This window comes from Corythoichthys intestinalis, chromosome 2 (genome assembly GCF_030265065.1).
Source record: "Corythoichthys intestinalis isolate RoL2023-P3 chromosome 2, ASM3026506v1, whole genome shotgun sequence".
NCBI classification, from domain to species: Eukaryota; Metazoa; Chordata; class Actinopteri; order Syngnathiformes; family Syngnathidae; genus Corythoichthys; species Corythoichthys intestinalis.
Window position 1 is genome coordinate 62,281,061 of NC_080396.1, and position 492,029 is coordinate 62,773,089.

The 492,029-nt window shown below is 39.9% G+C and overlaps 4 protein-coding genes and 2 long non-coding RNA genes across 10 annotated transcripts; 5 read left to right on the forward strand and 1 right to left on the reverse strand.

Annotated features, from left to right (window-relative positions):
- Positions 1–96,659: 96,659 nt before the first annotated feature.
- sema3b (sema domain, immunoglobulin domain (Ig), short basic domain, secreted, (semaphorin) 3B) lies at positions 96,660–252,023 on the forward strand. Of its 2 annotated transcripts, none has more exons than XM_057819369.1 (18): positions 96,660–96,886; positions 202,169–202,554; positions 208,934–209,091; positions 211,553–211,615; positions 226,783–226,902; positions 230,334–230,427; positions 230,583–230,702; positions 230,793–230,935; positions 231,169–231,283; positions 237,509–237,578; positions 237,667–237,811; positions 239,969–240,188; positions 243,819–243,910; positions 244,002–244,043; positions 244,120–244,277; positions 244,373–244,428; positions 244,595–244,734; positions 249,216–252,023. In XM_057819369.1, the coding sequence occupies exons 2-18, from the start codon at positions 202,395–202,397 to the stop codon at positions 249,726–249,728; spliced, it is 2,409 nt and encodes an 802-aa protein (XP_057675352.1). In that variant the 5' UTR covers positions 96,660–96,886; positions 202,169–202,394; the 3' UTR covers positions 249,729–252,023. The 2 variants fall into 2 exon arrangements, with proteins under 2 accessions (XP_057675352.1, XP_057675344.1); XM_057819361.1 differs by lacking the exon at positions 96,660–96,886 and adding an exon at positions 192,274–192,798.
- Positions 252,024–256,885: 4,862 nt separating this feature from the next.
- Positions 256,886–354,288, reverse strand: sema3bl (sema domain, immunoglobulin domain (Ig), short basic domain, secreted, (semaphorin) 3bl). Its single transcript, XM_057826017.1, has 16 exons — positions 353,893–354,288; positions 329,761–329,921; positions 319,060–319,122; positions 306,610–306,729; positions 288,072–288,162; positions 280,010–280,126; positions 278,886–279,028; positions 275,525–275,639; positions 275,377–275,446; positions 275,128–275,272; positions 272,061–272,292; positions 271,872–271,963; positions 271,712–271,753; positions 270,968–271,193; positions 269,738–269,868; positions 256,886–261,760 (listed from the first exon to the last, which is right to left on the reverse strand). Exons 1-16 carry the CDS (start codon positions 353,993–353,995, stop codon positions 261,257–261,259), a joined length of 2,355 nt encoding a protein of 784 aa, XP_057682000.1. The 5' UTR covers positions 353,996–354,288; the 3' UTR covers positions 256,886–261,256.
- On the forward strand, positions 290,669–291,259 carry LOC130909482 (uncharacterized). Its single transcript, XR_009061758.1, has 3 exons — positions 290,669–290,899; positions 290,974–291,037; positions 291,128–291,259. It is a non-coding gene; the product is annotated as an uncharacterized LOC130909482 (long non-coding RNA).
- Positions 297,329–297,804, forward strand: LOC130909485 (uncharacterized). Its single transcript, XR_009061759.1, has 3 exons — positions 297,329–297,444; positions 297,519–297,582; positions 297,673–297,804. It is a non-coding gene; the product is annotated as an uncharacterized LOC130909485 (long non-coding RNA).
- Positions 354,289–446,544: 92,256 nt separating the features above from the next.
- Positions 446,545–451,817, forward strand: LOC130929610 (N-lysine methyltransferase KMT5A-A-like). Its single transcript, XM_057856922.1, has 5 exons — positions 446,545–447,146; positions 447,682–447,801; positions 450,840–450,999; positions 451,250–451,442; positions 451,644–451,817. Exons 2-5 carry the CDS (start codon positions 447,690–447,692, stop codon positions 451,815–451,817), a joined length of 639 nt encoding a protein of 212 aa, XP_057712905.1. The 5' UTR covers positions 446,545–447,146; positions 447,682–447,689.
- Positions 451,818–452,382: 565 nt separating this feature from the next.
- On the forward strand, positions 452,383–465,066 carry LOC130905902 (uncharacterized). Of its 4 annotated transcripts, XM_057819682.1 has the most exons (6): positions 457,973–457,993; positions 458,512–458,610; positions 462,335–462,427; positions 462,535–462,714; positions 463,732–464,017; positions 464,263–465,066. In XM_057819682.1, the coding sequence occupies exons 1-6, from the start codon at positions 457,988–457,990 to the stop codon at positions 464,472–464,474; spliced, it is 876 nt and encodes a 291-aa protein (XP_057675665.1). In that variant the 5' UTR covers positions 457,973–457,987; the 3' UTR covers positions 464,475–465,066. The 4 variants fall into 4 exon arrangements, with proteins under 4 accessions (XP_057675690.1, XP_057675681.1, XP_057675672.1 ...); XM_057819707.1 differs by lacking the exons at positions 457,973–457,993; positions 458,512–458,610 and adding an exon at positions 452,383–452,403; XM_057819698.1 differs by lacking the exons at positions 457,973–457,993; positions 458,512–458,610 and adding an exon at positions 452,999–453,025.
- Positions 465,067–492,029: the final 26,963 nt, after the last annotated feature.

Below are 492,029 nucleotides of genomic sequence, written 5' to 3' on the forward strand. Positions count from 1 at the left end.
TGGCCACCGAGTCCAGAGACACCCCGAGGAAGGTCGCCTGCTGGGAAGGAACCAGACACGACTTCCCCAAATTCACCCTGATGCCCAAGCGAGCCACGTGGGCAAGAAGGACTGCCGTATCGCCGTACGCCTGAGCGCGCGACGGCGCACACAACAGCCAGTCGTCGAGGTAGGGCAGAATCTTCATGCCCACCGACTGGAGGGCAGCCAGACCAGCCCGCACAACACGGGTGAACACCCTCGGGGAAAGGGAGAGCCCGAAGGGGAGCACCCTGAACTGCCAGTGGCGACCCCTGTAGGCGAAGCGGAGAAACCGCCTGTGGCGAGGAGCGACCGGCACATGAAAGTAGGCGTCCTTCAGGTCCACGGAGGTGAACCACTCCCCCCGGGCGACCACCCGCAATACATCCGCGACGGTCAACATGCGGAACGGAAGTACCTTCAGGTACCGATTGAGGCCCCGCAAATCCAGAACCGGCCGAAAACCGCCGGTCTTCTTCGGAACCAGAAAATAAGTCGAGTAAAAACCCCGGGGGCAAGCCCGGGGATCCACAGGCTCGATGGCCCCCATGGCCAGGAGAGAAGACAGCTCCCGGCTCAGGGCCAGAGCCCTCGCCGGGTCCGAGACAGTGGTTACCCGGACCCGGCGGGACACGGGGGGCCGGCGTCGGAACTGGAGCACGTACCCATGGGTCAAGGTGGATATCACCCAGGGGTCCGAAACTCGAGCAGCCCAGTACCTGAGCTGCTGGTGGGAAAAAAAAAAAAAAAATCCGACGGCCGGCCCAACGGCCTCAGTCCCTGCCCCTCCGGCCCCGACGGGCCCTGGGGGGCTGGCGGGCGGGAGGCCCCGCCTGCGCCCGACGTGGAGGCAAGCGGGCGGGGTCACGAAAGGAATCGGCTGAATGCCGGGAGGCTGGCTGGGCACCATAGCCCCCATCAGGGGAAAGGTGCGCCGTACGGCGAGGACGAAAACCAGCAGAGGGAGCCCCCAGCCCACCTGCAGGAGCGGAGCCCCGACGCAGGCCCGACAGCTGTTGCCTGGTCGCACGGGCCGAAATAGTCCTCTCCAAGGCAGACACCGCCGCCGAGCCAAAAAGATGGCCGGGTTCAACCGACACGTCACGGAGCGTCCTCCGGGCAGGCTCAGTCAGGGGGGACTGAGCAAGCCACACCTGACGACGAGCCTGCACAAGATAGGACATCGTCCGCCCGAGCTCCCGCGTCACCAGGGCGAACGCGTGCAACGCCGCGTCGCAGAAGCCCACGGCAGAGGTGTCAGCACCGCTCTCGGGCAAGGACGCCGAGAGGGCCAACAAGAGGTGAGCCATGGAAATACCGATGCGCCCAGCACGCGCACCGGCACCATAGGCCCGGAGAATGAGTTCATCCGTCAGCCGACCCTGTGGCTGAGGGCACCGCACAACCGGGCGGAGAGACTCCTCAGGGGACACGATGAGGGATGCAATGGCGGGCTCAACACCCGGCATGCGGTCCAGGCCCACAGCGGCCGGATCATGCATGGCCGCCAGAGCCCGACCATCGGCCGAAAGACGAGAGAGAGCCGCCGGATCCCTCCAGCCCGCATGGAGCTCCCTAACAAAGTCGGCCGAAGCAGGGACCGCAAAATTCGGGGCGGACCGCTGGTGCCGAAAAAATGCGCTCGCCGGCGCCGAAGCGGGCCGTTGAGGCAAGTCCAGCTGTAGACGCACCAACGCGCCGCGCAGCACCGCCAGTATGGAAGCGTCAGGGGAGCCGGCTGACGAGCCCAGCGCAGAGGACGAGGAGCCGAGCTCCGAAGGCACAAACGCCGACTCACCCACGTCATCATGGAACATGGAAGCCGAAGCCGCCAGCGAGACGGCATCGGCCTCCAGGTCAAGGTCGGGCATGCCAGGCGAACGCGGGTCAAAAGCAGCCGCTGAGTCACCCGGGGGACGGTCACCCAAGAGAGACTGCAACTCAGCCACCTCCCTGCGCAGCCGCTCGACATCAGAGGCGAGCAGCTCGTCAACTTTCGATCTCTTCGGACGGGGGCCGGACGGAGGAGCCGAAGGACCGCGACGCTTCGAGCGCCTAAGCCCAGAAGGGGGCCGCGCCTCAGATGCGGACGGGCCCCCGAGCACGACGGGGGAGGGGGACGAACAAACATCCGCAAACCCCCCGCGTGGGTCGTCAGATAGGCCACGGCAAGCCGCACACCGGTTCAGGGTGTCGGACGGCCCAAGGAGGGAACCGCAGGCCACACAGCAGTGAGAGCCCTCCATAGCGACGCGACCGTGAAAACAGCGAGCCGAGGGAAGGTGGCGTGAACGGCACCTACGCGGCAAGCGCAGGCAAGCTAGCAAAAAGGCTAACCACAGGTAAGCTAGCGAAAAAGGCTAACCACGGGTAAGCTAGCGAAAAAGGCTAACCACAGGTAAGCCAGCGAAAAAGGCTAACCACAGGTAAGCTAGTGAAAAAGGCAAACCACAGGTAGGCCAGAGACCGATCGCCCACAAGCGGCGGAAAGGCGACGCCACACGGCGAATGCCCGCGCGCGGCCAAACAGGGCGGCACGGAAGCCGACGCGGCGGTCGAGCAACGCGCCGGCGGGGACAATCAAACGGGCGAACGGAGCCGGCGGCCGCGCAAACAGCGAGCCAGCCGTGATCACTCACCCAACACAGACGCTGCCGGCCGGGAGAGGGGTCGCGCACGAAGCCGTCACCGGCGCGGGTCGGCAGTAGTCCCAAGTCCGGAAAACGAAACAAGAAGAAAGCCCAAGACTTCCCGATTGCCAATAGAGTGACGCAGCCTTAGGAGGGCGAACCCGCAGCTCCGACTCAAAGTCTAACAAGGCTATATGCGACACAAGTAGCAACTGCCACGCGAGAAGAAAAAAGGGGCTGGTACGAGGTTGACGCCGGAACTTATACCCCGGCAGGAGGTCAACCTGGGGTCACAGGTGACTTTTTTGGTATTAATACTCGCACTGCGCATGCGCAAAGGGATCATTCAGTGCTTTCAGCACCGCCTCTGGCGGTTAGCAGGGATGAAATAGAACTTGCTCAGTATTACCTTTTAATGCTCACGAAGGCAAGTGTCACATGCTCAAAAACGGATTTGCCGATCGGCCAAAAGTAAAAAATCTTTGCTACTCGGGATTGACTACTCTTCTGGATGTCTCTCACCAGGGGTGCTGGAAGTCACCCACAGCAGGGTATGTTGAGGATCCTTTTTAGTTTTTCCTCCATCCAAAAACAGCCGTTTCTGTCCAAATTTGTCATGCTCAAGCGTTTTCTCCATATGAGGCGTGCACAATGGCAGTACACACACATGCTGGATAGTTTAAGTACTACTACTAGGCTACTACAAAGTCAGCTTTCTATTTCACCTGCAATGTGTGTTGGAGTTTTTGTATTGGAAATAAAGTAAATATTGGAAAACTGGAAATAAAAATGTGTTTTATATTGCAAATCCTTGCAGCTGGACTGCTCAATGACACACGAACACATTTGAAAACTAAAAGGGCCAATAAGCCTCAGTTTAAAACCCCCTTTTCCCAACACTAATATAAATTGCACACAAATATCCAACAGTGCTCTGCACGGTGGCAGCTCAACAGCAACAACAAACAATAATATGGCTAAAATTTGAAGACACCAAAGGTAGAACTATCATCATAATCTTCATTTTTGACCTCAAATTGAATTTTAGAAAATGTCACTGTTTTTATAAAGAAAAATATCGCTAATTCGTTTTTGCGCCTTGTTAACGCCTGCTTTGTCAACAGTTAACTTTTCCAATAGCGCCTTATTTAATGTGACCCATTGTTTTGCAATTCCTTCCTACGCAGCGAGACGTCCCATACGATGCCCAGTGCGGTTACTATTTTGGTTTTATTGAGTCTTTTATTGCCTTTTCATTGCCTCAAAATACTTTTTGCATGTATTTCCCGTTAATATTTTTAAGCATTGTGTTTTCTTGTGGTAGCTTAAAGCAGAGTGTTGATCTGTTGACTGCATTAGTCACATAGCGTATTTAAACCACCCTTATTTGATCTTACTACTTTTATATATTTTCTTAAGGTATTTTTTAGTATGCTCTGCTTGATTGCATCTAAACAAAACATGTTGAAAGCGCACGCTGGTACTTTTGGTGTCAAATTAGCCTCTCGTAGACGTTTTGCCAGTGTAGACGTTTTGCCAGTGTAGCACATTTTGGCAGAACACCTGTAGCAAGCAAGGTGTCAGGTAGTGACCATGTTATTAACATTACTTTTTTTTTTTTTTTTTTTTAAAATTGTTAACAACAAAATAAAACAAGATTCTCCCAAAACACATTTTTTCCCGTGTTATCACCAGGGGGTGCTACAGCACCCTCAGCACCCTACTTCCCGCGCCACCGTCTGTCACTGCAAACTAGTGACCATGTTATTAACATTACTTTTTTTTATTGTTAACAACAACAAAATAAAACAAGATTCTCCCAAAACACTTTTTTCCCCTTCTTATCACCAGGGGGTGCTACAACACCCTCAGCTACTTCCTGCGCCACTGTCTGTCACTGCAAACTAAAATTGAATATAGCGATCTGAATTTGAATTGTCATTAAAAAAAAAAAAAAAAAAAAAAAGAAAAAAAAAAAAAAGAATTTGAATTGTCAGACAATATACAGTAAAAATTTAAAATTGTATAATAGTTGTAAAAAATCTATTTGTTAATACAATTAATCAACTTTAGCAATTCAGATTCAGCTTTCAGTGGCCCAAATTTCAGCCCAAACCATACACTATGCACATGAAGTGAATGCTATGGCGCCAAGACTGTGGAAAGGCGTGCCTGAACCTGCCTCCTGGCATGCAGTGCATAGTGACCACACGTGGGGGGAAAGAAAGGAGTAGTTGAAAACAGCAGAGTGATGGACAGAAAGAAAAGAACTTGGGAATGAGATGCCTGGAGCTGTATTGGGATGGAATGATGGAGAGGCCACAAGGAGAGTGATTAACCTACGAGTTAAGATTTTCATTTGCCCCTCAGCGTACTGTTGAAAAGCCTTTTCAGATTTACGAGGCAGCAGCTCCATTCACACTTCCCCATATCCTTCTCACTTGAAATACTGTGTAAGTCCAAGTGAGGTTGTTACCACACATGCTTTGCACTGACTTCTTCCTTCACTAACCACAATACAATTGGATGGGTTTTCAATTACAATTGCTAAAACACTAAATGTCATCAAAGCTACATGTCTGGATGGTAAAGTACAGTGTCAACACAGAGAGTTGATAGCACACCTATTAGATCAGGGATGTCCAAACTACGGCCCGCAGATTAACTGCGTCCCGATGTCCAGTTTTTATTGGCCTGCAGCAAATTACGAAAATATAATTAAATGTGGTCCACACAAGAAGCTTGACTTCAACCTTCATTATGTTGCATTTCATAGCTTCAAAACTAAATGGAGGTAGTCTCTTAAACAGTGCCTTTTTATTAGCTCATGGAGCAAAACTTTAAAATCAACAGGGAGCTATAGAATTCCAGCATTATGTTTTACACCAATAAATTGATTAAAGTGATCCCTCGTTTATCCCGGTTAATGGGGACCGCCTTTAACCCCGCGAAAATAAAATATTCGCGAAGTAGAGGTGGCGCTTATTTACATTTTTTTTTTTGGGGTGTTCAGTGTATTTATTCAGATTTAACAGCATTAGAAAGAGATGTAAGGCATGTTTTACCCTTTCCCCCCAAAGTATTATTGAAAAAAAAAAAACAAAAACAAAACAAAACCCTTATATGTATATTTTTAAAAATGATTATGAAGCATTGCAATGTAATAATTCTGATATAAATGAGCTATATATAAATGACAGCAATGATTTTTACATGTAAAGATGCATAAAGTATATCTTTAACATTAAAAATAAAATACTGTATTTTTTAATTGAAAAAAATCTGTGATGGACTGAGGGCGGGAAGTTTGAAGCACAAAGGAGCGAGGGATCACCGTATATGAAAAATATTCCAGTGTGATTAAACTATCTTTTGTGATGGTTGTGATTTTATTGACTTTTTAGTGTCGCTGGACCTTTTCCCTTTGTTCTGCAGTATCAGTAGTGTAAATACATAGTATGAAATGTAATGTACTAGCAGTGATGTGCGATCAGGGGAGGCAGGTGAGGCTCTGCCTCACCTGTCATCATGACAAAAAAATAATTATAGCATCAAATTTATATTAATATTTGTCCATTGCTCTTTATGTATGACTCATTTCAAACATTTTCCATAGTCAAAATCGCTGAATTTGCCCATTTCCTGTTCAAATAAAGAAATGAAACGAGAGGTGCGGCAGCAACGAGTAAAGCCTCACCTCTGATTGCGCAATCCTTAACAAACTGGGTTGATACATGGAATTGGAGCGTGCTGGTTGCCGTACAGCTGCATGTCGCCATTATAATGTTTCCAGATACGTTTATTTGACCTGATTTTCCTCAGTCTGGCTAATGTCTTTAACACTTAAAGTTTAATGTTTGTTAGCGACATATTTAGTTTTGCTGATGGGAAATAAAACCGCAGTGAAAAGGCGCAGGTTGCGGCAGATAGTACTCTGCCGCACTGCAAGGGGGCGTACGTGAAACTGGACTTTCCGTTAAAAGTGGACGCGGTTAACACAACGCCGGAGCTAAAAGGTTTGCTTCAAACTACGGGACAGAGGATAACTCGCGCTTTTCAAACGGACTGGTACACCCGAAAAGACTGGCTATGTGGCTGTCCTTCGAAAAATCGCCTTTGCTGCTTTCCCTGCCTTATCTTCTCAACTTGTGCCAATGTCTGGACTAACACGAGATATTGTGACATTAAAAAACTACCACGAAGCCTCAGCAAACATGAGAGCTCGACCACTCACATTCAAAGCCTGTTTGCTTTAAAAACTTTTGGAAGCTCAAGGATCGATTTGGCTTTGACGAACAGCGGAAGCTCAACGGTAGCATCCAGAATGCTAAGGTAAAGAGTTTGAAATACCTCATTAATGCAACCTGCATCCTAGCTAAACTGGAGTTAACATTTCGTGGTAACGATGAGCGTGTAGCTCTTCTAAACGTGGCATATATGTAGAACGATTACATGGTTTTGCTGAGAAAGATGAAAGGTTAGCTAGACATTTGGACACATCCACTGTGTTTTCTGGCTTGTCAAATAGAACACAGAACGATCTAATTGAAGCAATCCTCTCCATTGAGGTGGAGAGATTTTTTTTTTTTAGTAAAGGAAAATAAGGAGGACTTTTACTAAAAGGGCGTAGGTTTGCATAGGGACGGTAGGGACAGAACACTACTAACTTTTCAGCATGCTAAAATTGTCCCTACACACTTTTAAGCAACCTTACCTTTTTTGCATGATACAATGTTCAGTTATAAAGAGAATTTAGATCTTTCAATAGTTCCATATGTTGTAAGGATAGAATTGACCCTACCATTATTAAGTGAATTATTTTCACTATGTTTATGTTTGCCAGACATTAAACCAGACATTTATTCAGGAAGTTTTCAAAATGTTTCTTTAGTATTTTTTGAAAACAAAGGTTTGAATCGAACAGTGTATCATCTGAACCAATGCACGTAAAAGTTATTATCAGTAGATAAGGATTTATTTTGCATTGATCATTTTGCCTATTAATTAATTAGGTTCATATACATGAGAAATGTGGCCCTTTGCCCCCTTCATCTAATCTGTTTGTTCTAATTAATGTCCCGTCCCCAGCAAAAAGTGTACCTACATGCAGGTTATGCTGTTATATCGTCCCTACGAATGTTGAGACCAAACCTATGCCCTTCCAAAGTAACGCCGGTTTTTGTGGTGAAGGACAGGCGCAAGACCACAAACAGTTTTCATTTCAATCTTATTTAAAAAAAAAAAAAGAGCTTAGACCAAGAAAAATACAATAGAATATTTAAAAACTAATTCTAATTCTTTGTTTTTCTTTTCACACTTTTTGTTTAGCAATATGTAATAAATTGATTAAAGTTTCAGAATTAAAAGTTTTAAAAACAACTGAATATTTCACTAAAGGTCAGAATTGAATTCTGTGGTTTTGTACAGCAGGGTGTAGAGCAAATGCATGTTATTTTCTTACTTTTACGTATCGATAATATGTACCGTGTGTGCGTGTTTTGTGAAGAATGCTGATGAGATATGAAATAACCAGTAGCCAATTGAATGAGCTACCCTTTTTGTTTTATATACTGTATTTGGAAATTTGACACTAAAGGAGTCAGTGCCTCACCAACCATGAACCTCACCGCACGTCACTGTGTACTAGTCCTTCTAAAAAAAATAGCATATTGTGATAAAGTTCATTATTTTCAATAATGTACTGATAAACATTAGACTTTCATATATTTTAGATTCATTACACGCAACTGAAGTAGTTCAAGCCTTTTATTGTTTTAATATTGATGATTTTGGCAAAAAAGTCAAGAAAAACCAAAAATCCCTATCTAAAAAAATAAGCATATTTCATCCGACCAATACAAAAAAGTGTTTTTTAATACACAAAAAGTCAACCCTCAATTAATTATATCATCTATGCACTCAATACTTGGTCGGGAATCCTTTTGCAGAAATGACTGCTTCAATGCGGTGTGGCATGGAGGCAATCAGCCTGTGGCACTGCTGAGGTGTTATGGAGGCCCGGGATGCTTTGATAGCGGCCATAAGCTCATCCACAGTGTAGGGTCTCTCAACTTCCTCTTCACAATATCCCACAGATTCTCAATGTGGTTCAGGTCAGGAGAGTTGGCAGGCCAATTGAGCACATAATGCCATGGTCAGTAAAACATTTACCAGGCCAATTGAGCACATAATGCCATGGTCAGTAAAACATTTACCAGTGGTTTTGGCACTGTGAGCAGGTGCCAGGTCGTGCTAAAAAATGAAATGGTCATCTCCATAAAGCTTTTCAGCAAATGGAAGCATGAAGTGCTCCACAATCTCCTGATAGCTAGCAGCATTGACCCTGCCCTTGATAAACACAGTAGACCAACACCAGCAGCTGACATGGCACCCCAGACCATCACTGACTGTGGGTACTTGACACTGGATTTCAGGCATTTTGGCATTTCCTTCTCCCCAGTCTTCCTCCAAACACTGGCACTTTGATTTCCGAAAGACATGCAAAATTTGCTTTCATCTGAAAAAAGTACTTTGGACTACTGAGCAACAGTCCAGTGCAGTTTCTCTGTAGCCCAGGTCAGGCGCTTCTGCCGCTGTTTCAGGTTCAAAAGTGGCTTGACCTGGGGAATGCGGCACCTGTAGCCCATTTCCAGCACACCCCTGTGCACGGTGGCTCTGGATGTTTCTACTCCAGACTCAGTCTATTGTTTCTGCAGGTCCCCCTGTTATGTTCAATAAAACGCTCGGAAACTGTCTGTGTGCTCACTGCTGTTTATTGTAAGTCGCCGTCTTCCTAACGCAGCACTCTTCCCCCAAAAACACACTTTACGGCCGTGACGTCACGCCGTCGTAACATTACCCTGTGGCTGTGGTTACATGCCACATTCACCCCCCCCTTTTTTCAAAGTGCAAAAACATTCAAACATATTAACAGAACACGACATTAAGGCCGGAACGTGGCCAACCTATCTGGGTAAACAGGGTAGACTACCTGTTTACCCGCATAGCCAAGTGGTTTATTCTGCCACATAACAGGCTATGCGCTAACTTAAACGTGAGTGAAGGACATAGTCTCTGAGATACGGGGGCTTACGCCGAGCCCGAATAGGGCGGGGCCTCGGTCCGAGGGCGTCACCCGGCGCCTCGGGTTCGGGTGGAATTCCCGGCGCTACTGGAGGGAAATCCCAGTCCCCCGCAGTGTGGCGAGGATCAGCCGCGGCGGCCAGTTCTTGTGCTGATGGCGGGTTGACGCGCCTAAGGCGGCTGGCATGCCAACGGGAGCCGTCAGCCAGGCGGAACGTAGCTGGGCCCAACTGTGCTAATATCTGTTGGGGTGAGGACCAGAAAGACAGTAGCTTGTGGGACCGATGGGGCCGGCGGATACGGACCCAGTCCGACACCTTCAGTGTGTGTCCTCTCACCCGACGTGCCATGTCGTAGCGGTGCTTCATACGGCGTTGATTCTCTGCCACCTTGTCGCCGACAGAGGTTCCTGCTGCTGGAGGGCCTGGAGAATCTCTCTTGGGAGGACGCAGTCGATCCATGGGAAGTTGGAGTTCCCGTCCTAGCATCAGGAAGGCTGGGGAGCTACCTGTGGTGGCATGTGGCGTAGCTCTGTAGTGCAGTACTGTGTTCTGCAGTGCCGTGCTGAATGGGAGACCTTCGGCCAGATGCGCTCGCAGGCCGTTCTTGAGGGTCTGGTTAAACCTCTCTACCCCACCATTGGCCTGCGGGTGGTACAGGGCCGTCCTGATGTGTTTAATTCCTTTCTCCCCCGTGAAGGCAGCGAAGTCAGCTGAGATGAACTGGGGCCCGTTGTCGGTGGTAACGGCGTCAGGAACACCCCAGCGTGCAAACAGGGAGGAAAGAAAGTCAGTGATTTGCTGTGTGGTTACAGAACTCACCGGGAGGACCTCCGGCCACTTGGAGTGGAGGTCGTAGGCCACCAACAGGAACCGCTGGTGATGAGGAGTGCCATGGAACTCCCCACAGATGTCCACCTGGATGTGGGACCACGGCATCGCAGGCCATTGGAGGGGCTGCAAAGGCGGCGTAGGGGGCGGGCCCGTCTTACCGCTGATAAGGCAGGCGGTGCAGTCCTTCACCATCGTTTCAATATCTCTATCTATGCCTGGCCACCAAACCAGGCTCCTGCAGCGCTGCTTCACCCTCACGATGCCCAGGTGACCGTCGTGTGCCATGTTCAGGATGCGTTGTCGTAGGGAGCTGGGGATCACCGTGCACAGCCCCCGGGCGACGCAGTCATCGTTCCAGCAGGAAAGGTCGTCTCTGACCCGGTGGAAGGGCGCCAGCTCCTCTGGCACCTTTGCAGGCCAGCCCTCTCGGATAAATGTGCGGAGCTGTACGAGCACAGGGTCCTGTGCGGAGGCCGCCTGGAGCTCCTGCAGGGAGACAGTTGTTTGGAGGGGCTCGTGCAGCATGAGGATTAGCTCTGACTCCGAGCCGTCCGGGGCGATGTCAGGCAGTGAGCTGGGCGTGGCCCTGGAGAGCAGATCAGCCACAACATTATCTCTACCGGGCGTGAACACCGTCGTGAAGTTGTAGGCTTGTAGTCTCTCCGACCACCGGTACAGGCGCAGCGGTTTGTGTCCCGACCCTGTCGTGGCCAGGAGGGCTGTGAGTGCTTGATGGTCGGTCCGGAGTGTGAAGTGCCGCCCGTAAAGGTACATGTGCCACCGCTCGCACGCCCAGACGCAGGCTAGCGCTTCCCTCTCCCCTACAGAATACCTCTGCTCCGTGGGAGTCAGGGATCGTGAGGCAAACGCCACGGGACGTTCGGTCCCCCCGTGCAGCTGGGACAGGACTGCCCCTATCGCCGTGTTGGACGCGTCACAGGTCACCAGCGTAGGGCTTCGGAGGTCGAAGTGCGCGAGTACTGGAGGGGAGGTGAGCTGCGTCTTCAGCAGGCGGACTGCTGCGGAGCACGTGGGTGTCCAGGACCAGGGAGCATCCTGCTTGAGGAGGGCGCGTAGCGGTGCCGTGGTCTCAGAGTAGTGTGGAAGGAAACGCAGGTAGAACGCAGTCATGCCCAGGAATGAGGACAACTGTGCAGGGCAGGAGGGCTCAGGCAGACTCAGGATGGCTTCCACGTTTGAGTGGAGTGGGCTGAGGCCGTCGGCGTTCAGGCGAAACCCCACAAACTCGATGACAGGCGCGGAGAAGATGCATTTCTCCCCGTTCAACGTGAGGTTGTGGCGGGTGAGCACCTCAAGCACCCTGGAGAGGCGGTCGTCGTGTGAAGCTGCTGTCGCACCGTGCACCACTATGTCATCCAGGTACACGACAACGCCAGGTATGCCGGCAAAGATGGTGGTCATGATTTTTTGGAAGCAGCTGGGGGCGGAGCTAAGACCAAAAGGCATGCGGGTGTACCTGAAAACGCCCATGTGCGACACAAAAGCGGTGAGGTTGCGGCTTTCTGGATGCAGCGGAACCTGCAGGTAACCCTGGCGGAGGTCAAGCTTGGAGAAGACTGAGGAGCCGTGAAACTTGGCGGAGAGCTCTTCTGAAGTGGGCAGAGGATATTTATCAGGGATTACGGCTTTGTTCACCTGCCTGAGGTCGATGCAGGGGCGCAAGCCACCCGTCTTCTTCCGTGCCACCACCAGGTTGGAGATCCATGGTGAAGCGTCCACCCGTTCAATGACGCCAGCGTCCAGAAGTTTCTGCAGCTCGGCTGAAACATCATCACGTAGAGCGAGGGGCAGACGGCGGAGAGGCTGGATGACTGGGGTCACCTCTGGGTTCAGGAGTGGCTGGTGGTTGAAGGCAGTGAGGCAGCCCAGCCCAGTGAACAGCGATGGCCAGCGGTGCAACCAGGGTGTGGCGACAGTTAGAATGGTGGCACCCAGGTTGTCTGTAATGGAGAAGCCTAGAGCACAGAACAGGTCGAAACCGAGGAGGTTGGCGCCCTTGCGGGACACCTGGAAGGTGAAAGCCGGGAGGGTCCTAGCGCCATAGCGCACCGAAAAAGTTGCAGTGCCAACCATGTCGATCTTGGTGTGTCCATAACCAAATAGGTCCTCTGTACCTGGTTTAACAGTCATTCGAGGGAAGAGTCGCCGGACTGTGGACTCATTTAGGAGCGACTTGGAGGCTGCGGTGTCCAGCAGCAGCGACAGGCACACGCCGTCCAGCTCGACTGTGCACCACTTGAACGGCCTGGTGATGGCGCCCACCGAGTGGATTGTGGTGGAGCCAGATGCGTTGGGTGGACGGGGCCCGGGGTTCGCAGGTGCAGGAGCAGAGCGGCAGACTCTAGAAAAGTGGTTCATCTTACCACAACGTTGGCATCTTTGACCAAGTGCCGGGCACGTGGGCGCACGTGTGCGGTGTGACGAGGAGCCGCAGTTTCCACAATGTTGTCCTGTCGTGGCGCCCCGACGTCCCGCGACATTAACCTCCAGCTCGTCGAGAGGGGCGGCGGTGTCGGGGAGTGGGGCCGCGAGAGCAACCGTATGAGAAGGAGAAAGATGTGGGGCGAGGTGGGGAAGGGCTGGAGCCGGGCCCGAGGCGGCTAGCTGGGACGCTAGCAGGGCCGCTGACTCAAGTTGGAAGGCCATTTCCACGGCTCTAGACAGCGACGTGTCGTCAGGCGATAAAAACAGCTTCTCCCGCAGTTTAAGGTCCGTCGTGTGTTCGGCTAGCTGGTCTCTAATCATCTCGTCCTCCAAATCTCCGAACCTGCAGACGCTGGCCAGGCCCCGGAGGTCGGCGACGTAATGGTGGACCGACTCACCGGGCCGCTGGCGACGCTGTCGGAAAATAATCCGCCGCACCATGACGCTCTGTGGAGCAGCGAAGTGGCCGGAGAGCAGCGCAATACAGTCCGTAAATGTCGTGGCCGGTCCGAGGGTCCGAAAGATGCGTTGGCCCTCGCCGCCCAGGCTATGGATAAGCATTGCCCGCCTCCGCGCATCGCTAGCGCCGGCTAGCCCGATGGCTTCAATAAAAATCTCGAAGGACTCCAACCAGCGGGGCCACGGGATTGGCGGCTCGCCAGGCAGGGCGAGGAACGGAGGAAGAGGAGAGAGTGGAAGCTCCATCTTCGTCGCCAATGTTATGTTCAATAAAACGCTCGGAAACTGTCTGTGTGCTCACTGCTGTTTATTGTAAGTCGCCGTCTTCCTAACGCAGCACTCTTCCCCCAAAAACACACTTTACGGCCGTGACGTCACGCCGTCGTAACATTACCCTGTGGCTGTGGTTACATGCCACACCCCCAAGGTCTGGAATCGGCCCTTCTCCACAATCTTTCTCAGGGTGTGGTCACCTCTTCTGGTCATGCAGCATTTCCTGCCACACTTTTTCCTTCCCACAGACTTCCCACTGAGGTGCCTTGATACAGCACTCTGGGAACAGCCTATTCGCTCAGAAATTTCTTTCTGTGTCTTAGCCTCTTGCTTGAGGGTGTCAATGATGGCCTTCTGGACAGCAGTCAGGTCGGCGGTCTTGCCCATGATTGCGGTCTCGAGTAATGAACCTGGCCGGGAGTTTTTAAAAGCCTCAGGAATCTTTCGGTCTGCCATTGGGGGTGATAGACGACATACATACATACATTTTAAAACACATTTTAAAAACCCGATATTTTACAATTCTGATCCTCATACATTAACATAAATATTAGCGCTCTGCGGTCTGAAGATACACTGTATATCGTCATGTTTAACAAATGATAGTGGAAGGATTTCAAGTTGGCCCTTGCATCCTTCATTTTTTTTAATGAAATTGGCCTTGGACACCTCTGTATTAAAAACAGCTTTCTGTTTCGTCAGTGGAATACAATTACAATTTGATATGAAGAGAGTCATTGATTTATTTTGCAGTATATTATCGTTTAATTTTAATATATCACCCTGGGGAGTATACTGTAATGCCGATGGGGTGAACATGAGTTTGACACCCCTACTTTAGCTTTTAATTCCACAAGCAGAAACCCACCCAAAATGGGAGAAAAACATATTGGGCAACATTGAGGGAAATCGAGTCTAGGGAAAAGAAAAAGTGTCCTGCGGAATGTGGACAGATAAGGCAAACAGCTGTTGAAGTGTGTCATTACCTGTCCTTGTTGTGCTCTTGCTCGCCTCAATACTTTGAGGTTTCAAACACCTGTCAGCCACTCATTCACTCGTTGTTGCTACGCAAAAAGTGTGTGTATGCGTGTCCGTTCCTCTCAAAGTGGCAGGAGATTGATGTTGCATGTAAAGTCATTACAGTGCAAGCACGGCTTTAGCTGACAAATTGTAATCAGCCCAACTTTGTCCTTGGACTCCAGAGACATTGAGATTAAGCACCAAGTTACTTCCTGAACATTTTTAACTCATTCCCTCACATTTGTTTGATCTCGTCATGTGGTCTGGTAAAAATAATTAGTGTTCTTAAATCTTACTTTAAAAAAGTAATTACTGTATTTTTCGGACTATAAGTCGCAGTTTTTTTCATAGTTTGGCAGAGGGTGCGTCTTATACTCTGGAGCGATTTATGTGTGATTATTTATGGTCGGGTCGGGCCGACTTCTCTCTCACTAACTTTTTAAAGTTAAATATACATTCATATATTTAAACTAAAACAATGTATGGATGTTAAATAAAGTAAGCATTTGGATGAAACAGAGAAGGCGCTGTGCATGTCTGCGCACGTGAACGCAGTGGCTCTCTTTTCAATCTTCCCCTCCTGCACCCTGCGGCGCCCTCTGCGAGCATCCTGGTATTTCCTTTTCGATATGGAGCAGCTATAGGTGTGAAAAACAAACTAAAGACAGGGGAATTGAAGAGCAAACAACTGCGGTAGGAGTGGGATATGGAAAGGATTCAAATTGATTGTTGAAGGTGCTGTACGGAAACCTGTGTCGGCTTCGCTGAATGTAAACGAATGTGGCGCTTTGGTCTCATACGAAATAGTTTACAATAAATAAATAAATAAATACTCAAATACTTTTTTTTTTTTTTTTACTTGTACTTGAGTACATTTTTGGATGACTACTTTTACTTGAGTGATATTTTTTTAAGTAATGCTACTGTTAACTGAGTAAAATTTTTTGGCTACTCTACTCACCTTTAGAGGGATGACAGTGAATGATTATTGCCAGCCCTCTCAGTCACCACTGGTTTTGACTGTCCATGACGTCACCGCCTTCGTTTCCACAGAAACCTGTCAGGTGTGTCAATAATGTGGCCCAGTCTGAACAGGCCCAAATCTGATTTGGACACTTGCTAAAAATACTGTTAACAGTCAGCAGTGAAAATCAGATTTGAGAAGGAATCCGATATACCTGCAGTCTGGATGCATTGTAAATGAACCTGATCATTTGTGATAATTACTTTAAAACAGCAGGCTTTGCTGCATACTGTATGTAATCACGCACTTTCTCAAATAGTGGTCAACTAAACACTAGGGGGTGAATACATGGACAGGGTTTCACTGACCTGCGAAGGTAGCCTGCTGGCATGCCCTGCATCCAAAAGTCACTCAGAGGACTCATCAACAACAAGATCATCAACTGAAGAAATTTGATAATTTCATCCGTGGTGTGGCCTACTCTTTTGTTAATGCAGCTCTGTTATTCGGAGCTGGACTAATTAACACAAGCCCAAACTAACATTGTGAAGCTTTGTATTGCATGCCAACCACACGGAATGGTTTTCATTTTCTCATTTTTTCCCCTTACAATAGTTGGTCTTGTATTAATAGTATTGATATTGTCTTGTTGCTTCGCCAGTAATAACTCAGTCTCACACTAAAACAATACATTCAGTTTTCCCACCAAATGTGTGATATGATTTTACTGCACCAAGTCAAAATGATAAGTACACAGTTTTCCTCTTTTATGGGTTGTGGTGTGGAGTAAAAGAATAATCTCCTTCATGCAGCTCAGAGATAATGGCATCCCCGAAACAAAGAACTTATAATAACTAGACAATTTCCCTGCTAATTCTCTCTAAGCATTTAAGAATCTGATTAGGCTCGTCTTAAGAATTTGCAGTTCAAGTATTTTTTTGTTGTTGTTTTAATTGGGAGCAAGTTCCACTTCTCCATAGCCTCTGATTGGATCAGCCCACTTTCTGGTCAGAGTGTGACCATGTTTGCTATTGGTCCATTTTAGCATGCAAGGTATGTCACCACCATGGGGGCTACATTAGGGCTTGGATCTACTGTAAGTACTTCTCCCTAAATAAGGGGAGCCATTCCAGACATTCCCCGGTCTTTAAAAGGGTTTAGTGGACGTTTAAATAATTAGGATTAGTGGAGACGTGAGGGATTATTAACCAATAAATAATCCTTCTATGTGGCACGATGGCTAATTACTAATTTGACTGTGAGGCAAAGGAGAACAAGCCAAAAAATATGAGGGACACTTAGGACAGAGAGAAAAAAAAAAGAATAAAGTTAAGAATATAATTTTTATTATAATTATTAATAATGAGGACTTTATTGTTTATTTTTTCAACATTATGATTGTCTTATGATTCTAATTTCCCCCTAGATATACAGGCTTATTATTATTATTATTATTTTTGAACTGTTTATTACTTATTACTATTACTGTATTGGCCCGAATATAACACAATGTTTTTTGATTTGAAATAAGATTGAAAAAGAGGGGGTCGTCTAATATTCGCGGTCTAGACATTATACCGATGCACGACGCTAGATGGCGCCAGATATAATTGAAGCGATGTTCTGTCATGACAGATCTCAGCTACTCTCCCCATTCACGACGCTAGATGGCGCCAGATATCATTGAAGCGATGTTCTGTCATGACAGATCTCAGCTACTATAAATTGCTTTATTTATATTTCAAAAACCATAAGCTATTCATTTACGAATGTGATTGCACTTTAGTTTACATATTTAAATGTTCTGATATGAAGATTTGAATGAGGCAAAATAACATGCTTTTTCTCTCAAATATATTGTTATAATCATTTGTTTCGGATGTACTGTAATTATTTTCTGTATAAAAATTAATTTGGTGTTCAAAAAGTCTTTTTTCAAACTTAAGTCTTGTAAAACAGGGGGTCGTCTTATAATCAGGGCCGTCTTATAGTCGGGCCAATACGGTACTTAATTCTGCCCTCAAATTCAAAAAGCATTTAATTATTTTGCCTGTCATTATATGGTGCTGGTTTAAAGGGATGAACAAGGATATATTCAATACATTATAAAATTAGGACAAATTAAGTGAAATTGAATAAATTCCTGGGCCCTCCTTGATCATCCTCCACAAGGCAAACCAACGCATCACAGCATCCTAGTTGGGAACCACTGGTCTTGACTGATTTTGTAGAAAAAAGTGAATATCATAAGAAGCGGTCCCCATATCATAAGAAGTCTAAAGCCTGAGTTATGCTTCTGTGAAGCTACTACGGCGAACATGTTGCTCTGTAATTCACCGCTAAGCCTTTAGAGGGGTGTGGCGTTGTGTTTGTACAGTTTGGGGGGACTCTTCCATACCTGTCGAGTTGTACGATTTCGGCGTAATTTGTGCGTAATTTGTTTTGTGAGAAGTGCTTTTTAAATGTGTATGCCGTACGTTCAAAATCTGTACGTTTTTCGTGCATTACGTTTTTTTTCCTCCATTCGGATTTTGTCACCGTATCGGCAATGAGACAATGTGCGTTACTATGCGTTACTACGTTGGTTGAATGACGCGAGAAAAGTCAGACACAGCTAGAGAAGAGCGGGAATGGGAAGGAGGGAAGAGTTGTGACGCTGTTGCAAATGCGATGCTAGGCTAGGTGGCTCCAACATTTCCTGACTGTAGCCGACAGCCTACAATCTACGCCCACTTGATGCAACACTAGATATCATATGCATATAGAACTAGATGCGAAATGATAGACTCGACGGCGTTAGTAAACTCTCGCCATCTTAAAGCAGTAGACTTCTCAGAAAGGCTCTGTTGTAGTGAACCTTCATAGCAAACCTAAGTAACTTTTTATCTAAAATACTCCTAAATCGGCAAAATCTTGACTTCAATCTATCTTTAAATGATGAAACAGTTTTAAAACTTTCATGTATCGAAAGTAGACAGAAGGGAACAAATGCAAAAACGGGAGCAATTTGAACAACTTTAACGGTTGATTCACAGCATTAAATGACTTCCAAACATAGCAAAGGTTACTATGTTTTTTCTTTCTTTCTTTTTTTTTTTTTTAAATGAAAAAAAAAAAACAAAAGAACATGAAAGGTAACACCAGTTACTTTGTCAAGTAACTAATTACTCTTACATTCAGGTAACTGAGTTACTAACTCAATTACTTTTTGGGAGAAGTAATTTGTAACTGTAATTAATTACTTTTTTAAAGTAAGATTAACAACACTGGTCATATAGATGCCGTCTGCAGAATGAAAAGTGATGAAAGCGGAGATTTTATTCTGCCGATTTGTTGCCGAACACAATTTGCCTGCAACTATTGCTGATCACTTCTCAGAATTAGCAAAAGAAATGTTCCTTGACTCAAAGATTGCATTGGTAAGTTAATTTTATTAATTGACCTTTTTAATTTATAATTGGACACACTAACGAATTACCGTCATGTCAAACTGAATTGCGAGCAGCAGTGCAGCCATCAAAAGACATGATAGAAATTGCCAAAAGTGCTACATACAATTATAACAAAAGTCACTGTTAAATTTTAGTAATCATAATGTAGCTGAAGATATTGATTGTTCTTTGATTGCACCAGGTTATATGTGACAATATTACCAATAAATTAATATTATTTTAAAAATGGAGTTTTATTTTTGTTTCATATTTCACGCTATATAAAACGTTTTAAGATTAGTCATCAATTTGTAAGGGCATACGTCACTATTTGTAAGATTGCCAACGGCCTCGGGTTGACAGGTACAGTATGACTCTCGTCGACTTCCTCTAGTTTTCTTCCGGTTACACAATAATGCCAATAGAGATGGAACGCTTCAATGTGGATCTTCGGCTCACCAACATTGAACAACAAATGTTGATCATGCTGTAATGTCCGTAACTAAGTGCTGGTCCTTTAAGAGGCGATCAGACTGGGGAGCGGTGACGTAGCGAGAAGCGAGTGGAAAGAACGGGGGAAAGCGAAAGTTAGCGGTCGCATGTTGCGGCAGCGCGCTATTATTTTATTTGTTTATTTTATTGCTGCCACAATAAAGTGGGGAAAGCCATCATCGACCCCTCTGCTTCTTCCCCCCATTCGTTACAAAAGCACCAAGGCACTCTCAATCAGTGATGATGTATCAAGTGTGTGAACTATCTGTAGTTGAAAATGAAAACAAAACCACTCTTTTGACACCAAACCTGTGCTATATTCTTCATGTACTTGAAGTGTGAAATTTAAATAAGTCACAGACTCACAGCAAACATACGTACACAATAAATGATAAGTGCACCAACCAAAAATAAGACATGAAGTGATAAAAAAGCTTGCAGTTTTTGGCCGACTGTGTCACCGCTTCGTCTGGCCATTCGCTTCTGAACACACATATATTTGTCTCGGTGTTCTTCCATTTTTTAATGCAATCGCTGACCTTGCCATTTGGCAATCTTTATAATGTCTTGACAAGACATTGTACAAGTTGTCGTACTTGCTCTTCGATGATACTCTTCTCGGCTTGGTCCATTTTTGCGTGTGGCAAAACAATGTTTGAAAATGGTGGTGATTTCCGTCTGAATTGGAAACACAGTCTCACGCCACAGTGAACTTAAAGACGAGCCGCACATTTGCCATATTTACGTGACATAAATACTACCGGCACGTTTTTTTTTTTTGCTTTTAACCAAGAATAGAGACTGTTTTACGTCCATATCAATAAAGAATTCAGGGATTTAAGCATTTATTCACAAGCGTTTCAATGTAAAAAACTCTCTGCTGTGTAGTAAGGCGGCGCCACAGTGAATTTAAAGACGAGTATAATGACAAAAAAGGGCTATTCAATAAAAAGCTGTGATTGTATATAGAATTTATTAGTAATTTATCTATATATTATAATTTATTCTGCATGTTTTCCTCAAGTATTAAGTTTCTGATGTGAATATTGAGTGATTTATTAGCTGTTGAAAACACGCCGTAAATAAAAGAAAAATAAGTTAATAAGCAAAAATTTATACATGTTAAATGTTGCTATTGATCCTGAAAATATGGGTGATTAACTCTGCATTTGATGATTTTTGTGTATCTAGTGTAAAATCTGAGAATTCTATAGCCGTTTTAAGATTTGTTATACTTACATAAAAAATAATCGGGATTTTATTGGGAACGACTTTGAATTTTTTGATGCCGCCGCTCATGGAGACTCATGTACGGCAAAGGTATGTGCGTGTTTTGGTTTTAGGTTGGTAGCAGCTTTGGTTTTGAAAATATTTGGATTTGAAGCTTTTGAAAATAGGCCCCCTACGGATCGGCCCCATTTCAAATGTCATGTCAATAGGTTATGAAGTCTATGAAAAAAAGTTTGTGGTGCGCACCTTATGGGCTGGTGTGCATGCAAACCAGCGAACTCTGGTGCAGACCAAACAGCGGGTCCGAGACCTTGCTGGAGAGGTGGTCTCAGTTCGCTTCCAACCGCACCTTGGTGCGGTTTGCTATAGGTGTGAAAGCGACCGCATCGTGGTCCGGACTATGGCTGAAATCACATACCTTTTCGCATGTAACAGTCTTCTGTAGCCAGTAAATGTTGTTTGGTCAGCATCACAGGATATTATTTAAGACGTTGTTTAAGATAGTCATATTACTCTATTCACTCCATATACACAATCTGCACATAGCTCCTTCGTATCGTAATTTATGCATGTAACTTTGGCTTTGATAGGCATGTGAGTTGAGTTGATGTGAGCTGAGTGAAGCACTTTGAGTTCGGCAAATATGCTGTGTTCACGTGTGTCGGGAGATCTGAGTTCCCAAGTTGGAAAACCATTCTAATGTGTTGTAAAGTCGTAATGTGTGATAAAAACATGGTTGCTAACTAGCTATAAAGACGAGTAGCTTATTTTAATGCTCCAATTAGAGATCACAAGATGAGTGACTGTTTAGTGCTTTCTGTCGGCACCATGTATTAGAATTTTTAAAAAAAAAATTACTTCAACAACACATGAAGGCAGCATCAATAATACTGTGCGTGTGCCAATCATGAATACAATCAATCTGTATGAATTAATTGCCTATATTTGGGATATAACTAACAATTTTGTATGTGTGCTCATCATATTTCATCATTATTATTATTATTATTATTATCATAATTTGCAGCTGTTTTACAAGCATTTTGTTACAGCAGTCCCTATAATCTCAACAAGATTTTTTATTTCTATTTGACTCAAACAGCATTACTCTTGCAAATGTATACAGTGCTACCTCTACATACGATCGCTTCGACACACGAACTTTTCGACATCCGACGTAAAATTTGACTCGCCATTTGTTTCTACATCTGACGACATGCTCGAAATAGGACGACAATGGCAGCACCGCAGACGAATGCATGGCGGATTTTCTTGTGTGACAAATCAACACAGGTTTCAGAAAAGGTTGGTACAGGTGGTGAAACAAGGAAAAAGTTGACGCTTACCTTCTAAATGAAGATGCAAATGACAGAAAAATATGAGCGTAGGGTGGGCATCTGTGAAATGGCTCAACAATACATCTCCACGGTCCTCCTCCGACCATCGTTCGCCAGTCTTTGTAAGTTAAGCTGACAATTCTTATTGTGGTAACACTCCAGAGAAATCGCCAGCTTCGCCACGTTTTCATCATTTCTTTCACAACTTATTCAACACAAAACGCCTGCTGTCTGCCGCAATTGACGATGTTCTCAAGGAAGCATTGAAAGCGAAAGTAAACGTTCACCCGCTCCCCTCCCTCTTTGTCACGTCAGCGCCGCGGTGCCTTCAGGGACAGAAAAAAACGTCCGCCTTATTAGAACCCGTTTCATTACACTATTACAGGAATTATTATTATTATTATATTATTAATCCGATTTTTATTTATTATTTATTTGTTTTGCTATATGTAATTGCCATTTGTAATAGTACCAGCAGTATTTTTTAAGGATTTAGTGCAGGTTTTTGGGCTGTGGAACGAATTAATGGAATTATAATGTATTCCTATGGGAAAATCCTGCTCGACATACGACCATTTCGACTTACAAACAGGCTCCTGGAACGGATTAACTTCGTATGTAGAGGTACCACTGTATTACAAAGTTATATGTTCACAGCAAGGATAAATCAGCAAGGAGGAATGAGAGAGGTACTCTCGGCAGTCCACCTAGGCAACATAAACCACTTTTAGGTCACAACCTACCAGCTGAAAAACACTAATTGCATAACAGTTACAGTGTTACATTATATCCCCATTTCTGTCCAGACAAAGTAGAGCAGAAGAGTGTAGTAACAGGTGAAGGAAAGATGGAAGTTGATGAGCATAAGCCGAGCTGAACCGACAAGCTGTATCAACAAGGGATGTCCCAAATTCCCAATTTTGATTTGGAATATTGATGGCTGAAAAACCACAAAACATCACTTCTTTTTTTTTTTTTTTTTTTTTTTTACAGCAACATACAATTCTCCGGGAGAAATTTTGGTTTGATTTTATATAGTTTAAAGTGCTATTTCTGACTTTTTATGATATGTAAGTGCAAATAATTGTTTTTTTTTTCTGCTTGCACGCCAGTTCCTCGCTGTGCCCCTGTATTGTATTAGGTCTAGTGTTACCCCTGGTTAGGGATGGGAATTGATAGGATTTTTACGATTCCAATTCCATTATCGATTTTGCTTAACGATTCGATTCTTTATCGATTCTCTTATCGATTCTAATTTGGGGAAAAAGAAGAACAAATGTTTTGATTGGCATCGAGTTTGTTTAATCAGAAGTCACAACCTTACAAACTCACAACAAGGTCAAAAAAGGCCCAAAGCCTCAATATTAACTGTGGCAATAAGTGGCAAATGCACAAGAATGTGTAACATTTTACTGAAACATTTTTCTAATAGAAATAAAAAATATTGGTATATATTGGCATATAGGTCATTGGTCTGCCGTTAGCAATATGTGTTAAACTTGCAGGGGTCCCCAAACTTTTTCCAGTGAGGGCTGCATAACTTTTCCCTTCTCTGATGAGGGGCCGGGGTCAGTTTGTAACAGAAAAAGTGTGACGATTGCAGGAGTGCCTAAATGTAAAAAATTATTGTTTTTCAGAACACCACAATCAAATAACCCTTTCTGGATATTTCACGGAACAAAAATGAATAAAATAAAAATAATACTATAATATAATAATAATTAATAATAATAACACTATTAATCAAATAATATAATAACCAAATAACCCTCTCTGAGTTCTTCACAGAAAAAGGCCAGAAAATAAATAACACTATTAGGAAAAAAAAAAAAATGCTCTCTGGTATTGGTCAGCAGGCCGGACCAAATGTCGGGGCGGGCCGTATTCGGCCCGCGGGCCGTATTATGGGGACCCCTGTTAAAGTGTATTATTTACCAGTATATTGAAATGCATGCCTTTTAGTATATAAGTATAACACCATTTACCATTTTTATGGTGCTTTCACGCTCAATTAGGGGCGCCCTTGCGCTTCCTCACGCAAAGAAGAACGCGCTCACGTGAAGAAGAAGAAATGCCGCATCCAAGCGAGTGAGCGAGTTAGTGAGAGAGGGAAGCACTGCGACGACCCTACGTTCTTTGTTTTATGCTTGTAAAATATCTACAGAGGCAACACCTGTATGTATCATCTTTTGTGTTGTTGTTGTTGTGTGTTTACACTCGCGATCGGACACTTAAATCCAGTTGTGTAGTGGTTTGAAGATGTGCTAATGCTAGCGAACGCATGCTAACTGTTTTGTTATTATTGAATTAGAAGCTAATCATCGCTGATTTACGTTGATGCAAACCTGTTTGTTATTGGGGACGAAATTGATTTTTTTCATTTCTATTTTCAGTTTCACTCTTCAAGTGATGGTTGAATAAAGTCAGCAAATTATACCAACGTCTTCTGTATCGTCATTTCGGAGTTTAGCTAGCTGTACAGCTGTCTCGGTGAGGACAGTGCAGTCTATTCCCTCCCAATGCAGTTATCTCCACCTTCCCTCCCGATGCAGTTATCTCCACCTTGCAATGATTGCAAGCCGTTTTGTTATAATTTTTCCTTGTGAAGTAAAGACACACTTTCGAGCGTTTAAACCTACATGCTGTCATTGTTATGTTTACGGCTGCAATGCTCGTGCTTCGTGCTAAACCATCGTAACCTTTCATTTTCACCCTCTTTCCTGGTGAAGTGTAGCCAAACTTTGGAGCGGGTGGTTCTTGGCGCCATGCTAGTTTGATGCGTTTGGACAACAAGACAGTCACGACGCAATATGCGTCTTCAGGACTCGTTAAAGGGATCGTTAAGGCTTTTTCATTGTGATGTCGAGGCCTCGAAATACTAGGAACCGGTTCCGAATTGGAATCGGATTTCAATTCCCATCCCTACCCCTGGTGCAGTGGGCCACAATTGGTCCCTGGGCCGCAGGTTTGAGACACCTGTCCTATTGTTTAGAAACTTTCACAAACGTTCTTTCTGGCATTTTTATTTAGACTTCTCAATCTAAAATTGAAAATGTAAATCATTTCACACAAAGTATCGTAGTTAAAACATGAACTGGTTGATTCTAGCGCCTCTGCTATTAGGCAAAGGGAGATACAGTGGTACCTCTGCATACGAAGTTAATTCCTTCCAGGACCTTGTTTGTAAGTCGTAATGGTTGTATGTCGAGCAGGATTTTCCCACAAGAATACATGACTAATTCCATAAATTCGTTCCACAGCCCGAAAACCTACACTATATCCTTAATAAATACTGCTGGTACTGTTGAAAATAGCAAATACACAGAGCAATACAAATAGATTATGAATAAAAATCGGAATAATAATATAATATAATAGCAATAATAATAATAATACCTGTAATAATGTGACGAATCGGGTTCTAATGTGGCAGATGTGTTTTTGCGTGGTGTATCTGAATGCACTGCGTGGTTGACCTGTCAGAGCGAGGGGGACTTTTTACTTTCACTTCACTTGTTCAGTTACGACGTACAATAGACATGTTGTGTTGTACAAGCTTTGAAAAAAATGATCAAAATCCTAAGGAAGCTGGCGATTTCTTTGGCTATGTTACAATAATAATATTTTCACCTTAACTTACAAAGACTGGCGAACGGAGGAGGACTGCCGAGATCATAGCTCGTCTACGGCCGTAATGTTGAGCTAGTTCACGGATGTGCACCCCACACTCATATTTTTATATCTTCTATCTTCATTTCAATGGTAAGCCTCACCCTTTACCTTTATTCACCACCTGCACTAACATTGTTGGAACCCATGTTGATTTCTCTCACAAGAAAATCTGCTGTCGCGAGAAAACAAACTGCGTTAAATCGTCGTATTTCAAGGATGTCGTCGGATGTAGAAACAAATGGTGAATCCAATTTTACGTCGGATGTCGAAAAGATTGTGTTTCGAAGTGATCGTATTTCGATGTACCACTGTATTGGGTTTCAGTCTTTTTAAAAAATTTATATCCTATTCTATGTCTTGTCTGACTGGTCAGGTTTGCCAAGTACTCAGCTTCCCATCGGTCTCTTGTCTGAGATTCGTGGGTAGGGGAGAGGCTCTCTCACTCTTGTAAAAAAAAAAAAAAAAAAAAAAAAAAATTGTGAAAGTGAAAATTCTTTACTTATTGCATATTTACAAATGTTATTTATTTAGAAAATTACAATTTTGATCATTCTTAATATACAATTAACTTAATACTTTGTGTTTTTATTTATTATTTGCTCAAATTTAATGTAATTTAATGTAATCATTTTAGCTGGGGTTACATCAGGAACATGCAGAAAAAAAGCTTTACGAACAAGTTGTTGTTGTTGTTGAAGCTCCAAATTGAAGTTGACCACCATGCAAAATATAATTCATGCTTAGTCAGCTGTGTATTGTGCCTTTATGCAACTTTGTTTTTAGGACATTTTGATCATGAGTATCCTGGAGGCTTAAAAATCAAAGATACGGCCAGTTTGTTGCTACCTTTCCGTGACTAGGACTGTTTCCGATTTGGAGAAAATCCTCATCTGGAAAGGTCACATGAATCGCAGACGGTAGGACAGACGGCAGCTTTCTTAAGCTTTTTTTTTTTTTTTTTTTGGTGGATACACTTTAATAAATTGATTGTGATTTTATGTTTGTTTTCCACCATGTGATTTGTACTTAATTTAATTTCAATGTAATTTGCTATCCTAGTTTATTATGTTCCCTCTGGAGGATATTCAACAAATAAATAAATTCCCAATCAACGCTCAAGGATATTGTGCACAAGAAATGGCCATGCCTCAAGTTATCAGAAGTCTTATTTTTGTTGGTGATCAGTGTTTAATGACCCTTTTAAAAATAGAGCTTAACCAATGACCCTTTTCACCCTCCATCTACGTATCTCAGTCTACCTGCACTATTTTCCTTGTTTGCTTCTACCCAAAATCTTCTGTATTATCTGTCCGTTCTTTTAAGTAGGTGGTGGTGGGTGTTTATACTAGGGATTTTCCCTTTAATTATATGCTGAGCCATAGTCCAAATATCTGAACTTGGCAGCACTCAAGTTTTCTGGAGGACTAATTTTGCACAAAGTACACTTTACACCGACTTGAAATGAGAACAGTAAAACTGACTTACTCTTTTCTAGCTGACAAACTGCTTGTGGTTAACGTTACAAGCAGAAACGTGTCAATTTTTACAGTGGATTTTTACTGTGCGTGTTTAACAGTGTTTTACATGCACTCCAGACTTACTTTTACATACTTTTAGGACTACTTTTGATTTTGGATACTGACCGAAAGATTTGTTCCATACTAAAAGCTGACAGAAACGACTTTAAAATAGGACAAGCTCTTACCAACTTTTTCATGTCATATTAGAAGTTAACATCAATGTAATTTGACTACATTGTACCGTATTTTTCGGGCTATAAGTCGCATTTTTTTCATAGTTTGGCCGGGGGTGCGACTTATATTCTGGAGCGACTTACTGTATGTGTGAAATTCACATTTTAATATAATAATTTCACATGCTATTTTCTCACTAAATCGCAAGAGAATGCTCAAGGCCTGTGTTTCAACATTGGCGGTGACTTATAAAAAAAAAAAAAAAAAGTGAAGGGCTGAACAAAATGGTGCCGAAAAGAAAATCCTCTATGCAGATTACAAGCATCGAGCAGCAGAAAGAAAGTTTGGAGTTAGCGAGAAACTTGTAAGAGACTGGCGAAATACGGAGGTTACTCTTAAAGAAATGAAGAAAACAAAACAAACAAACAAAAAAAAAAGCTAATTGTGGGCTAAATGCTAAGTGGCGACAGCTATAACTCTTAATTGCTATTCTACGTTAACATTAGAGGTGGGAATCTATGGGGACCTAACGATTCGATTATGATTCAGACGCTACAATTCGATTATAAATCGATTATTGATGCCCACCCCAGCTATTAGTTGCTTTCAATGTTTCGTACATTAGTTACAAAAATTGTACAAAACTCCTCTCAGGCTTTAATAAACAAACATTTCAGTATCAAGTTAACAGTTCAAAACAGTAAATAAAATACTCAAGTCCCAATTCTGTATCAGCAGCTTTAAACTACATTCAATTAATTTAATGTTGAGAATCAACCGTTAAAGTTTGTTATAATTGCTCACATTATACCATAATTTCCCTTCTGTCTACTTTTGACATGTGAAAGTTTTAAAAGTGTTTCATCATTTAAAGATAGATTCAAGTCAAAATTTTGCCGATTTAGGTGTATTTTAGATAAAAAGTTAATTAGGTTCGCTTGGAAGGTTAGCTACAACAGCCTTCCAGGGAACTTTTCTGCTTTAAGATGGCAGCTGTTTGCCTACGTCAGGAAGTCTGCCATTTCGCATCTAGGTTTCTATACATGTGCTGCTAACGCTGCCGAGTCTGTCATTTCGGATCTAGTTCTTTATACATGGGATATCTACCATAGCATTATGTGGGCGAAGTCATTACCCGGGTACTAATGACAGGTATGATGTTTACTCTTGGTCCGTTCCTCATTGCGTCCCGAAGACCGCGCTGCCTGTGTTTTAGTTCCGCTTTACTTGGTATATTTCAATAATTGGAATTTGGATGTTTATGAATCATTCTCCAATCTTCCACGGCCGAATCGCGAATAATCTAAGAATCTGAAATTTCGTACACCTCTAGTTAACATACCGGGCACGTTTTCAGTTCGTTATTTATGCGTCATGTAACATTAGCGTACCGTACACTTATTTAGCCTGTTGTTCTCTAATTCTAGTTTTATTTTAAATTGCCTTTCAAGATGACATGTCTGTTCTTTGTGTTGAATTGTATCAAATAAATTTCCCCCCAAAAATGTGACTTATGTTTTTTCCCCCCTCTTTATTACGCATTTTTCGGCTGGTGCGACTTATACTCAGGTGGACTAATAGTCCCCCAAAAAAACAGGACTGTGATTCTCAATCTTATTACCTTTACAAACTGATTTTCTAACATTACTTCTGAAATAGTATTACTAGCACAATCATTAAAAACAATGGCATTTATTTTTAAGGAATATATGTATTTTATACAGTGGATTTCTTTCATTGCTGTCCTATTGCTGTGCTTCAATTTATGCAATAGAAGTGACTGACCCCTTTTTGTCTATGCCTCTAAGACAGGGGTTTTCAACCCAGTCCTCAAGGCACACTGTGGGTCCTGGTTTTTGTTCCAGCCGATCCAGCAGAGACAGTTGAACCAATGAGGCTTCTGCTAAAACAAGCCACACCTGACTGCAATCAACTGATTGCACTTGTAAAACACCAGATTGGGGAAAAAGTGTTGTCATCTTGTTTGGTAAGAATGAAATCCTGCACCCACAGTGTGCCTTAGTGGAATAGGTTGGGAACCCCTGCTCTAAGATATGATAAAGGGATAAAAATTTATTGTTTATTATTATTTTTTCACCGTGTACAGATGGGCGGGGAATTTCCACTAGCTAGTCTAACAGAGTGCCCTTGCAGAGTTAATATGTGGGCTGTCACAAGCCTGCCTATTTGGATATGCGTCATAACACTGTATGATTGAGGGAAGTGGGGAACGAATCTTTTCAAAGGCATCATTGTCCACTCGAGAACTTTGGTCCTTTGGTATTTACCTTAAGTGTTAATTACTTTTTTTTTTTTGCTCCTGAATTGTGTATTGTCATCTTCTGTTCATTTAAGAGAATTAAAAAAAATAACAGTGAAAAGAGAAAGTTGACTCCGGCTATCTTTGTCCAGACTTTTTTCCATCTTTAATATCAAGTCATTTTACAATTGCGTACTTAAATGAAATGGCCTCCTTTGTTTTTTTCCCCAAAAATAATGTCTCTCACTTTCTGACACAGTCTAAAGCTTGTTCTGTTCCAAAGTAGACAACACTGGATCAGAACAGTTGAGAGCAGAATGGCTAATCAAATCCCAGCATCATGTTGAGCCCTGGAGGTAGATTGAGGCCTATCTGGTTATTTCTTCCTCTCCGTCTATGGCCTCTGACCCCTAAACGTTGACATTTGGCCTTTCTGCCATACATAAATATACGTATATAAACTGACAGCCAAACAACGGATTAACCTAGGGGGGCTGCAGGTGGGTCGAAAACACAACAACATAGTTTTGTCGTTTCTATCTGTGAAAATAACCCCCTTTGCATTTAATTGTGTGCTCGCTGAGAGGTCAGCATTTACATCGGTATATTCTGATTAGAAATACACATTTCATCACTATAATGTCTTCAATTTTGAGTCCTTAAACAATTTAAATAGGTTTGCCTTTACTCTTTTCCATGTATTTCGGACACCCTAATGCAGCAGTCCACACAGTTTTTCCCCTTCACCCACATGAAATGAGTTTTGACCACACCACCCAAGGCAAGCTTGCTCTATTTTTCTTCCTTCAGCATGTTTCTACCATTAATTCTTATTTCCACACGGGCTAGATAGACACATGGAAAAAGCTCTTAATAAACGTGTAATGTATGGTATGATTTACATTGTATGCCAACAGAAAAAAAAAAAAAAAAAAATTGGCGGAAAACAGACAAGGCTGAAAAAACAGTTTCTGCTCTTGCACCCAAGAAACTGCTGTATTTTAAGATAAAAAAACTTGTGGTTGATAGATCAATATGTCTATATGCTGCCGTAACAGATTCATGGCGAATTAAGTCCCCAAACTATTTTTAATGTGTCCGTTTTACCCTGGAAACTCATTTACAACCACTTTTTTTTTCAATCTAGCTGTAAAAAGAAGGTAACTAATTGTATTTATTATTCGAAATGTCTGTCGTTTTCAGCTTAGAAACATTAATTGATGTCTAATATTTAGTTTAAAAAAAAACAAAAAACATTCACTCGCATATTTTAAACTTTTAAACGATTTAGGTCACAATGAAAAATTTAGTGTCTGTAAATAAGTCATGAATATCTACCCCATAACTATAGCTTAATTGTATTTTTTTCGTTGCTTTCGCATTTTCCCCAATTTTTTAGATGATAAATAATTGATCCAAACAAAGAAAAATTGGAAGAAAAAAAAAGTTTCCAAGGGTAAATATAAAAATGAAAATCTTGACCACTCCTTGATGTCTACAATTTCTGCACCGCGACCCTTGTTATATTACCATGTTTCACCCATAAAATCCCACAAAAATCCGGCTGTGGCCATTCACAGCTGTGTCTTGACACTTGGTGATACATGCTACAAGGAGTTTTTGGATCAAAAAGAGGTAAGTACGCGATAATATCTCGTTAAAATCGTGGCGTCTGTAATTATGCTCTCGCGTGCTCTCACCTCCAGTTAGGGTTTTGCTGTTTAAAAAAAAAAAAAAAGTTTTAAATGCCCTCCTGTTCAAAATTTTTCTTCCCTCTGAAAATTGAGATTTTAAGCTCTCTCTCTCTCTCTCTCTCTCTCTCTCTCTCTATATATATATATATATATATATATTTATATATGTATATAACTCTGATCATTTTACTTGCAATGGCGTACCGCAAGCAACACGTCACTTCCGTTTATATATATATATACATATATATATACACCACCCCCATTGGCAGTGTATCAAATACTTGTTCTCCCCACTGTATATATATATATATATCTATATGTATAGCTACTGTTGCTAAGTAGGGACAAGCCACCGGTTGTCCCTAATAGGAAATGAATGGAAATCGTGTATGAAGGAGATGTTTACAGAGCTAAACCTACCAATTCTCTCCGAAAATCATGTGCCTGGTGCCAAATTCACTGGCAAAGATGTGGAAGAACATGAAAATGTTCAGTTAAAGAGATGGCTTGAGTGTCGAAGGCTGAAAAAGACGAAAAAAAAAACAAGCCGACCTAAGCATAGCCTTAGCTTTTTTATCGACGTGACTGACAATGACATTCTCCTGTTTCAACAAGCTATCCTTTACCATCAGCCCTGTCTTTCTTATATATCCTCTGGTTGTCCTACGTCTCTTACCGTTCTTGGGGGTAATTTAGTTAGCTTTGTGTAGCGGCGCAAATGCTACTCAGTGACAGCCAACGAACACTTTTAATATTTTCATTTATAACAAATCTTAATTCTATAATTTATTTACACATCCCGCTTACTAAAGTTTTTTTTTTTTTTTTTTTTTTTAATATATATAACAGAAACGGTAACAGTGGCAGTCAGATACCATTGTAATTCTTTTCAGGTCATTCATTGTCAGACAGAAGCAGTACGGCACAACGTTACACTAAAAAAATAAGTTAAAAATATAAAAATGGCTTACCTCTTTGTCCTCTGAAAGATCATGACAACCCAACAAAATGTTTACTGCATATGAAATGTGAATGGATTCGCTGAGCTGGTGTTAAAGTCCGCGCAAGTTGATTCAGTCTTCACATTTTTTCCTCCCGAGTTTTTGGTTTCCGGAAACGTATGAAGAAAACATCCTTCATGTGTCGTAATGTCTAGAGTATTTTCTACAACTTCCAAAAAAGCAATGCGTGATCGGCATGTTCGTTTTTGAAAGATTACCGGAGAAAAGTGGCACAAATTACGTTGTTTCTATGCGAGGGCGGGTCTATAATGTCCCACTTCGGCTTTCCTTCCCGATCTAAAAATAGCATGCGTGCGGTACGCCATTGGAAATAATGAAAAAAACAATTCAAACGTTTGCCTAATATACTCAAACAAAAATGACAAACCAAAACACAAACTATTAAACTGTCAGACTAAGTCCACACATATCAATTCTTAACATTTTCTCAAATTAGCTTTTTGGGACAGGCAAAAGAAAAAAAATTAGGATAAAATTCTCAGAAAGTTCCATCTTGTGGGGCATTCACTGGGTGGGTCCACTGCTACAACCGTAAATGTGACCCATGCCTGACTTCTAGTGAGCTGTTGCCAACACACACACTGTTTAGAGGTGGTGTGTTGACTTTACTCCCATGTGCAAAATGAATTTCAATGATGCGTAATGATGATTTTGCAAACATGAAACAAGTCATAACAAGGTAATTGCATCCTCAGGGATGCTGCTTTGCTCACACATTCTCTACATGTACTCATACACCATTAAGTTATTAGGTTTCAAAAGCAGGAACCTGCTCGCTTACGTATGTTTTGGAAATCTGAAGGATACCACTGAAAATTTTCACATTTCTGAGATCTTCATATGCCCGGACAATGGACAGAAATTCTGTTTTACAGCATGGTGGGGAGTGGTTAGCATGTTTGCCTCACAGTTCATAGATCAAGGATTCAATCCGAGGCTCTGTGTTAAGTTTGTACGTTCTCCCTATGCCTGCGTGGTTTTTTTCCAAATGCTCTAGTTTCCTCCACACATCCCCAAAGCATGCATGGTAGGGTGGATCTGATCTGCATGTTCCCCCCTGTACCCTGTCTCCTCATCATAGTTTGCTAGGATACGACGTGACGCTCGTGAGAATAAGCGCTACACAAGATGAATAGATGAATGATCTGTTTCTCTTTATCATTTGGCTTCTCAATGGGACATGTTTCTGGAATGAGCATTTTCACACGTGGCCTGATTTGAATTTAAAAAAAAAAAAAAAATTGTCAACATAAGCTCCTTCTTACTCACAGCTAGTTATGTTAATGGTGTATGATACATCTCTTTTGCATCTTAATTTTCTCTTTGAAAAGGGTGTTGTTGTGCTGACTCAGCTGCAGCACATGACCTGTACATTTAAACTCATAAGGACATACACTGTATTGCTCAGCTACAGCAACTCACAGTTTCTTGGGATAATCTAATTACAATAATCAAGTACATATTAAAGTATGATATTAAAATGGCCGGTCTCCAAACTCGAATGAGATCCTCCCGGTAAACTGCCCCCTGCTTTGTTTTATATGACTTGATCTAACCAGGACTTGCTTTAACAAAGAAAACAGTGTTATGCAAGCAGTTCATTGTACTATACAATTTTTTTCTCCATTGCCCTCCATGTTCTGCTGCTACTGGTCACACGGATACCTCGTCTCATTCTTGAATATTGGTCACACAACCGTATTTACGAGTTAAATGCTCAAAGTATGTAAAACGTTGAAAGAACAAAGGAAGATTGATGCATAAAACACCCTATTATTGTTAGAAAATGGTGCCTGGTACAAACAAAATTATATTAAAAACAACGACGATGGGGAAGAAAAATCAAGAATCATAGTTAATCCTTATCATCCTCCAAGCAACTTTCTTGGAAATAAATTTTTGATCACCTCTGACACTTATGCTTCTCCATTAATCACTTTAACCGAAATGAGATGCGCATATCACAACACTATCGAGCTCAGTCAGAGAACGGAATAATCAAATTATTCTTTGCAGGGCATTTGTAAGAAAAAAAATCTGTTATTTTGCAAACACAAGTTGCATTGATTGTTTTACAACTGTTTTTTTTTAATTTTTTTTAACCCTTTTGTTAAGTGTTTCAAGTGAATACAGCAGGTGTCTTCAGTTCTTTTTCTAATTTGACAAATTGTGAGTCATATCAGGTTCACTGCTCTCTGTCTATGTCTATCAAAAGGACAGACTGAAAACAAGTTTCCTTTCCTGAAGTCAACAAAAGAAGGAGGAAAAAGTGCTGCTGTTTGTTTGAAAAGGACATGAAGCAGAGCAGAAAGCTCGGTCAAATAGCGAAAAAGAAGGAAGAGTGTAGCGGTGAAAGCTTCACAGTAGGGAGACAATGAGTGATAAAAAGAGTAGGCAGGAGGTGTACTGCGTGATGTTAAGGTGAGATCTGGGGTCAAATCATTCCTGAATGGAAGCAGGAGGACCACACGGACTAAAAAGAGCACCTATTGTGTGACTGACGATTTAAAAAAAAATGTTTTGCTTAGTGAGGCCCATGAGTCCACCCAGGATAGATGATAGGATGGAGGAACACAGGCGTATGTTCTACAAGGGTGTAAAAAGTCTGCCATTACGCAGGTCTAAAATAAACAAAGAGAACAGTTAAGCCAGGTTTTGATGAATTAGATAATAAAGTTGAAAACATTGATTATATACTGTAATGCATTCCAAATTATGTGGATTCATACCAAACAACATCAATGAAAACTCTAGTTTCATAACTCAGAACTAAATCATGTTAATCTCCAGGGAGTATTGACTTAATGTGAAGATAATTTAGATTTTGAACATTTTCACTTGTCACACTTTATGAAAAGAAACTAACCGCTACTAAAACTAAAAACAATAAAATGTCCTAACCTTGATAACAAGTGATGATATACTGGACTGTCTCAGGAAATTAGAATATTGTGTATTCTAATTTTATGAGACAGTCCTGTATGTCCTTGAATATAGTCCAGTACTTTCAAAGGATTAATGCCCAATCAGCACAACTATTTCTTTACTGCAGTGTTGTTTTAGTCAATGATACCAATAAGAAATTTTTTTATTGACGAATATTTTTTTTTCATGACGATGTCGAGCTAAAAACGTGTCTCAGATGACTGTAACATAACGAGATGAGTGCCAGTTTTCGTCTGACGAGACGAGACAAAAATACCACATACATATACTTCTTGGGTTACAAACGAGTTCCATTCCTACACTGGCCGAATTTCAGCGTGAATCGGAATTAACCCTTTAAGTTACCCTAAATACCCCCTAAGTCTCAAAATAACTATCCAGAAACATGTATTATAAGTCATTGTCCTGTCCTCGCCAAGACAGTGGAGGTAAATCCTAGCTAGACAGCTGTAATTTTTCCTCTCTCACTCTCTCTCACTCTCCGCGACTTCTTTGTGAGAGCAAATGGCTGGCTCTTCCTTGTGTGTGTACGTATGCTCTTCTTCGTGTGCGCAAATACGTTCTTCTTGTTGTGTTAATGCACTTCTTACTCATTTGCAGAAGTACATGATACAACATAATCAAAAACACATTTTGCCATAGGGCAGAGCGGTTATATTAAAAAAAAAAAAAAAAAATTACAAAAATAAGATACTATGAAGTACAATAAGGTATTGTTTACTCAGAAAAAAAACAACAACAAAAAAACACAGGAGACCAAATGGCAGACAAGACTCCGGCATCGTGAAGTCGAAATCACATCAGTTGAGTACATCTTGAACTGGGGACTACCTGTAGTTCGTCATATGTTCAATGTGTGATATTTTCTGATAGTACATCTAGTGTCACTCATGTGTCATGTCCTGTTATTTTCGTTTTGTTGGGGTCGGCTACAGCTTACAGTAGTCGTGTTCTGTGCTTCCGGTTGAAATAAAATATTGGAAAAACCCCACGAAGTTGGCGTTGTCCTTGCAGACGCTACAATATGTACTCAATGTCAATGTTCATTCAAAATTGTTGGAAACCTTTATTTTCTTAGACTAAAACCTATAAATTTTTGCAGACAAAAACATTTTGAGTATTTGTCGAGGAAAACAAGACAAAGACTAACACATTTCGAAATGCCTAAAATATTACAAGTAAATATTTATTCAAAAGGGTTGCCAAAACAACAGTGTTTTGCTCTATTAGCTTTATTTTAAAACTTTTTTTACTCCACTGTATCATGTTGCAACCCAAGTGTGTTTTCACAGTCACTATTGTTCTACAATTTTCGTCCTCCTTTCTCCATTTCATTTGCCCCGAGAACTCAATCCATCCGTTTTCAACACCGCTTATCCTTGTCAGGGTTGCAGAGTGTTGCAGCCTATACCAGCTGACTCCGGGTAAAAGGTGGACTACACCCAAAACTGGCACATGACTTTTAACTCTTTGCCTGGACAGATGTTGTCATTAAACAGCAGTGGCAATTTCCCGCCCTCAATCCTCTGACACTTCTAGGGAATTTCCATAATTTTGTCTCACATTTTCCTTGAACCTCTGACCACAGATTCAATGTGGACGTTTTGTTAGGACCGCTGTCTTTCAACATGGGTGGGGTTGGTGAAAGATAAGTAAGTTACACAATGTGTTCCAAGAAGTCCAACAGCCACACATAAAGATGATGTTTTACAGTAACAATGACGATGTCCTCCCCTCTGGTCTGATTTTAAAAGTTGTTCTGCGGGCTCTGCAGGTCGATCTATGACACTATTGGAGCCCCTCCAGCCTTTTAGTATTATTATAGAGATAATAATCACCACCATTTCCTAAATACAGTACTCTAGTTCGTCCTTCACACATATAGACCACGTAGGTCTCATTTCTATTCAACCATTTAATCCTATTGGTTATTCATGCTGCTTCAACACTATTCGTTGCTCACTTGATTCTACATTCAAGGCCACGACTCTATTTGCAGAGCTATTATAAATTCATGCTTACATGTCATTAAATCAGAGTACATGCACATTCAGCCACTTATGCTAAGACATTATATTTACATAGCTCTGGGTTTAGTGTGGTTAAAAAAATGAACAGTACATGATCTTGTCTTGAAAGTCATACGTTTAGTTTATGAATGAACATTTATTTGATGCTACTCTCCTAAAATGGACTGGACGTCCACAAGTCATAAACAAATTGATGCAAGGATGCATCTTGGCCAGAGGAAGCACCCTCCCACTCAAACCCGTGCGGTCCATAGGGCGAGCTAGGCAAATGCAAGGGCATCATAGCGTCCAAAAGGGCGTCAATAAAAATGTCCAAATAATATTTGATGAATAGTATTCAGCAGTATTAAAAAATATATATACAAGACAATAAAACAAAAGAACAGCCATACATATAGTAATAAGACTTTAAATAATAATTAAATCATTTTGCTAATGTGCCTTCTGCCCGTTTCACTGTTTCCTGTGATGCGGTAATTTCACCACAGTCTCTAATTTCACTCACGCCCCCTGCAGACCAGCGAGCTACCTGAAGGTGTTTTTTTTACCCTCCGTAATTGAGCGACGTTACGGTGGCGCCATCATGAAAAGACAAAAACCCTACGTGTCACATTTTAGAAGAAGAAAGGAGCATCAACGTGAAAGAGACAGAGGTTTGTTGTGATGAAAAAAACATTTTTTTAATTGCATAAACACATATACTTAGCGCAATTGCAAGCTAGCGGTTATTTACAAAGAGTTAAGATGACATACTGCTGAAGCAAAATTATACTGTATCATTAGCCAGGCCTGTTGTTTTAGAAATACTTCCAGTATTCAGCCAGCTGGGGATTAGTGTCAGTTAAATTTACTCCCTCTCCCATTTTAGAGAAAGTTAGACAAAGTGTATGGGGGACTAAAATTGCTGATTTTCATGTGATGTGAAGCACTTTTGCATTGTGTTAAATTGTACTATTCAAATATTTGCCTTGCCTAAAAGTGCCAAGGTTAAATAAATAAATACGCCATTAAATATGCAATTAATAATTTCATAGTTCTGTGGTATGGGGGACTGAAAGTGTCATGGATTTTAATGCAGACATTTGTTATTACATGTGTTATTAAATCATTACCGTACATGTAAAAAAAAAAAGTATATATATATTTAATTAATATCATATATTATTTAAATCATTATTATTAGATGGTCCTGTGTAGTTGCAGTGCTTCAATTCATACTTGAATTTATATTATTTTTCAACTTCGCCCGTCAAAGTTAGTGGCTGGATCTGAACACATGATTGAGCCAGGTACAGTAGGCAGCTAAAGTTAGGCGCTATTATGGTTATGTCATGCTGGTTTTACAATCAATAGCTATTTGACTAATATAATGTAACCCACTTTCTTCTCTTTGTAAATGCTCTTCTGAAATATTTTCCTTCCACCTTAGTACGTCCCAAGCCATCTTTTACAGCCACCTTATCTAAGCCTGGCAAGTCCAGCACCTTCCCACACACAACTTGCTAGTGGAAAAAGAAGTTCAGTGTGAGTGTGAGTGTTTAAATACTTCTGGTGGAAAAAAGCTATTGTTGTTGGGGGGGCACCAGCAAATATGTTGCCTTTGGTTCCAAATTGGTCAGGAACGGCCCTGCTCCCACTTCAAATGGATTAGACATCTACAACTGATAAAACTTGAAATTTCCAGCAGAAGGATGACAATTGGACGTCTATCATCTTTTTGTGAAGGGCAACAAGTGTTCCTTTTTTTACAATATGTGTGTTGCTGGCGACCATCTTGGGTAGGGTAACCAGCGTTTGAAAATTAGCTACAGTAGAATCTTGAAAAGTACAGTCCCTGACAAAAGTCTTGTCGCTTATCCATTTTGTAGAAACAATTGGTAATGACCTGACTTTTAATTATTCAATTGGTTTCAGAAATGGCTCTTATGAAAGCTAAGACGCTCCCAAATGATGTTGAATGTACAAAAGTAGATTTGTTTCACTGAAAAAAGATTTATCATTAAATGAAGACATAAAGGTCAAATTTTGGCAAGACAAAAGTTTTGTCGCCTACAGGAAGTAGTGTGAAAATTGAACAAAAAATGTACTTCTAATACAAAAATACGTTACATGACATAAGCAAATTAAATAGTGGTGCTGTGAGATCCAAATTTAATATTTTGTATGACTTCCATGGGCTTGAAGGACTGCATCCATGCAGTTCGGCAAAGATTCATACAATTTATTGATGAAATCATCAGGAACATCAAAGAGAGCAGTCTTGCATGCCTCCCAGAGTTCATCAACATTCTTGGGTTTTGTCTTCCATGCTTCCTCTTTCATCCTACCCCAGACATGCTCAATGATGTTCATGTCTGGTGACTGGGCTGGCCAGTCCTGGAGGATCTTGATTGAAGTATGCGATGGAGCACCATCCTGCTGCAGAATTTGTCCCTTTTTATGGTTAGGAATGTAAGAGGCAGCTAAGATTTGTTGATATTTCAGACTATTTATGTTGCCTTCCACCCTACAGATCTATCGCACACCCCCATACTGGATGCAACCCTAGACCATGATTTTGCCACCACCAAACTTCACTGTTTTGTGGCAAAAGGTGGACTTTTCAGATGAATCCATTGAATTACACCACAGTCGCAAATATTGCAGGAGACCTACTGGAGCCTGCATGGATCCGAGATTCACTCAGAAAACAAAGATGTTTGGTGGTGGCATAATCATTGATACACATAATGTCATTTTAATGCCATATAGAATTGGTGCAACACTAGTGCTAATAAAAGAAAAACGTGAGCAGATACGTACTGGACTGTCTCAGGAAATTAGAATATTGTGTATTCTAATTTTATGAGACAGTCCTGTATCTTTCTGTACTTGCCCTTCTCATCAAGATGGCTCTCATTACATTTGTTTAATGGGAAAAACAACGATACACAGATATTTCTATTCACTCATTTGCTGCAATTGGCGGTGATATAGTCCAGTTAGGCTTCTATCACTGTCAGTGGCACTGATACATGATCATTCACTGCCAGCCTTCCCAGTTCCAATGAAGTCTACGGCTGTGAATGGCAGAAAATGACTTCACTATCTCAGCGACCATCAGCAGAATTTCGATCATTCTTTTTGCTGGATCACAGTTCATAGGGCTTAGTCACAACGGGCTTATAACCCTTCCAGATGTGCATATGTCAGTCACGCCCACTAGGCTATTTGAATGATAACTAGTGGTGGTTTGAGTTGTGCCCCTGAGGGGTGCAACAGGAATTTTGATGGCCACATGAAAGAACTGACGACACGAGGACTAGAATTTATACTCCACCACATATTTATGCATATTATTTCATTCAACTCTGCTCTGGAAGCCTTCACTAAATTCTACAAGAGTACAGTGTATCACAAAAGTGAGTACACCCCTCCCATTTCTGCATATGTTTAAGTATATCTTTTCATGTGACAAAACTGAGAAAATGACACTTTGACACAATGAAAAGTAGTCTGTGTGCAGCTTATATAATAGAGTTAATTTATTTTCCCCTCAAAATAACTCAAAATATATCCATTAATATCTAAACCCCTGGCAACAAAAGTGAGTACACCCTTTACAAACTACGTACATCCCTAAATGTCCAAATTGAGTACTGCTTGTCATTTTCCCTCCAAAATGTAATGTGACTCGTTACAGGAGTGCTGTCAGCATTGCTGCAGAGATTGAAGAAGTAGGGGGATCAGCCAGTTAGTGCTCAGACCGTACGCCGCACTTTTCATCAAATTGGTGTGCATGGCTGTCACCCCAGGAGGAAGCCTCTTCTGAAGACGGTACACAAGAAAGCCCGCCCGTCTCATCAGATCATTGGACATGGTTCCAGTAATCCATGTACTTTGTTGACATGTCTTCAGCAAACTGTTTGCGGGCTTAGTTACTTTGAGCTAATTTTATTTGGATTTTTTCTTGTTGCATTTCTGAAAAAGTTTGTTAATTTGTCAGTGAGAAATGGCCGAGGAGGTAAAGACAAGGTGCCTTGGCAGAGGTAAGTACCATACTGAGTGGTCGTTCAGGTTCTAACTAGAGCAGTACTCCTTCCAAGCAAGCAACCAAGCAACCAAGCAGTAGCCTAGAAGAAGCATACAGTGGGGCAAATAAGTATTTAGTCAACCACGAATTGTGCAATTTCTCCTACTTGAAAATATTAGAGAGGCCTGTAATTGTCAGCATGGGTAAACCTTAACCATGAGAGACAGAATGTGGAACCCCCCCCCAAGAAAATCACATTGTTTGATTTTTAAAGACTTTATTTCCAAATTGGAGTGGAAAATAAGTATTTGGTCACCAAAAAACAAGCAAGATTTCTGGCTGTCAAAGAGGTCTAACTTCTTCTAACGAGGTCTAACGAGGCTCCACTCGTTACCTGTGTTAATGGCACCTGTTTTAACTCATTATCGGTATAAAAGACACCTGTCCACAACCCTCAGTCAGTCACACTCCAAACCTCACTATGGCCAAGACCAAAGAGCTGTCGAAAGACACCAGAGACAAAATTGTAGACCTGCACCAGGCTGGGAAGACTGAATCTGCAATAGGTCAAACGCTTGGTGTAAAGAAATCAAACGTGGGAGCAATTATTAGAAAATGGAAGACATACAAGACCACTGATAATCTTCCTCAATCTCGGGCTCCATGCAAGATCTCACCCAGTGGCGTCAAAATGATAACAAGAACGGTGAGCAAAAATCCCAGAACCACACGGGGGGACCTAGTGAATGGCTTACAGAGAGCTTGGACCACAGTAACAAAGGCTACTATCAGTAACACAATGCCCTGCCAGGGACTCAAATCCTGCACTGCCAGATGTGTCCCCCTGCTGAAGCCAGTACACGTCCAGGCCCGTCTGTGGTTTGCTAGAGAGCATTTGGATGATCCAGAAGAGGACTGGGAGAATGTGTAATGGTCAGATGAAACCAAAATAGAACATTTTGGTAGAAACACAGGTTCTAGTGTTTGGAGGAGAAAGAATACTGAATTGCATCCGAAGAACACCATACCCACTGTGAAGCATGGGGGCGGAAACATCATGCTTTGGGGCTGTTTTTCTGCAAAGGGACCAGGACGACTGATCTGTGTAAAGAGAAAGAATGAATGGGGCCATGTATCGAGATATTTTGAGTGAAAATCTCCTTCCATCATCAAGGGCATTGAAGATGAGACGTGGCTGGGTCTTTCAACATGACAATGATCCCAAACACACAGACAGGGCAACAAAGGAGTGGCTTCGTAAGAAGCATTTCAAGGTCCTGGAGTGGCCTAGCCAGTCTCCAGATCTCAACCCCATAGACAATCTGTGGAGGGAGTTGAAAGTCTGTGTTGCCCAACAACAGCCCCAAAACATCAATGCTCTAGAGGAGATCTGCATGGAGGAATGGGCCAAAATATCAGTAACATTGTGTGAAAAGCTTGAGAAGAGTTACAGCAAACGTTTGGCCTCCGTTATTGCCAACAAAGGGTACATATCAAAGTATTGAGATGAACCTTTGGTATTGACCAAATACTCATTTTCCACCATGATTTGCAAATAATTATTTAAAAATGGAACAATGTGATTTTCTGTTTTTTTTTTTTTTTTTTTTCCCACATTCTGTCTCTCATGGTTGAGGTTTACCCATGTTGACAATTACAGGCCTCTCTAATATTTTCAAGTGGGAGAACTTGCACAATTAGTGGTTGACTAAATACTTATTTGCCCAACTGTATGTGTGAGGTCATGTCTGTGTTTTGCTTGTCACTGTTTTAACAAGTCGCCTATAAAAACTGATCAGAGGAGTCAGATTCAGAAAAACAAACAACAGAATGGAAATATGACTAAGAGGGCAGAACATAATAAAAGGAAGCAATGAAGAGAAGGAAGGGACACCGCAGGCTTGAATTCCGATGTTTAAAAACAAATGACAAAGAATTTCACATCTCCTGTGGACGCCTTGAACTCAGGTTTATAACACATTCAAAATATTTTCAGTACTGAATTACATTCCAGCGGTTGGACTTTGCCATCATAAATGTTTTAGTATAAGTCGTTTTTTAAGTGACATTTAGCATATCTGACTGTAAAATGTAATGTAAAATGTTATATTCTGTAAGTAATAGCAATTACTGGCTTTTTCGCACAATAAGGCGCACCTGACTATAAGCCGCCACCCACCAAAATTGACACGAAAACAACATTTGTTCGTAGATAAGCCGCACTGGACTATAAAAAGTAGCTGTCCTCACTGTATTATGGGATATTTATACCAAAAGATATTAACCGATAGAGCTGGGAATCTTTGGGCACCTAACGATTCGATTACAATTACGATTCAGAGGCTCCGATTAGATTATAAAACGATTATTGATGCACCCCACTCCTTTTTTAAATTTTTTTTTATTTGTTTTGTACATTAGTTCCAAAATTGTTCAAAAATCCTCTCAGGCTAAACCAAACTACTATTTCAGTATCAAGTTAACATATAGCAGTAAACAAATATACAAAAATAACTAAATAAAAAACTCCAGTCCCCATTCTATATCAGCAGCTTTAAACTACTTTCAATTAATTTAATGTTGTGAATCAACCGTTAAAGTTGTTAAAATTGCTCCTGTTATTCCATAATTTCTCTTTTGTCTACTTTCAACATGTAAAAGTTTTAAAACTATTTTAAAGATAGATTCAAGTCAATATTTTACCGATTTAGGAGTATTTTAGATAAAAAGTTAATTAGGTTCGCTTGGAAGGTTCGCAACAACAGCCTTGCAGGGAAGTATACTGCTTTAAGATGGCGGCCGTTACTAACGCCCGCATCTAGTTTTTTGTAGATGTGCTGGTAACGGTACCGAAGCTATAATGCATCTAGTCCTATATAAATGATATCTACCGTAACATAATGTGGCTTGTAGCAGCTTTTCGGCAGCAGTCAGGTATGTTGTTGTTTTTTTTTTTTATCTCGTGGCATGAGTTGAGCTGGAGCCGTGAGTTGAGCATTGGCGTTACCCGAGGGGCCGGGTAATGAGAAGCATGATGTTTAGCTACTCTCGCTCCGTCCCTAATTGCATACCGAAGACCGCGCGGCGCGCTGAGTGTGTCGTACTTCTGCTTTACTTGGCATATTTCAATAATCGGAATTTGGATGTTTGTGAATCGTTCTCGAATCTTCCACGGCCGAATCGCGAATAATCTAAGAATCGGAAATTTTGCACACCTCTATTAACCGATAACACTTTATTTGACAGCGGCATCATACGACAGTCATAAGACCAAATGAACCACCAATTGCCAGCAAAGCTTCATTGCTTCAAGAAGCTTCATTTGGCCATCACTGTTCCCTTGGGGGAGACAGTCAACCTCTGCTGCCAGCTTTTGTCAACACTGTTGTTGTCCAACATGCCTCTTAGCTACAGATGCAGATAACGATCAAAATTCATGTTCTGTGCAAATTATTTCTTCAGTTACTGTTCCAGTTGTTTCATTAATTGCTAGTTATGGTATTTGGAAATCCTTTATTTGACAGTGGCACCATAAGACTGTCATTAGACAATCCTTATTATGACATGACTCCGTCATGAGCATTCATGAATGTTTATAACAGATGTCATTTAGTGTTATTCGTCAAATTATCTCACTTTTGAATGGATGTAAAAGATCCGAGCTGGACATAAATGGAGTTAGTGACATAATTTGCCGCATTACACTTCATGATATGGGTGAGAAGCATTCAGTAATGCCCAGAATAGTGTCATGTCATTATTATGACGGTCTTATGTGGCCGCTGTCAAATAAAGTGTTATCTATTAACCCAAATTAAAAAAAAAAAAAAAACCTGCACTGGACTATAAGTTGCAAGATTCAAAATGAAGGAAAAAAGTAGCGGCTTGTAGTCCTAAAATTGCAGTAATAATTCTACCATACAAAAGCAAGCAGAGATAACGAATCATTGTTAATAAATCAATTTATTCAGTGTACAGGTAATCGCTTGCCATGATTTTTTGTAGTTGCATTATATTATCCAAAAAGTAGTTTTAATAAACTGATGACACAGAATGTGGTCTTGAATCTTTGTTCTCTATCAGTGACTGGTAAGTGGCTCGTGAACAGTTTATGGTTTACGCCACCCATCGCTGTAAATCAGCTGGGATTGGCTCCAGCTCACCCACGACCCTAATGAGAACAAGCAGTGTAGAAATGCAGTTTGTATTTTTGTTTTTTAAAGGCTTGTCAAAGCAGGAAAACTGGTGAAGTTAATATAAATCATTGTGATGTATTTACAGTACTCTAGCACCAAGCCCTCAAGGTACTTTTCATTTGCATCAGTTTATGGAGTTGTGACCCTCATGATTAATGATAATAGCCCCATTCCATTGAGCCGAGTGCAAAACAACGGACAGTCACTGTGCTAACTCACATACGGACAAGTCGCAGTGACTGCTTGGACATGAATTATTGCTTTTATCCCCCTTTCTTTTTTAGACTGTATGAGACAAGTAAATGGGCTGTGCAATGTACATGTCTTAAAGAAGTAAACCCATCTCAGTGACATTAAATAGTGGGTGTAAAATGTAAGAATTATGAGAATTTGAATTTGTGGGTTGACCACCAACATTTGTCCCAGTATAAAAATCATAACAATCTGCTCGAAGTAGAGTAAGTTAAAGTTTTTCAATGATGACTACTTAGCCACTTAGTTTAATGCTGTAAACCAGTGCTTCTCAATAATTTTCTCTCCCTCCAGGAAGACGTAAATGTTTCACTCCCCCCAACTCTCTGCTGCCACTGTAAATAGTATCCTTTGTCTATAAATTATTATTATTACACGTCCACCTCTGCATAACATTGTGTCCTTTTTGGTATTAAAGAAAAAAAGTAATATTGATCAACTTACAATAAAGTATAACTTTATTAAAATTGTTTTGTTTGTAACAGAAAAGACAAAGCGCATCAATATGCCTGAATTAAAAAAAATATAAAGGTCACATCCAAACTGAAAATACACCTCAAAGTACTTTTTTTTTTACTATTTGATACTGAAAAATAGAATTTAATAATATTGATAAATAATAATAAATTAAAATTCATTATCAACATTAACTCATGAGGACAAAATGCCAAACCGTTTGACAAAATAAATAAATAAATTAATTAATAGAACAAGAACGACAGTGTCATAGTACAGAGGGACAGTTTTTATTTTTTGCTGCAGGCAGTATCAGCTCCTTTGCTATGGTGTGCCAGCGCAGCTCACATAGCAGCCCAGCAAAGGGGCCATCATCTCGCCGTACGTTTTTGCAAAAAATAAAAAAATTAAAAAATCAAGCGGTTTATCAATGTGATTGGGGTCTGATGTCTTTCAGTGACGTCATAAGTGATTTGGCTTCCTACTGTCTGCTGCAAACATTTTTAGACATAGTAAAGTAATTCTTTCCTCATCTCCCACTATATTACAAGTCTAAGCCAAACCCTACATTGATGTCATATTTCCTCGTATTAGCGCTTCATATCCCCAGTGCGCTTTTGCTGTGTGTTCTTGTTTGGTTAAAAAATCCTGCACACATTGTGCCACCCACCGTGGATGTGCAATTACACTTTATTCTCGTACGGCCAAAAAGTATGTTCCCCGAGGTCACATACGCCACCCCGACATCATTCTGAGTCCCACTATTTGAGAAGTACTGATGTAATCAACCACTATGTTAAGATTTTCTGTCTTTTTTTGTATGCCTCTGTCATTATTGCAATGCCAAGGTCATGGTGTAGTGGCAGAGAAAGATATTTCCTAGTAAGGTGTGCTCAGTTGTGATTTTTACTGAAAAGTTCAGTGAGAATGAAAAATGGTTGAGATTTTGTCAGAGGAAAAAAATCTGCAAATCCAACAGAACGTGCCAAAGCGTGTTACAGTACAACAATGTGTCGGATTTGCTGGAGAGTTAAGGTCATCTCACACTGCCACGGTCTCTGCAAGAGCATCCCATTCAATCTACTCCTTTCTGCTGCCCATTTGTCTCTGTCACCACACACTTAAACCGCTAACATCGACTCGTACACCTTCACCGATACCAGCCTTGGACATACAATATGAAGGGCTTGTAGGGTGCTTTTTGCTCGCATAGGCTGAATTGCGACTGAAATTGATCTGGCAGTCTGTACTGTAGCTCCTCATAAGAACCGTTGGATGGAAAAACACATTTATTGCATTGCAAGATGTGAATATGTGAAGGTTTTTAAGAAGTGACATTTGAAAAATGTGATGAATGTAAGAAGGAAGTAGGCAAACGTGTCAAAGAAAAGATTAGGGTTAAAGAAACAAGAGGTTTGTGCTCCTAGTCAGTTGATGAATTCAACACATTGAGATTGTAAAAGCTTGCATTAGTATGACATTATTGTGAACTGGTGGCCTTTTGGTTGGGGCTCATTAAGTAGCACCCCCCCCCCCCCCCCCCTCCCAAGCCTACGTAGCTGTGACTGGTTCTTGTTAAGCAGTTAAAAATTCTTCAACCACAGCAATCGTATATTAGAAATAAATTGTTCTTGTGGCACCATGGCGTTGGTTTAATAAGAGACACATGTAGAAGGAATTGCACACTCTGGATTGGAAGCAGAACAGGAAATTTGAGTTCTGAATGATGAAATATGTCGAGTCTTAAATTAATAGCAGACTGAGCAGTAAAATACAGTAATTCCTATTCATAACTTTTTTCAGTGACACCTTAGACAGGTATCATTTTTGCATGACTGAAATTTGTAACAGTGACATGGAGAGTGATTGGAAAATCAAAAGGTATGGTTGGAGTGCCACTATCATCCAGATCTACCATACATGTACTCAGGCCCGGTCAGCGGGTGTGAAAGCGCGACCCGGCTCGATCAATGAACTTGATTTGCAGGCCCAAACCTGACACCCCCGCCCGAAATTTTATGTTTTATTTCTTAGGTCTCAAAAGGAGGAGGAAATGCGGGGATGCGATGCGTGGTTGCGTTTTGTGTGATCACATTTGTGACAATACCTGTGCATAAAGAAAACAAATTTAAGCCTGTCTTTTATAACGAATTCTCCCAGTTAAACAATAAACATTTATATCTTTTATATTTGTGTGCCTATTCTATCAGGCTGATGGTGGATTTGACATTTATTTTTTGTTTGTTTGTTTGTTTTTGTTTTCTCAATGTTTAAATAGTCTGCATATTTTTTGATCATTATAAATGCATTTACACAACGAAATAATAAGAAAAGTTTGTTAAATATTTTTCTCGTATGAGAGCAAAGCGTCACATTCGTTTACATTCAGCGAAGCCGACTACGTTTTCTGTATAGCATCTTCAACAATCAAGTTGAAGCCTTTCCATGCACCACTGTCCTTTTTCATATTCCTTAGTTTAACATCCATACATTGTTTTAGTATACATATATAGATATATATTTATCTAAAAAAAAAAAAAAACAGCGAGAGAGAAGCCCGGCCCGAGCCGAACGAAAATAATTGACATTTTGGGCCCGAGAAATTCGGGTCGGATCGGGTTGAGTTCGGGCTTAAGATCCATCCTCTACAAAAAAAAAAAAAAAATTAAAGATGCAATGCAACGGAAAATTTACCAGATATTCAAGAGAAAGGAAAGAGTTGATTAGGTTTATTTTATTTCATTTTATTTGGGTGGTCCAGAACACCTTCCATGTTAATGTGCACTTATTTTTGTTCATTTATGTAAGGCTACTTATTTATTTCCTTATGATTAAAATAAAAGTCAATGTTTGCTTGATCTTCAAAATATATTTCATTTCACTGTGCATAATATAAGTCATTTGCACTTTTTAATTAAAAAAAAAAAGTATTTTACTTACATCTTTATTATTAAAAAAAAAAGTCAGTTTTTACAGTATATAATCTTCAATTTTAAAGTATATCCTATGTTCTTGAATAGTTAAAAGTGAGGTTTTGCTTTTAAATTTGAGGAAATATAAAAATTAGATGGCTTATTAGATGGAATTTTGTTAATCAGTGAAAAAATACTATTTTGAATGGAAATCAGTTTCTCGTGTATCCCTTGTTCCAGTGTAATGCAGCAGCATTGAAACCTATTAATTGATTAATTCATTTTCTGAGCCGCTTAAGCTCACAAAGGTCACGAGAGTGCCTGAGCCAAGGGAGTTCCGGCAAGAAATTCTAGCCACTTTCACCCCATTGGAAAATGTCTGCTCCGAACTTCAGGTTTAGGAAGAACAACATGAATTGCGGTTGAAGTAAGCAGTGTGTTGATGAAGTTAAAACTGCAAAATCAAGCCAGAGGAAACCACAGAATCTCCAAAAATGGATTCAGCACAACGTTGATGAGATTGTAAGATTGTTCTTATTGCTTCATTGTTATTGACTTCGTTGAGCATTCGTGGACAAAATTATAATGACCTGTCAGCCTGTGTTAGGGTTGCCACCTTTTAGAAATAGAAATAAGGGACGCCCTCCCTCGCGCCCAAAGCCTTACGGGCGAAAAAAAGGGGCATCCCCAAAACTCCTAAAATGCATAGAAATGTATGTATTTTTAGATGAGAAAACTGTATTGTGCGCTTTGTGGACATGGCAGTTTCCTTGCAGCAGATTGTTTTTTTTTTTTTTTCTGCAGGTTAGTGAAAACGAAGTTGTGAATATCATAATTAATATTTGTGTTGTCGGCACTGAATCCGGTCACGTGATGCATTGACAAGCCAAATTACTTAAGGGAATGTTCCAGGATAGCTACAATTCCAGCAGCTGACTCGTCTGCATTCTCTATGAAGTCCAGCATTTTGTTTGTGAGCCCAGACTCTGGACTGAAGTACTGGACAGCAAGGGGAACATCTTCCTGCTCAATTTATTCGAGGCATCGGTCTGTATGGAGAATGGGTTGGGTGACGTTAAGATCTTAAGCACATCACCCACTGTCTTTGGACCCAGGACTTGTTTCAACAGTGCCTCTTGCTTGTTCACCCAAAGTCATTTTCTTCACCATTTTGGAATCACATAAACATTTTCTGATTGAGCCTGTGTCCACAGTCAGCACTATTGTAGCTCTAGCTGGCTACGTTTTACTGTGTGGTATACCTGTGTCACCTCAGCTGCAGTAATTTAGAGGGTAGGTGTGGGATGATGTCAAATTCACTATTAATCAATCAATAGATAGCATATATTTGCAGTAGGACTGACTATTCAGTGTTTATTTGCTGTTAATCTATTAGGAATAATTCCAAATGAGTAGCATTAGTTAGCGTAACAAAATAACATGTTCTTTATGGGTACATAAATTCATTCCATATTGATTGATAATAAATGCATGTTTCAAAAAAAACAAAAATCAACATTCCTAAAAATAATCAACCATACTAGCAACTGAAATAGCCTAGCTATGCTCCTATCAATGCAAGACGTATGAAGGTAAATATAAATATATGTTATACATAAACAAGAACATATTAACATACCAAGTCAAGCTCAGGGGATGTTTCACGTACAAAGAATTGTGACGAAGGCTCTTCTGGGATCTTATATTCCGTTTGTGGAGGTCCCCTTCAGCATGCTGTTTTAAACTTCCGTGAGACACTGCAAAAACGTTCCTGCCTGTCTTGCAGTTCGCGTTATAATCATCAGCAGTGACTCTATCGAGCCACTCCAGTCTATTTTTTGGAGACGTTTCCCCTTTTGAGGATTACGTGGGGTGTCCTGAACTTCTAATGTTGAAGAGACATGTTAGTTTTGAAAACGCGCGGGGCGGTGCACTGAGCAGAGAGAGCGAGGTAACTAGGCAACGAACCCGGAAGTGGAGCGCAGTGCAGGGCAGACAGCAGCGGGCAGGCAGATAACTATCTTGCTGTCTTTAATATCTCCTGCCCTTTTTGTTCATTATTGTTGACTCAGTGGTCACTCATGAGCGCAGGTGTGTGTTTGTGTGTGACAGACGTGCATGGGCTGGGCGCACCGCCGCCCGCCACGGAGGAGCCGCGGGTCGCGCGGGGTCGACCCATGGAACAATTGTGAAATACGGAATAAACTGCGTTCCGTATTGGTTCAATACAGAACGCAACTTTTAATTCCCAATTACGGAACGATTCCGTATTACAAGGGACAGGTGGCAACCCTAGTCGCCCCATGGGACAACTGTGAAATATGGAATAAACTGTGTTCCATATTGATTCAATACAGAACACAACTTTTAATTCCCAATTACGGAACAATTCCGTATTTCAAGGGACAGGTGGCAAGCCTAGCCTGTGTTGACCTGAGGTATAGATTGATACGCCGGCCACTTGAGTGACCAAAATGAGGTGAAATTACAAATTATATTACATTTGCCGAATGCAGAAGGGCTGACACGGATTTTGTTGTTACAAAGAAATACTAAAAGGTATTTACATACAGCATAAACAAAAATACTATGTCATTCTTTTTTATTGCTGATATGGATGGCAATAAAACATTTGAACAACATGATTCCATTTAAAACGACTGGTGCATGTGCAAAACAGGTAAAAAAAAAATCACAATTTATAAAATTATTAGAAAAAATAGCAACATGAATGTGATATCAGACAGCAGAGCTCTGTAGCGGCTTGAGAGCCTCACCAAACTTTGACCCGACATTACGCAGACCCTCGGCAGCCTACAGACGGGCTTTCTCACGCTGTCCTCGGTAATTCCAGCTCCCATACCGTATCTTAAAGTTAATGCTCCAGCCCCAGCCTCTCGGCCGCCCCCGGGTGCAATGGCGTAATCTCGATATATGGCCATCAACGTACAGTCAGTCTTGTTGTGAGGCACATCAACCTATCTTCCCTTGCCTGACAGCGTTTTCTACCTGTAAACGAACGAACAAAAAACTTTTATGCGTCCATCCAACACATACTGATTAAAAAATAATTAAAACTGAAGTTGTAGACAGACATAAGGAAGTAAAGCGGAAGTACCTCGGACTGTCTATAAATATTGCTGCATGGACTCCGTCTAATAAAGAAACAAAAAGATTTTGCCACTAGGTGGCTGTAGATACATTTACAACAACTGATGCCACTATTTGTAAAAAAAAAAAAAAAAAAAAAAAAAACTTGCTTTGATGCATTTACGTAATTGTGCCATTCTACACGTATTGATTAGCAACAGGCTAGAAGCAGATAGCATGTGTTGCAGCTACAGTAGTTGTAGTAAATAATAAAGATCATCATAATTACAATCGTCTTCTTAATAACAATATCAAACTCGTTCCATGCACAAGATTTTAACTTGAGTTTTTTTTTTTTAGCACCGGACGCATGAAAATGCAGGGATAGGAAGAACATATCTTCCATAACACATTACTACAAAAACACAGGGTCTTTGTGGTGGCACGAGCTTGGTTCCACAACTGCCTTCGTGAACAGTGGTCCTCCCCTGTTGTGATGATGGCAGATGGATGCGTTATTTCCAAATTGTCTTTTTTAGGGGATTTTGATGAGTAATGTTTCTCCAGCTCAACTGTTGTTTTGGATGGAGAAATTCTAAAACGTTAGTAGCTTGCAGACAGAAGGAAGTAAAACGGAGGTACCTCAAAAACTTGTCTATATGTCATTAAAATATGCTCTTACTATAACCACACAATAAACATTTGACGAGCTATGTTGCCCATTTTCCACCCATATGCATTATGCCAGCGTATCCCATCTTTTTTCTCTGAGGACCCCTTTCCGAAAAATCAAATGATGGAAGAGTGAACTTGAAATCCATCCACATTCATTTGTTGAACAGACGTTCGGAATCGGGTTTAAAAAAAAAAAAAAAAAAGCATACCCCCCCAAAAAAAACAGTTTTTAAAATGTAATTATTTTTCAGTATTAACTCATTGTCTGCCATTGCTGTTGATAGACACCCAACACATTTTGACTAAGGGGGTTGGCAGCGATTCTTCGATCGCTCACTCACTCAATACCAGCTTTCCCAGTTTAAATGGATTTGATGTCTACAAGTGTCAATGGCATTGAATGAGTTAAAGGCTACAATAGACAAGATAATCCAGAAGTATAAGGGTATTGCAAAATATATCTATTTCTCCAATACTGAAAAAAAAATTTGCAGAACAAAGAGTAAATGTCCAGCAATGGCCAAGAAGTCAAATCCCAATCAGTATAGCTCAATCCATTACATCTAAGATTAGACATCCTTTGCTACACGGATCAACTCATTCACTACCAGCCCTTTCAAGTTAGGATGGAATTGACGTTTCTAGCCTTAAATGGCAACAAATAAATTAACATTACACTGAATTTATGTCCAAAACAACGTGTTGAGTGTTAAATTGAGGTCATTCTTGGTATTGTACTGCATAATTACAAATGATCCTATATGGTATGTTTGTGGATGATGTACTTCCAGCTCAATTAAGGCCTTCTGAATTTGGCCTGCTGCTCATTCAAGGGTCACTTAGTCTTGGTGTCATTTGTGTACCACAAGATGATATCAGCAGTGCAAAGGAAGTTCAGAGGAAAGATGAGCTCACTGACATGACAACACAAGTCCTGTTCGCCATTGTTGACATTTGTCTACTTCCCTTTACCCTGGGATTTTTTCCCTTCTTCTTCTTTTTTTGAGACTGTCTGTGCAGTGACTCTATGTGCGTGAGACAGAGGATGATAGTGAAGCAAAGATAGTAAAAGTGTGAATAAAAATAGCTAGCAGTGATCTCACTGCTTCCCATACCATCATGCAAAACTCTCATTTTGTCATGAGAGGACTTCACTTGGGAGTATAAAAAAAATGACATCATCGGGTGTATATTTTGTTAGTATTTATACTACTGCTAGCGAACATTCAAAACTAGGTACAATAAATAATATTTAGCTCAGGACATCAAAGAACTCTGGCAAGGCTCAATGTTAACATTTAATTTAAGAATTGTAACATGCCAGCACTGGTGAAACGTGTAGTGTTAAAAATGTTTTTTTTTTGTTTTGTTTTTTTTCACCGGATGTTTTTCTAGTGCACAATATGGAATTTGACTATTTTTTTTGTCAACTTTTAAAATTTTGCTTCCTACATTAACTTGAAGAAAAAAATGTTTCTTTTTGAAATTGTCAACTACCAGAATGATTTGTGGCTAATATACTGCCTTGTGTCAGCCTGAAAAAAACCCCAAAACAAACAAAAAACACCAGCGACTTTCAATCTAATATTAACAAATGCACAAAAAGTGCAGAACCAATTTTCCAATTCTGATTAACCTGTCAGTATATGGCTTGGGGCAAAGCTGTGTCAACCCACTATGTAAGTGTGAAACTATTTGCAGGTACAGTATTTTCCCCTCTTATACAATTATCTAAATGGTTATTTAATGTAATGGCAGGTTAAAAAAAACAAAACCCCCCCCCCTTTTTTTTTTTTTTACCTAATTACATTTCAGTGGTGTATTTTTTTTTAACTTTTACATGAGAGAAAGAGTTAAATCATTACTTCTACTTAGACAAAAGTTTGTTTTACAATATTACATGTACTACCGGCCTGGGGGAATCCGAGTGCACATGGGATAAACAGGCAGTGTGCACTGTGGAATTGTGAACGTTGAGGAATGAACACGTTAATTTGTCTTGTCTTGCTCTGTGGGCAGTGTTTTATTTTGACTACTGAAAAAAAAACAACAACAAAAAACTAACTTTTCTGCTACAGATAAACATTTTACTGGTCTAAATAATCATTTTCTGTTAACAAAACTATATACATTTCCTGAGTCTAATCTCAGTGCATTCTCATCATTCGCAATTGAATACATTGAATGACTATAATCTGGACACGTTCATACATACAGTGACTGAGAGGTGTCAGGCGAAATGCAAAGTCCAAACACTTTGCAAATAGAAAAGAAGCAAGAACCCCAATTGCAAATGCTTTGCAAAAGAAAAAAAGCACGATGCAAACTGCCCCAATTCCTAAAGCACGATTGCAAATTGGCAAAAGCACGAACCCCAATTGCCACAACGACACAGCAAATGGCTCGCAGCACGACAGCAAATGGCTCGCGGCACGAATCCAACAGCAAATCACGCAGCATGACGTCAAGAGGATGACCCGGAAGTAAAAAAAAAAAAAAAAAAACAAAAACTGAGGGGCTTAGAGTGACGTCATCACTCGAAATTAATATCTAAAGCCCCCCAATTTACTGCCAAATGGACCCGAATTTTTGTGTTATGATCTTGCCAGTTGTTGAGACACCCCTCTATTATTGATCGATTCAGTACACTCCATTAGCCGCGGGAGCTAAGCTAAGGAAAAGCTACAAGTGACATCACCACTTGAAATTAATCTCTCAATAAAAGCATAATACTGTATCTACAAAACCTAGCTGACCTCAGATTTACCTATAAAAGAATTGTAAATATCTCTTAAACGAAAGCAGCACAAACAAAACGTTTACAGCAAAAACGATTGACATTAGTTTTATATATATTTGCGTCTGATGGGGCGGCTGTCAACTTCACGGAGGTCCGTAAAGATGGTCACAAAGCACATGTAGGAATATAAACTTCTGGGTCATCCTCTTGCCGTCTTGCTGCGGGATTTTGCTGTTGCGCTGTGGGTTTTTGCTGTTGTGCTGTGAGCCTTTTGCATTCGTGCTGCGAGCCATTTGCTGTCGTATTGTGGCAATTGGAGTTCGTGCTTTTGCCATCGTACGTGCAGTTTACCTCTGAACTGGAAACTCATTACTCGCCTGCGGCAAATTTCGAAATTACTACACCTTCTAGACTGTCATTATTTTGTGATCACTGTTTTTTTCGTGATTGCAATTGAATGCATCACGCAGGAGCGAGAGTGATGGGAGAGCATGCTCGGCTTTTACGAGGAGGCGCTGAGTTGTGATTGAAACAAATCTTTATAAAACAACGAAAGCCTGACATCATTACTTGGGATTTTACAATCGATGCTCAGTTTGGCTCGAACCACTTGGAAAATAACAAATAGAAACATATGGTGTGGCGCTGCGTGTATTTCCTGGAGGCCACAACCAGGACTGCTTGTGCAATAAAAAGTGGCGATTCTGGAAGAGTGACAGTTTTGACAGGCAGAAATGTCTTGGGAAAAAAAAACTGATAGCGCGCCTCTTTGACTGGGGGTACCACGCAGGTGACTTTTAAGTTTAATTTTCATCTACGCATTTTTATATCGTTTTTTATATCGAAATCCCGCCCGTCTCATTAGATCATGGGACATGGTTCCAGTAATCCATGTGCTTTGTTGACATGTCTTCAGCAAACTGTTTGTGGGCTTTCTTGTGTACAGTCTTCAGAAGAGGCTTCCTCCTGGGGTGACAGCCATGCACACCATTTTGATTTAGAGTGTGGCACATGGTCTGAGCACTAACAGGCTGACCCCCCCACTTCTTCAATCTCTGCAGCAATGATGACAGCACTCCTGTAACGAGTCCCATGACATTTTGGAGGGAAAATGACAACAGTACTCAATTTGGACATTTAGGGATGTACGTAGTTTCTAAGGCGTGTACTCACTTTTATTGCCAGGGGTTTAGATATTAATGGCTATATTTTGAGTTGAGGGGAAAATAAATTAACTGTATTATATAAGATGCACACAGACTACTTTTCATTGTGTCAAAGTGTCATTTTGTCAGTGTTGTCCCATGAAAACGACTTAAATATCTGCTGAAATGCGAGGGGTGTACTCACTTTTGTGATGCACTGTACACAATGTGTTTTCATGATTTATGTTTATTTTCCCTGCAGTGCATCTAACGCACCACATGACTACTCTGTTGTATGATGCTGCCTCAAGTTGAACCCTTTAACACCTAAGCCTATTTTGGCTGAATTTGCATGCATTTAATGTTGGCTTTATATTTCAAAGAAAAAATTGTTTAAAATGGCCAAGTTGGGTCCCTTTTTTCAGGAAATCTTGAACTTCATGTCCAAACTGTTGTTTTCATTACTGACCAATTATAATCCACATTTTGGACCCAAAACGACAAAAAAATCCCAAAATCTTTTTTCAAAATTTGTAATGTTGATGTCCCATTGACAACCAAACATGCTCGACCAACCGTTTTGAAGCTTGATGATATTTATTCAACTTGTTAGGATAAACATACGATAGAAAAAAATAACATTGAATAGTTTTATGTTTGACAATTCAACACAAACAGCAGGTATGGTCATAGGCGTTTTTGGCCTTTACACATACTATGGTCAAAACAGGTCATATACTGTGCAAAATAGTGAGAAAAAAATTATATATATCATCTAACACAAAAATGGTTTGGAGGATATCTCTTTGTGAAGTTAGGTGTTGTACCCATCACCTTATCAAAAGTATATACGTACATGCAATCAAGCTTCTCGAACACACATCTACATAAAAATTGAAAAGATTATAGTGAAGAAAAATATATATAATATAGAAAAAAATTATTTTAAAAAATATTGACAAGAAGTTCCGTTCAATTCAAAAGTTTCAGGCATGCGACCCAATAAAGCTTTTTTTTTTTTTTTTGCACACTCAATAAAGCTTCTTCTTGAACAGGTCACGGAGCTGCGTCACACACAACGTCACACATCCTACTCTTTCGTCGCTTGCGCGCTGCTGTCACTTCTACTCGCCGAGAAGCCGACTCATCCCAAGAAAACAACGACAAATACGGCTCATCTTTTTCCTTGAGTTAATGAAATAATGCATTAACTTGCGCTAAATGTAGATTTAGATTCATTCTGCACGTTTCAAAGTCGCTCGCTCAAACCAACCGGCCGTTGTTTGCTTCAAATGCCTCCCTTTCAATAGTTGGCGCCTCGCTCGGAAATTTATTAAAAATGATCACATTCGGTTCGTCCTTCTTCACATCACAACGGCTCTTGGGATATGTAGTCTTTTGTCCTGCTTTCAGTTTTGAAAAAGGACAAGAAATGATGGAAATATGGAGATGTTTACATGGTCCATGCAGCGTTTTAATGCATATTTATGAGTGCAATAAAACTCAAATGACATTATCTCCCGTTTTTCTTGGCCGATTGACTTCAAATAAAAACTGGTGTGGACATCAACTTCCGCACTTTCAAATGAGACCAACCAGCGGCACGTAGGTGACGTAATTACAGCGTGACGAAGCTTCAAAGACGATATGTGTAAACGCGTCGCTGCCGACACGTTCGGTGTTAAAGGGTTAACTTCATTACAATATTGGTGAATTGCTTCATTGCTTTTATGAAACTAAAGAAATGCAATAAAGGAATCCGAATTTTGATGTCATTTTATTTTGAGGTTTCGAAAAACAACCAAATGGAACGTGCATAACATGCCCCTTATCTGGGCATGTCTTTGATTTTCTGTATTATGTCGGTTTTGTTTTTGAAGTCTGCAACTAGGTGTTCTGATATGTTGATGAATGTCTCCTTCATGTACTCACCATCTGTGAATGGTTTTCCACACTTTATTATCTCCCAGGTTGCAACAAAACTTGCAGCAGTAGTGGAGTTTGGCGATGCAATCCACTTCTTAAATCTATTTTTCCGCTCCTCTAAGTTTTTCAGAAGTAATGGAATTGCACTTTTTCTCTCACTCCCAACTGGGTACTTGGCTGCCGGTTTGTTTACAATAGCTACCTGCCTGGCATCCCGCCCTGCTGATAGAAATGCGTGTCACAGGCTATGACGCAAATCTTCATTGACAGAAATGTTGAAATTTAATATCTATTCTACACATTTTTACAGCATTGGAAAAAGTTAAGAATGTTTGTGTCAATTTTGTCCTCCCACATCAAAACAAAAAAATATATTTCCATCCCCCATCCTTTTTTCATTTTCAAACATTTTTGAAAATGCTCCAGGGAGCCACTAGTGCAGCTCTTAAAATACATGTTGCCGACCCCCAGTTTAACCAATATTTTAGCTTTCGAACTAATTGAATTGGAATAAGACTACGTTAAAATAATGGAATGCTAAATTATGTGATTGTTTAAATACTGCAAATTATGATTTAGATCCGACATCAGCGTAAACACACTGACAAAGGTGTTGAAAGACATTTTAAGAATCCACACTCAGTTGTGATAATGTCTTGAGGCATGAAGACACTTCGGCGATAATTTGAGGGATTTTCCAGGTCCTGCTGTTCTAACATGCACCTGCACCTCCTGCCATTAGCTTCTGTTTTCCCTCTATCATCCCGTTTGCTCTTTCTCCAATACCCCTGCAGGTGTGCTGGGTTTACGACAGAAGTAAATGTTTTAACTGCGGTTTCACTACTGCTCCTTCCTCCGGTGAGCCTGTGTGAAAATGAGTTAGCGGGCTTGGTCAAGATCTAACAAAGCCACTCATAAAAAGTCTGCGCAGGAAATGAACACTTAAAGGACAATCAACATTTATAACAGCTCCATTCATATACAGTAAGAACAATTACAGACAGATGGGATTTAGGACTCTGATTGTTGAAGCTCTGTCCGTAGAATTCTTTCCCATTTGTGCTTGATATTACTGAAAGAGATCTCGCTTGGATGTGCCTTTCAGTATTCATGGTGCCTTCACAGTGCAAATTAGCCCTATGATGGGAACTAACCCACTGCATTCAGACATGATTTTTTTTCCTGCATAAAAAATGAATGTATGGTGACTTAAATATATTTTCTTGTGATACTATTTTCTCAATTTACTTTACATTTTTTTCCATGCATGTATGAATGGGACACCGGAAAAAGAGTTTCAGATTTATGTGTTTTTTGTATGGGACTCACATAAGCTAGGGGAATCCTTACCTTCTTCTCCATCATACAGACCCTCATTCCCTTCCCCCATGCCGCCCACTTGTCTGTTTGGCGCCCAGATTTCAGAAAGGGGGTTCTATGGTCCCTATGGGGGCTTTTGGCAAAGTTTTGGGGCGTATCTGGCACAAGCTCTCAGTATTTAACAATGGCAATAGGCGCTCACAATAGCTGAGCCTTTCACTCCGCCTCTTCTCCATCTCTCCAATCTCTCATCTTATCCTCTTGGCACCCGTTGTTGCCCCTTTAGTTCGCTTTCTTATCCCCTTAGCACACATTCGCACCCCCCATGCTCTAGTAAGCATTCATCCTACCTTTGCCGCCATGCTTTGCTTTCCTCCCACCCATAATTTCCCCCCTCTTCTCACTTTTTTTTGTGAGAATCTCACCATCCTTTCTCCCCTGGGGGAGCTCCCTAAGTTGCTTTCTGTCTTTTTTTATGTGCCTGTCACCTCCGGCATGCCCGCATTCATAAAATGCACAAAAACAACTACAAAAGAAACTAAATTCGTCAGCGACAACATGGAAATAATTAATTGAAAAACATGCGAATAATGAAAGGGTTACATTCTGTTTAGTCAGCCAAGATTCACTTCTGCCCCAATTGGTCTACCTATGGATTAATGCAACATTACTTCACCAATTTAAAGCTCTGAGCACATCTAATATACCCCACTTAGACTTTAAGTTATTGCTTTCACTTTAGATTTAACTTGATTTTTTTCCTTTCTAGTTTTTGGGTTTACTTCTTGTAAGTATATTAGTTTTTTTCTATTTGTAGTTTTTACTTCCTGTGAGTGTAATGTAGTTCATTTATCTCTATAGTTGCCAGACTTCAGACTTCATTTTGTTGTCAATCTCTCCCCAGAATTTTTATTGGAAGGTCATCAAGTCATATTATTGTATTTTTCGGACTCTAAGTCATACCAAACAAAAAAAAAAAAAAGAACAATGAAGAGGAAAAAATATATATAAGTTGCACTTGTGTAGATTTCACATGTTTTGGGGGCATTTTTATTTGAACAGAAACCAAGAACAAACATATAATACACTCACTAGATTTTGTGAACACCTATTTTTCACGGGACAATATACATCCCACACCATCCCATCAAATTTTAGAAACCACACGTGAAGAACTGTTCTTCGTGGCAGCACATGGCTGTCGATGAAGATGCCACAGAATGACGAAATAGGACAAAAGAAGCATAAATGAGCACGATACTAAGGGTGAGACGCTCCTTTTCATATTTTTTTGATATGTCGATATTTTACGTAAAGAATATATTTAGCTTTCGCTGTAGAACACAATATACTGTATCTTCTGTACAAAGTTTATTTGTGGTACATGTGAATGTTGGCTCAGTGCACCAGGCATGTGCCGGTATGAGATTCTATCCAAAATAAAAATAAAAATAAATGCAGTCTTTTAGGTGAGCCTAAACCCACAGCCCACAATCTGCAATAGGTAAAACGCTTGGTGTAAAGAAATCAACTGTGGGAGCGATTATTAGAAAATGGAAGACATGCAAGACCACTGATAATCTCCCTCGATCTAGGGCCCCATGCAAAATCTCACCCCGTGGCGTCAAAATGATAACAAGAACGGTGAGCAAAAATCCCAGAACCACATGGGTGGACCTAGTGAATGACCTATAGAGAGCTGGGACCACGGTAACAAAGGCTACTATCAGTAACACAATACGCTGTCAGGGACTCAAATCCTACACTGCCAGACGTGTCCCCTGCTGAAAAAAGTATACGTCCAGGCCCGTCAGCATTTCGCTAGAGAGCATTTGGATGATCCAGAAGAGGACTGGGAGAATGTGTTATGGTCAGATGAAACCAAAATAGAACTTTTTGGTAGAAACACAGGTTCTAGTGTTTGGAGGAGAAAGAATACTGAATTGCATCCGAAGAACACCAACCCACTGTGAAGCATGGGGGTGGAAACATCATTCTTTTGGGCTGTTTTCCTGCAAAGGGACCAGGACGACTGATCCGTGCAAAGGAAAGAATGAATGGGATCCATGTATCGAGAGATTTTGAGTGAAAATCTCCTTTCATCAGCAAGGGCATTGAAGATGAGACGTGACTGGGTCCTTCAGCATGACAATGATCCCAAACACACAGCCAGGGTAACAAAGGAGTGGCTTTGTAAGAAGCATTTCAAGGTCCTGGAGTGGCCTAGCCAGTCTCCAGATCTCAACCCCATAGAAAATCTGTGGAGGGAGTTGAAAGTCTGTGTTGTCCAATGACAGCCCTAAAACATCACTGCTCTAGAGGAGATCTGCATGGGGGAATGGGCCAAAATACCAGCAACAGTGTATGAAAAGCATGTGAAGAGTTACAGAAAACGTTTGGCCTCCGTTATTCTCAAAAAGGGGTACATAACAAAGTATTGAGATGAACTTTTGGTATTGACCAAATACTTATTTTCCACCATGATTTGCAAATAAATTCTTTAAAAATCAAACAATGTGATTTTCAGTTTTTTTTTTCCACATTCTGTCTCTCATGGTTGAGGTTTACCCATGTTGACATATACAGGCCTCTCTAATATTTTCAAGTGGGAGAACTTGCACAATTAGTGGTTGACTAAATACTAATTTGCCCCACTGTACGTCCATATCTATAAAGAATTCAGGGATTTAAGCATTTATTCACAAGAATTTTCAACAGAAAAAGCTCATTGTTTTGCAACGGCGGCCACGTTGGATTTTGTATCTCGAGATTTTATTTTAGACATTTCTACGTCCATATTAAAAAACAAGCAGCTTTTACATGTTTTATTTTATGTATTATTTCATTCGAATAACTTTCAGTGAAACACCATCAAAGAAACCAAAGAATCAAAACACCTATCTTTCTAAAACAAACATGTTTTTTAGGAGCCTGAGAGGATGAGGACGGCCCGATACCCGAGCTGGAAGGTGCTGGCCAGGTGGAAGAAGTACAAGTCTGTCAAGGCCGGCTACAAGTTGACCCAGAAGGTAATGGTGCACTCTTCGATTGAGAAGCAGAGCGACGGGTTTATCATGGCGGTCGTCAACCCAAACGCGGTCGCACGGGCAAGGAGGAACACAGGGACACACAGGGCCAACATCCTGGAGATGTTCCAGAGGACAAGGGAGACCTGGAGACGGGGCGAGCGGTCCTCAAGCGGCCATCTTTCCCTATGGCCCACATGCCGTCCTTTGGAATGTAGCTATGGGACTCCCTGATGTGCAGGACACACAAAAGCACCTGCTGGAGTTCCTGGTGGTCCCTCTTCAACTGTTTTAGTGCGAACTTCTCCAAGGATGTGACTTCAGAAGCGAGGAAGAATGGCCTTGGAGTGGCAGGCCGGCGGGAAAAGGAGCAGAGTCGAGGAGGTCAGAAAGGAGATGGCGGGGAACAGGGACTTGTTCAAGTCGAGGTGACCAGAAAATGCAAGGTATAGAAAAAGACTGTGATTGTTGAAAGACGAGGCTCACATCCTGGTAACACCACATCAATTATATGCACTGCTTGAATTCTAGGACTATCTCATACGCATTTTATATTTATTTAGATTTCATACTTGCACATCACTTAACTTATTACTTACTGTAAAGGGATGTTCCACAATTTCATTGCATAACTGTATAATGATAATAAAGGGCTATTCTATTCTATAACAAATTGTGATTGTATATAGAATTGATTAGTAATCTATTTACATATTTTTTTTTATAATTGATTCAACATGTTTTCCTCATGTGTTAAGTTTCTGATGTTAAATTGAGTGATTTGTTAGCTGTTGAAAACAGTGAATAAAAAAAATTAAGTTGCTATTTAGGTCAAAAACCTATATCATTTGTTAAATATTGCTATTGATCCTGAAAATATAGGTGATTATCCCTGCATTTGGTGATTTTTGTGCATTTAGTGTAAAATCTGAGAATTTTATAGCCATTTTAAGTTTTGTTATACTTATATAAAAAATAATTAATCAGGATTTTATAAGGGAACGACAGAATTTTTGATGCCGCTGCTCATGGAGACTCATATATGGCTAAGGTAGATGCCCGTTTTGGTTTTATTTCGGTAGCAGCTTTGGTTTTGAAAATATTGGAATTTGCAGTTTTTGAAGATAGGCCTCCTGTGGATCGGCCCCGTTTCCCGTGTCATGCAGGGCCGTCCCAGCCTATACGCAGACTATGCAGCTGACCACTAGGGGGCCCCCCAATCTGGCATTTGTTTAATTTATATTCTATTTTGTTTACTACAGTTTGCTTTGTTTGACTTTTGTGAGTTTTGATACTTGATTACAAGCTTTAAAAAAAAAAAGTTCTTCCTTCACGTCTTTATTTCCTCTTTTAGAATCTACTGCAAGTACTGACAATCATTTGGGGTGAGAAGTTTGAAGTATGCAGTGCAACAAAATCTTATTAATATACAAAATATGGACATATGGGTTGGATTGCATGTATGGGTTTCACAGTACACTGTGACGAAATGGTGGGCCAAAAATATGGGCCCCTTTGCATTATTTTGCTTAGGGCCCCCATATGGCCTGGGCCGGCCCTGGTGTCATGTCAAGTATTATGAAGTCTATTGTTGAGCCTTACTGCTGCAAGTGAGGGATTTCTCCATGCATTTTTGGGACATAAAAAATAGCTAATACCTTAGGGATGGTATGACGGAAAATTTTTGCGGTTTTGAAACCTTGACGTTTTCATACCGCGGTATACCTTGAAACCGGTAATCGGCGCATGTCGAAGTGCAGCCCTTGCATATACACAGGAAATGTATTTTTATTGTAACTCCAAATGGGAGGGAATAGGAATGTTCTGACATCATTGGCTTCTGTGTATAGTGAGCGATTATTTCCTTGACAATGACATCGGATGGTGGAAATGTGACGAAACGTGTTGTATTAGTTTCATATTACTATCGATTAGGAAGCCATTTCTCAACCATTTGCTTTTAACAGACAGCTTGCGACTCATAGAGTGACAATAAAATGTAGAACAGGCTAAATACATGTCTGCTAGCATAACATACAGTATCAAAAGTTATTCATAAACTATGCGTATATCCTAAATAACACAACATAACCACTAGTTTACCAAACCTTTCTTCTCTTCATCTTTGGTATCACTTCTGAACATCGCCAACAGCTATGGAATGAGAGGGAACACCTAGAGTGCCCTTCTTGTGACTGTCAGTGTGGGAAAAAAAAATGTATTAGTTGCACCTGATTGGAAGTCGCGGACACAGCCAAACTATGAAAAAAGATATGCATTAAACAGTACTTCAGAAAATACAGTATATTTTAAACACACTCGGACCTCATTCCATTCTGGTGGTATGCACTTCCATATGTTTTATTTTACTCGTCACGCTGACAGTAAGGAACAAAAAGTGGTCATTTGAAGACAGTCAATGTTCAATACATCTTTGTTAATTTCCAAGTACAGTATATTACTCCTTATCCAGTCTGTCATTTCCATTGTCTCTTTTTTTTTCTCCTCTAAAGCCTTAGGCATGCTCTATTCTTCTTCTGTACTTTCATTAAAGCTGCAAACATATACAGTTACACCCCTTGTGGACCTTCAAATAACCACAAAGCACATTCAGTGTCCATCATTCCTGTAGTATGTGAAGCAGCCAAGATAGGCTGAATTAAAAAGAAAACTGATGATAATGGAAGCAGACACAACTGAGAGACAAGAGTCAAGGGCAGGACGCTGAGAGACAAAAGAGAGCGGATGGATGGATGAGAGAGTGTTGGGGAAAGAAGTACTTAGAAAAACAAGAGGATCGTCAAGGACAGGACAAAGAAAAAGATGAAGGCATGGGATAAAATAAAGGGAAAGAATAACATAGATATCAGATAGGTATAGTTACCGTATAAGCATTTATACACTATTCTTTTGTGTTTTTATGTTAGTGCGGAGGCTTGAGACATCTTCTCTGTTTTGGAGGATCTGGGCTGTTGTGTCTTGGTACTTATCAACATTTAAGTGTCCTTGGCTACCATTGGAAAAACACATAACGTCTGATGAAAATCACACATGAGACAAGAAACACTGGTTACCAGAGTAGTAAAAAAAAATTTTTTTGGGAAGGATTTTGCGACAAATGTGGAAATCATTTACCTATTCCCTGGCTGAAATGAATAGTTAATAAAACTGCAATGACCATACATACAGTAACTGGCATGTCAATCAAAAGAGTGATAAGACTATTGGTGTACTTCTGTTTCATTTTCTGGTAGATTTCTTTCTGGTTTGTAAAGGATGCTTGTGTGGTTTCATCATATACAAACACAAACATTCCGTCAGTTGGGGTACCTGTGTCTTTAAATTTACAAAAAAAATATTTAAAAAATGTAGTTACTAAAAGCATTGAAACCACTATGCACCAACCATGGACTTCATAATCATATTGACAATCACATCCGTCAGACACTGTGAGACGCCTTTAAGTAGGGGGCCTGCCCACATCAAGAGGAGTTATTCTCAAACACACACACACGCTGCGATCTAACGCCGGATTTAGGTTGAAAAAGTACTAAAACTGTACCGCATACAAACAGGAAAGATTGTCTCAGGAGTGATTTGTTCGAGGATTCAAGGTAATTAATATAGTTTGCGTACATGCATGCAACCCCCCCCCCCCCCAAAAAAAAAAAAATCAATGGGAGAAACTAGCCGATACGGCATTGGTGTCATAGTTCGCAATATTTACATGAAATAAATGCTAACTGCACGGTTTAATTTTTTTTTTTTTTTTTAACCAAGAATCGAGAATGTTTTACGTCCATATCTATAATGAATTCAGGAATTTAAGCATTTATCCACAAGAATTTTCAACGGAAAAAGCTCTTGTGGCTTAGGCGGCGCTACACTGGCTTAAAGACTAGCAGCACATTCGACATATTTACGTTAAAAAAATGCTAACTGCCCGTTTTTTTGCTCCTTTAACAAAGAATCGAGACTGTTTTACATCCATATCTATAAAGAATTCAGGGATTTAAGCATTTATTCACATGAATTGTCAACGTAAAAGGCTCTTTGTCTGTGTTTCCACTCGGTTATTTTGTCTAAAGGTTGTGCTACCAAGTATCAGGCTGAGTGTGACAATACTTTTGTTCGGCCCATTTTTGGAGTTTTGTGTAAAATGCTAATGATTTAGATATTCTTTTCATTCTATTTTATGTTTTTTCATTGCAAGCAAAATAAATGAAGATTTTACTACCAAAGCATTTGTAATTGCAATCATTTTCTGGACGAAATGGAGCATTGTTTGATAGAATTGCAGGAGTGCCAATACTTTTGGCCAGCAGTTTACCTTATGAGGCAATCACAAAATAAGTCATGCATAGACACTCAGGAAATTAATTTTAATCAGATTACTGGTTTGGAAAAATGAATGCGTTAGATTGCTCGTTACTGAACGAAAGTAATCAGATTACAGTAATGCGTTACTTACTAACGCTTTAGTGACAACGCTGTTCGTATCAGGAGCAGTACCCATGTGCAAACACGACTGCCTGGTGGACAATAGTTTCTATAGCTACTGGAGAGACCAATAGTTATAGGAATTACTTACTCAGGTTCCTACTGTCCGAAAACAGCTTTATTAAACCTTTGTGCCTCACCAGTTACTTCTGCACTTTAAATCATGTCATTTTTAGCAAATCAGGTTTTCTGTATCTAATCTGCCCATTTCCAATTGCCCCTATCTATAAAATCATCCACACATTCCATCTTGAGGCACAGAGTTACATAAAAGGCAGAGATTTACGAGATTCCCCTGGCAGTCAAGAGCGTAAGATATTATAAAATTTAATAATATTTCATTAACAAATAAGATGAAGCTATTTTCCACACTTTAAATTGGTTCATAATGCTTAAAAATAGTAAATGGGAAAATACTGTATCAATGTACTGATTTATAAGAAAAAAAAAGCAAAAAGTTCATGAAAATCTGTGCCACGCGTTTGAAAGAGGAAACCAAATTTAACAAACTGTGCTGCTATGTGGAAAACACGATTAATCATATGTGATTTAGATAAAATTAGCCCTTTGCTCACTGAAAGAAACAAAGCAAAACTTTGTGGCATTCACTTTTTTTTTTTTTTAAAAAACAAAAGTAATCAAAGGCTTTTTTATTGGTTATCGTCAATGAGGATGCTGTGAATATGCAGGACCCACTTGCAATGGGTTTCTCAACACATACTGTAACATTGATGTTTGTGTAGTGTTTTTCTATGTTATTCGCACAGTTGCACAAACTATGTGCTCGTTTCCCACGGAGCGGTGCGAATGAATTTGGACTGTGAGTGCAGGGCTTATCTGCCTGTCATGTCATAACAGTCTCCAGCATGTGGAAATGCAAGTGGTATGTGTGGATGACCCCGATGCAGCACTTACAATGGACATGCATTACATGTAGAAAATTCCAAACATGTTCCCTATGACAACATATAGGGGTTAAGGTCATTTGCAATCCTTTCGTCTGGTTCCTGACGAGATTATACACAAAATCATCGATTGAAACTTGAGCCACAAAGCATGAGGTTGAAAGGGATCATTTTACTTGCTATTTGTTATTTTTTTATTATTATTATTTTAAATCATAGTTATTCATTATATCACACTAATTCCAGTCATTTGAAGGGAGGCTAGATGTTCTGAGGAAGAACCTGAAAATTTTTGAGATTTGGAGCCCTGTCCTGCCATGCCTCTCTGGTTTTTCTGTGCACTCTGGTTTCCTGTACTGGCAAACAAGATTGATTGATTGTTCCATGTATCTGCTGGGAAAACCCATTGGCAGTGTATCAAATACTTGTTCTCCCCACTGTATATTACTCATATCAATCTGGAAAAGATCCAGTGGATACCCGTTTCATGGGAGGAACCTTTCAAATAACTATACAGCTGCTGAATGGACAATGGCTCTTCTCGCTGGCTGCTGATTGGATGATGGCTCTTCTCGTCACACTCGGGAAAATGTTGTTTCCAGTCGAAAAGTCCTTTGCTCTTCTTTTAATGGTGAAATGAAGTGTATTTCCGACCAAACTTTAGAAATTGACCGATAAACAAGAAACGCTTTGGAATCAAACATTATAGTCAAGCAGAGGTTTGCTTCCTGGTCATGTCTGTAGCTCCTGCCTCTTTCCCTCTATTGGCTTGAACATTAGATGATTGAGAAAGTTGTAGGACAGTTGAGGTTGGCAAGACGGTACTGTATGATAAATCAAAGAATCGGGAAGCACTGTCTTGCTTGCAAGGCCGGCTTCCTATCACATGATGATTGTTGAAATGTTAAAAAGCCAGGATTTGGAAACTTTTTAAAGCCACATTCTCAATCAGAATTTGTATAATATCACAATATTTATGATTTTGCTGGCAGTATGGCCCGGTGTTGCTCGGATTTGTGCGACACACACACTATACAACTGAATGGCAGATAAAACATACTGTCCTTAGGTCTGCAGCTGTAATGTAGTAATAGTAAAAGGACACCATAAAGGGGTTAATGCGCGATAGCTTTTCCATCACTGTGTACAGTATTGTGGCAAGCGACGTGGAGAAGAATGAGAGAGACAGTTTTTATGTTTTACACTTGCTCTTGTTCTCAATAGACCATACAACCCCAAGGGAGCAGCTTTCTTGAACAGAAAACACTAGAACATAACAACGGCAGCCACCATTCTCAGCCATGGTGGCCACAACTACACATGAACCATTGTAGGTGTAACACACAATAAATAACAGTCGCTACAGAAAATGAATCCCTTAGTGATATTCCAGAAACCTGTACATTTTTTAAAACCCAGTGTATTGTTGTGGAGTACTGAATGAAACAGTAAAGTTTGAAAATAAACTCCGACATTGCAATCGCAAGAGATGCGTCTTTTGCCCAAAAGATGGCGCTGTCACCTCCACAATCGAGGATTTTCTATGCTAGTTTTTGAAGTTTCTAATTAATTTCCCGCACTAAAGTGAAGCCTACAGAGATCAGACCCATCTAAGAAAACTCCCAGAAACATAAAGTACTGTACACTGTGTGCAATTTCGTCCAAATCCCCCCGGCCTTTTGGAGTTCATAGGAAACGAACACACAAAGACACACACAAAGTTCCATTCATATATAAGTATTGAAATATATAAATATTGGCACCATTTCTTCCTGTGATTCCCAACACTGGAGTGAGCGAGTCAAGAAACAACATCACATAGATAAGCAATGTGTTTGTCTCCGTTACATAATCATGCGGCGAGAACAAGGCCACATTCCCCCCAAATAAATCAATGTAGATTTGTTATCTGAAGGGTTGCCATGTCAGACTCCGTGTCTCTGCACATAAAAAAATAAAAAATAAAAAATAAAAGACTGCACGCATATAAACACACTTAGCAATACCTAATTTCATGGGTTCTGACTAGGCTTAAAACAGTTTTGGATTTTTCCATTCTAACTCTCATGAAGCATACGTACATATGTAGATATTTATGTATGTTGTATGCACGTACATATGTACATACGCTGCTGGCCAAAAGTATTGGCAACCCTGTCAAATAATGCTCCATTTCTCCCAGAAAATGACTGCTATTACAAATGCTTTGGTAGTAATATCTTCCTTTATTTTGCTTGCAATGAAAAACCACAAAAGAAAATGAAAAAAAAACAACCATTATCATTTTACACAAAACTCCAAAAATGGCCCGGACAAAGGTATTGGCACCCTCAGCCGAATACTTGGTAGCACAACCTTTAGACAAAATAACTGCAAACAACCGCTTCTGGTATCAATCAATGAGTTTCTTCCAATGCTCGGATGGAATTTTAGACCATTCTTCTTTGGCCAACTGCTCCAGGTCACATTTGAAGGGTGCCTTCTCCAAACTGCCATTTTCAGATCTCTCCACAGGTGCTCTATGGGATTCAGGTCTGAAATCATTGCTGGCCACTTTAGAAGTCTCTAGTGCTTTCTCTCAAACCATTTTCTAGTGCTTTTTCAAGTGTGTTTTGAATCATTGTCCTGCTGGAAGACCCATGACCACTGAGGGAGACCCAGCTTTCTCACACTGGGCCCTACATTATGCTGCTACATTTATTGGTAGTCTTCAGACTTCATAATGCCATGCACACGGTCAAACAATCCAGTGCCAGAGGTATTAAAGCAACCCCAAAACATCAGGGAACCTCCGCCATGTTTGACTGTGGGGACTGTGTTCTTTTCTTTGAAGACCCTGTTTTTTTCCCCTGCAAACTATGTTGATGCCTTTTCTCAAAAAGCTCTACTTTTGTCTCATCTGACCAGAGAACACTCTTCCAAAAACATTTTTGGCTTTATCAGGTAAGTTTTGGCAAACTCCAGCCTGACTTTTTTATGTCTCTGGGTCAGAAGTGGGGTCTTCCTGGGTATCCTACCAGAGAGTCCCTTTTCATTCAGACGCTGACGGATAGTACGGGTTGACACTGTTGTACCCTCGGACTGCAGGGCAGCTTGAACTTGTTTGGATGTTAGTCGAGGTTCTTTATCCACCATCCGCACAATCTTTCGTTGAAATCTCTTGTCAATTTTTCTTTTCCGTCCACATCTAGGGAGGTTAGGCACAGTGCCATGGGCTTTACACTTATTGATGACACTGCGCACAGTAGACACAGGAACATTCAGGTCTATGGAGATGGATGGATTTGTTACTTTGAGATTGCCCATGCTTCCTCACAATTTTGCTGCTCAAGTCCTCAGACAGTTTTTTGGTTTTCTTGCTCAATGTGGTACACACAAGGACACGGGACAGAGGTTGAGTCAGCCTTATTCCATTTTAACTGGCTGCAAGTGTGATTTAGTTATTGCCACCACCTGTTATGTGCAACAGGTAAATAGCAGGTGCCGTTAATTACACAAATTAGAGAAGCATCACATGATTTTTTAAAGGGTGCCAATAATTTTGTCCGGCCCATTTTTGGAGTTTTGTGTAAAATGATAATGATTGAATTTTTTTCTCTTTTGTGTTTTGTCATTGCAAGAAAAATCAATGAATATATTATACCAAAGCATTTGTAATTGCGATTACATTTTCTGGGAGAAATTTAGCATTATCTGACAGAATTGTAGGGGTGCCAATACTTTTTGCCAGCAGTGTACATACGAAGATATTTATGAATGTTGTATGTACGTACATACGTACACACATACATACATACACACATACATACATACATACATACATACATACACACATACATACATACAGTACATGCAGACAGACAGACAGACAGACAGATATGCAATAGATCAGGGGTCCCCAACAACCGGGCCGCGGACCGGTACCGGTCCGTGGCGCATTTGGTACCGGGCTGCGCAGAAATAGTAAATAATTTATTAACGACTGCATTCTAGCCAATTGACTTTGGCCTGTGCCGCTTATCACACCAATATCCCTGTCTACTCTAGATATACAACTACAGGATAGGAGGTCATCATAGAAATGCATTGATTGGGCTGTTAGCACTAAATCTCGTTTTGTATATCTATGCGCGCTTGGACTCGATAATAACATATGACGTAGGTCGTCGCCAATCACATTTGTTCCCGGAAATAATTAGTCCCCACACTAGAATGACTGAATAACAGACGTCTTTGGACAGACTTTTTACGGGGAAAAGGGAACCTGGCGAGCCAGAAGATGTGCCTACAACCTCGAAGAAGAAAACAAAATTTATGCTACTTCCCAATCACTAAAGACCCACGAACTGCGAAGGAGTGAATTCGTGACCCATATGTGAATAAACAGAGTGATTCGAGCATGTCTGTGCCACAGAAATATCAGCTTGTAGAGATCGCAAATCACGGCGACCTTAAACGTACATTTGAGACAACAACTCTACCGAAGTTCTGGATTAAAGTCATTTCGGAATATCCTGACATCGCTAGGAGCGCGCTGAAAACTGTGCTACAATTTCCAACATCATGTATTTGTGATGCTAGCTTCTCTCACTCTCCCATCTCAGGACCATCTCGTCTCAACGAAACAAACTCAGGCCTCGCAGTGATTCTCAGTGGGTGAGTTGTATTTTTTCCCTGCACTTAACACGACGGGGCTAAAAACAAATGCTATTTTATATTTGCGGTATTTTTCTGCCGCACATTGCCGGTGTTCTGACAAAGTTGGTATGCGCGTAACGTTAAAAAGGACCGCGAATGCAGCGATTCCAAAGTACACACTACAAACTTTCTTTGAAGAAAGAAATATCAACTTACGTTTGCCATGATAGGTGCACACAACAACTGCACGTAGCCCTCTCACTTAACGACTTCGCCGTGTCGTTAAGCATAAATTTACCCCATTTTCGTTTTGCACATGTATGTTCATGATGTAAATAGTTTTTTAGTTTATAACATTGAGAGTCCAACTGAATATAAAAGAGGGCTTTTTTCACCGCCACAGAAGCTTTGGGAGCAAATTTTATAAGGGTGCAAAATTTGACAGGACACCGGTCTGTGAAAAAAAAGACCCAAATCACACCGGTCCGTGGTGCAAAAAAGGTTGGGGACCCCTGCAATAGATAACTGGTAAGCACATACATACATACATAAATACACACATACAATAGATAACTGTTAGATTCATAAGCACATCCACACAAAGTTCTGCACCATCTGATTGGATGCACCAGTAAATCTTTTGCTCTCTAATTTGCCCTCTCCTTCGGCTTATGGGTCCTCTTCCCGCACTATGAACCATGACAGAAAAGGTTATTACACTGTGAATTATGCTTAATTGACTGATGGTAAGGGATGCCGTCAAGCTACAAAAGTAGTGTTATCTGGCCGTTTTAGTCTGTGGGGCTCTAAAGGAATGCTGCAAGCCAAGCGGAACGCAGCATCTGAAAAAAATCAGGTGGAGAAGTTTGGTGAGGCGACTGAGAAAGCCTTCCAGATGGCTTTGAAGAAATTCAGGCGTACCAGTTGATGTCTCAAGATGGAGAATGCCGATGCCAACGCCAGTGCACTTTCTCTTGTGTTGTTTTGGCGGGTGACTTTAAAATTCATGTTGATAATCTTGAAGAAGGATGTGCTAAAGGGCTTTTAAATATTTTGGATACACTTGGTTTATCTCAGCACATCACAATTCCAACACATAACGCAGGACACATACTGGATTTAATAATCTCCAAAGGTCTTAACATCCTTGAGGTTACAGTGAATGATGTTGCTCTTTCTGATCCTTGCTGCATTCTGTTTAAAATGACCACCCCTGTCTATCTTCCAAAAAGGGAAGCAGAGGTGATTAGGAAGCGTTACATAAATGACAACACTTGTCCTTTATTTACTCCATCACCATTAACCCTTACAACAGCTCCAGTGGGCGAACATGTAAATAGTTTCAGTTCCAGCGTGATTGGATTGTTGACGAACTGACAAATCGACAATCATCAGTACCTCATGAATTGGCATCTGAGGTGTCATGATTGGTTTAAGGATTTTGCAGTATTCTTTACAAAGTATTACAGATTAGACAGACTGTGTGCAACTCCAGATCAACAACTGCTGCACCAAATGCATCCCAAACCACCCAAGTCAGTGTTAGACAGTTTAACCTCTTGCACAATGCCACTTTAACAGAAATTGTTTCAAAATTAAAGCCCACAACTTCCTGCCTTGACATCTTTCCTTCAAACTTTTTCAAAACTCTTTTTCATTGCATAGCCCCAGACGTACAGTACTTCAGATTATAAATACGTCTCTCCAAACAGGAGAGTTCCCACAGACTTTTAAAAACTGCAGTAATAAAACCTCAAAACTGCAGTAATAAAATCTCTTCTAAAATAACCTAGTCTGGATGCCACAATCATTACTAATTATAGGCTGTTATCAAATCTGCCATCCCTGGGGAAAATTATCGAGATGGTTGTTTTTGAACAGAAGCCAGGCTTTTATGATGCAGAACAATCAGTTTAACTCATTTTAGTCTGGATTTCAGCCACACCACAGCACTGAAACCTTGCTTGTCATGGTCCTAAATGATATTCATCAGATGCTCCTCACCTCTGGAGCAAGTTACCTGAAGGTCTGAAGTGTGCTCAAACTGTTAGCCCCTTTAAATTAGGGCTAAAAACGCTTTTGTTTACCACAGCATATTCATGACATATTTCAATTTCACGCTATTTGCTTTTATTCATTTTTTGTTTTATTTCTATTACCAATTCCAATTATTATTATTTTTTAATTCTATTGATAATTCAATGTGATTTTTATGTATAATTTTATTTCCTGTTTCAATTTTCTTTGGTTTTTAACTCTCTTTTGATTTAATTATAATTTTTACATCATTTGTCTCTGCTCGTGGATCTTCATGTGATTATAGCACTTTATATTGCCTTGTATTGAATTGTGCTATACAAATAAAAAATTGCCTTGGCTTCCCTTTAGAGCAGTGTTTTTAAATTATTTTTTTGTTGACAGAACATGTACTGTATGTTGTTTGCTACTAAATCAGGCCAAAAGACATTCTGAAAGAATCAGTGAAAAGAGACTGCACCATGTGTGAAAATCAAGCTAACATGGTCAAACATTTATATCTTTTTATGGACATTTCATTTGTTTGTTCATTCATATTTTTCTGTTCAATAAAATTGCAGTTGTTTGTCTGTCATTGATGCTTGAAAAGAAAGAAAAAGTAGTCCAAAAGAAAAATGTTTTCCCAATAGTATTTTTGTTTACAATACATGTAAAAATGTAAATATATACAGTATATACTTCTACACTTAATGGGAAGTTTTGTGAGAAAATTTGTTTAACAGGAAAACACCATAATAATTAAAATTTGAAAAAGTAACACTGTCAGAAATCTTTGCATCGGTAAACCACACACTACATCATCCCGACTTCAGTTAAATAGACATTATACAAGTATCATGAAAACATTACATCAAGAGACACTAAGGTTAGATTCATACCGCAGGTCTTAATGCACAAATCCGATTTTTTTGTGTTTTTCCAAATTGAGTGAGCCATTAACTTGACAGTCTGAACGGGAAAAGTCGCATAAAAGTGGACCATTTCAAATCTGATCTAGGTCACTTCATTATGTAGTTAAAATCCGATCTGGGCCACATTTTTCCAGTATGTGGCTGCGTTCTGAACTGTCAAGTCCCCCAAATCGGAATTCATGCAGCAATTACGTTACCAATGAGCGAGAGAGACAGGGCGCTACGGTGGCGGTGCAGCTGTGCATTAGCATTAGTGCCTCGCTTGAACTTGCTTGGAGAAAGGGCGGGCTTGACAACAGTCATAAAAAATAATATAGTTTGTGGATAAGCCCGAGAATGATCGGTTTTCTCTCTGCTTCAAATGAGCAATATTTCAAGATTACTTACACGACGGGGAGTCGGGCCAAAGTGGCAAACTGTCCGTACGTGTGGGTGTGCGTCATGTGTTGTCATTTGTTTTGATGCTCCTTCGCATGCTGGTCAGTTTGCTCAGCGCATCTCTGACTGGGAATTAGTGCGCATGCGTGATACTTGAACAGGCTCAATGGACAAACGCAGTCTGAACGGGCACGCCAAAGAAACAGATATGGCAAAAAAAAATCGGAATTGTGCATTAAGGTATGAACCTAGCCTAAGATTTGCAGGATGATTTATAAATGTATTCAAATGAATTTACGGAAGTTCTATAAGGAAATAATGTCTGTGCTTGGCTCCTGATTGTATGTCCTAAATTCCCAAAGGATTTAAGCGAGGAATAAACAGGTATTCTGCTTTCTCTTTCCCCTGGATTTTGCACCATCATTCATCCCTGTGCCGTGGACCGCTGGCTTGGTTCTGGTATCCAATTGACCTCCAGGCCTGGGAGAGTGGCCCAGAACTGTCTGGCATTCATAGCTGAGCACAGGGAACACTTTGTCCTTCTCGCTTCATTCTTTCCTGCTTTTGTTTCCATTTTCTCTCACTTAGTTAGTTGGCTTTTCATGGATCGCTGGCTCCTAGCGCATGGAGAGTAACTGAGACCTTTTACATCTAACAAGCAGTGTACAGGCACGTTCTTTAAAGTAAAAGTGGCATGAAAAAGTAAAATGTCAAGCTGCAGCCCTCCACTTTGGATACCTTCACTAACTCTTGGAATACAGTTTCATTTGACTTCTATACAAATGTGCGATTGTAATGCAGACTGATCAGGAACAGATTTCCTATGTGATATCATTAGGCAGTAGATTAGAAATGATTAGAAATCCATCAGTGCCAGTGTTGTTTAGGTCAACGAACAATTTTTTCATGATGATGATGAGACGATAACGAGCTAAAAACATGACTTGGGAGACTAAAACATAACGACACGAATGCCAGTTTTCATCTGACGAGGGGAGAATGAGATGAAAATGCGCCATAGTTTTCGTCACATGCTTACAATGTGTGACATTTTAAGAGCAGTGCATTGTAGCAATGTCTGGTTGTGTCATTCATGTGATGTGACGTGCCCCACTCCACCCCCCAACTCACCAGTGTCCTCTCCAGGCTTTCTTGTTGTGAAACACGCGGTCAGTTTACCTCTACTGCTGCGGTGCTCTTATTTACAGTGGTGAACAAAAACGATCCAAAAACGAATGAACACAAAATACCTCACCGAAAAAGCTGGATTGTAACAAAATAGCGATCAAATGCACAGGTGAATGAATGGCGAGCAAACAGCTGGCATGTATGCTGTCAAATACGAAGTTGCGAACTCAGTGTTGACTGTAAAATGACGAGTGGTCAGATGACTTTTGTTAACGCTGCCTTTATTTGGTTAACAAGACTCAGGCACAATACAACACACACGCGGGTATGCAAGCTCGACAACGGCCTAATAGTACAACCGTGTATCGGATTAGCGGCCGTAAAGCAAGTGTTGTTATTGCCTGTTTCAGTTACTGTTCTAAGGCTCTGTTGTGTGTTTGTTTTTGCAGAGAAAAAAATGTCTTCAACAGAAAGAATGTTAATGTTAATGCCATCTTGTGGATTTATTGTAATAATCAACAAATACAGTACTTATGTACAGTATGTTGAATGTATATAGCCGTCGTGTGTCTTATCTTTCCATTCCAAAAATAATTTACAGAAAAATATGGCATATTTTAGAGATGGTTTGAATTGCGATTAATTACAGTTAGTTAATTTTTAAGCTGTGATTAACTTTTAATCGTTTGACAGATCTAAATAACCCTTACTTTTCGAGGATGTGATCATAAAGTTAATATGAGAAACGAAACTGTTCAGTGTTGCAACTGTTCCATTTTGCACATCAGATTTTTTTTTGAAAGAAAAAGTCTTAGTCAAAGTTATTTATTTTTATTTTGTTTTTCAAAATATCTACATTTCAGAATATTGTATTTTCTATTTTTGAGCAGAATTCTCGCTTTGTATAGGCTAATGTTCCTATTGTTGAAAGCTCAAAAGTGTGTAATAAACAACTAGCACATTTATATTTTGCATTTTGTTTTCTTACTGTACCGAAAATGAACCGAACCGTGACCTCAAAACCGAGGTACGTACCGAACCGAGATTTTTGCGTACCGTTATACCCCTATTGATCAGCATTTTCATATAGTGACAAAAGTACCTATTCTGAGGCTTTGTGAGTCTCACTGCGTTCACTTTTGATATTTTGGGGTGTAAAGAAAAAATGCAACAAATGAATAAATGTATTTTGTAATGGCTTGGTAACCAATTTAACTACTTGTAACAGTTGTAGTGTGCTAAGAAGGCCTTCAAAGCTTAAGTTAAAGCGTGAAAATACAGTCCTTGATGATTTTGATAACTTGCACCAATATTTAATAGGTTCTTTGTTTGTCCTTCCGAGTAAATGATCCAGAGCAAAGAGAACACAAGACCTCCTCTTCAGTCACCCATAAAGAAATTAATTAAATAAAACCCAGGGATACACTAGTTTCATTGTCATCCATCTGCCAAGTGGAGGACCCCGTGCTGTACAATGCGATCTAGGAAAGTCAAAAGGTTCCACAGCCAGGCAAACACACAGACCTACACACACACACTCCAATTCGTTGCATTATTCAGGCTTCTGGCTGCAACACATGCACACGTGCGCACACACATGCTGTGTAAGGTCAGGTGTTTTTGTAATCGATTCAAATATTTGCTCCGCTGGGCTGCAAAATTATTTGAGACGTTCATGAATGTAGCACACCTTATGCATTCCTATCTGCTCATAAACAATGGGGCAATCCAAATGCACCTGTTTGTTTTGTGTTGTGTGTGCATTTGTGTTTATGTAAGTATCCCCCAAAAAGACAAATGTGGGATCGTCTTCAGCTCCTTTTCGTTCTTGTTTCCATTTGTAGCAAAAAACTGGAGGTGTTCCATCAACCACCAATAAACAAGGTTATAAATACAGCCTCTTTTTAAAAACTATTTACACAGTATAATAGATAGCGGCACACTGTAGTGTCAGTGTTTTGGTCAAGCAGGAAGCAGGAGCAGAATCCCCATGACATAAATCATTAATGTGTGTGTGCGTGCGCGAGAGTGTGTAAGTGAACTCTTTGAAGTGTATCATAACAGACCTTTTTTTTTAAAGGCATGAAATATTCATGTGAATTGGAATGAAAGGAAATAATCAATGCATCATCTTGTGATTATGAGTGATCACAAAATACTCCTACAGTGTCATCAGTTAGGTATTGCTTTTGGTTCCTGAAACACTTGCAGGTCAGATACAGTCTTTACGTTTTATCTATCATTGGCAGACAAAAATATCTGTGCTTTTATGGAGGTCATACAGTATAATAATTTTAATACGTTTTCATGCATGTCATATAGAGGAATTTCTTGGCTGACATGTAAACCATGTGTCATTTATATTACTCTGTAGTCTGCATTAACTGATGGAACGGAAGGACAAAGGCAAAACTTGACCGTCATCCCATATGTGAATGTTTAAAATTGGTCAGCTGCAAGGCAGAACAAAGGAAACAAAAGGCTATGTGTAATTTAAGTGCGTGTTTATGTGTCATGTGCATGATATCGACACTATATGTGCGCACGGGTGTGTAAATGAGAGGGAGGCCGGCAATAGCCTGTTGAGACCTGGGAGGAGGTCAGCCTCCTTAAAAGAGGCCTTGATCAAACACAGAGTAGCAGCTAAAATAGGGAGGGACAGATCTGTACACGGATTGTATTTGGTTTGATGTTAAATATACAGTAGTTGGACAGGTTCCAAGCAACAATGGTATGTTTAGATGACGGCTATCAATGTGTTTGGTTGTATGTGAAGATGAAAATAGTCATACCTGTTCAAACGCGATACTTAAGGAAAACAGTAAGGAATTGATTGGTTAGTTTAAGCAAAATTATCTGCTAATAGAATGAAAAAATTTGACTTTGAAAAAAATAAAAACAAAAAAACCATCTAGCAGGGCTGGATCTAGGCTTACCCACCAGAGGGGGCACCCCCAATGCAGGCTTTTTTTTTACCCTCTGCATTTCTCCGGGCTTGGGACCGGCACAAGTAGGACACTGGCTTGTGTCCCGTTGAGGCTGCATTAATTTTTGGGGGGTTTATTTTATTTTTTTTTGTTTTTTTGTTTTTGTTTTTTTCTTTCATCTATCAACTTATTCTCACAGTCGATGTGATGTCACGATGACGTCATCTCGCATAGCAACTTGTCGCCATTTTGAGATGGGGGCACGCACAGGTAAACATCCATAGACAAAAGTCTGAAATCCACATATTTCAGCTGTTTTGCGTCTTTTTTTCATAAAAACGTCTTAAACATCACTTATTATTATCACAAGTCACTGCCGACAGACGCGAGGAGGAGATACAACTTAAAATTAGCGTGTATTGGCCTGCAAATCTGCTCATACAAAGTCGCATCTGATAGCTGGATAAACAATCCAAAGGAATTGCCTGCAATGGAGTTCGGAAACATCTACAACTACCTCATAAAGTCACCCGGTAAGTTGACCTTTATCAATTACGTGGAATATGTACTTTGTAGAACTAAGAAAACTGGTAGTATATACGGAGTGATTATTTCTGCCATAACCGGTAATTCGCATCCAAGCGTTATTTAGCCTTGAACACGTCACGGCAAAATAATCAATTCCCACCAGGCCGATAATATACTGATTGAAAATAACGCTTTGCGAGTTGACCACTGCCTAGTCTATTGAATCCTAGCAACTAACTTGGGCAAAAAAAAAAAAAAATCGATTAAATTTTACTCACCAGTAATGAAATGTCGGCTGCAAACGTAAATGTGCCTGGATTTAGGTTCCCACTGGCGAGAATGGTCCACAGAACCGTCTTCTTTCACTGTTCCACGATTGATTGCTTTCAGCCATTTGCTTGTCCTTTTCTTCTCACGAGGAAGAATGAAGAACTTCAAATGCGGCTCCGAACTCTTCCTTGTGTTACAACCCACAACACGGCAACTTTTAGTCATTCCGACGGAAAAATAGACTGCAAATAAGACAAAAGTTCAATGCGTTTGTACTACAATGCACACAAGAGAAACTGCTTGTGACTCGTGTTTTGCCCCCATTTCAATATGACAACGCTTTGTTGTGTCTGGTGACATCTTTAATGCCCGGATGTATGACTGCGAGAATGTGTCTGGAGGAGAGAAAGGAAGCGCGCGGATAACAAACGAGGTTGGAAAAACAGCTTGTTTTGGTGATTGCTTGTTCGGCGTGGTTGCGGCCAACCGTAACTGTTAATCATGCAATAAAAAAGTAGGTGAGACCAACTCTCCGTGCGTTCTCTATATCCAGTGCGACGCTACAATAGATATTCCCTACATTATGATTGGGTGGGCACGACTCACGTCTGGTTGGGCCCACCCCGGCCCCCCCATACATCCGGCCCCGATATCTATCCTCAATCACACCACCAAAAGCAGTGCTACCTGCCTTATACCTAATACCTGGAATGTTTAGTATTTCCTATGTGTACAGTCACAAAGCTAATAACATCTGTAAAATATTTAGAAAAAGATTGTCAGTGGAAAAATACAAAGCAAAACAACACATAAACTTCCTGGCAGAAGAAACTAGTTGCAACCAGTACTGTATGGTTGACATGTTAATGTGACACAAGTTGGTATCAAGCTAATTTTTTTGTGCTGTGGTCCAGTGTTGTTGTTTTGCACATGCTTACCAGGGGTGGATGCTGGTCCGTGAGTGAAGGGAAGCTCAAAGTGTGTCCGCTGGTGAGTGCTTTGTGACGGTGGAGGGGCTCAGGGCACATGCTGCTTGCTACAGAAAGAAACTAGAGTGCTAGAAGTCAAGTTTCCAAACACAAGCAGCTACAATAGTAAAACCTCCCACCAGATATAAGCTTGATTTTTCGCTAGTTATTTTAACAAAGCAAGTGTCGCTAGGATGATTATGATAGTCTCCGGTTCAACTCAGAACAACGGAAGGAAAATTGAACATGCCTCCTGCGGATTTTAATATGACAAGACCACTATTTCATTCATTTCTCTGTTAATCATCAAGGGATTTATCCTCAGACAGACCATCCAATCATCATACAGAGAATCAGAGCGTCCGGGCCGGCCGATCCCCACCCACTGCCCATAGACCCAAAGAGATGCCCAGTATCCGATGGGTGGGATAAACCCAGTCTTTAGCCGATGACTCGTCTCGTTTAGCTGTAGAGGAACAATGCACTCTCAACTCTGCAGACACAGCGCATCCACACTGTTTAAAGGACTGTGAAGCAGCGCGACTGAATGAATAGCAAGCTGCAGCGTAACCAGTGATAAGAAGCTAATTCTGAACAAAAAATGCGCGTGTTGGTTGTAGTGCATACATTGCAGGCCAAAAGTATTGACACCCCTGCAATTCTGTCAGATAATGCTCAATTTCTCCCAGAAAATGATTGCAATTACAAATGCTTTGGTAGTAATATCTTCATTTATTTGCTTGCAATGAAAAACCACAAACAAGAATGAAAAAAAAAAAATTAAATCATTATCATTTTACACAAAACTCCAAAAATGGGCCGGACAAAAGTATTGGCACCCTCAGCCTAATACTTGGTAGCACAACCTTTAGAGAAAATAACTGCAAACAACCGCTTCCGGTATCCATCAATGAGTTTCTTCCAATGCTCTGCTGGAATTTTAGACCATTCTTCTTAGGCCAACTGCTCCAGGTCTCTGAGGTTTGAAGGGTGTCTTCTCCAAACTGCCATTATCAGATCTCTTCACAGTTGTTCTATGGGATTCAGGTCTGGATTCATTTCTGGCCACTTTACAAGTCTTCAGTGCTTTCTCTCAAACCCTTTTCTAGTGCTTTTTGAAGTGTGCTTTTAGGTCATTGTCCTGCTGGAAGACATAAGACCTCTGAGGGAGACCCAGCTTTCTCACACTGGGACCTACATTATGCTGAAAATTTTGTTGGTAGTCTTAAGACTTCATAATGCCACGCACACGGCCAAGCAGTCCAGTGCCAGAGGCAGCAAAGCAACCCCAAAACATCAGGGAACCTCCGCCAGGATTGACTGTTGGGATCGTGTTCTTTGCTTTGAATTTAATTTTTCCCCCTGTAAACTCTGTTGATGCCTTTTCCCAAAAAGCCCTACTTTTGTCTCGTCTGACCAGAGAACATTCTTCCAAAACATTTTTGGCTTTCTCAGGTAAGTTTTGGCAAAGTCCAGCCTTGCTTTTTTATGTCTCTGGGTCAGATATGGGATCATCCTGAGTTTCGTACCATAGAGTCCCTTTTCATTCAGATGCCGACGGATAGTATGGGTTGACACTGTTGTACCCTCGGACTGCAGGACAGCTTGAACATGTTTGGATGTTAGTCGAGGTTCTTTATCCACCATGCTTCCTCACAATTTTGCTTCTCAAGTCCTCAGACAGTTCTTTGGTCTTCTTTCTTTTCTCCATACTCAATGTAGTAAACACAAGGATATAGGGTTGAGTCATCTTTAATCCATTTTAACTGCCTAAAAGTGTGATTTAGTTATTGCCACCACCTGCTATGTGCCACAGGTAAGTAACAGGTGCTGTTAATTACACAAATTATAGAAGCATCACATGATTTTTCATGTGGCCCAGAGGAACGCCAATGGGTGCCCCGCTCCTGGATCCTCGATCTGTCGCTGCTGCTGGATTTCCACTCCCTTCATCCCACGAAACCAGGTGGTCCGCCAGGGGGCGTCCGTTGAGGGGGGGGTTCTGTCATATTTGTGTGTGTTCTCAGTTCTTTTTTCTGAATGCAGCACCTGATTGAGCCAGATTGGCGGGGTAATGCGACACACCTGTGCTTGATTAGGAAAGCTCAGTATTTAAGGAAGCCTGTCACCATCTGCAGGTGTCGGACTATTGCTTGCTACTTGCCTTGCTTACCGCCTGTGTGTTCATCGTCAGCCTTCGAGTTTCCCGACGTTCTACGGTCGTATTTTGGTTTGGTCATCTTTACGTTAGTGCTCTTTTGGGCTTTGTAGTTAGATTCTTGTACTCTGTTATATTCATGCATTCTAGCGTGCTCTCTTAGTTGTGCTTGTTAAACTCGCATTTGTTAGCGTGCTCTCTTAGTTGTACTTGTTAAACTCGCGTTTGTTAGCGTGCTCCCTTTGTTGTACTTATTAAATACAAACATTTACTCTACTGATCTCCTGGTCTGTGTTTTGGATCCACATTAACGGCTTGCCGTTCATAACAGAATAGTCCGACCACATGGATCCCATGGACTCGGAGGGTCTTTGCCGTGCTCTCGCTGGTCACGACCACATGATCAGTCAACACGAGCAATCGATACGCAAATTAGTGGATGTGATCAGCTCGCTCACCACAAAAGTTGCGAATACGGCTTCGCCTGTAAAGCCCGGTGGTATAATTGACACTGCCGCGGCGCACGACCTGCCCGCCCCTCCTCCGATGAGCCCGCCGGCATCTTTTCGGGAGCCTATGTTGCCACACCCTCATCGTTATGAGGGAGAGCCAGGTGCTTGCCGACAGTTTATGCATCAGTGCTCCCTTATTTTTGACCAGCAGCCTTTTACGTTTGCTAGTGATAGATCCCGTGTAGCTTATGTAATGAGTCTCCTCACCGGTAAAGCGGCTACATGGGCCATGGCGGTAAGCAACACAAGGCCCACGGTCCGTAATTGTTTTGAAAGTTTCGAGACGGAGTTTGTGAGAGTTTTTGATCATCCGGTTGGGGGCAAGGAGGCAGCCAGCCGCCTGTTGGATTTTTTTCAGGGCGATCTGACGGTAGCAGACTACTCTATTCAGTTTCGCATTTTGGCCGCGGAGTGCGGTTTTGGAGAAGCGGCGCTGTGTGGGATTTTTCGGCGTGGGCTGTCTTCTGCAGTGAAGGACGAGTTAGCGGCCCGGGACGATTCGTCGAATCTGGAGGACCTGATTTCCTTGTCCGTGCTGAAGGAACGTGAGAGGGAACGAGCCATGGAGCCTCGGGGACGTCGTTGGTCGTCGTCGCGGAGCGGCCCGGCTGCGGTCCATAAAGACGGCTTCGTCGAGTCCAGTCCCGATGGGAGGGGAGCCTACACAACTCGGTGGCGGCCGCCTTTCTGCTGCGGAGCGACGGAGGCGGTTGGAGGCAGGCTTGTGTCTCTATTGTGGCTCGCCGGGACACCCTATCGCCACCTGTGATGCTGTTCCTTCGCGTCGACGTGGATCTTCGGTTCCTGGGGTTCCCCTCGCCCGAGGTGGGCCGAGATTCGTACATGACAGCAATCCGTCAAGTGAGTTGCCCCGCGACGACATAAAGGAACCCAGACACCCCCAAGGCGTTATGAGACTGCAATTGCCGTGTGAATTGTCACATGGTGAGGTTAATTTTAAGTTTACTGCTCTAATCGATTCGGGGGCAGATGATTGTTTTGTAGACCAGAGTGTTGTGGACGCTCTTGGCTGTACGTTAATAAGACTTGCTAGGCCAAAACTGGTTTTAGATCTCGATGGGCGACCCCTGGCGGATATTAGGTTTATTACGCCTCCACTCAAAACAAAACTGTCGGGCAATCATTTTGAGGTCCGAAGCTTTTTGGTTATGCCGTGTAAATCTGCTCCAGTAGTGCTGGGGCTCTCCTGGTTGAAAGTACATAACCCCAATATTGACTGGGCTAAGACGCAAGTTGTAACCTGGAGTACTTTCTGTTATGCACACTGTTTACGGTCGGCGTGTCTACTTCCCGCTCAAGCACATGTGACTACCGAGCCAGTTAATTTGGTCAATGTTCCTACTGATTATCACGATCTCAAATACGTTTTTAGTAAAGAGCATGCTATGACCCTGCCGCCGCACCGTCCCTACGATTGTGCCATTAACTTGCTGCCCAATGCCCCACTGCCCAATTCAAGGTTATATCAGGTCTCTAAACCGGAGCAGGAGGCAATGAGGGAATACATCTCCTCTTCCTTAGCTGCTGGCCTTATTCGCCCTTCGTCTTCTCCTTTGGGGGCAGGGTTTTTCTTTGTCGGCAAAAAAGATGGGGGTCTTAGGCCGTGCATTGACTACCAGGGTCTCAATGAGATTACTATAAAAAACAGATACCCCTTACCATTGTTGGATTCGGCTTTCGCCCCATTAAAATCAGCCACCATTTTCACGAGATTAGACTTGCGCAGTGCTTACCACCTGGTCAGGATTCGTGAAGGGGATGAGTGGAAAACCGCTTTCAAAACACCGCTCGGGCATTTTGAAAACCTGGTCATGCCTTTCGGTCTGACTAACGCACCTGCGGTATTCCAGAGCCTCATAAACGATGTGTTACGCGACATGTTGAATGTATTCTGTTTTGTATATCTGGACGATATTTTAATCTTCTCAAGAAGCCTGCAGGAACATCAGCAACATGTCCGCCTGGTTCTGCAAAGACTTCTGGAAAACAAACTGTTTGTCAAAGCAGAGAAGTGCGAGTTTCACCGGGATTCAATACAGTTTCTGGGGTTTATTGTGGAAAAGGGACAGCTCCGGCCTGATCCCGCTAAAATTCAGGCAGTAGCCGGGTGGCCGACTCCAACATCGCGTAAGCAACTACAAAAGTTTCTCGGGTTCGCCAACTTTTACAGACGTTTCATTCGTAATTATAGTATGAGGGCCGAGCCCCTTACTAGACTAACCTCCAACAAAAGGCCGTTTACGTGGTCTTCGGTGGCAGAGGCCGCATTTGTAGGCCTTAAACGGGCTTTTACGAGTTCACCTGTCCTGGTCCATGCTGATTCTGATCTTCCGTTTGTGGTCGAGGTTGACGCATCGAGTTCCGGAGTGGGGGCCGTCCTGTCCCAGAGGTCTACCGTCGACCAGAGACTGCACCCCTGCGCATTCTACTCCCGCCGCCTCACCCCAGCGGAAGCAAACTATGATGTCGGCAACCGGGAGCTACTCGCCATTGTGCAGAATTTGCAGGAATGGAGGCACTGGTTGGAGGGAACGGAAGAGCCGTTCCAGATACTCACAGACCACAAAAACTTGGAGTACCTTCGGGCTGCCAGACGCCTCAACTCTCGCCAAGCCCGTTGGTCGTTGTTCCTGACCCGCTTTAACTTTGCAATTACTTACCGTCCAGGGTCAAGTAATGGAAAGGCTGACGCACTGTCAAGGATCCATGAACCGGTGGAGGAGGGGCCTTCAGAGGAGCCGGTCGTACCTGACAACCTGATTGTTGGGGCGCTACGGTGGGAGGTCGAGCGTCTGGTGGAGGAGGCCTTGCGGGGTGTAACGGTGCCTGGAGGCTGCCCCGCTGGCAAGTTATTCGTTCCAGATGCTCAACGTGCAGGAGTGCTGAAATGGGGTCACACTTCCAAGTTCGCCTGCCACCCAGGTGTGTCTCGCACATTCTTCCTAATTTCCCAGAGGTTTTGGTGGCCGGGTATGCGCAAGAACGTCATGGACTACGTCGCTGCTTGTACCATCTGCGCTCGAGGCAAGGCGGTTCATCGTCCCCCAGCTGGATTGCTGCATCCACTTCCTGTTCCATCTCACCCTTGGTCCCATGTGGCACTGGACTTCATCACTGGACTCCCGCGCTCCAAAGGTCATTCTGTCATCTTGACTGTGGTGGACCGGTTCTCAAAGATGGCACACTTTGTCGCACTCCCCAAGTTGCCCTCAGCTCTGGAGACTGCTGATCTGTTGGTGGCGCACATATTCCGGGCTCACGGCATTCCTACTGACCTGGTCTCTGATAGGGGGCCACAATTCATCTCAAAAGTTTGGGGAGCGTTCTGCAAGGCATTGGGGGCCACGTCAAGCCGGTCTTCTGGTTACCACCCACAATCGAATGGTCAGACAGAACGGGTCAACCAGGAGCTAGAGGCCGCCCTCCGCTGTGTTAGTCAACTTCATCCAGCCTCCTGGTCATCACACCTCCCGTGGGTGGAGTATGCCCACAACACCCTCGTTTGCTCGGCCACCGGGAGGTCACCATTCATGACCGCGTATGGGTTCCAACCCCCGTTGTTTCCGTCGCAAGAAGCGGAGGTAGTTGTACCGTCTGTCCAGGTCCACCTGCGGAGGGCCCATAGTCTGGAGGAACGCAAGGGCTGCACTAGTCCGCACGGCAGCCCGCAACCGCCAGATTGCTGACCGCCACAGAAGGCCTGCTCCGGTCTATCGTCCGGGCCAGATGGTCTGGCTGTCGTCACGAGATTTGCACCTCGCTGGGACTTCTAAGAAGCTGAGCCCGAGAAATGTCGGTCCGTTTGCTGTGGATGCTGTGGTGAATCCGGTGTCTGTCAGGCTGAAGCTTCCGAACTCCATGAAGGTCCACCCTGTTTTCCATGTCTCCCTGCTCAAACCGGTCTCCACCAGTCCCTTGAACCCCCCGCCAGTGCCTCCTCCTGCTCCTCGTGTGGTCGACGGTGGGCCAGTGTATATGGTGCGTTCCATTCTCGATTCTAGGAGGCGGGGTAGGGGGGTGCAGTACCTGGTCGACTGGGAAGGTTATGGCCCAGAGGAACGCCAATGGGTGCCCCGCTCCTGGATCCTCGATCTGTCGCTGCTGCGGGATTTCCACTCCCTTCATCCCACGAAACCAGGTGGTCCGCCAGGGGGCGTCCGTTGAGGGGGGGGTTCTGTCATATTTGTGTGTGTTCTCAGTTCTTTTTTCTGAATGCAGCACCTGATTGAGCCAGATTGGCGGGGTAATGCGACACACCTGTGCTTGATTAGGAAAGCTCAGTATTTAAGGAAGCCTGTCACCATCTGCAGGTGTCGGACTATTGCTTGCTACTTGCCTTGCTTACCGCCTGTGTGTTCATCGTCAGCCTTCGATTCCCGACGTTCTACAGTCGTATTTTGGTTTGGTCATCTTTACGTTAGTGCTCTTTTGGGCTTTGTAGTTAGATTCTTGTACTCTGTTATATTCATGCATTCTTTTTTTTTTTTTTTTTTTTTTTTTTTTTTTTTTAAACCTGTCCTGTTCAGCTGTTTGACACAGAGAATGGAAGTCTAAGTGCCCAGATTCTGAACAGTTTTAATGTTTCACATTGAGAGTCTGACATACTCCCATTGTGATCATTCAAAATACCTTTTTATTATGACAAAGCAGCGAACAGGAAGGGATTATGGGGGGACAGAAGAAAAGAAATGCAAGAGAAGAAGGAAAAGAAACACATACACAAACAACAACTAGAAATACATTGAACATCTAAACTAGTTACTAATATGCTGGTGCTATCGTCAGCGAGATGTATTTCCGGTTTACACCATGTGGGGGCCTATTGGCCAGTGAAAGAGGAGAATGGGGGTGGGGGTGTCTATAAGCCTATATTCATGCATTCTAGCGTGCTCTCTTAGTTGTACTTGTTAAACTCGCGTTTGTTAGCGTGCTCTCTTAGTTGTACTTGTTAAACTCGCGTTTGTTAGCGTGCTCCCTTTGTTGTACTTGTTAAACTCGCGTTTGTTAGCGTGCTCCCTTTGTTGTACTTATTAAATACAAACATTTACTCTACTGATCTCCTGGTCTGTGTTTTGGATCCACATTAACGGCTTGCCGTTCATAACATTGGGGGAGGCTGAACTTTTCTTTTAGTCTGAGAGCAATTAACACTAATGCTTACGTGGACTGCCACTTGTCTAAACAGACAACCATTTTTATTGTTTACATAGACATAGCATTTTCAAAAACATCTGAGAACTGATCAGTTTTAAGTTAAAATAAAGTTGAATTTTTTCAGTGTTGCGTCAATACTATTTTTTTCTTACTAAATTACTAATATTACTAAATTATTAGCTAAACAAATGTGGAATGAGGTAATAAATAAAGCATAAATACCACACAAAAGGTTTTGCAGCCTAGGGAGGGGTGAAAGCTTAAGAAGAAAAAAAAAGGGCAGCATGCTAATTGCTACTCAACTACTAGAGGCAATTGGAAGATGAATAATAGTGACACACCTCTGAAAAAGACTGATGGGGGGATTTAAAGGGGCTGAGTAATTTCAGATAACGTAGAGGAAGCAAAATGAAGAAAAGAAAACCACAGGCTTCTTTGGGAAAAGGTTAGCAATGTCGGAGGACAGAAGGGCAGGGTCAAGCATATGTGTGGCTGTGTGTGTGTGCATGCCTGCCCCCAAGAGCGTGATAGAAAAGCTCAGAGACAAAAACATTCCCTATTTTGTTTATGAATTAAAATGGCGGGAAACATTGCTTCCTGACTGTGTTTGAGTGTGTGTCAGCATAGTGTAGGCGTAGCAAATCAATACCTGATGAATTAATTATGGGCAAACACAATTCTAAACAGGGTGCTATAGTGGGTGAAGGATGAACTTGTGAGGAGAGACTCAGATCCACTTGTCTATTGTTTTGTTGAAGGGGCTCCTTTGTTTACGACAGTCCTGATATTTTGTAAGAATTTGTATTCAAGGGCCACACATTTTGCTGTGATTAGACCACAGGTCTTAAGGCATAAATCCAATTGATTAGTCTAATCTTATCTTTTTGTTTGTCTGTTAGAATTTTGTTTCTTTAGAAGCCTGAAAAAAGTGTCACACATGTATAGAACAGCAGTCATAGCACGTCACGTCAATGCACTGAATAATGTGACCCGCATGTGCAGATTTAGACAAATATGTCACAAGGAAGCAGCGGAAACATGCTAGCATAGCAAAAATGCATGCAGATATACAGGTTTTGCTGTCAAAGGATTTATCTTCAAACTCGTTAGCGATTGAAGTAGCCAAATGATTGGACAGACATAAAGGAGTCCATCCTCCATGTTTGTTGTGATTTAATTAATCCCTTCCCTACAATTTTTTCTGTTGCCAAGCAAAACAAAATGACATCGCCTGAATTCCAATTTTGGGCAATGAACAGTTGTGACTTCAGCCACATTCCGAAAAATGTCAGATTTAAAACCACATATGAAAGTATGCTAGTTCGAATTTGAAAATCTGCTTGCTTGCATCTCGACCCATTCAGACCGCCTAGAAAGCACCTCACTCTGGTTAGATAAAAGCAAAAAAATCTGAAATTTAGTCACTTCAGCCTGCAGTTTGAATTCATGCTGCATTCGAGGAAGGCGGGAAGTTTGAGTTTTCCAACCTCCAACCAGGAAAAATTTCACTTGAATGCCACTGAAACTGGGAGGTCCTCCTTGCAAAGTTGGAAAAAACAACAACCCCGATTTCACGAATTGCTTCAATCGGACTACACTTGACAAAACGACGCTCAAAACAATGTATTGATTCCACAATAATGAAGTTAAATTACGTTTCTTTGAGATGCCATGTATTTTATCTCATACACTGAATTATCTTAAAGGGGAAGTTCAGGTTTTTTTGACATCAGTTCGAGTTAGCGAAGGCTTATTTAGTCGGTGGAGTTGATCCCAACAAATACCGCATCGTTTGTTAGTTATTTGTTAGTTTCAGGGCTACGGAGTGGCTGAGCTAGCGTGAGTCAATTGGACCATCTTAGCATACCAATAAAAACCAACGTATACACACATAAAAATCATCATTGACCCATGCAATCAATCGTGTTGGCTATGCTTTCAGGATAAAGTTATTATAACTTACCATTGCATGTCAAAATATCATTTGAACGCCTCCAGTGTTTGTTCGCTTACAAGAAGGCAGGTGTGCTGGAGGTCAAAATGTCTTTTGATGGCCAAAATAAAAAACAACTTGTCGCGTCAGCAATCTTTTCTGTTTACATTCCCTAGGAACGCTTTGAGTTGACAGTAACACTTTATAATAATGATCTGTTATAACTAGTTCATAGATAATTAGTAAACTGTTAATGAATCATTTGTTATTGATTTGTTAAGTGTTTGTTAACAATTTGTTCATAATTTATAATGCTGCCTCATAGATAGTTAATATATCATGAATAAACTGATGGTTAATGAGTAATAAATGTCTTGTAAGCTGTATATATGATTTATACCTTCACATCATAAATTAGTAATTTACCATAAACACGCTATTAGTAACTTACTAAGTTATTGATAATTAGTAAACTGTTAATGAATCATTTGTTATTGATTTGTTAAGTGTTTGTTAACAATTTGTTCATAATTTATAATGCTGCCTCATAGATAGTTAATATATCATGAATAAACTGATGGTTAATGAGTAATAAATGTCTTGTAAGCTGTATATATGATTTATACCTTCACATCATAAATTAGTAATTTACCATAAACACGCTATTAGTAACTTACTAATGATTTCTTAAGTATCAGTCCATAGTTTGTTATTGGGACATTATTCTTAACTTGCAACTACTCCTCATTTTTTTATTATTAGTAAATGAGGAAGAAGTGCTGCTTTAGAAGAACGGCCCAATAACACATATAACCTTATAACTAATGTCAAATGTCAAATTTTGGTACCTTAACATTTTTCCACCCATAGGCCTTTCTGTGTGCTGTACTTTACCAAAGCAACACCACAGGTGAAATGTTGAACATTTTCTTTAATGCATAGAAACACACATACCGTGCCATCCGATGACAAAACAACAACAACAAAAAAAAAAAAACCGTACAAAAAAAATCGTACAAACCCATGAGTTTGGGAAAGTTTTTGTGCTAAAAACAGGATAAACTGAACTTATTTAACATCCATACATCACATCAAACTGTTAACAAACATTTAACATGTCGACAAAACATTATTTATTAACAGTTTGGTAATGATATTATAACGGATAGTTATTATAAAGTGTTACTGAGATCACAACCAGTTCCATCCAAGTAGGATAAGTCCAACTTCCCACCTTCCTCAAATGCAGCATCAGTTACCACCACGAGTATGGTTTCTGATGTTATTTTTTTGTGAACCAGATGTCAAATAAGTATACTGCCCCTCACCCACCCCCCATAAAGACCATAAAAATAATCATTCAAACTCACAATAATGGCGTATCGCAAGCAACAGTCACCTTTGCTCATTAATATTCATGACTGCAATAGTTAGCAATAGTTGCTAGGCAGGTCAACCTCCCATTTTCCCTAATAGTAAATGCATGGAAATAGTGTACGAACAAAATGGTTACTGAGCTAACCCTACCAATTCTGTCCGAAAATGATGTCCATAGTGCCAAATTCACTGGTAAAGATGTGGAAGAACATAACAATGTTCAGTTAAAGAGATGGCTTGAGTGTCGAGGGCTGAAAAAGATGGGAAAAAGAGCCGACCTGATCCAGCGGTAGCTTTTTTATTGACACCTTTTTCTTGTGTGCATTGCCTTACGACACTGACAATTACATTTTCCTGTTTCAACAATCTATGCTTTACCACCATATGCCCTGTGTTTCTTATATATTATATCCTCTGGTTGTTTTATGTCTCTGACCATTCTTTGGGGCAATTTACATTGCTATTTTTGTGTAGCTATCGCTACACTACTCAGTGACAGCTAATGAACACTATTATTATTTTTTTTTTATTAACAACAAATCTTAATTCTATAATTTATTTACACTTCCCCCTTACTATAGTTTTTTTTTTTTTTTTTTAACAACAGAAAGGGTAACAACTAGAGGTGTGCAAAATTTCCGATTCTTAGATTATTCGCGATTCGGCCGTGGAAGATTCGAGAATGATTCACAAACATCCAAATTCCGATTATTGAAATATGCCAAGTAAAGCTGAAGTACAACACACAACACACGGTCTTCGGGATAATGAGGAACGGAGCGAGAGTAGCTAAACATCATGCTTCTCATTACCCGGCCCCTCGGGTAATGCCAGTGCTCAACTCACGGCTCTAGCTCAACTCATGCCACGAGATAAAAAAAACACAACAACATACCTGACTGCTGCCGAAAAGCTGCTACAAAGTACATCCACATAATGTTAGGGTAGATATCATTTATATAGGACTAGATGCAAAATAGATTTGATAGCGTTAGCAGCACATCTACAAAAAGCTAGATGCGGGGGTTAGTAAACGGCCGCCATCTTAAAGCAGTACACTTCCCTGCAAGGCTGTTGTAGCGAACCTTCCAAGCAAACCTAATTAACTTTGTATCTAAAATACTCCTAAATCGGTGAAATATTGACTTGAATCTATCTTTAAAATAGTTTTAAAACTTTCACATGTCGAAAGTAGACAAAAGGGAAATAATGTAATAACGGGAGCAATTTTAACAACTTTAACGGTTGATTCATTCATTCATTCATTCATTTTCCATGCCGCTTTTTCCTCACGAGGGTCGCGGAGGTGCTGGATCCTATCCCAGCTAACTCCGGGCAGTAGGCAGGGGACACCCTGAACTGGTTCACTACATTAAATTAATTGAATGTAGTTTAAAGCTGCTGATACAGAATGGAGACTGGAGTTTCTTATTTACTGTTATTTTTGTATATTTTTTTACTGCTATATGTTAACTTGATACTGAAATAGTAGTTTGGTTTAGCCTGAGAGTATTTTTGAACCCTTTTTTTTTTTTTTTTTTTTTTTAAATGAGGGGGGTGCCTCAATAATCGTTTTACAATCGAATCGGAGCCTCTGAATCGTAATCGTAATCGAATCGTTAGGTGCCCAAAGATTCCCAGCTCTAGTAACAACAGTGGCAGTCAGATACCATTTTAAATTTTTTCAGGTCATTCATTGTCAGACAGAAGCAGCACGGCAAAACGCCACGCTAAAAAATAAGTAAAAATATCAAAATGGCTTACCTCTCTGTCCTCTGTAGGACAATGGCCCCCAACTAAATGTTTACTGCATATGAAATGTCAGTGGCTTTAGCTTGCTGGCATTAAACTGGTCTTTTGGACGTCCGCGCAAATTGATCCATTCTTCACATTTTTTCCTCCGAATTTATGGTTTCGTGAAACGTATGAAGAAAACGTCCTTCATGTGTCGTAATGTCTAGAGTCGTTTCTACAAGTTCCATAGCAGCGGTGATTACTCGGCATGTTCATTTTTGAAATATTACCGGAGAAAAAAAGCAGAAGTAACATGGATTGTATGCGAGGGCGTGTCTATAATGACCCACTTCTGCGTTTTGATGGCGACGTCATTGTCTTAAAATAGCATTCGTGCGGTACGTTATTGGCCATTTAATGTCTTCAGCATGTTTTGGAAAGTGGGATGAAGCTATAGTACCTCGAGCAAATTTCTGATATGTTGCAGTTTTTTTTCTAATGGTGAAATGTAATTCAAACTCCAAGCAAATAAATTGTTGAAGATCGAGGATCCAATTCGGAAAATTAAAAAAACCCAAAAAAAGTCAACTCAGCAGTGGACCAAATGGGTTTGAAATCAAGCTATATTGTGGCAAATGGTGCACTCCACACAAAGACAGCGAAAGAGCCACTTCACCTCTGGACTGCGATGGCAGTGGAGTGGCGCTCCAAGAGGTGTGTTTTTGTGTGTCACACATAGCTATGTTTTCAGTCCTTATTGGGCAGTTAAAGGATCTTAGTCTTAAGGTCTGTTTACACAAGGCCATTTTTATAGAAACTCGCTTAGAGTTGTTTATTTGCATGATGAAAGTATCCTGGTACCAGAAAATGTTAACCTTTTAACAGTGTTGACAGGATGTTATCAAATAAAGTTGAGCTTGTCGAAAACATCGGTGTAGTAAAAGGACAGGGGGAAAAACTTTTTTGATCGGACCTACTGTGGGGAAAAAGTACACTTAATGGTAGGCAACCTTTAGACCAGATCCAAAATGACCAAGGTTTAGACATTTCATTGATTTGATATTCCCTTTTAGAGCTACATAATATTGTCCTATTTCAGTGAAAATCATCTCTAAATTGTTGTTGTTTACATTTATATCCTGAAGGTGTGATTCATGTGGGAATAGGATTTAGGATGAGTGAGAGACCAAGAAAAAGGTGGAGGATAGAGAGTGCAGGAGAGCGGGGAGCTGCTCCTGTGTGACGTTCTTACCCCCTCCTTTCTTCAACAGGAAGGACAGAGAGGAGGAAAACCACACTTGCTCTTCCAGCACAGGACTTCGGGAATTCCGGGAGCCTTAGAGTTGTAACGACTCATATGAACACACACTCTATCCATATCCAACTCTAAAAATCCCAAGACTCTGAGAAAAGAGAATATTGGAGAGTTTAAGAGCTTCCCTTTACCTCGTGGAGTATTTGGTCATGACGACACCTGCCAGAGAGAGTCAGAACGCCTGATGGCAGAGCTAGACCAAGGTAAGACACACCTTTACTGCTGGGTCTTTGCCCTCTGATATCGACTGGCTTTATGTCTTGTCATGCAGAGGTTTGTTGGCAATGAGTAACTGATGGAGGAAGTTTTGTGTGTGTGTGTTTGTGAAGGAGAGCGAGATAGTGAAGGTGGGCATGCAAGTGTGTTCAATACCTTCATTCTATTGCTGTGATGCAATGGGTAAACATGTTCAAAGTCTAGTTAAGTTGCATTACACGTCCTTTAAAAAAAAGAAAAAAAAAAAAACGATCTAGGTGTGATCGATATGCATGAATTTCAGATGTTGTTTAACTCATTGGCTGCCATTGACGACAATAGACATCCAATCTATTTGAAGTGGAATTGCTGCCAGGTGATAAACTATTTTTAATGCACAGCAGATTGATAAAAATAGCCACATGACCCCACTTCTTTCAATGTCATAACATCGTCAATGGCATTGAAAGAGTTGATAGCTGAAATTGACTTTAAACCATGGTTAGGCTTACCGTTTGGTAAGAATGATCTTTCCCCTCAAACAAATAAATTAAATAATCTGTCTTTAGCGACTAGTTCAGGGTACAGTCCGCTTTTCGCTGAAGACAGCTTGGATAGACTCGTGACCCTGACTGGGACAAGTGGTGTTTAAAGTGGATGGATAAAATATTTCATTTGTCTGTATGAATTCAATGGGACCAGAACATATCCATACCATATTTTGACGTGATAGGGGTTGAGCTGGATGTTAGAAAAAAAACATATATATACACACCAGGGGTCGCGTTAACCGGAAACTTTCCGTCGTTGACCGTTTTTTTAAAACGGTGACGGAAAAAACTGAAGTCCGTCCGTCATTTTGACAGGTTGCAATTCACACCCCAGACCACAGGGTGGCGAGTTAGCATATTAATTAGCTATTGTCTCTCTTAATGCATGACGTCGTTGGATATTCTGTCAGAATATTGTAACGTCACCGGGGTCTGGCGGCGGCACCGTGATTGACACATCAACGCGAGGTTCTTATTGGTGCACCCGATGTGCCAGCGCGTCATCCAATTGATGGACAAGATTGCCGCCTGTGTATAGACCCCAATCACATGACGTCACAACTACGCCCCCCTGACCGGAGCCGCCATATTGTGTGTCAGCTCGTCATGTTTACACATTACCGCTACGTACATGCCTCCTATTACGGCGTGTTTTTCTGCTCGTTAATATTAATAATCAAAATGGTGAAGGCGTGTGTGGCGGTTGGTTGCTGTAACAGAGAAGATAGACGGAGAGACTTGAAGTTCTACCGTATTCTGAGAGACCCGAAGATGAGAGCGAGATGGACTGCTGTAATTCGACAAGAAATCTGGGCACCAAACGATCACCACAGACTATGTAGTAGTCTTTTTATATCTGGTAAGATGCATTTAATATATATTTAGAAGATTTTGGGCTGACAACCACAATTAAGATCATTGTGTGACGTTGGTGATTGGGTTCTATATCGTTGCCTCCTTTTCTTTGGGGGCGGAGTTGTTGGCGGTAAGCAGAGTAAAAAGGGAGAAAAATACCACGACTTCCGTGTCTAATTTTTTGCCGCCAAGCAAGCGTTACAATATTAATTAAAAATGAATGAAAACTAAATACTATTGAATATGTCATCATTATCATTTTAAAAATTTAAGTGACGGGTAAAAATAGACTATGACCGGATTTTTATGACCCTGTCAGTCAAAATGACAGACAACGAAAATGTCTAGCGCAACCTCTGATACACACACATATACATATATGTAGATGTATATATGGCGGAAAACACTCAGGTGACTTGAAGTTCCGCTCTGAAACCCCAGTTTGCCAAATTTCAAAATTGTCCAATATGCACGTGTGATACATCATTGGAAAGCTTAAAATCTCAATTTTCTGGGGCAAGAACAATTTTGAACAGGACTTTTTTTTTTTTTTTTTTTAAACCACAAAACCCTATCAGGAGGTGAGAGCACGCGAGAGCAGAAATACAGACGCCATGACTTTAATGAGATATCATCGCGTACTTACCTTGTTTCGATCCAAAAACACCATGTAGCATGTATCACAGAGTGTCAAGACACAGTTGTGAATGGCCACAGCTGAATTTGTTTGGGATTTTATGGGTGAAACATGTTGATGTAACAAGGGTCGCGATGCAGAAATCGCAGACATCAAGGAGTGGTCTAGATTTTCTTTCTTTCTTTTTTTCCCAATTTTTCTTTGTTTGAATCGATTATTTATCATCTAAAAATATGGGGAAAATGCGACAGTAACGTAAAAAAATACAATTAAGCGATAGTTATGAGGTAGATATCGGTGACTTTTTCTTACAGACGCCAATTTTTTCATTGTGACGTCAATTGTTTAAAAGTTTAAAATATGCAAGTGAATAATTTTTTAAAGTTGGTTATTTTTTAAAAACTAAATATTAGACATCAATTAATGATTGCAAGCTAAAAATGACAGACATTTCGAATAATAAATACGATAACTTACCTTCTTTTTATAGCTAGGGTGAAACAAAAGCGGTTGTGCAACGTCTGTAAACAGGGATTTTCAGGGTTAAACGGACAAATCAAAAATAGTTCGGGGGCTTATTGCACCATGAATCTGCAATGGAAGCATACTGACATATTGTTCTATCAAACACAACAGTTCTTTTGGCTTAAGGCTTAAAATATAGCAGTTTATTTTAAAGAGAGGTGCAAGAGCAGAAACTGCTTTTTCACCTTTGTCCGTGTTTTCCGCCATATATATGTATTAGAGGCGTGCGAAATTTCATGGATGATTCGAGAACGATTCTCAAACATCCAAATTCCGATTATTGAAATATGCCAAATAAAGTGGAACTAAAACACAGTCAGCGAGGTCTTCGGGACGCAATGAGGAACAGACCCATAACTTATGCCGCTAGATAAAAAAACAATAATACATGACTGCGGCCGACAGCGCTTCAAACAACGCCCACATTGCTACAAACTATGTCCACATGATGCTAAGGTAGATATCACTTGTATATAGAACTAGATGCGAAATGACTGACTGCGGCGTTAGCAGCATATGTATAGAGAACTAGATGCGAAATGACCGACTTGCCGGCGTTAGAAAACAGCCACCTTCTTAAAGCAGTAGACTTCTCTGAAAGGCCGTTGTAGCGAACCTTCTGATCGAACATAATTAACTTTTTATCTAAAATACTTCTAAATCGGCAAAATCTCGACTTGAATCTATCTTTAAATAATGAAACAGTTTTAAAACTTTCACATATCGAAAGTGGACAGAAAGGAAATTATGGAATAACGGGAGCAATTTTAACAGCTTTAACAGTTGATTCACAACATTAAATTAATTGAATATAGTTTAAAGCTGCTGATACAGAATGGGGACTTGAGTATTTTCTTTAATGTTTTGAACTGTTAACTTGATAGTGAAACATTATTCAAGAATGAGAGGATTTTTGTACAATTTTTAAAAACTAATGTACGAAACATTAGAAGCAGCTAATAGCCTTGGGGTGCATCAATAATCAATGTATAATCGAATCGTAGCCTCTGAATCGTAATCTTAATCGAATTGTTAGGTGCCCCAAAGTTCCAACCTCTAATACAGTGCATATATGATATACTGTATAGTTTATCTTAATGTTTGTTTTAATTTGAATTTAAGCGGAAGTTCAGGATTTTTGACATTAGGCTTAATCGTCGAGTTACCAGGGTTTAATTAGTTTGTGGAGTTGATTTCTACAAATTCCGTTTTGTTTGCAAGTTATTTGTTAGTTTTAGGGCTCTGGAGTGACTAAGCTAGTGCGAGACATTGGCACCATTGTAGCATGCCAATAAAAAACAACATATGCACACATGAAAATAATCGATGACCCATGCAATCAATAGTGTTGGCTAGGTTTTCAGGATAAAGTTATTAAAACTTAACATTGCATGTCAGTAATTGCAGTATGAACAGCAATATTTGTAATCAAGACGCTCTGCAGAGGAGCAGGGCGAAGTGATATCACATCGTTTTTTTTTCCCACCACTGATTTTGTGCAGTGACCAGTTTATTTGACGAGTTTTCCTCGTTCTTCATAGGGAATTTGTGGAAACTTTTCTTTGTCCGTTTCTTCTGTATGGGTCCACAGCCTCTAAATGCAACTAGTACCCTCTGAGCGGGATAAGTCCGACTTCCCACCTTCCTCGAATGCAGCGTGAGAACGAATGACTGAAGCATTCCTCTTTATTGTGGTCGCATTACGCATCTAAAAAAATAGTCCTGTAGAATGAAATGAATTACGGCAGTTTGGTACGACATTGTTTTGGCCGCATGGGTGTTTCGCCACTCCAGAGCCCTGAAACTAACAAATAACTTGCAAACGAAATCGAATTTGTTGGAATCAACTCCACCAACTAACTAAACCCCTGGTAACTCGAAGATTAAGCCTGATGTCAAAAATCCTGAACGTCCGCTTTAAACCATATAAATTAAATTGTTTTTCATGCATTTCAAACGTAGTAAAACATTGCATTTTTTAATCCCGATAACAAAAAAAAAAAAATGGGTTATTGGTTTTCAAGCATCTCCAAATAATGATCCAAAAGGGACTTATTGTTTGCTTTAATGACGCTTCACATGTTTTTGTTTGTCTTGTTTTGATTTTCATCTGAAACACAAAGAAAAGTGCTGAAGAAAAAAAAATCTCTGAAAACTTAGAGATACTTTTTTTTGTTTTGTTTTGTTTTTTGGACAGTGACCAAAAAAATTGCAATACGAATAATGTAATGTGGTGGACTCATAAAGCAGCAGATTGTCGGAATAGCTCTTGAAGAAAAAGCCTTCAAGGTATGAAATACTTTCATAATTCCAAGAGTTTTACAGTCAAGCAAAACATAAAACAAAGATAATTACACGTGATCTGCTGGTTATCTATTCCTAATTCCTACGTTTTAAAATGACAGAGACCACAGCCCCAGGCTTTATCCCTTCACTAACATGTATCTGCATTCATAACACTTCGTGTGTTCTTTATCGACTCTGCCTCTTCTACATGAAGCAGAGCATCAGCACCTTTTTACATCCTTAGTTCATGCCTTTTCCCCTGTGGGAGGGCTTGCAGGTGTGCGTTTTGTCTGTCATCTCACCTATTCAGTCCTGTAATCCCAGGTTTTGCTGGTCTTTTTAACATTCCCCACCCAAAGCTACTTTGACCTGCTTTGTTACCCTTCCATTATCATACCACATAAGCCAACATTATCCCTAGTGGTCTGCATTTCCAAGAAACATTTGTACATATTAGTTGACACGCTTAGGTAAGCAAAGTAAAGGAAAATAAACTTTTGGATAGAAAGTCATACATTCTGTTCACAAAGAATGCAATGTTTCATGCATGGTTTATTGTGTCGCATTGGATTGTACAAGTGTACACATTACCTTGTCTGGTGCATTTAGACTTCAGTAATTCCTCAAGATGTGAGCAGCTTTGAAATTGTTCCGAATTTTTAGAGGCCATCTTGAGTAGAATGTAAATATTCTTTGCTGTTTTTTCTTTTTCAAATGTTATAGTTACAGTATATGACCTTATGTTATATAAACATTTGAATGCAGTGTTGAAGGCTTTACCTGGTCTGACCCAAAAGCAAGACAATCTAACGCAAACAAAAACCATGGCTGATGACCGCGATAAGCAGGATTTGTTTAGTTAACAATTCCAACAGTCCTGACTGCAAACCGAATCAGTTAAGGACAATTATGTTAGATTACAATCATCCCCTAATTCAGGGCAGGAACTTGAATTACAAATGTTGTGTTCCAATAGTCAATACAGTATATTAGAAACTTTTACTTCAGGTAAAATTCCAATGTACTTACTTTCGAAAGTTTATATTTTCACTGAAAAGGTTTCCTGGAGTTATGGATTAAAGGGTCAAAGGTTATCCCAAAAGATTGGAATTATATTATCCCTGACAACATATTATAAAAACAAGGTCAAAGTCCAGCCGTTTTCGTATGTAAGCGGAAGTGTGTCAGACCGGCGGACAGAATAAAAGACGAGCATGATCTCTGGAGGACAGGCATTATTGTGCACCTGCTCACATGATGTATTGGTCCTTGTGTTCCCATTGTCACTGCAAAGTAGACATTTATTTAACCCTGCTGTGTGAGTTCAAGGTGCCCCTGCTGATTGCTCGGCGAGACCGCCAAGGTAACTTTATGTTTGAGTTCATGACTGTCAGTGATCCACCGCCACACCCTCAAAGCCATTAACCCCCATCTCAACCCCTTCCTTGCCGTGAAAACCCATTAACCTTCTTCCCTAACTCTCCTCTGTCAACCACACAAAGGTTGTGGTTCTTTCAGCTATGGTACATTTATTCATACTTGGATACAGGCACAGGTTACATACAGTATGCCATACGGTGGCAATGGGGGAGAGCGCAGATGAGAGAGGGAGGGAACCAATGCCAGGTTCCCTTTGTTTGAAATATTAAATAAGCGTGGCTGCTGTCTTGAAATATTGACTTTTTACTTATTCAGCCAGAGGAGACAGATGAGAGTCGAGGTTGTTCTCTCAGTCCAACAAAAAGCAAAAGGCTGTTCGTGCATAAAACTTTCATCGAGCTATTTTATTCATTCTTCCATCCATACATTCCTACACATTAAACATGATTGTATGAAATTTGATTTGAAGTTTTACAAATCATGAAAAAATGTCAGCTACAGTGGGGCAAATAAGTATTTAGTCAACCACCAATTGTGCAAGTTCTCCAACTTGAAAAGATTAGAGAGGCCTGTAATTGTCAACATGATTAAACCTCAACCATGACAGACAGAATGTGGGAAAAAAAGCAGAAAATCACATTGTTTGATTTTTAAAGAATTTATTTCCAGATCAGAGTGGAAAATAAGTATTTGGTCACCTACAAACAAGCAAGATTTCTGGCTGTCAAAGAGGTCTAACTTCTTCTAACGAGGTCAAACGAGGTCTAACGAGGCTCCACTCATTACCTGTATTAATGGCACCTGTTTTAACTCATTATCAGTATAAAAGACACCTGTCCACAACCCTCAGTCAGTCACACTCCAAACTCCACTATGGCCAAGACCAAAGAGCTGTCGAAGGACACTAGAGACAAAATTGTAGACCTGCACCAGGCTGGGAAGACTGAAACTGCAATAGGTAAAACGCTTGGTGTAAAGAAATCAACTGTGGGAGCAATTATTAGATTATGGAAGACATACAAGACCACTGATAATCTTCCTCGATCTGGTGCTCCATGCAAGATCTCACCCCGTGGCGTCAAAATGATAACAACAACAGTGAGCAAAAATCCCAGGACCACATGGGGGGAACTAGTGAATGACCTACAGAGAGCTGGGACCACAGTAACAAAGGCTACTATCAGTAACACAATGCACCGCCAGGGACTCAAATCCTGCACTGCCAGACGTGTCCCTGAAGAAAGTACACGTCCAGGCCCGTCTGCGGTTCACTAGAGAGCATTTGTATGATCCAGAAGAGGACTGGGAGAAAGTGTTATGGTCAGATAAAACCAAAATAGAACTTTTTGGTAGAAACACAGGTTCTCGTGTTTGGAGGAGAAAGAATACTGAATTGCATCCGAAGAACCCACTGTGAGCATGAGGGTGGAAACATCATGCTTTGGGGCTGTTTTTTCTGCAAAAGGACCAGGACGACTGATCTGTGTAAAGGAAAGAATGAATGGGGCCATGTATCGAGAGATTTTGAGTGAAAATCTCCTTCCATCAGCAAGGGCATTGAAGATGAGACGTGGCTGGGTCTTTCAGCATGACAATGATCCCAAACTCACAGCCAGGGCAACAAAGGAGTGGCTTCGTAAGAAGCATTTCAAGGTCCTGGAGTGGCCTAGCCAGTCTCCAGATCTCAACCCCATAGAAAATCTGTGGAGGGAGTTGAAAGTCTGTGTTGCCCAACGACAGCCCCAAAACATCACTGCTCTAGAGGAGATCTACATGGAGGAATGGGCCAAAATACCAGAAACAGTGTGTGAAAAGCTTGTGAAGAGTTACAGAAAACGTTTGGCCACCGTTATTGCCAACAAAGAGTACATAACAAAGTACTGAAATGAACTTTTGGTATTGACCAAATACTTATTTCCCACCATGATTTGCAAATAAATTCTATAAAAATCAAACAAGGTGATTTTCTGTTTTTATTTCCAAATTCTGTCTGTTATGGTTGAGGTTTACCCATGTTGACAATTCCAGGCCTCTCTAATATTTTCAAGTGGAGAACTTGCACAATTAGTGGTTGACTAAATACTTATTTGTTCCACTGTATGTGTCTAGATGTTGTACATGAGTTCCACAATAATAACTCATTTAATGAGGGTAACTGCTTACGTTGTGTTTTGCCATATCTGCCCAACACAATGACAATACTCCAGCATGCATGGATCACTGCATACTTTCCCATAGAAATGTCTCCATGCATGGAGATGCTAGAGTCCACTGTGTTTGGTTGTATAGTTATCATATCAAAGTGCACAAAACGTCCTCTTTCAATACACTTGGCTGCGCGTGTCAACTAAATTATCAAAACTAGCATAAAACGTCCTCTAGCGTGACACAACAATGCGTCAGTCTACAGTTGCTGGGCACGAAAATAGAATCCAAAGTTTTTACAAAGCAAGATAAAGCCTTATTAATGTCATGCCAAACATGCTAGGGATTGTTAGGCTTATATTGCAACATACTCATAACTCTATAACCACCAAGGTCGCAAAATTGTGACGGGCAAACAGTGCTGACTTGATTAAGTCAGAGCTGCCAATATGGTGCCTCATGTAGTTAGTACTTTGCAAAAAAAAAAAAAAAAAATCTAAATAAATTGCATCATTTATGGGCGTGTTTTCATTCAAGGTTTGTAGTTTATAGCATTTGAAAACCGGCTCCGGTTGAGGAGAAGAAGGAGCAGTGGTTGGAGTACAATTTTATCGAGGAAGTTTAGTAAGCTGAGAGGATTTTTTTAACCGTTGACGAACTATTTCGTCAAGTAATGGCTGACTCAGATTCTGAATTGAAATGTTCACCCGAAGATGAAGAAGATGCTGGTATTTCAGTAAGGGTAAGCTCAAAGTGTGTCTGCCTGTGAGTGCTTTCTGACAGTAGACAGGCTCAGTGGCACCCGCTGCTCTGTAGGGAAAGAAACTAGAGTGCCAGAAGTCAAGTCAAACATAAGCAGCTACAATACACAAAAACACACCAAAAGTAAAAGCTCAATTTTACACTAGTTTCTAAAAAAAAAAAAAAAAAAAAACCGACAAATGGCACTAGGATGATTATGAACGTGTCTGGTTCAACTCAGAACAACGGAATGAAAATTGAAAAATGCTCCAGTGGATGTTAATAGACAAGATCACCGATTCGCTCATATCGCTGGTAATCAAAAAGGGATTCAGATACAAAAAGATCATCCAATCATCACGCCGATAAACAGGGCGTTTGGGCCAACCGAGCCCCGGCCACTGCCCATAGACCCTCAGAGACGCACAGCATCCAACGGGCGGGATAAACCCAGTCTTTAGCCAATGACTCGTCTTGTTTTGCTGTAGTGGAACAATGCACTCTCAACACTGGAGATGCACAGTGTCCACACTGTTTAAAGGAATGTGACGCTGCATAAATTAATGAAAAGCAAACCGCATCGTAACCAGTAATAACAAGGTAATTCTGAAGAAAAGTTGAGTACGTTGTAGCGCATACAGTGTCATTGACATTGTTGACAATGATGCTGAGTTTCCCTTGGAGTCTTCGAAAAATCGCCACTGGTCTGTCCGTAGTGGCAGCAAGTCCGTACAGCATGACAGTCAACAAGCAACACAATCTAGAGTCAATGCTTTGCTTCACCTTGTTTGGAGTGGAATGAGTTACAGTGGTACCGACATACGATCCTTTGGACACACGATCTTTTCGACATCCGACATGAAATTTGACACGCCATTTGTTTCTACATCCGACAACATGCTTGAAACACGCCAATTTTTGACAGCCCTACAGTTTCTTTGTTTCCCCGCAAGTCGGACGCACGGGTTCTTTTGAGAGAAATCAACATGGGCTCCAAGAATGTTAGTGCAGGTGGTGAAAAAAGGAAAAAGGTGATGCTTACCATGGAGATGAAGCTGGAAATGATAGAAAAATATGAGGGTGGTGTGTTTTAATCGTTTATTTCAGAACTTGTGAAACACAACATGCCTACTGTCTGCCGCATCTGAAGAAAGTGAAAATAAAAAGTCCCCCTCTCTCTCTGTCAAGTCAGCCACGTGGTGCATTCCGCTACACCATGCAAAAAACATCCACCACATTAGAACCCCATTCGTTACAATATGAGTATTATTATTATTATTACTATTATTTTAATATTATTCCGATTTTTATTCAAAATTTATTTGTTTTGCTCTGTGTAATTGCTATTTGCAATATCACCAACAGCATTTATTAAGGATTTAGTGTAGGTTTTCGGGCTGTGGAACAAATTAATGGAATTATAATGTATTCTTATAGGAAAATCCTATAATTTCTACTTACAAACAACGTCCTGGAATGAATTAAACTTCATATGTACTGGTACCACTAAACATCCATCTGAAAAGTAAAATGAGAACTGCTTTGTCCCCCGAATGGCTCCACAAGGGTTCAGCCCAGTTTGATTGAGATAGCAAGGTTAGCTTTTCACGTAATTTTCTGTATCGGTCAGTTGGCTTAGCTTAAGGATCTAATGGCATTCTCATTTCAGAACAATAGTGGGTTTGAAACAGCAACGACTGTTTGATTGACATACTGTATTTTTTGGACTATAAGGCGCACCTGACTATAAGCCGCCACCCACCAAATGTGACACGAAAACGACATTTGTTCATTGATAAGCCGCACTGAACTATAAGCCGCAGATGTCTTCACTGTACTATGGGATATTTACACCAAAAGATATTAACCGGTATTTATTTGACAGCGGCATCATAAAACTGTCATAAGACCAAATGAACCACCATCAAGCTTTGCGAACCAATTGGCTGCAAAGTTTCATTGCTTCAAGAAGCTTCATTCAGCCATCACTGCTCCCATGGGGGAGACAGTCAACCTCTACTGCCACCTGCTTTCAACAATGTTGTCATCCAACATGCCTCCTAGCATGCATTGCAGCGCTACAGATGTAAATAACAATCCAAATTCATGTCATGTGCTAAACATGTCTTCAGTTCCTGTTTCAGTTGTTTCATTATTTGCTAGTTATGGTATTTGCTAACACTTTATTTGATAGTGGCGCCATAAGACCGTCATAAGACAATCATAATTATGACATGACACTGTCATGAGCATTAATGAATGCGTATAACAGATGTCGCAAATTATCCTCGCTTTTGAATGGATGAAAAACATCTGAGCTGGACATAAATGGAGTTAGAGACAAAAGTTGACACTCAATGACATCTGTCATAAGCATTCAGTCATGCCCATAATAATGTCATGTCAAAATTATGATGGTCATAAGACAGTGTTAAGACGCCACTGTCAAATAACGCATTACTCATAAACCCAAATAACTCAATATATAAGCCGCACTGGACTATAAGCTACCGGATTCAAGATGAGAGGGAAAAGTAGCGGCTTATAGTCCTAAAATTACGGTAATTAGCACTCGAATTCTTTCCTGGCCAAAGACCAAATATTTCTTGATCACTTTTGTTTGATGTGGCCTGAACAATTTTATGGTTGCTATTTTATTAGGGATAGTAGTAGAGTGGAGTTGTATGGTTTTGAAGATCCGCCTTGAGACTTACAATTCACACCTCAAAACCAAGTCTTTACATTAATAAATGAGAGTTATATTGTAATGTAAAATGTATTTTTGTATATGCCTCTATCAATTTTCTGGACAGCTGATCCTGTTGAGGGTCATGGGCCCCTCCATGCATGGGTTGCAAGCTATCACATAAGTTTGTTGTCTTCAGTAATTTCCCATTAAATGAATAAATAATCATAACAATTAAGTGTGAGGGGAACACCGGATATACACACAGTACTGTGTATAACTTAAGTCACTATTAGATTGTTGTTTTAGCAACACCATACTTTGCTAGAAGGCCACTAAATGGAGCACAGATGTCCATCAATAGTGACTATTAATAAAATTGTAAACAATTCATTTTTATCTGTTCTGTTCTCTAGGATTGTTTGCCTTTGTATTTATTAGTTAGGAGGCTACTTTGTGGTTTATGGAAGATTGCGAATCAATTCGGATTCTGGAGTTTTCACAGATCACATTGAAGGGGCAGGGGCCAAACTGGGGTGAGAGGACCCCCATACCTCCAATATAGTGTTTGTACCTCAGTCAAGCCTAAAATCAAGGCACAAATTCATTCATTCTTCCTTTCAAATTTGATAGCGTTGACAGTATACAGTCATAAAGAGTTGGGCATTTATCAAAATATCATCCATCATCATATTGATAAGATAAAGCCTCACACATGAAGTATGCAAGCCTCTCAAGTCGGTCATAGCTCATGTTTGGGATAATGAGTGTCATATTTTAACGACCTCATATGATATGTGTAAATAAGCTACACACCTGGGATATTATGATAACCAATGGGTTGAACCTACGGTCATGAAAAGGGACACATATGAATCATGTTTTTAGTGACGTGTAGATTACGCTCAAATTAATGAGCTGGGGAGGTTCCAAAGAAAAACACAACAATCGAAGGTTTAAAAATTGTATTCTGTACAAAAACATTAAGGTATTTGGTAATCACTTTTTTTTTTTAAAGAAGTGATCATAAATCCTTAAAAGACCTAATGAACTACTCCCATCTCATCCAGAGTTTCTACAGATCCCGATACATACATACACTGTATAATCTGATGACGCGGCATGCCTTCAAGAACTGAATAGTACCTGAATTGTCTATCCGATTCATGTATTTGCATAGCTTGGAATGGAGAAATTAAATTTGTTTGTCTTCACAGATGTGGCGGAGGGTCAGCTTAGTTAATAACAGTGTGACCCCGTATCAGTGGGGAAGAGGGAAATAATTTAAAATTGCTGATTGGCCTGAGGTTAAGGTTGGGCTGAGGACACGCAGGCCAATCTTCCCTTACAATCAGCGGAGTGTTCACAGAGCTGTGATGAATGTGTTTGATTCCAAGCAAAAGGGATTACCATTATGAAAACTCAAAAAGTTTCTGTCGGTGGAGCAGTGATTTCCGTTCCTTTAAATCAGAGAGAATTCTTACTGTGATCTACAGGTATGTATGGTACACTTTGTCAACGTTTTGGCAAACTTCATTCACCAATAAGAAAAAACAACAAGTCACGTGCTGAAGGGGCCGTTTACATGACAATGACAACTGGGGTGACAATGAAAAAACTTTTCCAGAGAGCCATATCGTTTACATAGTGAAGGCGTTTTTAGGGGCTGAAAATGCAAAAATATGAACATGTCTTCCAGAATGGAAATCTTGGCAACGCTCCCCGTTACCGTTACTGACGTGAAGGGGACACATTACTACAATTTGGTTGAATGAGGCACGAGTTGTCTGATTTTGTCACAGCTGAGATCAGAGTGGGAGGGAGGAGGAAGGAAGGGGGTGGGAAGTCTGGAGACGCTGCTGCAAACGGGATGATGATTGGCTAGGTGGCTCGGAGCATTAGCATAGCATTCGCGTTCTTGTTAGCATTAGCATTTAGCGTGGCGCGCATCAACCTGTTTTTTTTTTTTTTAACATACAGTTCGTGGCGTCCAGTTGGGTACAATTAATTGAAAGTAATGTACTGTTTTCCTGCAGAGTATGCATTATCATCACCAAGTTGGCTTTGTCCTTGTAGATGCTACAATATAATATATATATATAAGTTATATTACTAAAAATAGTCACTTGCCCTAAACTTAGAGATAGGAGAGGCAAGAGATTAAGAGCCTCACTTGCATATTGATTATTGATATATTCCTATATATTGTAGGTGTAAGATAATAATAAAGTCACGGTTCAGTACGTACCTCAATACAGGGGTCACGGTTCAGTGCGGGTTCAGTTCTAAAGGAAAAACATAAAGGCTTTTTTTCCTCACAGCATTTGAAAGTTTAAATTTGTATACCGTTACACTGTTATTTAGGTGGCAAAAAAAAAAAAAAACTAAAAAATGTGACCTACTTTTTGGGGGGGAATAAAAAAATCTATTGAATCAGTCAATATAAACATCTTTTATGTAAAATATGTTATACAATTTATAATGTAATGTGTAAAACATGAAAAGTAACATCAGTTACTTAGCTGAGTAACTAATCACTCTTACAATGAAGTAACTGAGTTACTAACTCTTACTTTGGGAAAAGGTAATTTGTAACTGTAACTAATTACTTTTTAACACTAGAAGTACCAGGGGTTTTGGTGCTCCCTAATATTACCAAGGGTGTCCCGTTTTGGGACACCCTGGGATCCTTCCCCAAGCCGAGCCTAGCCTTTGTTTTGTAAATAGGGCCATTACTTATGCACCGCCAGCCGCATCCCATTTCTATTTTTCTTCCCACACCCCTTGGCCCTTCAAATGAAGCAATAAGGGGTAGGGCTTGAAACGTCAGCCCTACGAATTGGGACACCTCTTTAAACTCACGTACGTCATAAGTCCGTTCGGCCAGTTGTTATGTAACCAAAAGTGACGATAAAAAGTGCACTTGTGCGCTTAGCAAGACTAAAAAACAAAACAAACATTACAAATGAAGAAACGCAATGAACGATGAACTAACATTACAATTAGTGGTGTCGATTTTTTATTTATTACACCCCTAATTGGTGCACTTTTTATCGTGATTAATCTTTTTTAACTATTACTTTTCTGACTGAAGAAAACACATTGAGAGTAGATAAAACTGGTCATCAGCTGTTAGAATATTATTTGGATGTATCAAGCTTGTTTCATTTAATTTAAGCAAAGCAAACAAAACAAACACTTGTAACTAACGGAAGGGTCCACAACACATGCATATAGATGTGGAGCACTAGTTAAGTTTAATTTAATTTGGTTTCAAATTCAATGTAATATTTACACCATTGTATGATGAAACCTGAATGATAGTTTGTCTCTGAACCAAGAGTGGTATTTACTAATCTTGCATATTTTTTTCCAGCAATTTCATGTGTCATGCTCTTCGTTTCACCACTGTTGCTTGGTGTGCTTAGTTGTAGTATTTCTAAATATATATGTATATCAAAGTATATCCACAGCAAATTGTTAATTGATCTTTTAAAAAATGTTTTTAACATGTAGAGGGTATTCAAACAAATACATCCGAATGAATTAGAATTATTAAAATACTGTTATTAAAATATTCTCAGAAGTTGAGCAGTTTAGTGTCAAGTAAGAAATAACAGTGTCTGAAAGTAGCCTGACTAAGCCTGTTTCGCACAACCCCCTCCTTAGCTAATACTTTGTCTGAAAGTAGCCTGACTGAGCCTGTTTTGCACAAAGTCTGTTCGGCCACTTGTTACGCAATCAAAAGCGACGATAAAAGGTGCACTAAGTGCACTTGTGCTTTTAGCAAAACTGAAAAACAAATCAAACATTACAAATGAAGAAACACAATGAACGAGTGAATGAATTAGTTAGTTACTAATTGTAACTAACATTACAATTAGTGGTACTTTCAGACAAAGTAGCCTGACTGAGCCTGTTTCGCACAACCCTCTCCTTAGCTGGCTGAGGAGGGGGTTGTGCGAAACATGCTCAACTAAGTAGAGGGCTCAGGCTCAGCTAAGGAGGGGGTTGTGCGAAACAGGCTCAGTCAGGCTACTTTCAGACAAAGTAGCCTGACTGACCCTGTTTCGCACAAGTCCATTCGGCCAGTTGTTACGTAACCAAAAGGGACGATAAAAAGTGCACTAAGTGCACTTGTGCGTTTAGCAAAATTGAAGAACAAAACAAACAATACAAATGAAGAAACACAATGAACTAACATTACAATTAGTGGTACTTTCAGAGAAAGTAGCCTGACTGAGCCTGTTTCGCACAACCCCGTCCTTAGCTAATGGCTGAGGAGGGGGTTTTGCGAAACAGGCTCAGCTAAGGAGGGGGCTCAGGCTCAGCTAAGGAGGGGGTTGTGCGAAACAGGCTCAGTCAGGCTACTTTCAGACAAGGAGGGGGTTGTGCGAAACAGGCTCAGTCAGGCTACTTTCAGACACTGTTATTTCTTACTTGACACTAAACTGCTAAACGTCTGAGAATATTTTAATAACAGTATTTTAATAATTCTAATTCATTCGGATGTATTTGTTTGAATACCCTCTACATATTAAAAAAACATTTTTAAAAAGATTAATTAACAATTTGCTGTGGATATACATTGATATACATAGATATTTAGAAATACTACAACTAAGCACACCAAGCAACAGTGGTGAAACGAAGAGCTCGACACATGAAATTGCTGGAAAAAAACATGCAAGATTAGTAAATACCACTTTTGGTTCAGAAACAAACTATCATTCAGGTTTCATCATACAATGGTGTAAATATTACATTGAATTTGAAACCAAATTAAATTAAACTGAACTACTGCTCCACATCTATGTGCATGTGTTGTGGACCCTTCCGTTAGTTACAAGTGTTTGTTTTGTTTGCTTTGCTTAAATTAAATGAAACAAGCTTGATACATCCAAATAATATTCTAACAGCTGATGACCAGTATTATCTACTCTCAAAGTGTTTTATTCAGTCAGAAAAGTAATAGTTAAAAAAGATTAATCACGATAAAAAGTGCACTAATTAGGGGTTAAAAAATAAAAAATCGACACCACTAATTGTAATGTTAGTTCATTGTTCATTGTGTTTCTTCATTTGTAATGTTTGTTTTGTTTTTCAGTTTTGCTAAACGCACAAGTGCACTTACTGCACTTTTTATCGTCGCTTTTGGTTACGTAACAACTGGCCGAACGGACTTATGACGTACGTGAGTGTAAAGAGGTGTCCCAATTCGTAGGGCTGATGTTTCAAGCCCTAACCCTTATTGCTCCCAAAATGGGACACCCTTGGGGATGATCCCAGGGTGTCCCATTTGGTACTTCTAGTGTTAAAAGTAAGATTAACAGCACTGATTAAAAACATGTCTTCATGTAGCAACCTTGTACAAGGTGTAGTTGCGTTCCACATTATTTAAGGGTCTAGTCAGCTAATTACTACTCTAATTACAGAAATTGTCATTTCTCTTCCTGATGTGCTTTGCCATAGTGTTATTTGACCATGGCGAAAGGGGCAACAGCAAAAGGGAAGGGTTACACACAGGAACCAGTGCTTCCGTGTTTTCCAGCACATATTGGTGGAATTAAGATAACAGCAAAATGCCATTTTTGCGTAAGATCGTTGCCTGGATCTTTAATAAGACTTGGTTGTAACTTAAATGAATTAAATGTAATTAAAATGAATAAAGTGGTCTAGGAATAACCTCGTAATGTTAAGAAATCAAAATTGTCATAAAATGTAGACATTTAGTGTACGGCAATCCTCCGTGAACAGAGACGAAGCAATGGACTGAAGTTCCCTCTAAGATAGTATGGAGTTCCACAGTGATGAAATGCAAGCTATTTTTTTTTTTTTTTTTATATTTGACTTTCAAATTTTCAAGTCTTTTAAATCAAGTTTCAAATTTTATGTGTTCGTTAGGAGATTTAGTAACAAACTAAAAGGTCAGTAGATGCTTTTTACAAGGCCACTTGAATATGGACAAGGTAAGATTTCTGATTGTATCACAGGTCTTTGCAGTTACAGTTGCCCTGAACTACATGAGAATAGGCAATTTGTAATGTTGCGAAATAGTGGGTATCACTTTGCATTTTCTGTTTGGCTTGTACCCTGTACAGTTCAAACCCTAATCTGCAGACTATGCAGAAAAAAGGCAAATGTTTGATGTTTGATCTTTTGATGCATACTCCTCCTCTACCATGCATGTTGACAGCTTTTCTCATAGTAGTAGTAGAGTAGTAGTCAATTCGATCGGACTTCACGTTCACAAAGCATCACTAATGAATCCTCAGGCATCATTGTCAGGGCTTTTTACATGAAAGTTAGACAAGCCAAATAGCAGGATTGCTGACAATAGACTTTTGATGCTCGTCCAAAGCAAAACCAGCCACTTGTTTGCAGAGAGTTATTTCCTCTTTTGCAGATAAATGGTGAGAATGATCCAGCCATTTGCCCTTTTGTCATTCAATGTAGAAAAGACAAATGTCACGAAACGCGTCACAACCTAGAAACTATATCAATGAATCACAGTCAATGGGGCTCTTTATCTTTTGTTTATAAATTCGGTTCCTCACAGGAGATTTCAAGTTGTCTTTAGTTGTCCTTACCTACAGCTGACTGCTTTGCAATTTTTTCAATGAGAACAGTAAACCTTTTAAATGAGAAGAACAGACATGTTTCTCTTCTTCATGCTTGCACGATCCATATACTTCTATTTACTCTCCTGTTCTTGGTTCACTTTTATCCACACCTCGAGAAGTAAAATATGGGTAATGGAAACAGATTTCTACAACTGTCATTTACATATGTCATGCATACTCTAGGCTTTAAATGGTATGCAAGGCACTACCTTGACCAAGACTTTGGCACAGAACTGGAGTTGGTCATCTTAATATGCACCGCTAAAAAAAAATAAATAAAGGAAACACTAATGTAACACGTTGTAGATCTGAATGAATGAAATATTTTTATTAAATACTTTGCTCTTTTCATAGTTGAATGTGCTGACCACAAAGTCACACAAAATTATCCATGAAAATCAAATGTATCAAACCATGGAGGTCCGGATCTGTAGTTATATTCAAAATTAAAGTGGAAAAACACACTACAGGCTGATCCAACTTTGATGTCATGCCCTTAAAACAAGTAAAAATGAGGCTCAGTAATGTGTGTGGCCTCCGTGGGCCTGTATGACCTCGCTACAACACCTGGGCATGCTCCTGATAAGGTTGTGGATGTTCTCCAGAGGGATCGCCTCGCAACACTGAGCTCCTGGACAGTCTGAGGAGCAACCTGAGGAGATTCCAGGAGACAGATATTTACTCAAGGAGAGCTGGACAGGGCAGTAAAAGATCCTTAAACCATCAGCAGGATCAGTATCCGAGCCTATCTTCAAGGAGGAAGGAGCCCTACAAAATGATCTCCAGCAGGCCACTGGTGTGAATAGTTGTGACCAAACAATCAGAAACAGGCTCCATGAGGTTCCTGTAGTGAGTTCCGTGCTCACTGCGAATCACCGTATTGCTCGATTGGCATTTGTGATAGATCCCCAGAATTTGCAACTACGCCACTGGCTCTGTGCTCTTTACTGATAAAAGCAGGTTCAACCTGAGCACATGAGACCGACATGAAAGGGTCTGGAGATGTCGTGGAGAACATTATGTTGCCTGCAACATCATTCAGCATGACCGGTGTGGTGGTGGGTCAGTGATGGTCAGTGAAGGCATATCCCTGGAAGGACACCCAGACCTCTACAGGTTAGATAATGGCACCCCGACTGCTATTAGGTATCGGGATTAAATCCTTGGATCCATTTTCATAAGCTACGCTTGTGCAGTGGGACCTGGGTTCCTCCTTGCCCACGACAATGCCCAACCTCATGTTGCTGGAGCGTGCATGCAGTTCCTGGAGGAAGAAGGAATTGATAACATTGACTGGTCCCCACGTTCGCCTGACCTAAATCCAATGGAACACCTCTGGGAAATTATGTTGAGGTCCACATGGCAGAGCCAGGTTGCTCCTAAGACTGTCCAGGAGTTCAGTGAAGCCCTGGTCCAGATCTGGGAAGAGATCTCCCAGGACACCCTCCGTCATCTCATTGGGAGCATGCCCAGGCATTGTAGGGAGTTCATACAGGTACGTTACGTGGAGGCCACACACACTCTACCGAGCCTCATTTTGACTTGTTTAAAGGACAAGTTTTTCCACTTTCATTTTGACTATAACTTCAAATCCAGACATCCATGGGTGAAACAGAATAGGAAGTAAAAAAAAAAAAGAACTTCCAAAAACCCAACAGTCAATGGATCAAATCGCACAAAGTAGTATCCCTCAACAAAAATATAAAATTAAAGTGTAAGTGGCCTCAAACACTGCACACCAGTGAGTGTATGAAAAGAAGAATTAATGTCTCTGCTGTGAGAAACCTATCATGAAAATTACAAGTCACCTGAAGCAACATCGTTCTAACAAAGCTGAAGTGTCTCAGACAATTGCACACAAACAAGGATTTGACATGTGAAATCCTCTTTTGAACAAAATGAGAAACATGGTAAGTTATCATCATAATTGTTCAGTACTGTCCTCTGGGAAAGGACAAATTATCCCCAAAAGGCAAGCAACACATCCCTCAACAGCAGCTCACTATCTGCTTTGTAAGTTTTGCTTTGCTCTGTATGTCAAAACAGATCTGTGGAGGAATCACAAGCACTGCAAGGATAGGACGAGTTTGACTTTTGGGGCAGGGGCACAACATGTTGATGACCCCGAAACGCAGTGTCAGCTATAAAATTATCTTAAAGAATATTTATAACAAGTTGAAAATGAACGTTTTTTTTTCCCATCATTCTTGAGGGGAATTCTAAATCAGGCTGCTTAGGACAGCGATACTTTTCGCCAAGATCATCATCCATTGAATAAGCCTGCATGTGTCTTGCCAATGTAGTAACCCCAGTCAAAAATTGTATCCACTGTGAGGAGCCACTGCGCTGCAATGATTAGTTTGATTTCCATGTTTTGGTGATGTAGTTATCTATGAGGTTTTAAACCATGGCCCATCCATCAAAAAAAAAAAAAAAAAAAAACTTTTTTTTTTTTTGTCGTTTAACTTAACATATCTACTGAACGTAAAAAAAGGCAATGTTTTACTGTTTTACTCGTAAGATGACCTAGAACTGTTATGACTGTAATTCTAGCCCTACATGGAGTTTCTCTAGTTTAATAAAACGTTCATGTCCAAAATATAAAACTGTGGTTCTTTTCTGGCTTCAATTAATTGTTTAAGTCGACATAACTCATAAATAATGCGTATGTGTGCGCTCCCGCGGCCGGCGGATACAATTTTTGACGGGGGTAACTACATTGGCAAGACCCCGGTGGTGGCCCTGTTGCACATTTAGCATCTTTAGTGGGGCAAATTGAAACGTCGCTCACAATTTTGGCGGTGCTCTATGGCGTTTAATGGTCCACATTTTCAATCCTTGGTTCTTGCTCAGTAGTTGTTGTCGCTTTTGAAAGTTTGGGTTTGAAAAAATTATGTATATCCTTCTTGGTTTTGGTTAAGCAAAGCAAATGACCATCTAAAGTACTAGTCACATGATCTGTTCGAAAAATAATTTTGACCCGTTATAAATATATTTTTTTGTTCATTTCATTCATTTTTGTTGTTTGTGTTATTGCTTTACAACTTTTATAGACAATATTTTACTGGAGAAATCTTAATTTTCAAATCATATATAGGAAAGGCAATTACATGCAATGACACTTGACGACCGGGGAGGGCCTTAAAGTAAAAGAGGTTGGCCCACTGAACAACGAATATTCAGGCAAGTTTTTCTCTGCTGTTGCCTATGGAAACTAAAATTTCCAGTGGACTAAAAAAAAGATAATTAAGGAGATGGCATATGATGCTGTGACTCAGATCGTGCAATCTGACACACTCATCATTTCCTTGGGAAAGAGGATGTTTCTTAAAAATTGAGAAGTTACATGGCATAGAGAAGACATCAGGAACAAGATGAGAGAACTTGCCAGACTCCTCCTCGAGGCAAGAACAATTGATAAACATGTTTTATCTCTGAAGGACTTGATGTGAACAGGATAGTTAGATACGGTTCTAAAGGCTGTAAAAAAAAAAAGACTGGATTTGACAATGCTTCAAATCGATTCTCTGTTCCTTCAACTGCACTGAAACTGCGCCATTCACTTGTGGAAGTGTCTTACAAATTGCAAGGAGAAGCTTTGTTTAAAGGCAATGAGGACTTACTGAAAAGAGCAGAGCAATTTGGAAAAAGAATGGACTATACACGTGTCTTCAAATCAGTGTTGGTAATCTTAGTTTAAAAAACATAATTAGTTACAGTTAAAACTACTTCTCCCAAAAAGTAATTGCGTTAGTAACTCAGTTACCTAATTGTAAGAGCAATTAGTTACTCAGCAAAATAACTGACGTTACTTTTCTACTTGTTATTACATTATAAATTCTACAAGATCTTTCACATCAAAGATTTTTATATTAAGTGATTGAAGAATAAAAACACTGTAGGCTACACACTATTTTAAAACATTTGGTATTCATTATAAAATAATGAAATAAAAAATAAAATTTATTATAGTCTGTTAAGAAAGCACAAATGTAAAATGACCTTTAACCAGAGCAAATCTCTGAAATTGTATGTTAGGCCCACTGCACAATAAGCAGAACACTATCCTTAAATATTCCGTCAAGTAACAATATTAAACATGTCAAGTTTGAGAACGCTACCTTTGAAATGTCTTGTTGTGTTTGCCAGAGCGTGCAGTGAAGCAGGGCATGATCCGCCCACCTAGCCAATCATCATCAGTCAGCTGATATGTGGCAAAATCAGACAACTCGCGCATCATTCAACCAAATTGTTGTAACGTGCTCCTTCACATCCTGAGTAACAGTAACAGTGTTGCAAAGAGGGGAAAAGTAATTAATTAGATTACTCACGAACAATGTTCCCTTTAAGCTGTGCGCACGCGCAAACGTGCACTGCTTGCACAAACTCTGCGCACAAGTAAATTGATGCAACGCACAAAATAAAATTCCAACAGAAATCTATTGTATTGTCACTGTCGGAGCCGCAGCATGGCACTCCTATTGATGTGTTCGATACGGCAACGGGATGCTCCCTTTGGTGCATTCCATACGCCAATGTGATGCTCTTATTAGTGCGTTCAATATGGCAACGCGACACTCCCATTGTTGGGTTACTACACCATGATTTTATACAGTTGTGAGGTGCATGACCTGGGTGGGTGCGAAGAAAAATAAAGAGTGAAAAGTGAGCTAGACTCCTGTGCTGATTTAGGGAAGCAACATTCCGCTGCCAATTTTTGCAAGTGCTACAGTATTAATTAATATCTAATTTTAGAACTGATAAAATCTAGTTAATAAGACCAACAAAATTGTTTTCTGTACCATTTTGCAACGTAACTCTATGAGCAACAAGTGTCCAGCGAATAATGTGAAACAGTTTACTTCACTTACGCTATGCGGCCCATACGTGCCTAGCAGGTTAGCTAGCCAACAACAGTGCAGCGGAGTAGACGCAAATGCTAACCCCTTATCATGGTGAAAGGAACGGGAATCAATACTACATTCATCAAGCCAAAGTAAAAAAGAAATGCGGTTCATTTAAGATGGAATGGCTGTCAGAGTACAGTCTTTGCAAACAGAAGAACAAGCGATGAAATTGAGTGAGGATTTTTCTGTTTTAAATTTTTTTTTTTTTAACCTGTCCTGTATAGCTGCTTAGACAAGGAGATTAGGAATCTTTAGTGTCCTTATTGTCTGAACAGTTTTAATGTGGGGGTTTGATATACTCCCATTGTGGTTGTTCATTATGTTTTATTTATTAACTCACCTATGCCACAATTGGACCTTTTCCAGGCCAAAGCAGGACTCTTCCCAGTGTTATAGCAGGATTCTCACATATAACATAGTACACATCTCATGAACAATGAGACTTTTGTCTTTTTCATTTTAAGTGGGCCAAGTCAATTATATTAAAAGTAAACTAATGCAAATTGCTGCTGTATTTTCATTCTTTAACACACGCCTTGTAACTTCCAAGGTTTTTAACAGGCGTGATACTGTTGTGTGGCCACAGCCTACACATCTGATGTTGCTCACAGTGGTCCTCAGTTTTCTCAGGGAGCTTGTGTGCTCAGACAAATGAAAACTTAGAGGGAACATTGCTCACTACTGACAAAAATAACACCTTTAGAAATGCTGTTGTACTGTAACGCCGTTATTAACAACACTGCTTCCAATGCACCAAAAACACTGCACCAAAAGAAATGGAACAGCCCGTGTGGGGAAAGGATGCCAGTGGGTCACGAAGAGCTAAGAGACCCAACTTTAAAGATCTACCCCCTGCTACCACTTGCTTAATATCAGTAGCTTCCCTTTTCTACCCTTATTTTACGTGTTATGAACTGATCAAGAATTGTTTTAAGAAGACTATTGGGCAATCTGTTGTATTTTAACTTTGGATTTTAAACAATTTTATCCTATTTGTTTTTATCCTTGCATTTGGAAATGCTTTGATTTTCGCCTTAAAATAATTTTTTAACCTTACCAAATGACTTGGTTAAAAAGAACCCTCACACACTATGCGTGACACACACACATATTTATTCTGTATAATAATAGTTGACACAGTAAATATAAATGAAACTTAATAAGATCCACAAATAGTTGAACATCATTTCAAATTAATTTGAAGAAAAATGCCTTTTAGCTGACTTGATATATAGCGTGCTTTCAGAAGGATTATCTGTCTGCGATCGATGATTGCCCACCATTCAGAGTGTTGTCCGCCTTTTTTCAGAAGTCAGCTAGGATAGGTTGCAGCTCGCCACAACCCTGAACAGGATACAGAAAGAAAATGATGAATACATCATGTGATTTTACAAATGCACTTCAAGAATGATAACTAGCTTGTAAATTCCTCTTTCTCTTAGCGTCTCTTCAACACACTAAACTTCTCTCAGTTGTGATGTCACCTTAACATACTCTTGGCAAGATTCCACAATATAGCATAAAATCCTTGTCTTTAGGGAAAGTAGCACTTAAAAACCGCAAATATGGGATAATCACCGGATAATCGATAATAGCTTCCAAAAGAAAAATCTGCAATTATCCAAAATGGCAGTACAACCATGCATAGAAAATCACATTTTTATGTATTACTGAGAAACCACAGTAAGTGGCACACACATGCCACGAGTCTTATGCTTTTCATTTTCTTCTGACACACGTTCAGGTATCTCTATACGAGTTATTGGTGTGTGTGTGTGTGTGTTTAAGACAGAAGTGGGGGTGGTGCTGTCCTGTCATATCACCTTGAGAAGTGATGTACTGTTGAAGGTGAGGAGGAATTACGAAGCTTTACTCTGGGGTGGGGAAAGTAACGAGATTCTTACTCTCCTTGACACAAAAACACACACACATGCGCTTTATGTTACACATAAGCGAACACCCATATAGTTTCAGTAACTCTACTAGAGCACACACACACAAACACGCATGATGCCCCATAGGGGAGCTCCAGGGGCTTATGCAAGGGATTTTGCTGTTCTGCAGTGTGCCTGTCAGATAAGATGGGACGCGCCTCTGCCTCCATATCCTCCTCACCCCCAACTAGCCTGTCACTCAGGTTACCTGCTATCCTTTGCAACACACACACACTCACAGACTGTGCTGAGTGAATATTTTCCCCCTATAAAAACACTAGCGAGATGATACCAGCAATGATTGAGGGGGTGCGCAACACGAGGCTACAGTTTACCCTTTTCAGAGTTTCTTATTTTTGGCCCTTATCCTTTCTCTACAGCAAAAAGCCGACTCCATGTATTTTGAGATATTTTAGAGGTGAATTTTCGATTAAAATCAACAAAAAAAAATGTCTTCAGTCCTAATTGTCCTAACTGTGTCCTTACTCTGCTGTACTCCGTCCCCATTTTCATGCTTCTGTGCAGAAGACAAGCCTAGTGTCATTATTCTGCTTGTGTTACGTCCCAAGGATGGCTCGCGAAGGGCGTAACATAAAACGAGCCACGCAAATTCACAAGTGGACACAAATTTATTTACACAACAATCAAACTCGTAATGAATATGTACAAAATGTGGATGAAGCGCGGCTTTAGGGTAAGCCCAGGCCAAAACAACAAACAAAAGGAATCTACACTTAAACCCCACCCACTAAAAAAACCCTGATCATGAAAAACAACAAAGAAAAAACAGCCACTAACCTAGCTTCTTACACTAAACAAAACAGGAGAAAACGGGTTGAACAGAAATGGCGACTTACCCCTACTGCTTCAGTGCTCTTATTTACAGTCATGAACAAAAAAGATCCCAAAACGTATAAACACAAAAGACCTCACCGAAAAAGCGGGAGTGTATCAGACTAGCGATCACATGCAAACGAGCGTGAATGGTGAGCAAACAGCTGGCGAGGAGGACCGCAGCAGAATGCTGTCAAATGCGACCTCCCAGAGCGTTGACAGCGGTAGGTTTTTGAAGCTTGGTGCCTTTTTTTTTGTGGCCAATCAGCGGCGGCGACGTTGTCGGTCCGTCCAGCCTCGATCAGCTGTCGTCACAGTGGGAGGTGAAGCAGCCAGCTGGTGGAGGCGACGATCAGCTGACTGGAAGAGTCTCAATTAACTTTTAAACGGCCAGGGGCCGTCACAGCTTGACTAAATCTTACACAGTCAAACTTGGATAATAAATGAAAATATTTGAGCAGATGATTGGCAACAAAAGTAATTTTCAATCAATGATTGGATATTGTTTTTTTTGTGAAAGATTCTTTACTTATGATCACAGCATTGTAAGAAAGAGAACAGTGCCAATGGCTCATTACTATCTGAGGCCCCAGTAATAAGATAAAAGCAAAAATGACCTCCTTTTCAGACTAATAGATTTTTGTTGTTAAATCTCTGTGGCTGGCAACCAGTCCATGTTTCCTGCCTTTAGTCAGCTTGGATAGGCTCCAGCACCCCTGCGATCCTCGTAAGTGGTATGGATGCTAAATACATGAGTGGTGCTAAATCTGTCTTCTCAATTCATTCAGTGCGATTGATGGACATAGACATCCAAAAGGGAGGACAGGAAAAAATAGGATATGTCAGGGTAAAAATGATTGTGACATTTTAAACTCATTGGCTGCCATTGAATACGACAGACTTTCAATCCATTTCAAGACTAGAGATTCATTCGCAGCCATACTTCTTAACAAAAATGAATTGGACATGCATTGCCGTCAATGACAGTCAAAGCTGCTTAATAATATTTTGTGCTCATTGAAAAAGACACTGAGCATCCAGAAACTTGTATTGCTCTTGGAATAATGACGGAAGGTTTGTATTACTTTATTTTGATGGCTCTCATAGGTTTGTTGTGCATTAGTGAAGACTGTCCAACATCCTGTCACTATCTGACCAAACTGACATTCATTATGTTTTCATTTCACTGAAATTTAAAGTCTGCTTGCACAGTGGAACAAAACAACACGAGAGAACATTTGCGTAGCAGTTAGATCCAGGGGTGAAAGTGGGCCAGAACAGTCAGGAATGCAGTTCCGGTATAAGATTCAGGGCCAGAACGCACTTCCGGTACAAGATTCAGGACCGGAATGCTGTTCCGATATAAGATTCAGGGCCGGAATGCTGTTCCGGTACACGGTGCGAAAATATGACAGCAACTGTCAAAACGCTATGTAAAAAAAAAAAAAAAAAAAAAAAAAAGCTAAGATGCATGCATTTCAGCTCCAAAAAGAAAACAATCTACAAATATCAAATTTACATACACAAGTGTTAACAACAAGCATAAAAAAGTGCTAGTGTAGCGTAATCCGTTTCCACCCATATTTATTATTGATTTTTTTCCACGGACGGCATTGAGGTTTCCCCAGCTGCTGCAGTTATCTTAGTCTGATGATGATGAGTCACGTCAATGTGCAAATGCAAAACGCCTGGAGTCATTTATCCATTTAATTGACTGACATACTGACATGTGATCAGCAGAGATGGTTAGCTCTGATTGGTTCAAATGAAAAAACAAAGCTTGTTGAATTGATGTGACAAAAAAGGGCAATGCAACATAAAATGGATCAGATCTTTAAGAGCAACGAAAGAGTTGAGGAAGCTTATTTATCATATTTAGTTTTATTTGCTCTGATGGAGTGGTTCAGAACATCATAGCTATCAATATGCACTTTGGACTTATATTTGTTCATTTATGTTAGGCTACTTATTCATTTCCTTATGATTTTAAAAAGTCAATGTTTGCGCGATCTTCAAAATATATTCCATTTCACTCTGTATAATATAAGTCATTTGTACTTATTTTTCTGAATGTCTGTTACTTATATCTTTATTATTAAAAAAAAAAAAAAAAAAAAGTAAATGTTTACATTAACTTTATTTTTAATATATATCCTAAGAACTTAAAATTGAGATTTGGCATTTAGTATGTGAGGGAAAATAAAAATTAGGAGATGGGAGGTTGGGGTTATTGCTGTTTTTGTTAACTTTTATTTTGCAAATCATTGAAAAAATACAATTTTGAATAAAAATCAGTTTTTGTATGTGTTATAGAAATAACTGTGCTAAAACAGTTTTCTTTGCATTTCAGTAGTTTAAGATGTTTGACCCCCCCCCCCCCCCCAAAAAATGAAAGAAAATAAATAAATAAATAAAATTTCTGGCTCCGTGGCGACCTTCACGTCGGGGAGTTCCGGCAATTAATTCTAGCCACTTTTTCCCCTGGTTAGATCACTATGTGTATGCAGGGCTGTCAACAGAGTTGCAGGGGCCCGGGGACAAGAGACGATTATAGGCCCCCCCCCACCCCACTCCACCCCTGCCACCAGCTTGTCACGACAACATACACAGTACTCTTGGAAGCAATGACAGTGTAAATTTTCAAATAATTTCATTTGAGATGAACAGTTAAATTTAACAGACTGTAAAGTGATGTGACACAATTTAAACAAACAATTTCCATCTATTGTCTCATGTCGCCCACATGGGACAATAGACAATAGATATCTCTCCATAGCCTGCTTTCCTTCTGGCTCCATACATAGCCTGACATCATTTTGATCATTCTCTGTAAAAGGTCTTCATTACTACTAATACAACAACAGCAACAACAAAACAGAATTCATAATGAATGCAGACTGACTGACTAACGCTCCCTACCCATCTGCGGCTTCTGCACTGAGTGGGACCTGGGACGCGCCCCCTCCTCAACTCTGACTGTGCGCTGCCTGACAGCTCCTTGTCCCTCTCCGACAGGCTCCTCTGCTGTTTCATTGCTGCTCGTTTGTGCTGTTTTGGTGATGGATTTGTATTATCGTTTGCTATAATACACAGTGGGTTGTAAACCCAAGATAAATCCAGCCGCCGGACCCGAGTCTGTACTGCCTCGCGCACCTGCTCACCACAGGCTAATATATGTTCCTGATCTCCCGTCACCTTCTCTCTCCTTGGCTCAACGTTGCAAAAAAAGAAAAAATACATATTTGAAATATTTGATATGTCAAAGTTTCTAAGTATATATCGAGTAGAACATAATATTTAATCAGACAATTATTTAAATAAAAAATAAATATGTGAATGTAAAGTAAAATAAATTAAGGGTCATTCAGGGGCTCCTACGGTCCGGAGGCCTGGGACAACATACCCAGTTGCCCACCCCCTGTCGACGGGCTTGTGCATATGTACTTTTCATTGAGTCTTTTTTGCCAGACGGGGCATCGAGACTAAAACCAGTGTCTGCTCCATTTGAGCTTTTAAATCAGAAATTCAGATAGTCAATTTTTATAGTCAAATGTTTGTGGGGTGCTTATTTGCTGCATGTTTTCACACAATAGCAGCCTGGTAATTGAAGTCAGACGAGTCATGACTTTCCACACAAAATTTGTGATGTAGTAACATTAACACTTACAGGGACTGTATTTACTGCAGTGGACAACCATTCAAAAGTTGCCACTTGAGACCTTTATAAATAAATAAAACAAGTGACTATTTTTGGTAGCTTAAAAAAGTTTTAATTTAATTTGATTTTATTTTTTTAAATAAATATTAACAATTAGCTTGTGATATTTTTAAAATGATTAATAATTTATGTTTTATTAGTGTATTTTTTATCATCATGAATACATTAATAAATACATACATTAATGAAAAACAAAATTCATGAAATGAAAATGAATAATAAAACAGAAATCATATTGGTTACAGCCCCAGGTAACACTTTAAAGTTTTTTTTTCATAGTATTTAACTCATTGCATGCCATTGATGGAGGTGTATTCATTCAAACCGGGAAGACTTTCTGTGAGTGCTCATGTTTCAGTATGAATGAATGTTTATTAACCCCTCCCAGTCAAAATGGATTGGCCATCTAGCATCGTCAAAGGCAACCAATGAGCTAAACGAGTGCCCTGTAAGGGTTTAAAACAAATAAATAAAAAGCCTAATTTGTGCATGAAAGGGTTAAAGTATGCCCAGAAACTAAATTACAATTGTTGTAATCATAAAAGTAAAAAAAAAAAAAAAAGAAAAAAAAAATGCTTGACATTCCTCTCGCTGATGCGGTTGGTCTTCCTGTCACTGAGACCACTATCGTTATCACCAGCATCCCACCCCCTCCACCTTCTCTTTACTGCTACTCAGCCTCCTGGCAGCTCCAGCAGGCAAGCTAATTGACTCAGGGGTCCCAGGAGGGGCTGGGATCATGCCCCATTTCCAATTTGGCTTCCTCTCCTCTGAATAAGAGCTATACCATCCATCTTTACTCCTCCCTCATTAAAATCAATGTCTCTTGCCATTTAAATCACCCTGATTTAAATATTTAAAAAAGTGTATTCTGTAGTATTATTGTATTATGTGTCTGAAAAATGTGTATTTAAACACATAGCCTTCTCGGCATTGTGCTTTTCATTGTTTTCTACATGCAGTCAGTTGGCAATTTGTACAGTCATATATAGACATGAAAGAGACACACACTTACACAAAGTCCTTTGGGGTTCACCTTCAGAGAGCCACCTCCTCCTCCACAAACTGCACCTTGGGATGGGGATGGGGTGGGCGTGCCCCACTCTGCGGTGATGTGTGTGTGCGTTACTGATGTGCACGCATGAGCGAGAGTTTATCCTACCAACTAGCATCCAGACAAAGAACCTGACAGTTTTTTTAAAATTAATACTGCTTGTAAATAGTGAATATAGGTTTAGTGGTAAAGTATTTACTGTATTGTGTCACAGCCCCGCAACACATAGTGCAAGGCAGCTTCAGGGCGTCACTTTCGGAAGGAAGCATGTGAGCTACAGTGTGTAATGGCAGCAGCTTTAGCGAGCATTTAGCAAGATGACATTTTCAGATGCACACATAAAGAATTTGGGTCGTCAGCTCGGTTCAGTCTTGTGGAAAACACATTAGACACGTGGTAGACTTGCTACCCACGATACAGGGAGTTTGGGAGCACTTTGGGATTGTTCTTTTGGAAATATATACCTTTTCAATTAGAATCACAAGGTGTAAAATAAACCAATATTATCAGCAATTCGCAGTTTAGGAGCTCAATTTAAATCTAACTACTTCTAACTTTTAAAGGGGAACTAAAGTAAATTTTTGTTTGCATGGTTCTGCAGACAGTAGGTTTTAAAACTGGTCACGGTGTGACGTCACACCATGCCTAATTATGCAAGTTTTTGTTCCTACGCCACGCTCATGACTATCAGGAGAAGCTTGCCACTTCCTGGTTGGAAAATGTGTCGGGTTAGGCTTAGGATACATAAATAAAGAATTATTTAAATTTATACATGTTCATTGCTTTGGTTTGGGACAATTATTTGGTCACATGAACAGTTCCTTTCTTTGTCACTTTTTCCGAGCAACGCTGTTCGTCTTTAGTTTTCTTGGCTTGTACGCCGGCAAAAGTCAGCTTCTTACCTTGGCCACGACTGATTTCCCTCACTACTCTGTGATGTGTCGGTCACCACATGCATTGCCAACTCCCATGAGCTTCCAACTGACACACCCACTCCACCGATGGCCAATCATAGCAAAGAGAATGCAAATTTGCTCCAGTTAGCTGCATGTTAATGAGAAACTAAATTTTGCAGAAGGGCTAAGAAAAAGACCAACTAAAATGGCTTAGAAATGACATACTGGGCACTTTCAACGCAAATTGTCCTGCAAACCTGGTCAAAAGGCATCCAAGTTATGAAAATGTCAAAATCTTAAAGATGAGGACACATTTAAAACTGCAAAAATTTACACTAGATTTTATGTAACTTCTCTTGGTTGGCTCATGTCTCAGCAAAGTAAAGAACTAGCATTACACTGCCAAAACGTATTTTCTGAAAGTGGTTAGCACGTCTGCCTCACAGTTCTGAGATTAAGGATTCACTCCCGGGCTCCTTCCTGTGTGGAGTTTGCATGTTCTCCCCGTGCCTGCGTGGGTTTTCTCCGGGAACTCCGGTTTCCTCCCACATCCCAAAAACATGCATGGTAGGCTGATTGAACGCTAAATTGACCATAGGTATGAGTGTGTGCGTGAATGGTTGTATGTCTCCTTGTGCCCTGCAATTGGCCGGCAACCAGTTCAGGGTGTACCCTGCCTACTGCCTGTAGTTAGCTGGGATAGGCTCCAGCACCTCTGCGACCCTCGTGAGGAGAAGCGGCATGGAAAATGAATGAATGTTTGATTATATTTCCAGTAATAATAATTGGAATAGAAAAAGGGTAATTATACTGTATGTTCGATTGGAAATTAGGCAACTCAAGACTTTCCAAACAACAATTGCCTTTAAGTTGACATTATTAAAGTTAAGTAACTTTATCATTACATCTTTAAAATAACATTTTTTTCCATTTTTTTTGTGCAGGAAATATTTTGAGTTGGTTTAGTTCATGGAACACAGCATAAGAGATTTTTATTGGACACCACTCCATTAAAATCTAATTTACTCATGCAGCATGGCTTAATATCTAAATGGAGAAAGAAATGTAGAACATAACCTGACCATTTGGAAAAGGTTGCAGTAATCTGAAGAAGTTCAAGGCTTGCACGTAATTCACAAGAACTGGGTAAATTAGCTTGCATTATTGCACACAAGAATATGTAAGGCAAGACATATCAGTTTCCATACTTCTGTCGACTAGGGGTCTGTCTGTATTTATTTATTTAATTTTGTTAACAGCTGATACCAGTCTCTGTTGTTCCGCTTTAAAAGCAAAATCTTAGGAGCCTTTTAAATTACTGTCACGCTGTCATGCTACGAGAGAAACAGTGTCCAAAAAGTAATATGTTTACCACAACATTATGAGCTGACAATTTATTTGAGATTAATAACACCATTACGCAATCTTCCTTTCCTCCCTCAGCCATACTTTAGGATGCCTTGATGGACTTCAGATTGAAGTCAGTGGATTTTACAAAGGAGTTTTGACATAAGAGATACACAAAGACAGGGAAATATGTTTTTGATTGCCCAAAGAAGAGGCAACAGCCTTTCATGTGACCACTGACTATGAAGTGGAAAAGAGAATTGGCTCTTGTCCCATGTGGGTGAGGGGACCTTCAAACAGCCTTCATATAGCCATATGTTTATGTGCCATTCATCATTGCCTCTAACATCCGGCTTTTCTCCAAGGGGAAGTTTGTGAAGGAGAACAAAGTGAAATAACGTAATGCTCTACGTATCACCCTTATGTTGGCACTTTAATCCATGGACTTACAATTACATGCAAGACCATTTACGAAGTAGGCCTATCTTTCATTAGTAATATGAATCAATTCAGGGATTATACTTAAATGAATTTTATTCTTTTAAAAAAAAAATTGTATAGATAGGAAGCAAATCCTGGAAAATTTATTTCCTCACAAAATAGGCTGACACTACCACCGTATTGGCTCGTATATAAGAAAGTGTTTTTTGCATTGAAATAAGACTGAAAAAGTGGGGGTCGTCTTATATTTGCGGTCTGGACATTATACCCATTCATGACGCTAGATGGCGCCAGATATCACTGAAGTGATGTTCTGTCATGACGAATCTCAGCTACTCTCAAGTTTAACCAGTTTGCATTATTTTATTGCAATGTTTTTCCTTATTCAGATTTGTATCAAGACTGAAGTTACAGTTAGACTTCACTTTGATGGTTAATGCATTTATAGCAATTTTGTTGTTTTATCACAATACATTGGTTTATTTACATTTAAAAAACCAGAAGCCATTCATTTACCAATGTGATTGCGCTTTTGTTGACATATTTAAATGTTCAGATATTAAGATTTGAATGAGGCAAAATAACCTGCTTTTTCTCTCAAATATATTGTTATAATCATTTGTTTCAGATGTACTGTAATTATTTTCTGTATAAAAGTTTAATTTGATGTTCAAAAAGTCTTTTTTCAAACTTGAGTCTTGAAAAAGAGGGGGTTGTCTTATAATAAGGGCTGTCTTATATTCGAGCCAATACGGGATGTGACGATTTTGACATTCTTTGCTGGCAAACAAGTGTAATTAGGTCAATCAAGACCTCCACAAAATCCTGACTACGCGTCACGTCAACACATGGTGATGTGACGCAAATGGAATGTGATTGGTCTGCTCTGACTTTTGTTTCCGGTTCAGCGTGAAATCACCGCCATTTACAAACATTCTTGCGCTACAGTCAAATATGGACCAAGCCGACGAGAGGATCATCGAGAGGTCCGCGAGTATGACCACCTGTACACTTTTTCGTCAAGGCATTAAAAAGATTGCCAAATGGCAAGAAATTCGTGAAAGGAGATTGCTGAAAACACGGGGCTGGATGTCAGCAAATGCATTAAAAAAATGAAGACCCTCCAAGACAAGTATGTGTGTGCTCGGAAGCGAATGGCCACACAAAGTGGTGACCAAGCTGTCAACTTTATGTCATATTTTGGTTGGCGCACTTTATCATTTATTTTTTTACACGTCTGCTGTGAGTCTGTGACTGATTTACATTTACACTTCAAGTATATGAAGAATAAAGCACATATTTGGTGTCAAAAGAGATGTTTTGATGTTTAATTTTCAAATTCAGACAGTTTACACACTTGATACATCATCACTGATTGAGAGTGCCTCGGTGCTTTTATGACAACGTGTTTTCCATCAAGGCTTCTAACACAGTTTAGAAAGTTCCATAGCCGCCAGAAATCTGCTGTGGCTTCCCACTGGCTGGTTGTAGGATACGGCAAAAAATGGGGCTGGAGGGCTGTCCACAATGCTTTGCAGACCTCAGACAAAATGCTGGACACATTGCTCGACGCCAACTTGAAGCTAGCCGCTTGCTGGCTTCCACCCGAGCCTAGACTCGGTAATGTCTCTGTGCGGCATCAACAGTCCGACAAACCACCTCCGCAACAGTCTTCGACAAGAGTCCCCCAAACCCGCACAAACACAACACAAAACCCCTCTTGTGGCTTGGTGGTGAATTACAGAGCAACGCGTTCCCTTGACGTAGAACTTCGAATGCTCATTGACGACGTAGGGTCTACTACTACTACTACTACTACTACTACTAAATTAGGCTTAAAAGGCTGTACATGTTTTTATGTGAGTCACCATATGTGAGGGTGAGAAGCTTGGTCATCCGGGAGGGACTCGGTGTCGAGCCGCTACTCCTTCGCGCTAAGAGGAGCCAGTTGAGGTGGCTCAGGCATCTGGTTCGGATGCCTCCTGGACGCTTCCCTGGAGAGGTTTCTCCGGGCATGTCCCACCGGCGGGAGGCCCCGGGGACGACCCAGGACACGTTGGAGAGACTATGTCTCTCGGCTGGCCTGCGAACGCCTTGCGATCCCGCCGGAGGAGCTGGTTGAAGTGGCTGGGGAGATGGAAGTCTGGGCTTTCCTGCTGAAGCTGCTGCCTCTGCGACCCATCCCCGGAATAAGCGGTGAGTGGATGGATGGATGGATGGATGGACGGACCAAGTGTGAAGCTAGTTTACGAATACTTTAAACAGTAAAGTTAAATAAAAAGTTAGCCATTTTTGTATAATTTACAGTCCGGGCATAATTCCTAAGTATTAAATAAATTAATCTAAAAGAGGAATTATAGCCACATTTGGGATATATTTATCGCAGAACACCAAATTTGGTTAACAGGTGTAACTTAATTCTGTGATGAACAGCAAGACGTTTAGGTGGATCTCAATCACAGACTCAGAGATAAAAAATAGCGAAAAGTTTGTATTTAATAAAAAGTACAACAAAGGAAGCATGCCAAACAGTATGCGACTTTAACAAAGTCCAATAGAAAACAGAGCACAAAAAAACCCCAAACTGATCAAAGTAGGATTCAACCGGAGAAGCATGAAGATGAGGGAACACACAGCTGTATGCAAGGCAATCGTCCGACAGAGCTGAGATACCCTGGCGTCCTTAAATACAGAGCACTCCTAATGCGTCACAAAGACGGTGTACTCCTTAATACGTAATAAAGAACTGAGAATATATAAATGTCATACAGAACAACTGAGAGCAAAAAAATGACAGCATTCCTTCTTTCAGTTTTCTTTACGTTTAATCACCATAAAGTATTTTTTACTGTATTTTTCTCCAAACGCACCTTCTTCTCTAAACACCCTTGTTGAGGGCTTTGTGAAAATGTCACAAAAAATCTAAACAATTAAAAAAAAAAAAAAAAAAAAAAAATGCTTGTCAATCTTGCTCGTTTTCCCAATCAGAAACATATGCAGTGGTAACATGGGCATAATTCTGCACAGATGGTGGAATACTGCACACATGTCAGTGACATCTTTCATTAGCATATCATACACCAGAGCACTTTAACCACACTGCGGGATTTTAGGATTCCCTGTTAATGTTCATGCCCATCCTGTCACACATGGTGCTTTGCCGAGGTTTAACAGCGGGCTGTAACTGTGCTCATGTCGTCTTGAAGAGTAGGGAGAGCAAGTAGAGTGTATGTTGAGTGCTTGCGTAAGCAAGATTCCTCTTAAAACCAGTGACGCAGAGCATAAACCGAACACACTTCCCAATTTTGATCTAATTTGCACTTTGTACGATGCCGCAACCCGTCTCTCACGTTACAACCCTGAGAGATCAGTTAATGGCTATATGACGGTCATCAGAGTACCAAAGTGCACTAGGATACATCTATTCCATAACAATGAGAATGATCACTGCCAGCTCTGCAGGTCAACGTGATTTGGGCATCTTTTGCACTCAATGGCAGCCAAAGCGTTAAGGAGATATACATTTTTTCGGGGGGCACCAACCATTTTCTGAGCAAACTTGGGATAAAAAAAAATATATCTATCTCTTAGGACACACCACACCACAGAATAATCACTCAAACTAATCCTTTAGGGTCACACAGCAGATGAACCTTTACTGAATTTGAGCATTACCCATCCCATTTTCAGAACGTTTTGAATGTTGTTGTTAGTGTGCTGCTTTAACCAAATGTGATTTTTCTGATTAAAAAATGCCTCAAGAACAAATTGCATTAACCAAGCACACTGAGAGGACACAAGTGAAGAGGGAATTTTACCATGTATTTAGTCACTGAACTCTCTTCCTCCACTCTACTTTTCCTCTCCTCCTGACATGAAATAGTCATTAGGTGTAGTGGTAATTCCGCCCAGATGTCTTTCCACATTAACTAATGCACAATCTGAGATGTCAGGACTGGGTGCATGTGGCCAGCGTGTTCATATAGTACACAGCGCCACAAATATGCGTCACTATGCCTGGGCGTGCAGCTTTGTCCGGATTCCAGCTTGTATTTGTTTTCAACGTCACACTGTTCGCACGACAAGCTTTCCTATTCTAAACTCGACAGATGCTAAATAATAAAAGCATGGAACAAGCAAGAGGAGAGAGAGAAAGAGACAAGTTCATGAGGACACGACTAGGAAGGCAAGAAGTTGAGAAATAAAATGAACCAAGTTAATCAACCAATGAAAGGAAATGTTCGCCCTTAAACCAACAACAGAAATGGAAATTCATAAAAAGTTTAATAGTCACACAACATTCTTAATTGCTGGCAACAGAAAAAGAGGATGAGTTGATGTTATGATGTTTGAGACAAAATCTTGTGGTTGAATTAAATTATCTGTTTTGAAATACGCAGTCATACCACGAAGCGTGACAGACGGACTGGAGGGTACGGCATTAAGAAGCAGAAACAAGGCAAACAACACTGTTAGAGATATCACAAGGCAATATTTGATGATAGGAATGTATGACTGACTCCTGTTTGCGTTTATATTTATCCCTGCCTTTATGCTAGTTGGCAGCAACCCAGCTTGTCGCTGTATGAAAATGCTGTGACAACATCTTGAGGTCTTATGCTGTATGAGATAAGCAGCATGAACTATACTTGTTCTTTTTAAACAACCTCATTGTAAGCCCATCTATGTCAAATTCTTAGATAATACACAGGATGCCTTGCTGATAAATACAAGAGAATATGAACGGAATATTGACTGAGTTTGCGTTTGTCCTTGTACTAACTCAAGCTGTGGCTCTTTCCAATTAAGCAATAATAAGTGAGCCTGCTAATATGAGCCTCATAAAATCCTGAACTGTTACTAATAAGGCACATGATTTAAATGATGGGTTTACAACTAACAGACTTCTTTTTTTGTGACTGAGATTTGGCAACACCATTTGGAATTCAAGTGCTTAGATCTTCGTCCCTCACGCTGAACATTTTTGGGAATCATATCTGACAGGTGGCGGTGATGACTGAACCACTTCTCTTGAAATTACTCAAAGTGGGCTCTTTAGAGCTATGTCATTGCCAGTGTTGTTAATTTTACTTTAAAAAAGTAATTAATTAGTCACAAATTACTTCTCCCAAAAAGTAATTGCGTTAGTAACTCAGTTACCTGAATGTAAGAGTAATTAGTTACTTGGCAAAGTAACTAGTGATAATTTTCATGTTTTTTTTTTCTAAAAAAAAAAACCAACAAAAAAAAAAAAAACGGTCACACAATGTGAAGTTTAAAGGGTTTTTGGGACAATTAGCCCTAGCCCAATTCTTTACCCTCCACTTAACTAGACACAAGGGTATTGTGATAACTACTGTAAATAGTAACCTGTGTGGAAGTCATTTAAAGTTGTGAATCAACCGTTAAAGTTGTTAAAATTGCTCCCATTATTGCATTAGTTCGCTTCTACTTTCAACATGTGTAAGTTTTAAAACTGTTTCATCATTTAAAGATAGATTTAAGTCAAGATTTTGCCGATTTAGGAGCGTTTTAGATAAAAAGTTACTTAGGTTCGCTAGGAAGGATCTCTACAACAGAGCCTTCCTGAGAGGTCTACTGCTTTAAGATGGCGGCTGTTTACTAACGCATGTAGTCCTTAAAACATGTTGCCAATGCAGCCGTGTCTGTCATTTGCATCTAGTTCTATAATATGTGATATCCACCGTATCATGCGGGCGTAGTTCGTAGGCTATCGGCTACAGTCAGGTATTATTGGAGCCACCTAGCATCGCGTTTGCAACGGCATCTTCCCCACTCCTGCTCTGCTCTCTCATCTCCGTGTGTCCGTCTCTCTCAGACTAACGCACGCCTTTCCCGCCTCAGTAACGGTAACGGCGTTGCCAAGCTGAGAAAAGTAATTAATTAGATTACTCACTACTGAAAAAAATAACGCCGTTAGTAACGCTGCTATATTCTCACGCCGTTATTAACAACACTGGTCATTGCTTCTTCATCTACTTAGATTTTTTTTTTTTTTTTAATTGAAATGACGTGTTCAATTTTCATACTGACATTGAGCATGCCTCTATTGTGCTGCCAGGCTGACCAAATCTTATAATTTAACAAAATTGTGACTTTTACACAGCTGGCTATAGACTGGACTTCTTATTCTAGGACTTAATATTTACTGCACCTACTGAACAGTGGCCATAAATGTGTCTTTTTCCATCTCCTAACACATGGGGGTACCCTGTCATCTTTTGTCCAACTGACCCTTAGAAACCAGAAAGTGATCTTTCAGCAATTCCTCTATTTTAACACTCATATAAAACGTCTGTCCAATACATGTATATTCCACTTACGCAGGCTCAATAAATTCTTTTAGTAGTCAATGCTCAGGAAATGGCGATGCTCATTCATACCTCTGTCTCCTCACGCTTGGCCTACTGCAACATTATTTTCACCAAAACTACTCTGAAATACTTGCAAGCCATGCACAACGCAACCTTATGGCTACTTCAAAAGGATTTGGCGAACACCTCATAGTTGTACATTGAAGTAATTGTTTTATTTCCTCAAACCCGGCTGAAACAAATGTACTAGCACATTAGCGATTGGATTTGCAATAGATGGTTTACATTTGTCTCATTTACCTGGTCCTCTCAATATTTATGTCAGTAGGTTCATTGTGCAGACCCTTATTAGATAAGAGCATTGCTGTTCAACATTACCAAAGAGTGTATAATGGGAGTATGTCTACACAAAGGATTAGTTATCAGTCAGTGTGGTGTTTTATCGATTTAATTCAGATCAGAGACAGCTGTACTCAGAGGCCTGTCTGTAACTCTATATACACATACACACACACCTGGGCAGAGTGAATCCTACCCCAAGGGCGTCTCTGAGCGGCAGCAGCTGGGAAATAGAAAAAGACAAAATTGAGAGCTGAATGTCATAAAGAAACTTTGCAGTTTCCTCATTGTTGCACTTATGCGAAGTGACTGGATGATCAGAACCATCTGAGTAAGATCCGTGACCACAACAAAGACATCCATTAAGATAATCAATGTGACGCTAAGCAATGATCATCTTTTCTGCAGGTGTCCACCTTTTAGTTTAAAATGTGATTACCTCATTTGCAGAGAGCACAGTTGTAGTAGGACATTGGCATTTGTTAAGTTGTGGTTGATATGAATGCATTATTTGCTAACAAAAAAACCCTGATGTTATATTTTGTTTCAATGATGAACACTGCGCATAAATGCATGAGAGCTAAAGGAATTTCAGAAGTGCTGCTTGTGCCAATACTGCAAGAGAAGTGTCCTGCCTGGTCTATCCACATTATACACCACTAAAACTGGTGATCCAGTGTCACCATGGCAACTACAAATTCTATTCCGTTTCTTATAAGCCAGTGTCCCATTCAAATGTCCTGATGGAACAAGAGATTTACCTCATTCACTTCACTATAAATAAGTTTGACCCACTGAAAATAGAGCCACTTTGCATTCATTGGCTGTATCTCTTCACTGGTAAATGCCGTTTTTTGTGAAACTAAAGCCGAAAACGTACACTTTCATTAACATCTTGTTTATTTGATTGAAATTTCATTCTGAAACCTGGCACTGTCCAGCTACTTTTGGCAATCCATTGGCCTTGACTATAAAAGCTCTATTAATCAATTTGACAAGCTTTGGAGAGTTATTAAATCATTTCTTTTATTGGCATTATGCTCTCACAGCTCGCAGTGAGTGTATGAGAGATTGGCAGGGGAGCATTGTGGAGACAGAATGGTATTTGCGTGCATATTTGTGTGTGTGTCTTTGGTAATGGGGGTCCTTGGATGACTGAGGAGGCTGAGTGTTGGGGCGGAGTTACAAGAATTCCTCTCTGCATTCTTCCTGCCATGAATCTCTCTCTCTCGCTCTCTCTCTCTCTCTCTCTCTCTCTGCCTGTTTTCAATACTATGCTCTCCTCATCCCATAAAATTAGTGTAACTTTGGCTTGAAATATTTACGTAAAATAAATAATAACTGGCAGTTTTTTGCTTTTAACCAAGAATGTAGACTGTTTTACGTTCATATCTATAGAAATTCCACAATTTAAGCATTTATGTACAAGGTTTTTCAACTTAAAAAGCTCTTTCTTTCGTGATAGCCGCCATGTTGGATTACACAATGCCGTTACTTTGGCTTGAAATATTTACGCAATATGAATGAAACCTGCCCGTTTTTTGCTTTTAACCAAGATTCTAGACTGTTTTATGTTCATATTTATAGAAATTCCCCAATTTAAGCATTTATTTACAAGAATTTTCAACTTAAAAAGCTTGTTGTTTTCTGACGGCCGCCATAATGGAATTTGTATCTCTACACAATAGCGGAATTCAACCTAAATAAGATGTGATTGTCTATAGAAAAATGAAAATTTTGCTTTTGTTGAGTAAAATCAAAATGATTCTGCAGGCTCTCCTCAAGTATTAAGTTTCTGATGTGAAAAGTGAGTGATTTTTTTAGCTGTTGAAAACTTGCAGAAAACTGAAAAAAAAATTAAGTTGCTATTTTGGGCAAAAGTTTATGTGATATGTTAAATATTGCTATTGATCCTGAAAATATAGGTGATTATATCTATGTTTGGTGATTTTTGTGCATCTAGCGCAACTTTGGAAAATTTTAAATTTTATAGTCCTTTTAAGTGTTGTTATACTTGTATAAAAAAATAAGAAACCAGGATTTAAGATTTAGAATTTTTGATGTCGCTGCTAACGGAGAAACGTACAGTGGGGCAAATAAGTATTTAGTCAACCACTAATTGTGCAAGTTCTCCTGCTTGAAAATTTTAGAGAGGCCTGTAATTGTCAACATGGGTAAACCTCAATCATGAGAGACAGAATGTGGAAAACCCAGAAAATCACATTGTTTGATTTTTAAAGAATTGATTTGCAAATCATGGTGGAAAATAAGTATTTGGTCAATACCAAAAGTTCATCTCAATACTTTGTTATGTACCCTTTGCTGGCAATAACGGAGGCCAAACGTTTTCTGAAACTCTTCACAAGCTTTTCACACACTGTTGCTGGTATTTTGGCCCATTCCTCCATGCAGAGCTCCTCTAGAGCAGTGATGTTTTGGGGCTGTCGTTGGGCAACACCGACTTTCAACTCCCTCCACAGATTTTCTATGGGGTTGAGATCTGGAGACTGGCTAGGCCACTCCAGGACCTTGAAATGCTTCTTATGAAGCCACTCCTTTGTTGCCCTGGCTGTGTCTTTAGGATCATTGTCATGCTGAAAGACCCAGTCACGTCTCATCTTCAATGCCCTTGCTGATGGGAGGAGATTTTCACTCAAAATCTCTTGATACATGGCCCCATTCATTCTTTCTCTTTACACAGATCAGTCGTCCTGGTCCCTTTGCCAAAAAACAGCCCCAAAGCATGATATTTCCACCCCCATGCTTCACAGTGGATATGGTGTTCTTCGGATGCAATTCAGTATTATTTCTCCTTTAAACACCAGAACCTGTGTTTCTACTGAAAAGTTCTATTTTGGTTTCATCTGACCATAACACATTCTCCCAGTCCTCTTCTGGATCATCCAAATGCTCTCTAGCGAACTGCAGACGGGCCTGGACGTGTACTTTCTTCAGCAGGGGACACGTCTGGCAGTGCAGGATTTGAGTCCCTGGCGGCGCATTGTGTTACTGATAGTAGCCTTTGTTACTGTGGTCCCAGCTCTCTGTAGGCCATTCATTAGGTCCCCCCGTGTGGTTCCGGGATTTTTGCTTGTTGTCATTATGACGCCACGGGGTGAGATCTTGCATGCAGCCCCAGATCGAGGGAGATTATCAGTGGTCTTGTATGTCTTCTATTTTCTAATAATTGCTCCCACATTTGGATTCTTTACACCAAGCATTTTACCTATTGCAGATTCAGTCTTCCCAGCCTGGTGCAGGTCTACAATTTTGTCTCTGGTGTCCTTCGACAGCTCTTTGGTCTTGGCTATAGTGGACTTTGGAGTGTGACTGACTGAGGGTGTGGATAGGTGTCTTTTATACCGATAATGAGTTAAAACAGGTGCCATTAATACAGGTGACGAGTGGAGCCTCGTTAGACCTTGTTAGAGGAAGTTAGACTTCTTTGACAGCCAGAAATCTTGCTTGTTTGTAGGTGACCAAATACTTATTTTCACTTCAATTCAATTTTATTTGTATAGCCCTGGATCACAACAAGGTTGTCTCAAAGGGCTTTGCAGAGGTAATATAATACACAATCAGAAAGAGCAAATGAAGCAACAAAGATGAATAAATAAAGTTCAAGTCCTGGGTATCCCCCATCCTTAGACCCTCCATGTCGGCAAGGAAAAACTCCAAAAACTCCAGAGTCTTGGGGAGAAAATGAGAAACCTTGGGGAGTACCACAGTCAGGAGAGATCCACTCCCAGGAGGGATAGACAGGGAGCCCCAGGACTGCTAATGGGAATTAGCAGGCGAAGTTACAGTCCGTAAAGATGCAGTGGAGTAAAGGAACAAGAGGAGGTCCATCTAGCCAGATGAGACAGGGGTAGCAACAAGGACGTCCATCCAGCCAGGGGTCCGGACAGTCAGGAGGCTGCAGCTGAAAAATAGCCCCTCCCCAGAGGGGAAGGGGGAAAGGGGACACCGGGTGACTAGTGATGAAGGGACTAGACAACTAGATATTAACATTGGAAAATAGAAATAAAGTGAGACAAGTGGTAGGTAGAGTGACAAAAAGGAGATAGAACTCAGTGGCTGTACTTCCCCCAGCATTGTAGCTTCTAGTGCAGCTTAGACTAAACTGTGAGTTTACTCCGACTTCAACTAGCCTGACCATAAGCTTTGTCGAATAGGAACGTTTTTAATCTAATCTTAAATGTGCAGACTGTCTCGGCTTCTTTAATATTAGCTGTAAGCTGATTCCATAAAACAGGGGCTTGGTGGCTAAAGGCTCTAGCTCCGACAATACTTTTAGAAACCCTGGGAACTACCAGTAGACCTGCATTCTGAGAGCGGAGTGTTCTGTTGGGGCGGTATGGAACCAGAGCATCGGTGAGATAAGATGGCCCCAACCCATTAATGGTCTTAAATGTAAGAAGGAGGATTTTAAATTTAATTCTAAACTCGACTGGAAGCCAGTGAAGGGCCTAGAGCACAGGGGTGATGTGCTCTCTTCTATTCGTTCCTGTTAAAAGTCTTGCTGCTGCGTTTTGGACTAGCTGAAGACCTTTTAGAGAACTTTTACGACAAACTGCAAGTAGGGAGTTGCAGTAATCCAATCTCGATGTAACGAACGCGTGAATTAATTTTTCTGCATCGCTTTTAGATAAATTATTTCTAATTTTGGCTATGTTGCGCAGGTGAAAGAAGGCCGTTCTGCAGGTTTGTTTAATGTGAGCTTTAAATGATAAGTCAGGGTCGAATAAAACTCCTAGGTTTTTAACTGTGGTGCTGGAGGCTACACTTACATTGTCCAGAGTGACTATCTGGGCAGCTAAAGAGTCTCTCACACTTTACAGGCCTATTATAAGGACTTCTGTCTTCTCAGGGTTAAGTAAAAGAGTTAGTGCTCATCCAGGTATTTATATCTCGGACGCAGGTGCTTAGTTTGTCCACTTGCCCGATCTGCTCAGGTTTAATTGATAAATACAGTTGTGTGTCATCAGCGTAACAATGAAAGTTAATGCTATGTTTTCTGATGATATTACCTAGAGGAAGCATATACAGCGTAAACAAGATGGGCCCGAGGACCGATCCTTGCGGCACACCATAACTAACTCTAGAGTACGGTGATGATTGCTGGTTTACATTGACAAATTGGTACCTATTCGATAAATATGATTTAAACCAGCAGAGGGCTGCTCCTCTAATGCCTATGTCACATTCTAGTGTCTGCAATAGGATATTATGGTCGATTGTGTCAAAGGCGGCACTCAGGTCCAACAGAACCAGGATCGAGACTAATCCAACGTCAGCGGCTAGTAACAAGTCATTAGTTACTTTGACTAATGCAGTTTCAGTGCTATGATGAGCTCGAAAGCCAGACTAAAAATGTTCGAATAAACTATTGTCCTTTAGGTGCTGACAGAGCTGTTTAATAACCACTCTTTCAAGGACTTTGGAGAGAAATGGTAAATTAGAAATAGATCTATATTTGGCCAAGATATCAGGATCAAGAGTAGTTTTTTTTCAAAAGCGGTTTAATAACTGCATATTTAAAGGACTGCGCCACGTGGCCAGTAACTAATGAGGTATTTATTATATTTAAGATAATATCAATAGTTAGAGGCAGGGTCTCTTTAAAAAGTTTGGTTGGGATCGGGTCTAGGAGGCACATTGATGGTTTGGAGGACATTATAATTGAAATTACATCAATTTGGTCTACAGTGGTAAAGTTATTTAATATTTTAGAGGGGTTTATAGGAGATTCTGAATTTTTTGTCAGCACTTTGTCAGACCTAATAGTTGGAAGTAATTCATTTATTTTATTTCTAATAGTTGCGATTTTATAGTTAAAAAAATTTAGGAAGTCATCACAGCTAAGGGTGGTTGGGATATAAGGTTCTATTGAGCTGTGACTGTTTGTCAGGTTTGCTACAGTGCTGAACAGAAACCTAGGATTATTTTTGTTTTCATCTATTAAGGATGAGTAATATCTGGTTTTAGTCGTACGCAAGGCCTGTTTATAGGTCACTAAACTGTGTTTCCAGGCAGAGAGAGTGTGCTCTGTGTTGGAACGGCGCCAAAGTCTTTCTAATTTACGTTTCGATTGTTTAAGAGAACGTGTTTCAGCATTATACCAGGGAGAGGCTCGTCTCGGCTTGACAAACTTTAATTTTGTGGGAGTGACAACATCAAGAGTAGTACGAAGAGTAAACATAACACTATCAACAAACTCGTCATTAACTGCAAGGCCGGACATTATTCCTTCATAATCAGATGACATGGAGGCAAATATTGACTGAATTATCTGTTTATACTCTAAAACAGAGCGATCACATAAATTCCTTTTCTTCTGAGTTCTAGTCGCTCGTGACGGATTATCTTGAAGCACAAACTGAAAGGTAATTAGAAAATGATCAGACAGTACGGGGTTGTGGGGATGGACACTAAGATCACTAATCTCCGTACCGTAGGTTAAAATCAGGTCCAGGGTGTGCTTGTGACTATGAGTTGGTTTATTTACATTTTGAATGAAGCCAGTCCCATCTAGTAGGTCATTAAAAGCCTTACCATGAGAGTCACCGTCATCATCAACATGTATATTAAAATATTATAAATTCTATACATTATATATTTTCCACTCTAATTTGGAAATAAATTCTTTAAAAATCAAAAAATGTGATTTTCTGTTTTTTTCCCACATTCTGTCTCTCATGGTTGAGGTTTACCCATGTTGACAATTACAGGCCTCTCTAATCTTTTCAAGTAGGAGAACTTGCACAATTGGTGGTTGACTAAATACTTATTTGCCCCACTGTATATGCCTAAGGGGGGTGCCTGTTTTGGTTTTAGGTCGCTAGCGGCTTTGGTTTTGAAAATATTTGAATTTTGAGTCTGTGAAAATAGGCCCCCTACGGATCAGCCTCGAGCCCCCTGTCCCTGATAGTGAAGTCTCTTCGTCTCATTTTAGTCGACAGAATCTCATACAAATTTCATCTTGTATTAGTTGAAAGTTACTCAAACATTTTTTTGTATTTAAAACTCAAACGTTTTCGTCCAAAAATAGCTAAAGGTTTTCAACAATTTGGGGATGAACATAGACTGATAAGCACAAATTTTAGCGTCTACAAAAAGAGTGGGCAACAAGGGCCACAGTGGGTCCTGGTCTTTGTTCCAACCGATCCAGCAGATAGTTTAACCAATGAGGTTTCAGCAGAAACAAAAGGCACCTGGCTGCAATTAACTGGTTGCACTTGTAAAACACCAGATTGGAAAAGGTGTCCTGTTGATGGATTTGAACATAAACCCGCACCCACTGCAGCCCTGTTGAATAGTTTGTCCACCCCTGGTCTACAAGGACAATGCCAACTTGGTGATGATAATGCAAACTCAGCAGGAAAAGCAGTACATTATTTTCAATTAAACCCACCTAGAAGCCACAAACTGTATGTAATAAACAAGTTGTCCCAGCGTTTAAGAGGATGCTCACCACGCTAAAACTGATGCTAATGCTAATGCTATGCTAACACGACGAGTTACATTTAGTGGGTGAGGATAAGTCAGCACAGACCTTTAAAGACTAAAGCAACGTTGCATATGCTCTCTTACTAAGATAGGAAAACATATTTTATCATGTGTTTCAGACAAGCAAGATGTAGCACAGCCTAGCTTGAAACACATCCTAAACTTCGGTTAGGAGGGTGAAGGCCATTATACCGGACGCGTGTGCAGTACGGATTCGCTGAGATATAGTGGGCGAGCCAATCCGTTTCCATTCTATCATTTTGTTCAAATTATGCCTGCCGCATGTGCGCTACGGATTGACTGCGGACCATCTCCGACGTGCCTGAACCCATCCGATGGTTTGGGCAATTTTCTATTTTTGCCGTAGACGCAGCCGTCAAAATGGGCAGAGCCAGGCCTGGAGTCAACAGGCAAGATGCTTATTCACGGTTTAAACACTAGCGAACATGGACGATGAACGCGTCATTATGGAGGTGGAACGTCACAAATTGGTTTATGATACAGCAGATACAACTTTAAAAAGGAAGCTGCATGGAATGACATAGCAGAAGCTATGAGGATGGACGGTGAGTGTTTATGCAAGTTATGTAATTTAAAACAGTAATAAATAGTACAGAACGGGTTGTTGACGTGGTCGGGGTGTCATGAATCCATGGTAACAGCAAAAAAACAAAACAAAAAAAAAATCAGGAAAAAAATGTTCAGTCAAATCAATTCCACCACTCTCTCTGCTTCTCTGTTAACACTGCTATGATGCAAGTTGACGTACTTCACGTACAATATGAAAATGTCAAGCATTGTTAACATATTACAGAAACTATTTCGCTTTTTCGTCTCGTCAGTTGAAAACTGGCATTTGTTTTGTTATGTTCTAGTCTCCCAAGCCATGTTTTTAGCTCGTCATCATTACGTCATTGTCATCAAAAACATTGTTTGCCGATGAAATATTTTCATTTTTGTCATTGTACATGAAAACAACATTGAAAGTGATTTGTGTTAGCTACCTTCTATGTACTTTTCTCAGTGTACATACTAGAGGTGGAAATCCACAATTTCATGAGAATACGATATAATATCGATTCTTTAGATAACAATAGTATATTTTCTGATATTACAGTCTGCCACAATTCAAATTCCATTCGATTTGATGCAAGGTCCTTTGATCGCTTTAATACAATACGGACACACTTTACGCAATCAGTTTGATTGCACCCAAAGCAATATCATTTTTTTTTTTTGGTACAATTTGGTTGCTGTTAAAAAAAAAAAAAAAAAAAAAAAAAGAAGAGCTATGTAGTAGTGTTATGTCCCTACAGTCCATATGCAAACCTACGCTCTTGCCCTTGGTCATAAGGTTTGAGACTTTTCACCATTCAGTTGACAGAGAAAAGTCTCAAAACATTTGACCAAGGCTTTAGAAACATTCTCAGTAAAATGATTGAGATAAGAAACTCCTTACAATTTCATTCGTAGCTCTGCCACGCATAATGTACAATAAATCTTGGAAATGCTGGCAATGCTTATCAAAAAGAAATTTGATTTCCAAATCTAATTCTAGACTTGCTGGAATAGAGTAGGTCATATCCCATCCAAAATCAATTCAGAAATCATCTTTTTCCCATTTTCATTTTCTCTTGAAAAATATTTAAGCCTCGGCTAAAGTCTGGGCTCTTTAAGTGCTCTTATTTTCTCACAAGTCTCCAGGCGTGTTGACACTTTTGGAAATGAAATGAGCTGACTATAAGAGGATTTGTTGCAAATCCCATCTGTCATCTTCCTAAGTGGTCTCATATCCCATCTTGCATGGCCGGATAATAGTTCTATACTCTGAAGATGATTAAATATTTCACTGCCTTTGGGAGGAACCATTTACAGGTATTCTTTTCACTGCTTACATGACTAACTACAGTGTTTTGAGAAAAACAAGGAATTGGGTCACAATTCCTACAATTGGGAAATAGCTTGATAAACATGACACTTTAGCTCAATCATCTTGAGCAGTTCAGAAGAAATAAATGTCAAAAGTGAGGTTAATGTGAAGTGATGATGATCATAAGACTTGAAATGGAACTTATTGTGACTCCTCAGAACAACGGCATAAGTAGTAAAACTCTTTAATAAAGTAGGAAAATGGAACACACATTTTTCACTGACGGTGTAAGTGTACATTGGCAGGACAGCATGTTTTAGATGTCTATGTCCACAGTCACTAAGTATGAGTAAAATAGTAGTGAAGTGATAAAATTGTTCTTGCCATTAGCTACACAAACATAACAACATAAAGGCTGTCATATAAAACCTTCACCCTTTCATGCATGAACTATGATTTGTTTTTCTTCCTAAATGTTTGTATTGCCTTAATATAGGACAATGGTCTCAAACATGCGACCCACGGGACAATATTTTGCAGCTCCATTTCACATCCAATAGTAGTATTTGTGTTGCTTCCACGTATTTTGTGATGGAAAATACAAAAAATACAGTGGAGCAAATAGGTATTTAGTCAACCACCAATTGTGCAAGTTCTCCTATTTGAAAAGATTAGAGAAGCATGTAATCGTCAACATGGGTAAACCTCAACCATGAGAGACAAAATGTGAAAAAATAAAACAGAAAATCACATTTTTTGATTTTTAAAGAATTTATTTTCAAATTAGAGTGGAAAATAGTTTTTGGTCACCTACAAACAAGCAAGAATTCTGGCTGTCAAAGAGGTCTAACTTCTTCTAACGAGGTCTAACGAAGCTCCACTCGTTACCTGTATTAATGGCACCTGTTTTAACTCATTATCGGTATAAAAGACACCTGTCCACACCCTCAGTCAGTCACACTCCAAACTCCATGATGGCCAAGACCAAAGAGCTGTCGAAGGACACCAGAGACAAAATTGTAGACCTGCACCAGGCTGGGAAGACTGAATCTGCAATAGGTAAAACGCTTGGTGTAAAGAAATCAACTGTGGGAGCAATTATTAAAAAATGGAAGACATACAAGACCACTGATAATCTCCCTCGATCTGGGGCTCCATGCAAGATATCACCCCGTGGTGTCAAAATAATAACAAGAACGGTGAGCAAAAATCCCAGAACCACACGGGATGACCTAGTGAATGACCTACAGAGAGCTGGGACCACAGTAACAAAGGTTACTACCAGTAACACAATGCGCTCAAATCCTGCACTGCCAGAAGAGTCCCCCTGTTGAAGAAAGTACACGTCCAGGCCCGTCTGCGGTTCGCTAGAGAGCATTTGGATGATTCAGAAGAGGACTGGGAGAATGTGTTATGGTCAGATGAAACCAAAATAGAACTTTTTGGTAGAAACACAGGTTCTCGTGTTTGGAGGAGAAAGAATACTGAATTGCATCCGAATAACACCATAGCCACTGTGAAGCATGGGGGTGGGAATATCATGCTTTGGGGCTTTTTTTTCTGCAAAGGGACCAGGATGACTGATCTGTGTAAAGGAAAGAATGAATGGGGCCATGTATCGAGAGATTTTGAGTGAAAATCTCCTTCCATCAGCAAGGGCATTGAAGATGAGACGTGACTGGGTCTTTCAGCATTGAAATGATCCCAAACACACAGCCAGGGCAACAAAGGAGTGGCTTCGTAAGAAGCATTTCAAGGTCCTGGAGTGGCCTAGCCAGTCTCTAGATCTTAACCCCATAGAGAATCTGTGGAAGGAGTTGAAAGTCCATGTTGCCCAACGACAGCCCCAAAATATCACTGCTCTAGAGGAAATCTGCATGGAGGAATGGGCCAAAATACCAGCAACAGTGTGTGAAAAGCATGTGAAGAGTTACAGAAAACGTTTGGGCTCCGTTATTGCCAAAAAGGGGTACATAACAAAGTATTGAGATGAACCAGATTGAGTCTGTTGTTTGTGAAGCGTCCACATAGGCAACATCTCTATACAGTTGTATGAAAAATTATCTGAACCTTTTTGGAATTTCTCACATTTCTGCGTAAATCATCATCATCAAATGTGATCTGATCTTTGTCAAAATCACAAAGAAGTAAAAAATGTCTTTTTTGAATAAATATACCCAAACATTTATAGATGTTTTCAATATTTTAATCTTGATAGCATGCAAACAATGACATAAGGGGGGAAAATGATTAAGTGAACCCAAAGGAGACTTAAAGAGCAATTGAAACCAATTTTTACCAAATAATTGAAGTCAGGTGTGTGCCCAATAACTGATGAGTGGTTTAAAGCTGCCCTGCCCACTATAAAACACACACCTGCTAAGAATTGTCTTGATGAGAAGCATTGTCTGATGTGCATCATGGCTCAGTCAAAAGAGCTGTCTGGAGACCTGCCATGAAGGATTGTTGATTTGTATAAAGCTGGGAAAGGATACAAAACCATATCTAAAAGTCTGGATGTTCATCAATCGACAGTCAGAGAAGTTGTCTACTAATGGAGAGAGTTTGGCACTGTTGCTTCTCTCCCAAGGAGTGCCGTCCACCAAAGATTACGCCAAGACTTCACCGCAGAATACTCAGAGTGGTAAAAAAGAACCCTAAACTGTCTGCTAAGGACTTACAGAAATCACTGGCTAAGTCCAGCATCTCTGTGCACACATCAACTATACTGTATATGTAAAACTATGGCCAAGAATGGTGTTCCTGGGAGGACTACACTGAGGAAGCCACTGCTGTCTAAAAAACACATTTTTGCTCATTTAATGTTCGCAAAAAGGCACTTGAACACTCCACAGAAGTTTTGACAAAATATTTTTTTGGACTGATGAATTGTTCGGGACTAACACACAACATCATGTGTGGAGGAAAAATGGAACAGCTGACCAACACCAACACCTCATTCCCACCGTGAATCATGGTGGAGGGAGCATCATGATTTGGGGCATTTTATTGCCTCAGGGCCTGAACAACTTGCGATCATTAGTGGAAGAATGAATTCAAAAGTATATAAGGATGTTTTTCAGGAAAACCTGAGGCCATCTGTCAGACAGCTGGAGCTAAAAAGAGGATGAATGCTGCAAAAAGACAATCATCCAAAACACAGAAAGAAGTAAATCAACTTCAGAATGGTTTCAGAAGAACATAGTACACGTTCTGGAGTGGCCAAGTCAAAGTCCAGACTTGAACCCCATTAAGTTGCTGTGGCATGACCTAAAGACAGCCATTCATGCCAGACATCCCTGGAATCTGACTGAACTACAGCAGTTTTGTAGAGAAGAATGGGCCAAAATTAGTCCTGATCGATGTGCCAGACTGATCTGCAGCTACAGGAAGCGTCTGGTTGAAGTTATTGTTGCCAAAGGGGGGGCACAAAATATTAAATGTGATGGGTCACTTACTTATTTTTCTCCCATCTTTTTTGCATACTCCTCATTAAAATATGAAAACGTATAAATGATTGGGTGGTTTTAGTTAAAGCAGACACTGTTTTTTCATCAATGTGATTTTGACAAAGATCTAATCACATTTGATGGTGATTTTATGCAGAAATGTGACGAATTCCAAAAGGTTCAGATACTTTGTCATACCGCTGTATAACACATTTTATTGAGCGTTTAAAATTGTGGTAAAGTACTTGGGGCGAGTGTATGTGATGGTTTTTGGTGATGTGCAGACGCTAACTGATACATGCTAATCATTTATGTCAATCAGCAGATCATCATAAATGCAAATATGAATTTCTGTTATTGAAGATGAAACTGATTTTAATTCATTTTTAATTTTAGTTTCATTCTGCAAGTGTTGATGTCATGAGCAGCTGAATGAAGTCAGCAAACCACACGAACACCTGACATCGTCCTTTTGGAGCTTGGCTCGCTGTCTAGCTAGGACTTAGCTCCAACTTCTTGGTGAAGACAGTGCAATGACATATAATACATGTTTTTGGATTGTAATTTTAAGATTTAGGGGGTTAATTGGGGGTACTTAAAGGGTTAATCCCGATTTACGTGGAAATTTATGTATGTAGCCAGCGTAAGAACCGAAGTTGTTCGTAACCCGGGGACTACCTGTAAAGCAATACATTCAAATAAGTGTGGCCCGTGTATATTTTGCTGTGGGAATCATATTTGTTTATTTATTTAGTTTTATTTTGTAAGTCTCTTGTGATATCACATAGCTTAACTCTTTGGTTGCCATTGACGGCACTACATGTTCAATCCATTTTAACTGGGTGGGGCTGAAAGCGATCGAAGGAGCAGCACATCCATGCATATCAACTGTACCCCTGAGAGTATAGCCATGTTGTGAGGAGCTCCGTGGATGCCTACCACCTGGAAATATGACTGCGGTAGCATGCTAAGAGAGAGACTTGATCTGTTTTGTAACAAATTCAGCTAAAACTCATCGGTAATGCTATAATATCTATTCCCCCGGCCTCACGTCGAGGTAGCAGCCACCTTATGGATGTCTATTGCCGCCAATGGGTAGTTTCAATATCAATTTCCCTATTTTACTAACTACCACAACACAGAATCTGACTTCAAAAACATTCCCTGAGAAATGCTCCATAAACTTGTGCAGTCTTCCCAGAAAAGTTAAAGCGGTTATAGATTTAATAATAATTTTCTTCCTTTTAACTCTCATGCATGAAATTTGGAATGTTGTTCTGAGCAGTTGCAAATGGATTTGCAGTCATTGATGGCAAAATATCCAACCCATTCTTAAAGTGGGTGTGTCCATAGCGGGTCAGATCAGTCAGGCTTAACAAAGCCTATTTCACAATGTGACACTTGTGCTCACACTAACAACCGATGACCTTCTGTTCCCCCTGCAAAGACTTGCATTTATTTTTAGCATTCCACAACGTTGCTGCGGGGACAGTTGGGCAACTGTGACCTGTGCCATTTGTCTTCAATGAGAAATTATGATCATGTTTACAGTGAACGTGAGAACAAATGGAAATATTTACAGCAGAATTTGTGTGTCATGTCAGGGATTCACTATGCAACTAACACGTCAACTCCATATTTTACTTTATTAGTCAAACATTAACATTAGCATTGATGTCACTGCTCTACAAGCAAAATGCTTCCTGGATAAAAGTACTGAAACCCTAATAAATTTGGGTCAGTAAAAAATGAAAAATGAGGCCAAAAATGTCAATTGGCTATAGATTTTCAGTTACAGTATCTGGCTGAAATGTTAAAATCAAATTTAGTTGAAAATAGGTATTTCTTAAAATTTTTATTTCTGGGTTATTTCTACCTAAAAAAAATGTTTACCATTTCAAAATATGATCGTGTAGGCAAAAGCTTTAATATAATATCGGTTTTCTATGTATTGCATAAATCCTGGTGATTTTGGAAGTGGGCAAAAGGCATTAATGTGGACACATTTCATAAGAGGTAAGAATAAGTTATAATTTGTTCCACAGCACACAAACCGACGCCAAATCCTTGATAAATAATACTGCAGGTACAATTACAAATAGCAATTACACATAGGAAAACAAAAAAATTACAAATACAAATCGTAATATATTGGGCGGCTCCATCTTGAAAAAATTTCCGCTCCGAACTTCCGGTCTAGACAAAACATAATGAAATCAAATCAAAGGAATCCAATGATTCTCCAAAAATGGATTTAGCACAACGTAACCCAGCGACTTTCTGTGCTGTGCGTGGCTGTGCAAACTTTTGGAAGCACCTAAATATATGGTTTGAAGGGGAATGTTTTTATCACCGACCAGCTACAATGTGCCACTGTGGATGTACCCCGCCATACGCCTTACATCCGAAACCAGCATACAATATTTCAAGAATGTGGATCGCTTCCCTAAACTTAAAGGCTCCACCCAAAAGATTATACGTTTGTTTTTATCTTTTCGTTAATAAGAAACCTACCGAAGAACATCCTTTCCTGGAACTTTGGTTGTGTTGTTGTAGAAGCAGCTACAGCAGTAGATGTAGTAAAGAATTATTAAACTTCATAATTGCAATCATCATCGTAACATCAATAGCAAAGGCAACAAGTCGTTTCATGCGCCAGATTTTAAGGTTTCATATTTTTGAAGAACATACCTCCCATAACACAGCGGCAGCATGACTACACGAATGCCCAAGGCGATACGTGTACAGCATGCAGTTTGAACGTCTCCCTCCTTTGTAACCAGCACCCATGCTTTGTTGTACGGAGCATTAAGGCACTGGCTTGATTCCACATCCGCCTTCATGATGGCAAAATTCCTGTGTTCGTGTATGAGGACACATCCAATGACAAATTTTATGTTAGCATTTTCATTTACCATTCTCCATTCGAATGATGTCGCAATTCCGCGTGAAAATGATGTTGTATTCATGCCAGGCCCTAGGGGGCAGTGCAATATTGCAAGGCGGCAGCCAATGATGCACTTCCTTGACAACAACCTCCTCAGCCCGGAAGACAACATACCTGCCCACTCGAAGCAATGGCATCCACACAGTTTTTTATTTATTTATTTTTTTTTATTCCAAAGGCTCAAAAACGCGAAAATAGAATATATAAAAATGAAAAATATTATAAAAACAGTAAATTAAAACCATCTTTCCACCATGTTTGCTCTTTTGAATGTTTACTAGCAGTGACTACGCATGCCCAAAGTGAGGTGTGCATGTGCTAACGTCATTGGAGCGAGAGAGTTCATTGGTTGCGTAGCAATCCCCGCAATAAAATCCTTCCGCTTTGGAGGCCGCAATCAAAAGTTTGCGTCTTCGCCTTCCGTTTTCGCCGTCACCGGGTAGAGGCAAGGCCATCCCGGAACACAATTGTTGCGTCTTGATATCACAGTGTCTCCATGTAAACGGCCCCTAAAAATCTTAAATAGTTTGACCAACCAGCACTAGAATCTTTTATTTTACAATCCATGTCACCACAGCAAGTAAAATTTAGCCATTTTCATCTCTGAAGCAGATATTCGTGTAGCAGAGGTTGTTGTACTCGACTAACAGCCTTTGTTCACCTAAAACCACAAAGAACGGTTTTGATGCAGTAATTTGGGTTTATAGAGTTAATTGGCAAATTAACTGTGCCACGATCGAAGAACCAATTAACTTGAAACACTCCTAGTGTAACATGTCCAATTAGTAGTTGTGTGCAGGCTGGATTCATTAAGTGTGGTAATTAATTAGACAGGATGAGTGGTCTTTGCTCTCATCTCTCAATGTGCATGTTATAATTCATTATGTGAACAAGATCTTGTCTCCAGGAATGCTCTTTTAGTCCACGGTCTTTAAAAACCGTGAAGCTACTTATTATCATGGCCAGCTTGACTGGTTTCTGTTGTCTGTATAAAAGAAAGGTGGAAGGTGCAACTGTGTAAACAGTTCATTAGAATTTCTACTTCCTTCTTAAAATTTTATTTTAAGATAAGATTAGCACAATTATTTAAGTTAGAGTACTGAGTATCCCGCACTGCAAACTGGAAAGAAAGCATTTTAAACAGTGCTAATCATGGATTTATTACTTGTAGCACTGAAAACTAGTGAATTATAAGCTGCCACACAGTTTTACAACTATCTGACAGTTTCACCCATTGTATTCCCAAAAAATGTTCTGATGTGGCAGGTAATAACAACAAAACATTTAAAAACAAAAACTTGCTTTCTTACCCTTTGTTTTTCCCCTACACTCATCGCTTCACAATTGTGTTTATGCAATGCAAAATTCAAGCTCACATGTCTCTTTTACCTCTCCAGCCCGATGCAATGCTTGGATTCATGTATCTCAGATCATCGTCATTATCATCCTTATATTTCAGCCCTTACAAAACAGACATGAACACCCGAATGAGAAATTAACGGATGTCTGATATTTGCACTTCAAAACTGGATGAACGGTGACAGCACCAATTTAGGATTATTTTCTGTAAACCCATAAGCAACATGAGAGCATTCATTTACGTTGCAAAATATTTTGTTATTTCACCAAAATTTAATGACTGGTAACGCAAAAGAAAAAGTATAGAATATTAAGAGAGCCGTGGCAGATACTGGTCTTTCAATGAGGTAAAGCTCAAAGTGTGTCCGTCTGTGAATGGTTTGTGATGGTGGAGGGATCCAGAAGCACCTGCTGCTTGGTAGGGAAAGAAACTAGAGTGCCAGAAGTCAAGTCCCAAAAAACAAGCAGCCAAAATAGAAAAAAACACCTGAAATGAGCTCGTATTTTCACTAATCATTTTTCAAAAAGCAAGTATCGCTAAGATGATTATGTCTCTGGTTCAACTCAACACAATTGAAGAAAAATTGAAAAATGCGTCCAGCAGATGTTAATATGACAAGATCACTGATTCACTCATTTCGCAATCAATCAAAAAGAGATTCAGCCTCAGAAAGATCATCCAATCATCATGCAGAGAACCCAAGTGTCCAGGCCAGCCGAGCCCCGCTCACTGCCAAAAACCCGGATTTGTCTCATTTCACTGTAGTGGAAAATGTACTCTCAACTCTGGAGACGCAGTTTCCACACTGTTTATAGGACTGTGAAACAGCGCGATTGTAGTTTGAATGAATTTGCGCTGAGAGAAGCCTTGCTCTATTTCCAGAGCACCAGCGTGCTGACGTCCAAAGCACATCCAATAGCAGAGGGGCAGGCACACTTATAACTGTGCTATCAGGCTGTTTCGGTGGACAAATCATGGCCGACGAAACCTTGATAAATGTACTTTTTAAAAGTTTTGCGAGCCCTGGAACACTCGAAAAATGACTCTCATACCTCTACTTGCTAAGCTAAATGGTACCTCGATGTGCGTTTGTGTGGAAATGTAGTTTACGAACAAAAACAAAAACTATTCACCTCCTCACTGAAACTAGTAACTCATTACACGGCTATTACAACTCCTACCAAAAAGTATGGAATCACCTGTCTCGGACGAGCATTTACTCAGACATTTTATTATGTATAACAAACTCAGATAAAAAGCTTGAAAAAATAATAAATTAGTTCATAAGTGCAACTCCTTGGCATTCAGAAACACTAAAAGAAATGAATAAAAAACATTGTGGTGGTCAGTAAATGTTACTTTTATAGAGCAAGTTCAGGGAAATAAATATAGAATCACTCCATTCTGAAGAAAAAATATGGAATCACTCCATTTTGAGTAGAAAATACAAACACAACCAGTCAATTTCCTTTCCTTAATTGGGCCCTGCCTCAGATTAGATCTGCTCGTTAGTCTGCAGTTAAAAACAGTGCAGTTATCACAACTTGGAGGGCTGCTGGACCAAGTGGATTCACAAGAATCATGGCTCCAACAAGAGAGATGTCTCTTGAGACCAAGGAGAGGATTATCAAACTTCTTGAAGAAGGTAACGCTACATGTATGGTTGCCAAAGATGTGGGCTGTTCACAGTCAGCTGCCTCAAAAATCTGGACCAAGTACAAACAGCATGGCAAGGTTGTTAAAGTTAAGAGTACTGGTAGACCGAGGAAGACATCCAAATGTCATGACAAACAACTAAAGGCCACATGTCTTGACAACAGAAGATGTACAACAAGACAAATGAAGAAGAAATGGGAGGAAGCTGGTGTCAATGTATGTGACAGAACTGTGCAAAATCGCCTAAAGGAAATGGTATTTTCATAAAGGAAAGCCAAAAAAAAAAAAAAAACCTAATTGACACTTAAACAGAAAAGAACAAGACTGCAATGGGCTATGGAGAGGCAATCATGGAGTGTGAATGACTGGATGAATGTTATTTTCAGTGATGAGTCAAGAATCTGCTTTGGACAAGGTGATGATGCTGGAACTTTTGTTTGGTGCATCAAACATCAAAATTCCCTCTGTCCTTGAGGATATGGGGCTTCATGTCATGCAAAGGCACTGGGGAGATGGCTGTGGTTAAATCTTCAATAAATGCACAAGTTTATATTGAACTTTTAGACAGCTTTCTTATCCCCTCAATTGAAAATATATTTTGGGATAATGAAATAATTTTCCAAGATGACAATGCATCATTCCACAGAGCTAAAACTGTTAATGCGTTCCTTGGAGAAAGACTCATTCAGTCAATGTCATGGCCTGCAAATAGCCCAGATCTCAACCCTATTGAAAACCTATGGTGGAAATTGAAAAAAAAAAAAGGTCCACAGCAAGACTCCAACCTGCAAGGATGATTGGCAACTGCAATAAAAGAGAGTTTGCACCAAATTGATGAACAATACTGTTTGTCACTCATCAAGTCCATGCCTCAGAGACTGCAAGCTGTCATAAAAGCCAGAGAGGTGCAACTAAATACAGTGGTACCTCTGGTGGTGGTGGTGGTACGAAGTTAATTCATTCCAGGACCTTGTTTGTAAGTCGAAATGGTCGTATGTCGAGCAGGATTTTCCCATTGGAATACATTGTAATTCCAATAATTCCTTCCACAGCCCCAAAACCTACACTAAATCCTTAATAAACACTGCTGTTATTATTACAAATGGCAATTACACATAGCAAAACAAATAGATTATTATTAAAAACAGGATGTAATGTAATGAATCGGGTTCTAATGTGGCGGACGTTTTTTTCTGTACCTGAACACACCGCATGACTGACGTGACAAGAGAGAGGAGCGGTGCGGTTGCGTTTACTTTCGCTTTCAATGCTTTCCTGAGTACACAGTAAATTGTGGCGGACAGCTGGCATTTTGTGTTGGATAAGTTCTGAAATAAATTATGAAAACTTGACAAAGCTGGCGATTTCTTTGACAATTTAACCACAATAATAATTGTCAACTTAACTTATAAAGACTGGCGAACGGTGGTCGGAGGAGGACCGTGGAGATGTATTGTTGAGCCAGTTCACGGATGCGCACCCCACACTCACATTTCTCTATAATTTGCATCTTCATTTAGAAGGAAAGTGTCACCTTTTTCCTTTTTTCACCACATGTACCAACCTTTTTGAAACCTGTGTTGATTGTCACAAGAAAGTCAGCCATGCGTCCGTCTGCAGTGCTGTCATGTCGTCGTATTTCGAGCATGTCGTCGGATGTAGAAACAAATGGCAGGTCAAATTTTACGTCGGATGTCGAAAAGATCGTGTGTCGAAGCGATTGTATGTCGAGGTACCACAGTACTAGAGATGTGTTTTGATTGTTATTTCTTTGTTTCTCATAATTCCATATATTTTTCCTCAGAATGGAGTGATTCTATATTTATTTCCCTGCACTTGCTCTATAAAAGTAGCATTTACTGACCACCACAATGTTTTTTATTCATTTCATTTAGTATTTCTGAATGCTAAAGAGTTGCACTTCTGAACTAATTTATTATTTTTTTCAAGGTTTTTATCTGAGTTTGTTCTACATAATAAAATGTCTGAGTGAGTGCTCATCCGAGACTTGTGATTCCATACTATTTGCCAGGGGTTGTATAATGCCCCCTACACCTTGAAATAGGAAAAGTTGCTATTTTCTTATGCAACAATGAAAAATAAACACATTGGTTCTTGGGCCTATTGTAAATATGCTTGCTGCGTTTCACTTCCTGACAGCGTCTACGTGAAGCTACATGGCTCCACCTGTTTTGTGCTTGCCGTGGACCGCTCTTCACACTGGGCTGACGCTAGTGTGAAAAGGCCTTAATAGTTTACACAACGAGTGCGCGCTGTGAGGGAGTTTACCTTGAGGCTGATGTAGTGTGACTAAATGTGTGTTATTAATGCATTTTTTACATTGGTTTGGAACTGGCCACAGTCAGAGTCAATCTGCTATTATTTAACTGTAACGTGATATTAAACAGCAAATACCTTTAATTCTCAACCCTCTGCAGAGTTGTATGTCAACTCTGCAGTTAGAGGTGTGAGTCAGAGTCAGAGGTGTGAGTGTTTATCAACGCAACAATTATTATGGGTGTTCTTTCAAAACGCACAAATAGTGTGACAAATAGTGCGCTATCACTACATTATGTATGCCATCTGGCTACCATGCCTATATTACACTTTTCAGCCTAATAGACCTGAATTCAATCCAGGATGAGGGCACTATTTCCAGTTCTGTGACAAATTGCGTCAGATGGTTTGTCTTGAGACCATCCATGGCATGCCAATCTGAAAAGGACCAATAGAAGAAAAAGGTGACCTCTGTATATAATAAACCACAGGGATGATTGACAAATAAGATTGGAATCGAACATCTGTGTGAGAACACAATTCGTGGATTCTTACCACTTCTTGATTGCCTTTTTTCATACTGGTGTTCACTGTTTGTAAAAGGTTACAGTTGACCAGTTACATGAAAGGCCCACCCCTAAATATACGATGTGTTATTATTTGACATTACTTATATTTGGAACTGAAGGAACAGAAAACAAATGCCCTAAAATATTGGTAATTAACTGCCAGTTTTAACCCCAGCAATTAATTTGAAGATTTACGCGTGTTTTCATCAATTCTTAATTCACCAAAATTCTGTTCACTGTTCATAATAGTTTTTGTTTCATACAGTAATCTTGGTATTTTGTATGTGTCAAAATTTCAGATTTAATTTTCAATTCACTAGTTGGGGCTTATACAACAGTGCACTCAACAGATCACATTTTTTTGTTGTAGATTTATGAAGAGTAAGAAATATTTGGTTTTATTGCTCCTCCAAATGGCATCATGCCCCTGTGTTCTGTGGATTGATGCCGAATTCTGCACGTGTGTAGCCTAGTTGGCTAGTACAAAACTAATTCACAGCTTTCCCCATTTGCTTTTCTTCCCAAAACAGTGTCGTGCGACAACATATTTACAATGGCATCAGGAACTACCAATTTCATGAACATTTTTCACACACATGGCAAGGCAAGCAATTTGTGGTCACATGGTTCTGCTGACTGATCTGATTCATCTTATGTTGGGTTTGCTCCAGCTTTACTCTGAAATGGTACACTGTGCTATGCGTACTTTCTGTACTGTTCGAAATATATTCCGCAAGTAAAATTTTCTATCACATGCTGTGGCCAACCACCATTCCTTGAATATTATTTCTAAAAAAAAAAAAAAAAAAAAAAAGCCATGCAAAGCTTTTTATATATAGTTTGCATCCATATATAAAATGCATCACACTTGTGCACGTGAGCTCCTGCTCTCATTTTGCACATACACATATACGCGTGCACACCTCTTTGCACAGAACACACACACACTTGAGTTGCATGATAATAAAGAACTGCTGAAACAACTGGGTTGTGTTTGAAGATGCTAAAAAGGGAAAAGTGTCCAAGAAGCAAGGGAAGCAAGAACAACTAATATCTGCACAGTGCAAAGCTGATGTCGCAAAGAGAATCCCACTAATGATCAACAGATGTGTGAAATGAGACACATTGGAACCCCGTTGCCTCAATTCACACCAAGTTAGGTTTCAGTAATCAGCATTGGCTTATTAAAAAAAATAAATCCAAAACTGTATCATCAAAATAAAAATAAAAGTTTTCACATTTATTCCTGACATTCTTTAAATTTGTGTAGTATGGTAAATTAGCAACCAAAGGTGGGTAGCAACCAGTGTTGTTAATCGTGCTTTAAAAAAGTAGTTATTACAGTTACAAATTTCTTCTCCCAAAAAGTAATTGCGTTAGTAACTCAGTTACCTGATGTAAGAGTAATTAGTAACTGGTGATAATTTTCATGTTTTTTTTTTTTTTCTCATTTAAAAAAAAAACAGGTCACACAATGTGAAGTTTAAAGGGTTTTTGGGACAATTGGCCCTAGCCCAGTTCTTTACCCAAAACTTGACAGAGGGGTATCGTGGATATTGCGATAACTAGATAGTAATCTTTGCTATTTGTAAAAGTCATTTCATGTTGTGAATCAACTGTTAAAGTTGTTAAAATTGCTCCCGTTATTGAATTAGTTCCCTTCTGTCTACTTTCAACATGTGTAAGTTTTAAAACTGTTTCATCTTTTAAAGATAGATTTAAGTCAAGATTTGGCCGATTTAAGAGCATTTTAGATAAAAACACTTAGGTTCGCTTGGAAGTTACTCTACAACAGAGCCTTTCTGAGAGGTCTACTGCTTTAAGACGGCGGCAGTTTAGGAACGCATCTAGTTCTTTATATATGTTGCTAATGCCACCGTGTCTGTCATTTTCATCTAGTTCTATATTATGTGATATCTACCATAGCATCATGTGGGCGTAGTTTGTAGGCTATCGGCTACAGTCAGGTATTATTGGAGCCACCTAGCATCGCGTTTGCAACGCCGTCACAACTCCGTTGCATCCTCCCTACTCCTGCTCTGCTCTCTCGTCTCCGTGAGTCTGTCTCTCTTAGACTTTTCTCGCGTCATTCAACCAAAATAGTAACGAATAGTAACGCATGCCTTTCCCACCTCAGTAACGGTAACGGCGTTGGCAAGATGAGAAAAGTAATGAATTAGATGACTCACTGCTGAAAAAAATAACACCGTTAAAGTAACGCCGTTATTAACAACACTGGTAGTAACGCTTTACATTTACTCCATTACTGCACTACTTCAGTACCATTTTGAGGAAGAGTAGATTTACCACGCCATACGTTTTACTTTTACTTGAGTAGATTTGTGAGGAAGAAATGGTACTCTTACTCCGCTACTTTGGGCTACACTAGAGTCATTACATTTTTCCTCCTTTCTACCGCACATATTAGATTTTCCTTTATTTTTGTCAGAGATGGCTATAGTGAATCTACCAATTTTACCAATGTGACGTGGCAACAATGATCAGCACTCAATCATTTATCAATCAGACATAACAATCACATGACCACACACAAGCTTGCAGTTGAAGGTCTTTTGATCACGCAGTCCTATTGAATTACGTGACGTCTTTTAAATCCTCATATAAAAATAAACTATTTGACATAGAGTCAACATTACTCTAAAGCACGGATTTCAACCTCACTCCCAGTTTTTATTTGGCACCGACAGCACAGAAAACTGGAGAAATAATTTTCGTTTTAATTTCATGGTAGGAAATATGTTTTCTCCACTAGAGGGCACCCATGCTCTTTGGACGAATGATGTTTCATCTCTGCATATTTTTCTAGTCGAATTTGATTTTCTGGCCTAATATAGTCATGTAATAGCAGGGGTGAAAGGCAAGAGACTTTGCACCAGAACAGGGTAGATCGGTGCTTTGATCACGAAAATATGAAGGTAACTGTCAAAACCCCATGCTAAAAACATCCTGCCTGGCTGCCACACAGGCACCTCCAAGAGGAAAACATTCTTCTTACGTCAGATCTACAAACACGAGTATTAACAACAAGCATAAAAAAGTGCTTGTGTAGCGTCATCAGTTTCCGCCGATATTTATTATTTATTTATTCCACGGACGGCATGGAGCTCTCCGTATCTGCAACAGATATCGAGTCTGACGAGAGATCAGGTATGAGGAGTTGCGTCGATGTGCGCGAGGACTCAGTTATCCATTCAGTTGGCTGACATACTGACGTGTGATCAGCATAGATAGTTAGCTCTGATAGGTGAAAACGCACATGATTTGTGGAACAGCAAAAAAAGAAAAATTGAACAAGCTTGTTGAATTAATGCTATAAAAAAGGGCAATCCAACAGAAAATTCATCAGAGCATTAAGAGAAAAGAAAGTTGAAGAGGCTTATTCATTTAATTCAAATTTGTTTGATGGGGAGGTTCAGAACATCTTCCATGTCAATGTGCACTTTGGACTTATTTTTGTTCATTTATGTTAGGCTACTTATTTATTTTTTCTTTATAGTTTACAGTCAATGTTTGTGTGATCTTTCAAATATACTCCTATTCTATATATTTCACTGTGCATAATGTAAGTCGTTTGTATTCATTTTTTGTGAATGTATGTTATTATATCATTATTATTTAAAAAAAAAAAAAAAAAAAAGTACCGGTAAATGTTTACATTATCTTCAATTTTAATGTACATCCTATGTTCTTAAGTAGTTAAAAGGTTATTAGCAGTGATCCCCAACTACAGAGCTGGGGAATGGTACCAGCCCGTGGCATATTTGCTACCGGGCCGCTGAGAAATAATAAATCATTTGTTAACGACCACAATCTGACCTGTGCTTCTTGAGACATCAATATGCCTGTCTACTCTATTGTTTAATCCAAGTAGAAATTTGGGTACCTCGCCATCTAGTGGTTGGCCGCCATTACTGGGGTGTTTGCACACCTATAACAGCCCTGCGTCAGTCAATGTAAACAGCTAAATTAGCTGCTGTTGACTGTGCTGCAGGCCGTGGCGTCTTTGGACAGCTTTTTTTGCAGGGAAAAGGCCACCTGTTGTGCCACAAGAGGAGCTTACAAAATTATATGTGGCTAAAAGCTAGCAAACGAGGCAACAAAAACAAAAGCACTGTGAGCATCATACCTCATAGCAAACTGTATTGAAAAAACATTTCACGATTGGAGAAGAATTAGGCATGCGACCAAGGATATTTGCCGTCAAATTTAGGAGAGGACGCTGTTAAAAAAAGTTGATTCAGCATATGGTGAGTTACGTTTTCTCTGCACCTAATGTTCCTTTTTAGCACCGTCGTGTTATTTTATATTTAATGTCATTTTCTGCCATTTTTCACCAAATACTTTTTTACTTGTACTTGGGTAAATTTTCTGGATGACTACCTTTACTTGAGTAATTTTCTTTTGAAGTAATGCTACTCTTACTTGAGTAAAATTTTGCGCTACTCTACTCATCTCTATTAGCAACAGATATTGAAATGAGATCAGACCCCAAGCACTTCATGTCTGCATAGCCACTAGTTTCACTTCAGAATTTCAGATCACAGTAATTTGTATATAATTTAGTGTCATGGTCGTGTGACCCAGTATTTTTGTCTTTACATTGTAATTTGAACAATAAACTGTTGCAGCTGAAGAGTGAGATTTGAGGCAAATTAAAAAGGAAGTTTGTTTGAACTCTGCGTTTCTTCCTACTTTCTTTTTTCTTTCTCTAATTTTACAAATATAATTCAGCCAGTATGGCCATCCATGTGGGTGAGTGTTTTTCTGTGCTGAGAGGGACCATGATTAGAGAGCTGTCTGGGTATCTTTGTGTTAACAGCCTGGTGGTTTCATTTAGACAATGGCACAGACAACAAACGTTCATCGATTGGATGCACATCGATTCAACCCGGCCATGGTGATGTCATGCTGTGTGGTTTAAACCAGGTGTCTGCAAACGTAATGCCTGATGAATTACTCACAATCTGGAAAAATACAACAAGACAATAATACTATAATTTCAGAGAAACCCTAGCTGCACACTTCTGCTGGTTGATCATTTTCACTTTTTGGATGCCAGAATAATAATGTGTTCAAGTTCAAACTTGAATGTGACTTATATTGCTGTCTATTAAGTAGATAATGCCAAGAAAAAAATAAAAAAGAAAGACAAAAAAAATGAAAGACAGAAGTGTTTCACAAGTGCCGAAAATCGTTAAACATTGCAGGCAACAACAATAACGATAACGATAGTTTAAATAATACTTGGGCATTTAAAATTAATGTCATTGAAAATAACCCACGGGTTGTGCCTTACACATCTCACAAATTCTTGTTAAAACTTCTGAACTGTTAGACCAGCGTGAGATGAATGAATAGTAAATCACAAATTAAAGTACAGTGGCAGTTTTCAACATGCATTCAGGATATTTTTTCAACATTAATGCACTAAAACGTGACAGTTACCAACAAGTCATATTATAGATGGTACAATAATGCTCCTGGAAACAGTTATGCATCACATGTTGGCTAAGGGAAAGCTTCTGTTTGCATTTTCAAAGACATTATAGACACTACTGATAATAAATAACAGCGGCTCTCAAGTTATGTGGGTTTGAAGACTACGTCGTAATATTTGCGCAATGAATCTCTCTTACAAGCATATGAAAACACTTTGGCAATGCTCATCTAATTTTTCCTGTCAAGTTTGTACTCTTTGTGTAATGAAACGTCTGTGTGCCCCAGTGTCAAAATGGCATCCTCCTCATCTTCAATGTCTTGACTTCATTATTAGCCATCTGGATTCCAAAATACTGTTCTCTTGAGGTCCATGTTCTGTTTGTTATTGGGAAAGGAATACTGGTAACATTGTATTGTTGGGAAACATTTAGATGTTGATACCATAGGTTACTTGGAAGGATTTAATAGAACCTTTAGATAATGCTTGAAAACAATAGGCTTCAGCTCATGATTGATTCCCACAATTAGAAACAATGAGTAATAGATCAAAAAGGATATTTCCGACAAAACACATTTGTGCAGAAATCCATTGAGCCATGCTGATTGCAGAAGTGTTGATTCCGATTATCCATGAGTGCGACCAAAGTTGCTCCCAGTGGGCCAAGCTGTGTTTTGCATGTGTAGCATCCTTGCTGTTAGGCAGAGGTGATTTAGCTACTGGACCAGTTCTAAGTAATATATTTTTAACTGTGGTTACACGTGGCAGCAGCCACACGTTGGTGTTTGAAAAGGTGAATCTGAGATCCACTACAGCACTTTGGGAGCAATGATGGTGTTTTAAAGTGCTGTATAAGACCATTCTGTTTACTATTTTAACAAACCTTGTATTGGCCATTTGAAAAGGTAAACATAAATTAAGTGGGACCTCGACATACGATCGCTTCGACATACGATCCTTTCGACATCCGACGTAAATTGTTTCGACATATGACGATATGCTCGAAATACGACAGTTTATGGCAGCGTCGCAATTTCATTGTTTTCCCTCAAGACGGACGCACCGCGGATTTTTATGTGAGAGGAATCAACATGAGACCCCATAAGGTTAGTGCAGTGGGTGAAAAAAGAAAACAGGTGATGTTTACATTTGAAATCAAGATGGAAGTGATAGAAAAATATGAGTGTGGTGTGGGCGTCAGTGAACTGACTCAACAATACGGCCGAAATATGCCAACGATCTTGACAGTCCTCCTCGGATTTCCGTTCGCCAGTCTTTATCACTGGAAGTCCCATTTTTTTTTTTTTTTTTTGCTATAAAGAAAGCCCAGAAAGGTGTCAAATGACCCCGATACCAAACTGACAACTTGGCTTTGTCAAACAATAGACCATTCAAACAAGCTGCAATTAGCATCTTCAATATTTGCAGATCCAGGGCTCCCTTGGCTTTGTCAAAAGTGGAGTAACATGGAGATGGCCAGTTGTCGTGTTCCTACAATATGAATGACATAGCAGCACTAAATGCATATTTGTTGTATCAGGCATGCACCGGAAGGCAAGGGAGACGGGTGGACTTTTTGGTGGTCCTTGCAAAGGAAGTGGCTCACTCTCATGTGGGCGCAAAGAAGGCACAGAAGGAAAAATTGCTGCAGCAACAACCTCCAACACCTAGCCCCGGGAAAATGGCAAAGCGTCGTAAGTCACCACATAAAAAATGTTTTGTTTTGTTTTTTTATTACACCGTCCCTTGTAGTATATTTTCTTTTGTTGTGTTTTTCACGTATGTTTTTTTTATTGAATAAAAAGCTTTTTTGTGCAAAAAATGACTTGTGTTGTGCATCATCAGCCATCCATCATCCGCAATATGCCAATTAAAGCTCCATACATACAAGAAACAGTGCAACTAAATATTCAGAGAGATTGAGACAGCTGTTCTTTCTCAATGCTGTAATGTCAGACAGTCCTCCACAAACAACCAGCCCTGCCCTGCAAACACTCAAGATACTAATTGGAGAAATCCAACCCTGTGGTTTTACGAGTGTGAATGGGAATGACTAATAAGGACCTCAATGCTCACAAAATATATGCTTATTAGAGTCAGATGACCCTTGATAGTTCTAGAGGTGAAAATTATTATTATTGTAACATCGGCAAGGAAATCGTCAGCTTCGTCAGGTTTTTAATCATTTATTTCAGAACTTGTGCAACACAACACGGCTACTGTGCGCCATAGCACAACAACGTGAAAAGAAAATATAAAAACTCTTCTGCACCTCTCTCACTCTGTCGTCAGTCAAACGGTGAGTTTAGGAACATCATGCAAAACATGACCACCACATTAGAACTGGATTCATTATTATTATTATTACGATTTGTATTTATTATTTATTTGTTTTGCTATGTGTAATTGCTATTTGTAATTGTACCAGTAGTATTTGTTAAGGATTTACCTTAGGTTTTTGGGCTGTGAAACAAATTAATCGAATTATTATGTATTCTAATGAGAAAATCCCGCTCGACCATTTCCACTTACAAACAAGGTCCTGGAACGAATTAAATCCATATTTAGAGGTACCACTGGAATATGCACAATTTGGTGCTAATTACGAAACATCTGTTGGAGTAGTCAGATTCAAGGCATCATTGGTTGAGCATTACTGGAAGTATGAGGTCAATAATGTATACATTTGGGGGCGAGAGCAGTTTATTTTTACCAAATCACTTTTCCTTTATGTGCAGGTATTCTATCCATAGCTTTACTGCTCTTTAATGCTCAAATCATTTGTTAGCAGTCAAACGTCTTTCCCTTTCAGTAAATCTATTCACCAGTCTTTGTCTCTCCTCATGCTGCTTAGTTTTTTTCCCCCCTCCTTGACACGTGGAGTCTGGGAGGGGGGAGGAGGTTTGAGGAGAAGAGCCAAAACAGAGGGAAATGACAGTTTGTTTGGCCAGGAAACTCTAATACTGAGAGCGTTCTAATCTTGTTCCACTTGGCTGTCTACCTGCAACCTCAAGGCGGATGGATGGAGGAAGCCAGGGAACAGAGGCTGTGGTGGACAAAATTATTTCATTATGTACAGTATATGGGTTAAACTGCTGCTTTGACCCAGTTTACCACCATAAATCAAACAAACTACCAGGTTATTCTTGAAATCAACTCATCAAAAAATTTCCATGAATTGTCATCCCACAATTGAAGACACAGTGACAAATGCTCTAATTGCGTGAGTGCGAACATTATCGTTCAGAGCATTTGTACACAATGCTTATTTCAAGACTAAAATAAGTCCTGGTTGAGGTCACTATGTCCATCTATTGGAGGTGATTCAACATTTTTTCACGTTTTTGTTCATTGAGGAGCTAAATGTGATGTGTGATAATGGCAAGATATCTTTACTGCTGTATATGAGCTAATGTCTGAGAGTGCGGATATTGTATTTTTTTTTTTTTTTTTTAGGAGCCATAGGAATCCCGTGACATCTGCTCATACTGTACTTTGTGTTGTGTTTTTGTTGTGGTTTAAGCTTTGATTTGTGTGTGAGCTGTGCACTGTGTTTGAAAGCTACTGTATGGTAATCACAGATGTTGCCTCTGTGATAACAAGGCGTGTTGCCACGTTTCCTTGGTAACCTCAAATCATCCGCTTTCTTTGTGTGTGTGATAGATTGTTTGTATGCATCCTTTTGACCTGCATTGTGCTTCCCCCCCAAAAATACGTGAGCTGGATTATTGTTTCTTGTGAACAGAGATGGGTAGTAACGCGCTACATGTACTTTGTTATATTTACTTGTAAGAGTAGTTTTACTAAGCCATACTTTTTACTTTTACCTGAGTAGATTTGTGAAGAAAAAACGCTACTCTTACTCCACTACTTTGGTGCTACACAGGAGTCATTACATTTTTCCTCTTTATTCTACATATTAGATTTTTTTTTTTTTTTCCAGCGATGGCAAGAAGAGCTCTACCAATTTCCCCAATGAGACGTCATAACAATAATCACATGCCTACAATATACCATTCTGACGCAAGCTTGCTGTTCTATGATCACGCCAGCCTGTTCAATCACGTGGCATCTTTAAAGCACTGTGATAAATGAAGTATTTGACATAGAGAGCTGCCCTCAACATGACTCAAAAGTGCTGATTTTAACCTCTCTCCCAGTCTTTATTTGGCACCGATTGACCACGGAAAACCAGAGATACGGAAAAGCGCTGATTTTAACCTCTCTCCCAGCCTCTATTTGGCACCGATTGACCACGGAAAACCGGAGATACGATCTTTTTAATTTTAATAACAGTAACCATGAAGGAACTACGGTATTCACTATTCAAACCAGGAACTATTTTCTCCACTAGAGGGCACTCATGCTGTATGACGCTTCATTTCTGTCATTTTTTTTCTTGCCGGAATTTAATTTTGTGTGTGTGTGTATATCTGTGGCTTAATGTGGTAATGTAATCGGATATTGTACAGTATCATTGTAACGACAGTTCATATACATAACTTTGTGTTGAGAAAAAAAAATACAATTGTTAAAAAAAAAAAAATCACACAAATTTGTAAGCAGTTACCCACAATGTTACTCGTTACTTGAGTATTCTTTTCACCAAATACTTTTTTACTTGTACTTGAGTACATTTTTTGGATGACTACTTTTACTTGAGTAATATTATTTTGAATTAACGCTACTCTTACTTGAGTAAAATTTTCGGCTACTCTACCCACGTTAACGTTACGCTGTATTTTAGAAGCATATTCGTAAATACTTGCACATTGTATGTAAAACCTTATAATCTTTTGCATGAAAGACAGATTAGCATTGCAACTCAATAATATTGCTGTTGTTCCGGTTAGAGAGTGGTCTGAATGGTTCATAGAAACAAAAAGAGTATTAAAAAAAGATTGAAGTCTGCAAAGGCCACATTCTCAGATTTCTTTCAAAGAAAATTGCCATTGTTTCTGGAAAAATAGTGTGGGTTAACCCCGGTCATACACCAGGCACGTCTATGGCGCGTCAGCGTTGTCGCCACGTCAACGCAGTGAAACACGGCCGTTAAAAGGCAAGCAGTGAGTGCACACCAGTTGTGAAGCGGCTGCATCTCAGACGCGTCCTAGAAGCGGTTGAACGTATCGCACTCGAAACGAATGGCAGATTGTTGCGAGACGCAAGTCTTCTGCATCAATAATACTAGGTAGGATGGGGCAGAAAGGTCACTCGTGTAAAAATACGGTGGATCCGTTATTTTCAAAATAATACGCAATTAATTTTATTAATTTCTGCATGGCGCTTTAACCTGAGAAAATTAATCAATAAAGCTTTTTAAAACCGTTCATAAGAAAAAAATCATTCATTTAGGCATTTCATTTGTAAAATACATGTTAAAGTCCATGTCATTGCAATTGTTTTTCTATTTAGCACATGACTTCTTTTTTTTTTTCTTTCAGAAAGAAAGCTGACCAACACGCGGGGTCCGAAAGGCAAATGGTAGATTGTTATCTTGAAATACCCGGTACTCTCGCGCGATCAGGGAACCCTCACATGAACCGATCGAGCCGTGCCACAGACCCTTTGCTCGTAAAACGCGTCCTGTGGTGTGAGCGTCAGCGGTGCATTGACATGCCGGCAACGCTGACGGGCCGTAGACATGCTTGGTGTATTACCAGGGTTATTTTTCCTCCCTGATCTGCTAAAAAACAAGTTCTATCATTGTTAAAGTAAAAAAAAGATCATCCATCCTTTCACCTTCTGTACTGGTTAGGGTTGCAGGGGTGCTGGAGCATATCCCAGCTAACTATGGACAGTGCAGTACAGCCTCAACTAGTTGCCAGCCAATTGCTGTGCTTGGCATCCATCTTACCTTGATGATCCTGAAAGACTAGGATGTGTTTGATGATTTAAGGCTATATGAACGATAAATTTACTCGTCATCAATTGTGTATTATTTATTCAGCACACCTTAAAAGAGACATAAATATTATTTGTACTATTAGAAACAATTCGCTAAACAGTGAAATTTTAGAATGACAAACTTATGCTTATACCTGTTTTCTGTGTAAACATACAGAAGATGGTCTGATTCCAGTTGTTTTTTATATTGACCAATATATGCACACTCAACTAGCCACCCTAGCAACAAATGGTATGAGGCCAGACAATGACATGTCCTGCTTTGTCACTGATTTAGACCATTGTCACCCATTTCTCGTGACTCCTTCAAGTCCCTGCCGAAGGCTGCCTGCTTTGTATGCCGTTTTATGACATCACTGCTTGCAAATGTAGTTTACTTGGCAAATGGTAGTCTGATTATTCCAGATGCCTAATTTAGGGAGTTCCTGGGAGAAATGGTTTGTGAGCTTTTATGGATCCCCGCTCGTTTCCTGTGGCAATATACAATAAAGGAAATCTGAAAAGGCATTGTTCAAGAAAGTATCAAACAAAACATTTTGCTGTAGACTCCCCTTCTGTATTGCAAACTATGTATAGTATTATATGCAGTTTTGGTAATAATGGCGTATAACGGCATTTCTAAGGGCGTTATTTCTTTCAGTAGTGAGTAATGTAATTTATTAATTTTCTTATCTTTGCAACATCAACACTGTTACTGAGGATGTGAAAGGGGGCGGCGTTACTACAATTTGGTTAAATGAAGCGCAAGTTGTCTGATTTTGTCACACATGCCTGGGAGAGAGCAGAGTGGGAGGGGAGAGGAGGGAAGGGGGTGATGAAGCCGTTGCAAGTGTGATGATGATTGGCTAGGTGGGTGGATCATGCCCTGCTCGCCCACACTCTCTCACTACATGCTCTGGCAAACACAACAAGACAGTGATAATGGTGACAGGCCAGGGAGTTTAAAAGCTTACGTTCTCAAACTTGAATTATTTTCAATATTTAATATTGTTACTTGTTGTTACTTAATATTTAAGGATAGTGTTCCGCTTATTGTGCAGTAGGCCTAACATACATTTTCAGAGATTTCCACTGGTTAATAGTCAGTTTACATTTGTGTTTTCTCAACAAGCTAATACATTTGATCCGAATAAATACCAAATGTTTTATATTATGTACTGTGTTTATTCTTCAATCAGTTAATATAAACATCTTTTATTAAAAAAATGGGAACAGGGGCACTTCAGGGTAGAGGTGCACAGTAAATATTGGTCTGATAATTATCGGTCCGATAATTGGAATTATGATGTCATCCCAATAAATCCGATAACGTTATTAATAGGCCCGATAATATTTTGGGCACGGTGTTGGTGGATTGGGATGTGTGCGTTTGTTTCTACTCCTTTTTTGCCAAAATGCAAAGTTATTGGTACTGTTCTAAAAGCCGTATTTTTCCATCACTGAGTGATAAACCTTACTATGGCAATTAGCAAATGTTTGCATTTTACAGTGTTACGTTTACGTCAGTTCTTGAGAGGCCTTTTGGTTATTGATAGGCTTGCTGTCCTATAATTGCCAGGTTAAGAAAAGTGTTTCATGGCCCAAGACCACAAAAGTCTCCTCTCCTGTTGCACCAAATGTTCTATCTGCTGACAAAGCACAATACCTGTTGGGTTTATGTTTGTTTTAGTTCAGTGCTCATTGTTCAGGTGAACACATCGTCAATGATATTGACTGATTGATTTTGATTGACTCAAATTACATTTGTTTGAAAAAATAAATATGGGCACTTTATTTAAAAAAATAAACATGGGCACTTTATTTGAAAAAATAAATATGGGCACTTTATTTGAAGTCAAAACTGTTCTTGTCTTCGTTTTGTTCATTAATAATGTTCATGTCATCATGAAAATTCTGGTTAGGTCAAAGGCAAATCTATGCTAAATCCACCACTAGTATTTTTGACCTCCAGGTGTTCAAAGACTCAGGTGAATATACATTTAAAAATGATATATTTATTATTGGTTATCGTATTGGTATTGGCATTGAGGAGAAGGAAGTTATCGATATCGGTTTCATAAAAATGGTTATCGTGCACCCCTAGTTCAGGGGCAATTCAAATTAGAGGTGGAGCCAGTCCCCCTGTGGCCGCAGCCCTAAAACCGCCACTGAGACCAGTATGTAGTGTCATCATAAAACACATAAAGTACATGCAAGAATAATGTTATACCCTATACAGTATTATCAAACTGCTTTAAGTGTTTATGTGACGTTTATTAATTTTGTTTTATTTAGATATTTCTGCCTGAAACCATAGATAAATGTTTAGAATTTAAAACTTAGCAAGAGAATACATAGCTGATCCTTACAGTTTTTTATGGACACTGCTTTAGATTCAAAAGAATGTCAAAAGTGATGGGAACAAAACTAGCATGATAACATTAGAACCGATTGAAAAGTAAACAAAAAACTAGATAGATAGACTAGATAGTTTTCTTTAGAAGATAAACCTGATCATAAGTTTTGATTAGGTGACGTTGGGCCTGTACTTGGACACAATTTACTCTGTGTTTATCCAAAATTAAGTGCAATTTATGTGTAGCCCTTTAAGATGGTAAATGTCAGTGTTGAGGAAGCCTTTTTTCTTTCAGTGAGGGATTTCCCTTTTTTTTCTTAAAGGTATAAAGACTATGATCTTTTATTTTTTTCTTGCATCACCCAGAACGGTTTACCAATAGCTCAGTTTTGATTAAAGCATAGAACAGAATTACAGGGCTACTGTGCTGGTATACCCTACTTCAAGACCAATTTGTGCCTCTATACTCTGCTTCAAGATCAAATGAAACTGTATGGGATACAAGTGGAAAAGCCAACTTTGTTTGGGAATAGCAAAGTGGAGCTGCAGTTTATTTTAATGTCACTTTTGAATTGCATACAGAGACACCTTTATAAGCCAGTGTTCAGCCAACTAGATTTAATAGTGGTGGGAACTAGTGCAGAAATGTGCATTCCACTGCGAAATAGTGCTTTGTATGTGTGTGCATGCGTGTGTATGAAAGAGGCAAAGCCATGGCCATGCAAGGTGTTCTAATCCACTCTGTGACCTTCAGAAACTGCTTTGCAGTACTTGCAGGAGTTTTTGGGGTTGTTTTCTTGTTGATTGAAATCATCTTTTATTTGATTCCTTGTTCCTTGCTGTAGACCTACTCTGAAAAAGACCAGTAGCTGTTGTTCAAAAGCAGCGTAACACCAAACGTTTTAGAAAATAGAGACCAATTTCTTTATATTTTTTTTCCTGTAGATTAGAAACATTCAACATTCCCAATGTGAACATGAGAAGAGAGCTGCATTTTAGCTTTTGTTTTCAGGAATTCACATCTGGATCTAATGCACACCTTATAAGACATTAAATTTTGTTTGTACAAAATTTTTGTACAGTATGTGAGTGAAAAGTATTGGAACAGTATAACCGACAGGTATGCCCTTGTAGGGTTTATCCAAATGATAAGCAATGCCGAACGTTTAGACTCAGTTTCAGATTTTGGGTTTTGCCAGTAAGAAGCATGTGCTGGTTAAAGATGAAAACCAGCAAGCTGCCTATTGATTAAAATTGTGACACCAGGAAACGATCAATGAGAGCTATCAGACTAACATTGGCTATAGCCACGACAACCTTTAGGAATTATTTGAAGGAAAAGGAACCTTGGGTGTTTGAATAGAGAGAGCAGCATTTGGCTTAATATTGCTACGACAGCTATTACTATTACTTTTTATTATCTGGGTCTTTAGAAAAGACCCAGATAGTGTTATTCAGTTTTAAATTTTTTTTAAAAATGGGATTTCTTCGGCGCGCCGCACAGCCCGAACCGTTTGACCAATCGGCACCGTTCGATATTGAAACGACCAGAATTTTCTCGCGACGCAGGGAATTTTTCCAATGACGCCGAAAAATTTTCCGTTCGCCCGTAAACGCCGATTTTTCACCGATTTTTGGGGAAAAAAAACAAATTTTCAAAATGTATCTAGTCCTACAATTTTTGACCAAATCACATAATTTGGACATCAAACATTCTGGGACAGTGAGGGGCATAAAAGAATACCGAACTTGGAAAAAAATTACGGTTCACTGGAAATTTGCCCAAAACTTTCCCATTCATTTTTAATGGGATGCACCGTTGGTTCAAATTTCCCATTCGCTTCCAATGGAATTTACAGTGCATTGATGCCATTGATGGCCATGTATATCAATTCTATTGATGCCAATGTACTTGGATTCCATTGACGCACATGGATGTTGATGCCATTGACGGCCATAGACGTCCAAATTTCCCATTCATTTTCAATGGCAAAAATCAAATGTCCCCAAATCAACAGGAAATGACCAGATATCAATAGGATGTGTCCCCCAAATGTCCCCAAATGACCTGATATGACGAGGACACGCCCCTAAAATGTTCCCAAATGACCTGATATGACCTGGACATGTCCCTGAAATGTTCCCAAATCAACAGGAAGCAACAGGACCTGTTATGACCACGACGTGTCCCCCAAATGTCCCCAAACAAACCTGATCTGTATCTCCACATAGCAAAGGCCCAGAGTAATTTCTTCAGAAATTGCAGTTTCTAGTTACTTGCATGGACTTTGTGTTATGTGAATTGGCGCAAAGCTTGCTGTGCGTGTTTGCCAATTTGGCAGACTCATCTCTGCCAAGTGGCGGAAAGTCAATCTAATTATGACTGCTCTGACCATGTCAGGGTCTTAATTAAAGTCATTAAGTAATGAGGAAGGCATGGCTCAGGTGGAGGAATTGTAGGTTTGATCAAGTGACCCCGCCTAAGTGTAAGCAAGATTTAATTTTATTTGAAAGGTTAACTGTAAATTGACTTGTTGGCGTTCCAATAATTTAGTTGTATCTATTCATCAATCTTACTTTATATCTAAATACAGTGTTGTGCATGAACGCGTTCAGTGAACGATCGTTCATTAAACACGTTCATGCGTGAATTAAACGCATCCCATCTCTGTCTCATGAAGGTTACTGTGAAGGCGCTCATTCTAGCAGTTGTGAGTGGTGTTCATAACCTCGTTCCTGAGTTCAGAATTAGAGCCTTTCTGACAAAACAGCAGATGACACCATAGGCTAAAATCACTATAAAACACAAACCTTAATAGTGGAAAACTATCCAACCTGACAACCCAAGCTGCCTGTCACGGCTGAGTTGATTTAGCCAATAAGGCAGCATGGACACAGGAGACAACAGCTCATATAACCTAGTGTTCTTTTAGGTTTTGCTCCCAAAGCTTTTATCAAGAAGCATTCTTTTACATGTAGTTGGTCTCTCAATATTATCAAAAGGTGCTAAAAAACAAGTTACATCATAAAAATACATGTGCAACATGAATACGGCGTAAATAAATGCTTAACAGCACTGGGAAGATCTTAACGGTGAGAGAATGGTGTGCAGTTGAGTTGAACACAGCTACATTTTAGGATGTACAGTGGGGCAAATAAGTATTTAGTCAACCACTAATTCTGCAAGTTCTCCCACTTAAAAATATTACAGAGTCCTGGAATTGTCAACATGGGTAAACCTCAACCATGAGAGACAGAATGTGGAGGAAAAAAAACAAAGTCACATTGTTTGATTTTTAAAGAATTTATTTGCAAATCATGGTGGAAAATAAGTATTTGATCAATACCAAAACTTCATCTCAATACTTTGTTATGTACCCTTTGCTGGCAATAACAGAAGCCAAACGTTTTCTGTAACTCTTCACAAGCTTTTCACATGCTGTTGCTGGTATTTTGGGCCATTCCTCCATGCAGATCTCCTCTAGAGCAGTGATGTTTTGGGGCTGTCGTTGGGCAACACGGACTTTCAACTCCCTCCACAGATTTTCTATGGGGTTGAGATCTGGAGACTGGCTAGGCCACTCCAGGACCTTGAAATGCTTCTTACGAAGCCACTCCTTTGTTGCCCTGGCTGTGTGTTTGGGATCTGAAAGACCCAGCCACATCTCATCTTCAATGCCCTTGCTGATGGAAGGAGATATTCACTCAAAATCTCTCAATACATGGCCCCATTCATTCTTTCCTTTACACAGATCAGTCGTCCTGGTCCCTTTGCAGCCCCAAAGCATGATGTTTCCACCCCCATGCTTCACAGTGGGTATGGTGTTCTTTGGATGCAATTCAGTATTCTTTCTCCTACAAACACGTGAACCTGTGTTTCTACCAAAAAGTTCTATTTTGGTTTCATCTGACCATAACACATCCTCCCAGTCCTCTTCTGGATCATCCAAATGCTCTCTAGCAAACCGCAGACGGGCCTGGACGTGTACTTTCTTCAGCAGGGTGACACGTCTGGCAGTGCAGGATATGAGTCCCTGGCGGCGCATTGTGTTACTGATAGTAGCCTTGTTACTGTGTTCCCAGCTCTCTGTAGGACATTTACTAGGTCCCCCCATGTGGTTCTGGGATTTTTGCTCACCGTTCTTGTTATCATTTTGACGCCACTGGATGATATCTTGCATGGAGCCCCAGATCGAGGGAGATTATCTGTGGTCTTTTATGTCTTCCACTTTCTAATAATTGCTCCCACAGTTGATTTCTTTACACCAAGTGTTTTACCTATTGCAGATTCAGTCGTCCCAGCCTGGTACAGGTCTACAATTTTGTCTCTGGTGTCCTTCGACAGCTCTTTGGTCTTGGCCATAGTGGAGTATGGAGTGTGACTGACTGAGGTTGTGGACAGGTGTCTTTTATACAGATAATGAGTTAAAACAGGTGCCATTAATACAGATAACGAGTGGAGCCTCGTTATACCTCGTTAGAAAGCTAGAAATCTTGCTTGTTTGTAGGTGACCAAATACTTATTTTCCACTCTAATTTGGAAATAAATTCTTTAAAAATCAAACAATGTGATTTTCTGTTTTTTTTTTTTTACACATTCTGTCTCTCATGGTTGAGGTTTACCCATGTTAACAATTACAGCCCTCACTAATCTTTTCAAGTAGGAGAACTGGCACAATTGGTGGTTGACTAAATACTCATTTGCCCCACTGTAAGTGAGAAGAACTTTTTTTCGTGTGCAAGTATGACCAAACGTAAGAACATATTAGTTGTATAGAGTTCATTTTGCCTACACGTATATATTCGTCAAACCCTTTCTTTTATCCCAGGCAATAGTAGGTGGTTTTATTTACCTGACATGTTTCGGCGGGCACTTCCGCCTTCGTCAGAGGGTCACTGATGTTGGTGTGACGCGTCTTTATCAGCTGATGGATGAAGGCGTGACTCATGAACGTATGACAATAATAACGGACCCGGAAGACAGAACACAGGAAGAAAAACATATACAACAGGCATTAAAAAGGTGTCAGTATCCACTAGTGGTGTCAACAATAATCGATGCGGCGATGCATCCCGATGCGGGGCATGGACGATTCGATTCGATGCGGGCAACAAGCTGAATCGATTCAGCGCATTTTAAAATATATAAGTACGTTCAAAAATCTTCCCTGCGCAATTCCGGTGATGCAATGGATTTGGTTTCCCCATTTGTATTATTATTGTCATGTTTCATTTTTTACACACTGCATAACTCTGGTCAAGTTTCCAACCAACCTCATAGAAGCCAAAATGTCTCCAGATGTCAGCTTTCAATGTCTTAGGTGCATCAAGAATCTTTCTTGCTCCCTCATTCTCCGCTTCAGCCATTGTTATGTTATGTCCTATCTCTTAGAGGTTAGATCTTGTGCCCGAGTTTGGGTTCGGGCCCAAAATGTTAAGCATTCACGTTCGGGTGGGGTCGGGCCGCCCAAAGGACCAAAATCCATCCAGAAAACAAATGCAACTCAATATATGAAATTCCATGCAAATCATGCAATAAATCATACATTGGGGAGACAGGGAGGAGCTTCATTGCAAGAAAAACAGAACACAAGAAGGAATGTGAAAAGGAGACAACAATGAGACAAACAAGGGCAATAAAAGAACAATCACAACAAGAACATCACAAATCAGCCATCACCGATCACTGCAAAAGGGAAAACCACATCATGGACTGGGAAAAGTTCAGAGTCATCCGCACCGAAGAAAACAAACATCAGCGCTGGATCAGGGAGGCTACTGAGATCCGCAAGCGGGGCCCGAGGACCATCAACAGGGACGAGGGGGCATACATGCTCTCGACGACAGCATCCAACAGCATCTTGGAAGAGTGAATGGGCAGCAGAGGGCATGACTCGCCTGTCATTCTGACAGGTGAGTCACGCCTTCATCCATCAGCTGATAAAGACGCGTCACACCAAATCAATGACCCACTGACGAAGGCGGAAGTGCCCGCCGAAACATGTCAGGTAAATAAAACCACCTACTATTGCCTGGGATAAAAGAAAGGGTTTGACGAGTAAGTACATATTCCTTTCTGTATAGGAAGTTTTTGGTGTTTCCTTTGGAATCGCTGCATTCGCTGACGTTTGTAACCTTACACGCATGCGCAGAACCGTAAAATTTCTAATGGGGTGCAAAATCTGAAAGAACACCAGCCCAGTACCAACATTTAAGCGAGTTTTACGAACAAGTCAGTACCGACGTGGATTTGAAATTGAATGTGAAAATCAATTTGACAAAGTTTCAGTGTTAAAGTAGATGAAATAATCGTTGTCTGTAGTTCTATATCGACTCTGTCAATAATAGATTGCAGCAATTGTTGGGGGGAAGAAAGAACAGAACTACAAAAGTTCATATTTTGAAGCATGACCTTTAGTTCAAAGTTTTGAATTATGAACTGAGCAGTTCATTTTAAAATCTGTGAACTGCAATTTGAACTAGTTCATGTAGAAAATGAACTTTCACTGTTTAAATAAACTTACATAAATAGAATGTTTTGACCAAACCTCAAGTTGTACAGTTTGTTAACTTGAATTGGTTTGAGAAATCAACTTAAAAGGTTAAAGGTTTCCTGACCTTTTTAATTTTTTTTAAATTTTTTTTTTTTATAAGTAAACTGAACTACCGTAATTTCCCGAATATAAGGCGCACCCATGTATAATGCGCACCCCAAATTGACTTGTAAAATCTAGGGAAAAATATTGTACCCCTTTATAACGCGCACCCTAATTTTAGCACCAATAAATAGAAGAATACAAGAAAACAGAGCTCGTGTACAGATACAGAAATGTCATTTTACTGACTGGTGAAACACAGCACAAGCATAGCACATTGGTAGTTCAAAACATTACCATAAACTGACAATATTTGCGATAATAATATGATTTGACAACTTCTCCACCTTACCAGAATCAAGGACAAAACAAAACAGATGTGACTTTTCTTTTAAAGGCTGCTGTATAACTTACTCGTTTCATCATGATGAATAAATGTTTCTTCCGTGGATTGATACGGTAAAATAAAAGTGGAGACTGAAGTTGGAAAACGGAAAAAGCGCATTGCTGTCGAGTGTAACAAGAGGAACTATTGTTATTTGGGCTTGAGTTTCCTGAGGGACAGATATAGTTGACGGACACAGAAACTCTGTGTTGTGTTACCTTTGTTATGGACCGAGTTGCCGAGTTGCAATAAACGTTGACTCAAATGAGTTCAAGAAACAAAATTTTGTGCTTTATGAAGAGTGAAAAACGCAGAATTTAACACAGACGAAATCATTCAACCAATCAGTGTGGTATTACCGAAAAAAGTATTATCGAAACAAAATGGTGACGTCATGTACTGTAATGGTCGGCAACGGATCGCCGCATACGTTTTCTTCAACACAACATGGCCGTGTCAATAAAAAAAAATCTGTCTTTGTATATATATACATATATATTGTCTCCATCAATGTGCCCGTGTATAATGCGCACCCATGATTTTACAAGTTGATTTTGGGGAAAAAAAGTGCCCATTATATTCAGGAAATTACGGTAGTTAGAATTTATAGTGTAGCCTACGCACTATAGAAAAATATGACTGGATGGATATAAAGTATGTTCATATGGACAGACAGGTATTTGAATCATATTAACCTTGTTATGGGTTGGTATGTTCGGTGGTGGTCTAATCCTCGCGTGACCTTCACAACTAATCAGGGTGTGATGCATGCCTGTGGAGGTGTTAGTCCCATCACTGATCGTTCTGGCACCATCGTCAACCCCTTCTCACCAACCCTGCACTCGATACTGCCCCCACCTGTCAACTCATTTCTTTCAGTTGGGTGTGATCACATCAAAGACAAATAAGGAGGATTACAGCTTCTGATGCTCTCAAGGTTTCCCAAGAAAGACCCCCTTTTCTCGCTTTCTAACTGTAACACTCTTGCTCCTTTTTGCCTTTTCTACCCTTCTCTCTTGGGGCCCCAATAATCCCTGTGGTGTCAGGGGGTCAGGGGACCATGTCATGGACTACCTGCCAGGACGCATCACAGACATCTTGCATGCTTGTTTTCAAGACAAAGACAGTACCCTGACACAACAGGGCATTTACTCCTCGAGCCTGTTCGGATGAGAATCTGGTCAGATTTTGTCCTACAAAAAGTTCTGTATTGGTACCAAACTGATCAATTTTCTTTTGTGTCTTTATAACATTTCAAATGAAACTGTTGACATAGTATGTTTGGCCTGCTACGAGCATAATTGTGAATTTGAAGTTCCAAATTAGGTTGTGAATTGTTCGTGCGTGATTACACCGCTGGCCAAAAGTATTGGCACCCATGCAATTCTGTCAGATAATGCTCAATTTCTCCCAGAAAATGATTGCAAGTACAAATGCTGTGGCAGCAATATCTTCATTTATTTTGCTAGCGATGAAAAAACATAAAAGACAACGGGGGAAAAAAATTATTTTCATTTTACACAAAACTTCAAAAATGGGCCTGACACAAGTATTGGCACCCTTTAAAAAACATGTGATGCTTCTCTAATTTGTACAATGAACAGCAACAATTACTTACCTGTGGCACGTAACGGGTTGTGGCAATAACTAAATCACACTTGCAACCAGTTAAAATGGATTAAAGTTGACTCAACATCTGTCCTGTGTCCTTGTGTGTACCACATTGATGTAGATGTAGACGGAAAAAAAAAATTGACGAGAGATTTCAACGAAAGATTGTGCGGATGGTGGGTAAAGAACCTCGACTAACATCCAAACAAGTTCAAGCTTTCCTGTAGTCCGAGCATAGAACTGTGTCAACCCATACTATCCGTCGGCGTCTGAATGAAAAGGGACTCTATGGTAGGATACGCAGGAAGACCCCACTTCTGACCAAGAGACATAAAAAACCCAGGCTGGAGTTTGAGGTTGAGAGCTTGAGAAAGCCAAAAATGTTTTGAAAGAATGTACTCTGTTCAGATGAGACAAAAGTAGAGCTTTTTACTAAAAGGTATCAACATAGAGTTTACGAGTTTACAGAAAAAAACAAACGAGGCCTTCAAAGAAAAAGACGCGGTCCCCACAGTCAAACTTGGCGGAGGGTCCCTGATGTTTTGGGGTTGCTTTGCTACCTCTGGTACTGGACTGATTGACCGTGTGCATGGCATTATAAAGTCTGAAGACTACCAACAAATTTTGCAGCATAATGTAGGGCCCAGTGTGAGACAGCTGGGTCTCCCTCAGAGGCTATGGGTCTTCCAGCAGGACAATGACCCAAAACACACTTCAAAAAGCACTCGAAAATGGTTCGAGAGAAAGCACTGGAGACTTCTAAAGTGGCCAGTAATGAGTCTAGACCTGAATAGAACACTAGTGGAGAGATCTGAAAACTGCAGTTTGGAGAAGACACACTTCAAATCTCAGAGACCTGGAGCAGTTGACCAAAGAAGAATGCTCTAAAATTCCAGCAGAGCATTGTAAGAAGTCCATTAATGGATACCGGAAGCGGTTGTTTGCAGTTGTCTTGTCTAAATGTTGTGCTACCAAGTATTAGGCTGAGGGTGCCAATACTTTTGTCCGGCCCATTTTTGGAGTTTTGTGTAAAATGATATTTATTTATTCTTATTCTCTTTTGTGCTTTTTTTCATTGCAAGCAAAATAAATGAAGATATTACTACCAAAGCATTTGTAATTGCAATCATTTTCTGGGAGAAATTGAGCATTATCTGACAGAATTGCAGCAGAGCCAATACTTTTGGCCAGCAGTGTATGTGTGTGTGAGTAAATATCTTAGGAGCCCATTTCAAATAAAAGGATGATTTAGATGAGGATTGTATTTATCATCTAACAGCGCAATTTAAATCTACCTGAAAATGTAATTGAAACGTAAACCTTTATACCTGATAAGTGATTCAGTATGGAAAACCAAGCAACAACAATTAAAATCTAGCATATTTTTCAACTTGCAATAAGACTTTCACATATCTGTGGAGATCATTTTTCCCACTCTCCCTCGCAGCATTATTTTATTAAAGTAACCCTCGAGGGTCTTCATGCAATAAAAGCGTTTTTACGGACATGCCATTTCAATTTGTTTGAAGTCTTGATTTTGATCACTCCAAAACCTTCATTTTTTGAAAAAAAAAAAAAAAAAAATCCATTGAAAAGTTGACTGTGTTTTTGGATTTTTATCTTGCAGCAGAACTCAACTGTGCTTCAGTTTGAGGTCACAAACGTTCTGATTTGGGACTTCAGGTGAAGAGCAGAATTAATGGAGGTGCTGAAGTAGAAAATCAGCCTCAGACTACAATACACTATATTCATGTTTGACTGTTGGCAAAACGTTTTTTCTTCAATGCTCTTATTATACCTACAGTACATTAGTTACCACGATACACATACAGTACCTTTTGAGGTGTGTTTGGGGGGGGGGGGTGATGTCGGGGGGGCAAAATGAAGTCCTATATGTACTTTTAGTCAGCAGTAGATATTCATTATGACAGTACCATGAGTGCCACTTCTGCTCAGTCTGTTCCCTATTGTTGAGTCATGAAGTCATGGGGGCCATACTTGCTCTGGCTTCTATTGTGACCTCTGATTGAATCATTTTTGTCCTCTTGGGGACATTTTTATTGGCTGGCCACTCCTGGAAGAGCAGACGATCACATTTTGCTACTTGATAAAGGATGGATAATACAGTATTCATTTTTTGTTAACAAACACACAGACACAGACACAGTGATCTTTAGAAAAATTGTAGGTGGAGAGAGCGGGCACTAATGTCCTTCAGTTGTGCATGTTTAGTGAAGTCTCTCTCAAACTCCACCTGGAACAACTACTTTGTGGATTAATGGATGTGGTCTAAAAACAAATTTTTCAGAGTGCAAAATTTCTAAATTTTAGTATTTACTCTTATTATGTGTGTGGTGAATACCGAGTTTGGCCCACTCATCCACTTCACGATTGTGATGGGTCGTACAGGTCATTGAAAACAAGATTTTCCAACCGCAATACTGGATCCCCTTACCTTTCTTCTTCTTAACACTTCCAGACAGTCTCCATGCACTACTGTGTCTCTCTCAGGTCTGTCTTGGTACAACGACACACATTTAGTTTGGAGGAAGGGACTAGTTGTCCTTTAGATGGGTGGTTGACCTATGAGTGACTGTTGATGTCAATTATTGGAGCATAGTTTCCTCATAGTCGTCATAACCGATTCTGAATACCTTTTCTGAGGTCAATGTACGAGATCAATCTCCACTGCTGCTGTATACCTTTACACAGTTTATTTTTAGTCTGCATTGCAAGACACGGTAAGGTAAACTCGAGCAAATGTTTATATAGCTCTACTTGGGCCAGCGTTACCATAGCTGTTGAGACGATTATTATAATAATATCCTCACAAAAACGTTTATGTAGTCTTTGCCTCCTATACAATTATGTACTGTACAGTATGTGTGGAAAAAGCAATTGTATAGCTGAAGAACTGATGTAATCCACAGTTTGTGGTGAGAGGTCTAGGATGGTACATGCCTTAAATAGTCACATAATGCCGTCAGTACATGCTTAAGATAATTGTCTTATGTAGCCAATAGTATTTGAATCTATTGTATGTTTTTCATAGGTTGTTTTGTGGCTTCCTAAACTTTTCTGCAGTATTATGTGGGAACGGAATGTGGGTATGACTCCATACTTGAACCAATGTTGGGGGTTTGAATCTCTGTTCCTGTATGGAGTTGCATGTTTTTCCAGAATTTTTGTGGGTTTTAACAGGTACACCAACTTCCTCCCACCTTCCCAAATAATGCATGTGAGGTTCACCAAAGAAAATTGGCTCTGGACGTTAGTAAAACAGTGATTGTGTGTCTGTATGTGCCCTGCAATTGAAAGGTGACCAGCCAAGAGTGCAGTATCCTGAAGTCAACTGAGTTACATGTGACCCAAATGACAACAATGTATTATTTATATATATTTGTTAACACTTCAGCCTTAGTGGAGGCCACTGCCATTTGTTCCTGTCATCAGATTCAAGGCCAAGAAATAAGTTGAGAACACCGTAATAGAAACGGTCAAATATCAATTGTCAGGTTATTGTTGGCCTTGGAAACCTGGTCAATGACTAAAGATTTAATGATAACCTGGCATTGTTGAAAATGTATGGACCGGTTAATTTAATTACACCTAGTTTAAATGCATTTTTATAGATTTAATACAGTATACTGACCTAATGGTACGAATCCCCATTGCTCTCCAATAGATTCCAGGCATATGGTGTAAATGGTGACACATCATCAAGGAAAATGGTAAGAAAATGAGGCAAATGAACTTGAAAGTGAAGTTAGACTTGACTACAAGTCAACTCATTCAATTTCTAATCAGTAGAGTATTTACAGCACTCTCAACACAAACAGGAAGTAGTTGCAACCAGGCTGATGGAAAGATTTTCTGATTGTAGGCAGTGACAAATGCTGGTGTTGATAGCTTACCTGATAGGAAGCCTTTCCTTGTAATGTGTTCGCTGGGTCTAATTGGCATTTGTGTTTTATGGGGGATGATGTCACCTCTGCACAAGACCAAATACGGGTCAGGTGAAAAAGGGTGATTGCGGTTTCATCTCCTTGTCAAGACCAATTAAACAAGTGTTCCTTTAGATGAATAATTGCCCTGAAGTCGAAGACATTCATGTGGGCATCAGTTTGTGAATGCGTTCTTGCAGTTTTATCAACTACTATTACACAGTTAAAGCAGTAATGTGAAGTAAGGTTGGCCGACCATGTTTTTGAATAATATCAATGGCTAAACAGTTATAAGCATATTTTCGCTATTTTTTTTTTTTTTAATGCAACCCTTCCAGATTCTTTGTTTAACCCATAGCAACGCCCTTGACAACGAAAATGCTTTTCTTCGGCAATCTTCGGAAATCTTCGGAAATTACGTCACACCTAGAAGTGCGAGGGAAGTCCGCCATAGAACAGAATTGTTTGTTGCATTGGTTCTCGGTAAGATGCCGCGGCGGTGTATGGCGATGTTTTGTTCTCACTCAAACGAAAAGTTGTAAGAGTGGCCAAAGGATAGCAGGGCATGTAAATGGACATCTTTCGTTCGCACGAAGCGAATGAATTTCACACCATCATCGAGTAGTGTTCTCTGCTGCAAACACTTCGAAGATGCCTGCTTCCTTAACCGGTCTGCTTATGATCAAGGATTTTCCAAAAAGTAAGTGTGATTTTTGGGTAGATGACTGATTACTTTGTCAAAGCAGAGCTGCCAACTGTTGTGGAATGAACAATATAAGATAGTGACGTTAGCCGAAAGTTAACTCGTGGCAATCCCCGATCATAGTTGTTGTTGCGTTCGCTAGGTTAAGCGTGTTTAAATTGTGCGTCATCTACGATCTTGTCCGAAAGGGTTAATCCACTGTCAATCGGAAAGGGGTGTGGATGTGCAAATAAGCGGGTCGGCGTCTTTCACGGTGATGGCTTGATAGCCTTCTAGTTTGTGTTTCGCGAGAGCCGCTGACAGGTGACAACTTAGCGTGTTGGCACTGAGTCAATCTCGCAGCGAATCAGCGAGAGGCTCAAGTAACGCAGTGAATCATGGCAAATGTAGTCTCGGGACAACACTGAAGTGGTGCTATGTAATCTGTTCGCTTGTGTGAAAAAACTACATTTCCTCACGCCATTAGACACCACTTCCTGCCGAGAGCTGTGCCGAGCTGTGTTCTTACTGTTAGCTCCATGTGTTAATAAAGAAACAAAGTTGTCAGCACATCGTGTGTTCGATACATTTGTAAACAAAAAGCTCATAACAAGACACTATGTACGATCCGTTTAAGAGACGCTGGAGTAGTAGGAGGCGATGAGGAGATCAGCGAGAAGCAAAACTTCACGGTTGAATGTGGCGGCAGTCCGCTATTATTTAGTTTTCTTATTGTTGCCACAATAAAGTGGAGAAAGCCATCAACGACTCATCTCCTTCTTTCCCCCCAACGTTTTTATATTATTATTTCATATGCACGAGAGCTGCCGGATCTGCCAAAATGAACATGAAGTCTGATTATTATTTTTTTTTAACAATGTCATCAGATAGACAAAAACATAAAATTATGTGCAAATGCCTGCATCTTCAAATCATGAAAATAATAACAGCCTATACTGTATTTTACCAATCTTGTAATCTCGATGGGTCTTGTATCCATTCCATGTCAGGTAGTCTAGGCACATTGTTTGCATCCTGATTAGCGTCTGGCTAATACATGTTAGGTCCAACATAAAATTCCAACCTCTTCTTCTTCCTCCAACTCTTCAAAAACTTGGATCTCCTCCCTTGCGCTCGATCTATCCCTTATATCGCTGTTTGAATCAATGTTTGAAGGGCTTTGTATGGCGGCCGTATGTATCGAGCTGCCATCGCTGTTCCCGGTGTGACGTATCACTTCCGGGTTCGTCCCCTTTCAGGCTCGAACTTCGGAAATGCGATTATTTTGTCAAATATACAACAAATGAATTATTTTTTTCATGCTTTATTTGTTGGACAATGTTTAATCACTTTAATTGTGACCCTATTTGGCATGTTATGAAATTACTTCACATTACTGCAAAACTACATCAGTGGTTAGAGTCAAAATGATGGTATCGCTACCCATGCCTAAATATTCACACATACAAACTGTAGCGTAGCTCATAATAGGGGTACAGTAAGTAGGGAGGCTACAGAAAGCAGAATAGGGAACTCTTTCAGGGGTTATTTTTATAATCCAAGTCATTTTAGACCATCGATTTTGACAAACAAAATGATCGAATGATCGTTGTCAGGAAAGCCCTTCTGCCCCTCAAGTTCAAATGGATTGTAGGTCTATCTATCACTGTCAGTGACAGTCAGTGAATTAATCATGTGTTCCCAAGTAAAACTTGGGAACAGATCATAAAACCATAATTGTACACACACTGTCAAAATACAGATTTAATTTTTGTAAACAATAATGTGAATTGATTTGTGTTTCAGTTATGTACATCTCACACATGTTAAAAAAAAACAAAACAAAACAAAAAACAAAAAACACAACCGTAAAATGAAAAGGCGTCACGGTGGTAGAGTAGTTAGCACATCCACCTAACAGATCTGAGATCGGTGATTCGGCCTGTGTGGGGTTTTTCCGGGTACTCCAGTCTCTTCCCACATCCCAAAAACATGCATAAGCAGCTGATTGAACGGTCTAAATTGTCTGTAGGTGTGAGTGTGTATATGAATGGTTGTTTGTCTGTATGTGCACTGCGACTGGCTGGCAACCAATTTACCCTGTTTCCTGCCTGTTGTTAGTTGGGATAGGTTCCAGCACCCCCACGAAACTCATGAGGATAAACCATAGACCTCATAATGATATTGACGGGTCCCTCCCTCATACACTGCACCTCGCCTTCATCTAGGGGGCCTCCCCACATCAAGAGGAGTTATTCTCAACCACACGCACGCAGCGATCTAATGCCGGATTTAGGTTGAAAAAGTACGAGAGCTCTACCGCATACAAACAGGAAGGGATTGTTTCAGGACGGATTTGTTCGAGGATTCAAGGTAAGTATTATATTTTTCATATCATGCATGCATTTTGAAATGTGAAAAAAAAAATCAATGGGAGAAATTAGCCGCTACGGCATTGGCGTCGTAGTTCGCAATATTTACGTAAAATAAATGCTAACTGCACCCTTTTATGCTTTAACCAAGAATTGGGACTGTTTTACGTCCATATCTATATAGAATTTAGAGATTTAAGCATTTATTCACAAGAGTTTTCAACAAGCTCTTTGTTTTCATAAGGCGGCTGCAGCACATTCGACATATTTAGTACGTAAAATAAATGCTATCTGCCTGGTTCTTTGCTCTTTTAACAAAGAATTGAGACTGTTTTACATCCATATCTATAAAGAATTCAGGGATTTAAGCATTTATTCACAAGAATTTCAACGTAAAAAGCTCTTTGTCTTTGTTTCCAATCGGTCAGCTTTGACGGATATAGCCCCCTATTAATCGGCCCAACGCCCCATGTCCCGTCAATATCATTATGAAGCCTATGGATAAGCAGTTCAGAAGATGAATGAATGAATGTTAGAAGTAAATGTAGTTTTGAATATGAGTCCCTATAGTTCAGTCCAAGGAACGTCTTTTATAAAAATCTTTTTATTCTTCTTGCTAAATACCCACAGTTAACATGAATTCAGAGAACTGAAGGATATTAAAAATGAGTATTAAATGCAGTTCAGAACTTGATGACAAATTTGCAATTTCACCTACACATTATTTTTCTTCGTGCTTAGCCAAGGGTTTCATTGGCCAAAAAAAAAAAAAGCATAAAAATACTCTAAACATTTCAAAACAGTGATGTTATGGTTGAGCAGTACCCACTTCCAAAAGCAGTTTGTTACATCACAACGTTAGTTTTCATTCCATTGGGAGGTGGTGATTTTCGCCCAGCAACCCTCAAACAAACCTACAAAACGAACTCCCACCAGGCAGGGTATGACGCCCAGAGAGAGGTCATCAGTCCCACATTAGGGGGCGGGGGCTCGTTTCAGTGTGTGTATTGTCTATACAGTCTGTGTGTTGCCGTATGTGCGCATTTTATTTTTATTTCCTTTGCACCTCCTGCTGACCTGTCCGTCATAAAGCTGTCTTAATGTCTTTACAGGCTGTGATCCTCACAAAGTCTTTTGTCTCAGGCATCTCTGCTTTTGTAATAGAAAAGAAATCAGCTTTTGTCAGTAAAAAATGAAATATTTTGCGGAATCTCACTGAAGTGCTATGACGTAGTGCAAACTCCTCCCTGCAGTCATTGCTTTTTCCGAGCTTTTGAAAGCGTCACTCTATTCAAGCAGTGGTTGTTGGAAGTCACAAGCCGTACAAAAGATGTGACGCGGCTATATGACTGAAGAAAAAAGCTCTCGATACACACCAAAATTTACGAGATATTATCGCGTACTTTATCGATCCAAAAACTCCATGTAGCATGTATCACCGAGTGTCGAGACACAACTGTGAATGGGCACAGCCGGATTTTTGGGGGGATTTTATGGGTGAAACATGGCAATATAACAAGGGTCGCGATGCAGAAACTGTAGACATCAAGGAGTGGTTGAGATTTTTATTTTCATACATTTACCCTTATAAAGTTTTTTTTTCAATTTTTCTTTGTTTGGATTGATTATTTCTCATCTAAAATATTGGGGAAAATGCGACAATAACGAAAAAAACACAATTAAGCGATAGTTATGAGGAAGATATCCGGGACTTTTTTACAGACGCTAATTTTTTCATTGTGACGTAAGTTGTTTAAAGTTTAAAATATGTCAGTGAATATTTGTATAAAGTTTTTTTTTTTTTTTTTTAACTAAACTTTATTAGACATCAATTAATGATTCAAAGCTAAAAATGAGACATTTCGAATAATAAATACGCTTACTTACCTTCTTTTTATGGATAGGTTGAAACAAAAGCGGTTGTGTGACGTCTGTAAACAGGCATTTCCAGGGTAAAATGGACAAATTAAAAATAGTTCGGGGGCTTAATGCGCCATGAATCTGCTATGGCAGCAAAAAAACATATTGTTCTATCAAACACAACAGTTCTTTTGGCTTAAAATACAGCAGTTTATTTGGAAGAGGAGTGCAAGAGCAGAAACTGCTTTTTCAGTCTTGTCTGTGTTTTCCGCCATATATAGAGCACACCTAAAATACAGTAACAGCAATTACCAAAAGACTGTTCAATTGTTTCTTTCGTTTCAGCATTCACATAGCACAGCAGTCACAATCATTATCTAATGACATTAGAAAAGAATAAAATCTTAAAGTAAAATACATGGTTCTCACCATGGACGCTAACTATTTCTCGCTTAAATTTTTCATCTTTAGCTCCTGTAACTGACAGTGTTGTTTAGATACGAGTTTAAGAGTATAACAGCGTTACTAACAGCTATATTTTTTTCAGTAGTAAGTAATCTAATTAATTACTTTTCTCATCTTGGCAACGCCGTTACCGTTACTGAGGATGTAAGGCATTCGTTAATATGCGTTACTACGTTGGTTGAATGACACAAGAAAAGTCTGAGAGACATGGACTCACTGAGACAAGAGAGCAGAGTGGGAGTGGGGAGGAGGAAAGGGAGTAGTGACGCCATTACAAACGCGATGCTAGGTGGTTCCAATAATACCCTACTGTAGCTGATAGCCTACAAACTACGCCCACATGATGCTACGGTAGATATACCATGTATACAGAACTAGATGTGAAATGATGGACTCGCTGGCATTAGTAAACAGCCGCCATCTTAAAGCAGTAGACTTCTCAGGAAAGCTCTGTTGTAGAGAACCTTCCTAGCGAACCTAAGTAACTTTTTATCTAAATTACTCCTAAATCTACACATTCTTGACTTGAATCTATCTTTAAATGATGATACAGTTTTACAACTTTCACATGTCGAAAGTAGATTGAAGGGAACTAATGCAATAACGGGAGCAATTTTAACAACTTTAATGGTTGATTCACAACATTAAATGATTTCCAAACAAAGGTTACTATTTATATATTTTTTGGGGGGGGGCGGGGGCATTCAATTCAATTTCATTGAAGTTGTAAGATATGCTCAGTGCTTGTGATATTGTTTAAGTCTGTTAGAGAAGGCTCTGAAGGCCCCTAGGGCAGGGGACCCCAACCTTTTTTGCTCCACGGACCGGTATTATTTGGGTCTTTTTTTCACGGACCGGTGTTCTGACAAGTTTCGCAACCCATCAAAAATTGCAACAACGCGGTTCTGCGCATGCGTGTAACGTTAAACATGGCCGCAAATCTAGCGATTCCAAAGTAAACACTACAAACTTTCTTTAAAGAAAGGAATATTAAGTTACGTTTGATTATGGAAGGACATGTAGAAAAGTTTCTTCTCAGATACATACTGCCATGTTAGCTGCACACAACTACTGCACACCGCTCTCTCACCATTAACGACTTCGCCATGTTGTTAAGCATTAATTAAGAAGCCCGCTTCACATGTTGGAAATTGTAGCAAGGTTTTCAATGATCTCGTAGCGATGTCAGGATATTCCGGAATTACTTTAATCCAAAACCTCTGGAGAGTTGTTTTCTCAAATGTATGTTTAAGGTCGCCGTCATTTGCGATCTCTATAAGCTGATCCTCTGGTTGCACAGACATGCTCAAATCACTTGGTTTATTCATAAACAGGTCACGATTCCACTCCTTCGCAGTTCGTGGGTCTTCTAGGTTTTAGGCTCATCTTCTGGCTCGTCAGGTGCCCTTTCGCCGTAAAAAATATCTCCAAAGGGCTAATTATTTCCGGGAACAAATGTGCTGTGCCCGCGGTCGAGTAATACGTTATTATCGAGGACAAGCGCACATAGATATATTGTATACACAAAACAAAATGTACTGCTAGCAGTCCAATCAATGGATTGGAATGGAGACACGCTTCTCTTTAGTACGACACAATTTAGCGACCGTGATTTCAAAGATGTTAAAGTCCACTAATTGTGGTTTTGTTCACTGATATTGTAGTGTACTAGTAGTGTAAAAATTCATTTGCACTTTGCCAAGTTGGCACATAGAATGAAAATGTGACAGCCAGTTACGATGCAAACATACAGTAGCGAGTAGATGCACACTCTTACACACACACATGTCCCTACCCCTTTCCACTCCCCTTCCTCTTTCATCCCACCTTTCCCTCCTCCCTCTATAGCTCCATCCCGCCCTGTCTCTCCCCACTTGAATTAAGTCCATTATTCCTGCCTGCACTCCCTCTGAGCACTTCAGCGCTGCTCAGCACTGCGCGTGTCTGTCTGCTTGCATGTGCGCGTGACCCTCTCACATGTGTATGTTAAGAAGACTTTTGTGTGTTTTTCTAAGTGGAGTTGGAGTGCTGCCGCTCATCAGTGAAAGTGACTGCAGGATTGGGACTACTCATGCATTTTTTGGAAGTTTATTTGAGACAATAAGATAACTTTTCCTTTCAGACCTTTATATATTTTTTATAAACCTTCAGGGACTCATTCTGACGTAGGATTTTGTTTTTAATCAAATCACTGGATCCAATTTTTAAAGGAACTGTGTTTAACCAACCACTTCATGGTATATGCACTGGAGTTTCTTGACTACATTAGAACTTTCCTCTTCATAGACAAGGTTCATAATGGTGTGGAGAACAGGAGAGGAATTTTTTGTAAGGTGATTTTAACTATGGATTTGCGAGGCTTCGCTGGACACTGATTCCAACCTTGGAAATACAGAACCCTTCTGGATGTTGTTTCCAGGAAACAGATGGACAGGTGAGTTTATTCATAATCTAATGTGGGAGAACAGAGGGACCTCCGCAGAGTATAGGGAACTAATGGGGCAATTAAGGAACATCATCTTGAAATTTTGTTTGGATTGGTTTCTCTCTGAAGCAATGCTGAATCCAATACAGTTTCTATTTGTTTAACATGATAGATATACTGATGGCCCTGCACTAATTTTTATCATTTTGTTTTTCTCTAATATTCCATCAGCATGGCACTTATGTATGTCAATTATGAAGCAGTCTTCCTATTTTTAGCAACCCCTTTTTCGTCCAAGATGATGTTGGTCTTATGTTGTCCATTCATATCGGGAGAACTTACTGATGTTGAACCTTGGAGATTTGTCTCAGTCACAAAGCTCATCCACACCAAACTCATTCAAGCACATCGTTATGGAAAACTGCAAAACTCCAAACTTTTCACACAGAGAAAGCTTAAATAAATAAAGGGACAACTAAGCAGTCAACCGTAACTCACGAATAAATGTATGGATGTGTATGATAGTATTGTATCATAGACTTCATAATTGTACATTATGAAGTCTATGACTCTATCTCAAGACTTTAGTATAAAATCATTTTGAAACACAATAAAGGCATGTTTTCAGTAGTAATAGAGAGTAAACACACACCAGTGCACTTTATGTTGATATAGTTTCCATGCGAATACAGTGTATTTAATGTCATACATATTTAGAGGCAGAGCAAAAATTGATGAAATACTTCATCCCAGCTATAAACCAAATCAAATGTTGCTTAGTCATAGGGCAGACACATCTGTTGGGGAAAATGATGATCTTTTATGTAATCCAATTTGGCATTAATGCATTTTGTCAGGAGACCTACGAACAACAAGCATAGCTAAGCAACCGTGCACAAAGTACTACAAGTCAAGACGATAGGTCTTTATGGGATTTAGGCCGAGAGAGGAAAAAGAGAAAGTGAGACATTTAGAGGCAGCAAGCCCGGTGCTTCTGAAAGAGCCACAAAGGAGAACATTAGCGTGTCCTGCTACTTGCTGGTAAAGAGCCATCTGGACCAAAACACTTTATGGAAACTTTCCCAGACTACAAACCAACCGCTTGCATTTGTTAGATCAAGTCCAAGTTTGCCTTGCATCACAACCATTGATGACACTGATAACATAGCAGGTGCACATGTAGAACAGCATTTGACATATGATAAATTTTCACTAATGTACATGAATCATTATAATTTGAACAAGCAAAATTGCAAATAAGATAATGAGATAAAAGCCCGCCCAGATTGACAGTCAAAGCTCTGATAACCATACTTGTCCGAAAGCATTTTTTAATGTAATGTAGTTTTCTCATGTTCCGCTTTCCTTAGCATTTTCCCCATGAATTATTTCCTTGATTTGGCATTAAATCAGATATCACAAAATTGGTAGCACTTTTTCCTCCTAAAAGAAAAATGAAGTAGTGAGCCTTTACAGTACAGTAAACTGGACTGGACGTGCTCTTGGACGTCCTCTAGTGGCCACCTATAGCCCAAAGCAGGTGGGCTCTACATCCCAAGAACGCTTATACTTTATTAGGCTTTCCATTGTTCTTTTGGGTCTATAAACAAGCAACCATTCACGCTCACATTCACTCACTTAGACAACTTAGTCTTCAGTGAACCTACCATAAACATTTTATGGAATGTGGGAAGTCAGAGTTGGAAAAACTCACACAGGTACAAGGAGATCAGGCCAATGCTTGGAGTTGAACTCTAAACCTTGCATATTTGAGGCAAATGTGCTAATAATCCCCGTTTCATGCTAATAATAATAACTTTGCTCACTCCTTAATAAGTTTAGCATATTTCCATATCATTGGAGTTAACAGCCATCTGCTTTAATTTTCTCTTTTCATCCACTCAACTCAGGTATAAGACTTGTTGCGTAGCAGGCTGGGAAACTCGTTTTCTCCCAAAAAGCCAAACAATTGGCTCTTTTCTCTCAGTCACCATTTGTGTCACTCCTTCTCCTCTCCTCCTCTCCCATGACACATGGTGGCATCCTGCAGGGATGAGAGAGGCGGGATGTCAAAACCCTTAAGCTGTCCGAACACTTAAAAGACCATCTTGTTTTACTTTGACCTCTTTCTTTTTTCGTTTCACGACAAAGTATCCTTTCAATTCTTCAAACACCCTTGTCAAGAGCTCCTCTTTTATTACTGTTATACAGATGTTTTGCTACATTTGTATTTTTCCAACAAACAGCCTTGACAAACCCCCTAGTCCTGTTAAATCAAGTTTGAAGATAAAAGTCCAACAAACTGTACAGTAATGTAATGGAAGCAAGCAAGATTTTCAGAGTGTCTATTAAATTCCATACTTCTGCTATAAACCACGTTATCCACTCGCTAGCGGCACCAGTCTGACAAAAGCCAATTGCCATTTTGTTGCTGCCAAATCTTAATAACGTACAGTTGATTTAAAAAAAAAAAAAAGAAAAAAAAAAAACATAACTGCTGATGCCATTGTACGTAAGTACCAAATATACCCATCACAACTTTAGCATGGATACAAGTACCATTTTCCAATTGGTACATTAGTAGTCTAATGGAATGTAATAAAAAATGGCTATACCTAAACTAAAATCATCTTCTTTACACAAGGCTGTGCCTCTTTATATTCTTCGATGCTGCTATTTTACTTAGCAACGAGTTCAAATGAAGTCAGCCATTGGTTATTTGTACAGTGGTACCTCGACATCCGGATTTAATTTCCTTATAAAGATACAGGTAGTCCCCGGGTTACGACATACTCGACTTCGATTTCGACTCTACGACGCCAGAGTCTGTTTTTTTCTTTTTTTCTTCTTTAATTCACATAAACAGTACCTTTTTGTACCTCACTTTATCTGATTTTTTACTTTACTTTATTACTATGACATATTCTGTCCTCACTAAACGTGAAGTTGTTCTGCTTTACAGACAGCAAACAAGGCTGTAACACGCATATGTACACTTATGTTCATAACTGCATGCATTTTAACTATAAAACACTTGACACAAAACAATTGGTGTTCAAACGTCCATCTAGTCTGATCAATATGTAAATTTAGTAGATTAAATTAGCCAATTAACAAAAGTCCGTTAGTTTAAATGCTACAAATGCTAACGTATTTACAATTCTCATAGCAAATAATACCTAATTACAAATGCATATACAAACATATATTAGGTGAAACAACTTACCGCCTGATGTGGGCCAAACCAGAGCGCAGCAATCCTTCATCCATGTCAGACATCTGAGTTCCTTTTCAGTCATACAAGGCGGCAGTCCAGCCAGACCCAACGCTGCCACCAGAGGGCAGTGTATCCTCCATCATTAAACAAAATTCAATACTTTTGGACTTTTTGGATAGTTATTTTGGGGTACTGAAAGAGTTAATTCCGATTTCCGGGTTACGTTTCTGGCGTAGGAACAGAATTCATTCGTAAACCGGGGACTAACTGTACATTATAATTTGATTCATTCATTCCACAGCCCAAAAACCTATGATAAATCTTTAATAGATACTGCAGGTATAATTACAAATAGTGATTACACATAGCAAAACAAAGAAATCAGAAATGATTTGGAAATAAAAAAGGATATTTTTTGTCACATTAACTTATACAGTAGAGACTGGCAAGCGGAGGTCGGAGGAGACGAGAGGTGAGTAGGTAGAGGAGGATGCGGTTAGCTGTGTTCTGTCAAATTCCAGTTCATGCTCACCATGCCCATATTTTTCTATGACTTGTTTATTCATTTAAAAGTTAGCGTTACATTGTTCCTTTTTTCACCACTTCTACCACCTGCACTAACTTTCTTAGGACCATGACGATTTCTCTCACAAGAAAATGTGACGTGCTGCCGTAAAACTGTGAAATGTGGACACTGTGTTAAATCGACCTATTTCGAGCATATGTCGAGACAGATGACGAGTCGAATTTTACGTCATATGTTAAAAGATTCGTATGTCGAGGTACCAAACTATATCCGTGCTTGAAAAAAAAAGTTTATTCTTTATTGCTGTAACCGTCGTTAAGAACCAAAGGTTGAGTTTCAGATGTCAAAAAGATTATCCCCACAAATTATTTAGTTGTTGAGGGATGTGTTTAGAGAGATTTTTGCAGATAATATCATGATTCCTCTTATTGGTCAATCATGTTACTATAACACTGAGAGTGTGCTATGTTCCTCATCTCAAATACACCATCCTCGATAAGAGCAGCAAGATCACATATAGCAATTTGTTTATGTTCATGTGTGGGGACTCACATTTGTTTAAACTGAGTGTACCCTCAGTAACATACTCCTCTCTAACACCAACATGTTCTTCCTTAATGCTCATTTCCTTCTTTAATGTTGCCTAATTTTAAAACTAAGTAGTTAAAGGGCTGCCGGTGAAACGTTAATAGCCATTCATCCATTATGTTGTACAGCACATGAGCTTCCACTCTAACTTCACTTTCTAAAGCTTATCACACCCGCAAGGCTGACCTTGCTTTGTCTACCCGGTGTTATTTAGGATTTTTTTTTTTTTTTTTTGGTGGGACGCCTTGTCCCCCTACCTTCTCTCCGGAATCTGGCCTTCTCACTTTCTTTTTTTATTCTCAATCCACTCCCTCTTGGCGTGGCGCTGCTGTGTCTATTGGAGCTGAACTGAATAAAAGTGTCAGCAGCCCCAGTGGGTTTTTCTTTTTTATTAAGATGCATTATGGAGCTTGTGGAGAGTTGGTGCAATTGTCAGGGAGAGAGTGTGCGCAGCTAAGTGCTGAGTGAGAAGCTGTGCGTGTGTGTGTGAGTCCAGAGTAGACTCACACATGTACACACAAACACACAATGAGACTTGTCGCTCTTTTAATAACAGCAGATAGTAGAGTCAGACTCCCAGGGACCATGAATGTGCAAATACACCGCTATACTAGTATGTTGTGTCCTTGTAACTCCACACAAATCTCCAAGTGGACACTTATAGCCAGCAAAGTTACAATAGAAGTCCCACCTTATGAATGTACAGTTTTTGCTCACCATAACCCTTCCTTTGTGTTAGCAAGGAACTATTTAATGCGCTCTTCTTTATTTTTATTTATTTATTTATTTTTAAATATCTTGACATGCATGCTTGACATGCAAACTAAGGGCCAAATTTTCAAGGTTCAAAAAAGAAAACAAATTACACAACACCTTTTTTGTTCACTTTGACAGCAGTGCACACTGCACAGGAAGTCAAGATGTGTGCTGTTTCAACAGTCTGCATGTGCACCTTTGTCCATTCACGTGTGTGGGTGTGTGCATGTATGCGTGCATATGTCTGCATGTGTTTCTGTGTGTGTTTATACATACTGCTAAGTATGGGAGTTTTATGTTCCTGTCCTGTTGTGTTTGGGAGACCAGGGAGATATGTGAGCTTATAAAAGGTTATTTGTCTCTGTGTGCCTCAATAGTTTCATTATTCATAAAAACGTATGCTAGCAATCTCCATATGTATGTGCGCATGCACAGTATATGCATATATCACTGTTTGCATGGAGGTATTTCAGTACAGTACTGTTGGAAAGTCTTAGGCCCGCTGCTAGCTTTGTTGTTGAAATGACAATCAATCATAGCAATAAAACCCATTTTTTTGTCATTTTACCTGAACAAGATGGTAGTCTTGTAGTAGTTTGGGCTTGACACTATACAACAGAGGTGCTCACAATTGTTTCGTCCAAGATCTACTTTTCAAGGAGCCAACCTAAGGGGCTAGAAAGCTCAGGCTTACACACCTGGCCAAAAGTATAGGCACCCCTGCAATTCTGTCAGATAATGCTCAATTTCTCCCAGAAAATGATTGCAATTACAAATGCTTCGGTAGAAATATCTTCATTTATTTTGCATGCAATGAAAAAACACAAAAGAGAATGAAAAAAAAAACATGATAATTTTACACAAAACTAAAAAAAAATGGGCGGGACAAATGTATTGGCACCCTTAGTCTGATACTTGGTAGCACAACTTTCAGACAAAAAAACTGCGAACAACCGCATCCGGTATCTATCAATGAGTTTCTAACAATGCTCTGCTGGAATTTTAGACCATTTCTTTGGCCAACTGCTCCAGGTCTCTGAGATTTGAAGGGCGCCTTCTCCAAACTGCAGTTTTCGGCCCTCTCCACAGGTGTTCTATGGGATTCAGGTCTGGACTCATTGCTGACCACGTTAGAAGTCTCCAGTGCTTTCTCTCAAACCATTTTCTTGTGCTTTTTGAAGTGTGTTTTGGGTCATTGTCTTGCTGGAAGACCCATGACCTCTGAGGGAGACCCAGCTTTCTCACACTGGGCCCTATATTATGCTGCAAAATTTGTTGGTAATCTTCAGACTTCATTATGCCATGCACACGGTCAAGCAGTCCAGTGCCAGAGGGAGCAAAGCAACCCCAAAACATCAGGGAACCTCGGCCTTGTTTGACTTTGAGGACCATGTTCTTTTCTTTGAAGGCCTCATCCCCCCCCCCCCCCCCCCCCCCCGTAAACTCTGTGTTGATGCCTTTTCCTAAAAAGCTCTACTTTTGTCTCATTTGACCAGAGAACAGTCTTCCAAACCGCTTTTGGCTTTCTCAGGTAAGTTTTGGCAAACTCCAGCCTGGCTTTTTATATCTCTGGGTCAGAAGTGGGGTCTTCCTGGGTATCCTACCATACAGTCCCTTTTCATTCAGACGCCGACAGATATTAAGGGTTGACACTGTTGTACGCTCGGACTGCAGGAAAGCTTGAACTTGTTTGGATGTCAGTCGAGGTTCTTTATCCACCATCCGCACAATCTTTCGTTGAAATCTCTCATCAATTTTTCTTTTCCGTCCTCATCTAGGGAGGTTAGCCACAGCGCCATGGGCTTTACACTTATTGATGACACTGCGCACGGTAGACACAGGAACATTCAGGTCTTTGGAGATGGACTTGTAGCCCTGAGATTGCCCATGCTTCCTCACAATTCTGCTTCTCAAGTCCTCAGACAGTTCTTTGTCTTCTTTCTTTTTTCCATGCTCAATCTGGTACACTCAAGGACACAGGACAGAGATTGAGTCAACTTTAATCCATTTTAACTGGCTGTGATTTACTTTTTACCACCACCCGTTACGTGCCACAGGTAAGTAATTGTTGCTGTTAATTACACACATTAGAGAAGCATCACATGATTTTTCAAAGGGTGGCAATATTTTTGTCAGGCCCATTTCTGGAATTTTGTGTAAAATGATAATGTTTTCATTTTTCCCCCTCATTCTCTTTTGTGGTCTTTCATTGCAAGCAAAAATAAATGAAGATATTTCTACCAAAGCATTTGTAATTGCAATCATTTTCTAAGAGAAATTGAGCATTATCTGACATAATTTGCAGGGGATGCCAATACTTTTGGGCAGCAGTGTATGTCTATTTTTTTGTAATTCAATACAATTCAACCTTATTTGTATAGCGTCGTATAGTGCCAACAAAGCTCAGCAGAAAAACTGCACAACAAAACATGGTTAACAGTTAAGGTCCCAACCCTTATGTGGTCTCTTATTTATTTAATATTTATTTGAGGCCTCCTACAAAGACCAGAAGCAATATTGCTCAACAAAACATTATTAATCCTTTTTTTGGCCTCAATTTCTCTTTATTTATGCCACAAGCTACCCACACTAGCATTGAGGTCGACTGGTAGATCATGATCGACGTAATGAGCATCCCTGCTATACCGTATAAGACATAGTGAGGGTGGAATTGTAAAACAACATTGGCATTGTATGTAGAACTATTGCTTCACGTCCATGATACATTTTGAGTTAAAGTGCATTTGAATGATGTGTGCCTTTTGCCTGGAAATTGCTCAAAAATGTGGCAAAATTTATTTAAAATGGCGGCACGGTGGCTGAGTGGTTAGCACGTCTGCCTCACAGTTCTGAAATCAAGGGTTAAATCCCGGGCTTCGGCCTTCCTGTGTGGAGTTTGCATTTTCTCCCCATGCCTGCGTGGGTTTCCTCCGGGAACTCCGGTTTCCTCCCACATCCCAAAAACATGCATGGTAGGCTGATTGAACACTCTAAATTGTCCGTAGGTATGAGTGTGTGCGTGGATGGTTGTATGTCTCCTTGTGCCCTGCGATTGGCTGGCAACCAGTTCAGGGTGTCCCCTGCCTACTGCCCGTAGTAAGCTGGGATAGGCTCCAGCACCTCCACGACCCTCGTGAGGAAAAAGCGGCATGGAAAATGAATGAATGAATGTATGTGGCAAAATAGAAGTCTGCTACAGATATTAATTTGTTTATTCTTTTCTATTCTTTGTTTTTTCTATTTACCACTTTCATGGTTTTTGGCAACTTCAAAATGATTGGAACCCTGAATGTTCATATAATTAAAGACTTCAGCAGCACTGAAGAATAGTGGTGGTCAAGTTTAGACATTTGCTTACACTGTGCAAGCACAATAAGAGTAAAGCTGTAAGAAATGATGTTGGTTGTTTTTTTGTTTGTTTGCTTCTGGTGCTTATCCATTCATTGCTTCATTTTACAGATTAAGGCCAATTTGAGCTGACGGTTGTGCCAGTTGACAAGAAATTAGACCTAATGTTTGTTTTACCGTGTCATTTTTTCTCAAAAGAATCAAAGTGGAGTTATCGCAATTTGGAAATATCTCCATACTAATGTAAACACCTGTGCATTAAAATGAAACAGGTGCATTCAAGGGGAAAGGCACATTAATGAGGCTGTAAGTTATTAAAGCAAATAGAAGATAACCGATAACAGGAGTAAACAGTATAAAGCAGAGCTGTCACTGTTAGTAAGTGACAAGCCTGAGGTGTAATGTGATGAATACAACTCTATCTTGAAAGGCTTGATTGTGTATAAGAATGTGTGTGCCAAAGGCCCTGTTCAGCCTCTACAACAGAACCGTTATTTCACTTGACAATTCCCTGACTTGACAACAACGCATCTATTGAATGCAGCAACAACATTAGCTCCTAAAGATGCTAAAGAACAAACAAGAAAAACAAGATAAGAATCAGATAAGAACTCAATCAAGTATTACGAAACTTTCTCATGACAGCAAAGTGAAGGATTTGAGGTGTTTCAAATCATAATTAAATGAATGTGTGTTGTATTCCTCTGGCTCTCAACAAACGCAGATGCTTTTCCTCTCGCTCCTCTCGCTGACCTGATTGCTGAATTTGTCTTGTGCGGTTGAACTATCTATCATTTTGGTGCATTTTTCCAGATGTCCAAATATTTTATCTATCTTAAACGTGTATGACGATGTGTGCGTGTCTGTCTGTGTGTGTGCGTAGCAAAAATAGACAATCTGTCGCTGTCCATCTTTGAATCTTGCCTCTCTTCTTTTATTTTTAGATCTGGATGTGGCCCATGCATGACATTTTTATCCCGTCTTGGAGGTGAGAGGTGAAGTCGTTTGTGGATTTGCCAGGAGAACTCTTCTATGCAAAGACGCCAAGTCCAAAAGAACACAGCAACACTAGCCCGATAAGGCTATAATCAGACCCGACCGATGGACTCCATCTGAGCTGACTAAAAGAAGTGTATTAACCATTGTGGACTTTAAAAGAAAACTGCCAAAATGATGACCATGATGATGATGATGGCGGCCATGATGGTCACCTGCAGCTCTTTGTTTCTTTTGGGATTGGCAGCCGCTCATGCTTCCTCTTCCAGCACTGTAACTCGTTCGTCTTCCTCGTCCTCTTCTTCCTCGCCACGTATGAAGCTCTCTTATAAAGGTAAGGCAATAAATATTAAGATGCAACATCAACTGAAGTGTGTAAGTCTTGAAAAATAGTCTCGATAGCACAATTTGTTTTTTAAAATACAAAGTAGTAGTGCAGTTCTAAGGGTCTCATGTTTCATCTTACGGTGCAAGTGACACCAAGTGACACCATGGCATCTTTTCTTTCACTGTCAAGGATTCGCTCATCACCCATACCATCTAAGAATATGATGCTCATCTACCCTAATATAAACTCATGCATGAGCCAAAGACATCACAAGGAGATAAACAACATTTGGTGGGCTGAAGCCCTGAAGCCAAGACCCGTTTTTAAAAACTGAAAACAGATAAAGTAAAATAAAAAGTGTTATTTTGGTCATTTGTTTACATGACAGCATCATTTTGAAGCCATAAAATGCAATGTGTTCCAAGTGGTGGAATTAATTCTAATGTTAGGCCAATTTTTGAGCTTTGGTCCTTTTTAGTAGTATTCATTCCATCTTACTTTGTAATATACACTGGTTGTCTGATAGTACACTCGGCTCACATGTTCGATTTATGGACAGTTCATTGCAACCCGAACCCTAATTCTGATATCGAAACATCGTACAGTAGTTTAGCAGCGATGTAATAAGAGTACCCTCTTTAAATTTTTTGAAACACACTTTTAGTTCCTGCATGCCCAATAAGTTAAGAATCACTGCACTATTTGTCAACAGATTTTAAATTTGACTTGACTTTAGATCGGCATTATCTAATCTTTTGTTTACTAAAATCACTGGCTACCCCATCCATACTTCCCACAAGTTGTTGTTGGATGGAAAGTCACGAAACAACATGTCAGGCTCCCAATAAAATCATGAGTGTTTAAGGATGATCACTATTCTAGCCTCGGGTCGCAGCTAAAATAAATTGCAAATCCAATGGTAATCTTCTCTCTATCTTCCCACATGACTTAAAACCTCCTCCCAGTGTTCTTCCAAACACCGCCATATCTACCGGACTGTCTGGACTTGCTTTGCAGTTAGCGTTATCTGAGATCACTTGTTTAAAGCTTGGGGCAGTTAGCTATATCTGAGATCACTTGTTTAAAGCTTGGATTGGTGCATTGAAAAAATATGTACAGAAATGTTTAAGTATAAACTACGGCTGTCAAATTTATTGCATTAATGGACGGTAATTAATTTTTTAAAATGAATCACGTTCAAACATTTGATGCAATTAAAGCATGGACGGAATAACCCGTTCATGCGTTGCCTCAAACAGTTTACAATGACGCCGTTATAGCACATTGAGAGCGAAAAGGCAGAGTAGTGCGAGTGGACACAGGCATTCATTGGGCCGCGCCTTTTATTGGCTTAAGCAGCCACTAGTAACAGTCATGGTTGCCCAACTTCCCATCATGCATTTGGGCGGAGAAAGAAACGATAATTTTCATAACAGGCTTAGTTGAACACAACGCAGAAAATACTGTATACCATTTGCAGCCACCACTGACAGTAATGGTTGCCCAACTTCCCATGATGCATTTGGGCGGAGCAGGAGACGTTCTTTTTCTTAACATGCCTAATTGAACGCAACGCGAACATACTGTATGCAATTTGCAGCCACCACTGACAGCCATGGTTGCCCAACTTCCCATCATGCATTTGGGCCGAACAGTTAAGTCAGTCGCTACAGTATCATTTAGTGAAAGCACAACAAAAATAATATTCCTATCTCTTAAAAAATAATGTTCACAAAAATAAAAGCGCTCAATGCAAAGAGAACTGGCATTCCCAATCAAATAGCTATGCAAAATACACATAAATGTTAATAATGTTAATGGCATCTTGTGGATTTATTGTTATAATAAACAAAAACAGTACTTATGTATCGTATGTTGAATGTTTATGTCCGTCTTGTGTATTATCTTTCCATTCCAACAATAATTTACTGAAAAATATGGCATATTTTAGCGATGGTTTGAATTGCGGTTAATTACGATTAATTTTTAAGCTGTGATTAACTCGATTAAAAATTTTAATCGTTTGACAGCCCTAGTATAAACATGTTTTAGTTATATTGAATATTAAAACTTGAAATGGTAATTTACAGTACTATATGTAGCCAAGTATACTGTGAAAATTTAATACTTTTAATCAGGGGAAACTGAAATATGGGAATCTGTTCAGTTTACAAAGGGCAAAAGGGACTATTTTCAGTTAATAGTGGGTAGTAATTTTACATTTTGATCTTGTTTTTTTTTTGCAGCCCTTTTAATTTTTGTATTAGTCTTTTGGCCGAAAATACTTGAGAAAATTTTCTTACTATAAGCCAATACTGTTTCCCTTCATTATGAATCCTGCGGCTTACAGTCCAGTGCCACTTATTTGTTGATTTATTTGGGTTAATTGGTGACACTTTTTTTGACAGCGGTGTCATAAGACTGTCATAAGACCATCATAATTATGATATAACACTATCATGGGCATTACTGTAATAATAATTAATAATGGAATAATAATTTGCCGTATAACACTAAATGACATTTCTTATAAGCATTCATTTATGCTCATGACTGTAATGTCATAATTACGATTGTCTAATGACAGTCTTATGGCACCACTGTCAAATAAAGTGTTACCAAATACAATAGCTAGCAATTAATGAAACAACTGGAACAATCACTGAAGAAATAATTAGCACAGAACATGAATTTTGATTGTTATTTAAATCTGCAGTGCTGCAATGCATGCAAGGAGGCATGTTGGACAACAACAGTGTTGACAGCAGGTGGTGGCAGAGGTTGACTGTCTTCCCAAACGGAGCAGTGATGGCCAAATGAAACTTTTTGAAGAAATTAGTCTTTGCGGCCAATTGGTTCTAGGCTACATGGAGGTTCATTTGGTTTTATGACAGTCTGATGACACCGCTGTCAAATAAAGTGTTACCGGTAAATATATTTTGGTGTGAATATCCCATATTACATTGAGGACAGCTGCGGCTTAAAGTCCAGTGCGGCTCATGTACAGTATGAACAAATGCCGTTTTGGTGCCAGATTTGGTGGGTGTTTCTTATAGTAAGAAAATTATGGTATTAGTCTTAGTCATATTTTAGTCATATCAAAAATGTTTGGGTCTTCATCTAGATTTAATTGACAAAATCTCATACAAATTTTGTCTAGTTTCGGTCGGCAGTTACTCAAAATATTTTCATCTGGAAAATTAAAAAGTTTTAGTCAAAAATTAAATAAAGGTTTCCAACAATTTCGAATGGACATAGACAGACGGGCACATATTGAAGCATCTACAAGGAAAAGCAGTCCATTATTCTCAGTTAAACCTACCTAGAAGCCATGAACTGTATGTACAAAAAAAAGTTTGCTGGAGCGATTAAAATCCTCCTAGACTTACTGATCAGAAAAGCCAAGTGGCTCTGCTTTATACTGGCCAGTGTTTTTAGAGGAGGAATGTGTTTCTGGAGCTACTGCTAACACGAACGTGAATGCCACGCTCACACTAGGAGTAAAATTTAGCGTCTGATGGTCACTCAGCACACACGTTTAAAGGCTAAAACAACATTGCCTATTTTCTCTTGCCAAGATAAGAAAGCAAATTGTACCGTGTTTCCAAACAAGCAAGATGGAGCACAGCCTCGCTTGAGACACATCTTAAATTCCGGTGAGGAGGGAGAGGCACAGCACATCCCACATGAGTGACACGACCCAAACACTGCTATGATGCAAGCTGACGTACTCCACATACAATATGAAAATATCACGCATTGTGAACATATGACAGAAAATATGTCGCATTTTCATTTGACTGTCGTCTTGTCAAACGAAAAATGGCATTAATCGTGTTAGGTTGTAGTCTCCCAAGCCATGTTTTTGGCTCGTCATCATCACGTCATCGTCCTGAAAAAATTGTTTGTCCGCGAAATATTTCCGTTATCGTCATTGTTGACGAAAACAACACTGATTGGGAATTTGAATTAAAAAATATGTTTTATGTTTTCCTCAAGTAATTCGGATTAATAATCAAGATTACAATAGTCATGAAAATAATCAGGATTCTAATTCTGGGAATAATTGTGTAGTCCTACATGAAAATGTCGTGATATTCTATTGCGACTTCACAGAAGTGAGCCACGGACGCAGCAACTCTCAGTTCTCATTTGTTACCAGTACAAAAATTTCCCCTTCACATCTCTGGTCCATTTGGCTGCCAAAGTGAAGGGCTTGGCAAATAACATCTGATCTCGTGGTTTTTACCTGATTCCCCCACGGATCCAAGTGTTGTCATTATGACATTCTTGCGGGCTCCCCGTTGTTGTTGCGTTTGTGACAAGAATGTTCATCAAGCGTCACTTGTGACTCTTCAAAACCAAAGGAGTCTGCAGAAAGCCCAAGGGTTGCAAGCATAAAACTGACTAAGGGGCAGTTTACATGGCGACTCTGCGACACAAAGACGCAATGACTGAGTAGCGGACTCGCCTCGCGTGCATATGGTGTCGGCGAAGACGGAAGGCCAAGACGAAAAATTCAGAATCCTGCCTCCAAAGTGGAAGAATCCGATTGCAGGGGATTGAGGGGGGCTTCCTCGGCATGGGTATCGAAGGCTCCCGCGGCGCGAGACCGTGCCGATAACGTCAGCACTCATACACGTCACAATGGGCGTGCGCAGCGGCCTACTAAACATTGAAAACAGCAAATATGGCGGAATGCCGGCTTTAGTTTACTGTTTTAATAATATTTCTAAATTAAATATGTTGAATATTTCCATTTTTGTGCCTTTTTGAACAAAAGAAAAATGCCATTGCTTCGAGTGGGCGGGGATATTTTTTTCCGGGCTGAGGGAGCTTGGTGGGGTCAAAGTGCATCATTCTCTGTCGCCCTGGAAATCATCAATACTACATCTTTTTCATGCGGAATTGCGAAATTGTTCGAATGGAGACGCAAATGCAAATGCAAATTTGAAATTTTTCGTATTCTCGGAGAGTCACCATGTAAACGGCCTCTAAGACATGAGCCACACACCTACCTGGTCTCCGTTTTACACTGTATCGTTAATGTATCCAAATCAGCATAAAATGTAAAAAAGCCAAACAAGTGTCATCACGTAAACACACACTGGACCCCCCATTGTGTCCTCAGGGCACTCTGGCCACACCCGGCGGTTGATCAACAATAGCAGTCTCTGTCTGTTGATTGTGTCGGGAAACTTTAGCAGCAAATTCTGGAACGAATGGACTTTGCTCGCTCCACTGTGAGCTTTTATGACCCTCAAAATACTGGCATTTCCCCATTGTTGCCACCCATTGCCAGTACTAGCCATTTGCAGCTTTAACCGTCTCAAAAACATAAGAAAAATCTTGAAAGGTCTTTTGTTTTTGAAAATTTAGAGGAAAAAAACACAAATGTTTGTCCTAATGTACAAAAGCAATCTATGAACAGGAACTTTAACAGAGGAAGAAAATTGTACGTTACTGCAGTAATGTTCCTCTAGCTGACTAAGGCACTCTAAATAACTCCCCTTCCCTCGGAACCACTAAAAATCAGGTTGTTACGAGCCGCTGTCAGCGGCATTGATTTAGTCTTTCCATATCCTATTTTATTTTGGTAGGTTACTTTGTGTTCACTTCAAGTCAGCTTACACCTGTTCCCTATTAGCAGTACTCCTTAATAACCCCTCTTGTTTGTTGTCTTTTGCCAGTGCGTTTTCAGTGTTTTGGAAATCAGTAGGCCACCACGTCACCACTGTTCTTCAAGATACGTTTTTGCCATTGCCTGTTTTGTGTTGTACTTTGAATCATGTTTTTACATTTCCTTTTGTGAATTGAATACTCTTTGGACATTGCAGTCCTCTCTTCTCGTGCATTTGAGTTCAGCCGTGTGTGTCCCGTTGTGACACTGGTAAGACGACTGTAAAACAGCGACCCACCTGCGACTTCATAATGCTCTCAAGGCAACTGCTTTCCCGCCTTTTTCTGCACAGTATCAATCCCCGTGAGAAAAATCCTTATTCCTACCAGGACCAAAAAATTGCTATTTACCTGACAATTTATACTAGCTCAGGTTTCTTCTTTTAATGTCAAGGCAGTCATGCATGCATTGATGGCAGATACGGTTGTATGATTGTTGCCTCGGATTTTCAAATACGGTATTTAGTGAGTAATTTTAACAAAATGTAATATTTTGGAATAAAGTTTTATGAGGGTTTATCCCTTTCCGAGACTCGACTGTGTCTTATAGTTTTATAAAAGCCCTCGTTTAGTTGCTGTCTTTGCTTAGGTTGTGCTTTATCCAAAGCTTGTTTGATGGTGACTGAAACAGAAAGGGAACTAACCATTCATTTTTCATTGCTTGGTGTAATTACTTGATGCAGACTTTTAACATTTGTGTTGTCAGATTTGCAGCAGTTTAATGGAGTGAGACGGTTTGAGATGGAACGGTCCTGCTGCTTCAGCGCTCTGCTGCTTGATGAGGAGCGGGGCCGACTTTTCGTCGGGGCCAAGAATTTCCTCCTCTCACTCTCACTGGAAAACATCGGCAAACAGGAGCACAAGGTTTGACCAAATGTTATGTCACCAGCCTTACTGATGTAATAACAATGTTACTCGCATGATTTTAACCCTTTCAGGCAGGTTGCGGAAAGCGGGGTGCTGAGGATGCTGCAGCACTCCCTGGTGTTGGGGGGGAGTGTTTTAGTCGATTTTGTTGTTGTTGTTAAAAATAAATAAATAGATTAAACATATTGAAACAACAGCATATTTAAACTTTGGGGATTAAATGTATAAAAAGTTTTTTATTTGAATAACACCACATGACACATTGCTCGCTACGAGCTCATGTTGAATAAGGTGCTATTGGAAAGGAAAGGTAAACTGTTTACAGAGGATGCGTTAACATGGCACAAAATGAATTAGCGATTTTTTTTCTTTACAAAATCAGTGAAATTTTCTAAAGTTCAATTTGAGGTCAAAAATGAAGATGATTGTCCTTTGGTGTCTTCAGAGAGGTAAGACATGCTTGCATTGTAGCCATATCATTGTTTGTTGTTGCTGTTAAGCTGGCGCCGTTGGATATTTATGTGCAATTCATTTTAGTGTTCTGAAAATGGGGTGTTAAAATGAGGCTTATTGGCCCTTTTGGTTTTCAGATGTATTTGTGTGTCATTGTGCCGTCTAGCTACGGGGATTTGCATTATAATACTGTACATGGGCGCTTTAATTTCCAATACAAAAACTCCAAAACACTGTAGGTGAAATAGAAATCTGTATTTGTAGAAGCTCGTAGTAGTAGTACGTAAACTATCCAGCATGCGTTTCATGTGTGTACTGCCATTGTGCGCACCTTGAATGAAGAAAACGTGGGAGCAATGCAATTGTGGACTGAAACGACTGTTCTTGGATGGGAAAAACTAAAAAACATCCTCAGCACCCCCTGCTGTGAGTGACTTCCAGCGCCCCTGCTTTAAGGGACAGTGGTGACTACAATGGACAGCTATTCAAAAGTTGACACTTAAGACTAACTATTTAAAAGGCAAGTTACTATTTTTGGTCATAAAAAAACTTACGATAACGATATTAGCAGTCATTAAAATAATGATTTTTAAAATAATTCATTATTATTATAAAATGATGAATAAATGGATTCAATCATAAAGTGTTAACAAAAACTAAATTGATGTAATTAAAACGAATAAACGGAAATACAGTGGCACCTTGAAATACGATCCTTTCAACATCTGACATAAAATTTGACTTGTCATTTGTCCTGACATTTGACGACATGCTCGAAATATGACGGTTTACGACAGGGTCTCAATTTCATTGTTTTCTCGCAAGACAGGCGCTCGGCAGATTTTTTTGTGAGAGAAATAAACATGGGTCCCAAGAAGGTCAGTGCAGGTGGTGGAAAAAGGTGACGCCTAGCATTGAAATTAGGATGGAAATAATAGATAAATATTAGGGTGGTGTGCGTGTCAGTGAACTGAATCGAGGATACGACCATAATATGTCTAAGATCTCGACAGTCCTCCTCTGACCTCCGTTCGGTAGTCTTAATAAGGCAAGGAAGTCACCAGCTTCGTAAAGTTTTTAATAATTTATTTCAGACTTGTACAACACAACACAGCACGGCTACTGTCTGCCGTAACCGAAGCCAACAACAACATGAAAATAGAAAGTAAAAACTCTTCTAACCCTCTCTCAAATCTGTCGTTCAGGATCAGCATGCAAAATACAACTGCTACATTAGAACCCAATTCGTTACATTATTATTATTATTATGTTGTTGTTCCGATTTAAATTGATATTTTATTTGTGTTGCTATGTGTAATAGCTATTTGTAATTGTACCAGCAGGTTTTTGGGCTGTGGAACGAATTAATTGAATTCTAACTTATTCCTATTGGAAAATTCTGCTCGACACATGACCATTTCGACTTACAAACCAGGTTCTAGAACAAATTAAATTTGTATGTTGAGGTACTACTGTACACACCGGTTATGGCACTATATATCACTCAAAGCTAAACTCTTTTTTTTGTTTTTTGTTTCCATAGCAATATTTCATCACATGCCATTGACGCCGATAGACATCCAATTCATTTAAACTCAGAGGACTGGCCAGGAATGCTAATCTTTTAAGTGCCATGGACAGCACTATACGTGCAATCCATTTTGACTGAGCGGGGTAAATGAATGTTCGCCCCTCCTTGTCAAAATGGATTGGACGTCTAGTGCTGTCATTGGCAGCAAATGAATTAAATTAGTGCTCTCTAATGTAAAAAAAAAAAAAAAAAAAAAAAGTCTTAATTCGTGCATGAAAGGGTTAATAAACAACATTTGAGAAAGGGTGTTGTGAAATTAATGGTGAATTTAATTGTGCATTTGTTACATGTTACTATTTATTGACTTCAGATATGAATGAGTTTTAGTATGGTACCTATTTTATTTCTTTTCCAATTTTTCCCAAAGTTTACACCAAATTTAAAAAATTAACATCTTCACCATTGGGTTTTCAGATTCATTGGCCTGCTCCTGTTGAGTGGAGAGAGGAATGTAACTGGGCTGGCAAGGATATCACAGTAAGTCTCCTCATATTGCTTTAATATATTTTAGCATTTGCCATTTTAAAGTTGTTGTTGTTGTCATTTTTAAAGGTCATAAAAGTGTAAAAGTATTAAAAAACATGACAAAAGTGTGATAGCATGTAACAGGAAGTATGACGATGATGCCTACATCTTACTGCTGTAATTACTTCATGTAGCGGGTCTCTGTTCCACAAAAAGCTATATACTTAAAAAATTAAAAGAGTTAAAGAATACTACATATCCCCCCCAACTACTCCCAAGACGACTTAATAACATTTATTGCACTGGTCACAGTGAATTACTTATTGTTGGAAGCAAATGCCGGTCGGACTGGAGAAGTAACTTCTTGTGCAGGAGGTATATGGGAAGATGAAAAGACATTTCAAATTTAATGGACGGACAGCCACTTGAAATGAAACTCAATTTCGAGTCATTCAAGAGTCATTACTTCTACTGAAAATTACTAATTTTATGATGTAAGAGGTGTGAGACTAGAAGTTTCCTTGTATTCTAGATATTTATATTATTATTTAAAATGATATAAAAGTTATGTGAATAACAAATGAATAATAAAAATATAGAAACAAGTGATTTCTGGTAGCTAAAAAAAAATCAACCATCATATGGTGGGCAAGGCTCCTGTTGCTGGACGCACTCGTGTTCGAGGGAATGAATTTAACACCTCCTGGTTTTATGCTTCACACTTCCTTTACTCACTGTTACTTCCCAGTTTTATTTCTCTTTTTTATTGGGCAGCACATAATAGAATCTTTGATCTTTTATATAGGGTATTTATTTTTTAAAATTCAAGTCATATATACGCCAAATTATGCACATAATGTTTATGTCCGCATTAAGAATCCCCAAATCAGACTTCCATGAAACATAACATCACATAATGAAGTATCCTCTGTTTGCTTTCCATCGATGTGGGCTGCACAACCTAGACCATATACTGTATTTCTGTTCATGTCTTGGAAACATTTGTCAGAATGTCTTCATGCATGTGTGTGCACACATGCGCGTGCTGCACAAAGCTTCTATCAGCCTGATTACACTGGCATAGCTGACACAATGAGCTCCATTCATTGACTACAGGCTTCCACTTTGACCTTGACCAGAGTCTGTGTGCGAGTGTTCGTGAGTATGTAATATTCAATGGGTAATCAGACCTGTTTTGGGTTTTTTGTGCCTGTTATTTTTTTCAAAGTCAGTATTAAACAGTAACGTCTAATTTTTTCAGGCTTTTGTTTTGTCACCAATATATTCAGAATGAACTTAGCTGACCTCACCTTGTTGAACCCAATTACTGGAATGTGTGCTTTCTTTTGGAAAAGGTCGACACCCCACTCCCGACACCCATTTGGGGTTTGCCCCTCCCAGTCAATTTGTGCACTCTCAATGTCTCATATTGTTACTTTTCTCTGAAGGTGCCTTCACTGGAAGAACACCTTCTGAGCACAGTGTATTCTTTTGTGTTAGGCATCCTGGGATATCCGCTGAATTTGAACTGTCAGGAGCAGCTGTTGTTACGCTCCTCAGGCTGACAATCATAAATTCTAAACCTTTTCAGAATTTTTGATGGCGAATATATAGGCCTATCTGTATGCTGCCAATATCAAGTTCGGTTAAGCCAAGACATACCGGATTTTTCGGACTATGAGTCGCACATGAGTAAAAGTCGCACAAGTAAAAAAAAAACCATAAGTTGCACCGGAGTATAAGTTGCATTGTTGGGGGTAATTTATTAGATAAAATACAACACCAAGAACAGACATGCCATCTTGAAAGGAAATTTACACAAAAAATAATAATGGATAGCTGTGGCCACGTAGCTTTTAGCCCACAATTAGCTTTTTTTGTTTTCTTCATTTCAGGCTGAGTAACTTTTGCATTACGAGAGTCCCTTACAAGTTTCTCGCTAACTCCAAACTTTCTTTCTGCTGCTCGATTACCGTTTTCGGCAGCATATTTCACTACTTGCAGCTTGTTATCTGCAGAATATGAGTTTCTTCTCAGTTATTTTTGTTTTTATAAGTCACTGCCAATGTAAAAACACAGGCCTTGAGCGCCCTCTTGTGTTTTAGTGTGAAAATAACATGTTAAGTGATATATAATAATTAGGGCTGGGCTGGATATAGCCTGAAGTACGTATCACGGTAAATTAAGCATATTTACCTCTATAACGATAAAGCACGATAAATTTGTCCAAGCGGATAGTTATATAATTTGAAAATCTGAATCAATGCATGTAATACAAATTAACCGTTTATCGTTGATCTATTTACTAGCTTTAAATTTAACAATTGTACCCGCAGTCTAAATATTAAGTATATAAAAATATCTTGTAAAAAATAAAAGTTCAATTATGAACATTTATAACAGCTTGTATGACTTGAACAATGTACAACATTATAAAAATCAATATGACTACTGCAAACACGTCATTGTAACACAAATGACTTACAGCTTGAACAGTACACTTCAAACAGACAACTTATTTTTAATGGCTGCTATGGCATAATTACTCAACACAAGTTTACTTCAGGGTTTCAGTTTTTTTTTTCTAGAGCATTTTTGAAATACATGCACCCGCACACAGACACCCACCCACATTAAAGCTATACTGCTGTTATGCCAATGAAACATTTAGGATTTTATGATGGCAGTAATGACACAAAATAAAGCAAGCACATACAGAAAAATAGCTGTGGCCATTAAATGCTCATATTATAGGCTTCACTGTTGGATTATACATTATGCTGAATGCTTTACCATCATAAAAACTATCAGAGAAATCACACACACACACACGCGCGGATGCAAAATAACGAGATATACTGACTGTTATATGCGGTCCGTGCTCATTAAGTTCAGCCGGTTCTACAAGGTTAGAGCCACTATCCGACTCATCCCCATTCATTTGTAGTGGTAGCCACTAGCGTTAGCCTGTGGCTACCATTAGAAAGCACTGAAAGCACCCTCTCCTGAAATCATGAGAACCAGAGAGGACAGCGGATGAAAGCCGGCTGTAGAGCCAAGAATCAACTTAATGTTGTGTGAAAGTTTGGCGAGGCTCCCTTAAGCCCGACTCTATCACGTTTTGCCACTAGCGGTTAGCCTACCGGGCTTCTGTTTGTTTGATTTCCTGATAACCGTGGGACTTCATACATAAGCACACTGACTGCTTTCTTGAAGGGGAATGAACATAGCCAACAACACAGAGTCAAAGCGGGATGAAAAGAATTTTTCCGTTTCATTAAAATAACGAATTTACAGACATTGTCAAAATTACATCGATCATCGTGAACCATCTCGGCAGTGTTGTAAATAACAGCGTTAGAATATAATGGCGTTACTAACGGCGTTATTTTCTTCAGTAGTGAGTAATCTAATTAATTACTTTTCTCATCCTGGTAACGCCGTTACCGTTACTGAGGCGTGAAATGCGTACGTTACTATGTTGGTTGACTGACACGAGAAAAGTCTGAGAAAGACTGACTCACGGAGACGAGAGAGCAGAGCAGGAGTGGGGAGGAGGCAAGGGAGGGTGACGCCGTTGCAAACGCGATGCTACTAATCTAGGTGGCTCCAATAATACCTGACTGTAGCCGATAGCCTACAAACTAAGTCCACATGATGCTTCGGTAGATATCATATATATATATACAGAACTAGATGCAAATGACAGACACGACTGCATTAGCAACATGTATAATAAAGAACTAGGTGCGTTAGTAAACAGCCGCCATCTTAAAGCTGTAGACTTCTCAGGAAGGCTCTGTTGTAGAGAACCTTCCTAGCGAACCTAGGTAACTTTTTATCTAAAATGCTCCTAAATCCTCAAAATCTTGACTTAAATCTATCTTTAAATGATGAAATAGTTTAAAAATATGTCAACACATGACAAATGTCAAAAGTAGACAGAAGGGAACTAATGCAATAATGGGAGCAATTTTAACAACTGTAACTGTTGATTCACAACATTACATGACTTACACACAAGCAAAGGTTACTATCTAGTTATCGCAATATCCGCAATACCCCTGTGTCTAGTTAAGTTTAGGGTAAAGAATTGGGCTAGGGCCAAATGTCCCAAAAAAACCCTTTAAACTTCACATTGTGTGACCTGTTTTTTTTTTGTTTTTTTTTGGAGGAAAAGCAAAACATGAAAATTATCACGAATTACTTTGCCAAGTAACTAATTACTCTTACATTCTTACATTACCAACGCAATTACTTTTTGGGAGAAGTAATTTGTAACTGTAAATAATTTTTTAGAGTACGATTAACAACACTGCTTCTCGGTAATGGTAAATTTTCGGTAAACCGCCCGGCTCTAATAGTAATAATGTGTTAATTTCACACATGAGTCATTCCAGTAAATAAGTCCCACCCCCGGCCAAACAATGACCAAAAAAAAAAAAAAATCAACGACTTAGTCCAAAAAATACGGTAATTGAAACAATTGGCAAGTAGGAAGGAAAATGAAACAAAAAAGGACAAATAGCTGTCTTATGTAACTGATTCCAAACGTTAAGTGACACATAGAGTTTTCCATCAAAGTCTTTGGTTATGTCATAGTTGTTATTTATATAATGACAGTGTTTCCCCTAGGATTTTTTGAAGCTGTGGTGGTGGGCTGCATCGGAGTCGGACAGCCTCACCATGTCGTGCCATAGCGAATTTTTTTTTTCTTCATGTTTTCCCCCAAGAAGAACCATAACAAAGATATATTTGAAATATTTCATCCGCCAGGCTAATGTTGTACCTCTCAGCTACAGTACATGTATGTAAAATGCGTAGCTGATTACAGCTACGTTACCCGATGTACTAATGCGACTTTTTTTCTCGTGGCAATAGTACGACTTACATCTTGTAGTGACTCAGGGTTGGCAACCCAAACTGTTGAAAGAGCCATATTTGACCCCCAAAAAAACAAAAAAAAAACTGATACAGTATGTCTGGAGCCACAAAAAATTAAAAGCCTTGTACAAGCCTTATAATTATCGATACTAGCTATATTAGCCTACTATAGAAATGACTAAGTTGGCTAGAAATACGTAATTAGCCTTCATGATTAAATGTTTATTTTCCCTGCAGTGAATGACGCACCACGTGACTACTACTATGCCACCACAAGTTTAACTTCATTACAATATTAATGAATTGAAAGAATGTTTGTGTCATGTTTGTCCTCCTAGAAATCCTATTAAAACAAAAAAATATATATTTCCCTCCCCCATCTTTTTCCATTTAAAAAAAAAAAAAAAAAAAAAAAGCTCCGAAGCATCGCTAAAGAGCCGCATGCGGCCCGAGAGCCGCGGGTTGCAGACCACCGTCGTAGTCCTCCTTTTTCCTTTTATTTGACCCTCATAAGTACTACATTACCACAACAATAACAGTCCTTCTGTCAACTGACCCATTGAGAGCACTGGGGGAATTCTAATAGCCGTGTAAAGAGTTTTACTTGATTCGGTGAGAAGGCAAGGCAAGGCAAGGCAAATTTATTTATATAGCACAATTCAACACAAGGCAATTCAAAGTGCTTTACATCACATGAAAACCATAAAAATCACATTTAAATCAACACAACGTAAAAACCAAGACAAAAGATCGCATTTAATCACAGAATAAAAATAAATAAATAAAAATAAAACAAAAATAGAAATAAAGCAAAAACTACTACTAATAATAATCATTGAAATCAGCAATGGAGATAAGCACAAGAGGAATAGAAGGCAGGTAGATTGAAATATATAGACAGTTATGGATATGCAGTGCTAAACAAAAGCGTTTTTAGCCCTGATTTAAAGGAGCTAACGGTTTGAGCATACGTTCGGGTAACTTGTTCCAGAGGTGAGGAGCATAATAACTAAATGCTGCCTCACCCTGCTTGGTTCTTGTTCTTGGAACATGCAGAAGACCCGTTCCAGATGACCTTAGGGGTCTAGATGTCTCATAGGAATCTAACAAGTCAAGCATGTATTTTGGTCCAAGGCCATTTAGTGTTTTGTAGACGAGCAGTAGTATTTTATAGTCTATCCTTTGACTCACTGGAAGCCAGTGTAGCGATTTCAAAACCGGTGTAATGTGGTCCAGCTTCCTTGTATTTGTGAGGACTCTGGCTGCAGCATTCTGTACTAGCTGCAGCTTCCTGACTGATTTTTTATCAAGACCTGTAAATATACCGTTGCAGTAGTCCAATCTGCTGAAAACGAATGCATGGATAAGTTTTTCCATGTCTTGTTGAGTCAGAAGCCCCTTAATTCTGGTTATATTTTTTAGGTGGTAATAAACGGATTTAGTGACGGACTTTAGATGGCTATCAAATTTTAGGTCTGAGTCAATAATTACGCCAAGGTTTCTGACTTGATTTGTACCTGTAAGTGACATTGTGCTAAGTTGGCTGCTTATCTTTGACCTTTCCTTTTTTGGCCCAAAAATGATCACCTCTGTTTTCTCCACATTTAACTGGAGAAAATTCTGGCACATCCATTCATTGATTTGATGAATGCATTTACTCAGGGAGACTAAGGGACTATAATCATGTGGGGACACAGAAATGTACAGTTGTGTGTCATCTGCATAGGCGTGATAGGAGATGTCATACTGTTCCATTATCTGAGCTAACGGAAGCATATAGATGTTAAATAAGAGTGGTCCAAGAATTGACCCTTGAGGGACTCCACACGTGAATTTGGTTCGTTCTGACTGATAATTTCCGATTGACACAAAGAAATCCCTATCATGTAAATAGGATGTGAACCACTGAAGAATAGTGTCAGTAAGCCCTACCCACTGTTCCAATCTGCTGAGTAGTATGTTGTGATCAACCGTGTCAAATGCGGCGCTGAGATCCAATAGTAGCAGAACAGATGATTTGCCTGCATCGGTATTCCGACGAATATCATTTAGGACTTTGATAAGCACGGTCTCGGTGCTGTATTGTGGCCGAAATCCAGACTGAAATGAGTCAAAAAGATTGTTTTGGATCATAAAAGTCTGGATCTGTTCAAACACAACCCTTTCGATAATTTTCCCCAGGAATGTCAGATTTGATATTGGCCTGTAATTACTAATGGTTGAGGCATCCAGATTAGGTTTTTTTAGGAGAGGTTTTATTACTGCAGTTTTTAAAGTCTGAGGAAACTCTCCTGTTTGGAGGGAAGTATTTATAATCTGAAGTATGCCTGGGGCTATGCAATGAAAAACAGTTTTGAAAAAGTTTGAAGGAAGGATGTCAAGGCAGCATGTTGTGGGCTTTAGTTTCGACACAATTTCTGTTAAAGTGGCATAGTCCAAGAGGCTAAACTGTCTAAGATTGACGTGGGGGACATGTTGGGAGGCATTTAGTGTAACATTTGTTAATCCGGAGTTGCACACAGTCTGTCTAATCATTAGTACTTTGTGTGTAAAAAATGCTGCGAAATTATTACAGGACACCTCAGATGCCAATTCCTGAGGTATTGATGCTTGTGGGTTTGTCAGTTTGTCAACAACAGAAAATAGTGTGCGAGTATTGTTGGTGTTTCTACTAATGATCTCTGAAAAATATGATTGTCTAGCATTTTTCAGTTCCTGGTTGTATTTGCGAAGACTCTCTTTGTAGATATCATAAAAAACTAGGAGTTTGTTTTTTCGCCATCTGCGTTCTGCTCGTCTACAAACTTGCTTTTGTTTTATAGCTAGTATGGCATTTCTCCAGGGTGACCTCTTCTTTCTTGACAAAGTTTTTGTCTTAATCGGGGCAATAGTGTCCATTACAGTCATCACACCGGAACTGAAACTATTTACAAGTTCTTCCACTGGAGCTATTGTAGGAGTTAATAATGAGGCATAGGCCTGTGTGAATAACGCACATGTGTTATCACTTATGTAACGCTTCCTAATAAACTCTGTTTCCCTTTTCAGAGGATGGACAGGGGTGGTCATTTTAAACATAATGCAGTAGTGATCAGACAGAGCAACATCATTCACTGTGACCTCAGAGATGTTAAGACCTTTGGATATTATTAAGTCCAGTATGTGCCCTCTGTTATGTGTTGGAACTGTGACATGCTGAGATAAACCAAATGTATCCAAAATATTTAAAAGCTCTCTAGCACATCCTTCTTCAGGATTATCAACATGAATGTTAAAGTCACCCACTAAAACAACACAATCAAAGTCCATGCACACGGAAGACAGTATTTTGGTAAACTCATCAAAAAACATTGTGTTATACTTCGGTGGTCTGTAAATTGTTACCAAGGCAGCTCTGCAAGGGCTTTTTAGCTGAATGACAATATACTCAAAGGAATCAAACTGACCACATGAAATATTCGTGCATTGAAAACTGTCCCTGATCAGACTGGCAACCCCACCTCCTTTCTTATGGGTTCTTGGCGCACTAAAGAAATTGAAGTTTGCGGGGGTTGCCTCGATCAGAACTGTCGAACTCTTATCTTGATCTAACCAAGTTTCTGTTAGGAACAACATGTCAAGGTTATGTTTGCAGATAAAATCATTAATTAAGAAAGATTTGCCAGCTAAAGATCTAATATTTAGCAGAGCCAATTGGAGATGCCAGACTGGATTCACTGGTGAGCTTTGGGAATGACATACTATGGTTAACAGGTTGGCAGAATTTATTGAACGTTTTTTATTTCTCACCAGTCTAGCCCTTTTTTTTGTTGTTTATCACCACTGGGATTGTTGAGCATACATACTGTACTCCATAAGGCCCCGGCTTTTGCTGGGACAGAAAAGTCTTTGTAATGTTGTCACAGCCTGGACCCGGTGCACATCATATTGGTGTCGCAAACATGGCTTCCTCCATAGAAGGATAATACCGTGTAGTTCCAGAGTTGTAGTGCTTTGGCTTTGCCCCGAGAGAATTCCAGTGGAGGCTGGTTGGTTTGTTGCCATCTTCCCCTGGCACCTGTCGGGTGTGGCAGGTACAGGGTGGAAGCGAAGACATGAACTTGAGGAGATCAAGAGACTGGTTAACCTTGCTATCTAGACCCATGGAGTCCCAATCAAGAAGGTGAATAGTTTTTTCCCCGATGTTCGTAAACTAAATTTCCACACAAAGGCACGTCGAGGTACCATTAACTTAGCAAGGAGAGGTATGAGAGTCATTTTTCGAGTGTCCCAGAGCTCGCGAAATTTGGGTGGGGGGGCGCATTTATCAAAGTTTCGTCAGCCGTAATTGTCTGAAGTTGGCGCGCCGGTGTTGTGCCGAAAAATAGCCACTCCACGTGAAATGTCCCCCCTGACAAGAGGGGGACGTCACTCGTACAAACAGCCTTTTCTTACCAATCGATGGAACCAGAAACGACGTTCTTGTACCGTGAATATGTATCATTTTACTCTGCTTGAACTGATAAATCGTTTACTGTGACCAACGTTCTGAAAATAGAGTAAGGCTTTATTTTGGGCCCCGCCTCTCCGCAGTCTCTCAGCGCAAGTTAGTCAAAGTTTGCTTTCCGTCCAAGACGGCCATCCACCGCTCACTTTCGCCGAAAAGTCCGATCCAAATTATTGTAATGCCCCGGATATGGGCAAGAAGGAGAGAAGTCTGTATTTGCTTACCCACTTTATTGTGGTAACAATAATAAAGAAAAACAATAACAAAATAACAGCGGGCTGCTACGACATACGACCGCTATCTCTCGTTATCTCGCTCGTTCTCCCATTCTTCCTACTCGTTCCCCTTGCGTCTCTTAAGGGGGGGCCTGCATAGTTACGAAGATTAGGCTACAATACACAATGAATAGGTGTCCGCTGAACTCCTCCCACTCGGCTGCCGCTAGTTTGAAGCGGCCTTAAAATTTTTTTTTTTTTTTTTAAATTTAAATAAATAAATAAAATACATCTCATTTGCCAGGCGTGGCGGCTTTCATTTTAGTGTGGTGGTGCGCCACAATCTGTTGAATATAGGGGAATCCCTGAATGATCAAAGCAGCCATTTTTAAACTGAATTTTTGAGGCAGTTATTTTTAGTAACAAGGAGCAATCACTCATTCTGTTCCCATGTGAACACAATGGTTATGTTTTGGTTGATTTTAGTTTTAATTATCAAAACATATTTGTACCTTAATTGTAATTTACGATTGACTGCCCCTTGGCTACGGTGGGATAGCCAGAATTGTGTGAAAAGAGGAAAGAATGGAATTCAGCCTCCAGCTCTGCAGTGGTTTTCAGCCACATCATGATGGCGGCAGAAAAACTGTTTTTGGCCGTTAGATTAAAAATAAATTTAAAGACTATCATAATAGAATCCTTGTTTACGCCTACAAGCAGTGTAAACTGGTAATACTGAAATAAAATTGCAAAGTAAACAGTATATTAGCGGCATTGCTTGGCATAATACTTTGCAGTCTTAATTTCACAATGTAACTCAGTTATTATGGTTGAACAAAACTTTACACTCATATTTAAAGACCGCAAGAGAAAAGAACCAAAAGTTGCAAAATACCATGGTGCAACAGGAATATATTACAATGTGAATATTCATTGAAATAATCATTCTTACTCGGCGCTTAGAAATGCAAAAAAAATAAAACAAAAGTAATGCGCTCTTGTTAGTGAGAAATCAATTAGAAATGGAATTCTTGTTTGTATTTTCTATAGTAGAAACAAGGATGGAAAAGAAATATTGTGTAAAGAGTTGCTGCTAAACACATTCAACAACAACAACAACAAAAGTCTATTTCTATTAGATTTCTCACTGAAGACAGCACTCAATATAATGTAAATAAAAAGTGAATTGTCAACACTGCAGCAGGGTGAGCCAAGCAAGCCCTGCCAGATCCATTTTGCACCCAAATTTGGTTTCTATTCAAAACAATTATCAATTAATCTTGAAATCATTACGTGTGTGTTATGCTGTTTTTGAGAAATTTCCATCTCGTGGGAAAAATCTTCTGATTCCATTGTATTTCATCCATGTGTGATTAACAATATGTCGAAGTAGTAGGTCTGTCTATTCCTGAAGAAATAAATCAAGATAAATGACTCCATAGATACATTGTCCTGGTCAGCAGAAGCGATCAAAGGCATTCCTGAGCGTTTTCACTAAGCTGCGGTGTGTATCCAAAGTTTGTCCACTGGGTGACTGCCACTGTATGTTCAGCCAGACATTCTCAGGCATCAACTATGTTTGCTGGATCACTGGGAAATCCATTCTCACACCACCAAAGCCCTCACACAATCAAAACAGAGGATGAAGATAAACATTAGAGCTATTTCTATTCAAGCTTTTGTATAGTTACAATTTGGAAGTATAAGCCCCAATTGCCCTGATATGAAATAAAGCATATCTTTGGACGTTGAGCAACCTTAAATTAACGACTTTTTGTGGTCGATAAAAATGTATTTTTATTTATTTATTTATTTTTTAGGATTATGTTTGAGCTGGTATTCATCCCAGCTAAAGTTTAGTGTTTAGCAGCTAAAGTTTATTCATTTACAAGACTGCTTAAAATTTGGATGTTACTTTTACTTAAATATTCTTAAAATTCACAAGTCTGATTTAATTCATGGCTTTAAAATGCTTTCAGGTAAAATATTCAGTGTTGCTAACTTGGCAACTTTCTCGCTAAACCTGGCGACTTGCCAAAGCCTCTTGGTGACATTTTTTTGTCAAAAGCAACTAGTGACAAATCTTGTGACTTTTTCTGGTGTTTTCTTACTCACTTTTTGCTTCTCCCACAATGTTGTTCCTCTCTCCTACAATCAGTGTTCCCTCTAAGCTGCGCGCATGCGCAATCGCGTACTGATTGCACATTCTCGGCGCACAAGAAAATCTATGCAGCGCCCAAAAAAAATCAACAGAAACGCATGGTAGTGTCAATAGGACTACTGTTTGTCAGCACAGCAGTGATGTGTCAGTGCGACACTCCGATTGATGCATTCGATTCGGCAACGTGACTGGGATAATTGTCAGCGCCGCTGTGATGAGTTAGCGCGACACTCCGATCAGTGCGTTCGAACGGCAACGCGATGCTCCTGCTGGTGCGTTTGTTTCGGCAACACGACGCTCCCATTGGTGGAGAAAAGAAAGCCTGGCTCCTGTGCTAATTTACTGAAGCAATATTCCACTGCCAATCTTTGCAAGCCCTACAGTATTAATTAGGATCTTATTTTAGAACTGATGTAATTGAGTTAATTAGACGAACAAAATAGTTTCTGTACCATTTTACAACGTAACTCAATGAGCAACAGGTGTCGAACCAATAATATGATACAGTTCACTTCACTTCACTTGCGATATGCAGCAAATTGTAGCATTGACATTGTGCATATGTGCCCTGCCCATTCGCACCATGCAAGTTAGCTAGTTAACAACAGTGCAGCGGAAACGCAAATGCTAACCCCTTATCATGCCGAAAGGAACGGGCAGCGATACTACACTCATCAAGCCAATGTAAAAAAGAAATGTGGTTCTTTTAAAATGGAATGGCTGTCAGAGTATGTGCAAACAGAAGAACCTTTGAAACTGAGTGAGATTTTTTTCAGTGTTTTTTTTTTAATTTTTTAACTGTCCTGTATAATCTGCAAATTTATAAGCAGCAGTCTTACTATGGTTAAAGCATGGGTGTCCAAACCTGTCCTCAAGGGCCGCTGTGGGTCCTGGTTTTTGTTCCTACCAATCGAGCACAGACAGTTTAACCATTGACGTTTGTGCTAAAACAAGCAGCACCTGACTGCAATCAACTGATTACACTTGTGAGACACCAGATTAGTGAAAAGATGTCGTCTTGTTGTGTAGGAAAAAAATCCAGCACCCACTGCGGCCCTATGTGGAATAGTTTGGACACCACTAAGTGATGTCTACATAATGACTGTATGACTCACATATAACATCTCATGAACAACAAGATTTTGGTCTTTTTCATTTTAAGTGGGCCAAATCAGTTATATTTAAAGTAAATGAAAATTACTGCTGTAATTTGATTATTTCAATAAGCTACGTAACTTGCTATGATCCGAGGTTTTGAACAAGTGTGATACTGGTGTGTGGCCACCGTGTACACATCTGATGTTGCTCACCATTGTCTGCAGTGTGCTCAGGGAGGTAGTGTGTCTGCTGAGACACATAAAAAATTAGAGGGAACATTGCCTACAATGTCCTTTATAATTAGATGCCAATGCAAATTAGGTGATGATGTCATCTAGTGGTTTTTAGGACATCCAGTAGCTACTTTCCTTACTAGGGAGCTGGCAACACTGAAAATATTGCATACTAATACTGTACTTCTGTTCCAGTATGTCTCAAAAGTAGGTCAAGAACGGAAAGTTAAAGCTTGAACTTTCCGTCCCCCCCCCCCCCCCCCCCCGTTTTGCATTAGATCAGGGGTCCCCAAACTACGGCCCGCGAGCCAGATACGGCCTGCCTCCACATTTGTCCGGCCCCATGAACTTTTTTTATTTTTTTATTTTTTTACTTGTGTTATTTATTTCCTGGCTTTTTCTGTGAGGAAACCCAGAGAGGGTTATTTGGTTATTATCTATTTAATTAATAGTGTTATTATTCTATTCTATTCTATTCTATTCTATTCTATTCTATTCTATTCTATTCTATTCTATTCTATTCTATTCTATTCTATTCTATTCTATTCACTTTTGTTCCGTGAAAAATCCAGAAAGGGTTATTTGATTGTGGCTTTCTGAAAAACAATACATTTTTACTTTTAGGCACTCCTGCAATCGTCACATGTTTTCTGTTACAAACTGACCCCGGCCCCTCATCAGAGAAGGGAAAAGTTATGTGGCCCTCACAGGAAAAGGTTTGGGGACCCCTGCATTAGATGATAGCCAATGTCTGTTCCTTTTCAGACATCAGACATTTCAGACTTCCTTTCGTTCTAATTGAATCTATTTCAACGCATGTTTAAGTCCAAATACGAATGTAATGTATTTTTATAAATGTGTTAAATTAATACCATTTATAGGGCAGGAAACTATTATTGGGTATCTTAGAAAAAAAAAAAAACTTAAAATCATAAAGAACTGGTTTCCACATATGTGGACATCACATTTTGCTTCATGCCACAATGTTAACATTTGGAAAACAAGCGTGGCCTACATGACCCAAAATTAATTATGAATCATTATTCATTTCACATTAGTTTTACATAATCTTTTCATGAAAAATAATATAAAATAATTTTAATAAAATTAAAACACTAATACAGTATATTTTTTATTGATGTTTCAATTTCATAGTATTTCAATGAGTACCTCCTAAAAAGTTAAAGGAGCCCTAAAACTTCAGTTCTTAAAATATAGGATTGTGTTTGTTTGTTTTTTTTTTTTCAAGCATATCATTAATGAATGCATGCAGTCCATACTGATGGTCAGTAGAAGTGGATAATAGCAAAACTGGGGCAACTGTATAATTATTATAACTGTAATTGCTGGTGAGAAAGTTAAAAGCAAAGACTTACCACAACAGGACAATGTAGCTTTAGAACAGGAAGACGCCAAGTAACTAAAAGTCACTTTGAGGTCACAACACAAATTTGGACCTCATGACTAAGTAGCATGTCAAAGGTTGACGGATACGAACCCTTCAACAATCTGCGTGCATGAATGTGCCCTTGACTTTTCAGATACGGACTCTCTAGAAACCTCACTGTAACCTCAGCCTGACTTGCCGATGAGTGTGAAGCGTTTAAAGGGGAGGGGAAAAGCTAGAGACTCATAAACTGTATACACAAAAATATGCAGTGGTCTGTGTGAAAAATTGACAATTTAACATTCTGACCATACACGGGGTTTTGCTTCAATTTCCAAGAATCATCACTGAATGAGTTATTGAGCTTTCAAAAGAGTGTCTTTGTTGTACGAGCATGGGGGTAAAAGCCTTTAGCGAAATGTTTAATACCCGAGACCAAAAACCATATTGTTTTTGATGGTGGAATAATTTTAAGTTCTTCTGAAATCTATTATCTGTTTTTTGTTTAATGGCTCCATGTATTTCAAAGGGCCAATTTTGTAAATATACTCATGCAGTCCTTAACTCCATTAAGTTGAGGTACTCTACTTAGTAGCCAAGATGTTAACTGATACATTGTGAAGGCAAATTGAACAAAGATGAAGCTTAAAATGTAACAATGTCATAAAAAAAAAAAAAAGAAAAAAAAAAAAGACTTTTTGTGTCTGTTTTTCAGTCTGACTGTGTAAATTATGTGAAGATCATCCACCACTTTAACCGTACCCACCTGTACGCCTGCGGAACTGGAGCCTTCCATCCCACTTGTGCATTGGTGGAGGTGGGGCACAGGATGGAGGTGAGTACATCAAGACATCCTATTACTACTCAATAGGATCCAGCCATTCACACCCATTGGCAATTATGAGTCTTCACTTAACCTGGGAAGCATGGTTGGAGATTCGGGAGGAAACAACTACAGTATGTACTAGGGGCATCCAGATCGCATATTTTTGCACCTGAGTCAGAGTCACCTGATTTTGAGACTGCCGATACAGTCTCGATCCGATACCGACAAAAAAGTGTTATTCAAAAAACATATAAAATACATAAATAATTAAAAAAGTTTTAAACATGTTACTGTCCCACTGTGCCACGTTCATTATGTGAATTATTTTTAAACAAGAATGACGTAGAAAATTGCTTGTTTTTATGAAATGCTTCCGTGAGTAAGTCCACTCAAATCCACACAAGCTTTGACGTTCACGCTGCTGAGAAGTCGCTCACTCACAATCACTTGCTAGTGTTTAACAAGCAAAATGCGCCTTTGATTGTAGAGCCTGCTCTCAGACTGACACATCTTATGTCAAATAGACAACAATATCCACTGTACAGTTGAGTTATTTCACCGTGTAAAGAGAGGCAGTTTTCTTTGTCTGCAGCATCGACTCCACCATGAATGTTGAGCACCTACTGTAGCGATGATGTGCCATATTTTACCTAACCTATTTAAAAATAATATATATAATAAATAAATAAATAACCTGTTCCTGTCCCACCGTACCGCGTTCATAATGTGAGTTATTTTTAAACAAGAATAATGTAGAATAATGCTTGTCTTTATGAAACGCTTCATTGAATTCACTCAAATCCACTCACACTTTGATGCTCACGCTGCTGAGAACAGCCTCTGACTTACACAATGAGTTGCCACAGCACACTACCACTAGTGTGTAACAAGCTAAACTATGATTGACACATCTGCGCCTTTGATCGTAGAGGTACCAAGCTTCTCTGGAAAGATCATAGCTACAAACCTGTCAATTATCGTTAACTTTGACTAGTAAACTCCAGTGCACTGCTGACCAAAAGCAGCAGGAGGGAGAGTGAGATGCTGTACAAGCATGATGCAGAAAAACATAAATGATTTTTTAAATTCAAAACCCGATCCTTTTCACCCGATTCCGATCCTCTGAAAAAGGGCGCGATCGGCCTGATTTCCAATCACATGATCAAATCGGGATGTCCTAAGTATGTACTGAATCTGTAGAATGTGTAATATATTGTATACGGTCTAAAATAAAAATAACTTTAAAAAAAAGACTTTGTAAAAGGTAAATAATAACACTAGACAATAATATATATACCGGTACATATATTTTTTTACCTGTCCTGTTCAGCTGCTTAGACACAAAGAATGGGAATCTGAGTGCCCTTTCAGTCCGAACAGTTTTAATGTGTCACATGGGAGTTTGATATACTCCCATTGTGGTTGTTCCTTATGCTGTATTTATTAGGAGAATATACAATACAATAATTTGTAAATCTTTTTCAAATTTTCAAATTTTAATCAAATTCACTACAAAGACAATATATTTGATTTTCAAATACTTGTCCTTTGTCTTTTTTGCAAGTATTTTCTCTATTGAATATGATGCCTGCAATGCGTTCTAAAAAGCTTGATCATAATTGCTTGTACAACTTGAATTGCTTGAAAGTTCAGGTGTCAATGCACCACACATTTTCAACAGGGGACTGAGTTGCTGAAAAGTCATCTTATGCACTAAATATTTTCATTATTATTATTATTATTAAATTAATTATAGGGTAACACGTTACAATAAGGGTCTCTAAATTAACATTAATTAATGCGTTTTTAGACAATAAATAATGTTTAAGTAACATTACAATAATTAATATAATTGGTTATCAAACATTTATTAATATATTCATTAACATGAGTTAAAGCATTAGTTAATGCATAACCAGACAGTAACTAATGGTTTGGTAAAATAAAAAAATAAAAAAATAAAAATGTATATATATATATATATATATATATATATATATATATATATATATATATATATATATATATATATATATATATATATATATATATATATATATATATATATATACTGGACTGTCTCAGGAAATTAGAATACACAATATTCTAATTTCCTGAGACAGTCCTGTGTATATATACAGGACTGTCTCAGGAAATTAGAATACACAATATTCTAATTTCCTGAGACAGTCCTGTATATATACACAGGACTGTCTCAAAAAATTAGAATATTGTGTATTCTAATTTCCTGAGACAGTCCAGTATATATATATATATATATATATATATATATATATATATATATATATATATATATATATATATATATATATATATATATATATATATATATATATATATATATATATATATATATATATATATATATATATATATATATAGGCCTATAGGTTTTATAGGTCTATATAGGTTTAGGGTTAGGGTTTGTTAACTTAAGCATTTATAATTTCTTAGTTAAGGGACACAAATGCTACACTTCACAATAAGGGTGTAAAAAGAATTCAGTAATGATTAATAAAGGTTAAAGGGGGTGACTTAAGCATTTATAATTTCTTAGTTAAGGGACACATGTGCTACACTTTACAATAAGGGTCCAAAAAGCATTCAGTAATGCTTGATAAAGGTGAAGGTGGGGTGGGGGGGACTTAAGTATTTATAATTTCTTAGTTAAGGGACACATTTGCCACACTTTATAATAAGGGTCAAAAAAACATTCAGTAATGGTTAATTAAGGTTGAAGTCAGCTTAGCATCACCCAAGGACTCACAGAGCAATGTTTCTCATTTTAAAATTTTATAATCACTTACTAGTACCAGTATACATTAATAACTATTTACTAATGCACTAATGTCTTTGTAAATTAATGTTAAATAATGTATTTATACAGTATATTATAACCTAACCTTAAGTATGGTATTATTTCACGTGAACATACCTCATAAGTATTACTTAACCTTAATTAACCATTACTAAATGCTTTTTGGACCCTTATTGTAAAGTGTAGCACATGTGTCCCTTCACTAAAAAATTAATTACTGTCTGCTTATGCATTAACGAATGCATTAACTAATGTTAATTCATATATTACTAAATGTTAAATAAGGCATTATATGAATTATTGTAATGTTACTTAAACATTAGTTATTGTCTTAAAATGCATGTGCTAATGCATTAACTTAATGCATTAACTTAATGCATTAACTCATGTTAATTAATATATTAATGAATGTTAGATGAGGGATGTCATGTTGTCATGTTAGTTAAACATTAGTTATTGCCTAAAAGTGCATTAACTAATGTTAATTAAGGGACATTTTTGTAAAGTGTTACCAATTACAGTTAAAATAGTTTCTTTCCCAAAAAGGGTTAAGAAACATATGTTGTATTTGTGTTCAAGACTATTTCCTTTTGTCTGCTAGGACCATGTTTTCAAGATCAACCCATCTAACATGGAAGACGGCAAAGGGAAGAGTCCATATGATCCTCGCCATGATGCTGCATCTGTACTCGTAGGTAACTGTGACCACATTATACATAATTTTGAATGGATTTATTTTGTGTGTCCTCAGTGCTTTTATTTGAATGAATATTTAGTTCAAAAAGCTCCTAAAAGGTCATATTATATGTTTTTGTCAGAAAAATATATCATTGTACATTCTGTTTACAAGGTGATGAGCTGTACGCAGGTGTAGCCACAGATTTAATGGGGCGGGACTTCACCATCTTTAGAAGTCTGGGGAAACGCCCTTCCATTCGCACAGAGCAGCACGACTCCCGTTGGCTCAATGGTTTGTTTTCACTCAAACTTCACCATTTTCTTTGTGGAAAAAACTTAACATTCACTGACATTTTTTTGTTCCTCGTTTTATGTTTGCCAGAGCCTAAATTTGTCGGCTCCTTTTGGGTCCCAGAAAGTGAAAATCCTGATGATGATAAAGTATTTTTCTTCTTCCGTGAGACTGCAGTGGAGGCTCAAGGATTGGGAAAATCCACATACTCCCGCATTGGACAACTATGCAGGGTAAAAAAGTGTTCTGTGTCCAAGATATTTTTTGGTGCACTTTTGATTTATTTCTATTTAAAATAATGTACATTTTTCATTGGTCTAAAAATGGATCTAAGAAAAATAAAGGGGCATTTGACTTTTGTATTTAATTTATCTGAGTATGAATGATCAATTTAAAGCATTCTTTATAATGATGTCCGATTAGTTTGAAGTGATCTGTAACTGAATTTTGAACGTCTTTTCAATAGAATGACATGGGCGGTCAAAGAAGTTTGGTGAATAAGTGGACGACATTCCTCAAAACCCGCCTGATCTGTTCGGTACCGGGAGCCGATGGCAGTGACACCTACTTTGATGAGCTGCGTGAGTGGAACTCTGATAATTATTTGCTCATTTTAACCCCTTCAGAGACTGTGGTCACCATAGTGGACAACTATTCAAAACTTTGTACTTAAGACCTTTTAACCTTTTATTAGCAATTATACTGTATATATGGGGATATTCAAATATAATTCGGACTGGAGAAATGTGGCCGAATGGTGACAAAGAGAGGGAAGTTAGTCCAGACAGAGAGTGGTGCACTTCCAGAGGGCAGGATAGAAGATGTTGAGGAGAGCTACAAGTACCTTGGAATACCCCAGGCAAATGGTTACCACAAAGAGGCAACTAGGAAAGTTGCAATGGTCAAGTATTTGCAACTAGTAAGGCAAGTTCTGAGAAGTCAGCTCAACGGCAAGAACAAGATCCGAGCAATTAATAGCTGTGCCCGACCAGTGATCAGATACCCTGCTGGAATAATAAGCATACCGAAGGAGAAGTTCAGAGCACTGATGTGAAAACACGGAAACTGCTCAGCATGCACGGAGGGTTCCACCCCAAGTTAATGCCAGACAAAGAATACATGGAAGCCATAACCAAGTTATGGGTACAGTGTACAGAAACATCTGTGCAGAGTATGGACTGGAGACACCTAGATCGCAATGGGAAACACCTCCCAAGGTGGTGGAAAATGAGAGGGCTACAGTGGTGCCCATGTTCATAGGAGCAATAGGGCCCGGATCCTTCACACTGGAGAAGTGGCTCCAGCAGATACCTGGAGTAACTACAGACATCTCTGTCCAGAAGAGCACAGTCCTAGGCCCCGAGCTTGAGATAAACAGCCACCCACTCTACCAGGAGAGATGGGGGTGAGGGTGAGGAAAGAGGCAGTTACATTCATTTTGACAATTACAATTCACCGGCTCTCCACTGGTTTACATTACAAGTAACAAAACAAACAAAAAAAACAAAACAAATGTCTGAAAGGGAGTGGGACAAAGAAAATGTATTAAATCCCACCCGAAATTCTCATTTCTAATGCACATTCATATATTTTCCTGCAACCTATTGCTTTAAATTGCATATGGCAGGATAAAAAAGTCTTGTATAGCATTATTGTGTAAATTAGAATCATATTTTGAGACAATTCGACTATATACAACAATTTGGCAAAGCGCAGATGACAAGAAATTAGTCTTTTAAGCTGCTGTTTAGCCCCGCCTGCCATTATAGCGCTCTAGCGTCCCCAACAGGAGGATGATATCGGCAGAGTCGTGGTTTCATCTGATTTAGAATTCAGCCCATTGAGGGAGAATTATACAGAATGAGGAAAATGCGACAAAGAGAGCCGCGCAATGTCATTGTTTCAATCTCTCTACTCCAATATTTTCACTGGATATTCTTTTTGTCTCTGTATTTTTCCCCAATTGCTAAATAAATGGTATAGTCATGACAAATAACAGTCTTGTGCTAAGTGGAATATGAAATATTAAAAATGCATTTATTCATTACGACATGGCAAAATTACTCCATAATGGTCAAAACTGTCTACTTTTTGCACTTTCCCGAACGATATTTTATGCCGTCGGAGGTAGTCCAGCTTTTGTCATTTCCCTGCCCCGGCTTTAGAGAGCGTAAACAAAGCAGGAGACGTGACTGCTAGTCGACATGCTAACCCAAACCGAGTGATGTTTCAAAGTCTTCGAAGCGAAAAATAACTCAAACTTACCCCGTACCATGTCACACCACGGCGGGGTTGTCGATTGTCTTCGCCGATCGGCAACCCGCCCAGCGGCAAGCAAGTTACAGCTTGTCGTTCCCCTGCTGCGGGCAGGAGAGCTCGTTTGCCGGGGAAGCAGCTGGAGAATAGACCTGAAAAGCCACTGATCGTCGGCCGAGTGGCATTCTCGGTGGACAAGAAGCATGTCAGCCACAAAATGAAAGCCACCACCGTATTAAAACGTGTGCCATGATCCCAGTATTTGACATAATACAAAATACGATGTTTACTGACTTCCTCGTAAGTCCAATGGTCCCACAGTTGTCACACACTTGGTTTGGCCGATCTCAGGGTGAATGGGAACTATCTGAAACCACAAAAAGGCTCACACGCCTCTCCCTGGTGCAGCTACAAAAGCCTGCAGCCGTTTGGCTGGCATGATGCGAAAAATAAACGAATTAATCCGCAAAATCAGCTGAATCTGCATGCTTTAAAGCACTGCTGTACTGTGAGATGCTGACCCGGGTGACGTCATATTTGCATTCGTCCTAAACCCGAGACTGGAGCCAGAAGTCACTCATTTTCATGGTGCGGGATTCAAAAATTGAATTTATAAAATCATAGCTTCCACACACATCCAAGCGGTCCATTTCATTCAGGAGCATAAAACACCGCGTGAAATATGAAAGGCAAGGCAAGGCAAGGCAAATTTATTTATATAGCACAATTCAACACAAGGCAATTCAAAGTGCTTTACATCACATGAAGACCATAAAAATCACATTTAAATCAACACAACGTAAAAACCAAAACAAATGATCGCATTTAATCACAGAATAAAAATAAATAAATAAAAATAAAACAAAAATAAAAATAAAGCAAAAACTACTACTCCTAATAATCATTGAAATCAGCAATGGAGATAAGCACAAGAGGAATAGAAGGCAGGTAGGTTGAAATATATAGACAGTTATGGATATGCAGTGCCAAACAAAAGCGTTTTTAGCCCTGATTTAAAGGAGCTAACAGTTTGAGCATACTTCAGACGTTCGGGTAACTTGTTCCAGAGGTGAGGAGCATAATAACTAAATGCTGCCTCACCCTGCTTGGTTCTTGTTCTTAAAACATGCAGAAGACCCGTTCCAGACGACCTTAGGGGTCTAGATGTCTCATAGGAATCTAACAAGTCAAGCATGTATTTTGGTCCAAGGCCATTAAGTGTTTTGTAGACGAGCAGTAGTATTTTATAGTCTATCCTTTGACTCACTGGAAGCCAGTGTAGCGATTTCAAAACCGGTGTAATGTGGTCCAGCTTCCTTGTATTTGTGAGGACTCTGGCTGCAGCATTCTGTACTAGCTGCAGCTTCCTGACTGATTTTTTTATCAAGACCTGTAAATATACCGTTGCAGTAGTCCAATCTGCTGAAAATGAATGCATGCATAAGTTTTTCCATGTCTTGTTGAGTCAGAAGCCCCTTAATTCTGGTTATATTTTTTAGGTGGTAATAAGCGGATTTAGTGACGGACTTTAGATGGCTATCAAATTTTAGGTCTGAGTCAATAATTACGCCAAGGTTTCTGACTTGATTTGTAGCTGTAAGTGACATTGTGCCGAGTTGGCCGCTTATCTTTGACCTTTCCTTTTTTGGCCCAAAAATGATCACCTCTGTCTTCTCCACATTTAACTGGAGAAAATTCTGGCACATCCATACATTGATTTGACGAATGCATTTACTCAGGGAGACTAAGGGACTATAATCATGTGGGGACACAGAAATGTACAGTTGTGTGTCATCTGCATAGGCGTGATAGGAGATGTCATACTGTTCCATTATCTGAGCTAACGGAAGCATATAGATGTTAAATAAGAGTGGTCCAAGAATTGACCCTTGAGGGACTCCACACGTGAATTTGGTTCGTTCTGACTGATAATTTCCAATTGACACAAAGAAATCTCTATCATACAAATAGGATGTGAACCACCGAAGAATAGTGTCAGTAAGCCCTACCCACTGCTCCAATCTGCTGAGTAGTATGTTGTGATCAACCGTGTCAAATGCGGCGCTGAGATCCAATAGTAGCAGAACAGATGATTTGCCTGCATCAGTATTCCGACGAATATCATTTAGGACTTTGATAAGCATGGTCTCGGTGCTGTGTTGTGGCTGAAATCCAGACTGAAATGAGTTAAAAAGATTGTTTTGCATCATAAAAGTCTGGATCTGTTCAAACACAACCCTTTCGATAATTTTCCCCAGGAATGTCAGATTTGATATTGGCCTGTAATTACTAATGGTTGAGGCATCCAGATTAGGTTTTTTTAGGAGAGGTTTTATTACTGCAGTTTTTAAAGTCTGAGGAAACTCTCCTGTTTGGAGGGAAGTATTTATAATCTGAAGTATGTCTGGGGCTATGCAATGAAAAACAGTTTTGAAAAAGTTTGAAGGAAGGATGTCAAGGCAGCATGTTGTGGGCTTTAATTTCGACACAATTTCTGTTAAAGTGGCATAGTCTAGGAGGCTAAACTGTCTAAGATTGACGTGGGGGACATTTTGGGAGGCGTTTAGTGTAACATTTGTTAATCCGGAGTTGCACACAGTCTGTCTAATCTTTAGTACTTTGTGTGTAAAGAATGCTGCGAAATTATTACAGGACACCTCAGATGCCAATTCCTGAGGTATTGATGCTTGTGGGTTTGTCAGTTTGTCAACAACAGAAAATAGTGTGCGAGTATTGTTGGTGTTTCTACTAATGATCTCTGAAAAATATGATTGTCTAGCATTTTTCAGTTCCTGGTTGTATTTGCGAAGACTCTCTTTGTAGATATCATAAAAAACTAGGAGTTTGTTTTTTCGCCATCTGCGTTCTGCTCGTCTACAAACTTGCTTTTGTTTTATAGCTAGTATGGCATTTCTCCAGGGTGACCTCTTCTTTCTTGACAAAGTTTTTGTCTTAATCGGGGCAATAGTGTCCATTACAGTCATCACACTGGAACTGAAACTATTTACAAGTTCTTCCACTGGAGCTATTGTAGGGGTTAATGATGAGGCATAGGCCTGTGTGAATAACGCACATTTGTTATTACTTATGTAACGCTTCCTAATCACCACTGTTTCCCTTTTCAGAGGATGGACAGGGGTGGTCATTTTAAACATAATGCAGTAGTGATCAGACAGAGCAACATCATTCACTGTGACCTCAGAGATGTTAAGACCTTTGGATATTATTAAGTCCAGTATGTGCCCTCTGTTATGTGTTGGAACGGTGACATGCTGAGATAAACCAAATGTATCCAAAATATTTAAAAGCTCTCTAGCACATCCTTCTTCAGGATTATCAACATGAGTGTTAAAGAAAACAACATGCTTTTTGGTGTCATACGCACTTTAAGTATTTATATTTTAAACTTTTTTTTTTTTCCTAACAAACATAAAGAACAATACAAGCAATAGTAAAACGTCATGCAGAGGGTAATTTTTCTCTATCAAAAAAGAAAAAAAAGATTATTAATTATTTATAATACTATATGTGTGTGTATATATATATATATATGTACACACACATATATATGTATACATATATGTGTGTGTGTGTGTATGTGTATATAGTATAAATATTTTTTAAAATTGTATTACTATTATAAAAATATTTTTGAACCAATACAATGTTAATAAAACTAAATGAATGAAACTAAAATGAATAAAAACAGAAATATACGTTAGTTACAGCCCCAAGTAACTGTCAAAAAGTTTATTTTATTTTAATTGTTTTAACGCATTGCACACCTTTGATGGCAATAGACATCCACTTTATTTAAACAAATGTTTATTCGCCTAAACGGCCATCAGTGGCAGCCAATGAGTCAAATGAGTGCCCTGTAAGGGTAATAAAACAAAAACAAAAAACATTATTTGTGGATGACTTTTGGTCATCTTTTGTGGTTTTCCTTTTCCAACAACCATCTTATTTATGCAGCTGCGGAGTCAAATATCAGGTCGTATCTTTGGGCTAGAATGTGATATCTCGGGGTCGTACTTTTTTTGTCTGTCCATGGAAGCACAAATAAGTAGAAAGCTACTTTTTGCCTGTGGCCACATCAGTTTATCACTTCAAAGTAAAAGGTGTCTCTTATTGTCTGGAGAAGCTTGAGAAATGAAAATGAAATCTTTCTACTTTTTGGTGAGCCTGGTTTTGCCAGACAGTTTGTTTTTTGGAGACTTACAGGTCCTTTCAGTCTTTTTAAAAATATTCATATTCATGCACTAAAAAAAATTGGTGTACTATCTATTTCTGACACATCCATATCAAATGGTTATGGTGACCTATAGTGTGTAGTACATTTTTTCTGATGTCCTAAAAGCCGCTGTAAGATATTGTTTTAAAAGGATATCTGACATGACAACAAATGGATTTGATATAGATAGATTGTTGGATGTCCTGAGGCACAGAAATTGCTCAAATGTCTGTGGAAGACATGGCCATAGGGTGTGTATATTTCTCTTAAACCTTGACCTCCGAACCCCCTTTGAAATATGTGTGTCCATCCTTAGGCGACGTATTCCTGCTGCAAACGAAGGATAGAAAGAATCCACTGGTCTACACTGTCTTCTCCACTTCCAGGTCAGACTTCATTGGCGGACAATATTTGTGTGTATGAATGTGTGCGGGCGCGGATGCATTTGACCCAACTCTCCCTGTCCCCCAGCAGCAGTGTATTTAAAGGCTCAGCTGTGTGTCTTTACTCCATGAATGACATCCGGAGGGCCTTTCTGGGGCCATTTGCTCACAAAGAGGGGCCCAACTACCAGTGGGTCCCCTTCCAGGGAAAAGTGCCTTATCCCCGCCCAGGAATGGTATGTCCAACACATTAGAACATACTTTAGCATCAATCCAATTCTTCTTCATTCCAATTTCTTTGAAGTAAACCACAAAGTGCTGTATTTATATTCGGCTGTCTAACTTTATTGAGCTATAAGATTTAACATTGAGAGGTTCCCGACCAACAAACAAGTTCTCAGAAAACATAATATGAGCGGAATGATTTCCATATTGTGTTCTGTATAACAAGAAAGCAGCCCGTGGAAGCGCATTTGCAGAGTCAACTGAGCTGAACATTGCCAAAGACATGACTTTCCAGTCATACATTGCTAAAGCTGTTAGCTTTTGACCTGAGCTATATGTTTCTAAGCCGCAAATATTTTGCCGAGGTCGCCTTGCCTCACCTCTGAAACACTGCATTTGAATGAAGTGAAAAAGTGGAGCGACGGGTGGATTTGGTTTGCGGTGATTTGGTTGCTCTACTCCACTCTTGGGGTTTAATTGTGCCTTCTGTTAACTACAGAAAGAATATTTCTAGGTTTTGCTTGTCACCATCTCAGGTATATGAATACCACTTAACCAATATTTACAGAACAGTTAGGTAATAGTGGATAATTTCTCGCACAGTTGCATGCACCATGGAACCTACCTTCTTTGTATTTTAAGTATTGCAAATTGAATATAACACGAATAGTCTAAACCACGATTGTCCAAACATTTTTCTCCGCTATCAGAAAAATCCCTCCACTTTCCTTTGATCAAAACAGGAGCGGAATCGGGTAAAAAATGATCGGGTTTTAAAAATGTAATTTTTAATATTAACTCATTGGCTGCCATTGACAGCGATAGACGTCTAACTCTGGCACACTAGCAGCGATCAAACGATCGCTTCCAACCCTCTCACTATAAAAGGATTGGACTTCTATTGCCCTCAATGGCAGAGAAACATGATCATTTAATGCCATATTCCCCAGTTGAAGTAATGTGTATGATGCTCAAAGGCAGTCAATGAGTTAAGGGCTACAAGCAACAAAATAATACAGAGGTATAAGAATATTGTAAAATATATCTATTTATATTTACTGGACTGTCTCAGAAAATTAGAATACACAATATTCTAATTTTCTGAGACAGTCCTGTACATTAATCCACCATTTAAAGCAGGGGTGTCCAAACTTTTTGCAAAGGGGACCAGATTTGGCGTGGTAAAAATGTGGGGGGCCGACCTTGGCTGACGTCCTTTACATAGAACAATATACAGGACTGTCTCAGAAAATTAGAATATTGTGTATTCTAATTTTCTGAGACAGTCCAGTATAGTACTGAAACAAAATTTTCAGAACAAAAAGAAAATGTCCAGCGACAGCAAAAAAAAAAGAAAAAGAAAAAAAAAATCACTACCAAGATAGCTCAGTTCAGCATATTGGATTATTTTTCACATAAATTTATACATGTGCAAAAAAAAAATTAAAAGCTGACAAGTTTCCTTTGGTGATTTCAACCGGTGGTCAGGTTTTGACCCCAGAGTTAATGGCGCTGTTTAAGCTCCATCTAATGTTAAAGATGAGAAGGGCACAAGAATGTAGGCTGAACCAAAAGCTGCTTGTGTGGGCCATATTCAATTATATGTTCATCATTTCCTGTGGGCCAATAAACCTGGGCAGCAGGCCACGGTTGGCCTGCGGGGCGTAGGTTGGACACCATCGTCTAACCCCAATCTCAGTAAGCACAGCCGTATAACAAAAATACAAATGCATAAATACTTTGCAGCACTGAATTAAACTGCTTTATTTATTTCCACAGTAGTTACAATGCCTTTGTGTGGCTCAGCATGCCCTGTCAGCAGCATTTGCTCCACAGCCACCCAAATTTCTTCCACACATGAACAGCCTCCATTGTACAGTATGCAGTGGGCTCCGAACTGTAATTGGATTTGACTTACAGTAAAAACCTCTTGTCCAATAATTAATCCACTGTGATGTACAATTAACTATTTATAGTTTGCAAATGGAGTGACCAACTGTGCAGTAATTAAAAGCTGGAGAAGTCCGTATGCCAGATCTCAAAATGTTTCCGTTTGCGTTGTTCATCTGTGAAACAATTCAAAGTTGCCAATTTCCTTTTCACAACATTGTTGTTTGGTTTTTATCATAAGAAAATGTGAAAATTATTGTTTATTTTATTTCCAACAGTGTCCCAGTAAGACCTTTGGCAGCTTTGAGTCCACCAAGGGTTTTCCAGATGACGTGATTCAGTTTGCTCGACATCACCCTCTGATGTACAACCCAGTGTACCCCATGACCAGACGGCCCGTTTTTGTCAGAACTAATGTGGAATACAGCTTCACCCAGATCACCGTAGACAGGGTCAACGCTGCCGATGGACAGTATGATGTGATGTTTATCGGCACAGGTAAAGTCACTGAGCTCAGGCCCTCCACCTACCACAGTCCAACAAAGCCTTTTAAAATCCTTGTTCCCTTTGGGCACTCTATAGGCAAAACCCCATTCCAACAAAAGTGATCATTCACTGTCACCACCTCTCAGTTCACAATGGATTGAGTTTCTATTGCTGTGAATAGCAGCCATAGAGTTAAAGACAGATCAAGATTCTAGGTTAAAAGTCCAAATATTTCCTATTAGGTCAGTCATATTTTTGTCTCAACAAAACTAGAGTTGTCCGATAAAGACTTTTTAACCGATGCTGATACTGTCCAACTACCAAAATCCAATACCAATATCAAACAGATACCGATATATGCGGTCGTGGACTTAACATACAGTGGGGCAAATAAGTATTAAGTCAACCACCAATTGTGCAACGTCTCCTACTTGAAAAGATTAGAGAGGCCTGTAATTGTCAACATGGGTAAATCTCAGCCATGAGAGACAGAATATGGAAATAAAGCAGAAAATAACGTTGTTTTATTTTCTAAAAAATTATTTCCAAATTGGAGTGGAAAATAAGTATTTGGTCACCTACAAACAAGCAAGATTCCTAGCTGTCAAAGAGGTCTAACTTCTTCTTACGAGGTCTAACGAGGCTCCACTCATTACCTGTATTAATGGCACTTGTTTTAACTCATTAGAAGACACCTGTCCACAACCCTCAGTCAGTCACACTCCGAACTCCACTATGGCCAAGACCGAGCAGTCGAAGGACACCAGAGACAAAATTGTAGACCTGCCCCAGGCTGGGAAGACTGAATCTGCAATAGGAAAAACACTTGGTGCTGATTCTGCAATAGGTAAAACATTTGGTATAAAGAAATCAACTGTGGGAGCAATTATTAGAAAATGGAAGACATACAAGACCACTGATAATCTCCCTCGATCTGGGGCTCCATGCAAGATCTCACCCCGTCGTGTCAAAATGATATCAAGAACGGTGAGCAAAAATCCCAGAATCAAACGGGTGGACCTAGTGAATGACCTACAGAGAGCTGGGACCACAGTAACAAAGGCTACTATAAGTAACACAATGCGCCACCAGGGACTCAAATCCTGCACTGCCAGACGTGTCCCCCTGCTGAAGCCAGTACAACTTTTTGGTAGAAACACAGGTTCTCGTGTTTGGAGGAGAAAGAATACTGAATTGCATCCGAAGAACACAATACACACTGTGAAGCATAGGGGTGGAAAAATCATGCTTTGGAGCTGTTTTTCTGCAAAGGGACCAGGACGACTGATCTGTGCATAGGAAAGAATGAATGGGGCCATGTATCGAGATATTCTGAGTGAAAATCTCCTTCCATCAGCAAGGGCATTGAATATGAGATGTGGCTGGGTCTTTCAGCATGACAATGATCCCAAAGACACAGCCAGGATAACAAAGGAGTGGCTTCGTAAGAAGCATTTCAAGGTCCTGGAGTGGCCTAGCCAGTCTCCAGATCTCAACCCCATAGAAAATCTGTGGAGGGAGTTGAAAGTCCGTGTTTCCCAACGACAGCCCCAAAACATCACTGCTCTAGAGGAGATCTGCATGGAGGAATGGGCCAAAATACCAGCAGCAGTGTGTGAAAAGCTTGTGAAGAGTTACAGAAAACGTTTGGCCTCCGTTATTGCCAACAAAGGGTACATAACAAAGTATTGAGATGAACTTTTGAATACTTATTTTCCACCATGATTTGCAAATAAATTCTTTAAAAATCAAACAATGTGATTTTCTGTTTTTTTTTCCACAGTCTCTCATGGTTGAGGTTTACCCATGTTGACAATTACAGGCCTCTCTAATATTTTCAAGTGGGAGATCTTGCACAATTAGTGGTTGACTAAATACTTATTTGCCCCACTGTATTATGGCTAATTGTATTGTGATGCCTAGGTCAAATGGTCTGCTTACATAACAAATCCCAGGCACCTTAGTTTGGAAACATCTAATGATCAATAAGCATAACTGATGTGCTAAGCGGTGACCAGCCCTTGTACAAAGGCAGAAGGCTTCTACATTCACTTTGAAGGCAACAAAACTGATCATGAAAAACCGATGTCAATATAGTGGTACCTCGACATACGATCGCATCGACATAGAATCCTTTTGACAGCCGACATAAAATTTGACTTGTCATTTGTCTCGACATGTGGCGACATGCTTGAAATACGCTGATTTATGACAGCGTCGCAATTTCATTGTTTTCCCGCAAGACGGGACGCACAGCGAAAACTCTTGTAAGATAGATCAACATGGGTCCCAAGAAGGTTAGTGCAGACGGTGGAAAAAGGTGATACTTACCATTGAAATTAGGAAGGAAAGGATAGAAACATATAAGCGTGGTGTGCGTGTGAGTGAACTGGCTTGACAAGATGGCCGGTGTCCTCTGACCCGTATCTTAGTTGCTGCTGTTAAAAAGCTCGTTGTTGGATCTCGGAATTGAGCTGACAGTCTGCCTTGAGGCGAGCAACAGTCTCCCAGCGGCCCCCAGGTAGAACGCACGTAGTCTCGATATGTGTCCATCAACATTCAGTAAGTGTTGTTGTGAGGCATATCAACTTGTCTTCCCTTGCCTAACAGCGCTTTCCACCTGAAAACAAATGAACAAAAAACTTATAACACTTGCTTTTATGCGGTGCCATCCAATACATACTCATTAGAAACAGGCTAGCAGCAGATACAGTAGTTGTAGTAAATAATATCAAAGATCTTCATAATAACAATCATCATCGTAACAAAAATATCAAAGGCAACAAGTCGTTTCATTCGTAAGATTTTAGCTTTGGTATTTTTTTTTCGAGCACCGGACACATGAAAATGCAGGGATAGGAAGAACATACCTTCCATAACACAGCGGCAACATGACAACAAAAACAACCAGTCTTTGTGGTCGAACAAGCTTGGTTCCACATCTGCCTTCATGAACAGGTTTTCCCTCCTCTATCATGATGATGCCAGATGGGTGCAGTATTTCCAAAATTGTTTTTTTGGGGGGTTTTGATGAGTAATATTACTCCAGCTTCACTGTTGTTTTGGATGGAGAAATTCTAAAATGGAAGTTGCGAGCAGACATGCAGAAGTACCTCAGAAACTTGTCAATATCGGACAACTCTAATCAAAACCTATTCAACCTCCCCATTCCAAGGCCACATATCCAATTTCAATTGGATAAACTCAAAGGTTTAGCATTTTGTCCAACAATCAGAATTAAGACATGATATAAAGACACTATATTCACAAGTATTTGAGTTAAAGTGTTACACTAATGATCCAATCCAAATTAGATTCCGATTCTAGTTGTCAAAAACATCAGTTTATCCTTTGATCATAAGAAAAAATTCTGACTTGGATGATAATACAAATTAAAAATAATAAACATGCATGGTTGGTAGGCTGATTGAGCACACCAAATTGTCCAAGAATGGTTGTCTATCTCTATCTGCACTGCGACTGGCCAGCAACCAGTTCAGGGTGTACCCTGCCTCCTGCCCGTTGTTACCTGGGATAGGCTCCTGTGCCCCCAGGATAAGCGGTTCAGAAGATGAATAAAATAGCAAAACGTTAATTTCTACTGGAACTTATACTTTTGTTATATCTTGTCCTACTCTTTAGATAAAGGGACTGTACTGAAGGTCATCAATGTGCTAAAGGGGAGTTGGAACAACATGGAAGAACTTCTTTTGGAAGAGTTGGAGGTCTTTAAAGTATGAAAAATGATGATAGATAAACTGTTTGTAAATATTTACAAGTTATCAGGTCACTTCAATTATTATTTGCATATCCTCCGATTCTTAGGATGCATCATCTATCATCAACATGCAAATCTCCTCGAAACGGGTAAGTGCAACTAGGCCTCCTGGCATCCCTAAAATATATGCTGTCTCTAATTCGTCTCTGTGGTCTGTCACCGCAGCAACAACTCTACGTGGGCTCCAACACAGGCATTGCCCAGGTGCCCCTCCATCGATGCAGTGTGTATGGGAAAGCATGTGCTGAGTGCTGCCTGGCCCGGGACCCTTACTGTGCTTGGGACGGGACATCCTGCACGCGATATCTCCCGAACACCAAGAGGTTTTTGTCGACTACTAATCGAGAATCGTATTAATATATGTACATGAATGTAGTCAATATTTGTGTGTATTTAACAAGGTGATTTTTTTTTCCAGGCGATTTCGTCGCCAGGATGTGAGGAATGGTGATCCCAACACTCTTTGCTCAGGAGGTAAGCATTTATAATAACTGAATTTGTGCAATAAATCAATAATTTAAGGTTCTCCCTTAATTTGGGGTTATATTAATGGTGGTGACGAAGAGCACTAAAAGTGTCACCTTCTGTCACAAACAATCAAGTACTGCATTTTCTTATCTGCCTTATCTGCACGCTGCAGACCACCACAAGCACCACGTTGCTGAAAAGAAGCTGTACGGAGTGGAAGGAAGCAGCACTTTCTTGGAATGCATCCCCAAATCGCTTCAGGCTCAGGTCACGTGGACCTTTCAAAAACAACGAGACAAGCCACGAGAAGAGGTAATCATCAATAATAAACATATTCAGTCATTTGATTAACCTTAAATTATCGAGGTAAATTTAAGCACAAATAACTATCAAAAATGGAACATGTTTGTGTAAAAAATAAATTGTGGTCGTAACAACTCTTTGTGTGCCAGACAAACTGGCTCTTTTACTTTTAACTAGAACTACCAAGGGTGGATCAGTTGATACAAATCCCTTCTGTATCCAGAGAAGGGTTATCTGACCCTAATCAGCATATCTTTTGTGAATATTGAGGTCCTTATTAGTCATTCCCATTCACACTCGCAAAACCTTAGGGTTGGATTGCTCCAATTAGCTTCTTGAGTGTTTGCAGGGCAGGGGTGCCTTGGCTTTGTCGGACAGTGGACCGCTCAGGCAGGCAATCGAGCGGATAACCTACTGACATCTTCCAAAACCTGCAGTTTGCCTAGAGTACAAGGGACGGTGTAATAAAAACCAAAACAAAACCTTTTTTATGTGGTGACATATGACACTTTGCCCTTTTCCCGGAGCTAAGTGATGGAGGTTGTTGCTGAAGCAATTTTTCCTTCTGCGCCTTCTTTGCGCCCACATGAGAGTGAGTCAATTCCTTTGCAAGAACCACCAAGATGTCCACCCGTCTCTCTTTCCTTCCAGTGCATGCCTGACACACAACACATATGCATTCAGTGCTCCCATGTCAAACATATTGTAGAACACAGCGACTGGACATCTCAGTGTTCCTTGTGTTTGACAAAACAAAGGGAGACCTGGATTTGCAAATATTCAAGATGCTAATTGCAGCTATAAACAGTGAACCACCCCACTTCACACATAGGCAGCGACTCCACAGGAGTGTGTAAAGCCTGAGTTATACTCCCGCGTTGCGGTGACGGCGCAGTGACTACGGCGTCATTCGACATTCGATAGTTCTGCGGCGAGGGAACGCATTGCTCTGTAATTCCTCGCTAAGCCACTAGAGGGGTGTGGCGTTATGTTTGTACGGTTTTGGAGCATGGTTGTTGGCTTCCGCTAGTCTAGTTTAACGTAGAAAAAATAAACAATGCAAGATGGAACTCTTGAAAGTAAATACAGTGGTACCTCTACATACGAAGTTAATCCGTTCCAGGACCTTGTTTGTAAGTCGAAATGGTCGTATGTCGAGCAGGATTTTCCCATAGGAATACATTATAATTCCATTAATTCGTTCCACAGCCCAAAAACCTTCACTAAATCCTTAAAAAATACTGCTGGTACTATTACAAATGGCAATTACACATAGCAAAATAAATAAATTATAAATCAAAATCGGAATAATAATAATAATAATAATAATAATAATAATGATTCCTGTATTAATGTAACGAATCGGGTTCTAATGTGGCGGACGTTTTTTGCTGACCCTGAACGCACCGCGAGGCTGACGTGCCAGAGACAGACCGGTGAGCTTGAGTTTCACTTTCACTTTGAATGTTTTCTTGAGAACACCGTCAATTGCGGCAGACAGAAGGTGTTTTTGTTTTGAATAAGTTGTGAAATAAATGATAAAAACGTGGCGAAGTTGGCGATTTCTCTGGAGATGTTACCACAATAAGAATTGTCAGCTTAACTTATAAAGACTGGCGAACGATGGTCGGAGGAGGACCGTGGAGATGTATTGTTGAGCCATTTCACGGATGCCCACCCTACGCTCATATTTTTCTGTCATTTGCATCTTCATCTAGAAGGTAAGCGTCAACTTTTTCCTTGTTTCACCACCTGTACCAACCTTTTCTGAAACCAGTGTTGATTTGTCACACAAGAAAATCCGCCGTGCATTCGTCTGCGGTGCTGCCATTGTCGTCGTATTTCGAGCATGTCGTCAGATGTAGAAACAAATGGCGAGTCAAATTTTACGTCGGATGTCGAAAAGTTCGTGTGTCGAAGCGATCGTATGTAGAGGTACCACTGTATTCTGCTCATCAACACTGAATAAATGTTGAACATACAAATGTTGAGGGGCAGGCGACGCAGAAGACGGTTTCGAGGCGGTCTGGCCGACTTTTGATGCCGCACAGAGAGTTTTAGACTAGGGTGGAGAGAGCTAGCTGTGGCGGCTAGCTTCAAACTGGTGTCGAGCACTGTGTTCAAGGTCTGCAAAGCCCTCCAGCCCGATTTGTGTGCTCTGTCGATTGTGTGTTCTGGCATCTATGGAACTTCCCAAACCGTGTTGGGAGCCTTGATTTTAACGTTGTCATTAAAAGCACCGAGGCACTCTTAAACAGTGATGATGTATCGTGTGTGAACTGTCTGTTATTGAAAATTAAAGATCAAACAACTCTTTTGACACCAAATCTGTGCTTTATTCTTCATATACTTGAAGTGTGACACGTAAATTAGTCACAGACTCACAGCAAACATATGTACACAATAAATGATGAAGTGCACCAACCAAAAATACGACATAAAGGGATAAAAAGTTGGCAGTTTTTGGCCGACTGGGTCACCGCTTCATGTGGCCACTCGATTCCAAACACACACGTCTCGGTGGTTCTTCCGTTTTTTTTTTTTGTTTTTTTTTCAATCGCCGACCTTGCCATTTGACAATCACAATAATGTCTTGACGAGACTTGCTCTTCGATGATACTCCCGTCGGCTTGGTCCATTTTTGCGTGTAGAAAATGTTTGATTCTATTCTACAATGGCGGAAGTTTCGCGCTGAACCGGAAACAACAGTCTGAGCGGACCAATCACAGTCCGTTTCTGCCACGACATACGTGTCTACGTGACGCGAAGGTTAGAAAATTCGAGAGGAGCGCGTCAGGCTACGGTTCAGGGTCTTCCTTGACAGCGCAAGTCTGATGCGGAAGTATAACTCGGCCTTAAGGGGGTTGTATGCTTGATTCGGTGTTGGAGTGGTCTATTGTTTGACAAAGCCAAGTAGCCATTTTGGTATTGGGGTCATTTGACACCTTTCTGGTCTTTCTTTACAGCCCCAAAAAAGAAAAAAAAAAAAAAAAAACAGGACTTCCGGTGTTAAATCTCTTTGCAACAGTCAGTGAAAGGAGAAAATATTATTTCAGACTATGCCCGAAGCAATAGCTGATCAAGAAATGAAATGAAAAGTCCAAAAAACAAAACTCGTATTTTAACATATACTGGCAATTTGTTCTTGTTTGTCAAAATAATTGGGGGTTTATTTTCATTCTACCAATGATTTTTAACTGTTTTGGGGACAGTGGTCACTACGGTAGAAAGCTACTAAAAAGTTGACACTTAGATCTTCAAACCTTTATAGGGCCGTTTTTCATCATTTAAAAATACTTAAGTATTAGCAAATATTATGATAATTAAAAAAAAAAACTTTCTGTATTTTTTATATTATATTGTTAATCATTAAAAATACATGTATGAATCAATACAAGGTTAATAATAGTGAATAAAAACAGAAATACACACTGGTTACGGGCTCAAGTAGCACTCTAAAGTTGATTTTAAAAAATGTATATATATACATACATAATAGCTAACTCATTGTATGCCATTGATGGCAAATCAAGGGGCCTTGCTGTAAACACTCATTTTTCAGTGCCGTTGACGGCACTAGACGCCCAACCCATTGTGACTGTTGGAGGGCAAATGAACGAACGTTCATTCGCCTCCATGCGCCAATGAGTTCAATGTGTATCCTGTAAAGCAGGGGTGTCCAAACTTTAATCAAAGGGGGCAAAATTTGGTGGGGGGCCGACCTTGGCTGACGTTCTTTACATAGAACAATAATATTTAAGCAAATTTTAGCAAGCCCTTCTTTGTGTCATATTTGCTTTATTATTTTTTTAATTAAGAATTTCAGCAATCTCGCAACTAGCCTTTGTGGCGTTCTTTTGGCTCTCGGGCTCTTGCGAAATACTCCTGCTGTGAAATAAAACTAGCTTCAAGTTGCTTCAATTTCTTGCTGCGTATCTTCCCTGTAATGTTGCTGTACATGTCAGCGTGTCTTGTTTAGTAATATTGCCTTACATTGAACTCTTTAAAAACAGCGACTGTCTCTTTGCAAATGAGGCAGACACAGTTGTTGCGTATTTCAGTGAAGAAATACTCCAATTTCCACCTATCCTTGAAGTGTCGGCTGTCGCAGTCAACTGTCTTTTTTTTGTTGATTGTCGCCATTTTAGAAAATTGGGAGTGAAGGGTCACACGGGGTAATGTTGCTTGGAGTGCTGCTGCCTTTTAGTGGGTAAATGAGGAGCAGCATTTAGTGTGTAAGCTACATCATATGCTGGTAGCAGTACTGCTGACCAATTTATTAAGTCTGTGTGCGGGCCAGACGTTATTGATTTTATGACAGACACTGGGGGCCGGATGAAATTTGACCATGGGCCGCATTTGGCCCCCGGGCCGGACTTTGGACATGTCTGCTGTAAAGATAAAATGAATAAATAAGACAATCATAATTTGTGCATGAAAGGATTAACATGAACACAAATCATGAACGTTCTCCTTGCTCTCACCTCCAGGTGCGTCTGGACGATCGTCTTCTGCAGACAGAACGAGGCCTCTTGATTCGTCGCGTACTCAGAAAAGACACGGGTGTTTACCAATGTCACGCCATGGAACATGGCTTCACCCAAACCCTGCTTGGCATCACTTTAGACGTCATCCAGCCCAGCTCCTCCAACCTGCCGTCTGCAAGCCCTTCCCAAATGGAGCCCCGAAGCGGGGGAGGACCTCTAGTAGCCAACCCGAAGCTTTGGTATCGGGACTTTATGCAGCTGGTTGACCATCCAAACTTGAGCACCGTGGACCAAATTTGCGAACAAGTCTGGGCCCGCAGGAATCCCGCCGGTGATCTAACGGAGAAGAAGATTCCCCCTCAGGGGAGGGACTCGACACCCCCTGGCCCCTCTGCCCGGCCCGCTAATAAAAAGTGGAAGCATCTTCAGGAAATGAGGAAGGGGAGAAACCGCCGGACCCACGAAGCAAAGCAGAACCCTCGGGCGCCACGGAGCGCGGGGGAGTTACAGCAATGAGAAAAAGAAGAGGGACTGGAAGAACTGATTCAAGTCAAATGTTAGAAAGGGACATAAAGGACTTTCAGAGGTGTTTATACAAACAGACACACACTTACTGTACATACTGATGCAGTCAGAGAAACGCAGCACCTCCTCTATTGTGTATATTTATCTGTGGATTTCCTTGCATGTGTTTTGTCCCACATTTATCCTGCACGATCCCATCACAATGTGCCATTATTGTGTTGAGTGTACGAGCAGGTACGTAAACTACAACCATTCGATAGCTACTGTATAAATCAATGTACACTTGTTTCTCAGTACCTTAAGTACCACAGCGACTGAGCCACATTTTTGGCCTATTACCTTGTGACAAGCGTCACATTATTGACAGTATCTAGATGATAATGTGAACTCTATGCCGTCAATGGATCGGAGAAAAGCGGAAAACCTTTCTTCACCCCTGAAGACTTAACAAGTGGTGTAAAGAACGGTGGACATGACAGCTTTGGAGAGGCAACTGGAATATGCTGTACTTTTACGACTGGAAAGGCACACATGCATGCAGAGAGTTGGACTACTTTGTGTGATGATTTTTTAAATTTGTTTTTTACAAGACTCAGCATCTCTTTTTGTTTCAACTCACTGCATTATGCCATTATTTCAATGGAGTAGAACATCAACATGGGACAGTCTTTGGGTTTGCGGAGAACTTCTTTTTGGCACACGTCGCAGTCAGAATGAAATACTTCTATCACGTGTCAATTTTGTTTAATGATGTGATACTAGATGAAACCACTCCAAAGTGAGGAATTGGGGGAGGGAGAAACTACCGTCTTTTTAACAATGTTAGCAAAAAAAAAAAAAAAAAGAGTGTTTATGCAAGACAGAATTTGCGAAGGAATACAAGGGCCATGTCATGTTCATAGGTGTGAATGGTAGCGTGAATGTTTGTTTGTATGTGATTGGCTGTGACCAATCCAGACCTGCCTCTTGCCAAAAGTCATCTGGGATAAACTCCAGCTCACCAGAGACCCAAATGAGGACAAGTGCTAAAGGAATTGGATAGCTGAACTAATTATGTGGGGGGTGGGGTTATATTTTTGAAATAGAATACTCACAATTATATATATTTTTTGTAAACGTGTAGGAATAATATGAAGGGGAAAAAAAGATTAACACGTTATCATTGTTATATGAGAAACAATGTTATAGGAGTACAGTTGTAATAACCACATTCAGTTCGGGGTCAGAGACAACTGGAGCCCATGTCAGCTGATTTCTGATACAAGGCAGACTGCACCCAGACGTGGTCGTTGGTCAACAAGACAAACGTTCACATGCACATTCACGCCTTTAAGAACCCACATTACCTAAACTGAAATCAGGAGACGAACAAGCTACATTTTCACTCAAATTTGCTTTATTATGAGAAGAAAAAACATCCAGTCATGATATTATTAGAGGACACAACACAAAACCAAAAGAACCAACGTCACTTTTAATGAGTGTAGTTAATATTTCTTAAAATATGTACAGTTATTGATAGAGATGCAAAGAAGTATTTTAAGTGTCCATCCTGTGGTGATAATGGTCTGCCTAAAATGAAACAAAAAGATACATGATGATATCCTTAAGAGTTCTCATCTTAACATTCCTATGTTTGTAATATTAAGGCTTCATTTTGGTAATGTTTTCCCCGCTCGGTGTGGCCCTTCTACTCCTTCTTAAGCTTGATTTGATATGCCACCTCTACATAAGTATTGGGACACACACTCATTAGAATTGCAGGAAGTGAAAAATGAAATAAACAACAACATGGAGTTCGTGTTTGCATATCCAACATCAGTTTGTAACATCTACGACCCAGAATCAACAAGATGGGGTTGTTCTTTCACGTGAAACTACGCAATCCATGCATGACTTTTTTGTACACTGGGGCAAAATCGAGGGTCTTCTCCAAATGCTTCCCTCTAAGTCAGAAGTGTACAATTTTCAAAGATGGGAACAATTGGAATGAATATACTGGGGAATTAGTGGTGTGTCTCCATAGGTTATGTCTAAATATTATATAACTTATTTCATGGTTAGGACATTGTTGAACCTCACTCTAATTTGTTTTTGTTTTTCTGAAATGGAAAATGCTACCCATTACGACAGCTCATAGTTGTGGGCTATAGTACATTATCTACATTAACGTTATCATTATTATATTTATGAGTGTGACTATGATTTTATTTTTATTGCAAGCGGTACTTCATGGCCTCGCTCTTTTTCAGATGGTGTTGCATATGTTGTTTGTGATGAATAAAAAGATGCAAATCATATTTCATATCAGTGTTCCTGAATTTGTCATAGACGTGCCTTGATGAACTGTATTGGTAACATACCATTTCTTTAAAACTTATTCGGTCATTGACATGTTGTCCTAGACTGCCCTCTAGTGGGTTTATGTGTCCCAGCATGGGCTCCAGCAGGTACCACAAACGGTTAGTGAGGGTGAAATCGCTTAACATATTATCAGAGGTGAGTAGAGTAGCCAAAAAAATTACTGAATTAAAAGTAGCGTTACTTCAAAATAATATTACTCAGTTTAAAGTAAAGGTAGACGTTCTACAAAATGTACTCAAGTACAAGTAAAAAAGTACTTGGTGAAAAGAAAACTTATGAGTAATTGCTTAACATGTTTGATTTTTTTTTTTTTTAAACAATGGTTTTTTTTTATATAACAGCACAAAGTTATCTGTAAGAACTGTTATTATTATTATATTGTACTACAACATATTAAATAACTATATTAAGCCAAAGAAATACAACAACAACAACAACAACCAAAAACATTGACTTTGGGCGTGAGAATTTTTTTTTACAGAATTTAAGCATTATTCGTCCAAAGAGCATGAGTGCCCTCTCGTGGAGAAAACATATTTCCTACGATGAAACAAAAAAATAATATCTCCGGTTTTCCGTGGTCAATTGGTGCTAAATAAAAACTGGATGAGAGATTAAAATCTTCACTTTCGAGTCATGTTGACGGCGGTGCTCTGAGTCAAATACTTAATTTTTTTACATTGCTTTAAAAACACCATGTGAACAAGCCGGCGTCATCATAGAACAAGCTTGAGTCTGACTGGTATGATTGAGTCATGTGATTGTTGTCGTGACGTCTCATTAGTGAAACTGGTTTAGCCACTGAAGGCGTCTCTGGCAAAAAAAAAAAAAAAAGTAAAATCTAATATATAAAATAAAGAGGAAACTAGTGTAGCGGTGTAAGAGTAGTGTTTATTCTTCGCAAATTTATCCAAGTAGAAGTAAAAAGTATGGCTTATTAAAACTACTCTTTGAAGTACATTTTCCTCAAAAAATTACTCAGGTAAATGTAAAGGGGTAAATGTAATGCGTTACTACCCACCTCTGATCATTATTATTTCTTATTATAATTATTTTAGTGCGTGCGACATTCATAGTTTGAATGTTCTCGCACTCTGTTCGCACTCCAACATCCCCAAAACTTGCATGTTAGAATATTGAATACTCATAATTTATGTGATAAAGTATCACATAAATTATGACATACAATCCTTTATACGCACATAATAATGTGAGTAGGAATTATGGATTTTTTTTTTTTTTTTTTGTATTTGGGCTGTGATTGACTGTTGACCATTTCAATATTTACCTCGCTTCTCGCCGAAGCAACCCCTAATTTGGACAAACGGTAGAATGGATGGGAGAATGCATGGAACTTGAAAGACTTGCGACAATGCACCTGTTTCCCACTTGGGGGAGCTACCATCAACAATATCACCTCTGACAAAACCCCAGTCATATCCTTTTTAACATGTATTTATTTAATTTAAGGCACAAATACAAATATACTGATATACTCATCATGGTACTGAATAATAATAATAATAATAATAATAATAATAATAAAAACAACAACAATGCAGGCTTACGTCTCTGGACAACTAAGTCTTCAAAACTGTAACATGCATCTTTGTGAAAAGTGGCTGGAGAAACCTAGAGAAAACCAATGCCACACGTTTAGTAAGGATGTGAAACTAGAAATGAACTGTAGATTTGACCAGACTTAAACCATATTTGGCAGCATGTGCACAAATTAGTTAGCTTAGAACAACTTTAGTTTTCCTTTAATAACAGGATGATGAGTTGCCAATTACCACAAATCATGCGCCGCAAAGATCAAACATCTGCCTCAGGACTGCTTCACACTGTATTTGTTGAAAAGGAACTCTGTCATGCCAGAAAATAACAAGTCCCCACAAGATGGTTTGCAATTCCCGATGACAGGTTGTTTGCAATAACACGTGTACTGTTTTTTTGTACATCTGTCTTTTTATTTTTATTAAGAGCTTCATAGAGGTGACTCATGCTGTGGTTTCAACACATTTGTTGAACACCTGACAACTGTGGAAGACAATATGCTGAATGAGTGATAATGACAGAAAATAAATAGATGACAGCGAATCGTGTTAATTACTAGTCTGGAGAAGAAGCAGGATCTTTATATTGCCCTGATGGACTTATGAATAACAATTTTCAATCACTCATTTGGGAAAATACATGCCTCCCAAGTCGCACAAAAATAGGCCGTGTGCCGGTTGAAATTATTTGTGTACACGCAGAGCAGCTTCCATCTAGTTGGGTGTCCTGGCAGGCTGTCTAATGAATAATGCTCTGTATTGGTGAGACTGGAATGTATGCCTGAGACAAGTATAATTGGGGTGTCATAAAAGCTGTCATATTCAAAGAACTTTGTCCTCATTTTTATTTCCCACAGGGTGAATGGAGCTGAACACATGAAATTAATGAATCAAGTGTCCCTAGCTTCCAAGTCCCATGAGGTTTCAATCTGTCTTATCTTTTACTTTCCATTAAACAATCTGTTTCACAAGCGCCACTATTTCCTCTTCTTTTATTTGGCCTGTTTTTCCTATTTGTCAAATTGCATTTATTTCCGTTCGGATCCGGACACTTAAATTATTGATAAAATTTCCAGGCGCAGCCAAGGCATAGGAAACGTTTGTTCAGTTTCAGAATGATCAAATTACCTGGATGTGATTGTATTCGAGTTCTGTCATTGGCAAAATGCAACATAATATATTTGACTGGCTTATAATAGCACTTTTCCTACATTTTTTATAATACAGCTTCATTCCAAAATGGTATAAATGGACCACCCTAATTAAAAAAAATCTACACACAACACCACAATTTTGCAAAGTTATTCAAATAAGAAAATAAGACATCAGATACACACAAGTATTCACAAATTCAGTTGATGGGAGATCATTTAGCAAGGTGCACACCATTCTACAAACGCGTCCAACTACATCTAACTTGATGTCGCTTGAGTGGTGCTGTTGAGAAGAATCGGTGAAGGTGCCAATGACAGGTAGGCCAATCTTGTAGCATCAAATTCAAAAAGGCATAACGCTGTAATTACTGCCTAAGCTATGCGTTACTTGACAGACTCATTGCATTAATATAAGTGTAATAGTAAGAATCTGGAAAATAACAATAATCGTGGACAAAGATGTCATCTGACATCACTGTGAAATCATTAACTCAAAAGATACATTAGATTGTGTTACCTTTGAAAATGTTGTAAAAATAATACTTTAACACAAACAAACACTTTTAGATATTGAAATAATTTTGTGTTGTGGACATGTGTTGAGAAACCTTAAATCAATGCATCTCGTGTGTTTTTTTTTTTTTTTTATCAGATAAATAAATAATATTATGAATACAACAAGATGTATTGTATAAGCTTATTTGACCTTAGCACAACAATTTAAAGAATTTTCATTGAAGCAAATTGGAGAAAGAAATATAAATCAAATGTGTGTTACATTACTGTTAAAAGAAGTTATTAATAGTAGATAAACAGTTAAATATATACTCCAAATAATATGATTTATGATATTATGATCTTCCAAGGAACTATGCATAATTCAAGATTCCTTGGAACTTATTTCACAGTTTTTTTTTTTCCAATCAATGTCTCTTTTTTGTGTCGTAGATCCTAGCTCATTAAGCCTTTAACCGTGATCCATTTGACCAAAGAAAACTATCTACTCATAAATAGGAGCGTTGCACTGAAGTAAAGGGTCTCTTAAGCATCTCCCTTTTTGTCAGTCCTCCCCCATCTACAGATTAATCATCATTAGTCAAAGTGGAGTCTGTAAATCTGTGACCCACTCCTTACGGCTTGGCTAGGCATTCCTGGATCTAAGACAACATAAACCTCTGTACCACCTAATTGATCTCCTCCCACAGCTTTGAGTACTTCGAGATTGAAACCAAAGCACAGTGGAACACAGCCTTAAATGGGCAGTCTGGTCAGGAAGGCCTTATCAGAATTGGCCCAGTCCAGTTTGTGGGTATAATATACTGTACTGTAGAGCAACGGCCTTGGAACAACCATTAGTCTTTTCATTAATCAAGAGTTGGACAAAAGCCTTAGCTGTCCCTGAACTGAAATTCTTCATGATATCAACATTGGAAGATTTCAAGTTTCCAACCTTGAGGGAACAGTCAGTCTGATATTAGACCCAAGTTCTGGCATGAGCCTAATGTGCCCCAAAGAAGGTATATAAAGGCAAACATGAATAATTTGAAGTGGAAGAACTTATCTTTAAGAGGAAATTATCATAGAATTATCAAATTATCATCATCCCTGCTTTGACTAAATGCCACTAAGTGACCTATGTTTTGGATTATAGTGGAAATGGCCACCTTCCTATATAGATTCACTCATCTACAGTATCTACAGTATCTAGCTATTTATAGTATCTAGTGCCCTATTACTTTTTGTGTCATTTGTAGACATCAGCTCAAAAAAGTCCAAAACAACCCAGGTTAAGAGAAGTAATGTATGATGACTCTAGAAAATTATTTGCGGCTTATGCTTCAACAATATGATGGTTATTTATCTTAAAATTATGCAAGTTATGGGCAACACCGGTGGTGATTGCTCTAAGACTGCAAGGGAAGTTCAGCTTCCCCCAAATGCAAAAAAATAAGTGTTCAAATGCATATATACTGTTGTGTGTACATGTGCTCAACCTTTGTTCTTCTCATCACTGGTTAGAATGCGGCTTGCTTTTCATTCATTCGCGCAGTGTCACAGTCCTTTAAATAGTGTGGACGCTGGTGTGTCTACAGAGTTGAGAGTGGCCCGGACACTGGCTTCCCTGCATGATGATTGGATGATCTCTCTGAGGCTCAATCCCTTTTTGATGGATGAAATGAGCGAATCAGTAATATTGTCGTATTAACTTCCAGGGGAGGCATCTTTCAATTTTCATTTCATTGTTCTGAGTTGAACCAGAGACTTTCAAAATCATCCTCGTGAAACTAGGTTGAAAAATTGAGTTTCTATTTATGTTTATTTTTATTGTAGCTGCTTGGGTTTGGAGAACTGACTTCTGACACTCTAGTTTCTTTCCCTACTGAGCAACAGGTGCTGCTGAGCCCCTCCACCATCAAATAGCACTCACAGGCAGACACACTTTGAGCTTCCCCTCATTAAAAGACCAGCATCTGCCACTGGGCCACACACAGCGCTTAAAGACACCACAGCATTTGCCATTCAGTTGAACATATCTTTGTTTTAATGACAGAAGAGCCAAAGTTTATCTGTAAATGCATTTAAATTGTGTCATTGGCACTGTTAATCTTGACTTGGAAAAAAAAAAAAAAACACAAACAAGCAGGAATACCGTTCATTTCCTCCAAATATTTATGTAAAGTTCATTGAACTAATAACCCGAATAGTAACAGCACACAAAATCCATGATTAAGTCGTTCAGATGGTATATTAATATATGGCATACCTTGTAGAGCAATATTTAAATAACTAATATGCCTTCAAATAGGACAGGCTTACAAAACAATACGGTACAAGTTCACTATAGGTGCTTTAATTATACAACACCGTTCCTGTTACTGTCACAAAACATTACGTGAGAACGGGCTAAAAGTGCAGTAAAATGTATGCTTTTCTTTTCTTGTATTTGAAAAAGAAACATTCTAAATTGGCTGATGAACACATTTAAAATAATAATAATAATAATTATACCAATACCACAACACCTGAAGCTGTTAGTCACTTTTGAACAAACACAACTATACAAAACTGATGTGAAATGTGGGTTAGTTTGTCCAAAAGTCATGGATGCTTTGTGTCAAATCTCAGCTGGCTCAAGCTTTTATAACACCTAATAATTAATGTTGGCTTCAGGAACTACAAAGAGTTTTAACGTCATATTTGGTTTTTTCAAACATATGTTTGTGCAATTTACAGGGTTATGAAAAAGTATCTGAATCTTTTTTAATTTCTCACATATCTGCATTCAATGACCATCAAATGTGATCTGATATTTATCAAAATCACATTGATGTAAAAACTGTGTCTGCTTTAACTAAAACCACCCAAACATATATAGGTTTTCATATTTTAATGAGAATAGCATGCAAACAATGACAGAAGGGGGAAAATAAGTAAGGAACCCTCTGCCTAAGGAGACTTAAATTGTTTGGTTAAAAAAGATTTCAATTGCTCTTTAAGTCAAGTGTGTGCCCAATCACTGATGAGTGGTTTAAAGCTGTCCTGCCCACTATAAAACACACACATGGTAAGAATTGTATTGATAAGAAGCATTGTCTAATGTGTATCATGGCCCAGTCAAAAGAGCTGTCTGAAGACCTGCGATCAAGGATTGCTGATTTGTATAAAGCTGGGAAAGGATACAAAACCATCTCTAAAAGTCTGGATGTTCATCAATCGGCAGGCAGAGAAGTTATTTACAAATGGAGAAAGTGTGGCACTGTTGCTTCTCTCCCATGGAGTGGCCGTCCACCAAAGATTAAGCCGAAAGTTCAGCACAGAATACTCAGAGGGGTAAAAAAGAACCCTAGAGTGTCTGCTAAAGACTTAAATCACTGGCACAGTCCAATATATCTGTGCACACATCAACTATATGTAAAACTATGGCCAAGAATTGTGTTCATGGGAGGATTCCACGGAGGAAGCCACTGCTGTTTAAAAAAAAAAAAGTTGCTCGTTTAATGTTTGCAAAAAGGCACATGTGCACTCCACAGACGTTTTGGCAAAACATTTTGTGGACTGATGAAACCAAAGTTGAAATTTTTGGGAGTAACACACAACATCATGTGTGGAGGAAAAATGGAACAGTTCACCAACATCCACACCGTGAAGCCTGGTGGAGGGTGAATCATGATTTAGGGCTGTTTTGTTGCCTCGGGGCTTGAACAACTTGCAATCATTAATGGAAGAACAAATTCAAAAGTTTAATGAATTCAAAAGTTTATCAGGATGTTTTGCAGGAAAACCTGAGGCCATCTGTCAGACGGTTAAAAAGAGGATGGATGCTGCAACAAGACAATGATCCAAAACACAGAAATAAATCAATTTCAGAATGGTTTCAGAAGAACAAAATAAATGTTCTGGAGTGGCCAAGTCAAAGTCCAGACTTGAACCCGCTTGAGATGCTGTGGCATGACCAAAAGACAGTGATTCATGCCAGAAATCTGACTGAACTACAGCACTTTTGTAGAGAAGAATATGGCAAGATTAGTCCTGATCGATGCGCCAGACTGATCTGCAGCTACAGGAAGTATCCACAAAATATAAAATGTGATGGTTCACTTATTTTCCCCCCTTCTGTCATTGTTTGTATGCTATCCTCATTAAAATATAAAAAACCTATAAATGTTTGGGTAGTTTTACTTAATGCAGACACTGTTTTTTCATCTGTGTGTTTTTAACAAAGATCAGATCACATTTGATGCTGATTTTATGCAGAAATGTGAGAAAAATTCCAAAAGGATCAGATACTTTTTCATACCACTGTATACCTTTGCTGTTTTTTGAAATGTATCTTTTTTTTTTCCAGGCGAAAAAGGCCTTAGTTGATGAAGAGCCACCTGCTGCAAACTAGCATACACATGGAAGCCTGCAAATGCATTTTTATGGATACTATTTTTTCTCCATCATACTGTATATACAGTTTTCATTGGTCAAGGTACAATATAAAAATTGGCACAGATTTAGGAGACATTTTCAGCTGAAATCATTTAAACTGTTGGATACATTTCAAAAGATCACATTTTGTCTTACACCATACCCCTGTCAAGCAGCTTTTTCCCCTGCTGGGGCAATATTTTCAGAGAAAACACCTTAATTGGAGTCTAATAGTCAGCCTCACCACCGCCTTGGACAAGGAAAATAAACACTGCCAGTGTCAAACGTGCTTTAGTGTGTTTGTACCGTGGTGAAAAGACTGTGGTCCTAAAATGACGAATTGTGTGAATGACAGATTTTTCAAATATGAAATGCTTACATTATTATTCACAATTTCCTCTTGAAGTCTTTTCTTTATGCAATAAAAGCTCTAGTATCTAAAACACAAGACATCTTCCAACAATTGTCCATAAATACACATTGACACAATTCTGTAACTATCACAATGAAATGGTGTATGGGTGCCACACTCGACATGCTTGTCATGTCTACTTGTCCATGAAAGAAGCAGTACATTTACAATGGAACATTCTTAGAACCATTTCAATACAGATGATGAATTAGGTGATTAAACCAGTTTCCTACATTGACTAAAAATAATTACTTTTGAGTATTCTATAAATGACTTTGCAAAAGCTGATGTAAGTAGTGGATATACAATTATGTAGTGGATAGTAAAGCTAAAAAGATGTTTCTATTATCACAATTTGTTGTCCATTGGTAATGAATGCTTGCCTTGCTAATAGGTTAAATGTCACACTTTACCAGTTTACCTTGCGCATTACTCTGAACCACATAACCGTGGCGACAAATAAAAATTGGCTAATATGAAATGGAACATTTTTAACATACAGTAGTACATGAAAAATGAAAAAGGATTTTGATATATAGTTCATCTTGTTGAATGAAAAGTTCCATGTTCAGCTGTGAAAACAAAGCTGTGCTCATAATCTGTTGAATCATCAACATGTCGTTCATGTTTTATTTTCTGTATTAGCTAGTTGAGCTAATTGTGTCAGTGTTCTGGGTTAGCCTAAAGTGGAGAGGGTGCTGATGTCACAAAGCAAGGGCGTGGTGCATAAATACACAGTGAAATAGTCCAATTTTATCCAAAACATAAATGTTGGCTTAAACAATCTGTGTATTCTTCTTCACTAAAGACTCATGATAATACACATTGTTGAAATGAGTCACTTAAAAGGTATATGTACAGGAAATATATACAAAGGGGTTTCTCCATAATTGACTTCTATTGTGTGCTAAGTTTGAAGTCCTAAACTGTTTTATCTCATCATGTCCAGGCTAGTTGATTTTGAAATCCTCTTCCGGGATGAAAACCAGAATCAAGTATCTACCTTCCTATCGTCTACCTCCTCTCAAATTAAGTTCAACCTATCTTGGCCTTAGGCTGCTGTTCTCATCTCACTATTCTTTATTTTTGCTTTTAGTTTTTTTCATCATGTTTTCTCTATCATTCCAACCATGCGCTAAGGTCCCGCGGTGTCCGGTTCCGCTCACCAGAACTCTTGCTGCGGGCCTTCCTAGCACTCTCCTGGGCCTGTCGATACTTCTCCACCATGCTTTTGTGCTTTCTTCTCAGCTTCTCATTGCACCACATCTTCTCACAGTATTCCTCCACATGGGGCAAGTTGGACGGACCAATCGTCTGCATGATATCCTTGAACCACATACGCGACTGGCCGATCGGACTCAACCTGTTGTATGAGCTGCAAGGCATCCAGTTCCTGTAGATCCCGGTTGATCTGTCTTTAGGTATGTCAGACAAGCCAGCGTTGTCACGTGACATCAACTCATCTAAGGTGTCACCCTGGAGGACTTCGAGGGTAAATCTGGCGAGGGTTTGGGTAAATCCGTACTCTCTGGAGCGGCAGATGTAGATGCCTGCATCCTGGTAAAGAAGGCGGCGGAATAGGAGGCCCTGCTCTGTAGACATGACCCGATCATCCATCTTCACCTGTGTGTGGCAGAGAGATTTATTTTGTGATGTGAGAAGGACATTGGGGTTTAACGATAAGTCTAACTGGACTGACAATTTGAGCAGCAATCTATTCAAATCAATTGATCATCAGGCTGCTGTTTTGTTAAAAAAAAATAGAATACATTTAGATGTCTAAAATGTTTCAGACATCAAAAGTCAGAATTTTTATAACTAAGTTGCCAATGTAGCCCCTGGTAGACAGAATTTGCTTCGATCACATTAAATCAAAGGCCCTTAAATCGAACTGAATGGTGGCTGACGTTGTAATGCCGGCAATATATTATCTTTGTCCAAATAATGGGTATCTTATAATCGAGAAACTGATCATTTACAGAACATCTCTAGAACAGCAGTCAAGAAAATAAAGGAGTGTTCCTTTGTTTCAACACTACAATACCATCTGATATACCATTATATTTTATATTAACTTCAGTTAGGGCTTATTTATTATGTTTGTTTCTGATTTGACTGGACTCTTTATTCGCTGGTCTCATTCAGTCACATAAAGATCTCCTGATGATACCAATAGATGTAAGAGTAAAGAATGTTGAACTCATCATCTTATTGTTATGCATAATCAACCAAAATAACCAGTGAAATTCCATTGCAGATAGCTCTCACAAACCCAACTCTTAGACCTGAAGAATTCCAGTTGGAATTAAAAAATCTTCCAGGATTTTCCGAACATGTATGCATTATTTGGTTCAATTATTACATATACATATTTCACTGGGGCATGTGCCCCAGTATTGATCTGCAGTACCCCAGTATAAATTTCACCGGTTAAAACTACATAAATAAAAAAAATATTTTGGAGTTTTAAGTCTACATAGCATAATCTACAGAATGTACCTATTTAATATTGTTATATTACTCTATTCACTCCATATACACAACCTGCACATGGTTCCTTAATATGTTATTTTTGGACACACCAAGTTGTGTGACTGTTTGGCCCTTTTTATAGACACCATGTAATAATTACTCCAATAACACGCAAATGCAACATCAGTATTACAGTATGTGTGCCAATCATACAGTGCAAATTACCGTATAGACCCTACTCACCTACGTCACAAAATGACGTGTCGCTGTATCTGGCCGCCATATTGTCCGTATTTTTTAGACCTATTTTCATTGTTTTCAATTAGTCGTGCAAGTTATAGAGCAATTCATGAAAGCCCCGGTGTTATCTGACGCTGTAAACTCATTGGATGCGTTGCATAAAAGGCATTATGTGGAAAAGCTTCAGTTTATCCATTCGCCAGATCCATATTTGATGCCTAAATCGATGTTTTTCGACCCGCTGTCTTCGCCGTCTAAGCCTGACATCTGCTACCCTGATATTTACAACTATCTTGTCCACACAAAATCAGCCTATTCTCATGAAAGTTTGAAAAAACTTTAAGAGCTTGGAGGCTTATAAATACTTCGTTGCTGGTTGGGTGAAACAGATCCTCGTCCACGAAAATTCGGCAGGAATCTATCTTGTGCTCGGGAAGGTGAGCTACGAAATTTTCAATTCAAAATCTTTTGTTCTTGCTAACATCCACTGTCAAGTCTAATGTATTTCATGTCATTTGTCAATGGAGCTAGGGCTTTTAATGTTTATATGGTTTAGCGATAGCACTCTCACCACATACATATATAATATGAAGTGCGATAGCACTACTCCAGATTGTCCCTAGTTAAATTTATTTTTTGGCTTTTGACCTCAATAGTGAAATTGTAAATTAATTGTATGACAACTGTCTTATTATCCCCTTATAATTATATATTTTCAGGTAGTTCATTCACAACGTCTGAGTGTATGTTGTCGGCGATTAGCCTAGCGATGATCTTAATTGTGGTTGTCAACCCTCTAAATATATATTAAATGCATCTTACCAGATATAAAATGACTACTACATAATCTGTGGTAATCGTTTGGAGCCCAGTTTTCTCGTCGAATTGCAGCAGCCCATGTCGCTCTCCTCTCCGGGTCTCTCGGAATCCGGTAGAACTTCAAGTCTCTCCGTCTATCTTTTCTGTTATTGCTACCGACCGCCACACACGCCTTCACCATTTTGATTATTAATGTTAACGAGCAGAAAAACACGCCATAATAAGAGGAATTTACGTAGCGGTAATGCATCAACAGTGACGAGTTGATGGACAATATGGTGCGGGGGCGTGGTTGTGACGTCATGTGAGTAGGGTCTATTGGCCCGAATATAAGACGGTGTTTTTTTTGCATTGAAATAAGACTGAAAAAGTGGGCGTCGTCTTATATTCGCGGTCTAGACATTATACCCATTCACGACGCTAGATGGCGCCAGATATCATTGAAGCGAATGCTGAACTTGAGAAGTAATGTTCTGTCATGACAGATCTCAGCTACTTTCAAGTTTAACCCAGTTTGCATTACTGTATTGCAATGTTTTTCCTTATTCAGATTTGTTTCAAGACTACAGTTACAGTTAGATCTCACTTTGATGGTTAATGCAGTTATTGCAATTTTGTTGTTTTATCACAATAGATTGGTTTATTTACTGTACATTTCAAAAACCAGAAGCCATTCATTTACGAATGTGATTGAATTAAGATTTGAATGAGGCAAAATAACATGCTTTTTCTTTCAAATATATTGTTATAATCATTTGTTTCAGATGTACTGTAATTATTTTCTGTATAAAAATTAACTTGGTGTTCAAAAAGTATTTTTTCAAACTTGAGTCTTGAAAAAGAGGGGGTCGTCTTATAATCAGGGCCGTCTAATATTCGGGCCAGTACGGTACATCTTTCCCCCTGCTTTACAAGTTAGTGACAGATAAACTGCCCATTCCGTTGTTCATTTTTACCTCTGTGTTGATGTTTGTTTGGTTGCCTATTCCCATGAATTGTGAATTTAAATGGTTGAACTTTATCCTTTAAATATCAAGCAGTTGACTGCGGTAAACTACTTTGGTCGCAAATTGAAGTAGCAGATTAGCCTTTTAGCTAACTGGCTATGACTACAATGGCACTTAAATGCGATTTGAGTAAGAGGCTCTCATTCATGAGCTTTGTCTAATATTGTGTTAATATGATATGTGGTATTTGAACTGTATCAACACTGATGCTATTTATTGCTATTTGTTTATATGACCAAAATGATTAGAATCAATCTGTATGAATTAATTTCCTATCTTTGTAATATAGCCTCTATGGCGGAAAACACTCAGGTGACTTGAAGTTCTGCTATGAGACCCCCAATTTGGCCAAATTTCAAAACTGTCCGATTATGCATGTGTGATACATCATTGGAAAGCTTATAATCTCCATTTTCTGGGGGAAGAAAAATTTTGAACAGGAGGGCATTTTGAAAAAAAAAAAAAGTTTTTTAAACAGCAAAACCCTATCTGGAGGCGAGAGCACGCGAGAGCAGAATTACAGACGCCATGACTTTAACGAGATATTATCGCGTACTTACCTTGTTTCGATCCAAAAACTCCATGTAGCATGTATCACTGAGTGTCAAGACACTGTTGTGAATGCCCACAGCTGGATTTTTGAGGGATTGTATGGGTGGAACATGGCAATATAACAAGGGTCGCGATGCAGAAATCGCAGACATCAAGGAGTGGTCGAGATTTTCTTTTTCATATATTTACCCCTTTAAACGTTTTTTTTTTTTTCAATTTTTCTTTGTTTGGATCGATTATTTATCATCTAACGTATCGGAGAAAATACGACAGTAACAAAAAAAATACAATTAAGTGATAGTTATGAGGTAGACATCTGTGACTTTTTTTTACAGACACCATTTTTTTCATTGTGAAGTTATTTGTTTAAAAGTTTAAAATATGCGAGTGAATAATTTTTTTAAAGTCTTTTTTTTTTTTTAATGAAATATTAGACATCAATTATTGATTCTAAGCTAAAAATGACAGACATTTTGAATGATAAATATAATTAATTACCTTAGTTTTATGGCTGGGCTAAAACAAAAGCGGTTGCGCGACGTATGTAAACGGGGGTTTTCAGGGTAAAACGGACAAATTAAAAATAGTTCAGGGACTTAATGTGCCATGAATCTGCTATGGCAGCATATAGACATATTGTTCTATCAAACACAACAGTTGTTTTGCCTTAAAATACAGCAGTTTCTTTTCAAGAGGAGTGCAAGAGCAGAAACTGCTTTTTCAGTCTTGTCTGTATTTTCCGCCATGCGTACTCATCATAATTTTCAGCTGTTTTACAAGCATTTTATTTGTTACTGCAGGCCCTGTAATCTGTAACAAGATGTATTATTTGTTTCGATTTGACTCAAACAGCATTACTCTTGCAAATGGATATTTAAAAAGCTATTTGCTCGCAGCAAGGATAAATCAGCAAGGAGGAATGGGAGAGGTAAGCTACGTAACCCATCTAGGCCACTTAAACTACTTTTAGGTCACAACCTACCAGTTGAGAAACATTGATTGCTTACATAACAGTTACAGTGATATAGCCCAATTTCTACCCAGACAAAGTAGAACAGCAGAGTGCATGAAGACGCAAAGGAGAGATGGAAGTTGATAAGCATGAGCAGAGGTAAATTAACTATCCGCAAGGGATGTTCCAATTTTGATTTTGAAAACTGTTGAAAAACAAAAAAACGTCACTTTTTTTCACAGAAACTTGTATTTTGGTCAAGTGACTTTGGTCAAAAGGAAAGGTGAGAAGTTTATAGCGCTATTTCTGACTTTTTGTGCTAACATTTTTTTTTTGTTTTCTTGCCAGTGCCCCGCTGTGCCCCAGTATTGTGCCTCTGATTGTGACTTGCATTTTTGCAGTCCCAGCCTTACAAAAATGTTTTTATTAGTGCTGTCAAATTTATCACATTAAAAGACGGTAATTACAGGGTGACCCAAAAAAAAAGTTTACACTGCCATAATACAACTTAAATGCCATGTTTATTTATCTTAGAATTAGAATTTAATCACAAATTATACATTATTGTAAAGAACATGTACAGTACACTCTATTTTTCAATGTGTCCTCCCTTAAGTGTCACAACAGCCTCCAGGCGCCTGCGGTACGCTTGACGGTTCTTCTTTATGTACGATGCTGTCATCTTTTCCCAAGATCTAACAATGGACCTCTCCAAGGCTGCCACAGAAGTTTGTGGCTTCTTACAGGCACTGTCCTCCACAGTTGCCCATATGCTATTGAGATCTGGACTCTGGGTGGCCACATCACCTTGCCAATCAACTTTTTGGTCCCCACAGATCGGGCACTTCCAGACCCAGGTTTTCGTGAGGCTGTTCCAGTATCTTTCAGCTTCTTTTTAACTTTGTAGACTGCACATCTGGATATTCTCAGATTTCCTGCAATCTCTGTAGGTGTCAGACCGGCACGCAGCAATTCAGGTACAGCTAAAGTTTTCTTCATTTTCAGCAGAAGCACAGGAATTGTAGAGACGAGAGATTACCAGCTGCATTGAGTGACCTTAATGAATCACTTAAGCATGACAACCTATTTAGATATGTTTCAATGGCTTTTAAACAAGCAGTCAACTGAGTGTAAACTTTTTTTTGGGTCACCCTGTAATTTTTTTAATTAATCACATTAAAATATTTGACGCATTTAACGCATGCGGGGAATGACTCGATCATGCATTACCTCATTACGCCGTTTTTTGCACATTGAGAGCTAAGAGGCAGAGAAAGGCGAGTGGACACAGGTCTTCATTGGACTGCGCCGTTTATTGGCATAAGCTTCGGCAACTCCTTCACAACAAACATAGGTATCATTTAGTGAAAGCACAACAAAAATAATATTTCTATCTCTCCCAAAAAATTATGTTCACAAAAAGAAAAGCGCTCCGTGCAAAGAGAACTGGCATTCCCAATCAAAATAGCTATGCAAAATACACTTAAAACTTACTCAGACTTTGGTCAAACTGTATTCGAACGTTTCATGTAGCTCAACAAATACACTGGATGGCAATAAAGTTACAATGTACAAACTATCAGAGGTATTTTTCGTTGTGAAGCCAGCACTCAAATTACGTGGATGTACCAGTAAACAGGGAACTACGGCGTCAGTCGAGGAACAAAACACACTAAATGGCTTGATTTGTAAGTAATTTAAAACTCGCTATTGACACCTTGCGGTGTATTTCAATCACTACCTTACGTAGTTAAAGACACTGTGAAAGAATGGCAGGGAGCCCGTGTGACGTCACCACTCGGCGACGTCATCAATGGCTAGCTACTAGTTTATGTTTTGATTGAAAATTTTACAAATTTTATTAAAACGAAAACATTAAGAGAGGTTTTAATATAAAATTACTATAACTTGTACTAACATTTCTCTTTTAGGAACTAAAAGTCTTTCTATCCTAGTATCCCTTTAACAGAAAGAATTTTAATAATGTTAATGCCATCTTGTGGATTTATTGTTATAATAAACAAATACAGTACTTATGTACAGTATGTTTAATGCATATATCCGTCTTGTGTCTTATCTTTCCATTCCAACAATAGTTTACAGAAAAATATGGTATATTTTAGAGATGGTTTGAATTGCAATTAATTACGATAATTAATTTTTAAGCTGTGATTACCTCAATTAAACATTTTAATCGTTTGACAGCCCTAGTTTTTATGTTACTAGATCATGAACTGTCGATGACCAATATTTCATACTCATTTCATGCAACCATTTGGTCGCTCTATACAGTATGTCAGTTGTTACTGCAGTGCCACAGACTGGTAATTAAGTCATGCTTTGTGTTTACATGCTGGCAAGTACTTTTCAAGGACCAAACAAATGCTTCGTCTTAGAGTCTACATCTGTCACTGTTCCTATTCGCTCCCTTTAGTCTCACATTTTCCATACCTCAACACCCAGTCATTTTTGTACCTCTAATCATTCATACCTCATCCTTCTTTCCTCTATCCCCGTTGCCTGTAATCCATATCTTTGCTCCAATGACTGTCCTGTAGTGCCAACACAAATACAGCAGCCTTGTCAACAGCCCTGTGTTTATTTGCATGGAAATTGAGTGGGGTGTTAATTCCTCCTATCCTGACTGAAGCTCTCAGTTGAAGCTCTGTGAATTATGAGCTCAACGTATGAACAATCACCGCGGGTGTGGCCATATCATGTTTTAAGTATTGCTTCATGTGTCGCCACCGTTACAGTGGATTTAATTGTTCGTGGCATGTGGTCAATAGTCTGAAACAATACCATTTTTATTAAAAGAATATTCTCCTTTCAAATATAATTGCCCAATTTCACCCATGTGTTGAAACACTGCTGAAAACGTCAAGTACGAGGCGACGTTGCATAAACATCTCAGGTTTAAAGGCAACCAGTTGCCATAAATTACAAGTTACCCTAAGTCTTTGCGGACCAACGCGCCTCCTTCTTCTAAACATCATTTGAGATTAACTATAACCGTAGGTGAAAGTGGTGCTGCAAGCTGTAATTGTAGGCCAATTTATTCAATCAGAAGCCTGAAGAAATTCTGGCCAGAAAAAAAGACTCATAAATAACGGCAAATCCAGGAAAACGTCAATCACGTGTAATGGTTTGTGTAAAGGATGATTGCATAGGCCTCATGTTTTATCCATACTCTGAGAATCAGACAGGGCGCGCGAACCCTCTACTGCCCTCTGTAACTATAAAAAAGAAATGCTTTTATGTATTTTCTGTTTTTAAGGCAAAAGAAAAACTGAAATTTCAGTATGCAAATGCATCCAGAATAGCAAAGCATCAACTAACACACTAAGGCTGGCGAAGTGCATGACTCCCACCTGAAGCGTTTTTGCTCAACAGCCGTGGGCGGCAGTTGTTGAGCTTTTTCTCTTCAAGATCTCATATTGTGTCCACCCACTCATAGGGTACACTGAGCGCTGGTGGTTCATCATGAAGTACTTTTTTTTTTACTGTACAGTACATTATAACCTAATACACAAGATTCATCCATATGATTCATCTTACCTCCTCCTTGCGGTCATCACGCTGGACAAGCCAGAAGACAGAAGCTTGTGGGGAGCGAGGAACACATTCTAGAAAAGTACTGTTGTTCTCAGCACCATACACCATTCTGTCCTCCATGTCCTCCATGTCCTCTGATTCCAAGCAAAAACATCGGAAATGTTGTTAAAGAAGGAAAATGAGTAGTATGAGGTGCAGTGTTGTTAATCTTACTTTTAAAAAAGTAATTAATTACTTCTCACAAAAAGTAATTGCATTAGTAACTCAGTTACCTGAATGTAAGAGTAATTAGTTACTTGGCAAAGTAACTGGTGATAATTTTTATGTTTTTTTTTTTTTCTAAAAAAAAAACAACAAAAAAAACACGTCACACAATGTGAAGTTTAAAGGGCTTTTGGGACAATTGGCCCTAGCCCAATTCTTTACCCTAAACTTAACTAGACACAGGGGTATTGTGGATATTGCGATAACTAGATAGTAACCTTTGCTTTGTGTGGAAGTCATTTAATGTTGTGAATCAACCGTTAAAGTTGTTAAAATTGCTCCCGTTATTGCATTAGTTCCTTTCTGTCTATTTTTGACATGTGTAAGTTTTAACACTTTTTTATCATTGATAGATTTAAAGTTTTGCCGATTTAGGAGCATTTTAGATAAAAAGTTACTTAGGTTCGCTAGGAACGTTCTCTACAACAGAGCCTTCTTGAGAAGTCTACTGCTTTAAGATGGCGGCTGTTTACTAACGCATCTAGTTCTTTATTATACATGTTGCTAAAGCTGCCGTGTCTGTCATTTGCATCTAGTTCTGTATATATGTGATATCTACTGAAGCATGTGGGCGTAGTTTGTAGGCTATCGGCTACAGTCAGGTATTATTGGAGCCACCTAGCATAGTAGCATCGCGTTTGCAACGGCGTCACACTTCTTTGCCTCCTCCCCACTCCTGCTCTGCTCTCTCGTCTCCGTGAGTCTGTCTTTTTCGGACTATTCTCGTGTCAGTCAACCAACATCGTAACGCATAGTAACGCACGCCTTTCCCGCCTCAGTAACGGTAACGGCGTTGCCAAGATGAGAAAAGTAATTAATTAGATTACTCACTACTGAAGAAAATATCGCCATTAGTAACGCCGTTATATTCTAACGCCGTTATTAACAACACTGATGAGGTGTCCCACTGATGGGTAGATTGGTTAAGGATCACTGATGAGCTATTGTGGGTAGTTAAGACACTTTTACCATTAAAGCTCTGGTCCAGACATTGCAGAACTGGGTTTCCATGCCTGATGTCCTGCCTTCGGTAACGGCGTTTACTGTTGGGGACGTATCGAGTGCATGATGAGCCATCCCAGGCACAGTAAGGGTCTCTGGCCAGGCAGCACTCGGCGCAAGCCTTTCCGTAGGTCTCGCAGCGATGAAGCTTCACCTGGGCCACGCCTGCTGGTGAGCCCACATACAAGGCTTGCTGATGAACAGGAAAAGGGAGGGACAACATTATTGATGTTGCCTTGCAAACAGCAGGACCACTTGTGAATTCAGGGGGATTTTGTACAATTACTGAAAGTTTCTGTTCGTTTTCAACCACTGCTCGTGCAGGTCACTTCACTAATTATAAGCAAAGAAAGACCGTGATAAGAGAGGTCATGCGAGGTGAAAGTCATTGGTGAGCATAAAAACAAACAAACAAAAGTACCAAAAAAGTTTTTCTTTGGTTTTTTGTGACACTTTCTTAAAGGGCTTTCCCCAACAAGTGTTGTCAAGAGAACAGGAACTTGGGAAGAACAGAATAGTACGCTAATAGAGACTGGCTTATTTGCATCCTTCTAATACTGTTAAAGTGTTAACATTACTTAAAGCTGTGAAGTTAATCAAGGCTTTATATTGGGTACATTTTGACCATGGATTAGCACTAAAATCCAACCTTAGAGGTTTCCAATTAAATTCAAATAGGAAGAACTTGATGAAACACAGATGTGAACTTACTCTTTTGACTGATATATCCATTGATGTAATTGGGGTTGGCACCTGAAATGAAGATAATAATGAGTGTTTCAATATGTGGGATAAGGCTTACCGCGCACTTTCCTAGGAATGTGGCTCTCTGAATGGATAAAAACTAAGACACCGTTCATTTCAAACACACTTTAAAAACTTGAAGCTCTTCCAGAGTGACCTCCTCTGTTTCCAGGCTGTTTCCACCATGGAGGGCAATGACCTTCAACACTGTACCGATGTCTTAAAGAGAAGCAAACACATCATTTAAGTTCTTTGCACATTTTTAACAGTCCAGTTTCTTTATTTGACCAAACAGGAAAGAAGAACCAGTTTTTACCTGTGCTGATAAACATGACTTCATACTGTCCATCCTCTGCATCAACCCGGTCCACCACGATTTGTTTGAGCCTGTAAGGAACGTTGGCTTTGACAAGCACTGGTTGCCGTAAGGCAGGGTGTACTGCCCTCCACATCAGTGGGTGGCTGCGGGTAAACTGGAGCACATGGTCAGGGAAGTCTTTGGTGCTGGCAAACTCCCTGCCAGGCTGGTTGGTGATTTTACTGGGACACTGAACAAACACAAACAAAAGGGAAGCACACAACCATGACTCAAATGTGGTAAAGTTATGGTTTTGCTTATGGAAATGTTATAAAGAAATTAAAATATAAATAAAAATATAAATAAATAAATTTTTTGTTTGGTAGATTTCTCCCTGTTACATGATTATATTTTTATGCTTCTGTGGCCATTGTGTTTGCCCTTGGGTGCTTGGCATGTGGTTGTGGGTTGAAACACAGTATCGTAGAACCCTTAATCCATATGAGTATAGCTGTATTTTGCACATCACTGATTACTCGTTTGGCTTGTCATCGTAGGTTCAATACACTATTGAATATGATTTTCAGGCTTTATATGACCTTTGAGTAGCTGGAAACCAGTCCAAGGTGTACAGTAGTTATCCTTTTCATTAAATTCAGCTGGGTTGGCTTAAGCTCTCCATGATCTAGTTAAGAAATCTGATATACAAACTTGCTATAGTCATCACTTTCAGTATTTCAAGGTTTTTAATCCAAAATCAGGGAGCATAGAAATGCCCTTTTAAAAAACATTGCTGACATTCCATTGGCTTACTCCTTGGCAGAACTAAAATGTTCTCTTCTCTTCTATTTAATATTTTATCCTAAAAGATTTCGGCTTCAGGCTGCAAAACGTCCATCATATCTCCTTATTCACCATCAAAAGCCAGCAGGAATGAAAACCAGACGTCTCACATTCAGAATTGTTTTCATTCCAGAAAACGTTGATTAACACTCTTTGTTTATATTGGATGCATTTGTGTATTTCAATGCACGCGGAACGTGTTGAGTTGCAGAGACATCTTTTTTCTCAACATTTCTTTGACATTAAATGTCATTGTTATCAAATTCAGTCTAACTTACCAGCTCTTTACTGTGATGGCTAATGATAGAACCGTTTTTAGGAACATTAAACTTTTACCTACTGAGATCTATAAACAACACTATACATTTTTAGTGCTTTGACCTCTGACTGCACAGACATTGTGTAGATGTGTTATTGTTTTCTTTTGGTCTTTTACCTACAAGCTCCATTAGGATAAAGACTTTTGCGTGTTTGTGAGTAGACTGCAACACACGCGATTTTCTTTTGTTGTTGGTATCAAAATGTGCATCTCTTCAATGTTTGTGGATTGGACCCCATGGTTCTTAAAATCATTTTTAATCTGCAAAGGCAACACGCTGAGATATCTAAAACTGTCATGTAACTGATTGTCCTTCACCCTCCACAAGCTCCAGCATACACGGCAAATGTGTGTTTATGTTTAAATTGAAATTACATTGATACGGTCAACAGGCTTGGAAGTGTACACAGTAACCACAGCTGCGCATTGTACGTTTACTTTACTGATATCAAACTTTTCTACACCTCATTTGCAGTGTTGCATAACCACCTACCACCCACTCTGCACTTCTCAACAGTGGCCCGCTGTGAATAGCCCTCATTCAAATGATATGCTTACACAAGAGCTCAACTTTACATGTCAATGGCTTAATGTGTTTGGAGTTGCAATGCAAGTCAATGTGTAAAAGGGAAGTCATTACTACAGTGATAAATCCAATTGTAATTCAGGCTACGTCTACACTAGGACAGATCATTTTCTCCAGGGTATTTTGCTGATTATTTTAATACCTGTCCACACTTATGTTTAAGGCCCCCCCACTTTTGCAAGGTATGCCTGCATTTGCACAAACTACGCATGCGTAGAAAGGAGCAGCCTCATATGTTACGTCATCGCCCGCGCGGTTTACCTCTGAACCGGAAACTCATTACTCGCCGGCGGCAAATTTCGAAATTACTACACCTTCTAGACTGTCATTATTTTTTGATCAGTTTTTTTCATGAAAGCAATTTAGCGCATCACGCAGGAGTGTGAGTGAAGGGAGAGCTCACTTGGCTTTTATGAGCAGTCGCCGAGTTGTGATTGAAATAAGACTGACATTGTTACTTGGGATGTTACAATCGATGCTCAGTTGCGCTTTCACCACTTGGAAAGTAACAAATACAAGCATATGGTGTGGCGCTGCGTATATTTCCTGGAAGCCGCAACCAGGAGTGCTTGTGCATAACAGTGGCGATCCTGGAAGTGGCGACAGTTTTGACGGATAGATATGTCATGGAAAAAATTGATCATGCGCCTCTTTGACTGGGGGTATCACGCAGGTCACTTTTCGGGGTTTAATTTCCTCGTTCAGTCGGCATTTTGTTGGGAGGGGCCAGCCCCGCAGCTGGCTGATCGGAGATAATTCGGGAGACGAGCTCTGTAAAAAACGTTCATCTCCGTGCCATCCACGATGGGAGGACCACAAAATTGAAGCATATTATTGCAACGTGGTTTGAAGGTTCATGAAAAATGTGTGCAAAAGAAAAAAGAGCAGGAATGCCACATCTTGATCGTACAACTCTATTGTTTACAATGCCGTCATGCCGCACTAAAAATGGCGACGGCATGACGTAACTTTCTTAGTATCCGATTGTTGTACGGAGACAGCAGTATATATTAAGCGGCGTGTAAAATTACCCTCCAACATTATCCGTCTAACAACTAATCCGGATAATAGGCAAACAAGTGTGGCCGACATGCCGTATAGTCCAACTAATTACACGCCTAAGGCCATTATCCGTCCGAGTGTAAACATAGCATTACTTAGACTGCTAAAAGAAATGAATGATTGTCTCTTGTATTAACATTCTGCTATGTAAGTGGGTAAATAATTGGTTCACAGAATCTAACTTAATTATCACAAACTGAGAAGTTAATTTTTCATATTTGTTGTGGGTTGTTTTTTTTGTTTTTTTTTTAAATAAATGTGACTGAGCTACTTACCACTCCTGGTCTAGGGTAAGGGACCCGGCCTTCATAAGCACCCCACTGGTAATCTGGGCCCTCTTTATGAGCAAATGGTCCGTTAAAAGCCTCTCTGATGTCAGCCATGCGATACACGCACACAGCGAAACCCTGGAATACATTACTGGCGAGGAGAGACAGAGAAACAGAGTCACAGAAAAATATTTCAACAAAAGCAAAGGGAATGAGCCGGTAGAAAAAAAAAAGAATACGTTTGGAATAATGTACCTGATAGTGCTAAAAATTGCATAAATGTCTGGGTTCCTCTCATCCTTGGTCCTCAGCAAGAAAACATCCTCTATTCGATAGAAAGATTTAAGTTAGTGACGGTTTTAAGAAAATTTACCCGGTAGAATGGTAAAAATGAGTGTCTCACCCAGCTGGTTGAAGTGCGTATCGATGCCATGAGGTCCAGGAACAGAACAAACCAGTCTGGCTTTGATAAAGGTGCTCCACTTATTTACCAGCACTCTCTGTCCTCCTACATCATTCTGCCATGCACAAAAAACAGAGAAAAGAAAGTGTGTAACAAGAAATAAACAACAGAATATTGAAACGCCAGCAATTTGACTGTGTTGAAAAAAGACTCCATGAATCAAGACAAGACTCAACTAGTTAAGAGAGTCATTATCATTATTACAGTGGGCAAGGTATTTCCAGTTGTTCTGTATCAGGGCATGTGAAGACAAGAAATGATCAACACTGTGTAGGTAAATGGTCATTTCCTTAGATTACAGGTAAAGTTGAATTCCCCTGAGGTTGTACATCTCATATATTTCTTGTGGGGAAAAAAAATGAAAACATAATGTCAGACAAAATGTCATGAACAACAAGACATGAGGGTTTAGCTTTAAGAAAAAAAAAAACCCAACAACAACAAGAAGCGAGAGTTTAGCTTTAAGAAAAAAAAAAGAAACTAGAGGAGCACTGAGAGAACAGACTAAGCAGCAAAATTCAAAGCATTGCCATATTTGGTCGAAAGGACACTCCATTTAAGTATGAAACAAAGCCAATTATTTGATGAATCTGTCTTGATTATAAAGCAGGATTTCGAGTTAAAGGACTTTATGACTTTTGACCTTATGCTGCCCAGCTTTCATGTACATTTACAGTTGTATACATAATTACTCAAACCCCACAGTGGGTAAGTGTTTATGCAAGTTTGACATTCTTTTTTTTAAATCTTGTTTGTAATCACATCAAATAATAACATGTCAAATAGAAAAATACAACGGAAATAACAAAAATATTTTTGGGAATATTCCAATCAATGGCCTTTCTGTGATTACCACATTGACAAATTATTCAACCCCCCAAGTCCACCACTCTTAAGACCAAAAGTTTCCATCAGGTGTTGTCAAACAGCTGATGAAAACACCTGTAGATTTGAACCGAACCCTAATGCGCAGCAAGATTTAAAAGGACTGCAACACATGGCTCTTCTTGGCAGTTAATGACATCTTTACAACATGGTGAAGTCCAAGGAATGGTCAAAAAAGCTCAGAGAGCAAGTCATTTCACTTCATAAGCAAGGATATGGATAAAAAAAGATAGCAAAAGGACTAAACATTTCAAGAGACTCAATTTGGACCATAGTCCACAATTTTAAAGCTAAAGGCATAGTGGAAACGCTACCTGGGTGATGTAGAAAGAGGTTACTGTCTGCAACTGCTGTGCGATACCTGAAGCGAAAGGTGGAGAAAAATCCCCTGGTGACAGCTGAGGAACTACGACAGGACATGTCAGAGGGAGGTAGTCAGGTTTAATCCCGGACAATAAGACGCACACCGCGAAATGATGGCTTCCATCCAAGAACTCCCAGGTGCAACTTTTTGCTGACTCTAAAGCACAAGAAGCATTGACTCCAGTATGCTAAAAACCATGTGGACAAACCACAAAGGTTTTGGTATACTGTTCTCTGAAGTGATGAGCCCATACTGGAACTTTTGGGCCAATGGATCAACGGTACATGTGGAGGAGAAAGAATGACGCCTATAAAGAAAAGAACACCCTGCCCGCTGTGAAGCACGGTGGGTGTTCAGTCATGCTCTGGGGTTGTTTTGCTTATTCAAGTACAGGGAATCTTCAACGTGGGCAAGGTATTATGAATTCAGTTCACTACAAGGAGATCTTGGATGCAAATGTAATGCAGTCAGTGACAAAGCAGAGTCTTGGGAGATGTTGGACATTCCAACAGGACAATGATCCTAAGCATACCTCAACATCTACCACAGCCTGGTTGCAAAAGAAGGGCTGGAAGATTCTAGAGTGGCCATCGCAATCACTAGACATAAATCCAATTGAAAATCTCTCGTGGGATTTGAAGAAGGCAGCTGCAGCACGCAAACCAAAAAATGTTAATGAACTGGAGACATTAGCCCATGAGGAATGGGCAAAGATACCTGTGGATCACTGCAAGAAGCTATGCTTCATGTCTAAAGGATGTTATTTTTGCAAAAGGATGTTGTACTAAGTACTAAAGTTATACATACCTAAGTGGTTGAATAATTTTGTCATCAAAGTAATCACAAAGGCCATTAATTGATATATTAAAACATTTTTGTCATTATTTAATGTGATTATAAACAAGATGAAAAATAAATATTAAACTTGCAAAAACACTTATCTACTGTGGGGGTTGAATAATTTTGAACACAACTGTACTGTATTTATATGCTCTACACATAGCCTGAAAGAATGTAAAAAGTCATGAAGAGCGTATCGAGATTGTAGACGTGAAATGTGACAGCTGTGTGTACTTTGGAGAGAAAATGGCTCCATTTTGCTGTAAATATTCTTAAGGTTTTTATATGCCTTTTGGGAAATGTCAACATTTGAAAGCTCACAAGAGAGTACATTTAGAGTTCTGGCCTTACAACCAGATGCTTTCTCTCTAGTTCTCCTGATCATCATGTGTCTCTTTCTTTGTCTATGTTTTTGCATGAGTGTGAAAATACAGTGAAACAAAAAGGCTTTGGCCATCATTTGAAATTTGAGGCCTATGGGGGTTCGACAAGGGAGTACGAAAACCCCCAAAAATGAAGTCCTGGCTTTGAATCATATTTCAAGATTCCCTTCCTTTGCAGATGTTTTGTCACTAGATCTGTTAGAATTGCATGTCTGTCATTATCTTCTTTAGTTTGCCTTAATCGCAAAAGACATTCGGACTGAGGGATACAAAGAAGCATTAGCAAAATAGATACTGATGCGTTGAATCCGCGAGGGTATTGCGATGAACCACCCTCTGCGACTGCTGTTGCTTCACAACCCCATAATATCATTTGGAGCAGTTGACAATAAGTACTAACTAAAACCCATGACTAAAACCCAACAACCTTTGATGAAATACTGTACATCCTACCCAGAAGCAATCCTGAATGTTCATAGATTTTTAAATCAATGACGCTTACATTACCTTGAGCCTTATAGCAGGACTTTATAGGTACATTTGGAATCTGAATCATTAACAAAAATAATATATAAAATAATAAATAATGAGAGAAAAAAAAAGGGAACGCAAATAAGTTCTAAATGTGGGTCAGTACTTCTGACACATGAAGCTGGAGAACTATCCTGACTTTAGGTGGAGGCTGAACTATTTGTACAACTGGAACAGGTCTTCAGACAATCATAGCGCTTATCCAGTTACAAACCAGTCACTCTTTGAATGTCACTGATGAGAACTGAATCCATCAGTTACTCCACTAGGAGTTACATTTTGTAAAATAGGAACTTACCGCACACACTCGTCCAACACGTGTGTGAATGGCCTCCTCCCTGTCTCCGGCCTCTGTGGCTTTCTCAGTGAAGAAGAAATACACTTTATCGTCGTCTCTGTCGTCGTTGTCTGGAATGAGGTGGGCCGCCACGAACTTCGGGTCTTGAAAAGAAGGTTATAAAAAGGAGTATTTACGTTACATTGAAGGCCATTGAAGGAGAAAACAAGTACATTTGGAAAATTGCAAGACTTACTTTTTTTTCATTACAGTGTCACTAATGGATTTGATTTTAAAGATTATACAGTATATATGCAATGAAAAATCTAAACAAAACATAACATTGAGTCCACCAACAGATTTTAGTTCCATGAGTAGTTCGATTTGACCATCTATTTTTGGTGTAATTTTCTTGAAATTATCCATATACAGTGGTACCTCTACTTATGAACGTCTCTACATACAGAATTTTCAGGTTAAGACACGTCTCAACGGGAAAATGTTGCCTCTTGTTACAAAAGAATTTTCTGGATTAGAAAGGCAAAAATACAGTACGGCTGGTACTTGCAGCTCTCAGAGTTTACGGAATGTAACATACTTATAGCTGCTCTGCCATTGGCCTTTGCCCAGCACCCCTAGCATCCAATTGGCTAAGTGTGACCTGTATGTGTATGTGTATGTGTGTATCCCAGCATCCTCTTCATTTGCCCCTCGTGTTCCGACAGCTTTACATGAGTGTATTAACTTTTATTCTTTATTCTTGTTTTTTTACATTATTCAGAACTCTGATTTTATGTTTATTGTGCAATAATCAAATTATAACATGTATTTATTAAATGTTTTGATGCATTTTTATGCATTATAAAATATCTATGTCTCAATTTTGGGGGGCTTGGAACAGATTAGGGCATTTACATGGAAAATGCATCTCTACTTAGAGAATTTTCAAGTCATGAAAAAACTTCCAGAACCAACTAATTTTGTAAGTAGAGGTACTATTGTAATAGTATATTTATAGGAATGCAAAAAATGCTTAATAACGGCAATAAAAACACTCAACAGATGCTGAATGTTTGAGCTTTGTTGGAAGTGTGTGCCTGAAATTTCTCTTGTGGCAATAAATGACAGACTGAAAAAAAAAATACCATGGAGGATTTTATGATCGGTCTCTGTTCTCATAGTGGAGCGATCTCCCATACTTCTGAAGATCACAGGGTCTCTTCCTAGGAAATCAGCTGTCAGACCTGTAAATAACTCCCCGCCTATAAAGAAGAGGAAAAAAGCAGAGCGGGTAAGCAAAAAGTCAAGAGCAAGAAGTCTACCGCAGTAAGGAAATCATTGGTGACACGTCCCCATTGTGGGCCAGGCTTATTGCATAGGGTTATGAAAGGAAAGAGGAAACTCAACAGATCTAATATGGAGAATACTCCAAAGCCCACCCTTTTATACACATTTAAAGTACATCCTCTACTGAGACCATGAGAGACGGACTCGCTTGACACTACCCAGGGGAAAGAGGAAATAAAATACAGAAAATATCCTAAGCAGCCATGTCTGGAGAATTTGCAGACTTTAGCAACACAGTGTGAGAACTTGCTCTGTTTGTGTGTCACTGCAACACGGGAAAATAAAAATCTAAATGCATGAAAATGTTATTTTATTTGCTGAGATTTTTGCGGCATGTTAAAAATGTTTTACTTTCAGATGTATCTAAAATGTGTTGTAATAAAAAGCAAATCTTCAAACCGGTTAAGATAAAAGCATAAATACTGATAAAACAGTATGTTGTTTTTTTTCACATTTTCCGCGGTATTTTATGCTCCTGAATGAAATGGACCGCTTGGATGTGTGTGGAAGCGATCACTATATTTATTTAGGTTTTTTGAATCCCATGCCATGAAAATGAGTGACTCCAGTCTCGAGTTGAGAAAGAGGGCGCTGTGACGTGTATGAGAGAAGGAGTCCTCTTCACTGTCCAGCCGTATTGTTGTATGAGAAGGACTAAGAATTCAGCTGATTTTGCGGATTAATCCGTTTATTTTTCGCATCACGCCAGCCAAACGGCTGCAGAAAAATTTTGCTGCACCAGGGAGAGTCGTGTGAGCCTTTTTGGGGTTTCAAAAGGTTCCCATTCACCTGTGGATGTTGGCCAAAACAAACCCTACTACTGTGGGACCATTGGACTTATGAGGAAGTGAGTAAATATTGTGTTTTGTATTATGTCAAATACTGGGATCATTGTAATACGTAGGCGGCTTGCATTTTGTGGCTGACATGCTCTTTGTCGACTCGGATGACGACACTGGCAGCTTGTCGCACATCCCCCAGCCGGGAGAGCATACTCAGTTTATTGCCCTCTTCATGTGCCCCATGTTCTGTCAAATTTTCAACCCCATCAGAAATTTCAACTTTGTGTTAAAAATGGCCGCGAATACAGCGATTGCAAAGTAAACACTACAAACTTTCTTTATATAAAGGACTATTTACCTACATTTCCTCATGGATGGGCAGGTAGAAAAGATCTCCTAAGACACATTATGTCCGTCATGTTAGCTGCACAAGAACTGCACGCCGCTCTTTGTTTTTGTCGTTGCCGTGTAGTAAAGCATTATTTTATGACATCTTCGTGTTGACTCTGTGGCAGCTACGCGCTCCTCCCATGATGGCCGTTTTGTCCGGTGGTAGTCCCCAGCTGCTTCCCTGGCGAGCTCTCCTTTCCGTACCAGGGGAACGAGCTGTAACTTGCTCACCGCCGGGCGGGTTGCCGATCAGCGATGACAATCGACAACCCCGCCGCCATATGAAATGATCCTGGCTAGTTTTGTGTGATTTTTCGCTTCGAAAGTGAAAATAAGACTTTGAGATGTCACTCGGTTCGGGTTAGCATTTTGGCTAGCTGTCACGCCACTTGGTTTTTTACATTCTCCAAAGCCGGGGGGCAGGGAAATGTCAAAAGCCTGACTAACTACAGCGGCATAATTTCGCGTTCGGGAGGTGCGACAGTAAAGGTGAAGTCGACAGTTTTGAGCAGTATGGAGTAATTTTGCCATGTCGTACTGAATAAATGCATTTTTATTATTTCATATTCCATTTAGCACAAGATTGTTATTTGTCATGACCATACCATTTATTTAGCAATTGGGAAAAATACTTCGATAAAAAGAATATCCTTTAAAAACATTGGAGTGGAGAGACAAACAATGACATTTTGCGGCTCTCTTCATCGCATATTCCTCGTTATGAATAATTCCCCCTCAATGGGCTGCATGCTAAATCAGATGAAAACATTCTCCTGCTGACGTCATCCACCTGTTGGGGACGCTAGAGCCCTATAATGGTAGGCGTGGCAGGACGGCGGATTAAAACAATAATTTCTCGTCATCTGCACTTTGCCAAATTGTTGTATATAGTCAAATCCTCTCAAAATATGATTCTAATTCATATAATAATGCTATTTAAGACTTTTTTTTATCCTGTCGTACACACTTTTAAATGGTTATAAAGCTTGATCTTTTTGGGGGGGGTTGTTACTATTCCAACCTTTTTTCAATCTTATCAGTGACAGTTAATCTAGGACGTCACCACTGTTCTTAATCAAATTATCTTGGATCGATTAGTTCTGTCTACGTGCTTCCATTAAGAGGGAAACAGGAGAGTTTCCTCATACGGGTAAATGGAAAGTAAGGGAACATCACACATTTATTCCGTGATTTTCTCGGTTTTTCATGAATTAGGGATGTAAAATTTATGACGTGGAGGAAAAAGTGTAAAGTGACATTGATTTTATGTTTTCAAAATAAACTCTTTTCAATAGTTTTAAGTACTGTATATGTTTATTATATTCCTTTTATACATTAAAAGGACTTTTTTTTTATACTTGTATACATTTTTCTTAATATAACGACTTCTGACTTGTGGATGAAATATACCTACGGAGTGGAAATGCCCAAAATGTCGGTCATGTATTATACGACTCATTGCACTGTCCTCGCCAAGATGTTGGAGCTATATTTAACGCTAGACAGCGAGCTAAGCTCCGAAATGATGATGTCAGACTTCTGTGTGATTTGCTGACTTTATTCAGCTGCTCATTACATCAACACTTGCAGAATCAAACTAAAATAAAAATTCAATGAAATCATTTTCATCTTCAATAACAGCAATTCAAATTTTCGTTTATAACTAGCTGCTGATACAGCAAAAAAATCACATAAACTCACCAAAATATTCGATCACAATTGAAAATGCACAATAAACAGTACAAAAGGAAAAAAATGACTGGAGACAAAATGGTGGACAAGACCCCGGCGTCATAAAGTAAAGTTAAATCAAGTAAAGCCTGAGTTAATCTTGTGCGTTGCGGTGATGGCGAAGCTACTATGGCGTCAATGAGCATTCCCTAGTTCTGCGGCAAGGGAACGCGTTGCTCTGTAATTCACCGCCAAGCCACTAGAGGAGTGTGGCGTTGTGTTTGTACGGTTAAGAGGGACTCTTCTCGATTTCTTCTAGTTTTCTTCCAGTTACACAATAATGCCAACGGAGATGCAACGCTTCATTGTGGATCTTTTGCTCATCAACACTAAACTGCAAATGTTTATCATACTGTAATGTCTGTAACTAAGCGCGGGTCTTATAAGAGGAGACTGGGAAGCGGTGACGTAGAGGAACGCAAGTGGAAAGAACGGGACAAAGCGACAGTTAGCTGTCGCATGTTGCAGCAGCCCGCTATTAATTTGTTATCTGTTTATTTTATTGTTGCCACAATAAAGTGGGGAAAGCCATCATCAGCTCCTCTCCTTCTTCCCCCCATCCGTTATCATAAAATCAGCCTGTTAGTGCTCAGACCATACACCGTACTCTACATCAAATTGGTGTACATGGCTGTCACCCTAGGAGGAAACCTCTTCTGAAGACGGTACACAAGAAAGCCCGCAAACAGTTTGCTGAAGACATGTCAACAAAGCACATGGCTTACTGGAACCATGTCCTATGGTCTGATGAGACGAAGATTAATTTGTTTGGTTCAGATGGTCTCAAGCATGTGTGGCGGCGACCAGGTGAGGAGTACAAAGATAAGTGTGTCATGCCTACAGTCAAGCATGTTGGTGGGAATGACCCCCCACCTCTTTAATCTCTGCAGCAATGCTGACAGCACTCCCGTAACAAGTCACATGACATTTGGGAGAGAAAATGACAAGTAGTACTCAATTTGGACATTGAGGGAAGTACGTAGTTCCCATGCGGTGTACTCACTTTTGTTGCCAGGGGTTTGGATATTAATGGCTATATTTTGAGGGGAAAGTAAATTAACTCTATTATATAAGCTGCACACAGACTATTTTTCATTTTGTCAAAGTGTCATTTTGTCAGTGTTGTCCCATGAAACGATATACTTAAATATCCACAGAAATGAGAAGGGTGTACTCACTTTTGTGATACACTGTATGAACACAATAAATGATGAAGTGCACTAACCAAAAAATACGACTGAAAGTGATAAAAAGCTAGCAGTTTTTGGCCGACTGTGTCTCCGCTTCGGGTGGCCATTCGCTTCCGAATACACATATTTGTCTCTGTGGTTCTTCCATTTTTCTATGCAATCGCTGACCTTGCCATTTGGCAATCTTTATAATGTCTTGACGAGACATTGCAGAAGTTGTTGTGCTTGCTCTTCCATGATTCTCTCGTCAGCTTGGTCCATTTTTGCGTGTAGCAAAACAATGTTTGAAAATGCCAGTGATTTCACACTGAACCGGAAACAACAATCTGAGCGAACCAATCTCAGTCCATTTGCACCACGTCACCATGAGTTGACATGTCGACCAGTAAGAAAATTGTGGAGCTGTCCGTCAGGCTACGGTGAATGGACGTAAATCGGGTCTGCCTTGGCGACGTAGGTTGGCCGCGGAAACATAACTCAGTCTTAAGTCGAGTACGTCTTGACCCGAGGACTACCTGTACTGTACTGATTCCAGTAGTATTTCCTCTTCAGCTTTTTTTTAGAAAGTTGTGGAGAATAAATCGTATATATTTTTGTTTCTTTTGACAATGTAATTGTATTTCTGCATTATTTTGTTACTTTTTAGCCCTTAAAAATTTTATATCCGTTCCTCTGAAAAATGGTCAGATTGGCCCAATTTCTGATCACGTGATCAGATCGGGGACATCCCTTGTCATAACTCATAAAGCAAATCCAAATAAGTCTGCATTATCGCCACCCCCCATCATAATTGAGCATTTTCAGACTTTTCAAAACACTATTGCACAATATACAATGAAGGAGCTGAGACATAGAAAGATTTAGGTCGATTCCTTTTTTAGTTGGTTTGAAAAGAAGTTCACAAGGCAAAATGCAATGGGCAATACCAGTATGGCAGTATGGGAATGTGAGAAATAAAGATGCTTCAAAGTCACATAACTCACTGTTTGCCCCATCTTTAATAATTCAAACACTGAGAATTTACAAAGACATATAGTATGTGTTTGTTTTTTCTTTAAAAGTACTGTACTGTGAAAAGTCATCCTCAAATTATAACACTCTATCCAAGTTATTCAGGAGGGTCCGTCAAGCTCAAGAGACAAGCACTATGAGTTTGTCGACTCAGCGTAAACACGCTGTCAAGGATTGGAAGTTGGCCCACCAGAGGCCAGCAGGTTGATGGTTGGATTGCTTAAAGACATTTAGGTCAAAGGCTAGTCATTGGAGAATCCGATTGGGGCTGAACCACTTGAAAAACTAGTGAGGGATTACCCTCCAGAGAAATCCACTACACAGGCTTCATTTATAAAACAGTGCACAGAACCCCAGCTAAAAGGGATGAAAGGCCAAAAAAGATGAATCGCATTTATTTAAGATCAAGCAGACAACATCGCCTTAATACATCACAGTCAAACAGGAAACGTGCACACATGTATTCCTCTCCTCGCCCACATGCAGCTCAGAGAGAGAAGACAGACTTACAATATTCACAACTGTAAGAGGATCTTGAACTGCAAGAGCCCTGTGGTCATGTTAAATGTGTTTTAGTGCTGACTAAGCTTTCCCCTACTCCAAGCGCTCCAAAAACCTACATCTTTATCCAACAAAGAACCTCATTCACCAAGAGTCTAACAAACAAACATTTTTTGAATCTTCAGTGATTGGCCTCTCATGGAGAATGTGACATACAGAAACATTGTTTTTTCTTCCAAGCAAACAAAATGAGAAAAATGCAACTGATGAGGCATACTTTCACACTGATAACCATGAGAAGGATGTGCCAGATGTGCTCTCGACTTCCACATTTTCCGTAGTTGTTCTGAAGAGCTTCTGAATATGAAGGCTTTCATGAATTTGGCAGTAATTGTATGTGAGATCAAGATTTTGGTCACCAAACTGTTATGTTGTGTTGCTTAGCCTATAGCTATTCGAATAACTGTTAATATTTTACCTTAACAGACACCCAATATGCCTGTTGTTGTCTATTTCATTGCTAATTTTTAATGTAAACTGTTTGTTCTTGGTCTCCGATAAAAATCAAATTTCCCCCCAAAATGCGACTTACATACAGTGTACCATCACAAAAGTGACTACACCCCTCGCATTTCTGCAGATATTTAAGTATATCTTTTCTTGGGACAACACTGACAAAATGACACTTTGACACAATGAAAAGTAGTCTGTGTGCAGCATATATAATAGAGTTAATTTATTTTCCCCTCAAAATAACTCAAAATATAGCCATTAATATCTAAACCCCTGGCAACAAAAGTGAGTACACCGCATGGCAACTACGTACATCTTTAAATGTCCAAATTGAGCACTGCTTGTCATTTTTCCTCCAAAATGTCATGTGACTCGTTACAGGAGTGCTGTCAGCATTGCTGCAGAGATTGAAGAGGTGTGTGTGTGTGTGGGGGGGGGGGGGGGGGGGTCATTCCCACCACCATGCTTGACTGTAGGCATGACACTTTATCTTTGTACTGTTTCATCAGACCATAGGACATGGTTCAAGTAATCCATGTGCTTTGTTGACATGTCTTCAGCAAACTGTTTGCAGGCTTTCTTGTGTACCGTCTTCAGAAGAGGCTTCCTCCTGGGGTGACAGCCATGCACACCAATTTGATGTAGAGTACGGCATATGGTCTGAGCACTAACAGGCTGACCCCCCACCTATTCAATCGCTGCAGCAATGCTGACAGCACTCCTGTAACGAGTCACATGACATTTTGGAGGGAAAATGACAAGCAGTATTCAATTTGGACATTTAGGGATGTACGTAGTTCCCTTGCGGTGTACTCACTTTTATTGCCAGGGGTTTAGATGCTAATGGCTATATTTTGAGTTATTTTGGGGGGAAAATAAATGAACTCTTTTATATAAGCTGCACACAGACTACTTTTCATTGTGTCAAAGTGTCATTTTATCAGTCTTGTCCCATGAAAAGATATACTTAAATATCTGCAATAATCCGAGGGGTGTACTCACTTTTGTGATACACTGTATGTTTTTTCCTCTTTTTTCATTTTTGGCTGTGCGACTAAACGCCCTTTCAGACTTATATCCCATTACATTCCCGTGTAGGGTGACGTGGGATTTACCCGTGTCACGGCTTTCAGACATGGGGAGATGTACTGGGAATTACCCGGGTTGGACACTTTCAGACTTGTCCCATGTTGGTGTCTTGTGCTCTCTGTGCGTGGAGCGCAGGGGGTGTCATTTTTCGTCGTCATAGGAAACAAAATTAACCACACATTTCTAAAGACGGACGATGGAGTGTCTCCTCCTCGGCTCTAAGATCCAGTAGCAATTTAATTTCTTTATGTTTCCAGCTCAATTATGCTATCTTTCTAGTTTGCCATGTTGATAATGTAATGTTTGTTTACAATTTTTCGTCTTACTGCGAAGAAAGAGGAAATGACGATCGGCCCGCCATGATATTCACGTCATCAGCCTTCGTGCCGTGAACCGAGAATCAGACGGCTGCTTTCACACATGCCAATTCCCTGGTAAGTCCCAGACATTATACTAGGACGCGACCGGATAAATGTCCTTGTCATCTCCGTGTCAGTCAACCCGGGAAATTGCTTTCAGACATAAGGGCTACCCGTTTAAATCCTGGGATTTAACCGGAGTTCAGGTTATGTCTGAAAGGGGCTTTATAGTCATGTGTGACCTACAGTCTGAAAAATATGTTACATGGTAGCAAGCAAAAAACACAGACATACCGCTGAAGGTGCTAGCAAAAGGAAGGCTTGGGTCATGAGGGACTCTCCCTCGGCCATTTTCCACATTCTTTGGGTCCATAGTGAAGACATGCTGGAAAAAATACAAACACAATATCAAACTGGTCAGTTTTACTTTGTCCTTTTGTCAAAATATTGTTACATATCAAACCATATGAGATCTAATCAGAAAGAAAAAATGTGTTGTTAAAAAAATATGTAGTATCGAGTTCTTTTGTAACTATACAATTTGTACTCATTTAAGAAGACTTTTTGCATTATGTTGGAGACCCAGTAGATAAAAATCCATACAGTCACATACCCAAACTCACAAATTGATCGATTCAAAGTGAATTAAATCACCAAAATGTTTGAAGGGAAAATATAATAATGCCTTCATAATAGTACTTTTTAAACTTTGTTTCACAAAAAAAATAATATTTCAAACATTGTCAATGCAATCAATAAACGTTCTGTGACAGTGACGTTTTGACAAGGCTCAATGAATCCTAATGTGGAATTTGTTCTAAATCAAGCAGACTGTACATTGTTGTGGCGTGCACAAAAACTGTTAGTTAGATTTAATCTTTTTCAAATAATAGATTCCCCTGACTATTGCGTTTCTATGTGCACACAAAGACAGGATTGGCTCTTATTTGTTTCTATTCTGTTGGGTCTTTCTGCCCCTCTTCTGAACCCAGTCTGTCTGAGAATGAAGATACCTTTTGAGAAACAAGGAAGTGTGGGATCAGTTTAGTTGCCAGAATTTGGACGGGGTTCCCACCCATTTCCTTGTGAAGAACCCGCTCTGAGCTGACATTTTTACTGGGGAGTGGACATGCCGGGTCATAGAAGAAAAAAACTAAATACAGTATCAACCAAAAACAACAGCTTATAATGTGTGTAAAAACAAATTGCATCAAGGCCATTAATATTCTGTCAATATGCTTTCATTGTGAATGACCCCAATAAATATCCCCAAAAGATCCTTGCTGTGTATTAATGAAATAGTATTAATTTTGCATTGATAAGAGGATGTTGTCAGATACAGTTTCGTTTAAGTTTTTTTTTTCTTTAGATGCACTACCAAATTAAACTATCCACATTCTTTGCTACATGACCACATTTTTTGTTGTTGTTTTGAAATTGAAAAATATCCAGAACAGAAATCCATTTATAGTTCGGCCTACTTGCTGTAGTCAGTAAGAAGACAAACATAATTGTTACCAAATGAGGAACAAACACTACCAAATTAAACTATCCACATTCTTTGCTACATGACCACATTTTTTGTTGTTGTTTTGAAATTGAAAAATATCAAGAACAGAAATCCATTTATAGTTCGGCCTACTTGCTGTAGTCAGTAAGAAGACAAACATAATTGTTACCATTTATATAACTTTTACAAGCATGGGGAATATGGCTTCTGAATTCGGTCCATTTATAGTGGGAACATAGCAAACAGAATTCCTTACCACTGGACAGCCTAAAAGGTTAACTTACATCTTAAGTAAATCCAACTGCAGAGTATCTCATACAATGTTGTCTTTGTTCTTCAATCACTTTTCATTTAGAATTAGGATCTAAACATCCAGGCATTGTAAGGTTTTAGACAAAAAGTCTGTTCCCACATGTAGTTTGTGCTGCCTGGGCGTGATCCATTTCCATTCCAATGGCTCCATGTTATCCAGGAATTAAACAGAGAAAAGGATGGTGACAACAGTGCACACACCCAGCCCTCATGGCTGATACAAGTCCACATTATTGATTGAGGTGTCCTCCAAATGAACTGTGAGTGTCTTGCCCTCTGTTCAAAGGATAGACAATGCTCTATTGTGAATAGGAGGGTGAGCCTTCCACTCTGGAGTGATCATAGGGAGGGAACACGATGACATTGAAATCTGCCTCATAAAGGTAATGGGATAATTACCCGTTAGAGAACATCAAGTTTACACAAGGAAACAGGATCCTGTACTGCCTTATTACGAGTGTTTGGTATCGTTTTGGGTTTATCCAATATCAATACCAGTACTTTTTAAAACTCAAAAAAAAAAAAAACTTATACATAGTTTTGAACAACAGCAAACTCTACTCTTTAATTTGGAGGCCCAACTTAAATGTGACTTGGAATAAATCTTTCAAAGTGGTAAAAATAATAGTGAATGGGCTTTACTGTTTTCGTCATTCTCTTGACAAGCGCACTTCATTTGTAAAACTGAAACTCAGCATATTCCATCACACTTATGCGTCACAAAGACTGTGTGCTCCTCCATGCGTCCCAAAGAACAACTGAGAACACAAACATGTCACAAAAAACACTGAGAACAAAAACATAAACAGTATATAAGGCACAGACATTCAGGCATTCAGCATCAGGTCGTCAGCGACTCAGCACACTCCTGCATGTTGACTGTCCATTACCGCTTAACCTGATTGCTTTCTTTGCCTGCCAACATCAATAAAATCCTGTGTTTGCTGGTTCCTCCGTCTCATACCTGACAATTGAAGCTATAAAATAATGAGTGTTGCACAAAAGTAAAGTACAGTGTTAATTGGAAGACCAGAGAACAACTTAGAAGCAATATAAATGTAACCGGGTGAACTGCGTAATGTTAACTAGTGGGAGTTGCCTGCGCCCAAAATGTTGCGCTGCCGCTTTAAGAATTGCGCGGTCACGTAGGAGTTGGCAGCGCGGGGTTTGGAGTTAATGCGGAAGTGGAACAAGGAAAGAAAGCGCGAATACACGCAGTTGAGAGGAGCGGTGCTGGAAGACAGTTGTCAATCAGTACACTGAGAAGCCTCGCGTTGAAACAAAATACAGTGTAATACAGGTAAACCAGTGAACTGTTAAGTGTTAGAAACGATCTGTTGTTATGGATGTTTTATTTTGATGATGTTTGCGCAGTGATGGTGTTCGACATGCGCCCAAGGATGACCGCGCTACGCAATAATTGAAACGGCGGTGCAGCGTAAGTGGTGTTCAATGCATAACCATGAAAAACTGTATTTCTACCCATAAAGGGAAATTAAACAATATTATTTTGTTCCACGCTGTTTAGAGGGGAGAGTTTGTTGCTTGTCGTGTGCGTACGGGCGAGCGCGGCACATTAGAAGTGTGGTAGGTGAATCGTTCAAGTGATGTGCACTATTTTTGTTAGCTTTGGGGATCTCTAGTGGAGTGGTGAGTGACTAAAGAAGTATTTGTTTTTTTGTTCAGCCAGCCACTGTTGTTGTCTATTTATTTTGTGTTGAATCAATCTCACAATTTGTCCTATTAATGCTGTACAAATTTATTTTAACTTGATGTGCAGTCGGGAATAAAGCCCACATAAAAAATAAAATTACTTGTGTTGGTCCAATCAATTCACCCGGCCACACAATTTTGGTGTCAGAAGTGGGATTCCCTCTAAATTCTGAGATTGTAGTTAACTAGACAACAACAGTGGCGAGAAGTTGGCCAATCCTGAGACCAGAAAGCTCGACGACAAGGACGTGACGTCTTGGTGTGCAACCTGCGGTTGGCGTTGCTGAAGGAGACGTGTTGTCGGGAGGCTGCTGGACGGAGGAGCATTGACTTTTTGTGACTGTTGCATATCACTGCATTAAATAAACTAAAAAAAAATAACGCAGGATGTCAGTGGACGACCTGCCAGCTCAGTCTGCAATGGAAGGAGTCATCCATCAAGACGACACCAGTTCTACATATTCTGATGATGGAGGTAATCCGGTGGCAGAATTACAGGCACAAATTCAAGATTTAAGTAAAAAACATGATGCCGTATTGTCAAGCATTGCTAGTTTGGGTAATGCTTCTGCGAGGTCAATTGTGTATATTCCCCGGGAAAAACACATTGTACCATTTTGTGGTGAAATTGGGAAAGATGTTAACACTGTTGATGAGTTCATTGAGGAAGTTGAGCGGGCAATGAGAAACCGAGGTCTTCAAGGAGAGGAACAAGTAGACTTTATTCTTTCATTGTTAAAGGGCTCAGCGTTAGAGGAAGTCAAATTTTGTATGAGAGAACAACCACAACAACCTAGTGATTTGTTCTTATACTTGAGAGAAGCGTTTAGGGAAAAACGCACAACACCACAACTCCTTCATGCGTTCTATGCTCGTAGACAACTTGATGGGGAAGACTTGCGTGATTTCTCTCATGCCCTCTCACAACTGCTCAATTCAGCTCTTCAACAGTCGCCTCATGTGGTAGCTGATCCCCAGCTAGCTTTAAGAGATCAGTTTATTGAGGGAGTGCGAGACGCAACACTCAGACGTGAATTGCGTCGACTTGTTAGAGAGAAACCGGACAGTAGTTTATTTGATATAAGAAATGAAGCCATAGTGTGGGCTCTCGAGGACCCCCCAAAAAGCACTAATGTCGCGAGAAACAGAAACCTAGTTGGTGACCATCGAGACCCAACCTTAGAAAATAAGGGCCAGAACAGCAATATGCCTAATGATTTGAATACGGCCCTGCAGGAAATAGTTAAAACGATAGCCCAGCAGGGAAGGGCCATCAATGAGTTAACTAATGCAGTACGAGGACTGAGCATGCCGAATCCGGGTACTGGGGGGGTTACTAGAAGTGGTCGGCCGAAATTTCAACCCAGGTATACAAGTGATGGTCAACCAATATGTTTGCGGTGTGAAGGGGTGGGGCATATGGCACGACAATGCCCTGTGCAAAGCACACCTGGGTACCAACCTCCTACAGCACCCAACCAGGTAACTCAGGGAAACGGGATCCCTCCGTCGCTATGAGCCGGGCGATGAAGGGAAAGTCTGTCGGCTCAGAGAACACTTTGACAAAAGAACACTTCCTGAAGCGGGCAGTTGGTAAATGCCCTGAGGTTGATATACAAATCGGTGGTGTTCCTTTGAGGTGTGTACTCGACTCAGGAAGCAATGTTAGCACATTGACAGAAAGTTTTTTCAGAAAATATCTCAATGGCGGGAATGAAGATTTATACTACACCGCTAAATGGCTTAAACTTACTGCAGCAAACAAGTTGCCCTTGCCGTACATAGGCTATGTGGAGTTAGATGTCCAGGCCATGGGTATCACTATCCCCGAGTGTGGGTTTCTTATCATCCAGGATGATAACAGAGGTGAGGCAGACCTTTCACTCCCCGGGATTATTGGAATGAACATCACCAAGCGATGCAGGCAGTTAGCATTGACACAATTTGATGCTGCTTCGGGGGAGGAGTTGGATTCTGTCTGGCGAGAGGCTTTCCAACGAGTTCAAGAAGCAGAATTGGTGGGGAAATGTTCAACTGCACGAATAACTGGAAGAAGCAAAGTGCGTGTGCCCTCTCTGTCAGTTGCGACCTTATACGCGAGAGGCCTCAGAAAGTCATCCAATAGCAATAGTAGTATGCTGCTCGAGTCTGGAAACACGTCGCTACCTGGAGGGTTGATGATAGTACCAACTGTGATCCCTCCGGACAATCAGGTGTTTCCCGTTCAAGTAATCAACCTTTCTGTGGAAGACATCTGGCTGAATCCAAAAACTAGACTAGGCATTCTCAGTCAGTGTCAGTGTATGAAAGGTGACCCCTATGAAGTGAAATTTCAGAGGATTTCTGCTGACCATGAGGAAGTGACCATGAGTCAAAGAGATGCTCAAAACCCAGAGAATGATGCCCAGGGCTTACTGGATCGACTACACATTGGTGGCACGCTGACACAACAAACAGAGTTAGGGGTGCTCCTGAAGAAGTATGCTGATGTGTTCGCGGTGCATGATGAGGACCTGGGATTTACAGACAGAGTTAAACATGAAATCCCAGTGGTGGACGACACACCCATCCAACAAGCTTACCGCCGCATACCACCTAACCAGTATCAAGAGGTCAGGGAACACATATCAGAGTTATTAAAGAAGGGCGTGATCCAGGAGAGTTCAAGCTCCTATGCCTCGCCGATTGTTTTGGTCCGAAAGTCAGATGGTAGCTTGAGACTTTGTGTTGATTACAGGAGGCTGAACTCAAAGACAAGACGGGATGCATTCCCACTTCCGCGCATAGATGAAAGTCTGGATGCCCTGAGTGGTGCAAAGTTCTTTTCCACAATCGATCTTGCAAGTGGATACCACCAGGTGGCAGTGCATGAAAAGGATAAGCACAAAACTGCGTTCACTACACCTTTTGGTCTGTATGAATACCAAAGAATGCCTTTCGGGCTGTGTAACGCTCCTGCCACTTTTCAGCGGCTCATGCAGGCTACAATGAGTGACTTAGTGTTTCAGATCGTATTGATCTATCTAGATGACCTACTGGTGTTTTCACCTACTTTTTCCGATCACCTGATTAGGCTAGAGACTGTTTTGAAGAGATTGCAGGATACAGGGCTTAAAGTAAAAATTGAGAAATGTCACTTCCTGCAAACTGAGGTCAAATTTCTGGGTCACCAAGTGACCGCCGAAGGCATAAGTACAGATCCAGACAAAATAAGTGCTGTGATACAGTGGCCTGTTCCGAGTACTGTAAAGGAGCTCAGGTCTTTCTTAGGCTTCTGTAGCTATTACAGGAGATTTGTGGAGGGTTTTTCAAAGATTGCTGGACCCCTTCATGATGCTGTTAGCCTGTGTGCCCAAGAAAATAACAGGGGTAGGGCTAATTATGTGTTCAGGACAGCTTGGACACCCCATTGTCAACAGGCCTTTGAGGCTCTGAAAAGAAGGCTCACCAGCGCACCCACGCTAGGCTATGCAGACTTTACACTGCCTTTCATCCTTGAGACAGATGCAAGTAATTTAGGTCTGGGTGCCGTTCTTTATCAGGAAAAGGAAGGGCAGAAAAAGGTGATAGCCTATGCAAGTCGCAGACTTAGGGGTGCTGAGAAAAACGACCAGAATTACAGCAGTATGAAGCTTGAACTGCTAGCTCTAAAATGGGCGGTAACTGAAAAGTTTCGAAGTTACTTGTTGGGTTCCAAGTTCACTATCATTACAGATAATAATCCCTTGTGTCACCTTCAGACTGCAGATCTGGGGGCAATTCAACAGCGGTGGGTGGCTCAGCTAGCAGTGTTTGATTTTGACGTAAAGTATCGTCCCGGCAGATGCAATACTGCGGCTGATGCATTGTCCCGTCGGCCATCTGCGGCTGAACCGGAGCCACACAGTGAGGACAAGGAATATGATGGTTGTGTAGCGATATGCAGCTTGATAAAGACTGGGACAGGTTTGGGACCAGATTTAGTTGCTGCTGGGGTTGAGCTTGGAAATGTCAGACAGTTACAGGGATCAGAGACAGGTGAGACAGTCAATGTGCTTGATAATACCCCCACCTTGCCGGGGTATTCTAATGTAACACTCAGAGAGTTTCAAGCTGCAGATCCAGACCTAAAAATATTGCACAAGTTTTGGTGCAGAAAGAAGAAACCTGAATATCATGAGAGATTAGGTCTTCCTAAGACGGTGCGTTCTCTCTTGAAGCAGTGGTCACGTCTCAGAGAAGAAGATGGACTTTTGTACCGAGTGATAGATGATCTGAACCTAGGGAAATGCCACCAATTGTTGTTGCCTGCCTGCCTCAAGGAACCAGTGCTCAAAAGTGTTCATGATCAGATGGGACATCAGGGCATAGAGCGAACGCTAGGCCTACTGAGGCAAAGATGTTTCTGGGGAGGCATGTATGAAGATGTGGAACAGTGGGTAAAGACCTGTCAGAGGTGTGTCTTAACAAAAATGCCACAGCCAAAGATCCGGGCTCCTCAAACTCCATTCTTGGCTACCCGCCCTCTTGAGGTGGTTGCAGTGGATTTTACAGTTCTTGAACGTGCAACAGACGGACGTGAGAATGTGCTAGTTATAACAGATGTATTCACAAAGTTCAGTCAAGCTTTCGCAGTTCGTGACCAAAAGGCAGATACCACTGCAAAAGTCATCCTCAAAGAATGGTTCCTCAAGTATGGTGTACCCGAACGCTTGCATTCAGACCAGGGCAGGAATTTCGAAAGTGCAGTCGTTGCGGAGTTATGCAAGCTGTACGGAGTGAAGAAAACGCGAACAACGCCCCACCACCCTCAAGGTAACCCGCACTGTGAAAGGTTTAATAGAACCTTACATGACCTGTTGCGAACACTTCCCCCTGAGAAAAAACGTCGTTGGCCAGAACACCTATCTGAGCTGGTGTACGCCTACAATGTAACCCCCCACTCGACAACGGGGCATTCACCCTACTACTTGCTGTTTGGAGTTCGCCCTCACCTTCCCATTGATGCCCTGCTAGGCCAACAACAAATTAAGGACGACATACCTGACTGGTTACATACACACCAGGAGAGGCTTCGGGATGCCCATGCAAGGGCCAGGGAGATGACTGAGCGCAAAGCTGCAGAAAGGCTAGCCCAGCAACCGAAGGTATATTGTCCACCTGTGCAGTTGGGGGAGTTTGTGTACCTCCGCTTTAGGCCTCCGGGAAGAAATAAGATCCAAGACTCATGGGCAGACACGGTGTATAAAGTTATGGATGTTCAGGGAACGACTTACACGGTGGAACCCCTGGATGGTGGACAAGTAAAGAGAGTCCATAGGTCCAACCTCAGGCCGTTGGGAGGCCCATTACCAGAGCAGAAGAGAGGTCGCTCTAGACCTGTCATGAGACCTGTTTCCGTTCCTGAGCCAGAGAGTGAGGCGGAAGATGTTGATTTTGTGTTGGTGAAAGAAGTCAGCAGTCCGCCTGATACGGAGCAACCAAACCGGAGACATGATTATGGTGTGCTGCCGAGAGATTCTGTGGGGGAAGAGGAGTGTGCTCCAGTTGAGTATGGATGTGCAGGACCAACAGAGTCACCTGAAACTGTGTCACCGCCAGTCCCCCACGTCACTTGGGATGTCAGCATGCTTGAGCACGGACGGAGTCCGGCACCTCCTCCGAAGCCGCAAAGTGGGGGGGCTGAGGTTTTGGGAACGTGCATTCCTACTCTACGTAGAAGTAAGAGGGAAACGGCAGGGAAACACAGAAACCCTTTCAATTTACCTGTATCCGCATGTAATGCTGTGTGTTGTAATCCAGATTTATTACCCCAGATTCTGGCCAGCGCGGCCCTCGATACTGCAGTTATGTCTGGTCAAGTTGGGAAGTAGTAAGTCACCGAGGACGTTGACTTTCAGCAGGGGAGAATGTAACCGGGTGAACTGCGTAATGTTAACTAGTGGGAGTTGCCTGCGCCCAAAATGTTGCGCTGCCGCTTTAAGAATTGCGCGGTCACGTAGGAGTTGGCAGCGCGGGGTTTAGAGTTAATGCGGAAGTGGAACAAGGAAAGAAAGCGCGAATACACGCAGTTGAGAGGAGCGGTGCTGGAAGACAGTTGTCAATCAGTACACTGAGAAGCCTCGCGTTGAAACAAAATACAGTGTAATACAGGTAAACCAGTGAACTGTTAAGTGTTAGAAACGATCTGTTGTTATGGATGTTTTATTTTGATGATGTTTGCGCAGTGATGGTGTTCGACATGCGCCCAAGGATGACCGCGCTACGCAATAATTGAAACGGCGGTGCAGCGTAAGTGGTGTTCAATGCATAACCATGAAAAACTGTATTTCTACCCATAAAGGGAAATTAAACAATATTATTTTGTTCCACGCTGTTTAGAGGGGAGAGTTTGTTGCTTGTCGTGTGCGTACGGGCGAGCGCGGCACATTAGAAGTGTGGTAGGTGAATCGTTCAAGTGATGTGCACTATTTTTGTTAGCTTTGGGGATCTCTAGTGGAGTGGTGAGTGACTAAAGAAGTATTTGTTTTTTTGTTCAGCCAGCCACTGTTGTTGTCTATTTATTTTGTGTTGAATCAATCTCACAATTTGTCCTATTAATGCTGTACAAATTTATTTTAACTTGATGTGCAGTCGGGAATAAAGCCCACATAAAAAATAAAATTACTTGTGTTGGTCCAATCAATTCACCCGGCCACATAAAAATGTAATCAAGTTTGACCATAACATTGCTGCCACTTAACTGTACCCTGCATTCCAAATTAAAATGCAAATTTGATTGAGTATAAGAAGAATTTTTTTTTTTGTTTTTCCATTGATCTCATGAGTCTCAAGGCTCTATAGATCATGGACATACAGTACATCTCAGACACCTGTGATAAATTGTCACCCAAATAAAGGAATACTGCTTAAAAGTGATGTTCCACAATATCAAGCAGGACACATGTTTCAAGCAATATGGGGGAGATAAACAATCTTTCTGCTGCTGAAAAGTGTAAGGTAGTACAGTACCCTGCACAAAATATGAAAGTGTTGCATGTATCCCAAAAACCTATGTGTGACCATTGAACTGTACTGTAGTTCCATGTTAATATATGACCCCTTGATTTATATCCCGTTAGTAAGCCTTTCATCCATTGAACTTGTGAGTTCTTGGACAGTTTCAGCTTTAATTTCTTTGCAGGATTTTAGAGGAGCGTCCCATAGCTGCTGCTTGGATGTGAACTGTCTACCACTCTTGTAGATCTTGCTGCTCCATAAGTTCTCAATAGGGTTGAGGTCAGGAGAACATGGTGGCCACACCATCAGTTTCTCTTCTCGTACGCCCATAGCACCAGGGACTCAGTGGTGTTCCTTGCAGCATGAGATGGGGTATTCTCATGCATGAAGATGATTTTTTGTCAGAAGGTACAGTTGTTCTGTTTGTACCATGGCAGAAAGTGGTTAGCCAGAAACTCTACATACTTTGTAGAGGTCATTTTCACGCCCTCTGGGACACAAAAGGGACCTACCAGCTCTCTCCCTTTGATTCCAGCCCAAAACATGTTACCCCTACCCCTGTCGTCTCAGCCTCGTCGGGATATTGTGGCCGTTCACTAGCCATCCCCCGCTGCAGCCATCTGGGCCATCTAGGCTTTCACGAAACTCAGCAGTAAACAAAACTGTTTGAAAGTTTGTCTTCATGTTTTCCTGGGCCCACTGCAACCATTTCTGCTTGTGAGTTTTGTTTAGGGGTGGCCAAATACTTGTTTTAAGCTTACTTCTAAGCAAACCTCTAGAGGATCCTTTACCTTGAAATTTGTGGGACTCCAGAGGCACCAGCAATGGTTTTTCTTCCCCATATTGCTTGAAACCTGTGTCCTGCTTAGTATTGTGGAACATCACTTTTAAGCAGTTTTCCTTTAACTGGGGTTCACCTAGGAGACATTTTATCAAAGGTATCTCAGATTGATGTCCATGATATCCAGAGCCTTAAGACACAATGCCACTCACAAGTTTATTGGAAAAACATACAAAAAAAATTTTTTATACTGTAAAATCATAATAATTGAGAACACAGTGCAAATGCAAAGAAACAAAATATTCTTATGAGCTACATAACACTTATGTTACATGAAACAAAGAATATAATTTACAAGCAATGCTTGTCCAAGGCACAGGCAGCAAGACGTAAGCCTAGACTTCATTACCTAGTGACCTGACATTTCATTATATCGCCTTATCATAGGGGGCCGAGCTACATTTAGTAATAGCCTAAGACAGCACACACTCATGTCGGATTTAAGCTTGGGTTTTTCAAGAACTACGAAAGCTGTACCACATACAAATAGGAAGGGTTGTCTCAGGAGTGATTTGTTGGAGGATTCAAGGTAAATATTATATTTTTCGCACCATGCATGCATTTTGAAACGTTTTGAAAAAAAAAATCAATGGGTGAATGGGAACCGCTACGGCATTGGCGTCATTCTTTGACATATATATGTAAAATAGATGCATAACTGCCGGATTTATGCTCTTTTAACAAAGAATCGAGACACTTTTACGTCCATATCTATAAAGAATTCAGGGATTTAAGCATTTATTCACAATAATTTTTTAACAGAAAAAGCCATTGTGGCAGCCCCCTTATCATAACAAAGAGCTAACAGTATAGCATCATTCTTCGACAGATTTAAGTAAAGTAAATTCAAACTGCCCTTTTTTTTTTTGCTTTTAACCAAGAATCAAGACTGTTATACGTCTATATCTATAAAGAATTCAGGGATTTAAGCATTTATTCACAATAATTTCAACGTAAAAAGCTCTTTACTGTGGACTTGTGGTAAGGTGGCGCCACGGTGAACTTTAAGACTAGCTGCACGTTCGCCATATTTACGTAAAATAAATACTACCTGTATGGTTTCTTTTGCTTTTAAAAAAGAATCGAGAATTTTTTACGTCTGTATCTATAAAGAAGGGCTATCTCATACGCATTTTATATTTCTTTATTTAGATTTTATACTTGCAAGTCACTTTTGAGATTTTAACTTATCATGCACTGCAAAGGGAAATGCTTCAAGGAATAGTCCAATATTCATTTATATGCAATATTCTACGTGCAATACTTACTCACCTGCAATATTCAAAGCCTTAACTGTCAAACTGCTGCTACTTCACTCTGATTATTTGCACTGCCTGAACATAGGGCTATCTCCATCCATCCATCCATCCATCCATTATCTTCCGCTTGTTCCGGGGTCGGGTCGCGGGGGCAGCAGCTTTAACAGGGAAGCCCAGACTTCCCTCTCCCCAGCCACTTCAACCAGCTCCTCCGGCGGGATCCCAAGGCGTTCCCAGGCCAGGCGAGAGACATAGTCTCTCCAGCGTGTCCTGGGTCGTCCCCGGGGCCTCCCGCCGGTGGGACATGCCCGGAACACCTCTCCAGGGAGGCGTCCGGGAGGCATCCGAACCAGATGCCCGAGCCACCTCAGCTGGCTCCTCTCTACTTGGAGGAGTAGCGGCTCGACGCCGAGTCCCTCCTGGATGACCGAGCTTCTCACCCTATCTCTAAGGGAGAGCCCGGACACCCTGCGGAGGAAACTCATTTCGGCCGCTTATATCCGGGATCTTGTTCTTTCGGTCACGAGCTCGTGACCATAGGTGAGGGTAGGAACGTAGATCGACTGGTAAATCGAGAGCTTTGCCTTTTGGCTCAGCTCCTTCTTCACCACTACGGACCGGTGCAGAGTCCGCATTACTGCAGACGCCGCACCGATTCGCCTGTCGATCTCCCGTTCCCTCCTACCGTCACTCGTGAACAAGACCCCAAGATACTTGAACTCCACCACTTGGGGCAGGATCTCATCCCCGACCCAGAGAGGGCACTCCACCCTTTTCCGACTGAGGACCATGGTCTCGGATTTGGAGGTGCTGATCTTCATCCCAACCGCTTCACACTCAGCTGCGAACCGCTCCAGTGAGAGTTGGAGGTCACGGCTTGATGAAGCCAACAGCACTAAATCATCTGCAAAAAGCAGAGATTCAATGCTGAGGTCACCAAATCGGACCCCCTCAACGCTTCGGCTGCGCCTAGAAATTCTGTCCATAAAAATTATGAACAAAATCGGTGACAAAGGGCAGCCTTGGCGGAGTCCAACCCTCACTGGGAACGAATTCGACTTACTGCCGGCAATGCGGACCAAACTCTGACACCGGTCGTACAGGGACCGAACAGCCCTTACCAAGGGGCTCGGTACCCCGTACTCCCGGAGCACCCCCCACAGGACTCCCCGAGGCACACGGTCGAACGCCTTCTCCAGGTCCACAAAACACATGTAGACTGATCGGGCGAACTCCCATGCACCCTCGAGGACCCTGCCGAGGGTGTAGAGCTGGTCCACTGTTCCACGGCCGGGACGAAAACCACACTGCTCCTCCTGAATCCGAGATTCGACTTCTCGGCGGACTCTCCTCTCCAGCACCCCTGAATAGACTTTACCAGGGAGGCTGAGGAGTGTGATCCCTCTATAATTGGAACACACCCTCCGGTCCCCCTTCTTAAAAAGGGGGACCACCACCCCGGTCTGCCAATCCAGAGGCACTGTCCCCGAGGGCTATCTCATACACATTTTATATTTGTTTATTTAGATTTTATACTTTCAAGTCACTTTTGAGATTTTAACTTATCATGCACTGCAAAGGGAAATGCTCCACAATTTCATTGTAAAACTGTATAATGACAATAAAGGGCTATACTATATTATATAAAAATGTGTGATTGTATACAGAATTTATTAGTAATCTATTTATATATTATAATTGATTCTGCATGCTTTCCTTAAGTATTAAGTTTGTGATGTGAATATTGAGTGATTTATTAGATGTTGAAAACATGCAGTAAATAAAAGAAAAATAAGTTGGTATTTTGGGCAAAAACTTATATGATATGTTAAATATTGCTATTGGTCCTGAAAATATAGGTGATTATCTCTGCATTGGTGATTTTTGTGCATCTAGTGTAAAATCTGAGAATTTTATAGCCATTTTAAGTTTTGCTGTACATATATAAAAATAATTAATCAGGATTTTATTAGGGAACGACTTTAAAAAAAAAATTTGCCGCAGCTCATGGAGACTGATATATGGCTAAGGCAGGTGCCTGTTTCGGTTTTAGGTCGGTAGCAGCTTTGGTTTTGAAAATATTTGAAGTTTTTGAAAATAAGCCCCTTACGAATCGGCCACGTTTCCTGTGTCATGTCAATAGTTATATGAAGTCTATGTGGTAAGGTAAGAAATTAAGAATGTTAGTATTTTCAATTTCGTGGATCTCCAAAGCCCTCAACACACTCATGCTATCAAATATACTATGATTCATGTTGCATTCATTATGGGCAACACAATAAATCTGTGCTGACTACAAAATCTTGGAGAAATTGCAACTCTGATTTGCTCATTTGGAGCAGCATTGCAAAGACAATGTCCAAACCAGTGTTGCTTACTTCATTTTTCAGAAATGCCACCATCATGCATCATTTAGCCACATTTCAATCAGATTAGCTCACAACCTGGCTTAGAAGGAAAGTTTTCATCTGACTTGTCTGTACAGTGCATGATGCTGTTAGCTGGGCCAGCTACTTAAATAACATAACATCACAGCATGGTGACATGATGTGTCAACAATGAATTCAATAAAGGAAAGTTCAGAACTGTACAAAGGACATCAATTGAAGAGACTGAACATTTGGAGTTCACTTCCCATTTCATGATCCATTCTTAATCCACTTTAGTTAATCGTATTTTTAGCTCCACTCCAATTAACTCAGTTGCATGTTTTTGAAATGTTGGAGTACACAAGTGGAAAAACACACAAATATTAGGAGAATATACAAACTTCAATTCTTGTACTCTCAAAATGTATTCTCATGTTCCACTCAAAATATTACTGGTGAGTGTGCGTGTGCGTGCATGTCATATCACTATCATGCAGAGAAATGGTGCAGCTGATTCAATTTGGGAAAACCCTGACAAGAAAAACACTGCAATGCTGAGGAGCAAAAAAAGAATGCTATTTTCACCTGTGCCAAGCACAACATATAGGCGACCAACAAATACCATTTAGACAAGTGACTGTTGACACACACACACACACACACACATTATGGCAATGGTCTGAAGAGGAACTGTATGAAGTCCAAACCATTATACTGGATTCCAAAAAATGTTGGTAAAAGTCAAACATGAATGCATCATGACATTGACTTTGGGTTGCGTTCTGACTGCCCAATCAAACAATGGCACTATGTCTACCTTCTTAACTTTCACTCTTTTAAAACCGCTGGAAGCTCTTTCTCTAATTTAATCTTTCAACGCTTGTATAAACATTGTTGGCTTTTCGAGTGACCACACTTTTTTCCCCCCTCAAATAGAATGTAAAAAAAAATCTTATGGTGAAAGAGTGAGGCAGAGAGTTGTGACAGCATTTGATGTGGTATCGGTCAATGTGATCGTCTGACTGTGTCGAGATAGTGTTAATAAAAGGAGAATAACCGATTAGAAGACAAATTACAGTACGAATATCTTCCATCGGTTCTATGGCATACAATATTTGAATTCTCACAACTGCACGCGTGTGTGCGTGTGCGTGTGTGTGTGGGTGTGTATTTGTGTGTTGAATTCTCTGCACAATTTTTCTATTTTTGTTTATTTCCACAAGTTAGACATTATTTGGAACACTGTTTCACTCAATTGTTTGTACTTAAAATAAAGATTTATTACTCTTTTTTGGAATATAAAAGCAATAAACATACAAAAATGTATAATGGACCCATGTTTCAGATAGACTACACATACTTGAATACTGTCACGCTAATGTCATAGCAGTGTTTTGGCAGTGAAAGAGTGCAACGTTGGGCCACCGCAAAGAGAACGATGGCATGAGAAAGACACAACCAGTACATGTAAGTTTGACCTTAAGAGAGATGAAACGCCTCAGGGGCTAAAGTTCATCCCACCCAGAGTCCAGTCGGATCGCTACTAGCTTCAGTTGCCCCCAGAGGTCAGGCAAACATTTGGGTGTATATTCTGCTCCGTTTAACGACTGGTTAAATAAACGGACCCACTCCCTGTGGACTCGTGTGTTCAGACTGACTACCTGATGCTGTGCTTAACTGCTCTTTGGCAAATTCCACAAATACACAGATATTTTAAGTACTAAGTTTTAAGGTACTAAACGCAAAATATATATATTTTTAAAGAAACATATACTATGTACTGCAATCTGATTCAGTTTGTTCCTGAAATAACATGAATTCTTAAAGGTAGAAACTAGTCACACATTGCAAGTTTCCACATCATCGCAGATCTGTGGTCTCCTGAGCTAACTTGACATCGTCATCATGTGGAGGTCTTCTTGCACTTTTTCATACTTAGGCACACTTTACCCTTAAGGACTCCAGCAAATCAATTTTGTCTTCAGACGTCTTAAGGACTGGCAATGTGTCAGTAGTGCGCCACATTTAAAGTGAATGTGAGTGCTAACTGCTTGATTGCTAAAGATGTTGGTGTTGTTTCCCCCTCCAATAACGTGACCTACTGTCTTTCAAATATATCTGCATGCATGTCCAACAAAATAACAACACCTGTTTTAAATATGCCAAGTATTAAAGTAGAGTAGACCTGCATAAGCACGAAAATAGAACCCTGGATTGTAATACCTGATTACGACATTGTTCACGATTTTCCCACATTTTTAGTAGTACCGTAATTTCCGGACAACATGCCGCTTTTTTTCCCCTTTTTTCCCTCATTTTGAATCCTGCGGTGTGTGCAATGATGCGGCCAATTTATCGATTTTTCTAACAGCTGCCAGGGACGCTCGAGCAAAAAAGTAAGAGTGAGACACGTGGAATATATGTGTTGAGGAAGACGCTAAATTGCACTTTCACCGGTAATTTAACTTTACGCTCTGTGCATGAATAAAAGTAGCAGACCCTCATCTTTGTGCATGTGTAAAATTAGCAGACCCGCTTCATGGAAAATGCTAGAAGAAATGCATTTGACGTAGCTTTTAAGTTAAAAGCAACCGAAGTGGCTGATCAAGAAGGAAACAGAGCTGCTAAATGCAATCGTGCATTTAAAGTGGCACTCCGAATTACGACCAGCGGCGAGAGATCATTCACCAAAACTGGAGCATGCGAAGAGCTTTTGCACAAGTCTGCAAGTGGATCATGACAGCGTGGAGCAGTGTGAAAAAAATCCACCATCACCAACTTGTTTCGAAAAGCCCCTCTGCTGCGTGACGAAGAGGACGAGCCAAGCTCTGGAGTGAATTTGCGTTGTCATGAGAGACATTGAAAATCGACAATGAAAGAGAGACTGAGAAGGCACGTGGTGAAGTGTATCTGAGCCTATTCATATCCGACACAGAGTGAAGACTTCCATGTAATTGTCTCATGTTACTATATGGGCACATGTGGCTTATAGACAGGAGAGGCTTATGTATGTACAAAATGGTTTTTCCTTTAAAAACGTACTGGGTGAGGCTTGTAATCAGGGGCGCCCAATAGTCCAGAAATTACGGTAATTACCTTCAAACATAGAGTATACTTGATGATATATTTAGAAACAAGTATTTGTATTTATTTTATAGGCGCTTGATTTTTTTTTTTCCCCAAGGAGAAACATACTGTAATAGAACATTGAATAAAAAAATTAAAAAAGACTGTAAAAAATATAGACTTTGAAAACTGGATATGTTAGGATAATCAACTACCCAAAACAATGGCAATTGTATTGCATATGAACCTTTTAAGACAGAGGCCTAATAACTGACGTCAAGAACTTAAGTCAAATTGGCCCAGCTTGGCCACCTAGTCTGTTTGCCAGCAACTGGGCGTCAGGTTTGGCAACACTAACAGCAGGGTTGACTTTATTGTAAGCGGAGGAGGACTTTTAATGTTTTCGGGAGGTGACATAGTGCTTGGATGCTGTGACGATGACATATTGAGATTGAGGCCGAATACATGGCGCCAAAAAGAACACACACATTGGAGGTTGCTAATAAATCCACACTCTTCACTCTAAACACACATCACTAAAAGTCGGGTGCTTTCCCGCCGCAATGTTATGTTTCCTCTTGGTGAATCTGTAGCTATTTTCCACTCTCCTCATGCCCACTTTGACTGCCTTCTGCTGGGTCACATTGGGCTGTCATGTGGAGGCCCATGACTTTGTCTTAATGACCCTCACTCATCCATTCTAGTATTTTGTTTCGCTTTCCCATCAAACTAAGTGGTTAGCCAAAAGACATATAGAAAGGAAAAGAAGCTGGCTTTGTGTTACCTCTCCTCTGTGGCCCACATAGATGAAACTGCACATAGGATGGAATGCTCCTGTGCCGCAGGCCAGGAGGTGAGTACGGTTGTATGGCTGCAGGAGGCGTACAAAGTTGGCACATTCCGTCTGCAGAAACATAACGACAAAGACTTAAAAACCTCGGGTGTGGATAACCACTTTCCCACTTACACACACGGTACACGCATACAGTATTATATTGCATTCAACCACAAGCTGCAGGGCAGTTGACTATATCAAAACAGAGTGAAATGGTAGATGTCCAACGAATGAAGACAAGCAGTTTTTCAGGGCTACCATAAGAACAAGGTTACTTCTTGACAATTTTTATTGACCCCACATAAGAGTAAGAAGGCCCGAGGAGAACTTTTTATTTGATGGAATGTGATAGACCACTTAGTTGTGAATATAATCCGAGGTGATTCACTGGCATTTGTATGAAAAAAAAATAATGTGTAAATTGATGGTCCAATGCATATTTTTTAACTGCCGATACTGATACAATTCCGATACCAGATCTTTTATTATTGTTGTTATTATTCGGGCCTCTGCATTTTAGTAATTATAAATTATTTATTATTTATGTATATACATTTACCTTCTATTAAGTGCTGTATACAGTGGGGCAAATAAGTATTTAGTCAACCACCAATTGTGCAAGTTCTCCTACTTGAAAAGATTAGAGAGGCCTGTCATTGTCAACATGGGTAAACCTCAACCATGAGAGACAGAATGTCTCAGAAAATCACACTGTTGTGAGACAGAAAATCACATTGTTTGATTTTTAAAGAATTTCTTTCCAAATTAGAGTGGAAAATAATTGTTTAGTCACCAACAAACAAACAAGATTTCTGGTTGTCAAAGAGGTCTAACTTCTTCAAACGAGGTCTAACAAGGCTCCACTCGTTACCTGTATTAATGGCACCTGTTTCAACTCATTATCGGTATAAAAGACACCTGTCCATACTCTCAGTCAGTCACACTCCAAACTCAACTATGGCCAAGACCAAAGAGCTGTCGAAGGACACCAGAGACAAAATTGTAGACCTGCACCAGGCTGGGAAGACTGAAAATGCAATAGGTAAAACGCTTGGTGTAAAGAAATCAACTGTGGGAGCAATTATTAGAAAATGGAAGACATACAAGACCACTGATAATCTCCCTCGATCTGGGGCTCCACGCAAGATCTTACCTCGAGGCGTCAAAATGATAACAAGAACGGTGAGCAAAAATCCCAGAACCACATGGGGGGACCTAGTGAATGACCTACAGAGAACTGGGGCCACAGTAACAAAGGCTATGATCAGTAACACAATGCGCCGCCAGGGACTCAAATCCTCCACTGCCAGACGTGTCTCCCTGCTGAAGAAAGTACACGTCCAGGCCCGTCTGCAGTTGGCTAGAGAGCATTTGGATGATCCAGAAGAGGACTGGGAGAATGTGTTATGGTCAGATGAAACCAAAATAAAACTTTTGGTAGAAACACAGGTTCTCGTGTTTGGAGGAGAAAGAAAACTGAATTGTATCCGAAGAACACCATACGCACTGTGAAGCATGGGGGTGGAAACATCATGCTTTGGGGCTGTTTTTCGGCAAAGGGACCAGCACGACTGATCTGTGTATAGGAAAGACTGAATGGGGCCATGTATAAAGAGATTTTGAGTGAAAATCTCCTTCCATCAGCAAGGGCATTGAAGATGAGAAGCGGCTGGGTCTTTCACCATGACAATGATCCCAAACATACAGCCAGGGCAACAAAGGAGAGGCTTCGTAAGAAGCATTTCAAGGTCCTGGAGTGGCCTAGCCAGTCTCCAGATCTCAACTCCATAGAAAATCTGTGGAGGGAGTTGAAAGTCCGTGTTGCCCAACGACAGCCCCAAAACATCACTGCTCTGAGGAGATCTGCATGGAGGGAATGGGCCAAAATACCAGCAACTGTGTGAAAAGGTTGTGAAGAATTACAGAAAACGTTTGGCCTCCGTTATTGCCAACAAAGGGTACATAACAATGTATTGAGATGAACTTTTGGTATTGACCAAATACTTATTTTCCACCATGATTTGCAAATAAATTCTTTAAAAATCAAACAATGTGATTTTCAGTTTTTTTTTTCCCACATTCTGTCTCTCATGGTTGAGGTTTACCCATGTTGACAGTTACAGGCCTCGCTAATATTTTCAAGTGGGAGAACTTGCACAATTAGTGGTTGACTAAATACGTATTTGCCCCACTGTACCTATAATTTTAATCCATGATTATTTTTGTTCCTTCTCTCTCCCCATGGCAACAAGTTTTTATATTAATAAGTGGTAAGTAGAGTTGTGATATATTATTGGGTGGCTGTTAATATCGGTCGATAAAAGCACTTTCGAATGATATCGGATAATATCGACATCGGTTTTTCATTATCGGTTTTGGGCCAATATGCATGCTGCCTTCAAAGTGAAGGTAGAAGCCTTCTGGTTTTGTACAAGGGCTGGTCACAGTTTAGCACAACAGTTATGCTTATTGACCATTAGATGTCTAGAAACTAAGATGCTTGGGATTTATGATGTGAGCAGTCAATTTGCACTCATGGTGCAAAAATTAAATGAACAATAAATGATTGAAAAATAATGGATATGTTAAGTCTACAACCGCATGTATTGGTATTGGATTTTTTGAATTGGGCAATATCGGAATATCTGTTATCCTTTAAAAAGTCATTATTGGACAACTCTAGTTATAATTATAGTAATGATAATAGTAATACCATTCAATGAAATGGTTTCTACAATAATTCAGAGGGTTTGATGCCCGGTGTTGTCATATTTCTAACTGAAATACGTCTGATATCCACGCACACCTCAGCGGAGCTCTGAATCTGTTTGCCCCAATCAGATCCACCAAATTCCTACTGCCACCTGCATAGAAATTTAGATATGCTTTCAGATGGTGTAGACAGACTTTCTGCCACCAAACTGTCTATCTATCTGCCATATCTTCAAGGACACCTTCTCACTACATCGGGATGCCTAACTTTGTATAGGGTGGTTTGTCAAATTCTCAAATTCTCAAACAGGCACATTAGGACTTCTTATCATGAGCAATTGCACCGTATTTTAAATAGAATCCATGATGTCAAAACACAGGCAACATTTGTTGGCATTGATAGAAAATCTCCAACTCCACTGGAGTAAGAGGAACCCTTGAGCAAAACTTTAGCCTTTTTTATTACTACTACTTGATTGTAAATGTGAGTCCATCCATAGACATTGCAAACATTGAAAGCTCATTTCTCTACTTTCAAGATTTTTTGTTTATTTTCTTCCATCATGTCTTTAGCCCAAAACTAACTTTGCTGATAAATCAAATATCCTGATCATGATTCATTCACCAGTCTAGTGGAAGGATTGAATTAACAGAGATGGCTGAACTTCTGTTCTCTTCTTAAACAAGACTTTAGAGACATAGATGAATAGGCCTACCATAGGAACTGAGCTCTGTGTGGGCTACAGTGGAATTAAATGTTGACAGTAAAGAAATGTGTCTGGGCTCTTTATACTCTGGGATTTGCGGTTTTATATATCTGGGTGGGTTTTATTGAGACCATAAAGAAAGTTAAAAAGACTTTTTCCCTCAATATTTTTCTTAACTGCAGCAGTAGCTTTAAAAGGAAAGTTTCAACAATAGAACAAAATCATTAGATGAGCAGCTATTCAAGAAGATTTGAAAATCTGATGTTATTCCTGTGTTTTTTAATATAGTGAAAAACAGCCTTAAGAAGGCATGTGAACAAAAAGCACTTTTCCAGCACAACTTTATTCGGCACTTAATAACAGAGCCAGAACTGATTCCGAAGTGATGTAGTAATTGTGGATAGTAAAACTGAAATCACTCAGAATGGGGACAAACTTGTCCCACATATTAGAAAGACATGGTATTTACTGGAAAATGTGGTCTTTAGATTTGAGAAATATGATCCCAGTGCCATAAGTTTCACATCATTTCTATCAGGCTTACTTGACATTACCACATGACATCAGCAGTTAGAGGAAATGAAAAAATGCTGTGGAAATTTGAAAGGCCATTTATATGACCATTTGTATTCATTTCAGGGGACTTTAAAGAATCCATCACCAAATCGAGTGGGAAAGATTTGTCAAATTATTTTGGAGGGCCATTTGTGTGATTATAGATTACCGTAATTTCCCGAATATAACGCGCACTTTTTTTCCCGAAAATCAACTTGTAAAATCATGGTGCGCATTATAAACGGGTACATGGATGGAGACATAAACCGATTTTTTTTTTTTATTGACACGGCCACATTGTGTTGAAGAAACGTATGCGGCGACCCGTTGCCGACCATTACGGTACGTGACGTCACCATTTTGTTTCGGTAATACTTCACTGTAATCGGCCGAATGATTTTGTCTGTGTTAAATTCTGCTTTTTTCACTCTTCATAAAGCACAGAATTTAGTTTCTTGAACTCATTTGAATCGACGTTTATTGCAGCTCCGCAACTCAGACCATAACAAACCTAAGCACACACACTTCCTGTGTCCATCAACTATATGGTCCCTCAGGAAACTCAAACCCAAATAACAATAGTTCTTATTGTTACTGTCGTGTTGACAGCGATGAGCTCTCTGGGATTTCAGACTTAACGTTCTCACTTTCATTTTACCGTATCAATCCATGGAAGAAACATTCATTCATCATGATGAAACGAGTAAGTTATACAGCAGCCTTTAAAAGAAAAGTCACATCTGTTTTGTTTTCTCCTAGATTCTGGTAAGTTGGAGAAGTTGTCAAATCATATTATTACCGTAAATATTGTCAGTTTATGGTAATGTTTTGAACTACTAATGTGCTATGCTTGTGCTGTGTTTCACCAGTCAGTAAAATGACATTTATGTATCTGTACACGAGCTCTGTTTTCTTGTATTCTTCTATTTATTGGTGCTAAAATTAGGGTGCGCGTTATAAACGGGTACAATAATTTCCCCTAGATTTTACAAGTAAATTTGGGGTGCGCATTATACATGAGTGCGCCTTATATTCGCGAAATTACGGTATCTATCAGAATCTTACTTAGCAGTTCACTTTTTCTGGTTCATTGAAAATTATGACGGACAAGACTCAACTTTTTGAGGGCAGAGAAAATAGTTTATTGTTTTTTTTAAAAGGAGAATAGGCAAAATATGTCTTTTGGGGTAAAGCCATGTGCAAGGCAATGCCCTCGTGCACCATTTCTAGTATAGTCACATCACTTCTGATTTTTGTTATTCAGCAAGAAAAAGGAAGTTGAGGTTGCATCTATTTACGATGTAAGTGTAAGACACTTGACGTTACTGCGCAACTCCAGCAGGAATGAGAGGCACCCACAAGTGGCTTGACTGGGAAAGCCTCGGTTTTCCCTCGATGGTTGTAGGTGAGTTGATAAGTGACTTCAACTCACAAACAGCTCTAAACTAATCCACCGCCATGTAATTGATTAGGCTTCAACACTGACGTAAAATAATTCTCTATAAATGTGACAAGGCTGAGGAGAAAAGAAGTAAAGCTTTCCACGATCGCTTGACATGATGAAAAGTTAGTTGAATGAGCTGCTCATAGACACATGAATTCCGTGTTGCTAGCAGCTCTTGGCAGTTAGCGGGAGCTCTGTCAAAACCATCTTAACCTAATCTTGGCAAAAATCATTTGTACTCCCAATGACATGAGTCAAGAGAACGCACGCACCACATGACAGTGAAATGGTCATAATAGATGAACACGATCAAAGAAAAATATGGAAACACTTCCACAGCTGCATGGGATTGCCAGTTCGACTCCTTCCTTTAAGTCCTTTTCCAGTGAGACCATTTAAGAATGAAGTCAAATAAAGTAAAAGAGCTACATTTTTAAAAACGCTTACAATGACGTTCAATGGTTTGCACTGGTTCTCATGCCACAAAACTTCACAGGTTCAAACATTCTGCTTAGGCTTTGCAAACACTAAATCATTGGTTCATGACTGTTATCAAACTTCCTATTGCCACTAAGTTACTCAAAGGAAAGGAACAATATAGACTATTTATTGTTCCAAAATAACTTTTAAGCATGACATAAACCACTGCTGGTCAGTCATTGTTTAAGCATATTCCGTATCATTGTGTCCTCACTATTTTTTAAAGTATTGCATTAACATTTCAGGATGGAATTCAATGTCTCTTCTTGGTAAAGGTCTTGGACAAGCTATCAACGGTCATCATGAGAGCTTAAAGCCTCTAATTGTCAGTATTACCAGCAGGAGATGACAAATTCCTATTGCCGATCATTCCCTTGTTGAAGTTATTTATTTCTCTCAGCTCTAATTGATGAAGATAAAGGGCAGGAGGCTGTGACTCATAGGAGGGTTGATGTAATTAAAATGTTTATGGGTGGACAATTGCTTATAGAAGCTCTGTGAACACCTTCCCCTCCATCTTCTACATTATTTATCTTTTAGCCAGTGTTATCAAAGTTTTATTTTTGTTTTTCTCAACAGAGTGGTCTAGATTAAACATTGTCTATAAGTCCATGAGGCATGTATATAACACAAAGAGAAACAATGTGAAGACCTATAACCTTACCCTAGTCCTTCCCTTTTTGTCAAAGTCAATTTATGTTCAATTCACACAGATGGCAAACTAATGAGATTAAAGGTGTGTCATCTTGTCGGCCCTTGCTGTCTATTCCTTATTTGAAAACTGTGGTAATCCATCAGGTTTGACAGAAAAAAACAGAAAGCAGGGAGACAAGAGGGTTAGGGTTAGGGTTACCGAGAAACCATCTGTGGAGTCTAAAATCGCTCACAAATATATACAGACATGTATGATACAAAATGTGTCCTGGTAATATTTTTGTATTAATTTGGGTACTAAATAATGTAAACTCTAGGGTCTAAAATAACCCCTTTTGGAATTTTGGTCGAAACCTAATCTCTCGTTCACATTTGGAAACAACTCATAGGAAACAATCTTTAAAAGGGTAGAAATTCTTCAATCGTACAACATGTATTAACTGTCTGATACAAGGTTTAAAGAAAATTTCTTTGACGGGTAAAAATAACAAAATTCAATTTATAGCAATAAGTCCCTTAGTGACACTGAACTCTTACTGCTTTGAATGTGAGTCATCTTACGTAATGAAACTTCCTGTGTATGTACTCATTTTCTCTTCCCCACCTACTCTCTTTGCTGTGTTCAAACTATCGTCAGATTAAGAAAAATGTGCATAGTTAAGATGCTCATTTAACATGAACTCTTGAACTGGCGTACTATTGTTGTCTTAAATGTGCATTTGTTCAATGTTGAAGAAGTGTTCACAAGATATAAATTACTAGCTTAATTTGTTAGAACTTAAGGCTAATAGCAGGACTTGCAGGTTCAATACACATTCTGTTGTATTGAAGGTGTAAATAGCTCACTCCAAGAAGGAATGAGAACAACTAAAGACTTTTGGGATCTTACTGTTCTTTAGTGCTTGATGTAACTGAGACGAGCAAGACAGTACACCAGCCATATATCTCCGTTGACAATTATGAGTGTCAATTTAACACTCCACACACCACAGGATAATCCTTTAGAGACATCCAACAGATGGGGTTTTGCTGACTTGTACCGTGAGAGGGGAAAACTTTCAAATTCATCCCTGTCAACAGAATATGTGTCCTACATTTTAGGAAACTGAGGGCCAAGAATATGTTTCTAAAATACAGTGGTACCTCTATCTACATACGAATCTAATTCGTTCTAGGACCTGGTTTGTAAGTCGAAATGGTTGTATGTCGAGCGTGGTTTTCCCATAAGAATACATTATAATTAGATTAATTTGTTTCACAGCCCAAAAACCTATGCTAAATCCTTAATAAATACTGCAGGTACAACTACAAATAGCAATTACACATAGCAAAACGAAAAAATATACATATATACGTATATATACATATATACACATATACGTATATATATATATATATATATATATATATATATATATATATATATATATATATATATATATATATATATATATATATATATATATCCATTCATTCATTTTCCATGCCGCTTTTCCTCACGAGGGTCGCGGAGGTGCTGGAGCCTATCCCAGCTAACTCGGGGCAGTAGGCAGGGGACACCCTGAACTGGTCGTGAGGAAAAGCGGCATGGAAAATGAATGAATGAATATATATACTGGACTGTCTCAGAAAATTAGAATACACAATATTCTAATTTTCTGAGACAGTCCTGTACATTAATCCACCATTTAAAGCAGGGGTGTCCAAACTTTTTGCAAAGGGGACCAGATTTGGCGTGGTAAAAATGTGGGGGGCCGACCTTGGCTGACGTCCTTTACATAGAACAATATACAGGACTGTCTCAGAAAATTAGAATATTGTATATTCTAATTTTCTGAGACAGTCCAGTATATACACATATATATAAATACCAATCGGAATAATAGTAATATAATGAATCAGGTTCTAATGTGGCGGTTGTGTTTTTCATGCTGGTCCTGAAGGTATCATGTGACTGGCGCTAGAGTGAGAGGAAGAGTGGGAAGTTTTTACATCCTCTTTTCATGTTCCCTTTTTGTTGGCGTAGGCTATGGCAGAAAGTAGCCGTGTTGTGTTGCACAAGTTCTGATATAAATTATTACAAACCTGACAAAGATGGCGGCTTCCTTGCCGATGTTACAATAATAAAAATAATAATAATAATGATAATGAGAGTCGTCCTCAAGATCGTTGACATTTTCCGGCCATATTGTCGAGCCAGTTCACTGACACCCACACCACGCTCATACTTTTCCGTCATTTCGTTCTTAATTTAAATGGTAAGCATGAACTTTTTCCTTTTTTCACCACCTGCACTAACCTTCTTGGGACCTATGTTGACTTGCCTCACAAGAAAATCAGTTGTGGGTCCGTCTTGCCGGGAAACAGTGAAATTGTGACACTATCATAAATCGTCGTGTTTCGATGAAAGACAAATGACAAGTCAAATTTTACATCGGATGTCAAAAGGATCGTATGTTGAAGCGATCGTATGTCGAGGTACCACTCTAGTAGTGAACGATGCAAAATATACACAGTATATAGTGGCTCCCGCTCTCAGTTCCCCACACCTAATCCCACTGTGCAAATACAGAGAGGAAATACCAAATAAAACTGACAAGGGACACACAAGAGACACCTGCCACTTCAAACACATTGCACATGTCCACAGTCTCTCATACACATACACACATGCAAACACACAGCTCAAACATGTTCCAGATGGAGGTGGCTGGTAGATGTAATGCCGTGAGTGCAAGGTGGGGCCCAAAAAGTCACAATACTCTTATCGCTTGCACAACATGGTTGGTGTGTTAGACAGAATGTGTGTTTAGCGCAGTGATTTTTACGTTTTTTTTTTCCATGCACATTTAAAACCACATATATTCTCCTGCTCGTGGGATTCTAGAAATATCAGGGAAGCACTTTCTTTATCTCTTTGCCTGCATTTTGAAAGCTTTTATGACATTGGATGAATCATATTCAGTACTTGAATTCACATTTTGCTTGTTAACTCACAGTGGCTCTGATCAGTTTGTTACAGTGCCTTGCAAAAGTATTCGGCCCCCTTGAATCTTGCAACCTTTCGCCACATTTCAGGCTTCAAACATAAAGATATGAAATTTAATTTTTTTTGTCAAGAATCAACAACAAGTGGGACACAATCGTGAAGTGAAACAACATTTATTGGATAATTTAAACTTTTTTAACAAATAAAAAACTGAAAAGTGGGGCGTGCAATATTATTCGGCCCCTTTACTTTCAATGCAGCAAACTCACTCCAGAAGTTCAGTGAGGATCTCTGAATGATCCAATGTTGTCCTGAATGACCGATGATGATAAATAGAATCCACATGTGTGTAATCAAGTCTCCGTATAAATGCACCTGCTCTGTGATAGTCTCAGGGTTCTGTTTAAAGTGCAGAGAGCATTATGAAAACCAAGGAACACACCAGGCAGGTCCGAGATACTGTTGTGGAGAAGTTTAAAGCCGGATTTGGATACAAAAAGATTTCCCAAGCTTTAAACATCTCAAGGAGCACTGTGCAAGCCATCATATTGAAATGGAAGGAGCATCAGACCACTGCAAATCTACCAAGACCCGGCCATCCTTCCAAACTTTCTTCTCAAACAAGGAGAAAACTGATCAGAGATGCAGCCAAGAGGCCCATGATCACTCTGGAAGAACTGCAGAGATATACAGCTGAGGTGGGAGAGTCTGTCCATAGGACAACAATCAGTCGTACACTGCACAAATCTGGCCTTTATGGAAGAGTGGCAAGAAGAAAGCCATTTCTCAAAGATATCCATAAAAAGTCTCGTTTAAAGTTTGCCACAAGCCACCTGGGAGACACACCAAACATGTGGAAGAAGGTGCTCTGGTCAGATGAAACCAAAATTGAACTTTTTAGCCACAATGCAAAACGATATGTTTGGCGTAAAAGCAACACAGCTCATCACCCTGAACACACCATCCCCACTGTCAAATATGGTGGTGGCAGCATCATGGTTTGGGCCTGCTTTTCTTCAGCAGGGACAGGGAAGATGGTTAAAATTGACGGGAAGATGGATGCAGCCAAATACAGGAACATTCTGGAAGAAAACCTGTTGGTATCTGCACAAGACCTGAGACTGGGACGGAGATTTATCTTCCAACAGGACAATGATCCAAAACATAAAGCCAAATCTACAATGGAATGGTTCAAAAATAAACGTATCCAGGTGTTAGAATGGCCAAGTTAAAGTCCATACCTGAATTTAATCGAGAATCTGTGGAAAGAGCTGAAGACGCTGTTCACAAACACTCTCCATCCAACCTCACTGAGCTCGAGCTGTTTTGCAAGGAAGAATGGGCAAGAATGTCAGTCTCTCGATGTGCAAAACTGATAGAAACATACCCCAAGCGACTTGCAGCTGTAATTGGAGTAAAAGGTGGTGCTACAAAGTATTAACGCAAGGGGGCCGAATAATATTGCACGCCCCACTTTTCAGTTTTTTATTTGTTAAAAAAGTTTAAATTATCCAATAAATTTTGTTCCACTTCACGATTGTGTCCCAGTTGTTGTTGATTCTTGACAAAAAATTAAATTTTTTTATCTTTATGTTTGAAGCCTGAAATGTGGCGAAAGGTTGCAAGGTTCAAGGGGGCCGAATACTTTTACAAGGCACTGTATTTGTTTTGTTTTGCTAAAAAGGGGTACACACTCATATACCGTACTTGTAGAATTACACTCAAGATCGATTTTTTTTCTTTTTTCCTTATGTTCTCCAACTCCTTATTTACCTCCCTAAGACAAACAGTAGAAAAACTAAGCAAACAACATCAGCTTTTCAACACAACGTAGCATAAGCAATCCTATTGTGTATTGTCATGACCTTTGTTTAATCTCTTATGTTCTCACTGACAAGTTGGACAGAAATTATTGCAGAATGATTTTGAAGGAACCTTGAATAATTTTTTGTCTCACTTACAGGGTGACCCAAAAAAAAGTTTACACTCAGTTGACTGCTTGTTTAAAAGCCATTGAAACATATCTAAATAGGTTGTCATGGTTAAGTGATACATTAAGGTCACTCAATGCAGCTGGTAATCTCTCGTCCCTACAATTCCTGTGCTTCTGCTGAAAATGAAGAAAACTTTAGCTGTACCTGAATTGCTGCGTGCCGGTCTGACACCTACTGAGATTGCAGCAAATCTGAGAATATCCAGATGTGCAGTCTACAAAGTTAAAAAGAAGCTGAAAGATACTGGAACAGCCTCACGAAAACCTGGGTCTGGAAGTGACGATCTGTGCGGACCAAAAAGTTGATTGACAAGGTGATATGTGGCCACCCCAGAGTCCAGATCTCAATCCCCTGGATTATAGCATATGGGCAACTGTGGAGGACAGTGCCTGTAAGAAGCCACAAACTTCTGTGGCAGCCTTGGAGAGGTCCATTGTTAGATCTTGGGAAAAGATGACGGCATCCTACATAAAGAAGACCTGTCAAGCGTTCCGCAGGCGCCTGGAGGCTGTTGTGACACTTAAGGGAGGACACATTGAAAAATAGAGTGTACTGTACATGGGCTTTACAATAATGTATAATTTGTGATTCAATTCTAATTCTAAGATGAATAAACATGGCATTTGAGTTGTATTATGGCAGTGTAAACTTTTTTTTGGGTCAGCCTGTATTTTACATTCCCATATTGCTGTTCTGCTTAGAAAATTGATATCTGGATTAATATAGACATCAAATCAATGAATTCATTCCTCGTTGGGCAAACGGTCTTTGTCAGTGTGTCTTTTCAAAGCCATATGGATGATATGTACATCATTTGCCTGTAGCAACAGACATCTACACAGTCATTAAGTGTTAATGACTTACCAGGGGCTCTTTCCCCCTTTGAATGCAGTCTTCCCGGTTGCCAGGTAATGGGGGCCAATAGATCTATGAGGAAGAAACACAGAGGGACAGTGGTTCTTATTTAATTGGTTAACTTGATTTTGGACATAAATACAGAAACCAGACCATTTTACCAAATTTCAATCCATACTGACTAGAAAGTAATCATTTTCTATTCATGTTGTCCTGAATTACCTTTCCTGTGGCTACATATACCATTACCCTGAAAACATTTCAGACATTTTAGCCTTGTTGTTTTAAATGCATTATCATCATTTTGAAACACTGATAACAGGTTTACTCAAAAAATGCTGTACAGATTTTCATGAGGAAATTACATTTTTTATACGCATCTGATTAAGATGCGAGATTTACCTCATATAGTTTCTAATGATCTAGGATCAATCAAAAAAATGCACCTTCCAGAAGCGTTACAGCACTACCCATCTTCTGAAAGTAGCATACTTTGTTTGTGTTATGCTACCACTTTGACAGCCACAGTGAAATCTATTTTATGCCTTTTGGGGGAAATCATATTTTTTTGAAAGGTTAGGGAGTTTATTTATTTATTTATATATATATATATTTAATTTTAATTTTTCATTTTTTTTTTAAAAATAGCTCGAACTAATGTAAAAATAACATGTTACAAAAGCAGTAGTTCTGCTGAATTGCAAATCGTGATATTTAGGTAAGAGATAACATTTGTTGTTAATCAGTGTATAATTACAACACGGCATAGTTCTGGTGAAACGGAATGAAAGGCAAGTCTTCTGAAAGCTGTAGAGGAGCTGAAAGGAATGATTGAGAAAGCAAACTATTTGCTGTTGTTCCGAAGCAAGGAAAGGTGGTGACAAACAGCAGCTGGTCACCAGTTGAAGACCCCACCACCGTCTGCAATGTCACCAAAGAAGTTGTGGTAGGCCAGAAGCAAGAATCAATGCCTGACCAGTGCAAGCATTTTTTTGTCAATTTATATAAAGTTTATTTCAGACTATATATAATGTCTTTATTATATAATCAAAATGAAATCATTAAGGCTCTCCTAATCCTGCACAAATGAGTTGTTTTCAACTTGAGCTTTTATTTCATTTTTTCTAAACACTGCCTAATTAGGAAAACCCCAAAGCCACAACAATGTAATTCTCATGAGCACGTTGTAACATTTGGACATGAAATGCTTTGACTGGTCCTCATGATGCTTTCTGACAATGATTAAGTACGTCAGAATTCAGATTTCCCTGTAGATGAAAGCTGTCTCAACATTGACCTTCAATGGGCTGTAAAATCCTGCAGTTTCTTGCAGACCACCATCGTCTTTGTCTGCGCTGTTTCTGAACCCACTTTGTTTTTCCTAACAGACACATAAGGCACCGTGGAGGAAAATAAACAGTCCTGATGTGCACGACAACACAATTGTGTTTCATGTGTGTCTGAGTTGTGTGTGAATGCTCACACATTAATTTGGTTGCAGTTTCAGGGAAAGAATTTTTTTAACTGTCCCACTGAGGTCATTTTTTGGTCAGATAACATTTTTCAATGAACAGTTTCATTTTGATGGCAAAATATACTGAGACACTGTAATTTGGTAAGTTGAACGCAACAGTATACAGTATAAACCAATCCCGCTGAATGAAACAACGTTTATCAAACCGTATACAGTGGACCCTCTTGACTTGAGCGCAAACCATTCCTCCGATGTTACCTCTAAATAATAATCCAACACATGATTATCAAGGTTACATAATCTAAAAATAAATAAATAAAAGTACTAAAACAATATTATTTATGTACAGACACTGACCATGAAGGCAGAAGTCTTCTAACACGAACAAAACAAAATTTTAGATGTAAGTAAACTGGGGACATGGTTAATGTTCACTTGTAAGTACAAATGATTTGGATGCATTTCAATACATGGTGGGCAGATGGGGATTCTGTTAATGCGAGATGCTTGTATGCTCCCTAGCAGGACGCCGAGACACTTGGGGAGTCAAAGCAAAAGAGAGAACTCGCATGCCACCTGGTGGGATGCCGAGTCACTGGGACACGCCAAGCAAGAGAGAGGCTTTTCTGATTTTCGCCCATAGCTTGTATCGTGAAAATTTGCTTGTATAATGAGACTCATTTTCCCACATGACAAGGCTGGTACCGTGAAAAACTCCTAAGGTGCTCGTATCATGAAGGTCCACTGTATATTAGACTTACTGTGTGCTGCTATTACTGGTGTCCATGCATTCTTACCCTGACAGTGGTAACACCATTGTGTAACAAAGGTAGATTTAATTTTAGAAGACTTTTGAGCTCCACAAGTTTTGTTTCGAAAATAGGAGTAAAAAAAGTGTTAAACAGGAATGGTTCATATCTCTATCATTGATTTTTTTGCTTGAACCGGCACTAAAATATTCAGCCTACTTTCCAAGAGCTCCACCCTGTGTGAAACAAGGCTGACCTCCACTAGTAATCCACAGTTCCTCTGTGTTTAATTCTCAAAATGTCACCACATGATAGGATTCAATTTGAAGCCACCGTCAAAGATTAGTCACAGGTTATGGTTCTTTGATCACTGACATTGTTTTTAATCTGTCAAGATTTAAAAATGGTCACAAACGCAAATTGTCCTTTCACTCTTTTGAACCTGGTCCTGATAACTGGCAGCCAAACCACTCACGTGTGCCAAAACCTTTAAGAGACATAACCTTTATTCTTGTGCCAGACACTTATTCAAAAAGCACCAATGTGCACTTAATAAAGTTGTGCAAAAGAGGCACTTTGATCGGGCCGTCTTGTACTTCCTGACATTTATTCTCTTAAAATCTACAGTATAACCAATCTTTGCTTAGATGCCTGCTGTTTCTTCCATGTATTTGAACTTGACATTCAGAATAAAATACAGCCTTTTCATTTCCAGTCCATCCATTTCCTATTGCGCTTGTCATCATTTGGTTCACACGTCAGCTGAAACCTATCCCAGACGATTTTGGGTGGGAAGATTACACACTGTAATAGTTACCAGCCAACCGAAGGGCACTTTCTATAGTGCAGATATACAAGCTATTTACACCAACATTAACACCAACATGCAATTTAGAACAATTAATCAACTTGCGAGACAGGAACCCTCTAACACATGTTAGCCACTCTCATGTCTAGTTAGTGAATGAATATTCATGTTTGAATTTTAAAATTTTCTGTACTTAATTTTATATGCTGCTTCTCCTTTTCAGTGTGATGGAAAGCTGGAGCCTACATCTTCTGACTTGGGGGGGAAGGCTGACACGGTCACTTAGTGGGAATCAAACACATGCTGCATGCAAAGACGTCAGGCATGTAAACCTCTTCACCATCACAGTGTAAAACATCCCTCAATCCATTTTGTACAGTACTACTCAGTGGGTTCAAAATCATGGATGTGTTGGAGCATATTCCAGTTGACTTTTGGGAAGGATGCCACGCAGGTACCGTCATTGCCATGGAAAACAGAATGCAAATAGAATAAAACAGTGCTGTTTTAACATTGAATATACAGTAATTATACGCTATCACCATAATTCCCTACATTGCTTAAATATGATGAAAAGTTAAATCCACATTTGTTTGTTTATTTTTTTTTAAGTGATTGCTGAGTACAGTTAGTCCCCAGGTTATGAACAAGTTCTGTTCATACGCTCGGACGTAAGCCGAATTTCCGTGTAAAATCAGAATTAACCCTTTAAAAATTCAAAAAACTACCCATAAAGTCCAAAAATATTGTATTTTGTTTAATGATGGAGGATACACTGCCCTCTGGTGGCAGCGTTGGGTCTGGTTGGACTGTTGTTTTGTATGACTCAGGAGCAGACTCAGACGTCTAACATGGAAGGATTGCTGCACTCTGGTTTGACCAACATAAGGTTATAAGTTGTTTCAGCTAATATATGTTTGTGTATGCATTTGTAATATTAAAATTTATATTTATAGATACAGTATAATAATTTGTTTAGAGCTACAGTTTGTGGAGTTATGTGTGAGCAATTTGCTATGATAATTCTAACTACATTAGCATCCGTAGCACTTAAGTTAGCAAACATTTGTTAGGCAAATTAGGCTGATATAATCGATTAAATTTGTGTCGTTTTGAACATGAGTGTGCTTAGATGTCTTACAGCTTTGAAGGAAGTAAAAACTTTTAAAAACAAAGTAAAAACAAAGCACAATTGCTTTGTTTGCTGTCTCTAAAGCTGAACAACTTAATGTTTAGTGAGGACAGAACACATCATATTAATAAAAGTAAAGTAAAAAATAAGATCCTGTGAGGTACAATTAAGGTTTTGCTTATGCGACTGAAAAAAACACACAAAGTCAAAAGCGCATAAGTCAAGTATGTCATAACCCAGGGACTACCTGTAATAATATACTGTATTAGGTGTATGAAACCAAGGTCTTGTGGTCCACAAACTACATCCATCCATATATTTATGTTTCGATTGAACATCTATGTAGAAGTTATCATTCGCTTAACTTGTTCGACGCCAGTCCAGGTCACAAAGTATGTGTTGTGATGGTAAAAGAGTGAAATTGACATTGAAAATTCCTATTGACGAAAACACTGTTAAAATTGTATATTGTGATGGCGCTAAAAACCATTGAAGCAAACTAAGACTGCAACAACTACTCGATTAAATCAGTTAAAATGTATTAATAAATTAGTTGCCAACTAATTTGATGACCAATTTCACCGGCAGCTATGAACAGTCCTGTTTGGGTCCTTGTTTGTGTGTAATTATGTGCGCATATCAGTGATTAGAGCAAGAGAGAGGGTTCACCGTTACACTCAGGTAGGGTTGCTGAATGAATAATATTACAAAGTGTCGAGAATTAGATTGTCTTTTGTGTTGTTTGATCCGGTGTGCCTCCGTCAGAGGTAAGTAAATGAAGCCAATTGTATTGTTTGTATTCTTTGTTAATAAGACATTACTACTTAGCAGGGAATGCTAAGCAAGTTAGCGATTATGCTAATCAGTGTCTTATGTGTGTGTTTAGGAGAAGCATGTTAGCACATATTATTGTTAGACAGTAAACAACACACACAAACTCATTCATATAACAGCTTCAGTACAAACTCACATTCAAACTGTGAATTGTCATACAAGAAGAGTGTGCTTTCAAATTGGATTTGGATTGTATTTATGAACAGCTTTGATAATGAAAACTGATTCGTTAGAGTCTGCCTACTCCTCAATTGATTTTGTTGTTTAGTTTGTTTAAAGAAAATGAAAGAGTCAATGACACAATTTATATCAGCGCTTTGCCCACAAGAAAAAAAAGGCAGTAAGCAGCACTTTTTCATATTTGAATGAACAGGACTTTTGAATGATCTATGTACTGAGAAATTGTTTTTATACTCAGAACCTTTATTCAAAACGTTAACACATTTTATGTACTTAAAACAGTCCAGTTGTGGACTACAGTTAAGTCAGAAAACTGTAATAAAATATTATTTTTGAAGGAAACAGTGCCATGGACAGTTGCTGGCTGATGACTGGCACATCTTGAAAGTACAGCCTTGTGTTTTGCAAACTGTCAAAAAATGCTCACAGCTCCACTTTGATAGACAATCTTTGAATATTTTTTAAAATCAATATTTCATGTCAGTCATTCAACAAAATAAATCTCATCGTTCTTTAGAGTCCCTCGTTTCGACTGACCCATTTGAATTACAACACTGTTTTTGCAGTAGAGCCAATTAAACGTTGGGTGGAAAACTGTGCAGAAAGTTGAAATTTCAATTTCAACTAATTCATTTTCAGTGAGATCTGAAATGCTATAAATCTCCGCATAAAATAAAACTCCAACGTGCAATAACTCTTTTTTAAAGACTGATAAATATGCATGGCCCTTTCCACTTCAAATGAAACAAAGATGTGTAATATATCTTGTTTCATAAGTGAATCCCACTGACACATGCATGCAGATAGAGATCTTGGTCTCAATGTACTATTTCCTAATAATCGGTGAAGAAATTGCTGTCTATGTAGGGCCATTGCAATTGAGTATTAAGTTAGCCCCCCCCCCCACTGTGCCCCTGCGGTGACATAAACACAGCAGTTGTTCCCAAGATGAATGTTCAAGCAGTGAAGTTTCAAAATCAAACATGTTTTTAGTCAGTTAATTGAGTCCACATTGGAGAAGGCCAAGCATCCTGGAGAGATGCCAAAATTGGTGTGGAGATGGGGTCCAGCAAAAGAAACCCAGCTGTACTTGTTTAATCATTTTATCTTACATTTTTAAAATATTGTTTAACTTTTATAGTAGAATTGTTGTGATACTCACATGCTTCTTGGTTGGAACTTTGAAAGCTGGAATCATTTCAAGTTCCGGCAAATGTTACCAATGCTACTAAATTCCCGTAACCTGTAAAAACAGGTTTAGTTTTATTGGTTGATTTATGGGCATTCTACCTTCTAGTGTTGTTATTTAGCAAAGTTTTTTAAGATCATTAGGTATTGATGGCTGCAAGATGTTTCTGAAACACTTTGAACATTCCCTATTTTATAATTAGTGGTCTCCTCTAATGGTGTACCGCAACCAACACGTCACTTTTGCTCATCAATATTCATGAGGTTTGCAATTGTTCCTAGGTGGGTCAACCTCCCGTTTGTCCCTAATAGTAAAATGCATGGAAATAGTGTATGACCGAGATGTTTATTGAGCTAAACCTAGCAAATCTGTCCGAAAATGATGTCCCTGGTGCCAAATTCACTGGTAAAGATGTGGAAGAACATACAAATGTTCAGTTAAAGAGATGGCTTGAGTGTCGAGGGCTGAAAAAGATGGGGGGAAAGAGCCAACCTAATCCAGAGTTAGCTTTTTTATCGACACCTTTTTCTTGTGTGCATTGCCTTACGCCACTGACAATGACATTCTCCTGCTTCAAAAATCTATCCTTTACCGCCATATGCCCTGTCTTTCTTATATATTATATCCTCTGGTTGTCTTACCTCTCTGACCGTTCTTGGGGGCAATTGACATTGCCCAGTGACAGCCAACGAACTAAAGCCGTCCCGACTAGTCGACGTTGTCGACGTCATCGATGACGTAAATGTGTCAACGGGCAAAACATACCGTCAACGGGTATTGGCGGGTTAAAAAAAAAATTACATGCGGATAAAGTTTAGAATGGCGGGCGCTCGCGATGCAAGCGGTTGTTACTAACACACCCAAGGGGGCCGCTGTTATTTCAATGTGACCGGCATTGTCAGATTGAGCAAAGAGGAAGAAAGTGGGCAAGCGAGAGAGAGGGAGCAAAACAGAGGGAGTGAGATCGGTGAGTTTGGAAAGTGCGCGGAGTTCAGTGGCTGCTGCCCCTGCGTTTTTGTTTTGGACAATAAAAGTATCCATATAGAGCCATCCGACGCCTCTCGGTGTTTTTATGCACGCTGCCGCCTTCCTGAGGAGGACATGGGCCGAACCGACAACAACGAGCCAAGTGAATCGCCGGTTCACTCCTCTCTATGGTGAGGAGTTGAAAACACCGCCAATTACCAAAAAGGGCAGAATTGGTGACACATGAAAGTGGCATAAAGCCAAAAAAGCAGACCAGAATAGCCAGAGCCTGGAATAATTTCAAGGAAAATATGGAGGGTGCCACTGTGTGTACTCTTTGCAAAGCTGAGCTTGCATACCACGGTAGCACGTCGGCTATGAACGAACACTTGAAGCGCCGTCACCCAAGTATAATTTTCCAAGACAACAAGAAACAACAAGCTAGCGGATTGTAAGTCCATACAACTTTCTAACGATTTATTAAAATGGAAGTTACCTTTATGTGCGTCGTACCAACGTGCATTTTTATTTAATAAAATAATTAATGTATGTATAATTATATATATATATATATATTAGGGCTGTCAAAATTATCGCGTTAACGGGCGTTAATTAATTTTTTTAATTAATCCCGTTAAAATATTTGACACAATTAACGCACTATGCCCGCTCAGACAGATTTAAATGTCAGTACAGTGAAAGGCCAACTTGTTAATTGTGTTTTATGGAGTTTTTCCGCCCTCTGCTGGCGCTTGGGTGTGACTTGCATATGTTATGTGGCGTAATGTCGCCCTCTGCTGGCGATTCAGTGCAGCGGATTATTTGGGTTTCGGCGCGCTTTTCTGACGTGCTTATATGTCGACGCGAACTCACACTAATAGACAGTGCTATTCAGACCAGCTAACGTCCGCATCCAGTATTCAGTGGCAGTTCTCATAGCCCCATCACACTGTTTGTGTCTAATACATGCATCGCTTGTGAGTTATATTCCTCCTTTGTTTATATTCATGAGCATTAGATAGTTATTGATGATGAGTATTTGAATTTGTTCACATATATGGTGAAATGCAGTTACATTGTTAGATGCTTGTGAGCTAATTGGCTAGTGCTACTGCTTAAATGGACACGTGTGTGTACATTTTATGTTATTTTGTGATTTATGCAAGTTATTGACACATTGCCTTGTTATTTTCAGTTTTACAAAAATACAAGAAACGTGCTCCTGTCAAAAAGAGATGACTTCAGTAAAGCCCATGCAACTTTGCCACACCGTCTGATTTCTTTTTGGAACTTAAGTTCGCTATCTGTCAATTTGTGTACTCACACACATTGAGGACAGAATAGGGCTACTAGTTTATTTTTTGATTGAACATTTTACAAATTTTATTAAAACGAAAACATTAAGAGGCGTTTTAATATAACATTTTATCCATGGATCACTTTAACAGAATGTTAATAATGTTAATGCCATCTTGTTGATTTATTGTTATAATAAACAAATACAGTCCTTATGTACCGTATGTTGAATGTATATATCCATCTTGTCTTATCTTTCCATTCCAACAATAATTTACAGAAAAATATGGCATATTTTATAGATGGTTTGAATTGCGATTAATTGCGATTAATTACGATTAATTAATTTTTAAGCTGTTATTAACTCGATTAAAAATTTTAATCGTTTGACAGCCCTAATATATATATATATATATATATATATATATATATATATATATATATATATATATATATATATATATATATATATATATATATATATATATTTTTTTTTTTTTTTTATTATTAAATTTATTAGGATCATGGAAGCTCCCACTTGGGGAACATATGTACATACATCCTGTATATACATAATGAAAATATATATGGAAACAGCAGTGGCCTGCTTACTGTAATCCATGACTACACCAATGTTAGTCACTTTATATTATAAAGTATCATTGTGTATATACATATAGTAGTATACTATAAAATTAATACTATATATTTAAGTTTTGTTACTGTGAGAATATGTGCCTCTCATTCAAAATAGTTGTGGTAATATTTCAGTGTGCCCTCTACTTTATCTATTTTCAGGTTAAAACAAACAAAAGTTGAACAGTTTTTCCCCTCCCCCAAAAATGCGGAATGCACACCAGAAAAAGCATCTGAACTCACACAAAGTATTCTGAAAATGGTTGTCCGGGACATTGCAATTCATTTTAACATTTAGAACAATATAGACATTGACATACCACAAAAAGAGTAAGAAGAGGTGAAGTCTCAGTGTTTTTCATTTCATTTTCTTTTTTTTTTTTTTTTTGCACTAGTTAATGCCAGCATCATTTGACCTCATTGTTTGTGACTTATTATTGATTTATTATTATTATTATTTATTATATTGATTTATGTTATTTATTTATGCGTTAAAAGGAATGTAGGTGTTCAAAAATGTTTTTTTGTGAATAAATAAGCTTCAACAAAAATTTCATTATTAAAGTAGTAAAAAAAAAAAAAAAAATATTAGATTATTCGACTAAACGTAAAAATAGTCGGCTGACTAATCGGGAGGAAATTAGTCGTTTGGGACAGCCCTACAACGAACACTTTAAATTTTTTCATTAATAACGAATCTTAATTCTGTAATTCATTTACTCTTCCCCCCTACTAAAGTTGCTTTTTTTTACAACAGAAAAGGTAACAACAGTGGCAGTCAGATACCACTTTAATTTTTTTCAGGTCATTTATTGTCAGACAGAAGCAGCACGGCCAAAAGCCACGCTAAAATATTAAGTAAAAATATCAAAATGGCGTACCTCTTTGTCCTCTGTAGGACCATGGCCCCCAACAAAATGTTTACTGCATATGAAATGTGAATGGCTTCACCTTACTGTCATTAAACTGGTCTTTTGGATGTCTGCGCAAGTTGATCCATTCTTCACATTTTTCCTTCGAGTTTTTGGTTTTGGGAAATGTATGAAGAAAACATACTTCATACGTCGTAATGTCTAGAGTCGTTTCTACAAGTTCCATAACAGCAGTGTTTGATCGGCATGTTCTTTTTTGAAAGATTACTGGAGAAAACAAGCAGAAATAACATGGATTGTATGCGAGGGCGTGTTTATAACGACCTACTTCCACGTTACGATGGCAACGTCACTTTCTAAAAATAGCATTCGTGCGGTACTCTACTGAATGGTGGTGTCTTCTGTAATTTGTGTTACTAAATTTGGTTTGTGGCCTCTAAAGTGCTGTAATCCTATTATTGAGGTGCATACCATTTTGTTCACAAAGGACAATGATTAGACATTTATAACGTCATTACATACAAGTGCTTTAGTAGATCATACAGTGCATTATAAAGTCATTTGTTCAGCTTACCTCCTTGGATTCGCTCCTGAGAGGTCCTAGCAGAAGAGAGTACATGACATCTTTGCCCCCCAGGAAAAGACGGTCACGGTACTCATCCAGATAGACAGTTGAAAGTGAGAGTTGGCCATGATGACCGCTGAAGATAGACGACCTGTTGGCTGATAATAGATCTGTATGCAAAAGAGAAAATATTCAGCTTATTAGTCTTGTTGCTATCAGGTACAAGAAGTCTTGTAGGGTCAAAGAGTCTAAAGTTTTGTTCCTGTGCTTAGGTACGTTTTTCTATCTCTCTGTTCATTCATTCATCTTTTAAGGTGCATATCATCACAAGGGTCTCGGGGGTGCTGGAGCCTATCCAAGCTAACTACACCCTGAATTGGTTACCAGGCAATTGCAGTGCACAAGGAGACAACTAACCGTTCACACACATTGTTTTGGAAATTTTATTCAATTAATTTAAATTTCTGTTAACTTCCAATTATACGCAAATATATTTTTTAAAAATGCATAGGCCCTATTAAAATCATTTGCTCCAACAGTCTTTGGTAAGCTTTACTTCAAAATAAATTACTATGGTTTTATATGTGTGCTTATTAGCAAATGCATACGTAGATCATTCAACTAATGTGCATCATAGAAAATGCAATTAAAGTACATATAGTATTATTAAAATTCGGAACACCCACTTTTCAAGTTCTCTTTAGTTTCAATTCCAATACTTAAGTACATTTAGTATCAATGAATTACGTTTGATATTCAAGTACAGGAAATATCAAATACTTTGATACTTTAACCAAAAGTAATCAAACCGGTGACGGTTACATATACAATTTTCAGTTGTATTTTTTTTTTTACCCAAATATCACTTCCAGGTACTTAATACACGACTGCATATGTACATGTGCATACAAAATGTAGTCTTGTCAAACATCCCCTTGATGAATTAATTGAATTCGGATGACCAATCTGCAAAACTTGAGGTTAGGAGCAGTTCATTAGAATGGAACACGTGTCACTAATTTATTTCTAAATGTTTGTTATATTTTCTCATCTTTGCATTCACAACCTGTTGTTTGAACTTTTTCCATGCATTCATGCACATCTGGTCTTAACTCCATAGAAACCACATGTAATGGGTTTACGAGTAATAATCTTTAGTGAGATGAATTCTTACACAAGTAAAGGGAATTCCTGCAGGGATGCATACAGTATCAGCATTAAGCTTTGATCCCAAATCAGAAGTTCATACAGTATTTAATACTATCTTGCTAAGTTTTCTGCAGTCTAACAATAATTCTTGGAGCATGTTCTAATTGACGTCATATTTAAATAAATGATATAGTAGTAGTAGTATATTAGTAAAATGATGAAAACTTGACATTTATCCTACTACATTATGTTAATGTTATTTATATGATATTTATTTTATATCCATCCATTCATTTTTGATCCAGGACCCTTAACCAGACTAAAATGCAGTACTTTAAAATACTATTATGCTACATAATTATTGAAAACATTTAAAAACAGGCAGATGAATCAACAAAACATTACTCATTTGTTCATATCATTGCTGTCCAATGAAAAACAAGTCCAAATGTTCACGCTCACAATTTGTCCAACAAAAACACAAAATAGTTATTTTTTTTATATGTTTCACATTAAAAAGAAAAAACTCAACTGTTTTTCATTGGACAGCACCAATAAATAGTATTACATTTCATTATAGCAATATTATTATTATGATCATCATTTTTCTTTCTTTTGATTGGTTAGTAGATATAGTCTTTCTTTACAGTAAGGTTTATTTGAAAAATAAACTAGATGTACCAAATATGGTCTTTGTCTGATAGAGCTCCACAATAAATCCTAGCCACAAAAAAGTGAAACCCAATGAACCAAGACCAGGAAACATAACTCCCTCCGCGGGATGATGTTATCAAGCTTGCTGTTTGAATCCAATAATACTAAATCAGACTAGGCAAAGTAAGAAATGAAAATGTTTGTGGCAAATAAAATACAATTGAAGCCCCTGCTTAGCCAGAATCTAGTTAATGGACTGCAGGAGAGAGCTTATGCACCTGGTTATCCCCCACCCAATCTGGCAGAAGATAAATTCTAGCAAAAACTCAGCAGGAATGCCAATGAGTAACTTGAACTCAAGTTCATCATGACATGGGCGTCTCCTCTCATTCCTCACACACACACACAGACATACACGCACACGCAAATACGAAGACACACACGCACACAATTGGTGCAACATTTCAGAAAAGACCCATTTCTGTACATAAATCACACACATACAAACATGACCATGTTTTAGGAAATCCAATGCAGTCCCTTATGATTTGTTGCAGACATCCTACTGTGTCCCCACAATGACTTTTAAGAAGCTGTCACTATGATCTTTGGCGCATTATTTGTACAATATGTCATTGCAGCAATAGCTCTCTTGCGTCATATTGATGAAATACAAATGTGACCAACATAGAAACAAAGGCAATCCCAAATATCCAAGCATGATCTGTTTTCATTTATTGTTACTTTATCGTCGGGAAGAGGTTTGATTCAAGGAGCTACTATGTTAACTCTGGCTTTTTGCCCCCAGCAGGGTCACCCATCTGCAAACAGGTCATAGGTGAAGAAACAGGCCAAGCACAGATCAAATGATCTTTCATAGTAACAGAAATATTTGAATTTACGTTTCACTTGCCCGGACACTGGTCACCCCTTCTGCGCCCCTTCTGGTGCCAGGAGTAGGAGCTCGTTGGCGAGTGGCAGGTGGCCGTGCCTGCATCCGTATGGTGGTAATACTCTTCTTGAGATTGGTCAGACAGTCTTGCACTCTGGAGTTGTCCATGTTGAGAGAAGAAAGTGCTTGTACATTGGGGTTCACCCCTGGTAGATGAGAAGGCCTTTGGGTGGGTCGGCAGGGCCTAACTGCTTTTGGTGCTTATGCAACCGGTCTGCATGGAGCCATGCCGCATGGCAGGCTAGGGCACTTGACCACTAAAAAAACTTTAGCTGCCAGCGCGCCCTCTCGAAGGCATCAGGAAGGAGGTTTCCATGCACCGCACACAACGGACCTGCATGCACCCGTGACACTCACTTCCCGAAACCTTCATTGCCGATTCGTACCAATGTAATTGGTCTGCATGGAGCTGCACGACGTTATCCGTCCCCCTCGTCTAGGTCAGGACTTGCACCCATGCAGGTGGCGAGCACGCTTAACCACTAAGCCAAAAGCCGAAGCTTGCAGCTTTAGCTGCTAGCAAGCCCTCTTGAAGGCATTGGGAGGGAAGTAACTATGCACCGCATACAACGGACCTGTGTGCACCTGTTACACCTGTGCCCCAAACAGCAGCACAGCGTGCCCATCCTTTTTGGACTCCTTGGCGGAGGAGCTGCTCTCCTGGGAGACTACCGCTCACCTGGGCAATGACAGTGAGACCTGGAGGGGCATGATTGGAAGATTGCCCTGAAGATCAGAATTTGATCTATTGTTCTATTTTTGGACTTTCTTTGCTGGTGACTAAATTTTCATAATGAACACCATGTTCAAATATAAGGTTGTCCGTATATGTACTTGGCATCAAGACACCCTGGGACGCAGTTCAATGGATGACTTGGACAGGCAGATAAAGAGATAGGCGGGACCGTCAACTGATCACCACCTGGTTGGACCAAAAAGAAGAGCTTGAAAAGTAGGCATCCTCTGCAGCACCAAACCAAATTATACTGCAAACTTTCAGAACAAAATAATATATAGTACTATACTAAGAACTTTAATTGTTCAATCGTGTCATGGGACCCTTAACAGGAAAAGCCAAAACGCAGAATTTTCATGAAATCTCATTCTTCTTCAAATGAGTAAAATGTGGAGCTCATTGAATAATTCCGGCAAGATCAAAGAGCATTGATTCATTCCTTTTTTTTTTTTTACTTTCACTTAATTAAGTACATTTGCATAATCTAATGTAATCCAAGCTACTGCTTTTGATAAAACAAAAACAGATTTTTTACTCACTTTCATAGAAACAGTATATGTAAAGACAAGTGCAGACAGAAACTGTCATTGCAATGCAAAACCCTCTGAGTGTTTGGACTGATCAGCTTTCCATCGATCTCTCATCACTGGGATGATGCATGAGCAAAACACTCATTGAAAAAAATAGTCCCTTGCCACTCAGTGGAGCACTGACTGAAGCACAGGGGCCAAATGTCCTTGTTGACACCTTGTCCATCAGTAGAGCTTCGCAGACAAAAACAAAAGAAATCTCCACCCATTTTGCTTTGCTACAAATTCTTTTCAAGGATGATAGGTTCTACTCTAGCTGATTTAGGTTGAGAGGCAGGGCACACCTTAGACTGATTGTTTGTCAATCACAGGAGTGACACTTGGAAAACCTTTAAAAGTTACTTTAACACCTAAGGGTACTTCAGGTTACATATTTTGTTGTTTGTTTTTTTCAAATCCATGAAGGCATCTCAGTTTCTTTACTCACTTCTATTTTCCACAATCGCTTAAAGTCACCCCTTAGTTAAACTGTTACAGTGAGGTAAGTAAGTAATTGAACACCCTGCGATTTCTCCCACTTAGAAATGATGGGCGAGTTTGAAATTTTCATGGTGGGTGTTTACAATGTGAGAGAAAATCTGAAGAAAAAAAAATCCAGAAACCACAGTGTACGATTATTTAACAATTTATTGGTACTATACTGCTACAAATAAATATTTGAACACATGTCTATTAGCTAAAATTGTGAACCTCAAAGACCTGTTAGTCGCCTTTAAAACGTCCAACGAATAAGTGGAGTGGAGGTTGACTTTTTGACCTGTTTGAGGCGGTTGGCTGCATAGAAACACCCGTAAAACCCATACAATCAGGAAGCCTCCCAATTCCTAATATGGTCAAGAACCAAAGAGGTGTCCAAAGACACCAGAGACAGAATTGTAGACCTCTACAAGGCTAGACAGAGTTACGGGGCAATTGCCAAGCAGCTTGGTGATATACAGGAATTATTAGAAAATGGAAGAAGCTAAACATGACTAGCCTGGTTCACCAGACTCACCGCTGTTCCAGCTATTGAGTCTGGCCACCATTCAGCGGACTTGCGCGCGGACATAAACATACAAGGATAGTGGGGTTTATTCAACTTGGCTAGCGCGAGAAAGACTGTTGTCAATGACGTGTGTCGATATGTTTTTGGTAATTTAAAACTGATTTTACTGTGGATTGGAACATATTCTCGGCTCTCCTGTTCGCCATCTGTGTTGTTGTGGAGACGACTTCCGACGCGGAAGAGTGACGTTGCTCGTTAAGAATACGTCACGCAAATAAATGAATCTGACTGGACGGTTAATTTTGTTCTTGCTCGAGAGGCCGTTAATGGGCTGGGTCCCAGACTATTCTCACAGAGAACAGTCTGGCCGTGCCAGGCAAAAGCATGACTGTCAATCTCGCTCGGACTGGGGCTCCATGCAAGATCTACCTTGTAGGGTCTCAATGATCCTAAGAATGGTGAGGAATCAGCCGAGAACTACACAGGAGGAGCTGGTCAATGACCTGAAAGGAGCTGGGACCACCATTTCCAAGGTTACTGTTGGTAATACACTAAGGCGTCATGGTTTATAATCAGGGGTGCACATAATTTTTTCGCCCAGGTTCTCAGAGGAGGACCTGGAGATGTGACTTGGTCCTCATTGAGCTTGAGAGCCGACCCGCCTGATGCGATAAATTTATGACAAGCTGTACTTAGAGCCAATTAACTTTAATTAATTATATTAACAATTAATGCTTGATTAACATCAACTGGCATAACAAAATTGGCATTACTTTGAAGTGAAATGTAAAGAAATAAACATAAAAGCACCAATTCAAAATAAAGGGCGTTATGCGGCTCCCACATTAACTCCAAGCCTTTTTAAAAGTGGGATGTCCTCCTCATAAGACCTCATTGAACGTGCATGTTTAGCTTTGTAAAATGCGAGCAAAAACACGTTTGTCAGTGCATGTCGCTGTTCATTACCTTTATTCCGCGACTTGTCCATAGGGCGAGTGGGGTCCTGTTTGACATCGATAGTTTGCTTAATTGCCACATGCTCTCTGTTTTTTTTCGTGCTTTTCAAAGTTTGGATGGCTAAAATTCTTTGACCCTACATAAAATGCGCTGCTCTTATCGGCGACATTGGGATTCTCACGGCACATTTTGTACCGCATTTCCGCGCAAGCATCATTTGCTTCTAGCCATGATACCTCCTGTAGCCACTTTTCAGCAAAAGTCCTTTTTTTCGGTAGCTCCGGTGACGTCTCTCTCGTCTGTCTGTCTTTTGACGGGGGTGGGGGAACACGGAAGTAATTACTCAGTGTGGCCTGCTTCGTCGACATTTTGAGAAGTTATTTTCTCGTGTCCGCCGCAAATACAGAGGTCAGCCATTGGTACGCAAAAGCGTATGGAAGCCGTTGAGGGCCAGCGCGTTTGTCTACATCCAGTACGCATGCGCGCATGCGGACCACTTATGTGCACCCCTGTTTATAATCATGCATGGCACGGTAGGGTCCCCTGCTGAAACCAGCACATGTCCAGGCCCATTTTAAGTTTGCCAGTGACCATTCAGATGACAAGAGGAGTCATGGGAGAAAGTCATGTGGTAATATGAAATCAAAATGAAACTTTTTAGTCTTAATTGCACTCATAGTGTTTGGAGGAAGGAGAATGATGAGTACCATCCCAAGAACACCATCCGTACTGTGAAGCATGGGGGTGGTAGCATCATGCTTTAGGGTATTTTTCTGCGTATGGAACAAGACAACTACACTATATTAAAGAGAGGATGACCAGGGCCATGTATTGTGACATTTTGGGGTATAACCTCCTTTCCTCAGTTAGAGCATTAAAAATTTGTCGTGACGACCATGAAAATCTTGAACCCGCCCATCATTTCTAAAGTGGGAGAACTTGCAAAATCGCAGGGTGTTCAAATACGTATTTTCCTCACTGTATAAGCCTAGGCTGCAAGTGAATCTTCTATAAAGTACCAAGTCACAGGGTTGTTTTTTTGGGGAAAAAAATATATACATTGAATAAAGTCTGTGTCATAACTCTCAGGATATACAGTTTGGAACTTTTTCAATATAATGAGGAAAGAACGCAAAAGTGCTCTCCAGCAAGACAGACCCATACATCCATGGAAACCTTTATAAATATCATGGATTATGAGAGCAGTTTTAATAAGATGACATAAAACATCAGCGCTGCTGGCAGGAGAAAACAGGCAATGCACGAGCCGAGACAAGTAGGATAAAGGAAAGGGAAAGATAAGGTCAGAGCGAGGAGGGAGGCTTTGAATCTGAAAATAACAAGGCGGAAGCAGAGCAGGAAGATGAGGGCACTGGGATTGTCGTAGTTGATGATGGATGTGCTAAAACTGACAGCAACAAGCAGAAGCAATATAATGAGGAGAGAAACTCTTCAACATGATTTTGCTCTGTACTGTTAACTTTCATATTGTGTTCTATCTTTAGCTAAAGCACATTTGAATATGGTATTCACAGTAAAACTAATATTTTTACCAGCTATGAGAGCAGGAATCCCAAAAGCTGCATCAAAATTTCTGTCTTCACAAAGACATCAAAAAATATATGAAAGTGGACAACTGTTGCATACCCCTGACACTGAACTTGATTATATACAGTAAGTTTGTAATTTTGTCCTTGAAGATGTTTTAAAGAGTCAGCAAAAATACAAAGTGCTGACAATAATGGTGAATCGGACTGTAAGTTATAATACTGAGATGAATGATTATTTTATTTAGTTATTAATATGGATGTACCCAAAGCATAACACTTTGCCAAAAACAGAAAGGCCGAATAATAAACATGCATATAATTGATTGAATTCATTTTGTTTTAATTATTTTTTTTCATTATTCTCCCAATTACTGTAATTCCCTTGCCTTGGCATTGTTTCTACAACGCCAGAGGCTCGAGATATTTTTGTTTGAAAGGTGCCGATTCTAAAACCCAATGGGAGGGTGTATTCCCCGCAGCAGTGAGCGCTGGCATTGTCATAGCATTCTGTCAATTGGACATAGACACACACATCACGGCTGATAACACCTTGATAAATGCGCTTTCTTAAAAGTATGGAACACTTGAAATATGGGTCTCACACCTCTAATTGCTAAACTAAATGAGATCTCGATCTCGATTTGTGTGGAACTATACTAGTCCTTCTAAAAAAAATTGCATATTGTGATAAAGTTCGTTATTTTCTGAAATGTACTGATAAACATTAGACTTTCATATATTTTAGATTCATTACACACAACTGAAGTAGTTCATGACAAGGATTCACTAAGGACCCAAATGCACGAATGTTCCGTATAAGCAAGAAAGGTTTATTTTCAGTTCAAAGGAGTTCAAAAAGAGACAACGAAAAATCACAGCACTTGCTGGACACCAAAAATCTTCTTAAAGTCAACAAAGTAACAAAAAGGGCATTTGAACCCAACATAAATCCTAGTCAAGAAAAAGCTTATATGAGCTTACATGAGCTAGTAACATGGAGCATGGCAGGATACAAGACGAACTGACACAGGGCAAGGTTAGGTGCAGACTATATATACAATGGATCACAGGTGTAAATGATCAGCCTGATTGGGAAGAGCAGGAAGTAAAGTTGGGAACCAGGCGGAATGCCACTACCAAAATAAAAGCAGGAACTTCTGCACCAACAAAACAAAAAACACTAACATGACTTCCGAGACATGAAATTTCAAGCCTTTTATTGTTTTAATATTGATGATTTTGGCAAAAAGTCAAGAAAACCCAAAAATCCCGATCTCAAAAAATTAGCATATTTCATCTGACCAATACAAAAAAAAAGTGTTTTTTAATACAAAAAAAGTCAACTTTCAATTAATTATATCAGCTATGCACTCAATACTTGGTCGGGAATCCTTTTGCAGAAATGACTGTTTCAATGTGGCACTGCTGAGGTGTTATGGAGGCCCAGGATGCTTCAATAGCAGCCTTAAGCCCATCCACAGCGTTGGGTCTGCTGTCTCTCAACTTCCTCTTCACAATATCCCACAGATTCTCTATGGCAGGGGTTCCCAAACTATTCCACATCGGGACACTGTGGGTGCTGAATTTCTTTCCAACAAAACCAAAACCAATCTGGTGTTTTACAAGTGTAATCAGTTGATTGTAGTCAGGTGCTGCTTGTTTTAGCAGAAACCTTATTGGTTAAACAGTCTGTGCTCAATCGGTACGAACAAAAACCAGGACCCACAGGGGTCCTTGAGGACCGGTTTGGGAACCACTGCTCGATGGGGTTCAGGTCAGGAGAGTTAGCAGGCCAATTAAACACAGTAATTCCATGGTCAGTAAACCATTTACCAGTGATTTTGGCACTGTGAGCAGGTACCAGGTCGTCCTGAAAAATGAAATCTTCATCTCCATAAAGCGTTTCAGCAGATGGAAGCATGAAGTGCTCCAAAATCTCCTGATAGCTGGCTGCATTGACCCTGCCCTTGATAAAACACAGTAGACCCACCCCAGCAGCTGACGTGGCACCCCAGACCATCACTGACTGTGGGTACTTGACACTGGACTTCAGATATTTTGGCATTTCCTTCTCCCAGTCTTCCTCCAAACTCTGGCACCTTGATTTCCGAATGACATTAGAAATTTGCGTTCATCTGAAAAAAAGTACTTTGGACCACTGAGCAACAGTCCAGTGCTGCTTCTCTGTAGCCCAAGTCAGGCGCTTCTGCCTGCGCACGGTGACTCTGGATGCTTCTACTCCAGACTCAGTCCATTGTTTCTGCAGATCCCCCAAGGTCTGAAATCGGCCCTTCTCCACAATCTTTCTCAGGGTGCAGTCACCTCTTCTGGTTGTGCAGCATTTCCTACCACACTTTTTCCTTCCCACAGACTTCCCACTAAGGTGCCTTGATACAGCACTCTGGGAACAGCCTATTCGCTCAGAAATGTCTTGCTGTATTTTAGCCTCTTGCTAGGGTGTCAATGATGGCCTTCTGGACAGCAGTCAGGTCGGCAGTCTTGTCCATGATTGTGGTTTTGAGTAATGAACCAGGCTGGGAGTTTTAAAACCCTCAGGAATCTTTCGCAGGGTTTTGAGTTACTTTGTTGATTCAGTTGATTAGATAAGTAGCTTCTATAGAGTACCTTTTCATGATATGCTAATTTTTTTAGATTGGGATTTTTGTTTTTTCTTGACTTTTTTGCCAAAATAATCAATATTAAAACAATAAAAGGCTTGAACTACTTCAGTTGTGCGTAATGAATGTAAAATAATGAAAGTCTAATGTTTATCAGTACATTACAGAAAATAATGAACTTTATCACAATATGCTAATTTTTTTCGAAGGACCAGTAGTTTACAACAATAATAAAAAATGATTCCGTTATAGCCAAAACAAGTACAGCTCTTTACAAAGCTATTACAATCGCTCCTACTCCTCCTACTCAGTGTTTTCTTGTGCAACAAGTGGAATCGATTGAGAGCCAGGCAAGCTGGCCAGGTCCTAGCGGCGATGAACACGAGCGAAGTTACTCCCAGCCAGATTAAACAGCGACTGGCAGAGGGATTGTGGAAGTCGCGGGACAAAATGTGACAAACAGAGGAATTGGTCGTGCCACAAACATATTGTACTAAACCACAGCAGTTGCACATGTTTGCATTAAACTATTTGTACTGTATACTGTTTGCTTGATTAAACTCCAAACTACTCATGCACGGGCTGAAATGCACTGTACTTGATGTGATGTGGGACATCAATCGAAAGCAATTTCAGAAATAGCGTGTGGCAGCGGTGAAGCAAATTTATTTTTATTTTCTTTGTATAATGATTTATACATTTCTTTGATACCTCAAAATACGTCCAAACAGAGGACATTTTGGCTGTGAGCCAGTAGTAGGCAGCGTCTTGCTTCGAGCCCTGTTTTGATGACGTAATCACAACAGGACTATGGTTGTTCACACTTTCCACTGTTAAACTTTCGCTCTTTTAACCAAAAGTGCAATTTTAGCTATTTTCGGTCGGAAGTTTTCAGTGCCAAATTTTCGGTCACCCCTCTAGCTATTAACCAAAAGTCTAGTTATTTTGGTTTTGGGCCAATTTTAGAACTCTAATTTGTTGTTGTTTTTCAGTATTCCCTCACATATTCACAATCTGCGCCTAGCATAGTAACTTTTTACTAGGTTATCCGCTGAGTAATTCACCTATTCGCTGTTTTATTACTCAGGCCCAAGCCATAATGTCTAACTATGGCAGCATCTAGTAGCATCTTGTTCCCAATGAACTATGTTGAAGTGAGCTCCTGAGCTTCATTTAGTAAGGCCATCACTTTGTATTTCCACTCTTTTGTTTTTTACATAAGGAATTGCAAATCCTTCAGAATTTTTTAAAGCATTGACTTTAAAGCTCTAGTGAGAGTTTGGTCCTTGTTTTTGGACGTAATCTGTTGTGTCCAAACAAATAGGTGTGCCGCAAGCATGACATCTTAACCTCTGTGTACTGTATCTGTGAGCCTCTGTGCACTCATACACAGAGAAGAGAAACCATCTGGTCTCTGCACACACATACATACACAAACATAGTAACTTGAACCCTGTCGCCTGTCATGCTTATCGCTGTCTCCTCATTCCAAGGTTGAAGTGTGGAAAAAGTCTAACTTTGGGACGACAGGCAGTCATGATGAGAGGATGTGTGGCGCTGACTAGCTTGTCAAACTTGTCAGCACAACAGAGCTTAGACTTACCTGTAGCAACATGTGATTTTGAGAGTTCTGTCAGTGTCACAGTGGGAATTTATCACTATTTCATTTTTTTATAAACGTGCCAAACTAAACAATGTTTTCTTTCTCACTTTAACGTTTATTTTTTTTGACACATTTTATGTCAATATTAGTTTCTTGGCATCATGTGATACACTTGTACTCCGATTGAAATTTGCACATTTATTAATTTTGATATAAAAAAGAATATATGACTGCCAGTGCGTGTGTAAAAAAATATCTTTGTGTAAAACCTGGGAAAAAGTTATAATAACTATCATTACAGAAGCACATCCGGACACTTAGACTTCCATTCTCTGTGTCAAACAGCTGAACAGGATAGGACAGGACAAAAAAAAAAAAAAAATTCATCATTGAGTGAGTCCACTCAAATCCGCTCACGGCAACTGTTTAACAAGTTAAACGATGATTGACGCATGCGGTATTTTGAAGTTTCGACTTCTAAGCATCTCTGGCAAGCTCAAACCTTAACGTCTGTCAATCATCATTAACTTTAATAAGGAACTCCAGTTCACTTCCTGACCAAGAAAAGCAGCAGGAGGGAGCATGACACTACGTGATTGGATCGGGACAGCTCATCAGTATTTATTTAAATATTTTTTTAATTGGAAAAAAAATCTGCGATGGACTAAGGGCACAGGGCTGTTTGAAGCGCAAAGTAGCGAGGGATCACTGTATATACTCTGCCTTACACACATGTACATACACACACAAACACACATGCCCATATGCACAATGAGTTAATTGCCCACATCTGTAACTTATCTATCTTAGCATTTATTTCATCACCACACTATGAAAACCACAAGTCCTCTCACTCTCCTGCTGCCCTTCCATCTGTCACTCAGATCCATCCATTCATTCATCCATCAAACATCTCTGCCCCTATCATAACTCAATGTCATTCATTCTGAACTTCTGGTTTTATTCGCTCTGTCTCAAACCGGCTTATTTTTCAAATGTATCTTGGGTTTCATCCCTTATGCCCATCCATCTGTCTCCTTGTCACCCTCACTTTTGCCACTCATGTATTTACCCCCCAGATATTCTTAGGCCTCTATATGGAGCCTCTCAAAGCATCCATAAGGGAGACCTCTACATCTGTCTTTAATGTGTCTCTGTTCCTCGCAGGCCACAACGACAAACCAAAAGTGACACAGAAAAGAGCGCCTGGTTTCTGCGGACGTGTCAAAGCTCGGCGATCATATTGCGCAGACTCGGCCACTTCAAAGATATGTAGAAGGTTTATTTGGGGATTTGTTTACAGTGTCAGTGCTCCTCTGTGCTGGATCCTGTCAAATCCAAGCGAGACAAAAGGCTTTTTGCTTTCTCATACACTGCTTCTCTCCTATTTTCTTATTCACTGATTAGTCTGTAGGCTTGTATTCAAGAGAACAAAAGGTTAAAAAAAATGACAAAAGTGTAATTGGAGAATAAAACAAATGCCTTTTATTGTTTAAAGTACACATTTGTCAAATTTTAAGACCTTAATGTGGAATTTTAGGGCATTCTTTGTCTCTACTGGTTTTCTTTGGTAGTTCAGAGATAAGTAAATGAGAGGATCTGGTGACTCAATTACATATGACACGGTCTCTTTGTTCCCTTTTTCTTGTGCACGGATAGCAAGATCTGTCATCATGCAGCAATCAGTGCTTTTAAAGCAACAATATATTGTCATTTGACCCACTGCTTCAAAATTTTGTTGATCCTAGATTTTCATCTACTGTAAAGAGCAGCATTTCTGATCTGTTTAAGATAGTGTTTATTATAGGACCTAAACAAAGTGGTCTTATGCACTTTGAAACCCAATTATTTAGTATTCTTTTCACAATAGAGTAAAAATATATAAATAAACTCTTCGCTGTCATTTATTGTGTTAGAGCATCCATCCTGCTCCAGAAGAAATGCTTCTTTTACTTAATAATTCAGATAGTACAAGTGCTGTGCTCTGGCAGTAATAATGATAATACAGTACAAAGTAATAATGTGATCAATACTTAAACTTTAGTGGACGTCTGTTCATTCTCAAGGCTCTTGTTGTGTTTATTCCAATGTCATTAAGTCTGATTAGACATAAGGAAAACATTTCTACTGGTTTGGAGTATTATTTCATGGAAACTGTATTAATTCCATGGCTATTCTCGAACTTTCCATGAAGTGATAAAAAGCAGATGCTCCAAGGAGTACACTTTTTAGAAGGTGGACAGATTTGTTCAAAGAGTGTTCAATTCCAAATTTCATGTTGACATCTCCCGCATAAAAATTGGGCAGTTGACAATTTCGCGCTACAACATTCATGTCTTTTTTTAATGGAAAAAAAAAATCAGGAATCCCTCACTTATCACTGTTAATGGGGACCAGAAACGACAGCATAAAGCGAAAAATCGCAAAGTACTTTCACCCACCATTTTAACATACATACATACATTTTTTTGTGTATATATAATATCAATAAGTCTATATAAAACCCTATGAATGCATATGTTATCATTAGAATATTAAAGAATAGTTTGAAACATAAATGAAATATTAAAATAACATACATAAAATAATGCATAATAATACGTACTGTACATTCATTCTCTCAGTCTAAGTGCACTGTAAGTGTACATACATATGTAGATGCAAAGAAAGTGTATATATATGTTTTTAGGAGTTTATTCTTACAACAAGATACTTATGACAAGATTAAAAAATCCGGGACGCACTGACAGCATGAAAGTTGAGCCGTGATATAGCGAGGGATCACTGTACCTTGTCTGAACAAAAGAAATTGACAATTTAGTACTGTATACACAAATTGTTGGGTAGTGTTGCTTCAAAGATTAGTTTTGGTTTGATTTAGTAAAATTCAAAATGTGTATGACAAAAAGCATGTAAAGTATTATAATAAAGGGCTCCTCGTAGAGACTGTTGAAGTAAATCATGACATATATTCATAATCATGACAGAATAAATCCCAGGATATCCTTACAGTTTGTTTCTGTTTCTTACTGTCACACGTCTTTGACCTCTACACGTCAACACAGTGAGACGTCAGACGTCATGAGGCCGTGTGGTAAAGTCAACGACAACGGTTTTCAGAAAAAAGATGTTTACGCTTCCCTCCCCTATGCTGTTTCATTGGAAATATATGCACAAGCAAACACTGGTGATGACTGAAAAATAGCATCCAGTCCCGTCCAGTTATTGCAGAAAGGTGGGGCATATGGTCAGTTGTTTTCCTGTTTTGCAACTCGACTAGGTCCTTTCTGTTTTGAGTTTTCATGTTGTGTGCACCTCCTTCCAAAAATCATTCATGTTAGTGTCAACTAACTCAAAAATGTCCTTTGGCTTTAACATAAATGTGAATGGTTGTTGGTCGAGAATCGAGAAGTAAAATTTCAAGGTGAATCACCCCTAACGCATATATTCAAATGGGATAGGCTGCAGTTCAACCATGACCCTGATGGATGGAAGGAATTATGTCAATACTGTGTATTAAATATTAAATAAATCAGAAAAGAAATAGAAATTACAGTTCATTGGCCCTCCCACCCCCACCCTTGACACGCACACAAAACACTTGTCTCCTCTCAGTCATCTCAGGAGGCTTCTGATTGGTGTGTTGGGCCAAGCAAAACACAGCCAAGCCTCTTAGCTCATCACCCTTGGTACTTGTCATTATCATCACATATGTCGTTCTTTATTTTCCTTCTTACCCACCCTGCTTGAAACCAGATCCTCCGGATCCTCCTGTAACCATTTTTTCTTCTATTTTATCCTATTGCAACGTTCTTCTATGTGGCCCTAATTCCTTTTGTTACCAATCAAGACTTCAGTAGACACGATTTCTTTAATTCTCATGATAACTCTTTATTACACTTGGATCACTTCATCATCCACTCTTGTTTTACTGCAGTTCCTGATAAATTATTAGATTGTTATTGTCCAATTGCTGTTATTATATTGTAGTGACATCACAAAAAAACTGTTCTGTTCACTTAATCATTTCTCAATTTACTTTCCAATCGTGACTGACTAAAACAAAATTGTATCTGTATGCAACACCCAAAATCGAATCTTCTTTTGGCAGTATAATTATCCAATTTTATCTTACAGTATTTTTTGCTCAAATGGCGCATCTGACTATAAGCCGCCACCCACCAAATTTGACACGAAAACAGCGTTTGTGCAATTGTTCATTTGTTCAAGGCGCAGCTGTCCTCACTGTATTGTGGGATATTTACACCAAAAGATAAAAACCAGTAATATTTTATTAGACAGCGGCGTCATAGGACTGTCATAAGACCGTCATGATATTGACATGACACTGTCATGAGTATTAATGGATGCTTATGACAGATGTCATTTAGTGTCATTCAGAAAATTATCTCACTTTTGAATGTATGTAAGCTACGAGCTGTATTTAAATGTAGTTAGTGACGAAATTTGCCGGATGACACTTAATGACGTGTGTCATACCTACTCAAAAATGCCCATTATAGTGCCATGTCATAATTATGACGGTCTTATATCAGTCTTATGATGCAGTTGTCAAATAAAGTGTTACCTCTTAACCCAAATAAATCAAGAAATAAGCCGCACTGGTCTATAAACCGCAGGATTCAAAATGAGGGAAAAAAGTAGCAGCTTACAGTCCGAAATTTACCGTACCTTTGTTTCGCTGGTTTCAAAAAATGAATGATGCCTACTTTAGTTTGACCATCGAATTCATGATCTCTTTTTTAATTTCCAATTCTAATTGAAATGATTCCAAGTTGAACATGGTAGCACACCTACTCCTGGCTATGAGCTCTGTACAGAGTGAAGGAGACAGTACCTTTTCACGCAGGCACTGTCTAACTGTTTGCATTATTCCAACACACTTAATGTTACGAACGGCAAGCCGTTAATGTGGATCCAAAACACAGACCAGGAGATCAGTAGAGCGAATGTTTGTATTTAATGAATACAACAAAGGAAGCACGCTTCGAAACGCGAGTATAACAAAGTACAACTGAGTGAGCACGCTAGAAAACGCGAGTATAACAAAGTACAACTGAGAGAGCACGCTAGAAAACGCGAGTATAACAAAGTACAAAATTCTAACTACAAAATCCAAAAGAGCACAAAAGTAAATACGATCAAACCAGCACACGACCGAAGAATGTCGGGAAGCACCGCGGATGACGATGAGCACACAGCGGTAAGCAAGGCAGGTAACAAGCATATGCAATAGTCCGACACTTGTGTATGGTGACAGGAGTCCTTAAATAATAAGTGCTCCTGATGCATCGCAGGTGTGTTGTGCAGCCCCGCCCACTTAGTTGATTAATGTGCTGGAATGAAAGGAAAATAACTGAGAAGGCACACAAACGTGGCACTTAATATAATCGATAAGGGAATAGTATCTTTTCTAGTATTTACAGATCAACTGTTTGTATTACTATAACACACCCAATATTAAATAAATAGCACTTATGCCATAGTTTAAGGAAAACAAGCAGAATGTAGGGCATAAAAGATACATGACGTGCTCTTATCACAGAAGCCCAACATGTGGGTCATGCAACTGACTGAGCAAGATTGACGCTAACAAGCCCCCGTCTGCACCACCAACTCTCGCAATCAGTTCTCCTGGGCAGTCCAGAACAAATGGCGGGACGCCGTGTCCCAACACAAGTATCACGGGAGAACGCACGATATCCAACTGATAACACGTCTGACTCCAAGATCCCCTTTGACGCTGAGGTGGCAAAATCCACAACCCTTATTGCCCTGACAAAAGTAACTCCCGAATCCTCCTGTCCAATCCACAAACAGACAATAATCCCAAACACACCGTTCTTCCTGCCCACTGCCCACTCCGCGAGAACCTTCAAAAGACTCAATGTTTAACTAATTGTTGTCATTTTTTTCTTGGGAACCTTTTGTTGACGTGTGATAGGGTTACCTTGCCTCGCCGCCTGAGTCTGTTTCTGTTTCGCCTTGCTGTTTGATCGCTGTTGACCTGAATAAATTGTCAACTTGTTTTCGGTGAGTCTTCCTTGACCTTTCAAAATGGAGTCAGTACAAATGGTTAAGATTAAGGTGAATGCGCAGAGTTTGGCCTTTTGGCAGGGATGTCGGGATCTCGCCGGCCCGGGTGGGTCATTGGAGCTGCTCCAGCACCCCCTGCAAAATGCATACAGCATAGTATATCTGTTGATGTTCCTTGGAATAACATCATATTTTTACCTATTTTGATAAATTTGAGGCATTTTCTTTCTATACGAATCGCTTATCTAAAATAAAAAACTGTTCTTTCAATCTATGGGGACCAATTAGTTCCAGCGACGATGGAAACACCTTGTAGTCGAGACAAACCCACTATTTGTGTCTTTTTATTGATTTGGAGGCAATCTGTCCAACAATCATTCAAAAAATATTATTTTCCTCAGGCCAAGATGCACCCTTCCACCAAGTTAGTCTACAGTGTGATTTATAGTCTCTGCATACAGTCAGATAGGCAAACAGTCAGGCAGGCAGAAAATTATGGCATGATGATTGGAGGCCACCTGTGGAACAGATTGCAACAATAACCTCATTGATGGACACAAAAATAACGGTGGTGCATGGTTGACTGGTGTTTATACAAAAACAGAAAAAAAACATTGGACACACACAGTGGTCTTTGAAAAGCACAGAGTTGCTGCACAACCAGCCCAAATAAAGAACCAATAAATCAGTGCAGAGCTGAAGTGTTATGTTCAGGGTGTGGCATGATTGGACAAATGGTCTCCTAGGGCTTGAGGCACCCCATTGGTAATGTTGCAATCAGTCCAAGAGTGATTTGAGGGAGTGCAATGATGTGGTTTATTGTGGCTGTCAGCAAATGAAAGCATTTTTTAAAAAAGTCACATTTTTTGTTCAAACATAGCATGATTCTATGAGGTATGTATAGTAGATTGCTCGACTAGTGTTCGCCTACAGTCGAAAAATGCACATGCACTATTTTAACTTTTAAATAGGTGTTTTCCATTGTATATAGACATTAGTTTCATGTTGTTGTATTGTTGTATTTATCATGTAAGAGAGTCAATTAAAACACTTATGAATAAGCATTGCTTAATATATACGTAATGTGATTTTAACTTTTAAATAGGTGTTTTGCATTGTGTATACACATTAGCTTTGTGTTTTTACACATTACTGAATCCATTACTGTATTAATTATGTGAGAGAATCAATTAAAACACTTATGAAAAAGCATTGCTTAATATACTGTATATGCTATGTGATAATACTGAATAAAATAGAATTTTAAATAGGTGTTTTTAATTGTATATACATATAGCTTTGTGTTTTTACAAATGACTGAACCCATTGTTGCATTTATCACATAGGAGAGTTAGTTAAAACAGTTAAGAAGAAGCATTGCTTAAAATTATATGTAACGTGATGGCACAAATTGTATGACTTTTGTCTCTCCGAGGTTGCTGTACACAGCAAAATCTGTGGATTTGATTTTCGAGTTTATCGGTGTTGATTTGGGTCTTGTTTTAACTCTAGCAGTGTTAAGTTCACTATTGGCGTGGTATCAATTAAGTGAGTTGAACACAGAGTTATATGTATTAATCAGCCACACACACTTTAAGTGCACGTGTCAGAAAACAAAGCAGGCGCAAAGACTTGCTGGTGAAGTGACACGACGACTGTAACTAGCGTTGTCTGTAAATAGCTGGAGTGTGTTCGGGTGAAAAAGACACATAACAGTGACCCTGACTTCTGTGCTTACTTAAAGGATGCAAAGTCCCTCTGTTACCTCTTGCGAATGCAGCAGTAGGGTACAATTGCCAGAAAGGCCCATGATCTGAACTAGGGTCTCCCACTCATCCAGAATATTAGCAACATCACAATGAATATTTTAAAATAACACTCATATTGTAAGAAAACAAAAGGTGGTTACAGATTTAAAACAGTTGTGTAAAACCACTTGAAATAAGGGTCTTGCATAAATATCATGTTTCATTTTTTTGAATGTTGCAGGTCTGGTAACATATAAGGTTCATGTTGTCATGTTGTGTTGTATTTAGTTTATTAAAAAAATATATACTAGTGATGTTTGATTATCCTTTTAGCATATGTATGTAATTGTAAATCTGTGGCTGCTCTATCATTCATGTTCCATTAATTGTTTAATGCTATTTGGCTCAGTGAATCTTTTTTTCTTTCTATTTTGGATATTCGATCTGAGGTCTGGGACTGTTTAAAATATCAACTGGTGGAAAGTAAAGAGACAGAAAAATTGCTGTCATTGTGCTACAACATAACATGACCTGGGGGAGACTGATGAAGAAGGATAGTGAAAGTGAGAAAAAAAGGAGCTCAAGGACAAGAATGGCTGCCACATTCTAGTCTGTTCCGGCAAGCTCTAAGATTATCCCGCTGGGTCCAAAAACAACCAACACTTGTCTTTGTATAGGTTTGTGGACGATGCCAAAGGAGCAAACACCCTAATTCATTCATAGGTGGCGAGACAAAAGTAACAGAACTCTTGACTCTGTAAACTAATGCAATTGGCTCACAAAAAAAGGCCAATGGTGAGAGCACTTCTGTTTTCAAGTGACCCCCTGCTTTTGCTGCAAACAAAGTGAATATTGTTTAAGACAGACAGTGAGTGTGAGTCAGATCGGCATGTGTGTGTGCGTGTGTATTCGTGTGTTCAAATAGATGTAGAAGGAGTGAATAAAAGAAGTTGGCAGGTTGTCGGGAGAGGAAAAAACAAATAATGGACATGCATTGAAGGACACTGAGAAACGCAAGATGGGAAATTGCTGTTACTCTTTGGAGATCTGCAAGCACATACACATTTTAAAACAGGTCCACGCATCCATATAAAGTGTTCAATCTTCATTGTATACTTATCTGACAATGAAGCATTATCTGTGCTGTTGAATAACAAATCCCAGGGTGCCCAAACTAATATGATTTTTCGTCTTTGTTTTATCCCCTAATGCTTTGGACACAAGGTGCCAAAAGTGACTTCCACATGAATGTAAATGTTTCTGCGGGTCTTGATTAGGAGCAAGAAGCAGAAAGGCTAGAGGTTTTCCGAGCAGAAAAATTGCTTTCTTCCTGTTTCAAAGCCTTCTGCACACTAATTGATTGAAATGAGATAATGACACCTTTTCCTGTAGCTAAATTACTTCCTAATCCTCCCGGGAATATAAACACCCTGCGGGCTATTTCTGGTTGTCATGACACGTTAGAGGGAGTTGGGGGACGGACTCTTCTTCCTGAGGTGGAAGAGATAAAAAAATGAGAGAGGGGACATGTATGAGATTGAAGAAAATAAAATGTGTGAGCATGTGGTATTATAGGTCATGAGCTCAGGAAGCATTTATATGCTATTAATAATGTTATAGGGAGGTTTTCCTTCCCACATTCTGCAATACTTTTGCCCAAAAGTTGACAAATTTACAGATTGAGATACAGTGATCCCTTGCAACTTTGCGCGTCAAACTTTGTGCCCTCAGTCCATCCTGGATTTTGTTTCAATTAAAAAATAATAATAATAAATGAATACAGCATTTTAATTTAAGATATATGCACATATACATGTACAAATCATTGTTTTCTATGAAACAATTCTATGAAAAAATACTTAATGTAACTTCAAATTTAGAAATTGGTGACTGATTGTTGTTGTTCTTTTTTTACCAGTGCATTCAGTCCAAATTAGCTGTAGATTTTTTTTTTAATAATATCCAACCCAGAATACATAAATGCATTCAATTCAGTTTGCACTTAACAAATTCATCATATTATCAAAGTTTTTATTGTTTTACTGACCGCAGTCATTTTTATTTTTGTCTCAGGGTCGATTAATGACATCTATTAAAAGCAGACTTATTGTTGCCTGTAGGTTCCAAATTAGCCTCTAGAGGGCATGTTCGCTCTTTTGGTGTGCTTATCATGTCTCTGGGCTGATGAGACTTTTAGGGAGCGAGCTGGGTGATAGTAGTTTATTTTGAACTGATTACATTAATTTGACAGTTAAAAATGTGAACATATTTATCAATATACCGCCTGTACAGGTAGTAAAAGGGATTTTAAGGGACAATTCAACCCAAATTGCCATTTCAATCCCTTTATGGAAACAGTTTTTAATAATATTTTAACTATTTGTGTTAACTATTTTGACTGTTCAGTTGAGTGTACCTACATCCATTCAATTTACTTTATTACTTTTTCACTTTTGTTATGGCTGCTTTAAATAAGAGTGTTTAAATGCAAACAGATTGGCCAGTTGGCCTTTACGGAGGAGGGAAAACTAAGGAGTGCCAAAGAAGACAACATGGCCAATTAAACAATTGAGTCCCAAGGAAGCATTAAATGTTTTTCCCCTCATTTTTCTTTCTTGGAACTTTGTCCATTCAGCTGGGATCAGGCATGTAGTAGACAAGTTTGGGGGGGAAATAATGAATAAATAAATAAAAACCACCATGCCTTAAACAATAAAGTTTCCTCGAGTTTTCTTTTCTTGGTCCATCCATTAATCCATTGTCTATACAGATTACCTTGTTCAGTGTGACTTCGGAGGATAGACGGACTACAGGCAGATTGGTGGTTAGTGAGTTCTCTAACTTATGCATACCCGTATGTCAACTTTTTGCTCGGGAGTCAAAGCCACATATTGGCCAAATAACTGCTTCTATCTCAACTGAAGTTGAGTCACTTGAAGGTCACGGTAATACAAAGTAGCATGCACTAGCATGTACAAATCAATACATGTTCATGTTCATAGCAGTTAACAACCTTATAGCAAGTGACACCGAAAAAAAAAATCCTTAACCACATTATTTTCTTTGTCTCCATGACTGTGTTTGTCATAGTCTTTCTTGCAGGAAGACGACGTGACTGTTCCCCTGAAATCATGGCACAAAACGAAAGGAAATCCTGTGTGATTTTGATCACCGATGAAGACTATACACACCCGTTCTGTCCTGACTGGACGCTAACAATGAGCTCGGCTTGGCAATAACAGAGTCAACAACCCTTGAAAACAAACGCAAGCGTACGCACGCACCATCTTCTGCAAGCTTATCATTACAGCTCAGTGAGTCACCGCCAAAAATGGGTTTAGATTAGATGCAGGAAGAAGACAAAGTGCATGAGTTGATGCACACAATTCATGGACATCTGGTCATTCCACTTACAGGACGTGAAAAGTGAATAAAATGTGGAATGTGTCAGACTTCTTGTCCATTTTAGAGGTCAGCAGATGTTGCACCTGGGAGACCCTGCTGGCAACGCTTCAATCACGGTAAAGTCAAACTAATCTTCTCCAAGCTTTGTGATGCCAAAGTACTGTATTTCGGTTAGTTTCAACTGAAAAATGTGAGAACTAAACTGTCTTGACCAAGAGGAATGCCAGTTGATAAAGAATGATGCTATTTTGGCAGAAAACAGCATTCGCACAGTAAGACTAATTTGGGTCAGAACCGTGTAGTGAGAATGCTTGATTCTCAGCGTTCACACAAAGTATGCTGGCACACTAAAGCTCTGGGCCTAAGCATTCACACAAAGGTTTTGGCACTTATACACTGATTTCTAGAACTCACAACAACAGTATTTTCAAGCACACATGGTATCTGCAAAAGCACTAAAAGTGTTTGTCATTCACATTTTGGCCTAAAAACTATTTCCTCTTAATAATTGATCAATAGACATAAAAGCACTACATCTCAGCATTGATTCAAAGATTTGTGTACATAAAGCATTGTTCTGTTGGGTTTCCAGTCCCCCATCACACTTCATAAATTAGCCAACATCCTCCTCGGGTGTTCGCTGGCTGCTGCTAATAAACTCTAATAACGAGACAATCGCATCCCGCAGAAGAGTGAACCTTCGCCAAATCACCTCCGGCTCTCATCCCACCTTCCTCCAACCTGTACAGTAATAGCTCTGCACTGCAGGAAGCGCCCCCAAAACAGAAGCCAAGTGCGTACATAAAGTGTTTCCCGACTTTCAATGGGCCAAAGCACATATTTTTTACATTGTAATTGTAAATGTTCTGTCAAAAAAGGTGGATGCTTGTAGATGTTCATTTTCTGCCACCTAGTGGAAGAGCATTTATTCTTTTGCCGATCACTATACATCGCTGGCATAGATAGATGAGCAAACGTTCATTACATTATACATTATAAATAAATCATTTGCAGATTTTTTGATTGAATTTTGATCATTTGTATTCACCTGATGATCTGGGAATCACAGCATTAAATGATAGCATCCAACCTCATGCATGCAGGCATGCATGCACACAAATAGACAGATAGATGTACCTTTATAGGAGAGTCTGAGGCGCGGCACATTTGACTTGCTGCTGGAAGAGACGCAAGTGGCAAGGAGCACCAGGAAGATGAATTTGGCAGTAAATCCTGTCATTCTTCCTGATAAAATGTTCGTCTTCAGGCTTGACTGACTCCTCAATTTTCACCTACTATCTAAAGCATCAGACTGAATATTCCAAGAATGTAAACCAGGGGCTGCTCCTTCTGTCCTGAAGCGTCCACATGAGGGGTTTGCGTCTCAAAATAAAACAAGTGCAGATGCTGTTTGTGAGCATGCAGCATGCGCTTCTCTCATAGCGCACTGATGGACTGACTGACTCACTTGGGTCAGAACTACTCCTGCACTTCCTCACTGCTTCCAACACATGTGCACCAGCGGAGAGGACAAGTATGTTTGGAGCCAGGAAAAGACTAACAGCCCCCACCCCACCACACCTCTTCTCCCTCTCTCTCTCGCTCTTTCTCTCTCTGCACAACTGCATAGTTTAGACTTCTTGAATTAAAGTAGCCTTCCTGTTCCCTAATCGTATATGTGCTTCTGTTTCTTTGTTGCAGAAATTACTTCCGTGAAAGTGTGAATGAATGCTGATCCTCATTAACCCTTTGATGCGCGAATTATATACGTACATATACAACTCCTAGCAAAAAGTATGGAATCACCAGTCTCGGACGAGCACTCACTCAGACATTTTATCATGAAGAACAAACTCAGATAAAAAGCTTGAAAAAATAATGAATGAGTTCATAAGTGCAACTCTTTAGAATTTGGAAACACTAAAAGAAATGAATAAAAAACATTGTGGTGGTCAGTAAATGTTACTTTTATAGAGCAAGTGCAGGGAAATATATATGGAACCTCTCCATTCTGAGGAAAAAATATGGAATAATGAGAAACAAACAAAGAAATAACGAGCAAAACACATCTCTAGTATTTAGAAGCAGCACCTCTGGCTTTTATGACAGCTTGCAGTCTCTGGGGCATGGACTTGATGAGTATTCTTCATCAATTTGGTGCCAACTCTCTTTGATTGCAGTTGCAAGATCATCCTTGCAGGTCGGAGCCTTGCTGTGGCCTTGCCATGACATTGACTGAATGAGTCTTTCTCCAAAGAATGCTTTAACAGTTTTAGCTCTGTGGCATGATGCATTGCCATTCTGGAAAATGACAAACATATTTTCAATTGAAGGGATAAGAAAGCTGTCTAAAATTTCAATGTAAACTTGTGCATTTATTGAAGATTTAAACACAGCCATCTCCTCAGTGCCTTTGCCTGACATGCAGCCCCATATCATCAAGGACTGAGGGAATTTTGAGGTTTTCCTCAGGCAGACATCTTTGTAAATCTCACTGGAACAGCACCAAACCAAAGTTCCAGCATCATCACCTTGTCCAATGCAGATTCTTGACTCTTGACACCTTGTGCAATGCAGATTCATGACTCTTGACAAGGTGATTATGCTTGAACGTTGGTTTTGTGCTGTTCCAGTGAGATTTGGCACCAAATTGATGAAGAATGCACATCAAGTCCATACCTCAGAGACTGCAAGCTGTCATAAAAGCCAGAGGTGGTGCTACTAAACACTAGAGATGTGTTCTGATTAGTGCTGTCAAATTTATCATGTTAACGGGCGGTAATTATTTTTTTTAATTGATCACGTTAAAATATTTGATGCATTTAACGCATGCGCGGAATGACCCGCTCATGCATTGCCTCAAACAGATTAGAATTACGCCGTTTTTTGTACACTGAAAGCTAAGAGGCAGAGAAAGGCGAGTGGACTCAGGTGTTGATTGGACCGCGCCGTTTATTAGTATAAGCTTCGGCAACTCCTTCACAACAAACAAAAGTATCATTTAGTGAAAGCACAACAAAAATAATATTCCTATCTCTAAAAAAAAATGTTGTTCACAAAAAGAAAAGCGCTATGCAAAATACATATAAAACTTACTCAGACTTTGGTCAAACTCTATTCAAACATTTCGTTTAGCTCAACAAATACACTGGATGGCAATATTTAGTCACAATATACAAGCTATCAGAGGTCTCGTACGTTGTGAAGCCAGCACTCAAATGACCGTTAAGTACAATGGAATGGATGGACCCAGTAAACAGGGAACTACGGCATCAGTCGAGGGACAAAACACACTCATTGGCTTGATTCCTACATAAGTAATGTAAAACTCTCCTTTGACACCTTGTGGTGTATTTCAGTCACTACCTTACGTAGTTAAAGACACTGTGAAAGAACGGCAGGGAGCCCGTGTGACGTCACCGCTCGGCGACGTCAACAATGGCAAGCTACTAGTTTAATTTTTGATTGAAAATTTTTACAAATTTTATTAAAGCGAAAACATTAAGAGGGGTTTTAATATAAAATTACTATAAATTGTACGAACATTTATCTTTAAAGAACTACAAGTCTTTCTATCCTATTCTATGGATTTATTGTTCAAATAAACAAATACAGTACTGTACATAAGTACAGTATGTTGAATGTATATATCCGTCTTGTGTCTTATCTTTTCATCCCAACAATAGTTTACAGAACAATATGGCATATTTTAGATATGGTTTAAATTGCATTGACTGTAATTATAATTAATTATTTTTTTAAGCTGTGATTAACTTGATTAAAATTTTTAATCGTTTGACAGCCCTAGTTTTGATTGTTGTTTCTTTGTTTGTTTCTCATGATTCCATATTTTTTTTCCTGGAGTGATTCCATATACTGTATATGTTTCCCTAAACTTTCTCTATAAAAGTATTATTTACTGACCACCACAATGTTTTTATTCATTTCTTTTAGTGTTTCTTAATGCTAAAGAGTTGCACTTTTGAATAAATTCATTATTTTTTTTCAAGCTTTTTATCTGAGTTTGTTCTACATGATAAAATGTCTGAGTTAGTGCTGGTCCGAGACTGGTGATTCAATACTTTTTGTTAGGGGTTGTACATATACAGTAGGGAGAACAAGTATTTGATACACTGCCAATGGGTTTATTGGCAGTGTATCAAATACTTGTTCTCCCCACTGTAGAAGAATATATGGCGAAAACACGGACAAGGCTGAAAAAACAGTTTCTGCTCTTTCACCCCTCTTTAAAATAAACTGCTGTAATTTAAGCCAAATAACTGTTGCGCTTGATAGAACAATATGTCTATATACTGCCATAGCAGATTCATGGCGCATTAAGCCCCAGAACTATGTTTAATTTGTCCGTTTTACCCTGGAAACCCCCATTTACAGACATCGCGCAAACGCTTTTGTTTCAACCTAGCCATAAAAAGAAGTAATAATATTTATTATTCAAAATGTCTGTCATTTATAGCTTAGAATCCTTAATTGATGTCTAATATTTTATTTAAAAAAAAAGAAAAAAAAGACTTTAAAAAATTATTCACTCGCATATTTTGAACTTATAAACAAATTACGTTACAATGAAAAAAATTGTGTCTGTAAATAAGTCACGGATATCTACCTCATAAATATCGCTTAGTTGTATATTTCTTATTTACTGTCGCATTTTCCCCGATATGTGAGATGATAAATAATCGATCCAAACAAAGAAAAATTGAAAAAAAAAAAAAAAAGTTAAACGGATAAATATATGAAAAAGAAAATCTCGACCACTCCTTGATGTCTGCGATTTCTGCATCGTGACGCTTGTTATATTTCCATGTTTCACCCATAGAACCCCCCAAAAATCTGGCTTTGGCCATTCACACCTGTGTCTTAACACTCGGTGATACATGCTACATGGAGTTTTTGGATCGAAACAAGGTAGGTACGCGATAATATCTCGTTAAAATCATGGTGTCTATAACTATGCTCTTTCATGCTCTCACCTCCAGTTAAGGTTTTGCTCCTTAATTTTTTTTTTTTTAAATGCCCTCCAGTTCAACATTTTTCTTTCTGCAGAAAATTGAGATTTTAAGCTTTCCAATGATGTGTCACACATGCATATCAGACAATTTTGAAATTTAGCCAAATTGGGGGTCTTAGAGCGGAACATCAAGTCACCGGATTGTTGCACACATTGAACTCATTGGATGCCATTGACAGCACTACACGTCCAATTCATCTTAAATTTGACATCCATCACTGTCATGGCATGCAATAGCTTAAATACTATGAAAACAAAAATTGAGTGTTATTTGGGGCCATAACCTGTGTGTATTTCTGTTTATTATTAACAATGTATTCATTTATACATGTAATTAGACGGATAAAAGTAATATTAAAAAAATATATATTGATTAAAAGTTAAAAAAAAAAACAATAATTTAAAGTTTTGTGAATGACAAAAATTTGTCCCTTGCTCTATCAAGGGTTAAAGCTCTTAAGTGTCAACTTTCGAATAGCTGGTCACTGTAATGACCACTGTCTCTAATATGTTATAGATACTCTAGCCCATCTCTTGATCGCATGTGTACCCCCAACCCCCAATAGTTGCGTGCTCGACATGCAATGCAACAAAAACTATGGTAATGACAATAATACCTTCAATAAATCTATTGTATGAGTACAATGACTCAGATGGTTAAATGAATGCTATTGTCTTATACAACAATGAAATGCAACTAACATCCTCGCTTATGATCAAATCTGTCAAAATCTGTCACGGTCAGACTAACGAAAATCCTGTTTGACCACCTGCTTTATGGTTCAAGGCCCACTTCCTGCAATCAAATTGTCAATCTGCCAAGAATATCATCAAGGACACCTTCTCTACACCAGAACGCCCACCCACTGCAGGATACTCTGCCAAATTTCTAAACAGGTGCAACAAGACTTAAACCTCTACAAAAATCAGGGTACGCCAGCATTTTCACCTACGGCATCTTCAAAAGTAGAAAACATGAAACAAAAATATGTATTTACTGTATATGTTAGGGCAATCTGGTCCTGATATTAAAGACGTTAACGCTGGCTTCAATCATGATGCAGATATAACGAGGCTCAATTTATTGCACCCCAAATTAAAAAGGTACAGCAATTACCCTATTTATTAAATATTAATTGCCACAGGGGAGGTTGTTACCTTTGCCCTATTTCTTCAAAATAGTAGCTGCCACCCTGATTATCAGTAGTGAATCGATTAAATAAACTATTGCATGGGGATGCTTCACTTCTGTAGATTTTCGGTCACTTCCTATTCATTTTGGAGCAATTTAAGGTTACTTCCTCGTTAACTCAATGGCTGTCACTGACGGCACTGGACATCTAATCATTCGCCCATTCCAGTCAAAATGGATTGAATGTCTACCGCCGTAAACGACACAGAAAGATGCGCATTCACAGGCAGTCCTTCCAGTTTAAATAAATTGGATGTATATTGTCGTTAATGGCAGGCAATGATTAATTTTGGGTTACTTTATTGTTAATTTTACAGTACTTGGGGTCACTTCTTGTACATTCTGGGATTGCTTCCTGTACATTTTAGATAATTTCCCGTTGATTTTTGGGGATATCTTGGTCACTTCCTCAGTCACTTCCTTGGTCACTTTTTTTAATCAAATTTTGGTGGAAGTGTACGTTTGGGCAAAAACTGACTGCTTTGATTTCCTGAATTTTTGAATGTCTAAAGATTGTCTATGGGATTTTTAAAAATGTAGGATAAGATACATTTTTAATTTTTTTTGCCTTGGAAACGAATGTTTTTTTTTTCTTTTTTTTTTTTTCCGAAACACGAAAAAAGTTTTTGACGCAACCGTATACCTTAGGAGCGAGACTAAAAGAATGCCTGTGTCGTGTGAATTTTTGGAACTTTTCAAAGTTTTCAGTGTAAATCGCTAAAAGTGAGTGGGCTGTGCAGAGTGCCAAAAAAGTGGACGGGAAAAATAATACCAATATATGTGGGAAGCTCTGTTTTGAAAAACATCCCCAACGATGAATAAAATCTGCTCTCCTTTTCACAACAGATGTCCGTGCACCATTCCAATGCACTGCTACAAATAAATTTAAATCCCAGAGTATGTTTGTTTGTGCATGAGTGTCTATTATCTGTTATATCTACTGTATGTGTACAGCGAAGTATGAGTGCTCCTTTAATTTCCAATTCGTTCATGCATTCTGCATGCATATAATGGTGGGATTTCTTATTGGAACCTAAAATAAATGTTTATGTTGGGATATTGTTGAGAGAAATGGTGGAGGAAATGTTTTGTATTCATAAATGTGTCTTCAGTTGATGTTAAAATAATGTTCCTATTGCTTGTTATTATTGACATATTATATTTTCGCCACAAGATGGCAGGATGGGACTTAATTGTCTAAAGTGCTAATTTTATTACTTCTTTGTGTTTGACTTTGATGACTTTGATTTTTGGGATTGCCTGTGAAGACAGCAATGAGAGAGGATGTATCCGCATGTCAGTGGAAATTAAACACGGCAAGTTTTGGCTAAAAGACAACTTATTCTCCGTCAATTCTTCCTACGAATGCAACGTTGAGCTGCAACCACCTCAACAGGATATGGGCCCAGGAGTCATTCGAAGGTAAAGTCAGTTTCCACCGTGTAGAAGGTCACGAAGGACAGCGTGCTCACAGACTGCTGATTAGCGGAAAAAACTAACAAGCAACGTGGATCCACGAGGAACAAGTAGGTTACCTCGACTGGCATTTGACAGAGATGAAGCTAAATATGAACTCTGGGAAACTAAAATGTTGGGACATTTTCATCTAATCGGGCTAAAGAAGACAGTGCTGGTAGGACCAACCACTGAAGCCGAGAGAGAAAATGATGAAATGAAAAATGCGGACGCATATTCTGAAATGATACAACTTCTTGATGATAAAAGCCTTTCGTTAATAATGAGAGATGCGCCAAATGACGGAAGAAAAGCTCTGAATATATTAAGAGAATATTATGCTGGGAAGGGAAAACCCAGGATTATAAATTTGTACACCATGCTAACATCTCTTCAAAAGGGAACCGATGAAAGCATAGTGGACTACATAATAAGAGCTGAGACCGATATCACAGCATTGCGAAATGCAGGTGAAACAATGGGAGATGGTCTACTTATCGCAATGGTCTTGAAGGGGCTGCCAGAAAGTTACAAGCCATTTACAATTCATGTGGCGCATACTGATGAGAACATGACATTTGCAGAATTCAAAACCAAACTCCGAAGTTTTGAAGAAACGGAAAAGTTAAATGCAGCAGAATCAAGCGACAGAGTGATGAAGACTCAAGCAAGAGCTTCAAAGCAAACCACAAAAGCAAACGCTCGTGACCGGATCAAAGACGACACAGAGTTGGTGTGCTTCAAATGTGGGATCAAAGGCCACCATGCAAAATCATATCGACAAAAGACATGGTGTAGTCGGTGCAAAACTGACACGCACAAAGACACCACTTGTAGACGCAAGGACAAACCTGACGGAGCGAGAAAAATTGCTGAAGATGGAGATCCTGACTTCGCGTTCAAGTTGAGAGATGAACTGCCCGACACCAGAAGGAAGGATACACACAGCATCCGGGAACGAGGCATGATGGTGGACACGGGAGCGACATCTCATATCATCACTGACGAGACCAAATTCAAAAGCTTCCAGGAGACGTTCAAACCAGAGAACCACAGCGTCGAGTTGGCAGATGGTACCCGGTGCAGTGTCGCACTCAAAAGAGGAGATCCAGAGTGCTACCTGATTGACAACGGATGACATGATAGCTGATATCATGACAAAACCTGTATCAAAGTTAAAAATGAAGAAGTTTGACAGTGTTGTATTTGGAATTTGAAATGTAAAATTTCATTTGGTTGTTAAAAAAGGCATCAACATGAGAACAAGTGGGGGTGTTGAGAGAAATGGTGGAGGAAATGTTTTGTATTCATAAATGTGTCTTCAGTTGATGTTGAAATAATGTCCCTATTGCTTGTTATTATTGACATATTATCTTTTCGCCACAAGATGGCAGGATGGGACTTAATTGTCTAAAGTGCTACTTTTATTACTTCTTTGTGTTTGACTTTGATGACTTTGATTTGTGGGATTGCCTGTGAAAGACAGCAATGAGAGAGGATGTTTCCGCATGTCAGTGGAAATTAAACACGCCAAGTTTTGGCTAAAAGACAACTAATTCTCCGTCAATTCTTCCAACGAATGCAAAGTTGAGCTGCAACCACCTCAACAGATATGTTCTGATTTTGCGCTTGATATGTGTCTCGTTATGTCTGTACTTGATAGAAATACACAGTGTAGGGATATGCTGATATAGTGCAAATACTGTAATGATATCAACAAGCTGGAGTGTATTCCGGCTGACTTTGGGTGAGAGGCGACTGCTCGTCAGCCAATCGCAAGACATATGGACAAATAAAGAATTTTCACTCAATTTCAGAAACCACTCAATTTCAGAAACTTCAATTTATGCACTTTTTTTGTGTGGGAGTTAACAAGACTACTTGGAGAAACCCACGGAAGCACAAGGAGAACAGACTGACTCACCACACAAAGACAAGAGCCAAGACTTGAACCCCAAACTTCTGAGCAGTGAAGCACACATGCTACCCACTAGACTACTGTGCTGTCTCTAAAATGCAAGTATATCCATTTTTCACTTTCCAATTTTAGATGACAATGCAGACAAAGACTACGCTCCAACATTTCACTCTCACGATGGGACGTGTTCAGGACTTTAATTAAGTTGTGGGGTACGTCCGCGACACCCCCACTCTCTTATGCATCTATTCACACTCAAGCCCAAGTGAACACAGGGGTCGTAGCAGGGTGAGGGGGGAGCCATTCAAGGTGTCAGTGTTACCACAATCACGAATCTTGGGAACACTTGTTTTGTAGCTGGAAAGAGGCTCCTTTTGAGCTTCATGCTGGCTGGGAAGGTGGAAGAGGAGTGGAGTGTCAAAGTATTAGTGGGATGCTTGAAAAGACTCACGTGTCTCATAGTATTGTTGAAGACTTAACTCTTCTCAGCAGGTTCTGTTCTCAATGAGAACATCATACCCAGAGTTATATATTTGCAATATTTCTAACCAACTGGGATATTCTCTTTGGAAACCTCAAATATAATATTTGTTTTGATCCCATTGTTTCTCCCAATCTGCTATTTAGACGGTCATTCCTGTGAACAAATGAGTTCACCGTGATTAATGTAAAAAACCTGGTCTAATTCCGGTGCTATTGTTCTGAAGTTTCAAATAGACACAGATTTATTGATGGAGTAAACATGCTACCACTTGACTTAATACCAATTTTTATTTTGTTATCGTTTTAATTTTTATTGCAGATCAAAAGGAAGCGCTGTTCCATTTCCTGTTTTAACATAATCAAAAAGTATCAAAGCCACTTTGAAATTATGATTTTTACAAGAAAAAATAAAAATGTTACCAAAATAAGAGTGGCATGTTAAGCAAAAAAAAAATAATAATAATAATAGAATATTCATAGAGGGGCATTCTCATTTACTTGTATAATGTTATGAAAAATACATTTTAATGTCTCAGGAAAATGTCAATATTTCTTGGGTGAGGGGAAAGTTATGATTTTATTGTCAGAATTCTGTCATACACTAATCTGGTGATAGCTTGAAATACATGTTCTTGCTTGTGATTCATGAACAAATAATCATTTGTTTCAGATATTTCTGTTACTAGTACTTATTGTTACAAAAAGCATGACTCTTCTCTCACAAAATGTGGGAAAATGGCACATAGCTTACCATTTGCCTTTTTTTTTTTTTTTTTTAATTGATGCACTGATGATGTTACAGTGATCCCTCGCTATATCGCGCTTCAAACTACGCGCTTTCGGTGTATCACTGATTTTTTTTCAATTAAGAAATTAGTAAATATAATATTTTAGATAAGATATGTGCATGTGGATGTGTACAAATCATTATTTTCTATTACATATATCTCATTTCTATCGTATTTATTACATTTTCAGTGCTTAAAAAAACATTTATTAAAATATACATACACATTTAAGCACTTTATTTTTGTTGTTGTTGTTTTTATATATACTTTAGGGTAAGGCAAGGCAAATTTATTTATATAACACAATTCAATACAATGAAATTCAAAGTGCTTTACATCACATGAAGATCATAAAAATCACATTAAATTAATAGAACGTAAAAACAAAGACAATCAAAACAGGAAATAAAATTATAAATAAAAATTGCATTTAATCACAAATACAATTTTTAAAAAAAGATACTACAACTACTAAGTTACTAACAATAATATTTGAAATCATCAATGGAGATAAAGCACAAGAGGGATAGAAAGCAAATAGCTTGAAATATATTGACAGTTATGGATATGCTGTGCTAAATAAAAGCGTTTTTAGCCCTGATTTAAAGGAGCTAACAGTTTGAGGATACTTCAGACCTTCAGGTAACTTGTTCCAGAAGTGAGGAGCATAATAACTAAATGCTGCCTCACCGTGCTTGGTTCTTGTTCTTGGAACATAAAGGGAGACCGGTTCCAGTCGACCTTAGGGGTCCAAATGTTTCCTAAGAATCTAACAAATCAAGCATGTATTTTGGTCCAAGGCCATTAAGTGTTTTGTAGACGAGCAGTAGTATTTTATAGTCTATCCTTTGACTCACTGGAAGCCAGTGTAACGATTTCAAAACCGGTGCAATGTGGTCCAGTTTCCTTGTATTTGTGAAGACTCTGGCTGCAGCATTCTGTACTAGCTGCAGCTTCCTGACTGATTTTTTTTTTTATCAAGACCTGTAAATATACCGTTGAAAATAGTCCAATCTACTGAAAATGAATGCATGCATAAGTTTTTCCATCTTATGTTGAGTCAGGAGCCCCTTAATTCTAGCTATATTTTTTAGGTGGTAATAAGCAGATTTAGTGTCGGACTTTAAATGGCTATCAAATTTTAGGTCTGAGTCAATAATTATGCCAAGATTTCTGACTTGATTTGTAGCTCAAAGTGACATTGTGCTAAGGTGCCTATTTATTTTTGACCTTTCCTTTTTTTGCCCAAAAATGATCACTTCTGTCTTCTCCACAGGAAGAGGGGAAAAAAAACGAGTCTTATATGTATCTCTTTCCAAAGCTGTAAAATCTGAATAAATACTTTGAACACACCCACAAAGAAAATCGAAAATTCTATTTACGCGCTTGGGCAGCACAAATTAACCATTAAAAACCAGGGATCACTATATTTACTTATCAAAAAGGTGGACAGAGGGCAATATTATTACAACATACATATTATTACAACGTACAGTACGCCACGAAAAACAACAGCTCTCCAACGAGGCCAAACAATCCTGCCGTGATGGCCAAAATGTACACTTTTATAAGAAAAGTTGAAAATCATAAGGATTATTTTTTTAGTAAGGATAGGCAGGACAGAGAATAGCTGGATGAATCATTAGGATTCTAGGCAGCCAAGGAGCGCTGACAGTTATAGACCTCAAGTATGTGATAGCCTCAGATGAAGTGGCCTTTAACACAGCGGCTCTTGATTGGAATGCACTTGAGACAACGTAGACTGAAGGACAAAGTGACATGTGGATTGCAATCAAGGGCCACAAGCAATTTAAAGAACAACTCAATGAAATTACAAACATTGCTCCTAGATAGTTCTGATAATTCATCAGAGGAAGTCGTTAATGGAAAGCAGGAATAACAATTTCCACAGAAATGTTCGTGTGAATGTTGAGAGAGTGTCGCCATATCAAAGCAAGCCCCGACAAGTCAGACCATATGTCCTTTTATTTCCCTGGACGCCTCCACTTTTTGTGACTGACAAAAACCAGCACTCTGGATCATTTTACTATTCAGTTGATTTCCCTCTGGATCAATATAGTGTCTAGACCTCTGTCTCAGTCTGGTTTCTAGAAAGTCCCACTTCCTACTCAATCTGACGACATGGCGATTGTCCAGGAGTTTGGTCATTGTTAAAGATCTGTGAGTCTATGGGCCTATGTATGCTTGGCTGCCAATGTTCATATTTTTGAGCACACTCAATTTCATTTTGTCATTTAACTTTAAAACAGTTGAACAATGCTGAATTGATTGAGTGTACATAAGAAGGGGGAGCCTATATCCTTTAGCTTACTAGCTTAGTACATTTACCACCACAGGTAGTCTCCGGGTTACGAACTAGTCCCGTTCCTACGCTGGCAATGTAACCCGAATTTCCAGGTAAATCAGAATTAACCCTTCAAGTACCCCTAAATACCCCCTACATCTCAAAATAACTATCCAAAAACACGTGTTTTACGTCATAGTAATAAAAAATTACTTTGAAAAATAAGATACGGCACTTACCATCAATGATGAGAGTTTTCACTGTTACGTGACTAAAACAACAACAAAAAATTAAAAAATAAATATATATTTTTTTAAATGACTAAAGCCCCCTTTCAGACTGATATCCCACCAAATTGCCGAGTAATGTGACATGCGATTTACCTGTGTCATGGTTTTCAGACATGGGGTGATGTAATGGGAATTACACACTTTCTGACTTGTCTGGTGTTCGTGACTCTGCGCTCTTTGGACAGGGAGGGTTAGGGACAGTATTTTATAACCAGGACATTAAATCATTTTTGGTCGACATCGGCAACGAAATGAAACAAACAAGTCCAAAGATTGTTGGTGGACTGTCTCTTCCTTGGCTCTAAGATCCAGTGGCAATTTAATTTCTTTATGTTTTTAGTTTAATTTTGTTATCTTTACAATTTGCCATGTTGATAATGGCAATGTATGTTTACAACTTTTCGTCCTACTGTGAGGAAAGAAGACGATTGGCCCGCCATGATATTTACGTCATCAGCCTTCGCGCTGTGACCCGGCAATTAACCAGCTGCTATACTAGGACGCGGTTAATGTCCGTGTCATCTCATTGTCAATCGACCCGGGCTAAAATGGTGGACGAGACTCCGGCGACGTAAAGTCGAAATCACACAAGTTGGGTACATCGTAACCCGGGGACTAACTGTATACAGTGGTATGAAAAAGTATCTAAATATTTTTGGAATTTCTCACATTTCTGCATAAAATCACCCTAAAATGTGATCTTATCTTTTTCAAAATCACACAGATGCAAAAACAGTGTCTGCTTTAACTAAAGCCACCCAAACATTTATAGGTTTTCATATTTTAATGAGGATAGTATGCAAACAATGACAGAAGGGGGAAAAATAAGTAAGTGAACCATCTTCCTAAGGAGACTTATAGAGCAATTGAAACCAATCTTTACCAAATAATTTAAATCAGGTGTGTGCCCAGTCACTGATGATTGGTTTAAAGCTGCCCCTCCCACTATAAAACACAAACCTGGTAAGAATTGTCTTGATGAAAAGCATTGACTGATGTGCATCATGGCTCGGTCAAAAGAGCTGTCTAAAGATCTGCGATCAAGGATTGCTGATTTGTATAAAGCTAGGAAAGGATATAAAACTATCTCTAAAATCAAAGTGTTCATCAATCGACATTCGGATAAGTTGACTTCAAATGGAGAAAGTTTGACACTGTTGCTTCTCTCCCAAAAAGTGGCCTTTCACCAAAGATGACGCCAAGAGTTCAGCACAGAATATTCAGAGAGGTAAGAAAAATAATCCTAGAGTGTCTGCTAAAGACTTACAGAAATCACTGGCACAGTCCAATATTTCTGTGCACACATCAACTATATGTAAAACTATGGCCAAGAATGGTGTTCATGGGAGGACTCCATGGAGGAAGACACTGCTCCCTAAAAAAAAAATAATAATAATAATTGTTGCTCATTTAATGTTCGCAAAAAAGGCACTTGGACACTCCACAGAAGATTTGGCAAACTATTTTGTTACTTATATAACCAAAGTTGAATTGTTTGGGATTAACACAAAACATCATGCGTGGAGTAAAATGGAAGAGCTCACCAACATCAATGCCTCATCCCCACAGTAAAGCATGGTGGAGGGAGCGTCATGATTTTGGGCTGTTTGGCGGCCTCAGGGCCCGGACAACTTGCAATCATCATGTTCTGGAGTGGCCAAGTCAAAGTCCAGATTTGAACCCCAATGAGATGCTGTGGTATAACCTAAAGACAGCGATTCATGTCAGACAACCCAGGAATCTGACTGAACTACAGCAGTTTTGTAGAGAAGAATGGGCCAAGATTACTTCAGATCGATGTACCACATGGATCTACAGCTACAGGAAGCATCTGGTTGAAGATGTTGCTGCCAAAGGGGGGGCCACAAAATATTAAATGTGATGGTTGACTTACTTATTTTTCCCCTCCTGTCATTGTTTGCATACTATCCTCATTAAAATATGATAACCTATAAATGTTTGGGTGGTTTTAGTTAAAGCAGACAGTTTTTTCATCTGTGTGATTTTGACAAAGATCAGATCAATTTGATGGGGATTTTATGCAGCAATATGAGAAATTCCAAAAGGTCAGATACTTTTTCAAACCACCCTATGTATTAGTTCAAATGTTTATATCAAATGAATTTCATGTATTGAATCTGATGGCTTAACAATAAAATGTAGTCAGAAAAATAATGACTACGAATAAAATTGTTCAAAATTACAGAATAACTCACAATTTGGACATTTTGAAAGAAGAAGTGGAGGAAAAAGGTTTCTCTTGTTACACACCAATCTTAAAGCAGTCCTCACCTGGGTTAGAATTTTTCAAAAAGGAATTGCTGTTAAAAATATAATGCTGGGGGATAAAACGTAGCCTAGGTGTGAATGGCGATGATGAGAAAACCATATTCTGAGTAAATGGAGTCATTTTTCTTGTGGTCGGTTGTGCTGTTTCAATGTCCAACTTGCATTGTTCAGGCATGATCCTCACTCTTGAAATCCCTGCATAGATATTCTTCCTTCTGGCCCATCTAATATCATGCAATCTAATTGACTTTGACAGGACCAGCCCTTCTCTGAATTCCCCATTGTCAAAGAGTTGCGCTCAATTGTCTGATTGAATACTTCTGTCTGAGACTCACAAAATCCTCCAGAGAAGGACAACACTCTTTCAATCATGTGTGGAAATCAAACACAAGAACACTTCCCAGCAACTTGTCATTGTGTTACTTCGACCAATCAGAGTGGGGCCCTTGAGTGCCGAATGGGAACAGCATACATTGAATCCCAATGCAAGGATGTGCAGAAAGTGTATATGAAGAGCACTCTTAAGTCCCAAGGGGAAAGCTGGTGTGATTCTTCATAAATGTTTCATCTTTCTTGGCACATTGAAGGGGACTATTTCAGAAGGTTCTCTTACAAAGAAAATAAAAGTAAAAACATTCATTTTAAGAACATTCTTAACGCTTGGTTATACTGTGCTACCCCTTTATCGGGCCTCATTTAAATAGTATAAAATTATAGCATAATTATAATACAGACTTGGCATCCACATACAGTACATGGGAATCGCATATTGGACCAAATTTTAACATTGTGGCCTGCATGATCCAGAATGTGATGTCCATGTATGTGGATGCCAGCTCTTAAAGGGAGAACACAACCGAACCTCACTAATTGTTTGCAAGAATATGTTGTATTTATGAGCACTACTCAGAATTATTCTTGTTAATATTACTGATTCATATTGCATTTGTGGAATAATCAAACAGAACAATTCTTCAATTTCAGGTGGTTTCCATTTTAAACTCTCTTGCATATCACAATGAATATCAAAACACAACTAAATTTGCACGTTTCTTTCTTTAAAGTACATTTGAGCAAGCCTGGTCTTTCAAAAATGGATTGGTCAGAAGTGCAAGTGTGTCAAGATGTCAGGCGTCAAATGTAGGATTTAATTTTGCCTATAAAACTGCCATTAGAAAAAAGCCCTTGTTTGCCACTGGCCTACTCGCAAGGCGTTGAGTTAATGCAGTTTATGATGGCAACAAAAGTCTTGGTCTTGCCAACAATCTGAAAAAAGTGTAAGTATAATCTAAAAGCCATGACAGTTTCAAATATTTTTTATTATGCGCAAACTTCAAACCTGACGGGGCATTGTTGTTCATGTCTATTATTTGTCAGGCTTTCATTTTGAAATTCCCTTACAGCATGGGGGGTTCCGTAATACATAGTTTAAAAAAATGTTTTCGTAGCCAACTTGACTTGGTGTTTTCAACTTGAGATTGCCATGACCGCAGACAATATATTATAGCTGCCAACTACATCACGGGTCAGCCGAGTGATGCGGCCATCGCTACCTGGCTAGATAAATGAATCTGACCAATGTTAATCTTGTCAACTTTTGCTGGTGAATGAAATAATTACTTTAATAAACACTTGATATATAAAGAAAATGGAGATATGCACATTCAATAGTAAGGTTTGACGTCTTGTGTTTAGTTCATCTTCTGCTAATGCTTCATGGCAGGCCCCAACAGACCATCAAATCCAGCAGTGAAATTTAGTAGCTGTGGAGTCTGTGTAGCTTCAGCCAACAAGGTTATGGCAATAAGAACTGAACAGAACTGGACTTTCTCGTGTCCTGGAAAACATTTCCCTCTTCTTTTTTCTTTTTAAGTAAAATATGCAGGGGGCATGGTGGAAGATGGGTGAGCATGTCCGCCTAACAGTTCTCAGATTGGTCGAATCCCATCTCTGGGCTCCCTGTTAGGACTTTGCATGTCTTTGCATTCTCCCTGTGAATGCGTGGGTTTTCCCCGGGTACTGCGGTTTCCTCCCACATCCCAAAAACAGGTTGATTTAGCACTCCAAATTGTCCTTAAGTGGGAGTGTGTCCATGAATCGTTGTTTGTCTGTGTGTGTACCCTGCCTCCTGCCCGCAGTTACCTGCGATAGGCTCAAGCACCCCTGAGACCCTTGTTAGCATAAGCAATTCAGAAGATGAATGAATGAATGAATGAATGAAATATCCTTGTCCTGTTCTAAATAAGGAGTACAGAATGAATGGTGGAATGATTTTGATCCTGGCTACGACTGTCCACTGTCAAAGTGTCCTTGAGCAAGACACTGAACCCCAGTGTTGGCAGCACCTTGTGATGCAGCAACATGTCTATGTGAGTATGGAGGAAGTCGGCGTGATGTCACGATGACGTCACCTCACTTAGCAACATGTCGCCATTTTGTGAAGGGGGGACGCACAGCTAAACATTCCATAGACAAACGTCTGAAATTCATATATTTCAGGTGTGTTTTGCGTCTTTTTTCCTAAAAATGTCTTAAACGTGGCTTACTATTATCACGAGTCACTGCCGACAGACGCGAGGAGGCGATGCAATTTAAAAAGATTAGCGTTTATTGGCTTACAAAGCTGCCGATACAAAGTCGCAGCTGATAGCTGGATAAACAAAGGAATGGCCTGCAGTGGAGTTCGGAAACATGTACAACTACCTCATAAAGTCAACCAGCAAGTTGACCTTTATCATTTACGTGGAATATGTACTGTGTGGATCTGAGAAAATTGGTAGTATATACGAAGTGATTATTTCTGCCGTAACCGATAATTCGCCTCCAAGCGTCATTTAGCCGTGAGCACGTCACGGCAAAATAACCAATTCCCACCAGGCCAATAATATACCGATTGACTAATCAGAGCAGTTCACGGCAAAAGAAAAATAACGCTTTGCGAGTTGCTGGTTACGGTAATAATAACCACTGCCTAGTCTAATGAATCCTAGCAGCTAATTCGGGGCAACAATTTTTTGTTTACTTACCAGTAATAAAATGTCTCCTGCAAACGTAAATGTGCTTGGATTTAGGTTCCCACAGGCGAAAATAGTCCACGGAACCGTCTTCTTTTACTGTTCCTCGATTAATTGCTCTCAGCCATTTGTTTCTCCTTTTCTTCTCACGTGGAAGAATGAAGAACTTCAAATGCGGCTCCGAACTCCCGCAACACAGCAACTTTTAGTCACTCGTCTTTTGCCCCAATTTCAATATGGCGACGCTTTGTTGTGGCTGGTGACATCATTAAATGCCCGGATGTCCGACTTCCTCTATGTGAATGGGTGAATGTGAGCTAATGAAAAGCCCCAAGGTAACAGTAAAGACGAGTGGAAAAATGTCCTATTGTCACCAGTGTTGGGAATAACGCCGTTATAAATAACGCCGTTACATAACGTCAATAACGGGGTAATCTAACTAATTATTTTTTCCACCGTTAAAACGCTGTTACTGTTACGGACGGTCAAAAGCGGTGCGTTACTTTCTTTGAATAAATTGAAGAAACTACCAGCCGTAGCGAGTCTACTCTGCTCTTTTTATTTGTCATCCAAGACTTGGGGTGCGTTCAGGTTCGTGGCAATGAAAACAGTAAACACACATAGCCTACCTTTGCAAGAACGATGGAGTTGCCGTTTGATACGGTCATAATGTGCAGGTCCTGCACCCATCCGCAGCAAAACTGTTCGTAGCTTTGTAGCGATTTGTAATTTCAGAATCGCTGATGAGTTTAGTAACATATACCAAACAATAAATACAGCAGAATGTCCATTTCGCGTAATAGTGGAAGCCCGTCGACATCTTTACTCCATTTGTCTTCGGCTTGCTCGTAAGGGTCAACATTGCTCAGATCCTTAAGTTTGATCACATATCTGTTCTTCGCCTTAGTAACGAGTTTGTCTCTTTATCGAACTGGCAAGTTAAAGTTTAATGTCCCGCGAGCCAGACCTGCTACCAATATGGCTGCGTTGTTGTCAAATCTCACGTAATTCCCCCATTCTGTGACGTAAACGCTCGAGCCTAATAGCGCACGTACTTCAGAGCCAGTGTTTTCACACACAAACCGGAACAGCGCGTGCTGCAAACACACACATGCAAAAAAGATGCAGAGGGTTATGATGGCAGAGCATTCAGATTGGTCCTTGACGAGGTGGAGATATAAACACTATTTCAAGTTGGTCGAAATTAAAGGAAAGCACGTGCATGTAAAGTGTAATTTATGTCCCAGGGCAAAGCTTTTCTCGACATCTGTGGTAAGCAGTTAAAATCTGTTTATTTTTGTTGCACTTCAAGTGTAGGATAAATCTGTTGCTGGTGAGGTGCAATAAATATTACAAGGTTCTATAACACAACTACCTGTCTGTTCTTCTCTATTCAACTGACTCGAATACTGCTCAGAAAATTTCAAATTCTTTGACATACAACAACTTCTTTTTAAAGTAACGGAAATAGTTACTATCCCTGGTAACTAGTTACTTTTTCCATTGAGTAATTCAGTTACTAACTCAGTTACTTTTTGGAAGAAATAGTGAGTAACTTAAATAATTACTTTTTTAAAGTAACGTGCCCAACACTGATTGTCACAGGATGGAAATATTGATGACCAATCACAGCCCACCATTCTGTCAGCCAAACACATTCTGCCAGCCTCAGTCAGAGATCTCCCACAACGGTATACTGTAAAACGCTTTGGTGTTATTTTTGTCAGATTCTAACGCTTGTGTGATAAACACACTCCTGCTTTTGGATTAACTGTAAAGACAACTACCTGTAATTGTGAGTTCTCCATCCTATCCTTTTGTGAATCGTGGATTAAGGTAGCAAACTTTGCCAACTCCTAATTTGTACCAGTGGAATATAGAATTTTACAAGACTTTGTCTGCCTAGATTCAAAAGTAACCTTTACTGTCGATACCAGAATTGTTAAAGACATTTCCCACAATAAGATCAGTGTTTGCGGTTGGGTCCGTGAAGATCTGCACCCCTTGATAGATATGGCGGAAAACACTCAGGTGACTTTAACTTCCGCTCTGAGACCCCCAATTTGAACACATTTCAAAATTGTCCGATATGCATGTGTGATACATCATTGGAAAGCTTAAAATCTCAATTTTCTGGGGGAAGAAAAATTTTGAACAGGAGGTTTTTTTTTTTTAACATATTTAATATATATATATGTTTTTTAAACAGCAAAACCCTATCTGGAGGTGAGCGCATGTGAGAGCAGAATTACAGACGCCATGATTTTAACGAAATCTTATCGCGTACTTACCTTGTTTCGATCCAAAAACTCCATGTAGCACGTATGACGTATGAGTGTCAAGACACAGTTTTGGGGGGATTTTATGGGTGAAACATGGTAAAATAACCAGGGTCGCGATGCAGAAATCGCAGACATCAAGGAGTGGTCGAGATGTTCTTTTTGATATATTTACCCTTTTAAACCTTTTTTTTTTTTCAATATTTTTTGTTTGGATCGATTATTTATCATCTAACATATCGGAGAAAATGCGACAGTAACAAAAAAAATACAATTAGGCGATAGTTTTGAGGTAGATATCCGTGACTTTTTTACAGACACCATTTTTTTTATTTTGACGTAATTTGCTTAAAAGTTTAAAATATGCGAGTGAATAATTTCTTGAAGTCGTTTTTTTTTTTTTTTTTTTTAATGAAATATTAGACATCAATTAATGATTCTAAGCTAAAAATGACAGACATTTTGAATAAAAAATATAATAACTTCCCTTCTTTTTATGGCTGGGTTGAAATATATCTGTATATTGTATTATATATATACAATGTATGTATATGTACATACCTTGTAGTATTTCCTTGTAATAATAAAACCCGTGTCAGCCCTTCTGCATTCAGCAACTGTAATATCATTTGTAATGTATCCTCATTTTGGTCACTCAAGTGGCTGGCGTATCAATTTGCACCTCACGTCAACACAGGCTGACAGGTTGTTATAATTTTGTCCATGAATTATCAACAAAGTGATAACAACAAACATACAAGCTTTTTTATTTTTCTTTAGGTTTAAAGCACATCCTTAACTTATTGTCTGCAGCTGGTTTCGATTTAAGGCGTATGGCGAGGTAGATCAACACTGGCGCTTTGAAACTGGACGCTGTTCAAAACATTCCACTTCTGACCATATATATAGGCGCTTCCAGGAGTTCACGCAAAGCACAAAAAGTCTTGGAGTCTCATCTACGTCGTGCTGAATCCATTTTTGGAGATTCCATGGGTTCCTCTGGTTTGATTTTGCAGTTTTAACTTTGTCCACACACTGCTTACTTCAACTACTCTTCATGTTGTTCTGTCTAAACCGGACGTTCGGAGCAGAAATTATCAAACATTGCGCCGCCCATATTTTGCTCAGGAAACTTGTGTATAGGGCTTATTTGAACCACTGAGCCTGTTCAGGGTCATGTCTATCCCAGCGTCCTTTGGGCATAAGACATAGTACACACCAGAGTGATTACCAACCTGACTTTGAGCAATGAGAATTTATCTCAAACCAGCTCAAAGTCAGCTTTGTGAACCAGTAGACAAAATACATTGCAGCAAAAGCCGCCTCTATTTCTGGTATATTCGCTATTGTACTAACTGACAGTAAAAAGATAAAATTAGAATGAGATGTTGATAAAGAGAGTCTGGTCCACTTGCAAATGATCAATTGAGTTGAAATAAAGATTCAGGGGCTGTACTAATAATACATTCCTGGTCATGTAAATACAGTCCTTAATTCTCAAATTTCGCAGGTTCTTCCTATTAATGAAATAGCTCAGTTCTGTGCTCATCAGAATCACTGATGTTTCAGCAACTTTAGGCTAACCTGGGCAATGGGAAGATACGTAGTTTATGAATTTGATAAAAATATAATTTCTATTTTCAGATTATGATTTTAAAAAGCTGCTTTACACAAGTTATGATGGTTCCTTTAATGTCTATGCTAAAGTGAGTTCTGGAAAACATATCCTTGGTAGACATTGTCTGATTCAACTTAATGAAGCAGAACTTAATGAGTGAAGTCATGGTGACTAAATCACTAATTTTACGCCAGAGAAACTTTTATAGGTCTATTGAAAAGGTCAAATGTTATTATTGTGCAAACCTCTTTCAGCTGTATTAATAGCATCACTCACTCATGCAGAACAAAGCGCTTTAAAATGACTTCCTTATGCAGTTTGCCCTCTTAGAGAGCATTTTTGAAATGATACAGGTCCCAATGTGGTGCCCCCCTGTGTGTCAGCCAAGCTTCGACCTAGTCTGGTAGTGTTTAGCGTCTAGTGGTCAGTGGTGAGGTCGCAGTTTAATCAGGACAGGCGAGAGTCCCGCGTGTGGGAGGTCACTGCTAAGGTCAACGTGTAATCACTCTTAATTGAGGCTTGGGGCCCAGTCTTCTGCAAGAGGCCCACATGCTGCTTATGTGGATGTGTTTGTGTGTGTTGGATCACATTTTAAAAGGAGTCTTTATGTTTCTCTCTACCTCCATGAGGATATTATCTATTTATCTGTGGTGGACCCCCACATAATGTCAACCTAGCATTCAGGTGGTCAGGTTACCTTCTCAGTAAATACTTGCTCTTAAATTCATATTGGTAAATTTACAACAATAAAATAAATAAATTCAGATAAATAAATAAATAAACTTAAAAAAAAAAAAAATTCAGGCAACATGATCGAAATAATATTAATCTAATTTTGTGTAAAGTTAAATAGATAACAAATTATGACTACACTAGGAGTGATACAGTCCAATGTATTGCTACAGCCTTGTTGGTGGTATTGTCAATAGAAATTTACGAAAACTATATTTCTACTTTTTACAAGACAGGCTGCAATACCTCAGTGTAAGGCAATTTTAGCCAGTCAGAGGCTGGAAAACAATGACAAAAAAGGTGACGAAACAACTCAAAGTGTTATTAACGATAAAGTAAAAAGAGAACATTTCACGCCCCCCACCCCCAATAACAAAAATGTCCAAAAATAAGGTTTTGAATGTCTTTAATTCAATTTGCGTGTAACAACAGTATGACTGATCAGTGGAAAAAATACATGTGACACACAAAAATTCCAGATGGATATTGCTGTTTTTATAATAAAAACTATATACAAACATTTCATTGGAAATACACATTGTGAGAGTGTGTCTGTTTATAAGGCTTCTAAGACATTTCCTGCCCGTTTCTCCAATCTTTCCTGCCAGGTTGTCCTGTTTATCATCTACTAAATCAACAGGAGACATCTGAGGAATAAACCTTAGATAGAAAACAAACAATAAGTGTGGTCGTGTGCGTCCACTCAGGGAGGACAACGTGATGACGGTCAAGCGGTTCCTACAACATGCCGAGGTCACCGCTCTGCCCTGGAGGTTACCGATCCCTTGGACCCTCCATCAGTTTGTGTTAAAAAAAATGTCCAAACACTGGGCATGGTCTACCACCTATTGACCTACAGATCATGGTCCCAAATGTTTATTTTCTGATTAGCACCATCCTTAAAGACATCCATCATCGTTGTCAGAGTGTAGAGGGAGGCTGTGTGTGAGTGTTAATAGGTGCGTGTGTGTCATTGCGGTATAGCTTGCTGAGTGACAAGGAAATGTCTAATACAGTGGTACCTCTAATACGGATTTAATTCGTTCCAGGAACTGGTTTGTAAGTCAAAATGGTCGTATGTCGATGGGGATTTTACCAAAGGAATACATTATAATGTGATTAATTCGTTCCACAGCCCAAAACCGATCCTTAATAGATACTGCAGGTACAATTACTAACAGTAATTACCAGAGGTTGGTAGTAACGCGTCACATAGACTCCGTTACATTTACTTGCGTAACTTTTTGAGAAAAATGTACTCCTAAAAGTAGTTTTACTAAGCTTTACTTTTTACTTTTACTTGATTAGATTTGTGAAGAAAAAACGCTACTCTTACTCCGCTACTTTGGGCAACAAAAGAGTCATTACATTTTTCCTCTTTATTCTCCATATTACATTTTTTTTTTTTTTTTGCCAGCTAAACCAAGAGTATAGACGTTACCTGCTACTAGTGTATTACCAGGGTTGCTTCACCGATTTCACCAATGAGACGTCGTAACAACAATCACATGACTCCATTTTACCAATCAGACACAAGCTTGCCGTTCTAGCTTCACGCCAGCCTGTTCAATCATGTGTTGTCTTTATGCACTGTAAAAAATGAAGTATTTGATATAGAGCGCTGCCCTCAACATTTCTCGAAAGCGCGGATTTTAACCTCTTTCCCAGTTTTTTTTTTTTTTTTTTTGGGCACTGATTGACCACGGAAAACCGGAAATATGATCCTTTAAATTTCAAAATAGTCATTATGAAGGAACGCTTCAGTATTCAAACTTGGAACTATTTTCTCCACCAGAGGGCAGCCATTCTCTTTGGAGGAATGATACTTCATTTATTTATTTTTTTTTTCTCTCGTCGATATATATATATATATATATATATATATATATATTTCCTGAGACAGTCAGGAAATTAGAATATTGTGTAGAATATTGTGTATTCTAATTTCCTGAGACAGTCCTGTATATATACACAGGACTGTCTCAAAAAATTAGAATATTGTGTATTCTAATTTTCTGAGACAGTCCAGTATATATATATATATGTATTAGGGGTGTCAAACAATTACAATTTTTAATCGAGTTAATTACAGCTTAAAAATTAATTAATCGTAATTAATCACAATTAATCGCAATTCAAACCATCTATAAAATATGCCATATTTTTCTGTAAATTATTGTTGGAATGGAAAGATAAGACACAAGATGGATATATACATTCAACATACGGTATATAAGCACTGTATTTCTTTATTATACCAATAAATCAACAAGATGGCATTACCATTATTAACATTCTGTTAAAGCGATCCATGTATAGAAAGACTTGTAGTTCTTAAAAGATAAATTTTAGTATAAGTTATAGAAATTTTATATTAAAACCCCTCTTCATGTTTTCGTTTTAATAAAATTTGTAAAATTTTCAATCAAAAAATAAACTAGTAGCCCGCCATCGTTGATGTCAATAATTACTTACATGCTCATGGGTGCTGAAGCCTATAAAATCAGTCGCACCCAAGCGCCAGCAGAGGGCGGAAAAACTCTGAAAAACACAACAAGTACAGCTTTCACTGTGCTGTCATTTTAATCTGTTTGAGCAGGGCAGTTGTGCGTTAATTGCGTCAAATATTTTAACGGGATTAATTAAAAAAATTCATTACCGCTCGTTAACGCGATAATTTTGACAGCCCTAATATATATATATATATATATATATATGTATACATATATATACGTATATATAACACACTCTACCCCTTTCAATCACATAGCTTATAGACTCCCCCACCCCCGTCTCCCTCTTTCCCTGGTCAACAGGCCCCCTACATGGTGTCAACCGGAAATACATATTATTAGTTATTGTAGCCGTTCAATGTATTTCTTGTTGTTGTTTGTGTTTCTTTTCTTTCTTCTCTTGTGTTCCTTTTCTTCTGTTCCCCCATAACCCCTTTCTGTTCACTGCTTTGACATAATAAACAAGATATGTTGAATGATCACAATGGGAGTATGTCATACTCTCAAGGTGAAACATTAAAACTGTTAAGACCAACCGGGTACTCAGAATTCCATTCCCCATGTCAACAGCTGAACAGGACAGGTTTAAAAAAAAAAAAAAAAAAATTGGGCTACTCTACCAACTTCTGGTAATTACACATAGCAATGCAAATAAATTATAAATACAAATCAGAAAAATATTAATATAATGCAGGTAATTATAATAACAAATTAATGTAACGAATGACGAATTGGCTTCTATTGTGGCAGTTATGTTTTGCATGCTGTTCCTGAACGCACCGTGTGACTGACGAGAGAGAGAGGTGCGGTCGAGTAGAAAGTTTTTACTTTTCATGTTCTGTTATTGGTGGCGGGGGCGGGGGAGATCGGTGAGCCGCTTTGTCTAGTCAATTCAATAACACGCACATCACGCTCATATTTTTGTATCATTTCCTTCTTAATTTCAATGGTAAGGGACAACTTTTTCCTTTTTTCATTACTTGCACTAACCTTCTTGGGACTCATGTTGATTTCTCTCACAAGAAAATCCTCTTTGCGTCCGTCTGTCGGGAAAACAATGAAAATAAAATGCTGTCCAAAAAAATCGTCGTATTTTGAGCATATCGTCATATGTATTTTACATCGGATGTCGAAAGGATCGTATGTCGAGGTACCACTGTATTAAACTGTATTATAACTAAAACACATTTGGGAGGTCAAATACAATATTTTGTGTCCAAAAAAATTCAGCTTCTCTGCCTGGTTCTTTCTCTTTTTTTCATTTCTGCTTCTTTTCAGTCCCTCAGTACTTATTTACACCACTTCTCTGCTCTGTTGAGCTTCTCAGTGCTCTGTCCCACTTGACCTCCATCCATAAACCTTGCGACCTGGGTTTCTCAAGTGCATTTATAAGTGCAGTAAAGTTTGTGTGCGGGAGTGTATTCACGTGTGTTGTGTGTGCATTCACATGAGAGTGAAAAATGGGAAAAAGGAGTGAACTAGGGATTTGAAAAAGGGAATTGGCCTGGACACAGATTATAAATCACATGTGGTTTAAGTTATCATTACAGGGATATTATTTCCTTTTTTAAGACCATCTGTGCGTCATCATCTGCTATCCCGTGACACGCATAAACACACTGGTACCGCATGTCTAATTATTTTTGATAATTACCACCGGATGGCACAAAGACATTTGCACAGAAATGGAGGGAAAGGAATTTAGGATATACCGTATGTTACACATATAACTGAGGGGAAAATGCGTTGATCACCGCATTTTTCGGACTACCGTGTTACCTCGACATAGGATCGCTTCGACACACGATCTTTTCGACATCCGACGTAAAATTTGTTTGTACTCGCCATTTGTTTGTACTCCGACGACATGCTCGAAATACGGCGATTTTTGATAGCGCCGCAGTATCTTTGTCTTGACGGAAGATGAACGCACGGCTTATTTTCTTGTGAGAGAAATCAACACTGGATCCAAAAAGGTTAGTGCTGGTGGAGAAAAAAAAGAGAAAAGTGACGCTTACCATTGAAGATGTGAATGATAGCAAAATATAAGCATTGGTCTGTGCATCCATGAACTGGGTCAACAATAGGCCGTATAAAGTTGATCTCCGCCAGCGGTCCTCCTCCGTTCGCCAGTCTTTATAAGTTAAGGTGACAATTCTTACTGTGGTAACATCGCCAAAGAAATCGCCAGCTTCGTCAGGTTTCTAATCATTTATTCCATCAACTCACCTAGTATCCTCTGCTGTTAACGTCAGGATCGAAACAGAAAGTAAAATAGTGCTCTCTTGCTTACAGTCACGTCAGCCCCACGCTCAGATACAGCAAAAAAAGTTTGCCCCATTAGAACCCGATTCGTTACATTATTACAGGTATTATTATTATTATTGCTATTATTACATTAATGTTATTCTGATTTTAATTCATAATTTATTTGTTTTGCTCTTAGCAATTGCTCTTTGCAATAGTAACAGCAGTATTTATTAAGGATTTAGTGTAGGTTTTTGGGCTGTGGAACGAATTAATGAAATTATAATGTATTCTTATGGGAAAATCCTGCTCGACATACGACCATTTTGACTTACAAACAAGGTCCTGGAACGAATTAACTTCGTATGTAGAGGTACCACTTTATAAGTCGCAGTTTTTTTTCATAGTTTGGCTGGGGGTGCGACTTATACTCTGGAGCAATTTATGTCTGAAATTATTAACACATTATTATATCATTTCACATGTTATTTTTGTGTTTTGGAGTGACAGTGATGCTTTGGTAAACTTGTTAGTATGTTCTTTATGCTATACTGTATTTATCTGAATAAATCTTAATAGCTATGTTACGTTAACATACCGGCCACATTCGCATTTTGTTCTTCTACATCATGTAAATTTTCATACTGTACACTAATTCAGCATGTTGTTCTCTATTGTATTTGTATTTTAAATTGCCTTTCAAACAGGCATATCTGTTCTATGTGAATGGATTTTATCAAGTAAATTTCCCCCAAAAATGCGACTTATACTCTGGTGCGACTTATATGTTTTTTTTCCCTCTTCATTGCGCATTTTTGGGCTGTTGCAACTTATACTCAGGTGCGACTTATAGTCCAAAAAATACGGTACATGTTTTCTGAATTTCTGGTTGAAAACAGCTTCACGCTTCGATCTTGATGTCATCTGCGTATAGGACATTGTGTTTCATTTTCTAAAAATCCAATGAACGTTTTTGCAAACTATAGCGTGGCTTGGATGTTTTTCTTTCCAAGAAACAAGTGGTGCAGTCAAACCCACCGATAGTGACACATTTGTTATGGTGGAGACAAGTATGAACACTTCCAAATAGGAGCCAAAAACCTTCACATGCCTCATTGAAAGATGAAGAGAAACGGCAGAGTCAGTCAGAGTACCGATCTGAATTCAATTGGAAATATGTGGCTTAACTTATAAAGCTTTGTGCCTGAGAAATTTACTTCTTTTTTTTTTTTTTTTTTTTTTTTAGAAATTTACTGTTTTTTGCTGTTAGTTTCTGGGTGGACACTCTACAAACTACTTATTGACAGATTTATGTCTTTTTTTTAGTGATTTGCACTGCTCCTGATTCACATTGATATTTATGCTTTCTGTTTAAAATGAATAAATTGCAATGTGGTAAAACTGTATCACACCAATTCATTAAAAGACACGTCAAGCATCTGAATTAACTACTTTGTTGTTTTTCCAGTGCTGTTACTTTTACTGTTACGGTTAGGCTAAGACAGAATTGTGTGCAAGCACTGCACCCAAAACAAAATTGTACGAAAACATACTGCAACAGCACGTGCTTGAAAGCTTGGACTTTAAAAGTGAATCTGTGATCTTTCATGCAGAAACCTTCACTGATAAAAACCTGAGTCTTCCTGAAGTTGGCTTTTGTAAGAAAAGGGGAGGGGTGTGTTGCATTTGACCAGCCAAGCATTAAGACTTGTGCCTTGAATAGATAAAAGCATGATGTTGTAGAAGGGATTGGAGTGTGAACTGTGAGGGGACAACTTTTAAATACAGTAAGTGTCTCGTCGCACTGAAAGCACTTTAGATTGATGCCAGAGACTACATTCATGGGTAATAATCGGACGTTATCCTTATAATTGATTTCTTCCTTCCATACATCCCTTTACAAAGGTTTACGGAAATCTTTTTTGTGTGTGCGTGTAATCCTGTTAAATGTATGTAATGACTATTTACTGTGAATGTTGAGTAGGGCAAAGTAGTTAGAACGAAGCTAATGGTGCTTCAAGACATTTGCATCACACGCTGTCTTTCCACAATACAGAGATGCAGTATTAAGCGTGAAAGTGGGATGAATCTGTAGTGATACTGGAGAAATAAAAAATAAATATGACAGCCACCGTGAATCAAAATTGGCAAGAAATGGAAGAACAAGCTCATTAAACGGATGTAGGATGAGCAAGTACATAAGAGATTTCAGAGCCAACAGATGCATCATTCCAATATGTTTATCTGGATGAGTGGACAAAAAACTTCCACAGACACACAGAAATTTTCAAAAAATGTTGCCCAAGAAGAGTAGTTGGAAAGGGGGAACAAATTTATATGCACAAAAACATCTTCCGGCTGAAGATGTTTAGTTAACTTTTGACAAAGAGTACTGTATTTCCTTTGAGCGTATTCCATTTTGAACAGTTGTTCTAGAGTAGAAGTTGGATGGATGATTTTTTTTTTTTTTTAACTTTGCTGTGTGAGCTTAAAAGCCAGAAAGTCTGGGAAAGTGTCAAGCTCTAGGGATCACTGAAGAGAAAACTTTTCTGGCACACTTTATACATATATTTATCATACAACATCACTAACTACTGACATGTACTTATACAGATTTCAATGATTTTTTTTTTTTTCAAGGTCTGTCAGAATGTGGATCTTGATACTGTCTGGTATTGTTTGAGGCTGCTTTCCTGCTTCAAGACCTCGATGATTTGCTGTGATGATGAACCATGAATTTTGCTCTTCATCAGATGATTTTAAAATAGAAAATTTGGCCAATCATTTTTGACCTTGAGCTGAAACACGCATGGGATCTGTAGCAGGTCTACAAACCCAAGCAGATCAGCAAGGCAACTTTGATAAAAATGAAGGATTAAGAGTGGTCTAGTCAAAGTTTGTAGATTAATACAACTGAAATGCCGTAGTATAACCTAAAAAGGTATTTTGTGCTCAAAAACCTAACAATATTGCTGAATTAAAATAGGTATGAAAGGAAAAGTGTGCCAGAGTACAGTGGTATGAAAAAATATCGGAACCTTTTGGAATTTCTCACATTTCTGCATAAAGTCGCCATCAAATGTGATCTGATCTTTGTCTAAATCACACAGATGATAAAACAATGTCTTCTTTAACTAAAATCACCCAAACATTTATAGGTTTTCATATTTTAATGGGGGACAGTATGCAAACAATGGCAGAATGGGGAAAATAAGTAAGTGAACCATCACATTTAATACTTTTAAGCCCCCCCACCTTTCGCAGCGATAACTTCAACCAGACATTTCCTGTAGCTGCAGATCAGTCTGGCACATCGATCAGGACTAATCTTGGCACATTCTTCTCCACAAAACTGCTGTAGTTCAGTCAGATTCCTGGGATGTCTGGCATGAATCGCTGTCTTTAGGTCATGCCACAGCATCTCAATGGGGTTGACTTGGCCACTCCAGAACGTGTATTTTGTTCTTCTGAAACCATTCAGAAGTTGATTTACTTCTGTGTTTGGATCATTGTCTTGTTGCAGCATCAATCCTCTTTTGAGCTTCAACTGTCTCAGAGATGGCCTCAGGTTTTCCTGAAAAACATCCTGATAAACTTTTGAATTCATTCGTCCATTAATGATTACAAGTTGTCCAGGCCCTGAGGCAGCAAAACATCCCAAAATCATGATGCTCCCTCCACCATGCTTCACGGAAGGGATGAGGTGTACTGTATATGTTGGTGAGCTATTCCATTTTTCCTCCACACATCACATTATGTGTTATTCCCAAACAATTAAACTTTAGTATTATCAGTCCACAAAATATTTTGCCAAAATTTCTGTGGAGTGTCCAAGTGCCTTTTTTGTGAACATTAAATGAGCAACAATGTATTTTTTTTTAGACAGCAGTGATTTCCTCCGTGGAGTCTTCCCATGAACACCATTCTTGGCCATAGTTTTACATATAGTTTATGTGTGCAAAGAGATACTGGACTGTGCCAGTGATTTCTGTAAGTCTTTAGCAGACACTCTGGGGTTGTTTTTTACCTCGCTGAGTATTCTGCACTGAACTCTTGGCGTCATCTTAGGTGGACGGCCACTCCTTGGGAGAGAAGCAACAGTGCCAAAGACTCTCCATTTGAGGACAACTTGAAAATCTGGACAACTCTGACTGTCGATTGATGAACGTCCAGACTTTTAGACATGGTTTTGTATCCTTTCCCAGATTTATACAAACAGCTCTTTTGACCCAGATAATGCACATGTACATCAGACAATGCTTCTCATCAAGACAATTCTTGCCAGGTGTGTGTTTTATACTGGGCAGGGCAGCTTTAAACCACTCATCAGTGATTGGGCACACACCTGACTAAAATTGTTTGGTAAAAATTGGTTTGAATTGCTCTTTAAGTCTCCTTAGGCAGAGGGTTAACTGACTTATTTTTCCCCCTTCTGTCATTGTATGCATGCTATCCTCATTAAAATATGAAAACCTATAAATGTTTGGGTGGTTTTAGTTAATGCCGACAATGTTTTTACATCTGTGTGATTTTGACAAAGATCAAATCACATTTGATGGTGATTTTCAGCAGAAATGTGAGAAATTCCAAAAGGTTTAGATAATTATTCATGCCACTGTATTTCTGGTGAATGACTCATTACCAGCAACAGAAACGTTTGGTTTCAGTTGTTGCTGCAGGGTCTGGGCAAATCAGTTATTGGGTGGGTTCAGGGGCAATTACAGTGTCTCACAACACTAAGTGGCCACAAATGAATTATACATATACTGTATAAAATCCTGAATAAAAAAAAAAAAAACTGTAAAAAACAGCATGTTATGTTTGCCTATTTTATTGTTTTCCGATATTTAAAAACCTATGCAAAAAGTGAGGATTCCACTAAAGGGCAAATACTTGCTTTACCTAATTTATTTATTCATTTGTCTTATCCCACTCCCCCTCTTGATGGATTAAACTGGCTTCACCAGAAAGTACTGAGCCCTGTGAGATCTTACTGTGGTATTAGTGGGACCCACAGTTTGGTGTATGTGAGAGGTTTGTTCTGTGCCTTATTGGGAGGTGTCCGATGCTGCAGGAGAAGGAAAAAGGCATATATTCTTGCCTTTACATGTGCAAATCTGCTCATTAAGTCACTCATTTATGTTTAGATGGGTGAATGCATCGTTAAATGTAACAGTGGTGCTTGCTTTGTCAAAACAGTCGTTAAAGCATATTTGGTTTATGGGGCTTTAAAACAGACAGGCCTGTTTGAAATATGTTCACTCTCAAACATGCTCCATCTTTTGTTCTCAATTGTTCCGTAGTTCAGCCTTTGGCCAATAGTTCACATTGCTAAATAGTAATTGATGATCTGAAAAGTAGTTTATTCTTAGAGCGCTACAGTGATATATTTACATCAGAAATGTAGTATAATAGATATTTTGGCATTTTTCCCATACTTTCCCATTAGCAGTCAAAACAAGATACATAGGATGTGAAGTACAAAGTATTTAAGATGATTGAAAACAGAATATCCTCCCAGTGACTTGAAGCAGAAATGTAATTAAACTAGCTCTGGATTTTCTTTGAAGTGGAAAGATAAATAATATCGAACTGGTCATTGCATGTTTGTTCCATCTTTCTTTTGATCCCAAAACACAGAACTGATCTCTGCTTTTTGTCTTATTGAGAAAAATGGGCCAAAGAGAATGTGATATTTAGTACACATATTTTGGTTTCCACTTAAAGGTGCACAATGTAAGATTTACACTGTTACTTTTAAAAAGGCCATAATATTTCAATCAACATTAAAGAAACATGTTTTTTGGAAATACTTCTAAAACTGATCTCAATGGTTAAGCAGAGGTTTTCCCATTTTAAAAGACGATTTACGCGTCGCAAATTGGTTCCTGTTTTGCTTCCGTGTTCATCATCAGTTAATCACAAGACCAGTTTCCAGTCTTTGTCTGGGTTGCCACAGCTATGTACATCCCATAAACTAAATCCCCTTGGAGACTTAATTCCCGGTAGATTCCCGTGCAAGGTGACGCGTGATTTACACGTGTCATGGCTTTCAAACATGGCGAGATGTCCCGGGAATTACCCAGGTTGGACACTTTCCGGCGTGACGACTTGACGCTCTCAGTGCACGGAGAGTGGCTGGCACGATTTTATAACCTGGACATTATGTCATTTTTGGTCGGCATCGGCAACAAAATAAACCACACATTTCTAAAGATGGATGATGGACTGTCTCTTCCTCGGCTCTACAGTCCAGTAGCAATTTAATTCAGTTATGTTTCCAGTTTAATTTAGCTATTTCCAGTTTGCCATGATGATAATTGCTATATTTGTTTACCACTTTTCGTCTTACTGCGGAGAAAAAGGAAATGACTATCGGCACACCATGATATTTACGTCATCAGCCTTCGCGCTGTGACCCGAGAATTAAACAGCTGCTTTCACACATGCCGCGCCCGGGTACAATGGGGCAAATAAGTATTTAGTCAACCACTAATTGTGCAAGTTCTCCCACTTGAAAATACTAGAGAGGACTGCAATTGTCAACATGGGTAAACCTCAACCATGAGAGACAGAATGTGGAAAAAAAAAAACAGAAAGTCACATTGTTTGATTTTTTAAAATAATTTATTTGCAAATCATGGTGGAAAATAAGTATTTGGTCAATACCAAAAGTTCATCTCAATACTTTGTTATGTACCCTTTGTTGGCAATAATGGAGGCCAAACGTTTTATGTAACTCTTCGCAAACTTTTCACACTCTGTTGCTAGTATTTTGCCCCATTCTTCCATGCAGATCTCCTTTAGAGCAGTGATGTTTTAGGGCTGTTGTTGGGCAACACGGACTTTCAACTCCCTCCACAGATTTTCTAGCGGGTTGAGGTCTGGAGACTGGCTCGGCCACTCCAGGACCTTGAAATGCTTCTTACGAAGCCACTCCTTTGTTGCCCTGGCTGTGTGTTTGGGATCATTGTCATGCTGAAAGACCCAGCCACGTCTCATCTTCAATGCCCTTGCTGATGGAAGGAGATTTTCACTCAAAATATCTCGATACATGGCCCCATTCATTCTTTCCTTTACACAGATCAGTCGTCCTGGTCCCTTTGCAGAAAACCAGCCCCAAAGCATGATGTTTCCACTCCCATGCTTCACAGTGGGTATGGTGTGGTGTTCTTTGGATGCAATTCAGTATTCTTTCTCCTCCAAACACGAGAACCTACGTTTCTACCAAAAAGTTCTATTTTGGTTTCATCTGACCATTACACATTCTCCCAGTCCTCTTCTGGATCATCCAAATGCTCTCTAGCAAACTGCAGACAGGCCTGGACGTGTACTTTCTTCAGCAGGGGGACACGTCTGGCAATGCAGGATTTGAGTCCCTGGCGGCGCATTGTGTTACTGATAGTGGCCTTTGTTACTGTGGTCCCAGCTCTCTGTAGGTCATTCACTAGGTCCCCCCGTGTGGTTCTGGGATTTTTGCTCACCGTTCTTGTTATCATTTTGATGCCACGGGGTGAGATCTTGCATGGAGCCCCAGATCGAGGGAGACTATCAGTGGCCTTGTATGTCTTCCATTTTCTAATAATCACTCCCACAGTTGATTTCTTTACACCAAGCGTTTTACCTATTGCAGATTCAGTCTCTACAATCTACAATTTTGTCTCTGGTGTCCTTCGACAGCTCTTTGGTCTTGGCCATAGTGGAGTTTGGATTGTGACTGACTGAGATTGTGGACAGGTGTCTTTTATACCGATAATGAGTAAAAACAGGTGCCATTAATACAGGTAACGAGTGGAGCGTCGTTAGACCTCGTTAAACCTCGTTAGAAGAAGTTACACCTCTTTGACAGCCAGAAATCGTGCTTGTTTGTAGTTGACCAAATGCTTATTTTCCACTGTAATTTGGAAATAAAATTCTTTAAAAATCAAACAATGTGATTTTCTTTTTTTTTTTTTTTTTTTTCCCACATCTGTCTCTCATGGTTGAGGTTTACCCATGTTGATTACAGGCCTCTGTAATCTTTTCAAGTAGGAGCACTTGCACAATTGGTGGTTGACTAAATACTTATTTGCCCCACTGTAAGTCCCGGAAATTATACTAGGACATGACCTGGTTAATTTCCGCGTCATCTCCGTGTCATTCTAGCCGGGAAAGTGCTTTCACTCATAAGGGCTACCCATTTAAATCTCTGGAATTAACTCACGGTCAGGTATGTGCAAAAGGGGCTTACCTGCGCCAACTTTGACAAGCAGTCTGAATTATGTCTTCCACTCAAGCAAAAAAATATATATATACAGTATATTAATTACAGATCTCAAAGCATTCAAGACAATAAGAGAAGCAAAACAAGGATATGCATTCTTTTGCGTGGTTGTGCTATGTTATTTAGCATGTGGATGCATTGACTGGGTCTGCCGGAGCTACGTTATTCATTGTGTGGATCCACTGACTAGAACAAAGATAAAGTCTTACAATGTATATATTTATATTTTATGGAAATTAAAATGGAAGGAGCAATTAAATCGTCTTTGTGGATTTTGTCAATGTATTACCAAATTATATATTTATTTGCCAGTGTGCTTATAAATGGGAAAAGTATCCTTCATTTATTTCATTCATGGTGACACAAACTAACTTGGACCTCGTATGAAAGCTCTTTTAATCGACATTACTTAATGTTGGCATTATTACATTAAAAACATCTTGCATGAAAATTAGGAATTAGTTACACCTTTTGCAGAGGACTTGTCACTTGCCACTGAAATTTTTTTTCCTGCAGTTTCTCCAATGTGAAGCGGTGTTCTGGCAACCTGAATGGGGAGGGCATTTTGTGCTAGTCAATATTTTGATCTAGTCACAGTACCATTTTTGGAGTCAAATTAGGGACTACCATTATGGCATGTAAATAAAACCGACCTCTGAGCCATTGTGCACACAAATCTGAACATTAATGGTATTAGAGAGGTGTAATGCATTTATAGTAGGGATCCTTGGGCAAAAGGTGAAGTCCACACTGAACTGGTTGCCGGTCATTTACCAGGCACATCTAAACAAACAAAACATTCACCCTCACACGTTGGTCAATTTAGGATCTACAATAAATGGATGATTTTGAGATGGGAAGAAACCGAAGAGCCGGAGAAAACGTGTGCAAGTATGGACAGAATTTGACAACTCCAACATTCCAATGGAGATTTGAGGTTATGGCAGACATATTACTAATTCCAATAGAATTAGAAAAATAACCAGAGAATAATTCCCAGGTTGGCCTCACAATGTAAACATAAGGTTTGCTAACACATGCACGCATGCACACACATTCATACACACACAGACACACATTTCCATCATTCCACCCAAGTATGCATACACACAAAGCCCTTTCTTAGACCTCAGGCTAATTTCCTATTTCACTCTGCTGTACATGACTCCTAACACACAAACATACTTGCACATATACAAAGACACATGCACACACACACACACACACCCTCTACTGGCTCCCTACCAGCAGCCCTGAGGGAGCCCTAAAGTTCTGAACTTTAGCACAAGCACTTGTTTTATGGTTGTAAAAGGTCTAATGAGATCGCATCGTGGATTAGAATTTTACTCTATAATCCTGGACCCCTTGTTTTCAAACAGAAACACCTGAAATTATGTTAGTCTAGCCTACAATAAATGAATGTCACATCACATCAGGATATGAACTCAGTGATGTGTTTGCTTTTTAAGAGTATTACACAAAAATGATTTCCTTCTTCAACTTTGCAGAGTGAAAAATATGCAAATGAAAAATATGTGTTGTTCTATGTAAAACTTTTTAAAAGTATGGGACTCCTGCATGCATTTGAGCGAGACCTCTGCTGGAATCTAAAAAGAATGCTCTATATGCTTTGTTCATTTAATAACTTGTGGTACTCTCCTGTATGCAACGCACCACTTTTAAAGGGGATGAGAGGACCTGCTTTGATTGGTGATACATGAAATGGGAATCTAATTTATATATGGAATCTTCATGCCTATATGTTTTTTTCCTTAAAATCACATACATTAAGTTGAACTGCTGTTAATGGCAAAAAAAAAAAAAAAAAAAAAGAAAGAAAAAAAAAAATCCCGAGCCCAAGAGAGCGCATTCACATCAGACTAGTTAAGCCTGAGTTATGCTTCTGCGTTGCGGTGACAGCGTGGTGACTACGGCGTCAATGAGCATTCGATAGTTCTGCGTCAAGGGGATCACATTGCTCTTTAATTCACCGCCAAGCCACTAGAGGGGTGTGGCGTTGTGTTTGTACGGTTTGGGGGGACTCTTGTCAACTTCCTCTAGTTTTCTTCCGGTTTCACAGCAACGCCAACAGAGATGGAACGCTTGAATGTGGATCTTCAGCTCATCAACATTGAACAACAACATGTTGATCATACTGTAATGTCTATAACTAGCGCGGGTCCTTTAAGAGGCGATCAGACTGGGGAACGGTGACATAGCGGGAAGCAAATGGAAAGAAAAGGGAGAAAGCGAACGTTAGCGGTCGCATGTTGTGGCAGCCCGCTATTATTTTGTTATTTGTTTATTTTATTGTTGCCACGATAAAGTGGGGAAACCCATCATCAAATCCTCTCCTTCTTCCCACTGGGCTATTACAATACAAATGTTGAGGCGCAGGCGACGCAGAAGACGGTTGCGGTAGAAGCCAGCCAACTAGGTTGTCCAGCGTTTTGTCCGATTTCTTTGCCATGTCCTACTTCCCAAACCACGTTGGAAGCCTCGATGGTGAACACATTATCATAAAAGCACCGAGGCACTCTCAATCAGTGATTATGTATTAAGTGTGTGAACTGTCTTGTTGAAAATTAAACATCAAAACAACTCTTGACACCAAAACTGTGCTTTATTTTTCATGTACCTGCAGTGTGACATGTAAATAAGTCACAGAATCACAGCAAACATATGTACACAATACATAATGAAGTGCACCAACCAAGGATACGACAAAGTGATTAAAAGCTGGCAGTTTTTAGCTGACTGGGCCACCGCTTCGGGTGGCCATTCGCTTCCGAACAAACACATACTTGTCTCCGGTGGTTCTTCCATTTTTTATGTGATCGCCGACCTTGCCATTTGGCAATCTTTATAAAGTCTCGACGAGACTTGCTTTTCCATGATACTCTCGTCGTCTTGGTCCATTTTTGCGTGTAGCAGAACACTGTTTGAAAATGGCAGTGATTTTGCGCTGAACTAGAAACAACAGTCTGAGCGGACCAATCACAATCCATTTCCACCACGTCATATGCGTCAACGTGACACAAAGTCAGAAAATTCTGGAGGTGCACGTCAGGCTATGGCGGAGGGTCGTAAATCGGGTCTTCCTTGACGGCGCAGGTCTGACGCGGAAGCATAACTCGACCTTTCGAGAGCTATTTTGCAACACTTGCAAATGACTTGTTGAAAAGGTTCAGCATTGACACTGCGCCAACCAAACTTTCTGTGTAGAATCAAGTGGATGAAAGGCGCACTTGTTGATTGGACAAATAGAAGAGGAAATACCTCCCTCTTGAGAGGGGAGGGCACGTGCTGCATGGTGCTGTGACGCCGCACGAACTGTAACATATACAGTATTCACTCGCCACTCAGCCAGCAGCGGGGTCGCTCCCTCCCTACTCTATGCCGAGCGAACTGGAATATATTTTTTAAAAAAGCATAGGGGAAAATTACAGCACGGAAGGGAACCGAGTGGTACCCCAAGTCACACAGGCGCAATCGCTCTCACTTTCATGACTTTTTGGACTTTCACCACTTCCGGGAGCGCTAGACTCACAAAATGGCCTCCCTGAAAGGCTTCGCCTGCATAAGCCACTGTCACTCTCACATGGTCCGTTCAGGAACAGCATGCAAAACACAACCGACACATTAGAACCTGATTCTGTGTATCAAATGCAACTGCTTAGCGGAGCACAAGAACAATCGGCCACGTTTAATCTTCTATCATCTTGCCATTGTTTATTTTGCATAGCGTATGCGCTGTACCCTCTGCTTCACTTGATGCTCTGCGTGTAGCCTGGAGCATCACAGCTCCACACTGTGGTGCGTTCACATTTAGAAAACAAAGGCTATCTGAGAAAAAGAACTCTGGTCTGTTTAGAACGGACCAAACAGCTCTAGTGTGAAAGCACCCTAAGACATTTGGGAAATGACACTGAGACAAGGCCAAGCCCCTTAAAATGTGACTACACTGAGTATTGGTTCTCAATATCAGTAAGTGCACAAATTTAAATACTGACATTTGGTCTGAATAAGTTGTGTCATTCCATACTTAGTACCAGGCTTTATCTTCGGCCCTAGTGAGGTCAACTCTTCCTGTTGTTTGTCTATTTTAAAGTGCATTCTTTTTATTCCTATAGCAATACTGACAACACCATATTTGGGGGGGGGGGGTTACTTCTCAGTATGAAATCTCATTTGAGTGCCTCTGGTCTCATCAGCCACAGAGGCAGATTGGTCCCTAAAGACAAAGGTCAAACAAACCCACATACACGTATATACAAACACAGACACAAACACACACTATTGTGGCACATAATCCCACAAAGTCCATCTACTGGTGGGTCCCTCAGACTCCCTGGGGACTCACAGATTAGCCTTGTCCACTAAGCTCCTCACAGACACAGACATACGCAGTCAAAGTTCTGCCCTGTGCTGACAACATGTGTCCTTATTCAATGGGCAATGATGGGGATCCACTGTGGTGAGGCACACAAACACACAGAACGAAAGAAAGGAGAGATGGAGGCAGTAGTGGAGATTAGAGGTTTTGATCTCTAGAGAGGTTTTCTGAAACCATTCTGCTTCACCTCTAAGGACCTTCGGCTTCCTTATACCATGTGACATCAAATAAAAACGTTACAGGCTACTTTGCACATCCTCTATAAGGGCAGTCTGAAGTTGATGTTTATAGTCACGTATTCTTAAGCAAGATGCTAAATGCCCCAAAATATCACATAATTAGATATAATCTGGTCAACCACAATGTTATTACAACTTCCACAATATATTGAGAGTCCATTATTGAATATTTTGCCTCTACAAACTGAACGATACCTTGATAAACCAGTGTTTATTACTGTGATTGCAGTTTTCAAGGGTGTACAATTGATAGTATACAGTATTTGCTCTCATGTAACTAAATGGGGTAACCAAAATGTTAAACACAGTTCTCTTAAAGAGAACCACGGATAAAAGGACATGTAGTTCTTAAAAGATAAATCTTAGCTTGAGTTATAGTAATTTGATATTAAAACCCCTTTTAATGTTTTCGTTTCAATAAAATTTGTAAAATTATTTTAACTTGTAGGTCGCCATTGTTGTTGACGTTGCAGGGCGGTGACGTCACATGGCCACGCTGCCGGAACTCCACGTGTCACTTTAAAAAAAAAAAAAAAAAAAAAAAAAAAAAAAAAAAAAAAGGGTCACTCTTTTATTATGTAAGGTAGTGATTTAAATACACCACAAGGTATCAATGGCGAGTTTTAAATTATTAGGGATCAAGCCATTGAGTGCATTATGTCCCTTGACTGACGCCGTAGTTTTCCTTTAATCCACAGTGGGGTGTAAAGCAGAGAGAAAGGAGAGTGGACACAGTCGCGCCGCTTATTGGCATAAGCTTCGGCAACTCCTTCACAACAAACATAAGTATCATATAGTGAAAATACAACAAAAATTATATTTATATCTCTCGAAAAATGATATTCACAAAAAGAAAAGTGCTTCAATTTGTATTAATGAGGCCCTATTCTCACACAGATAAAAAACAATGCAAAAAGAACTGGCATTCACAAATTCACAATCAAAATAGATATGCAAAATACAAATAAAATTTACAAACTCTATTTAAACATTTTAGCAATTCGTTTAGCTCAACAATGGACACTGGATGGCAATATTTAGTCACGATATACAAACTATGATGCTGGGAGCCATTATCAGGAGTCTTGTTTGTTGTGAAGACAAAACTCAAATTAGCGTAAATCACAATGGACCCGCAATAAACAGGAAACTACGGCGTCAGTCAAGAGACAAAACACACTCATTTGCTTGACCCTTTATGAATTTAAAACACCTTGTGGTGTATATAAATCACTATCTTACATAGTTAAAGAGTGACACTGTGAAGTACAGCAGCGTGGCCATGTGAAGTCACCACCCTGCGACGTCAACAACAAAGGCGAGCAACTAGTTTATTTTTTATTTAAAATTTTACAAATCTTAATAAAACGAAAACATTAAGAGTTAAGTTTTAATTAGGGCTGTCAAAATTATCGCGATAACGAGCGGTAATTAATTTTTTAAATTAATCCCCTTAAAATATTTGATGCAATTAACGCACAAATGCCCCTCTCAAACAGATTAAAATGAGAGCACAGTGAAAGGTGTACTTGTTGTGTTTTTCGGAGTTTTGCCGCCCTCTGCTGGCGCTTGGATGCAACTGATTTTAAAGGCTTCAGCACCCATGAGCATTGTGTAAGTAATTATTGTCATCAACAATGGCGGGCTACTTGTTTATTTTTTGATTAAAAATTTTACAAATTTTATTAAAACGAAAACATGAAGAGGGGTTTTGATATAAAATTTCTATAACTTGTACTAACATTTATCTTTTAAGAAATACAAGTCTTTCTATCCATGGATCGCTTTAACAGAATGTTAATAATGGTAATGCCATCTTGTTGATTTATTGTTACAATAAAGAAATACAGTACTTATGTACCGTATGTTGAATATATATATCCATTTTGTGTCTTATCTTTCCATTCCAACAATAATTTACAGAAAAATATGGCATATTTTATAGATGGTTTGAATTGCGATTAATTGCGATTAATTATGATTAATTAATTTTTAAGCTGTAATTAACTCGATTAAAAATTTTAATCGTTTGACATCCCTAGTTTTAATATCAAATTATTATAACTCGTACTAACATTTATCTTTAAGAACTACATGTCTTTCTATCCGTGGTACCCTTTAAAGATGCAAAGTTCTCTAGGCGCATATTTGATAACATTACAGTATATTGTGAAAGTGTTCAGAAAAAAAAAATCAAAAATCAACAAAACTATACAATTTCTGTCATCCAAGTGGACGAGTTGAGTGGAAATAAAAGCTATTTGGGAAGCAGCTGTTGGAAACCAATTCAGAGGCAAACATTATTCAATCAAATGTGACCTATATTAACATCAGCATTTCCAGTCAGTTGGTTTGACCGCGAATAATTAGTGGCCTTTTACAAGTTACCACAAAGATGATGAGGTGGTTTTTTAACGGCTAACTTAACAGCGCGGTAACTAAGACGAGATGTCGCAGGGTCAAAGGTTAAAACCACACTGGCTTCTGCTGGGAGATTGCTTTTCTTAAGGTCAGCATATATATGTGAATGTGTGTGCGCGTGTTTATGTCAATCTCACCTGCTGACCACGAACTTAATATCCTGTGTGGTTTGTATGTTGTTTCTTTGGCATTCTCACTGTTTAATTTGAGTCCTGTCTTCACATTTTTGTAAATCCAAGGGCTTTTCTTCTCATTGACACTGTCATCTCTTATTACTTTCCATTATTGTTTTATTGTTCTAGTTTTAGTTTTCCATTATAATCTTCTCATATGTGTTTTTACTGAGATCATTCAGATTACCATGTAACCATAAAACATCTTCTATATCAGTTTTGGTTCATTGTTTTTCTTTAAATCACTCAATTGAAAAGCACTGTCGACATAGCCAAAGAGAAGTTTGAAAAACGGTGTTTTTAATGAAGTCTGGGATTCTGAATTGACTCCTTATCAATCAAATTATCAATCCAAGCCATAGTAGCATTTCATCAGTGTGTCATCATTTTTCTCTAAATTACTTTCCAAGGGTTTCTTTGATTGTTTCATTAGCAGTCTTGGTAATCTTACTTAAAAAAAAAAAAAGTAATTAGTTACAGTTACAAATTATTTCTGCCAAAAAGTTATTGAATTAGTAACTCAGTTACCTCATTGTAAGAGTAATTAGTTACTCCTCAAAGTAATTGCCGTTACTTCTTCTACACGTTATTACATTATACATTCTATATCATCTTTCACATCAAAGATATTTATATTTATTACATATATTTATTTATATTATATTTAAATTAGCTGATTGAAGAATAAAAATTTACATATACAGTATTATGGAACATTTGGTATTTATTTGGATCAATTATATTAAAATCTGTTAAGGGAACCTCGGACTTCAAGACTTGTAGGCTTTAATAAGCTACAATTGTTCTCTTTGACTAAAATATGTTATTAGAAACACAAAATATTGCCATTGATTTAAAAATCTATAATATTTAGTAAGTGTTTTGACCTATGGAGGGCGCCATGTTTTAAGCGCGCAATGGACACTCGCGATGATGACGTAGATTGTCACTGTCACTGGACAAATACTACCGCTTTACAGCAATTCCTTCTCGGTTAAAAGCAGCAAGTACTTACTATTTGTCTTTTTATTGGGTCTTTTTTTACCTTTTCATTGCCTCAAAATACTTTTTGCATGTGTTTCCCTCTCATACTTTTAAGCAATTTTTTCTTGTGGTAGCTTAAAAGCAGATTGTTGATCTGTTGACCACATTAGTCACGTCGCATATTTAAACCACCCTTACATGATATTAGTATGGTTAAGTATTTTCTTAAGGCATCTTTCGTATTTTGTCTTTATGCATCCAAACAAAACAAGCTGAAAGCCCACGTTAGTACTTTGGGTGTCAAATTTGCTTCTTGTAGGACATTTCGCCGGTGTAGCACATTTTGTCAGAACACCGTTTTTTTTTTCCTACTCTCGTCTTGTCTCATCCCGTCTTTGCTGTTAATTTTGCTTTTGCTGCTCATTTTGTGAAATATCGACACTGCTGTCTTACTCATTAATGTTCCTCTCGGGTATAATTTGAAAGGGTTGAACAGATGACATGTTTATGTCGCTGGAGTCATACTCTGGAAGCCCGGCCATGTGACGTCAACAACAATGGCAACCTATTAGTAAACTAATTTTACAAATTGTGTAAAATCAAAAACATCAAGAGGGGTTTCAACATCAAATTATTTGAACTCATAATAATGTTTATCTTTTAAGAAGTCTTTCTATCCATGGATTTTTATCCATGGATCCCTTTAAGAAAAAACAAATGTAAACTGACCATTAACCAGTGCAAATATCTGAACCTGTACGTTAGGCCAGCTGCACAATCAGCAGACCACTGTCCTTAAATACTCCCCAAAGTAACAAAATTCAAAATAATTCAAGTTTGAAATTCCCTGGTCCGTCCCCATTATCGCTGTCTTATTGTGTTTGCCAGAGCGTGCAGTGAAGCAGGGCATGATCCGCCCACCTCGCCAATCATGATCTCGTTTGCAATGGCGTCATCACCCCCTTCCCTCCTCCCGCCTCCCGCTCTGCCATCTCCGGGCAGGAAGCTGACATGAAACAAAATCAGACAACACACGCTTCATTGAGCCAAACTGTATTAACATGCCCCTTCACATCCTCAGTAACGGTAACGGTGTGGCAAAGATGGGAAAAATAATTAATTAGATTACTCACTGCTGAAAAAAATCACGCTGTTATACTTTAACTTCGTTACGTCGTTACGTGTAACGTCGAGTAAATTCAGGTCCTTTAATGCCTTCTCCAAGAGACTAAACACTAACAAGTGACCTTCTACGACTGAGAAGAAATAGTATTCTTTATAAAACTCTCTCTCCCTTTCTATGTTTTGGTTTTCCGGCCTCTGGTTACATTTACAATATGTCGATACAAATACATTCAAAGGTCGGACTTAACTGTTTCTTGCTATAATTGGTTAAACTGAAGGCACAGGTCCTAAATGCACCATCTTCCACTGACACAAAATTCAGGGGTTTGAGAACTACAGGTTACTTGACACTTTATAAAGCTTACATTTTACATTAAAATTATTTTCAAACCCCATGACTGTGATGAAGTGGGGAAATTTGCTGTGAAAATACAGTAAAAAAAAAAAAAAAAAAAAAACTGCAGAAAATAACATGTTCATTATTCCTTATTATGTTTTCTCTTTACATTCCCCGTTGGCTTTTTGTGTGGGACAAAAGGCTTGGCTTTGACTTCCCCTGCCTGTGCACCTAATGCCTCTCATTGCTCAGGAGACCCTTACATGTCTGCTGTGGAGAATATCCTTGATTACATGAGCCCCTAAACCAGGACAAAGAACGCAGAATGCTAAAGTGCTGGTCAACTTTTTAAAGGATTACTACTTTAAGTCCTTGACAAAGAAAGGATACTATTTTAATTGTAAAAGATTACTTTTGTAACTTGAAAATTTCACATCACTGCAAAGATTTGGTGACACGGATCTGTCCATTTTGCTGTGGTATTATCATGAAACTGCCCCCACCCTCTCCTGCCTGTTGGTGGTCTGCGGAGTAAAATGAAACGTCTCTCTTGAAAAACTATTCATTAGGATAAAAGACTAATCTCCTAATTCAGGTAGATAAGAGCAAATGACGAGAAAAGAAAACGTTTGTCCTTATATTATCTAGTGTTAACACAAACGAACACATGTTCAGTATGCCAAAGTCCAACATGTGTATCAGTTGCTTTTATACTGACTACAACACGCACAAAATCAGCAATATATGAAAAACTTTTCACAGATTTATTTTTTTAATGGATCCCAGAATTGGAAAACATACAGTATATACTGCTGCTCGCAAAAATTAAAGGAACACATTGTTCCTTTAATTTATGTGAGCAGTGTATATTGGAGTAATGAATTAGGGAAGGTCTTAGTATCCAAGGGGCTAAATAATGAGACTCATGATATGGGGCCTCTAGCTCCTCTGCTTCTCTCATTGTACTTCCTCTCCCTCAATTTGAGTTGCACCCCATTTAAGGTACTACATGACAACAAGGAAGGGAATGTTTTTTGTCTGTGGGTTTTTGTTTCACACGCAGGAAACAACACAATCCCTCTTCCAACTGACCTGTAAAGACCGTAACATAATTCTGCCTCACACATGTAAGGCCAATCGTTTGAAGAACAGCAACATGATGCACAACAACTGCTTTTGCTGCTGGACAAAATCCCCCCCTCCCAACGTTTTGGAATATTGACGCCAATTTCTTTATTTTTGCAGGAAATTGAAAGGGTTTTGGGTTTGACATCAAAGATGAATATGAGACATCAACATTTCATCCTTCACTTCCATGTGCTTATTTTACATCTGGATCCGATAACAACTATATGACATCTTTTGTATGAAACCACCTTATTTTTATGTGAGCAAAAGTATTGGAACATCTGGCTGACACGTGTCTATTGTGCCCTGTTGAGCTCTATTACAATGATTATTCAAACAAGAAATAGTGCTCTGTTTAAACTCACGTTGAGCGGCCTGTATGGAGTTTGCCACTTTTTTACTCGCAACTCTCACCTCCAGCCTAAAGCCTGAGTTATGCTTCTACGTTGCGGTGACGGCATAGCGACTACGGCGTCAATGAGCATTCGATAGTTCTGAAGCAAGGAAACATGTTGCTCTGTAATTCACCACCAAGGCACTTGAGGGGTGTGGCGTTGTGTTTGCATGGTTTGGGGGGACTCTTGTCGACTTCCTTGAGTTTTCTTCTGGTTACACAACAATGCCAATGGAGATGGAACGCTTGAATGTGGATCTTCAGCTCATCAACATTGAACAACAAATGTTGATCATACTGTAATGTCCGTAACTACACGCAGGTCTTTTAATAGGCGATCAGACTGGAGAGCGGTGACGTGGCAGGAAGTCAGTGGAAAGAATGGGAGTAAGCGAAAGTTAGCGGTCACATGTTGCGGCAGCCCGCTATTATTTGGTTACTTGCCACAATAAAGTGGGGAAAGCCATCTTCGACTCCTTTCCTTCTTCCCCAAATGTGAGGCTATTGCAATACAAATGTAGAAGACGATTGCGGAGGTGGTCTGTCCGGCTATTGAACTTCCCAAACAGCGTTGGAAGCCTTGATGGTTAACGTGTCATCATAAAGCACCGAGGCACTCTAAATCAGTGATGTGTCAAGTGTGTGAACTGTCTGTAGTTGAAAATTAAACATCAAAACAACTCTTGACACCAAACCTGTGCTTTATTCTTCATATACTTGAAGTGTAAAGTGTGAATAAGTCACAGACTCACAGCAAACATATGTATATTAGATGATAAAGTGCTCCAACCAAAATATGACATAAAGTGATAAAAAGCTGGCAGTTTTTGCCCGACTGGGTCACCGCTTCGTGTGGCCATTCGCTTCCGAACAAACACATACTTGTCTCAGAGGTTCTTCCATTTTTTTATGCACTGACCGCTGACCTCCAGCCACGTATTTTCAGCAATCTCCTTCTACAAAATGCTTGCCATTTGTCAATCTTTATGATGACTTGACGAGACATTGTAGAGGTTGTCATTCTTACGGGCTTCTTCGATGATACTCTCGTCGGCATGGTCCATTTTTACGTGTATCACAACTATGTTTGAAAATGGTCGGAAACAACAGTTAGAGCGGACCAATCACAGTCCACCTGCGTCATGTCACCACGCGTTGACGTGACGCCCGGTCAAGAATCTGTAGAGGTGCACGACAGGCTACGGCGAAGGGTTGTAAATCGGGTCTGCCTTGACGGCGTAGGTCTGCCACAAAAGCATAACTCTGCCTTAACGCGTAACAGCAGCTCGTGCATGGTGTGCATGCTTGTACGAGCACGAACATAAAGCAATGATCGTTTGGCCTATCAAATCAGCACAAGAATCGTAAAACAGTAACAATTCTTAAGTGGGTTAGTGGGTTAGAAAAGTGGGTTAGAAAACTGTTTTTGCCAAGCAGAGACTATGCGGAGGCTTGGTCAAATGGCGCTGCTGCCACGGGGACGTGCGTGTACATGCAAAGGCAAGTGTTCGCCCATAGCGTTCGAACCAAAGTCTCTCTATTGAAGGGAAGACAAAAGGCCTTTTGGGGACCTCTCTGTTATAATGACAGGGGTGTGTGCATTAATCAGGGCATTGGTGGAGCATGCATAAAGTAGAAAAGTATTTTAAGTTAAAGTTCCTTACAGACTAGTGCCTTTAAGGTTAGAGTTTAAACTAACAATGAATAAATAAATAAGAATTGTAAAGCATAGATTAATATCACTAAGATTAAAGAAATCACTCAAGTACAAAATAATAGATAAGACAAATTAGTGTTAGGTTTTGTGTTTGTTTTCTCCTAGTGTGACTTGTCCCTGTGATTGCCCATTGATTTCACCTGATGTGCCTTCTCCTACATTATCCTCCTGTGCTCACCTGTTCCTTGTTGTCTCGTTACCCCTTGTCTGCTTGTGTGTATATAAGCTCCCATTTTCCGTTCACTCCTTTGTTGCGTCATTGTCAATGTCTGTCTGTCTCAAAGTCAAGACCTCTCCAAGCCTTCGTGTACCAGTCCCTCCGTTTAAGTAAGTTTTGTTTAGAACCTTGCCTTTTGATCCCCAGTCCTTTTGTTTGTACTTTGTGCTTTTGTTAGTTATAATTAAAACCATTTTTTGAGTTCTCTGCCACCTGCCTTGCGTTGTTGTTTCCTTGCATTTGGGTCCACACAACCTGCCTGCCCGTGCGCTCCCTGACAGAATGACGCAACCACTAGTGGACCCAGCGGGAAACAACCAGCACCGGCATGCTCGCCGACGGCTTTCTGCCCGTTCCCCCGATTTTGTGTTCCCTCGGCATATATTTTTGGACTCTGATTCTGACTCCGACCTGGATTTTGATTTCACGCCCTCTGTTTCCCCTGGTAATTTTTCTTTCCACCCGTCGCACTTGGTGTCCCGTTCTGAAATCTTGGCCAAAGACTCCTACCTGGGATCCCGTTGGGCCATCTATCGGGGACCCCCCCGGGGTGGTCTGCGGGGACGCCCAGGCTCACTGCGGCCTAATGGGGCTATTCTGCCGCCCCTGCCACCTGAAGGCACTCAGCAAAAGCCTCGGCGTGGCCGTCAACGCCGACGGCGGGCGGCGGTGCTGACGTCGTGGGTTCCCGAAGCTCCCGCGCCGGCTCCCCGCAGTCAAGTTCCTCCCGCGCCGGCTCCCCGCAGTCAAGTTCCTCCCGCGCCGGCTCCCCGCAGTCAAGTTCCTCCCGCGCCGGCTCCCCGCAGTCAAGTTCCTCCCGCGCCGGCTCCCCGCAGTCAAGCTCCTCCCGCGCCGGCTCCCCGCAGTCAAGTGGCTCCCGCGCCGGCTCCCCGCAGTCAAGTGGCTCCCGCGCCGACTCCCCGCAGTCAAGTGGCTCCCGCGCCGACTCCCCGCAGTCAAGTGGCTCCCGCGCCGACTCCCCGCAGTCAAGTGGCTCCCGCGCCGACTCCCCGCAGTCAAGTGGCTCCAGCGCCGGCTCCCCGCAGTCAAGTTCCTCCAGCGCCGGCTCCCCGCAGTCAAGTTCCTCCAGCGCCGGCTCCCCGCAGTCAAGTTCCTCCAGCGCCGGCTCCCCGCAGTCAAGTACCTCCCGCGCCGGCTCCCCGCAGTCAAGTACCTCCCGCGCCGGCTCCCCGCAGTCAAGTACCTCCCGCGCCGGCTCCCCGCAGTCAAGTACCTCCCGCGCCGGCTCCCCGCAGTCAAGTTCCTCCCGCGCCGGCTCCCCGCAGTCAAGCTCCTCCCGCGCCGGCTCCCCGCAGTCAAGCTCCTCCCGCGCCGGCTCCCCGCAGTCAAGCTCCTCCCGCGCCGGCTCCCCGCAGTCAAGTTCCTCCCGCGCCGGCTCCCCGCAGTCAAGTTCCCCCAGCGCCGGCTCCCCGCAGTCAAGTTCCCCCAGCGCCGGCTCCCCGCAGTCAAGTTCCCCCAGCGCCGGCTCCCCGCAGTCAAGTTCCTCCAGCGCCGGCTCCCCGCAGTCAAGTTCCTCCAGCGCCGGCTCCCCGCAGTCAAGTGGCTCCCGCGCCGACTCCCCGCAGTCAAGTGGCTCCCGCGCCGACTCCCCGCAGTCAAGTGGCCTCCGCGCCGACTCACCGCAGTCAAGTGGCCTCCGCGCCGACTCCCCGCAGTCAAGTGGCCCCCGCGCCGACTCACCGCAGTCAAGTGGCCCCCGCGCCGACTCCCCGCAGTCAAGTGGCCCCCGCGCCGACTCCCCGCAGTCAAGTGGCCCCCGCGCCGACTCCCCGCAGTCAAGTGGCCCCCGCGCCGACTCCCCGCAGTCAAGTGGCTCCCGCGCCGACTCCCCGCAGTCAAGTGGCTCCCGCGCCGACTCCCCGCAGTCAAGTGGCTCCCGCGCCGACTCCCCGCAGTCAAGTGCCACCCGCGCCGACTCCCCGCAGTCAAGTGCCACCCGCGCCGACTCCCCGCAGTCTTGTGCTTCCGCCAGCAGACTCCTGCGACTCCGCTGCTGTTCCGCCAGCAGTCTCCTGCGACTCCGCTGCTGTTCCGCCAGCAGTCTCCTGCGACCCCGCTGCTGTTCCGCCAGCAGTCTCCTGCGACCCCGCTGCTGTTCCGCCAGCAGTCTCCTGCGACCCCGCTGCTGTTCCGCCAGCAGTCTCCTGCGACCCCGCTGCTGTTCCGCCAGCAGTCTCCTGCGACCCCGCTGCTGTTCCGCCAGCAGTCTCCTGCGACCCCGCTGCTGTTCCGCCAGCAGTCTCCTGCGACCCCGCTGCTGTTCCGCCAGCAGTCTCCTGCGACCCCGCTGCTGTCCCGCCAGCAGACTCCTGCGACTCCGCTGCTGTCCCGCCAGCAGACTCCTGCGACTCCGCTGCTGTCCCGCCAGCAGACTCCTGCGACTCCGCTGCTGTCCCGCCAGCAGACTCCTGCGACTCCGCTGCTGTCCCGCCAGCAGACTCCTGCGACTCCGCTGCTGTCCCGCCAGCAGACGACTCCGCTGCTGTCCCGCCAGCAGACGACTCCGCTGCTGTCCCGCCAGCAGACGACTCCGCTGCTGTCCCGCCAGCAGACTCCTGCGATTCCGCTGCTGTCCCGCCAGCAGACTCCTGCGATTCCGCTGCTGTCCCGCCAGCAGACTCCTGCGACTCCGCTGCTGTCCCGCCAGCAGACGCCGAAGTTCCTGGCCCTCGCCCCGACGATGCTGCTCCCCGCTTCTTGCCACGGCTTGGCGGCATGAAGGACCGAGCACTGCCTCGTCTGGGACGCCCACCTGATCGGCCCGTGCGGTCGCCCAACGTCTGGCGCCCTGGACGCCCTCCAGATCGACCCTTGCGGTCAACCCATGTCTGGCGTCCTGGACGCCCGCCTGACTGGCCCTGACGGGCTGGTGTTGCTCCCTCCCCCGAGCAACCTTCTGACTTTTTGTTTCTTCAGGACGTCTGGGATCCGTCCCTTGAGGGGGGGGGGGGGTACTGTTAGGTTTTGTGTTTGTTTTCTCCTAGTGTGACTTGTCCCTGTGATTGCCCATTGATTTCACCTGATGTGCCTTCTCTTATACTATCCTCCTGTGCTCACCTGTTCCTTGTTGTCTCGTTACCCCTTGTCTGCTTGTGTGTATATAAGCTCCCATTTTCTGTTCACTCCTTTGTTGCGTCATTGTCAATGTCTGTCTGTCTCAGTCAAGACCTCTCCAAGCCTTCGTGTACCAGTCCCTCCGTTTAAGTAAGTTTTGTTTAGAACCTTGCCTTTTGATCCCCAGTCCTTTTGTTTGTACTTTGTGCTTTTGTTAGTTATAATTAAAACCATTTTTTGAGTTCTCTGCCACCTGCCTTGCGTTGTTGTTTCCTTGCATTTGGGTCCACACAACCTGCCTGCCCGTGCGCTCCATGACAATTAGGCCATAGGAAACAGTAGCAATTGATCATAAGAGTTTGAGAGAAGATAAGAAAGATGTTTTCACTCTAGCGTGAATGGGTCTGATGGTAACCCAGAAATAGGTCAGCACCCAGCTTGTCAGCATTACCAAATTTGAAAGTGTTGACATAACAGCATTAGAGGAAGGTAATAAGGAGGATCAAGGGCGTAGGATTACATATGGACGGTAGGGACATAACACTGCCAACTTTTCAGGATGCTCAAATTGTCCCCACCACCTTTTAAGCAACCTTATTTGCATTATATTATGACATCAGTTATATAGGTAATTTAGATTGTCTTCCTATATGATCTAAGGATAGAATTGACCCGGCCATTTTTAAGTGAATTGTTCATTAGGTTCAGACTTACATTTACCCCTTTTCACTTGCTGTATGTGCCTGCCCATTTTTTCCCCTCAAAAGCACGCTTGATTGGCTGATGACTTGAATTTACTTAAAATGTATTTATTTATTTTCTACATTATTTATTTAAAGATATTTTCATTTGCAGTCTATGCAGACATTTTTTTAGATAATCATGCATTAATCATCATAGAGATAAAAACCTTTCAATCATTTTAGCTATGCTTGAGGGCAAAAGCAGGACTGTTTTATTCGAAGGAAGGCTCGATTTTATACCCCGACTAAAAAGTTTTCTTTCAGTTATTTTTATTTATGTAGACAAATATGTTGAGTGGTCTTAAAACAAATGTTTTTTGTTTTTTGTTTGTATTCCTGGATAGTTAAGAGATTTTTAATTTTGTATTTATTGTGTATGTAAATGTAATTTATGTTCAAATATTGCAATTTAAATTTGCTAATAAAATTCAGATTTTTTTTTTAACCGCGTCCTGTTTAGCTCCTTGACACAGAATGTGATCGAGACATTTATTCTGGAAGTGTTCAAATTCGAACGGAAAGGTTTGAATTGAACGGTCTATCACCTGAACCAATACGAATGAACGTTAGTACAAATCAGTAGATAACCTATCAATTAATTTGGTTCATATTTGTGAGAAATGCAGCTCTGACCTCCGTTCACCCAATCTGTTTGGTCTCATTAATGTCCCGGCCCCAGCAAAAAGTATACATGCAGGTTATGCTGTTACATGGTCCCTAGCAACGTTGAGCCCAAACCTACGCCCTTGGAGAAGGATATTGGAAGTGAAGAACTAGAGCCCACACTGCGAAGAGATGTTTTTGTCATTGTTGCAAGAGAAAGCCACAGCTTTGCTCATTTTAAAGCAAAAGGGGAGATCATAGCTGTTGCAAAAAGTGCTCTACTAGTTTTGGCAGGAACATGGAGAGTTTAATTTCGGTGAACTACTGTTCCATCCAAACCACCTCAAGATACAATTTAGGCCGGGCAAGGAGAAGTTTGAATTCTCCTTTTCGAATGACTTAAAGTTCAGGAAACTTGGAGAAACCGCCTTTATCAAGTGTTCAAGTCTTCTGTTATTTGAGAATACGTCAGCCAAAATAGCACAAAACCACTCAATGAGCCCTTCTCCTCTTGAACACGCTTGGTGACATATTGTTGGCACTCTCAAATTTGTGAACCCTCCCCATCACACAAATTTATAATTGCTGCCCAGGAAGCCCAGCACACACCTTTGAATGGGTATCACTTTTTACTCTAGACAAATTGAACGTGTTTGTCAATGGCACTCAGCAAAGTGTAGAGCCGGGGTCCTCAGTTAGCGGACTGCGGTCCACCACCAGACCACGGCACACCTCTCCGCGGACCCAGAGCAAATGGCACTTTAAAAAAACTTTTTTTTAACATATAGTCGTAGACTTCATAATACTTGACAGGACACGGGAAACGGGGCTGATCCGTAGGGGGTCTATTTTCAAAAACTTCACATTCAAATATTTTCAAAACCAAAGCTGTTACCGACCTAAAACCAAAACAGGCACCTACCTTAGCCTATATGAGTCTCCATGAGCAGCGGCATCAAAAAATTCAAAGTTGTTCCCTTATAAAATCCCAATCAATTATTTTTTTATATAAGTATAACAAAACTTAAAATGGCTATACAATTCTCAGATTTTACTCTAGATGCACAAAAGTCACCAAATGCAGAGATAATCACTTATATTTTCGGGATCAAAAGCAATATTAAATATATAAGTTTTTGCCCAAAATAGCAACTTAATTTTTTTTTAATTTACTGCAAGGTTTTAACAGATAATAATTTAATTTTCAAATCAGAAACTTAGTACTTGAGGAAATCAATTATAAATAATATATAAATAGATTATTAATAAATGTTATATACAATCACAATTTAGAATAGAATAGAATAGCCCTTTATTGTGTACAATGAAATTGTGGAGCATTTCCCTTTACTGTACATTATAATTGAAAATCTCAAAAGTGACTAGTAAGCAGCAGTTTGCCAGTTATTGCTTTGAATATTGCAGGTGAGAAAGTATTGAACATAGAATATTGCATGCAAATGAATATTGGACTACTGTATGCATTGTGTTTTCCAGTCTGCTTGCTCGACTTGTACAAGTCTCTGTTCCTCGCCATCGCCTTTCTGCTGGTCTGCGAGTTGGCCTGGACTTTCCTGGCCGGGTAGCCGGCTGCAGCGAAGAGCAACTCGTCCGTCGGCGGGTTCAGCTGATCGTTGGCCAGCTCCCCGGCAAGCTCGGCCAAGATCACCTCGTCATCCTTTCTCTCCTCTGCCTTGGCACGGTCCAGGTCAGCCTGCACGTCCAAGGGGTAGAACCCAACGAGCTTAAGCAAGTGCAGGCGCTGGGCCAGCCTATTGCTGACTAGGGATGGGAATTTGGTACGATTTTTACGATTCAGATTCCATTATCGATATTGCTTAACGATTCGATTCTTTATCGATTCTCTTATCGATTCTAATTTCGGGAAAAAGAACAAACATTTTGATTGTCATCGAGTTTGTTTAATCAGAAGTCACAACCTTACAAACTCACAACGAGGTCAAAACAGGCCCAAAGCCTCAATGTTAACTGTGGCAATAAGTGGCAAATGCACAAGAATGTGTAACATTTTACTGAAACATTTTTCTAATAGAAATAAAAAATATTGGTGTATATTGGCATATAGGTCGTTGTTCTGCCTTTGGCAATATGTGTTAAAGCAGAGGTCCCCAAACTTTTTCCTGTGAGGGCCAAATAATTTTTCCCTTCTCTGATGAGAGGCCGGGGTCAGTTTGTAACAGAAAAAGTGTGACGATTGCAGGAGTGCGTAAATGTAAAAAAAACTATTGTTTTTCAGAATACCACAATCAAATAACCCTCTGTGGATTCTTCACGGAACAAAAGTAAATAAAATAAAAATAATAATATAATATAATTTAATAATAATAAATAATAATAGCACTATTAATTAAATAGATAATAACTAAATAACCCTCTCTGAGTTATTCACTGAAAAAGGCCAGGAAATAAATAACACTACTGAGGGAGAAAAAAAAACAAAAAAAATTCAAAATGCTCTCTGGAATTGTTCAGGGTGCCGGACCAAATATGGAGCCGCGGGCCGTAGTTTGGGGACCCCTGTTTTTATTTACCAGTATATTTAAATACATGCCTTTTAGTTTTTATGGTGCTTGCACGCTGAAGTGGTGGCGCCCTTGCGCTTCCTCACGCGAAGAAGAACACGCTCACGTGAAGAAGAGCGTGCTTACTCGCGAAGAAGAAGAAATGCCGCATCCAAGCGAGTGAGCGAGTTAGTGAGAAAGGGAAACACTGCCATGATCCTACGTTCTTTGTTAATGTTTGTAAATATCTACAGAGGCAACGCCTGTATGTATCATCTTCTCTGTTGTTGTTGTGTGTTTCCACTCGTGATCGGACACTTAAATCCAGTTGTGTAGTGGTTTAAACGATGTGCTAATGCTAGCGAACGCATGCTAACTGCTTGTTATTACCGTGTTAGCAGCTAATCATCGCTGATTTACGTTGATGCAAACCTGTTTGTTATTGGGGACGAAATTGATTTGTTTCATTTCTATTTTTTATTTCAAGTGATGGTTGAATAAAGTCAGCAAATTATACCAACATCTTCTGCATCGCCATTTGGGAGTTTAGCTAGCTGTATAGCAAGGACTGAGCCTTAGCGTCTCGGTGAGGACAGTGCAGTCTATTCCCTCCCGATGCAGTTATCTCCACCTTGCAATGACTGCAAGTCGCTTTGTTGTCATTTTTCCTCGTGAAGTGAAGACACACTATCGAGCATTCGAACCAACGTGCTGTCATTGTTATGTTTACGGCGGCAATGCTCGTGCTAAACTATCGTAACCTTTCATTTTCACCCTTTTTTCCTGGTGAAGTGTAGCCAAACTTTGGAGCGAGTGGTTCTTGGCGCCATGCTAGTTTGATGCCTCTGGACAACAAGACACGTCACGACGCAATATGCGTCTTTAGGGATCGTTAAAGGGATCGTTAAGGCTTTTTCATTGTGATGTCGAGGCCTTGAAACACTCGGAACTGGTTCGGAATTGGAATCGGATTTCGATTCCCATCCCTTTTGCTGACCATGAAGTTCTTTATGCAGGTCCAGTAATTGGTGCCGCACATTTGGCAGCGCTTGCCAAATGAGAGCTCCGTTGGGTCAGAGTTGGCCTTCCCCATGCAGACATACTTGACCCCCGGGATCTTGCAGAGGATGATATCTCTGCAGGAGGCGGAAGGACATTGCACATGATGTGCAGAGCTGAGGCAGTGGGTGTTGGCAGCATACGGGTCTTTGTCCCTCTTTTCTTTTTCTTCTCCTTTTTGGCCCAAATCTGGACCATATTATACTTTTTTTTTTTTTTTAATTAAAAATGAACAAGCTTGCTGTCGATTCAATTCAATTTAATCAACTACAGTGTGGTTACATACCTTGCAAATTTTACCAATCTCCTGGAGGAACTGAATGTTGGCCACCGACTGCTCATCAAAACAGCCTGCCTGGTCCTCAACACCTCCTTCCGCGCCCTCATCACCTCCTGCTCTTGGCCGCAGCACACATCGGTAGTTATCATCCCAGCGCACGTCCTTCCCCGGCCCGCGTATGTTCATCACAGAGCTCATCCTCTGGAACATCTCCGCAACGTCAGCCGTGTCCCTGTGTTCCTCCTTGCCCGTGGTCAGAGCAAGGAGCCTCAGCCCGGCGACCGTGTTGGTGTTGACGACCGGCATGATGAGCTCGACGCTCTGCTTCTCGAAGAAGGCACCAGCATCTTCTTGGTCAACTTGTAGCCAGCCTTGACAGACATGTAGTTCTCCCAGCTGTCCAGCGCCTTCAGGCTCGAGAATGAGGCTGTCCTCATCCTCTCAGGCTCCTACAAAACATTGTTTGTTTTAGAAGGATAGGCGTTTTGATTCATCCTTTTTATAAAGTGAATAATGCTGGCCACTTACTTCAGCCCCAGGACACCTGGGCAGCACCATATGGCCATTGTTGTGGAAGCTGCTGTAGATGTTCTTCCAAAGGTGCACGGGGTCAAAGTAGATGAAGATCTGCTTGTTGCCGTCTGCGTATGGGTTGGTGTAGGACCATGGTGTTTCACTGAAAGTTATTAGATTGAAATATTACATAAAATAAAGCACGTAAAAGCTGATTGTTTGTTTTTAATATGGACGCAGAAATGTCTCAAATAAAATGTAGAGATACAAATCCAACATGGTCGCTGTAGCAAAACAATGAGGTTTTTATCTTAAAATTCGTGTGAATAAATGCTTAAATCCCTCAATCCTGAACATAAAACAGTCTCAATTTGTGGTTAAAAACAAAAAAACGGGAAATTTGAATTTAATTTTCCGTGGCGTCTGTTAGCTTTGTTATGATAAGGGGGCTGCCACAATGGCTTTTTCCGTTCAAAGTTCTTGAGAATAAATGCTTAAATCACTGCATTCTTTATAAAGGAAGTCGGCGTGATGTCATGATGAGATCACCTCGCTTAGCAACGTGTCGCCATTTTGAGAAGGGGGCACACACAGCTAAACATTCTGTAGACAAACGTCTGAAATTCATATATTTCAGGTGTGTTTTACGTCTTTTTTCATAAAAACGTCTTAAACATGGCTTACTATTATCACGAGTCACTGCCGACAGACGCAAGGAGGCGATACAATTTAAGATTACCGTGTATTGGCTTGCAAATCTGCCCATACAAAGTCACAGCTGATAGCTGAATGAACAATTCAAAGGAATGGTCTGCAGTGGAGTTCGGAAACATCTACAACTACGTCATAAAGTTACCCAGTAAGTTAACCTTTATCAATTATGTGGAATATGTACTGTGTGGAACTAAGAAAACTGGTAGTATATACGGAGTGATTATTTCTGCCGTAACCGGTAATTCGCCTCCAAGCGTTATTTAGCGTTATTTATATCACGGAAAATAACCAATTCCCACCAGGCCAATAATATACCGATTGAATAATCAGAGCAATTTACGGCAAAAGAAAAATAACGCTTTGCGAGTTGCTGGTTACGGTAATAATAACCACTGCCTAGTCTATTGAATCCTAGCAGCTAATTCGGGGCAAAAAAAAATCGATTAAAGTTTACTCACAAGTAATAAAATGTCGGCTGCAAACGTAAATGTGCTTGGATTTAGGTTCCCACAGGCGAGAATAGTCCACGGAACCGTCTTCTTTTACTGTTCCTCAATTAATTGCTTTCAGCCATTTATTTCTCCTTTTCTTTTTCACGAGGAAAAATGAAGAACTTCAAATGCGGCTCCGAACTCTTCCTTGTGTGACAATCCGCATCACAGCAACTTTTAGTCACGGAAAAAAGACCACAATTAAGACGAAAGTTCAACGCGTTGTTTTTACAATGCACGACAGAGCAACTGCTTGTGAATATTCTTTTGTCCCTATTTCAATATGGCGACGCTTTGTTGTGGCTGGTGACGTCATTAATGCCTGGATGTCCGACTGCGAGAATAGATATGGACGTAAAACAGTCCCGATTCTTGGTTAAAATAAAAAAACGGGCAGTTACTTTACATAAATTTGTCAAACAATGACGCCAGTGCCGTGGCAGCCACCATTGATTTTTTTAATGACGTTTCAAAATGCATGCATTGTACGAAAAATATAATAATTACCATGAATCCTTGAACAAATCACCCCTGAGGCAATCCTTGTTGTTAGTATGTGGTCCAGATTTCGTACTTTTTTAATGTAATTCTGGCTTTGTGTTCAAAACCATGTGTGAGAGTCATTCCCACAGACTTCTAATAAATGAAGCTGAGTCACACAGCCCCCTGCGAGCCGGTGGGGTGCAGAGAATACCTAATGTGACCTGTCAAGTATCTTGAAGTGTATGATATAGTATTTGTATGAATTGCCGATCTATCGCAATGCGCTACTATTCTATCGGTAAATTCTGTTTTATTTTTGGTCAAATATCTTCCATGTTCCCACTTCTGTTGTCATCTCTATGACCACGATGCACTGATTTGCTGAGAGAGCCTTCATGCTGCTAGTTAGAGTGGACGCACCGCAGCAGTGTGAAACTTTTGTTTTGGTAATTTATTTTTACTTAATCAGAATGTGCAATGTATGTTTATTTGGTCAAAAGAAAAACCACGTTTGCCACCTTTGACCTGCCTTGTACTTGACCGACATTAATAAATTGACCCATGGTTTTATGAAAAAAACAATTGTGGACCTTCAAGATTTGTATTTGAGGACCCTGGTGGAGAGAGAAAAGGGCTTTAAAGAACTGTTACTGACATTAGCAAAACGCTTTTAGATCACAACCCCAATAACGGCTGACTAAGTGCCGGATCCGGCCTCAGCTTGCCAGATCAGCATAGCAATCACACCCGCTCAATGTCAGTGCGCCAGATGTGGCCCGTATCATCAATCTGACAGTCCAAACGACAGGTTACGCATTGGTCCGGGGCGTGTGACGTCACAACAACGCGCACCCTGAAGGCGGGCATCCGCTATGACTCCGGTCATTGACAGCAATGGCAAAGAAGATGGAACGTGTGTATTTGCAGCTGCAGCTAATCAATATTGAACTAACAAATGTTGTTGATACAAACATTGAAGCAAAGTCGGCACAGAAGACGTTTGGAAATGCTTGAAAACAACTGTCTTCTTGTGCTGAACCAGAAACATTCTGAGCGGACCAATCATATTCCTTCGACGTTCAATTAACGCGCGCTGACGTGACACGTAGTCTGGATTTTTTTGGGGAAGTGCACATCAGAATCAGAACAGCCAGGAATTAGGACACATCATTTCGACGTACGGAAATTTTTATGGTTAGTGCTTTATTCATTCATAGGTACATTTTGAAGTGACTTCTTGACTGCTAAACAAGTTATTCAATCGATTGTTAATAAAGTGGCCTTGTATTCAAGTGATGTCTACAAGTTAAGTAATTCAAAATTTGTTGCATAACAACATATGGAGGGAGAAAGAATTTACTCTGTGTTGCTGTAAAGGTTTCAATACTGTTATTTGAACTGAGCCCCTCCTCCTTGTGTTTGTGCATTTGCCTTGATCGCAGAGATGGGTGAGCCTAGGATCAGGTGCCACTGATCATCGTCAGCAGCTTACTTAAACCGGTCCTTGGCCTCAAAACATTGCCAGATCAATAACCTACATGTATGAAAGTCACATACATGTAGGTAGCTAACAAAGAATCTTGTAATCCTGATACTGAGCTCATGTTTGTGTTTCACCCCCGTAGATCCTGAACTGCTTGCCTGTCAAAACACCTGCCTGCCCGTTCCCCTGTTCTATCACCAAACTGCCCACCAGATTCTTGGACATCATCTACCACTCCCTCTCATCGTCAATAAATTAGGACCCCCGTTACCCCAGAACCTTAACAAATACATTATGTTGTTTACAGTCTAAAAATGGGTCATCTTTAATGTGGAGTTGCTTGTTCCAATTAAAATATTTTGTCAAAAAACAATGTTGTATTGTTTTTGTATGTTGCATTACCGTAATTTCTGGACTATTGGGCTCCCCTGATTACAAGCCTCACCCAGTACATTTTTAAGGAAAAACCATTTTGTACATACATAAGCCTCTCCTGTCTATTACCCGCATGTGCCCATATAGTAACATGAGACATTTACATGGAAGTCTTCGCCCTCAGTGTCTGATATGAATAGGCTCGGATACACTTCGCCACGCACCTTCTCAGTCTCTCTTTCGTTTTCGCTTTCAATGTCTCTCATAATGACGCAAATTCACTCCTGAGCTTGGGCCATCCTCTTCATCACACAGCAGAGCGGCTTTTCGAAACCCGTTGGTGATGGTGGATTTTTTTGACACTGCTCCACGCTGTCAGGATCCACTGGCAGACTTGTGCAAAAGCTCTTCACATGCGGTCAGTTTGGTAACCGATCTCTCGCCGCTGGTCGTCACTCAGAGTGCCACTTTAAATGCACGATTGCATTTAGCAGCTCTGTTTCCTTCTTGATCAGCCACTTCAGATGCTTTTAACTTAAAAGCTACGTCAAATGTATTTCTTCTTGCATTTTCCACGATGCGGGTCTGCTAATTTTACTTATGCACAAAATTGAGGGTCTGCTACTTTTATTCATGCGCAAAGCATAAAGTTAAATTACTGGTAAAAATGCAATTTAGCGTCTTCCTCAACACATATATTCCATGTGTCTCACTCTTACTTTTTTGCTCGAGCGCCCCTAGCGGCCGTTAGAAAAATCGATAAATTGGCCGCATCATTGCACACGCCTCTGGATTCAAGATGAGGGGAAAAAAGTTGCGGCTTGTTGTCCGGAAATTATGGTAATATTTTAGCATTAATAAATGGCATGAAAAAGAAGTGTTGTCATTATTGCTTTTAATAAACCCATTTAATTGGTAATATAAACACATTAAAGTAGTATGATACATTGAACAAAATAGACCCCAAATTTAAAAACTGAAAACAGTTTTGATACAAATCTGGCCCAGATTGGGTAACATGTTTGCCATATCCGGGCCATGCATTAATGTTGTGTCTGCTACTTTGGACCAGTTCTGGTCCAAAACTGGTTGCTGATCCAGCAAGTGACTCCTTACCGAGTTTGGGCAATTGTTCAAAAAGACATTGGGGGGGGTCCTTTTTAGGAATTTGCAGTACTTCTGGCCCATGTCCGCTCCAGTTATATTTGCTATCTGGGAAGTATGAAGGTATTACTTTGTAACATTTTCCTGGTGTCTCAGAGGCTTTATTCGAAGACCGACACACTATTCCAACTTTAAGAGGATATAATGTAGCACAGAAATGTGTACAATTGCCAGTATAATGTCGGTTAAAGCATCAGTCAAAAGATGGTACAAAAAATATATAGAATAGTCTGATAAGTATTTACAGTATAGAGCTCTCATGTGACTACATACACACAGGTGGACTCAGACACAAACCCCATCCCTTTAAATTCCTTTCTGCAACCTTCTCTACCATGCAGCTCAATTCCAGCTACCTTCTTACTTAGTTAATGACAAGAACATGTGTGGTCCCCGTTTGCATTCAGACCCCCATTGCTATGTGGATTATTTCTTCTCCTACACGCGTGCGTGTGTGGCCACAGGCTCAGATGACTTCATACTGTGATGGTTTTAGCATGTTGATTTTTAATATGAAACCGCAAGTGGACGTCATAAACTGTGGTCAATTTCTGGAAATTCCTGTGAATATTGTGTTCCACCATTGTGGGGTCATTGTTTGGCTAGTTAGTCCCTGCTGAGGGGACCTCCTCTCATTTGGGGACACAAAGGCCCAGAACACTGATAAGAAAACATATTGGTGTACAATTTAAAGATTACTTGTGTGGTTGTGGTCATGGGGAAAGGGGGTTGGGGGTTATTATAGGCTACTTTGCCCATGTGGCACATCCGCATTCACTCAAGCAGTGTGACACCAGAGATTACACCCCCCATCACTCAAGTATACGCGAGTGTCACTCCACATTACAATCTACATCCACACATAGGCACATACACACACTCACGCCTCATCACATCTTTTGGACGGCACCCCTCACCCACCCTTTCATCACTTACAGGGCTGAAACCCTTTTTCAACTTTATTCAAAGTGAGTGTTTTAAACATGCTCTCCCCCCGCTGAGCAGCAAATATCTGCCAAAATTGCATATGTATCCGCTATGTGTTGGGAATTGATTAGTCACCTCAGCTGACGCAAAACTCCCTCTTGGAATTTTCAGCATCAACGCATTTTAGATGACATTTTCTCACAGGAAATTTTGAGGAGTTTAAAATAACGAAAATTATAAAGAAAAGCTAAGCTAAACAAGTATTATTGATTGTTCGTGAGACCATAGTTGGACCCGAGTTCTGATTGGGACCACTCAGCAGGGATCCTGTTGCCTCACAAAGAATTCCCATGGATGGACTATAAAAGGAAAGTCTATCAAAACACTACATTCACATGCTATAACAAAGAGTCAGTCTAACACAAAATCTGGCATGGGCAGAGAAACTGTTAGAAGACATTTATGTTCATAAGAATATCGCAATTGTGCATGAAAAGACTTCAAGGTATGGTTGAAGTGCAGGCTTAGGGTTTTAATCAGTTAACTATGTCTAAATGTATACAGCAAGTGTCTAACTCCAATTTAGTGTGTATACCAGGGGTCGCGTTAACCGAATATTTTCCGTCGTTGACCGATTTTTTAAAACGGTGACGGAAAAAACTGAAGTCCATCTGTCATTTTGACAGGTTGCAATTCACACCCCAGACCACAGGGTGGCGAGTGAGCATATTAATGGCGTACCGCAAGCAACACGTCACTTCCGCTCATTAATATTCATGCCATTAGCTACTGTTGCTAAGTAAGGACAAGCCACCATTTGTCCCCAATAGGAAATTAATGGAAATCGTGTACGAAGGAGATGTTTACAGAGTTAAACCTACCAATTCTCTTCGAAAATGATGTGCCTGGTGCCAAATTCACTGGCAAAGATGTGGAAGAACATAAAAATGTTCAGTTAAAGAGATGGCTTTAGTGTCAAAGGCTGAAAAAGACGAACCGACCTAAGCATAGCTTTAGCTTTTTCATCGACGCGACTGACAATGACATTCTCCTGTTTCAACAAGCTACTCTTTAGCATCAGCCCTATCTTTCTTATATATCCTCTTGTTGTCCTACATCTCTTACCGTTCTTGGGGGTAATTTAGTTAGCTTTGTGTAGCGGTCGCAAATGACAGTGACAGCCAACAAACCCTTTTAATTTTTTCATTGATAACCAGTGTTGTTAATCTTACTGAAAAAAAGTAATTAATTATAGTTACAAATTACTTCTCCCAAAAAGTAATTGCATTAGTAACTCAATTACCTGAATGTAAGAGTAATTAGTTACTTGGCAAAGTAATTGGTGATAATTACTTTTTTTTTTTTTTTTTTCCCCTCAAAAAAAAAAAAAAAAAACATTGGCCACACTATGTGAAGTTTTTTGTGAAGGTTTTTGGTACAATTGGCCCGAGCCCAATTCTTTACCCTAATTTACCCTTTACCCTGAATCAACTGTTAAAAGTTGTTAAAATTGCTCCCATTATTGCATTAGTTCCCTTCTCTCTACTTTCGACATATGAAAGTTTTAAAACTGTTTCATCGTTTAAACATAGATTCAAGTCAAGATTTTGCCGATTTAGAAGTATTTTAGATAAAAAGTTACTTAGGTTCGCTAGGAAGGTTCTCTACAACAGAGCCATCCTAAAAAGTCTACTGCTTTAAGATGGCGGCTGTCTACTAACGCATTTAGTGTCATGTCTGTCATTTTGCATCTAGTTATATCTATAAACAGTACATGTGATATCTACCATGTCTACCATATCTACCATAACATGCGGGCGTAGTTTGTAGGCTATCAGCTACAACATGTATTATTGGAGCTACCTAGCATCGCGTTTGCTCAGCGTCACAACTTTCTTGCCTCCTCCCCACTCCTGCTCTGCTCTGTCGTCTCGGTGAGTCCGTCTCCCTCAGACTTTTCGACCAATATAGTAACGCATAGTAACGCATGCCTTTCCGTCCTCAGTAACGGTAACGGCGTTGCCAAGATGAGAAAAGTAATTAATTAGATTACCCACTACTGAAAAAAATAACGCTGTTAGTAACGCCGTTATATTGTAACGCCGTTAATAACAACACTGTTGATAACACATCTTAATCCTATAATTTATTTACACTTCCTCCTTACTAAAGTTGTGTAGCACCCGTGCTACCTTTCTATTTGGCAACTAACCAGAGAATGGTGGGTGCTTGGGTTCGTTTGTATCAAAGGAAAATTCTAAATAAATTGGACCCAGAGACGTAGTAAAAATGTAAGAAAATAGAACTATTTTAATTAACTATATACAATATATTTACAAACTGTGAATAATTGGATTAACTAAAAATTTAACTTAAATCTGTTCACTCAAAATAAATGTAACTGTTAACTTGTATTTTAAATGTCAAAAATGCAATCAAGCAATAAACACAATTTACAGCACAAAATACCAGTCAACAATCCACAAACGTTCCGGAACAACAAGTTTGTTTTGTTGGTTTGTTTGTTTTTTCAAAGTGGGCCCACAATCACACACACACACACATACACTGTCTTGAGTACTCACGCTCCGGAGCGTCCCCAAAAACCGATACCAGGCCTGCTTGAGGCCTGCCCAACCCGTTGTGTGCACAGCCGGATTGAGTGCGCCGCAGCTTTGAGAGCGACGAAGTTTTGAGAGCGGTGGAGCTTTGAGAGCGGCGAAGTTTTGAGTGCGGTGGGGCTTTTGAGTGCGGTGAAACTTTTGAGAGCGGCGAAACCTTGGCTGTGGCTTCAAGCGGAGAAGTTTCCGAGCGGGACCAGCGCAGGGTAAGCTCAAACGTCGTCGTCGTCCTCGTTAGCCTCGCGTTAGCCACGAGTCACGCTAACGGCTTTCCGTCGACCTCCTCGTGGCATCCAACTCCAAACAGACGCGCATTCAACTGACAACACTCTCCCAGCGTTGTCGATGAGCAATCCGTGAGTAATGGAAAGATATCACTTGACATACAGTTCAACTTGCAGCTAACTCTGCTTCCCGAACGTTAACAAAACCGTTAGCCGCCACACTTGCGTCCTCTCGTCTCCCCGAACTTTCTCGAACTCCTTTTTCTCTCGCTTTCCCTCCGTGAATTGCCATCCTCCAATCAGCGGTCGACTCGCTTCACTCGCGTCCTCTCGCGAGAGAAGTCAACAGTTCTCCTTGTTGTCTCCATGGCAACGTAACTTAAGCAATAACATTCACGTCTGCTTAAAATGTCCATCAATTCACAATGAAAACAATGGCGTCCACACAAAATGCTTTCACAAATACATAACAATGTAAGCTGTGTGCATCAAACCTCATAGTCATCCTAGCAAATATTATTATTATTCTTTCTGGCTAAACCAACAGTTTATAAAAAGAAATAATAAAATACTTGCAGAACTAACTTTTAGGTCACAACTAATATTAATTATTAATCTTACCTGATGTTTAGCAAAACGATGTAATGGATTATATTAACCCATACTATTCTGGATGTTTTGGTATATGCCCAATTATACACCTGGGCTACACCCTCCCCCTTCTAAAACGTTTTGATGACCTCATCAAAATTAAACTAGTGCATCTTAACGTACCCAATGCGACGGGGAGATGCCGAACTAGAACAAACAGAGCACAACGCCATGGGGTGGCACCAGAAGGTTTGGCAATGACTTCTTCGGGAGTCGTTGTACATTCCACTTCCAATTAACACTCCACGGCTCATGACTGTAACAGGGTGATCACATGGATTTCCAAGTTCATCGTAGCTCAGTCTTACCACTGGACGAGTGATTCTTCTTGCACGTTCAGGTTGGTGACTGTCTACTTCTACATCACGTGTTTCGTTATCTGCACTCCCGTCTCGACTACTGCACTCAGGAACAGTGTTGGAAGGCAGGTTTACAACGTTTTGACCCACCACATCAGGAGCAGCCAGATCTGGATCTTGTGTTTCCATTTCGGCAACAACTGGCTGGGGTTCCTCGGTGGACGTCTCAACAGGTTGTGCCAACAGCTTGTCCCAGTCAATGACAATTGGACTATTCCATTGCATCTCCTCCATTTCCGAACAGAGGGAATCATCTTCTGAAAAGTTTCCATTGTCATGTTGGGTCGACTGTTGTGGTTCTTGGGTCTTTCGTCGGTGTGCTCGAGTAACAGGTTTTTGTGGTGACTGTTCTTCCTCCTCTTCTACAGGAAGTCGTACCAGATAGCCAATGGGTAACAAATGGTTGCGATGGACTGTTTTCATGGGACCCAAACCTCTTTCTGGTTTGATCTTGTAAACAGGTAAGTTAGACAATTTCTCCACCACAACAAATGGTGATGGCTTCCATTTGCATTTCAATTTATGTTTGCCCTGGACTCCAAAGTTTCTCAGGAGCACTCTGTCACCTTGGTCGAGGGCTTGTTCTTTGACATACTTGTCGTGTGATTTCTTGTTTCGTTGATGGCTTCTGTCTGACCTTTCACTGGCCAGAGAATATGCTTTTTGGAGATCTTTCTTGAGCTTGGCAACATATTGATGGAATGAATATGTTTTGTGGCTTTCATCGACAATGCCAAAACAGATGTCAATAGGGAGACGTGCTTCTCGGCCAAACATTAACAGATAGGGAGAATAACCAGTTGCCTCATTGCGGGAACAATTGTAGGCGTGTACCAGCATGCTGATGTTTTGACTCCACTTCTGCTTCTGTTTTGGATTAAGCGTACCCAGCATTGACAAAAGTGTACGATTGAATCTCTCGGGTTGAGGATCTCCTTGAGGATGGTAAGGGGATGTTCTTGACTTGCGAATGCCCAACATCTTCAATAGGTCTTGAATGAGATTGCTTTCGAAGTCACGCCCCTGGTCAGAATGTATACGGGCAGGAAGACCATAGTGTATGAAGTATTTTTCACACAAAATCTTGGCTACTGTGGTTGCTCTTTGGTCTTTTGCTGGAAAGGCTTGGGCGTATCGAGTGAAGTGGTCTGTCACTACAAGGATGTTAGCATATCCTTTGGAGTCTGTTTCAAGTGACAGAAAATCAATACACACGAGGTCTAGAGGGCCTTGGCTCGTGATCTGGTGCAAAGGCGCGGCTCGTTGTGGCAGTGATTTGCGAGTGATACATCGTCCACAATTTTTGACGTACTGCTCCACATCAGATCCCCTTTTAGGCCAGTAAAATCTGTCTCTAATGAGTTCAAGAGTCTTATCCATTCCCAAATGTCCAGAGTCATCATGCAAGGACTTGAAGATCATGGTGACATATTTTCTGGGTAGGACTAACTGATGCACTTCAGATCCATTTCTTTCCACTTTTCGGTATAGCAGGTTATTTTGGACCAATAGTTTACTTGCTTCTTTATTGAGCAATGCAGCTGATGAGTTGTCATTGGATGAGAATGGTTGACCACCACTGAGTGACTGTTTGACTGGAGCTATAGTGGGGTCGCTGTCTTGAGCTTGAATGAGTTCATGGGCACTTAGTTGTGTTAGTGAACCAAAATCCAACCGGACTGGATAGGAAAAACATTCAGGGATTCCCTCAGGTGACACTCCTAGTGACTCTGCTACGGTGATGATCCCTGACTTGGGAGTCTCATTGCATCTTATTTGTTTGCAGAGAGCTTTAACTGCTTCAGGCAGGACTGTCTGCCAATTTTCTTCTGATGTAGGAAGAGGATTGCGTGACAGCAAATCTGCGTCAATGTTGTTCTTGCCTGGTCTGTATTGCAGAGTGAAATTATAAGAAGAGAGGGCAGAAAGCCAGCGATGACCAGTTGCATTGAGTTTGGCTGTCGTGAGAATGTATGTTAGCGGGTTGTTATCAGTTCTCACAGTAAACTGAGCTCCATATAAGTAATCATGGAACTTGTCGACCACAGCCCATTTAAGTGCAAGAAATTCCAGCTGGTGTACAGCATAATTCTTCTCAGAAGCACTTAGTTTACGACTTGCAAAAGCAACTGGTCTTAATCCTTCTGGATGCTCTTGATTGAGAACCGCACCCAAACCGTGCAAACTGGCATCAACATGAAGGATGTACGGTTTAGTGGGGTCTGCGAAAGCCAGCACAGGAGCATTTGTCAGGCACTGAATTACCTGTTGAAATGCCTCTGAGCAAGAGTTGTCCCACCGGTCACCAAAAGGCTCTTTAACTTTGTAGTAGGTCTTGCTTGGTGATGGAGTGGACTTTCTGTTCTGGGTAGGGGGATATCCCTTGCATAGTTCTGTGAGTGGTCTCACTATGGTGGAGTAATTCTTTATGAATCGCCTGTAGTACCCACAGAATCCCAAAAAGGATTGCAACGAAGGGAGATCTGTTGGCTGTTCCCACCTTGTCACGGCCTCAACTTTGGCCGGGTCTGTTGCAATGCCGTGCTCTGAAACGATATGGCCGACATATGTTACTTGTGGCCGACAGAACTGGCACTTGACAAGGGATAGCTTGAGACCAGCTTCTTCTAGACGATTTATGACTTTGAGGAGTCTTTGTTCGTGTTCCTCCAAGGTTTTACCAAACACGATCAAGTCATCAAGATAGACAATGACTTCAAGCAGGTGCATGTCTCCGACCGCCTTTTCCATGAGTCGTTGGAATGTCGCAGGGGCCCCTGTGATCCCTTGTGGCATCCGCTCAAACTGAAAAAATCCCAGGGGACATATGAAAGCAGTTTTCTCTTTGTCCTCTTCGACCATTGGGATTTGATAATAGCCACTGCGCAGATCCAGGACTGAAAACCACTTGCTGCCGGATAAACAATCCAGGGCGTCGTCAATGCGTGGCACAGTGTACTGGTCTGGGATGGTTCTGCGGTTCAGAGTTCTGTAGTCGATGCACATGCGAAGCTGACCATTCTTTTTGCGAGCAATAACGATGGGTGAAGCATATGGACTCCTTGATTCTTTTATGATGCCAGCGGCCAACAGTCCTTGAAGGTGACGCCGTAGATCATCCAAATCAGCAGGGGCAACACGGCGGGACCTTTCTCGAAACGGAGTATTGTCGCTTAGGCGGATGTGATGCTCGACTCCCTTGGCTAGTCCTACGTCCCACTCATGTGTAGAAAACACTTCTGAATGCTGAGCGAGTTTTTGACTTAGTCTCCTTTTCCATTCATTGCTGATTGGGGAGTCGTTGAAGTCAAATAGTGAGGGGTCCATAGCTCTAACCCTTATGTCGTTCCGATTGGGAGTATCTTTCACCATATCAACCACATGCAGATGAGCGATCACAGTCCCCATCGGGATGGCAGTTGGTTTCATGGACTCATTACGCAGAAGTACCAGGAACTTGTTAGGGTCTAGCATTTTTGAGAACAAAACGGTAGGTTGGATTAGCACACTTGAGGGAAGAGCAGGTGAATAAGCACGTTCAGTGATTACAATACTGTCTCCCAAGTCTTGTTGCCTTTTTAGTTTGCAAGTAGCAATGTGCTCCATTCCAGCCGGAATGATGAGAGGACCAGGCCCTGTCCACTGAACTTCCGCCATTATTACGTCATGTTTGTCTGTAGTGGCTTTGGTGGGAAAACCGGGTAATGGTTTTTCTGACCATGCTTGAACCTGAGCTACAGACACATTTTCTTGGTTTCCTTCTGTTGCTTTGAAATGAGAAGGCCTAGCTCTTTTGACATTTGTGCCAATGAGAATTGGTACGTCTTCAGAACAACGGGTGTCAGGACACACGAGAGCCAGTACAGGAATAGACTTTACTCTGTGAGACTTTGACAATTTTGGCAACTCCAAATCAACTTGAATGTAACCTCGGTAAGGGTAACCGTCCTCTGACTCACTTAGTCCCCAAATGTCAAGACCCGAAACAGGGTTCAGCGGGATGTGTGACAGGTGTTTGGAGTACCAACTATCAAAAATTATCGTTACTTGGGACCCTCCGTCCATCAGTGCAGTGCAGTACTTGCCGTTGAGCTTCACTTGTGCAAGAGAAGGTGGACCGATTAGTCCTTCTGGCAAACTTTGATTTTGAATATTGACAGCGCTCCTCTTGACGTTGACATTTGTGGTCTTAGTTTTGGCTTCTTCAGCTTTCTGAGGTGGTTTAAACCTCTGTTGTGCTCGCAGCAATTTCTTTATAACTTTGGGGTAGTTCTCGGGAGCTGTACATCTTGTTGACAGGTGCCCATCTTCCCCACAACGATAACAAAAGAAGTTACTTGTGTTTCGGGGTGTGTAGACTTTTGGCTGATGTTGCTTTGACAACGATGCTCTTTGTTGCTGTTCAGCACCTGGACTAGACTGTGGCTTGACTGACATGACAGATAACTGCTTTCGAAGTTTGACGACTTCTTTCTTTAGAGCTTGGACGTTCTTGTCTTCTGAACTCTCAGCAGCAGGAGCAGGAACAATAGGCGGGTTGCTTGTCATGGCAGGAAGCCTAGTAATCTCGCTTACTTGAGTTCGGAGTTGCTCGAACTCTGCTTTTAAGTCTTTAAGCTCATTTTCAGTAGTTACTGTTGCACGATTTACATAAACATCTTTTGGCTGATGTAGTCTGTAACGTGAAGCTTGATGTTCCTCTTCAAGTCGTATCTCGTTTAACAACTGCAGGAACTTTGGCGGACTATCCAATCTCTCTCGCAGTCTGAGGTTCAGGATCATTAAATCAGATTGGGTGGCCCCCTTAATGAGCTGTTCAAGGCGTGCTTTATCAATAGTTTTGCCCTGGAGTCCACCTTTCTTCACGACTTTGTTCAAGACTCGTTCCATACGTCTCAAGAAGTGTGATAGTTTCTCTCCAGGATGTTGATATAGCATTCTGAAGGCAAAATAAAGTTCTTCACCACTTTGAGATGTGCCAAATGTGCTCTCAAGAATGTCAAGATATTCCACAGATGTTGCACTTGGATTATTGAATCGGACAGCTTGTAGGACCTCCAGCGCAGGACCCTTTACACTTTCCATAATCCTCATTTTCTTCTCCCGTTCTGATCGTTCACATTCTTCAATCATGAGTCGAGATTGTTCGAGCCAATTTTCTAACTGTTCTTCTCCAGCAGGTGTCGGTGTGACCCCTGAGAAGGTTCGCAGTCTTCTGTATGGCGTACTTTCATTCCTACTGGGCTTACTGACCTGCTGTAGGACTTCCCCCATAGCTCGAATAATAGCTTCAGGACTAGATGCTTGGCTTGACAGGAAATTGAAATCTGGTGGCGACACACTTTGATCATCTTCTACTACTTCATCAGAGGGTTCCTCTTCCTGATCAGAAGGTCCAAAGATTCTCCATGACACAGCAGATCCCTCAGGCAGAATATCCACAGGAATTAAATTTGTATTGACCTTCTCTCTGCACTCACATAGCACAGTCAGACTTTGAGAATCCTGGTCATACATTCTTCCTCTCACACGAACTCTCCCAAGGACTTTTATTGTCTGCATGGTCTGTTCAATGGCTTCCACTTCCACTTCTGGAGGAACATCTTTCAGCAGCAATGCATGAGTTTGATCGATGCCTTCACCAATGCACCAATTCCTCAACTGAGCCATCCCAAAGCGTTGTACAGATACCGTTATAAATGTGAAAATTATATAACGCTATCAAAAATGTATTTTTCTTCAAAAGGCTACTTTTATGAAAATTAACTTCTCACAAAGCACTGTTAATTTTAATTCTCTGGGTCAACTACGTATTAGTAAATTAAACACTACTTCAAACTATTTGTAGTTTAAATAAATAAATCCCAGCGGTGCCTCCAATTTATGTAGCACCCGTGCTACCTTTCTATTTGGCAACTAACCAGAGAATGGTGGGTGCTTGGGTTCGTTTGTATCAAAGGAAAATTCTAAATAAATTGGACCCAGAGACGTAGTAAAAATGTAAGAAAATAGAACTATTTTAATTAACTATATACAATATATTTACAAACTGTGAATAATTGGATTAACTAAAAATTTAACTTAAATCTGTTCACTCAAAATAAATGTAACTGTTAACTTGTATTTTAAATGTCAAAAATGCAATCAAGCAATAAACACAATTTACAGCACAAAATACCAGTCAACAATCCACAAACGTTCCGGAACAACAAGTTTGTTTTGTTGGTTTGTTTGTTTTTTCAAAGTGGGCCCACAATCACACACACACACACATACACTGTCTTGAGTACTCACGCTCCGGAGCGTCCCCAAAAACCGATACCAGGCCTGCTTGAGGCCTGCCCAACCCGTTGTGTGCACAGCCGGATTGAGTGCGCCGCAGCTTTGAGAGCGACGAAGTTTTGAGAGCGGTGGAGCTTTGAGAGCGGCGAAGTTTTGAGTGCGGTGGGGCTTTTGAGTGCGGTGAAACTTTTGAGAGCGGCGAAACCTTGGCTGTGGCTTCAAGCGGAGAAGTTTCCGAGCGGGACCAGCGCAGGGTAAGCTCAAACGTCGTCGTCGTCCTCGTTAGCCTCGCGTTAGCCACGAGTCACGCTAACGGCTTTCCGTCGACCTCCTCGTGGCATCCAACTCCAAACAGACGCGCATTCAACTGACAACACTCTCCCAGCGTTGTCGATGAGCAATCCGTGAGTAATGGAAAGATATCACTTGACATACAGTTCAACTTGCAGCTAACTCTGCTTCCCGAACGTTAACAAAACCGTTAGCCGCCACACTTGCGTCCTCTCGTCTCCCCGAACTTTCTCGAACTCCTTTTTCTCTCGCTTTCCCTCCGTGAATTGCCATCCTCCAATCAGCGGTCGACTCGCTTCACTCGCGTCCTCTCGCGAGAGAAGTCAACAGTTCTCCTTGTTGTCTCCATGGCAACGTAACTTAAGCAATAACATTCACGTCTGCTTAAAATGTCCATATATTCACAATGAAAACAATGGCGTCCACACAAAATGCTTTCACAAATACATAACAATGTAAGCTGTGTGCATCAAACCTCATAGTCATCCTAGCAAATATTATTATTATTCTTTCTGGCTAAACCAACAGTTTATAAAAAGAAATAATAAAATACTTGCAGAACTAACTTTTAGGTCACAACTAATATTAATTATTAATCTTACCTGATGTTTAGCAAAACGATGTAATGGATTATATTAACCCATACTATTCTGGATGTTTTGGTATATGCCCAATTATACACCTGGGCTACACCGTTTTTTAAATATATATATATATAACAGAAACGGTAACAGTGGCAGTCAGATACCATTGTAATTCTTTTCAGGTCATTCATTGTCAGACAGAAGCAGTACGGCACAACGTTACGCTAAAAAAATAAGTTAAAAATATAAAAATGGCTTACCTCTTTGTCCTCTGAAAGACCATGCCAACCCAACATAATGTTTACTGCATATGAAACGTGAATGGATTCGCCGAGCTGGTGTTAAAGTCCACGCAAGTTGATTCGGTCTTCACATTTTTTCCTCCCGAGTTTTTGGTTTCCGGAAACGTATGAAGAAAACATCCTCATGTGTCGTAATGTCTAGAGTCGTTTCTACAAGTTCCAAAAAAGCAATGCGTGATCGGCATGTTCGTTTTTGAAAGATAACCGGCGAAAAGTAGCACTAATTGCGTTGTGTCTATGCGAGGGCGGGTCTATAATGTTCCACTTCGGCTTCACTTCCGCTCTACGATGCGACGTCACGGTCTAAAAATAGCCTGCGTGCGGTATGCCATTAGCTATTGTCTCTCTTGCTGCATGACGTCGTTGGCCTTACTCTGAAAAATGTCAAGGCAACTGAGTGTCCGAAGTTTCTTCAAAAAGCCCCAAAACGACGATGGTGTTGATAAAATAGGTGAAAAAACAGGGACTGCACAAGCGGGCACGCAATTCAAGTCCATGCGCACCAGGAGGAAGGTGTAAGACTCCGTTCAGGCCGCAGCAGGTGAACTGTTAATTTCAAAACAAAAACAGCTGACTGTAGCCTACCTACTGGGGCCACAGTCAGCTGTTTTTGTCACTGCGGAGAAAAAGTTACATATTCATCTGCTTGATGTGTGATGGCACGGTGTGGATTCTCTGTTAAGCTTGTTCGGACAGAATATTAATTTAAAATGAATGAAAACTAAATACTATTGAATATGTTGAAGCGGTATGCAATGTTAAGAGTCTTGTTAGCTCGAATTGCTGTGTCCAGCCGCTGTAGCTCTGCTGCTCTCTGTGAACTCTCTATTCCAACCGGAACGCGCGCGGCTCTGAAGTGTCTCTGTCACTTGACTGTGTCGTAGCCGGTAACGCGCTCAGCCAAAATGGACACACAAGTACGGAAGGGGAATTATGCCAAACAAAGGGTCACCACAATGTCATTATCATCATTTTAGAAATTTAAGTGACGGGTAAAAATAGATTATGACCGAATTTTTATGACCCTGTCAGTCAAAATGACAGACAACGAAAAAGTCTAGTGCAACCTCTGGTGTATACTACAATTTTTTTTTTTTACTTTCAATTTACACTTCATGAACACTTTGGCAGCCATTGCTGACAACAGACGTCAAATGCATTTTGAATTGGTGGGGGTAGCAGCAATCGTCTATTGCCGTTAATGGTTGTTTTCAATATCAATTTCCTTATTATACTATCTACCACAACACATACCCTCTGACATGGGCTGGCAGAGATTGAGTTCACATTAAAAAAATCAGTGCGTTTAAACTTACTTAATATTTTAACTAATTAATTGTGTTTAATATATGACATTGTCAGTGTTGCTTAATAATCTATTAAAGTGTAACTTTAACACTAAATTTTGATACCCTTTTTACTGATTTTTTTTTTCTTTTTTACATTTATGGTGGTTTTTTATGTCACATGAAAGTGCATTTTTAAAACATACTAAATTGTGTTGTTTTCTTAAAATAGGAGTATTAATTTTAAATATGACATATGAAGAAAATAAAGAACTTTGAGTTACAGAGACAGCTTGGAAAAAATGACGAGACCATCCTTCAATTAGGCTTTTTAGTTAACAAGAATGAAAACATAGACTGTTAAACACATGGCTATGCGAGAGGAGCTAAAACAATGGTTGCATTCAAAACATTCTCATACTGATGTCATCAACCTTTACCCTTCCTCCCCGGGTATCTTGGGCAATGTAATCCATATAGACTCTCTTTATTAGCTACACATTCAACGTAACCTCCATATTATCAGAAACAATTGAGGTATCATCTTTTTTTTTTTTTCCAAACAATAATCAAACATCAAAATAAATTCTCAACATCCAATCAGTTCACCACAAAAGCACGAAAACATACAAACTCCACACAAGAGGACGATTTGACTTTGCTTCTGAAAGTTACAAACTCGTACCAACTAACAGAGGCAAATCGACTCCGAAATCAAAATTTGCAGTACAACATGAGAGATACTGTTTTCTCTTTGCTGGTGGCCCATACAAATCAGCTCTGAGAAGTAATACATTTCAATGCTGCACTCGGTGTGATTTAAATGAAAAGGCTGGAGCGAGAAATGTTCCTGTCTTGTGCTATTAAGAGGAGTGAGACAAACAAAGCATTTACAAAACACTATCTGAAGCAATCCATCTGATTATTCAGAGAAAATGACATTCCCCCAGACCTGATCATTTTACAAACACCCTTATCTTGCTAACACAATTCATTGGCTCAGTCTAAATATTTTCAACAAAAGATAAAGCCCATACCACCCGCAATGAAAGGTTTGTTTTTAATTTAATGTTATTATTTTTTATAATTTTTTTACTGCCATTAACAGCAATAGACGTTCAATGTATATGAAGTGAAAAGGGCTCATAGTGAACTATTTAAACGGAAAAGCACTTTTCAGTATTGTCTCTCTCACTGTAGCTTTGAATGAAAGTAGCTTTTAAATCACTGCTGTACACTCAAGATATCCAAGCAAACCATCTGCACCAGCCAGCGTTGCATTGCCTGAGGTATGTCATCGAACAATATACACACTGAACATTTTTAACATTAATCACACCCTCAGAAAAATAATTATGCTTCCCTGGGTGTGTCGGTCCGTCCTCGGGGAGGATTTCTAAAGGCTTTCTGAAAAGGTTTAGTAGGATTTTACATCCTGCATACCGAATCAAAGCTCAACCATGCGGATTTATGACCACAAAGAGGCAGAAAAGTCATGTTTGGACACATGAAAATTTGCTTCCAGGGGATTTAGCCCAGTCAAGTCTGATTTAGATCTTTTCATGAATGTGCAGTATAAATTCACATTGCAATTATTGCATCAGTACTGGGAACCAGAGTACAAAAAAACTAATCAAAACTAAATTTAACCAATACCCACCTGCCGGACAGGATTTCTTTTTGGGGGTGATTTCTTGGTAGGAGCGAAAATGGTGTGTGCTGAAGGGGATCTCATAGGTTATAAATGTTGTTTTGACACGTGCGTGTCCACAGGCCTGAAGGTTACAGCTCACCAGAAGACACGGGGGTCAGTTTCAAGTCTGGGTCAGGTCAAATATGAGTCTCTAAGTGACACCCCTGGAATCTAGATTTACGCTCCAGTGAGGTTCAACATGTGGAGCGTTTTATAAGGTTAACATACAGTTGAAGTATATTTTGTTTGAACATGTGAACTTGCAATGAAAGGCAATCCTAGCACGTGTGGTAAAAAGTAAACTGACCAACAAACCGATTGACCAATAGATACATAATTATATAAACAGATATAGTTAACTAAAGTTATAAGCTTAATCAACTTATATAACAATAATTACTACTGTGTCGTTCATGTTTATCTTATGACCAGGTTCGTGTGAGAAGCTGGCACACCTACACAAAACATGGAACCAATTACTCTTCTGATTTTACCTGCAGGCTCTAAGCCACCCTCACAGAGTTCGCTGCTCAGACGTAATCAACACCAAACCTGAGTGTGTGCGTTTGCGTGTGGGTGTGTAGACTGGCTGGTGAAGTGTTATGACAAAAGCGTGTGGTTCAGTGATGGTGGGTATAAATTGTGCAGTCAGCTCTCGACAGTAAAATGATGTATACAACTCCGCAAGTGAGTGAAGTCACAGTAAGTTTATGTAAATAAAGTGGTATTGCATGTTCCCATGGGGGATGTTAACTACAGTTCAACATTGTGACAGCATGTCTAAATTTTGAAGAGTTGCCTTGCTTAAAAAGGATGGTGGAACCTCGAAGCGCTAACTCAATTCATTTTAGACGCTGGTCAACTTTCACATTTCAAAACTACTGTATTGTTCGGATTATAAGTCGCCCATGAGTATTTAAGATTTTCCAGTCAGAAAATGCACAACGAAGAGTTAAAAAAAAACAGTTCAAAGTCATATTGGAGCATAAGTCCCTTTTTCTAATTTGTTCAGAAACCAAGAACAAACACAATAATTTTTTGTAATTACAATAAATGGAGAACAACAAGCTAAATAGGCGTCCATTAACATAACATATTAACTGTTATTTAGATAACTATAGCCTAAATAGCATGACATAACGTTTATTTTTTTTACCCAAACTCTCAATATCATTCTAAATTTCTACCGAATCCATTAGTCTTCATCTTCAATACCTCTTCTGACCAAATCCACGAGCAAAATCCATAGACCATTAACCTTCTACAACTGTCATTATTGTCAAGTCAACCACTGAATCATAAAACTAAAGAAAATTAAATTAATCTACTCAAACATAGATGTGTTAAAAAAATAACCTCTGAAGTAAACTATTTGTTTTCAAAATACTTTATACATATCAATCTACTTAGCCATTACTCCAAATGAAAAATAGTTGCAGAGCCTGAAAGCAGTTGAGCTGATGAACGAAAATGGAAAAGCTTGCATCATCACTTATCTTGACGATGTGGTGCAATCTTTTCATTGCCAAGGAACCATTAGATCCAGCAGTTTGCTGTGATCCCATCAAAGGATAACACAAATAGTCCCTAATCAAATTAAAGGGAGTGCTGGAAGGTCTTTTAGACATAGAACAAAATATCTAAACATCGACAGAGAAGAGAAGACTCACAGACGCCTGCTTTTTAAGCAGAGTACCAAAGAATATGCAAATAAAAGGCAATTTAAAAGATGTGTTCAAATCATCAACAGTGCCAGATTGGATTCATTCAAAACCCCACCTTTTTCACAATTTAAAGGGCAGCTGAAGAGCTTTTTGATGAGCATTTTACTCGGTTAAATTGGCCTGAATGCATCATTCGCTGTCTCAAAACTCACATTACCAAAATGTTTTTTTAATTGACCGCATAGTTTTTGATTTACTGCCATAGCAACACCTTAGCAACGAAGGACGCGCCTCGCAGCCAGCTGCTACCTGACGACGTCCTTTCCCCAAGACCTTCCCAGCACTCCATACGAATACCATGGTATCCCCGCCATATATTGCAAATATTTTCTGGGTTTAACTCGCGAGATTCGTCACACTATCTCAATGTGGAGCGATGAATTGCTCACACGAAGGCACGAGACCAGTGGTTCTTAACCTTGCTAAAGGTACCGAACCCCACAAGTTTCACATGTGGATTCACCGAAACCTTCGGAATTAGATAATAAAGTTTTTTTTAATTCTTTTTTTTATATATATATATATATATATATATATATATATATATATATATATATATATATATCTAAGCTAGCAAGCTAATAATTTTGCAAATTCCTCTTCAAAATTCTTAAAAATTAAAAACAGGTGAAAATTTGACACCATGCTGCCCGTTGGTCTGTTGTATTCCCTCATATCAAGTGTGAGTCAGCCTTCCACTGAGCAAACCAGTTCCTCCGCCCATCAGATCGAGGACTAGCAGTTAAAAGAAATTGATTAATGGTTGCCCCTTTTCAACCCAAACTCAAAACTCACCTGTTCAATCACCGTTCCATAATCATCTCTAATTTCTTTCTGTTTTAGTTTTCTGCTGCTTATTTTTTATCTATTAGTATTTTTTTATTGTTTTTACACCTCTTTAGTATTTTAAATTTCCCATAAACATTCTATACTTTATTATTTTTACTCTTTTCAATCTTTCATTCGTTCAAATGTTTTTTAAAATGAGTGCACGGCGACCTCGAGTGCCTGAAAGGCACCTTCAAATAAAATGTACTATTATTATTATTATATTATTATTAAGCCTGTAAATTGGGAGCAAACCAGTCCAAAACCTGGTCTAAAAGCACTTTGCCTAGATTTAATAACTGTACGAAAATAGGGCTTTGCGTTTCCATACCTTCGCCGAACCCCTTAAAGGATATTAAAACACTAAGGGGCTGTGAGATATCAATAGAACCGTTATGTGGCAAGCTAACAAATATTAATAAAGTTAACAAAAAAATTAATCGCATTCATGAGCAATTATCGAAAATAGATCGAAAATTACGACCATTTCCGAAAGGAAACAGCCGAATGGGGCGGGGACGTCATAACAAGGAAACGAAAGGTCAAGGCAGGTGCAATAGTTGTTTATCGACGAGAGAGTTGCGTTCGTGTTTTATGAAAAAATCGCTAAAATGGTTCAAACCTGTCATGGTATGAGGTCTACAAATAACCATTTGTCGCAATGTAGTACCCATGAGTTCCCGAACGCTAGAAAAAGAGCTGGACTACGCAGACAATGAGTAAAGTTTGTCCGTGCTAAGAGGGCTAATTTTACAGACCCGGCCTCCAGCACGGTTTTGTATAGTGCGCATTTTACACCTGAAAGCTATTCAAACTATGGACAAATGAAATCAGGTTTTGCTAAGAAATTGCTGATGAAAGCAGCCACCATACACGCGCAGCCATCTAAATGTTCCGAGATATCAAGAAAGAGGACAACTGGCTCAGATGAGACCACCCAAGGCTAACCAAAGGAGTGGAGCAGCCAAGCTCGAAATGGCCAGAGTGAGTACTCTTTTACAATAAAAACATCACGCATTGGATATAGGACTGGACACATGTATAAATTGTCGCTCATAAAATATATAGAACAAATCCTCGAATCCCATTCATATTTGTGTCTGTTGGCAGAGCGAAAACCAATGATAGCACAATAAATGCAAATTATTCTATAAATTACATTATTTTGCGGTCACGGTGTATCAGCATCACAAAAAGAAATACAAAACAAACCATTCGGTGTTTCCCACACGATGTTGCCGGTGTTTCATCAGTGTGATTGCTCCTCTCAATGATCCTTTCATTAGGCTGCATTGGCTTTTGTTTGGGCTCAAATTGATAAGGCAAAACACCAAAGAAAGGTTCATAACTCTTTTCGTCACCATTAGAAGAATGTTCGTTATGTCGGATTCGTCGCTGCAACTAGAAACAAAATTTTCCCCCATCATCGCCACCATTCAGTACTAAGCACTGAGCCGTTTTTTTCCTTGTAGTGACGTCACGCACACAATATGCTAGATTTCCGGGATCTCGGGGACGCATCCTTTTAGCTTGACAATCGATCCAAATTTGTATCATTTTCTTGGTGTTGCAATGTGTGTAATTACACAAAGTGGCATGATATGAATCCAAAAGGCATGCGTTTATGGATAAATGATGGAATATTAGCATTTCCCCAGGTGTTGTCATACCCTTTAAACTTACTCACCAAACCCGGGTTTAGAACCTCTGCATGAGACTATGAGTGGCACAAAAAAAAAACATCTTCTGCAAGGATTTGGACATCTTTTGTGAGAGTCAAGCAGAAGATTCCCTGGGTCCTCGATCGCGTCTTTGTTTACAATAATTCAGCAACGATGTTAGGGTGTGGTGGGAAGTGGATCCCAAAGAAGACAAACAGAATAACTGTGCGAGCATGCAACATTTATTTAATTTCGCACGAGGCTCAGAGCAGCGCAAGTGCATGCCGGGTCGTAGCTGTCAAAAGTTGACATCCGGCAAGGGGAATTTTGGGACGGAATAAGAAGTCAAATTAGCCAGGTGTGATACAATATGAGAAATACCTGAATGCTGGACATGACTGACATTAGTTAATGCATTTTTAGACAATAACTAATGTTTAAATAACGTTACAATAATCAATATAATTGCTTTTCTAACATTCGTTAATACATTAATTAACATGAGTTAAAGCATTAATTAAAGCATTAGTTAACACATTCGTTAATGCATAACCAGACAGTAACTAATGGTTTGGTAAAATTAAGAAAATATATAGGTCTATATTCTGTAGGGTTAGGGTTTAGGGTTAGTTAACTTAAGCATTTATAAATTTCTTAGTTAAGGGACACATGTGCTACACTTTACAATAAAGGTCCAAAAAGCATTCAGTAATGGTTAATAAAGGTTAAGGGGGAGACTTAAACATTTATAATTTCTTAGTTTAGGGACACATGTGCTACACTTTACATTAAGGGTCCAAAAAACATTCAGTAATGGTTAATTAAGGTTACGTAATACTTATGACGTATGTTCATGTGAAATAATACCACACTTATTACTTAAGGTTAGGTTAGCAGCACCCAAGGACTCACAGAGCAATGTTTCTCATTTTAAAATAACAATCACTTACTCGTACCAGTATACATTTATAAGTATTTATTAATGCACTAATGTATGCTGTATGTGAATTAATGTTAAGTAATGTATTATATATATTATATGTTATGACCTAACCTTAATTTACATTCAAATTTCGTATTATTCAAACAGCATGTTTTTAAACAGGCCAAAATGTATGTTTTTATCTTTATGCCTGCAGCATCATCAGACCTCTAAAGTATGGTATTATTTCATGTGAACGTACCTTATAAGTATTACTGAACCTTAATTAACCATTAGGGAATGTTTTTGGACCCTTATTGTAAAGTGTAGCACATGTGTCTCTTAACTAAGAAATTATAAATGCTTAAGTAAACAAACCCTAACCCTATATAGGCCTATCATATATTTTTAATTTTACCAAACTATAGTTACTGTCCTGTTATGCATTAACTAATGCATTGACAAATGTTAATTAATATATTACTAAATGTTAAATAAGGGTTTATATTAATTATTGCAATGTTACTTAGACATTAGTTATTGTCTTAACGCATTAACTCATGTTATTTAATATATTAATAAATGTTAGATAAGGGATTAAATGAATTGTTGTCATGTTACTTACTGAGTTATTGTCTAAAAATGCATTAACTAATGTTAATTAAGGGACCCTCATTGTAAAGTGTTACCAGTGTGTGTAGCGTTTGGCTTTGACATTTAATACAGTGGTAGACAAGGAAAGACCAGTCCCTTTACTGTGTCTAAAATGTTTTCAGCGGACAGAGGGAAGCCAAATCAATTAAGACGTCACTTAAAGACATTAGACCCTAAACACATTGATAGGTTGTTTGAGTTTTTTTCAGCAAAAACATGTGCGAAAACTCACATCAGTAAACCAGTGAGCACTGTTAGCATCATATAAGGTGGCATACCAAGTTGCTCAGTGCAAAATAACCCCACACCATAGCAAAGGAGCTGATACTGCCAGCAGCAAAAAATAAAAACCATCCCTCTGTCCAATGACACTGTCATTTTTGTTCTATTAAGTTTTTGTTTTATTCGGTCAAATTGTTTGGCATATTGTCCTTATGATTTAATGTTGCAAATATATTTGAATTTATTATTATTCATTTTATTTTTCAGTATCAAATGGTCAAAAAATTTGTTTCTTGAGTGTATTTTTACAGTTTGGATGTGGCTTTTTTTAATTCAGGCAAATTGATGCACTTTAAGTCTTTTCTGTTACAAACAAAACAATGTTAATAAAGTTATACTTTATTGCAGGGGTCTGTAAGTCCGGTCCTTGTTAGCTGCTATCTAGCTTGTTTTCCATGTCTCCCTACTTTAACACAACTGAATCACATGATAAACTCATCAGCAAGCGCCGCAGGAGCCTAATAACGATCCTGATTATTTGATTCAGGTGTGTTAAAGGAGGGAGATATGGAAAACAAGCTGGATAGTGGCTCTCGGTGACTGGATTGGCAGACCCTTGCTTTATTGTTAGTTGATCTATATTCATGTTTTTTTTCTGTAATGTTAAAAAGGAAACAATGATATGCAGATGTGTACTTGTAATAATGTTAATTTTATAGACAAATGATGCTATTTAGTGGCGACTGTGTTGTGGGGGGTGGGGGTGGGTTAAGTTTAGGGCTTCCTCGTGGGGTGTAACAGAAAATAATTGAGAAGCACTGACTTATGTCTATGATAATAGTGGCTCTCATGTTGCTGTAGTTAGTGTATGATATTGGTTTGGTGTGTGGTGAAATAATTAAAATTTGGGCCTTTCCATGCATTCAGTATTATGTCCACACATCTGTCTGCGTGGATTTATGTGTATATTTTTACTGACAGGAATTGTAATGCATTCCGCAACACTGTGACCTGTCGTAGACGCCACGACTGTCTGCACTATGTCCTTCAGCAAGTGTGTGTGTGTGTATTTTTGTAATTGTGTGTGCAAATGAATGGAGACAGACCATTTCAATGCTGGACCATAAATAAAATGTCACAGTTGCATGTTCATATAGTGCGGGCATGACGTGGCAAGGGGAGTGCTGCATAGAAACACATGTTCACTGTGAGATAAACCCTCGGTCGTAAACTAACATTGTGAAGGGGTTGTGAGAGTGAAAGAAGGACACAAGCACGAGACAACCTGCTCCTTTTTCTGATGCACATGTCAGGTACAAGACAGGAGAACCAGGAAGTTTAGCTAGGGTTGGCAGCCACTGACGCAGTTTTTAGAAGCTGGAGAGCTGTCGTTGTCGGTTCAAGCAGGTCAGGTTGAAAAGGTTGGAAAAAATACGGAGATCAGCTGAGGAAGGCCAACGAACAGGGCACGCTAAATCGCAGATGAACTGACACTGAATGTGTGAAGGCCTGTGCCATAAATTCACACACCCAGAGCCTCTGGTGACAAGGGGCATGTGGCAGTGATAATGAAAGTGGTTCTTAACCTTGCCAAAGGTACCGAACCCCAAGAGTTTCACACAAGCATTAACAGAACCCTTTGGAATTCGAAAATTCTTTTTTATTATTATTTTTTTTTTTTTAAATTCAAATTCAAAATCGATATATATAAGCTAGCAAGCTAAAACCTGATTGAATTTCCATTCAAATTTCATATTATTCAAACAGCATGTTTTTAAAAAGGCCAAAATGTATGTTTTTATCTTTATGCCTGCAGCATCATCAGACCACTAAACCAAGACTGAACCAATGCACATATCTTAGAACTTTCATTCAAATTTGGAAGAATGTGTCTTATATTGTTCAACATTAAACGTGCTTAGTTGCATTAACCTTGACCTTACAGTTTTTGTCATGTTTACATCTTAAATTGTATCAAATTTAATGAAGCACAATATGATCGCCAAATTTGTAAAAATAAATAATAATAACAATAATCTTCTCACAAATCCAATATACAGTGTTAATTTACAACAAATAATTGTGCCTTTTGATTTGCTTTTCACATTGGAAAATTAAATTAAACTCGATTCATTTCAAACTGTTTCTATTTTTTGTTTTCATGTCGACATTCTCATTCTATCACATCCTTGCCTCACATACCATTTTCATGGCATAAAATGTTAACGCAAATGTTTTTTTTTTGTTTGTTTTTTTTTATAAGTCAACGCAGTACACGCCATCCGCAGATCTGTTGTATTTCCTCATACCAAGTGAAAGTCAACCTTCCACTGAGCGAACCATTTTCTCCTCCCATTAGATAGATAGAGGTCTAGCAGTTGAAAGAATTGGAATAAAGCTTGTAAATTGGGGACTAACCAGTCCAACACCTGGTTTAAAACACCACTTTGCCTGGATTTAGTCAGCTTCCAAAAATGAGGCCCTGTGGGTCTTAACATTCACCGAACCCCTTAGACTGACTCAACGAACCCCTGGGGTTCAATCGAACCCAGGTTAAGAACCACTGGATTAGGAGCAATAAGCTTTCTGATAGGTGGAGTGGCAGCAGGCAGAGTTTGGTGGAATACCGTATTGGCCCGAAAATAAGACTGTGTTTTTTGCATTGAAATAAGACTGAAAAAGAGGGGGTGGTCTTATATTCGCGGTCTAGACATTATACCCATTCACGACGCTAGATGGCGCCAGATGTCATTGAATCAATGTTCTGTTATGAGAGATCTCAGCTACTCTCCCCATTCGCGATGCTAGGTGGCGCCAGATATCATTGAAGCGATGTTCTGTCATGACAGATATCAGCTGCTCTCGTTTAACCAGTTTGCATTATTTTATTGCAATAATTTTCCTTATTCAGATGTTTCAAGACTACAGTTACAGTTAGACTTCACTTTGATGGTTAATGCAGTTATTGCAATTTTGTTGTTTTATCACAATAGATTGGTTTATTTACATTTCAAAAACCAGTAGCCATTCATTTACGAATGTGATTGCACTTTAGTTTACATATTTAAATGTTCAGATGTTAAGATTTGAATGAAGCAAAATAACATGCTTTTTCTCTCAAATATATTGTTATAATCAGGGGTGCACATAAGTGGTCCGCATGCGCGCACGCATACTGGACGTAGACAAATGCGCTGGCCCTCAACGGCTTCCATACGCTTTTGCGTACCGATGGCAGACCACTGTATTTGCGGCGGACACGAGAAAATAACTTCTCAAAATTTTGAAGAGGCAGGCCACACTGAGTAATTACTTTAGTGATGGGATGAAATGAGCCGAGGTTCCGAAGCTTGTGTCGAGTAATGGGAGGGGGTTTTCCACGGAGCTTGTAGCGAGGCGCGCTTCATTTCGGCAAAACCCGGAAATGATGACGTGGGAAGCCTTGCCGGCGGCCGGTGGCCGGCTGAATCTCGTGAGTGCATCGGAAGTGATCCAACGTTTGGCGCACATTGCAAAAACAGCACAGACTACGGTATAAATTGGTTGCAAAACGCAATGGCGATCGCCTCTTATCTCACATTTTGTGGATTTCGGGCTCCTGTACTTGTTACATCTGTGCGCAACAGTGCAACCAGTGCAATCTTTTTTCGAGCCTTGTCCTTTGCTTGCGATGGAACCTGCGCGAAAAGAGCGATCCTCCCCTGTATGGGAACATTTTGATTTGATTGCTTTCAATAAGGTAAGGGAGAAAAACTACTTTAATCTAAATGTGAGTGTGTGTGTGTGTGTGTGCGTGTGTGCGTGCGTGCGTGCGTGTGTTTGTCTTTGCTACATTGTGGGGACCAACACCTGACAGCCCAGTCATAGTGTGGGGACCAAAAAACTTGTGGGGACCAAAACCCTGGACCCCACAATTTTTATCATTGACATAGTGATAAAATGACTAGATAGACGTTCTGTCAAAATTTCAGCGCTTTACCCACAATACACGAAAACCAACTTTTTTGTGTGAAGTGTGTGTGCTCAGTGCTGCCCCTGTAGACAGAACATGGTACTGCATCTACACACAGTTACGCACACTTTCACACACTTGTCTTGTTTTTATGCCATTGTGTGGACATACACAGAACAAACTTGTCTTGTTTTTATGTCATTGTGGGCACACACAGATCACCCAGTTTTTGATCTGTTGTGGGGACACATTGCGCAACTACAATAATACAAAAATCCCTCTCAGGTAAAAGCTTTAATATATACAACACTTTGAGTTATATAAATTATGTGTATTAAAACTTATACATTCATTCACAAGACACCTTCGCGTTTTTTAACAAACTTTTGCGGATCTTTCCCAACAGATGAAAGCGTAAAATGATCCAATTTTTCAAGCCATGGGTGAAAGGTGTAGGTGGTTCATTACCATGTTATGCTTATGAATACACGAGATGATATCTCGAAAATGTTTCATGCACATCTCAACGTTTATTCAAATAACTAGTCAGTTTTACCATGTTTGGAGTTTACCTTTAATTCTGAATGAAAACTGATCCTTTTTGGAAACTGAAAGCGTAAACAATCGGAAAAACAATGTTTCCTTTATCCTAAATTTGCTAACCATCTAGGATTTTAGAAGTTTTAGGAAGTTTGAAATTCTCAAATTCTGTTCAGTGACGGACTTTAAGCAGAAGCACTTATTTGGATTTTGTTGTTTTTCAATGTCTTAAATTAAAATGTTCAATCTAAACTCACTGAAGCACTTCATTACGACAAGCAATTTCTACAAAGTATGGCATCAAATGCGATGCAATGAAAAATATGGGTCCTAGATTTTGTGCTGGTGCATCCAAAAAAAAAGTTAGGCACACCAATGCAAGCAATGCAAAACGTGTGGAGCCCTGCCTCACAAAACATTCAGATTTTCCAGACTGGCATCTTTTCCTACCACTGGAGCCAACTCATAATGTGATCAGTTGACAGCTCCACCTCTCTCTTCACCCGAGCGTCCATGACATTCAGCCGCAGGCCTAATGACACGACTACAAAGTCATTAATTGAGCTGCGGCCTAAGGTGTCCAGGTGCCAAATGGACATATGGACTTCTTTATGCTTAGACATTGTATAAATATTGATATGCAATGAGCGCAGATTTCCAGGCATTAAAAACCACTCAGGAGCTGATCTGGGGGTGTTTGGGGTTACTCTCAATCATGCCCCTCCGGGTCTTGCTGTCATTCAGGTGAGGTCAGGTGTGGGGACACGTGCAAGGAAGACGCTTCGCTGCGTTCACCCTCGCGCTCCACTCAGCGGCTGATCTCCTAGCGTAGGTCCGGGCGCCTTCCCGGCCCGGTACCCTTACATTCGCAAGATTCTCTTCCAGCTACTACACAGCACCCTCTGTTCCAGAGTACAGAGCCGGGATGAGAACAAGGTGCAGTGGAATGCTGCGGAGCTCCAAAAGTCTCCACAAAGCGTCTCTACTCACTGACTCCAACGCCTTCCTGAAATCGACATAGGCAGCTAATACTTCCTTCTCATATTCAAGAAGTCGCTCTGAAAAAACGCGAAGTGCTAGGATGCGGTCGACAGTGGACTTCTTTGGTGTGAGCCCAGACTATTCAGGACGCTGGTGATCGAGTAGCTGCTGACGTATCCTGTTCAGAAGTACATGTGTGAAGGCTTTGCCGGGCACTGAGAGGCGGGTGACCCTGTGGTGGTTGCTGCACTCTCGAATGTCACCCGAGCTCCAAACGGAGCAGATGAGTGCCTGCAACTCCCGCAGGGCGGCGTCGGCCCAGCTTTAAGCGTCTATCCGTAGACACCGCAGTTGCCTGGTGCACTCCCATCCCCCAACTGGCCAACAGCCTTTCGGACATCCTCAAGGGTTGGCACAACAATGTTGACCAGTGGGTCAGGCGTCAGGCATGCAATGCCCTTGGCGGGGAGCTCTCAGCTGGGAGGCTCGGCCCCACGCAGCTCCTCAAAGTACTAAACCCAGCGCCACGGGGCGTCCTCTTCCGACAGGACTGTGCCATCAGCAGCTAGAACCACCGTGCAGCTTGGACGGGAGGCAGAGGAACGCAGCTCGTGGATGACTTAGAAAACCAGACGAGCGTCGCCGGAATGTGTGTCCTCCTGCTCCCCATGAACTGTGCAGATGGGCTTTCTCCTCAGCTGCCTGTAGGGCTCGGAATTGCGGTCAAGTCTTGCCTTGCGGCTCTCGTCGATGATGTTTAACGTCGCTTCCGAAAGCCCACTCCGATGGCCCCGGGCAACTTTGGGATGCTGTCACTAGCTGTCGCCCGGACACAGTCCCTGAAGCCAGTCCACATATCCTGCGCCTCCCCCACAACGCCCAGTCGCCCAAGCCATTCTGTCAGGTTTTTGGAGTGCGCGTCTGCCACCCGGGGGTCCCGCAGGCTTCCGACATCCAGCCGAATTTGGCTGGCCGTCGCGCAATGCGGCATGCCCCTAGCTGTAGCTTCAGTGTCGCTACCAGCAACTGATGGTCAGTGCTGAAGAACTGGCCACTCTGGAAGACACGACAGTTCCGTCCACGAGTACATGATCGAGCTCCTTCGCAGTTCGGCCAGTATTAGAATACCAGGTCCGTAAATTCGGCCTCGTGAACCACGACCCTCCAACCCGAAGACCGCGACTTACTGCAAAGTCGAGCAGCCTCTCGGAGTTGTCGTCACAGATTCCCTTGGGGACACGTTCCAGAGCTGTGAGGACCGAGACATGACTCCTAGCCGTCCCATGACGTACGAGTGACAGTGTTGAAGTCGCCAAGCACGATCCTTGTGTCTCTCTTTGGAACAGCATCCATCGCCGATTCAAGCTCAGTGTAGAAGGCTCCCTTCTTTGGAAGCTCACTTTCCCTGGTTGGAGCGTACACTGCAACAAACGACATAACGCCCACCGAGTGAGCGGGTCGCACCCTCATGGTACGCTCTGAGACCAGCATGACCTCCCTGACCTGCGAAGCCCCCCTGTTGGCCACCACAATGGCCAAACCCTCGGTGCGCCGACCTTCGGCTCGACCCGACCAGTCATAGGTGTAACCACCTACCTTGATCTGGCCACTGCCTGGTCGATGAAGGCGACTACAGCGATGCCCAACCTGGCAAGCTCAAAAGACAAGGCAGACACGCTGGCATCATCTTGGAGTGAGAGCTTGTTCCAGGCGTCCATCCAGCGTCCACCCGTACCGAACGCCTCAGAATCAGCCGAGAGCGTCGAGGTCCAGTGGATGACTCCTCAGCGCCACTGCGACGCGAGGCGTGCCCTCACCAACCTGGTTACTGGCCCCCTCATCAGCCGGCGGGGGTCCGAAAGGCTTTGCGGCGAGAATTTAATAGGGTGGGGGTGCAAACCCCACTCCCCGAGGCTCCGGTGGCAGGGCCTGCCACAGCCCTTCCAGCCCGATTGGACCGCCAGTCTAAAACTAGGTCTCCTTTACTAGTGAGAAAACAAAAGATGTGGGTGCGAATTGCAGGTGGATCTACTGTAGCTGGCCTTGGGATGACCGACAAACTAGCAGAGGAAACAGTATGGTATGGGATGCTGAAGCTGCTGTCCCTGTGACCCGACCTCAAAGAAGACCGATGGATGGCTGATATGATTTGTATTTAACACCATAGTGTTATAATGGTGTTATATATATATACATATATATTTGATTGAGTGAGTTAGCAGCCAATGGTTGCCCTGCCTGTCAAAATTGATTGGACATCTGCTGCTGTTAATGGCACAGAAACATGATCGTTTGCTTCTCACCCTTACAGTTAAAAATAATAATTTATTTTTCTTATCAATGGCAGCCACAGAGTTCAGTCCAATTTCTGGGGCTAATTGCCAAATGAGTTGTTGTATTTATTTGAAATACAGTGAAGATGAATGGGAAAGTGGCTGTTTTCCCCCAAAACATTCAGATAAACACTATATGGTTTTCATACCCTCCACAAAAGTCTGCCTACCTTGCCAAGTCAACCAGAATAACCACGTGGAGAAAGAATAGAACTGCTTTTGAAAAAAAATCTTAAAGTAATCTTAATCGGGCAGTATGTTATGTATGTATACTATGTTGATGGGAAAAACACATCATCTATCTATCTATCTATCTATCTATCTATCTATCTATCTATCTATCTATCTATCTATCTATCTATCTATCTATCTATCTATCTATCTATCTATCTATCTATCTATCTATCTATCTATCTATCGTAGCGGTAAGACGTTGGATGGAGTCTTATTTCCTGTGCTCGGCGGCTCATGTGTTTCTTGTAACTCGCTAGGAACTCTGCTGCTCTCTGTGAACTCTGAACTCAGCCGGAACGCGCGCGGCTCTAAAGTGTCTGTCACGTGACTGTGACGTAGCCGGTAACGCGCTCGGCCAAATGGACACACAAGTACGATGGGTGAATTATGTCAAACAACAAAGGGTCACCCCACAGGTCCCCCCAGAATTCACCCACACAGGACGCCAGGCGCAACCCGAATCAAAAGAACGGAATGCATGAGTTGCTCTGCCGGGGCGTCAGTGGAAAACGACCGAACAGACGGTCAGGCGGCCGTCCAGGACGCCGGATGCGGGAAGTCTGAGCAGAACAGTCTGGAGGACGCCCAGGATGCCAGGCGGCGGGCGACCAAAAGCGACGACCAGGATGCAAGGCGGTGGACGACCGAGCAGGACGATCGGGCGCCCGTCCAGGACGAGGAGCGCGTCGCGCAGCTCCGCCCAGGCGAGGCCGGAGAAGCGGACGCCAAGAGAGGCGGCACGCGTTGCTCAGCTGCGGTCGAGGAAGAGGTCGAGACGTGCGACATCTCGGCGGAAAGACTATGAAGTGCTGTGCTCTGACCGCCGTCGAGTACCCGAGCGCGGCTACCACGTGGTAGAAGCGGATGGTGTCGTTGGAAATACCACGGAGGACGAACTGCTCCTCCGCGAACGCGAACAACGCGGCCGCAGAAGACTCATTAAACGTCGCCAGCTCGAAAAAGCTAGCGTCCGCCATTGCTTAAAGTGTTCAAAAATGCCTCTGAGACTTCAGCGAGGCTCGTCGGGGTCACCAGGGTAAGCGGTAAGACGTTGGATGGAGTCTTATTTGCCGTGCTCGGCGGCTCATGTGTCTCTTGTAACTCGCTAGGAACTCTGCTGCTTTCTGTGAACTCTGAACTCAGCCAGAACGCGCGCAGCTCTAAAGTATCTGTCCGTGACTGTGACGTAGCCGGTAACGCGCTCGGCCAAATGGACACACCAGTACGATGGGTGAATTATGTCAAACAACAAAGGGTCACCACACTATCTGTCTGTCTGTCACGACTTATTGCAATTAACTCCTAGCATGCGACTGCTATGAGTGATAACCTTGATTTTTGTGCTTTACCCAACATACCCTTTTTTATTCAGTGTTATTACAGGTTTTACCAGAAATTTGAGTAAAAGCAAACAATTTTTTGAATTTATATATATATATATATATGTGTGTGTGTATTTTAAGACGTGCTTTTGGAAATGAACTCTTCTTATGTAAATTGTGTTTCCTGAAAAAGGTCACTCAAATATAATTATTAACAACCACACATTAATTAAAGTTACAGTGAGACCCCTTCAGACCCGCAGTTTTACTGATGGGAAAAAAATAATACAATCTGCCCTGATTTTTACTCAAACACCACAACAAAGTGCAATTTTTTGGTTTGGTTATTTAAAGTTTTTATTGGTCATTTTTTATGTTAATGTGTTTTTGATGACAAACGGGCACTTTACGTTATTCGTTTTGAAAGAGCCAAAAATAGCAAAGAGGGCTTCTCACTACTCATGATTTGATTTCAATGGGTAAAGTTTCATACAATCATCTCCCAGAAGTGACAATTGCAACTGAATTCACTGTATTTATTGGTTTAGAGATGCGCACGCATCATGTCCTCCCGCAGCAAGTCTGAAGGGGTTAAAACATATTGACGTTCACAGCTGGCGCGGGAAGACTGATTAAGCACCGCCCAATGCATTGCAGATGAGAACAATTGAATGAGAGGAGGAAGTGCAACTTTTGGAAAGTCACCCTGATTAAAGTACATATACTACCTGTTTTAACGCAGAGGTAAGTGTTATTTTGACCCAATATACACTCTCCTTGATTGGAGTGATGGTATAGTTAAAAATAAAACGTTTAAAATAAGCAGCTTCGTTGTGATGGTAGCATTTAGCACATAATTGGCCTTGCTCTGAGGCGCACGTAATTTAACCAACTAATTTAGCATTGTAGCGATAACGATTTATATAAGCATATAAGACAACTATGCTATGCAGTTAGTGCAGAAATTCAGTGCCGGTATGTATGTGCTGCAAGGACTTACTTTAGTGAGCTAGCTTAGCATAGTAGCCAAAACGTTTTTATTGAAGCACCTCTATGCAAACTAGCAATATGCTATGTAGGACATTAACGTATACCCTCTTGCGTGGACAAATTTAACAAGATAGTTTTGCATTATAGTGTAACTCTTTTATAAAAGCGCTAAGAAAGCTATGTAATGCAGCTACATTGTTTAAAGAAAATTACAAATTGGTGTGGCAGCAGGCAGAAATTTAGCCTATAATACCAATAATGTGTAAAATCATTATATTTTATTTTTTAGAATTGGCAATGCCTTCCCTGAGAAGCAGGAAATCACCAAAACAGGATGCCATTGAACATGCTTTAATGGGTCTGGATAAGACTCTCGAGTTGGAGAAGAAGTACATCAGTTCTTTTAAAGGTACTGTATGGTATTAATATGTTCACTGAGATATACTGTAAGTTATTGTTTTTGTTTTACTGTATCCGAGTTGACTTCTTAGCGTTTTAGTTCAAGTCAGACGTGTCTAAATCTCAAAGAGTATTTATTTAGATTTTTTTCAAATTATTTAAATGAGGCCTTGCATTATTTTTTTCGGTGATATATATATTTTTTAATCGCCTTATGTCAGCGGTCGGCAACCCGCGGCTCTAGAGCTGCATGCGGTTCTTTAGCACTGTCCTAGTGGCTCCGTGGAGCTTCTTGAAAAATGTCTGAAAAAGATGGGGGAGGTAAATATATTTTTTGTTTTAATATGGTTTCTGTAGTAGGAAAATCATGACACAAACATTTATTCAATTCATTAATATTGTGATGAAGTTCAAAGTTGAGGTAGCATCGTACAACAGAGTAGTCACGTGGTGCGTCATTCTCAATAGGATGCACTGCAGGAAAAATAAACATTTCATGATGAAGGCTCATGATCTATTTGTAGCCAACTTTGTCATTTTGGTCATTGGCTAACATATCTAATATAGATTCGTACAGCATGTGTTGCCTTCATTTTAAGGCTAATATGTAATTTTTTGCGGCTCCAGACATGGTTTTTTTTTTTTGGTTCAATATGAGTCTTCATGAGTCAACATTTTGGGTTGCCAACCCCTGCCTTATGTCATTTTATGAGGTGCGCAAGGCAATTTTTGTGGAAATTGCTTAAAATTTACCTTTTCAAGCAACTTTATGTAGTAACTTCATGCTCCTGAAAACAGCCAAATTCTCATGGTGGCTGACTGTATTGCTGGCTAACCCTATGCATGTAACAGTGCCAAAAATTGGAAATCCGTATATGGTTAACTTTAAATGACCATTGGGTACAGGCATGGGCCAAAATCAGTTTCTTACCGTATGATAACCTTGAGTACAAATATTACGGTATCAAAATAGAAATCTAAAATGCATTATTTTGATAATTTGTTTACATTATTCATGTTTTCTCAAACAATATGTAGAATATTTTGTACTGAAAAAAAATGCTCAGACCAAGTTTAAATTGTTGAATCGAGAACTAACAATATTGCATCACTGGTGAGCTATTTTTAAAAGTGTCGACTACTTATTTGTTTTTTGGGGGGCAGGGCACCTGATGACGACGGGCACCATATTGGTTACCGCTGTTCTACAAACATAAAAACTAAAAACCACTATAACAAACGTAACTCTTATCCCCTGCCCGAAACACTGGGATCCCAAGCTTATGCCATTTTAGCAGTGCATATTTGTTAACAATTGACTGTATGCTCGTGTCGATGTATTCACATTATCAACATTCAACAGTATGTTGTGCTAACCGACCCATTTACAGTACGTCATCAATGTCATCGACTACTTGGGACGGCTCTATACGCAATTACATTGAACAACTGTGTTGTGTGCCTAAGATTCGTATTAACAAAACAGCATGTCCTTCGGCTTTGAGAAGCTGATTTGATTCCTGCGAACTGTCAACACCATAAGCTCAGCGAGAACGTTTGTTAGGGTTTAAAAGCAGCCAATAATATTGAAATAGCTCATCTAACAATCGGATAATTAGACATTTTAAAACCTTGGTATCCTTTGAAACTAGTTATCAGCCCATGTCTGAATATGTTTTTTTTTGTTTTTTTTTTAATATAAAGGGTAGTAACAATTTTGTCCACATTTATCTCCTATACTGCGATGTATCGTCAAATGTTCAATCTTAATTCTATTTTTTTTTTTTTTTTTTTTTTTCCAAACACCAGGCTATTCAGGTAAACAAATTATTTTTTCACTAATTTTCCTAATTTTCCAAACAACGGTTTGCACTAAACAACTTGATAACAAACCAATCCAGTTGTACACAGATATTACAAAAACAAAAGTATATATTTCAACAAATCCAGAAACAGCAGAAGCATATGTACCACAAATAGAATGTTCTGCTGGCTGTTGCAGGACGTTAATGATAAGATCATCATACAAGAGTGATATCTGGAATATGAATTTTTTTTACATTAACTAGTTCTACCTTTTTTTTTTTTTTTTAATCTTAATTAGGCCTGAACGATATTGGAAGAAACATTGCTGCGATTTTTGGGGGGATTGCAATATATTGTGATATTAAAAATACTTATTTATACCTATTTTTTTAGCATTGGAAAGAGATATTAGACATGTTTTTCACTTTTTTCCCCCAAAGTATGCTTTAAAAAATGTATCTAAATATTTTAAAAAATGGGTTTTAAGCATTTCAAATGAAATAATGATGATCAGTTTTAAATGTAACTGTCCCACCTAATCATTTTTAAACAAGAATAAAGTGCTTTAGTAAATGCTTCTGTTTATCTACCTTGGCTGCAGAATCACTATTGGCGTTCATTTCCAAGACACAACAGGTGTACAAAGAAAACCCCTTAGAAGACCGGCTACCTCGAACGTTTCCACACACACACATTCATTCCAACGCACGCTTCCTTCTTGCAAGAAGTGCTTAACAAGTTAAACAATGACTGAAACATCTGGTGCATTTGAAGTCCGCTTCAGTGGCAAGATCAAACACAACCATCGTTAACTTTAATAAGCAACTGTGCAGAGGAACATAGAGCTGGGAGAGGGATGGAGGGAGCACGAGTGACACTAAAGCGATCAGCTCGGGACCGAGAAAGCATGAACCAACATAAATTTGTGGATTAAAAAAAAAATAAAACTATCGCTCATATGCACTTCGCGATGGAGATGTTTAAATGATATATCGTTCAGGCTTAATCTTAATACATTGCCCTGTTATTGTATCGTGACCAGGAATTGTCAAATCCTCAAAATGGGGTGACTCCGATTTAGGTGCAAAAATGTGATCAGGGCATTGTAGAGTAAATGGTGGTACAAATGATGATCTTGCTACTCTTTTTTTTTTTTTTTTTTTTTTTTTTCTTTCTTTTCCATAGTAATTGTGTCAAAATTATGAAGATGAAGCTACAAACCTTTGTTTTTGTTCATACAAGGTCGAGGAGTATTTACCAAAGCCCCTTTCAGGAAAGAAGATTTTGTGGTGGAGTACAGAGGAGATTTAATAGATTGGGATGAATCCCAAAAGAGAAAGATGGACTATGGAACAGGAAGAGTCTTTGTCTTTGATTTCCGCTGGCAAGAAAAAACTTGGTGGTGAGGCTAAGATTGCAGTTATCAGATTTTTATTTTTTCATGCATTCAGTGTTTTAACTGTTCAGGTGAAAATCAATGCCATAAGACATAAATTGTCTTGAGAAAAATCACTTGATCTCTGAGGATATATATGTTATTATATATATATTATAATATGACCCAATTGTGCATTTCCCTTCCCCTTTTAAATGTGTATATACTGTATATTCTATATATTTTATATATATATTTTTTCATATTGTCTTTTAAGCATTGATGCTGCCAAAGAAGATGGCAGTCTCGGAAGACTGGTCAATGATGACCACAAGCACCCAAATTGTAAAATGAAGATGATTGTGACAGAGGGCAAGCCTCACCTGTGTTTATTTGCACAAAGAGACCTTGACATTGGTGAAGAGATAACTTATGACTACGGACCAGCGGACTGGCCTTGGAGGAAAAAGGTTTGTCAAATAAGTATCAGACATAAAAATAACTTGCAACAGAGCTTTGGTCCTTCAAATGTTGGGGTTTCCAGTTTGTTTTCATTTTATGGTAAACAGGTTGACTGTTTGTAGGCTAACCACAAACTAATTTAAAAGTTGTTTTCCTCCTTATCGCATGATCACATCAATAGAAATTGTATGTCTCCATTTGCGGATCAGGACAAAGGACAATCGACTGTGACGAAAACTGCTGAGAGTGAAATTTCCAGGACCAGAGAGCAGCCTCCACAATCTAAAGACTCGGATATGGAGGTATGCATAGCATGTGCTTTAAAGCTGCAGTTTGTCTCATATTGGTTAATGGTTTATATTACTTCTCCACTTGTTGATTAGGTTGGAGGAAGCCATTCCACTGTGACTGAATATAGTACACCCAAGCCCAGCTTAGTGGGTGTGTGTCAGGTTTTACAATGATTGTGGGGACCCCGTAAAGTTATTTATTTTGTTTTTAAAAATACTATTTAATAACCTGTTTCATCATGAGTTTATTGAAATAATAACAGAAGTTGTATATACCCTTAGTCTGAAATAATCTACAACATTACCAGCCACTGCAGCTGTTAATTTGGGAGACGTTTAGGATATGTCGGGCACTGATGTGGTCCCTAACACATTATTGTTTTCATTAAACCTCAAATGAATAAAATGCTAGTCAAAAAAAGAACAAATGCATCACCATAAAAGTGATTTTGAATCGGCCATAGTGAGTGGATTCAACTGAGTTATGGAATTTTGTTGTTGTATATGGCTAAATCTTAAAATGCATAGAGATATACATTTGATGTTTGTTAATGAATTATATTCTCAACTTGTTGATCAGGATGGAGGAAGCCATTCCACTGTGACTGAATATTCTGAGGTTGGGATCTCCAGAACCAGAGAGCAACAGTCTCCGAAATCTACACACGCTGCAATGGAGGTATGCATCGCTTGTGCTTTAAAGCTGCAGTTTATCTGACTTCAGCCAATTGTTCGAGACTTGAAATACAGTCCAGCCCAGCCCAGCTTAGTGTGTGTGTGTCAGATTTTACAATGTTTGTGGGGACCCCGTAAAGTTATTTATTTTGTTTTTAAAAATAGTATTTAATAACCTGTTTCATCATGAGTTTATTGAAATAATAACAGAAGTTGTATATACCCTTACTCTTAAATAATCTACAACATTACCAGCCACTGCAGCTGTTAATTTGGGAGACGTTTAGGACATGTCGGGCACTGATGTGGTCCCTAACACGTTATTGTTTTCATTAAACCTCAAATGAATAAAATGCTAGTCAAAAAGAGAACAAATGCATCACGATAAAAGTGATTTTGAATCGGCCATAGTGAGTGGATTCAACTGAGTTATGGATTTTTGTTGTTGTATATGGCTAAATCTTAAAATGCATAGAGATATACATTTGATGTTTGTTAATGAATTATATTCTCAACTTGTTGATCAGGATGGAGGAAGCCATTCCACTGTGACTGAATATTCTGAGGTTGGGATCTCCAGAAACAGAGAGCAACAGTCTCCGAAATCTACACACGCTGCAATGGAGGTATGCATCGCTTGTGCTTTAAAGCTGCAGTTTATCTGACTTCAGCCAATTGTTCGAGACTTGAAATACAGTCCAGCCCAGCCCAGCTTAGTGTGTGTGTGTCAGGTTTTACAATGTTTGTGGGGACCCCGTAAAGTTATTTATTTTGTTTTTAAAAATACTATTTAATAACCTGTTTCATCATGAGTTTATTGAAATAATAACAGAAGTTGTATATACCCTTAGTCTGAAATAATCTACAACATTACCAGCCACTGCAGCTGTTAATTTGGGAGACGTTTAGGACATGTCGGGCACTGATGTGGTCCCTAACACATTATTGTTTTCATTAAACCTCAAATGAATAAAATGCTAGTCAAAAAAAGAACAAATGCATCACGATAAAAGTGATTTTGAATCGGCCATAGTGAGTGGATTCAACTGAGTTATGGAATTTTGTTGTTGTATATGGCTAAATCTTAAAATGCATAGAGATATACACTTGATGTTTGTTAATGAATTATATTCTCAACTTGTTGATCAGGATGGAGGAAGCCATTCCACTGTGACTGAATATTCTGAGGTTGGGATCTCCAGAACCAGAGAGCAACAGTCTCCGAAATCTACAGACGCTGCAATGGAGGTATGCATCGCTTGTGCTTTAAAGCTAAAGTTTGTCTGACTTCAGCCAATTGTTCGAGTCTTGAAATATAGTACACCCAAGCCCAGCTTAGTGGGTGTGTGTCAGGTTTTACAATGATTGTGGGGACCCGTAAAGTTATTTATTTTGTTTTTAAAAATACTATTTAATAACCTGTTTCATCATGAGTTTATTGAAATAATAACAGAAGTTGTATATACCCTTAGTCTGAAATAATCTTCAACATTACCAGCCACTGCAGCTGTTAATTTGGGAGACGTTTAGGACATGTCGGGCACTGATGTGGTCCCTAACACATTATTGTTTTCATTAAACTTCAAATGAATAAAATGCTAGTCAAAAAGAGAACAAATGCATCACGATAAAAGTGATTTTGAATCGGCCATAGTGAGTGGATTCAACTGAGTTATGGATTTTTGTTGTTGTATATGGCTAAATCTTAAAATGCATAGAGATATACATTTGATGTTTGTTAATGAATTTTCAACTTGTTGATCAGGATGGAGGAAGCCATTCCACTGTGACTGAATATTCTGAGGTTGGGATCTCCAGAACCAGAGAGCAACAGTCTCCGAAATCTACAGACGCTGCAATGGAGGTATGCATCGCTTGTGCTTTAAAGCTAAAGTTTGTCTGACTTCAGCCAATTGTTCGAGTCTTGAAATATAGTACACCCAAGCCCAGCTTGGTGGGTGTGTGTCAGGTTTTACAATGATTGTGGGGACCCCGTGAAGTTATTTATTTTGTTTTTAAAAATACTATTTAATAACCTGTTTCATCATGAGTTTATTGAAATAATAACAGAAGTTGTATATACCCTTAGTCTGAAATAATCTTCAACATTACCAGCCACTGCAGCTGTTAATTTGGGAGACGTTTAGGACATGTCGGGCACTGATGTGGTCCCTAACACATTATTGTTTTCATTAATCCTCAAATGAATAAAATGCTAGTCAAAAAAAGAACAAATGCATCACGATAAAAGTGATTTTGAATCGGCCATAGTGAGTGGATTCAACTGAGTTATGGAATTTTGTTGTTGTATATGGCTAAATCTTAAAATGCATAGAGATATACACTTGATGTTTGTTAATGAATTATATTCTCAACTTGTTGATCAGGATGGAGGAAGCCATTCCACTGTGACTGAATATTCTGAGGTTGCGATCTCCAGAACCAGAGAGCAACAGTCTCCGAAATCTACAGACGCTGCAATGGAGGTATGCATCGCTTGTGCTTTAAAGCTAAAGTTTGTCTGACTTCAGCCAATTGTTCGAGTCTTGAAATATAGTACACCCAAGCCCAGCTTAGTGGGTGTGTGTCAGGTTTTACAATGATTGTGGGGACCCCGTAAAGTTATTTATTTTGTTTTTAAAAATACTATTTAATAACCTGTTTCATCATGAGTTTATTGAAATAATAACAGAAGTTGTATATACCCTTAGTCTGAAATAATCTACAACATTACCAGCCACTGCAGCTGTTAATTTGGGAGACGTTTAGGATATGTCGGGCACTGATGTGGTCCCTAACACATTATTGTTTTCATTAAACCTCAAATGAATAAAATGCTAGTCAAAAAAAGAACAAATGCATCACCATAAAAGTGATTTTGAATCGGCCATAGTGAGTGGATTCAACTGAGTTATGGAATTTTGTTGTTGTATATGGCTAAATCTTAAAATGCATAGAGATATACATTTGATGTTTGTTAATGAATTATATTCTCAACTTGTTGATCAGGATGGAGGAAGCCATTCCACTGTGACTGAATATTCTGAGGTTGGGATCTCCAGAACCAGAGAGCAACAGTCTCCGAAATCTACAGACGCTGCAATGGAGGTATGCATCGCTTGTGCTTTAAAGCTACAGTTTGTCTGACTTCAGCCAATTGTTCGAGTCTTGAAATATAGTACACCCAAGCCCAGCTTAGTGGGTGTGTGTCAGGTTTTACAATGATTGTGGGGACCCCGTGAAGTTATTTATTTTGTTTTTAAAAATACTATTTAATAACCTGTTTCATCATGAGTTTATTGAAATAATAACAGAAGTTGTATATACCCTTAGTCTGAAATAATCTTCAACATTACCAGCCACTGCAGCTGTTAATTTGGGAGACGTTTAGGACATGTCGGGCACTGATGTGGTCCCTAACACATTATTGTTTTCATTAAACCTCAAATGAATAAAATGCTAGTCAAAAAAAGAACAAATGCATCACGATAAAAGTGATTTTGAATCGGCCATAGTGAGTGGATTCAACTGAGTTATGGAATTTTGTTGTTGTATATGGCTAAATCTTAAAATGCATAGAGATATACATTTGATGTTTGTTAATGAATTATATTCTCAACTTGTTGATCAGGATGGAGGAAGCCATTCCACTGTGACTGAATATTCTGAGGTTGCGATCTCCAGAACCAGAGAGCAACAGTCTCCGAAATCTACAGACGCTGCAATGGAGGTATGCATCGCTTGTGCTTTAAAGCTAAAGTTTGTCTGACTTCAGCCAATTGTTCGAGTCTTGAAATATAGTACACCCAAGCCCAGCTTAGTGGGTGTGTGTCAGGTTTTACAATGATTGTGGGGACCCCGTAAAGTTATTTATTTTGTTTTTAAAAATACTATTTAATAACCTGTTTCATCATGAGTTTATTGAAATAATAACAGAAGTTGTATATACCCTTAGTCTGAAATAATCTACAACATTACCAGCCACTGCAGCTGTTAATTTGGGAGACGTTTAGGATATGTCGGGCACTGATGTGGTCCCTAACACATTATTGTTTTCATTAAACCTCAAATGAATAAAATGCTAGTCAAAAAAAGAACAAATGCATCACCATAAAAGTGATTTTGAATCGGCCATAGTGAGTGGATTCAACTGAGTTATGGAATTTTGTTGTTGTATATGGCTAAATCTTAAAATGCATAGAGATATACATTTGATGTTTGTTAATGAATTATATTCTCAACTTGTTGATCAGGATGGAGGAAGCCATTCCACTGTGACTGAATATTCTGAGGTTGGGATCTCCAGAACAGAGAGCAACAGTCTCCGAAATCTACAGACGCTGCAATGGAGGTATGCATCGCTTGTGCTTTAAAGCTACAGTTTGTCTGACTTCAGCCAATTGTTCGAGTCTTGAAATATAGTACACCCAAGCCCAGCTTAGTGGGTGTGTGTCAGGTTTTACAATGATTGTGGGGACCCCGTGAAGTTATTTATTTTGTTTTTAAAAATACTATTTAATAACCTGTTTCATCATGAGTTTATTGAAATAATAACAGAAGTTGTATATACCCTTAGTCTGAAATAATCTTCAACATTACCAGCCACTGCAGCTGTTAATTTGGGAGACGTTTAGGACATGTCGGGCACTGATGTGGTCCCTAACACATTATTGTTTTCATTAAACCTCAAATGAATAAAATGCTAGTCAAAAAAAGAACAAATGCATCACGATAAAAGTGATTTTGAATCGGCCATAGTGAGTGGATTCAACTGAGTTATGGAATTTTGTTGTTGTATATGGCTAAATCTTAAAATGCATAGAGATATACATTTGATGTTTGTTAATGAATTATATTCTCAACTTGTTGATCAGGATGGAGGAAGCCATTCCACTGTGACTGAATATTCTGAGGTTGGGATCTCCAGAACCAGAGAGCAACAGTCTCCAAAATCTACAGACGCTGCAATGGAGGTATGCATCGCTTGTGCTTTAAAGCTACAGTTTGTCTGACTTCAGCCAATTGTTCGAGTCTTGAAATATAGTACACCCAAGCCCAGCTTAGTGGGTGTGTGTCAGGTTTTACAATGATTGTGGGGACCCGTAAAGTTATTTATTTTGTTTTTAAAAATACTATTTAATAACCTGTTTCATCATGAGTTTATTGAAATAATAACAGAAGTTGTATATACCCTTAGTCTGAAATAATCTACAACATTACCAGCCACTGCAGCTGTTAATTTGGGAGACGTTTAGGATATGTCGGGCACTGATGTGGTCCCTAACACATTATTGTTTTCATTAAACCTCAAATGAATAAAATGCTAGTCAAAAAAAGAACAAATGCATCACCATAAAAGTGATTTTGAATCGGCCATAGTGAGTGGATTCAACTGAGTTATGGAATTTTGTTGTTGTATATGGCTAAATCTTAAAATGCATAGAGATATACATTTGATGTTTGTTAATGAATTATATTCTCAACTTGTTGATCAGGATGGAGGAAGCCATTCCACTGTGACTGAATATTCTGAGGTTGGGATCTCCAGAACCAGAGAGCAACAGTCTCCGAAATCTACAGACGCTGCAATGGAGGTATGCATCGCTTGTGCTTTAAAGCTACAGTTTGTCTGACTTCAGCCAATTGTTCGAGTCTTGAAATATAGTACACCCAAGCCCAGCTTAGTGGGTGTGTGTCAGGTTTTACAATGATTGTGGGGACCCCGTAAAGTTATTTATTTTGTTTTTAAAAATAGTATTTAATAACCTGTTTCATCATGAGTTTATTGAAATAATAACAGAAGTTGTATATACCCTTAGTCTTAAATAATCTACAACATTACCAGCCACTGCAGCTGTTAATTTGGGAGACGTTTAGGACATGTCGGGCACTGATGTGGTCCCTAACACATTATTGTTTTCATTAATCCTCAAATGAATAAAATGCTAGTCAAAAAAAGAACAAATGCATCACGATAAAAGTGATTTTGAATCGGCCATAGTGAGTGGATTCAACTGAGTTATGGAATTTTGTTGTTGTATATGGCTAAATCTTAAAATGCATAGAGATATACATTTGATGTTTGTTAATGAATTCTCAACTTGTTGATCAGGATGGAGGAAGCCATTCCACTGTGACTGAATATTTTGAGGTTGGGATCTCCAGAACCAGAGAGCAACAGTCTCCGAAATCTACAGACGCTGCAATGGAGGTATGCATCGCTTGTGCTTTAAAGCTGCAGTTTATCTGACTTCAGCCAATTGTTCGAGACTTGAAATACAGTACAGCCCAGCCCAGCTTAGTGGGTGTGTGTCAGGTTTCACAATGTTTGTGGGGACCCCGTAAAGTATTTTATTTATTTATTTTTTTTAAATACTATTTGATAACCTGTTTCATCATGAGTTTATTGAAATAATAACAGAAGTTGTATAAACTCTTAGTCTGAAATAATCTACAACATTACCATCCACTGCAGCTTTTTATTTGGGGGACTTTCAGTACTTCCTGGCTCTCCTGGGGTCCATTGCACACTATATTGTTAGCAAACAAAATGGATAAAATACATCAAGATAAAGCGACTTGGCATCAGCTATACTGAGACAGTCAAACTGATAATATAAATGTTCTCATGGATTGCTAATGCTTAAAAATTGGTAGAAAATCTGTAGCAAGTACAGTGAGGTGCAGAAGTATTTGCACTCCTTGTGAGTTCACCCCTTAAGTAAATAGAGGATTAAAATGTCATTCATAGATGCATTTCCACTTATGGAGATATAGTTTAAAAAAATAAATTAAAAAAACGCAACTGGCATTGTATGATTTTTCTATAATTCAATTATAATTTACTGGGGTTCATAAGTATTTGTCCCCCCCCCCCCCGAGAAAATCAGTGCTAATGTATAGTGCAGAAGCAATTACAGAGGCTAGATGCTTTCACATATGGAAACGGGGATTTTGGCCCATTCCTCCACACAAATCTTCTTTAGATCTGTTGGGTTTTGAGGCTGTCGTTGAGAAACAGTTTCAGCTCCATCCAAAAATTTTCTATTGGGTTTAGATATGGAGTCTGGCTTGGCCACTCCAGAACCTTGATGTGGTCTTTACCCAGCCACTCCTCGGTCAGCTTGGCTGTGGGCTTTGGATCATTGTCATGTTGGAAGGTCAGGTGGCGTGTGGGTGGTTTCTCATGGAGTTAACCTGGACTTTTTTTTTTCAAGGTAGACTGACAACTCTTTGAATGTCATTACTAGGGCTGTCCCAAACGACGAGCTGTCCATTTACCTCCATATTCACTTCAAGCCGGTAGATTTTTGTTTCCAGTACTGCTATCTTCTGGAGCAGTTTGTGGCAATCATCCATTGACAGGGGAGGCATGTTGCTGCTACTTAGCTTCCGTTAGCCGAATTCCTCAGTTCCAGTCGCGATAAGGCAGGCTTGTGTTCCAGTAAAGACAAAAAAGCACTCTAAAAAGGCTAAAAAATGCTCAAAAAGCCTTTGTTTAAATATAAACAAGATTAAAAGAAAATTGCAAGACTTGCTGAGTAATTTAGAGGTGATTAAAAATGATTAAAAAGATGATTGAAGCATGAGAAGCAGGAGCAAAGCAGAGAGATGTCTGCAGGGTAGCGAAGCAGCAGGAAGAAACAAACCCAAAAACATAGTAACCTTTGCTATGTTTGGAGGTCATTTAATGTTGTGAATCAACCGTTAAAGTTGATAAAATTTCTCCCGTTTTTGCATTAGTTCTCTTCTGTCTACTTTTGACATGTGAAAATTTTAAGATTGTTTCATCCTTTAAAGACGGACTCAAGTCAAGATTTTGCAGATTAAGGAGTATTTTAGATAAAAAGTTGCTTAGGCTCGCTCGGAAGGTTTACTTCAACAGAGCCTTTCTGAAAAGTTTACTGCTCTAAAATGGCGGCTGTTTACGAACGCTACCGCGTCTGTCATTTCGCATGTAGTTCTATATGCATGGGTTATCTAGGCGTAGATTGTATGCTGTCGGTTACAGTCAGGAAATATTTAACCCGCCTAGCATCGCATTTGCTACAGCGTCTCAACAAAAACTCTTCCCTCTCCGTGTCTGACTTTTCTCGCGTCATTCAACCAACGTATCAACGAACATTCTCGTTGCAGAAACGGTGACCAAATCCAAACGGATGAAAAAAAAAAAAACGTAATGCACGAAAAATGTGCAGATTTTGAACGTAACGTACGGCTTACACATTTAAAAATCAGTGCTCACTTGTACAAATTACGACGAGACCGTACAACTTGACAGGTATGAAGAATTAAAGTGCACCGTCACAGTTAGGTTGTAGCACTCTGTAGCACGGGACGTCCAACTATCAGTGGTCAGGGCCAAACTATGTGCTTTAGCAAAATCATCTTCGATGGCTTTGCTTGCCATTTCATAAATGTTGGGGATTAGGTTGTTGGAGAAATATGTCCGCGAGGGAACAATATAACGCGGGTCAAGCGTGGCAAATAAATTAACGAAGCCCGCTGTGTGTTTTCACCGGTGTCATCTTTGGGGTTGTCCTGCCCTGAGAAAGTGATATCTGTGGGTGATGCCGGCTGAGGTGCCGGAGTCATGTCATAAAAGTGTTGCCATTAGCATGGGGAACAAGCGCTGAACAAAGCTTGCATTTTTTTTCTCTCAATAGTTTGTCTCCCTCCGCATTGTAGTCCACGGGGAAACCAAAATGTTGCCACACCGCAGATTTGAAAGACGCCGGTGCTTCCTCAAAATTCGGTCTCTCCACTCCTCCGCTCCCCATCGCTATTTGTTTTCTTTCTTGTTTCACTTACACTTCTCTCGTAAGCGCTCTCTGCTTCTATTACACAGGTGCTTGACAGCGATCCGACATTTACTTGCGGGGCGGGAATTTCTCCACAGCGGTGCTTCATGTCACACACAGGCACACAGAGGCCGATCAATTCATTCCACAAGCGTTCAGAATACATTAATTGCAAAACCGAAAAGGCGCGGTTCATAAAGGCGTATTGAACCGTACTGGGCGAACCATACGGTTCGGCTTTGAACCGCAAACCGTTGCACCACTAGTGACTGCGCTTCAAGTGTTCGTTCATAGCCGATGTGCTACCATGGTATGTGAGCCCAGCTTAGCAAAGAGTACACACGGTGGCACCCTCCATATTTTCCTTGAAATAATTCCAGGCTCTGGCTATTCTGGTCCGGTTTTTGGGCTTTTTGCCACTTTCAGGTGTTACCAATTCTGCCCTTTTGGTAATTGGCGGTGTTTTTAACTCCTCGCCGTACTGACAAGTGAACCAGTGATTCACTTGGTTCGTTGTCGTCTGTTCGTCTGATTTCCTCCTCCGGAAGGCGGCGGCGTGCATAAAAACACCGAGAGGCGTCGGATAGCTCTTTAGATACTTTTATTGACCAAAACAAAAATGTGGGGGATGCAGCCACTCAACTCCGCGATACCCACAAACTTTTCCAACTCCCTCTCTCTCGCTCCCTCTCTCTCGCTCGTCCACTTTCTTCCTATTTGCTCAATCTGACATTGGCGGTCACATTGAAATAACAGCGGCCCCCTTGGAGGTGCCAGTAACAACCGCTTGCATCGCGAGCGCCCGCCATTCTAAACTTTATCCGCATTAAAAAAATTTTTAACCCGTCATTACCCGTCGACGCAATTACGTCATCGATGACATCGACTAGTCGGGACGGCTCTAGTTATAACTATTGCTGATTCTCAGGGGTACAAATACTTATGAACCTCAATAAATTACAAATAAATTAAAAAAATTACACAATGTGAGTTCCGGATTTTTTTAGATTGTCTGTATAAGTGGAAATGCATCTATGATTGAAATATCAGACCTCTACCTATTTTGTAAGTGGATGCAAATACTTCTGCTCCTCATTGTAAATATTGTCAACCTAAATCTCAACTTGTTGACAGGACGTACAGTTGAATTTAAGTGAATCTCCGGAATTTGAGATGTCAAGCACCACCGAGCATTCCTCTCTAGGACCTACGAAGTCAGAAGTGAAGGTACTTTTTGTTTTTCAATGTTGGATATATACCGTTTTTGATATTTGTGTGTAGACCTCTTTCCTCTGTGACAGTATTCAGCAATTCATGGTTTCTTTGTTCTTTAGAAATTGGATTCAAACCATTCTTTTCCCATGGACAAAAAAAACCTGCACAATATGGGTTTGGTTAACTACACTGATTCTGATGAATCCCAGGAGCTATCCATAAATCTTTACCAAAGTACTATCCCAAAGCTCAGGAGAACTAAATGTATGCAGGTCAACAGCACACTTAGCCGTTATCAGGTATGTATTAGGTAGAAGTGTGCAAAATTTCCGATTCTTAGATTATTCGCGATTCGGCCGTGGAAGATTCGAGAACGATTCACAAACATCCAAATTCCGATTATTGAAATATGCCAAGTAAAGCAGAAGTACGACACACTCAGCGCGCCGCGCGGTCTTCGGTACGCAATTAGGGACGGAGCGAGAGTAGCTAAACATAATGCCTCTCATTACCCGGCCCCTCGGGTAACGCCAATGCTCAACTCACGGCTCTAGCTCAACTCATGCTACGAGATAAAAAAAAAAACAACAACATACCTGACTGCTGCCGAAAAGCTGCTACAAGCCACATTATGTTACGGTAGATATCATTTATATAGGACTAGATGCATTATAGCTTCGGTATCGTTACCAGCACATCTAAAAAAAAACTAGATGCGGGCGTTAGTAACGGCCGCCATCTTAAAGCAGTACACTTCCCTGCAAGGCTGTTGTTGCGAACCTTCCAAGCGAACCTAATTAACTTTTTATCTAAAATACTCCTAAATCGGTAAAATATTGACTTGAATCTATCTTTAAAATAGTTTTAAAACTTTTACATGTTGAAAGTAGACAAAAGAGAAATTATGGAATAACAGGAGCAATTTTAACAACTTTAACGGTTGATTCACAACATTAAATTAATTGAAAGTAGTTTAAAGCTGCTGATATAGAATGGGGACTGGAGTTTTTTAATTTACTGTTATTTTTGTATATTTGTTTACTGCTATATGTTAACTTGATATTGAAACAGTAGTTTGGTTTAGCCTGAGAGGATTTTTGAACAATTTTGGAACTAATGTACAAAAGTAATTTAAAAAAAAAAAAAAAAAAAAAAAGAGTGGGGTGCATCAATAATCGTTTTATAATCGAATCTGAGCCTCTGAATCGTAATCAAATCGTTAGGTGCCCAAAGATTCCCAGCTCTAGTATTAGGAATTGTGTTGAGTCTTTTCATTGGTCGTCTGCCTTCTTTCCTTTATAAGTTTTTTTTTCTAGGTGGGAAATGAAATTGACGGTAATGGAGAGCTTCTTTACTCCACCTCAGAGGACAGTGGAGATGAATATATTCCAGGCACAAGTGAGGAATCAGATGAGAGTGAAGGTTTGCAATGTGTCGACTCTCTCGTTAAGAAGGATATCATCAAAGATTTGTTTCACCTTACAAATACCTCAAAAGCCTCCTCGATGCCATCTGTTATGCACGTTGATGGACCATCTCCTCAGCATATACCCAAACGTCAGTCCACCAAACGGAAACAAAAGTCACCCAAAAAAGGAAAAGGTAAGTTTCCTGAGATGTTTTTAATGTTGATTTCAATGTTTATTTCTCTAATTAACTTTTCAGATATACTGTATATATATTTTCATTTATTTTGGAAATGATATTGTGATGTGCTAGTACATTTACAGTGCTTGGGCTAGTTGACTGTGCACTACGCAACAGCCATATTTAGAACAGCGTGTCATGGACTAAATGACTTGACTAATTTGAAACAAATTTAATGATGAATGTTTGTTTTTGTAAAGGTCGACAACCGGTTAAAAAGAAGCCATGGAAGAAAGAGGTCTTGGCTGTTGAGAAGCATATGATGTCATTCATCACTACCTGCCGTGTTCCACGGAAGAGCGACTGCGATGACTGCCTTAAAAAGGAACAAGTAGCACTCAAAAACAGGCATTGGTCAGCAGTAAAATTTTACATTAAAAACAAGATCACAGATCTCAAAAGGAGAGTTTAGGGGGATGTAGGGGTTATATATGGTGACCCTTTTTATATTGCTATATGTGCTTTGTGACCATCTCTACAGACCTCCGTGAAGTTGCCCCATCAGATGAAAATTTATATAAAAATGATGGCAATAGTTTGTGCGTTTTTTTTTTTTTTGTGTGTCCTGCTATTGTTGCAATATTTCTCTTATAGGTTTGAGGTCAATCAACCTCCCATTTTGATTTAAAAAATGGTGTCAATTGTTTGTGCTGTAAAAAATTGTCGTTTGTGCTGCGATCGTTTTATAGATATTGAGATATTAATTTCGAGTGAAGACGTCATAACTCCCATGGCTGACGGAGCTTATCAACTCTCAATAACAGAGGGCTGTCCAAACAACTAGCACGAACGTATCAGGAACGAATGGCACTTCTGGTCCATTTTGCGGTTAATGAGGAGCTGAGGGTGACGTCATCACTCGTAATTCAAATCTCAAGCCCCCCCATTCACTACAAAATGGACCCGAATTCGTTTCTGCTCGTTATTGACACCCTCGTTATTGAGACTTGATACGCTCCGTGAGCCATGGGAGTTATGACATCCTCACTGGAAATTAATATCTAAATATATATAAAATGATACCAGCATAAACAACATTTTTTACAGCACAAATGATTGACATTTTCATATAAATATGCGACTGATGGGGTGGAGGGACTTCACGGAGGTCTGTACAGATGGTCACAAAGCACATATAGCAATACACGAAGTGTCGTCCTTTTTTTTTTTTAACTTCTGTGTCATCCTTTTGAAGTTGTGCTGTGGCAATTGGGGTTCTTGCTTTTGCCAGTTTGCAATCGCGCTTTAGAAATTGGGGATCGTGTTGTGGCAGGTTGCATTCGTGCTTTTCTTTTGCAAAGTGTTTGGTCTTTTGCATATGCCATTGATAGTTAAGTTTGTGTATAACTGTTTGCACTTGTTTCGTCTGTTTTGAAGCGATACAGCAGTTAAGAGAGAATAAAGACGATGACTTACCTTGTGCATGTTGCACTTCACTGTTACTGGCTAAAACTTTTCGAACTATAACCCCCCCTTCGACTTGCGGTTTACGGTCAAGTGTTGCCTATCTATGGATTTTTAGAACCTAAAGTGCACTCCTGCGGCTAAAAGTCGAGTGCAGCCTATGTAAACAACCAATTATTTGTAAATATTGCTGATTGTTTGAACCCCAAACTTTTGAACCGTAGTGTACAGTCTGAAATTCCAGTAAATTTTTATCCAACATAAGGTAGAATTTAAACTGTAAATGTATCGTAATTAATGCAGTGATATACAATGATCCCTCGTTTTTCGTGGTTAAAGGGGATCCCCCCATTATAATCGAAATCGGCGAAGTAGATGTGTAGCTTATTTACATTTAAAAAAAAAAAAAAATCTTTTTTGTGTGTGTTCAATGCTTTTACTCAGATTTAGCATTGGAAAGAGTATAGTTTACTATAACAGTATAATTCTTTAAATTCTTCATTGACTGAGTCCTCTCAAATCAACTTGCTGTTTAGCAAGCAAATATCAGCGATGGACTGAGGGCGCAATGTAGCAAGGGATCACTGTAGTTCTTATATGGCTATGCAGTGATTTATTTGAGCAATGCTAGAACAACCTGTGCAAAGTTACTACAGAAATTGAATATCAGAAGTCCAAGACAAAGAATAACTTAATGCCAAGAGGAAAAAAAAAAAGTTTTAAGGCACATTCCATTAAAATATTATGTGTCAGTTTTGACACATCAATGGTCACTGAAGAAAATGCACATATAAAAAAAACTTAATACTACCTGGTCAATTAGTAGTTTTACGGCATGTTCTTCGGGTGACATAGAGTGGTTCCACAAAGTCACAATGATCTGACATTTGTGTGGGTGGTGTGCATTATTACCGTCCCCAGAAGTAGGCATGATCTGACGTTTTTCTAACTGGTACCCAGAAAGGGAGAAAAACAGATGGTGTGCATAGTTACTGACCCCAGAAGAAGGTATGATCTGACGTTTGTGTAAGCGGTACCAAGAAGAGAGGAAAAACCGGTCAGTGTGTAAAGTTACTGACCCCAGAAGTAAGTATGATCTGAGGTTTGTGTAAGCGGTACCCAGGAAGGGATAAAAAACAGGTATTGTGTATCGTTATTGACCCCATAAGTGACGAAAACGAAAAAATGTCCCCATAAGTCGGTCTGTAGTCAGGTCGATGCCTCTATACTTTGTCTAAATGGAAATTTAAAGTGATTTTTGCATTGTACAATTTTCGAGGATGCTCCCTGATTTTTTTCAGCTCTCTACGACATTCAGAAAGGGTGGTCCCCATAATGCACGGTCTTGTCAGGTGTCCCTACAATGACAGAAAAACAAGGCTGTGTGCGTGCGTGCGTGTGTGTGTGTGTACCTATCTGAACCAAACATCAACAGAATGAATAATCCATTAGTGTACTGGGAGGCACAAAAGAATACCTACCCAAATTTATATAAACTGGCACTCACATTTCTCTGCACCCCAGCTTCATCTGTGCCTTGTGAAAGATTATTTTCTAAAGCTGGTGAAATATTTTCCAAAAAAAAAGAAACTGTTTAAAGCCAGCCACTGTGGGAAAGCTATTACTTCTAAATAAAAATGAATAACAAATTACCCTTAGCACTTGTATTTTGTTCACATAATAAATTACTAACACAAGCACATTCATATCTTTGTCTTAAGCAAATAGCCATTGAATTCTTAACAATGTTGACCTCTTGGGCTTCTAGACCACTTGATGGCGCCATAGGGTAAATGAAGCACCATGAAGCTTTGCTACATGTGCAAACCAATTGGCTGCAAAGCTTCATTGCTTCATGAGGCTTCATTTGGCCATCACTAAATTACTTCCGTGTTCCCCCACCCCCGTCAAAAGACAGACAGACGACAGAGACGTCACCGGAGCTACCGAAAAAAAGGACTTTTGCTGAAAAGTGGCTACAGGAGGTACCATGGCTAGAAGCAAATGATGCTCGCACGGAAATGCGGTACAAAATGTGCCGTGAGAATCCCAATGTCGCCGATAAGAGCAGCGCATTTTATGTAGGGTCAAAGAATTTCAGCCATCCAGACTTTGAAAAGCACGAAAATAAACAGAGCATGTGGCAATTAAGCAAACTATCGATGTCAAACAGGACCGCACTCGCCCTATGGACAAGTGGCGGAATAAAGGTAATGAACAGCGACATGCACTGACAAACGTGTTTTTGCTCGCATTTTACAAAGCTAAACATGCACGTTCAATGAGGTCTTATGAGGAGGATATCCCACTTTTAAAAAGGCTTGGAGTTAATGTGGGAGCCGCATAATGCCCTTTATTTTGAATTGGTGCTTCTTATTTCTTTACATTTCACTTCAAAGTAATGGCAATTTTGTTGTGTCAGTTGATGTTAATCAAGCATTAATTGTTAATATAATTAATTAAAGTTAATTGGCTCTAAGTAAAGCTTGTCATAAATTTATCGCATCAGGCGGGTCGGCTCTCAAGCTCACTGAGGACAAAGTCACATCTCCAGGTCCTCCTCTGAGAACCTGGGCAAAAAAATTATGTGCACCCCTGGTTATAATCATTTGTTTGGGATGCACTGTAATTATTTTCTGTATAAAAAATAATTTGGTGTTCAAAAAGTCTTTTTTCAAACTTGAGTCTTGAAAAAGAGGGGGTCGTCTTATAATCAGGGCCGTCTTATATTCGGGCCAATACGTTATTACACAAGCAGAGTCAAACTCATGACAGTACATATCTCAACATTTGCATGGTTCCTTCAAGACTAAAGCAGTATATTAGTGCTACACATGTACATCTGTTCCAGATGAAAGGGCGAGCATGGTGAGGTAAGCTGACGTTTTCCGAGACGTGATGTGTAACGATTGCTGGTAGGGACCAAATGTCAAATACAGTAAGGCTGAATTGTATGAATTTAGGTAGGCTTTAAATTGCACAACAGAGTAGAAGTTAAACTTTAAAAGAAAAAAAATAATAATTTAACTGTTCCTTCTTATCATCGCTCATCAAATTATTGCGGTGCCAAAGAGGTTGGAAGTTGAAGTGACTCTTACTACATCCCAACAGCACTATGGCAACAATTTGCAGTTATGCACCCTTTGGGCTCCCAAGATCCTTGCAAGTTGGAATGTGTGATTACATATTGGTCAGTCAGACTCAGAAGGGACGGGAGCAACCAAGGAATGGATGGATACAATGACAGCAGGAACATGGACACACATAGCCTACCTATACTCATGTGTTTTCAGTAAGGCTGTCAAACGATTAAAATTTTTAAACGAGTTAATCACAGCTTAAAAATTAATTAATCGTAATTCATCGCAATTAATCGCAATTCAGACCATCTATAAAATATGCCATATTTTTCTGTAAATTATTGTTGAAATGGAAAGATAAGACACAAGACGGATATATACATTCATCATACTGTACATAAGTACTGCATTTGTTTATTATAACAATAAATCAACAAGATGGCATTAACATTATTAACATTCTTTTAAAGCGATCCATGGATAGAAAGTCTAGTAGTTCTTAAAAGATAAATGTTAGTACAAGTTCTAGAAATTTTATATTAAAACCCCTCAATGTTTTCGTTTTAATAAAATTTGTAAAATTTTCAAACAAAAAATAAACTAGTAGCTCGCCATTCTTCAGCACCACCAATACTCATGGTGCTGAAAACCATAAAATCAGTCGCACCCAAGCGCCAGCAGAGGGCGACAAAACTCCAAAAACACAAGTAACAAGTGGAAATGACTGTAGTGTCATTTTAATCTGTTTGAGCGGGGTATGTGCTTTAATTGCATCAAATATTTTAACGTGATTAATTTAAAAAATTTGTCACCGCCCGTTAACGCGATAATTTTGACAGCCCTAGTTTTCAGCGCTAAAATCGAGTCATTCCGTATACACTTACATTGAAAAGATTGATTTGTTTCACACTGATCGAATTAACATGACCATTTTCTTGCTACGTGATGAAGGAACCCTTCATAAGTCTAGTTTTGTTCACAATGCTACAAACCGGATTCGGTTGAAGTTGGGAAATTGTGTAAAATGTAAATGCAAACAAAATACAACGATTTGAAAATCCTTCTCAACCCATATTCAATTGAATACACTACAAAGACAACATATTTAATGTTCAAACTGATAAACTTAATTGTTTTTTGCCAAATAAAAATTAACTTACTTATTAAATTTCATGGCTGCAACACGTCCAGTAGAAGTTGGGAAAGGTGGCAAAAAATACTGAGAAAGCTGAGAAAAGCTCATCAAACACCGTTTTGGAACATCCCACATGGTACCATAAAAGGAGCCTCCCCAAACAAGCTCAGTCCTTCACAAGCAAGGATGGGGCGAGGTTCACCACTTTGTCCACAACTGCGTGAGAAAATAGTTGAACAGTTTAAGAACAACATTTCTCAAAGCAAAATTGCAATGAATTTAGGGATTTCAACATCTACGGTCCATAATATCATAAAAATGTTCAGAGAATCTGGTGAAATCAATGCACGTAAGCGCCACAGTCGGAAAGCAAGACTGAATGACCGTGACCTTCGATCCCTCAGACGGCATTTCCTTAAAAATCGACATGAGTGTGTCAAGGATATCACCAAATGGGCTCAGGAAAACTTCAGAAAAACCACTGTCAGTAAATACAGTTGATCACTACATCAGTAAGTGCAGGTTAAAATGCTACCATGCAAAGCAAAAGCCGTTTATGAACAGCATCCAGAAACTCTGCCGGGTTCTCTGGGCCCAAGCTCATGTAAAATGGACTGATGCACAATGGAAAAGTGTTTTGTGGTCTGATGAGTCCACTTTTAAAATTGTTTTTGGAAACACTGGAGGTCGTGTCCTGCGGACCAAAGAGGAAGCGGACCATCCGGACTGTTATCAACGCAAAGTTCAAAAGCCAGCATCTGTGATGGTATGGGGGTCCATTAGTTCCCATGGCATGGGTGACTTACATTTCTGTGAAGGCAACATAAATGCTGAAAAGTACATACAGATTTTGGAGCAAAACATGCTGCCATCCAAGCGAGTCTTTTTCATGGACGCTGCTGCTTATTTCAGCAAGATAATGACTAGCCACATTCTGCACGTGTTACAACCAGTGTTGTTAATAACGGCGTTACAATATAACGGCGTTACTAACGGCGTTATTTTTTTCAGTAATGAGTAATCTAATTAATTACTTTTCTCATCTTGGCAACGCCGTTACCGTTACTGAGGCGGGAAAGGCGTGCGTTACTATGCGTTACTAAGTTGGTTGAATAAAAAAAAGTCTGAGAGAAACGGACTCACGGGGACGAGAGCAGAGCAGGAGTGGGGAAGACGCCGTTGCAACCGCGATGCTAGGTGGCTCCAATAATACCTGACTGCAGCCATAGCCGACAAACTACACCCACATGACACGGTAGATATCATATTATAGAACTAGATGCAAATGACAGACACTGCTGCATTGCCAACATGTTGTAAGGACTACATGCGTTTGTAAACAGCCGCCATCTTAAAGCAGTAGACCTCTCAGGAAGGCCCTGATGTAGAGATCCTTCCTAGCGAACTTAAGTAATTTTTTAAAATCTAAAATGCTCCTAAATCGGCAAAATCTTAACTTAAATCTATCTTTAAATGATGAAACAATTTTAAAACTTACACATGTTTAAAGTAGACAGAAGGGAACTAATGCAATAACGGGAGAAATTTTAACAACTTTAACGATTGATTCACAACTTTAAATGACTTCCACACATAGCAAAGGTTACTAGCTAGTTATCGCAATACCCTTGTGTCTAGTTAAGTGGAGGGTAAAGAATTGGGCTAGGGCCAATTGTCCCCCAAACCCTTTAAGCTTCACATTGTGTGACCTGTGTTTTTTTTTTTTTTTTTTTTTTTTTTTTTTTTTTGAGGGGAAAAAAAAAATATCACTAGTTACTTTGCCAAGTAACTAATTACTCTTACATTCAGGTAACTGAGTTACTAACGCAATTACTTTTTGGGAGAAGTAATTTGTAACTGTAATTAATTACTTTTTTAAAGTAAAATTAACAACACTGCATGGCACTAAATGCGTTAGTAGACAGCCGCCATCTTAAAGCAGTTGACTTTTTAGGACGGCTCTGTTGTAGAGAACCTTCCTAGCGAACCTAAGTAACTTTTTATCTAAAATACTTCTAAATCGGCAAAATCTTGACTTGAATCTATCTTTAAATGATGAAACAGTTTTAAAACTTTCATATGTCGAAAGTAGAGAGAAGGGAACAAATGCAATAATGGGAGCAATTTTAACAACTTTTAACAGTTGATTCAGGGTAAAGGGTAAATTAGGGTAAAGAATTGGGCTCGGGCCAATTGTACCAAAAACCTTCACAAAAAACTTCACATAGTGTGGCCAATGTTTTTTTTTTTTTTTTTTTTTTTTTGAGGGGAAAAAAAAAGTAATTATCACCAATTACTTTGCCAAGTAACTAATTACTCTTACATTCCGGTAATTGAGTTACTAACGCAATTACTTTTTGGGAGAAGTAATTTGTAACTATAATTAATTACTTTTTTTCAGTAAGATTAACAACACTGGTTACAACAGCGTGGCTTCGAAGTAAAAGAGTCCAGGTTCTCCCCTGGCCCGCTTGCAGTCCAGACCTGTCTCCCATTGAAAATGCGTGGCGCATTATGAAGCGTAAAATACAACAGAGAAGACCCTGGACTGTTGAACAACTGAAGCGGTTTATCAAGCAAGAATGGGAAAGAATTCCACATGAGAAGCTAAGAGAATTAGTCTCCTCTCTTTCAAAACGTTTATTGAGTGTTATTAAAAGGAAAGGTGATGTAACGAAGTGGTAAACATGCCCTTTCCCAACTTCTATTGCACGTGTTGCAGCCATGAAATTCTAAGTTAATTATTATTTGAAAAATAAAATAAAGTTTATGAGTTTGAGCATTAAATATGTTGTCTTTGTAGTGTATTCAGTTGAATATAGGTTGAAAAGGATTTTCAAATCATTGTACTTTGTTTTCATTTACATTTTACACTATTTCCCAACTTCAACCAAATCCGGTTTGTACAAAAAAATGTTTATGTCAACTTCTGGATTCATTTGGAGCTGCCATCATGTATTGTATCAGTGAAGATTTATGAACCCATCCCAGGAGGAGCCATGCAAGACCAAGCCAAGACATTCTTTCAACTCTACTGTATATTGCAGATGAGCTAGTATGTTTGGGAACACATCCTTTCTTTCCTAAAGATTTTAGCCTTTCTCGTCATCAAAAATATCTTTTTCTCAAAAGTCCATAAAACTATCTTAAATTTTGGCGAGCTTGCCTTTTGGACTTTTTCAACTAGCCCCTCCCTTTCTTCTTGCTAGTTAATATTTTGCAGATTCAGCTGAACAGCTGTAATATTGTACTTTGTCATCTCCATTGAGATTTTAGCTACTGTCACTGAAAGTAGTTTTTTTTTTTTTTTTTTTGCACTATCACAATATTTCTTTGTTCGACTGCTTGATTTCTTGATTTATAGCTTTGATTAGTGTTAGTTTAAAAAGTGGTTTCTTTCAGTTCACAGTTCAAATGATTGCATCAGGCATACCCAATGCTTGTGCAGTAGACTGTCTTCTCTCAGCTTTGCAATTGCTAGTTTTCAACAAAAAAAAATCTCTCAGGCTTTAATGTTGGCAACATTATTACCAAGGGTACATGTAGTCATGCAAAACCCAAATCTGGTACTAAGCATAATGTTTAGAGCTATTTGCACAGCACATAAGCGAGGATGTTGTCCAGCTTTTGCCCACTAAGTTATAATGACTGGATGGAAGAATTGATGGAATATAATTACATTCAACATTTGTTTTAGACTGCCATCAGGTGTAATTGACTTTGTCTGCGCAAGCTGCAGGTTTGAGGTAAGACATGACTGAAACCAAGGGGACTGAAAGCCCTTTATTTTGTCGGCCACACTATGTCAGGATGAAAATATTAGTGACATGAGTCATGTTTGCTTCTCTTACAGCATGTTGGTGAACTGTGTTGTATCTGACAGTGTAAATCAGGCACAACACACACAGCTGCCAAAGTGGCTTAACCAAGCCAAAACATTCAAGTAAGACGAGCCTCACAAGGACAACGTGAAAGCACTGTTTTCATGACACCTTTAGGTTAGAGATCATTGACATATTTTGGAAAACACTTCAACACACTGCTGTTTTTCATTTCAACATTTTAACCTGTTTACACCAAGGTATTATTGGATCTTACAGGTGTTAACACACTTAAGACCCATTGAGATCTGATCACAAGGACCACACGTCACGGTGGTCAAGCTTACTCATGACTACAAAATTGCGGGGCCTTTTTAAAAGAACAGCCTGTTTTTGGTGTGTCCCAGAAACATAATTTGAGCACCAAGTTGCCTGACAACAATACAGCAGCAACATTTAAGACAGTTTTTTAGGATTTGCCTACTACTTCAATAGAATTGGTGTCCCTTGCATTATTTAGAATCAGACACCACTGTCAAAATTATCATATTTTCTGAGCTATCAGTCACTTTTTTTTCATAATTTGGCTGGGCTTGCGATTTACACTCAGGTGCGACTTAAATGTTTAAATTTTGGATTAGGAGTGAGATCTAGAGTTTCGAAAAACAAGTTGTTGTGTTGTTTAGGGTGTAGTTATTGGAATGACAGTCAATAAGTTGCATTAACATATATGCTTCTTTAGCCTGTTAGTCTTCTTTTAATTTTTATTATGATGTATTATGTTCGTTCTGGGTCTCTGATCAAACTAAATTTCCCCCCAAATTGCGACTTTTATGTTTTTCATCTTTATTCGTTGTGCATTTTATGGCTAGTGTAACTTAAATTTGAGGTCAGGCGTGACTTGTTGTTAAGAAGAAAAAAAAAAGGTAAATATACTATTTCATCATTCATAAAACAATCTTTTATGTATTTATGGTAGTTCTAGTTTGTGTTCATTAAAATTCGAGATGATCGAGTTAAGTGAAAGATGAAGGAACTAAAATCGCAGTTCTCCTGAAAAAAGTTTTTTCCCCTCACATAGCAGACAGCAAAAGTGAAAACAGACTCTGAAGCATTTGTCCGAATGAGTCACTTTGTCATTCAAAATAAGAAGGAATTCCAAGGTAGAGAAATAGTAAAAGAGGCATTAACTGAAGCTGCTGATGTATTATTCGAAGACAAGAAACCAGCAATTTTATCCTCAATTAAATCGCCCCGTTGTGAAGACGTTACATGCAGTGTTACGCGTTACTGTAATCTGATTAATCTCTTTCAGTAACGAGTAATCTAAAGCGTTCACTTTTCCAAACCAGTAATCTGATTAAAGTTAGTTTCCTTAGTGTCTGAGCGTTACTGTTCTGTTATTGCCTCATAATGTATGCAGAATGAAGAATATTGTACTCATGTACGAAGAGCATTTTGAATAGAAAATGTAAGAGAGGTTCGCTTCTATGGTAACCGCTCAAAGTTACTTGCTGTTTTTGTCTCGAGTCACACGCGCTGAGTGCTTTGGGACTGAGAAAGGCGTGTGCCAGGCTGCCAGCGCGGGTGCACATTCGAGCTGAGTGCAGCCACCTGTTGAGAATTTTGATCTTTGTGCTTCCATTAATTAACGTGAGTATTTTTCCTTCTTTCTTGAGGGTTCCAGCGATAGGCTGGAGCTGCTACATGCGCGGACGATTTGTCATCAGAGAGCATTGTTTACATAATATTCGTGTTGCACATTTATGCCGTGAGGTGACGTGTTTGTTTAGCATATTTGGGATGTGTTGTAAGTCCGATTGAGCGTATAGTGCTTAGTTGCCGCCACGTTTTGTGGCCAAATTGACCGCGTGTGTGTACGCCGTACTTCCGGGTTGTGTCTGCGCATCCGCTCTCGCCCCCAACTTTGTGTTTATTGCACTGTGCAATTCATTTGTGTGTTACTGATTATTGTTCAGTCAATTTGCATTGCTTTACATTGGCACTGACATGCTATTAACCCTAACCTCTAAACCCTAACCCAAAATTCGCAATTTTTGACATTAGGCCTAATCTTTGAGTTAGCAGGGTTTAATTAGTCGGTGGGGTTTATTTCAACGAATTCCATACAGTTTGTCAGTTATTTGTTAGTCTCAGGGCTGCGGAGTGGCCTAGCTAGTGCGAGTCAATGGTGGTTGAAATCAACTCCATCGACAAATTAAACCCCCGCTAACTCGAAGATTAAGCCATATGTGAAAAATTCTTATCTTCCCCTATAAATTCAATTATTGGAAATTCAATCACATGACAACATATTTCTGTTGTCATTCTTATGTTGAGGCGGCTAAGGTAGAAATATTGGTAAAAAAATTTAACGATAAATTAACTTTTAAAGCAACTTAGTTACTTCTATAATAGAGTAATCAGTAAAGTAATTACTGATTACGACTCAAAAAAAAAAAAGAAAAAAAAAATCAGTAATTAAATTGTTTTTTCAAGTAATCTTTGACTACACTGGTTACATGGCGCAGTCAAGCCATGACAGCATTTGGCTACATGCATTTATATGGGTCAACATTTTTACGCATGATTATTAGGTCAAACTACTATTCCACCATGATTGGTGAATGTTTGGAAGTGTGCCTGAGATTAGCTATCAGTAGTAATTCCGTGGACTTACTTACTTTATCAAAATTGAATAATTCAATGTAGCATGCTTTAGGTTTTTTTTTTTTTTTTTTTTTAATTCAATAATTTTCTTTCCAAATCCAAACAAAAACTGAGAATGCGGTGCTTGGAATGTGTTGTCAATTAGCAGCAGCTGATCAATGCGTGCAGTGAATAAAGCAGAAACCAGAATGAGCTGAAAGCATCAAACAGGTTTTTTGTTTGCTGGAGACCTCTTATGTGGACCCCTGAACTAAATCTTTAATCATGGGAGTTTTTCCAGCTTCCGCCATGATTTGTTCAAGAATTACTTTGGGAGTCACAAAAAAGGAAGAGGCCCTCAGTGTTAGCTGTTTCATTGTCCCAAATGTTTCCATTCAGTGGTGGGCTCTCGCAGTTTCCTTTGCTCCCTCTCTTGCCCCATCTTTCATTCACGTCTATCCTTCACGGGTGAAATTCATTACTGGCTCACACATACATGCGAACACATGAAAGGCTGCACATGTAGCAACCATTTGTGAGAGAGGGGTTCACAAACTTACCATTCACTACAAGTGTTTGATAACGTGTGAATGGAATAATTTTGCAATATGAAGATTGAAACTGCTAAACTGCTAAAGCACTGGTCAAAAGCTTGTTGTTTTGAATACCAAAATTAAAATCATTAGTCAAATGAAATGATTGGAATGAAGTACTTTTTTTGACTACAGTTTTATAAATAACATTAGTATTTTTGTTTAGAGATTTGGAAATAAAAACAAAATAGAAAAACTCACATAAAACATAGTGTATAAAGAAGGGATGTTTTAAGTGGCAGGCCTATTTTTCCCCATATAATACTGTCGAACTTTGAATTGTACAATCTAGAGGAGGGTTGACAGTGATCATCCACAGTGAACAATCAATGCCATTCTCTCCCAGTTCAAATGGATTGGACACATATCCTCATCAATAGCAGCCAATGAGTTAAAGCTTGAATCTACAAATCTTTATATTCAATTTCTATGGTGTCGGAATTTGCGTACTGGGTGTGTGTTGGCTGCTACAGCTGCATTCACTCACCTTTTTATCTCCCCCCCATTTACAAGACTTCCTCTTTGGTCTTTAAAAAATGGCCCCAGCACAAAGGGAATTAAATCATGTGTGACATGTGAGAAGTTTACATTGCATTACATTCTGACAGAAACACACGGACAGCACAGAGGGGGATGAAATAAATCAAAACTTCTTCAAAGTTGTGCAATTCCAAATGGTGTGTGCACAATATTCCTTACTTTGCATTTCCCACTCAGAAGAGTTTATTTTGCGGGAGCTGCGTTTACTATACCCGGCGTCCTCAATTAGCGGACCGCGGTCCACGACCGGACCACAGCACACCTCTCTGCGGACTTTATTTTTCATTCAAGAACCTGAGTCATACTATGAGCAAACGTAATTTATTTATTTCCCCGTGTTACCCCGGCACTCTCGCTGCATGCAGGCAACGCTTAAGATCACAAAGTTAAGCAACGTTTACTGACACCACACATGCCACCAGTAGAAGACCGAATCTAACAAAATGGCATGCTCAAAGTTGACCAAGAGAAGAAAAGTGAACAACGAAAATCGCCGTTTCACTGAGGAATGGAATGACAAATATGCGTCCATTTTACCAACTGCAAGTACCAAAACTATGTGCTTAATATGCTTAAAGACAGTTGCTCTGATAAAAAGTGAAAATGTGAAACGCCATTATGTTAAAGAGCACAGCTCTTTTGAAGATGTTTCCTCCTAAATCAGAATTGAGAAGGCAAGAAATGAACAGGTTGAAGCAGTCATATTAAGTGTCAAGCAAGGTTGTTGTTAAATCTATGACGCAACAACAAATTGCAACAGAGTGCTCAGTGTCTGGTTGTTGGCCAAACATAAGAAGCAGTTCTCTGATTGAGAAAAAAAAATAAAATAGTGTATTACTGAAGTAATGATAGCAATGTTCAAAGGGAAAGAAAAGGAAGAAATGACAACAAAAATCAAACAAATCTCACTCTCAGATTTATCAACCACAAGACGCACTGAAGTACTGGCTGATAATGTGAGTAAACAGCTTTGTGACCCCTAATTGCCATTTCTCTCATTGAGCAGTGTTTTACAGTTAGAGTTACTGTCAATAATTGTTTTGTTTGCACCTTAATGACAGAGCTTGTCATTTATGTTCTGAACAAGTGAATATGTACCGATACTGTACTACTTGCACATTTTTTTCTTTTTTTTTTTGTCCAGCAGTGTTGTTTTACGGTTACAAAATGTACTGTCAGTAGTTATTGTTTGGACCTTAATGACAGATATTGTCAATTATTTAGTGTACATGTGTAAACATTGTACTTGCATGTGTTTTTTTTGTATTTTCATTTTAAGCAAAAAAAATGTTTTGTTAATTTATGTTTATTTAATCAGAATGTACATTTTTGTTTGGTCAAAGGAAAACCACCTTTACCACCTTCGACCTGCCTTGTAGTTGATCGACATTAATAAATGGACCCATGCTTGTATGAAAAAAATAATTGTAGACCTTCAAGATTTGTATTTGAGGGCCCCTGGACTATACTTAAAGCATGACATTGTGGTGTGTCAACATCGTGTAAGGTGCCAATCCATTCAGAAGAGAGGCACTCCATTTTAAAGAAAATAAACAGCAACAGAAGACGTCTAGCATTTGGTGCAAGGGCGTAGGGACATAACACTATTAACTTTTCAAGATGCTCAGATTGTCCCCACCAACTTTTAAGCAACTTTATTTGCATTATATAATGAGCTCAGTCATATAGGTAATTCAGATTATCTTGCCATATGTTGTGTCCCCCTGCCGAGGGTGGATCAGGTCTGAACCCTTGGCAGGGTCCTCGAGGGTGCATGGGAGTTCGCCCAACCAGTCTACATGTTCTTTGTGGATCTGGAGAAGGCGTTCGACCGTGTGCCTCGGGGAGTCCTGTGGGGGGTGCTCCGGGAGTATGGGGTACCGAGCATTTTGGTAAGGGTTGTTCGGTCCCTGTTCGACCGGTGTCAGAGTTTGGTCCGCATTGCCGGCAGAAAGTTGAATTCGTTCCCAGTGAGGGTTGGACTCCACCAAGGCTGCCCTTGTCACCGATTCTGTTCATAATTTTTATGGACAGAATTTGTAGGCGCAGCCGAAGCTTTGAGGGGGTCCGGTTTGGTGACCTCAGCATTGAATCTCTGCTTTTTGCAGATGATTTCATCAAGCCGTGACCTCCAACTCTCACTGGAGCGGTTCGCAGCTGAGTGTGAAGCGGTTGGGATGAAGAACAGCACCTCCAAATCCGAGACCATGGTCCTCAGTCGGAAAAGTGTGGAGTTCCCTCTCCGGGTTGGAGATGAGATCCTGCCCCAAGTGGAGGAGTTCAAGTATCTTGGGGATTTGTTCATGAGCGGGAGACCGACAGCGGATCGGTGCAGCGTCTGCAGTTATGCGGACTCTGCACCGGTCCGTAGTGGTGAAGAAGGAGCTGAGCCAAAAGGCAAAGCTCTCGATTTACCAGTCGATATACGTTCCTACCCTCACCTATGGTCACAAGATGTGGGTCATGACCAAAAGAACAAGATCCCGGATAGAAGTGGCCGAAAGGAGTTTCCTCCGCATGGTGTCCGGGCTCTCCCTTAGAGATAGGGTGAGAAGCTTGGTCATCCGGGAGGGACTCACCGTCGAGCCACTACTCTTCCACGTAGAGAGGAGCCAGCTGAGGTGGCTCGGGCATCTGGTTCGGATGCCTCCTGGATGCCTCCCCGGAGAGGTGTTCCAGGCATGTTCCACCGGCGGGAGGCCCCGGGGACGACCCAGGACATGCTGGAGAGACTATGTCTCTCCACTGGCCTGGGAACGCCTTGGGATCCCACCGGAGGAGCTGAAGTGGCTGGGGAGAGGGAAGTCTGGGCTTCCCTGTTAAAGCTGCTGCCCCCGCGACCCGACCCCAGAACAAGCGGAAGATGATGGATGGATGGATGGATGGATGGATGGATGGATGGATGGATGGATGGATGGATGGATGGATGGATGGATGGATGGATGGATGGATGGATGGATGGATGGATGGATGGATGGATGGATGGATGGAAAATGTATTTATTTATTTTCAGCATTTTATTTAAAAACATTTTTATTTGCAGCCTATGCAGACATTTTTTCAGATAATCATACATTAATCATCATCGAGATAAAAAACATTTGAGTTTGGCTGTGCTTGTGGACAAAAGCAGTCGTGTTTTACATGAAGGAAGACTCCATTTTTATTTTTGCTATACCTTAAGAATTTTTTTCAGTTCTATTTATTTATTTCAACAAATGTTGAGTGGTCCTAGGACAAATGTTTATTTTTTTGCATTCCTGGATAGTTGAGAGATTATAAACATGTTTATCTTTACTGTGTATGTTCATATAATTTATGTTCAAATATTGCCATTTAAACTTGCTAATAAAACCCAGACATTCATTCTGGAAGTTTTCAAAATGATTTACAATTTAAAACAAATGTTTGAATCGAATGGTGTAACACCTGAACCAGTACACATGAAAAATCAATACAGATTTATTTGAATCTATCATTTAGCCTATCAATCAATTAGGTTCATATTCGTGAGAAATGAAGCCCAGACCTCCATTCACTCAATCTGCTTGGTTTTATTAATTTCCCGTCCCAAAAGTGTACAAGCAGGTTATGTTGTTATATCGTCCCTACCATCGTCCCTCCCTACTGAGAGTAAACCTTCTCCATTGGTGTAACTGTTTGTATTGCATCTGTATTGTATTGTATTGTATTGTATTTAAGCTAACTCTATCACTGTAATGTTATGGCCATTACAGATACATTTGGGTTTTCCGAACAGAGTTCCGTTTCTAAGAACTGAGCGTAACCCCATTTTGTACTTCAGTTCAGAGCACACTGGATTCTCTCACACGCACCATTTTTGACACAAAAGTAGAGTACGTAATTTGTATAAAACACTTCTGTTCATTTTCTATGACACTTATCTTGTTGCTCAGCCTATTCTGGCTGACATGTTTTAGTATCACCTGTGCCCAATCATGTGACACAACTCCTTCTAACATCAGAGTGTGTGGGTGTTGGGTCTATGTGTGTTGGAGGTTACAATAAAAGCATGGCGCATGGAAGGTAAATAACCAAAAAGACTCCCCATAGGAATGTAGGAATGTCAAACCTCTTCAATCTCTCTCTGCCACATATAGTTGCTCACAAACACACCAAATAAAAGACGCACATAACCCCTGCTGACCCTGTGCTGTGTTTCATCGAGAAACACATGCATGGGTGAATGTCCGTTCAGTGTGAGTTGCGTCTTCACAACCCACCATGAAATACACATGGCCAGCACCTGCTCACTGTCTTACTGTCTTTAATGAGGCATGAAGCCCACTGGACCCACATTACACTACTAATGCAAACTCCCTCCTGGGTTTCTTTTTCTCATCTTATCTTGAGGACTTTTCACTGTCATCACTTTCCATGTGTTTGAATATATTTTGGTTCACATATTCACAGACACAGAGAAATAAACCTTTAGACTGTTTTCAAAGATCAGAATCACCAAAAGCGTGTCAGACAAGAGGTCTGCTTCAATAAAATTAAACACTGTCTGAAAACATGTAAGAGATGCTTCCCCTTACTCATCAAATCATCACAAATACTGGGCGTATCGCAGTGGTGTACTGGGATCACCTGCAGAGCTTCTCAGCTGGTCTGCAAACTAAAAAAGTAGGTCTTGAGCCTGATTTTAAATACATGAACGCACACAGCAGCTCTGACGTCCTCTGGTAGTGTTCCAAAAGCAAGGGCCGTTAACTTGAAAAGACGCTGTATGTGTTTGTTCTGACTTTTGGAACAATGAGCGAACCACTGGCAGAGGAGCGTAGGGGCCTCTAGGGTTCGCAAGGTCAAAGCAGTTCTGTGAGGAAAAAAGGGCACAGGCCATTAAGACGCTTAAAAACTATTAAAACAACCATAAAATCGATCGTGAAACACACGGGTGCCAATGCAGTGATTTTAAATCTAGTGTGGTGTGATCCAGCCTCCTGATCTTCGCCAGGACACGTGCTGCTGAATTTGATAAAAGTTGTAAATCTATTTTGGGGAATACCAGAAAGCAGGACATTATAATAGTCAATGCGATTGGTGATAAAAATATGGATTAGCGTCTCTGAGTTGACTCGAGAGAGAGAGAATAGGTCAACTCTGGTGACATGTGGAGTAAAAGACCACTCAGAATCAAAGATCACACCCAGGTTTCTCGTAAAGTAGCATTAAAAGACACTATAGTAACTATGTTACTATAATACAGGTACCTGTTAGGGTTTGTGTTTGGTTCCTCCTAGTGTGGCTTGACCCTGTGATTTCCCCTTGATGTCACCTCTTGTGCCTGCTCCTTGTATGCCAACCAATCCGCTCCCTCTCGTGTCATCCACCTGTGCCCCATTGTCTCTTTACCCCTTGTCTATACAGTATATATAAGCTCCCCGTTTTTGTTGAGTCCTTGTTGCGACACCGTTGATATCTCGTCCATGTCTACGTCCACGCCACACGTTTTCCTGTGCCCTCTTGCTTTAATTAAAACATTTAATTAAATGTAATGTGTTTTGCACCATGCCTGTCTGCCACGCCTCCTTACCTGCATTTGGGTCCACCTAGCCTGCCCGCTCGCGATTTCTGACAAGTACCAATATACCATAAGCCCATGTGCTGTACGTGCATGCCCTCTACCGGCTAAGTCCGACGTATAGCTAAATTTGTCTGCAAAAAAAAAATGAGGCTTCAAGGATCAGTAGATATTGGCCCATGCTAGAAAGTTTCAAGACAATTAGTTCGAAGACAACGGAAGAGTAGGACTTCAAAGTTGGTGTCCACAAGAACAATAACAACAACAATTTGACAGGCCTTCAGACCATAAAATTAAAAATCTTTAGGTGGACATGTGATGCTCTCATAAGACATTGACAATATCATAATTTTTTTACATATGATTTAAGTTTCCACGAGTTTCAACAAAGGCAGCAAACCATTTGCAAAAACAATGAAATCTACAAATGAGAACAGGCTGACAATTCCAAGGATTTGGAGATTTTCATGTATGTCATCACAGATAGAAACATTTCATACAGTATTTGTATACTCAGTTTCCCTAAGTATAGAGAACCAATCCTATGATTATACTGAATCATCAGGTCACCATAATAAGATTAAGCAGTCACTTTACTGATTTAGACGACAAATCTCCATTGAATGATTCAGGAATTTTGGAGGATCTGTAGTTGGGTAAGGCTGCATTTCCAAGATTAAAAGCAGCAAAGTTGCCAAAATGAGAATCAAACCCGGTGGGCTGGTACTAAAGTCCAAGTTTATTGCAGCCATATCAAAATCTGGCGCCCCTGCTGTTGCTGGTTTTTGACCATTGCTGGAAACAGCCTCCATGTACTGGTCTGTGGTCTGGAACAATACAGTCCATTTCCTTGAAGCATTTATAAAAATGTACTTCTCTCTCTGCTACTGCCAATTGAAGTCATGGGTCTTCACATCAAGACTACGACTGCTTTTTGCCAAGTTAGACTGCATACTGTTTTTGCAACAGTTTGCCAAAAATAATTCTGAGCATATGAACGTGGGTATATTACCACAAATGGGCTTAGCCGTAGATCATACGAATAAATTGGGTGGGGGAAGAACATGAATTATTTCCTATTTGGATGCATTTGTAGTCAATAATCTACAGTTTAATTTCGAGCATATTTGCTCTTGTGCATTTGTAGCAATAGTCCCCAATAGAATTTAACATATCAACTCGTTTAGGCTCATCATTTATTTTTGACAAATTTGACTTGTTGATACTGTAAGGGCCAAAACACACATGAGGCGACGTCGCTCGCATTTCATACATTTTCTATGGGACGAACGCGAAGAGGCAAAAATCGCCAAACCTCTTGCAGCGAAGTGACACGCGACGTTCGTGCACATGAAATTTCACACTCATGCACGTACACATGGAAATGCGGACCAGCGACGCGATATAAGAAAATAGGAAATGGTTCTATTTCTGTCTTTGTCGCCTGGAACTAAAACCAATCAGCAACAGATTAACTGATCGACATATCTCCTACGAGGATACTGGCAAACCTAGAAATTGACATCCACACACCACACTTTGTCAACATGGAGGAGCGTATAATTTTAGCGGTCTGCGACCAGCACATACTTTATGGTACCTCTTGGCATGATTTGCGGGACATGAATAAAAAAGCACCTGTATGGGAAGTTATTGGCGCTCATGTAAATCTCATGGTTGCAATCGGAAAAGAGCAGGAATTTTAAAATTCCCTCCAAATTCACAGCCAATCAGAGACGAGCGATGACGCACAGGCAGATGGCAGTGCGTGTCGCTTTTACTTGCCGCTGCAGTCGCAGTGCGCCCCATGTGTCAGCTTTCAGCTCAAAGGCGATGCCTTTCGTATTTCACCATCGCTCATCGCAGGGGTGCTGGAAGTTACTCACAGCAGGGGGTGCTGAAGATCTATTTTAGTGTTTCGCATCCAAAAACAAACACATACAAGGCGTGCACAATGGCAGTACACACGCATAGGAGAAAGTTTATGTCCTACGACTAGGCTACAACAAAGACAGCGTTCTATTTCACCTACAGTGTGTGTCGGGAGTTTTTGCATTGGAAATAAAAGCGCCTGTGTATTATAATTCAAATCCCCGCAGCTAGACAGTGCAATGACACACAAACACATTAGAACACTAAAAGGTCCAATAAGCCTCAGTTTAACACTCCCTTTTCACAACACTAAAATAAATTGCACCCAAATATCCTAGAAAAAAAAAAGCAAGAAGAAAAAAGAAACTACCACAACACTTTTGTTTGTCCCCAACACTTTTGTTTGTCCCCAACACTAGGGGCTGCTGCAGCACCCCCCTTCCCTCACCACTGGCTCATCGCGTCCGGTGTGTTTATCCCCCAATACAGTATTTGGTATAGGCAGATCGGGATTTACTAACTTTTTGTATATTTGAGAATCTGAGATGCCTGATGATATGCATTGTGGTTGTCAATGGGGAGAATTTTTTTTTTTGGAAACATGATGCAAAAAACTAGTTGTTGTCATGTATTAATGTTTCAGCTATTAATGTTTCATCTTATTGGATGTATTAATGTTGCAGCTATTAATGTTTCAGCATATTGCATCACACTCATGCATCGCAAAGCTTTCGTCACATGTTACTGTGAACCCTTTATTATGTCACAAAGAACAACTGAGACCACTATACAGTGGTACCTCTACATACGAATTTAATTCGTTCCAGGACCTTGTTTGTAAGTCGAAATGGTCGTATGTCGAGCAGGATTTTCCCATAGGAATACATTATAATTCCATTAATTCGTTCCAAAGCCTAAAAACATACACTAAATTCTTAATAAATACTGCTGGCACTGTTACAAATGGCAATTAAACATAGAAAAACAAATAAGTTATAAATAAATAATTCAGAATAATTTAATAAGAAGAATAATTAATAATTATTCCTGTAAATAATGTAACGAATCGGATTCTAATATGGCGGACACTTTTTACTGTCCCTGAACGCACCGCGAAGCTGACGTCTCAGTGAGATAGGTCGGTGCGGTAGAGATAATACTTTCGTTTTCTTGAGAGCAGTCAACTGCTTAAGACAATGGGCGTTTTGTGTTGGATAAGTTCTTAAATAAATGATAAAAACGTGACGAAGCTGGCGATTTCCTTGGCAATGTTACCACAATAATAATTGTCACCTTAACTTATAAATAGTGGCGAACGGTGGTCGGAAGAGGACCATGGAGCTGTATTGTTGAGCCAGTTCAGGGACGCGCACCCCAAGCTCATATTTTTCTATAGCTTGCATCTTCATTTCAAAGGTAAGCATCACTTTTTTCCTTGTTTCTCCAACTGTATCAACTTTTTTTGAAAACTGTGTTGATTTCTCACACAAGAAAATCCACCGTGCGTTCGTTTGCAGTGCTGTCATGTCGTCGGATTTCGAGCAACTCGTCGGATGTAGAAACAAATGGCGGCTCAAATTTTAAGTCGGATGTCGAAAAGATCGTGTGTCGAAGTGATCGTATGTAGAGGTACCACTGTATAAGCCTCGAGCAGACAACATCCAGTGTCAGGTCGTACTGTCATGTACGAGACGGAGGAAGCAGTTGCGTATCGCAGACACAGGATTTTATTGATTTTGACAGGCAAAGGAAACAATCAGGTCAAGCGGTAATGGCTAGTTGGCATGCAAACACATCATGGATGTGGATCTGGCCCAGCAGCTCGGTATTCGGCGTCACCAACTTTCCCCATCTGTTCCTGCACAAGCTCTGGATGGACATCTACTCGGCACGGTGACCCACATCAAGCCCCGGTGACCATGCTTTTGTCCGGAAACCACCACGAATCCATTCAGTAAAATCTGCTCCGCTCATCAGGTCAGTCTCTCATCCTTGGTTATCCGTGGCTGCGCCAGCACAACCCAAACATAGATTGGGAGACTGGAGTGGTACGAGAATGGGGCAGGAGATGCCACCAGACTTGCCTGAAGGAGGCGGTCATGCCCACCAACCCTGAATCTGTCAGTCCTGTTAATCCTGAACCTCTCAGTTCTGTTTCAGATATCTCCAACGTGCCTGCCTGCTATCATGGACTCCGTGAGGTCTTTAACAAAACCAAGGCCACTTCGCTACCCCCTCACCGACCATATGACTGCGCCATAGACCTCCTGCCCGGCACGGTGCCACCAAAGAGCCGTCTGTATTCCTTATCTGCACCAGAAAGAAGCGCCATGGAGAAGTAGCTTAATAAATCACTAGCTGCTGGGTTAATCCGTCCATCGTCCTAGCCTGCTGGAGCTGGATTCTTTGTACCGAAGAAGGATGGCTCTCTCTGCCCATGCATAGATTACCATGGACTCAATGACATAACCATCAAGAACCGCTACCCCCTGCCACTCATGTCATCTGCTTTTGAACTTCTCCAAGGTGCCACTGTGTTCACTAAACTGGATCTGAGGAGCGCTTATCATCTGGTTCAAATGAAAGAAGGCAATGATTGGAAGACTGCATTCAACACGCCCTCAGGACACTATGAGTACCTGGTCATGCCATTTGGCTTAACCAACGCCCCTGCAGTATTTCAGGCCCTGATAAATGATATCCTGCGAGACATGCTCAATATCTTTGTGTTTGTGTATTTAGATGACATACTGATATTTTCTAAAACCATGTCTGACCATACTAATCACGTTCGACAGGTTCCGCGCCATCTCCTGGAAAACTCCCCGTTTGTCAAAGCAGAGAAATGTGAATTCCACGCCAGGTCGGTATCATTCCTGGGACAGTCAGTGGCAGGGGGAAGGCTTCAGATGGACCCTGCAAAAGTGACGGCAGTTACATCCTGGCCCATACCAGAGAACCGCAAGAAACTGCAACAATTCCTGGGATTTGAAAACTTCAACAGACGATTCATCCGGAATTACAGTACAGTGGCATCTCCCCTCACTGCGCTTACCAGCACAAGGGTTCCGTTCAGGTGTACTCCGGCAGCCGACAAGGCCTTCAAGACGCTTAAGGCACGCTTCATTTCTGCCCCAATCCTCCAAATGCCCGACCCAGAGCAACAATTTATGGTAGAGGTGGATGCGTCCGACGTGGGGGTCGGGGCAGTGCTTTCACAGCGCGCAGCATCGGACGGCAAGTTACATCAGTGCGCCTTCTACTCTCGCCGACTGTCCCCGGCAGAGCGGAATTATGACATTGGAAATCGCGAGCTGCTGGCTGTGAAACTCGCTCTGGAAGAATGGCGACATTGGCTTGAAGGATCAGCCGTTCTGTTTCTGGTGTGGACCGACCACAAGAACCTCGAATACATAAGAACAGCTCGGCGATTGAACCCGCGGCAGGCCCGATGGCCCCTATTCTTCACACGTTTCAATTTCACCCTCTCTTACCGCCCTGGTTCCCGGAATGCAAAGCCCGATGCCCTCTCTCGAGTATTCCAGAAGGATGAAGCACTAGTGGAGGATTTTGAGCCCATTCTCCCAGTTTCCTGCCTAGTTTCCACGCTGACCTGGGACATTGAGGAGCAGGTTAAAGAAGCCATCCAGGATCAGCCTGGCCCCAGCGCCTGCCCCCCTGATCGCCTCTTTGTTCCTGATAATCTGAGGTCCCAGGTGATCCAGTGGGGCCACAACTCCCACCTGGCTTGTCACACTGGTGTCACACGCACCATCCACCTGCTCTCCCAGAGTTTCTGGTGGCCATCGTTGAGAACAGATGTCCAACACTTCGTGAAAGCCTGCCCCACCTGTAGCTTGAACAAGACCACCAGCCGTTCCCCGGCCGGCTTGCTCCAACCCCTGCCAGTCCCCAAACGCCCCTGGTCCCATATATCAATGGACTTTGTAACTAGACTCCCTCCTTCTGAAGGAAACACTGTAGTCCTCACGGTTGTGGACAGGTTCAGCAAGATGGCCCACTTCATCTTGCTGCCAAGATTGCCCACTGCTAAGAAGACAGTACAGGTGGTTATGGAGCAGGTATTCCGAATTCACCGACTACCAAGGCATGTCGTATCTAACCGGGGTTCGCAGTTTGCATCCTCCTTCTGGAAGGAGTTCTGCCGCCTCCTGGGAGCCACAGCAAGCCTCACGTCAGGCTATAACCCCCATTCTAACAGCCAGTTGGAAAGGCTCAACCAAGAGCTTGAGACATCTCTCCTCTGCATGGCTTCACGCAACCTCCATTCTTGGGCACAACATCTGCTGTGGGTGGAATACGCTCACAACTCCCTTACCAGCTCTACCACTGGCCTGTCTCCCTTTCACACTATCTTCGGCTATCAACCGCCCCTGTTCGCCAGCCAAGAGGGAGACGTTTCCTGCCCTTCCGCCCAAGCCTGCGTACGGAGATGTCGCCGAATCTGGTCTCAAGCCCGTACCGCTCTTTTAAAGTCTGTTTCTGGTTATGCCATCAGAGCCAACCGACAACGGACCACAGCCCCTTGCTTACAGTGGGCCAGAAGGTATGGCTTTCTTCCCGGGATCTGCCACTCCAAGTGGAATCACGTAAACTGGCACCCAGGTTCGTTGGTCTGTTTCCCATCGAGAAGATCATCAGCCCATCAGCTATCAGACTCAAACTACCTAGGTCTATGAAGGTTCACCCAACCTTCCATGTCTCCAAACTAAAGCCAGTCCATGAAAGCCCCCTGGTCCCCAATGCAGCACCACCTCCCCCTCCTCGCCTGGTGGACGGGGTCCTGTCTACACAGTTCGCTGCCTGCTCAAGTCACGCCGCCGGGGCAGAGGCCTCCAATATCTGGTGGACTGGGAAGGATATGGTCCTGAGGAGAGGATGTGGGTTCCAGCTGGGTGGATTGTAGATCGGACCCTCATATCAGACTTCCACCGCCTCCATCCGGACCAACCGTCCTTCCGGCAGGGTCGACCTAGAGCGGCCTGCTCTCAGCCCATGCCTACATCTGACTCTGAACCGACCCTGTGCCATCGGTAGTTGATTCCTCCACTGGCGAGGAGGAGATTGAGCCAATGCCCTCAGTGGATGAGGCCATGGACTCTGAGATTGAGCCAATGCCCTCAGTGGATGAGGCCATGGACTCTTGATTAGTAGCCCTTGGTGGGCTCAATCCTTGGGACTTCTGGAGCCGTCCCTTGAGAGGGGGGTTCTGTCATGTATTAATGTTTCAGCTATTAATGTTTCATCATATTGCATGTATTAATGTTGCAGCTATTAAATGTTTCAGCATAGTGCATCACACTCATGCATCACAAAGCTTTCGTCACATGTTACTGTGTACCCTTTATTATGTCACAAAGAACAACTGAGAACACTATATAAGCCTCGAGCAGACAACATCCAGTGTCAGGTCATCAGCGATTCAGTATATGTTTGCATGCCAACTAGCATTACCGCTTGACCTGATTGTTTCCCTTGCCTGTAAAAAATCAATAAAATCCTGTTTCTGCGATACGCAACTGGTTCCTCCGTCTCGTACATGACAGTTGTTGGATAGATTGTAGATTAATTCCAATTTCTAGCAAGGTGCCCTGAAGCAAGGGATTGGCCCCATTTTAAAAGGCGCAACACTTTTTATGTATACCTTTCCCTCTGATATCTCTCCTTGTATATTTTTCAATTCTAAACTCATTCAAGCATGTGATTATAGGCCTTGCTCCATGCACTATGGAATAATCATGCTGGAGCCAAAAAGGGTCTTCCCAAAATTGCTCTCATAATCTTGAAAGTATTTCCAAGTGATTAATAGCTGTGGCCAAAGGATTATGTCAGTGGTGTCTATGGCAGTGTAATGGAATTGTGTGTGAATCTACTGTATTTTTCAAATAGTACTAACCCAACCCTATGTCAGCATCAACACACTTGACTTTCTTTAAGATTCAAGTACATGCTTCTCCAGCGCACTGAAGCAGTGAACTGGACAACTTCACAGACAAGTCGCTGACAACACTAAGATGATCAGGAAGTCAAAGCTCACGAATTGCTGTGAAATGTTGTGCATTTTGACATTTTACATCTCGTACCTTGACACAAAGGTGAGCTAAAGATTTAACGGATTAAGAATGATGGATGAGCAAGGATTAAATAGGGAGAGATCGCCCTTCAAGCGGAACCATTTTCGTCATGTTTTCACTCCTCAATCTAAATCTATCAACAGAGCAAGATGATCTGCAATGGAGGAGGTGAGGCAAGGTAATCTAGGATTACAGAGAAGAAATTTTAGTGAGGTGACAGTGATCTACTAGTTTTATGAACCTAACAAAAAAAGCTATCCTCAATCCCAACGGTTTTTGGACGGACAAACATAGTTTGCTCCATGTTACAGCATATTAAGTAGAAAATCAAAATGTATATGATATATCAAGAAAATCAAAATGTATATGATCAATTGTACTTCTCAAAGTATAATGTGTAAAATCAAAGCAAAACAGGTGTTCTTACAATTCTTGGGAGTGGCTATTTCATTTTGTTTTGAAATGCTCTGACAATATTGCTTGTCTGTCTTTTGTTCTTTCAGCTCTCATTTTCTCTCACGTCATTCATCTTGTTTTTCCCTCCTTGATGCCAACAAATAACCCATTACAACTCCCCAAAATCATGTCCTGCAGTGAAAGACGAGCCTGAGTCTGGCAGCCATCAGCCTGATAGGACTGCCATTATCCACTACAAAGTGGAATGGTGTGTCTTTGCGTGCATGTCTGTGTGTAGTTGGCTGATAGAGAAGATATTAATATTAAGAAACAAAGAACTTCACAAGGGTCATGAAATGAACATTCCACAGATATTCATGTTTTGAATCATGCCAAAAGAGGAAAGCTGCAGCAGGTAAGAGTTATACCCTCAGTGGCAGCAAGATGAAATTCCACACCACAGCCATGCACTTGTATTGGCTCACTTCAGATAATACAAGAGTGCCGTTGGGGACTATAGGCGCGCCATTAGGGAGCTTGGTCTCAGCTGCAGGTCATGGGTCCTCCAGCAGGATAACGATCCAAAAGACACAGCTTAATACTCTCAAGAATGCCAAAGAACAAAACATTGGCTTTTCTAAAGTGGCCGTCTAAGAGACCTGATCTAAATCCTAATGGTGGAAGGAGCGACCAAGAAGGCAGCCTTTGAAAGCCAGGGCCAGGATTGAAAAATGCACTGCTCTCATTCATTTTCATAAATACTTTTGATTGCAGTGACAGCATTAAAAGAACTGTCCAGGGCAGTTCATTTTATTGTTCCAAGTCATTTATTAGTTC

Coding starts and splice junctions, on each gene's coding strand:
- sema3bl (XM_057826017.1), bottom strand. CDS start 353,995: ATGACAGGATTTACTGCCAAATTCATCTTCCTGGTGCTCCTTGCCACT. Junction 275,273..275,376: donor GCAATTTTTAGCACTATCAG/GTACATTATTCC, acceptor TCTCCTCGCCAG/TAATGTATTCCAGGGTTTCG. Junction 269,869..270,967: donor TCTGGACCAGAGCTTTAATG/GTAAAAGTGTCT, acceptor GCTTGGAATCAG/AGGACATGGAGGACATGGAG.
- sema3b (XM_057819369.1), top strand. CDS start 202,395: ATGATGACCATGATGATGATGATGGCGGCCATGATGGTCACCTGCAGC. Junction 230,703..230,792: donor CGACTCCCGTTGGCTCAATG/GTTTGTTTTCAC, acceptor TATGTTTGCCAG/AGCCTAAATTTGTCGGCTCC. Junction 240,189..243,818: donor TGTGATGTTTATCGGCACAG/GTAAAGTCACTG, acceptor CCTACTCTTTAG/ATAAAGGGACTGTACTGAAG.
- LOC130905902 (XM_057819682.1), top strand. Junction 462,428..462,534: donor CTACGAAGTCAGAAGTGAAG/GTACTTTTTGTT, acceptor TTTGTTCTTTAG/AAATTGGATTCAAACCATTC. Junction 462,715..463,731: donor GCACACTTAGCCGTTATCAG/GTATGTATTAGG, acceptor TTTTTTTTCTAG/GTGGGAAATGAAATTGACGG.
- LOC130929610 (XM_057856922.1), top strand. CDS start 447,690: ATGCCTTCCCTGAGAAGCAGGAAATCACCAAAACAGGATGCCATTGAA. Junction 447,802..450,839: donor GTACATCAGTTCTTTTAAAG/GTACTGTATGGT, acceptor TGTTCATACAAG/GTCGAGGAGTATTTACCAAA. Junction 451,443..451,643: donor ACTGGCCTTGGAGGAAAAAG/GTTTGTCAAATA, acceptor TTTGCGGATCAG/GACAAAGGACAATCGACTGT.